This window comes from Schistocerca cancellata, chromosome 6 (genome assembly GCF_023864275.1).
Source record: "Schistocerca cancellata isolate TAMUIC-IGC-003103 chromosome 6, iqSchCanc2.1, whole genome shotgun sequence".
NCBI classification, from domain to species: Eukaryota; Metazoa; Arthropoda; class Insecta; order Orthoptera; family Acrididae; genus Schistocerca; species Schistocerca cancellata.
In genome coordinates this window covers 241,627,080-242,046,689 of record NC_064631.1, presented here as the reverse complement: position 1 = coordinate 242,046,689, position 419,610 = coordinate 241,627,080, and the positions used below count along the sequence as shown (strand labels likewise).

Sequence of the window (419,610 nt, the reverse complement as noted above, 5' to 3'; positions counted from 1 at the left end):
AAATGGATAAAGTGTTATCATCAAGAAGTGCTGTTGGAGGTTAATATTTTCCAATATAGTTTATGGAAAAAAAGAACACATTGACACCGGTGTGTCAGACCCACCATACTTGCTCCGGACACTGCGAGAGGGCTGTACAAGCAATGATCACACGCACGGCACAGCGGACACACCAGGAACCGCGGTGTTGGCCGTCGAATGGCGCTAGCTGCGCAGCATTTGTGCACCGCCGCCGTCAGTGTCAGCCAGTTTGCCGTGGCATACGGAGCTCCATCGCAGTCTTTAACACTGGTAGCGTGCCGCGACAGCGTGGACGTGAACCGTATGTGCAGTTGACGGACTTTGAGCGAGGGCGTATAGTGGGCATGCGGGAGGCCGGGTGGACGTACCGCGAATTGCTCAACACGTGGGGCGTGAGGTCTCCACAGTACATCGATGTTGTCGCCAGTGGTCGGCGGAAGGTGCACGTGCCCGTCGACCTGGGACCGGACCGCAGCGACGCACGGATGCACGCCAAGACCGTAGGATCCTACGCAGTGCCATAGGGGACCGCACCGCCTCTTCCCAGCAAATTAGGGACACTGTTGCTCCTGGGGTATCGGCGAGGACCATTCGCAACAGTCTCCATGAAGCTGGGCTATGGTCCCGCACACCGTTAGGCCGTCTTCCGCTCACGCCCCAACATCGTGCAGCCCGCCTCCAGTGGCGTCGCGACAGGCGTGAATGGAGGGACGAATGGAGACGTGTCGTCTTCAGCGATGAGAGTCGCTTCTGCCTTGGTGCCAATGATGGTCGTATGCGCGTTTGGCGCCGTGCAGGTGAGCGCCACAATAAGGACTGCATACGACCGAGGCACACAGGGCCAACACCCGGCATCATGGTGTGGGGAGCGATCTCCTACACTGGCCGTACACCACTGGTGATCGTCGAGGGGACACTGAATAGTTCTACCATTCCTAGACCGGCAAGGGAACTTGCTGTTCCAACAGGACAATGCACGTCCGCATGTATCCCGTGCCACCCAACGTGCTCTAGAAGGTGTAAGTCAACTACCCTGGCCAGTAAGATCTCCGGATCTGTCCCCCATTGAGCATGTTTGGGACTGGATGAAGCGTCGTCTCACGCGGTCTGCACGTCCAGCACGAACGCTGGTCCAACTGAGGCGCCAGGTGGAAATGGCATGGCAAGCCGTTCCACAGGACTACATCCAGCACCTCTACGATCGTCTCCATGGGAGAATAGCAGCCTGCATTGTTGCGAAAGGTGGATATACACTGTACTAGTGCCGACATTGTGCATGCTCTGTTGCCTGTGTCTATGTGCATGTGGTTCTGTCAGTGTGATCATGTGATGTATCTGACCCTGTCAATAAAGTTTCCCCTTCCTGGGACAATGAATTCACGGTGTTCTTATTTCAATTTCCAGGAGTGTAGTATACAAAATTTGAAATTTGTGCCAAAAATTACCTCAAGATGCAGTTAGTGTAGCAAAAGAATGACCATGTTGAACTAACACTAAACTGCCTCAAAATATGAGGTATCTTCAAAAAATTCTGGAACTTCACCCACAAAATTTTTCAGTGCCTATCCTATCCTTTACTTATTGTGTATGGCCTTCTTTCAAAATACTTTCCTCTGTGGTTGGTACACTGTTTCCACTTCGGAAGCAGCCTTGTTACGCCTCTTGTTGGATCATGCAAAGCACCATTTGCAAATTTTCTTTTATGTTGTCTATTTTGCAAATCTTTATCCCTTCAGCAGGATTTTCAACTGCGGAAAGAAAAAAGTTTGCAGGGGCCATGTTTGGAGAGTACAGAAGTTAAGGCAGCACAGTGATTTCGTTTTTTGTGAAAATAGTCATGCATCAACAAGGATGAATGATCAGGTGCCAAATCATGATGCAAGGGCAATGAATTGTCTCCCCACATTTCAGGCAATTTCTTTCTCACATTTTTTTTTTTTTTTTTTTTTTTTTTTTTTTGCAGGCATAGTCATTGCAACACATCCTGATAGTATCATTAACAGTTTGTCACTGTGGCATGAATTTGTGATGAATAATCCTTCAAAGTCAAAGAGAACTATCAGCATGGCTTTGACGTTTGAGCTGACCTGACAAGCCTTGGAGAACCTTTCCTGACCCATTGTGAAGATTGAATCCTTGTCTCAACATCATAACCATAGACCCACTTCCCATCACCAGTTATGATTCTCTTAAGGAAGAGCTCGTTCTCATTTCCTCAATTCAAAAGTTGTTCATAAATGGTAAGGTGAAGGTCTTTCTGGTCTTGACTCGTGGCTTGGAAGCAGCATGATGCATTCCAAGATGCTGCATCAGGGTTTCATGAGATGATCCAACTGAAATGTTACATTCTTCTGCAATCTCTCAGTCAGGCAGTCTTCGACTGGCATGCATAATTTTGTTGTTCCTGACACGAGCATCATCAGTAAACATCGAAAGGCATCCTGGACGAGGCTCATCTTTTTAACTTCTGTCCAGCCATTTTTAAACTGTGTAAACAATTCATAACACCAAGTATGGCTTAAGCACTCATCACTATAGGCTTCCTGCATCGTGTGGTGTCTCTCTGTAAAGGTTTTCTTGCATTTCACACAAAATTTAATGCAGACGCATTGCTCCTCTCACTCCGTAATCTCGAAATTTGCAAACTGTGTGACACAATGTTCTACTTAATACAGCACTGAACAATAACTATAAGACGCACATTTCATTGGCATTTCTCAGACAAAAAAATTCAGTATAATCAAGCTGTTACCTGGACTGATTTTGCTTCATTATTATGCAATCACTCAAGACCCAGAAATTGTGTAAAATTATCTGCTCCAAAATAATGCACACAAGAACAAAAAGAAAATTTGTAAAATACTTTTCATAAATTCTAATTTAAATGGGCAGAACTTTCCTTTACTGAGACTGTATTGATATTGCAGCAAAAGAAGTGTAACAGACAAACTAACACACATTTACTCTTACACTGATAACATCACTCTGTATTCAGATGCTCGCAATTGTTATACTCTGATTATAAATAGCTGGAACAATGCCATCTATGTAACTGTAAGTAGTGGCACAAAAAAATTCATAATTCTAGTGTACAAGTTGGCAGGTGCTATGTAATGAGATTTCTTTATGGAATTTTGGGTCAGTAATCAGAATGAAATTTTCACTGTGCAACGTAATGTGCGCTGATACAAAACTTCCTGGCAGATTAAAATTATGTGCCAGACCAAGACTCTGGCACAGTATCTTTCCATTCTCGGGCAATGCTCTATCGACTCTAGTCGTGCAATTTTCACAAGAGAACTTCTGTGAAATTTGGAAGGTAGGATATGAGGTACATGTGGAAGTAAGGCGAGGAGGATGGGTCTCAACTCATGCTTGGGTAATTAATTTGGTAGAGCACTTGCCCATGAAAGACAAAGGTCCTGAGTTCGAGTCTCGGTCCAGCATACAGTTTTAATCTGGCAGGAAGTTTCATGTAGATTGGTTTTTTGACTTATTCTTCAGGTGATTAATTACTGGAACAACAATGGATTGTAATTCTTATTATAATAATACAAGAAAAGGGAACAGATCTTATTTTGTAGTAAAATATTCCATATGGACAAAAATCTGAACAATGTTTCACAAAATTCAAGTGCAGAAACTTGGGAGAAATTACAGTAAAGTGTGCATCGTGTAAAAGCAGAATACATATGTCCGTTCACACAAAAATCGGGGACTATAAAATAGTTATCAGACCTGAAGTCTCGTATGATAGCAAAATACTAACACTCTACAGAAAAGGTGATCTGGAAGGTATCCTCCAAAATAACAGAAATGGACAAAGACAACAACACCGAAAAACTATTGAATGTCATGCAGACATCAGAGAGAGACTGAAATTTTATGGACATATCCACAGACTATCAACCACAAAACTAGTGTTGCCATCTTAGTGGATTTTCTACTTAAACTGGTGGTTTGTACCCTCCTTTTAGTGGTGAAATATTTCTTCTAGTGACTGGTAGATTTCATAGTGGTTTAGTAGAATTCAGTTTCAGTTACTGAAAATGTGATTTCTCAACCAGTAAGCTATTATGCTTCGAAATATGTTATTTTTACTTTATTAGATTTCAGGAGTATTTAACTTCTACTGCAAGACGACACTGGTGCATTACAATGTGACGTCAAATGAACCATCACACTTGATAGACTACATGCAGGGATTCTCAGTAGAATGAACAGTATTTAGTAGCACCTAGTTATAGTTCATTTCACGAGTGGCGGTGGCTTGCGCAGGTGCAGGGAGTGCAGCAACCGGTTTCGAACAATAGGTGCTCACTTATTTCATTGTCGCTTCGAATAACCACTGAGTGCTTGGCTCAAGCAGGGTGAGTCATGTCAGATGTGCAGGAAAAGTAACTTGACTGTCATCATTCATGGTGGGCACTATACAAGTGTGATTCTCAGTGTGGTATTATTTCACAGCTTCATATGTGTATAACTATGCTGAAACCAAAATATATGCAAAAGTTTCAAGATTCTTGGCTTCAAGACCATTTAAAAGATTGGCTTCAAATTATTGAAAGGACTACAGGTCAGGTAGCGAAGTGCAAATTTTGTGGTAGTTTTAAGGAGTCACTATGGGGACCTGAAGTCTCATGGGATATCAAAGAATCATCTACAAAATAAAAAAGTGAGCAACCTTTTCTTTGATTGATTAGTTATTCATTACTCGGTTTTACACCTTTTACCACTCTTTGATAAGTAAATTGTTGCAGGTTGTACCTGTGCAGCCTAAAATTGCTTATAAGTAAGAGCCCATTGGGAAAAAGAAAAAAAGAAGGAAAAAAAAACATGTTAGCACCGCATTTCGCTGATGATCTAAAGCAAGATTGAAAAGATCAACCATTTAGCTTATTAACTGATGAACCTGCTGATACTGCTGTACATAAATACTTGGGATTGATTATAGTTTATTACAGTAAATTACGCAAAAAATAGTATTTACATATCTTGACCTTGCTAACTGCATGAGTATAATGCTGAAGCTATCGTCTCTGCTATAAAGAAGATACTTCAACAATTTGATTTGCGACTTGAAAATTTAATGGGTACAGATACTGCCTCTGTCATGGTTGGAGTAAATAACGGAGTATATATGAAACTGAAAGTAGAGGTAGCACACCTGATTTTAGTATATTGCTTGTGCAACTCCTTGCAACTGGCTGTCTGAGCTGATGCAAAAGAGTTTTTACTGAGAAATTTGGAGTTTTTAATTAAAGAGACATATGATTGGTTTAGTCGCTCCTGTTCCAGACAATCTCTTTACAAGGAGCTGTACAAAACCAACAAAAATGGACAGAAACTGTTAAAAATAGTTCATGCATGCCACACAAGGCGGATATCAACAGAACCCGCTGTATCAAGAATATGCACACAACGGTCAGAGCTAAAAACTCAAGCTAAAAACTCATTTTTTTATAGCTAAAGTGGGTGAAAGGTGTCACATGCCAGAGTTATTGCGCACTATGTATGCAAACAAGATTAATTACACAAAAATTCCTTTTTATATCCAACATTAATTGAAATAAACAGAGTCAATAAAATGTCGAAAGATACAGTTCACACCAAACTCTTTGATGAGTTGACCAACCTGATAGATATGCTTGTTGGCAAAAGTTATGTTACCTGCAAATAAAGTTAATATTTTTACTCAATAGAGTCGTGACTTCATCGATCGCAGATTTTATCTGGGATTCCACTTAGAAAAATAGTTGCTTGAAATGAGAGAAAAAGGATTACTATGGGAAAACAAAGAAATGTTGTGTAATTGATGCATAGCATTTACAGAAAATCTGATTGAAGGAATATAAAACAGGTTACCAGAAATTTGACATTGATGAAAAAAATTTCGAGAATAGTATTGAACAAGTACTTAATCTCATCAAGGAAAATCTAATCAGTTCAGGAAAAGTGTATTGTTTATAGCAAGAGTGAATGATCAGTGGTGATAAATTTATTTGTTGACCTGGAATGAGACCAAAGGTACAAAAAAAAATTTGGAATGAAGCATTGTGTATCAAAGAAACTCAAGGGAAATCCAGATCTGAGGAATTAGTGGCTTTTGTGATTACTCTCCTCATACTGCCTCATTTCAATGCCAATGTTAGACTATTTAGCAGTATGAATGTAATAAAAAAACAAGCAGAGGAATAGAATGAAGTTAAATTTTTTAACTGCTATATTAAGAATACGCTGTGGTTTGAGTTTGGAAGAAAATTGCTGCAACGCATATGAAATTCCAATATTCATTGTAAAACAAATCGGTACCAAAGAATCGTATCAATTTAAAACTGACGATTATGACGATGATGCAGACAAAAATGTTTCATCTGAAGAAGATGAATTCATTTAAATAATTAGCTGCTGTTATAGAACTTTTTGTATGTTTCTGACCTTGACTTACTGATTTATTTATTGTATGTTCATTTAATAACTGTGAATATTTTATTACTTTACAATAAAGGAAACTGATTACTAATATACTTATTGTTTTCTTTCATAATAATTTCAAAAATGTTAGTGGAAATTTTAGCAATTATGAGAGCACGGGCTTTTTTGTGGATCTCTGGTGGCTTTTGCACTTGAAACTGGTGGGGAGCACACTTTAACTCTTGGCAACACTGAACAAAACTCACTCATAAAATTGAGATGAACATAGATAAACTCAAAACTGTAGCCTACATCCAACAGATCAAAAAGGATTTAGGAAGGGCTCATGTAAGTCCATCAATCATTTTCAACAATCATAAGTATATGTTTAGTAATGATGAAGAGTAGGCTGAAGTTTAAGAGACTAGTCAGGAAGAATCAGTGCACAAAGAAGTGGGATACGAAAGTATTAAGAAATGAAGACTTATGATTGTTGAAAATGATTGATGGACTTACATGAGCCCTTCCTAAATCCTTTTTGACCTGTTGGATGTAGGCTACAGCAAACTAGCAAACTGGAAGTACTGCCACAGACAAGTTGCCATGAGAACAGGGACAAAATGGACTGAAGAAAGAAAAATCAACAGAAGAAAAGTGAGAGCTGCTTGGAAACTTCAAAGATTAAAACACAATAGCTCTGTGTGATCCAGTATGGCCAAATCACACGTATTTATTACTGCTTATTACAGAAACTTAAACACACATATTTCAACAAATTAAAGTTTTGTCAATTTGCAGAAATAGCTTCTGCAAATTAGTGGAAACAGTTTCTTGAATATTGCTGCAAATACTTGCCACTTGCAGGAAGATTTTCTTAAAATTGCAGAAGTTTTATGTGCAATATCAGTATGAAAATGTCCGTGTTGAAAAGGAGTCTGGCACAAAGGCAGGTGACTGAAACATATGTGCCATGGGTATTCATAAACATACATAAGTGTCCAGTCAGCAGCCAAAGAAGTGAGAAATTAATTTACCAATTACTTTTTCACCAGTAGGTGGATGTAGAACAGTGCTCACTGTAGCTGTCTTTAAATTTTATCTGATTTTTTAAAATCTTAGCATAAACATAAATGCACCCATGGCCTAGGGGTAATGTCTTTGATTAGTAACCAAAACATCCTCAGTCCCATGTTCAAACCCTGCCACCACTTAAATTGTGAATAAAAATCTTCAGCAATGGTGGCCAAAGACTTCTGGGATAAGAAGTCATCGTCATTTAGCCAACAACCTAGTCAAAGAGGACAGAGGAGCAGATAGAGGTTCAGGGTACTCATGCCCTTGGGGTGGGGAGGGGAACTGCCACTAAAGACGTGAGAATCGGCAATGATCAATGGCATAAGGGTGCAGAACACAATAGAAACAACTGCTTCAAAGACACACGTGGCTTGTAATTGAAAAAATGTCATGATGATCTCTCCATTGGCAAAATATCCTGGAATAGTCCCCCACCCCCTTCTGATCTCTCCAGGAGCGGACTGTCAAGGGAGAGGTGACCATGAGAAAAAGATTGAATGACCAACAAATGGATAACTTTCTATGAGTCGGGGTATGGAATTTCAGAAATTTGAACGTGGTAGGGAAGTTAGAAAATCTGAAAAGGGGTATGCTAAGGTTCAGTTTAGATATAGTGGAGGTCAGTGAAGTAAAAGGGAAGGAAGACAATGATTTCTGGTCAGATGAGTATAAGGTAATATCAACAGCTGCAGAAAGTGGTATAAAGGGAGTAGGATTTGTTACAGATAGGGCAGAGAGTGAGTAACTGTTAACAGTTCAGTGATAGGATTGTTCTTATCAGAATCAACAGCAAATCACACCAATGATGATAGTTCAGGAACAAAGGCCGATGCTGCAATTTGAAGATGAAGAGGTAGAATAAGTATATGAGAATACTGAACATGTGATACAATGCATAAAGGGAGATGAAAATCTAATAGTCGTGGGGGACAGGAATGTGGTTATGTGGGAAGGAGTAGAAGCAAGGGTTACAGGAGAATATGGGCTTGGTAGTAGAAACTGGGAGATACGAGAAGATTATCTCATGTTCAGGTAGAGATTACGAAACAGTGCAATTGTAAGGTGTACCCAAGAGCAGATGTACACTCATATCACAATTTAGTAATGATGAAGAGTAGACTGAAGTTTAAGAGACTAGTCAGGAAGAATCAGTGCACAAAGAAGTGGGATACGAAAGTATTAAGAAATGAAGACATATGTCTGAAGTTCTCTAAGGCTATAGACACTGCGATAATGAACAGCTCAGTAGACAGTACAGTTGAAGAGGAATGGAAATCTTTAAAGAGAGCAATCACAGAAGTTGGAAAGAAAACCATAGGTACAAGGAAGACAACTATGAAGAAACCATGGATAACAGATGAAGTACTTCAGCTGACTCATGAAACAAGGAAGTACAAAAATGTTCATTGAAATTCAGGAATACAGAAATACAAATCAATTATGAATGAAAAAAATGGAAAGTATAGGGAAGCAAAGGCAAAATGGCTGCACTGAAAAAGTGAAGAAATCGAAAAAGAAATGATTACTGGAAGAACAGATTCAGCATACAGGAAAATCGAAACAGTCTTCGGTGAAATTAAAAAGAAAGGATGCTAACATTGAGAGTTCAGTGGGAATTCCACTGCTAAATGTACAAGAGAGAGCGAATATGTGGAAAAAGTACACTGAAGGCCTCTACGAGGAGGAAGACTTGGCTGATGACATCATTGAAGATGAAACAGGAGTCATCAGGGAAGAGATAGGAGATCTAGTATTAAGAGTCAGAATTTAAAAGAGCTATGGTCGACTTAAGGTCGAATAAGGCAAAAGGTACAGATAACATTCCATCAGAGTTTATAAAATCTTTGGAGGGAAGTGGCAACAAAACAACTATTCACCTTTCTGCATAGAATGCATGAGACTGGCAATATGCCATCAGACTTCCAGAAAAACATCATCCACACAATTCCGAATATAGGAAGAGCCACCAAGTGTGAGAATTATCACACAGTCAGCTTAACAGTTCATGCATCTAAGTTGCTGACAAGAATGAAATATAAAAAAATGGAAAGAAAACTGAGGCTATGTTAGATGAATATAAAATTAGCTTTAGGAAAGGTAAAGACACCTGAGCGGCTGTTCTGATGTTGCAGTCGATAATGGAAGCAAGGCTGAAGAAAAAACAACACATGTTCATAGGATTTGTCAACCTGAAAAAGGTGTTCAACACTGTAAAATGGTGCAATATGTTTGAAGTTCTGAGAAAAATAGGGGGTAAGCTATAGCAAAAGGTGAGTAATATACAATATGTACAAGAACCCAGAGGGAACAGTAAGACTGGAAGACCAAGAATGAAGTGCTCAATTTAAAAAGGGTGTAAGATGTGGATGTAGTCTTTCGCCCCGACTGTTCAATCTTTACATCGAAGAAGCAATAAGAGAAATAAAAGAAAGGTTCAGGAGTGGGATTAAAATTCAAGGTGAAAGGATGTCAATGATATGATTCACTGATGACATTGCTATCCTCAGAGAAAGTGGACTGCACGATATGTTAAATGGGATCAACAGTCTACTGAGAATATAGACTGAGAATGAATCACAGGAAGGCCAAAGTAATGAGATGTAGCAGAAACGAGAACAGCGAGAAACTTAACATTACTACTGGGGATCACAAAGTTACCGTATTTACTCGAATCTAAGCCGCACCTGAAAAATGAGACTCGAAATAAAGGAAAAAAAAATTCCCAAATCTAAGCCGCACCTGAAATTTCAGACTCGAAATTCAAGGAGAGAGAAAAGTTTTAGGCCGCACCTCCAAATCGAAACAAAGTTGGTCCATTGTAATATGAGACACAATTTAGGTCGAATGAATGACGATACAACTACAGTAGTTTGGTTCGAGTCGTAAGCTTAGCAGTTAAGCTTTACCAGGTAGCCATTGCTATGCGTCAGACGCTCCGTCCGTATTTATACGGATACCCTTCCTTTTTCACGTGCTTCGTCTGGTTTGAATCGATTGCTTATTTTGCTTTGATCTGATAAGTGCCGTTTCTATGTTATAGGTGTTCACGTCAGTCACTCTAAGCTGAGAATGCATTACTATACTGTGTCATGCATTGTTTGTCGCATTCTGATAGTGCGTGTGTACGGCCTGTCGCTGCTCGCGGCATGGCTTGCTTTTGTGCGCGCTACCGCCGCCTACAATTAAAAAAAGAGAGGAATCGTCTCATTAGCGAAACAATGGCAAGAGACTGCTATTTGTTGTTACTTACACTGCTGCTTTCTTTGATAATGATCAACAAGAACCAAATAATAGACTGCATATGATAGAACATGTTCTGAAAGAGAGTTTGACGAAAATTTTTCTCCATTTGAAAATCTTTGCGGCCGCTTCTTTAGCACATCAAATTCTGCACAGAAATTAGTCATCTTAGATTTAAAAATCTAGTCAGTTGCCGTGCTTCATTTCTGACTGTATCACTATTAGGCATAAGAGTAATACGAATATAAACATGACACGATACGTATATTCTTCTGCGTTTGCTGTTGTCTCACTCTAGTTTCGTAGTTTATTAGGCAGACAGGATTTAAATGAGATAGAAGCAAACACAAAAGAATACATGGCAAAATGTTTATATTCGTATTATTCTTATGGTGAAGAGAATACTGCATGTGATTCACATTTCATCAGGTTCCTATTAGGAACCATCTCTTCTCACAGGTAGGAAAATATTCAGAACGTAGAGTTGGCCATATTGACAAAAATCCCAGTCTTGCCAGTCGGATTTTCGTAGTACATTGAAATTCTGCTACATTCGAAGATGAACAATATGGAATTTGTATTTACTTCGTTGGATAATGTATGAAAATGCAGTGGTCGAAACTCGGGCGGAGAAAAAAAGCTCGTCTTCCAATTTTTTTTTTAATTTTATTTACTGACGCAGAGGTTTTGGTGCCAGTATTTATCTTTGTGCCTACAAAGGATGCCTGTGTGGTGCTACATACACTCCTGGAAATGGAAAAAAGAACACATTGACACCGGTGTGTCAGACCCACCATACTTGCTCCGGACACTGCGAGAGGGCTGTACAAGCAATGATCACACGCATGGCACAGCGGACACACCAGGAACCGCGGTGTTGGCCGTCGAATGGCGCTAGCTGCGCAGCATTTTTGCACCGCCGCCGTCAGTGTCAGCCAGTTTGCCGTGGCATACGGAGCTCCATCGCAGTCTTTAACACTGGTAGCATGCCGCGACAGCGTGGACGTGAACCGTATGTGCAGTTGACGGACTTTGAGCGAGGGCGTATAGTGGGCATGCGGGAGGCCGGGTGGACGTACCGCCGAATTGCTCAACACGTGGGGCGTGAGGTCTCCACAGTACATCGATGTTGTCGCCAGTGGTCGGCGGAAGGTGCACGTGCCCGTCGACCTGAGACCGGACCGCAGCGACACACGGATGCTCGCCAAGACCGTAGGATCCTACGCAGTGCCGTAGGGGACCGCACCGCCACTTCCCAGCAAATTAGGGACACTGTTGCTCCTGGGGTATCGGCGAGGACCATTCGCAACCGTCTCCATGAAGCTGGGCTACGGTCCCTCACACCATTAGGCCGTCTTCCGCTCACGCCCCAACATCGTGCAGCCCGCCTCCAGCGGTGTCGCGACAGGCGTGAATGGAGGGACGAATGGAGACGTGTCGTCTTCAGCGATGAGAGTCGCTTCTGCCTTGGTGCCAATGATGGTCGTATGCGTGTTTGGCTCCGTGCAGGTGAGCGCTACAATCGGGACTGCATACGACCGAGGCACACAGGGCCAACACTCGGCATCATGGTGTGGGGAGCGATCTCCTACACTGGCCGTACACCACTGGTGATCGTCGAGGGGACACTGTATAGTGCACGGTACATCCAAGCCGTCATCGAACCCATCGTTCTACCATTCCTAGACCGGCAAGGGAACTTGCTGTTCCAACAGGACAATGCACGTCTGCATGTATCCCGTGCCACCCAACGTGCTCTAGAAGGTGTAAGTCAACTACCCTGGCCAGCAAGATCTCCGGATCTGTCCCCCATTGAGCATGTTTGGGACTGGATGAAGCGTCGTCTCACGCGGTCTGCACGTCCAGCACGAACGCTGGTCCAACTGAGGCGCCAGGTGGAAATGGCATGGCAAGCCATTCCACAGGACTACATCCAGCATCTCTACGATCGTCTCCATGGGAGAATAGCAGCCTGCATTGCTGCGAAAGGTGGATATACACTGTACTATTGCCGACATTGTGCATGCTCTGTTGCCTGTGTCTATGTGCCTGTGGTTCTGTCAGTGTGATCATGTGATGTATCTGACCCCAGGAATGTGTCAATAAAGTTTCCCCTTCCTGGGACAATGAATTCACGGTGTTCTTATTTCAATTTCCAGGAGTGTATATTCGACGGCAGAAGTTTGTTGTGGCGGCACCTACCAACATTTTTCAGAACTTCCGCTTGCTTTGCACTCGATTCTAAGCCGCAGGCGGTTTTTTGGATTACAAAAACCGGAAAAAAAATGTGGCTTAGATTCGAGTAAATACGGTAAGGAATTCTGCTACCAAGGCAGCAAAATAACCTATGACGGATGGAGCAAGAAGGATACAAAAAGCATGCTAGCACTGGCAAAAAAGGCAAGAGGAGTTTGCTAGTGTCAAACATAGGTCTTAACTTGAGGAAGAAATTTCTGAACATGTACACTTCGAGCACAGCTTTGTATGGTAGTGAGCCATGGACAGTGGAAAAACCAGAACAGAAGAGAATTGAAGCCTTCAAGATGTGGTGCTACAGAAGAATGCTGAAAATTAGGTGGACTGATAAGGTAAGAAATGAGGTTCTCCACAAAATCGGCAAGGAAAGCGACATACGAGAAACATTGACAAGAAGGGACAGAATGATAGGACACCTGTTAGGCATCAGGCGTTAACTTCCATGGTACTAAAGGTAAAAACTGTAGATGAAGAAAGAGATTAGAATACGTCTGGCAAATAACTGAAGACGTATGGTGCAATTGCTACTCTGAGATGAAAAGGTTGACACAGGAGAGGAATTCATGGCTGGCTGTATCAAACCAGTCAGAAGACTATGACAAAAAAAAGACATTTGTAATAATATTTTCAAAAACTGAAGGGTGATTAAAACAGTCTCATGAGAATCTGTAAAGCCTGAAGATACTACCCAACTAACTGGAATGCATTCCTTTGTGAAAAGGTAAGACTAGCCTTTAACATATGGTGCAAAACTAATTGTGTATGTCCAGATCATACATAATCAACAATAGACTTAATGACATCAGTAAACACCTTCTGTGGATCTTGTTTATACTTACATGAAACTGTTGCACAAACCTGTTTTTCACTGAACACAAAATGTTGGTGTCACAGTGTTACATATAAAGTTCAGGGCAAAATATTGAACTTCAAAATGCATTACATCACTCTGGTGTTGGAAATGGCCTTTGGTTATTGATTTTAAGCATTAGTCGGTAATTTCAGTGAAATTTTAAAGAAATTGTGAGATGTGGCTGAGAACTGGCTGTGAGCTCTTTTGTAGTCATATTGCTCCATGATGACTAAACCACAAATTTTTAAGAGGCCACAACTACAGCAGTAGTTTTGCAAGGATCCTTCTGTCCACCTTTACGTGGCCCCTCCATATTATCTTCTATTTTCAATATAACTGAAATATTTCCTAGAAAAAGAAATGTGTCTTGGCATTTAAAATATTTTGTGCTGAAAAAAGGATATTTTTGGAAATTTCAGAAGTGTTACAGAAGAATTTCTAGTATATTTTAGCAATTATAAGAGAGTGCTTCATGAAGTCATAAAGAAGCTAAAAAAAGGCAAATCATAACAACCAGGAACAAAAAGAAACCAATGTGGGACATAGTCAAACAGCAAGTAAGAAATGAAGTGCTCCAAAATTCAAACCTCCACCTAGACCAAGATGACAAACAAATTACAGATCCTGAAGAAGTAGCCCGTGCTTCTAATACATACTTTTCAAATATATGATAACAGTAAAAATTCTAGCAATCACCAGCAAATCTCAATAGAAATCCTGGCTCCCTATTTCTTCTCCCAACCAACCCTAAAGAAATTGTACTAGGAAGTTAAGAACAAAATTTTCAACAGATGTGTATGAGATTCAGAATTATGTCATTAAAAATGCAGGTGACCTCATTTCAGTACCATTAGGCCATATTTTCGACAGTTCATTCACAACTGGAATCTTTCCTTCCCATCTTTCCTTCCCACTTAAAAATAGTGAAACTCAAGCCACCGTTCAAAAAAAGGTAACAAATAAGACGTAGTCAATTACAGACGTTTTGCTTTGCTATCTATATTTTTGAAGATACTAGAAAAACTTTTTCATAAGAGGCTGCTAGATTTTTGAGAAAAGTGCAGCATAATATCCACAGTCCAACCAATAGAAACAGCAATATTTGAATTTCTGAGTGAAGTACGCCAAAAACTTGATATTGGAGAAAAAGTAATAGGCTTATGCCTTGATATGTCTATGGCAGGGATGACCAGAAACTCAATAAATGGGCGGCACTTTTGGCATGCGGGCAACTCTCGTCTCGCCGTCAGTGCACATTTCCCTCCACTACACCCCCCCCCCCTCCCTGTGCTGTCTGAGGGGTAAGGCAAGATAACTGCAAAGGCACCACAGAGGAATCGCCTAGAGCACAGACCTGCCCGCATGCAGCTTTGTTTCATATTATGTTAGAAAATTCTATAACTACACAGACGTAACTATTTTCATGAGTTATTCGCATTGAGATCAGCTCACTGCACAGCACTCCACCTCTTTAGGTCTGCCAACTTGTTTTCTGTTTCATCACCAAATAAATCTATAACTTCCTAGTGCATTGTGGTGTACAGCCGCCTACGGCATATCTGTGACTGCATAATAGACTCTGAGAATTTTCAACCTTCTCTTTGAAAAAGTACTATAATTCCCACTCATATTCAAATGGTTATGACAGTATATTGCTAGACTGCCTCCTTTTGAGTGCCTGTGCCATCCCAACAACCAGTTCTTTTACATTTCCTTTAAACCACAAGCAAAAAGCACGGAATGCACAGCACTGGCACTTTGAAAAATACTGTACTGTATGCCTGAAGAAACAGTGCTGCATTGCACTACTTCATGAAATGCCACACCATATTGAGTATTTCCAAGAAGGACTAAGCAAAGCTGGGACATTCGGCCTGCACACCACACACGACTGCATTTTGGCATGCTGTGGCCAGCCCTGGTCTAAGTCTTTTGACATCATAGGCCATAAGTCATATCTTACTGGCTGTAAGCAAATAATAGAAGTACAATTTCAAGAATCAACCAGATACTATTCTGATTACAAAGAAGTGAAGTGTGGCATACTACAGAGCTCAGTATTGGGTCCCATCATCATATTTTTGATATTACACTGGTAGAAAAAAATCACAGCATAAAAAAATAATTAATCTAGAGTAATCAACTTTCATGAATATGTTTGTCTAGGTAACATCCTGAAGTGATCCACATTGCAAGGTCATATGTTAGTATATGTCTGAGATACCATTGTAAATGTAAAATGCTGGTACATTAATAATCAGGGTAACCACATGTTGAATCAAAGCCTGCAAACATGACACATTTTACGATAATGATGGAAACTTAAGAAATGAATTAAAATTTGTGCCATGGTCGGGACTCAAACCCGGGCAAGAAGACCCGGGTTCATTTCTTCATCTTCCATCATTATCGTAGATAAACATGAGACTTAAATGTCTAAGGGAAAAATTAATTATAAGAACTATGCATGCATTATGTTGTACAGGTGTTAGGTGTCAGTTTGTGGGATAGAGTTCCATACTTGTTGCACTTGATCGGTCAATGCAGGCACAGTTAATGCCGTTTGTGGATGACAGTGGGGTTGTCATCTGATGATGTCCCATATGTGATATATTGGAGACAGATCTGGTGATTGAGCAGGTCAAGGCAACATGTTGACACACTGTAGAACATGATGGATTACAGCAGCAGTAGTACATGAGCGAGCATTATCCTGTTGGAAACCCACTGCCTGTTGGAATGCTGTTCATGAATGGTAGCAAAACATGTCAAATCATCTGACTGACTTACAAACTTGTGGACAGGATGCGGGCTTAACCACGAGAGTGCTCTTGCTGTCATACGAAATTACACCTCAGACCATAACTCCTGGTGTAGACTCAGTGTGCCTAGCACACAGACTGGTGGTTGGTTTCAGGCTCTCAGCTGGCCTCCAACTTCTTCTAATGAACCAACAGGCATTACTGACACCGAGGTAGAACCAGCTGTCATCAGAAAACAACAGATCTCCACCCTGCCCTCCAATGACCTCTCACTTGACATCACTAAAGTCACAAATGGGGGAGGTTTGGGGTCAGTGAAATGCATGCTACAAGTCGTCTGGCTTGGAGCTGTCACTGAAGTAACCTATTTGCAACAGTTTGTTGTGTCACTGCTGTGCCAACTGCCTCTCAGGCTGCTTCTGAGGCAGTACAATGTGCCAAAGCCATACACCAAACACTATGGTGTTCCATCTCGGTACTGCCACATGGTCATCTGGAGCCTGGTCTTCTTGGGACCATATATTCTCGTGATCGCAGCTGCCAGCAGTCCTGCACAGTGGCTATAATCCTGCCAAGTTTTTCAGCATTATCACAGAAGGAACACCCAGTGGAATTCTTGAGTAACATCAACTCACTACATCCAGTCTCAAGGGTAACTAATGATCATGACCATTACAGCGTGTATTTAAAGGAAACCTGATTTGCATTGCCATAGTGGCATTGCTCCACCCATGAACCATGGACCTTGCCATTGGTGGGGAGGCTTGTGTGCCTTAGTAATACAGATAGCCGGTAGGTGCAACCACAACAGGGGGTATCAGTTGAGAGGACAGAAAAACATGAGGTTCCTAAAGTGGGGCATGAGCATTTTAGTCATTGCAGGGGCAACGGTCTGGGTGATTGCTTGATCTGGTCTTGTAACATCAACCCATATGTCTAAGAAAAGAGACTGACAGGAAGAAGAACGTGGCTACACAGGAATGGCTACAGGACAAATGTAAAGATTTAGAAGCATGTATCAATATTGGTAAGATAGATACTGCCTACAGGAAAATTAAACAGACCTTTGGAGAAAAGAGAACCACCTGTATGAATGTCAAGAGCTCACATGGAAAACCAGTCCTAACCAAAGAAGGGAAAGATAGAAGGAGTATATAGAGGGTTTATACAAGGGAAATATACTTGAGGGCTATAATATAAAAATAGAAGAGGATGTAGTGAAAATGAGATCAGAGATATAATACTGCACGAAGAATTTGACAGAGCACTGAAAGACCTAATTCAAAACAAGGCCAGACAACTGATAGCTGTGGGAGAACCAGCCATGACAAAGTTCTCGCATCTGGTGAGGAAGAGGAATGAGACAGGCAAAATACCCTCAGACTTCAAGACAAATATAATAAATCCAATCCCAAAGAAAGCAGGTGTTAACGCAAATTCTTTACAGACGAATGGAAAAACTGGTGTAAGCTGACCTTGGGGAAGATCGGTTTGGATTCCATTGAAATATTAGAACACGTGAGGCAATACTGACCCTACGACTTATCTTAGAAGATAGATCAAGGAAAGACAAACCTACGATTCTAGCCTTTGTAGCCTTAGAGAAAGCTTTTGACAATTTTGACTGGAATACTCTCTTTGAAATTCTGAGGGTGGCAGGGGTAAGATACTGGGAGTGAAAGGCTATTTACAACTTGTACAGAAACCATGTTGCAGTTACAAGAGTTGAGGGGCATGAAAGGGAAGCAGTGGTTGAGAAGAGAGTGAGACAGGATTGTATCCTGTCCCTGACGTTGTTCAACCTGTATATTGAGCAAGCAGTACAGGAAACAAAAGAAAAATTTGGAGTGGGAAATAAAGTCCAGGGAGAAGATATAAAAGCTTTGAGGTTTGCCAATGACATTATAATTCTGTGAGAGACAGCAGAAGATTTGGAAGATCAGTTGAACAGAATGGGCAGTGACTTGAAAGAAAAATATAAGACGAACTTCAACAAAAGCAAAACAAGGGTAATGGAATGTAGTCAAATTATTTCAGGTGATTCTTAGGTAATTAAAATATAAAACGAGAAACTTAAAGTAGTAGATGATTTTTGTTACTTGGGCAGCAAAATAACTGATTATGGCCGAAGTTGAGAGGATATAAAATATGGACTGTCAATGGCAAGAAAAGCGTTTCTGAAGAAGAGAAATTTGTTAACATCAAGTATACCTTCAAACGTCAGGAAGTCTTTTCTGAAAGTATTTATATGCACCGTAGCCATGTTTGGAAGTGAAACATGGACAATTAACAGTTCAGACAAGAATAAAATTGAAGCTTCCAAAATGTGGTGTTACAGAGGAATGCAGAATATTAGCTGGGTAGATCACATAAATAATGAGAAACTTGTATAACCTGAGAAGATGAAATCAGTTGCTAGCACACATTCTGAGACATCAAGGTACCTAATGCCAATCTTAGGACTGGAGGGAGGTGTGGTGGTATTGGGTCGGGGGTGGGGGATAAAAATCATACAGGGAGACCAAGAGATGAATACAGCATGCAGATACAGAAGGATGTAGGTTGCAGAATTTATTTAGGGATGAAGAGGCTTGCATAGTATGGAGTCGCTTGAAGAGCTGCATCGAACTAGTCTTTGAACTGAAGACCATAACAACAAACAACAGTGCCACTACCAGCGCAACTTAATGCAACTGGCACGAAATTTGAATAAATATCTCGTTTCAGATGTAGGAACATACCTACCAAAAAACGTAGATGGGATAGTCGCATTGATAGCATATTAAGAGACTATGTACCATGTGCTGTTTAGTGAGAGTGCTTGAAAACAGTTGTCATAAAGATTGACTAATGACTGTTTACTATGCTAACATACATTCTGTACTGAAGAATGGGATCTTTTTCTGGAGCAACTCGCCATCCTGCCTAAGACTCCTCATCATGCAAAAAAGAATAGTGAGAATCATGAAGAAATATGTAATAACAACTTCTAGTATCCTCCCCAAAAAAGAGAATGTTCATCGCCATAACTCAAAACATAAAACTGATTTTCACAGGTTCGAAATAAAAACCAATTTGTGCCAAAAGGAACATTATACCACAGTAAAATTGTTTATAGTAAGTTGCCAAAGGAAATTAAGGTAATAAATGATCTAAAAAAATCAAAGCAATATTAAAAGAGTATCTGTTAAACCCGCTTCGTTTTCAGATTTGTCTTCGCTGCCTGGAGGTAGGGGTACCAACTTACGCGACTAGAGGCTTCTTGCGGATGGTTTTCGACAGCGTCCCGAGCTCCGCGACTCCGGTCTCCCAAGTTGGGAAACCCTTAACTAAACAAATATCAGCCGTCCCAGTATGCCATTTGCAGTACTTTTAGTACACTCCTTCTTTAGTTTAATATATTAAAGGTCCTATTATGAGGTATCGGCAAATGAATACCGTAGAAAACACGTGGTCCGGTCGCTGATTTCGGATGTCAATAACTAAATATCAGCCGTCTCATCATACCACTTGCAGTATGCATAGTACACTCCTTGTTTAGTTTAATAACAAAACGTGAAGCCAGACTAAAAGTCCGATTACGAGATATGGGCAACTAAATAGGCAGAAAACGCGCTCGGCGCTCTCGACTTCTGATTTCGGATGTCAATAATTCAATAAATATTCGCCGTCGCAGTTCCCCACCTACAGCATCCAGATTACACTCCTTCTTTAGTTGAATTACAAAAACATGAAACCAGATTAACGTACTGACCTCCGAAAGTTGCGACCGAAAGCGCCCAATACGTATTTTCTGCTATATACAGCCACTCATATCTCGTAATCGGACCGTTAATCTGACTTCTGTTGTGTGATTAGTAAAGAGGAGTGTACTGTTCATACTGCAAGTGGCATACTGCGACAGCTTGTATTTATTTAGTTACCAACATCCGAAATTAGCGATTGGTAGCGCCCATCACGTATTTTCTGCAGTATTCATTTCTCATCGTCTCGTAATCGGACCGTTAATCTGGTTTCATGCTGTGAAGTTAAACTAAAGAAGGAGCGTACTAAAGATACTGCAAGTGGCATAATGGGACGGCGGATATTTATTTAATCATGGATTTCTGAAGCTTTCGAAATGTGGTGCCATAGAAGAACGTTGAAGATTAGATGAGACGATCACATAACTATTGCCGAAAACCATCCACAAGTAGCCTCTAGTCACGTATGCTGGCATCCCTGCCTCCAGGCAGCGAATACAAATCTGAAAACCAAACCGGTTCTATTAATGCACTGCTTCTATAGGCTACTTCGGAAGAGTTCCTCCAAAATCTTTGAGAGACTAAAAAAGTTAACGTCAAGGTACTATGTCACATTCTATATCACTTATGAAAATATTGTGTAAATATGACAATCTACTTGTAGCTTGCAAAGACTGTAATCATTAATATTAGTTTAATCATATTTTCTGTTGTAATTTTCTAGTTAAAGTTGTTTGGTTATAAATCAAAGATGAAAACATTGTATTCATTAATACGTAGAAAACATCATATAAACATGAAGATATATTTGCACTGACCTGTCCAGTACCCAATGTGCTATAATTTACATGTAGGATTTACTGGCCCAAGTAAAAAATACAAATACTATGTACTTTATTGTAAAACCAGTACTGCTTGGCGGATATCACTCGAAGTTAGTGCCAGAAGTAAATGCTTAAATAAGGCATTTTGATCGTCAAGTAAGTCTACGAAGTGTGACAAGTTACTTTCCTTTCCACGGATTGTATTTTGTCTAAAAAATTAAGTACTCAAAATCATTACAGTATAAAACAAAAGAGAAAGGAAATACAAAAAAAAAAATCGTTGAGGAAGACCAAGAGATGAAGAAGGGTGTACATTGCAGTTGTTATTCGGAGATAAGAGGCTTCCAACTCTTCGGACTGAAGACCACAACAACAATATCGCAAACTTGCTCTTTGCCTGAATTGGTTTCTTAATTCCCCTGCAGTTTCTTTCAAGAAACTTTCCCGCTGGACTCTGCAGCCTCCCAGTAAGGGCCCGCCTATGGAGATGGGCGGCAGGTTGTGGTGGCGACTGCTTGTAGAGTACAATGCCTCGCTGTTGCAGGCTGCTGACCTGCAAGTGCGTCCTGCAATGTCAGAGGACCGGGAGATTTCTTTATTCTTCTCTTATTACAGACGTGAGCATTGCTGGACAGACCGTTCAGCTGTGCGACAGGGGCTGTAAGGAGGTAATCGCGGCAGTATTATTTCGATGTGCTTGAGAGACCTACGCTGTGTGGCGTTAGTTTGTTCGTAGTCATGACAATTATTTGCGTACTATATTGGCAATTTGTCCTCATAAAATGCAGGTAACGGCGCAGGCTAGAAGTGACTTCTATAAGCTAGATGCATGCCTATACACGCAGGTGTGCCCTCGCGCTCTCTCGGCTTAGTGGCGGCCTTTCCGATTGTAGGATCTACCTTTCACTGTAGAAGCATTCCGGCCATTTTTGTGTTAGGGGAGCTGATCAGTGGTAGGATAGTTCGTTGTAAGTTTATCATAAAATAAAAAAATGTTTAAGTCTGAATATCCTAGTATTTTGTTAGATTACCGCAATACGGAAATTGTTTGACCGATATTTTACTGGAAAAAGTGGTTATAAGTGAAGTACTAGGGATAAAAAGCAGTAGAAGCACACATAGTAGCGCAGTGCTTACAGAAGGTACGTTGCGGAATTTTTTTTAAATAGTAATAGTGAAGTATGTATGTAAAGCTTCTTGAAAAATCAATAACATTACCCAAAACCTGTAAATTGCATCATTACTGGAAAAAGTGGTTATAAGTGAAGTACTAGGGATAAAAAGCAGTAGAAGCACACATAGTAGCGCAGTGCTTACAGAAGGTACGTTGCGGAATTTTTTTTTTTAAATACACTCCTGGAAATGGAAAAAAAGAACACATTGACACCGGTGTGTCAGACCCACCATACTTGCTCCGGACACTGCGAGAGGGCTGTACAAGCAATGATCACACGCACGGCACAGCGGACACACCAGGAACCGCGGTGTTGGCCGTCGAATGGCGCTAGCTGCGCAGCATTTGTGCACCGCCGCCGTCAGTGTCAGCCAGTTTGCCGTGGCATACGGAGCTCCATCGCAGTCTTTAACCCTAGCATTACCAACGTATTTTTTGTTACATGTAATACCAACGGGGGGGGGGGGGGGGCTCAAAGGCCCGTAAAGAATACCACAATTTATTTTATCATAAATCAAGTTTATTTACTTCTGATACCTCTAATAACAATTCAAAATGCTTAGACATTGTTTTTGTATACTGGATAATAAAAGATGTTATTTTAATAGGAATAAAATGAACAAATCACGAGATTCAGTTTATATATTTTTTGGAATAATGTTTCAAAATAGTGTTTTCTTATAAAAACGACTTTTTTAATTCGATACACTACATGAAGCAAACAAAATTTACTGTCTCATTCTGCAACGCATTTTTCACACAACACTGTCTTCCTGCAGTGTTTCCCACAGACGTGTTTGTGGCACTGAGAGCAGGTAACAGTTGACTTTCCCAGCTTGTTGTACTTGATCTTTTTAGATGCAGCTTCTTGGCAGCATAGGTGGCACCGTCCACGTGTTCCTGGTTCTGCTGTTGAGGATGATGGTTCTACAGAGCAGCTGAGCTTCCGTTGTGTGATGCTTTCCATTGCCATTATTACTGGCTTCTGAAGTCCATACAAATTTTGTGCCCGTTTATCTACTTGAGATCTTATTAGTTCGAGACCTAAGTTAGTGATAAAAACTCTTCTGCGGTTTAGCAAATTCTTTTTCCAATTCGGAAAGTTGAGGAGGAAGAGTGAATATGCATTTATTGCTGCTATGTCAATGAGTGTGTAGAAGAGGGACAAAGGCCATCTTCTTGTTCCTCTCTTTGTGCTGTAGTGTCTTGCCATCTGGTCTATGGTGTCCACGCCTCCCTTTGTAGAATTATAAAAAAGATTTATGTTAGTCTTTTTTGAGTCTTCATTCAACACCCCTTCTGAGTGATAAGTTGAAAGCATCAACAGCAGTCGTTTTGGCTTCTCGCGGACTAGCGTTGATGCAAGAGTAACTGGTGGCCTCTGTGTCTGAGGGTCAGTATAAGCAAAGATGGAAGAGTGTAAACTGCGGCCAGTTGTAGTCTTCAGCTCTTCAGGTATGTGTCGTCTGTTAGACTGTAGGGTGCCAACAAGTGTGAGGTGAAAATCATTCCATAGAGTCTCAGCAAGCTCCACTGAAGTATAGTACCGATCTGTGGTAACATTACGGCCTGATTTTTCAATAGGTTTTATTGGTCTCTACAATTTCCATCGGTCCATTTGAATGCTGTGTGTTTCCTGACTTGCCTGTATAGATGTCCATGCTGATCACATATCTAGTCTCAGAATCAGACAGCATTCGAATTAGAATGCCGTATTTTCCAGGTTTTTCTTTTAGAAACACCTTGAATGGACAGCGACCACGGAACAAAGACAACATCTCATCCACTGTTGTATGTAGACCAGGAATGAAATACAATGGAAGTGAAGAATTGAAGCTTTCAAAAATTTCCCTCATTGGAGCAAACTTGTCAGTCTGGCGACGAATTTCTCTTGTGTTCTTATCATCAAACCTCAATATTTTAGTCAATTCGAAAAATCGGGTCCGACTCATTGATCCATAGTACACTTGTCGGCCCTGAAGCAAAGACCATAAATCTTGGACAGGTATCTTATTGTCATGATTTGAACCCATGATTAGCAAGAGTCCTATATAACAAAATAACTCATCTTCATCTGTGTGCTGAATACCTAGTCGAGAAGCCTCTTCATTTGAGTGTAGTTTTATTAGATTCATAATTTGAGGTGTAAAAAAGAGCTCTACAGCCTCTTTCGGAGACGCAATTCTTCCTTGTTGTCCTAGCCCCATTCTTTCTCGCACTATATTTCGTACAGAACGCCGATATTGTCGAGATGGCTTCGTAATATACTCTCGTCCACTTTTTGCAATGAATTTATCACATTCCGTATCATTATCATCTGGTGGATTGGCTTCAACCTCATCTTCATTCTCAGACGATGAATCAGTTCTAATTTCTTCCACATCATCATCCACTTCACTTTCCTCTAAATCTGATTCGTTCAAAACTTCTTCTAGCACTCTTTCAATGGAACTATCACGTAAACGATGTCTACTCATGTTGCTGGTTCAACAGCAGCAGAAACACTGAAAATAACAATGGTCCGCTTCATAATAATATGTCTGAAGGCAACAATGCCAAAATTCGTTTCATGGTAAGAATTTGAAACTAGAGACTCAACCTCGTAAATCTTTCCTTGCTATTACCAACGGGTGGGCTTCTAAGGCCCACAGAGAATTAAATCAAGTAAATGAATTTTAATTACATTTTTATTCCGAAATTCTGTAATGACTCAATAGTACATTCAATAACGAACAATTACCTTTGCTTTCAAGTTCATATATCAAAGGGTGTGGATACAACATAGAAAAACTGAGTCAGTGGGCCTACGAGGCCCCCCCGTTGGTAATGCTAGGGTTAACACTGGTAGCATGCCGTGACAGCGTGGACGTGAACCGTATGTGCAGTTGACGGACTTTGAGCGAGGGCGTATAGTGGGCATGCGGGAGGCCGGGTGGACGTACCGCCGAATTGCTCAACACGTGGGGCGTGAGGTCTCCACAGTACATCGATGTTGTCGCCGGTGGTCGGCGGAAGGTGCACATGCCCGTCGACCTGGGACCGGACTGCAGCGACGTACGGATGCACGCCAAGACCGTAGGATCCTACGCAGTGCCGTAGGGGACCGCACCGCCACTTCCCAGCAAATTAGGGACACTGTTGCTCCTGGGGTATCGGCGAGGACCATTCGCAACCGTCTCCATGAAGCTGGGCTACGGTCCCGCACACCGTTAGACCGTCTTCCGCTCACGCCCCAACATCGTGCAGCCCGCCTCCAGTGGTGTCGCCACAGGCGTGAATGGAGGGACGAATGGAGACGTGTCGTCTTCAGCGATGAGAGTCGCTTCTGCCTTGGTGCCAATGATGGTCGTATGCGTGTTTGGCGCCGTGCAGGTGAGCGCCACAATCAGGACTGCATACGACCGAGGCACACAGGGCCAACACCCGGCATCATGGTGTGGGGAGCGATCTCCTACACTGGCCGTACACCACTGGTGATCGTCGAGGGGACACTGAATAGTGCACGGTACATCCAAACCGTCATCGAACCCATCGTTCTACCATTCCTAGACCGGCAAGGGAACTTGCTGTTCCAACAGGACAATGCACGTCCGCATGTATCCCGTGCCACCCAACGTGCTCTAGAAGGTGTAAGTCAACTACCCTGGCCAGCAAGATCTCCGGATCTGTCCCCCATTGAGCATGTTTGGGACTGGATGAAGCGTCGTCTCACACGGTCTGCACGTCCAGCACGAACGCTGGTCCAACTGAGGCGCCAGGTGGAAATGGCATGGCAAGCCGTTCCACAGGACTACATCCAGCATCTCTACGATCGTCTCCATGGGAGAATAGCAGCCTGCATTGCTGCGAAAGGTGGATATACACTGTACTAGTGCCGACATTGTGCATGCTCTGTTGCCTGTGTCTATGTGCCTGTGGTTCTGTCAGTGTGATCATGTGATGTATCTGACCCCAGGAATGTGTCAATAAAGTTTCCCCTTCCTGGGACAATGAATTCACGGTGTTCTTATTTCAATTTCCAGGAGTGTATTAATAGTGAAGTATGTATGTAAAGCTTCTTGAAAAATCAATAACATTACCCAAAACCTGTAAATTGCATCATACAATGAAGAGCTTACAGGACATATGCCGTAGTGGCATTTTTTTTTACTTGCCTGTGTTTTACGTGTGTCTTATTTAAAAATCAGTAAAATATCCACGAAACATGTACTTATGTGCATCTACTTGAAAAATCGATAATGTTATCCCATAACTGTAAACAGCGTCATACTTTCAGGTGCATGCACCGCATGTATTGTGGAGGTATTCACAAACCTATATTTGTGTGCGTCTTCTCGAAAAATTGCACTCAAGTGTATCTTCTTAAAACGTGGGTGGAAAATAGCAATGGCTGGTTCAAATGGCTCTGAGCACTATGGGATTTAACATCTTAGGTCATCAGTCCCCTAGAACTTAGAACTACTTAAACCTAACTAACCTAAGTACATCACACAACACCCAGCCATCACGAGGCAGAGAAAATCCCTGACCCCGCCGGGAATCGAACCCGGGAACCCGGGCATGGGAAGCGAGAACGCTACCGCACGACCACGAGATGCGGGCGAAAATAGCAATGGAATCGTAAGTATCTTCCTAAAAAGTGGGAGGGAAATAGGTAAAATACTCACTTACGTGCCTCGCAGATGGTTCATGGAACCGCCTTCACAATAATCCTGTATTATTCCACTCTCGAAGAGCGCACGAAGAAAAGAACACCCATATGTTTCCGTGCGAGCTCTTATTTCCCGTATTTTATTATGATGATCGTTTCTCCCTCTGTAGGTCGGCGCGTACAAAACTTTTTCGCACTCGGAGAAGAAAGTTGGTGATTGAAATTTTGTGAGAAGGAGAACTTTCTCAGTTAACCGTATCTGGTAAGCGCAGCAGTACTCCAAAGGAGGACGGACAAGCGTAGTGCAGGCCGTCTCTTTGGCAGATCTGTTGTATCTTTTATGTGTACTGCCAATAAAACGCAGTCTTCAATTCGCCTCCCAACAACATTTTGTATGAGTTCTTTCCAATTTAAGTTGTTCGTAATTGTAATTCCTAGGTATTTACGTAAATTTGAGCTTTTAGATTTGACTGATTTATCGTGTAACCGAAATTTAACGGATTCTTTTAACACTCATGCGGATAATCTCACACTTTTCATTATTTGGGGTCAACTGCATACAGATATGTTTCCTAAATCGTTTTGCAATTTATTTTTATCTTCTGATCACTTTACTAGGCGGTAACAAATGGCGTCATCTGTAAACAACCTCAGAGAGCTGCTCAGATTGTCTCCTAAATTGTTTCTAAAGATAAGGAACGCAGAGGGTCTACAACACTACCTTGGGAAATGCCAGAAATCACTTTTAGTTTTACTCGAACCTTTTCCGTCGACTACTACGAACTGTGACCTCTCTGATAGGAAATCACGAATCCAGTCACATAACTGAGACGATATTCCATAAGCACTCAGTTTGATTACAAGCCTCTTGTGAGGTACGGTGACGAAAGCTTTCTGGAAATCTAGAAATACGGAATCAAATTTGAAATCCCTTGTCGATAGCACTCAACACTTCGTGTGTGTAAAGAGCCAGCTGTGTTTCTCAAGAACGATGTTTTCTAAATCCGTGTTGACTGCGTGTCAAGCCTTTTCTTTTCGAGGTAATTCATAATGTTCGAACACAATATATGTACCAAAATCCTGCTGTATATCTATGTTAATGATATGGGCCTGTAATTTAGTGGATTACTCCTAATGACCTTCTTGAATACTGATGTGACCGGTGCAACTCTCCAATTTTTGGGTACGGATCTTCCGTCAAGCTAGCGGTTGTATATGATTGTTAAATATGGAACTGTTGCATCAGCGTACTCTGAAAGGAAAGTAATTGGTATACAGTTTGGACCGGAAGACTTGCTTTTATTAAGTGATTTAAGTTGCTTCAGTACTCCGAGGATATCCACTTCTAAGTTACTCGTGTTGGCAGCTGTTCCTGATTCGAATTCTGGAATATTTACTTCATCTTCTAAGTGTCCGCCCCCGGTAGCTGAGTGGTCAGCGCGACGGAATGTCATACCTAGTGGCTCGGGTTAGATTCTCGGCTGGGTGGGAGATTTTCTCCGCTCAGGGATTGTGTGCTGTGTTGTCCGTATCATCATCATTTCATCCCCATCGACACGCACATTGCCGAAGTGGCGTCAATTCGAAAGACTTGCACCAGGCGAACGGTCTACCCGCGGGGGGCCCCAGCCACACGGCATTTCCATTTTATCTTGTAAGTTGAAGCAGTTTCGAAAGGCTGTGTTTGGTAACTTGGCTTTAGCAGTTCTGTCAGCGATAGTATTTCCATTGCTATCGCGCACCGAAGCATTCAATGTGTCTCGCCGCTATTTACGTACAACCAGAATCTCTGTGGCTTTTCTGTCATGTTTCGAGACAAGTTTTCGTTGCGGAAACTGTTATAAGAATTTCGTATTGAAGTCCGAGCTAAATTTCGAGCGTCAGGATAAGATCGCCAATCTTGGGGATTTTGCGTCCTTTTAAATTTGGCATGGCGTTTATCGTTGTTTCTGCAACAGTGTTTTGGCCTGTCTTGCGTGCCATGGGGAATCAGCTCTGTCGTTTGTTAATTTATTCGGCACAAATTACTCAATCGCTGTCGATACTGTTTCTTTGAATTCAGGCCACATCTGGTTTACACTTACATCGTAAATTTTGGAAGGAGTGGAGACTGTCTATCAGGAAGACATCAAGCGAATTTTTATCTGCATATTCGAATAGATATATGTTTCGTTTATTTTTGGAGGATTTGGGAGTCTCAGAGTATTCAGTCTTGCTACGACAACCCTGTGTTCACTATATCTGTTTTGAAGCTCGTTATTAGTTCAGGCTTATTTGTTGCTACGACACAACTGTGTTTTCACAACCATTTACTATTCGACTGGGCTAATGAACTAATAGCTCGAAATAATTTTCAGTGAATGCGTTTAGCACAATTTCGGATGGTGCTTCGTGCATATCTCCCGATCTAAGCATGCATTCTCGCCAACTTATCGATGGTTAACTGAAGTCACCACCAACTATAATTGTATGAATCGGGTATGTGTTTGAAATTGGACTCAAGTTTTCTTTGAATCTTTCAGCAATTGTATCATCTGAGTTGGGAGGTCTGTAAAAGGATCCAATTATTATTTTATTCTGGTTGCCAAGAATGATCTCTACCCATACTAACTTACAGAAACTGTCTACTTCAATTTCGCTACAATATATGTAGACTGGCAATGGCAAGGAAAGCGTTTCTGAAGAAGAGAAATTTGTTAATATCGAGTATAGATTTAAGTGTCAGGAAGTCGTTTCTGAAAGTATTTGTATGGAGTGTAGCCATGTATGGAAGTGAAACATGGACGATAAACCGTTTGGACAAGAAGAGAGTAGAAGCTTTTGAAATGTGGTGCTACAGAAGAATGCTGAAGATTAGATGGGTAGATCACATAACTAATGAGGAGGTATTGAATAGGATTGGGGAGAAGAGAAGTTTGTGGCACAACTTGACTAGAAGAAGGGATCGGTTGGTAGGACATGTTCTGAGGAATCAAGGGATCACCAATTTAGCATTGGAGGGCAGCGTGGAGGGTAAAAATCGTAGAGGGAGACCAAGAGATGAATACACTAAGCAGATTCAGAAGGATGTAGGTTGCAGTAGTTACTGGGAGATGCACAGGCGGTGCACAGGATAGAGTAGCATGGAGAGCTGCATCAAACTAGTCTCAGGACTGAAGACCACAACAACAACAACATAAGTTATTTCTAACAGCACCAAACACTCCACCGCCAATTGTGTTTAGCGTATCCTTTCGGAACACCGTTAGGTTTTTCGCAAAAATTTCGACTGAACTTATCTCCTGCTTTAGCCAGCTTTCAGTGCTTATAACGATTTCAGCATCATTGCTTTCTATTAGCGATTGGAACTTTGATACTTTCCCAACGCAGCTACGAAAATTTACAATAGTTATACCAATTGTCCCTAGATCTACGTTAGTCCTGTGTTCGACCTGCACCGTTTGAGAGTGAAGCACTTATTGTTTCCCCGAGACCCTCTACATAAAAAAAACGCCAGTCTACGCCATCAGCCCTTGCTACCTGTGTAGCCGCATTTTGAATGTAGTGGACTCCTGATCTATTTAGCGGAAACCGAAAATCCACCACCCTATGGCGCATGTCGAGAAATCTGCAGCCTATGTGACTGCAGAACCGTCTGAGCCTCTGGTTCAGACCCTCCACTCGGCTCTGTATCATACGTCCTGCAATCGGTCCTGTCGGCTATGCTGCAAACGGTGAGCTCAGCAAGACTGGGCCTTTTCCCCTCTGTAGCAGCCATGTCCCTAAGAGGCCCGTCAATACACCTAACATTGGAACTCCCCTCCCAACTACCGCAGTTCTTACAGAATGAGAGGCTTCCTCTGAAACAGGACAATCGACGGCATCTGGCTACAGGACAGTGTCAGCACCCTTAACCTGTTTGTCAGACTAACCTGGGTGGCCTTATGTTCGCCCCTCCCCCAGGACATCTTTCGCCGCCTGCCATGCCACAAGATGACCTCTCACTCAACCACAGGTGAGGGGTCAACCTCAATGTGAGCAATAACTGGGCTGGACACTATTGTGCACCAATCGGTGGGCTCATGGGTCATGGTGTGCATCCATTGGATCCCCAGGCTGGCCCATAACAATGTAGCTCATCCACTGCAGACTCAGGCTGTGTAACTGAAGCCAACACAACTAGGTGCTGAGAGCAAAGTGTCACCAACTCTGCTCATATCTGCAAACAGCAATACAGACACTATCCATACTAAACATCGTGGAAAACTAGACTACACAGACAAAGAAACGACTACCGACACACGCTACGAAACTCTAGTGTAGACACTGATGAAAACGCAAGAACTGGGTCTAATAAATTAGGTTATCATGCAGAGATTCAAAAACTAAACCACCAAAGCACATAGCCACGAAACTATCAATAGTGTTTATGTTGCACAAAATAGTGTGGGTGCCAGACGTTCACAGAAACTAGTTCAATATATCTGGGTGCTATACAATGCTAGAAATTTGCAGTATCACCTGAATTTGCTGTTGCAGCTTTAGTGAGGTCGTGATTAGTAATGCTAGTCTTGGGATGCTGAGAACACTAACGTGGGGGTAGCAGTGGAGGAACAACCAATAGAAATACAGTGAGGATGGTGGTAGGTAATAGGGCCACAGTGTGGGAGACGCCATTTTTGGGTCACAAATTAGCATAATTAAAAATGACAGCTATCACTTCACGATAAAAGCGTATCGACACCTGGGTAAACTTACTGACCATTAACTGCCATTATCATGACACTAACTGCTCATTAATTATGTCCTAAATAAACAAAACATGCACTACGGCAATTAGCTGGTTTGTTTACTTACGAGAACAGTAGGGTCTTTTGTCACTGAACCGGAAGACCTCTCTTACTGTCGGTATCTCCAACGATTAACTCATTTCCCTCACTTCGCTTCGTTACGACTTCCTCTGTCCTTTCACCTAGTTATCGACTCTTTCCTATAGCAAGACACAACTACAGCATTTAGAATGTCAGTAGATTGGATAGCAGATACATATTGCATGCTGACATTTAAAATCACCAGCTGTTTTAGATACCCTTTACTTCGTGGAGAAAACAATTTAAATTCAGAATAACCCTTTTTACTTCCAAAGTTAACTAAAATAACCATGTGTGAGTTTAGTATCAAACTCCAAAAGCGACATCAAACAAAACAAAAAAATCCCACAAACATTTTCGTAAGCAGCGACAAACTGTAATAAATACACAGCCATACAAACTTGCACTTGGTCATGAGTATGGTCATGGTGTGATATGAAGTTCTGTTAAATGTAAACAAAGTTTATGTAGCAGACAGCGTTCAGATTCAAAATTCCCGTCTACAGCATGCCTAGCCACATGGCTGTGATTGGTCAGCGCTTGGAATCTAGTGGCAGACAACACAACGTATGCTAGTTGCCACGTATCACAACAAAATGCATAAATTCACTTGATAAAACCTGTCCATAAACCTGAAAGTACGACCCTCCAAAAGAAAGGTTAACACACCTGCAATACCGAGCGAGGTGGCGCAGTGGTTAGCACACTGGACTCGCATTCGGGAGGACGACGGTTCAATCCCGTCTCCGGCCATCCTGATTTAGGTTTTCCGTGATTTCCCTAAATCGTTTCAGGCCAATGCCGGGATGGTTCCTTTGAAAGGGCACGGCTGATTTCCTTCCCCATCCTTCCCTAACCCGAGCTTGCGCTCCGTCTCTAATGACCTCGTTGTCGACGGGACGTTAAAACACCACTAACCCCCCAACACCTGCAATAACAACAATAACAGAAAAAAGAGAAAGACAGAGATAGCAAACAGCTTTAGGGTAGCTAGGGTAAAACCCTGCGTGGGCTAAAAATCCGTACCAAGTTTTCGAATTGGCCGCCATCGATTCAGGAGATGACCAACAGGTCGCTGCAGAATGAGAAAACGAGATAAATCTGTGTTACACTATTTCATTTAAGTTCTCTGATCTCTTGTTCAATACAGCTCCAACAACGTGACGACAAATTTTCAATGAAAATCCCACAAAAGACGACATTCAACACACACTGCATGAGATTATCTCTCCTGATGATATAATTCCGCTATTTAAAATAAAAATTTAGGGAAAACTTTCTAGCAAAGCATTGTAATCTGTGCTGCTAACATCGACACCTAATAAGACACAAATGAAAGAAGAAAGTATTAAAAAAACCTAGCTGCTAAGAAGGAAAGACGTACCAAAGAAAGAAAAAGAGTGTGCTATAGAAACAAAATGACGTAAGTAGATTTCACTACATCAATGCCATAAAAATGAAGAAAACAGGTCAAACTGCCAGTTGATTATAGGCCTATTTCAGGGTCAGATTCAGACTTCTCACAGCATAGTAGTAGCTGAGATATAGATGTAGACTTACTGTTTGATGATGAAGTATTCAAAAAAGAAGAAAAACAACAAGAGCCTGGGAATTCAAGGAATAATCCGTAGATCTAACAACGTACATTGTTTACTAGATACCTTAGCCTCAGTTACTGAATTCTGTCAGGTTACCCTACCAAATCTCGAAAAAAACTTGCATGCTGGTGATGTCATGGCGTGGGAATCGAAACTGGGCCTGCTGCTTGGCACCTGGCTACAATACCATGATAAAAAGGGTTATTTCAAGTGTTTTTTACTATTATGTTGTCCATTTTATCCATGTTTATCTTAAATAGGGCAAAGATTCGCACTGTAGGGGTTTACCCAATTTTGTGGGGTAAACACCTCACATTTTTTGTTTTTGTTGAATTATAAATTTGTCTTTAATTAATCACCTGGCAGAGCTGGAATTTGGTTGTGTTATAGGTAACAACCCAACCTATGACCTCAAATGGGAATCTCGGGAAAATCTAAATATTAGAAAAACTGAAAATTATGGGCTTACCCTCACCTACACTAACTACCATTAAAGGTCGTCAACAATGTCGACACGAACGGTGATGCACTTCCCTGAAATTGCATCATTTTTAAAGAAAGCAAGAACTAAGAAAAATTAAAATTTCAAAATAAAAGCAAATGACATCCGAAACTACATGAAATGCTTTTAGTCTTATCTTCCATAGTCTGTATGTTGTGACGCAGACGGCTGCTCGTTGATGCTGGCGGCGTGATTAGAGCTCCATGCTTGCTTAGTAAAAGCTTCTCCAGGCAGTAATGTTATTCTCCGTTGCTTTTCTTTAGTCACATGCAGGACGGGCGTTACTGTTGTCCTGTGGGTCAAATTTCGTATGAGTGCGATAATTTAGTCTCTTACACATACAATTCAGGGAAATACGAAACTACAATCCATTCGTTTTTATCGTTCACAGTCACGAATTCACAATTTAGCCGAAAACAGTACCACGCGTAACAAACATTTTCTTAGTCTCCCACAGTGTTAGTTATGTTTTAATGTGCGCGATAACTCATAACGTAACAAACGAAATATGTATTTTTCAAAGAACTTTGGTTCGTGCAACTTAAAAGTCATACGCAAAACAAAATTCCATAGTGATACCGATAACCAGTCCATTCACTCGAGCATTGTCGCTGCAGTTTATAGTATTCAATAAAGCTCAGTTTATACCGTGACCGAAAAATAAGAACGCATGATTATACAAAGCCTCCTTACGTCAATCATGTCACTTGCAAACAATTAACACTGTTCGACTGCAAACATCGATATTGTTCTCGAATCACAGTTCATACAACGGTGCTTCATTTTACATTTGGTTTCACGTGATGCATTTCACAAACTCTTTGCAAAGAAATCGAAATTTTACATAGTTAATAAGAGATTAATGTAGGAATAACAATACCATACGATCATTTCATTTCATTTCATGCTACAGGAAAAAAATTTAACAATCATAGATATACTGTCATGCTCAAAAGTATCCGAACAATCTGACATGCTTTCCATCTGATTTGCATGCAGCTTCTCTAATATCATTTCGGTGCTGTTACTTGACTATACAAAATGGTTATTACAAGTGCAAGTGACCGCCAGAAAAAACTACGCTTATCAGCAATAAGTCTAGGTGTAAATTAATACTACGATACCTCAAAATCAGGGAACTCCTGGTACACCCTTAACGCTTGTAAACCCAGATTTATTACAATATGTGACATTTCTAAAGTGTTAACGCCCTCATTACTATCTGACACAAATAACACATGTAACCTTAATACACCAATCATTTCATAATCCTTACTCAAAAACGAATTTTTTTTACTGGGAGATCTTACAAGAAGATCTCGACACTCAAATCTCTATGATAATGCAAAGTATTCTTGCTCTCTAGAAGGTTTTCCAAGGACCTATTAACCAGTGTTCAATAACCGTGTGCTTTTGCATAAATTAATTAATGAACTAACCTGTTACAAAAACCATGATTAACATCATCAAGCGATCTACCAAAAGCTTACTGGCAGTGACATATCATTATTGAAATCGCCACATTCATGATAGCCGGCAGAGAAAGACTTACCGAGAGTCCGATCGGACGGCCTTCTCAGTTTGTCTGACGAACACATTTCAAGCGTTATCTGTGGCTGATGAAGTCCTGAGCCAGATGAAGTCGCTAGCCCTGCTCCAGAGGAATAGTCTCGGCCTACAAGATCTGGGCATTCACAGAGGGTGGGAACTCCAACGTTAGGTGCATAATGGGACACCTTAGGGATATGATGCGAAGGAGGGGAAGGAATCCATTGTGCGCTCTGTATGCATGCTGGGTGGAGTCATTCCAGATGTGGAACCGGTGCTTCCAAATGCCATGAACTGGGTGCACCCAGCTGCATGTGGTGGCTCATGTTGGTACTAATTATATGTGTCCATTTGGACTTGAAGAGATTCCATTTGGTTTCAGGCAACAAACTGAAATAGTAAGGACTGTCATTCTTACTTGCAAGATAAAGACGGAGCTCACTATATGTGGCATTGTCGACAGAACTGGCTGTGGTCTTTTGGTACAGAGCCAAGTAGAGGGTCTGAATCAGAGGATCAGAAGGATCTGCAACTGTGTAGGCTGGAGATTCCTCTACTTACACATAGAGTGGTGTGTTTTTAGATTCTGCTGAGTAGGAAAGGAGTCCACAGCACCCAGGAAGCAGCTACATGGTCAGTGGTGGCTGTGTGGAGGGGAGAGGGCAGTTTCTTACTTTGAAGAGTCTCAGGAAAGTGCAGAAAGGGCTTCAGTTTCAAAGGGAGCATGAAGAACACACAATGAAGGTAGACATAGGAACAAACGATATTGTAGTTGTAAACTGTCATAGATGTGTTGCAAAAGAACCAGACCTCCAAGCGCAAATAGAAAGCACTGAATCTCAAATCGTTTTACCTATGGAAACCTGGGTAAAGCCGGAAATAAGTTCCGCCGACATTTCTACAAAGGACCTAACCGTGTTCAGAAAGGTTAGATTAAATACAGTTGGTGGTGGAGTGTTAATTTCTGCCAGCAGTAGTTTATCTTGTAGTACAATTGAGGTAAATAATTCCTGTGAGTTAATATGGATAGAAGTTCCACTTGTAAACCAGAACAAAATAATAATTGGATCCTTTTACCGACCTCCCAACTCAGATGATACAATTGGTAGTGATTTCAAGCTACCCTCGATATGTTGGCAAAAATACATGTTTAAGGTCGGTGGCAGGCGTAAAACGTCTTCCAAAATTGTACAGAATGCCTTCTCAGAAAATTATTTTGAACAATTAGTTCAAGAGTCTACTCAAAGTGTAAGTGGCTGCAAAAACATACTTGACGCCTTAGCAACAAATAATCCTGACCAAATAGGGAGCATCAGGATAGATACAGGGATTAATGACCACAAGGTTGTTGTGGCTAGACTGAATACAGTAACATCTAAATCCCCTAAAGTTAAACACAAAATACATCTATTTAAAAAAGCACATAAATATCCGCTTGACTTATTCCTAAGAGACAGTCCCTCATCTCACCAATCTGACTACATAAACGAAGACCACATGTGGTTTAAATTCAAAGAAATAATATCAATGGAAATAGATATATACCAAGTAAATTAATAAGAGACGGTACTGATCCCCCATGGTACACAAAACAGGTCAGAACACGATGCAGAAGCAACGAAAATGCTTGCCAAATTTAAAAGAACGCAAAATCCCCAAGATTGGTGAAGCTTTACAGAAGCGCGAATTTCGATGCGATATGCTTTTCATAGTTTCACAATGAAACTCAGTCTCAAAATGTGGCAGAGAACGCAAAGAGTTTCTGATCGCATGTAAAGTACACCAATGGCCCCAATGGTCAGGCGCATTCAATACCTTCACAGCACAACAACGATGGTGATGTTAGTGATGACAGTGCCACTAGAGCAGAGTTATTGAACACCGTTTTCCGAAATTTCTTCACGAAAGAAGACAAAGTAAATACTCCAGAATTCAAATCAAGCTCTACCAACATGAGTCACTTAGAAGTAGATGATAAATGTGCTCGGTGTAGAGAAGCAACTTAAAACACTATAGGGGTCCAGTCATAGATTCCTACAGTCGCCAAGGGGGGATGTGGTGGTGGGACCTAGTTACGCTCGAGAGCACCAAGAAAACATCGTTAATAATAAGACATGTATTGGACAGTAATACAGGATTGTCTGTCAATGTACCATGCCACAGTCGGGCCAGTGGACTTGCTAATCATCCGCGGTGGAAAGCACGCTTGCAGTCGACTTGTAGTGCCACCAGCGCAGCATAATGTCGGTTGGTGGCTGTTACGTCATAGGCGGCCGTCGACTGTGGAATCTGGTGGTCTCCAGGTCTGTGTATCGATCTCCAAAGTATTCTCGTGGATGTCGAATATTTGCAGTCAGGAGTACTATCCCAGGTCCACATGCTGGCTCACAGAGGTCGACTCCCAGCCTCCGTTTAGGGAACAGGAGCCAGAAGCATAGGTTTCTTCCACCAGAACTGTATGAATAAGAGCAGTGCCCACCCACTCGAAGGCATATGATGCACAGCATCCAGGTCACGCAGGTCAAGTCTCCAGCAAACCTGCAGGGTTATGACATCCTCCGTGCCCCATCAGTGTGGCCTCAGAAGTTGGCAGTGCAGCTGACCACCTCCTTCCAGCTGAACTCGTGGTTCCACAGACGATCGAAGACAGCTGGGAATGCCGAGGATCGATTTCCATGGTCTCCCCTTACATTGAACAGCTGTAATTGACACAAGGGCTGAGATTGCGCACTGGGCAGTCGGCAATCAGCACCCAGCACTCAGCAGTCAGACATTTGTTAAGAAGGGTGGAATATTTATGTTGGGGCATCCAGTGCGCTCTGCGGCGGTTTGGTTGGCTGTGACACCATGTGTCCTGGTTTTCCCTCCCTGTTAGCTCTCCTAGTGACTTCAGATCTTCGAAATTTCATCTTTCGGAAGCTCTTCACTGTTGGCTCAACACTGGAATATTTCTTTGTTGCATTGTATCTAGTCTTCCTTACGAAACTCAGCTTTTTCACAATTATGATGGTATCTCTCGGCTTCCCTGTCATTGTGCTACACTCGCAGTGAAGTGTTGTTCTTGTTGGTTGGGGTTTTACGTAGCTACTGGCTCGCTCCTTGTAACTGAAGCCGAGTCAGAATATCATGCGATCTGTCACCCAGCATAATATCTGATGTATTTAACTTTTTTTTTTTTTTTAATCCGGGCGCCATAGTTGATTCTCTTGAAGTAGAGGTCCGTTAATCAGTGCCTCTGAAATCCCATTTGTAGCCAAGGAAAGGCTTAACTTTTTCACGTTCTACAGTTGTTATTGGAACAAAAGAAGATTACTTCGCCGGCCGGAGCGGCCGTGCGGTTCTAGGCGCTACAGTCTGGAACCGAGCGACTGCTACGGTCGCAGGTTCGAATCCTGCCTCGGGCATGGATGTGTGTGTTGTCCTTAAGTTAGTTAGGTTTAATTAGTTCTAAGTTCTAGGCGACTGATGACCTCAGAAGTTAAGTCGCATAGTGCTCAGAGCCATTTGAACCATTTTTTGAAGATTACTTCTACTCATGTAACGAAAGAGCACGTCCACTACTTTCCTTTTACAAACAAATATTTCCTTCAATGTGTGTACAAATCATTAGAGTGACTCTTGTATTAGAGTACAACACAACTTTTCATTCAAAATACACCCTGAAGGCTCAACATGGCATCCAAGATTACAATATATTTTATTTGTCACAAAACCATCTTGTCTTTCGTTTTCATTCTTGGAGAGGTGTGGTTGCTCCTTGACGGTCAAGCCACCGCTAAGACGCGATGCCAAAACGTAAAAGGCCCCGCCCACAGCAGGTGAAGCCGTTTATTCGTTGGTACACCCGCCGTTTTCTCGTATTCCACACCTCTCGTTTAATGTCCGCACATACGAAAACAAAAACCAGCGCACGGTATATGTTCCGCGACTTACTCCCCACTTAATATTATTCTGTCACGATCATCTTTCCTTCTACTACATAAGGAATGTGAAATGTCGCCCACACTGCTTGTTAACACTTCAGCAGATTTGGGCTCTTGGTTTGTCCCCCATGCTGCGATAGCTCCTCATAATTGACGACATAATGACTTGTACATTATTACGCTCAAGGATATTTTGAACCATCAAGGGCACTTCAAGATAGGAAATCAGATACCCAAATGCAGAGAGTAAGCAAAAGTGGTAGCATTTAGAAGACCGGAGATATATAATAACTCTGAAGCCGTACAAATTGCAGGCGCTTTCTGCAGCTGTCCCAGGGGAGAATTTTCACTTCAGAGAATTAACTAGTAACTCCATCCACCGCCTAGACGTTGTCATAAAGTGTCACTATAGAATACGGTGATGAAAAGTTGCGTCTTAGCAGAGGCAGCAAGCTTGACACTTGCTCCTGAGAACTGCAACTTCAGTAGATTTACAGAGTCGTGTGAAGTTAGCACCCCTTTTTCGAAAAATATACATTTTTTTCGAAAAAGGGGTGCTAACTTTACACGACTGGTTTACAGAGGTTAGAGTGCTACTACAGCACTCTCCACCCACAGAAGGACGGAGGGCGGGGCCAAGTGACGTAAAACACTGTTGCTGGCTATAATGGGAGTGGCACTGACGTTTAGCTTTCAGTTGAACGCTGTTGACACCAAACTTGGAATCCAGAAGCATCCCCACCTACCAAGTAGGAGTAGGGGAGGATTCTAATTGCGGCTGGCCAGAGGCGCCCTGGAAGTGGAGAACGACTCGCCAGATTGGACGAAGCTTGTTAAGTACCGGTGGGTAGTCTATAGGAAGCGAGAAATGGCGCGCTGTTATGATTCTTTAAAAATCCATGCTTTTATATTGAGAGGGAGTTCTCTGTCAGACCGCTGGTGCGCCGACTCCGTGTCGCTCGTGGCCAGCGTCGTAAGCTCCGACATGTCAGTTTTCCTCACCTACAATGCTGCCCTCAAATTTGTACTTAACGTGTCGCAAGTGTTCGCTACTTCTGTTAGCACCTGGCCCCGTTGGTTTCAGACACTGACTTCTGTTGTGTAGCCAGTTGCTTCCTTTGCTTTTTCTAATGTTTAGAATGAGCCTTCAGTGTAGTAGTCAGTCTGATCGCAAATAAGTAGTGTTAATCAGACCCCAGAATTCCATGAGTCTCCTGCTGCAAACATTCTGTCGAGTGAAATGATAATTAAATGAACTCCCTAGCTGCAAACAGGCGTTGATATACTTCATTGGCGACATATTGAAAATGTGTGCCCCGAAGGGGAATCGAACCCGACGAAGGTTTCCAGTCCAGTAAAGAAGCATTTTCGCAACGGACTATAGCTAGTGTAAACCAACCACTACCAGCATTTCCGGTAGCGACATCCAAGGAAAAATTAACCCTGCAGCCACGGAAGAATATAGGTCCATTTAAAATAACTGCTTGCGCTGTTCCATTTCCACCAAGTTTGTTCTCCAGGCTAATGATGTGTTTGTAAACAGGCATACGGTGACTCGAACCCGGGATATCCTGTTTACATGGCAGACGCTCTATCCATCTGAGCCACCGAGGGCACAGAGGATAGTGCGCCTGCAGGGACTTATCCCTTGCACGTTCCCCGTGAGACCCACATTCCCAACATGTCCACACGACTACATTCGTAGTGCACCTAATAGATGTTTGCCCATCATACTCATTACTCGTGGCAGATTAATCTACCAAGTCCCATACGAGTTCGGGCATAGCGTGTGCGTTCTCACAAGAAGGTCAATGGCCGGGAAGCCATATTTTAACTATATGTGATGACCTATGCAGCTGTGCTAGAATTCTGTCGAGTCCCAAAATCGGCATCTCTCGTAGATGCCCTGTGGCAGTGTTTAGCGCTGATCCAATTCATCAACCTACATTCACTGGGAATATGTCTTTCTGCATTTGCTCCTTACTGCTCGGAAATTGTACACTGACCTTAAACCTCTTGTCTTCCCTCAATTCTGCGTCAGAACACGACAGGCTTCCGTGTTTGCTGCACCTCACTCAGCATTTACCCTAGCTTGCAGTCTACTGGTCATTGACACAGGCGGTTCGGATTCCGAAAGCTGTCAAAGACGAATTTTTAGTGTCCCCTATTGTGGCGCGTCGAATCTCCCCCTTCCTTCAGAAAATTCGTCTCGAATTTTTCACTTTGAATAACCTCATCCTACGTATTTTGTACCAGTTGTTCTACATCAGGGCTTAACTACTGGCCGGTTTTGAGCGCGAGTACTCGCGTCTGCTTAGGCACGTGCTCGCGAGCAGGTGCAAGGTCGCGGAGTGGGGAGGGAGGGGAAATGCGCGCGCACGTTTGAATGTGATCGCGCGTTCTTAGCAGATTTAACTAGCCATCTGAATGCTTTGAACATTTTACTACAAGGTAAAGATCTGCTAATTACTCATTTCATTACTTTTAAAATGAAATTGACACTTTTGGTGAGTCAGCTGGAAACAGGAAACCTAGCTCATTTTCCTAAATTATCATCCATGCAAGATGTTCACAAAGACTGTGAACGTTATTCACATAGTTTATTTGATCAGCGCTTTCAAGATCTGACAACACTAGACAGTGATTTTGATCTGTTCTCTCCATATTCAGCGAATATTTAAGAGATTCGCCCTGAGCTGCAGCAAGAAATTATTGACCTGCAGTGTGACAGAGAATACAGAGACAAATTTCAGAACAAGAAAAACATTTTGGAATTCTACAGACGCTTCCCTCAGGATAGATTTCCTCGTTTGCACAAACTGGCGGCTACAATAATATCAATGTTCGGTTCCACGTATGTTTGTGAACAACTGTTCTCTGCAATGAAATGTAACAAGACGCGCCTGAGAAACGCATTGTCTGATCGAAATTTAAACTGCACGCTACGCCTAAAATGCACAAGAACAATTACTCCGAACATAGAGGCAATTGTAAAGGGCAAAAAGTACAAGATAACCGAGAATCCCACACTTCAGTGACACCTTTTATTGTGTAACAGTTCACAAATTAATGCGAATGTAGAGGCATACACTAAGCTAATAAAATTATGTGGCATGTGTACATTCTCCTTTATTTGTTTCATTTGTCGCAGTAGTAATTCGTGAGTGATATCCCTGCAGGTGGCCGCGGATTTACATTGACTGGCGGCAGCCGTTGTGTGCCCCACGTGACTTTCCCCACTCTCCGCTCTGGTCCAGTAGTGGGGGTAGCGTGCTCGCGCTGGTCTGTGCTCGCGCCTTGCTGCTCACAGCTTGCTCCGCGAGCACGTATGTTGTGAAGCCCTGTTCTACATTATACAACTTTAGACGGTCTTCCATAACCATACAGATAATTTACGATATTCTCAACGGTTGATATAACGAAGCGATAACGTAGGTCTTTGCGGAAGTCATGTCTTATACACTAACACAATTATTTATATACTTATAGGTTCATCTATTTGCTTACAAATAATTCCTTTACTGCGTCTGAACTTTATTTGCAAATCAGTCAACGGATATCTGATGCATAGGTAAACCAGAGTGACGCACTGACTTTGTATAAAACGGAACTTGATTACAGAAATCGAAATCAGAGCCACAACAGCGCTGGTAGATGTCACGCTTATAGTCGTGATACTGTGTTGTTGTTGTGGTCTTCAGTCCTGAGACTGGTTTGATGCAGCTCTCCATGCTACTCTATCCTGTGCAAGCTTCTTCATCTCCCAGTACCTACTGCAACCTACATCCTTCTGAATCTGCTTAGTGTATTCATCTCTTGGTCTCCCCCTACGATTTTTACCCTGCACGCTGCCCTCCAATACTAAATTGGTGATCCCTTGATGCCTCAGAATATGTCCTACCAACCGATCCCTTCTTCTGGTCAAGTTGTGTCACAAACTCCTCTTCTCCCCAATCCTATTCAGTACCTCCTCATTAGTTACGTGATCTACCCATCTAATCTTCAGCATTCTTCTGTAGCACCACATTTCGAAAGCTTCTATTCTCTTCTTGTCCAAACTATTTACCGTCCATGTTTCACTTCCATACATAGCTACACTCCAAACAAATACTTTCAGAAATGACTTCCTGACACTTAAATCTATACTCGATGTTAACAAATTTCTCTTCTTCAGAAACGCTTTCCTTGCCATTTCCAGTCTACATTTTATATCCTCTCTACTTCGACCATCATCAGTTATTTTGCTCCCCAAATAGCAAAACTCCTTTACTACTTTAAGTGTCTCATTTCCTAATCTAATACCCTCAACATCACCCGCCTTAATTCGACTACATTCAATTATCCTCGTTTTGCTTTTGTTGATGTTCATCTTATATCCTCCCTTCAAGACACCATCCATTCCGTTCAACTGCTCTTCCAAGTCCTTTGCTGTCTCTGACAGAATTACAATGTCATCGGCGAACCTCAAAGTTTTTATTTCTTCTCCATGGATTTTAATACCTACTCCGAATTTTTCTTTTGTTTCCTTTACTGCTTGCTCAATATAAAGATTGAATAACATCGGGGAGAGGCTACAACCTTGTCTTACTCCCTTCCCAACCACTGCTTCCCTTTGATGTCCCTCGACTCTTATAACTGCCATCTGGTTTCTGTACAAATTGAAAATAGCCTTTCGCTCCCTGTATTTTACCCCTGCCACCTTTAGAATTTGAAAGAGAGTATTCCAGTCAACATTGTCAAAAGCTTTCTCTAAGTCTACAAATGCTAGAAACGTAGGTTTGCCTTTCCTTAATCTTTCTTCTAAGATAAGTCGTAAGGTCAGTATTGCCTCACGTGTTCCAGTATTTCTACGGAATCCAAACTGATCTTCCCCGAGGTCGGCTTCTACTAGTTTTTCCATTCGTCTGTAAAGAATTTGTGTTAGTATTTTGCAGCTGTGGCTTATTAAACTGATTGTTCGGTAATTTTCACATCTGTCAACACCTGCTTTCTTTGGGATTGGAATTATTATATTCTTCTTGAAGTCTGAGGGTATTTCGCCTGTTTCATACATCTTGCTCACCACATGGTAGAGTTTTGTCAGGACTGGCTCTCCCAAGGCCGTCAGTAGTTCCAATGGAATGTTGTCTACTCTGGGGGCCTTGTTTCGACTCAGGTCTTTCAGTGCTCTGTCAAACTCTTCACACAGTATCGCATCTCCCATTTCATCTTCCTCTACATCCTCTTCCATTTCCATAATATTGTCCTCAAGTACATCGCCCTTGTATAGACCCTCTATATACTCCTTCCACCTTTCTGCTTTCCCTTCTTTGCTTAGAACTGGGTTTCCATCTGAGCTCTTGATGTTAATGCAAGTGGTTCTCTTATCTCCAAAGGTCTCTTTAATTTTCCTGTAGGCAGTATCTATCTTACCCCTAGTGAGATAAGCCTCTACATCCTTACATTTGTCCTCTAGCCATCCCTGCTTAGCCATTTTGCACTTCCTGTCGATCTCATTTTTGAGACGTTTGTATTCCTTTTTGCCTGCTTCATTTACTGCATTTTTATATTCTCTCCTTTCATCAATTAAATTCAATATTTCTTCTGTTACCCAATGACTTCTACTAGCCCTCGTCTTTTTACCTACTTGATCTTCTGCTGCCTTCACTACTTCATCCCTCAAAGCTACCCATTCTTCTTCTACTGTATTTCTTTCCCCCATTCCTGTCAATTGTTCCCTTATGCTCTCCCTGAAACTCTGTACAACCTCTGGTTCTTTCAGTTTATCCAGGTCCCATCTCCTTAAATTCCCACCTTTTTGCAGTTTCTTCAGTTTTAATCCAAAGGTCATAACCAATAGATTGTGATCAGAGTCCACATCTGCCCCTGGAAATGTCTTACAATTTAAAATCTGGTTCCTAAATCTCTGTCTTACCGTTATATAATCTATCTGATACCTTTTAGTATCTCCTGGGTTCTTCCATGTATACAACCTTCTATCATGATTCTTAAACCAAGTGTTAGCTATGATTAAGTTGTGCTCTGTGCAAAACTCTACCAGGCGGCTTCCTCTTTCATTTCTTAGCCCCAATCCATATTCACCTGCTACGTTTCCTTCTCGCCCTTTTCCTACACTCGAATTCCAGTCACCCATGACTATTAAATTTTCGTCTCCCTTCACTATCTGAATAATTTCTTTTATTTCATCACACATTTCTTCAATTTCTTCGTCCTCTGCAGAGCTAGTTGGCATATAAACTTGTACTACTGCAGTAGGTGTGGGCTTCGTATCTATCTTGGCCACAATAATGCGTTCACTATGCTGTTTGTAGTAGCTTACCCGCACTCCTATTTTCCTATTCATTATTAAACCTACTCCTGCATTACCCCTATTTGATTTTGTGTTTATAACCCTGTAGTCACCTGACCAGAAGTCTTGTTCCTCCTGCCACCGAACTTCACTAATTCCCACTATATCTAACTTTAACCTATCCATTTCCCTTTTCAAATTTTCTAACCTACCTGCCCGATTAAGGGATCTGACATTCCACGCTCCGATCCGTAGAACGCCAGTTTTCTTTCTCCTGATAACGACATCCTCTTGAGTAGTCCCCGCCCGGAGATCCGAATGGGGGACTATTTTACCTCCGGAATATTTTACCCAAGAGGACGCCATCATCATTTAATCATACAGTAAAGCTGCATGCGCTCGGGAAAAATTACGGCCGTAGTTTCCCCTTGCTTTCAGCCGTTCGCAGTACCAGCACAGCAAGGCCGTTTTGGTTATTGTTACAAGGCCAGAACAGTCAATCATCCAGACTGTTGCTCTTGCAACTACTGAAAAGGCTGCTGCCCCTCTTCAGGAACCACACGTTTGTCTGGCCTCTCAACAGATACCCCTCCGTTGTGGTTGTACCTACGGTACGGCTATCTGTATCGCTGAGGCACGCAAGCCTCCCCACCAACGGCAAGGTCCATGGTTCATGGGGGGGGGGGGGGGGGGGGTCGTGATACTATGATGTTGTATATCGCGGTATTCCTGTATGCGCTGGAATATTTGTTCAGCTGTAGTGCTCCCTTTTTTGCATTGCTTCTAGTTCGTCTAGTGAGCGTAGACTGTTAGGATTTAGGGTGTTATTTAGGGAGGTTACCTCTAGCGGCTTGTCGGGCCATTACTACACAGATTGTTCCCACTTAAGTGTGGTCGTACTAGTTGTACTGGTAGATGAAATGTCGCGCCACCTAAGTCACAAGTCGTACCGTTTTATTAGTATTCTGTTGTACCGTAATCCCACTCTGTCCATACCTGCTGGTTTCCTGTGTTTGTAACTACTATGACTACTGGTGAAAAAACTAAATGGACCTTGTGGATGCCTACTCTCTGGAAACGTGGACTTGGCGGTAACACTTACCTCTGACATTCAGTTGCACAGTTTTCCCCAGGAATAACTAGATCTCACGTATCTATATGCCAGTCTGTGTCATACTACTGGGGCAGATCGTAACACGTTCTCTCTGGCATCTCTGTAGATCATCCAGCGACATTAGAGCATAGCCATCTCTTTCCTCTGAAATTATTAATACGCCTTTAATTCGTACCTGTACGGTATGTGACCTTAGAAAAAACCTATATCCTTATCTTCCATGCCCTTCATAAGGCGAGATTATCTGGACAAAACTATACTCCCATGTACAAAAACATCGATCCCTTGCTAATGAAAAATAAATGAAGACTACAAAACATAATATAAATGGAACGAAATAAAACTGGATGACTTCTTAATAATCTACACAAGAACAAACGAATTATAATATAAGCAAACAACATTCTCAAATCTCATCTATCAACGTGGCCTTAGGACATAAGGGCAGTTTAGACATACACTACTGGCCATTCAAATTTCTACACCAAGAAGAAATGCAGATGATAAACGGGTATTCATTGGACAAATAAATTATACTAGAACTGGCATGTGATTATATTTTCACGCAATTTGGGTGCATAGATCCTGAGAAATCAGTACCTAGAACAACCACCTCTTGCCGTAATAACGGCCTTGATACGCCTGGGCATTGAGTCAAACAGAGCTTGGATGGCGTGTACAGGTACAGCTGCCCATGCAGCTTCAACACACCACAGTTCATCAAGAGTAGTGACTGGCGTATTGTGACGAGCCAGTTGCTCGGCCACCATTGACCAGAAGTTTTCAATTGGTGAGAGATCTGGAGAATGTGCTGGCCAGGGCAGCAGTCGAACATTTTCTGTATCCAGAAAGGCCCATACAGGACCTGCACACGCTGGGTGATAAGCCAGTATGGCGATGACGAATACACGCTTCCAATGTGCATTCACCGCGATGTCGCCAAACACGGATGCGACTATCATGATATTGTAAACAGAATCTGGATTCATCCGAAAAAATGACGTTTTGCCATTCGTGCATCCAGGTTCGTCATTGAGTACACCATCGCAGGCGCACCTGTCTGTGATGTAGCGTCAAGATGCCTATCACCTCGACTGCTATTGATACGAGGCCATTGGGATCCAGCTCGGCGTTCCGTATTACCCTTCTGAACCCACCGATTCCATATTCTGCTAACAGTCATTGGACCTCGACCAACGCGAGCAGCAATGTCGCAATACGATAAACCGCAATCGCTATAGGCTACAATCCGACCTTTATCAAAGTCGGAAACGTGAAGGTACACCTTTCTCCCCCTTACACGAGGCATCACAACAACGTTTCACCAGGCAACACCGATCAACTGCAGTTTGTGTATAAGAAATCGGTTGGAAACTTTCCTCATGTCAGCACGTTGTAGGTGTCGCCCCCGGCGCCAACCTTGTGTGAATTCTCTGAAAAGCTAATCATTTGCATATCACAGCATCTTCTTCCTGTCTGTTAAATTTCGCATCTGCAGCACGTCATCTTCGTGGTGTAGCAATTTTAATGGCCAGTAGTGTATTTTGATCATCTGGCGTCTGTTTCTTCTTTGTTCCATGAGGCTTCGCATTTTGTACTGCAGACGTTGCTAGATCTGTGGCAATGCATTGACAGCTCCCTTCAAATGCGTAATATGTTCCACATGAATAAACGAATTCTTCGTTGGGATCTGTATTTTAACACTGACATTTACATTATTTCCACTATTTGGTTTGGTCTATGGTATCAGGTCATGAATTTGCTTGTTTTGCCTTTTGGTATATATGGGTTCATTACTAATAGTCAATGGCCAATCCTGTATTGCGGTAACTTCCATACACTTAGTCCTGCTCTTGTCCTAAGGCTTTCGTATCTGCGAGTTCTACTTGTTCCCACATGTCTCGTAGTGTCTTAGCAAACTTTATTACTAAGTCGACGTCAGATCAAAGCTGGAGATTAATCACTTTGAAAAGTGAAGGCATTTTTCCCCCATAAATTATCTCATACAGAGAAAGACTGGTACCCGTTTGGACTTTAGAATTGCACATAGCAGTTACAAGATTGAAATATACATCCCAATTCTCATGATTACTGCTCAAGTTGTAAGGTTGCTATAATTACGCACCTTACAAGCACTCATCCACGTTGTTGGGCGTGATTTACAACCGCAATTAGGTGTCATTCGATTGGTTGTACATCGTATATAAGAATATTTAAAGAAGACTGACATTGTCACATACACCTTTTAAATAATTGTTAACGCTTTTGCATGAAAGGTGACGGAGTGTCTTTATTATAATAATGGCGTAATGAATGATTGCCTATACTATTGACGTTGGAACGTCAGTGGAGATAAAACGGCAGGCAGAACTCAAGCTCTGGGTGGAAAAAAAGCCCGCATAGGTGTCATGGTCCGGTTTGACACAGGAAGTGTCAAGACAGACAGTCTGGACACCTGGGTGCGGAAACACAATACAGTGGTGGCTGGTCAGAGTATGGGGCAAAGAGGGTTCTACTACACTCATCATTGCTGCCAGATATATCTAAGAATGCGGCGATGACGTCATCCAACATGGCGGAGTGTAGACTTGGCAACAGCGCATGACGTCATCCAAGATGGCGGCAGTGATGTCAGCTGATGACGCAAGTACCATTATCCAAGAAGTCTGAGAAGTGCCACGCCCACTCTGTCCCGCCCCAATGGCGGGAAGTTCAAATTTCATCAGGACAATGCAACCTCTACTAACCTAAGGAAATGGTGGGACAGAAAGGGCAGTGAAAAATGTCAGGAACGAAAGGGCAGTTGGGGTACCTCCACTAACCCAAGTCATCCGACCGCCACCTCTTCCTAGGGATTGGACGAAGTTTGAATTATGGTGATAAAGAATTGTCACTTGGACTATCCCGACTGACCTAAGAAAATGGCGGGAAAGAAAGGGCACATAGACTAGCTCCACCAGCCTAAGTCATCCGACCGCCACCTCTTCCTAGGGATTAATGGCAAAAGGAGTGGACCTGTGCTGGACATAAGTCTTTATTATTTTGCAAGCACCAGTCTCTATTTAAAGAATTAGAGGCAGTACCACCATCCAGTGTGTTTGCCACGAAGTCCGGGCCTAGTACACAGTACCACCACCGGAGAACGGTGTTATCACTCACAGCTGTTCAACTGCTTTCTCCCTCTCACAATTCTAATGCAACACATCTGATGTGTATAGCCTGCACACACATGCATACTGCCGTCACAACGTCTAGTCTGCATGCACATACGCATGTCCCAGATTGTGTTCTAGAAATCTGCTAGTGATTCTAACAGAACACTTGTGACATGTACCTGACACATCATGCATCTAACAAAGTTCTCAAGTCACATCACTACATAAAAGTAAAAACTAACTCGAACTCTTGGAAATTCTATAGTGTCCAACAAATACTTAACATTCACTTTTATGATGTTTCCGTAGAAAAATTTCTGCCCTAACATAAGCTGTTTACCATTATTGTTTGTCACCCACCCCCTTAAGCTATTGTACTGCATTTTACATAAACTCATGCACGCCCTTCCCTTAACTATTGTACTGCTAACACCATGTTGATATAAAAATTTTATGCAAATTAATTAAATCGATATTTTTCACATGTATGGGGTAGTTTTTTTTTAATTCGTAGCATATTATTGGTCAGTGAATCGATGGAATAAAGTTTACACAAAAGATCGCCAGTAAAAAACACATCCCACACTCGATGTCCGCCGCCGCCGCCGCCGCCGCCGCCGCCGCCATTGCAGCCGCCGCCGCCGTTGCCCCTGGCCCCGACTCCACCCCGGCCACGGCCATCACAGCATCGATCTGGCGTCCATGGGCCATCCTCCCTCAGGCTAGCAGCTTAGGACTGCCCGATTCCACAGCGTCTCCTTCTCTGCCGTCACGTCTTCGCCAATCACGTGAGGTACAGCACACACCCTCTCCACCTCGCCACAGAACTCCAAGGCATGCTCACACTGATCCCATACACAAAACGCCTCTGAGCAGCAAGTGTGTTTACCGTTGCTGACGCTATTCCTGTGGATACTGACGTGACAGACACCGCTATGGAAATCTGTTCCATAATAGCACAGGCTGCTTTCTCCCTAGCGATCTAACAAGGCATACAAGCTGCGTCCAAATGTGCCTACCTGCCCCTGTGTCACTGACGCCTCGCCGCGAAACGCCCGCATGGCGAATTACCATTTAAAAAGTTCTCAATGTTATACTGATGTCTCATGGTTATGTAACATAAGAACCGAGTCGACCTCTCAGAAATTGTATAGTGTCCCAGAAATAGTTAACGATCGCTTTTGTAGGAGTTTTTATGATGTCTCAGCTTGTCTGCATGGAAGTTCTTGTCCTAACAGAACCTGTTTACGAAAATAGCTCAGAATAACCTCGAATGCTTTCTTCCTCGTGGTCCTAACATGGCACTCCCTCCATCACATGTTACCCTTCCTGCCTTCAACATATGCAAATGTTCTTACCACTATGTAGAGACTCCTATACCCCAGCAGAAAGGATGTTGTGTGAATGAATGGGGGATTATGATTGGCTCTTATCGAATTTGCGCTCCAAATTACTGATGCAGCAGGTGTGGAAGCACAATCCGCCTTTTCTTTCTTTCTGCAGATGAGACTTTCAATAGAAAAGAAACTATTTTACAAAGAAAGCCGTAGTGCACTGACAATTAAACCCTGGAAAATGCCCCTACATATCGTCAAATATGGCAAATATGGTAAGACTCTTACTCAATTACACTGCTCTCCCACTGAGGACAGGAGCTTGAATATTGGAGTGTGAAACCGATCTCCAACCCAAAAATATATGAGTGTGTACCATGTTGATGTAGAAAACATACATTTTCTATTCTGCACGATACAAAATCATCCATTTTGCATCATTCATACACATACCATGAAGACAGACAGCAACGTATATACTCCTCACAGCACTAGATATTTCCATGCAAAGTCGGCGGTGATCCACCCCTGATGGGTGACCACAGTGCCCTCAGCAGACCGAAGTCACTCTCAGAACTGTTCTACAAATTCGGGCTCGTTTCCCCTCGGCAGAAACACGTTACTGTTTCTGTTCCAGACCTGCTTCTTTGTTCGCTTTTCTACACCCATCTCCAGACTCTGGGATTACAAGAACAAGTGTATTTTCACATGGTTTGCCATAATGTTACACCATTTTCGCGGTACTTCTCGATATCAAGCACACGGCATCATCCTACCGATCGCTCGCACAACATAGTTCCCAAGATATAGACTGGAAATTATTACTCTACAAACCCCAAACTTTTGCGAGGCGGAGTGTGCTCTAGACCACTAACTAATTAGAAACTTGTCCTGTCTGCAAAGACCTTTACTTGAGAACTCAAAACAAATAGAGGAAAATGATATTTCCACTCACGAATACTGATGTTGATGATGTAACAGATCCCAAATCATCCCTATAACTTACAGAGTCAACTAAGGTGTTTCTCATGTCTAGAGAACTGGCGAACATGTCCTTCACCTTCTAGATGCACACACCACAATCGATGTTCCCTCAACTAAATAAAGGCGCGAAATGTGCAGAAGCAGTCAACCGAACAATTTACATGGGAGGGAATAATGGTCCATCACAAACACATGTCCCTATTCAATCTTCTCAAATTTCCACCCGATCATGAAAGCTGCCTAACACATACTGGGTATTAGTTTGCTATTCTGCCGTCTAGACGACGACACAGTTAACTCTGCTACATTCATGCATCCCAACAGACCTTTGCATCCGGACGGGTCCTGCTGTTAATGGGAAACGTGAATCAGGCCCACCACAGACCACACATAGACAGAATGATCATACGAAATCATTCACATATATGTTTTAAAACCTGTACTTACAACTAAATGTTAAGATCGTGGTCTCAGTTGAACGACGTTCGACAATGAGAGAAATGTCGGAAATATACCCTGTTGACAACTGTGGATCTGGAAATAGAAATATCAGTACCATGCTTATGACTTGACATACTCTTCCCTTTGCTACCACAGTACTCGACATCAAATCCATACCATCCTTACAAATGGACATAGTCATTTCCTTTGCACATGTCGGAACACAAACACATACTTTATAAGTCCGAAGCTCAAGGCGAACCTATCTCATACCCTCTACTACTAAGTATAATACTTTCTCAATAAATAATGTCATACAATACAGAATAATACTCAGAGAGAATCAACTATGGGTGAGCATGTCTCATAAGTTTTTCCTGCGGGTGCTACCACCGTTTCTTAGAAAGAGAGGTTTAATCGTCATACAAACAACCAGATGTTAAAAAACTCGATCCCAACAACTACTGTATGTTACTGTCACAAGTGGTGTTGGTTCTACATGTGCACACAAGTATCCATGTTAAAAGCTATACCAGCTTTATAAATCCACGTATGGCATTACCTGCGAATCACGTGGTTTTTCCAGACAAATACTGAGACGGTGATCATAGAAGTGTATATTATCACCGGTAGTCCACGTAATCCACGATGCAACCTCATCATAAAATCGCTCAATTTTGAAAGTAATTTGGCTAAGGAACGTGGTGTGAAACCGTTATTTGCAACCCCCTCACACTGCCACTACTAGATATTTCTCCAGTATTTGTAATGCATTTTGTCTCAATCCCATGTCAGAGGTTTGGTGATACATCCACTGGGCTACAGGCGATGACTGGTTGAGAAGGATTACAAACAGTAGTAGATGGTGTGCTGATCAAGGTCGTAAGAAATGTACACTAGCTTTGCAGATCTCTAGTGTTATGCTATCTGCTAGAAATGATGTCTATGGTTAGGAATCATGTCCTTCCATTCGACCACATACATGCATTGGATCCTATGGAGAAGTCATTTAATGATTACAGCCACTAGTGAATCATATTTCTGGCACTCTCATATCTCGAAACGAGCCACCTTTCTCGAACCTGTCAACAACAGTAAAATTCCAACATGATTTTTGGTACCCCTATGCATCTTTCAACTACCCCTCAGACTTTATGCTACCATCCCTGTAGATTTTCGCATGTGATCGTTCCAAATTAAGTCAGAAGTGGGTAGAAGTCGGAGAAAGCCATATCCACCACCTCATGTAACCCGTGTAGAAACAGAGTGACATGAGTTAGTGGGACAGGACTGTGTTTTGACCATTTGGTGGAAATGGGCACATTGTGGCGTGTCCCCAAAGTAGATACAGATACTACAGATCCACGTTCATTCACATCTACCTCCCCAACATGCTATCTTCGTTATTCTGCACCATCCATCAGAGAAAAATTATGAACTATAGAAGCTGAGCTAACTTCATCCGATAGAGAACTAGATAAGATTTTTAATGCATCTCTCTCCTCCCATATATCGAAACCAAATACCGCAAGGGTGCAGGCATCGAGCACATGTGATGATCCTATTAAATATAGAGGTATTGATCAACTGCACACACCAGTTTAAAGTTCCATCAGCTGTACTCTAGGAGGATAATCGTATCCTGCAGACTATACTGTAAGTCGCAAGAGACGCCTCCCTGTGGCCCTGTCTCCTTGTTTGAAAAATTATTTTTTTTCTGCTCTAACACCCTTTTTACACTGCCAAATACTTGGTTTTTCAGCCAGGACTTCGAGGTCTGTGTCAGGTTCTAAACTGGCATTAAGACGTTCTGATCCACTGTCTTCCTCAGACAACAAGGATATCACTCGAAAGTACAGTTATCCAAGATGTCGCACTGTGACGCGATTGACGTCATTCATTAAGATGTTCTGATCCATGGCCTCTCGCAGACAATTAGGACAGCACCCCAAAGTACAGTTATCCAAGACGTCACACTGTGATGCGATTGATGTCATTCAAGATGGCTGCCATGACGTCAGCTGATGACATGAGTCATTACCCAAGGAGGCTGGAAAGTGCCACACCAACCTGCAAAACCCCCCTGGCGTGAAGTGAGAATTTTAGCAGGAAAATAGGTCAATTGGGCTAATTTTAGATGCCACACTGTGTAAATCATATTGTTACTGCTGTTATCATAACACACCACACACATTGGATGATTTTAAATAAAAGGAATGTTATGGACAACACTATCAGAGACATTATCTTGTGTTGTGCTGGTTCAACCAAAACAAACTAATAATAAATAAAAGCAAAACTGGGGTGTTAAACTTTCATAATCTCAAGAGAAAGAGTGAAGAGGATATAAAAATTTCGATATCGGGCACAGATAATGCTAAAAAAAACTTTCTGGAGACGTGGCTCCAAAACAATCGTACGTGGGATAGTAGCATTGATAGCATATTTAAGTATCATGTGCTGTTTAGTGAGAGTGCTTGAATACAGTTGTCATAAAGATTGACTAATGGCTGTTTACTATGCTAACATACATTCTGCACTGAAGAATGGGATCTTTTTCTGGAGCAACTCGCCATTCTGCCTAGGACACCGCATCATGCAAAATAGAATAGTGAGAATCATGGCTGGAATATAAAGGAACAAACCCTGCAGACAACTATTTAAAAGGACAGGGATTCTTCCTCTACCATGTATTTACATCTATCGAAATGCAATGTTTTTTTTTTTTAAAGAAATATGTAATAACAACTTCTAGTATCCTCCCCAAAACGAAAATGTTTATCCTCATAACACAAAACATAAAACTGAATTTCACAGGTTCGAAATAAAAACCAGTTTGTGCCAAAAAGGAACATTACACCACGATAAAAATGTTTATAATAAGTTGCCAAAGGAAATTAAAGTCGAAAATGATCTAAAAAAATCAAATCAATATTGAAAGAATATCTGTTAAACCGGCTTTGTTTTCAGATTTGTTTTCGCTGCCTGGAGGCAGGGGTACCAACTTACGCGACTTCGGTCTCCCAAGTTGGGAAACCCTTAACTAAATAAATATCAGCCGTCCCAGTATGCCATTTGCAGTACTTTTAGTACACTCCTTTAGTTTAATATTACTACGTGAAGCCAGATTAAAGGTGCTATTACGAGATAACGGCAAATGAATACCGTAGAAAACACGTGGTGGGTGCTTCCGGTCGCTGATTTAGGATGTCAATAACTAAATATCAGCCGTCTCATCATACCATTTGTATTATGCATAGTACACTCCTTTAGTTTAATATTACTACGTGAAGCCAGATTAAAGGTGCTATTACGAGATAACGGCAAATGAATACCAGAGAAAACACGTGGTGGGTGCTTCCGGTCGCTGATTTCGGATGTCAATAACTAAATATCAGCCGTCTCATCATACCATTTGCAGTACTTTTAGTACACTCCTTTAGTTTAATATTACTACGTGAAGCCAGATTAAAGGTGCTATTACGAGATAACGGCAAATGAATACCATAGAAAACACGTGATGGGTGCATCCGGTCGCTGATTTCGGATGTCAATAACTAAATATCAGCCGTCTCATCATACCATTTGTATTATGCATAGTACACTCCTTGTTTAGTTTAATAACAAAACATGAAGCCAGACTAAAGGTCCGATTACGAGATATGGGCAGTTGAATAGGCAGAAAATTCGCGCTCGGCGCTCTCGACTTCTGATTTCGGATGTCAATAATTCAATAAATATTCGCCGTCGCAGTTCCCCACCTACAGCATCCAGAGTACACTCCTCCTTTAGTTGAATTACAAAAACATGAAACCAGATTGACGTACTGACCTCCGAAAGTTGCGACCGAAAGCGCTTAATACGTATTTTCTGCTATATTCAGCCACTCATATCTCATAATCGGACCGTTAATCTGACTTCATGTTGCGTGATTAGTAAAGAGGAGTGTACTGTTCATACTGCAAGTGGCATACTGCGACAGCTTGTATTTATTTAGTTACCAACATCCGAAATTACCGATTGGTAGCGACCCTCACGTATTTTCTGCGGTATTCATTTCTCATCATCTCGTAATCGGGCCGTTAATCTGGCTACATGCTGTGAAGTTAAACTAAAGAAGGAGCGTACTAAAGATACTGCAAGTGGCATAATGGGACGGCGGATATTTATTTAATCATGGATTTCTGAAGCTTTCGAAATGTGGCGCCATAGAAGAACGTTGAAGATTAGATGAGACAATCACATAACTATTGATGAGGTACTGAACAGCCTTGGAGAGACAAGAAATTTGTGACACATCTTGACCAAAAGAAGGAATCGGTTGACAGGACACATTCTGAGACATCGAGAGACCACCAACTACTACTGGAGGGAAGTGTATGTGGCGGTGGTTGTGGTGGTGGGCGGGAGCAAAAATCATAGAAGGAGACCAAGATATGAATACATTAGGCAGATTCAGAAAGATGTAGGTTACAGGAGTTATTCGCAGATGAAGAGGCTCGCAAAGGATAGATTAGCTTGGAGAGCTGCATCAAACCTGAGGATTCTGAACTTGAGGCTGAAGTTGTAGAACTCAGAATGCTGTCGAAAACCATCCACAAGTAGCCTCTAGTCACGTACGCCGGCAACCCTGCCTCCAGGCAGCGAATACAAATCAGAAAACCAAGCTAACTCCAAGCCGGTCCTATTAATGCACTGCTTCTATAGGCTACTGCGAAAGAGTTTCTCCAAAATCTTTGAGAAACTAAAAAAGATAACGTCAAGGTTCTATATCACATTCTGTATCACTTATGAAAATATCCTTTCCACGGATTGTATTTTGTCTAAAAAATTAAGTACTCAAAATAATTACAGTATAAAACAATAGAGGAAGGAAATACAAAAAAATCGTTGAGGAAGACCAAGAGATGAAGAAGGGTGTACATCACAGTTGTTATTCGGAGATCAGAGGCTTCCAAGTCTTTGGACTGAAGACCATAACAACATCGCAAATTTGCTCTTTGCCGGAATTGGTTTCTTAATTCACCTGCAGTTTCTTTCAAGGAACTTTCCCGCTGGACTCTGCAGCCTCCCAGTAAGGGCCTGTCTATGGGGATGGACGGCAGGTTGTGGTGGGGACTGCTTGTAGAGTACAATGCCCCGTTGTTGCAGGCTGCTGACCTGCAAGTGCGTCCTGCAATGTCAGAGGACCGGGAGATTTCTTTATTCTTCTCTTATTACAGACGTGAGCATTGCTGGACAGACCGTTCAGCTGTGCGACAGAGGCTGTAAGGAGGTAATCACGGCAGTACTCTATATTGGCAATTTGTCCTCATAAAATGCAGGTAACGGCGCAGGTTGGAAGTGATTTCTATAAGCTAGATGCATGCCTACATACGCAGGTGTGCTCTCCCGCTCTCTCGGCCTAGTGCCGGCCTTTCCGATCGTAGGATCTACCTTTCACTGTAGAAGCATTCCGCCCATTATCTTCACAAGTCCATGATAATCAAATTGTGTGTTAGGGGAGCTGATAGTGGGAGGATAGTTCGTTTTAAGTTTATCATAAAATAAAAAATGTTTAAATCTGAATATCCTAGTATTTTGTTAGATTACCGCAATACGGAGATTGTTTGACCGATATTTTACTGGAAAAAGTGGTTATAAGTGAAGTACTAGGGATAAAAATCAGTAGAAGCACACACAGTAGCGCAGTGCTTACAGAAGGTACGTTGTGGAATTTTTTAAAAATATTCATAGTGAAGTATGTATGTAAGGCTTCTTGAAAAATCAATAACATTACCCAAAACCTGTAAATTGCATCATACAATAAAGAGCTTACAGGACATATACCATAGTGGTTCTCTGTCTTCCTGAAAAGCATCAAATACAGTAGTCAACCCATTTGTATTACTGGTACCTCAATAGGCATACAGTATAATGCTTCCTTGACAGAGAAAAATTGACTGCTTCCCTGATTCCCTTCGCTTCCAGTCGACGTTTTCTCGGATTCCTCTTGCTGCCGCATACTTGTTTCAATGTACAAATTGTTCTGCATGAACCAGAAGATACGCAGGTACTTCCTCAATTTCCCCACATTTCAGTGTATATTCGGTCAATTTATACCTATTCCCACGACATTTTTCGCAATTCTATCGATTTTATGTCAGATCTATCCAAGCAAGCATGACATAACCTCACGTTCTGTGTTCTAAAATTGTCAGTAAACGTAGCACAGCTGCCAACGCCTACCCCAAATGCATAGTATAGCACTGTACTCGATTGTATCCAGTCACCTCCACATTTGGAGAGCGATTGCTCTGTTTTCTGTATGTCTGTGTATGTACCCTGCAGTATAACATTCAGAGGCGTTTTGAAGTGAGGCGTCAGTCACGCTGGGGCAGGTAGGCACTGCTGGATGCAGCTCGTATGACTCGTTAGGATAGCTAGGGGGAAAGCAGCCTGTGCTATTATGGAACAGATCTCAATAGTCCTGTCTGTGACGTCAGTATCCACACGTATAGCGTCAGCAATGGTAAGCACACTAGCTGCCCAGAGGCGTTTCGTGTATGGGATCAGTGTGAGCACACCTCGGAGTTCTGTGGCGAGGTGGACATGGGTGTGTGCTGTACCTCACATGATCGTCGAGGATGTGATGGCGGAGGAGGAGACGCTGTGGAATGAGGCCACTGCGAGCAGCCTGGTTGCTGCAGCCGTAACTTGCTAGACTAAGGGAGGGCAGCCCACAGATGGCAGATCGATGCTGTGGTGGCCACGGCCAGGGTGAGTTCTGGGCCAGGGGAGTGGCGGCGGCGGCTGCGTTGGCGGTGGTGGCGGCGGTGGCGTTGGGCGTCGAGTGTGGGCTGTGTTTTTTATTAGCGATCTTTTATTTAAACTGTATTCCATCGATTTAACCGACCAGTAGGATGCTACGAATTAAAAAAAAACTACCCTACACATGTGAAAAATATCGATTTAATTAATTTGCATAATTTTTTTATATAAACGTGGTGTTAGCAGTACAATCGTTAAGGGAATGGTGTGCATGAGTTGGTGGCATGTAGCAGAACAGCAGGTTAAGTGCAGAACACTAGGTTAATTTGCATAATTTTTATGTAAAACGCAGTACAATAGCTTAAGGGGGTGGGTGACAAAGAAGAATGGTAAACAGCTTATGTTAGGACAGAAATTTTTCTATGGAAACATCAACAAAAGTGAATGTTAAGTATTTGTGGGACACTACAGAATTTCCGAGAGTTCGAGTTGGTTCTTATTTTTATGTAGTGATGTGACTTGAGAACTTCATTAGATGCGCGATGTGTCAGCTACACATCACACGTTTTCTGTTAGAATCGCTAGCAGATTTCTAGAACACGATGTGGGATGTCAGCATCCGCATGTGGGCTAGACGTTGTGACGTCAGTATGCATATGCACGTGGGCTATACACATCAGATGTGTTCCATTAGAATCGTGAGAGAGAGAAAGTGGTCGAACAGCTGTGAGTGATGACACCGCTCTCTGGTGGAGCTACTGTGTACTAGACCCGGACCTCATGGTGAACACATTGTTTCCCGGCATCTTGGACAATGGTACTTGCGTCATCAGCTGACGTCATGGTGGCCATCTTGGATTACGTCACGGATGGGAGTGCTCTCTGGCAGCAGTACTGTGTACTAGGTCAGTTGGAGTCCGGACCTCATGACGAACATGCTGGATGGTGGTACTGCCTCTAATTGTTTAAATAGAGAGTGGTGCATGCAAAATAATGAAGACTTATATCCATCACAGGTCAAGTCCTTTTCCCGTCAATCCCTAGGTAGAGGTGGTGGTCAGATGGCTTAGGTTGGTTGAACTAGTGTAAGTGCCCTTTCTTTCCAGCCATTTTCTTAGGTTAGTAGGGATAGCCCAACTGACCATTTTTTACCACCATAATTCAAACCCCAACTGCCCTTTCTTTCCCGACATTTTTCACTGCCTTTTCTTTCCTGCCATTTTCTTAGGTTAGTAGAGGTTGCATTGACCTGATGAAATTTGAAGCTCCCACCAGGGGGGCGGGGCAGGGGGGGTGCGTGACACTTTCCCGCCATCTTGGATAATGGTACTTGCGTCATAAGTTGACATCACGGCCGCTATCTTGAAAGAAGTCATGCACTGTTCCCAAGTCTACACACTGCCATCTTAGATGACGTCATCGCCGCAATCTAGAATACACCTGGCAACAATGGAGAGTGGGGTAGAACTCTGTTTGCCTGAATACTGGCTGGTATTGTAGCTAGGCCAGAAGGATTATACTTCAGAAACTACAAAAATCTTGGACACATCTGAGAGGAACAAGGAAGCGTCACCTCAGAAATCAGAAAGGCTTGGTTATTTCCTCGGATTTTTACTCAGAAGCGTACTATTGTATGAGTATAGGTATTTCCTCACAAATCTTCCACGCTGGACGACAAAAGACTAAAATATGGTTGGTTGGTGTTCGGAAGCATCTGTAGAGAGGTAGAATATTCTGTGGTTTCGAGAAGATGATTCGTTTTCTGAGTTATGAGGGAGGGGGAGCCGAGCTGTGCTGGGAGGTCAGTGGTGCAGAGAAGTGGTCTTCTGTGTTTGAGCACCCGTGTGTGATGGTCACTGAGTATCAGCTTTGTTGGTAAGGTGTTCATCCTGTGTTTGATCTCACGAGAGTTCATAGTTAGAACGGTTAGGCACTGTACTGTTGCGAACTTATATAATTCTGGGCTTCGCCTCTGGGTTGGAATTCGTCATTGAGTATGCAGCGTTCAGTGATTGAGAGCACTTCTTCTGCCTATACTTACATTGAGACGTTATTTGAACTCCGTCCTTGCGGCTGGGTGTTCGTGTTTCTCGTCTGTAGAACGCAAAGAGGAGAAGACAGCATTAGAGTATATTAGTCAGAGGGCCGCCTTCTGCCATCCTAGTGTTTGAAAGAGTTTTATTTGTGGCTGGAATTCTTCCATCGTTGCAGACGTGTACGAGAACTATCACTCCGATGAACTGGACGCAGTACATACAGTAATATTGCTAGGATGACATTTTCACTCTACAGTGGAGTGTGCACTGATATGAAACTTCCTGGCAGATTTAAACTGTGTGCCGGACCGAGACTCGAACTCGGGACCTTTGCCTTTCGCGAGCAAGTGCTCTACCAACTGAGCTATCCAAGTGCGAGTCACACCCCGTCCTCACAGCTTTACTTCTGGCGTGATTTGTGCTTGGGTAGCTCAGTTGGTAGAGCACTTGCCCGCAAAAGGCAAAGATCCCGAGTTCGAGTCTCGGTCCGGCACACAGTTTTAATCTGCCAGGAAGTTTCATATCAGCGCACACTCCGCTGTAGAGTGAAAATTTCATTCTAGAAACATCCCCCAGGCTGTGGCTAAGCCATGTCTCCGCAATATCCTTTCTTTCAGGAGTGCTAGTTCTGCAGGGTTCGCAGGGGAGCTTCTGTAAATTTTGGAAGGTAGGAGACGAGGCACTGGCAGAAGTAAAGCTGTGAGGATGGGGCATGAGTCATGCTTGGGTAGCTCAGTTGGTAGAGCACCTGCCCGCGAAAGGCAAAGGTCCAGAGTTCGAGTCTCGGTCCGACACACAGTTTTAATCTGCCAGGAAGTTTCAGTAATATTGCTAATTGCATTGGCTTATTAGGGCTATAAAGCTAAACAGCTGTGATCATGCTGGTTTATTTCAACTGAGGTTCTACACCACCGTAGATCACATTTGAAAGTAGTGTTTTCTAGTGTTTGGTATGTAGATGATGTCAGTCATTTCGCGTTATTTATGTTAGATCGCGTGGCCATAAAAAGGGGCAGAGTTGGGAAACTGATCAGCAATTTTTAGTCAGGAAATATAGACAATTGTAATATAAAGGGTTGTTTTTTAACCTACAATAAATGTATAATGAGAAACAACATTTATCACTTAGTAGTATTAGTTGCCTTAATCATTCATTTATGTTGAGGCTGAAATTTATATGTTAAAGAGCATTAAGAGCTCCTAAGATCTACTTCAGAGGTAGTCAGACAGGGCCATATCATCATTTTAGCGTTCAATATTTTCCGTTGGGCACATGCATTTTACACCCGCCTGGAGTAGCATCTTGGAAAGTAATAGCTCAACATCTTCAAAATTATGCGATGAATTCTCTCTAATCTCCCATTAGCTTGAGGGTGAATGGGCTTGTTCCCATCTTGTGAATTCGGAACAATCAACACAATCGTTTTATAGGATCAGACATGAACCCTTTAATGAGTGCATTATATTTTGCTCAGTTTTTTAAAATTTTTGTTTTTTATTTTGCTTAAGGTATAACTTCTAAAGCGAAATGTGTAAAAAGTGTATGATTGCTATGACCAGTTTTTTAATACGTTATGTATGTTATATGTCCCATGGGTCATTAGGTGGGAGTATTGCATAGATTTGAATACAAACAGAGCATCAGAGAGAACATTTAATTTCAGCTGCAACTTTTACAAAAAGTAATTAATTTTTGTGTCCAGTTTATACAAATACAAGGGTTATATTGAAAATGGTGTTTGATGTTGATTTTATCAATGCCGATATCAGGAACATTTATTTTCTATCAAATTTTTCGAAGCAGGGATGTGCACATAGGGGAACTTTGCAGTGCATACACATCATGTTGGCTCGTACTTCCTTTTGCTTTGTGCTGCAGAACCTGCAACATTTCCTTGGGTCTTTTACTGGGAAATGTTGTCCAGCTTGAAGGCGAACTTCGTCTGGTACACTCTTGACACCCAGCTTGTTTCTTCTTAGAAAATTTGGTCTTCCTCTTCTTTTGATTTCATGACCTGCTGTTAGCTGTCTGATAAGAGAAAGGATGACTGGTTATGTCCTCCTCCATGCTTACAGGTCCCATTGACAAAGGTTACATCTTTTGGGCTATGATAAGTACTTAGTATTGTCACAGTCTTGTTCTCTTGCCATTTTATTACTGAGACACATCCCTTCGTTTTGAACATAAACTGCCACCATAGTAACTTCTCTTGTTTCTTCATCATACCTGGAAGTCCCTTCGTGTTTGTCCTCACTGTTCCAACTCCAAAAAGTCCTCTTTTATTTAGTGACTTCATCAGATTGTATGATGTGAAGAAGTTATCAAACACAATAAGGTGGTGAAACTGCATGTATGACTCAGCAAGATGGAGCACAATATTTTCTCCCAAACCGACCAATGAGTCTTGGGTGTCCTTCATTCCAGTATACACCTCAAACTGGGTTATGAAACCTGTTTTTGAGTCGGCAAGACACCAAATTCTGTAACCTCGTTTTACAGGCTTGATTGGAAGGTACTGCTTTATAGAAGAACGCCCTTTGAATGGGACCATACTTTCATCAACAGCCATGATACTTGATGGAGCGTATACTTTTTTCAAATTGTTATTGATAGGCGTCAATTATTGGGTGTAATTTGTGTAGTCGATCATAGCTAGCTTCACCTCTTGGTACTGCTGTAGCATTGTCATTGCAATGAATGTTTTCAGTCAGCTTTTTTAACCTGGTTTTACTCATTAGTTGAAAAATTGCACTTACACCTAAAAGTGGGTCAGTGGAGTGGGTTGGTAGACCAATAGTGACTCAGCTCAGGCAGCCTATGTATTCCCATTTGAAAGTGGATGGCAATTAAATATTTTATTTCTTCAACGTCAGTGTCTTGCAAATTGCAGCTGGACTGTCTTATGTTGTCACTTATTTGAGTTGCATAGAGGTTAGTCTCATCTTTGATCTTCCTCAAACTATCATCAGAAAAAATTGTAAAAAAATAATCTATTTCTTTATCATTTTGTCCAAAATCGAACTTTATATCTGCACATCGATCAAGAGATGCTGATAAGTTTTCATAATAAGTTATGTCGTCAGTCCACTATGTTTCAATTTCAATGGCATGTTCGACCCCATTCTCTTGTTGCGCACACACAATAACTTCATTTACAGTGTCATTGGTAATTTCAGCGACATTTTCTTTTACTGCACATGCAATACCATCATTTTCTGCCACCTCCATTCTAGCACTGTCACCGTAGTTGTGATGATCATAGTTGTTCCTTGCTCTCTCCAGCAATTTAACTTAGCGTACCTCTTCATTATTTAACTAGCATTTCCGGAAAGTAGCGTAAAGTTTAAGTTGTTGTTTCAGAAACTTTGCACTTTTGTTTTTGTTTAAACACAGTTGCGTATAGGCCAAATTTGTGTAACCATATTTTTGCTTTATTGACCCAACTGTTACATGAATTATCAAAACCCAACAAGGTAACATATACCTTGTCACATTTCTTTCTTACCAAGGCATATATATATGGATAATTAGTTTTCTATAACTCATGTTTATAAAATTTATTTCACTTCTCAGTCTGAAGCTCTTAATTTGTATGTAACTGGATCAGAAGAAATAACATCTTCAATTTCAGATATTGCTGACAACTTTCCAGAACAACCTTCTTTAAAAATTCCTTTTGGTTTACTGACTTTAGCTTTTCCACCAACAATATATTTGGGCTCATTAGCTACAATATTTACAGTTTCCATACATGATTTTCATTTTCTTTAGCTACATCTTTTGCTTTCATTTTTAAATTTTAATATTTTGTATTATTGCAGTCATCAACTAGTTTCAAAACCAATTCTATCCATTTTTAATTACCTTGAAGAGCAAATTTTTCCAACATTTTTTTCTTTTAATGTTATTTTAAATAGCTCAACATCTAATGCCTTTAATTCTGAAAAGTTGAATAATGGTTAATGTTGTAGTTATTCATTATATCTTGAAAATCTTTGTTGCGAAATTCTTTTCCATTAACTGTTTGAAGATTTCTCAGAGTTCTTACCAACAACATTTTTTCAAAAGCTTTTGAAATATTTTTGCCTTTCATCTTTAACTGTAATAGCCCACACAAATTTTGAAAAAAACGTGAATTACAGTTAATAAATATTCATATTGTATATTTATTTTTGAAATTCCTTGTGAGTTGAATGAGTCCATTTCAGTGAAATCCACTTGTCACAAACCAAATATAACTAGCAAAACAACATACCTTCTTTTAAAAATTTTTCTTATTGGGTTACGTAATTCACAAATAATTTCTACATTAATATTTTCAAACTGTTTCTAACAAATTCACTTTTTTTATTTTTACATAATCTACAAATAACTTTAATCCTCTGTCATTCATTTTTAGTTATACATCTTTGAGGTTGATAAGTTTGTGTAAATGTTTTACACTTAAGATACCACATATGCTTATCCATAGCTTATAATATTACATACTAAATTTAAATTTCTCATTTGCTATAAATTCGACATTAGCTGTCATAATTGTTTCACCAGACATAATTATTTTTACATCAACTGCTTCAGTTTTCATTGTAATTTTTAATCTCACAGTTAGAAAATTAGATTTATGTTCTATTATAGATTAATTATTATTACATATTTCCTATATATTATCATATACACTTACTGCAGTATCAAAACGTTCAATGTTAAACCTTTGTTATAATTCTTTAAAGCTTAAAATCATATTGAAAATTATGATTTTTTATTCATTTCCAGTCATATATGTGAATTCAGTTGTTCATAATTTCCCTTATTCCCTAATTCATTGTGTCTGATGCAAATATAAGAGTTGTTCTGATGTTATTTATTGTCTTATTATAACCTTCTGTAATAAAATCAAATATCATATTTCTTTTCTTGAATTGTTGCATGTGGACACATTTATGAATTGTGTTAGTATAATTGTATATCAGATTTGGTAACAAAGTCATCTAATTCATTTTCTAAACACCATTTTTAACAGCAATATTATGAAATGGATAGGTTTTACTCAGCATATAGTGGAGATGCTGAGACGCAAATAGGAATGACATAAAAAGTCCGAAAATTAGCTTTCAACCAACATGGCCTTAATCAGAGATAGAACACACACACACACACACACACACACACACACACACACACACACACGATTGCAGTCTCTGGCTGCTTTTCCTTGGGCCCATCTGCAACTCAGTATCTTTGCTATATGGTGAGAAGCAACTATAATTTTCATAATATTCCACAATCAAAAACTTTTCGTTTATTACGTAATTCATTAATCGTAAGGACAACATGAAAGTGTTTAGTTGTTAATTGTTAATAAGTTGTTATATACCAAAATTACTTAATTAATTAGGATACATAATATTTATTTTATTACGTTTTTGTAACGTAAAGGCTTTTTCCTAATGTTACAATGTGTCCTTTTGCTCTGCGAATTCTGTATCATTCATTTATCAGGAACCGATTTTACTATAGCTGCTACTCCACTAACCAATGCATAATTAACTCCTATTGATGCTAATAAAATTGGTAATAAGGCCCTCTCATGTTATGTTAAACCTGCCCCTCTTTTCTTTTTAATTAAGTATTTAATAATTTGTTGTGTAACGTGTATACCTAGTGTTATAATTAAATTTCCTCAATTTCTTTTCTGTCTTTCTTTATTTGGTATCAGGTAAATAATCAATGTAGTGTAGTTATGGAGTGTAATTTTAATATTATTAGGTTTATTTTTTGAATTTAGTAGTATAAAATGATCTCTCCTTAAGTTATTCTTGATACAGGCAAAAATTTTATACACCCCATTCATTTCTTTCGCTATTCTAAACACATATCTGATTTTCTTTTTCCATGCACTATCCCTCTAACATTTGTTGCAGCTAATTTTTCTCGAAATGATACTTCAGTATATGTTCTTCCCTTTGAATTTGTTTATCTGCTTTATGCCTAGATTCCAGATCATTATGAATCATATGGACACATCACGTTTTTTTACATGATTCATCTAACGGATTTCACAATTTTATTTTCATCCAACAGATTCCTCTAGCTCATTTTCATCTAATTTTTACCTGGATCACTATAATTATAACCTTATAGATGCATTTGAACGGTAGTTTATTAATTAAATGTATTAACTAATCCTTTATGACATTGTTCAGATTTCCAGAACGAATGTGGTAAATTCTTTAAACATCTAATTAAATAAGGTATACGATTGGTATTGTTGATGATAAAATTATTGGACTTATTAGTTAACATTTTTGATACACCATCTTTTTGAAAATGATATTTTTTATATCCAGATAATTCATCATAAATTACTGACAATCTACGAATGAAGTCTTGTACATCATTAATTAAAATATATTAAACTGGTTGTTTTGTTTACTTTTTTTTACTAATCCTTCACCTGCCTCTTCATTTTCGGAAGCTTCTATATTTTCATGTAAGTCACTTTTTTAGTCAAATTTGGAAAATAGACATTAACCATTTCTTTATCAAATTATTGTAGATAATACCTCTATGTGATTTTATTTGGTTTATTTATCAGAATATAATGCTTCTGAAATGAAAAACATATTTGCATACTTTCATAAATCAATAGAATCAAATTATACATTCAAATAATCCATAGTAATATGCTTTTTACTCATAAGATTCATTGCTCAATCTGTTCCGTTATCTTCCCTTCCACCAACAGCAAATTTTTCTCCATCAAATTTTCCTGGTAAATTATCAATATGCTTCAACATGCCAACGGCTCTTAATGAAAAAATTTTATCTTGACTAAGGTTGTACACTCTATCATTCTTTCACTTTTATTTATTTTTCAACTTAATTTTTCTCCTCTTCTTCATACTTTTTCAGTACATCCTGCATTTCTGATATTTTAAAATGCAGTCAGTTGGTGGTATATCATTAAATTTTGATGATATGGAATCTTTTGTTCTTCAACTTCTCTGTTTCCTATAGCTTTCAACATATTATCGCCTAAGCCTTCAATTTCTTGTTTAACTTAATAGCATTAATAATAATCTTTTTTTTTGTATTTCTCATATTGTGTTTTTCATTGTTTCTTCCATTTTTTAAATCCATCCTTTAGTTCTTCCTTTTTAGTTTAGCTTTTTAACAACTTTTTGAGTGTATAATTTAGATAAGACAACAAAGCATTAGTAATTTATTTTCTAACATTTATGTTTAATGAATTTAATGTTTATGTTTAATGTGGTCAACATTTATGTTGATATTAAACAAATGTTCAGTTTGTTTCTTTACTACTCACCATTAGATTTCCACAGTGTATCTACTGTGACAAATCCAAACTTACCGTCATTCTGACATTTACTACATTGTTCAAAGCATCAAACCTCCAACAACAAGCTCATGGTAAATGTGATGTAAATCTGTGTCATCTTGTGTAAGTACATTTAAAAAGTTTAGATTGTCTGTCACTAACTGTAGGTATTTTTGAATATATTTGAACAAAATAAAAACAATCAATTCCATTATGTCTATCTCTAGTAGAATATTCACTAAGTGCAAGCTGATTAACAAGTACATATCATAAAATATAACAAATGATATCCTCACATTAATTCAATGATACAATTTTATCATTATTTCAATAAAAGTAGAGATATTCTCTTTAACCTTTTTACACATTTTCATGAACTCTTGATATTTTGGTTGATCTAAACTTCTATAAAACATATAAATAATTATTTTTATCACAGATAATCCATCCTGGAGCTAAAATATAATCATCCATCATTAACATTGATTTTTCCAAATCCTCTTCATCCTATTATTGCGCATCAAATCGACTTAGGTAAATGCTTACAATGTTTCATTTTTTGCTTGTCTAATATTCTTACCTTTGGATACCAGTCAATTCCCATTTTATTGATAATACATGAAAAGATTATTTCAAGTAAATGGTAACTCACCAGCACTGAAGAAGAGATTATTTGTTCCTATAAGAGCTTTTACAAAAATGTTGTGCAAATTGGCTTTTATACAACATTTTTAACTCAGAATGTCACATCAAAAAATAATCAACTGTATTGTGATGGGAAAACAATAGAAATTCCTATTGATCAATATAGTTTAAAAAGTTTAGAAAAATGTATTCGCACAAAAAAAGTCTAATATATACATTAAAGCAGATAAAAGTTTCAGCTGAGTTAATATTGAGATAAGCTGTCTGTTGGTAGAAACCTGATAGTCTGTCCTTATTACTGTGGCCAATGGTACATTAAACACTAATCTTCACACAATGGAACATCCATTATGTAATAATGACTATGTTATGATTATAATAGAAGGAAACATTCCATGAAGGAAAAATATACCTAAAAACAAAGATGATGTGACTTACCAAATGAAAGTGCTGGCAGGTCGACAGACACACAAACGAACACAAACATACACACAAAATTCAAGCTTTTGCAACAAACTGTTGCCTCATCAGGAAAGAGGGAAGGAGAGGGAAAGACGAAAGGATGTGGGTTTTAAGGGAGAGGGTAAGGAGTCATTCCAGTCCCGGGAGCGGAAAGACTTACCTTATGGGGAAAAAAGGACGGGTATACACTCGCACACACACACACACATATCCATTCACACATATACAGACACAAGCAGACATATTTAAAGACAAAGAGTTTGGGCAGAGATGTCAGTCGAGGCAGAAGTGCAGAGGCAAAGATGTTGTTGAATGACAGGTGAAGTATGAGTGGCGGCAACTTGAAATTAGCGGAGATTGAGGCCTGGTGGATAACGGGGAGAGAGGATATGTTGAAGAGCAAGTTCCCATCTCCGGAGTTCGGATAGGTTGGTGTTAGTAGGAAGTATCCAGATAACCCGGACGGTGTAACACTGCGCCAAGATGTGCTGGTCGTGCACCAAGGCATGTTTAGCCACAGGGTGATCCTCATTACCAACAAACACTGTCTACCTGTGTCCATTCATGCGAATGGACAGTTTGTTGCTGGTCATTCCCACATAGAATGCATCACAGTGTAGGCAGGTCAGTTGGTAGATCACATGGGTGCTTTCACACGTGGCTCTGCCTTTGATTGTGTACACCTTCCGGGTTACAGGACTGGAGTAGGTGGTGGTGGGAGGGTGCATGGGACAGGTTTTACACCGGGGGCGGTTACAAGGGTAGGAGCCAGAGGGTAGGGAAGGTGGTTTGGGGATTTCATAGGGATGTACTAAGAGGTTACGAAGGTTAGGTGGACGGCGGAAAGACACTCTTGGTGGAGTGGGGAGGATTTCATGAAGGATGGATCTCATTTCAGGGCAGGATTTGAGAAAGTCGTATCCCTGCTGGAGAGCCACATTCAGAATCTGATCCAGTCCTGGAAAGTATCCTGTCACAAGTGGGGCACTTTTGTGGTTCTTCTGTGGGAGGTTCTGGGTTTGAGAGGATGAGGAAGTGGCTCTGTTTATTTGCTTCTGTACCAGGTCGGGAGGGTAGTTGCGGGATGCGAAAGCTGTTGTCAGGTTGTTGGTGTAATGCTTCAGGGATTCCGGACTGGAGCAGATTCGTTTGCCACGAAGACCTAGGCTGTAGGGAAGGGACCGTTTGATGTGGAATGAGTGGCAGCTGTCGTAATGGAGGTACTGTTGCTTGTTGGTGGGTTTGATGTGGGGCTAGGGTGAAGGCATGTTTGCGGAGGGAATGTAAATAAATGTAAATCAAACCCACCAACAAGCAACAGTACCTCCATTACGACAGCTACCACCCATTCCACATCAAACGGTCCCTTCCCTACAGCCTAGGTCTTCGTGGCAAACGAATCTGCTCCAGTCCGGAATCCCTGAAGCATTACACCAACAACCTGACAACAGCTTTCGCATCCCGCAACTACCCTCCCGACCTGGTACAGAAGCAAATAAACAGAGCCACTTCCTCATCCTCTCAAACCCAGAACCTCCCACAGAAGAACCACAAAAGTGCCCCACTTGTGACAGGATACTTTCCAGGACTGGATCAGATTCTGAATGTGGCTCTCCAGCAGGGATACGACTTTCTCAAATCCTGCCCTGAAATGAGATCCATCCTTCATGAAATCCTCCCCACTCCACCAAGAGTGTCTTTCCGCCGTCCACCTAACCTTCGTAACCTCTTAGTACATCCCTATGAAATCCCCAAACCACCTTCCCTACCCTCTGGCTCCTACCCTTGTAACCGCCCCCGGTGTAAAACCTGTCCCATGCACCCTCCCACCACCACCTACTCCAGTCCTGTAACCCGGAAGGTGTACACAATCAAAGGCAGAGCCACGTGTGAAAGCACCCATGTGATCTACCAACTGACCTGCCTACACTGTGATGCATTCTATGTGGGAATGACCAGCAACAAACTGTCCATTCGCATGAATGGACACAGGCAGACAGTGTTTGTTGGTAATGAGGATCACCATGTGGCTAAACATGCCTTGGTGCACGACCAGCACATCTTGGCGCAGTGTTACACCGTCCGGGTTATCTGGATACTTCCTACTAACACCAACCTATCCGAACTCCGGAGATGGGAACTTGCTCTTCAACATATCCTCTCTCCCCGTTATCCACCAGGCCTCAATCTCCGCTAATTTCAAGTTGCCGCCACTCATACCTCACCTGTCATTCAACAACATCTTTGCCTCTGCACTTCTGCCTCAAGTGACATCTCTGCCCAAACTCTTTGTCTTTAAATATGTCTGCTTGTGTCTGTATATGTGTGGATGGATATGTGTGTGTGTGTGTGTGCGAGTGTATACCCGTCCTTTTTTCCCCATAAGGTAAGTCTTTCCGCTCCCGGGACTGGAATGACTCCTTACCCTCTCCCTTAAAACCCACATCCTTTCGTCTTTCCCTCTCCTTCCCTCTTTCCTGATGAGGCAACAGTTTGTTGCAAAAGCTTGAATTTTGTGTGTATGTTTGTGTTCGTTTGTGTGTCTGTCGACCTGCCAGCACTTTCATTTGGTAAGTCACATCATCTTTGTTTTTAGGTATATGACTATGTTATGAAAAGGATACTTGCTACTCACCACACAACGGAGATACTGAATATATATTGTCTAATTGTGATGAATGCCTGTTTGGTTGAAAGCTTTGTTTGACAATCTTTTTGTTGTGCCTAAGTGTGAATCAGCATCTTCACTATATAATGAGTAGCATCTATCCCTTTTATAATATTGTCAAATAATCTTCCTTTTTTATTGCTGTGAGATTGCAAAGCAATCCAGGTACAGTCAGTGTAACTATTTTAAAGCAGACAATTGCTTTTGTTGTTATAACCAGTGCTTGATTTGTGATGCTATACCATACTGATACCTCTAATACAAAACCATTGAAATAATGTGTTAAGACATTAATAAAAAACAGTCCATGGTAGGTCACAGACCTGATACTACTACTTTTTTACAAATGAAGAGAACTGTATAATAAACTGTCACAGGAAATGAAAAATACTGCTAAAATAGCTTTTGGTCAGGGTGTGCTCCCCAGGCTAGGAGCAGCTGAGAAAAACCTCCAGGGCTAACAACCACGACTGTAGCCCAGTGGAAGCACTGGTCATAGCAGTTGCCACTTCTTCTTGTTCTATTTCTTCAAGATCATGTCATACCCAAAATGACAAACCAAACAACATATCTAGAAAAACTTAAGTGTTCATTTTCAGAGCCCATTATGTACTCTTGCAGGCTGATCAGTCTGGAGTTACAGGCAGAGGAGAGGTGATGTGTGGAAAGAATCAAAGGAAAAGAACTGAACACATGCCAAATAAGAAGCTCTGTATCACTGACTGAATGTGTTACAATTGGCTCATTATACCTCATTCTAAACATATACACGGTGGATCTTTGTTGAGGTTTCTAGGACTGATGAATATTCAGTATTTCTTCATCCCATTCACATTGGAAGTTATGCAGTCAAAAGACTGGTTCAATAACATCTGACTGCAAACCCAGAACTTCATGGAATGTTTCCTCACAACAAGAGAGAAATGTAGGTTCAAGTCACAGTCTGGAAGAAATTTTCATGTCACTAATAGGTATGACATTTGTACCTAATACTTCTGATGTGTAACAGTTCACATAATAGAATAAATGTTGAGTAATTGAATATGTTATAACAAAAGATTCAACATTCCATTCAGAGCCAATCACAAAATATTTTAATTTCATACTTTTCACAGCTTTACTTTTGAAGAAATGTAAGAAACTCAGTTAAAAAGATATTATCCTTTGACCTATAATCATTAGTGGATGAACCAATTAACTCTTCTCTAAACTGTGTGCACCCCCCCCCCCCTTCCAAAACATTTACACACATGATGTAACATTATGAAATGATTCTGTAATTACTTTCTCTGGGTAGGGATGGGAGCAGGGATTGTGAACAACACACATATAAAATGGGACAATACAACACATGTAAATGACATAACTCCTTTTGCTATAAACAAATTTATTTGACTGCAGTTGCTTTTAACATGTCATACTAAAAAAACAACATTTATTGCAACAGTACTGCCAACACAAGATATACAAGTGTCATCCACTTCAGTAAACATTATATGACAGTGGGTTTTCACAGTGGAATGTAAACAGTCTCATTTTCCCAAAGTGTATCTGTGGTACTACTATTGACAGTGCCATAACATTAATATATTAACAGACACATTAATTTGGCACAGATGGTGAAATATAAAATAATGATCCTCAATATATGCCGTGGCCTATCCTTAGTAACCATCCCAAACAATATAGGGTGGTGGCAGATAATGTTTGGTTGTACAAGCCTGCAATTCTGGTGTGGTACTGGATTTGTGATGTGTTTCTGAAAATAAATCAAAGGTGTACTGAATGAATTATGAAATACTTTTTGATAGAACCTGTCAGTATAGAAGAGATCAAACATCAGTAGAATACCATCACAACACGTCAAATTAGAGAAGTATTAAGTATGTACTTATTAGTAACATGAATTTTGTATGTAGAGTACACCACTGTCGCCAATGAGATACAAATCAACATCCACTGAAGTACCTATGAGTAAAATCTTCTACATCTGAACAAATATTAAGTTGTCAAATGCTGAAGCACATATCCAGCTAATCTGATCACATTATAACATACCAGCCTCCCCCCTTCCCCCCCTCCCACCTTTACTATAATAGTCGATACGTAGAATGTGTAGCCTGGTATCGATAATTTCAGTTATTGAATTTAAGACACTGTGGAAGAGTGATTTATGATGTAGTGATATTATTTTGAGCAAAGACTGATATTAAAATACGTCTAACAATTATATAATATGTAAATGTGTAACATAATTATAACTACGAACCATCAATTTTTAATCACAAATATAATAATCAGTGTGTAATTCATTGAACAATAAGCAAACATAAATATTAGTATCGTTATTCGTTTCATTAATGAACTGTAAATTGGTCTCGAAATTTCTATTTGGAAAAGTTATTGTAACTTAATCAAAAAAGGTAGAACCAAAGCCAAAATTACGTAATTTCTAGCAATATGTAACTTCAAATGCAAATTTGTAAACCAGAGCGAATATTATTACCAAACTAATTAACTGATCATTGTCAGCACTCGTAATTAACTACATTACGTATGTTTGGATGCTTATTTCGAAATTTTACTGCTGTAGAAAAATCAAACGGCTTGTGCATATCTAATGCAAATGTTAGGAACATTTTCTGTGTGGTAATTAATTTGTATTTTTTAAATTAACAAAACGTATTATTGTAAATAACTAACAAAACGCATTATTGTAAATAACTCATATTTACTTTTAAAGATTAAATTGTACAATTTCCAACCTGAAATTTTACGTAACAAAATGATATTTTATTTTGTACATACTCTCATTGTTAACCTTTTGTATATTTGTAAATTTTAATTGTAACTATTAATTCCACGATACTGTAATAATGAATATCAGAAACACTCATTGTTTGTGAAGTATTAATAGGGAACGCTGCCATGCAGCGGCAGTTCAGTTCGGTTCAGTTCAGTTCTAGTTCAGTTCAGTTCAGTGCTGTGAGTCTGTCTGTTTTAGTCTGTCAGTTGATACTTGTGCGATCGCTTTTGTTCGGGAAAGTTCTCTCTGTCAGCTGTTGTATTATATAAGAGAACAATGTAACAAATTGGATGTATCAAGGACTTTGGAATGACAAATAAACGTGAATATAACTGACGAGACCTGGAATGTTATTAGAAGAAAACCCCAGACACCAGAACCAGGCAAGACACGTAAAATTACAAAATAGTATTCATAGCCACTACTTATCTGTACCCCAGGTGTAATAAATGTTTTTTTAAACATATATACACCGTCATATAATTAATAAAGTAGTGGATATGCGATAACATATTGCATCAAATTGTAAGTGAGAAGCTTGAGATAGACACTAGTGTTAAACAACTGTCATTTTGTGGATGCATCTTCAAGGCATTAAGCATTTTCACAGCACCTTCACAATATATAAATTTACTAATGTGGCATGACATAAATAAACAGTCACAATTTCAAAAGAATAATGACTTCTTCCACTCACTGGCAATAATGATCTCACTGCAAAACAAGTATTCACCCAAAAATCAAGAACACAAAATATTCAAAATTTAACAAAAAAATCACAAAAGTGAAAACTATTGCTGTTGTATATTTCAAGTGACCTATATATTTCAAATGAAGACCTCAATACCAGTAACCCATAAAGAACACAGAAACTCAATACAATTTTCACTTGAGCTACATAGCTCCAACAAAGCCCTTGATACCAGGAACCAACTACTCTAAAACATGGTGTTTCAAATTTCACTTCACCCACATAGCCCTAGATACAACACTTTCACTTGTTGTTGTTGTTGTGGTCTTCAGTCCAGAGACTGGTTTGATGCAGCTCTCCACGCTACCCTATCCTGTGCAAGTTTCTTCATCTCCCAGTACCTACTGCAACCTACATCCTTCTGAATCTGCTTAGTGTATTCATCTCTTGGTCTCCCTCTATGATTTTTACCTTCCACCCTGCCCTCCAATGCTAAATTTGTGATCCCTTGATGCCTCAGAACATGTCCTACCAACTGGTCCCTTCTTCTCGTCAAGTTGTGCCACAAACTCCTCTTCTCCCCAATTCTATTCAGTACCTCCTCATTAGTTATGTGATCTACCCATCTAATCTTCAGCATTCTTCTGTAGCACCACATTTCAAAAGTTTCTATTCTCTTCCTGTCCAAACTATTTATAGTCCATGTTTCACTTCCATACATGGCTACACTCCATACAAATACTTTCAGAAACGACTTCCTGACACTTAAATCTATACTCGATGTTAACAAATTTCTCTTCTTCAGAAACGCTTTCCTTGCCATTGCCAATCTACATTTTATATCTTCTCTACTTCGACCATCATCAGTTATTTTGCTCCCCAAATAGCAAAACTCCTTTACTACTTTAAGTGTCTCATTTCCTAATCTAATTCCCTCACCATCACCCGACTTAATTTGACTACATTCCATTATCCTCGTTTTGCTTTTGTTGATGTTGATCTTATATCCTCCTTTCAAGACACTGTCCATTCCGTTCAACTGCTCTTCCAAGTCCTTTGCTGTCTCTGACAGAATTACAATGTCATCGGCGAACCTCAAAGTTTTTATTTCTTCTCCATGGATTTTAATATCTACTCCAAATTTTTCTTTTGTTTCCTTTACTGCTTGCTCAATGTACAGATTGAATAACATTGGGGAGAGGCTACAACCCTGTCTCACTCCCTTCCCAACCACTGCTTCCCTTTCATGCCCCTTGACTCTTAAAACTGCCATCTGGTTTCTGTATAAATTGTAAATAGCCTTTCGCTCACTGTATTTTACCCCTGCCACCTTTAGAATTTGAAAGAGTATTCCAGTCAACATTGTCAAAAGCTTTCTCTAAGTCTACAAATGCTAGAAACGTAGGTTTGCCTTTCCTTAATCTTTCTTCTAAGATAAGTCGTGATGTCAGTATTTCTTCACGTGTTCCAATATTTCTACGGAATCCAAACTGATCTTCCCAGAGGTCAGCTTCTACCAGCTTTTCCATTCGTCTGTAAAGAATTCGTGTTAGTATTTTGCAGCTGTGACTTATTAAACTGATAGTTCGGTAATTTTCACATCTGTCAACACCTGCTTTCTTTGGGATTGGAATTATTGTATTCTTCTTGAAGTCTGAGGGTACTTCGCCTGTCTCATACATCTTGCTCACTAGATGGTAGAGTTTTGTCACGATTTGCTCTCCCAAGGCCGTCAGTATTTCTAATGGAATGTTGTCTACTCCCGGGGCCTTGTTTCGGCTCAGGTCTTTCAGTGCTCTGTCAAACTCTTCATGCAGTATCGTATCTCCCATTTCATGTTCATCTACATTCTCTTCCATTTCTATAAAATTGTCCTCAAGTACATCGCCCTTGTATAGACCCTCTATATACTCCTTCCACCTTTCTGCTTTCCCTTCTTTGCTTAAAACTGGGTTTCCATATGAGCTTTTGATATTCATACAAGTGGTTCTCTTTTCTCCAAAGGTCTCTTTAATTTTCCTGTAGGCAGTATCTATCTTACCCCTAGAGAGATAAGCCTCTACATCCTTACATTCGTCCTCTAGCCATCCCTGCTTAGCCATTTTGCACTTCCTGTCAATCTCATTTTTGAGACGTTTGTATTCCTTTTTGCCTGCTTCATTTACTGCATTTTTATGTTTCCTCCTCTCATCAATTAAATTCAATATTTCTTCTGTTACCCAAGGATTTCTACTAGCCATCATCTTTTTACCCACTTGATCCTCTGCTGCCTTCACTACTTCATCCCTCAGAGCTACCCATTCTTCTTCTACTGTACTTTTTTCCCCCACTGCTGTCAATTGTTCTCTTATGCTCTCCCTGAAACTCTGTACAACCTCTGGTTTAGTCAGTTTATCCAGGTCCCATCTCCTTAAATTCCCACCTTTTTGCAGTTTCTTCAATTTTAACCTGCAGTTCATAACAAATAGATTGTGGTCAGAGTCCACATCTGGCCCTGGAAATGTCTTACAATTTAAAACCTGGTTCCTAAATCTCTGTCTTACCGTTATATAATCTATCTGATACCTTTTAGTATCTCCGGGATTCTTCCATGTATACCTTCTTTTATGATTCTCGAACCAAGTGTTAGCTATGATTAAGTTATAATCTGTGCAAAATTCTAACAGACGGCTTCCTCTTTCATTTCTTACCCTAAGTCCATATTCACCTACTATGTTTCCTTCTCTCCCTTTTCCTACACTCGAATTCCAGTCATCCATGACTATTAAATTTTCGTCTCCCTTCACTATCTGAATAATTTCTTTTATCTCATCATACATTTCATCAATTTCTTCATCATCTGCAGAGCTAGTTGGCATATAAACTTGTACCACTGTAGTAGGCATGGGCTTCGTGTCTATCTTGGCCACAATAATGCATTCACTATGCTGTTTGTAGTAGCTTACCTGCACTCCTATTTTTTTATTCATTACTAAACCTACTCCTGCATTACCCCTATTTAATTTTGTATTTATAACCCTGTATTCACCTGACCAAAAGTCTTGTTCCTCCTGCCACCGAACTTCACTAATTCCCACTATATCTAACTTTAACCTATCCATTTCCCTTTTTAAATTTTCTAACCTACCTGCTCTATTAAGGGATCTGACATTCCACGCTCTGATCCATAGAATGCCAGTTTTCTTTCTCCTGATAACAACGTCCTCTTGAGTAGTCCCCGTCCAGAGATCCGAATGGGGGACTATTTTACCTCTGGAATATTTTACCCAAGAGGACGCCATCATCATTTAACCATATAGTAAAGCTGCATGCCCTCGGGAAAAATTACGGCTGTAGTTTCCCCTTGCTTTCAGCCGTTCGCAGTACCAGCACAGCAAGGCCGTTTTGGTTATTGTTACAAGATCAGATCAGTCAATCATCCAGACTGTTGCCCCTGCAACTACTGAAAAGGCTGCTGCCCTCTTCAGGAACCACACGGTTGTCTGGCCTCTCAACAGATACCCCTCCGCCCTCCGTTGTGGTTGCACCTATGGTACAGCCATCTGTATCGCTGAGGCACGCAAGCCTCCCCACCTGCGGCAAGGTCCATGGTTCATGGGGGGGGGGGGGGGGGAGCACTTTCACTTTCTCTATCTAAACCAAAGTTCTCAGTACAACAAACCAAACCATGTTCATATGACTAATATGATAAATGTATCCTAAACAACGATGGTACATCAGTACCCATGATACCTACCAATAACATTCCAACAATTACCGAACACTAATAAGGAAATCCCCAAAATTCTTGAAAACTTTCACCACCACCAATTTCAATATACACAAACAACTTCTCCCATTGCAACAAGCAATGAGCTACTCATAAATATCTATATCTTCTTCACCACAGAAGAAAAAAGAAAAATATTAAATCTCCAACCACAAGAAACACACGTCACTAATATTTCCAGACAAAAAAATGAATCCATCAGCCAAAATATGCAAATTCTAAGTAAGTCACTTTGTGTACATACGCTTGTTTGCCGCCCAGAATTCAAATGTATATTACATTTCCTGTATTCTCTCCAACAATTTTGCGTTCTGCTTTTTGTCTCTTAGAAATCACAATACCACAAATCCTATTACTGAGTTACTACAAAAGTTCGACACGGCATATACCACCTCAAACAATAACAAACACAGATCTTTCTTCCCGCGAAAAATTTCATCTTCAAAGTTAATACTCGCAACCCCTTCAACTGGATGTGAACTACGTTACTTCCCGTGTTTCGCTGTCGCTCGAGTCTAGTATGTTAAAATATATATGTATGTAAAAGATAGTATTGGAAGTGTGTTAGGATCAAATAAGCAAATTATTGCAGCTAATGAAAAAACTATTGCTAACAATATTGTTAAAATACTTCCATCTGAATTAATTGACGATAATTTTAATTTCTCTGACAAAATGTTTGTAAAAAACGATACTTTTCATTGTGAAAGTAATATTATTGCTTCATTTAAGCTTTATATCGAAAGTGGAACCGTATGAAGCACATTATACTTTATTTACTCCAATTCATGATAAAATTTGGGATTTAGAACTAAATATTACTAATGAACTGATAAATTTTTGTCTTTAATACGTGAACAGGATTAAAAGCTATCAATTTTATTCTTTTCCCATCATCCAGAAAAGTAAAAATACCCTAATTTTTCTGAACAAGATCTCTACAAACTTCTCAACTTTTAGGATTGGGTAGGTAGCAGCTCCTGGATGCTAGGTGACTTGTCTAAACAACAAGGTAATGTTCAACAATTTCATAGTATCCTCATCTTGATGCCCAATGAAAAGAACAGACTGCACCACATCTACACACCGTATTTAATATTACAGATAGGCTCTTAGATGATGCAGCATTTATGGGGTTGGGTTGTTTGGGGAAGGAGACCAGACAGCGAAGTCTTCGGTCTCATCGGATTAGGGAAGGATGTCGGCCATTCCCTTTCAAAGGAACCATCCCGGCATTTGCCTGGAGCGATGTAGGAAAATCACGGAAAACCTAAATCGGGATGGCCGGACGTGGGACAGCATTTATGGTGCTCGAAAGGTTTGAACTATGCAACAACTCCTGGTACAGCTCCAATGCGAGATATGACAGCTGGGATACAGCAAGCAAATCTGAAAATTTCAATTGATGTTGCATAAGAGATTAAGAGGGACACCTGCCAAAATGTTTAATATCAGTTGAACAGAAAGGAAGGCTTTGCAAGACTACAGAGCAGACGAACACCTCGTTTTTTACCTGCCGACAAGTGGAATGCCAATGTCTTTCACTCACTGGTTGAATACAACAGCAAGATAGGGGTGCTGTTTGACGATCCTGCCTATAGCACACTAAGATAGGGCCCAAATGGTAAGACTCAGAGAAAAACATTAGATCTTCTAAAGAGGAGTTCTATTCTGACTAAAGCCATTAAGGGCATGCGCCAGCAGGCTGCAGTTCCCTCAAGACTGTAAAGCCTACCAAAGATACATAAGGATGTATCCATTCAGTGCAGAGTAGCAGCAATATTGGAGGCCCTACCTGATTCCTCATTAAACATCTCACTTCGCTGTTGGGACCTCTAGTAGGCAAATGTGATTATCGTATCCAGAACTTGGAGTACTTCGTAGATGCCTGAAGACACTTACACTACAACTGTCAGATCTTGGTTTGGTTTCGATGATGTACCTTCATTCATGAAAGTATCCCTGCAGAACACATTAGAGCTTATCAGTCTGGTGGTATGTAGATAACACATTTGTTGTGTGATCCTTATGTTTCTCCAACATCTGAAGTGCAGCTCCATCCGAATATACAGTTCACCATGGAAGTTGAAGAACATGGCATCTTACCATTCCTGGGTGTCATGGTTAGAAGAAAAGTCGATAGTACATTTGGACATACTACCACAAACTTCACACACAGTTATATTTGCAGGACACAAGCTGCAAAAGTAGTAGTGCTCTTTTGTACATAGAGCACTTGTGATCTCAGATACCGACAGTCTGTCTGGTGAGATATGCCAGCTAAGAATGGTGTTCAAACAGAATGGCTATTCTGATAGAGAGATATGCCATGCATTCTGTTATAAGCAAGTTCAATGCAGGGATGTAATTGAATGTGTGGAGGAATCCCCTGCAATGGCGTTCTTGCCGCATTTTGGCAGCATGTCATCAAGAATTGATAGAATCCTCAAGAAACACATCAAGTGGTTTTTTCTCCCCCGGTAAACAGCAAGATTGAGGCTTTTGTAGTATTTGGTCAAATAAGATCTTGGCTTTAGGAAACATGGCATATATAAGATCCTATGCCATTGTGGGAAATCTTATATTGGGCAGACGTGCTGAACTATACAAGAACGCTGAGTTACACACCATCATCATAGACATCTGGGTCAAAAATCAGTGGCAGTGGAGTGTTGCCTGGATACAAGGCATCAAATGTTTTACAAGAACTCCATAAATTTATCTTCAGCATCTTCTTTCTGGGACTGTGTTTTTAAGGATGCCATACATATCTGTACAGCAGACAATCTCATCAAAAAGGGTGCAGGTTTTCAATTAAATGCCAGCATTGACTTCCTTTAAATGAAAACAGAAGGGACAAGAACTTCTGATTCATGACTTGACGCAGCACACTGTTGATATTTAATTCAGCTTTTAACCATAGGAGCACCTGGCAGCAGTCACTGCCCACAATGCATGAATGAAAGGTCATTTTACAGCTTTCGGCAGGCAGCACTATGAGCACCACTTTCCTCCAACCATAGTGTCTCCTCACACACACACACACACACACACACACACACACACACACACACACACACACACACACACACATTGCCTGCTCCTGGACTGATAAATTTCAAAACTGCCATGAGCCTATCCTAAGTTCTGCCCTAAAGCAGGAACAACAGCAACTGCCACCACCTGAACATATTAAAAGTTGTCTTCACGAAATACTGTGTGATTTGCACAATATGATACGAAGGCAAATACGAGAAGAGTGTTTGCAACAGATCTGTTGGGAAAGCCTGAAAAGTCACTGGAGCTAAGGTGTTGTTATGCGGTGTATGTCCATAATATAACAAATATGCATTTCCGAATATAATCAGTTGCGGACCCACTGTCACCCAATTCAATTTCACTGAAAGGTTTAGGACATTCAGTATGGCTAGAAACAAGGAGACAAGCATTTTCTTGAAAACAACAATTAGATATATTAATTAGCATACATTTGATGAATTTTTTATGTAAATGACATAGGTATTCAAACTGAATGGAAAAATAATGACTGAAATGGAATGCTGCACATTCCTTCTTTTATTCTGCAGCACTCAGTAGCTTCATTTTCAAGAAGTGATGCATTCACACCGACCAATTCAAGAAGTATATCCATCTTGTTGTTTTGTTTTCCATATGGTCAACCATAAATGAACAGATCTGTAGTATGGTACAAACACACTTCTGCTTGTTGATGAAAGCGAGAGCAGAATCTAAATATGTGTTTGACTGTGGTGAAAGCAAGTGACTGTGGTATCACTCACCACTGACTATCTAAAAAACTTATGTAAATAGGCAGCTGAACGTACATTCATAAGTCTTTTAACATCTTTGCAACTCCAGGGTGTCTTCCATCGCAATTCATGGCGTTAACAATGGTCAAATGCATGTTGGCTGATGATGGTTTGATGACTGGGAATTAACACTGATTCACCGTAGAGACATTTTAAATGTGGTTTAATTTTAACTGTGATCTTACGGTCTTGCTTTTTGACTGAGGTTGGTGTATTAGGCCATTAGTTAAGGAGATGACTGTATCTGCTTTGGTTGCATGCTTGGTTGTCATTTGACAACTGCAGCATAATTCTCAGTTGGCCGAGTCCATTCTTCTTGACATATTTGATTGATGGGGTAGAATAGTGCTACATATCAACACACATCTTCTTCAACATTCTCTATTACCTCCTACCATATGGGGTCAACATCCACAGCTGCTATCTCTTGTGTACTCAGTCTGACAGTTCTGGCTGCTATAAAATGCTATAGCTCTTCTCTTCAACCTGGCGTGTAATAAGTGAGGCTAGATCAAAGGGGTCTTTCACATCTGCCATGGGGACAACATTTGGGAGCTGACCACACCCCTTTCACCCGAGCCTTTTCTGTTGCATTTCCTCATTGTGCTGGCACTACTTGAGGAATTCCTCTATTGTGACATCCATTACCAGAAGAGCTTGGTACATGTCTTCTGCAACTCCTTTCATCAAGTGTGACATTTTGTTAGCTTCTGCCACATTTGTATTCACATTGTGACATAGTGTTAAAACATTCTGTGCATAGCGTTAAAACATTCTGTGAGTTGGGCTGTGTATTATCTCCATGAAACTGGGATCTGTTCGTCAATTGTTCTTGTGTTAAGTGAACATGTTGCTGATTGTCACCAAATGTTTTCTTCAGTTTGGCCTGGAATTTATGCCAGCTCCTGAGCTTCTCTTTGTAGTTTCAAACCACTGCTTTGTGGTCCATGTAAAAGCACGCATTTGTCAGCACACACAAGATGTCATCCAGCACCAGTTGTGTTTGATGACTCAATCAAATCCTTTCAGATATTTCATTGTGCCCTGACCAGTTTTTCTGGAACACACTGATGGATGCCTGATATTCAACTGACTTGTTGCTATTTAGTAATTCCTTGGTCTCCTGAAAATGTGGACCATGGGAACCATGTACTGCTTGTATTATGGTTTCTGTCCATGCAGGTGATGGCTTTTGCTTTGCCTAATTGGAACTAGCTACTACAGTGGTTTAGATGTTTTCAAGCATTCAGCGTCTTCACCAAACAATGTTATATTGTGACCGGAATCAAATTGAAATTTGGAAGCAGAGTTGCCAATGAAGTACAATACATAAACCTGAAACCACTTATTAACAGCTGTAATGCACAGCCAGACCAGAACTGAAGTAGAGGATGGAGAGTTCTGCCATTTATACAAACATTGAATATTCCAGAATGTACAAACATATAGTATTTTGTTAACCTTCTAGAAATGCTAAGTACTAAATAAATAACTGTTGGCAATCATGTTAAAACTTGCACCACTACACCAAACTGCATGCATAACAGCTCACAGCAATATACTTATGGAGGAAAGCCCTTACTATGTCAGCAAAATATGGATGGAGGCCTGCCTTCAGAATCATCAATTTCCAAATCTGTTGGTGAGCATTACACAAAAAAGGGTACAGCTTGCACCAAGGATCAACCATATCATTAAACTTCAAAGGCACATTCATTATTCACTGCCCACTCCCCCCCCCCCCCCCCCCCCTGCTCACAATAGCATTTGCCTAACATCTAAATTTCATGACAGATATTATTCCCTTTCAAGGAGTATAAAATATTGCAAAAATTTTGGGTTGAACCTAAGTGCACAAAGTGACTGCGATCTGAGCTTACATGGCCACCACCCCAGATAACAAAGGCTATCATCCTCTAGTGTGTCTCCAATATAAGGAAATCACCAATTCTTAGACTTCTCAGAAACTATTAGGTTGTAGGCCTGATACATATAAATAAAATTTCCTTGTTTTCGTGTGTTTGAAAGATTCCATCTGGTCAACAATAAAAATGGATCTTTCATCATGAACTTTGACTGCAATTTGTTTGGAGAAAAAAAGAAGAAAAAAAAAACAAACAAACAAAAGAGTGGCACCTGACTAGTACATCAATGATCATCAAAATCAATAGGTTACAGGACATGCCCTCTCTCTATAAGTCAGCGAATATTTTATTTGTAGCCTTTACTTCCTTATCAAATTTTCATCTAATGAATTAATTATTTTAGTGGTTGTGGACACAACTTTCAAATTGCTTCATTTTCTATCGCCCCTAAAGATTATGGTGGCAATGCTCTGGTTCGCCTAGTTCCCCATTTTCTTTTAAATTCTATGGTCTTTTGTTCTGGAAGCTTCTTTTGGCCTGTTAAATCATTATCAATATACTATCTGACAAAAGTATCCGGACACATAATAGTGGACATTAATATAGGATGTGTCCACCCTTCAGTTTTAAGATGGCTCAAACTTTGCTGGGGACACTTTCAGTGAGCTGTCAGAATGTCTGTGGATGAATGGCAGCCCATTCTTCCTCATCAGAGAAGGTAGTGATGTTAAATGGTGTGGTCTCGAGCGAAGTAAACATCCTAACTCATCCGAAAGTGTACCACTGGGTTCAGGACAGGAGTCTTGGCAGGCTGGTCCAGTTTATGAATTTCATGGTCCACAAATCAATGCCTTACAGAAGCTGCTTAATGACAGGGATCATTATCATGCTGATACAATCAATCATCTCCAAGCTGTTCCTCTTCTGGACCAGAACATAATGCTGTAATATGTATTCATATCCTTCCATATTTAATGTTTTTGAAGAGCAATACATGGACCACACCCCAACCCATGGCAAATATCTCATTACCATAACACCATCTCCTCAGTCCTTCACTGTTAGCAATACATATTATGGCAGGTAATGTTCTGCAGGAATTCACCAGACCTGCTCCCTTCCATTGGATTCATTACTCCAAATTCCTCATTTCTAGTCATCCTCTGTCCAGTAGCATTGCTCTCTACAGCACCTCAAGCACGGCTTAGCACTGAATACAGAAATGTGTTGCTTGTGAGCAGCTGCTCGACAGTTGTACCCCATTCTTCCTAACTCCATATGCACAGTCACTGTGCTAGCTAAACAACTGTTAGCACTATGGAAGTCACAAGTGATTCCTTCCACTGATTTCATTTGATTTTTTACAAATTCTCTCCACAATGTTTAATGGTCGCTGTCCACCTGTTCATGAGATCTGCCTGGTCTTGGTTTAGCTGTGGTTATTGCTTTGCAATTCCACTTGATAATCACAACACCAGCAGTTGACTTGGACATATTTGGTAGGGTTGAAATGTCCATGATGTATGTATTACTCAGGTGATATCTAACGACTAGTCTGTATTTGAAGTCACTCTCTACTGACCAACCCATTCACTGTTATTGCTTCTCTAGTATAACACAATACCCCTTGCCTCTCATGAAATTAGATTAGATTAGTACTTGTTCCATAGATCATGAATACGACACTTCGTAATGATGTGTAGTCAATTATACATTACATACATTTGTCTGGATACTTTTTGATCAAATGGTGTATATTTTACAAATATTTTCACTGAAGTCATGGGTACTGTTCATAGGGCAGTTTTACTCATGAAACTCATCAGCTACCTGTATGCTCGTTTGAGTTTATAAATGCTGTTACTGACTTTTCATTTTCATGATCTCTCATGGTTACCGAGAGAGCCAAGGCATATATAGTATTCTCCAGCTGCTATTGCTGCATCCTAGTTGCATTTTCTGGCACAGTGTGCCTCACGTTGTCACATGCCAATCAACTCCGGTTGGCCCCTGTTGCAGACTAGAGGACACCTGGCCACCACAAGCTGCACTGCAGTGAGTCATGATCTGGTCTCATCATGTTGTGAATTCACACACAATGTAGTATGGACCTGCAAGTACCATGCTGAATGAATAGCCTGCATAGTGAATTGAAACAACTTTCCAGTCAAGTCATGTTATTAACTTAAATTTTAGTCTTCACAGCTGTTAAGTTTTATGTCACTGGAATCACTTTACTAAATGACAAATACAGACCCCCAGTTAATGGCAATTTCTCTACTTAGTCTATAAATGAATTCTGATCTCACTCTTCTTGTTAACTTTACTGACAAATGGTTGTTACTCCAACCTTCTACATGCTTCCTAAATTCCTTAAAACCAACCATTTAGGACGCACCATTGTGGCCAGTTACTGGGCCCTCACTGAGAGAATCTCTGCTCTCACAGACCAACACCTTCAACCTAATACCCGGAACCTATTCTCCTATATAAGATACCAACCACTTCCTCCACTGACTCTCCACAGTTCCTGTCCCTTTACCACATTGTGCCCTGCTCGTCACTACTGGTGCCACCTCCCTTCACACTAACATCCCTAATGCCCAAGGCTTTACTGCTATTGAACACTATCTTTCCCAATGCCCGACGGATTCCAAACCAACAACCTCCTTCGTAGTCACCATGACCAACTATATGCTCACCCACAATTACTTCTTCTTTGAATGCATTACCTACAAATAAATCCATGCCAACCTATTCATTGGCCATCTAGAGGAATCCTTCCTAAACATCGAGAATCCTGAACCTCTCACCTGGTTCAGATTCACTGATGACACCTTTGTGATCTAGATCAAGGGTCAGGACACCCTGTCCGCATTCCTACAGAACCTCAACAGCTTCTCACCCATTTGCTTCACCTGGTCTTCCTCAACCCATCAAGCCACCTTCCTAGATGCTGACCTCCGCCTCAATGATGGCTACATCAGTACTTCTGTCTATATCAAACCTACTAACCACCAGCAATACTTCCACTTTAACAGCTGCCACCCATTCCATACCAAGAAGTCCCTTCCATATAGCCTAGCCACTCATGGTCATCGCATCTGTAATGACACTCTCAAAATATACCAAGGGTCTCACTGAAGCCTCCACAGACCGTAATTATCCTCCCAACCCTGTGCAAAAACAAATCTCCTGTGCCTTGTCTTTCCAGTCAGCCACCACCTTCCAAAGTCTCAATGTCCGGCCATAGAGGAGCATTCCCCTGATAACTTATTACCATCAAGGACTGGAGCAATTGAATTACATTCTCCTCCAGGGATTTGACTACCTCTCGCCTTGCCCTGAAATGAGAAATATCCTGCCCACTATCCTTCCCACCCCTCCCACAGTGGTATTCCACCGTCCAATATACTTGTCCATTCCTACACAACCCCTGCTCCAAACCCTTACTTCATGGCTCATATCCCTGCAATAGACCTAGATGCAAGACCTGTCCCATACATCCTCCTACCACCACTTACTCCAGTCCAGTCACAAACATCACCTATCCCAACAAAGGCAGGTCTCCCTGTGAAACCAGTCGTGTGATCTACAAGCTAAGCTGCAACCATTATGCTACATTCTATGCCTGTCCATATGAATGGACACCAGCAAACAGTGGCCAGGAAGCAAATAGACTGTCTTGGTGCTGAGCACGCTGCCCAATACGACATGCTTCATTTCAATGGCTGCTTCACAGGCTGTGCCATATGGATCCTTCCCACCAACACCAGCTTTTCTGAATTGCGCAGGTGGGACCTATCCCTGCATTACATTCTACGTTCCCATAACCCTCCTGGCCTCAACCTTTCTTTAAGTCACTGTCCTCACCCATCCAACCCCTTCCTTGTTCCCATTCCAGCACTATACAACCATCATTCCACCGTCGCATCCAGTCTTTTTACTTCTCTCCTTTACTGCTTTGCCCTCCACTCTCTCCTGTCTAACCTCCTGACTGCACATATCTGACCTACTCTCTCTCCACCTTGGCCCTGCACGTTCCCCCATCAGCACTACTTCACAGTCCCCCCACCCCTACCCTACTATTCCTTCCCCTCCCCACCCCACCCTCCTCCTTACCCATACCGTCGCCTGAGACTGCACTCGTGTGTGTGAGTAGCATTTGCGTGAGTGCGTGCGTGTGTGTGTGTGTGTGTGTGTGTGTGTGTGTGTTGTCTATTTTTGATGAAGCCCTTGCTGGCCAAAAGCTTACTCGTGACAGTCTTTTTGTTGTGCCTATTGTGACTCAGCATCTCTGCTACATGATAAGTAGGAACTTTTCTTTTTATAGTTACATTCCTGTCCCTGGCAGGCCTCCATTAAATTTCATTTGCAAGTTATGCATTACAAAAGACAATCGATCTCTCACTTATCATGTTTCACTATAACTGCTTGTACATACACGTGTATACTCCAGATCCTGGACATGATTATTCTTATAGTTGTGTCTTTTGTGCAGCTATATCACAGAGACAATATTATGAAAAGGATAGATTACTGCTCACCATATAGCAGAGATGCTGAGTTAGAGATTGGCACAACAAAAAGACTTTCATACAATATGGTGAGAAGGATAGTTGCTACTCACCATATAGTGGAGATGCTGAGTTGCAGATAGGCACAACAAGACTAGCAGAAAATGAGCTTACGGCCAACAAGGCCTTCGACGGAGGTAGAGCAAACACACACACACACACACACACACACACACACACACACATGACCACAGTCTCTGGCTGTCGAGGTCTGTCTGGCCTCAGCATCTAGTGACTGTAGTAATTTGTGTCTGAGCTGCGTTGTCTGGGTCTGATGAAGGCCTTTTTGGCCGAAAGCTTGTTCAACAGTATTTCTGTTGTGCCTATCTGGGACTCAGTATCTCTGCCATAAGGTGAGTAGTAATCTATCCTTTGTATGATATTTGTCAATATTTCATTTTGGAGTTTCCATTGTTTCTACCTCAGAGATGATATAATAGTATAATTAATAATTGAATGATACACTGAGATGATGAAAGTCATGGGATCCCTCCTAATATCATATTGGACCTCCTTCTGCCCAGTGCAGTGCAGCTGGTAGATGTGGCATGGACTCAACAAGTTGTTGGAAACCCCTGCAGAATTATTGAGCCATCTGCCTCCATTGCCATCCATAACTGCAAAAGTGTTGGCGGTGCAGGATTTTGTGCATGAACTGATCTCTCGATTATGTCCCATAAATGTTAGAAGGGACTCATGTTGGGCGATCTGATCAACCATATCATTCACTCAAATTGTCCAGGATGTTCTTCAAACCAATCGTGAATAATTTTGGCTTGGTGACATGGCACATTATCATCCATAAAAATTAAATCATTGTTTGGGAACGTGGAGTCCATTAATGGCTGCAAATGGTCTCTAAGCAGCCAAACATAAGCATTTACAGTCAATGTCAGTTTAGTCTGAACGGAGAACACAGTCCATTCCATGTAAACTCAGCCCACACCACTATGGAGCCACCACCAGCTTGCAAAGTGCCTCTTTTGGGTCGATGAATTTGTGGGGTCCGAGCCAAACTTGAACCCTACCATCAGTTCTTACCAACTGAAATTGGGATTCATCTGATGAAGCCACGGTTCTCCAGTTATCTAGGGTCCAGCTGATATGGTCACGAGCAACAACATGCTATTAGCAAGGACACTCATGTCAGCTGTCTGCTACCACAGTCCATTAATATCAAAGTTTGCCGCACTGTCCTAAAGGAGAGATTCATCATATGTCGCACATTGATTTCTGTAGTTATTTCCCACAGAGTTGTTTGTCTGTTGACACTGACAACTCCACACAAACACTGCTGCTCTCAATTGTTAAGGGAAGGCTGTTGGTCACTGTGTTGTCCATGCTGCGAGATAATGTGGTATTCTTGGCATGCTCTTGTCACTGTGGATCTCAAAATTTTGAATTCCCCTATGATTTCAAAAATGGGATGTCCCATGCATCCAGCTTCAACCACCACTCTGCATTAAGTCTAATAATTCCCATTGGGTGGCCATAATAACATCTGAAATCTTTTCACTTGAATCAGACAAATGACAGCTCTGGCAATGCATGACCCTTTCATATCTTTTGTATGTGCCATCTGTATATGTGCATATTGCTATTCCATGACTTTTGGTCACTTCAGTGCACCATGAGGAGCGCTTTCTAAAGTGAATCAACCTGTTTCATGAACAAACACAAATACACACATGAATAAGATATCAGATGATGTTGTAATACAGAAAATAAACACATTTTAACAAGCCAACTATCCAGCACCCTCCTTCCAATATATATTAACATGACACCTGAAGACTCCATTCTACAAATACACATATTTTGGTATATTTACAAATATATTATATATTATTTTGTGTAATGGAAGTTACATAAGTCACAAAACCTCAGTACCATTGATACAAGTAAATGTAAGTTATATAGAAATCCCACGTATACAAATGTGGACAAATACTTAAGATTAGGAAGTATGTACAATAAAAACACAGAAGGAAATGCCCAGACCATTTAAGGAAGTTATTATTATATTAACACCTTTAACTTTTAATACAAAAATCTAACTTTTATTGTTTATTTATATATTCCTTAATTATGTATGTTTATTGTGTAATAATGTATGTTTCCTGATTTCATTTCAATTTATGCTTACTGGATGTAGTTTGTTTACAGCTGCTTGTAAATTTGTGTGTCTGTAGTTTCTCTTGAAAAGCTGTTAGTGTACATGCAATCATAGTGAGATTGGTTCTCTGCAAAAATAAGGTGTGTTATGCATATTGACATGGGAAACTAAAAGGTGTACAACTCTGCTTCTGCTGTTTGCCGACAGATGGTGACAATGGTAAGTAGTGGCTGAAAGAAACAGATCGCAGATGTCAGGCAGTTAGCTTGGACCTTGGTCAACATAACCTCATTCAAACATTTGTCGATTTGTATCTGCATCATAAAGTTGTTCTTGATTGAAAATGTCAGTTTTCGAGCCTAATTCTCATCATTTGCGGGAGCTGTTACTGTTTTGTTTCAATATGAAGAAAACAGCAGCTGAGCTTCATCGAATGCTCTCAGGTACATATGGTAAGGATGCTGCTAGTGAATTAATGTATCTTGGATGGTTTCAACACTTCAAGAATGGTGATTTTAATGTCAAAGACCAGCATAGTGGTGGAAGAGAGAATGTTTCTGAAGATGCAGAATTGGAGACATTGTTGAGTGAAGACTCATGTCAAACTCAAGAAGAATTGGCACGATTAGTGGGAGTGGCGCAGCAAGCCATTTCAAAATGTCTCAAGGCTATGGGAATGATTGAGAAAGAAGGAACTTGGGTCCCATGTGAGCTGAAACCACGAGACATTCAATGGCATTTGTGAACAGTTGCTTCAGAGGCAAAAACGGAAGGGATTTCTGCATCACATTATGACCAGGGACGAAAAATGGGTTCGTTATGATAACCCTAAATGCAAAAAAATCATGAGGATATCCCGGCCATGCTACCACGTGGCTTCAAGTTCATGCTCTGTATTTGGTGGGACCAGCTCGGCGTCATGTACTATGATGTGTTAAAACTAAGTGAAACAATCACAGGTGCTCATTATTGAACACAATTAATGCGTTTGAGCAGAGCATTAAATGACAAACTGCCGCAATACAGCGAGAGGCACGATAAAGTGATTTTGCAGCACGACTTTGCTCGACTCCATATTGCAAAAGAGGTCAAAACATACTTGGAAATGTTAAAATGGGAAGTCATACCCCACATGTCGTATTCTCCAGACATTGCTCCCTCTGGCTATCACCTGTTTAGATCAATGGCACATGGCCTGGCTGACCAACACTTCCAATCTCATGAAGGAGCCACAAATTGGATCGATTCGTGGATCGCTTCAAAAGATGAACAATTTTTTCAACATGGGATTCATACACTGCCCAAAAGATGGGAGAAAGTAGTGGCCAGCAATGGAAAATACTTTGAATAATACATGTATAGTCAATTTGTTTCATTAAAGGCTCAAATTTTGGGGGAAAAAATGGCGGAAGCAAAGTTGTACACCTTGTACAACTTGGTTAATTCTCTGCCATTGGAAAGCGATATTTAGGAATCACATTTTTTTTTTTTTTTTTGCTAAAGTAACCCTCCAAGTAGCTCTGTCAGGAAATTTTATTTGTATTTAAAAATTATCTTGGTTGTTTGAATAAAAGGCTTCCACCATTTATCTTCGTATAACAACCAGTGCATGCATGACATCAGTAAACAGGAAACAACTTGTCCACATCATTTGCCCAACCATGCAGGCCTCCTATAATGTCCCGTATTGTCACTGCCTCTTCTGTTAGGTGTTCTTTCAATTTAATAACACCTTTCTGTGAAGCATTCCCACGGCGACAGACTACAATAACTGCAACAGAAACAAAATCAAACAATGGAAAATCCAGGATGGAATGTAACAGTATTATGAAAAGGATACTTGCTACTAACCATATAGTGGAGATGGTGATTCACAGATAGGCCACCAAAAAGACTGTCACAAAATAAGCTTCTGGCCAATCTAGGCCTTCGTCAAAAATAGACAACAGACACACAAGGGTGCAAGCAAGCGTGCGCCCCCCCCCCCCCCCCCCACACACACACACACATATGACCACAGTCTCTAGCAGTCTGGCTTCAGCCAGCCAGCAATCAACAATCGGCAGCACTGGTGTTTGTGTAGAGCTGTCAGTGGTAACAGACAAGCAACATTATGTGAAATAATTGCAGAAATCAATGTGGGGCATATGATGAACTATTCTGTTTGTACAGTGCAGGAAAATTTGGCATTAATGGGATGTGGTAGCAGACGACAGACACAAGTGTCTTTGCTGACAGTATGCCGTGGACTGCAGCGCATCTCTTGGGCTCTTGGTTACATCAGTTGGATCCTAGATGACTAGACAACCATGGCCTTGTCAGATGAATCCCAATTTTAGTTGGTAATACCTGATGATAGGATTCAAGTGTGGCTCAGACCCCACAAAGCCATGGACCCAAGTTGTCAGTAAGGCACTGTGCAAGCTGGTGGTGGTCCCACAGTGGTGTGTGGTGTGTTTACACGGAATGGACTGGGTTCTCTGTGCCGACTAAACTGATCATTGACTGCAAATGGTTATGTTTGGCTACTTGGAGACCATCTGCAGCCATTAATGGACTTCACGTTCCCAAACAATAATTTAATTTTTGTGGATGATAATGTGCCATGTCACCAAAACAAAATTATTCATGATTCATCTGAAGAACATCCTGGACGCTTTGAGCGAATGATTTGGTTGATCAGATAACCCAACATGAATCCCTTCTAACATTTATGGGACAGAATCGAGAGATCAGTTCATGGACAAAATCCTGCACCGCCAACACTTTTGCAGTTATGGATGGCAATGGAGGCAGATGGCTCAATAACTCTGCAGGGGTTTCCAACAACTTGTTGAGTCCATGCCACATCTACCAGCTGCACTACACAGAAATACTGTTAAACATGTAAGCTTTTGGCAAAAAAGGCCTTTATCGGAACAAGACAACACGCAGCTCAGACACACGACTACGGTCACTAGCTGCTGAGGCCAGACAGACCTCGCAGCCAGAGACTGTAATAGTGTTTGACAGTCCTTTTGTTGTGCCTACCTGCAACTCAGCATCTCCGCTACATGGTGAGTAGCAACTATCTCCTGCAGGAGAGCTTCTGTAAAGTTCGGAAGGTAGGAGACGAGGTACTGGCAGAAGTAAAGCTGTGAGGACGGGGCATGAGTCGTGCTTGGGTAGCTCAGTTGGTAGAGCACTTGCCCGCGAAAGGCAAAGGTCCCGAGTTCGAATCTCGGTCCGGCACACAGTTTTAATCCGCCAGGAAGTTTCATTCAGCAAGATGTTCATAGATACTTGGCAGGTCATAAAAAATAAGGGAAACTGATAAGTAGCGACGAGGGTGAAAAAAGTTGTGTAGCATTAAGAAAGACAAAACCAAACCATTATCTTGCAAGAAATGTGCTAAAGCCTATAACTAATAGTCAAAGTAGGTATGTTATTCCCTGGAATGTAAATGGTTTAAACACTGATGCTTCGAACAATAAAAGCTCCATAATAGATTAATTGGAAATCATTCTGTCAGAATGTGCAAAGATTAGAGTTGTTTGTTTAAATGAGCACTGGTTTACTGAGGCCACAATTAAAATTCTAAGCAGAATAGGGAACTTCGTGTTAGCAAATAGCTTTTGCAGAAGAAACAAGCCACGATCATGTATAATTCTACATAGTGATATAAATTTTGAGAACAGAAACTGTTTTAATTATTTAAATGAAGAATGTGAGTTTGAGAGCTGTTGTGTAGAAATAGTAGACTCACTAGCAAATGTTAGAATAATCTCAATAGACAGAATTCCAGGGACGTAAACAACAGAACTATTCTTATATAAGCTTCAAATTATGCTAGAAGACCTTTGTACAGAAAAAAAGAAAAAAATTGTCTTAGCTGCTGATTTTAATATTGATATCACATTTGATAGTAGCCATGCTTCAAGATTCAATGACTTAGTAAAGAAATATGGTTTCAAGCTGAATTTCTTTGAATCTACCAGAGACAATGGGCAATCAGCAACATGTATTGACAATGTTCTAACTAATTATGTACATGAAGATGTGTGAAAATTTTGTCTATATCTAGGTATTTCAGATCACTGTGTTCATTGAGCTGCCACAGACAGACAGGAACATCTCATGTATGAGCACCCATATGAGCAGGAACTTTAGTAAAGAAAACTTGCTAACATTTAGTGAGAAGCTAAAAGAGAAAACATAGCCTTTTGATCATTGTAACTCAAGAGACGAAAACTTTGACAAATTCCTAAACAGTTTTCTTGGTGTCTTTAATGAAACATTTCCACCTAGACTCTTCAGCAATAAAATAACAAATAAAGTAAAGTGCCGGGACATAAAAATTTCCAGAGTAAGGAAAAGGCAACTGCACAGAGAATTAAAATATAATAAAGATATTGATTTCATTAAATATGTTAGACTCTATAAAACCATATTTAAAAGAGTTGTCAGGGCAGCAAAACAACTGGCAAATAACAGGCTAATTTTAAATCATAAAAATAAGACAACGGCTGTGTGGTCAGTCTTTAAAACTGAGTTAGGTGTTAAAGCTTGTAACCAAGAAATTTCAAAAATTGACACTGAAGGAAATACTATTGTAAATCCAACTCAAATACCAGAGTACTTTAATGAATTTTTTACAAATGTAGCAAAGTCAATGTAGATGTAACAGATTATCACAACAAAGTAAATCCCTTTGGCCTAGGTAAAAACTCTGAAAACTTTACAAAATTCTTAAAAGTGTCTGTGAAGGCTGTAGAAAATGCTATTCTAACATTAAGAAACAAAAAATCTGCAGGTTAGGATGGAATAACCACCAAAGTTATTAAAATGGTACACAATAGAATTGCAAAACCACTAGCTCAAATAATGAATCAATGTTTTGAAGAGAGCTATTTCCCAGAGGTACTGAAATATGCTGAAGTCAAACCACTCTTCAAGAAGGGATCAAGAGAGATAATGGGAAATTATTGTCCTATCTTGATTCTCCCAGTCCTATCTAAAATATTTGAAAAACTTGCTGCTGCACAAATCAAAAACTTCATTGCAAAATATTCTGTTATTATAAACAATCAATTTGGTTTTCAGCAGGGGAAAAGCACCATAGATGCAGTAAACAGGTGTCTCCCGTAGATGGAGACGAAATGTTAGGTGGAAATTTTATACATCGACCACGGCCTCTCAGCCCGTAAGTTTCAACTGAAGACAGCACCGGCCGTGAAAGAATATTAAGAATGCCCACAAAAACCAAGTTATAGAAGAAGTTGACTCAGTCAAATTCTTAGGTTTAAATGTAAATAAAAATTTGAGCTGGCAGGCACACACTGAATACCTGGCAAACAAACTGAGCAGCTTTGCATTTGCAATGCAAATATTATCAACTGCAACTGACAAGGACACACAAAAAGTAGCATATATAAGCTACTTCAAATCCATTATTAGGTATGGTACTGTTTATTGGGGTAACTCGACAAACATAGTGCGGATACTAAAAATACAGAAAAAAATCATTTGAAATATGTGCACTGCAAGTCACAAAGAACCATGTCGACCATTATTTAGAAAACTTAAAATATTAACTCTGCCATCCTTATACATATATGAGATTATTATATTTTTGTACACCAGACATGAATTATTTGAGGGAAACCATTTTGTCCATTCACATGATACTAGAAACAAAGAAAATTTTATGCTCCCCACCCACCGCCTAAGACTGTTTGCCCAGGGACCTCAATACATGGGAATGAAAATTTGTAATAAATTAAAAGAGAACAAGTTGATGTAGATGAATTTAGGTTCACTTAAAAGAAAGCTATATGAGGTACTGACAATGAAGTGTTATTACTCAGTGGATGAATTCATGCAGAACAAACTGGAAATTTGATCTGGATACAATGTGTTACACATTCCAAGAAATACCTTTATACTGTTATTATTTATTATAGTGCTATTATTGATTAATGTAAAAATCATTGTAACTGTTTTATAAATTTTTGATATGTCTCCTGTACGCAAACCAAATGGATTGCAAATGTAAGTCACGAGATGAATAAAACACAATTCACAATAGTATCTTAGCAACTGAAATTGCTTCTTAGAAATGTTTTGATGTGTATATGTGTGAAAATCTTTGGTATGTGTCATATTAATGTAATATGTCGGAAAGTCATATTTACCTTGAGGCAGCTGATAGAAAAAGTTTGCACGTTTGATTGGGAATTACACCCCACCTTCATTGATTTTTGACAAGCTTATAGCAGCACTAATTGCTCCATGTTATGAAAACGTTGAGGAATTAGACATCCCATTGAAATGTATCCAAATACTGCAGGTTGCTACTCTCAATCAACTTGTCAAGAATGGTTTGGCAACCAACTATTGGCACTATTAAGTATGCAAAATAGGTGGTGGTGGCAGACACAATCCTGGCATTTACTGATGACTCTGTGATTCTGGCAACACCAAGGAGCAAGTGTGTGCTGATACCTCCTGATTACTCCACAATTCAAACAAAACTGCATTGTTGGTGAATGATGATTTCATAGTGTGTCATGCAGTCAAGCTCTCCTTCTGTTTGTTGTTGTTGATAGGCATACCACTGAATGAGCTCAAGAATTCAAAGGGATCCATACTGACTAATAAAAATAAAGTGACAAAAGAAGAGCATCAATGAATAATAAACACAAATCGCATGTTCTTAAGTCTGAACACTCTATTCAAGTCATGTCTAATAAAATGGAAGAAAGAGATTTAGCTGTACATGACAGTAGCATGGCCAGTACTTTTATATGGTGGCTAAACCTGTGCGACATCAGCAACAACTGAAGAAACAATCAGTGCCTTTGAAAAGAAGGTACTTCAAAAGACTTACAGACCCATCTATAATACCATGGAAGGTAAGTGGGAAAGAAGAATGCAAGATGACCTATATGAGCGGTTGGTTGAGAAAGCTGGGTGATGTTAGCTACAACTTTAAGCGGAAGGTAGTTCAAAAGATCAATGGAACTGTCTGCAATACAATTGTAGGTAAACGGGAATGAATAATGAAGGAAGACCTAAACCAAGTGTCTGGAAAGCCACACATTGGTCGAATATTAGCTCAGAGTAGGATACAGTGGTTTGTCCACTTCTTTTGAAGTGATGAATCCCTCCTTAACCAAGACCTCCATTCTCAATCTGCTGAAAAATGGCCTATGGGACATCCCAAGATTCAATGGAAGGATTGAGTACTAACAATCCTTAAACAAGTGGAGCCAACAGTGATGGAAGATGAAGCTAGAGACCAAGATTGGTGGAATTCTATCTGGTCCTCCGTTGCGACTGACTGACTTCCCTCTATTTGTTGTGCTTTTGTAATGTGTTCCTTTATAATACTTTATAGTGTTTAGTTTTTCCATTTTTTTCTTCTGTTTCCTTCTGTAGGCATTAGAGGCCCATTAATGCAATAGGTAATGATGAAGATAATGTGGGAATGTCAGTACTGTCTTATATCCCTGGCTTAGCCAGCTGTCAAAGCTAGTCCCAAGCCACACATTAGGAATTTTATACAACAAAATAACATATCCTATTTATGGTGCTATGCACTGGATGTACACTTAAACAGAATAACTTTACATAAGAACAAAATTAAAATGACTGTGGTTTGATTTGTCAACATCACTAAACAATGAAAAGAGAATGATTTCAACACAAAATTAAATTTTTTTATATAAAAATGTTTAAATGTATTCAAAGAATTTTAAGTGGGAAGTTGAAAACTCAGACGACAGTAGCATATTACATATGTTGTAAAACACTCCAAATAAGAAGCAGTAGCATTTGAAAGTATGGTTAAAATTTTAAATGGAAAGTCGAAAACTCAGACCACTGTACCATATTGCATATGTTATAAACAAGTCCAAATAAACAGCAGTAGCATTTGAATGGTATGGTAATAACTGTGTAAAACAGATATAATATGTAGCAGTTGTATGCAACACATACTTTCCGGTGTAATTACTATAACAGTATTGTTTATGATGTTTGCACAAACCACTGATTCAATGACTCCATGGGGGAAAATATAAATAAATAAATAAGGTGGCTTGTAACGTATGGGTGTAGATGTAGTGAGAAATATAAAACAATGGAACTAATGAAAAACAGATAAAACATTCAGTGCAATAGCTCATATGGTCCATCCTCGGAATGCAATACAGCAATGATTATTTGTGGCATGGATTCAACAAGACCTTGCTAGGTTTATGGAATGTCACACCAGATGTTTATGCATAGTTCACAGATTTCCCATACATTATGGGCTGGTGATCTTTGAACATGGAGATGGCACCCGCCAACCTCCCAGTTGTTTCTCTAGCTTCCTACCAGGCAAATCTGGTAGCCAAAAGAGCAAGGTGAGTTCACTATCATGCTCTTCAAACCACTGTAGTTCAATTATGACCTCATGATATGAACATTTTTCCTTCTACAAGACGCCACATTACCAACGGGGAAGACATGAAGTACATAGTGATGTAGGTGGTGTGCAATAATGTTCAAATAGTTCACAGTAGCTGTGGTGCCTTTAATTATTACCACAGCTCCCATGTAAGCCGAGGCAAACGTCTGTCATAGCATAATACTGTCCCCGCCAGTCTGTGACTGTAGTATGATACCTGTTTCAAGCAGCTGTTCGCCTGGATGATGGCGTATCTGGACACAACCACTGACCTGGTGTAACATGAAATGTGATTCATCTGAACAACTGACACATTTCCATTGATCCTCAGTCCAAAACACATTTCTGGAGATCCACGGTGCACTCTTAATGATTCTGTGCCCACTAGAACTGTACCTGACAATGTCATTGGACCAACATGGGAAAACATAGGAGTCATCTGCCGTGGAGCCCATGTTCAACAATGTGCACTGAACAATGTGCTCCAAAACAATTGTGGCTATACCAGCATTGTGTCATCAGATATGGCACAGATCCCTGTTTGTATTACTTCACAGATCAGGAAAGCCTCTGACCTCCACTTTCTGTGATGAGGTATAGATGTCCAATATCTTGTTGCCTAATTGGGATTTTTCCATAGATACATACGACGCAGCACACAAAAACCTGACTAGCTTCACTGTTTTCTAGATTCTTATTCCAACGTACAGGGCAACAACAAGAGGAGAAGAAGAAGAAGAAGAAGAAGAAGAAGAAGAAGACGGAAACCGTACTTATGTCAGCAGATGATAGGATTGGAATATACATAACAAATAATTGAAGAAATTGGGTGTAAGTGCTGCTTTGAGGTGAAGACATTGGCACAGGAGAGAAAATTATGGTAAGCTACATTAAACAAAGCAGTTGGCTGATGGGAGAAAATGCTAACTGCGGCACCTGAAATTGATTAAAGAGCACAACTGTTTTCATTCTATCTGACTGACAGCTGCTATTTTAGTTCAAAACTTATTTTCCCAACACAGTGATATTGTGTGGTAAGAGGGATAGCATATTAGCAGTCAGCCGAGAGGACTATCATTTAAACATCTTTTCTGGCAGTAAAGACAAAAATATTATGAGCTCCTTTGCAAATACTATCGATTTCATAAAGCTGATGAGCAATGGTTAAGTTTGAAGATACTTTACTGATGAGCTTTATATAAATTTAATGGGATTATTACAGATAGTCAAACATTTATAGAAAAAACTCAATATATTTATGACTTAAATAGATTTCTTCAAAATGTTTTTCCTGTTGTTTCAATACTGACCTGGGAGAGAAGAACTTTTATTTCTTTTTGCATCAATAAGTTGCTTTATGTCACACAGAACAGTTTCATTGTTTAATGTGTCAAGTGGAATATTTATTGCGTTGTCTAAGTGGCATATCTCATACTCCATTGGAGGTCTTACATCTACTAAAATATGTGGTTTCCCTTCATTAAGAAATCTTCTGTATTCCAAAGGTGTGATCCTGTCCCTAGCATCTAGTAACTGAAGCTTATGATCCTGAAAAAGCAAGAGAGAAAAATCAGTACAATGAAGCACATAAAAAAATAGTAATTGTGATATACACCCTTAAATTATATATTATCAATACTGAAGATTAAACATTTCACTCATCGCTCACAAATAGACTAGTTAGTGATATGTGCCTCCTTGTATGATGGCACAAGACTGTCGGAACATAGTAGTACATGAGCTGTAGGGAGCAAGTTATTACCTATCATGCTGGACCAAAAGTTCATTATTGACCTTAGGTGATTCTCCATTCAATCCAGATAACGATAACTGTAGGTGATAGTATATAAATTCCCCAATCATACTGTAAGCATGGGTGAAGACTTTAATCATCCAACAATTAATTGGGAAAATTACAGTTTTGTTAGTGGTGTGCTTGATAAGACAGCCAGTGAAACTTTACTAAATGCCCTCTTGAAAACTGCCTACAACAGATAATAAGGAACACCACTCATAATGGAAATATACTGGGTCTAACGGCAACAAGTAGACTTGACCTCTTTGAGGATATCCACAAGGAATTTGGTGTCAGTGACCATGATGTGGTTGTGACAACAATGATTGTCAAAGTACAAAGGACAACTAAAACAAGCAGAAAGATATATATGTTCAGTTAACTAGATAAAAAATCAGTAATGTCATATCTCAATGACAAACTTGAAACTTTCAGCACACTTCGGGAGCATATATAGAGGAACTCTGGTTCAGGTTTAAAAGAACAGTTGACCACACAGTGTATAAATATGTACCTAGTAGAATAGTTCATAATGGGAGGGAACCTCTGTGATATACAGTCACTGTAAAGAAGCTTCTAAGGAAACAGAGATTACTGCATAATAGGTGTAAAACAAAGCATAGGGCTATAGATAGAGAGATGTTGAATGAAACATGTTTGGCTGTCAAGAGAGCAATGTGTGATGCCTTCAATAACTACCATAGCAGAATACTGTCAAATGGCATTTCACAAAATCCAAAGAAATTCTGGTTGTATATAAAGGCTGTTAGTGTCACCAAAGTTACTGTCCAGTCTTTAGCAAATGAGACAGGAAATGAAATTGAGGGTATCAAAGCAAAAGTTGAAATGCTTTACTCCATTTTCAAACGTTCCTTTACAAAGAAAAACCCAGAAGTGCCCCAATTTAATCCTTGTACCACTGAAAAGATGAATGAAATAAGTATTTGTGTCAGTTGTATTGCAGAAACACCTGAAATCATTAAAATTTAAGAAAGCTCCAGGCCCCAATGGAATCTCCATCAGATTCTGTACTGAATTTGTGTCTGAGTTAGCCCCTCTGTCAACTATAATCCAGCATAGATCCCTTGAGCAAAAAACCATGCCTATTTCTTGGAAAAAGGTACAGGTCACACCTGTCTACAATAAGGGTAGTAGAAGTGATCCACAAAACTGCTGTCCAATATCCTGAACATTAATTTGTTGTAGAATCATAGAACATATTCTGAGCTCAAACATAATGAGGTATCTTGAACAGAATGACCTTCCCAATGCCAAGCAGCATGGATTTAGAAAACATTGCTCATGTGGAACTCAACTCGCGCTTCTCTCATGTGACATATTGAAAGCTTTGGATCAAGGCACCCAGGCAGATGTAATATTTCTTGATTTCCAAAAGGCATTTGACTCAGTTTTGCACCTACACTTATTGTCAAAAGTACAATCATATGGGGTGTCAAGTCAAATTTGTGACAGGATTGAGGATTTTTTGGTAGGGAGAACACAGCATGTTATCTTGGATGGAGTGTCATCATGAGGTGTTGAAGTAACTTTGGTTGTGTCCTAGGGAAATGTGTTGGGACTCTTGCTGTTCATGCTGCATATTAATGAACTTACAGACAATTTTAAGAGTAACATCAGGGAGATGATGCAGTTATCTATAATGAAGTACAATCTGAAAGAAGCTTCATAAATATTGTCAAATCTTCAATGTGGTGGAGGGATTGGCAACTTGTTCTAAATGTTCAGAAATGTAAAAGTTTGCACTTCACAAAAGGAAAAAAGCGTAGTGTCCTATGACTATAATGACGAGTCACTGTTGGAATCTGCCAACTCATACAAATACCTGGGTGTAACACTTTGTAGGGATATGAAAAATAATGATCACATAGATTCAGTTGTGGGTAAAACAGGTGGTAGACTTCGGTTTATTGGTAGAATACTGAGGAAAACCAGTCTCAAAAGAGATTGCTTACAAATCACTCGTGCGACCAGTTCTAGAATATTGCTAAAAGTTTGTGGGACCCGTACCAGACAGGACTAACAGGATACTAAATGTATACAGAGAAAGTCAGCACAAATTGTCACAGGTTTGATCAATCTGTGGGAGAGTGTCACAGAGATACTGAACGAACAGAAGTGGAAGACTCTTGAAGATAGATGTAAATTATCCCCACAAAGTCTATTAACAAAGTTTCAAAAACCGGCTTTAAAAGATTACTCTAGAAATATACTACAACTCTCTACATATAGCTCACACAGGGATCATGAGGATAAGCTTAATTACTGAACACACAAAGGCATTCAGACAATCATTCTTCACATGCTCCATATGTGAATGCAATAGGAAGAAACCCTAATAACTGGTACCATATGATGTAGTCTCTGCCATGCACCTCAAGGTGGTTTGCAGAGTATAAATGAGAGACGTAGATTTAGGGCATTTCCCACTCACATTTAAATACTGACAATCAAGATTTTTAGAAGACTTGATATCAATTGCTGTTTTTCAAACAGGTAGTAAACTTACACATATGCCCTGAAACACATGTATCAGCATATTAAGTTTATAAATGTTTCATTAGAGTGCACTGAATATGGTAAAATTCATGTCACCAAATAGCAACAAGTAGCAAAGATAAGGCGAAATAAGTGAGCGAAACATGTTACTTTCAGCAGCTAATACGATCCTTGGTTGCCAACAATGTCTGCCTGAAAAAGTTCATTATTTCAATGTTTCTTTTTGTTACTTTAGGTCATTTTGGAGGTTTTTCCAAAGTGTGTAATAGATGGAACTGTCAAAAGCAAATATTTTGAGACAACTGATTCACATTTGAGTTGACATTACTTTTTTATCATACCATAAGACACAAGCAACAGCATGGCCACAATGAACCAAGCTTATTTTTCTTCCACATATAAGTGAACAACAGTTGAGGCCACAGACACAAACACAGAAACAATCCGGGCACTGATATGAGCAGTTGCTGACAGTAAGTATACACAATATGAGGGGGAGTGCTTGCTGCACTGCACTTATAAAGAGGAGGGGTCTAGTAGATAGTGCAGCAGATGCCGTGCCATGTTTGCAAGTCATGTGGCCCACCAAAGGTGGCCTCTGGCGGTTGACACATGCAGATGCTGTTGGTGGAATATTTGAAGTGTAGTGTGCAGGTGACCTGGTGCCACAGTGTGTATCCAAGTGTTACATACAGGGTTATAGCACCCCTCCCCTCTCAGGGAAAGGGTGATGGGGGTGGCAGCAGGAGATTCCGGGCCGGAAACAGTGAATAGGGGCATGCCAAGCAGCCACCCCAGTACCATAAGAGAGGACCGGAGACAAGGGCACTGGTAGCATCTCGACATCTGGTTCTTTGATGTGGTGGAACTGTGCCAATGGCGAAGGTGCTGGCTATTAAGTCAGAGTGCCAGGGATGCCAGTGTTGAAGAGTCCAAAGGCACCGGCCCAGTCACCAGCAAAATTGCCAGTGACAGCAAAGTATCATGGGAAGGCCTGGCAGCAGGCACTGGTGGGCAAGACTCCAGAGGAGAGGCACAAGACGGTGACATCCACAACAAAGGTGGGTCTGCCATTGTAGCAGGGACACCCCATGAGGCCAAGACAAGTGCTGAAGAAGGAGGTGAATCCATGTCCCTCGCTGCGGTGCGAGGACACAACTGGTCATGGTGGCACACCAGCAGCTTGTCACTGGTGAGCAGCACACAGAAGCAGTGACCTTGGCAACCATGGATTATGGCTGGAATCCACTTTGGAGGGCGGTCAAACCCCCAAGCCCACATCGTGGAGCCAGGAGCAGGTCATGAGGAGGACCACGCCAAAGTTTGCTAGTTGAGTGACATGAGTAGATGCTGGAGGGTGTATGGTTGGAGACCGTGGAACATCTTGGCCGGAGTCCAATCCCCCTCAATGTCAACCTGTAGCAACTCAAGAAGTGTGTCAAGGCATTGTCCATTGATGAGTACATGACATACTTCTTCATTTGCACCTTGAACATGCAGATGAGACCTTCTGCCTTGCCGTTAGATTGGGGTCAAAAGGAGGAACAATTGTGTGCAAAATCCTTGAAGACATAAGTCACAAACTGTGGATCATAACCCATCAAAAGTGCATACAGCAATCCCTCAACAGAAAAAATTTTGGAGAGGGCCTGAATCATAGCTGTGGCTGATGTCTCAGGACAGCAGATAACTTATGGAAATTTAGAGAAAGCATCACCAATCGACATCCAGGAAGTATTTATGAAAGGTCCCATGAAATCAAAAAGGGCTAGTTCCCATGGATACTGCAGTGGGAGACAAAGACAGAGGTTCGCTCATGGTGTCACCTGGTGAGTAGCATACTACCGTCAATGCCGGTTCAAAACATGCTGATGGGCCAATGGGCCAATAACTTGTTACACGAGACCCCCACCACCAGTGACACTGATGTAGGAGACAAAACACATCCCACTGTAGAGTGGCTGCCATTACAGCCCACACATAGCTAAGAGAACAGCACCATCATAGGTGGTGACACAGGTATAAATAGTTATGCAAAGGATCAGAAGCCCTCTCCAGCGGCTTGTCAGGCCAACCATATTGAATGAGATGAATAACTTGAAGCAAAACCGGATCAGCAGTGACAACAGCTGCAACTCGGGAGCTGATAATAGGAAACCCTTCCACTTTATTGGAATGTTGTGGGGTAGGCTGAAAAGTATTTCACAGTTATAGTGAGACAGAAAAAATTGTGCTGCTTTGTCAGGATTGTGGTCAGTAATGAGTTGGAACTTGGTACCATACAAGAACACATGAAATTATGAGGGCATAGACAATAGCAAGCACTTCCTTTTCAACATGGGAGTAGCATGGCTCAGTGGAGTTGAGCATTTCTGACACTTAAGCTATCAGATGTTCGGAACCATCCTCAAACTAATGTGCAAGAATGGCACCGAGCCCATACTAAGAATTGTCCATAGCCAAACCAGGTGTTGGCCAGGATGGAAAGTAGCAAACAAGGAGTAGAAAGTAATTTAGATTTAAAAAGCGACAATGTGCATTTGAAGTTCGGTGTCCACTGAGAAGGAATGTTCTTGTGGAGCAACTCATGAAGGGGATGGGCCAATGCGGCTGTACCCAGAATAAATTTGTGATAGTAAGAAATTTTATACAAAAATGCTTGGAGTTCTTTGACATCTGTAGAGTGAGGTAGAGTTGTGACCACATACAAATGAACAACAGTTGCAGACAGACAGAAACAATCCAGGCAATGATACAAGCAGTTGCTCACAATAGGTATGAACACAATATGAGGGTAAGAGCCTGCTGCAATGTATTTATAAAGAGGAGGGCTCTGGTAGATGGTGCGGCAGATGTTGTGCCATGTGCACAAGTCATGTGACCCACCCCCAAAGTGTATTGCACTGGCGGCCTTGTGCTGCGGTGCATATCCAAGTATTAAATACAGGGTTATAGCAGCTTTGATTGTCATCCGTACATGTACATCAGCTATTATTCTTTTTTAAAAAGCAGACTATCTAACACAGTATTATGTACAGGGGCACAGCAGCTTTGATTGCCATCCCTACAGACATCAGGTATTATTCTTTTTTAAAATGTGGACTATCTAACACAGTAAGCAGAAAAATGAATTTAAGTGCACAGTCCACAATCAATACTGTATGCAAAGAGTTAACTTTCAAGTGCAGGACCCATGATATGTTTCTTTTAAGTAATTCAATTACATTTCTTGCAAAACGGAAACTTAATTTTGCAGGGTGACAAATGATCTGTGGGGATTGAAAAATCTCTTTACTAGGGCACTGTTGTCTGTAAATACACTCTAATTCAAGTGATACATAGTAACTCTTCAACAGTTGGCAGTATTGGTATGCGGCAGGTACTGGCTTGTTCTGTAGCCTCTTCTCTACAGCTCCTGTTGGCGGGAAGCCGTAGCATTGAACGGTTGTGTTGTTACATTGTAAAGTATGGAACCCTGTGCAGATGGTTGGTCAATGTGATTTAAGAAACGTGCAGTCATTGAATTCTTGACAGCAGCAGGTGTCACCCCAAACGAGATTCATTAGAGAATGAAAGCAGTTTATGGTGATTGTGTCGATGTGAGTACTGTGCGTCATTGGATGAGTAAGTTTGAAGATGTTGAAGTGGGAACATTTGACCTGCATGACACACAAAGAGTTGAACATCCTGTAACAGCAACCACTGTGTTTCACGAACAAAATGTTAAAAGATTGATTCAGGACGAGCGTCGTATCACTCAGAGAGAAATTGCAAGCACATCAGCATTTCACAAGAACAAATGGGTCGCATTCTTGCTTTGCTTGGCTATTGGAAGATCTGTGCACGATGGGTACCCTGTATGCTGACTACTGAAATGAAAGCACACAGACCTGAAATTTGCCAGGAATTCCTCTTGCATTATGAGAATGAAGGTGATGCCTTTCTCCATTCAATTGTGACAGGAGATGAAATGTGGGTACACCATTACAACCTGGAGACGAAACATCAGTCTATGGAATATCGACACAAAGACTTACCCCCAGAAAAAGAAATTCAACACGCAGCCCTCAGCTGGAAAAATCATGGCCACAGTGTTCTGGGAAGAAGATGGTGTTATCCATGTTGATTTCCTTGATCGTGGAACAACAATATATTCAGAGCATTACATCACAACACTGCGAACTCTGAAACTATGGCTAACAAGGGTCTGAAAGGAAAAGTCGTTTTTATGAGGTATACATAAGGACAAAAATGCCTCTCCTGTAGTTCTGATACTGAAGCTGAAGGAGCACCTCTGAAACACTTTCACCATATTAAATGAAACTGTGATGAAACACATTGCTCATCTTAGAATCCTCTTTATTTCCTCTATGAATCCTATTTGCTGAGAGTCTTCGACTGATAAACAACACGATAGCTCAAATGAGGGTTTTGTAAACTACCTCTTCATGGTTGGGCTACACTTCCAGAGGATTCTTCAGATGAATCTCAGTCTGCCATCTAGCATTCCTATGATTACTTTTACGTAATTATTCCATTTTAAATCACTGCACATGCATACTCACAGATATTTAAGCTTTTAAGCATGAGACTCGTCATTTGGTGGACCAATACAAGTGTGGCCTCATTACCAGGACCATCATATCATGGACCAATGAAAGCATGCTTTCACTACAAAGTGAAACAAAATTTTCAAGCTACCCATCATTACCACCACAGAGCTATAAAATGTAACTCAGTTAATCAAAGTTTCAGTTCTTTCCTTTCTTTGTTCCTTAATTTACAGATGATTTATTTTGAGAAGTACATCTTCACTGAAATGATAAATTAGAGTCACATTTCTCTTTCTATACTACAGTAGATTGTACAATAATGTAATTACATATATAGAGTGATCCAAAAATACTTTTAGATACTTCAGGAACAGGTTCCTTACGCTAAAGAATTTTTTGTATTATTAATGAAAATTTACACTCAAAATCTCACCAGGTACTACCTAATATGTTCAATGCACTCACTCAAAGAAGGCTTTGTCACTATATCTATTGTGTTCTAGATAGTTGTGTGCTGCATTCATTCATAGAAGGCTATGATGCAGTGTATTCAGTGTATCCCAGATAGAAATGTGGTGTCATGGAGAGTTGTTTACGTTTTGTTATTCATCATTAGTCTGTCTTCAACATTTCAGTTGTGTACACATATTAAGATAACAAAGTGTTCCATTCAATTAGTGGGAAAATTTGGATAGCTCTTCGGGCTGGAAATTCCATCTGGTACAGCTATACAGCCTCAATGGCCTTTTTAACGAAGCAGAGTTGCCCACTGCTATCCTGTTTTGGTTTTACACTCCTTCAGTAACTTAGTTAAGCAATGAACTTTTATTTTTTTCATTTTCACTACTCAGATTCCGACTACAGATTCTGTGGCCTTCAGCCTCATAGTACAGAATTCAGAAATACACTCCTGGAAATTGAAATAAGAACACCGTGAATTCATTGTCCCAGGAAGGGGAAACTTTATTGACACATTCCTGGGGTCAGATACATCACATGATCACACTGACAGAACCACAGGCACATAGACACAGGCAACAGAGCATGCACAATGTCGGCACTAGTACAGTGTATATCCACCTTTCGCAGCAATGCAGGCTGCTATTCTCCCATGGAGACGATCGTAGAGATGCTGGATGTAGTCCTGTGGAACGGCTTGCCATGCCATTTCCACCTGGCGCCTCAGTTGGACCAGCGTTCGTGCTGGACGTGCAGACCGCGTGAGACGACGCTTCATCCAGTCCCAAACATGCTCAATGGGGGACAGATCCGGAGATCCTGCTGGCCAGGGTAGTTGACTTACACCTTCTAGAGCACGTTGGGTGGCACGGGATACATGCGGACGTGCATTGTCCTGTTGGAACAGCAAGTTCCCTTGCCGGTCTAGGAATGGTAGAACGATTGGTTCGATGACGGTTTGGATGTACCGTGCACTATTCAGTGTCCCCTCGACGATCACCAGTGGTGTACGGCCAGTGTAGGAGATCGCTCCCCACACCATGATGCCGGGTGTTGGCCCTGTGTGCCTCGGTCGTATGCAGTCCTGATTGTGGCGCTCACCTGCACGGCGCCAAACACGCATACGACCATCATTGGCACCAAGGCAGAAGCGACTCTCATCGCTGAAGACGACACGTCTCCATTCGTCCCTCCATTCACGTCTGTCGCGACACCACTGGAGGCGGGCTGCACGATGTTGGGGCGTGAGCGGAAGACGGCCTAACGGTGTGCGGGACCGTAGCCCAGCTTCATGGAGACGGTTGCGAATGGTCCTCACCGATACCCCAGGAGCAACAGTGTCCCTAATTTGCTGGGAAGTGGCGGTGCGGTCCCCTACGGCACTGCGTAGGATCCTACGGTCTTGGCGTGCATCCGTGCGTCGCTGCGGTCCGGTCCCAGGTCGACGGGCATGTGCACCTTCCGCCGACCACTGGCGACAACATCAATGTACTGTGGAGACCTCACGCCCCACATGTTGAGCAATTCGGCGGTACGTCCACCCGGCGTCCCGCATGCCCACTATACGCCCTCGCTCAAAGTCCGTCAACTGCACATACGGTTCACGTCCACGCTGTCGCGGCATGCTACCAGTGTTAAAGACTGCGGTGGAGCTCCGTATGCCACGGCAAACTGGCTGACACTGACGGCGGCGGTGCACAAATGCTGCGCAGCTAGCGCCATTCGATGGCCAACACCGCGGTTCCTGGTGTGTCCGCTGTGCCGTGCGTGTGATCATTGCTTGTACAGCCCTCTCGCAGTGTCCGGAGCAAGTATGGTGGGTCTGACACACCGGTGTCAATGTGTTCTTTTTTCCATTTCCAGGAGTGTAGTTCAAATAAAAATTCCCCTTGTAAAATCTATTATTTCAGTACATTCTAATGTCCATTCTGAAAGTAATGAGCTAATTAGTTTTGTTGGAAATGCATCATATTAGCAGTTATGAACAATGCGTATATTGTGCAATACATATTAAGTAAAATTTGAGTGAGCTAATAGATCAAATTCAGCTATAAGATTGCATGCAAAAGAAAGCCTAAATTTTACTGTTACCAGCAAAGTGTTTAAATTAACCTAAAGTCTGCTAGTTAAATACATATTAAGACTTAAAATCTGTAGCCTGTATGACTTTCAGTGCCAATTGTGACCAAACTACTAAATAATTCCGAGATCTGTTTCGATACTTTTGCTACCTTTATTTTTCTACGTAAAATAACTCCAGTCTCAACTTTGTAAGTGCATTAATTAAGAATTAAGTTAATTTGAATATGTAAAAATTATTGTTCAAAAGGGCTGCCGTGGTTATAAGTCGGGAATTCCAATGGCAGATGCATAAGTTAGTTCTGCGTATTTAAATTGATACAGCTCACACATGTTATTTAAATAATAAAATCCAATAGTTAACTTCAAAACCAGTTAGAAAGGATCATTTTAACCCTGGGAAATTATAAACTAATAACAGAAATAGTAAAATGTTCAAGCGCTCATCTATATAAGATCCGAGCTGGTGCAGTTCTCAGTTAGTTCTCGGTCAGATTCTCTTGGAGCAAAAGTGCGGCAAGTTGGTTAATTTTTCAGTAATTGTAATTGTGAACTTTGTTAAAGACTGGAAGTTTTTGACCTACCTAATGTGACGATTAAGTGTAAGAGTAGAATGAAGGCTTTCACGACCGGGTGACATGGCTGTTGATATACTTTCCGGGATGTGAGGTCGTGGTCCAAGAACTTTTCTGCTCCTTACGTTTCGTCCAGGACTGCGCTGGACTTCCTCAGAGATGCTGCTCCGCTGAGTCTTGCCGACTCAGCGGAGCAGTGCCTTTGAGGAAGTCCAGCGCAGTCCTGGACGAAACGTAAGGAGCAGAAAAGTTCTTGGACCATGATCTCACATCCCGGAAAGTATATCAACAGCTAAGTGTAAGAGGCCTGGTCACATGAATATTGTGTGTGCGAGTGATAACAAATAAATCATACTGTGGTTGACATAAATGTTCAACAATGAATACGATTTTGACTTTTGATTTTGGAAAACTTAACCTAGGATCCGGGCTTCTTAATTTCACTGTGCTTTAGTTGAGATGGGCACAGCTACCGGGAAGACAATATTGAATAAGCAAAGCAAGGTAGGTCGAGAACACTGCGCACTATCTACTGGGTGAGGAAATGTTTCAATACCGGTACATCCAGTTGTGACGTGAACTTTAAGTGGCACTAATAAATAAGGATGTGTCCCGGCACATTACACCTTGCCCCTTGCACAGATGCACATAAAAATCATGTCAGCCTGCTCACAAAATGAATATCTCACCACAGTTAAACAAAACATTTTTAGTTACCTCACTATATGGGAAATAACTGTAATTTTGAAGGCAGACTAATGACAACTCTCAACAACACCACATCACCATCTATGACACAAACCATCAACACATTCTTTGAATGAGTACAAGACACTACTGCCTAGGACACAATGCATACAAAGAGTCAAAGCATTCTTTGAAAGACTAAACTGACACTTTTGGGTTGATCTGGAAAGCTGCTGATTGTAAACTTTTATAACAACTAAAAAAATGAAACATTTTTTCACATATGTTTATTTGAATTTTTTTCTTTGTTTCGGTGCAAGGAAACAGCCCCCAAAGTTGTAAAAGAAGTTTTTTTGAATCACCCTGTATATAATAAAACTGATTACCAATAATAAGTCAGAAAAAGCATTGACTAAACCATCGATCATTTAATATAAAATAACATTTTTTATTATTGAGTCAAGCTGGATGTTCCTATTCAGAATGGAGATGGGGTAACACATTCTCGTCACTGTTATATAAAAGTAATTCATGTGTCAAATAATAACGTGCACAAATAATTTGTAGGTTAGAACTTCAAAACCAATGGAAATACATACTTCAGACTTAGCCAATTTGCTTCAAAGCCCAGAGTCAAAAGAAGGACGGGGAAAAATGACCTTTGTTTCATCACACCTAGTCTCTTATCATACATCCATCCCCTGAAACATTGTTTCTGCACACAGCGGTGAGGCCACACTGTACAGCTAATACCTGTGTTAAAGAGTTAATGGTTGTGATTACTTCCTGTGATTGTTCAGAAATCATGTAATTATAGAAAAAATGGTTTACTTTTATCTACATGCAATATGTTACAATTGAGTGTCAACTACCAATCTGTGCACCAAGCATTGATTCCTCTGCACTTCTGCCTGCATTTTGCTGCAATTTTGTAATGTTGTGATGTCAGCAAATACAAAAGTATCATCCTTCAACAGCCCCATGGAATTTCTGGTGTTATTCATGTGTATCAATACCACCAAAGGTGGAGTCTGCGATAGTTGGTAAAACACTGCAAAATTTTGGAGATTGCCGATAGCAGTTGCACAGGACAGTGCCACGGCCAATGATGTGCACAAGGGATAGGTCTCCCCCAGCTACCGAAACAAGTGACCTCTGCAGATGGGACATAGGACTGCCCCACAGCAGCTAAGCAGATTCAGTTCACTTGGTCATGGGCTGAAGACCAAATTACACCATGTCCTGCCATCCTTACGGTGTGTTTAATGTTCTTGTATGTTGCTGTGAACATTGGATTATGACATTGGATGGTACTTCAGGACTGATCAAAGTTGAATAAAGATATGTTTACAGATTATTTGTGCAAAGTAATTATTTGCCATTGGCCAGACCTCTGCCGGCAACAGTTCCATGCTCCGCTATTCCTGGCAACCTGTCTTCCTACACTAACATCCCATGGGGGACACAATTCAATTACTTTTTTTTTATATTTGCCTTTAATTTGGAATTTAGGTCCTGTAATACTCAACACTTACATATGGCTACTAATACAGGCTTCCAGTTGGACTTGTAGAGTGTGCACGGACAGAGTAGCATGCTCAAGACATACAGGGTGTCTCAAAAGAAATTTTAACTTGATGTGTCAAAATAAAGTAGAGGTTGAAGTCTTTTGACAAAATCTTTATTTATTATTGGAATATACAGCTTAGGAGTTTACTTCTTAAAAATAATGTCATTTAACACAATCCAAATGCCAAAGGCACTCATTTAAATGATGAACAAAATTTTGCATGACGGCTCAGCATGTAGGCACTGAGATGGCTAGACTCTTCACTATGGATATCTCCTTTCAATTGCTCCAGAGAAGTCAGACTAATGACATACACTTTAGGTTTGACATACCCCATAAGAAAAAATCCATGGGGGCCAATTTAAGTCATTCCTCCTGGAGATCAATTTGGCAGGGAAAATTTCATGAACTCGCAGTATAGTCACATTGAATGTGTATCCTGTGGCTCCATCTTGCTGTGGCATCTTGCTCATGATCTAGTGGCTAGTATTGCTGCCTCTGGATCATGGGGTCCAGGGTTCGATTCCAGGCCGAGTTGGGGATTTTCTCTGCCTGGGGGCTTGTGTTGTCCTCATCATTTTGTCATCACCACCACCATTTGTGATCGTGGCTAGATCGGATTGCGTAAAAAACAAATTGGACTATGTAAAAATTGGGACTTTGTATGGGTGCTGATGACCAAGCAGTTGAGCCCCCACAAACCAAACACCATCATTATCCATCTTGCTGAAATCATGTTCTTTGGCTATAACCACGAAAGTTTTGCAATTCAGGCAGCATAAAGTCATTTAACACTGTCACATAATGTTCCAAATTCACTGTAATTCCACAACTGTTCCTGTACTCGAAAAAGTATGGGTCAATTATTTCTTGATCTGACAATGCAGCCCATAAGGTAACTTTCGGTGAATGAAGAGGTTTCTCATGCTTCTGTTTAGGATTCATTGCCCTCCAGTAGCAGCAATTTTGCTTATTGATGTGACTGTCTGGGTGAAAAGTAGCCTCATCAAAAAACAAGATGATGTTGAATGAAGGGCACTCAGTCACATCATTAATGAACTGCAGTCTATGTCTGGCATCCTGAGGTTTTAATTCTTGCATCAATTGAATTTTATAAGGGTGAACTTTAAGATCTTTTTGCAGAATTTGGTTCAATGATAATGTATCCACATTTAAAGACCTTGCATGCTTAAGAAAGGAGAGGTTAGGATCATCATGAACAGACCGATTTACACTCTCCATGGATTTGCTCCGTCCTGATGACCTTGGTCACCCGGATTCTAGTTTAGCCAGTGTAGAACTGGTCTGCTCAAATGTTTTGATCCAATCCTGAGTAAGGGGAACACTTGGAGCATCACTTACATTATGCAATCCACAATCATTGAAAAATTGCCTCTGTGCTATAGTCACTGAATCACCGTTTTTGTAAAATTCTTGCACACACAATGCATGGTCAGCTCCCGAGAAGCGCTCCATGTCTACGGAATACCTAAAGGCCAAGCAAGTGACGAATGTACTCCACACTCTCCTCTGATTTTTTGCACATGCATACAGAGCTCTTCAAATATAAGCTTTCTTTTCGGACACCCTGTATAGCCTGCTACCTTAAAATATGTCCCCCATGCTTTTAGGGCCAGTGTACAACATATCCTATGACTGTAAATTGGGGGAACGAATAATGTACTCATAGCTCACCACCTATTATATGTTATTATATTTCACATTTTGTTTTCATCCACAACCCATCTTCAAGATTTGCGTCATCCTAACCTCATTGTTGCAATCCCTGACATGGCTAGGACCCATCACTAGCCATCACACTTAAATATCTGCCCCTCTTACCATCTCACTTTTGCCTCTGAAATGTCTGATGCTAAATTAATAATTATTTTGAAGAATTTGTTTAACTCCTGACTTCAACATTACTGCCAAAAACTCCATCATGTCTCTCCTGTGCCAATGATGTTATGAGTACAAGTAAATTATATGGAATACAGATCCTGTTTATTCCAAGAATTTAATTTATTTTTATCAAAGGATCATGCAGGTTCTTGAGATTGAATTTAAAGCTTTCTATAAGTGGGACTGGCAACTATTACATGCCATCTATATCAAAGAGCTCATCTAACTTTTTTTTTATTATACAACCAAGTCGCCAGCTTTTGCAAAATATCCATTTTTCTTTATTTCTTATCCAAATATGTTTTAAAATATCTGTCCTTCATCAGAGGATCAGTGTTTTCTTATTGTATATCTTAATTCATCGTTTCTTTGCCCATAAATCATTCATTTGTCTTGGACGGTAGCCAATCTTTTTCTTCCCTTCATTGTTATTAACCACATACAATGTTCTAGGAAACAAACAAATTTTCGGTTAATACAGGCTACATAACAAAAATAATAGCTCAATGATGAGGGAACAGATGTACTGAAACACATTTGCGCAAATAAATTAAGAACAATCTGTTTTGTAAACAGGGGAAAAACAACTCTATCACTTTAGAACATCACAAACCAAAGGCTAAATACCTAATAATACTACTTGAGTAGCAATACATGAAAATCGGCAAGATATTTCCTACCTACTTCTGCTTTACTTGGGCTACTGTTTACCAACTCCTACACTGATCTTGAATTAAAATTCAGCTATCCAACAAGCAGCTTCTGTACAGTATTTGAAACTGTACTATGTCTTCAAATGGAATGAAATCTGCTAACCTTGTCATTGGCTCTTGATCCACAAAACTGTTCATAATCAATAAGAGTTGTAATTTTTGGATTTTCTCCACAAACATCACAATCTGGATTCTTTTTCCTTAAGCGAACATTTCTGAATATTCCAGATGATCCATCAAATAATAACAATCTTTGTGAGAGAACACCTGGTATCTTCAGTATTATTTTAATTGCTTCTAGTGCCTGTAACACACCAATAGCCCCAGGAACTGGAAAGGCACAAGAAGTTTATATTAGTACATATATAATTGCTTTAACTGCTAAATGGGAGCACAGTTGTTACTGTTACAAGTGTTATTTAAGTATATTCACATAACTGAGATGGTACAATTCCAACTACCATTTCAACAAATGCATATATGTAACTTACGAATATTTACTTGTTATCAAAGCAATTGTTTCGGAAGGTTATTTACAAATTTAGTAATCACAAAACACACACTTTTATTATAATGAATTAAGATTAAAAGTTGCAAAATATCAGTCCAAATTCACTTATGTTAGGTGCCTGAATGGATCAACCAGCGAATGTTTCTGAATCATATGTGCACCATAAGAAACCTACGCAAACATAAGAAGAACCATAAATTGATTCACATAAATTTTATGTATCAGTATTACATACTATTAAATACATAAATAAAACATGACTGTTAGAAGGATTTCGATTCTTTTGACCTGTCATGCCATGTGATTCTTTGTGAGTAGCCCCCGCACTCTCTCTCTCTCTCTCTCTCTCTCTCTCTCTCTCTCTCTATGTGTGCGTGTGTGTGTTTTGAGAGTATGTTCACATTTTTGTGAAGTATGTTAATGCACTGTAGGCAAAATGTGGTAGAATAATACAAACAATATTTTTGGAAAAAAATGTCAGCTAAGGAGTATCTGTTAGGACAGTTGTCGAGCACATGACTTCCTCATGGGTTGGTCACAGAAGCATGGCTGAGAAGAGTCCTCTGCAATGGTCTGTCTTTATTTCTGCTATAAGCTGTTTCACAGAACTGATGAACACTTTCAATTAATATTATGAAATCAAGCTTTTGATAAGTGTACTCATAATATTTACCTAAAATGTTTGTAAGATGTTTATATGAAGAGATATACTAGCCCAAAATTCATTCCCAACTTAAGTCATCAGCAAAATTAAAGAAGGCGACGAGTTGGATCACTGGGAATATGACGTATGTGTTACAGTTTGATGATCATTACAATACAATGAGATTAGCAAAGCCATCAGAAAAGGTCAATAACCAACAAAACGGCTATGGTGAGTGTACGAGTAACTGAAGCTTGCATCACACTGCAATGAGTAAATCTGAACTCACTGATGTTAAGGAAACTATTTTTAAATATATTATGAATATAATAGAGGGAAACATTCCACGTGGGAAAAATATATTTAAAAAGAAAGATGATGAGACTTACCCAACAAAAGCGCTGGCAGGTCGATAGACACACAAATAAACACAAACATACACACAAAACTCTAGCTTTCGCAACCAACGGTTGCCTCGTCAGGAAAGAGGGAAGGAGAAGGAAAGACAAAAGGATTGGGTTTTAAGGGAGAGGGTAAGGAGTCATTCCAATCCCGGGAGCGGAAAGACTTACCTTAGGGGGAAAAAAGGACAGGTTTACACTCGCACACACACACATATCCATCCACACATACACAGACACAAGCTTGTGTCTGTGTATGTGTGGATGGATATGTGTGTGTGTGCGAGTGTAAACCTGTCCTTTTTTCCCCCTAAGGTAAGTCTTTCCGCTCCCGGGATTGGAATGACTCCTTACCCTCTCCCTTAAAACCCAATCCTTTTGTCTTTCCTTCTCCTTCCCTCTTTCCTGACGAGGCAACCGTTGGTTGCGAAAGCTAGAGTTTTGTGTGTATGTTTGTGTTTATTTGTGTGTCTATCGACCTGCCAGCGCTTTTGTTGGGTAAGTCTCATCATCTTTCTTTTTAAATATATTTAAATATATTATGGATTATAAAACCTTGAAGTCAAGATCACAAACAAATTTTACTGTAATTACTGGTTTCAGCTACACATAAGCTGCCTTCCCATCATAAAAAAGAAACTTGATTAGTGCAACTGCCATAATAGCTTAAGACACTGTCATAAAATTTTGAGTGATAATATTCTTACATTTTTGTGTAGTAGGAAATTAAATTTCTAGCTGTGTGGACATAAACCATAAAATCTATTGTAGGCAATGTAATAGTAGACGTCACCTAAAATAGCTAGTACTGAGGAAAATAAAAGCATTTTGGCTCAAGCAGAATCATCTTTAAGCAATGTTATCAATGACTATAGCGACGTCAGAAAATGAGTTACACATTATACCACACTAAGACCACCAAGTAAGATGAGTGGCACCTTGTCAGATAGGATATATGTTGTGAGTTTCCTGCAGATAAAGTTCTGCTGTGAAACGAATAACAGGTGCATTACAGTGTCCAAGTGAAACGGCACAGCAACTGGAAACATATTCCAAAACAGAAGTACATGGGCCAGTAAGATTCTTGTGAGCAAAACATCTAAATTGCACTGCGAAATTTTGGCAGTATAAGGAGCAAATACAATGTCATATCCTGCCACAGTGAAATGATGCCAACAATTTCATCAGGGCCACGTAGACATGGGTGATGCTGATCGGGAAAGACACCCAATAACAGCAACCACAGAAGACAATGTCCATGCACTCAAGGAAAAACATCTGGGAAAAGAGATTTTCTGACAATGAAGACATCCACACAGCAGATCTCAGATGGCTCCATGACCAAGGAACAGGTTTCTATCATCGAGGATTTGAATAATTGCTAGAATGTTCTGACCATTGTTTAAAGACAGTTGGTTATTACGTTGAAAATTAGTGTCTTGTATCTGGGTCACTTTGTAGTACACCATTCAACAAAAGTTACTTGGTCTGCTATAACAATTATATTCCATGAACTCAATTTTTCAATCACTGTTCAATTCAAATGCAGATTTGCACTCCAGCCTCTAATCATCAATGGTAAATGAACAATGTTGTGTTTGCAAAAATTTTATAAATTATTAATAGGGGCAAGAAGAGGCCTAAAGAAATAAAAATATTGAGGAAACAACTGATGGGAATTGAGGATATTAAGGAAAATAACAAAAAGTTGAGGGAAGATTTCCATGATCTGGAAACAGAACTCCCTGTTCTATTCAAATGACAGCACATTGAGCTCCAAAATGCATTTTAATGTAAACTTAATGGATTCAAAGGTGTGGGACACCACACAAGCATAATATGATGAACACAAAAGACCTTGTCATACTTAATTCAATTGCCGATACTGGTATGAACATGTGACAATTTCTGAAATTTAAATAAGGTTGTTACTTAATTCAGTTGCCCATACTGGTATGAACATGTGACAATTTCTGAAATTTAAACAAGGTTGAGACATACAAGGAGTTCTATATACAAACAATTTAAAAAAAATGCCTTTTTAAGAACATGTTCGATGTTCGGAGTAAAAAAAACAATTGCGTGTTTTAGTTGTATGAAGGATGCAGCACACACAAAAACTCAAGATTGAAAAATCTAATGCAGCAACAAATCTGTGAAGCAGTTATTTAAGAATCTCATGTGAAAAACTAAGTCATCATCATCAAGAGCTTGTATGACTATTTTATGATCAACATCACAGAAAAAACAAACTGATTTTGGAAATGTTTTAACTCTTCTGCAACTTTCTCTATAGACCATGACTGCATCATCAACAAACTCAAACTTAGCTCAGGTGATAGCTGAACAAGCTTACATCTGGTTCATGGCTAACATTTAGTGTCACTCTCCCAAAGACTAATACTGGGTGATGCAATTAAAAATAGCCTGCCTCCCCCTTGAATGACAATGCAATATTTTGATTTCTGAAATAGAATAAATAGCTACAACAGTTTTACGTGACAATCGATTGTTAGCATTCCTCTTTTAGCATTTCAGTTTATTTCATAAGTGAAGTTAGACTTTCTCTTTGTGGTCCACAAAATGACTTACTCGATAGAAGAAAGAATTGAAATTGTGGAAGGATATGGGAAAACAGATTCAGTTAAGAAAACTTGCAAAATTTTTGGGGTCAAGTATCTGCATAGAGGACTACCAGCAAAGACGGCAATACAGAGTCTGTATAAAAGTTGGTGCACTTATGAATCTGTGCAAACTGTAAAACGACACAGAATTCCTTCAGTTTGCATACCAGAAGTTATTGCAGGCATTTGCTGAAAAATTATTCAGAGCTCAAAGAAGTCTACATATAAATTGGCCCAATAGATGCATGTAAGTAGCAGTTACCAGCAGATATTGAAAATCCTTAATTTGAAGCCATATCGTGTGATGGAAGCGCAGAAATTATGGGAGGCTGACAGTGAGAAATGTATAGATTGTGGCATGTGGCATTTGAATATCATCAACAACAGTTTGTTAAACCCTTTCTGTTACAGCATGGGTGACAAAGCACAGTTTCATCTTTTTGGTCATGTGAATTCACAGAACACAAGCTACTGGGCAATGGAGAGGCCTAATACTGTGAGTCAGCAACCACTTCACGATGAAACAAACAGCGTTTAGTGTGGTGTACCAGAAACATTTGAGTCAGACTGATATTTTTTGATAATACCCTCATATATGGAAATTTTAGATAAATTTTGTACACAACTCACTGAATATGAAATGGAAAACTGATTCTTCCAGCAAGATGGGCAAAATGCCACACATCTAAGGTACCTCTGGAATGAGTCCATGATGTCTTCACTGAGGAACGAACTGTCAGCAAACGTTTATGGTCACCATGTTTGGTGGATCTAATGACATTTGATTTCTTCCTACGGGGGCACTTGAAGAGCAAGGTATATTAAATAAATCCACACACAAAACAGGTATTACAAGACATTATCTGTGAAGTTGATGACAAATGTATTTTTCATTGTAAATAAATGGCAAGTCCATTTCAGTTCTTTCTGTCTGTAATTTCACTGCATTCCCCTTTTACTTTCATGTGCTACTTTTATTTGCACCACCCGGTAGTATGTGATATCATTCAAGCAAAAATGACCTGCTAACACCAGAAGCTGACATTATGGTCATACATTGAATCATGCTGGCCCAGGAGCGAGGGTGCTCCTCTTCACACTCGTGTGCAAGTTGTGATGGCTACTTATTAGATGGTTCTATTGCATACATTCTACACACAGGCAAGCTGCTTAAACACTCCTATCTGCATCCATTTGGCTGAGGAGTATGCTATGACCTGGATACAAGACTGCCTGCATTTCAGCCACTTTCCAATCTGTGTCTGTGCCTAATCAGCTGCTCCAGGCATGCACATGGGCTGAAATGACTTACACTACATCAAATAATTTGTGTAAGGTTCCTTGTGTCCAGCTGCATTACATGTTAAAATGGAGTCATCACATAAATTAATGCTCTGTTTGGCATGTTTTGTCATAGAAGTGTCTCTCACTACGCTGATCTAAAACAAGAATGTTGGATTATTTTACATCTTTCTGTGGTTAGCTGTAAGTTGGTGCAATGTTTACTGCCACTATGTGGAAGTAATAACTGGATTTTCTGTCCAGTGATTTGAATGTGACACCGTTTATACCACAGTTTTTTCTGTTGCTCAATTTAATTTGGATCAATATTTTTGTTTATTTCTAGCTTAATGATGTCCAAAATGTTTTAGACTTATTTCTTGAGTGTTTTATATTTTAACATATATTATATTCAAATTTTTTGATAGTAGTATTTTACAATACTGGTGGTAATGGAGTTTCAACACTTAACAACCATTTGTCCTCTGAATTAGGTAAGCAGATATCAGAAGTGTTTTCAAATGTAGACTAAAGACGTTTCTCTTTAACAACTCTTTAAACATCATAGAGGAATTCTTGAACAGAAATATCTAGCCACTGATATAGAAAAAACTGTAAATGTCCCTGTAAATGTCCAGCATGTAGCTAAATAAATATTTTTTCATCATCTCAAATACGTATTCCTGCTTATGTTCAGCTGACATGTTCTACATCATAACATTTATTGTTAATATGTTCTATGCACAACATAATTAACTTTTCCATCCTAGCACAAAATACTTTAACACCAGAAATTATCCAATCTTTGTAACTGTTTGTGGTTAATTTTGTTTGTTTTAGGAAGAAACATGACACGGTGAAATAGGAATATGTTTATAAAAGAGTTGAGTTTTCCATCTAGCTTTCTCCTTTATACATCTACATCTACATCCATACTCTGCAAGCCACCTGACGATGTGTGGCGGAGGGTACTTTGAGTACCTATATTGGTTCTCCCTAGTATTCCACTCTCGTATTGTTCGTGGAAAGAAAGATTGTCAGTATGCCTCTGTATGGGCTCTAATCTCTCTGATTTTATCCTCATGGTCTCTTCGCGAGATATATGTAGGAGGGAGCAATATACTGCTTGACTCCTCGGTGAAGGTATGTTTTCGAAACTTCAACAAAAGCCCATACCGAGCTACTGAGCGTCTCTCTTGCAGAGTCTTCCACTGGAGTTTATCTATCATCTCCGTAACGCTTTCGCGATTACTAAATGATCCTGTAATGAAGCGTGCTGCTCTCCGTTTGATCTTCTCTATCTCTTCTATCAACCCTAACTGGTACAGATCCCTGATGTTCTTCCTGTAGTTTATACCTAATCAATGCGATTGAAGCATTGCTTATGATCCTATGACACACAAATTTTCTTCTATTATCTGTAGCTAACTGATTAGGATATTTTTATTGTTAACATTTAACTGTCATGGGCAGATAAATCACTAAGTACTGGTTTACATCTACATCAAAGTAGATTACTGGGTCTAAAAGCATTCTGTCAATAGCTGTTGCACTATGTCCTTCAATTCTCATAGGAAATTTTACTGTTGCAAACAGTTAAAAGCTGGAATCAAAAACTGTGTGTGTCCTTGATTGGTGCTGTATGATAGAAAATCAATATTAAAATACCGGCATATGATGATGCTCCAGGTTAGATCATGTATCCTTATAGAAAATGTCTCTAGATGCTATATGAAGCCAAAAATAGACAGTTCTATATGCTTGTATGTCCTGATTGCCAATTTCAGTGCAGTATTCAAAGGGCCATCTAACGTATTAGTGTAAAGCACCTACGACTCTTTTTTTGCATATACAGCCTCTCCTTCAGCATTTCTTATTCTTGGTTTTAGAGTAGTAATATTAACTGTCTAATTTCAGTGATTTTCATTTGATGTTCTGATACAGGCACAACTCACTGCTGACATTCCAATGTGTCCAATTAATTTTCCTGTAAAACTATGAGAAGTTAATCCTTTTTATTACCAAGGCTTCTTATGGTTTTATGGAAAGCATTAAATGCATTTTCTTTAATATTCATGGCTTGGTTTTGTTCAAGCTGTGGTACAGCACTGTTTACACCGTAACTCATTGCATTCTGTAATTACGCCCCAAAAATCGAAACAGTCTACAGATGAAGTGCCAACATATAGTGTCTAGTGGACACAATACTTCAGCAATCATACATATTGTTGGTGTCATGTGGACTACAGAACTGAGCACCTGGCGGCACAAGGTCAACTTACATCCCCTTGCCCACGGACAGCTTTGCAAGACCCAGCTTTTTTGATGATTTGCTTGATTTTTCTCACTGGCACACCGCAATGTTTATAAAGGTTATGGCTGTATCTTTCTCTGTAACTTCACAGGCATCAGTTTCAGGATACTCTGCTCTTCATCCAATAGCATTACTTCTCAGCTCGTCTTCCAGCAGCATCATTTCCCAAATGTACAATGTTGACATTCCTTTCACTGAATGCAGTTTTTGACAGTTTTGTGGCAGTTTGCACAGATGTCCATTTACCACCACTAAAGCCTACACAGTACCAGTTTCAGAAGAATTGGTATTGAATTTGTCCAATGAATCTGTTCTACTCATGAGGGAGTAGGAAAAGTAATCCTTGACTGAGCAAATAGGGAGGACAAGTTACATGAGGCAATGATTTTTACTGCAGGTCATGGCATTTGGCCACTGCCGTTTGACTGAAACATTGTCCTGGTGAAATATCTCCTCCTCACACAACATGTAGAACAGTTTGAGAACTGTTCTGTGTTCAAATGGCTTGTAAAGGTTTTATAATGTGTCCTGTTCCTGTTTGCATTCTTTCTGGTACAACCTCAAAGATCAGCAGCTATTGTTTTCCTGGCTGAAATCTCTGTCTTTTCAGAAAACATTCCCCAAGTCCAATCTACTATTCTGATTAGAATTGAAATTTGTAGCATTCATTAAGCACGGAACATTTTCCTCAGCATTATTTCATACAGATATTAATGTCTACATCTCCATCTATCTTTCAAGTATATGAAGCTTCCACAGCAACACAATTAATTTTTAAAACTTTTCAGGCATTTTAATGGGCATGTGATGTGACTTCCACATGCAAGTCTTCCGGCACTTTGTCCATAATGGCCATTATTTGTGCAGCTGGTGAACTTTAAATAGGAATTTTTAATCACTAAACACAAGTCTTCTTTATGTTTTTGTAATGTACACTTCAGAATCTAATCACAGAAAAACATGTTTTAAGTATGGCTGGAAGTCAACAAAATGTTGGTAGAACATCTCAGGCTGTAAAGCAATAGGGTTAGCATTACTTGAGATATACGAGACTAATGTCTACCATAAAATTTGTGGTTTGTTACACATGTTGCAATGGTATGTGGTGTAATCACAAAGTTTTAATTACCACAACAAAAAAATCGATGTGTGACCCTGACACATAGTGATAATGTTACTCCTACATATAGTCACGCTTCAACTCATTTTTCCTAACTGTGGATTACTTGGTGGATATTTCTGTTGTAGCAATCTGCATTTTCACTGTTCAGAAAACAATCCATCTTGTCAAAAGTTGCCTCAATGTTCTTCTGAAAATGTCTGCTATGCAATGGTCTTTCCACCTGAGGGAGGAGGAAGAAATCAAGAGAATACAAGGGGATAGGTGTGGGATGTACTGGGTCCGGTGTAGAATGAGATGGAACATTGCCATAGAACAAAAAACAACCTCTAAGGCAGCTTCCCATGACACTTTGCCCTGTCAGTTTTCCATAACCTTGTCAGGAGATTTCAGTAATATGCTCCTGTGATGGTATGTCTCCTGCAAGCATAACCCAGTAACATTACACCATGACAATTCGAAAAGATCGCTCAGTATCAGCTTTCATGATAATGATTGGGTCTTTGCCTTTTTTGGCAGAGGTGAATCCACATGTTTCCACTCCTTTGTTGTGAGGCTCATAGTGATACACCCAACACCTGTCCATGGTGATTAGGTGGCTGAAGAAGTCACCTGGACCGGCCTGACACAGCTGCAATAATTCTGCTGCTACCTTGGTTTGTTGGGCATTTTTAGTGGGTGTAAGCAGTCATGGGACCCTTCATTTAAAATGGCTGGCAAGTTGTTGACACCTTTCTCACTTTTTTCACTATCTTCTCAATTCTGGTGTGCTGGGCCCCTGCTTATCTTGCAATTCCTGTTTCTTCACAGAGAGATCGTCTTCCATTTTGTTCAATATCGTTCATACTTGTTTGATCAGACTGGATGCTCGCATGTCACCTGTCACCACTTTGACATATGACGGAGCACTGTTGCTGTACACTTCCACGGGTTGCAAAGTACTCCATTTTATCACAGTGCTGCACCATTTTTGTTTGTCTCCACTAGCAGCATGATACAGTAGTATGGTACTGGGATTGTGACGTGTATCAGGACTGCAGACTTGTATATGAAAGGAAACAAAAAATAATTACATAACTCTTTTACATGATAATTAAAACTTCGTGATTACTCATATGTACTATAATTATCAAAAAATTTTTGTGCGGTAAATTATGGGCATCAATCAGTCCATAACACAATTAAATGCAGAAAAGGCACAATTTTTGATCATTTAGCTGCTTAACATATTATGTTACTTTATCTGACAGGTCTTTGGATACAAATCTTCAATTAAACGTAGATTATGTGCATACAACCTGCTCCTAAGACTCCACCGTCTCCACAATTTGTAACAGTTTCTGGTGGTGGTGGCACAGGAAATAAGCAGCGATAACAAGGCCCATCTTCATAGTTATAAACAGTAAGCTGCCCTTCAAACTGTAAAGCACTGCCTGACACAAGTGGTCTTCCTGCTTTGACACATGCATCATTGAGAAGATATCGTGTAGCAACATTATCTGTGGCATCCACAACTATATCATACATTTTTACTATGTCCAGAGCATTCTGACTGTCCAGCTGTATGTGGTAGGGAGTTACTTGTACCACACTATTTAGCCTATGGAAAGAAAAAAAAAACTTAAAATATTTTCTTATAATCCTTACCACCAGAGAAAATATTGATAGTACAATCATAATTACAGTTGCAGATAAGAGTTAAAAGCTGAGCAATAGAAAATCAAACTCATTTCATCACTTAATTCATTCTAAAAATGTGATACTACCCAGAAAGATAGAAACTATCTGTATTGACTTTAGTAGCAACACTCAAGTGCGATTATGGAAACTAGTCAAGGTGAGTATCAGTTTTGAGCATTACTGTAACTTACGCCGCTGCATCCAAGGCAAATCAAACCATCTTCCCACACAAAAAGTAATACATCGTACACCATAAGACGTACATCTATAATGAAGATAGTAGGACAATGGAAGTTCTAAGATAGAAACAACTAACAGGGTGAGAAAACACAAGCACTCCCCTACAGTTGATTAATGGTTAGTGTAAGAGTCCAGAGAATTACATTATTTGTTAAACTTTCAATTTTGAATGTTAAGAGCAGTGGCAAAATCAGGATTCCATCACCAAAGCCTAAAGAGATTGGGGATCATGGCCGGATAGAGAGGTAGCTTGGGGTGAAATAACAATGAAGGAGAGCAATGTGACAAGAGAAGGTGTGGATGGAGATTTGTGGCTCTGTGCCAGATATACAAATCCTCTTCTTTTCGACACAATGGCCCCAAGGGGTAGTGACAGGATCTGTGTCACTTTGCTAGAGGCTGAAACTAAGTGCTAGACGAAGAAACATCTGTACCTTTCCACACCCTTTGCATGGAAGAAGCATGGTTGCATAAACATAATAATTTGATGCACTAACACTAGGTGTTTAATGTTAAAAATTATTATTGTCACATACACCATTTAAATAGATTAATTCGAGATTTGAGGATGAGGCACTTACAACCGCTGCCTACAAGCCGACCTGTTTCTATAGGTACATTGATGACACGTTTGTCATCTGGCCACATGTTCAGGAAAAACTGCACGAGTTTCTTGACCATCTGAACTCGAGACACCCCAGCATTAAGTTCACAATGGAACTAGAAAATAATGGTCAACTTCCTTTCCTGGATGTCCTGGTGAAAAGAAAGACAGATAGCACATTAGGCCATAGTGTGTATAGAGAACCTACACACACTGACTTATACCTACAGGCTGACAGCTGCCATCATCTGGCGCAGGAGAATGGGGTGCTGAGAACACTTGTTCACCGAGCCAAAACACTTCCTGATTCAGACAGCTCGGCAGCAGAGTTAGAAAACCTACCGCAAGTGTTTGCAGACAACGGATACTCAACAAGGGACATCCGCAACGTGCTACATCCCTCCAGGCAACCTGATACTGAGGGAGATGAACAAGAAGAGACCAGGAGGGTAGCCTTTCTACCATACACAAGACCTATATCTGCTAAGATAAGCAGAATACTGAAAAAGCACAATATCAAGAGTGTGTTCTGCCCACTGAACAAGATCAGGGCACTTCTTGGAATGGTTAAGGATGATCTGGAATTGAGAAAACCTGGTATCTACCATATACCATGTGAATGTGGTATTTCTTACCTTGGCCAGACCACCAGGACCTTTGATATAAGATGTAAAGAGCACCAAAGGCATAGCAAGCTACAACAAGCTACTAAATCGGCAATAGCAGAACATTGCTTGGAACTTGAGTACACCATGAATTATGATAAAACCGGGATTTTATCTCAGACCCCCAAATTTTGGGATAGCGTCATCACCAAATTGATTGAAATCAAGATGACAGAGAACTTGATAAACCGGGAAGCTCGATACCAACTTAGCATGGCATGGAACCCAGCTTTGGACCTATTACAAAAACAACGGAAGAAAACACAAGACCAGGAAAATGACAGGGGTGCTGGAGAAAGTCTGAACGGTCAACAACAGTAAACACACCCTGTTGACAGTGCCAGGAACATGCCTGGCAGGTGCCGACCTGGTAGGGTATGCCATGAAATGGCCGCCACTGGGGAAAACAGCGTAAGCGGGCATGGACGGAAGACAGAACATCTGGCGACCAACTGACACGGTCACAGAGGGAACGGATGGCGTAGGGAACACCAGATACCATCCAGACATAAATACGGGACATGGTCAGCCTGTCGTTCAGTCACAGGAAGCACCTGATGAAGGCACCGAGGTACAACGCGAAATATTGTGTTAGAAAAACGGAGACCACCGGCAGTACACCCGATTCAACGAGATGTCACAAAATTGCCGGGAAAGTCTAAGAAATTATATTAAAACAGATTATATCATAATTCTAACTTAGTCATAATATAACACAACAGTAACATATTACTATAAGACTTGAAGTTGTAGGTTACTAACACACTGACATAACATAGCTGACAAGTATTCTCAACTTCTTGAGCAGAATACATGTCTCATCAATCAAAAATTGTATTAACTGATGTAACGTGATGTAAGCAGCAGGTCAAAAGGAAATGTCAGCAAATAATACAATTTCTTTAAAAACAAACATTAAAAAAAAAAGAGGTTACTCTCTCTCTCCCTCTCACACACTCACAATCACACTAAGAGAGAGAGAGAGAGAGAGAGAGAGAGAGAGAGAGAGAGAGAGAAAGAGAGAGGGGGGGGGGAGGGGGAGGGAGAGACATGAAGTATGGAGATAAAGAGGTGGAAACAGGAAGGAAAGAAGAATACAGTTCAGGATAGAGGAGACTGGGGGTGCAAAATGGCAGTAGAGGAAAGGGCAAGGAAAAGAGAGTAGAGAGGGGCAGACGAAGATGGGTTTTAGTGGAGGATTAGGCCAGGGAAATCAATGTGACAGCAGGGAGGGCACCAAACATGAGCTGAAAGAAATTGAAATAATAAGGAATTAAATGTAGTGAGGCGTGGGAGGAGGCCAGCTGACTCAGTGGCAATGGCAAGACTGTAAATTGGTGCAGGCTCTGGGGTTGGAATTGCCAGTGGTACAAACTATAGGTGCTGGTGATATGGTTGCGGGAAATGGTGTTGTAGTGTGCAGCATGTTTAGCAACTTAGTGACTGTTTTCAGTTAACAGCAGCTGAGCTGTTTTCATGTGGGTAGACAACTGGTTAGCCACCATTTCCACAAAGAATGCTGAACAGTAACTGCAGCACAGTTAGTATATGGTATGGTTTCTTTTAAATGCATCCCTACATTTTTATCAATAGAATATGACTATGATTGGCTTGCAGCAGGTGGGTAGATGAGTGATTAGCTGTCACGTCCTCAGAGAATGCTGCACAATAACTGCAGCACAGCTGATATATGGTTTCCTTGCATGCATCCTCACCTTTTATTCAATAGGAAATTACTGTGACTGGCTTGCCGTAAACTTGTGTGTGTGTGTGTGTGTGTGTGTGTGTGTGTGTGTGTGTGCGCGCGCATTGCGGTAAAACCACGACCAACAGAAAGGTATGTCCTAAAGAACAGACACCATGTATTCATATAATTGATTTGCCTCAATGGGCAACAAATCCACCTTCTTCAGTGTGGACGCAAGATTACATCTGACCTCCTGTGGGAGTCTCAAAACAGCGAGCATGGTGAACGTGGACAGGGACTGCAGATGGACGGCTTTAGGCGGGAGTGTGGGTTGGCCGAGAGGTGTCCCACAATAGTCTGTGCAGTTGTGATACAACACTATGCCTAGGTGTTGCAGTGGTTAAGGCAACTGCCTAGTAAGCAGGAGATTCCAGGTTCAAATCCCAGTCTGGCATACATTTTCACTCATTGCCACTGATTCTGTGTAAATACCTGATGCAGGTGATATCAATAATCCCTTCCCTTTCCTTTCTCTGCTGTTCACCTTCAATTTTTGTATCATGAAAGTTGTCGACACTGCTTGTATAGACAAAACTCATAACAGCCCTGACAATCAGTAGCTTTTCTACTAAAGACAGATGTCAGTAGCTTGAGAATTCTATTTGAAATGATACAACTTGAACATTCAGTTAAGATTTTATTCAGGTATGCTGCCATAATCAACTTCTAGGACACTTGAATAAACTATCACTATCATGTTAATTATTTCTAAATCATCAGTAATTTCTCTTCATAAATAACAAAAATCCAGACAAGTGTGATTAAGACTCTTTAGGGTTCCATACAAACTTAACCATGTACATAAATAATAATAATGATAATAATAATAATAATAGTTATTATTATTATTTCATGTGGCTTAATGGCCTGGTGCAAGTCTTTCTACAGGACAGCACTTCAGCGACTTGCATGTTCCTAACTCTACTCTAGTTATCCAACTGAGGAAAGAAGACCTACAGTTTAATGTGGAAACTGAACCACATGTTTCTGGTGACTCCTTACATCACTGAGAGGTGAAGGATAGACTTAAATAAAGGCTGAAAAACCCATGTTTAAATCGAGATTTAATCCTGTAACTTCTTGGTTTCCAGGCATGCACTTCAGGCCCAACATGTATGTAGATAGTTCATCTAACGGTTTAGATTAGTCATTTTGTGAGTATCAAAATACGTGACATATATATCCATATCTTTTGACTTCATTGACTTAGATGCTTAAATTATTTACACTGTCAAGGGACCAAAGGCCTTTGTATCTGACACAAATTTCAACTAGATACCTCTGCCCATTCCTGAGAAATAGGGGCCTTAACATATGGATAGATGGACAACACAGAGTAAAAGAATGTTTTTCGTGTGATATGGCTGTACATTTTGATTGAATTGAATTTTTGTTTACACCGCCAAGGGACCATAGACCTTAGCATGTGACAAATTTCTTTTAGATATCTCTACCCATTCTGAGAAAATGAGGTCTTAACAGAGAGACAGATGGATAGACAGGCAGACAGACAAAAATGACACAAAAATATTTATTTGATGTGATAGAATTACAAGTTAACAATTTTCAGTTTTCTTTTTCTTTTACTTGTACTGTGAAACCTTGCTTCTTGTCATATTTCATGATCCTACATCACCAGGATGTACTCTATAGGGTTTGAGGAACGAGTTTGTAAGTATCGAAATATGTGACATAAATGGCAGTCTCTTTCGAGTGGGTGACATAAAATCTTAAATTTTTCATTCCGCCAAGGGACCATAGATCTTAGTACATGACATGAGTTTCAACTTGATACTCTACCTGTTCCTGCAAACAAGGGTCTAAACAGTTGGGCAGGCAGGCAGGCAGGCAGACAGACTGAGTGACTGACAACAAACTGATCTTATAAGGGCTCTGTTTTTACCAATTGAGGCATGGAACCCTAAAAACAAAGACACTGCCCAAAATAATTAGGGGAACATTATTTTGGGTATCTGCCATACTCTATTGAGCAATAATTGGGGACTCAGTATGTTACCAAATTATACCTTTATCTTCCAAAAATTAAATACACAAAACATCATAACACCCTCAATCACTAAGATTGAAATGTCTAACAGGTGTTGAAAACAAAGTGGCATCAATCATTCATCCCATCATCCTGGGTGCTTTTCATTGGACTTTGAGAGCTTCAGCAACATGTATGCCCTCTGTGAGCATTTATGTCTGCCTGACACCTATGTGGGATGCTCCAGATAATGGAAGTCAACCTGTGATATCCATTCCCATTCTTCATGAGATTTATTGGGAAGTCTGTGTGGAACAGGATGACCACGATCACATCTGCCAAGTGTGTCTCACATATGCAATATGAGGTTTAGATAGAGAATCACTACCAGCCATTCCATTACTTTAGTGTCCAGGCTTTGCAAGACATTGTGCTGCTGCACATCTTATAGGCCCTGGCATTAGAAGGAATTCATGACTAACACCTTAAACAGAAGCTAATAAATAGTCCAACAGGGTCTGTTCGATGTACTGTGTGGTTGTAAGGCAACCATGGACAATGGCAAGATCTAAATGCCTGTCAACATTCAAGCCTCCCCTCAATATCAGAGAACCATGGAAACTTGTATATTTCCTGGACAGCATTTGGTAGGTACCACTCACCAAGGGTCTCTGCACATGAACATGGAATCAACTTGCGTCCAAGGATACCTGGACTTGTCTGTGAATAACACATTTCACCAGTGACGAAGTTGCCAATTAACATGGGAGCTTCAGAACTGAAGGCAAGCTGCAAGATGTTGTCATGTCAAGCAGGATACTTGAACAGGGTCATAAGGTCCTTTGTCGCATCCTGTTCGTTACAATCTGATTGGACACAGTGGCTCCAGTGATCCTTATGAGATCATCTTGCAGTGCTCTGGCTGTATCCAAGTGACACCACTATGCAGAGATGGCAGGATATTGGTCTTCAGGTGGGGTTGTAATGCGTCGATGATCTTGTCCAACTCGCCATGTGTACTGACCTGTCTTCCCTTGTCCACAATCTAAGGCTGACACATGGAGAGGCACTGGCATCTGCAGCAACACAACTGAAAGCCTATTCTTTTTTGATCGAACTGACAACCCTTGCAACTTGCACTGCAACAAGGTGTTGCATTGCATGTCCTTGGTTGAATACAATGTCCACAAATGACAACTGCCATCTGTGTACCTCAACTAGAAAACACTGGGACACATCCTTTTGAGGGGTCATGTGACACTATATTGCATAACAAAGCCAATACATGGTGAACGATTTTAATCACTGTCTACATTGAAAGTGAATATCTGAAGCCATGAAATAAGATCACCCGTACCTTTAACATACACGACATTGATAAACGCGTTCCCCTAATTCTTTTGAACAGTCTATATAACTGAGTTAGTGTCAAATGGAGTTCAGTATTAATGAATGTCTCCAATTAGCAGTGGAAATATTCAAGGCAGGAAGGAAGATGGGATTAGACATCCCATCAACAATGATGTCATTACAAACAAAGTTGGGATAAATAAAGGATGGCCTTACACAAGAATCATTTCTGCATTTGCCTTAATTTGGGGAAATCATGAAAAACCTAAATCTGCATGTCCAGACAGGGATTTGAAACACCAATTCTCGAATATGAGTCCAGTGTCTTACCACTGTGTCACTTTTCTTGATAATATTCAAAGAATGTGTTGTTACATGTTTTATGTCTTTCTGTCTTGTTAAATATTTGCTTGATTATATTTAATATCTAGAAAATTATTATTTAATGTTGAGTGCCTACATAAGGTGATGTGAATCCCTCTGCGGTAACACTATACACAGAGAGAATATTAGGCTCATTTCTGCAGTGCTTGCTGTTTTTCCCCAGTCAACAAGTGTCAATGTTGCACAGGAATAATTTTTTTAACACTGAACTCTAAGAATGTTGTTTCAGCTGTTGGAGGGCAACAACTATAATCTAATAGATAATATACATGAAATCTTTGTCACAAAATAAAAGTCACTCCTTTTGCAACATCCTTCAACTTTGTGACAATAATTTACTGCATCTCATCTCTGATACCAAGACCCTTGCCTTCCAACAGCTGGAGCAACATTCTCAATAACATCTGGGGAAGATATCTAAGCTACTCCTGCCTGGCACTACCCCTTCCCCTCCAAAGAACCCTTCACTCCCATGCACTTGCCTTGTGGACACGACATAGCTCCCAACTCTTGGTGTTGCATCGCTATGGCAGCTTCCACATCCCCAGAAACTTCATTCATGTCCTATAAAACACACTATGCCTGAACACACTCTCAAAAATACCAGCAACATTGTTAATCTATCTTGAAAAAACTTTGACTATTGTAGAAGGCTCTGCTCCGTCAAAAGGCCTCAGTCTCAGTTCTCAGATAAAGTTTAACCATACTGAACTTGGAAAGAATCTGTTTTTATTTACTCACTTCCCTCAACTGAATCATTTTCTCATCACCCACATTACCAATCAAAGACAGCCTACATGTACACAATGGACTTCATCTTAAATAGTTTCATACACCCTGCATTTATGATCTACATCCTTTTTGAACCAATCACGACCTGGTAACATTATGGTAATTCTTAAACTCCCATTTGGCTCCACTTCCCTTTACCAAATCCCAGAGCTATGGAATCGTGAAGTATTCACAACCTCTTTTTTTTTTTAACCACTAATCTTGACACAATTCTCCTTGTTATTAAGGTCTATGTTATCATGTTTAGGAATCTCAGGAAGTTTGTGGCTACAGTTGGATGATTTATTCAGGAGAACGCACTTCACACAATGAGCAAGTCAAAAATGTGTTGGTCCACGCCTGGCCCTTATGTAAGCAGTTATTAGGTTTGGCATCGATTGATGGAGTTGTTGGATGTCCTTCCGAGAGATATTGTGCCAAATTCTATCCAATGGAGCATTAGACTGTCAAAACCCCAAGCTGATTGGAGGGATAATGTTCCAAATGTTCTCAATTTGGGAGAGATCCAGCAACTTTTCTGGTGAAGGTAGGTTTTGGCAAGCACAAAGACAAGTAATATCACCATGTGCTGGCAGGCATTATCTTGCTGAAATGTAAGCCTTGGATGGCTTGCCATCAAGGGCAACAAAACGGCGTGTAGAATATGATCCCTTTCATGGTCATCCATGGCACCCTTACAGCACAGTGGTACATTCGCTATATTATATTATCACAGAAGAAGCTGAGTAGCCCAGCCCCTGTGGTGTAGTGGTTATGATACTAGATTGTTGCATGGAGGCTCGTGAGTTCAAAACACACCTTAACTGTAAAATTTTAATTTCTATATTCGATTCGAGTACATTCAATCTAGAAGTATCCACAAATGTCAAGAATCATTGTACTCGAATGTTCTGTAACTGTATATAAACTGTGAATGTTCTGGTTGGAGCCAGTTCGCTCTGCACTCTTGTATGTGCAAGTGCTGAATAAACCTTTGTTAAGTTAAGTTAGTGTTCGTCATTCATCTAATTACACCTTCTTCTACATGACATTATTCTGGTGCGGACGCTGGGTATTGGAACTTGTGATAGTGCACATTATTGATGACACAGTGGCTCCCATCAGGCCACAACAGAGCCGCCATTTAAGTGGCGAGAAATCCAAGTTTGAGCCATATTCAACAGATCGCAATCTACCGGAGACAAAAGGAGAAGAGGATGTTACAATGGCAGCAACTGTGTGCCACCACATAGACATCCTTCCGGGTTCTCTGAAGACGATGGCCAAGATCCAAACATGTGGCTGAAGGTATCTGAGTGTATAGCCAAATTTAACAAATGGAATGACACCGTGTGTTTGGCTAACATATTTTTCTACTTGGAGGGCACTGCCAAGCAATGGTATGAGAACAACGAGGAGAAGTTCACAAGTTGGGAAGTATTACAGGCAGGACTGCGTAAGTATTTCGGCGACACACAATGACAGAAGTGCAAGGCTGAAGATAAAGTGCAGGGCACAGCGTCAAGGAGAAACTACAGCATCCTACATTCAAGACATCTTGGAGCTGTGTAAAATAGGGGATCCTAGAATGAAGGAGGAAGATAAGGTTGCACATCTCATGAAGAGTGTTGCTGAGGACATGTATCAAGCCCTACTCCTGAAGGAGGTTTCGACAGCAGACAACTTCATAAAATGATAAAATGGTGTCAGTATATCGAGAAACTGCATCAAAAAAGAATTACACGCAAGAAGTTTGAACAGCTTCCAAACGTCGTATCGTATCTGTGATGGAGGAAGGAACTGATTTCACAAGTCATAACATGTAAGCTTTCACGGCCGGCATCTTCATAATAATGATTTCACAAGTGTTCTTAATCAGATAGTGAGAGAGGAAGTTCAGAAGGCACTTGGATTGGACGGTGAGCAAAAAACTGAGATGCTTCAAGAGGTCATAAGGGAGGAAGTGGAACAGACATTGAACCCAATCTCTCATCCTTCATTTCCCTTTAAAACGGTGAAAAAGTCGAGACCCAGGCAAAGTTACATTCCTACAATGCCACATGAGGAACCTGTTTGGGCACCAAGGAAGACTGACATCTGTAGGATCCAGGACAACCAACCAGTATGTTTCCACTGCAGACGACCGGGACATGTGGTCCACTATTGTCGAGAAATGCATTGGATATTTGATGATGCCCGCGCCAGAAGACAGCAGAGTGATCTTAGCCGACGGGATGACAAAGATGAACAAGAAGATGTTGGTGCAGGACACCATTGCCACAAGCTAGGCGCTGGAGAGGACGCTCCCCAACACACTGATCCAGGTCTCCATTGCCGTTTAGACGCTCCAGCCGACCACCTAGCTGCCACAACCTGGAAAACTATGGGGTGCGACCTTCCTTGGAGGTGGGGCCGCCGAAGAGAAAAATCCTCCACCATCGATCACTACAAAAATGATAGGAAACTACGTCGATATCCTCATGGATGGCTGACCAGCCCAAGCTCTTGTGGACTCTGGAGCATCATATTCAGTCATTTCGGAGGAGTACCATCGCCAGTTGCAGAAAACCTTATTTATCGACACCAAAACACCTCTGCTGAAGGTGGCTAATGGGAAATATGTCAAACCTACAGGAAGATGTGTCATTCATGTGGGTATAAGTGGCCATACACATCCCTTAGAATTCAACGTCTTAAAAGAGTGAAGTCATGATGTTATTCTCGGATGGGACTTTTTGAAAGCATCTCAGGCAATTATAAATTGTGGTCGCTCGAAGATTATGCTAGACGAGATGAGATACTGTGGTCAGGAAGATGTGTATCCAAGTGTGTGGAGACTATGTGTGCTGGATGAAGTGATCATTCCTGCAATCAGTGCTAGAAAGGTAACTGTCATGTGTCATGCCATGCATCAACCCATGGATCTTGTAGTGGAATGTAGGAGAAGCATACCAATGAAGAATAACTTGTTCACGATAGCCTCTGTCATCTCGTTTAAGAATGGAATCGATGAATTGTGGATAGTTAACTTAACTGTCACTGAGAACCACAGATCCTTCCAAGATGCATGTGCATAGCAAACGCTGAGCTGTTAATTGCCAAACAGCTGAACATCATAGAAACCTCCCACGCAGAGTCTGTGGGCGAAATTAGCACTACCACTATGAGACAAGATCTTCTAGCTCACGCATCACCAGATCTCATTAAGTAACAACAGAAGAAGCTACTTGCGATTCTTCATGAGTTCTCTGAATGCTTCAATCTACAGGTGAAGAGCATATTAGACAAATTGACGGCGAAGCACCGGATTTGCACTGGAGACCACCAATCAATAAGCCAGAGAGCATACCATGTGTCAGCAATGGGACACCAAATAATTTGCGATGAGGTAGTGAAAATGATGAAGAATGACACCATTCAGCCTTCGTGGAGCCCATGGTCATCACCAGTGGTTCTTTTCAGGAAGAAGGATGGCAGTTGGCACTTTTGTGTTGATTACAGGAAGCTTAATAAGATAAGTAAAAAGGACGTTTACCCCCTTCCACGAATTAACGGTACACTAGATTGTCTGAAGGGGGCTAAGTTTTTCTCAACCATGGACATGTACTTGGGGTTCTGGCAAATCAAAGTAGATGAGGCTGACTGTGAGAAAACTGCATTCATCATCCCTGAGGGCCTGTATGAGTTTAAGGTAATGCCGTTTGGTTTGTGTAATGCACCAGTAACTTTTGAACGGATGATGGATAATCTTCTAAGTCACCTGAAGTGGACAATGTGTTTTTATTATTTATATGACATTATAGTGTTCTCAGAGACATTTGATGAACATGTAAAAAGACTGATGGCCATTCTTAAGTGTCTCCAACAAGGCAGACTGAAACTTAATTCAAGAAAGTGTCTCTTTGAAGCGAAAAAAATCAAAATATTTGGACACCTTGTGTCAAACGAAGGTGTGAGGTGTGTGACTAGACCCAGAAAAGGTTGAGATCTATAATGGAATTTCCTATTCCTAAAAGTATTAGAGATGTGAGAAGCCTCCTCGGATTATGTTCTTATTACTGTTGTTTTATCAAAGACTTTTGTATCGAAGGCAGGCCACTCCAACATTTGTTAAAAGTCGATGCTAAATTTATCTGAGGTGGTGCTCAACAAGATTCTTTCGAAGAGCTGCAAAAAGCTCTGACGACTGACCCTGTACTTGGTCTGTATGATGAGAGAGCACTCTCAGAACTACACACAGATGCCAGTGGGTATGGGATCGGTGCTGTTCTGGTGCAAATTTTGGATGGAAAAGAGAAGATTATAGCCCATGCTTCTAGGACACTTACAAAAGCTGAGAGAAACTACTCAATTACAGAAAGAGAATGTCTTACTGTAATCTGCAAATTTTGACAGTATCTCTATGGAAGGCCATTCACAGTTGTTACAGACCATCATTCACTTTGTTGGTTGACAGGTCTTAAGGATCCAACAGGACGACTCGCCAGGTGGGCACTACTTCTTCAAGTGTATGACATTACCATAGTGTACAAGAGTGGAAGAAAACACAAAGATGCTGACTGTCTCTCAAGAAACCCTGTGCAAGGCAATCAAAACTTTGATGAAGACGGTGACTGTCTCACTGCACTCCAGGGTCTCTCTGCTGAGCAGAAGAAGGACGCCATGATATCTCAAATTATGCTTGCCTTAAATCGGTCAGAGGATGTAAAAGGACAATTTAAGGTAGGTAATGGATAACTTTGCAAGAAAAACTTTGATCCATTTGGAAAGAGGTAGCTACCAGTGATTCCTAAACACAGGATCTCAGATGTTCTACAGTAATTCCATGACACACCTGAGGCCAGACATTTAGGATTTATTAAGACACACAATAGGATCCACACGAGATTTTTCTGGCCAGGTTTATTTGAGTGTGTCCCATACTGTGTGTTGCACTGTTGGAGTGCCAGGGAGAAAGGCAGTTCCTCAGAAACCACCTGGCTGACTCATACCAATTCCATGAGCCGAAACACCTTTCCAGCGTGTTGGGATTGTCCTCCTCAGATGTTTTCCAACGTCTGCTAAAGGCAGTAGATGGGTTATTGTTTGCACTGATTATCCGACATGCTATGCCACTGCAAAAGTCGTGAAAACAGCTGAAGTATTCGAGGTAGCCAAATTTATTGTGGAAGACATTGTATTAAAACATGGTGCCCCCAGGTCATTAATTACAGATAGAGGGAACGTTTTTCAATCGAATCTTGTGACAGAGATAAACTGTCGGTGCAACATTACTCATCACATGACGACTGGCTACCATTCGCAAACCAACAGGCTTACTGAACGCCTTAATAAGACTTTGGCCAACATGCTATCAATGTTCGTCAATGTTGAGTAGAGCAACTGGGATGAGGTGCTACCTTTCGTGACGTTTGCCTACAACACTGCCAAACAAGGCACCAGAGGATTTACACCATTTTTCGTGGTGCAGGGCAAGAAGTGACTGCGATGATGGACACTGTGTTTCCGTTACATCCCTTATGTGAACGACGACTACATCGAAGTTCGGCAGTTAGCTCGACTCCACACGCTCAAGAAAATGATCGCCGAAGGTATGACGTGAGCCACCGCCCTGTTGCCTACCAGCCTGGTGACCTCGTCTGGATCTTCACTCCTGTTCGGAAGGTTGGTCTCTCTGAGAAGCTCCTCAGGCACTACTTTGGATTTCATAAGGTTGTAAAACAGTTGTCTGATGTTACTTACGAAGATGAAGATTTCAACTCCAACACAAGATGATGAAAGATCAGAGATACGGTCCCTGTCCGTCGAATGAAGCCCTATAAGGATCCTGCAACCCAGGATAAATTTGAAGCTCCAGTAACAGGCAACAAACGGAAATGTGATGAAGAGCGTAGCGGCAAAGTAAGTTCTAAGATCACCACCAGGGCAAACACCAGTCATTGGGAGTCGGAGTATGCAGGACCGATGACTTGTTCCCAGACAAGGGGGACATAACACCGAGACGCTGTTCTCTTAAGGAGAGCGCAATGTCGCAGGAGAAACTGACAAGGGAACCTCCTCATCGCACCCCTCTCAGATTTAGTTATAAGTTGGCACAGTGGATAGGCCTTGAAAAACTGAACACAAATCAATTGAGAAAACAGGAAGAAGTTGTGTGGGACTATGAAAAAATAAGCAAAATATACAAACTGAGTAGTCAATGTGGAAGATAGACAAATATGAAGGAAAGTATGAGCTTAGGAGCGCCGTGGTCTCGTGGTTAGCGTGTGCAGCTGCGGAACAAGAGGTCCTTGGTTCAAGTCATCCCTCGAGTGAAAAGTTTAATTTTTTATTTTCAGACAATTATCAAACTTCAGGCACTCACATATAATCAACTTCACTCTCCAAAATTCCAGGACATGTTCAGATTTGCTTGGACATGTGCAGGATTTGACGGTCTACACAGGGAAAAATATGAAAACGTTAAAAACATATGTTTTGACAGAGCACAGGGAAAACTGTGCGACTGTGAAACTGTTGCATTCATTTGCTGCAGTTTATATGACAAACTCTTATGTTTTCATCACTGTTTTGGGAGTGATTATCACATCCACAAGAAAACCTAAATCGGGCAAGGCAGAAGAATCTTTTTACCCATTCGCCAAGTGTACAAGTTAGGTGGTTCGACAACATATTCCTGTCATGTGATGCACATGCCGTCACCAGTATCGTATAGAATATATCAGAAATGTTTTCCTGTGGAGGAATCGGTTGACCTATGACCTTGCGATCAAATGTTTTCGGTTCCCATTGGAGAGGCACGTCCTTTCGTCTACTAATCGCACGGTTTTGCGGTGCGGTCGCAAAACACAGACATTAAACTTTTTACAGTGAACAGAGACATCAATGAACGAACGGGCAGATCATAACTTTGCGAAAATAAAGAAAGTAAAAATTTTCACCAGAGGGAAGACTTGAACCAAGGACCTCTCGTTCCGCAGCTGCTCACACTAACCACGGCACCACAACGCTACTATGCCCACACTATCCTTGATGTTGCCTATCATACGCATGGACTACTCAGTTTGTATATTTTGTTTATTTTTTCATAGTTCCACACAACTTCTTCCTGTTTTCTCGATTGATCTGTGTTCAGTTTTTCAAGGCCTATCCACTGTGCCAACTTATAACTAAATCTGAGGGGGGTGCAATGGGGAGGTTCCCTTGTGAGTAGCACAGTCACCATGGTGTAGTGGTTATGATACTAGACTGTTGCATGGAGGGTCGTGAGTTCACAACTCACCTGAACTATAAAATTTTAATTTCTATATTCAGTTCGAGTACATTCAAGAAGTATCCACAAATGTCAAGAATCATTGTACTGGAATGTTCTGTAACTGTATATATACCGTATGCGTTCTAGCTGGAGGCAGTTTGCTCCGCACTCTTGTATGTGCAAGTGCTGAATAAACCTTCATTAAGTGAAGTTAGTGTTCATCATTCATCTAACTACACCTTCTTCTACGTGACAATATGCCCTGTTTTGCTGCCCTTCGTGGTAGGCTATCCTGGGCTCACATTTAAGCTAGATAGTACCTGCCCAGCACACATCTACATGGATACTCTGCAAATCACATTTAAGCGCCTGGCAGAGGGCAAGAGTTTGTACTGCTTATCTTCGTGCTTGCCAAATCCTACCTTGTCTATCAGTCACTGGATTTCTGCCCAACTGAGAACAAATGTAACAACCACCAACAGTATATACACTGTTTACTTGAAATGAATGTAGAAAATGAGAGGGCTGGTAGAGCGGGTCATAACAAGCACATTTCACATCACAACCAACCTTACTGTACGGCACTTGGTGTCATTGAACAGCGTAACATCCCACTCAGAGGGTAGGCACACAACATGCGATCTGAGCTGTCATGAGCACACAACATGCTACCTGAGCTGTCATAGTAGCAGGTCTGCAGGGCAACATTTTCAATGTATTTGTGGCATCAAGGTAAATGAGTAGTTGGGATGGAGTTTTATAACCTTTATTTGAAAATAGTTACTAAAAGTGCATGAAATTACTGTGCAGTGATGCAAAAGTGACTGTCGCTCTCGTTCAAACACTTCTGGCAAAATGGAAATTACACCGGAGGCTACCATAATGCACGCTATCAGGTCTTCATCAGTCTCAATCGAGGAGAATATGCAGGCCATGCCATGCCATGCCCTATCCAGTTCTCATCAAAAGTTTCATCCAAATCCATCTGCACTGTGTGTGTGAAGAGTGCAGGTGTACCATTGTGTTGGTACCACATTCACTGTTTCACGCTGAGTGGAACATGTTCCAAAAACTCTGGCAGACTTTTTCATAAAAAGATTAAGTATCTGTTGCATTCGGGCGATGGGGAAACATGTATGGACCAACTAGATTATCACCTACCAAGCCGGACCAAATGTTGACAGTGAGGTGATCTTGATGACAATGACTAAAGATGGTGTGCGGATTTTGCCATGTCCACAATTGTTGATTATGGCTGTTGAACATATCCTTTCGTGTGAAGGATGCCTCATCCATAAAAAGTTCAAAATGGTTCAAATGGCTCTGAGCACTATGGGACTTAACATCTATGGTCATCAGTCCCCTAGAACTTAGAACTACTTAAACCTAACTAACCCGAGGACATCACACAACACCCAGTCATCACGAGGCAGAGAAAATCCCTGACCCCGCCGGGAATCGAATCCGGGAACAAGGGTGCAGGAAGCGAGAATGCTACCGCACGACCACGAGCTGCGGGCCCATAAAAAGTACTTGGTTTGGAAAGTCCATTTGAATGGTACACCTTTGCAAAAACCACTCACAGAATTCAATTCGATGTGGAAAGTTGTCTGGGTTAAGGGCATGAACCTTTTGAAAACAGCAGGGGTGCAAATCATCTTCATACCATACACACCAAATTGTGGAATTGCTTACACCCATTTCCCATGCAACACACTGTGAGCCTGTTGAGAGTGTGTTTTCCAGTAGTGCTAATGGTTTCTCTTCAAAACCTGGTGTATGCATTGTGTGCTGACAACCATGTCTGTGTGCTTCACACCACTAACACAAAATGAATACATTGGGTTTCAAACTAGACCTTAAATGCATATGTGCTATTACAAGAACGTGCCGGTGGAAAATGTACCTCAAGTGAACCTGTCTCTCGTACGGACCTGTGAATGGCAGTAAATGTGTGCAGATCTGGCACTTGTCTATTTGGAAACCACTGAACATATAAATGCTGGGCTGTATGAGCAACTCCATCTGATGTCACATAAGTAAAGTGCATGCCCTTTCCTCCCAAGAATAGCTCTCCACTTCCTGTCTGCTCCACACAGTAGCAAACACATGAGTGATGGCAAACTGAAGCAGGGTGAACCATACTCTGCAGAATGCACTCTCTCCGCAACACCTATCAAACAGGCATTCGCACAGCACAAAGAATTGAGTCCGCGCCACAGTAAGAGGTGGAAAACCCATAGCATTGTTCTGCCTGGAATCTTCGCAACTATATCGACAACAGCATTTGCAAATAAAGGTCATAAAACTTCAACCTGCTGACTTTTTTATGTTGATGTCACAAATGCATTGAAATTGTAGTCCTGCAGACCTGCTACCATGATGGTTCGAATAGCATGTTGTGCGCCTGCGGACATTGGTTGCTGTGTGAAATATGCTTGTTATGACCCACTCTCATTTTCTACTTTCATTTTCGATACACCCTGTATATATCAAAGTGGTCATCAATTTCATGTCATATTTTCCTCCTCTACATCCTTAGTACCTATGGTCGATGGCATGTAGTTACTCAAACATGTTAATAAGCTTTCCAGAGCCTTTGCAGAAAGACGGTACTGTGGTCAGTTTACCCACAAACAAATTTCTTCTCCTATTTTTTCTCGTGGTTCCAAAAAGATGTCACCACTGTGAACCAGCTATTGATGAATATTCCCCTTACTTCCTAAATAATGAGGAACAAGATTACATCCTTTACCAGGACTTCAACTGTTTCTTGTTATATCCTGAGAGGAGGGATCCCACAAAGTAGCGTTTTGTCACTCATGCACAACATCTGTAACATCTATAGGTTCCCTGTTACCAATATTGTATCACAGGCGTTATTCTCTTGCGGCTGAATACGCGAAAGCCCTATCCCATCCACCTATACACTTCCACAGAATTACAGTAATAGGCATTTCCTATTTAATAAAAGTTAGTGTCTCAACTGGAAGCAGTTACTCTATTTAGTACTTCTGTTGCTATTGCTGTGCAGTGATATATGAGGGTAGGAGAATTCTGTCTACTCACATAAATGGCCTCTGTGAACACCAATGTCTTCAACAACTGCTTCATTATCTGTACAATTTCAATCCTCCCCTCCCAAGCTCCACTATATTGTGCAGGTGAGAATATTTTCTGTGGCACACCCTCAATTAACACAACAACCTTGGCTTCAATTTCTGCTAATCCCTATGTGCAAGTGCCCCCTTTCCCATTCTTTTGGCCTCACCTTTTATGAACCTGTTATTTTTCATGCTATTCCCCTAGTTTTTGCAGAAAACTCATCTTTCCTCTGCATTTCCGCCTCTCTCCCTCTCCCTCCCCCCTCTCTATATCCATCTAACTAACTAACTGTTGTAACTGCGACCAGGACGGTCGCGGGGTAGCAATGACAGAAAGCGCGGCGGGACCCGCAGAGAGGCCCATGAACAACAACACAATGGAAGAGGATGGACACGACCAACGAAAGGACAGAACGAATAAAACAAGACCGAACAACAGAGTCACAAGGAAACAAACACATCCAGTCGTACACGAACAAGGAAGTAGGCTGTCTAGTGCAAAGCAAGGTGTAAACTGACGTAAGCGAGATTAGACTGTCAGGCTGAGCGAGAGGTCGGCGCTTAAGTATGCTATCGGGGGTGCCCCTATTGGCCGCTGGGACCACGTGTTCCACTGCAGTGCCCTCACACTAAAAGTGGGCCAGGAGGCTCGTGCCGCCACAGCTTACGGCGCGATGGTGCAGAGACCTTCGATGTCCATGACGTATGGCGCAGATTCAAACTCCGCAGCACGCGGTACCAGATCCCTCTCCCCTGAAACTTGCGCATAGGGGCGGAAACGCCCCGGACGGTGCCGAGGTGGGCGGCAATGGGAAGAGGAACTGGGCGTATCAACTGCTAGTGGCGGGGAGGAAGGGACGCCCGAGGTATCCATGACAGCCGATCCAGATTACAGGGTGGGGGAGGGAGCCGCTGATCCACCCGGAGGCGGAGAAGGCCAGCGACAGGCCCGCGGGGCGACAGCAACGGGGGGCTGGGACGGTGACTCGAGGGCCACGTCCGTACCCGAAGGAGGTAGGGAAAGAGGCGGCGACGCAGGACCCGTGACAGCACGAGGGCGGAGCTGATTATGATGGCGGCGCTCCAACCCTTTCGACATCCGCACTGATGTCACACGCTGCCCACGGGCCGCGACGACCGTGGCGGGTATCCAACCCACCTAGAACCCGTACTCGCGGGCCAACACGGCCGTGCCAGGGGCATACTGCTGCGAGGGCTGGGAGCTGAGGTGGGAGGAGGACGGCATCAGCAAATGGAGCAGGATCCACGCTGTCGCCCATGAAGGAGCTCTGCCGGACTGCGTCCATCAATTGGTGGAGTGTGATAGGTGCTCAAAAACGGGGTGAGGGTCGACGTGGTTGGAGATGTGTCGACCGCCTTAGTCAACTGGTGTTTAAAAGTGCGGACAAGCCTCTCCGCCGCGCCACTGGACGAAGGGTGGAAAGGGAAGCTACAGATATGCTTGATACCGTTGGCCTGACAAAAGTCATGGAAGGAAGTTGCTGTGAATTAGGGACCATTATCGGAGACCAACGTGTGGGGCAGGCCCTCAATGGCGAGAATCTGGGCCAGGGCCATGAGTGTAGCCTCCATGGTGGTGGATGCCATTCGGACAACATAGGGGTATTTGGAGTAGGCATCAACGATGAGTAACCACATGGACCCCAAAAACGGGCCCGCAAAATCGATATGGATGCGATCCCAGGGCCGGCGAGGCACAGGCCAGGGTGCAAACGACTAAGGGGGGCTTTCCTGGTGACGTGCACAGACAGTACACCCACGGACCAGGCGCTCAATATCGCCATCGATGCTGGGCCAATACACATTAGCGGCGAGACAAAACCTTCATACGGGACATACCCCAGTGCCTGTGGTGTAACAAACTGAGCACCTGAAGCCGCAATTCCGGAGGGATGACCACCCGGTGGGCATCTGACTCCGTGGCCAACAGAAGGACATCATTGACCACGGAGAGCCTGTGGGACAGGGGCGCCAGGGGCTGAAATTGGACTGCATCCAACGAGTAACATAGGACGGCCACCCGTGGACCATGTAGTTGAGAACCTTCCGCAAGACAGGGTCGCGGCGGGTAGCCGCAGGAACGTCAGCAGCCATAAGAGGAAAACCATCCAGCGCATCCCGGCGGGCGGAATCAAAGTGAAAGCAGAGGACCTCATGTTGGTCAAAGGCAGGATCGGGTCCTGCTGGGAGACGTGACAAAGCGTCCACATTAGCATGGTGGGCGGTGGGCTTATACCGGATGGTGTAAGCGTAATTATGTAAAAACAATGCCCAGTGCTGGAGATGTTGAGCCGTTTGCTCGAGAAGGAGAGAGTGGGGTCTGAAAAGTGTAACCAAGGGTTTATGGTCCGTCAGGAGGGTGAACTTTGCCCCAAAGAGATAGATGTGAAATTTTTGGATCCCGGTGCGCAAGGACGGCCCCAATGCCGTATGACGACGCATCAGCTGCCACAACCAAGGGGCGGTCTGGAGAGAAGGGAGTAAGGCAAGGGGCAGACCTTTGCGATGCAAGTGATTGAGGGGTTGAGGAACGGAGGCAGCCTGGGGCAAGAACTTTAAGTAATAAGTAACCTTGCCCAGAAACACCTGTAGTTCCGGTAAGTCCTTGGGATGAGGAAGGGCCTCAATGGCTGTGACATTACGACCCGAAGGGTGAATGCCATCTTTGCTAAGCCGGTGGCCTCAGTATTCCACTTCCGGTTGAAAAAAACAACACTTGTCCAGCTGAAAGCGTAGACCAGCAGACTGCAGAGCGTGAAATAAGGCGCTGAGGTTTTGCAAATGTTCCTGGCGGGAATGCCCGGTGACCAAGATGTCATCCAGGTAATTCACACATGCAGGGATAGGCTGTGTATGCTGCTCCAGGAATCACTGGAAAATGGCTGGCGCCGAAGAGACACCAAAGGGAAGGTGCTTGTACTTATACAATCCGAAAGGTGTGTTGATAACCATGATGTTCTGAGATTCAGCATCCAAGGGCAACTGGTGGTATGCCTCAGCCAGGTCAATCTTGGAAAAATACTCTCCCCCAGCAAGCTTGGCAAGAAGGTTTTCCTGTTGGGGAATGGGGTAAGTGTCAAAGTGTCGATGAGGGACTGAGAATTGACTGTAGCGCCAAAGTCCCCACACAGCTGAAGGGACCCATTGGGTTTCCGTATGACCACCAGTGGTGTCGCCCGTGCACTGCAAGTTACAGGTTCCAGCACACCAGCGGCCTGGAACCGATCAAGTTCCTGCTTGACCGCTGGCCGTAAGGCCACCGGAAGGGGCTGGGCCTGGCAAAAGCGAGGCTGTACATCCGGCCAGAGGGTGATGTGTGCCTGAAAGCCGGAAGCACATCCAAGATCCGGTGCAAACAACGATGCATAAGCGGAGCACAGATCGTCCAAGTCCTGAAAGGGAACAGCTGTGGAAACAACCTTAACTTCGTCAGAAATTGAAAAGCCAGACATTTGAAACGCATCCAGGCCAAAAATATTCGAAGCCGACTGATGGTCAACGACAAAGAGGGTAAGGAGCCGCGGAACACGCTTGTATGTCACCTGGATGACGAATTGCCCATGAAGGGGAATGGAACCGTCTCCGTAGGCGACCAAACGGCGAGGAGGAGGTGACAACACAGGAGAGCCCAGTCGTGTATATGTCACCATATTAATCAGGGAGACAGTGGCCCCAGTGTCGACCTGAAAACTGACATCCTCTGTGAAAATGCAGAGCGTGAGTAAAAGCTTCCGCACTGATCGGTCATCCTGTGGGACGACCGATTTCAGAGTATGGACGGTATCTTGAGGCCCAGGAGGTGCAGGACTGGATTGAGTTGAGAAACTATGACAAACCGATCGGATGTGGCCCTCCTTGTTACACAGCGTGCATGTTTTCCAGCGGTGGGGACAATCAGCCCACGAATGTTCAGCAAAGCACTGTGGGCAAGACGGAAGTGAGCCGTGCGACTGGCGATGAGGGGCGACCGAAGGCGCCAATGCCATAGAGACGTCAGAACACTAGGAGTTCCGACGGCACTGGCCCTTGTCGGCCGGACCACGTCGACATCGCGAGGATGGAACCCGCCGTGACGCCATGATCGCTACCACCTGCGGTCGCGCCATAAAAAGCTCGTTAACCGCTTGAGCAATTTCAAAGGAGTGGGCAATGCAGAGAATCTCTTCCAAGGAGGGGTTGTCGAGTTTCAGTGCCGCAGTACGGACCTCAGGGTCAGGAGCCAGCTGAACGACCACATCCCGGATCAGAGTGTTCGCATACGAAGACTTACACTGCTGATTGGTGCACGTAAAATCGCATCGACGGCTGAGACCCTGCAAGACCGTGACCCAGGAATGATACGATTGACCAGGCTGTTTATGGTACTGGTGGAACTCCAGCCGAGAGGCGACTACATGGTAGCGTTGGGAATAATAGTTTGTCAGCAAAAGGCAGATCTCCTGGAAAGAGAGAGCCACAGGATTGGACAACGGTGCCAACTTGTGGAGAAGAAAGAACGTATCCAGAGAGGCCCGAGACAAAAACAACGACCACTGCAAGGAGTCGTCCGTGACTTGAAAAGCCGTGAAATGTTGTTTCAGCCTATGTAAGTAGGGAAAAACACGTTTTGAAAGACCTTCGATGTGCAGCAACATGTATGCTGCATATTTCCGTATTACGGAGGTATAAATATGAATTCTACCAAACACCACATGTCACTTTCCGAAAACACTGAAATCGAGATTGCGATGCGCTTGTGTAAACCAGTCATAGCACATGTCACGTGATCTCGCCAGCTGATGACAGCATAGGACACGTGGTGTAGTCAGCCAATAGCAGCAAGATCACTCTTAAGTAGCGCAAACACACAAATAACAAAAATTAATGGTTTAAATTAAAGCTGGAAGAGAAGGTAAGCTTCCACATATAATGTTGATCTTTTTTGCGCGTGTACACTTTAAGATACATCACACAAATGTGCCAGTAAAATTTTTAATAATGACGTAAATGTCTGATCTTCTGGGCTCGAAATTCTTCTAAATGGTCGTCCTCAAAGAGTTGATTTTTAAATGAGAGTCAAACGCTTTGTGATTTAAGAAATTCATCGTACGATGAATTTCTTCTCGCACACAGTTCATCTTGCGTAAAAGGAAATTTGGTTTGAATGTAAAGCTTTTCAAACCACCATTCGCAATATTTTCCTGCGACCTGTTAGAAATAGGTTCATTTCAGTAGTTGGAAGATAGCGCCAGATAACAGGCGTCACCGTGCTTACGCAGCTACGATGACGTAGGAAGCCCATATGTTCGTACGTTTAAAACATTAAAAGATCTTACATTATGTCATAAAAGAAACAAGACATCAGAGGATACTTCAAGAGCATCGGAATTTCGTGAACCATACTAAAATGCATAATTCGGCTTAAAATGCACATTCGTATGTCCAGATTTGTAGGTAAATTTTCTTGGAGTACCAGTACTGTATTATCTCATGTTTGGTTCTTTATTATGGCATAATGCCATATGTGAACTTGAAATGCAGCAAACAGTTGAAACTAGCTATAGTGTCAAATTAAACAACTTCGTTTCAAATAAATTGACTGCCTCAGCAGAAAAGATGATTGAAAGCCAAATCTCTTTGGAAAACCGACAAAAATAACTTCATTGTTCTGCAAGGAGATTAATGCTTGACTGTTAGGAAGGTGGAAATAAAATCTAAAACTAATAACATATTTTAGCCTTCCGTAATTCATCTGATAACTCCCGGACGCAAAAATCCACATATCATTTAACGTGAGAGCAGTAAACGAAGAGGAAGCAACAAAATCACTGAAGGTAAACACAGGTCACGTGGTGATGACCCATCTGCCCACTACAACTCAGACTGCTCTGGGCATCAGCCCCAGAATTACTATATTTCTGAACTGGGGCAATATTAAGTAGTGGCACCCAGCCATACTTACTGTAACCAGAAGCGAAAGAAGGTACTACTCCTATGCGACTCAACTGCACATGGGCAAGGGCCCGCCCGCAACTGCTCAAACGAGTCTAATTTAAACAGTTGTCACGTCACGCTCATCGGAGGCAATTTGTTGTTATGAAGCATTGCATAGTCTTCCTAAAGACTTTGATACACTTTGCTGTTGGCAGAAGCTTGTATGAACACTGTGTTTTGTTGTTGTATACGGCGCACTTCCTTTGCAATTTAAGTTCTATTTTCGTTTTTTTCTCTCGTTTATGTTTTGTTGCTGCAGTATTATTCTGCAATAGCAAGATACAGTAATATCCTTTGTTACAGTATTGGTTCTTACCAGTCAAAATCATAAAAATTTAACTGAAAACTAAAACAATGAAAAATTCCCAGAATTCTAAACAATTCCCGGGTTTTTCCCGGTTTTCTCCCGGATGAACAAATTCCCAGGTTTTTCTCAGATCTCCCGGTTGTCCCGAGTCGTATACACCCTGAAGATGTCTAACTGAAGCTGCTGCTGCTGCATGAGCTGCTGCTGTTGCTCCAGCAGACAGACCAACTTCGCCTCCATACCAACAACGACCACCGTTTACCTTGTCGCCAAAATGTTGTAACTGAGACCAGGACGGTTGCGGGGTAGCAATGACAGAAAGCGTGGAGAGACCCGCACAGAGGCCCGCGAACAACAACACAATGGAAGAGGATGGACACGACCAACGAAAGGACAGAATGAATACCACAAGACCGAACAACAGAGTCACAAGGAAACAAACACATTGACTCATACACAAACTTGGAAGTAGCTGTCTAGCGCAAAGCGAGGTGTAAACCGACGTAAGCGAGATTACACTGACTGGCTGAGCAAGAGGCTGGCACTTAAGTACGCTATCGGGGGCGCCGCTATTGGCCGCTGGGACCATGTATTCCACTGCGGCGCCCTCACACTAAAAGCGGGCCAGGAGGCGCACTGCCGCAGCTTATGGTGCGATGGTGCAGAGACCTCTATGGGTCTTCTGTTATAACGTCAACTTTAACACATATATTTCAGAACGACACAACACATATAAGTCACAGAGTAATTTGACAAGCAAGACATGTGTACACGTTAGCATTCGAATGAGCACTGAGTACCAGTCTAGCGGCTGCTGCTCGGCTGGCCGCTTAGGTGGCGCAGCTGCTGCATGGCTGGCAGACAGCGCCGCACGTAGAGGACGCGCGTAATTGCGCGGTGGCGCTTTGAATGATCGGCGAGTCACAACACTTTTTCCCCCTTTGAAATTGTTGCACTGGTCTTGATGGAGGTGTCCTGGAGATGGCTAACGTCCATAGGCGTTGTTTGACTCGTCGTAAAGTCTCGAGGAGGAGGCTTCCCGTACGGATGGAAGTGTCCCCGATGATAACGGGTCGAGATGACAGGAGACGTAGGTGTCGAATCTGCTGGGGCCCCATGCACCAATCTGCTCGTTGCGGCAAGTCCAGTTGGTATGACAGGAGACATGGGCGATGTGTCGGTGTCCGTTGGAGGAGGAGGTGAGTAGATTTGCTCTGACAGAGGATGGTCATCCGGTTCCTGCATGGGCACGTCTCCTGGTGGCGTCCGTTCTTGTGCTGGCATTGCGATGACGGTGAGAGGGCTGCGTTGTGAGTATTGAGAGATGCCAAGATCCCGAGCGTCAGGTAGAGCCAAAGGTGGTGTAGCGGCATTCGGAACAGGTGCTGCTGGCACACGAGGCCGAAGCTGGTCCGAATGACGCACTGCAACACCAGTATCCGTCTGGATTTCATACAGGCGTCTGCCACGGTGTCTTAAGATGCGGCCCGGGCTCCATTTTGGCCGCCTGCCATATCCCCGTACCCAGACGAGGTCGTCGGCGGTGAACCGGCCAAGTGAAGGCACCCGCGGCCGTGAGGTGGAAGGTCACAGAAGATGAAGTAGCATGCGGGGCTGTCGGCCATGTAAGAGCTCAGCCAGGCTGTGGTCGCCCATGGGGGTGAAACAGTAAGATGCCAGAAACTGGAGAAGCGCATCATCAGCAGCAGAAGAAGTCAGAAGTTTCTGCATCTGAGCCTTAAATGTGTGGACCAGTCGTTCAGCCTCACCGTTGGATTGTGGATGGAACGGCGGGGCCGTGACATGCATAACGCCGTGACGAGCACAAAAATCCGCAAATTCGGAAGAGGCAAATTGCGGACCATTATCAGTACCAAGAGTAGAGGGGAGGCCTTCCAAAGAAAATAATGCGGGCGAGAGCACTGGTGGTTGCTGTGGTGGTAGGCGACGTGCAACGGACAATGAAATGAAAGTTAGAGTAGGCATCAATTACGAGGAGCCAATAAGTACCTAAAAAAATGTCCCACAAAGTCAGCATGAATGCGCTCCCAGGGCTTCTCAGGCGAAGGCCACGGTGACAAAGATGACTTCGGGGCAGCGGCCTGTGACGCACAAGGGCCACAGGCAGTGACCATGTGTGCTATTTCAGAGTCGATGCCAGGCCAGTACACATGACGGCGCACCAGAGATTTTGTGCGAGACACACCCCAGTGCTCTTGGTGAAGGAGGCGCAAGGCCGAAGCACGCAAAGACGCAGGTACCACAACACGCGGCGAAGCGTTGTCAGTGGAGAGGAGGGTAACACCATCCCCAGCCGTGAGGCGGTAGCGCAAAGCATAGTAGTTCCGCAACGGATCAGAAGTCTTAGCGGACGGGCGATCTGGCCAACGCTTCTGAATACAGCGTAAAACCCGGGAGAGGGTAGGGTCAGAACCCGTAGCAGCCGCCAGCCAGTCCCCAATGATGGGGAACCCGTCCACAACCCGCTGCTCGGCAACATCCAGGTGGAAACACAAAAGTTCGTCCCTATCGAATGCCTGATCAGGACCCATGGGAAGGCGAGACAGAGCATCAGCATTTGCATGTTGAGCCGTTGGCCGGAAATGAATCTCATAACGGAAACGAGACAAGTAAAGAGCCCAACGCTGGAGGCGGTGTGCAGCCTTGTCGGGAAGTGACGTTGATGGATGAAACAAGGCAACAAGTGGTTTGTGATCCGCAACAAGATGAAATTTTGAGCCATAGAGAAAAACTCCAAACTTATGAAGAGCATAAATAATGGCCAAAGCTTCTTTCTCAATTTGAGAATACTTTTGTTGGGCATCCGTGAGCGTTTTGGAGGCATAAGCAATGGGTTGTTCCGAACCGTCAGAAAAACGGTGCGCAAGGACTGCACTGACCCCACATTGAGAGGTGTCTGTGGCAAGAACAAGATGTTGGCCAGGTCGATAAGTAGCCAGGCACGGGGCCTGTTTCAGCATAGTCTTCAATTTCTGGAAAGCCGCTTCGCATGACGCGGATCAGTGAAAACAGGCGATGCAAAGGCTGAGCCACCGAATCTGCAGACGGTAAAAACTTGTGATAGTATGCTATTTTCCCCAAGAAGGCCTGCAGTTCCTTAACAGATGTAGGGCGAGGAAGGGCATCGATCGCAGCAACAGTGTGTTGAAGCGGACGAATACCATCCCGAGAGAGTTGAAACCCCAAGTACGTGATAGATGCCTGAAAAAATTGTGATTTCTGAAGATTACACTTAAGACCGGCAGTCTGTAAGACATGAAAAATTGTGAGGAGATTTTGAAGATGTTCTTCAGTGGTGGAGCCAGTGACAACAATGTCGTCCATGTAATTGATACACCCAGGGACAGGGAGCAATAATTGTTTCAAGAATCGCTGAAAGAGAGCAGGGGCACTAGCAACCCCGAATGGCAAGCGTTGGTATTGATAGAGGCCGAAAGGCGTGTTAAGGACCAGAAACTGCCGGGAAGCAGCGTCGAGAGGAAGTTGATGATAAGCTTCCGACAGGTCAATTTTAGAAAAATACTGGCCTCCAGCAAGTTTAGTGAACAGTTCTTCAGGACGGGGCATAGGGTAAGTGTCGATGAAGCATTGAGCATTTACAGTGGCTTTGAAATTGCCACAGAGACGAATATCACCAATTGGCTTAGCAACGACGACGACAGGAGAGGACTACTCACTGGAAGTGACAGGAAGCAAGACCCCTGAAGTAGTGAGACGATCCAACTCCCATTTTACCCGATCACGAAGGGCCACACGAATGGGCTGAGCCCGAAAAAACTTAGGCCGAGCAGTGGGTTTGAGCGTGATATGAGCTTCAAAGTCGTTTGCACGGCCTAACCCAGGAGAAAAAAGGGACGAAAATGTCGTCGACAAGGAATCCAGTTGAGCATAAGGAATAGCATCAGAGACAATATTGACAGAGTCATCTATGGAGAACCCAAAAACGTGAAAGGCATGAAACCAAAAAGATTTTCTGCGTTGCTCTGGTCGACCAGAAATATGGAAACAGTGCGAACGACGGATTTGTAAGATACCTCAGCATTAAAATGTCCCAAGAGAGAAATCTTCCGTTTATTGTACGTCCGTAATTGCTGAGTGACAAGTGACAGGAGTGGAGAACCCAACTGAAGATACGTCTGAGAATTAATTATAGTGGCAGCAGAACCGGTATCCACTTGCATGCGAACATCTCAACCAAGGATTTGGACAGTGAGGAATAACTTCCCTGAAAGGGAAGAAGTGCATTTGACAGACAACACAGAGTCAGAATCAGCGTCATGTTCATGAACATCATGTATGCGGTCGGATTTGCAAACGGAAGACACATGACCTTTCTTTTTGCAATTGTGACACACAGCCCAACGTTGGGGACAATCCTCGCTTGAATGTTTCGTAAAACACCGCGGACATGAAGGAAGTTGCCGGGGGTTTTGCTGCAGTTTCTTAGCGGGTTGCTTATGGTTAGGCCGAGGCTGCGCGTGGGAGCACACTGCGGCCACGTCGGTTGGGGGGGACGCGCCGCACGCGTCCTCAACAGCGCACAGACGTTGTATTTCCCCGACATCACCCCACGCCTCTATTTCCGCCCCAGCGGCGCGAGAAATTTCAAAAGACTGCGCAATTGAGAGAACTTCATCTAGAGTCGGATTTGCCAACTGAAGGACACGTTGCCGAACTTCTTTGTCGGGCGCCGACCGGATAATAGCATCCCGTACCATGGAATCGGTATAGGATTCTTTGTGAACGTAGGTAACAAATTGACACTTTCGACTGAGGCCGTGAAGTTCAGCAGCCCAAGCGCGATAGGACTGATGTGGCTGTTTTTGACAACAATAAAAGACAACACGAGAGGCTACCACATGCGTTTGCTTTTGAAAATAGACAGACAGAAGTGAGCACATTTCAGCAAAGGACAAAGATGCAGGATCCTTCAAAGGAGCCAATTGCGACAAGAACCGATACATTTGAAGTGAAATCCAGGAAAGGAACAGAGACTTACATGGTTGTTCATCCGTGACATGAAGTGCTGTTTCATAATCAGACCAGTCTTCCGCCGTCTCGTCATAAGGAGGAAAAGGAGGTATAGCCAACGACGAGAAACGCCCCGCATTTGACGCAGCGACGATATCACAAATCGCCGCTGTTAGAAGCGTTTGCTGTTCAAGGAGATTTTGCAATAGTTGCTCGACAGTAGCCATGGAACCCTGTGGGTCAATGGTGAAAAGGAAAAATTCACTACCTCGTCACCAATTGTTATAACGTCAAGTTTAACACATATATTTCAGAACGACACAACACATATATGTCACAGAGTAATTTGACAAGCAAGACATGTGTACACGTTAGCATTCGAATGAGCACTGAGTCCCAATCTAGTGGCCACTGCTCGGCTGGCCGCTTAGGTGGCGCAGCTGCTGAATGGCTGGCAGACAGCGCCGCATGTAGAGGACGCACGTAATTGCGCGGCAGCGCTTTGAATGATCGGCGAGTCACAACATCTTCGACGTCCATGATGTCTGGTGCGGTTTCAAATTCCACGGTGCACGGTACCAAACTAACTTTCTCTCTTCTCTCTCTCATGATTCATTCCTTCATAGTCCCATTTTCCTCTGTCACTCAGATCCACCTGTTCCCTAACTCCCCTCTCTTGTATAGCTATACATCTGTGTATCCTCCTTACCCTGCATGTTGTGAGAGGAATTTGTCTTGTAGTCAGTTACTATTGAAAATGATGAGAAGCTTGTGTTTATGGCCCTTTTTCAGCTGAATGTCAATCAAGACAGGACCTGGAGTTGAATACTCTAATGAATTTCAATTAACAGGCTTAAATCAAACAATGGAAAATTTAGGATGGAATGTAACAATACTATGAAAAGGAAGGTTGCTATCACCATATAGAGGAGTTGCTGAGTTGCAGATAGGCACAACAAAAAGACTATCACAAATAAAGCTTTCGGCCAAGAAGGCCTTTATCAAAAATAGCACACGCACACACACACACACACACACACACACACACACACACACACACACAATTCGCACACATGAGAGAAGTCTCTGGCAACAGAAGACACATCCCGAACAGTAGCACCAGTGCATGATGGGAGTGGTGACTGGGTGGGGTAAGGAGGAGGCTGGGGTGAGGAGGAGGAGGAGGGATAGTAGGTTAAGGGTGGTGGACGGTAAAGTGCTGCTGGGGAGTGCACGGGGATGAGGTGGAGAGAGGGTAGGGCAGCTATGTGCATTCGGGAGGTTAGACAGAGGGAGTCTTGTTTTAAGACTTGGACAGTAAACAGTATTAGACAGGCAAGCGTTGTTCACCCACTGGTTACATGCTTGGAAGTTGGGATGTTGACAGACAGACACTGGAGCCATTGCAAATTGGGTCACAAAATGATCAGAAAGAATAGATGGGTCAACAGAGATGTCTAATATATAATAAGAGACCAGGGATGGTAGGTCAGACAGTGTAGCCCACACCTGGTAAGAAGATGGATGAATTCTCAGAGAGGACACACAGTATTCCAAGCATTTTTTCTTCCTTTACCAAGTGAAAAAATGAGCCCAAACATGCAGCTGCTTCAAGTTTATGAAGTTGGTGATCAAGAGGTATCATTCATATTTTTGAAGAGTTCTTCAATGATACCAGACTGTTGCCACACTTTCTTCAGATCACCACAGAGTGGATCACCCATGTCATATCCCTATGAAGAGAGTGACAACTATTTTGGTAGCCTGGATATAATAGAACAGACATCTAAGTAGACATCATCGATGAGTCCTCATGGAGAGACTGTGAAGACGATATTGGGGGCTCAAATCTGCTATTCACCCTTTGGAGCGCCCAATGTACTGGCTTGTCTGATGAAAATAGGCACTGAATCAACGTGACCACTGCAAAATGGATCACTGTCATGGAGATCATTGTGCACAGATAATTTTATCCACAGAAAAAGATACGAAGAGCAAATCATGAGATTGATGAATGAGAGTATGCTAAGAGCTGCTCTAGAAAGGGTAGGCATTCCATCATTGAGATAACACAAGTCATAATTAGAAAGTAGTTGTTCTATAAGGAAACCCCTTTGAGGCTGCCCCATAGGAGATCATGCTTGTTGAAGTCCTGTCAGTAGGAGGAAGGATGGAGGCAGTTATTGCATCAATTTGATCATCTTGGGATTCATAATTTCCCTGTCAGAGGTAAGCAAAAATGACACAGAGTGATATCAGTGGTCATCCAAATCCATACAGCTGCAACAACGAAAGTTACAGGAAGAGGTATCCATTCATTATGGACACCCAAGTGAACAAGTGTACAGACTCCTGAAACCCTATCATGGCTGTCACAGTTCCTACAGCAGCTTTGAAGGTAGGATATTGGCCACCTAAGAATTATCTTTCTTGTAGGATTATGCAGACTACCATAAAAGCTTTCATTCCCCATTTCACCCCTATAGGGGTTGAATTTCCAAAAGCAGTGAAACACATGTTTTTTATTTTTAACTGAGAAGACAAAATTTCATTTAAAAATGCTTTTGTATTAAAATATTTTCATAAAAAATCTCATCTCGTGTTTTACCCCCTTAGGAGTCTAATTCCCATAAACACTGAAACACGCATTTCGTTATTTGTAACCAAGAAGTCAAATACCAATGTTCACAGATGTAGCTTTAAAAATATTTTATTGGTTCTTCAATAATGACATATTTTCAAAAAAAGTTTTCGCCCGCTATTTCATCCCCATAGGGTTAAATTTCCAAAAATTCTGAAACACATATTTCTTTATTTCTGATCAAGAAACAAAATACCAATTTTTGTACGCCTAGCTTCAGAATTGCCACAATAGTGACTTAAAAAAAAAAACTCCAATCCCTATTCCATCCTTAGTGTTGGAATTTTTAAAAAAATCCCTTCTTAAATGATGCCTACAGTATAAGATCCACATCACCTCCAAATTTCAAGTTTCTGTCCTTAGCGGTTTGGGCTGGGTGATGACAAGTCAGTCAGGACACTGCCTTTTATACATATAGATTAGAGAGGAAGCCATTTAATCAGAGGTAACACATGTTTCAACAGTATGACAACTGCCAAAGTATACAGTTCTTGATAGAGTAAAATAAATTTAATTTAAGAATTGTTTAGTTCTGGAAGAGTTGCATTAATACTGCTTACCTTTTTAAGGCTTCCACAGCAGATTCAACCTTTGGTATTCCCAAGCTTGCTTCAGAATGAAGTAACTGTCGATGTAAATTATTCAGTTCAACTTCATCATAATCTATTATACCAATATGTCCTGCAATAAATTGTGTTGTTCAAATATAAAATCTCATGTATATGCGTAATCTACATTGTTAATGATACTTCACTATATTTTAACCAACAATTTTCATTAAGACACAAGGGAGAAACATTGCTCTCCAATAAATTTTCAACTTGTGTACAACAATAGATGCTTACTTATGCTTCAGAATTCGAAAACATGTGTCACCAACAGTAAACATCAATAAACAAATGAGATGTGATATTGTTCTATTATTGCTCCATTTGCCAGACATTATACAAATAAAAGTCTTTAATAACAATAAGGAAAGGACAGACTGTTACTCACCTCATAGAGGAGGCACTGAGTCACAGACAGGCACAACGAAAAAGAATGCTAGATCTATGGAATTATTATACACAAACTTTCACCACTAGAGCCAGCATAGACAGAAAACTGTTTACTATATAGGTACCCAATTTTATAGGAATTATGTTCTGACTGTGCACAGTAGGATTTACGTTTTTAGTAATGTTGGTGTTATGTCTTGCCTTTTAGGCACCAGTACTGGCATGGCGACATAGAGTTGGAACAAGAGCACTGTGCATTACAGTTGCAGACAGTCAACATGGGTCTGGACTAGGTGAGCAGGGCTTTACACACAAAGCTGTTTTATCAATGCAACAGCAAGACTGCTGCAGCTATTCGCGAGTATTGATACATTAAAGAAAAACAGAGAGGTCCTCTTCCCACACTAGCATTGGAGAACACAATTCAGAAGTTCAAATTAACTGATGATTTGGGAATTTCTGCTGGAAGAGCTGATGGCTAATTGCACCACAAATTATTCAAGAAGTTACTGTTACCATGGCTGAGAATGCTGGAGACAATGTTTTGTCTTCAAGCAGTGCAAGCAAGCAGTCATAACAAATAAACATTCCGTAGGTCACCATTTGAAAAGTTCTGTGAACAATCGTTAGTTGTTATCAGTACAAATTTCACGTTACTCCCCAACTTTTGATACATGACACAGAAATGTCAGTAGACTTTGTTCTTACATTTCTTACAAGGGTTGAAGCTGATGATCTGTGGCCTTGTAACATTTTGTGAAGTTATGAAGCAAATTTACATTCGATGGGGCAGTGTACACTAACAACTGTTGCATTTGGGGGCCATCATGACCAACGAATGTTCACAAAGTTCCTCTGCATAGTAAACATGTCACTATATGGCGTGGCTTGATGTCACAGTTCATAATTGGCCAGATTTTCTTTGAGGAACTTGGAACCGAAGGACCAAGGATATGCAGTGTGAATGGCAGGGTACTGCGAGCTGACTCACCAACATGTGATTCCTGCTCTACCGAAGAGAAGTGCTTTGCATTTTATTTTGATGCCTGACGGAGCTCCACCACACATTGCTCATGAGGTGACTCAGTTACTCCATAATGCATCTGGACAAAACAGAATCACTGGCTGATTATTACATACTGTGTGGTCACCAATATCCCCAGATTTGAACCTGTGTGATTTCTAGCTGTGGGATTACCTAAAGGACAGGGTTTATCAATTGACTCTAACACACATTGAGGCTGAAGGTGAGGACAGCAAGAGAGGTAGCCAAACTGAGATATTTTGGACAGCAGTAGAGCCATCTCTAGTGTGGTTCCAGGCTGTCAAGATGCAGATAGTCGTCACAATGAGGAACATTTGTAACATGGAATGTAAACATGATACACAATTAAACATCACCCTCTTTAAAATGTGTTTCTTTCAATAGTTTAACTGTTATTTCTCTTCTCTTCCACATGTCCCTACAAATGTTCCATTGTCCTACAAGCACTCATTTTTCAAGGGGCACTCTCAAGTAGTACAACTTTAATTATAGCCACCATGTATTTAGCTATAAGACTGTCTTTCATCAGATGTAGAAAAAAAACACACATTCACACAAGCACAACTCTCTCTCTCTCTCTCTCTCTCTCTCCCTCTCTCTCTCTCTCTCTCTCTCTCTCTCTCACACACACACACACACACACACACATACAGTCACTGTCATCTTTGGACAACTAACTGCTACTGTGTCTGAGGTAAGCAGTAATTTTTTCTGGAATGGGTTGTGGGGATACAGAGTTGGTGTGAGATGGGGAGATTGAAGAAAAACAGTGTAAGTGAGGAGGGGAGCCGGGGGGGGGGGGGGGAGGAAGATGCTGATGCTACCTGTGGGGAGGGGATTCAAGGACGTGCTGGGAACAGGATAGGACTGCTGGGTGCAGCACTGGGAGACAGTTCTGGAGGGGGGATAGAGTAGAGAAGGGGGGATTGTCAGGATAGAAGGCATGTGTGTACTGTACTGGGAGCAGAGAAAGGGATAGGTAGGTGGAGGACAGGAACTAGCAAAGGTTGAGGCCACAGATTATGAAAACGAAGGATATTTGCAAGTAGAGTTCCCATATGTGCAATCCAGAAAAGCTGGTATTGCCGGGAAGAACACAGATGGCACAGGCTGTGAAGCAGTCATTAAAGTCAAGCACTTTGCATTGGATGGCATGCTCAGCAATTTGGCAGTGCCCATTCATGTGGGCAGACAGGTTATTATTTGCCCATGTAGAATGTGGCACAATGGTTGCAGCTGTGTTGGTAGATCTTGTGGCACCTTTCACAGGTGGTCCTGCCTTTGATGGAGCAATAGATGCCTGTGACAGGGCTGGAGCAAGGTGGTAGTGGTAGGTTGTAGAGGACAGGTCTTACATCTACTTTTTGTTCCAATCAATCCATAGTGAGGAGAGAAGATCATCAGGAATGGGGAAGATGTCAGAAAACAAGAACACAAAATGCAAATTTACAGAATAAGAAAAGATCTGCTAATGTACCATTCACAGATCCCCAAATAAAATTGCCCTTGTGGATGCAGAATTGGTAAGAAAAATTACATTTAAAAGGATATACAACTTGTCACCAAATATTAAATGTTCAATACACTTAGGTGCATATGATAATTCTTAGGCCATTGTAGTCACGCACCATGAAATAAAAAAATAAAATAAAAAACGTTTAGCAGCACTTATTTACAATGGTCCCACTACTGCACAAAATTTGTACAGAAGTCAGACTGTATGGAATATTCACATTATGTGGTATTATTAATAACATATATGCATCAATCGGTTTTGCTAAGAAATTCATCAATAGAGTAGAACGAGTTGACCACTAATAAATCTTTTAGACTCTTCTCAAACTGAACTTCACTGTTAGTTAAACTTTTTATGGCTGCTGGCATGTTATTGAATATGTGTATTGCTGAGCAGTGGACATCTTTTTGAGCCAAAGTAAGTGACTTTAAATCTTTGTGAAAGTTATTCTTACTTTTAGTATTGATTCAATTAGCTGAGCTGTTGGTTTGAAGAAAAGATATATTGTTAATGACAAATTTCATTAAGGAATAAATACACTGATGCATCAAAGAAATTGGTATAGGCATGTGTATTCAAATACAGAGAAATGCAAACAGGCAGAATACGAATCTGTGGTCGGCAACACCTACATAAGACAAGTGTCTGGCACATTTGTTAGATTGGTTACTGCTGTTACAATGGCAGGTTTTCAAGATTTAAGTGAGTTTGAACATGGTGTTATAGTTGGTGCACGAGTGATGGGGCGCAGCATCTCCGAGGTAGCGATGAAGAGGGAATTTTCCCGTACGAGCATTTCACGACTGTACCGTAAATATCAGGAATCCAGTAAAACATCAAATCTCCGACATCGCTGCGGCCGGAAAAAGTTCCTACATGAACGGGACCGATGATGACTGAAGAGAATCATTCAATGTGACAGAATTGCAACCCTTCTGCAAACTGCAGCAGATTTCAATGCTAGGCTATCAACAAGTGTCAGCATGTGAACCTTTCAATGAAACATCATTGATATGGGCTTTCAGAGCCGAAGGGCCATTCGTGTACCCTTGACAACTGCATGATACAAAGCTTTATGCCTCACCTGGGCCTGTCAAAACCTAAATTGGACTGTTGTTGGCTGGAAACACGTTGCCTAGTCAGATGAGTCTCATTTCAAATTGTATTGAGCAGATGGACATGTACAGGTATGGAGACAACCTCATGAATCCATGGACCCCGCATGTCAGCAGGGGACTGTTAAAGCTGTTGGAGGCTTTGTAATCTACATCTACATCTACATTAATGCTCCGCAAGCCACTTGACGGTGTGTGGCGGAGGGTAACCTGAGTACCTCTATCGGTTCTCCCTCCTATTCCAGTCTCGTATTGTTCGTGGAAAGAAGGATTGTCGGTATGCTTCTGTGTGGGCTCTAATCTCTCTGATTTTATCCTCATGGTCTCTTCGTGAGATATACGTAGGAGGGAGCAATATACTGCTTGACTCTTCGGTGAAGGTATGTTCTCGAAACTTTAACAAAAGCCCGTACCGAGCTACTGAGTGTCTCTCCTGCAGAGTCTTCCACTGGAGTTTATCTATCATCTCCGTAACGTTTTCGCGATTACTAAATGATCCTGTAATGAAGCGCGCTGTTCTCTGTGGGATCTTCTCTATCTCTTCTATCAACCCTATCTGGTATGGATCCCACACTGCTGAGCAGTATTCAAGCAGTGGGCGAACAAGCGTACTGTAACCTACTTCCTTTGTTTTCAGATTGCATTTCTTTAGGATTCTTCCAATGAATCTCAGTCTGACATCTGCTTTACCGACGATCAACTTTATATGATCATTCCATTTTAAATCACTCCTAATGCATACTCCCAGATAATTTATGGAATTAACTGCTTCCAGTTGCTGACCTGCTATTTTGTAGCTAAATGATAAGGGATCTATCTTTCTATGTATTCGCAGCACATTACACTTGTCTACATTGAGATTCAATTGCCATTCCCTGCACCATGCGCCAATTCACTGCAGATCCTCCTGCATTTCAGTACAATTTTCCATTGTTACAACCTCTCGATACACCACAGCATCATCTGCAAAAAGCCTCAGTGAACTTCCGATGTCATCCACAAGGTCATTTATGTATATTGTGAATAGCAATGGTCCTATGACACTCCCCTGCAGCACACCTGAATGGTGTGAGGCATGTGCAGTGGAGTGATATGGGATTTCTGATACATCTAGATACGACTCTGACAGGTGACACATAGTTAAGTTCATCCATTCATGTCCATTGTGCATTCTGACGGACTTGGACAATTCCAGCAGGACAATGCGACACCCCACACGGCCATAATTGCTACAGAGTGGCTCCAGGAACACTCTTCTGAGTTTAAACACTTTCACTGTCCACCGAACTCTCCAGACATGAAAAATATTGAGCATATCTGGGATGTCTTGCAAAACGCTGTTCAGAAGAGATCTCTGCCCCCTCATACTCTTAAGGATTTATGGATAGCCATGCAGGATTCATGGTGTCAATTCGCTCCAGACATTAATCAAGTCCATGCCAAATTGTGTTGTGGTCCTTCTGCGTGCTCACGGGGGACCTACGTGAAATTAGGCAGGTGTACCAGTTTCTTTGGCTCTTCAGCCTATATTGGAAAGCAGCAGTTAGTTTTCCCAGTTTCTTAAACAGTCCTCTGCAGGATGTTCTTGAGTACACACCATGTATAATTCACATTGCACGTTTTTGGGCTCAAAAAACTGTAGCTTGGCTAGCCCAGAAAATAAATCCCATATGGCATTATGAATGAAAGTAAGCATATTACGCTAGCTTTTTTATTTTTATATTACCTATGTCTGACAACATTTGAATCACAGAGAGAGATTTGTTTATGCACTTCAGAAATTCTGTAATATGTTTCTTCCAGTTAAATTCATTATTAAGCTGTAATCCTAAGAATTTAACACTGCCAACTTCTTTTATTTGCTTGTCATGATATTTTAGGCATATACTGGCAAAAAACTTTTTACAAGTTCTGAATTGCAGATAGTATATTATTTCCTGGTTTAGTGACAGAGATTTGGGCAGAAACCATTTATTAACGCCCATGAAAATTTCACTAGCCAACCTTTCTATGGCTATACCTGATTTAATATTTATTGCAATGTTTGTATCGTTTGTAAGCAAAACAAAACTTGGCATCTGCTAATGTTACAGACACAAGATCACTAGTATGCACAAGAAAAATTAAGGGCCCGAAAACGGAACCACATGTTATTGTTTCCCAGTAAAGCACTTTGCTTTTGTATTGACTCTCTTTGTTTTCTGTAAGAGATACAAGATTTGAACCATTTTGCAGCATTTCACATTATATAATAATCTAATTCACTTAAAACAATATTATGATTTACATAGTCAGGTGCCTACGACAGATCACAGGCTATACCAGTAGCTTGTCATTTACTGTCTAATGAATTAAGTACATCCTCACTGTATGTGTAGGTAGCCTTCTCAACATCGGAACCCTTTAGAAATCTGAATTGTGACCTGGATAATGTTTTATTTGTGGTCAGATGGTTAAGAATACAACTGTATATTATCTTTTGTAAAATTTTTTAGAATGTAGGCAAAAGTGAAACTGGATAGAAGGTTAATGACATTTCTTTATCTACTTTCTATAAAAAGGCTTAAGGGGCTCCGGAACGCCCTATACTTGCAATGTTAAAGTAACGCTTATAAATTACATCTTTCCTCACAAAGTATTTGAGGTAGGAAGTTGAACTTTTTACAGATTATTTATTGGAATATGGGCTACAACTTAACACAGGGATTTTACAACATTTTATCTCAGTTATTAAAGATGATTTTTTTAAATTGTAATGAAAATTCACAACATTTTCTTGCAATTTTTTATTTATATATTCAAAAATATACAGTTTTTTGGAAAAAGGCTGTGTTAAATTATGCAGAAGGTACTGTGTAACATTTACTGAAAGTTTGAAACAAATATGTTTGGAAGATCCTTAGAAAACATGTAATAAGTATGAGAAAATAAAAGTTTTGGGAATCGAGCGACAAAGATTGGATTAACTTTTTAGTGCATTCCAGGTCCATAGGATGGATTATCTTCATCCTCTGCAAAATCCTCCTCCAGCTTCCTCTTGTTCCTCCTCCTGTTTACTCTTGCTTGTATTTCTAGACTCTTTACAGCCCTGTCTGCAGCCCGAAGGCGTTCCTTGTCTAAAGCAAGCATCGCTCGTACCATGTTAGAACCTATCTTCATTCCCATATTTCTAAGTACCTTGCACCTTACAATGTTGCCATCATTGAAAGTCGCAACAGCAACTTTACTTTTACTCATTATTATACTTCAACAAAACAGAGACTCAAGAAACAGAATTAATTACGAATATTTTCGAGATAAGAGTAAATAAACATGAAACAATCGACAATCACACCAGCGATATATATTGAACCATCACAGGTTAGCCACAACACATACTTTATCTCACTTCACTAAAATGTACCTGATGAACACGGACGTTAATAATGACACCATTTGACAGCAGTTTAACAGCGCCACAGTGGGTCACGCCAATGTAGAACACATTTAAAAAAAAAATTTAAAAATAGTTGTAGTCTTCGGAATTGAATAAATTATATATCTATTAAAAGGTAATAGTCTGCAGATTCAGAAAACGCAAAAAAGTAAAAATCGAACTTTTCATGATTTTGAGCCTTTCCGGGGCCCCTTAATTTCACCATATTTCAAACAACCAGGAAATGTTCCATTGATAAAAGACTGGTTAAATAAATAACTTAAAATGTCACTAAACTCAGAGATACACTGTTTAATCGACTTTGTTGGCTGTTGTGATGGTCATACTCATATTATCATAGTTATCTATAGTGACAGGTCTGAGATGTTCCACAGCAGCATCTACCAAACTGACAACCCCATCTTTTCAGTAAAAGTTATGAAGTGCTTACTGAAAAGCTCAGTAACACTGCACACATATGTTACTCGTGTATCAGTTACTCTTAATGATATGTGCTGCTCTTCATCTCTGGCTCTACCAGTCTCTTCCTTCACTATATACCATATTGTCTTGACTTGTTATCTGATGCAACTATACTTATCGAAAATGCATTTGCTTTGATGTACGTATTACTACCTTCAATATTTTGCGTATGTTTTGTAATCATCTATAGCATTTACATCAGAGCTGTTTATGATTGACAATGATAGGGATGGACAATATTACACAGGTCAGATGGGTGGTGCAACAACACTGAGAAAGGGATGCAGAGGATAGTGAGAAGGGTGATTCTCATATCAGGGAATGATGAGAGATAGTCAAAACCCTGAAGGAGATTGTTAATCAGATGTTCCAGTCCTGGGTGGTGCTGAGTCACGTGAAGGGTGGTACTTTGGGGCTGAACAGTGGATATGTTAGTATCTCTTTATTTTCTATTTAGCTGTTGACAATGTTACATTTTGAGGTGATGGCTAGGACTTATTTACTTCTATTATCAGCTATGATATGTGTGTAATTTCAAATGTCTGATGTGAATGATGAATGTTTTTCCCTAGACAGGTGAATATTCAATTTAAATAAATGAAAATTATCCCTTGTTGTTCAAAGAGTATGGCTTAACATAATAAGTAAAGTGTGTATTTCACATAATCAAACCTCCCCCCCCCCCCCCCACACACACACACACACACCACAGCAGACATACACATGCCAACAAATAAATAGTAATAAAAAGTTTACATGTTACATACCAACACCAGCCCCTGCAAGGTACAAAGCAGAAGGACATCCTAATCCACCAGCTCCAACAATAAGAACAGATGATGTTTTCAGCGCAAGCTGACCTGTAAAAACAGAAATGACAGCACATTACTTAGATAGTTCTTAAACAGCATGTAAAAATATTACTCAAAGACTATCTTGAGAGACAGGGAAATGATTGTGCAAGATCACATCAGCAAATAACCAAATGCTGGTTTCCAAGTGGGAAGAAAGGATTGATAAGGTGATGTAAAGTGAGGTGGAAAGATGACATTACACAGCAAGCAGAAAAGCAGGTGCAAACTGGATGTGTATAACGGACGATCATAATGCAGAGATGTCTGGAAGATGCTGTTTCATTAATGCTGATAATACTACAAGATATTTCACAAGTGGCAGTCAGATATTCCTGTAAATGGTTAATACAGAAATAGTGATGATTTAATGTGGACTGTACTGATGGACAGTATTTATGTCAAAAAGCAGCAGTGTATTCACAGCTCAGTGGTAAAGACTTATTAGACAAGTTAAAATCACTGTAACAAATAACACTGCTACACTGATTTTCAAATTAGCATTTATGACTAAGCAGTGAATGCAAAGTCGACAGCATTATCATATTAGTCGGCAAGGCAAAGTGGTACAGCTCCCGTAGCAGGAACTAAATTGGTCATGTGACTAGGTACAGTCACATTCCAATATGAAATAGTGCACATTGTTTCCTCGCAGTGGAAGCATGAAAAGTGGTACGAAAAACCATCATAAAAAATACCTTCACAAGAAGCCATAGTTTGCTGTTAATGTCATTAATTTTACTGACAATGAGAACAAGAATGATGTGATAATGCTGAGAGAGAAGATGACGGAAGATGCACGTACTTGTAGACAAACAAAAGTTAAGTATGTCAGTGGTATGCAAATTACGGAAGGAGGTACAAATCTCTTGTGGAATAGGATTCAAGTATCTGTCCTCAGCAGAACGAGTAAAATGCAGACAGTAAATATTTCATTGGTGATATAGATAACTTATACAGCAATTTTTGTTACATTATGAACAATATAAAGAAAACTGTCTGCAAAACTCACAGATTTTGTTACACAAAACTGGACTTTGAGTCTAGCAAAAAAACCATGAGAAAAACTGTTCCGTATGGAATTTGATTTTACAAGGTGCCTGAGTAAACAAGTCTTATTTTCTTTTCATACACACTACACTGTGCATAAATGTTGAAAAGTGACAGTGTCTGACAAGTATTGTCAAACAACAGTGACAGGAAAAATTTCATTGTTGTGAAAGTTGAGTTTCAATCCATTATCATTTCTCCTCCACGATTATGACAGGAAAACTTCAGACGAACGAGTAGAAATGCACAGAAAAAAATTCAAAACACACAGAGACAAGGAAAGCCAAACTTTTTGACATTAATCAAGGAGCACCAACCTTCTCCTTCTTATTTTAGGAAGAAAATGTGGAGTGCTACTTGGTGTGGATTTTGTTACGAAGCCTTCCACTCCATACCCACTTGCATGTGTGCACCAACTTTAACTTATAAATAATTTACAGTCACCTTTCTTAAAGTTAACTGCTTGAGTGGACCCACTATGCAATGCCACTAGACTATGCTTTGTGAGTTCTTCACCTTTTGCAGTTGCAGCAGGAGATGAAAGAGAGTTCTGATTTGTTCAAGCTACTAAATAATATAAACCATTTTATGACAACTCTTCTGTATTGTGACTACAAGGTATTCTCTGCACAATTACTTTTACAATTGGAGGTGATATGGATCGCTAATATATCGTAGCTCACAACAGACAGTCCGAGTAACATGTACTGCTGTATTGGTTTGACATTAGATACTCGACTGACAGTTTTCATGTATTTTTCATTTGTTCAGGCATTTACAGTCTTGGCCACACCCTTTCCTCCATTGCTTCCAAGGCATTGCCACTGCCAAAGCATAAGCAGGTCTCCACAGCAGGTGGAGAGAGGCATTCATCATTGTGCCTTATCGACATGCTGAGATGACATCCTTCTACATTCATCTGTAAAATACAGCAAACCAGGGTGCACATAGTGGAATGTTACACACTTAGCAACTACCTAAACTACGTTTTCAGTTTCGATGAACGTCTTCAGCTGGTGTAAGTGGTTAAAAGTGGAACATGATGTTCCATGTAATCACCATGTTACACCACAAATCTAGACCTAATGCCTATCAAACTGGTCTGGAATCTATCAAAGAATAAGATCTGTAGACATAATAAGTCACATATCTTGCTCTGAATCTGAAAAAACTAAGAGTTGATGCTTTTTCTGCTAATAAACAAACACAGCACATCGCCTTGTCCGATGCATGCCGTTCAATGTGATGCCACTTCGGTGACTTGCATATGAATTTCACTGATTTTATATTCAAGTGGCTTTTCATGTGGCCTCACAAGCCTGAGTGAACCCCCTTCCAGACTTTTCCACTTGCACAAAAATCTGAAATGGTTACTAAAAGTCAAACACAGGTCCTCAGCATTACTTCTCATACATGCTAATTGCTAGACAATGCAGACAATTTCATTCTCACATGTAATACAATTTACTTTTACAGCTATTTTATTAGCTTTTGAAGTTGTGACATTAGAAGACTTGAAAGGTCATGTATCACTTCAAAAAAGGGCATGATGACTACTGGAGGGCACGTACTGTGATGGAAGAGGAATCTGAAAATATAATAAGACTAGCTGGCGTAGATTCAAACAAAGAGTCAGCATTACCATCCAATACTGAAACAGTAGGCAACAAAGCAACAGTCACCAATGTGAAAAATAGCTACATCAGTGGAGAAGGTACTTTTATGGATACTGTCAGCAAAGTGTAGTGAGCAGCTAATGTGAGAAATACTGTATGTTCTGTTTATGTTCTTGTTCTAAATGGGCACTTCATTCAGTGGCGCATAATGACATGTAGTGTTACAGTACTCGATTCGTAAAAGTACTAGAGTGCATGCAACTGCTACCTCCTTTCCCTGTTTCTTGGGTGTTAAAATGATGGTTCTGCTCCTGTGGCCACGTTATCAATTTGGTTTGATAAGTAATACATCTACTATATTAAGAGAGGGAGAGGCAGGGGTCTTGTACAGTTAATATTAAATAACTGTGGCTACTGGATGAAATATCAGCGCACACACACAGTATGCTTGTAGTCAATAGCATCAACATACTGTGACCCAATAATACTTCCAATTGAATGCTACATATATACTTAAATTTTGTCATAACAAAGAGTAATTTTGTGTGTTGTCCTGTAGTACATACACTCCAAGAAAAAGAACGATACACCATGAAGGAAGTATTAGAATGGGATGGCAATTCTAGACATGATGTACATGTACAGACAAACAATTGATCACAATTTCAGAATAATTGGATGATTTTTACAAGAGAAAGATATTCTCAAACAGCAAGTCTCTAATGTGTTGGTCCACCTCTGACCCCTATGCAAGCAATTATTTGGCTCGGTATTGATCGACAGAATTGTTGGATGACCTCCTGAGGGAAACTGTGCCAAATTCTGTCCAACTGGCACGTCATATCATCAAAATCCCAAGCTGGCTGAAGGGGCCTGACCATAATGCTCCAAACATTTTCAATTGCGGAGAGATTTGGCGACACTGCTGGCCAAAGTAGGGTTTGGAAAGCACTAAGACAAGCAGCAGAAGCTCTAGCCACATGCGGGCAGGCATTATCTTGCAGTAATGTAAGCCCAGGATGGCTTGTCATGAAGGGCAACAAAACAGGGTAAAGAAAATTGTCAACATACTGCTGTGCTGTAAGAGGGCAGCAGTTGACAACCAAAGGGGTCCTGCTATGAAAAGAAATGGCACACCAGATGATCACTCCTGGTTGTCATGCTGTATTAGGGGTGGCAGTCAGGTTGATATCCCATCGCTGTCTAGGGCATCTCCAGACATGTCTTCAGCCTGGAATCTCATTCACTCGAGGAGAACTGTCTTCACTGATTAGTCCTGCTTTGAACTGAGCCTGATAACCAGTGAAGATCGTCTGCTACACTGTAGCTATGTTGGTTGCCACCTTTTCATCGCCAATGGTCCCACAATCTTAAAAGTCAAGTTAACGTTAAACTTAGGTCTTCAATGAAAATTCAAGCAACAATTCATTATAGGAAACATAACACTCCCAATACTCAGAGTGGACTTCCTATAATCCTATGGGCACCTGCATGACCTCTACCATCAGTGCCTCCTTGATACCACTACCAATCTGGTAAATCTCAGGGGCAAGTATGGATTATAGATGATAAGTGGTGACTCTCCATTAGAAGAGCTCCTCAAGCAGTTCCCAGAGATCACAGCCCAGATGCCAACATTAGCATCTGCGCAGCACTTGACAGTACACTATATATTAACCACAACAGGACCACCACTTTGTGCTCGATTGCATCGCCTCACACCACAGAAACTGAAGGCAGTGAAGCAGGAGTTCCCATTCATGCTTGTCCAGGGAATTTACTGCTCACTGAGAGCACTAGTTGGTCATCTTCAATGCATATGGTCCCAAAGAAGAACAACAGATGGTGCTCATGTGGAGATTACAGAAAGCTCACTGCCAGAACCACTAGGACCAGTATCTGATACCACACATCGAGGAGTTGCATTCAACATCCACGGTAAGTGCATTTTTACTAAGTTGGGTTTAGTATGTGTGTTTTACCAAATGCCTGTGGCACCAGACAACTTTGTAAGCTGCTGACTGCACATTATTTTGACTGTTTGAACTCACTACAATCTCTTTTGAGCTTTTTAATGCTGCCCAAATGTTTTAACAATTTACACATGAGGTTACTCGCAACCTAGATTTTTGTTATAGGTACATCAACAATGTTTTGGTCATGTCAAGCTTTGAGGCAGAACACCTGTCACACTTACGGCAGATTTTCACTTATCTTCATGCACACAGTCTGCTTACCAACCCGTCAAAGAGCATCTTTGGAGAAACTGAAGTTCAATTCCTGTTGTTGTTGTGGTCTTCAGTCCTGAGACTGGTTTGATGCAGCTCTCCATGCTACTCTATCCTGTGCAAGCTTCTTCATCTCCCAGTATCTACTGCAACCTACATCCTTCTGAATCTGCTTAGTGTATTCATCTCTTGGTCTCCCTCTACGATTTTTACCCTCCACACTGCCCTCCAATGCTAAATTTGTGATCCCTTGATGCCTCAAAACATGTCCTACCAACCGATCCCTTCTTCTAGTCAAGTTGTGCCACAAACTTCTCTTCTCCCCAATCCTATTCAATACCTCCTCATTAGTTACGTGATCTACCCACCTTATCTTCAGCATTCTTCTGTAGCACCACATTTCAAAAGCTTCTATTCTCTTCTTGTCCAAACTAGTTATCGTCCATGTTTCACTTCCATACATGGCTACACTCCATACAAATACTTTCAGAAACGACTTCCTGACACTTAAATCTATACTCGATGTTAACAAATTCCTCTTCTTGAGAAACGCTTTCCTTGCCATTGCCAGTCTACATTTTATATCCTCTCTACTTCGACCATCATCGGTTATTTTACTCCCTAAATAGCAAAACTCCTTTACTACTTTAAGTGTCTCATTTCCTAATCTAATTCCCTCAGCATCACCCGACTTAATTTGACTACATTCCATTATCCTCGTTTTACTTTTGTTGATGTTCATCTTATATCCTCCTTTCAAGACACTGTCCATTCCGTTCAACTGCTCTTCCAAGTCCTTTGCTGTCTCTGACAGAATTACAATGTCATCGGCGAACCTCAAAGTTTTTACTTCTTCTCCATGAATTTTAATACCTACTCCGAATTTTTCTTTTGTTTCCTTTACTGCTTGCTCAATATACAGATTGAATAACATCGGGGACAGGCTACAACCCTGTCTTACTCCCTTCCCAACCACTGCTTCCCTTTCATGCCCCTCGACTCTTATAACTGCCATCTGGTTTCTGTACAAACTGTAAATAGCCTTTCGCTCCCTGTATTTTACCCCTGCCACCTTCAGAATTTGAAAGAGAGTATTCCAGTTAACATTGTCAAAAGCTTTCTCTAAGTCTACAGATGCTAGAAACGTAGGTTTGCCTTTTCTTAATCTTTCTTCTAAGATAAGTCGTAAGGTCAGTATTGCCTCACATGTTCCAACATTTCTACGGAATCCAAACTGATCTTCCCTGAGGTCGGCTTCTACCAGTTTTTCCATTCGTCTGTAAAGAATTCGTGTTAGTATTTTGCAGCTGTGACTTATTAAACTGATAGTTCGGTAATTTTCACATCTGTCAACACCTGCTTTCTTTGGGATTGGAATTATTATATTCTTCTTGAAGTCTGAGGGTATTTCGCCTGTCTCATACATCGTGCTCACCAGATGGTAGAGTTCTGTCATGACTGGCTCTCCCGAGGCCATCAGTAGTTCAAATGGAATGTTGTCTACTCCCGGGGCCTTCTTTCGACTCAGGTCTTTCAGTGCTCTGTCAAACTCTTCACGCAGTATCTTATCTCCCATTTCGTCTTCATCTACATCCTCTTCCATTTCCATAATATTGTCCTCAAGTACATCGCCCTTGTATAAACCCTCTATATACTCCTTCCACCTTTCTGCCTTCCCTTCCTTGCTTAGAACTGGGTTGCCATCTGAGCTCTTGATATTCATACAAGTGGTTCTCTTCTCTCCAAAGGTCTCTTTAATTTTCCTGTAGGCAGTATCTATCTTACCCCTAGTGAGAAAAGCCTCTACATCCTTACATTTGTCCTCTAGCCATCCCTGCTTAGCCATTTTGCACTTCCTGTCGATATCATTTTTGAGACGTTTGTATTCCTTTTTGCCTGCTTCATTTACTGCATTTTTATATTTTCTCCTTTCATCAATTAAATTCAGTATTTCTTCTGTTACCCAAGGACTTCTACCAGCCCTAGTCTTTTTACCTACTTGATCCTCTGCTGCCTTCACTACTTCATCCCTCAGAGCTACCCATTCTTCTTCTACTGTATTTCTTTCCCCATTCCTGTCAATTGTTCCCTTATGCTCTCCCTGAAACTCTGTACAACCTCTGGTTCTTTCAGTTTATCCAGGTCCCATCTCCTTAAATTCCCACCTTTTTGCAGTTTCTTCAGTTTCAATCTGCAGTTCATAACCAATAGATTGTGGTCAGAATCCACATCTGCCCCTGGAAATGTCTTACAATTTAAAACCTGGTTCCTAAATCTCTGTCTTACCATTATATAATCTATCTGATACCTTTTAGTATCTCCAGGATTCTTCCAGGTATACAACCTTCTTTTATGATTCTTGAACCAAGTGTTGGCTATGATTAAGTTATGCTCTGTGCAAAATTCTACAAGGCGGCTTCCTCTTTCATTCCTTCCCCCCAATCCATATTCACCTACTATGTTTCCTTCTCTCCCTTTTCCTACTGTCGAATTCCAGTCACCCATGACTATTAAATTTTCGTCTCCCTTCACTACCTGAATAATTTCTTTTATCTCGTCATACATTGTTCAATTCCTGGGCTACACTATTAGTGCTCATGGTATACAGTCACCACAGGAGAAAGTCAAAGCTATAGTTCATTTTCCATTGTATATAACAGTTAGACAATTACGGTGATTTCTTGGTGGCACCAATTTATATCGTCGTTTCATTTGCAACCACGCCTTCCTGGCTGCACCACTGAGAGGATTCTTGCAAGGTGCACTGAGGTCAAAGGACAAACTGCCCCAGAATAGTGATGTTGAGTTGGCATTTACTGAGGTGAGACGATCATTGCGAAAGTTGCTCTGTTAGTGCACCCAGTTCCACAGGTGCCTCTCGTACTAATGGTTGAGACGTCTGCCACTGCAATAGGTGCTGCACTGCAATAGGAAGTACGCAAACACTCGCAGCCCTTGGCCTTGTTCAATCAAAAGTTCTCCCCATCACAGCAGATCTGTTCCATGTACAATTGTGAACCTCATTAGAAAGAACTATTTTGATTTTGTGTATCTGAAATTTCTAGTTTCAGGGCATTCCTACATGCCTTATGATAATGAATTCAGAATTTGGTATCATTGAGAAAAGAAGGAACGAGATGAAGGGTGAGGAACTTCTTTCACTTTTCTGCAAAATGTGACAAGTTTTGAACACAAATCCTTAAAATATCAGCTCCCTCATCTAGATTAGGCTGTCAAGATATTATTTTCCTGAAATAAAAACAAGACAGTAATTGAATTACATTGAAATATGAGCAGAGCACATAATTTTTAAGAAAGGACAGCCTTTCAGGTCAGTCACTAGTTTGCAGTGTTTGCAACGCCTTACATCTCGGATGTAATAATAATAATAAATCCCGTGGAGGCCCGGGAAAAGAATAGGCCTCCGGTATGTTCTGCCAGTCGTAAAAGGCGACGTAAAGAACAAACCACTAATAGGGCTAACCCCCCTTTTAGTGTGATTACTTGGTTCAGGACAGAACTAAAGAAGCCTCGGACAAGCGCCGTCATGGTCGGGGACGACGCTTGAACCCTATGCCCACCCACAATGGTAACGACACTGCTAACCAACTGGAAAATGATTTAAATCCAAATAGAGGTGTTTTGCAGGATATGCTTCCTGCAACCACCCTAGAAGGAAAACAAAGACAGAGGATGAGATGGTCAGATGCAGTTAATTGACACCTCATGTTCTGTTATTACCAAGCAACAAACGTAGGAACCAACACAACTGGATACAGATCACAAGTATACACAAAATTTATTACCAGATACCCAGAATTAAAATTTTTAACAGAACAACGACTAGCTGATCAGATCCGTGTAATAATCAAAAATAACAGGATACCCCAGTCAGAATTAGAAAACATCAAACAACAAGTACAACAAATACTGGAACAAAATAATGTGCAATCAGAAGTAGAAGAAAATACAGTAATGGACTCAAACATCCCAGAGCAAACAAACAAAGACCAACACGCATCAATTAAACAATCAGAGGAAAACGAAATCTTAAGACAGCCACCAGAACAAGCACAAATAGAACACGAAGTGACACACATGTTAGATATAGAAGAGAAATTTCAGCTGACATATATAGAATACAAAGACACAAATACAGACATTAGACCATTCTTGCATAGATCGCCAAATAACCCACAAGTCGAAACAACTATAACAACTATCAACACAATCATACACAACAAAATAAATGAAAACACAACTATGGAAGAGTTACAACTACTGGTTTATATATGAGCACTCACGACAATAAATATACACACTAGGCAGAGATCAGAACCAACCAACACACAGAAGAAACCCACAAAACCAGCATGGCAACACAGGCTACAGATCAGAATAGAAAAACTGAGAAAAGACATCGGACAGCTAACACAATTTATAAGAAATGAAATGTCAGAAAAAAAATCCGAAAAAGGTTAGGTAAAATCTCACAACAAGAAGCGATAGAGCAATTAGATGAAAAGAAGCAGAAATTACAAGCATTGGCCAAACGACTTAGAAGATACAAAAAAAGTGAAAATAGAAGGAAACAAAACCAAACATTCAACACAAACCAAAGGAAATTTTACCAGACAATAGATAACACACACATTAAAATAGACAATCCACCAAGCATAACAGACATGGAACACTTCTGGAGCAACATATGGTCAAACCCGGTACAACATATACAGGCATGCACGGTGGATACAAGCAGAAACAGACACATACAAGATGATACCGCGGATGCCTGAAGTGATAATTTTGCAACATGAAGTCACCCAAGCAATTAATTCTACTCACAATTGCAAAGCCCCTGGCAAAGACAAAATAGCCTTTACAAATGTCTGCTTGTGTCTGTGTATGTGCGGATGGATATGTGTGTGTGTGTGTGTGTGCGCGAGTGTATACCCGTCCTTTTTCCCCCTAAGGTAAGTCTTTCCGCTCCCGGGACTGGAATGACTCCTTACCCTCTCTCTTAAAACCCACATCCTTTCGTCTTTCCCTCTCCTTCTCTCTTTCCTGACGAAGCAGCTGTTGGTTGCGAAAGCTAGAATTTTGTGTGTATGTTTGTGTTTGTTTGTGTGTCTATCGACCCGCCAGCCCTTTTGTTTGGTAAGTCTCATCATCTTTGTTTTTAGATATAAATTATTTAACAGTGACATTGCAGACCCATACACATTCCCTGATACACTTACACATGGAATAACTTATCTGAAAACTAAAGATCAAGCAGACACAGCAAACCCAGCTAAATATCGCCCCATAACATGCCTACCAACAATATACAAAATATTAACTTCAGTCATTACACAGAAATTAATGACACATACAACACAGAACAAAATTATAAATGAAGAACAAAAAGGCTGTTGCAAAGGAGCACGAGGATGTAAAGAGCAACTGATAATAGATGCAGAGGTGACATATCAAGCTAAAACTAAACAAAGGTCGCTACACTACGCATACATTGATTACCAAAAAGCTTTTGATAGTGTTCCCCACTCATGGTTACTACAAATACTGGAAATATACAAAGTAGATCCTAAATTGATAGAGTTCCTAAACATAGTAATGGAAAATTGGAAAACCACACTTAATATCCAAACAAATTCAAATAATATCACATCACAGTCAATACAGATTAAGCGTGGAATATACCAAGGAGACTCATTAAGTCCTTTCTGGTTCTGCCTTGCTCTGAACCCACTATCCAACATGCTAAATAATACAAATTATGGATACAATATTACTGGAACATACCAACACAAAATCACACATTTGCTATACATGGATGATCTAAAACTACTGGCAGCAACAAATCAACTCAACCAATTACTAAAGATAACAGAAGTATTCAGCAATTATATAAATATGGCTTTTGGAACAGACAAATGTAAGAAAAATAGCATAGTCAAAGGAAAACACACTAAACAAGAAGGTTACATATTGGATAACCACAGCGACTGCATAGAAGCGATGGAAAAAACAGATGCCTATAAATATCTAGGATACAGACAAAAAATAGGAATAGATAATACAAATATTAAAGATGAACTAAAAGAAAAATATAGACAAAGACTAACAAAAATACTGAAAACAGAATTGACAGCAAGAAACAAGACAAAAGCTATAAATACTTATGCTATACCAATATTGACCTACTCATTTGGAGTAGTGAAATGGAGTAACACAGACCTGGAAGAACTCAATACACTTACACGATCACAATGCCACAAATATAGAATACATCACATACATTCAGCAACAGAAAGATTCACATTAAGCAGAAAGGAAGGAGGAAGGGGATTTATTGACATAAAAAAACCTACATTATGGACAGGTAGACAATTTAAGAAAATTCTTTCTAGAATGAGCAGAAACTAGCAAAATACACAAAGGAATCACTCATATAAATTCATCGGCTACACCACTGCAATTTCATAACCACTTCTACAACCCTCTAGATCACATAACATCAACAGATACGAAGAAAGTAAATTGGAAGAAGAAAACACTACAAGGCAAGCACCCGTATCATCTAACACAGCCACACATCGATCAAGACGCATCCAGCACATGGCTAAGAAAAGCAATATACACAGTGAGATGGAAGGATTCATGATTGCAATACAGGATCAAACAATAAACACCAGATATTACAGCAAGAATATTATTAAAGATCCCAATACCACAACAGATAAATGCAGACTTTGCAAACAACAAATAGAGACAGTAGATCACATCACAAGCGGATGTACAATACTAGCAAATACAGAATACCCCAGAAGACATGACAATGTAGCAAAAATAATACATCAACAGCTTGCCTTACAACATAAATTTATAAAACAACACGTTCCCACATACAAGTATGCACCACAAAATGTACTGGAGAATGATTAATACAAATTATACTGGAACAGAACCATTATAACAGATAAAACAACACCACATAACAAACCTGACATCATATTCACCAATAAAAAGAAGAAATTAACACAACTAATCAAAATATCCATACCGAATACAACAAATATACAAAAGAAAACAGGAGAAAAAATTGAAAAATACATCCAACTGGCTGAGGAAGTCAAGGACATGTGGCATCAGGATAAAGTTGACATTATACCAATTATACTATCAACTACAGGAGTCATACCACACAATATCCACCAATACATTAATGCAATACAGCTACATCCAATTATATATACAACTACAGAAATCCGTAATTTTTGATAGATGTTCAATCACCCGAAAGTTCCTAAATGCAATATAACATATACCGTACAGTTAAAAGGAAGTCACGCTTGATCAAGGTCCGCGTCACTTTCCATTTTTGACCAGACATAATGTCTGAGAAAAGAAAGAAAGAAAGAATAATAATAATAATAATAATAATATCTATGTTGAACTTCCTGGAGGAGTAGTATCATGCATTTTACAGCAAAATTTGTGCATAAAATACAAATAACATAATTCTGATTTTGGATGAGGAGTGATTTTGTTTGTTTTATATTGAGAATGTAGGATTTTATAAACATAAACACGTCAGATTTTTCAAATGTGATATGTAACACAAAGTTCGCATGTATGCCTTCCATTCCAATCAGTTTCTGTGATAATGTTAGTGAAAACTAGTTGATAAATTTGTTTTTCAGTTCACCTGCAAGATTTTCTTTTCAGAAGTTACTACCTTCCCCATGACAATGCCCGAATTGAGAAAATTAGAAGTTAATATGGGCTCCTCTAGCAGTGAAGGAACTGTTCACGCTAATGCAAGCAAAAGTAGGAACCTTGTGAAACAACAATGGGAACATACCAGATGTCTCTCCTATGTGTCATCAGGTGCATTTTCCCTGGTATTTTGGCAGATGTGTATTGGCAGATATTTGCAATTTCATTCTTGCAGTCTGCAGCTATAGTCAGCCCAAACAAATCCTGCTCAACACAACTTTTGTACAATGACCATCATCGACAGTAAGTGTCAGTTTGTTTCTCATTACAAATGTAATAATTTTTAAATTGGAATTTTACATGCCCATTCAAAATAGTGTCCCAAATCAGACTAGCATGATACTCATTTCATCGATGGGTATTAACAGGAACAGCAAAGCACAAAGAGTAATCAGTACTCCAGCAGCCACTGAGCAGTGCACTTCTGCATGGCGGTAGCAACAGCATGGGCCAGTACGGTGCTGTTGCTGCTGGAGTACTAGTTATTCTTCGTGTCCCTGTTAATACCACGGATAAAATGAATATTGCATTAAACTAATCTGGGACAGCTCTGTTGAATGGGCAAGTAAAATTCCACTTCAAAAATAATTTTGTCTGTAACAGGAAATAAACTGATGCTTTCCATCAATGATGGGCTTGCATGAAGGATGTGGTGAGCAGTATATATATGGGCTGACTCCAGTTACATGTCACAAAAACAAAATTGAAAATATCTGATAAAAAACCAGAGATAAAGTGCCTGATGAGTCTATGTGAGCAACAGCTATGATTTCAATTTCACAAAAATGAAAGACGGAAACATTTTATTAGGAAATATTTCAATGCAGACAATAGACTGCTGACACAACTCACAACTGTCTACAGAGAGAGCTTTTTCACTTAGTAATTTCAGAAGAGGCACTGTAACTGATGCTGAAATTTTTGACATCCCGATATCACAAGAACAAAAAACAGTTATGGGCAAAAGGACATCACAAATGTCAGCAAACACTACTTCACCTGAGCCAAGTGACATGAGTGAGATGATGCAAGTTTTAAAAAATATATTTACAAATATGTCAAATGATTTCAGTCTGATATCTGCCTAAGAATTTACAAATATGTGGAACAGTTTTGATCAAAGATTGACAAATATGTTAAAAGATTCTGATTAGAAATTTTTCACAATTACTTGAAGAACAAAAGAAAACTGCTGGTAGGTTAGGCAGGCTGACCAAACAGCAAAATAATTTGCACACTGCACACAATGAGCTAGCTCAGACCTTATCTGCAATTCAGACAGATGTTTCACAACTACTATCAGTTGGCAACGAACTGCCTGACAAAATGAAAAAAACTCAAAAGACATTGGGTTTATGAAACTAGAACAAAAAAAATGTTGAGACTGACACCATACTTGCAGAAAATTTTGTCCCGCATCATCAAACGTATGTAGAAGAAGTAAAAAAATTGATGTCTAAAAAGGAAAGTAAAATTGTTACCAAAGTAGATGCCGACACTGAGGCTACTGTACAACAAATTCATTCTGAATTGGCCACTGATAGAGTCAGTTTGAACAAAATGGGTGCTGTTAACATGTGAAACATGCAGGAGAGATTAGAAAACCAAAGAAAAAATACATTTTCACCTCCGCAGATTCAATGATGCCACTGAAAGAGATTCGGCACGTATAGTCAACTGCTGATGCCAATGACAAACCAAATGAGTCAACCCTCCCGCCTCACCACCCTCCCAGCAATTGTCACACGTCATTAAACACTCACTGGGAACAGTACCCTGTCTTTCATCAATACTGGTGGAGGAAAGAATGGAAAGTTTCACCAGTTTCAGATGTTTTCTACAGAGTCAAAAGCAGTTCACCAATTAATTTTTATAAGAGTGTTCTGCAATGTACAGCCATGTAGCTAGACCAAATCACAAAGAATATGCAACCTCATAGGATTCACCCAAGCAGATGCATTGCTCTGGACAGTGGATGTGGCCGAATGGTGTCAAACATATGATCAATTTGCACAAGTCTTTCTAGGCAAATTTTGGTCTACCAACAGTGAGAAGTGTACGACCCGCTACCATTCAACAGTAAACAAAGGGCATTGCAAAAATATTTCAAGTAATATATAAATAAAATGAGATACTGGAGTAATCCCATCTCACATGTAGGTGTGTTAAACATCCTGAAAAGGATCACTATCCCTGAGACAGACCTTGAGTATTTTCTCTCACTGCTGGACACTGTAGATCTCATACGTGAGGATGACCAAGGTCAAGGAAACAACTTGAATGGATGATCAAATGTTCAAAGCAATGGAAACAACGAACCTGGTAACAACAACAACAACAACAACAACTACTACTACTACTACTACTACTACTACTACTACTACTGAAGGTTGGCACCTATTTGCATCACTGCCAGATAATAGGCACTGAAATTTTGGTTACAATGTGTTGTGACTCGCCGATCATTCAAAGTGCCGCCGTGCAATTACACATGTCCTCTACGTGCGGCGCTGTCTGCCAGCCATGCAGCAGCTGCGCCACCTAAGCAGCTAGCCGAGCAGCGGCCGCTAGACTGGGACTCAGTGCTCATTCGAATGCTAATGTGTACACATGTCTTACTTGTCAACTTACTCTGTGACTTATATGTGTTGTTCGTCCGTGAGATGAAATGCCAAGAAGTGCTGTCGAAGACGTTTTTCATAATCAGACCAGTCTTCCGCCGTCTCGTCGTAAGGAGGAAACGGAGGTATAGCCAATGACGAGAAACGCCCCGCATTTGACGCAGCGACGAAATCGTGAATCGCCGCTGTTAGAAGCATTTGCTGTTCAAGGAGATTTTGCAATAGTTGCTCGACAGTAGCCATGGAACCCTGTGAGTCAACGGTGAAAAGGAAAAATCCCATCCTCGTCGCCAATTGTTAGAACTTCAAGTTTAACACATATATTTCGGAATGACACAACAACACATATAAGTCACAGAGTAAGTTGACAAGTAAGACGTGTACACGTTAGCATTCGAATGAGCACTGAGTCCCAGTCTAGCGGCCGCTGCTCGGCTGGCCGCTTAGGTGGTGCAGCTGCTGCATGGCTGGCAGACAGCGCCGCACGTAGAGGACGCGCGTAATTGCGCGGCGGCACTTCGAATGATCGGCGAGTCACAACACTATGGGAACAATGATTATCAAAAGAGAGGTGTCTATGAATATGAGCCAAGATACTGGAACCCACCAAATCTGAACAACAGACACAGGTATAACGACTGGCAAGGAGTTACACACCATAGGAGATGAAATGATGTGAAATGTAATGAGTACAGATCAGTAACTGCTGGTCCAGAGCAAAACGGAAACAACAACCAATCACGTTAGGCCCCCTGCCAATGACCGAATGGGATAGTGGGGGCATGCAACACCAAAACATGTACTTTATACTTTATGATAAAGACTGGGATGCGAGGGAGTTATATTTAGACGAAGTACAAATGTAAATATTAGTTTTATGTTTAGGAATAAGAAAGGACAGGAAGAGAATAAAAGGGAAATATGCAACTAAAATGTACATGCTAAAAGGACTAACTACATTTATTGAGTATAGATTGTGACTGTTTACAAATGAGCTATTATACAAGTAACCCAAACTACACTAGCCTATCACAACAGTTTACAAGAGAACTACTCTCCACGAAATACACACTACACAGGAGTACACGCTAACTAAATCTTTGCTATACACAAACAGTTACAAAAGTCTTATACACAATGAATGTAACAACAATAAGAACTAATACAGAGAAGGGGAGTCACTGACCACAATGAACACAACAACACACATAATAACGCAAAAGGCAAGTGATTTAATTTACTGAATAAAAATCATCAGAAGGTAAGTTTACCCAAGTAGAATATGACATGCTGGCAATATAAGATTACAACATGAAGACCAATGCATGAGCTCACGAGTGTAAGTCTTGATGGAATAAGTATAATTTCAGTAGGCCTGCATGTTATGTTGGCTGACCGACAGGTAGTTAAGCATCTAGTCAGTTTATTTAGATATAAAAGGTTCAAAGGAATGATGCAAGTGCACGTCCGGGTTATTATAGGAAAATAGGTATATGTTTGGTGGTAGGTACCAGAAGGGTCCGACTGACAAGAAATATAGTTTTGTGTGAATGTGTGTGAAAATGAATGCAAAGTGGAGTAGTGAAGTACATATGAAAACTCATTACAGAGCACGATACAGTAGCAGTAATTGTAATGAAAAAGTGAGAAACAAGTGACGTAAGAAATGATACACACAATAGGCCCTGAAAGCATTGAGACACAAATCACTTGATAACACTTTTCGCAGATCAGAGAAGAAAATATTTCACTACACAGAGCAATGTCAATTCTGTCTCTCCTAACACAGATATGATCATCTGCTTATTTGCATAAGGCACTCAAGAATCACTTATGTATTTCGAAAGGATTACATGAGATACATTCTTGTCTTGCACTGTTTGTTACCTTACGCAAGTTCAAATATTGTGTACTGTCAGTATATGAAAATATTATCATAGTAGCATAGTCAAACACACATTATGTATGAATACGAATTGGGGATTTGCTTTAAGATAACTTCCCACATAAGCAATGGCATTAACTCTGTAAATATTTGTAGTGCCAAGTATAGTTAAGGTTAAACTGACTCAACAAATATTCATCTACATGAGCATGAAGGAATAAGAACGAATATTTACGGATATATGTGATGAAAAATTAGACTGAGACAATGTGAATTGTACCGTTACATAAATAGAAAAAATGAGACTTTGTTTATTTATGATATATTTTTCTTGCAGTGTAATCACATTCTCTACTGTGATACGCATTTTTATCCATGCAACTCTGATGCAGTTTCTAAGTATGTACTGCACAAATCTTCCCTTAGAGGCTACTGAATGTAGTTATAGATGTAGATATGATACAATTCTGATGAGGGTTGTGATGTTCAGTGGAGAATTGACAAATAAGATATGTTCATTTGCCTGAAATTGAAAAGAAGCACAAATTACCTTAACTAACCTTCAAATTTCTTTCTAACCTTAAAATGATGCAGCGTAAAAGCAGACTGGCACATGGGAAGTCTCTCTCTCTCTTTAAAACTGTTGGTTTGAAAATATGCATGCCACAAATTGTATACAGTAGTGTATACTTTGTGATAAAGATGTAACGAGACTTTTATTTTCATACATTTCTGTGTAAAAGCTGCATGAAAAAATGTGAAGTGTTTCTTATGCCTCTAGAAGAACATTAACTAAAAAACCAGAACAATAAATTGATAAAGTCCATTTACAGTTATTGTGTTGAAAATATGATAAATGATTTAAATTGCAGTGCACAGACTACAGTAATACAATCCACAAAGTAGGTACAAAGTGTGCCATGGACAGTAGTGAAATTATGACCATTATGAGGGGGTGAAGTATCATTTCAGAAAATTACCTGTAATCATGTGGCAAACATGCGGCGGCAGAACACACACAAAAAGACATTTGTAACTGGCAAGCTTTCAGAGCCAGTGGCTCCTTTTTCAGTCGGAAGGGTTGAAGGGGAAGAAAGAGGGGCGAAGGAAAAGGACTGGAGAGATCTAGGAAAAGGGGTAGATTTCAGGAAAGTCACACAGAACCACAGATCAGTGAAGACTTACTGCACGGGATGAGAAGGAAAGACTGATTTTTGGGGACTACATCAGACAAGGTTTGAAAACCTGAGCACTTGATGGTGGAAGACAGGGTAATATGCGGACAGATATTACTGCTTAAACATATTGCATAAGTTAATCAGAGTGAAAAATTAAGTGCATTGCACGTAAGAGAGGTGGGAATGGGGTGGTGAAAAATAGACGGGAAAGGTTGGCACACAAAGGAGCCATCCTGGTTCCCTTGTCCGTGCCCCTGGTCTGCTTGTATGTCTGCCCATCAAAAGTGAAGTAGGTTTGGAATAAGGTGGGTGCTGACTGAGACAGTGTCCAGCAGCAGACACACCATGAGAGAGAGGTGGCATCAATGGTGACAGACAAAGTGTGTGGTGGGAGTGGGACAGGCATGGATTTCAGGTGGTCTAGTAATTGGTTGGTAACTTTGATGTAGGAGGGGAGTCTTTGCACTAAGAGTTGCAAGTGTTGATCAGCTAAGGCAGATATACTTTTATGGATGCTTTTAAGCCAGATACTATACAATGGACAAGATGGTTGGGTTTGTAGAACTTGGCAAGAAGGTAAAAGGTGGGGGTGCATGGTTTGAGTGGGGTGAGAAACTCTACAGGTTGAGTTGTTATCAACTTCAATCAACTTTTACTGCTGTCTCTTACGTCATTTTAATTGCCAAGCTAAGTAGTTTACATTTTCTCCTATGACTTTTGCTTTCTGTTTACCCAGTTTTTAATATTTTGTCTGTTTTTACAATTTTCTCATCAATTTTTTCCATTCTTCTTTTCCAGTCATTTTTTTCCTTTCATATAGATCGCCCATGCATTACCTCTTATTAAGGACTTCTGTATAAATTTTTCTGATTTTTGCAAACTTTTTCCTTATTCTTGCCTTGCTTTAATTGTGTTTTTCTAATCTTTTCCACCCTCAGCTTATTTATTATTCTTTGTGCCACTGCCACAATTTCTAACTCTACAAACTGTCCTCTCTTGCCATGATGAATCCCATCTCATATTACACCCGTTCTTTTCAAAAACATGGTTTTGCACTATCAAAACTAAGGTCCCACATTCTGTTTCTTGAAACCTGCTTGTCCCTTGGAGTTACTCCAATAGGCCTAACATTGAAAGTCCCTGTTTCTGGATGTAATCCTAACCTACACCAGGCTCTTTTATAGTTTCAAATACAGCAATCTCTTGCTCTTACCTGGCTAATCTGTGACCTATATGACTCATCAGCAAACTTTCTACTCTGATACACTTCTCTCCTTTTACAAAATACCGTAGATATCTGCCCCTCATGTTTCCTTGAATGGTATCATCTACCAAGTCAACTTCAAACTGCAACAACATGCTGGATTTCACCTCAAATATTTATCCCACCTTCTCCTAAGTTACCTGAACAGTGGTGTCTCCCTTTGTGTCCCCCTGTAGCTCCTTAAACAGCCCCACCATCAGCCACCACTCGTCTCCTGCAAACCCTGTATGGCCAACCTCCTAAGCATGGCCAACCTCCTTAACATCCCACAGCCTTCACCACTGTCTCCCAGAGCAAGAAAAATCCATAATCACAAGAACCAGTCACAACAGTAAGGTGTCCTTAAACTCTCATATAAAGGACTCCCCCTTCCTGTATTGTCTAAGGATCTCACTTTCAGCCCTAAACCTGCATTTGATCATGCTGCTTTGGTGAAGGACTTACTTTCCTTCACACGTAATATCCATTGGAAAAATCAATTTGCAACCTAATCTCAAAACCTTTCCAACAGCAAACCTGACAATGAACCTTGACTCAAACAGCTCAGACCACAATCCCAACTTGATCTGCCACCACTACCTCAAAATCATCCCTTACAAACCTTACAAGAATTCCTCACATTCAGCATTGCTTCACAACCCTTCCTCAGGTCTCTACAACATGAGCCTAACCTGTCCCCTACAGAAGTCCAGGCTCTATATTTCCTAAAAGCTGATGACTCCACCATTATCCTCCCAGCAGACAAAGGATCACCCCAAAGAACAACTTCAGAGCACACCCTGGTGACTCAGTATTATCCTGGTCTGGAATGTGTTAATCAGCTATTTTGACAGGGTCTCATCCTTCCTAAAATCATGCCCTGAAATGAGATCCATTCTGTGTGAAATTTTGTCCACCACACCTAGAATAGTTTTCCATCGCTCTCCCAATCTTCACAATATTCTTGTCAGACCCTATGCTCCTTCAGCACCCATCTCCCTACCATATGGCTCCTACCACAGGGACCTTCCCCGCTGAAAGACTTGCCCTATGCACCCTCCTACCACCAACTATAGCAGCTCTATAACTGACAAAACATATACTATCGAAGGGATAGCCACCTGTGAAATGACACACATCATATACCAGCTGTTATGTACACGCTGTTCGCCCTTCTACATCAGCACAGGTACCACCAAATTGTCAATTAGGATGAATGGGCATAGGCAAAGGGTGTACACTGGCAACTTGCAATATCCTGCTGCAGTGCATGCTCTACAACATGGCAACTGTGACCTTCGTACCTGTTTCATTACACGTGCCATCTGGATTCTTCCCCCAGGCACCAGTTTCTCAGAACTCCGCAGGTGGGACCTAGCACTACAACATGTCCTTGGTTCTCGTCACCCAACTGGCCTTAATTTACATTAATTTCTTCCATTTCGGCATTTCTTCACATGGTAACTACTCTTTGCTTCACTCTGTTTTAGTTTTCTACGTCTTTCATTGTCTTTCCTGTCTATTTTTCACTGCCCCTCTCCCACCTCTCTTACATGCAATGCACTTAGCTTTTCACTCTTGTTAACTTATGCAATATGTTTGAGCAGTAATCTCTGCTTGTATATTACCCTTAAAGCTCTCAGGTTATCAAATCTTGTCTGATGCAGTCCCCAATTATTAGTTTTTCCTTCTCATCCTGTGCTGTAAGTCTTCCCTGACCCACGGTTCTATGTCACTTTCCCAATATCTACCCTTTTCCTAGACCTCTCCAGTCCTTTTCCTTCATCCCTCTTCCTTCCCTTTCAACCCTTCTGGCTGAGAAAAGGCCACTGGCTCTGAAAGCTTGGCAATTACAAATGTCTTTTATGTGTCTGTTCTGCCGCCACTTGGTGAGTAGATTTTTTTATCTATCCAGTTAAATTAACTTGTCATTTATTGATTGTTTTATAAAAGTTTTGGTTGTATGTATCACTTCTGGTGTATTCTTCGAGTCTTTCTGCCATATATGAGCCATCATAATCCTTGTAAGAAATGGTTATTGGACAAGACAATTACAGGCATACAGTCAGACAGTCTAAAACTACTAGCTTACTACTGTTAGCCAAATGACAACAGTGTGCGTGGTTTTGGCAGTTGGACCAAACAATACAACTTAACTGAAATGAAAGTCAAACAACACACCTCCACTGCCAACGAAACAATGTACTGATGCAGATTAATATGGTGATAAACACTTTCATAAATGAAAGATGGACAATAAAGGTCATATAATAATGTATATGTAGTAAAAAGAATGACAGTTTCATGTAAAAACCAAACGTGTAAATATGATAGTACTCTCGAGACAACTTTATGTAATTATGAAATGTGTAAATGTAATTAATGAAACAGTACTCTTAAAATTTAAATTTTCAAAAAGGGCTAACGGATGTCCAGTGACAAAATAAATCTTAACAACCAAACCTCCTCTTCTGGTCTAGCAATAAAGAAATAAATTCCTGGCACATAGTATGATTTTGATAAAATATGAGGAGAATGTAGTCATAATGCTGCTTCAGATGAATAACATTTTTTCTTACAATATTATAAGAAATGATAATTAAATGAAGACCCTAAGCTGTCGACAGGCGTTGAAATACATCAACAGGGACAGTTGAAAATGTGTGCCCCGCCCGGGACTCGAACCCAGGATCTCCTGCTTACACGGCAGATGCTCTATCCATCTGAGCCACTGAGGGCACAGAGGATAGTGTGACTGCAGGGATTTATCCCTTGCACACTACCTGTAAGACCCACATTCCCAACTTAATGTCCACACAGATTTGTTCTTTTGGACATGTCTGAAAGAACAGATACCATCGTCATATAGTTAAGGCTCGGTAAGATTGTTTGCCGCGAGTAATGAGTGTAATGGGCAGGGGCACTATGAATGTAGTGTGTGGACATTAAGCTGGGAATGTGGGTCTCACAGGGAGCGTGCAAGAGATAAATTCCTGCAGTCGCACTATCCTCTGTGCCCTCGGTGGCTCAGATGGATAGAGCGTCTGCCATGTAAGCAGGTGATCCCAGGTTCGAGTCCCGGTCGGGGCACACATTTTCAACTGTCCCCGTTGATGTATATCAATGCTTGTAGACTGCTTAAGGTCTTGATTTAATTATCATTTCATTTTCAGAGAGCTGCATGGTCACCAATGGTATATATTCTTTTGGACATGTCCAAAATAACAGATACCATCTTCATATAATATGATAAGACTTTTGTACTGTAAGACGGCATAAATATAAAATTCAACTTTCCTGTGTACAGTGTTATAATATCTATCTCTGCATACTGCCATCAAAGGAACTGAACTGATCAATGCCAGTATCCAGTGGGGGCATACACTGATGTGACAAAAATCATTGGCTAGAGATATGCACATGTACAGATGGTGGCAGTATTGTGTACACAAGGTACAAAAGGGCAGAGCACTGGCAGAGCTGTCAATTGTAATCACGTGATTCATGCGAAAAAGTTTCTGATGTGCTTATGGTCGCACAACGGGAATTAACAGACTCTGAATGTGGAATGGTAGTTGCAGCTAGATGCATAGACATTCCATTTCAGAAACTGTTAGGGAATTCAATATTCCAAGATCCATAGTACCAAGAGTGTGCCAGAATACCACATTTCAGGCATTACTTCACACTATGGACAAAGCACGCTGATGGCGACTCCATGTTTACATGGAATGGACTGGGACACCTGGTCCAGATGAACTGATCAATTGGAAATAGTTATGTTCAGCTAGTCAGACACTATTAGTAGCCATTCATGGACTTCATGTTCCCAAACAATGCTGGAACTTTTGTGGATGACAATGCACAATATAAATAGGCAACAATTGTTTGCAACTGGTTTAAAGAACAATCTGGACAATTCGAGCAAATGATTTGGCCATCTAAATTGCCCAACATGAATCCCATTGAACATTTATGGGACATAATTGAGAGGTCAACCTTGCACAAAATCCTGCACCAGCTTCATCATCAATTATGGGAAACTATAGAGGCGGCATGACTCAATATTTCTGCAACGGACTTGCAACAACTTGTTGAGAAAAACTTGTTGTGTCAGTGCTACGTCAGGTTGTTTCACTACGCCAAGCAAAAGGAGGTCTGACACAATATTAGGAGGTATCCCATGACTTTTGCCACCTCAGTGTATGTCATGTATCTAGGAAGGATGAAAGGAGAAAGAAATTTCCTTTTTTTATTCACAATAAACTTCGTTATTTTGTAACCATTTACAGCAAACTGTACATAGTAATAATAGTAACTAAGGAAACATAATATCTCTGAACTTATAAGTACAAGTCAAGCATTGGTTACATTCTTTTTTTTAATTAGTGTCTTCTGCCTGTATAGGTCATTGCTGGAACGTGTTGAACAAATCATCCATATTAACATTCTGCCACCTTTGAAGGATAACTACACAAATTTTTATGAACATAATTAGTTGTTTAACTAATTTCTTTATCATCCTGAAACAAGAAAAGGATTGATAGTGTACAGAAGTTGCAGCACAATGAGGCGAAATAGCATGTCCAATTACCAAATCCTGTCTACACTGGAACAATAAATGATTTGTTTTGGCAGACCACGATTAATTTACAGAGATTGGAAGGCTACAAAATGAAGATGTAAAATATCGATCTTAACAATTTCCAGAAAAATCAGCACTTACAGTTGCTTACAAAGGACAATACATTTAACTATTAAATTGTATAGAATCATTGTAAAAAGAATACATCAGTTATTCTTCCAGTTTCTGTAAGGGACACATAAATCATATAACTGATTGCAGCTTGAACACTTACCTTGCTAGCAGGTGACCTCAATTCTGGTGTACTGTGTATGTTGTCTGAAGACTTGAGAGAGTTGTAGCATTATCTAATAGTGTGGTCTTGCAAACATTTTCCTTTACCCTTTAAGGGGTGGACCCCAAAAATATTGTCTAATTATGTACCACAAAGGAGTGTAGACTCATGAAGAGTCTGCAATATTTACCATGGCCTTAGCAGCCTTTGTCCTCTCTGCAGGGAAGTACCATCTTTCCTTGTTACAGGGAAGTACCAATTTTCTGGCTGGAATTTAGCTCATACAGGAGAGTCCAAAACAAATGGTAATGCTGATACTGGCAATTCTGGAGTACAAAGAACGCCCTCTGTGAGTGTTCCACCATAAGAGACCTGGTGTGGATTGATGATTGCATCAACGTCCTAACGAGTTCCTAGACCAATGTTACTAGAACATAGTTTATTAATTTTTATAGTATTTTGTAGATCTTCTTATTAACAGGTGGCATCTGATAAGGGTTAGAACTGTTCTCTAAAGACTGGTAACATTAAAATGGTGTAAGTTTTGTGCAAAGGGAATTTGTACTTTTTAGATTTTTCTGATCAATTATATGGTTGGATCTGAATAACTTTGTAAGCATACTTAACTTAACTATAGCAACATAAGTCAATCTTATTCTCATTTTAGTCATACCCAATTAATTTAAGAAGAGGTCTGTGGGAGTGAAGGTGGAGGTGTTCATCCTGTAGCAATTGATGAACACCTCTATCCTCTGGCCCACCAGTGAATTACTCCGCACCCGCCCCCCCCCCTTTCCCCTCCCCACAGATGGGCCCTGTGGCGGGGAGGGGAAGGTCTTTCTTTGGGGACTGTCTTCTATTCATCTTTGGTTCTAGTAGTCCTAATCTTCCTTTGCCTTTCTTACTTAATTTGATGGGGTACCGTTCAATGGTCCCACAATTCATACTTGAATGGTCCATCAAATGAAGTCTTCTATTTTCTGGTATATTCAAAACCTGTTTTCACAGCTCTGCCTCAGTTGAACCAATGTCCAAATAGCTTCTAGCCGAAATATTTTGTGTAGTTGGTAAGGAGATAACATTTATCTAAATAAGAAATCATACCAATCTTCACATTAAAATATTTTGTGTTTGTCAATAAGAAGCAAATACTTTTATGAAAATGTGAAAAAGAAATAAATTAACTAAGTACTCAAAAGAAAGCAAGCTTGGTACCTTTAGGATTTTTCCTTTGATGAGCTGGAGTAACACACACACACACACACACACACACACACACACACACACACACACACACACACACAAATGCCTATGCCCCTGCATGGTGCCACCTAGACTGACAGTGCCACTGCTATTTTGCGGCAGATAGCCTGGTTGAGGTGGGAGTAGTGTCGTGTGGGGTGGGTGGAGAGAGAGGAATAAGGGAGGTATGGAGAGGGTCTGCAGGTGGGTGGCTAGAGGCTTGAAGGGAGGCGGCCAGTTTGGTGGCTAGGAATGAGGGAGGAAGGTGTGGCAGGTATATGAGCTGGTACTATTGTAGCAGGTAGTGGGAGGCGGCACACACCAAAGATGATTTGGAACATAGATTGGAAAATGGACAGTGGTTTACCTGAGACTGGGACCAGGATAAGTACAGGAGTGGAGGATGTGTTGCAAAGATAACTCCCATCTGTGCAGTTCAGAAAAGATGGTGGTGGAGGCCAGATAATACAGATGGCTTGAGTTGTGAAGCAGCCACTGAAACCGAGCATGTTGTGCTAAGCTATGTGCTGTGTCACCGGCCACTGTGTCACAGTTTAGCAGTGGCCATTCATCCTGGTGGAAAGCTGCTTGAAGTGATACCAACATAAAAAGGTGTGCACAGGTTGCAGCAGAGTTGGTATATGACATGGCTGCTTTCACACGTGGTCCGGCCTCTGATGGAGTAGGATAAGCCTGTGACAGTACAGGAATGGGAGGTGCTAGGTGTGTGGATTGGGCAGGTCTTGCACCTTGGTCTGCAACAGGGATTATGCCCTTAGAGAAGGGGCTGGGAGTGGTAGAAGTGTAAGGTTGGACTACAATGTTGAGAAGGTTGGGTGGGTGATGAAATCCCATATTAGGAGGGATGGGAAAGATCTTGGGTATGATCCTCATTTCAGGGCAGGTTGACAGATAATCAAAACTCTGGTGAAAGATATGGTCCAGTTGTTCCAGTCAGGGGTGATAATGGTTGACGAGGGGAGTACTCTTTTGTCGCTGATTATTGGTGGTCATGGGAGGATTAGCCGTAAGCCAAGATATGGCACAGGAAATCTGTCTGTGGGCTAGCTTTGGGGGAGGGGGATTGGCTGTCTGTGAAGGCCTTTGTGAGGCTTTCAGCATACTAAGGGTGTTCTTCTCATTGCAGATATGTCATCCACCCGAGCAGCTGGGCTGTATGGGAGGGATTTTTTGGTGTGTAAGGGATAGCAGCTGTCAAAATGCAAGGTACTGTTGGTGATTAGTGGGTTTAATGTGGCTGGAGGTGTAGATGGAGCCATCAGAGAGGTGGAGGTCAATGTCCAGGAAGGTGGTGCATTTATTAGACGGGGCAAGGTGAAGTGTATGTGAGAAAAGGCGTTGTTGTTGTTGTTGTTGTTGTTGTTGTTGTTGTTGTGAAGGAATGTGGAGAGCATGTCTTGGTTCTGAGTCCTTCAATGAACCTAAATTAGATTAGGGCTTGGGAGTTTTGAAAGGCTAGGAAGGTTTCCTCTAGATGGCCCGAAAAAGAGGTTGGCACAGGAGGGTGCCAAGCAGGTGCCCATGGCTGTGCTGCAAATTTTTTTTGCAAACCTTCAATTTTTTTGTAAACCTTCAGTTCAAAAGAAAAGTAGTTGTGCATAAGGATGAAGTTGGTAAGGTGTTATATATGCTAAATTCCAACCAGAAAATTGGTACTTCCCTGTAATAAGGAAAGATGGTACTTCCCTGTGCAGAGGCTCTGAGCACTATGGGACTTAACATCTTAGGTCATCAGTCCCCTAGAACTTAGAACTACTTAATCCTAACTAACCTAAGGACATGACACACATCCATGCCCGAGGCAGGATTTGAACCTGCGACCGTAGCAGTCCCGCGGCTCCAGACTGAAGCGATTAGAACCGCACGGCCACCACGGCCGGCCCCTGTGCAGAGGACAAAGTATGCTAAGACCATAGTAAATATTTACAAACTCTCCATGGCTCTACATTTCTTGATGCTACATCGGTAAACATTGTTATTAGGGTCCACCCCTTATAGGGTAAAAGAAAATTTTTGCAAGACCACACTATTAGATAATGCTACAACTCTCATGAGTCTTCACACAACATACACAGTACACCAGAACTGACGCCACCCGTAGCAATATATAGTGTTCAAGTTGTAATCAATTAAGTGTTTCAGGCAACCCTTATGGAAACTGAAAAAATAATGGATTTGTTCCTTTTATTTTTTAAAATGATTTATATACAATTCTAATAGCTAAATGTATTGTCCTTTCAGAGTAATTGTAGGTACTGACTTTCCTGAAACTAGTTAACATCAACATCTTACCTGTTCATTTTGTGGTCTTCCAGTCTCTGTAAATTAATCATGGTCCATCAAAATGAATCATGTGTCAATCCTGTGTCACCAGAATTTGGCAATTGGAGGTGCTTTCTCATCTTGTTGTGCTGCAACTCCTGTACACTATCAATCCCTTTCTTGTATCAGATTGATAAAGAATTAGTTAAACAACTAATTGAGTTTATAAACACACTTATACTTATCCCTTAAATTTGGAGTTATTATTACAGAGTGTTAATATGGTTGATTCGCTCAACAGATTTCACCAATGACTCACACAGACAGAAGAAACTAATCAAAAGAATAAATTTCGGTGAATGCTCGACTTTTTGTTATGACTTCAAAGATGTACTTTATTAGTTAACATTACCATGTACAATTTACTGTAAGTGGTTACAAAATAACAAAGTTTATCGCCAAGAAAAAAGACATTTTTTTCTCCTTTCACCCTTCCTAGATACTTCACATACACTGAGGTAACACAAAAGTCATAAGATACCTCCTAATATTGTATTGGACCTCCTTCTGCCTGGCATAGTGCAACCACTGCATGCGGCATGGAGTCAAAAGTTGTTGGAAGTCTTCTGCATCTCCTGCAGTGATACTGAGCCACGCTGCCTCTATAGCCAACCATGATTGGTGATTGTGCCAGTGCAGGATTTTGTGTACAAACTGACCTCTTGATTATGTACAATGACTACCTCTTCAAATGTTCTTTAAACTCTAAATCCACCACTTCACTTCTTGTACACCTTAGCAACTATATCCTGACCCACAACTACTTTTCCTTTTGCACGGTACCCTCCCATGCCAATCTGTTTATTTGGTCACGTAGAAGAAGCCTTCCTAGCCCCCCCCCCCCCCCAAACTCCTAGACCCTAGCCTTGTTCAGATTTACTGATGATATCTTCATGATCTGGACTCAGGGCCATAATACCCTATCCAAATTCCTTCACAACCTCAACATCTTTTCTCCCATCTGTTTCACCTGGTCCTGCTCTACCCAACGTGCCACATATCTGGTAGTTGACCACCTCTTTGATGGCTCCATCCACACCTCTGTCTACATTAAACCCACTAATCACCAACAGTACCTGCATTTCAACAGCTGCCATCCCTTACACACCAAAAAATCCTTCCCGCACAGCCTAGCTGCCTGTGGATGACATATCTGCAGGCCGAGAACTCAGTTGCCCTGTATGTTGAAGGCTTCACAGACAGCCAATAACAAGCCCCAATGACCCCCCCCCCCCCCTCCCCCCAACACGTGGCCCAAAAACAGATTTCCCCCAAACCTCCCACCACTCCTACGAATCAGCTCCAAAGGAGTGCTTCCTCCATCACCCAATATCATCCGAGACTGGAACTGACCCATATCCTTCACCAGGGCTTTATCTCTCATCCTGCCATGAAATGAGGAACATCTTACCCAAAATCCTTCCCACCCTTCCTAAAGTGAGGTTCCATCCCCAACCCAACCTATACAACATCCCAGTTCACACCTATGTCACTACCACCCCAAACCACTTACTGCAGGGTTCAAATCCCTGTGGCAGACCAAGGTGCCCAATCCACCCACCTAGCTTCTTCTACTCCTGTCCGGTCACAGACTTATCCTATCTCATCAGAGGCCAGAACACCTGTGAAAACAGCCATGTCATATACCAACTCTGCTGCAAACTCTGCACAGCTTTTTATGGTGGTATCACCACCATGCAGTTTTCCACCAGGATCAAGGGAAACCACTGCCAAACTGTTGTCAGGAATAATGTTGTCCGCCTTATGTCACAACATGCAGCTGGGCATGGCATGCTCAATTTCAATGGCTGCTTCACAACCTGAGCCATTTGAGTCCCTCCATCCACCACCAGCTTCTCTGAACTATGCAGACGGGAGTTATCCTTACAGAATATTCTCCACTCCCGTAATCATCCTGGCCTCAGTCTCAGGGAACCCACAGTCTCCACACTCTCAACAGTTTCTCCTACCTCCATCCCATCACACCCGCCCAATTCATGTCCCCATGTCACCTTCAGTGTGTGCTGTTTTCTACCACCTGCAAGAATCCTATCAGCCCATATACCTGTCACTCCTCCCTCCTGCATTCCTAGCCAGCAGACTCGCCAACTCACTCAGAGCTGCTAGCCACTCACTCCCAGTCCCTCTACCTGTCTACTGCCTCGCTCCATTCACCCCACTTGACACTACCTCCACCACAATCAGTCCATCTGCCACAACATATCATCGGGACTGTCAGTCATGTAGTGGTACAGTGAGTGTTTGTGTATTTTACTCTACCTCATCACAGGATAAATCCAAAAGCTAGCACGTTTTTTTTCCTTTTGTGTGCACCTACTGACAACACTTCTGCTTTTCAGTGTGTGGTCTCCTTTAATCTACAGCATTTACATTGTACAAGAACTTGCCTAGAACATAAATATCCTAACATTTTATCAGTGAAAGACAAATAAAAATTTTTGTTATAATTAAGTGGAAGATTGTGATAAACATACACACAATCACATGCTCCCCCAACCCCTAGCCATACACTTAACATACGCATGCAGATGTCGTCCCCCCCCCCCCCCCCCCCCCACACACACCTGTTGTTCATAATTTACCTTTTACTCCAATGCCAGGAACTATTATTTGTCTGCTAAACCTTGAAATTTCTTCATTACTCAGTTTTGTTCCCTCAAAATTTTTCACCATCTCTTCCAGTTGCTAGAACAAACAAAAGCTCCATCAACTGATTAATAAAACAAAGAAAACAGAAGAAGATAAATGGCACTTAAAAGCTGAGACAGTGAATAAATCTGGTTCTTAATAATTAGTAGCAGTTACATGTCAGTCTCTCTCTCTCTCTCTCTCTCTCTCTCTCTCTCTCTCTCTCTCTCTCTCTCTGTGTGTGTGTGTTCTGATAGCTGAGCTTGTCCACATGTGTTTATCTACTACTCGAAAACTTCATTTTATGAAAAGTGTTGTCTTTTTCACTTTACTGATCATACCTGCTTTTTAGCTATTACAGTCTGTTTAACACTGATATGGATACAATGACTGTGAAAAATGAAGGAGTCAAGCTACCTTTGAAGCTCAAGTAAGTGAACACCTACAAAGACACTATGCAATAAACAAACAGAAGCAACTGCTTGGTTTTTGATCAAAATGGATGATAGGAAGTGCAAAAAGGCAAAGCTGGAATGTCTAAAGGAGGAATTCAAAGCTGTAAAAGAACGAATGGAAAAGATAGATGCTGCTTGTACGCAAATTAAAGAAATGTTTCGAGAAAAGAGAAGCACCTGTATGAATATCAAGAGCACAGAAGCAAAGAAGGGAAAGCTGAGAGTTGGAAGGAATATATAGAAAAGCTATACAAAAAAATACTCAAAGACAATATTATCGAAATACAAGAGGAAGTATGTGAAGATAATATGGAACATATGATACTGCAAGAATAATTTGATAGAGCACTGAAAGTTCTAAGTGGAAACAAGGTACACAGGTAGATGACATTCCCTCAGAATTACTGAGTTTCTTGGAGAATCAACCATGATGAAACTACTTCAAGTGGTATGCAATAAATATGAGACAGGGTTCAAGAAGACTAATAATTCTAGTTCTAAAAAAATGCCAGAGGGGGCAATGTGAATGAGACATGACACTGCAAGAAAAATATGACAGAGAACAGAGAGACCTAAGATGAAACAAGGTCCCTCACAATCACTGAGATCCTTGGGACAACCAGTCATGACAAAACTATTCCTCTGGTATGTGAAATATATGAGAGAGGTGAAATACCTGCAGACCCCAGGAAGAACCTAGTAATGCTAATTCCAAAGAAGGGAGGTTCTGAAAGGAGTGAATACTACAGAATCACCAATTAAATAAGTTTTGTTGCAAAATACTGGCATGCATTATTTACAGAAGAAGGCAGCAGTTGGTATTGAGGAAGACCAGTTTGCATTCTGGTGTAATGAAGGAACATGTGATGCAGTACTGACCCGATGATTCATCCTAAAAGATATGATGAAGAAAGGCAAACCTCTGTTTGTCCCATTTGTAGATTTTGGGAAAGCTTTAGACAATGTTAAATTGAATACAGTCTTTGAAATTCTGAAGGTGGTGACTGTTATGGTATTCAGTCCAAAGGCTGGTTTGATGCAGCTCTCCATGCTACTCTATCCTGTGTAAGCCTCTTCATCTCCAAATAACTACTGATGCCTACATCCTTCCTGTATTCTGTTTTGATCTCCCTCTACGATTTTTAATCCCCCACGACACTTCCCTCCAGTACTAAATTGGTGATCCTTTGCTGTCTCAGACTGTATTCTAACAACAGATTTCTTGTTCTATTGAGTTTGCACCACAAATTTCTTTTCTCACAAATTCTATTCATACCTCCTCATTAGTTACATGATTTACCCAACCAATCTTCAGAATTCTTCTGTATCAGCACATTTCTTGCCTATATTGTTTATTGTCCATGTTTCACTTCCATACATGGCTACACTCCATGTAAATACTTTCAGAAAGGACTTCCTGACACTTAAATCTATTGTACTTGATGTTAAAATTCTCTTCTTCAGAAATGCTTTCCTTGCCATTGCCAGTCTACATTTTATATCCTTCCTACTTCAATCATCAGTTAATTTGCTTCCCAAATAGCAAAACTCATCTTCTACTTTAAGTGTCTCATTTCCTAAGCTGATTCCCTCAGCATCATCTAATTTAATTCAACTACATTCCATTATCCTCATTTTGCTTTTGTTGAAGTTCATCTTATATCCTCCTTTCAAGACACTGTCCATTCTGTTCAACTGCTCCTCCAAGTCCTTTACTGTCTCTGACAGAATTACAATGTCATTGACAAACCTCAAAGTTTTTATTTCTTCTCCTTGGACTTTAATTTGTACTCAAAATTTTTCTTTTGTTTCCTTTACTGCTTACTCAATAAACAGATTGAATAACATCAGAGATAGGCTACAACCCTGTCTCACTCGCTTCTCAATGACTGCTTCCCTTTTGTACCCCTTGACTCTTATAACTGCCTTCTGGTTTCTGTATAAATTTAAACAGCCTTTTGCTCCCTGTATTTTACCCCTGCCACATTTAGATTTCCCTTTCCTTAGCCTATCTTCTATGAGAAGTTGTTGGATCAGTGTTGTCTTGCGTTTTCCTACATTTCTCCGGAATCCAAACTGACCTTCCCTGAGGTTGGCTTCTACCAGTTTTTTTATTCTTCTGTATAGGATTCGTGTTATTAATTTGCAACCATGACTTATTAAACTGATATTTCAGTAATTTTCACACCTGCCACGCACCTGATTTCTTTGAAATTGGAATTGTTATATTCTTCTTGAAGTCTGAGGGTATTTTGCCTGTCTCATACATCTTGCTCACCAGATGGAAGAGTTTTTGTCACGGCTGGCTCTCCCAAGGCTATAAGTAGCTCTAACGGAATGTTGTCTACTCCTACGACCTTGTTTCGACTTTAGTCTTTCAGTGCTTTGTCAAATTTTTCACACAGTATCAGATCTCCCTTCTCCTCTTCAACTACATCCTTTTCCATTTCCAAAATACTGCCCTCAAATACATCTCCCTTGTACAGATACTCTATATACTCCATCCATCTTTCTGCTTTTCTTTCTTTGCTTAGGACTGGTTTTCCATCTGAGCTCTTGATATTCATATAGGTGGTTCTCTTTTCTCCAGGTCTTTAATTTCCCTGTAGACAGCATCTATCTTACCTCTAATGATATACGCTTCTAAATCCTTACATTTGTACTCTAGCCATTCCTGTTTAGTTGTTTTTCACTTCCTGTTGACCTCATTTTTTAGACATTTTTATTTCCCATTTTGACTGCTTCATTTATTGCAATATTTATATTTTTTCCTTTCAGCAATTAAATTCAATATCTCTTGTGTTACCCAACGATTTCTACAAGCCCTCATCTTTTTACCTGCTTGATACTCTACTGCCTTCAGTATTTCATCTCTCAAAGCTACCAATTCTTCTTCTACTGTATTCCATTCCCTTATTCTTGTGAATCATTTCCTGACACTCCCTCTGAAACTCTCTACAACCTCTGGCTCTTTCAGTTTATCCATGTCCAATCCCTTTAAATACCTGCCTTTTTGCAGTTTCTTTAATTTTAATCTGCAGTTTATAATCAATAAATTGTGAGCAGAATTCACATCTGCTCCTGGAAATGTTTTACAATTTAGAGTCTTGTTTCAAAACCTCTGTTTTACCTTTATTATATAATCAATCTGAAACCTTCCGGTGTCTCCAGGTCTCTTCCATGTAAACAACCTTCTTTCAAGATTCTTAAACCAAGTGTTTGAAAGTGATTAATGGAAAATCTCATATAAAGATGTGAAACAAATACTAACAAAGAGATAGAGGGGCTGGCCAGTACTTATCTCAGCTCAGTACATCCGAAAGATACACAAAACAGAACAGAAAATTTACGTTCCTAGCTTTCAGAACTTTTTACCTTCATCAGGTAGGGGAGAGGGGAAAGAAAGGGAAGAAGGGAAAGTGGATTCAGTTACTTACAACCCAGGTTATGAAGCAACAGGGAAAGGAAAACAGGGAGGGTAGCAAGGATGAAGGCATGGTTGTCAGAGGGAAGCCAAAGATATTCTACTGTAAGTACTGTGCCAGCTTCAAATGAAAGAGGATGCATACAGATGTAAAGAGGTATATAGTATAGAGATAAACACAACTATGTAGGATGAAAAGATGCGTGAATGGCTAAAGAGGAAAGGGAAAGAGGAGAAGACTGAAGAGTGAATGGGAGTGAGGTTGTTTAACATAGGTTCAGTCCAGGGGGGATGGCGGGATGAAAGGATGTGTTGGACTGCAAGTTCCCATCTCCACAGTTCAGAGGGACTGGTATTGGGCGGGAGAAGCCAAATGGCACATACAGTGTAGCAGGTTCCTAGGTCCCTAGAATTATGCTGGAGGGCATGCTCTGCTACTGGGTATTGGACATCTCCTAGGTGGACAGTTTGTCTGTGTCCGTTCATGCGCTCAGCCAGTTTAGTTGTTGTCATACCGATGTAAAAGGCTGTGCAATGCAGGCATGTCAGCTGATAAATGACATGTGTTGTTTCACATGTGGCCCTGCCTTGAATTGTGTATGTTTTACCAGTAGCAGGGCTGGAGTAAGTGGTTGTGGGGGGATGCATGGGGCAGGTTTTGCAGCGGGTTCGGTTACAGGGGTAGGAACCGCTGGGTAGAGAAGGTAGTCTGGGAATATTGTGGGGCTTGACAAGGATGTTACGGAGGTTTGGGGGGCGACGAAAGGCAACTCTGGGTGGTGTGGGGAGAATTTTGTCAAGGGATGATCTCATTTCAGGGGTTGACTTGAGAAAGTCATATCCCTGGCGGAGTAATTTGTTGATGTATTCGACGCCAGGATAATATTGGGTGATAAGGGGGATGCTTCTGTGTGGTCTGGGGGTAGGAACATTGTTGTTGGATGGGGAGGAATGTATTGCTCGGGAGATCTGTTTGTGGACAAGGTCTGCAGGATAGTTGCGGGAGAGGAAAGCACTGGTCAGGTTATTGGTGTAAATTCATCACTGGAGCAGATACGTTTGTCACGAATACCTAGGCTGTAGGGAAGGGAGCGTTTGATGTGGAATGGATGGCAGCTATCAAAGTGAAGGTACTGTAGTTTGTTTGTGTGTTTGATATGGACAGAGGTGTGGATGTGAGCTTCAACAAGATGAAGGTCAACATCCAGGAAGGTGGCCTGGGTTTTGGAGAAGGACCAGGTGAAATTCAGATTCAAAAAGGAGTTGAGGTTATGGAGGAAATTAAGGAGTGTTTCTTCACGATGAGTCCAGACCACAAAGATGTCATCTATAAACCTATACCAGGCCAGGGGAAGCAGCTGTTGGGTCTTCAGGAAAGCCTCCTCCATGTGGCCCATGAAGAGGTTGGCATAGGACGGAGCCATCCTGGTTCGCATAGCTGTTCCCCTGATTTGTTTGTAGGTCTGGCCTTCAAAAGTGAAGTAATTATGGGTGAGGATCAAGTTGGTAAGTGTGATAAGGAACGAGGTTTTTGGAAGATCTTCGGGTGGGCATTGGGAGAGGTAGTGTTCAAGGGCAGAGAGACCATGGGTATGTGGGATGTTTGTGTAAAGGGATGTAGCATCTATGGTGACAAGAAAGGTTTCAGGTGGGAGATGAGTGGGAATGGATTTGAAGCATTCTAGGAAGTGGTTTGTGTCTTTGATGTAGGATGGGAGTCTGCGGGTGATAGGTTGGAGGTGTTGGTCTACCAGAGCTGAGATACGTTCTGTTGGGGCTTTGAAGCCTGCTACAATGGGACGGCCAGGATGGTTCTCTTTGTGGATTTTGGGTAATAGGTAGAAGGTAGGGGTACGTGGCTCAAGTGGAGTGAGTAGGTCTATGGAAGCTGTTGTGAGGCCTTGTGAGGGACCCTGGATTTTTAGGATTTTCTGCAGCTCAGTCTGGATGGAGGGAATGGTATCCTGGGTAACAGCTTTGTATGTTGAGGTGTTGGAGAGTTGACGCAGTCCTTCTGCCACATACTCCACATGGTCAAGTACCACAGTTGTAGAGCCTTTATCCACTGGGAGGGTGACAATAGAGCAGTCTGTTTTCAGCTCCTTAATGGCACGGGATTCAGCTGGGGTGATGTTGGGGGTTGTCGGGATGTTCTTCAAGGAGGACTGGGAGGCAACACTGGATGTGAGGAATTCCTGAAATGTCTGCAAGGGATGGTTTTGGGGGAGGGGAGGAGGATCCCTTTGAGAAGGCGGTCGGAACTGTTCTAGAACTGTGGTACTTGACCATGTGGAGTATGTGGCAGAAGGACTGCATCAACTCTCCTGAGCAATACATTCCCCCCTGTCCAACAACAATGTTCCTACCCCCAGACCACACAGAAGCATCCCCCTTGTCACTTAATATTATCCTGGCCTCAAATACATCAACAAATTACTCTGCCAGGGATATGACTTTCTCAAGTCAACCCCTGAAATGAGATCATCCCTTGACAAAATTCTCCCCACACCACCCAGAGTTGCCTTTCGTCGCCCCCCTAACCTCCGTAACATCCTTGTTAAACCCTACAATATTCCCAGACTACCTTCTCTACCCAGTGGTTCCTTACCCTGTAACCGACCCCCCGCTGCAAAACCTGCCCCATGCATCCCACCACAACCACCTACTCCAACCCCGCTACTGGTAAAACATACACAATTCAAGGCAGGGCCACGTGTGAAACTACACATGTCATTTATCAACTGACATGCCTGCACTGCACAGCCTTTTACATTGGTATGACAACAACTAAACTGCTGAGCGCATGAACGGACACAGACGAACTCTCCGCCTAGGAGATGTCCAATACCCAGTAGCAGAACATGCCCTCCAGCATAATTCTAGGGACCTAGGAACCTGCTACACCATATGTGCCATTTGGCTTCTCCCACCCAACACCAGTCCCTCTGAACTGCGGAGATGGGAACTTGCACTCCAAGACATCCTTTCATCCCCGCCATCCCCCTGGACTGAACCTATGTTAAACAACCTCACTCCCCATTCACTCTTCAGTCTTCTCCTCTTTCCCTTTCCTCTTTAGCCATTCATGCATCTTTTCATCCTACATAGTTGTGTTTATCTTTATACTATATACCTCTTTACGTCTGTATGCATCCTCTTTCGTTGAAGCTGGCACAGTACTTACAGTAGAATATCTTTGGCTTCCCTCTGACAACCATGCCTCCATCCTTGCTACCCTCCCTGTTTTCCCTTTCCCTGTTGCTTCATAACCTGGGTTGTGAGTAACTGAATCCACTTTCCCTTCTTCCCTTTCTTTCCCTCTCCCTCCCATGAAGGAACAAAGTTCCGAAAGCTAGGAACGTAAATTTTCTGTTCTGTTTTGTGTATCTTTCAGCTGTACTGAGCTGGCCAGCCCCTCTATCTCTTTGTTAGTATTTGTTTCAAACCAAATGCTTGCTATGATTAAATTATGATCTGTGCAAACTTCTACCAGGTGGCTTCCTCTTTCATTCCTTTCCCCCAGTCCATATTCACCTACTACTTTTCCTTCTCTTCTTTTTCCTACTATTGAATTCCAGTCCCCCATTAGTATTAAATTTTTGTCTGCTGTAACTATCTGAATAATTTCTTTTGTTTCATCAGACATTTCCTCAATCTCCTCCTCATCCACAGAGCTAGTTAGCATATAAACATGTACTACTGTGGAGGGTATGGGCTTAGTGTCTATTTTAGCTACAATAATGCATTCAGTATGCTGTTCATAGTAGTTTACCCACATTCCTATTTTTTTATTCATTATTAAACCCCCTCCTGCATTTCCCCTGTTTGATTTTGTATTTTTAACCTTCTGTTCACCTTGTAACAATACGAGTCAAGATAGATGTAATGGAACTTGAATAGCGTATTTGCCTCTATTGGTTAGGGTAGAGAGATCGATCTTTCGGTTCTGTCTGTATATTTATATATAATATTGCATGAATAAAGGCTGGGCGAGTGTAAAGCTATAGTTAAAAATGCACACTTTGCGATTTGGTCGGTCGTAATAATAATGACATGCTTTTGAATACAATTAAAATATAATGGCGATACCTGTTTAGTGTTATTGGAAATGTTGTTGTTGTTGTGGTCTTCAGTCCCGAGACTGGTTTGATGCAGCTCTCCATGTTACTCTATCCTGTGCAAGCTACTTCATCTCCCAGTACCTACTGCAACCTACATCCTTCTGAATCTGCTTAGTATATACATCTCTTGGTATCCCCCTACGATTTTTACCCTCCATGCTGCCCTCCAATACTAAATTGGTGATCCCTTGATGCCTCAAAACATGTCCTTCCAACCGATCCCTTCTTCTGGTCAAGTTGTGCCACAAACTTCTCTTCTCCCCAGTCCTATTCAATACTTCCTCATTAGTTATGTGATCTAACCATCTAATCTTCAGCATTCTTCTGTAGCACCACATTTCAAAGGCTTCTATTCTCTTCTTGTCCAAACTATTTACCGTCCATGTTTCACTTCCATACATGGCTACACTCCATACAAATACTTTCAGAAATGACTTCCTGACACTTAAATCTATACTCGATGTTAACAAATTTCTCTTCTTCAGAAACACTTTCCTTGCCATTGCCAGTCTACATTTTGTATCCTGTCTACTTCGACCATCATCAGTTATATTGCTCCCCAAATAGCAAAACTCCTTTACTACTTTGTCTCATTTCCTAATCTAATACCCTCAACATCACCCGACTTACTTCGACTACATTCCATTATCCCCATTTTGCTTTTGTTGATGTTCATCTTATATCCTCCCTTCAAGACACCATCCATTCCGTTCAACTGCTCTTCCAAGTCCTTTGCTGTCTCTGACAGAATTACAATGTCATCGGCGAACCTCAAAGTTTTTATTTCTTCTCCATGGATTTTAATACCTACACCAAATTTTTCTTTTGTTTCCTTTACTGCTTGCTCAATATACAGATTGAATAACATCAGGGAGAGGCTACAACCCTGTCTTACTCCCTTCCCAACCACTGCTTCCCTTTCATGTCCCTCGACTCTTATAACTGCCATCTGGTTTCTGTACAAATTGTAAATAGCCTTTCGCTCCCTGTATTTTACCCCTGCCACCTTTAGAATTTAAAAGAGAGTATTCCAGTCAACATTGTCAAAAGCTTTCTCTAAGTCTACAAATGCTAGAACCGTAGGTTTGCCTTTCCTTAATCTTTCTTCTAAGATAAGTCGTAAAGTCAGTATTGCCTCACGTGTTCCAGTATTTCTATGGAATCCAAACTGATCTTCCCCGAGGTCGGCTTCTACTAGTTTTTCCATTCGTCTGTAAAGAATTCGTGTTAGTATTTTACAGCTGTGGCTTATTAAACTGATTGTTCGGTAATTTTCACATCTGTCAACACCTGCTTTCTTTGGGATTGGAATTATTATGTTCTTCTTGAAGTCTGAGGGTATTTCGCCTGTTTCATACATCTTGCTCACCAGATGGTAGAGTTTTGTCAGGACTGGCTCTCCCAAGGCCGTCAGTAGTTCTAATGGAATGTTGTCTATTCTGGGGGCCTTGTTTCGACTCAGGTCTTTCAGTGCTCTGTCAAACTCTTCACGCAGTATCGTATCTCCCATTTCGTCTTCATCTACATCCTCTTCCATTTCCATAATATTGTCCTCAGGTACATCGCCCTTGTATAGACCCTCTATATACTCCTTCCACCTTTCTGCTTTCCCTTCTTTGCTTAGAACTGGGTTTCCATCTGAGCTCTTGATGTTCATACAAGTGGTTCTCTTATCTCCAAAGGTCTCTTTAATTTTCCTGTAGGCAATATCTATCTTACCCCTAGTGAGATAAGCCTCTACATCCTTACATTTGTCCTCTAGCCATCCCTGCTTAGCCATTTTGCACTTCCTATCGATCTCATTTTTAAGACGTTTGTATTCCTTTTTGCCTGCTTCATTTACTGCATTTTTATATTTTCTCCTTTCATCAATTAAATTCAATATTTCTTCTGTTACCCAAGGATTTCTACTAGCCCGCGTCTTTTTACCTACTTGATCCTCTGCTGCCTTCACTACTTCATCCCTCAAAGCTACCCATTCTTCTTCTACTGTATTTCTTTCCCCCATTCCTGTCAATTGTTCCCTTATGCTCTCCCTGAAACTCTGTACAACCTCTTGTTCTTTCAGTTTATCCAGGTCCCATCTCCTTAAATTCCCACCTTTTTGCAGTTTCTTCAGTTTTAATCTACATGTCATAACCAATAGATTGTGGTCAGAGTCCACATCTGCCCCTGGAAATGTCTTACAATTTAAAACCTGGTTCCTAATTCTCTGTCTTACCATTATATAATCTATCTGATACCTTTTAGTATCTCCAGGGTTCTTCCATGTATACAACCTTCTATCATGATTCTTAAACCAAGTGTTATCTATGATTAAGTTGTGCTCTGTGCAAAATTCTACCAGGCAGCTTCCTCTTTCATTTCTTAGCCCCAATCCATATTCACCTACTACGTTTCCTTCTCTCCCTTTTCCTACACTCGAATTCCAGTCACCCATGACTATTAAATTTTCGTCTCCCTTCACTATCTGAATAATTTCTTTTATTTCATCATACATTTCTTCAATTTCTTCGTCATCTGCAGAGCTAGTTGGCATATAAACTTGTACTACTGTAGTAGGTGTGGGCTTCGTATCTATCTTGGCCACAATAATGCGTTCACTATGCTGTTTGTAGTAGCTTACCCGCATTCCTATTTTCCTATTCATTATTAAAGCTACTCCTGCATTACCCCTATTTGACTTTGTGTTTATAACTCTGTAGTCACCTGACCAGAAGTCTTGTTCCTCCTGCCACCAAACTTCACTAATTCCCACTATATCTAACTTTAACCTATCCATTTCCCTTTTTAGATTTTCTAACCTACCTGCCCGATTAAGGGATCTGACATTCCACGCTCCGATCCGTAGAAAGCCAGTTTTCTTTCTCCTGATAACGACATCCTCTTGAGTAGTCCCCGCCCGGAGATCCGAATGGGGGACTATTTTACCTCCGGAATATTTTACCCAAGAGGGTGCCATCATCATTTAATCATACAGTAAAGCTGCATGCCCTCGGGAAAAATTACGGCCATAGTTTCCCCTTGCTTTCAGCCGTTCGCAGTACCAGCACAGCAAGGCCGTTTTGGTTATTGTTACAAGGCCAGATCAGTCAATCATCCAGACTGTTGCCCTTGCAACTACTGAAAAGGCTGCTGCTCCTCTTCAGGAACCACACATTTGTCTGGCCTCTCAACAGATACCCCTCCGTTGTGGTTGTACCTACGGTATGGCTATCTGTATCGCTGAGGCACGCAATCCTCCCCACCAACGGGAAGGTCCATGGTTCATGGAGGGGGGGGGGGGGGGGGGGGGGGGAGGCATTGGAAATAATATGTAGTAAATTAATGAGTAAGGTAGTCGATCCTATATGAAAACGGAAAATTGGGCATACTGAGGTGTTTTGCTTTATACTGACGAAGCCGATGACACGGCGTCATTTTTTCGTTTACTCTTAGAAATAAACAAGTAAAGAAGTGCTAATTGTGCTGTGTGAAAAAAATATAGGGGCGAGTTTTAAATAACTAAGGTATACAATCAGAGTAACAAAAGGACATTTAGTTACACGAAATTACAGATAGCAAAGTATGGTCATTAAATTGAGTACACATACAGGGCGGTCAATTCCGGGATAAATCTACACGCATCTCACGAGGGACACGGTATTGAGACAATTTTTTTAAATTATATCGCAGAGAGCTGGCTCCAATTTATAAAAAGGAGAAAAACGTTAACTTTTATGCAAACTCTTAATAATAGCGGACCGGAGAGAAAAGTGTGTAATTGTCTTATGCCTAACAAACATTCGTGGAGGGCGGTGGCTAAACTAGAAGAGACAATTACAAAATACTGTATCATTATCATTGACTGTTGGTGTCAAGCAACCAAAGCTGTTCATCAAAGGGTTTTGATGGAACTAGGGAGTTAGGGTTCAGACACTCGCATATACTCCACATCAGAGTGTGAATGAGTAGTGAATGCGAAATAAAATTGTGAACAAAGTTACGTTACATAAAACAGAAGAAACAAGACAGTTTCGTTGTATCTGTTGTTATTCCATAAACTGTAACATTTCTTATCACTGTACGAAGCCTTTATAGATGATCTTTATGACAATTTGCTTCGAAGGGATCTCGTTACGAGTTAAGTTTTGGGGACCTGGTCAAGAGGGGGTAGTTCGTAGCTGCAGCTATTCTGGAATCGGGTGCTACCGTGACCGTTGTGTGTTGTCAATGACTTAAGGTTACCATATCTCACGCTTTAATATCAACACGCCTTTCCACTTGGTATAACGGTGCCTCACGGCAACAACAACAACGCCGACGACGAAGGAAGATACAGTAGAACCTGACCGGAAGTCCTGCTCCTCTTGCCACCGAACTTCACTAATTCCCACTGTAACTAACTTTAACCTATCCATTTCGCTTTTTCAATTTTCTAAATCATCTGCCCAATTAAGATATCTGACATTCCATGCTCTGATGCATAGAACGCCACTTTTGTTTCTCCTGATGATGATGTCCTCCTGAGTGGTCCCCGCCCTGAGATCTGAATGGGGGACTATTTTATCTCCGGAATATTTTATGTAAGATGATGCCATCATCATTTAACAATACAGAAGAGCTGCATGCCCTCAGGAAGAATTATGGCTGTAGTTTCCCCTTGCTTTCAGCCATTCCCAATACCAGCACAGCAAGGCCATTTTGGTTGATGTTACAAAGGCAGATCAGTCAATCATCCAGACTGTTACTCCTGCAACTACTGCAAAGCCTGCTGCCCCTCTTCAGAAACCACACACTTGTTTGGCCTCTCAACACATACCCCTCCGTTGTGGTTGCAGCTACAGTGTGGCTGTCTGTATCACTGAGGCATGGACGCCTCTCCACCAACGTCAAGGTATATGGTTCATGGGAGATGCTTACGAAGGTAGCGGGGGTAAAATATGGGAAGCAAAAGATTATACACAACATGTACAGAAATGAGACTACAGTTATAAGAATCAAAGGATACGACAGGGAAACAGTGCTTAAGAAATGAATGACACAGGGTTATAGCTTATCTCTGACATTATTCGGTATATATATTGAGCAAGCAGTAAAGGAAATCAAGGAGAAATTTAAAGAGGGAATTAAAGTTCAAGGGGAAGAAATAAAGCTTTGATGTTTGTCAATGACACTGTAATTCTGTCACAGCCAACAAAGGACTGGGAAGAGCAACTGAATGGCACAGATAGAGTCTTGAGAAGAGTTTATAAGATGAAGAGCAACAAAAGTAGAAGTAGGTGTAGTTGAATTAAATCAGGTGATGTGGAAAGGAATTACTTTAGGACATGAGATGCTAAAGGTACTAGAAGAGGTCTGATAACTGGGTAGCAAAGTAACTGATGATGGCTGAAGCAGAGAGGATATAAATGGCAAATTGGCTAAAAAAGAATTGTAAAATATGAAATTATTAACATCTAGGAAGGTCATTACTAAAGGTATTAGTGTGGATTCTAGCCTTGCAGAGAGAATAGAACTGTTGAAATGTGGTGCTACAGGAGAACGCTGAAGATTAACCCTTGAGTGGGTGCACCAATTTGTAAAGTGCACCATATTAATTAAAAAGTTTCTGCATCGGTCAATTGTTTAATTTGCCACTACATGTTTCGATGGTTCACACCATCATCTTCAGGTGGAGAATTGTTTACTTACACCACTGGTGTTGGTGAAGAGTACAGATGTCTCTATTTATCAACAGTTGCAGCTCTCATAATGCTGTCCCTTATGGATGAAATATTCTTTAAGTGCACCATCTACAAATAACAACGCCTTGGACCATTCCATTGTTGCTTTACAACTGTGAGCTCATACCTATTGCTTCATTTTTGCTTGAGCTAACACAGTGCTAAGTTGTGCTGTCTTACATCCCAGTGGGCACCAGTAATATAAAATACACAGGGAGCTAGGTGAGAAAAAATGTACAATCACACAATGAGGCAGCTGTCTACAAGATAAACAGCATTCAAATAAGAGGTTGGCAATTATCTGATGTAATTGCCTTGTTTAATGCTTTGAGTGGGTCATTTCTGTGGGATAGCAACTGTACATGATATCAGTGACATAATGAAAATTTATTTTATTATTGCTTGATTAAACAGTTTAAAAAACAGGAGGTACTGAATCAAACTAGGGGAAAAGAGAAATTTATGGCACAAGTTAATTAAAAGAAGGGATAATTTGATAGCACACACCCTGAGGCACGAAGAAATTGTTGGTTTGGTAATGGTGGGAAGTAAGAGCGAGAGTGTGTGTGTGTGTGTGTGTGTGTGTGTGTGTGTGTGCGCGCGCGCTTGGCATGGGTGGGTGGCTGTGGGTGTGGCAGGAGGAGGAGGAGGAGGAGGAGGAGGAGGGGTAAAACCTGTAGAGGGAGACCAAGGGATGAGTACAATGATCAGGTTCACACAGATGTAGTGTTGCAATAGCTATTCGGAGCTGAAGAAGTTTGTACAAGATAGAGCAGCATGGAAACCTTCATGAAATCAGCCTTCAGACCAAAGACCACAACAGCAACAACAACACAGACAATTGTAAAAGCTTGTAGATGCTGACCTTAGGAGATCACATTGGGTTCCAGAGAAATGTATGAACACATGAGGCAATACTGAGCCTAAGACCCATCTCAAAGGATAGAATGAAGAAAGGCAATCCTATGTTTGTAGCATGTGTAGATTTAGGAAAGCTTTTGACAATGGTGACTGGAATAACCAGTATGAAATTCTAAGGGCAGTGGGGATAAGATACAGGGAGTGAAAGGTTATCTATAACTTGTACAGAAACCAGACTATAGTTATTAGCGATTGGGGGGAGGGAGGGGGGGGGGAGGGAAGCAGAATGGGAGGAAATAGTCAAGAAGAGAATGAGGTAGAGTTATAATATATCCCTTATGTTGTTCTATCTGAGCAGTGAAGGTAATCAAACAGAAAATTACAAAAGATATTTCAGCTCAATGAAAAGAAATAAGAACTTGAAGATTTGCTGTTGGTATTACAGTTTTGCAAAGGACAACAATGGACTTGGAATATTGAATGAATGTAAGGGGTAGTGTCCTCATAAGATGTTATCACATGCAAATAAACGAAAGTAAAACAACATTAATGGAGCATAGCTGAATTAAATCATCTAATACTGGAGAATTCAGACTAGAAAAACACACAATAAAAGTAGAAGATAGCTTTGCTATTTGTGCAAAAAATTAACTGACAATGCTAAAATAGATTGGATACAAAATGCAGACTGGCAATAGTAAGAAAGGTATTCTTTTTAAAAATGTCAGAAATTCTTTTCTGGAAGTGCATACCTGGAGTGTATCCGGTAGGGGAGTGAAGTGTGTATGATAAATAGTACAGATGAGAAGAGAACAGAAGTTTTTGAAATTTAGTGCTACATAATAATGCCAAAGACAGACAGACTAGATAATTAACAAAGAAGTAATGAACTGAATTATGAGAAAAGAAATTTGTTACACAACGTGATTAAAATAAAGGATCAGTTCATAGGAGACATCCTGAGGTACTAGAGAATAATTAATGCTGTAATAGTGGGGAGTGGTGATGGTGGCAGGAAGTAAAATTATAGCACTGGACTACAATGAGCATGTTCACAATAATGTAAGCTGCAGTAGCTATGCAGAGAAGCAGCTTGCAGAGGATAGACGGGATACAGTGGAAAGCTGCATCAAACCTGTCTTCAGACTCAAAACCACAGCAACAACAAGTACCATAGGCTTGCATCATTCTGTATCCTCTTGAAATTGTGCCCACATGTTTTTCAATTAAGTAGATACAGGGTTGGAAATTAGTAAAAATACAATGAACTGGCAACAATAGTGGCAATAAAAATAAAGAATTTATTAAAGTAGGAAAAGATAGATTGCCATAACTCACATTAAAAATGAACACACACACACACACACACACACACAAACACACACACGAGAGAGAGAGAGAGAGAGAGAGAGAGAGGCGCACACATTCAAATATTCAAATGATAGAATTGAAAGATTAAAATATGTAATTTACCACATTCTGCTCAAGTAAATTTAACTGTTTCTCTTTCTGATGGAGTTGTTTCTTCAGTTCTTCAATCTCAGCACGTAGAGAACCTGGATCCATGTCTGAAAAAAAAAAAAAGCGGCAGAATAATTATAAAATTGTATTGTTCCTACATCTGTTTAACTAAGTAACTGACTCTACATTTTTTCTCTGCAAACCACCATGAAGTACATGGAAGTTGGCACTTCCCAATACACCACAGATCAGAGTATTGTATGATAAGTCATGGAGGGAAAACAGCAATTGCTTTCATAGACCTTGTCTTTTTATTACCATGTTGAAGAATATATTGCATCATAATATTATAATCCCACAAGACAGTGTGTTCGAGAGATATTTTATTGCCATCTACTTCTAAAAGATGTCTTACCATAAGGTGAAGATCCTTTAGAAATCACTTACTGTATGTAACCTTGTGACTTTGTACAAGACTGCATGTGTGTGTGTGTGTGTCTCTTTATCTGGAAACTGATCCACTACAAAACAAAATAGCTGACATATGATATCACTAATCTTATTTAATCCTCTGATATCTCCCACACTTGCTCAGTTTTGTTTTACATTCTTTGTTGTCCTCTCAGTATTGATTAACATTATTATTATTATTATTATTGTTGTTGTTGTTATTCGGTGTATTTTGTCATTATTCATTTCACGTAAAAAATGTACCACAATAGTGTGGTAATAGTACAGTAGTCTAAAAAAATGAAACATAAAATAAATAAATAAATAAATAAGGAAGATTATATTTTTTTCTTTACCTACACAGCTTTAATTTTTCTTTGTCTAAACAGCTTAATAAACAAATACCTGCCAAATGGCAAGTTATTGCGATTCAGTACTACACAGTAACTCTAGATGGAAATGCAATGGGCAAATAACATTATTATAAATACAACTTCTGATTACCTACATGAAATTGCAATTGCACTCTCTGAATCATGAAAAATGTCATACATCTGTAAGCTTATCTAACACATTTCTGCTTCAACATCTGTGGTGTTCTTGATTCCCAAGTTTCAGTAATTTATCATGTTTTCACATTATCTGATTCTAAATCTGCAAAGTATCCTCAAATATAATGAAGGAAGGAAGATTAAGGTTAAATGTCTTGTAGTTGATGAAGTCATGACAGATGGGGCACAAGGTAAGAAGGCAATCTGATGTGTCCTAAAAGTACCAATACCAGTTTTTGGTAAACCCTTGGAAATGCTAAATCTGGATGGCCATAGACGGATTTGAATCACCATCCTCCCTAGTCAAATTCAGTGTGCTAACCACAGCATCACACACAGTGTTGAAAGAACAGGAGATGTGATTAATCACTGATTCAAACAATAGACAGTCCAGGTTGGAATATTATAAAAAGGACTGATTGATACTCATGTAAGGGCGACAAGTTCAGCTGCAGAGAGTCATGGTGAAAACTCAATGTGTCATCTTTGTGGTGACTAGTAACCTATCCTTTTCATAATGTTATTAATCACTGATTCAGTCCGCACCAAATGAGAACTGACTTAGTAAACATAAATAAAGTCATTGAGAACTGTAGTTACATTTAGATAAATTAATATTTTGCTCAGTAGAATAAGCATTTCTCAGCAATATTTTGATAGCAAAATAATAAAAAGTGTCCTAGTTAATCCCTTGCAGTTTGACTACAAGTATTACATCAGCCAGGAAGGAAAGAGCAAAGAGAAAATAACATGAAATCTCACATCATCTAGAATCTCGTGTGTCATCAAGGAGAGAACAAGTATTCTTGTGGGGGTTGTATTGTTTAGGGGGAGGAGACCAGACAGTGAGGTCATCGGTCTCATTGGATTAGGGAATGAACTCTGCCGTGCCCTTTCAAAGGAACCATCCCAGCATTTACCTGGAGCGATTTAGGGAAATCACGGAAAACCTAAATCAGGATGGCTGGATGTGGGATTGAACCTTCGTCCTCCCGAATGCGAGTCCAGTGTGTAAGCCACTGCCCCACCTTGCTCGGTAAGTATTCTTGTGGTTTAACTCTACAATTAACTATGTCCTGTGGTCAGGTGAAAATTTAGAAATAACGTGTTTTCTGTATCTAAAAATTGCATTTTGTCTAAAATTTTTCCAGTAAGCAAATTCAAACTCTGAAGTTGTTGGCACAAATGACACATGCCACTTGGGTTCTATGGCAAATGGCTGATTTGGTCAAGGCAACTAGCCTTAGATGAATTTCTTGGCCTCCACTATCGAGTTGAGGATTGTAGGGTTTCTGTTAATAAGTCAAGTATGCAATACAGGCAGGAAGTGTGCCGCTGAGATAGCAGAGTATGTGTGGCATGCATATGGGAGTTTTTTTAGTTTAAAGGAATTCCCCCATAGGATCAGAGATGAATTGCCTGCAAAAACAAATAAACATCAACCGCAATGTTCTCAGAGAACGCTTGTCCTCCAGATAGGATATAGAAAAGGTTAATACAATATTAGTGAACTGTAGGAGAATGTAAGGGAAGATCCCAGAATTAGTATTGGTTACTGAAGGTTATAATACCCAGATAGTATTAGGAATGGAAAGCTGGTTAAAACCAGAAGTGAATAGTACCAAATTCATAAGTTGTCATTGAATAGTTACCATAAGGATAGGTGAGTCATCAGTGGTGGCAGTGCATTTATTGTCATTAGTGGTGGCAGAGCATTTGTAGCAGTAAGGAATTTGACAATATCTAGGGAGGTTTTCATGGATTCGCATGTGAATTAATCTGCATGAAGTTAAGCATTAAGAATCAAAGGTGGGTCAAAAACAGTAACTGAATGCTTTTATAGACCACCTGATCAGGAGCTGTAGTGGTACAGCACCTCAGAAAGAAATTGCAGAATACCGTTAGTAACTTTTCTGATCACACCAGTCTAATAGGGAGTGACTTCAACTTTCCAGGTATAGATTAGGAGAGTTATGCAATCAAAACTGGTGCCAGAGACAGGGACTCGTGGGACATTATTGTGAAAGGCTTGACTGAAAATTACTTCAATCAGACACTTAAAGAAGCAGTTTGAGAAGGTAACATCTTACACCTCTTAGCAGCAATCAGACCTGAACTTATCAAATCAGTTAACATAGAGGAAAGTATCAGTGATCATATGCTGTGACAGTAACTATGACTACAGGTATGTCAAGGAACATTATGAAAGGTAGGAAAAATTTTTTGCTTAGCAACAGTGACAGGACATAAATTGCAGAGTATCTGAGTAGCAAGCATAAAATATTCAGTAATGAGGATGGCGATGTGGAGCACAAATGGAAAAAATTCAAAAGCACAGTTCAATCGCCTTGGACAAATACACTCCAAGCAAGGTCTTGAGGAATGGGAAAGACCTGATGTGGTTTAATAGAGGTTTCAGAAAACTGCTACATAAACAAAGAGAGCCTCAGCACAGATTCAACAGAAGTCAAAACTTAGCTGGCAAATTAAGAATGAATGAAGCAAAACTCTAAGATGTTTTGTCCTTACATAGAATCAGTAAGTGGTTCCAAATCAACTATTCAGTCACTCTGTGACCATACTGACAGTGAAACTAAAGATACCAGAAAGAAGGATGAAGTACTGAATCCTGTCTTCCAAAATTCTTTCACTGCAGTAGATCATAATACAGTTCCTCTTTTCAATCGTCATAAGAACATCAAAATGTCACATAATGAGATAACTGTTCGCAGAATAGAAAAGCACTTACAATCACTTAGTAGAAGGGTAAAAGTGTCAGGACCTGACGAGTTACCTGTAAGATTATACGAAGATTATGTGAAAGAACTTGCTCCCCTTTTAGTAGCAGTTTATCACAGTTAGCTGGAGCAGCAAGGATTATGCTCAAGCTTTGGTCACACCCCTTTAGCACAGTATTTATGCCACTTCCCAATGTCTGACATATCAGTTGGGAAAACTGAGTGGAACAAGGAGCACCTCTGAAGATGTCCAGTACAGCTCTGGGTGAAATCATTAGAATGGAAAGATTTCACAGGCCACCACAATACAACACAGAAGATTCACCAGCAGCTATGACATCTGGTCATGAAAGCCTTCATTGTATAGTGCTTGTTTGTTGTTATTTTTATATAAGGAGCTTATAGTCTATTGAAGGTGGTGACATGCAAATTGGAACAAGTGTCCATTGTATCATAAAATATATGGGTGCTGCACTGTAATTTGGTTCAACATTGAACTGTGCCCAGATGGCTCGCTAATGACTATTGTGAGTCAAAGATCAATTTTGTAATTATGTTATAATAAATGAATATTTTATTCATTGTTGAATAAATAATGTATCAATAATAATTCATTAATAGTAATGAAACAATAATGAATAGTAGGAACACAAAGAAGTGTAGGGACAGAAAGTTGGCAGAAACCAGATGTAAACAGTAATGAAATTCTAAACTCAGATTGGAATGTATACTGCAGAGACAGGCTGGACAGTGAAGGGAGAGGCATGTTTATAGCGATAAAAAGTGCAATAGTATCGAAGGAAATTGACGGAGATCTGAAATGTGAAATAATTTGGGTGAAGGTCACGGTTAAAGCAGGCTCACACATAGTAATTGGATGTCTCTATAGGCCCCCTGGCTCAGCAGCTGTTGTAGCAGAACACCTGAAGGAAAATTTGGAAAATATTTCGAGTAGATTTCCTGACCATGTTATAGTTTTGGGTGGAGATTTTAATTTACCAGATATAGACTGGGAGACTCAAACATTTATAATGGGTGGCAGGGACAAAGAACCAGTGAAATTTTTTTAAGTGCATTATCTGAAAACTACCTTGAGCAATTAAAGAGAGAACCGATTTGTGGTGATAACATATTAGACCTTCTAGTGACAAACAGATCCAAACTATTTGAAACAGTTAACGCAGAACAGGGAATCAGTGATCATAAAGCAGTTACAGCATCGGTGATTTCAGCCATAAACAGAAATATTAAAAAAGGTAGGAAGACTTTTCTGTCTAGCAAAAGTGACAAAAAGTAGATTTCAGAGTACTTGATGGCTCAACACAAAAGTTTAACTCAATTACAGATAGTGTTGAGGATCAGTGGACAAAGTTCAAAACCATCGTACAATATGCATTAGATGAGTATGTGCCAAGCAAAGATAGTAAGAGATGGAAAAGAGCCACCGTGGTACAACAACCGAGTTAGAAAGCTGTTATGGAAGCAAAGGGAACTTCACAGCAAACATAAACATAGCCAAAGCCCTGCAGACAAACAAAATTTACACGAAGCGAAATGTAGTGTGAGGAGGGCTATGTAAGAGGCGTTCAATGAATTTGAAAGCAAAGTTCTATGTACTGACTTGGCAGAAAACCCTAAGAAATTTTGGTCTTATGTCAAAGTGGTAGGTGGATCAAAACAAAATGTCCAGACACTCTGTGACCAAAATGGTACAGAAACAGAGGATGACAGACTAAAGGCCGAAATACTAAATGTCTTTTTCCAAAGCTGTTTCACAGAGGAAGACTGCATTGTAGTTCCTTCTCTAGATTGTTACACAATGACAAAATGGTAAATATTGAAATAGATGAAGATAGAAAAACAATTAAAATCGCTCAAAAGAGGAAAGGCCGCTGGACCCAATGGGATACCAGTTCGATTTTACACAGAGTATGCGAAGGAACTTGCCCCCCTTCTTGCAGTGGTGTACCGTAGGTCTCTAGAAAAGCGTAGCATTCCAAAAGATTGGAAAAGGGCACAGGTCATCCCCACTTTCAAGAAGGGACGTTAAACAGATGTGCAGGACTATAGACCTATATCTCTAATGTCGATCAGTTGTAGAATTTTAGAACACGTATTATATTCGAGTATAATAACTTTTTCTGGAGGCTAGAAATCTACTCTGTAGGAATCAGCATGGGTTTCGAAAAAGATGATCATGTTAAACCCAGCTTTTGCTAGTCGTCCATGAGACTCAGAGGGCCATATACACGGGTTCCCAGGTAGATGCCGTGTTTCTTGACTTCTGCAAGGCGTTTGATACAGTTCCCCACAGTCGTTTAATGAACAAAGTAAGAGCATATGGACTATTGTGTGATTGGATTGAAGAGTTCCTAGATAACAGAACGCAGCATGTCATTCTCAATGGAGAGAAGTCTTCCGAAGTAAGATTGATTTCAGGTGTGCTGCAGGTAAGTGTCGTAGGACTGTTGCTATTCACAATATATATAAATGACCTTGTGGATAACATGGAAGTTCACTGAGGCAATTTGCGGATGATGCTGTAGTATATCGGGAGGTTGTAACAATGGAAAATTGTACTGAAATGCAGGAGGATCTGCAACAAACTGACGCATGGTGCAGGGAATGGCAATTGAATCTTAATGTAGACAAGTGTAATATGCTGCGAATACATAGGAAGAAAGATCCTTTATCATTTAGCTGCAATATAGCAGGTCAGCAACTGGAATCAGTTAATTCCATAAATTATCTGGTAGTAGGCATTAAGAGTGATTTAAAATGGAATGACCATATAAAATTAATTGTCGGGAAAGCAGATGCCAGACTGAGATTCATTTGAAGAATCCTAAGGAAATGCAGTCCGAAAACAAAGGAAGTAGATTACAGAACACTTGTTCACCCACTGCTTGAATACTGCACACCGGTGTGGGATTCGTACCAGATAGTGCTGATAGAAGAGATAGAGAAGATCCAACAGAGAGCAGCGCACTTCATTACAGTAATCACAAAAGCATTATGGGGACGACAGATACACTCCAGTGGAAGACTCTGCAAGAGAGATGCTCAGTAGCTCAGTACGGGCTTTTGTTGAAGTTTCAAGAACATACTTTCACCAAGGAGTCAAGCAGTATACTGCTCCCTCCCACGTATATCTCGCGAAGAGACCATGAGGATAAAATCAGAGAGTTTAGAGCCCACACAGAGGCATACCGACAATCTTTCTTTCCACAAACAATATGAGACTGAATAGAAGGGAGAACCGATATAGGTACTCAAGGTACCTTCCGCCACACACCGTCAGGTGGCTTGCAGAGTATGGATGTAGATGTCTTATTTTTCCTTCTTGATTCTTGCACATAGTGTCTATTATCATTATTCCACTGTAGCTTAGACCTAATTTTGAACATCTACACAATTACATTGTTAAATGTTTTTTCTAGGTCAACACATCTTGACTTTTCTTCAGCGTTGCCTCTGATGTGAAGCCAAATACCAGAACTGTCTCTCTAGCGCATTTATGTCTCCTAAAGCCAAAATTATCATGAAGACATCTTCAATTTTCTTTTCCATTCTTCTGTATATTATGTTAGTCAGCAACATTGATGCATGAGATATTACGCTGATTCTATGATAGTTCTTGCATTTATCTTGCTTATCTCCTGGATTGTGTGGATGAATTTTTTTTTTTTTTTTTTTTTTAATCTGATAGTATTTGTCCAGACTCATAGATTCTACAAACCAAACTGAATAGTTGCTATGTTGGCACTTCCCCTAATGATTTTAGAAATTCTGCCCTGATTGTTTGCAAGTCTTCCAGAGCTCTGTTACTAGTCCCTCTATGTCTTCCATATTGACTCCCATTTCTTCTTGTATTACATCATCAGACACTTCCTCTCTCTCACAGAGTTCTTCAACATACTCTTTCCACTTTATCTGCCCTCACCTTTGGCTCTAACAATGGAATTCTTTTTGCACTCTTCATGTCAATGTGTTTGATTTTAATTTGCTGCTGTTTGGACTTTGCTATACACTGAATCAGTTTATACAATGACCATTTCTTTTTTCAATTCTTCACATTTTTCCTGCAGCTACCTTTGCTTGGCTTATCTCTATTTAATATTTATTTCTTTCCTATGTGATTTATATTGCTGTATTCACACCTTGCCAGAACATTTTTTTTATTTCCTTCTTATGTGGCCATGTCTCTCAATGAAACTGCTTATTGCGTATCATTGCTGCAGTATCTACAGCCTAAGAGGAAAGATAGATGTTGCCTATAGGAAAATTAAAAAGAAAAAGCATCTGTATATTTTCTAAGAGTGATCATTTTCATTGATAAGTTCTTCTCTCAGTACCAAATCACCCATTTCATCTTCTCCTACTTCCTGTATATATAAACTTGAGGATGGCGTTACAGAAAGAGAAGAGGAAGTAGGTGAAGATGAAATGGAAGCTATGGCACTGAGAGAAGAACTTATCAATGAAAATGATCAATCTTATAAAATATAATTGTAATATAATTGAATAAATAAAAAAAATCTACACACCATGTGGCAGCACGAGAAAACATGTATAAAGGTTAAGTAAATGTGCAAGTTTTCGGAACCAGTGTCTCCTTCTTTTGGCAGAAAGGTTGAAGGGGAATGAAGAGAACTGGCGAAGTTTAGAAAATGGGGAGAGTTCAGAAAAGTCACCCAGAACCCCCTGTGTCAGGGGAGACTTACCACACCAGATGAGAAGGAAAGACTGTTCATTCTCATCGTATCTAGTAACTCTTGCCTGATCCAGGGTTCTGGGCGACTTTTCCAAACTTCTTCCATTTCCTGAACCTCTCTAATCCTTTTCTTCCACCCCTCTTCCTTCCCCTTCAACCCTTCTGCTAGAAGAAAGAGCCATTGGCTCTGAAAGCTTGCACATTTATATATGTTTACTCCTTGGTGATTAGATTTTGGATATATCCAGTTACATTACATTTTGAGAGAAGAATTCGTAGGAGCACTGAAATCTGATGCAAGGCCCCTGGAATAGATAACATTCCCTCAGAATTATTGAGATCTTTGGGACAGGCAGCAATAACAAAACTATTCTACCTAGTATGCAAAATACATTAGACATGCAAAATACCCTCAGACTTCAGGAAGAATGTAATAATGCCAGTTCCAAAGAAGAGAGTTGTCAATAGGAATGAATACTACTGAATCACCAGATTAATACGCCCTGATTATTTACAGGACACTAGTTGTTTACAGGAGAAGGAGGAAACTAGCAACAGCTGAGCTCGGGGAAGACCAGTTTGAGCTCTGGAGAAATGTAGGAACATGTGGGGCAATACTGACCCAATGACTCATCCTAAAAGATATGCTGAAGAAAGGCAAACCGCATAAGTAGATTTAGAGAAAGCTTTTGACAGTGTTGACTGAAATTCAATTTGCAAAATTCTAAGGGTAGCAGAGGTGAAATACATGGAGTGAAATGTTATCCAGACTGCATTTATAAGAGTAGCACTTCATGAAAGTGTAGTAGTGATTGAAAAGGGTTTGAGACAGGGTTCTAGCTGACCCCAATGTTAATTAATATGTACATTAAGAAAGCAGAAAAAGAAACTGTAAGGTTTGCCCATGACATGTAATTCTGTCAGAGATGGCAAGAGATTTGGAAGAACAGTTGACTGGAATGGTTAGTGGCTGGAAAAAAGACTATAAGATTAACATCAACAAAACTAAGACAAGGGTAATGGAATGTAGTTGAATTAAATCAGTTTATGCTGCAAGAACCGGATTAGAAAATGAGACGTAAAAGTGCGACATAAGTTTTGATGTATGGGTAGCAAAATAACTGTTGATGGCTGAAGTAGAGAGGATATAAAATGCAGACTGGCTAGATCACGGAAGGCCTTACTGAAAAAGGGGAATTTCTTAACATCTAATATCAATCAAAGTATTAATAGTCTTTTCTGGAGGTATTTGTCTGTATAGTAGCCTTGAAAGAAAGTAAAGTATGGATGATCTCTTATAGAACTGTGCAGTTATGCTCAGTTTAGGCAGAGGCAGGTTCTGTACATAGTCAAACTCGAGCACTAAGGTCTCTGTGTTGTCAAGTTTGGCCGTCTCCGAATACTTGTCCTTGAGTTTATTGCATTCCACAACGTTTAGTTTGTGTTCTTCATACACGTCTTTATGAGGGTCATTTGCATTGACACTCAATATAACTTCACACACCTGGCAGAAATCACAGGTATCAATTCAGGTTTTCGAAACCAACACAGACTATTCTCCCTAAAGAACTTATAATAAACATTATACTTCATCTGGAGTACTGTATTTGTTTCGTGGAGAAAATGATCTCTAAGTGATGTGAATAATTTTGCAACACTAGTCAGGGTTGTCAAAATATTTCCTTTTGCACTTGTATTGACAATAATGCAAAATGAAACTGGTCCCAGTGAGAGTGGACAATGTCCCAAATTTCTGTTGCAATTTTATGTGGTCTGTTGGCAAGTTTCTCTCTACTGTAAGAGTTGTGGCATGTGACACCTTTACAAACTGTTTTCAAATTGCTCTCGGTAATTTGCAAGATAGTTTGGAATTTGGATTTACAGACTATTGTCTTATAATTGTTGCATTTTAGATGTTAAAAATATAAGTGGAGCTTTGATTCTAACCAGACCTAGTTGTATTAGATGTTCTAGGTAATGCTTTCTTCTGTCACCTAAAGTAAAAACTTGTTCATGGATCTCTTCTTGATCCACTGGGCATATTTTTAGATAGCATTCCTTTGTGCAACATTTCTTACCGACTAGAAATTTCTTAGAGCAGACTATCATACCGGTTTTTGGTAAAACATGACACTGTCCTGAATTTCTCTTCTTTGCGACCTCTTTCTTTCACGTCCCTTTCTGAATTTTATGTTTCTCGTGGTTTATGGTTCTCTTAATCACACGCCATACTGGATATACCATCACAATCACTGCCCATATTTTTTTGACAATCACTATTTTCTTCCTATGCGATGTTGGCAAATATAAATTCCACAGTACGGATATCCCATCACTGACCAATATATCTCAGCACAGCACACAGGCAACACTGGTATGGGTGGCATGGAAGTTGTCTACTGGCTATGGCAGTCAGTGGAATGATGACTTGGAGCAGCATGGCTGTCAAATGTTTATAGAGGGTGTTGTGTATGTCGGAGAGTAATAATTTGTGAGCACAAAGACTGGTTCGTACAGATGCAGTTACTGCAGGGAACGGAAAAACAACCTAACAATCATTAAGTTGCTTTTCCAGGTAATGCCTCAATTTCACATGCCTTCTGTCCCTTCCAGCTAAGCCGCATCTGCCTGTTATCCATGTATATGCTTGGTATATTGCCAGCATCTGGCCATGACAGTTCTCACTGACAGTTAATAGACCCATACCGGTAAGACTTTAAAATAACAAGTTTTTTTTTTCGCAGCTTTTTATTGTTCCTTTATTTATTCTGATTTTATTCTACGGCCCCTTACTGGTATTTTTCACTACATTCTGTCTATTATCTCAATTCTTATCTCACCTGTAAGCCCCCATTTATGGTTTTACAATTTTAATGTTCTTTTCAGAGTTGACTTCATTCTATGGCGATCTTCTTCATTCTGCATCTCTTGACTTTTGACTTTCATCAATATTTTGATGAATTATTAAAAACTGACTGGGAATGATGGAACACTGTATGTGCTTGATTTTTGCCAGTAAATAATGTGAAAATAAGTAAGCTGACTTCTAATTTAAATTTGCTTCTGTCAGTTATATTCTTTGTATATAATGTTATATCCTTCCCCCAGATTCTTGCCATTCTATTTTTTTAAATAGTTTTATAATTATTAATTCCCTAATGTGCTAGTCTTCTTCATTTAGATGTACCTGAAGATGCAGCTCTAACAGTGTGAAACCGGTAGTACTGTTAAAGGATCATACAACGGCTGTTTGCAGTTTATTTTTCAAGAATGCATACCTTCAGCTGTGGATGCCCATATTATAAGGTTTGCTGTTTTTTTCATAGAGAAAAAAAAAAAAAAAAAAAAAAAAAAACGGCCAAAGCAAGGAGACATGTGACACACCTTGCGTGATTTGTTATTTTAAAAAAATAATATTTGCTTTCTGTCACTCTGGAAAGATTTAATTAGAAACAATTCTTTGCCTTTGAAACTACAACAGAGTTTTTTTTAACTGAATTTTTTGGTTGGCAGAGTCACATGATTTACTGTGGTCCATGAGGAACGTATCTACAGAAAGTAGGATTTAGACGAAGAAAATGTGAGAAAAATAATAATTTCAACTGCTTTCATCATTGCTAAGCCAGATTTAAATCTGTAATGAGATGCAATGGGAATGTTGTTTACAGATGGTGGATTAGGACTACTACTTTTTGTATGATATGTGTTACGGAATCAGGACAATAATTAACATAGAATTTAGAAGTTATATAATAACTATGTATAATAATTACTAGTTATTTATTGTTGTGTATAATAATTATGTGTTATTTACGGTTGTTCAAAGCAGAGATGCAGCAGAAATATATGTAAAAACTTATTATAGGTTAAGTGAACATTTTCGAGACACTGAATGTTAAGCCACAATATTCGGAAGCAGCAGTAGTTGAACAAGGAGGTCGATGACCAGTGGAATTTGCGCAGCAGCAGTCAGCAATTTGGCAGATCAGTGACCAAGCAGAATGGGCAATGCTTACCAGGAGAACAATGACCAGCACAGTTCACACATCAGCGTTCAACATTCCAGGAACTGTCATCATACTGAACTCATGTGCGTGACGTATCTGGTGACACCGAGGAGGATGACAGGGCAATGTCTGGCCATGCCAGCATAGATGTAAAACAAGGAAAGCTGGCATGTGTGTCGACGTTGGTCACATTTTGCCCAACGTGAGAAGCATAGATCAACAACCGAAGAGTCAGTTGTCACCCTAGAAACTTCGTGACATTGGCAAAAACACCAAATAAATATCTCCAACAAATGGGCATGAGGGGGTCCTTTGAGGGGAGAAAGAAGAAATGAAGAAACATCACCTGGACAGACAAACTGATGGTTAGTCAGCGGACGTCACTCTTCGCTGCAATGACTTAGCCACTACGCTGCTTGACAGAAAAGATGTCGGTACTGCACCAATAGGTCAATGCAGAAGATGCCATCCCAGATATTACCAGAAAGGAGTTCAAATGGTACTTACCCAGGTGGCTGGTGAGGACAATGGGACTGCAGCTTCACCAAATGGGTCACCTGTGAACCTAGAGGTTGACGAACTCCGCCAGAAGATGCCAAACCTGGGGGAAGCTGGTTTGATTCCAGGATGGAGCAGTCCACACCATGCAGTAGCCACTTGTTAATAACGCAACAAGCAAATTAACAAGGAGAAGACTGTGCTGCCACCACAGAAGGTCATGGGAACGGTACTGAATGGAAGAATATGCCGCCTGGTGCTCTGCTGCAACATGAGCCATCGCCATATCAGCAGTCACTGGAATCTGCTTGCTACGAATCCACACCTCACCACTGCCGCGAAGAACTGAGCGAGTTAAAACACTATATTACTCTGTTTGTTTAAAGGCTCTTATGTGCCAATAAATGACTGATAGTGAAATTACCAATGTTTCAATCACATCTCACCTACTGAGCCAAGTAAAGAACCCATTCCACTGCCCACAAATTGTCGCTTTCCCTCTCGCAAACCCCGACAAAAAAAATGACCTTTGCTCCCCTCTGCCACTGATGCTCAATATCTAGTGTCACAAAACCCCAGCCCGCTAAAGGTATCAGCTTTCCAGAGTGTTAGTTTGTCAAAATGTGGCAACATTTTGATGGGTGTTAAGTTCATCCTTAGTAAACTGCTCCAAGGAATACCGATGATTTGAACAACCGATGGACAAGAATGTTGACAGTATTAAAGGTTCTTTCTATGTCCATTTTAAGAGCTTGTCCGTAAAACGCAATGAGAGTGAGTCACTGTATGAAGATAAAATAGTGTTTTATCCACAATTGGTCGAATTGCTCCTTCAACAGAGCTACTAATAATTGAGGAATGAATAACTAAGGAGAGTTTGTCTGGAGTCCATCAATATTCACTGTATCAGAAGAGTTTGACAGACATGGACGCATACATACTAACATTGTGAGAAATTTTTTTATAGCCTTTATTTCCACCAAGTTCAATCTTTATGACCTCTTTACAGTTTTACATTTATTATGGGAGTTTTAAGTGTTATCACCACTCACCCAACACAATTTCTAACCTGAATTTTCTTTTTAACTTGTAATTTGTATAATCTGGTTTCTGGTTTTGTATTTATCATGATTATCATAGCCTCCATTATGGTTCAACAGCTGTCCCTAGAAAGTTGCTCCAAAAGCAGAGAGAGCTCCATCTTAGATTTAAAGAAAGCCAAAGCCTCATAGACAAACAAAAACTGAATGAATCCAAAATTAGTGTACGGAGAGCCTGTTGTGAGCATTCAATGAATTCAAAACTAGAATTTTATGCACCAGTATGACAGCAACTCCAAAGAAGTATTGGTTTTGTGTTAACTCAGTAAAGGGATCAAAGATATTTGTACAGATAACTGATGACCATAACTGCACCAAAATGGAGGATGATAGAGGGAAGGCTGAAGTACTAAATAACATTTCTCAAAGCTGGGGAAGATCTTGAGCAATCTATGTCACTGGAGGAACGAGGTATTCCTAGTGACTGGAAAAATGCTTGGGTCATTTCTGTTTTCACGATGGGCTGTCAAATAGACTATAGGAATATATAGCTGACGTCAGTCTGTTGTCAAATTTTGGAACACATTTTATGCTGGCATATTATAACATTTCTGGAGGAATCAACAAGGATTCCACAAATAGTGAACATGTGAGATCGAGCCTTCTCTGTCCATTCACAGGACCCAGAGGGCAGTAGATACTGATGTTCAGGTTTATGATGTGTTTTTTGGCTCCCAGAAGGCATTTAATGTAGTTCCACACTGTTGCCTAATGAACGAAATACGAGCATACAGAATATCTGATCAGCTCTGTGATTGAACTGAAGAGTTCCTAGCAAATATAATGCAGCATGATATTTTTAATGGAAACAAATCTTCAAATGTAAAAATAACTCAGGGGAGTGTTATAGGACCAGTGCTTTCACAATATATATAAGTGACCTAGCAGATAATGTTGGTAGCTCAATAAGGCTATTTGTGGATGTAGCTGTTGTATATAGACAAATTACAGAGTTAGAAAATTATAGTGAAATACAGGAATACCTGTAGAGGATCAACACTTCATTCAGGGATTGGTGGTTGACCTTCAGCATAAACAAATGTAATGTCTGGCTCATACATAGGAAGAAAGATAGGCAGAAAGACCCATTGTTATACGATTAAAGGTTGCCGAACAATCAGTAGAAGCTGTCAGATGCATTAACTATCTACGATTGCACTGGGCAATTTAAAGTGGAATGACCTCAAAAATAATCATAGGAAAAGCAGAAACCAGACTGAGTTTCACTGAAAAAATCCTCCAGAAATGTAATCTACCCATGAAGAAAATGGCTTCTAAAACCCTAATTTAGATGGTACTTGAATATTGCTCATCAGTCCGGAACTCTTACCAGACGGTGTTGACAAAGGAAACAGAGAAGATGCAAAGAAGATAAGTTCATTTCATCATAGGTTCATTAAGTAAGAGAGCCAGCATAATTTGCTTGTCCAAATCCAGTGCAGACACTATAAGAAAGATATTATGCATCATGATGTGGTTTACTATCAGTGTACATTCCCAGAAACATCAACCAATATATTGCTTCCCACTACACATATCTCATGAGGAGACCATGAAGGTAAAATCTGAGCATACACTCCTGGAAAATGAAAAAAGAACACACTGACTCAAATGAATAAATGGTTCAAATGGCTCTGAGCACTATGGGACTCAACATCTTAGGTCAGCAGAAGGTGCACATGCCCGTCGACCTGGGTCCGGGCAGTGGCGACACACAGATGCGCGCCAAGACCATCGTATCTTATGAAGTGCCATACAGGACCGCACCATCACTTCACAACAAATTAGGGACACTTTTGCTCCGGGGGTATCATCGAGAACCACTTGCAACTGTCTCCGTGAAGCAGGGCTATGATCCCGCATGCCATTAGGGCATCTTCTGCTCATGCCCCAACATCACTCAGTCTGCCTCCAGAGGTGTCACGATAGGTGTTTATGGAAGGACAAATGGAGACATATCATCTTCAGTGATTAGAGTCGCTTCTGCCTAGGTGACAATCATGATCGAATGCATGTGTGGCATCGTGCAGGGGAGCGCCAAAATCTGGAGTGTGTACGACAGAGGCACACAGAACCAAAACCCAGAATCATGATGTGGAGAGCCATATCCTACACTGGTCGTTCTCCACTGGTGACAGTAGTGGGAACATTGAACAGTGAAGGATACATTGAAACCAACAAGGCGACATGCTTTTCTAACAGGGCAATGCACATCCACAAGTCTCCTGTGCCACCCAATGTGCTCTTCGAGGTGTACACCAGCTAACCTGGCCAGCATGATCCTCAGACCTGTCCCCCATTAAGCATATTTGAGACTGGTTGAAACATCATCTTGCGCGACCTGCACAACCGGCATGGAATCTGGCCTAGCTGAGGCACCAGATGGGCAGTGCATGGCAGGCCATTCCTCAAGACTACATTCGGCACCTCTATGATTGTCTTCATGGGAGAATTGTAGCCTGCATTGCTGCAAAAGGAGTGTATACACAGTACTACCGCCGACATTGAGCACACACTGTTGACTTTACTCACATGGGTATGGCTCTGTCTTTGTGATCATGTGTTGTATATGTCCCCAAGAGTGCGTCAATAAAATTTCCCTCTACTGTGTCGATGAATTCATGGTGTTCTTTGTCATTTTCCAGGAGTGTACAAAGATGCTTTCCGGCAATTTTTCTTCCTGGGGACCATTCATGACTGTAACTGAAAATAAGAGAAGTGACGCTGGTACACAAAGTATCTTCTACCACATACCATACAGTGGCTTGTGGAGTATGGATGTAGAAGTGTGATACTAAGCTTCTGCATGACTGATGACCACTTTCACACAGACCTGGAGTCATGTTTGCTGTTGTCTGTCTTACTCTGTTTCAAGACCATAGGATAACAGGTTTTAAAAGTCTGTGTGTACATTGACAATATAGGAAAAGACAGACTGCTACCTATTGTAAAGATGACATGTTAATTTGCCAACAGGCACAATTAAGACACTTACACATAAGCTTTTGGCTACAGTCTTTGTCAAAAAAGAAAGAGGAAACACACACCATTCATTCATTCACACAAGCAAGCACACATCGCACACACGTCAGCCAACTCCAGCAGCTTGGACCACAATGCCAATGAGGGACATCCTACCTGAGATCCTTCCTACCCCTCCTAAAGTGGCGTTCCATCACCCACCTAACCTCCACGACATCCTAGTCCATCCTTATGCCACTCCCAACCTCAACCCCTTGCCACACGGATTATATCCTGTGGAAGGCCCAGGTGCAAAACCTGACCAACTGACCCACTCAGCACTTCCTATTCCATTCCAGTCACAGGTTTATCCTACCCCATCAGGGGTTGGGCCACCACTGAAAGCCGCGATGTCATTTACCAGCACTGCGCAAACATTGCACATCTTTTTATATTGGTATGATTACCAACCTGCTGTCCACCAGGTCAAACGGCCACCACCAAACTCTGGACAAGAGCTAAGTACACCACCCTGTGGCAAAACATGCAGCTTTAACATAACAGGCTTAATTTCAATGACTGCTTCACCACCTGAGCCATCTGGATCCTCCCCTCCACCTCTAGCTTTTTTGAACTGCGCAGATGGATTTTATTTTTACAACATATTCTCCGCTCCTATAATCATACCGGCCTCAATCTGTGGTAACATAATGTCTGCACACCCCCCACCCAACAGTTTCCATGCCCTCTGTCCTATCACCTTCTCCCCAATCTTGTCTCCCACCATCTTTGTTTGTCACCCTCTGACAATGCATCCACCAATCTTTCCCCACTCCTTTCCTTTTTTGCTCCATTTACCACACCCCCTGCCCTACAATCTCCAGACACTGTGCCTGTTGGCATTCTAATCCCTGCACACTTCGTCAGACAGTGCTCCTCTCTCCCCCATCCGTACACTGCTATCCCTTTCCCTTCCTACCCTTTCCAGATTACTGCTTTCGTTCCACATGATAACTGCTTTCTGGTCCGAGCTGCTGGAATTGGCTGTCATGTGTGTGTGAGGTGTGCATGCTTGTGTGGATGAATGGTACATGTTTCTCTTTCTCTTTCTTTTTCAGAAGAAGGCTTTGTAACTGTTTGCAACTTAACGTGTCATCTATATGGTAAGTAACAACCTATCTTTTCCTACTTTGTTGATATTCCAGCCTGGAGTTTCCATTACATGTATAGTGACAAATTCTACAAATGCATCCTCAATGTTACCTGTAATTGTGTCTTGCAGTTACCAATGTTTTATCACTTATCTAATATACTCAACTCTGAAATAGTCAAAATACAGGTCAAGCGACCATAACATTTATTTCATTTATTTTCTGTTCATTGGATCATGTACAGAACTGCATACTTTATGATATTGGTTGTTTTAAACTTAAGATTATAATGTGCCTTCTGTTTCACAGCTAAACTGATTTAAAGAAATTCAACTATACATTGATACAGGGTTATTCTAAATGATGGACCCATTTTCAAAAATTTGTATGCATTCAAGTACAAATCGAAAATGAACAAGCTTTATACCAACAAAAAGAGGAAGTTTCAAAGTTTTTGGTGGATGGCAGCGGGTAGGCAGTGATAGTTTCAGAAGCGGCCAGTAGAGTTCGAGTGGCAATAGGGCCGTCATTCCGTTTCACTGTCAGTTGTGAGTGAGATGATGTCTGTGGAGCACAAGGTTTTCTGCGATCCTGAGTTCGCAGAAAGTAAGTCGCAAATTGCAGTGCAGCGAGCATTCTGCATCAAATTCGGTATTCAACCACCAACTCACAAAAGCATTAGTCATTGGTTTAAGCAATTTAAACAAACTGGGAGTGTGTGCAAAGAAAGAAGCACAGGCCGACTGTATGTGTCAGAGGAAGATGTCTGACGGATTCAAGAAAGTTTAGTGCGCAGTCCCAGTAAGTCTACTAATAGAGCCAGTCAAGAACTTGGAATACCCCAACCAACTGTATGCAGTCTCGCATTTTATGGTTATGTGGTACCAAAGATGGAGGATGACACATTTCTACAGTGTTTAATTTTTAGTGATGGACGTACCACCTTAGTGGAAAAGTCAACAGGCAGAATGTTTGAATAAGGGGTTTGGAAAATCCACTTTCAGCATTGCAACATGAAAGAGACTCACTGAAGATCAATGTGTTCTGTGCCGTATCCCATATGGACCATTTTTCTTTGCAGAAAGAACTGTAATGGGAATCATGTACCTGGACATGTTGGAACAATGGCTGTTCCCTCAATTTATCGAAGATCCCCAGGACTTCATTTTCCAACAGGATGGAGCTACCCCCATTGGCTCTGTGATGAATGAGGCTTTTTGAATGACTCCCTTCCTCAGAGCTGGATCGGTCGCAGGGGACTTGAGGGCCTGGCTCTGCATTCTGGGCACCGAGATGTCCTGATACCATATCCTGTGACTATTTCTTATGGGGTTTTGTGAAGGAAGCTGTTTATGTCCTGCCTCTACCAAACACTCTGAATGATCTGCGGAACTGCGTCACTGCTGCCGTGCACTCAGTAACAGCACATACCTTTCCACGTGTGTGGGACGAGTCTGGCTACCGTGTCGATGTTTGCCATGCAACCAACGGTGGCCACATCGAACATTTATAACATTTATCACATTTCTAACCATTAAATAATTATTAAAAATGAATTAATTACAAATTATTAAATTTATTAAATTGATATCAAACATTATGAAAAAAGACTTTGAAATTTCCTCTTTTCATTGGTATAAAGCTTATTCATTTTGGATTGGTTCTTGAATAAATACAAAGTTTTGAAAATGGATCCATCATTTAGAATAACCCTGTATAACATACCAGAGCATCACATTTAAATACTGTGAATATAAGAAATACATATTACCATTAAAGGGCTATCAAAATATTCTCTTAGTGAAAAGATGGAGTGCTACTATAGGTATGTCCTCATTTGTCTCTTAAAATGTTTTTGCATCTATGTTTATTAGGAAAGTTTGTTTTGCACTTTTATCCCCATGTGATGGGTTGCTATTTTTACATCTATTAGTATTTGTATGCATAACATGGAGATTATCTTGCTGTTTTATGCAGTGATGGTGACTATCTTAATTTTTTCCACACTGTTGTTGTTGTGGTCTTCAGTCCTGAGACTGGTTTGATGCAGCTCTCCATGCTACTCTATCCTGTGCAAGCTTCTTCATCTCCCAGTATCTACTGCAACCTACATCCTTCTGAATCTGCTTAGTGCTTATTACATTTTCCACACTACTCTTACTAATTTCAAGTTTCTTGACAGGCAGTAATGCTTCCCAGATATACATACAGGTCAATGGGGGTATTTTTATATAAGTCCTGCACATATATTTAATATTTTTGCTAGTAATGTACTCTGTGTAGCATGGCAGTACTTCAAAATATGATTCCATATTTTGTATGCAAACAAAATATGCATCGATGCCACACAATTGCTTGCCCATTTACGTAATTTTCAGTTTTCTTATGACATTAAAATCTTTATTCAGGTATGACTTAACTTGTGCCACTTGTACCTCCAATTCATATTACTCTGGATCTACAAGCCTAATGATTTAGCCTCATTAGTGTCTGCAACGGATTGATTATTAAAGGTGACAGTTGGTTTGAGGCATTTCTATTATACCGGTACTCACAGTAAAAATGTAGAGCTATTTTTTTAAGGTGACAGTTAGTTTGAGGTATTTCTATTATACTCACAGTAAAAATTAGAGCTATTTTTTTTTTACTTATATAAAATACTCAGCTGGCTTATGTGGGACCAACACAGCCTTGCATTTTGTTTGCTTTTGACATCATAACTGATCAAGTGACAGCTTTATGGTAGGTGCTACACTCAGCTGGTGTCATCGAAATTCTTTCAGTATTCTCTCCATCTTCTTCAGGGAGTAGGTTTATAAAATGACTATTTAAAATATAGTGTCTCTGTGTGCATGTAAACATGGCTGGGTAATTGAAGCGATGTGCTTATGGTGCTTCTGAATGTATTCTTTTATGGTCAGAAGCATGCAGTGATAAGGAATTTACTGAAACATCATGCAAAACTACAGATAATGCAGTAGCGGCGAGATTAGTTACTCAGAGGGCAGTGAGTTTGATGATGAAGTTGAATTGTCTACATTGCTGATTGTTAGGATGTATGACATTTGAAATGGATGTGTTTAATGATATTAATGCGGTACCAACAAAGTGTTCATTTACTGGAAGTGCAGGAAAAGCGAGACCAGTAGTCAAATGATGATCCTCTCCAACTTATTGAAAGACATTTTCCAGCATACGTGCCAGCTACAAAGAAGAAACATAACAAACAAGAAGGTGCACAGTTTATGCATCAAAAAATATCAGAGGAAAATCATTACAAATCCAGAGTGTGATGTTAGACTATGTGATGCCTGCCTTCCACAATCTGCTATACACAGAGAAATTTTTAACTTTCTGATGAACGTTTCTGTCATTATCGTGTTCTGAAACATTTTTTGAATAAACTGCAGAATTTCATGTTTGCAATGTCAAATACAAATTCAATTATGCTACACCCATCTCCTCCATCCCATTCATGCCCACAGAATACATCACGAGTGAATGCAACTGTGTCCTGAAGTGAAACAGTTAAGGGGTTAAATATAGATAAGAAAAAGAGCTGTTCCAGTACAGACCTTGTGGAACACCTCAAGTGAATGGGGTTTTATTTGATTAGTACTCAATGATTACTCTAGTTTTCTTGTCTATGACTGAGCCGCTACTAAGATATACTGAAGCACTCCAATGATATTTTGTTTGTCTATGGAAACTTCAGATTAAATCAAACACAGGTACTGCAGTACCACTGCACTTACCCAACCTCCATTACCACACTATATAATGTCTTAATAAATGGACTATTACAACACTTCCTGGCAGAACAGTTTCATATTCAAGGGTGAAAAGCAAACAAACTGCATTTTATAACATTAATATCTGTCTCTTATGAACCAGTATTTGGATATTAGGTCATCAGATGACAATGCACTAGCATCCACAAGACAGGCACTAGTGTGCAAGAAACCACACTTGTAACTAAAGATATTACCAATTGACAGACTCTTTGGAGATGAGATTTGTAGGTGATGCCAAATTGAGTGCTAATCAGTCGGGTTAGGCATATAAAATGCTATACAAGGTAGCTGCTTACAGGAGAAACTCCCCAACGCACCACCTTCAAATTTAGTGGTAAGAGGGCCCAGTGGACAGCCCGCCAAAAACTGAACACAGATCAAGCATGAAAACAGAAACAGTGAACATCCAAGAACAAGAACTGTAATGCAGAGCAGCCAGGAAGACAAACGGCTTTGTTGTTAAATGGTTAGGGTGTTGGACGGCCAAGTGGTCATGACATGCTCATATCTTCCTTGTGCCAATCTTTCCTTCTTTCTTTTTTTTCCGCTGTTTACTCTATTCAGATTTGTGTCTGTGCTGTGGCGTAACATCCATTAACAACAGCTAGGTGTAAGGGCCTATAATGACAGTTGATTCTGCACAACAACTCTATTAGCAGCTGAAAGGAAGTGGCTTTTGAATGGAAACTGCAAATGTTTGACAACAAGGCGGCAAGTCAAATGAATCCTCCACCGGAAAACACATCTGGTGTGTCATACATAGCATTAGTGACAGTATGTGTGTCATATGATAGGAATCTCCTATCAATGCATCTGCTTTGTACTGGTAAGCGAGTGAGATATGCCTCCTTGCTTGATATAGGTGTCCGTATGAATGTGAAGCAATGTGTCTGAAGTTGCATTTCATTTTGGAAGTCTTGACTCGTGAATTCCTTGGTTGTAACATAATTGATATTCGTTTATTTGTTGTTTTCATTTCTGTGAGACATCTATGTGGTATCTCGCCTGCTCTCACTGTTCATTACATTTACTTGTGGCAGCAACATATTGTTACCACTTGACTCATATTCTATAACCAGAGTATAGTATGACAACCGCCAAGACTACAGAAAGAGAACAAACATTTCAATGACTGGATGGATAGGTACAAATGTTGTGGAGTGGGGGAATGGAATGAGTGTGTTTTGAACATGACTTGCACACTAGGCAATCCAACACCATGACCACTTACCCATGACATTGCTGCTGCTTGATGTTGCTCTTTATTGCACTACTACTTCTTGGACCATTCACTGTTTCTATGTTGCTTCTTTTTCCCCACATTGTTTGGTACATCTTCCTCCTGTTTTCATGCTTGAAATGTGTTCAATTTTTGATGGGCTGTACACTGGGCCATCTTACCACTAAATCTGAGGGAGGGAGGGGGGGGGGGGAGGGGTGTGATGGGAAGTTTCCCTTGTTAGTACTGTACAACTGTATGGGAAAGAGGCTGAGAGTGCCTAAAATTGGTAAGTATGTAGTTGCCTAGATGAGACATTTCAAATCAAATACTATGTAGTCTCTAACTGCTAATATTATATGCACATTGACACATAATTACTATTATAGCTTTTCACTAGAAGGACACAGCATTGTAATATATTATATAGAATGACAGTGAACTAATTTCATCAAAAGGAAAATTCACTCAAAGAAACATTTAATTATGATACTGAATTGCTAGCCAGTACTTACCTTCACAGGGCAAAATATTTAGCATTGCCAATAAGAAACAAATACAACAGTAGGAGCAAATGACAGTGTCCTACAGGCTATCTCTGCTGTCCCCCCTTCATCTCCGTCTGCCCTAAGCCTCATTACAGGTTGGTCTCTCTCATCCTGGCCACTGAGTAATATACCCTTCCTCTTTAACATTCCCTCCCTAGCGAAGGGCCTAATAGTTCCGAAAGTTGGGATAGTATTGTGTAGCTTTACTTTTTTATGTGTCTATCAGCTGTACTAAATATTTTGCCTCATGGATCATAACTGTAATATATTGTATATTGTGCTCTACTTGTGTAACATTATTTTGTTGCCATGTGGGAAATCTGAACAATGTTGTTATGATGTTGCACGAGTTATGCAACAGAGATACGAGATGAAGACTGTCAGTTCACCTTTGAGAGAGCTTAGTGCTCTTTGCATTGTGACATTTACTCCATGAAACAAATAATTCACCAAAATGGAACTTAGATATATCTGACTTATTTCAAGATATTTTTCTTTCTTTTAATAATAATAATAATAATAATAAATCAAATGTTCGAATGCTTGTAGTAGCTGGTGGATGTTATAGTAACTAGATTCTATTGTATAGTCTACGCATTATTGGCAGTTGTCATTGAAGTGTACTGTTTCTTCAAGAATGTACTTTGTTAAATATTCCCAAAGGTATGTTGGGAGTTTTAATTGTGTGGATCAAACCTTATGTATCCTAGATATTTCAGCAATTCATAGATTGTGTGGACTGATGAAAAATGGATGGATAATTAGAACCTGCAAATACAATCATATTCCTTTTAGGAAACTTTTTTATTTCTGCAATTCTTTAACTTACGGCAATACAATGACTACCATCCTCTCTCCATTGGGAGTGCCATATCAGCCCATGTGGAGACTCAGGGCAGTCTACGAATATGAAAGTAATTGTTTTATGAAGATCCTAGGAACAGATTGCACAGGTTCTAAATGAGGTTGCTGAAAGAACTACAAGACTTTGTCACAGAAGTTCAACAGTAAATCAGTTGAAAATTAAGTACAATTTCACCTGAAATTCTAATTAGTATTTTTTACAAGAAACATTATTAAAAACAAGAACTTGTTTTAATTTTATTAATCAAGGAAGTCTCTAAAGTGTGCAATCATTAAAGAGAGTATCTTTCCCCTTAGCTACTACAAGTTTTGTTTCACAGATACTAAATATTCAAAGCTCTCACAATTGTTCATTTTCAATTACGTGTGTTACTGTAGTTAATTGACCTAAGGACAGTTGGGAGATAATTCATAGCCTAATGATGATGTAAATATGCAATAGTGTGCAATACATCGCACCTCCCCTAGCTGTAACGTAGCTCCTTCTATTTAGTTTTGTGGTTATTAATTAGGCACTCACTTGGCCAGTTTTATTTCTGTGGCCGCCTCATTTTCAGTTCACTAAAAATAAATGAAAAAATTCAGATGCAAATTTGACTTGTCTTCTCCTGGTATGGTGAACTGAGAGACACAAAGAGAGGCACACTCACATTTTTGTAATTGCTCAATTAATGGTGAGATTCGAAATACTCTGGTGTGGACTATGTCAGTTAAAAACCTATTCAATGATTTTATCTTTATGCAGATAGAAAAAAATGATGCAGAAAGAGTGTTACTCTGAAAGGAAAAAAAAGATTTCTTCTGCCAGTAACTGCTTGTCATATGAGAAGTGTCAAATAGCAGTGTACAGGGAGAACAGTAATAAGTCAGTATAGAATGAACCCATAGCAACTTATGTAAGTTGTATGCATATAATATAAGAGAAGTGTAGACTTCATAACAGATAAAAGAAAACATGAGGCATATATTTTCTTAGCAAGAAACTATGTTACGTATCCTCTCATATCAAAGAAATGTGCTATGACCTTCACCGACTCACAACCATTCCCACCCCATTACCAACTGGTACACTATTCATCACTTCCCTATACACTAACATCCTTTCATGCACACTGCCTTGCTACTATTGAACACTATCTGTCCCAATGTCCTTCCACTATAGACCCACCAACTCATTTCTGATGGTCTGAGTACAAGGCCAAGGCACCCTAGCTTCATTCCTCCTCAGCCAGAACACCTTCTCTCCTCTTCACTTCACCTGGTCATACTCAGCCCAACTTTTCACCTTCCTGGACAATGAACTTCACCTCTCTGATAGCTCCATTCAAATTCACTGTCCATAACAAGCTCACTAACCGTCAACAGTACTTGCAATTTGACAGCTGCCATCTCTGTCACATCAAAAAGTTAGTTTCAAATAGTCTGGCGACCCATGAATGGCTAATCTACAGCGACAAGAATTTCCTGCCCAGTGCGCTGAAGATCTCACCAAGTCCATTGACAGATTTCCTGTGCCACATGCTCACACATTCCTAATTCTCCCACCTACCTCAAGATCCAGTTGCAAAGACACATACTTCTCACGCCCAATATCATCCCAGACTGGAAAATCTGAAACACATATCTCGCCAGGGTTTCAACTATCTATCATCATGCCCAGAAATGAGGAACATCTTATTCACAATCCTTCTCATGGTTCCTAAACTGGCATTCCACTGCCTATCCAACCTACACAATAACCTGGTGGATACTTGAACCACACCCTTGTGGATACTTGTACCATATGCTTGCCATATGGGTCATATCACTGTGAAAGACCCAGTCCAAGACTTGACCGATTTACCCACCCAGCACATCCTACTCCTGTTGTGTAACAGACTTATGCTATCCCATCAAAGGGAGGGCCACTTGTGAAAGCAGTCATATCATATACAAGCTCTCCTGCAATTTCTGCATTGTATTTTATGAAGGTTTGACCAGCAACTGGCTACCTGCCCAAATGAATTTCCACTGCCTATCTGCAGGCAAGAGCAGAGACGGCCACCCAATGGAAGAACATGCTGTTGAGAATAACATCTTTGATTTCAATGACTGCTTCAGAACTTGTGCTATCCAGATCTTTCCCTCTAGCACCAGCTTTTCTGGACTATGTAGATTGGAGTTGCCCTTGCAACTTCCCTTAATTCTCCAGGCTACTGTTAACCTTATGCCTTGGAGCCACTTCCACCATGCCCCAGGTTATCCTATATCCATACTCTCTTCCACAGAGCCTCCCTTTCCTTTGTTCTGCCATACACTCCCAATCCACTCCTCCAGGTCATTGTCATCATGCGTCAAACAAAGTAACCAGTGCTGTGCACCCACTGCCTTCCTTTGAGCCATTAGCCACCCTTCCCCAACCAGCCTCCTTTCTCCCCTCATCCACATTCCCCAACACAAATTTTGTTTGTTTGTTCTTGTGTGTGTGTGTGTGTGTGTGTGTGTGTGTGTGAGAGAGAGAGAGAGAGAGAGAGAGAGAGAGAGAGAGAGAGAGAGAGTTGGAGAGCGAGGACTCAAAAAAGGATTCATTATTCCTAAATTATTTACAACCCAGAATCCCAATACAAAGATTACTCAACACAAATTACAAATGCCAACACAGAATGTACATGAACAAAGTTCCACAGAACATTTCTTGACACTTGAATAAGAGGAAGACTGCAATAAATGGAAAAATATAACACCACAACACCAAATTTAACATATTCTCTCTCTCTGATTCCATTTTATGATATTTCAAAGTTCTGGTGTTTCGAATAGTTGTTTTATGTGTGTGTGTGTGTGTGTGTGTGTGTGTGTGTGTGTGTGTGTGTGTGTGTGCGCGCGCCTCTCCGATGAGGGCCTTGTTGGACAAAAGTTCATTTTCCGACAGTCTTTTTGTTTGTTGTGCCTATTGTGACTCAGCATCTCTGCTACAGGGTGAGTAGCAACTGTCCTTTTCACAATACTGTTACATTTCTTCAATGTTGATGAAAGTGGATAAATGTTCGAATGATGTCACTCTAGTGTACGTCAATTAGGGGAGCCAACCATCTATGCTGAAAACCCCTTTTGCTGTAAAGTTAAAATGTGCACTTATTGACGGATTAGTGTAGGTCAACCATGTTACATTTACAACTAGAGACACAGCGCACCCTGCTAAACTGCACTGCATATGAATGTTTACTTTAATCAGAATAACACAGGTGGGTGTACCAAACAATTTCCTCTGCTCAATAGATTATTGAGAAGGAGGTTCCCAATCCAAAAAACACAAACTGTGCAAGTCATGAGAGTTGTAAAAAACATGAATAACCATTTAGCAAGTACAGATTGCTATTCTTTTCCTAATACTGTCATTATTCCATTTTAAATTTTCCATTGTTTTATTCAGTAATTATCTTAAAATAATTTTGATGCCAACATAACTTTAGAAAATTAAATTTAGTTTTGTGTCAGGTTGGTACAACAATTACTGAAGTAGTCAGTTTTTGTAACATGTGAATACATTTCTTTGATGAATTCTGCCAAAGTTTCTCAGCTTTGGTGGACATGTGCAGAATCACACTCCATGTAGTCTTACATCAAACTGTGGCACATAAACACCATATTTTATGGACTATAAGACAAAATTTTTTCTTCAAGAAACTGCTCCCAAAATTCAGGTGTCTCTTATACTCAAAATTTTTATACAAACATCCAGTGTTGGATTTAAACTCCCAATAGTCTTAAAAATGGCCATAAATTTGATGCTGAGGAAAACCAATCTCACCTGGCAACAATGGATAATTGGCAGCACCAGTGAACTGATGCGATGAACATGAGTTGGGGAGATTCACAAGCTTGCTAACACTGTCTCCCTCCCACACCTTCTTCACAAATCCAGAACACTGTCTAGCCTATGATGTGTCACTGCACTGCACTCTACAGTACCAGTGAACTTGAACTGAAAGTGATATGTGTTACCGGTAACTGTACACATTTTTGTTAGTAGCTAGTTTCATAATGGAAAAAAGTAGAAGGTATTCTTCTGATTCCAGTTGTAAACTGAAGGTAACAGCATATGCACAACAACATGACAACATGGACAAAGAGCAGCTGAGTGGCGTTTCAATCCTCCATCAGTAGGAAAAAACCATTTGCTATTGGTGGGCTAGTAAAGAAGAACTGAAAATGATGAGGAAGACTAAATGGTTGGTTGGTTTAAGAGGAAAGGGGGGGGGGGGGGGGAGGAGACCAAACTGCATGGTCATCGGTCCCTTGTTCCTATAAAACAAGTACACAAGGGGTAGAATAAAACAAAAGACATGTAAAGCATAATACCGAAAGAAACGAAAAACCAAAACAAACGAAGAAAAGGCAACAAACACTAAAAGGAACAAAAGAGGACAAGGAAACAACAGAGAGACCCAAGAAATAATTAGCAAAGAGTAAAACAAGAAAGCAGATTACAGTGGCTGGCTGACCACGGGAATAAAAAGGAGAAGCCAGCCACTCTGCAACACATTAAAACTTCCACGATAAAAGCGCTAGGGTGCAGGACACAGAGGGACAAAGGACATGCACTAAAGCTTAGATCAAATGATAAAACCCACCCACAAGAATAAAACGTAAAACTGAAGCTGCTGTTGAAGCATTGTCGCAAGGTAGGGTGCTGGGAAAGTTAAAAGTCCGCTGCAGAGCGGCTAAAAGTGGGCAGTCCAGCAAGAAGTGGAGGGCCGTCATTTGGGAGCAACAGCGACAGTGAGGTGGGTCCTCATGACGGAGGAGGTAACCATGTGTGATCCACGTATGGCCAATGTGGAATCGACAAAGGACAACTGATTCCCTGCGAGAAGCCTGGAGGGAACACTTCCACACATTCACAGTCTCCTTAATGACACACAGTTTATTGTGCATACTGTTATCCCACTCCACCTCCCAAAGGCGAAAAACCTTGCGGCGTAAGACAGAACTCAGGTCAGTTTCAGAGAGGCCCATCTCCAGAAGTGGTTTCCGCATAGCCTGTGTGGCCAGTCTGTCAGCAAGTTCATTGCCTGGGATGCCAATGTGTCCTGGGGTCCAGACAAACACCTCTGAACAACTGGACCGTTCCAGGGCTTAGATGGATTCCTGGATGGTCATTACCAAAGGATGGCGAAGGTAGCACTGGTCGATAGCTTGTAAGCTGCTCACGGAGTCAGTACAGAGGAGAAACGACTCGCCAGAGCATGAACAGATGCACTCAAGTGTACAAGATAGGTCCACCAGCTCTGCAGTGAATACACTGCAGCCATAGGGTAAGGAATGCTGTTCAATATGGCCGCCGTGAATGTAGGCGAAGCCAACATGACCATCAGCCATCGAGCCGTCAGAGTAAACCACTTCAAGGGGAGGTTGTAAAGGCAAGGACTCCAGTTCAGACAGAAGCAATCGCACACAAACCGCAATCATTAGCCCTGACCTGGGCCGCCTGTGTGGGAGGTGAACCACCTTGGTTGGGAAAAGAACACAGTAATTAGGATGTTCAGGAGAGCTAGGATTGTGTGCAACGTAACTGGCGAGCAGTTGTGCATGCCTGATCTTCAATGGAGGGACTCCAGCCTCCACCAGTTCACTGGTCACCGGACTCATCATGAAAGCTCCTGTCGCTAGTTGAACTCCACAATGGTGCAATGGGTTGAGCAAACCCAACACTGAGGGTGCCGCCAAACCATAAATCACACTCCCATCGTCAAGGTGGGATTGAACAAGGGCTCTGTAGAGCTGCAGTAGCGTGGAGTGATCTGCACCCCAGTTGGTGTTGCTCAGACAGTGGAGGGCATTGAAGATGAGGAAGCCAAGTCAAACAAGCATCGAAAACCAGACCTAAGAATCGATATGTCTCCATGACAGTTAGTGGATCATCATTAAGGTAAAGTGCTGGTTCCAGATGAACGGTACAAAACTGGCAGAAATGCATGACACACGTTTTCACGGCTGAAAACTGGAAGCCATGGGCTAGAGCCCATGACTCTGCCTTGTGGATGGCTCCCTGTAGGCACTGCTCAGCAACACCCGCACTGGTGGAGCAGTACGAAATGCAGAAGTCACCTGCATACGGAGAAGGTGAGACGGATGGCCTACAGCTGTTGCTAGACCATTAATGGCCACTAAAAATAAAGAGACACTCAATACAGAGCCCTGTGGGACCCCATTCTCCTGGATATGGGGGGAACTATGGGACGCACCAACTTGGACACAGAAAGTATGGAGCAACAGAAAATTTTGGTTAAATATTGGGAGCAGATCTCTGAGACCCCACTCGTATAATGTGGCAAGGATATGATGTTGCCAGGTGATGTCATATGCTTTTCGTAAATAAAAAAAGATGGCAACCAGGTGTTGGTGCCTGGAAAAGGTTGTTCGGATGGGAGACTTGAGGGACACAAGACTATCAGTGGTAGAGCGACCCTGGTGGAAGCCGCCCTGACATGGAGCCAGTAGGCCACATAACTCCAGGACCCAACCCAACACCATACGTTCCAGCAGCTTGCAAAGAACGTTGGTGAGGCTGATGAGCTGATAGCTATCCACATCAAGCGGGTTTTTACCAGGTTTGAGCACTGGAATGATGGTGCTCTCCCACCATTGTGATGGAAAGATGCCATCACATCAGATCCAGTTGAAGATGACGAGGAGATGTAGCTTGTACTCAGATGAGAGATGTTTAATCATCTGACTGTGGATCTGATCTGGCGCACGAGATGTGTCGGGTCAATGTCCAAGGGCACTGAGGAGCTCCCATTCTGTAAATGGGGCATTATAGGATTCACTGTGGTATGTAGTGAAGAGAGGACTTTCCATTCCAGCAGCCGTTTGAGAGTGCAAAAAGCTGGGGGGTAATTCTCAGATGCAGAGGCTCGAGAGTGTGCTCAGTAAAGTGCTTGGCAATTGCGTTTGTGTTGATACAGAACATGGCATTTATGTTAACACCAGGAACACCTGTTGGCACCTGGTACCCAAAAACACGTTTGATCTTTGCCCAGACTTGGGAAGGTGACATATGGCGCCCAATGGTCAAGACGTATCTCTCCCAACACTCCTGCTTTTGTCATCTGATAAGTTGGTGAAGGCGGGCATGGAGCCGTTTAAAGGCTATGAGGTGCTCCAGGGAAGGGTGCTGCTTATGCTGCTATAGAGCTTGCCGACCCTCCTGAATTGCTTCAGCGACTTCTGGCGACCACCAAGGGACTGCCTTTTGCTGGGGGCACACTAAACAGCGAGGGATCGCGCTTTCCGCCACAGAAATGATTGTTGTAGTCACCTGCTCAAGCATCACATCGATGATACCGTGTGGGGGGGATTCAACGGTGACAGCAGAGGTGAAAGTTTCCCTGTCCGCCTTGTTTAACACCCTTCCGGGTAGGCGTCCATGGGCCTGATGCCAGGGTAGTGACAGGAAGATGGGGAAGTAGTCACTACCACACAGGTCGCCATGTGCTCTCCAGTGGACAGATGGAAGAAGTCCTGGGCTACAAAGTGATTAATCAAAGGCTGAGTAACTGCCATGAGCCATACTGCAATGTGTAGTGGCCCCAGTGTTTAAGAGGCAGAGGTCAAACTGAGACAGTAAGCATGGTGCCACTCCACAAGGTGTTATGAGTGTTAAAACCTCCCAAAAATAGGAAGAGTTTAGGGAGTTGAGCAATCAGTGCAGCCAATGCGTTCAGGGGTACTGCACCATACAGAGGAAGATATATGTTGCAGAAAGTTATTTCCCGCATCGTCCTTATGTGACAGCCACAGCTTCAAGAGGGGTTTGAAGGGGCACCGTTTCACTACAGACTGAGTTTAGGACATAAACGCAAACTCCACTTGACACTCGATTATAGTCGCTACAGTTCCTGTAATATCCCTTATAGCCACGGAGGGCAGGGGTCCGCATTGCTGGGAACCGGGTTTCCTGAAGGGCAGTTCAGAAAGCAGGTGTAAAGTTTAACAGCTGCTGTAACTCAGCCAGGTGGTGGAAAAAGCCACCACAAATACAATGGAGGATGAATTCATCGTGAGACTGTGAAGGCATTGAACATTCAATGAGGCAGGGTCACCTGCTGCCACCGACTTTTTGCCTGAGCAGTCTATATCCATTGTGCCTGAGAGTCTGGCGAGATCTAGTTCCTCAGCGGATGCCAGAATCTCCACCTCATCCTCAGATGCAGAGCTTGTAGGTAGCGGTGGTGTGGATGCCACCACAATTTCCTTCTCCTTGGGGTCTTCTTTTTCGATTTCCTGCACTGTTCCTTGGTTTTCTCTAGCTGGGAGGGTTTCTTTGATTCAGTTTCCAGGACTGAGGAGGACCTTGAAGCCCTACAAACAGCTACCTGTGGCTGCTTCAGCCACTGGCAGGTGTCCGCTTTGTCACTGGTAGGAACCTGGGAAGGGAGTGACCCAAGGACCCCTTCCTAATGAGAGGAGCCAAAGATTACACTTCTCTGACTTAAAAGTGGGGACTGATGTCCCAGATAGTTGGGGGGGGGGGGGACTGCTCCTGAAGTAGGTGGTGTGGGAGCAACAAGAAGGGAAGTGCCCCCACCATCAAGGGGGCAGATGTAGGCTTATGGCTCTGAGAGCTGACTGGAAGTGGTGCAATGGATGGGGCTGTAACAGTAGTTATAGTGGCAGCATAAGATGTTGTCATGCGCATGGGATGAAGTCTTTCAAATTTCCTTTTAGCCTCAGTCTAGGTCAGTGGGTCCAGGGTCTTGTATTCCATTATTTTTCTTTCCTTCTGTAGAATCCTACAGTCTGGCGAACAAGGAGAATGGTGCTCTCCATAGTTGATGCAGATAGGAGGCGGGGCACATGGAGTATTGGGATGGGATGGATGACCACAATCTCGACATACGAGGCTGGAAGTACAGCAGGAAGACAATGGCCAAACTTCCAGCACTTAAAGCACCACATTGGGGGAGGGATATAGGGCTTTAAATCATAGCGGTAGACCATCACCTTCACCTTCTCAGGTAATGTGTCACCCTCGAAATCCAAGATGAAGGCACCGGTGTCAACCTCATTATCCCTCGGACCCTGGTGGATGCGCCAGATGAAATGGACACCTCGTCGCTCTAAGTTGGCACGCAGCTTGTCATCGGACTGTAAAAGAAGATATCTTTTATGGGCGTGATAGTAACAGAAACATCCCCCAGCTTGTCACAAGTGAGTAATGCCCATGACTGGGCAGAGGAGGCTGTTTTTATCAAGACTGACCTAGACCACATTTTTGACAAGCCCTCCACCTCCCCAAACTTGTCCTCTAAATGCTCTACAAAGAACTGAGGCTTCATGGACACAAATGATTCCCCATCAGCTCGCGTACATACTAGGTACCGGGGAGAATAAGATTCGCTGCCATCCTTAGCTTGGCGTTCCTCCCATGATATGGCCAGGGAGGGGAAGGATTTGGGGTCGTACTTCTGTGTGCTGAATTGAGCCTGTGAACGCTTAGAGACTGCCTGTGTTTGACCACCAGCAAGAGATGATGTACTACACTTTATCGCGTCTCATACGCCCTGATGCCACCCACTCCGACCAAGGGCACTCCCCACCGGCACCACCCACTGCAGCAAAGGCCACCCAGAAGGATGGCATTTGTTGGGAGTCCCGATGCTCCAGGGGATTGGCATCTACCCCTTGGCATATGTGGGGAGTTAACAGTGCAGGCAGCAGCAGAGCAATCCCTGTGTGGTCAGGGGCTACAACCAACAGGGTACATGGTGGCCCCACCACAACGGACTGGCTACCATGCTGGATATGAGGTACAAAGTAGTCCATGGCCATCGTCGGTGCAGAAAGCGACAGTGCATAGTGCATGGTGGAAAATTCACCCAGGAAGGTGTCCCCGCCCAAGAGATGGAGAATGAGTGGGACTGCAATGCGACGACGAGAAAGTGGACTAAAGATCTCAATGCACAATGGACATGTTTCACCATGTAAGGTGTCCTTCCCCAATTGGCTCACTCTTTGTGGAAAATTTTGAAGAATGGAGGTCAAACCCTACAGGGGACCATCACATAAAGGCCAAAATGTGTGAGACTCCTTTTAGTTGCCTCTTACGAGAAGCATGAATACCTCAGGCCTACTCTAACCCCCAGACCCGCAGGGGGTGAAGACTAAATGTGCAAATAGAGGATTGAAAGTAAAACGGCCAAAACTAGAAGATGACATATTGAAGTGAACTCAAGGACACTATCAAAATGGCAATGTTATTAATACAAAAATGATTCAAATACATGCTCATAAGCTAGCGGTACAGTAGAACTTAACAGACTTTAAGGGTGGAGTTGGCTAGTGCTACAGGTTTATGAAGTGCCATGGACTTAGCATGTGAACCAAAACCAAAATATTTCAGAAAATGCCACAAGGGTATAAAGAGAATATATTATACTTCCATCACTTTATTATTCAACATCGAAAGCAAACCAGTGTGGAACTAAGCCAATAGAGAATTTGGGCGAAAATCCTTCAACATCTGATGGCCGAGCACGAGGACTCTTGCTACGAAAAGTGCTGCAAATGTAACTATAAAAACAATATTATGAAAAGGAAAGTTGCTGCTCTCCATATAGTGGAGATGCTGACTCACAGGTAGGCACAACAAAAAGACTGTCACAAATAAGCTTTCGGGCAGCAAGGCCTTCATCAAAAATACGTGACAGACACATACACTCATGCAACACTTCACACACAGGACTTGAGTCTCTGGCAACTGAAGCCACACTGGGAGCAGCAGCACCATTGCATGATGGGAGTGGCAACTGGGTGGGGTAAGGAGGAGGCTGGGGCAGGGAGGGCAAAGGATAGTAGGGTTGGTGGGGGACAGTGAACTGCTGCTGGGGAGCATGCAGGGACGAGGTGAAGAGAGGTTAGGATTGCTATGTGAAGTCGGGATGTTAAACAAAGGGAAGGAGAGAGGGGTGAGAGGGAGATGGGGGGGGGGGGGGGGTTGAGTGTAGTGGAAAAGGAGACAAGTGCAAAGACTAGGTGCAATGGTGGAATGAGGGCTGTATATCTGTTTATGCAGACAGACAGCTTGTTGGTTGTCATGCCCACACAAAATTAAGCAAAGTGGTTGTAGCTTAACTTGTAGACCACATGGATGGTTTCACAGGGTGCCCTTCCTTTGATGGGATAGGTGATGTTTCTGACCAGACTGGAGTAGCTAGTGGTGGGAAGATGTATGGGACAGGTCTTGCATCTAGCTCTATTACAGGGATGTGAGGCATAAGATAAGGGGTTGGGAACAAGGGGTTGTGTAGGGGTGGATGAGTATATTGTGCAGGTTTGGTAACAGTGGAATACCACTGTGGGAGGGGTGGGAAGGATACTGAGCAGGACATTTCTCATTTCAGGACACGACGAGAGGTAGTTGAAACCCTAGCAGAGAATGTAATTCAGTTGCTCCAGTCCTGGGTGGTACTGAGTTACGAGGGGAATGCTTCTCTGTGGATGGCCGGTAAGACATTGAGAGGTGGTGGGAGACTGGAATGATAGAGCTTGGGAGACTTGTTTTTGTACCAGGTTGGGAGGATAATTACAGTCTGTGAAGGCTTCAGGAAATGGTTGGCAACACTGCGCCGAAGCAGACTCTTCGAGTATTTGCTGCATTAAATAATTATAAAAAACGTTGTTATTAAGCTGTTTTTAAACGTTTACAGTTGTTATAAATAAAAATCTAAGTGTTGTTAAATTAGTAGGAGTGTTAGTGAAGTATAAAATAAGATTAAACGGGGTTAGAAGCGTATTTTTCTTCTCGCGCCTGTAGCACGAATCCTAGGCCTAATTTCACGCATGCGAATCGTAAGTAAGCAGTGAATTAAACTTATAGGTAAACGTTTCCTGAGGGTATAAATATAAGTGTTGTTACATTAGTGGAAGTGTTAGCAAAGTGTTAAAGAAGATTAAACGGAGTAAGAAGTTTATTTTCCTTCTCGTGCCTATAGCACGGATTTTAGGCTTAATTTCAAGCATGCGTATCGTAAGTAAACAGTGACTTAAACTTATATGTAATCACCAGTTTTTTTATTCAGTAATCTTTCAATTTATTTATATTTGCTTGAATAGTTTCTAGGGTCCTTTGTTTACGTTTTAGTCAGTACTTAAATCAGTTTATACGATTTCTGTTTTTACCCCATGAGTGAGAAGTGTGTGACATGCCGTAGGATCGTTAGTTCCGGGGTGTGGTGTGATGGGTGCTGTAGTTTCTTTCATTGGGGCGAATGTAGTGGCGTGGGAAATGGGGACATAAATGAGGCTCACCAGTGGTATTGTAGGATCTGCAGTAGAGACAGGAAAATACTGGAACAGGAAGGGAAAATTGCAGATCTTCAAGCTGACTTAGACAAGGCAAGGGAGGAACTGGACAGGTTAAAGAGGGAGAAGGGTGAACAGAGGTGAGAAGTGGCAACAGGCAAAGGAGAGCATCAGACAGCTTTGTCATAAATCTTGAAAATAGATTTGACCTGTTGCCTCAGTCAGAATCAGATGAGCCTCATGTAGCTGAAGCCATAGAAAGGGCACAACAAGCTTTCAAGGACTCGAAAAAGGTAGGGAAATTTGTAAAGAAAAAGAAAGTTCTGTTTTTAGGTAGCTCCCATGGTAGAGGTGTTGGCCAACTACTGCAGGAAAATCTATGTCCAGAGTACCAGGTCATAAACTTTTTCAAGCCTAATGCAGATCTGGGTCAGGTAACAGAGGATGTAGGTTCTTTATGCAAAGATTTTACGAAGGAGGATGCCGTGGTTATAGTGGGTGGTCCGGGAAATAGCATTGACAGAGACTCTGAATATTCCATAGAGAGTGACCTGGTGAAGATAGCATCAGCAACGAAGCATACGAGTGTGGGATTTGTGTCTGTGTTGAGACGCCATGATTGGCCTCATTTGAACTCTTCCGTCAGGAGGGTGAACTTGGAGTTGGAGTGGCTGCTTAGAACGGATATAGGGTCCTGTATTGGTTTGATTCCTGTGGATGCTATCGATAGGTGGGACTACACTAGGCATGGCCTTCACCTCAATAGGAAAGGGAAGGGAAAACTGTCTGGGTTGATTGCAGAAAACATAAGGGGGGGGGGGGGCACTGTCACAAGTGGTAAAATACCAGTGGTCACAGGTGTCAGAGGAATGCCTTTTTTAGGATAGGGAAGGGAGAAAGAAAACGAGTTTTAAGAGAGATTGGCAGACACACTCAGTTTGAGAAAACAGATGAACAGGAGTCAGATTTTAGCATACAGATTCCATTTAAACAATGTTTAACAGAAAGTAATCAGAAACTGCCAGTTCATCTTCGCCAAAGCAGTTATAATCCCATTAGTATGCAGTATCAGTTATCTTTATTACACCAGAACATTCCGAGACTCAGAAATAAAATTGATGAACTACTCATTTGTACTGATGAAATGAATTCATCTAACCAAATTGACATAATCTGCCTCTCTGAACATCAAGTGACCACTGACATAGATATGTTAGACATTTCAGGATTTAAGCTAGCTTCCTACTTCTGCAGAGTAGATATGGATGGAGGAGGAGTTGCCACATTTATTAAAAACTGCCATAAATTCAAGAACATTGACATTAATAAATTCTGTTTAGACCAGCATCTAGAAGCATGTGCAACAGAAGTAGAGTTCCATAACAGATCCTATATAATAGTAACTATTTACCGAGCACCTGCAGGAAATTATAATCTATTCATAAATCATCTAGAATCTCTTTTGGGTTATTTAACAGGAAGAAACAAAGAAATTTTGATTGCTGGTGACTTTAATACAGATTTTCTAATGCAATCTTCCAGTAATCATTTACTGCAGTTAGTAATGTTGTCTTTCAATCTAACTCACACTGTAAACTTTCCAACTGGGATCACTAAATCCTCAAGGACAGCCATTGATAACATTTTTATAGACAAATCAAAGGAACAAAATCATATCATAAAACCTGTAATAAATGGACTATCAGATCATGACATGCAGCTCCTTGTTTTAGATGTAAATTCTGAGCAGATTATCAAGACTGCTAAGTTTGAGTACAGGAGAGTAGTCAGTCAACCAAAAATTGAGTGTTTTAGAAAACTGCTCAAAGATATGAACTGTAAAGATGTTTATAGTGCCCATGACATGAATGAAAAATATAATACATTCATGAACAATGTCAGTACCATGTTTGAAAACTGTTTTCCTCTAAAAGTTACTCAAATTAAACAGAAGTCTATAATAAAACCATGGATTACACAAGGAATAAAGATTTCCTGTAAGACAAAAAGGAAAATGTATCTGTCGACCAAGAATAGCTCCAATACTGATGATCTAGCTAAATACAAGGAATACTGTAAAATATTAAAAAAAGTAATTCAGACATCTAAGCAAATGCACTACAAGAAGAAGATAGCAATGTCAGGGAACAAAATAAAAACAATATGGGATATAGTGAAAGAGGAGACTGGTAGAACCAGAAAGAAACAGGAGCAAATAGCATTAAGGGTAGATGACACATTAGTAACCGATGGGCATAGTGTGGCAAATCTATTTACAAGTACTTTATATCTGTTACTGATAGAATGGGACTGTCAGGATCAGTAAATAATGCCCTTGAATATCTGAAACCAGCCTTTACAAATAGCTTCAGCTACATGAATATGTCACTCACTTCTCCAAAAGAAATAACTTCCATAATAAAATCTTTGAAAACAAAGCATTCTAGTGGTTACGATGAAATATCAACAAAGTGAATTAAGGCATGTTCTTGTGAGTTTAGTACAATTCTAAGTTACTTGTGTAACCAGTCAATTATAACTGGGACATTTCCTGACTGGCTAAAATATGCAGATATTAAGCCTCTATTCAAGAAAGGGGATAAAGAGATACCATCAAACTACAGACCGATTTCACTTTTGCCAGCATTCTCAAAAATTTTAGAAAAAGTAATGTACAGGCAGCTTCTCAACCATCTGACCACAAACAACATATTATCAAGAACACCGTTTGGATTTCTGAAGGGTTCTGATATCGAGAAGGCTATTTATACCTACAGTGAAAATGTACTTAATTCATTAAATAACAAATTACAAGCAGCAGGTATTTTCTGTGATTTGTCAAAGGCATTTGATTGTGTGAACCACAACATCCTTTTAAATAAATTAGAATTCTATGGTGTCACGGGCAGTGCTGCAAAATGGTTCAAGTCATACCTAGCTAACAGGAAACAAAGGGTGTCAGTACAAGGGACTAGTGAATTAAGTCATCAGTCATCATCAGAATGGGAAGAAATTAAATGTGGTGTCCCACAAGGATCCATCTTAGGGCCATTGCTTTTTCTTGTGTACATTAATGATCTCTCATCAGTTACACTGCCAGAAGCAGAGTTCGTTTTGTTTGCAGATGACACAAGTATTGCAATAAATAGTATGTCGAGTGTAGTTCTAGTAAGATCTGCTAATGATATTTTCATTGATATTAATAAATGGTTTAAAGTCAACTCATTGACATTAAACTTTGAAAAGACTCACTACATGCAATTCAGAACCTGTAAGAGGTTTCCACCCAGCATATGCATAAAGTATGAAGAAGAGCAGATAGAAGAGGTTGACAGTCTTAAATTCCTGGGATTACAACTAGATAATAAATTCAGTTGGGAGGAGCACACCACAGAACTGCAGAAACGCCTTAACAAATCTGTATTTGCAATTCGAGTGTTAGCAGACATAGGCGACATAAAAATGAAAAAGCTTGCATACTTTGCCTACTTTCATTCCATAATGTCATATGGTATAATATTTTGAGGTAACTCTTCAAGTCAAACAAAAGTTTTCAGAGTCCAAAAGCATGTAATACGTATTATTTGTGGAGTAAATTCACGGACGTCATGTAGAAACCTCTTCAAAGAACTGGGTATACTAACCACTGCCTCTCAGTATATTTACTCCTTAATGAAATTTGTCCTAAATAATATAGCTCTTTTTCCAACAAACAGCTCTGTTCATACATACAATACTGGGAACAAAAATGATCTGCACAAAGACTTAAAAGCACTTACTTTAGTTCAAAAAGGGGTCCACTACTCAGGAACATTCATCTTCAATAATTTGCCAGCAAACATAAAAAATTTAGTTACAAATAAAGATCAATTTAAAAGGAACCTGAAAGACTTACTAATGGCCAACTCCTTCTGCTCCATAGACGAATTTTTTAATAGAAACAAATGATGTATTGTATATATTCATACTATTAGTATTGTTATTTTAGCTAAAATAAAATTAAAAAAAAAAGTTGACGTGTTCCACATCCACGATGGATCTATGGAACGAAAAACTAATCTAATCTAAATCTAATCAGTGAGACCCTCGGTAGTTTCGAGAGGGACCACTCGTCACTGCAGATACGACAACCATGGGTGGCTAGGCTGTATGGAAGGGACTTCTTAGTATGGAACTGGTGACTGTTGTTGAAGTGGAGGTATTGCTGGTGGTTGGTAGGTCTGATAAGGACAGAGGTATTTGTGTAGCCATCTTTGAGGCGGAGGTCAACCTTTAGGAAGGTGGCTTGTTGAGCTGAGTAGGACCAGGTGAAGCAAATGGGGGAGAAACTGTTGAGGTTCTGGAGGAATGTGTATAGGGAGTCCTCACTCTCGATCCGGATTGCAAAGATGTCATCAATGAATCTGAATCAGGTGATGGGTTCAGAATTTTGGATGTTTAGGAAGGAGGTTGTTGGTTTGGAATCTGTCAGCCATTGTGAAAGATAGTGTTCAATAGCAGTAAGGCCATAGGCATTAGGGATGTTAGTTTACAGGGAGGTGGTGTCAATATGACGAGCAGGGCACCGTGTGGTAAAGGGACAGGAATTGTGGAGAGTCAGTGGAGGTAATGGTTAGAATCTTTTATGTAGGAGGGTAAGTTCCGGGTACTAGGTTGAAGGTGTTCGTCTCTGAGAGTATAAACTGTCTCAGTGGGAGCACTGTAACCAGCCACAATGGGGATCTTGGGTGGTTGGGTTTACAGATTTTAGGAAGCATGTACAAGGTAAGATTGGGGGGGAGTAGTAGGGGTGAGCAGAGAGATGGACTCTGGGAAGAGGCCTAATGATTTGAGGAGTGACTGGAGATCCTGCTGAATTTCTGGAATGGGGTCATTGTGGTAAGGTTTATAGGTGGATATATATGACAGCTGGTGGAGTCCTTCTGCCAGGTAATCCTTGCAGTTCAAAACAACAGTGGTGGAGCATTTGTCCACAAATAGCATTATAAGGTTGGGATCAGTTTTAAGATGGTGGACTGTGGTTCTTTCGGCAGATGTAATGTTAATTTGCATGTTGAGGTATTTGGGGAATGATGGTGAAACAAGGTTCTTGGTTTAAAAAATTCTGGAAAGTTAACAGGTGTGATTTTTTTTTTTTTTTTTGGGGGGGGGGGCAGTGGAGATGGATCACAGTTGGATGGAGGAGTGAACTGAGTCAGGCAGGGTTCTTTGGTTGAGTCTGATTGGTAGAGTTGGTGGTGAAAAAGTATTTCCACTGCAGGGACAGGAAGAAGGTGAGAGGATCTTTAACATGCCCTGCATGACTGAATTTGGGAGTGGGGCAAAAGGTGAGGCCTTTGGAAATGATAGATATTTCTGCAGAGCTAATGCTTCTGGAGGAAAGATTCATGACCATGTTTCAAGTCTGTTTAGGTTCTGGATTCTGTGTGGTGGTGGGAGGGAGTTTTGAAGGGTGGGGTAAATGTAGTAAGTCTGTGAGACAGGGTTTTTCATCTATGAGGACATGTGGGGGAGGTTTGGAGGTTGTTGTAGTGGTGGCAGATAGTGTTACTCCAAGGCGGAAGTAGGCCAAGAGCAGGGTGGAGAGTTTTTTGAGGTGGCATTGTGCATGTTGCTGTAGTTCCTGGTGGGCAAGAGTTTCAAAGTGTGTTATGGGTTTCAGGAATTTTGGATTGCATAGCAGGGGAATTTTATGGCTGGAGAAGGTACTGCAAGGAGGTTTGGGTTTGGTTGATATGGTTTGGCAGGACTATGTAGGTGAGGGCTAAGGACTGGGGGAGTGTGGAAGGAGGAGCGGCAGCTGGAGATAGGTAATTTGATGGTAAGGCCATTTGGGGGGATTCCATGAGCAAAGCAACAACACAGAAACAGTATGTGGGAGAGGGTTCTGTTTAGGGATAAGAAAACTTTTCTGTATTGTTGCAGATGGAAGGAGCAAGGATCCACGGTGGTGGAAAAATGTGAATAATTACATAACTAATGAAGAATTACGTCAGAAAAATATGCAACAATATACCCAAATACTTGGGAAAAATAACAAGAAGGATGAAATGGATGAGAAAGGGGGAAACAAGAATAAATCTGAAGGAGTTGACAATAGCGGAAGGCAAAAATTAACTAAAACTGGCATGAAGTCACAGTGAGATCATATATATATATATATATATATATATATATATATATATATATATATATATATACTTAAAAACAAAGATGATGTGACTTACCAAATGAAAGTGCTGGCAGGTCGACAGACACACAAACGAACACAAACATACACACAAAATTCAAGCTTTCGCAACAAACTGTTGCCTCATCAGGAAAGAGGGAAGGAGAGGGAAAGACGAAAGGATGTGGGTTTTAAGGGAGAGGGTAAGGAGTCATTCCAGTCCCGGGAGCGGAAAGACTTACCTTAGGGGGAAAAAAGGACGGATATACACTCGCGCACACACACATATCCATCCACACATATACAGACACAAGCAGACATATTTAAAGACAATGTATATGTGTGGATGGATATGTGTGTGTGCGCGAGTGTATACCCGTCCTTTTTTCCCCCTAAGGTAAGTCTTTCCGCTCCCGGGACTGGAATGACTCCTTACCCTCTCCCTTAAAACCCACATCCTTTCGTCTTTCCCTCTCCTTCCCTCTTTCCTGATGAGGCAACAGTTTGTTGCGAAAGCTTGAATTTTGTGTGTATGTTTGTGTTCGTTTGTGTGTCTGTCGACCTGCCAGCACTTTCATTTGGTAAGTCACATCATCTTTGTTTTTAAGTATATTTTTCCTTCGTGGAATGTTTCCTTCTATTATAACTATATATATATATATATACATATATACATATATATATATATATTTAAAAAGAAAGATGATGAGACTTACCAAACAAAAGCGCTGGCAGGTCGATAGACACACAAACAAACACAAACATACACACAAAATCTAGCTTTCGCAACCAACGGTTGCCTCGTCAGGAAAGAGGGAAGGAGAAGGAAAGACAAAAGGATATGGGTTTTAAGGGAGAGGGTAAGGAGTCATTCCAATCCCGGGAGCAGAAAGACTTACCTTAGGGGGAAAAAAGGACAGGTATACACTCGCACACACACACATATCCATCCACACATACAAGACACAAGCAGACATTTGTAAAGGCAAAGAGTTTGAGCAGAGATGTCAGTCGGGACGGAAGTACAGAGGCAAAGATGATGTTGAAAGACAGGTGAGGTATGAGCGGCGGCAGATTGAAATTAGGAATTAGCGGAGATTGAGGCCTGGCGGATAGCGAGAAGAGAGGATATGCTGAAGGGCAAGTTCCCATCTCCGGAGTTCTGACAGGTTGGTGTTAGTGGGAAGTATCCAGATAACCCGGACGGTGTAACACTGTGCCAAGATGTGCTGGCCGTGCACCAAGGCATGTTTAGCCACAGGGTGATCCTCATTACCAACAAACACTGTCTGCCTGTGTCCATTCATGCGAATGGACAGTTTGTTGCTGGTCATTCCCACATAGAACGCTTCACAGTGTAGGCAGGTCAGTTGGTAAATCACGTGGGTGCTTTCACACGTGGCTCTGCCTTTGATCGTGTGCACCTTCCGGGTTACAGGACTGGAATAGGTGGTGGTGGGAGGGTGCATGGGACAGGTTTTACACCGGGGACGGTTACAGGGGTAGGAGCCAGAGGGTAGGGAAGGTGGTTTGGGGATTTCATAGGGATGAACTAAGAGGTTACGAAGGTTGGGTGGACGGCGGAAAGACACTCTTGGTGGAGTGGGGAGGGTTTCATGAAGGATGGATCTCATTTCAGGGCAGGATTTGAGGAAGTCGTATCCCTGCTGGAGAGCCACATTCAGAATCTGATCCAGTCCCGGAAAGTATCCTGTCACAAGTGGGGCACTTTTGGGGTTCTTCTGTGGAGGGTTCCGGGTTTGAGGAGATGAGGAAGTGGCTCTGGTTATTTGCTTCTGTACCAGGTCGGGAGGGTAGTTACGGGATGCAAAAGCTGTTTTCAGGTTGTTGGTGTAATGGTTCAAGGATTCCGGACTGGAGCAGATTCGTTTGCCACGAAGACCTAGGCTGTAGGGAAGGGACCGTTTGATGTGGAATGGGTGGCAGCTGTCATAATGGAGGTACTGTTGCTTGTTGGTGGGTTTGGTCGGGAGTATGTGGCTGAGGGACTGCGTCAGCTTTCAGACAACACTACTTACAAAGTTTGCCATGGTAATCCCATTCCTGATGTCCAGGCGGAGCTTCAAGGAATCCTCAGAACCTTAGGCCCCCTACAAAACCTTTCACCTGACTCCATCAACCTCCTGACCCCACCAACACCCCGCACCCCTACCTTCTACCTTCTTCCCAAAATTCACAAACCCAATCATCCCGGCCGTCCCATTGTAGCTGGTTACCAAGCCCCCACAGAACGCATCTCTGCCTACGTAGATCAACACCTTCAACCCATTACATGCAGTCTCCCATCCTTCATCAAAGACACTGACCACTTTCTCGAACGCCCAGTCTGTTACCCCCGGAAACCATCCTTGTAACCATTGATGCCACTTCCTTATACACAAATATTCCGCATGTCCAGGGCCTCGCTAAGATGGAGCACTTCCTTTCACGCCGATCACCTGCCGCCCTACCTAAAACCTCTTTCCTCATTACCTTAGCCAGCTTCATCCTGACCCACAACTTCTTCACTTTTGAAGGCCAGACATACCAGCAATTAAAGGGAACAGCCATGGGTACCAGGATGGCCCTCTCGTACGCCAACCTATTCATGGGTCGCTTAGAGGAAGCCTTCTTGGTTACCCAGGCCTGCCAACCCAAAGTTTGGTACAGATTTATTGATGACATCTTCATGATCTGGACTCACAGTGAAGAAGAACTCCAGAATTTCCTCTCCAACCTCAACTCCTTTGGTTCCATCAGATTCACCTGGTCCTACTCTAAATCCCATGCCACTTTCCTTGACGTTGACCTCCACCTGTCCAATGGCCAGCTTCACACGTCCGTCCACATCAAACCCACCAACAAGCAACAGTACCTCCATTATGACAGCTGCCACCCATTCCACATCAAACGGTCCCTTCCCTACAGCCTAGGTCTTCGTGGCAAACGAATCTGCTCCAGTCCGGAATCCTTGAACCATTACACCAACAACCTGAAAACAGCTTTTGCATCCCGTAACTACCCTCCCGACCTGGTACAGAAGCAAATAACCAGAGCCACTTCCTCATCTCCTCAAACCCGGAACCCTCCACAGAAGAACCCCAAAAGTGCCCCACTTGTGACAGGATACTTTCCGGGACTGGATCAGATTCTGAATGTGGCTCTCCAGCAGGGATACGACTTCCTCAAATCCTGCCCTGAAATGAGATCCATCCTTCATGAAACCCTCCCCACTCCACCAAGAGTGTCTTTCCGCCGTCCACCCAACCTTCGTAACCTCTTAGTTCATCCCTATGAAATCCCCAAACCACCTTCCCTACCCTCTGGCTCCTACCCCTGTAACCGTCCCCGGTGTAAAACCTGTCCCATGCACCCTCCCACCACCACCTATTCCAGTCCTGTAACCCGGAAGGTGCACACGATCAAAGGCAGAGCCACGTGTGAAAGCACCCACGTGATTTACCAACTGACCTGCCTACACTGTGAAGCGTTCTATGTGGGAATGACCAGCAACAAACTGTCCATTCGCATGAATGGACACAGGCAGACAGTGTTTGTTGGTAATGAGGATCACCCTGTGGCTAAACATGCCTTGGTGCACGGCCAGCACATCTTGGCACAGTGTTACACCGTCCGGGTTATCTGGATACTTCCCACTAACACCAACCTGTCAGAACTCCGGAGATGGGAACTTGCCCTTCAGCATATCCTCTCTTCTCGCTATCCGCCAGGCCTCAATCTCCGCTAATTCCTAATTTCAATCTGCCGCCGCTCATACCTCACCTGTCTTTCAACATCATCTTTGCCTCTGTACTTCCGTCCCGACTGACATCTCTGCTCAAACTCTTTGCCTTTACAAATGTCTGCTTGTGTCTTGTATGTGTGGATGGATATGTGTGTGTGTGCGAGTGTATACCTGTCCTTTTTTCCCCCTAAGGTAAGTCTTTCTGCTCCCGGGATTGGAATGACTCCTTACCCTCTCCCTTAAAACCCATATCCTTTTGTCTTTCCTTCTCCTTCCCTCTTTCCTGACGAGGCAACCGTTGGTTGCGAAAGCTAGATTTTGTGTGTATGTTTGTGTTTGTTTGTGTGTCTATCGACCTGCCAGCGCTTTTGTTTGGTAAGTCTCATCATCTTTCTTTTTAAATATATTTTTCCCACGTGGAATGTTTCCCTCTATTATATATATATATAATAGAAGGAAACATTCCACGAAGGAAAAATATACCTATACCTCTCCTTCCCCACACTAGCACACACACACATATCCATCCACACATATGATTTGTGTGGATGGATATGTGTGTGTGTGTGCTAGTGTGTACCCGTCCTTTTTTCCCCCTAAGGTAAGTCTTTCCGCTCCCGGGACTGGAATGACTCCTTACCCTCTCCCTTAAAACCCACATCCTTTCGTCTTTCCCTCTCCTTCCCTCTTTCCTGATGAGGCAACAGTTTGTTGCGAAAGCTTGAATTGTGTGTGTATGTTTGTGTTCGTTTGTGTCTGTCGACCTGCCAGCACTTTCATTTGGTAAGTCACATCATCTTTGTTTTTAGATATATTTTTCCTTCGTGGAATGTTTCCTTCTATTATAACTATATATATATATATATATATATATATATATATATATATATATATATATATATATATATATATAGAGGGAAACATTCCACGTGGGAAAAATATATTTAAAAAGAAAGATGATGAGACTTACCCAACAAAAGCGCTGGCAGGTCGATAGACACACAAATAAACACAAACATACACATATGTTTGTGTTTATTTGTGTGTCTATCGACCTGCCAGCGCTTTTGTTGGGTAAGTCTCATCATCTTTCTTTTTATATATATATATATATATATATATATATATATATATGTCTGTATATGTCTGCTTGTGTCTGTATGTGTGTGGATGGATATGTGTGTGTGTGCGAGTGTATACCCGTCCTTTTTTCCCCCTAAGGTAAGTCTTTCCGCTCCCGGGATTGGAATGACTCCTTACCCTCTCCCTTAAAACCCAAATCCTTTCGTCTTTCCCCCTCCTTCCCTCTGTCCTGACGAGGCAACCGTTGGTTGCGAAAGCTAGAATTTTGTGTGTATGTTTGTGTTTGTTTGTGTGTCTATCGACGTGCCAGCACTTTCGTTTGGTAAGTCAAATCATCTTTGTTTTTAGATATTTTTCCCACGTGGAATGTTTCCTTCTATATATATATATATATATATATGAACAGAGAAAGAACGGAGAAAGAGTAGGGGGTGGGGAGGGTCTCATAGAATGTGATACAAGATCAAGTGGCACCGGAAAGGTGCGAAAAATAACACGCAAATGTACGGGAGATTGATGCAGGGTGAGTGATCAATTTGAAGGTATAGGATTAATGATATCGGCGGGAGTAATGAGGGACATAAGATGCTGCACCAACAAACAGCATGGTCTTGTAGCCATATGTTGTGCACAGCCGAGACGGTTGATACAGTGTGGCTCATAAGCAGAGCATGCCGTGTGGTTTATAAGACAACGAGAAAAACACAGGACAAACAAGAAAGATGGACACTGAATATAGTAATGCATTAGAAAATAGTAACAAAGGAAAACAGCACTGGGTTAGGATCGAAGAAAAGTAATCAGGCAAAAACCAAACAATGAAAAATCCAGGATGCAATGTAACAGTATTATGAAAAGGAAAGTTTCTACTCGCCATGCAGCAGAGATAATGAATTGCAGAACGGCACAACAAAAAGACAGTCACAAATAAGCTTTTGGCCAGCAAGGACTTCATCAAAAATAGACGATAGACACACCCACACTCACACAAATGCAACTCACATACACATGACTCTAGTCAGTGGTTAGTAGGTCTGATATGGACAGAGGTACTGGTGTAGCCATCTTTGAGGTGGAGGTCAACATCCAGGAAGGTGGCTTGTTGAGTAGGACCAGGTGAAGCAAATGGGGGAGAAGCTGTTGCGGTTCTGTAGGAATGTGGATAGGGTGTCCTCACCCTTGATCTGAATTGCAAAGATGTCATCAATGAATCTGAACCAGGTGAGGGGTTTAGAATTTTGCGTGTTTAGGAAGGATTCCTATAGGTGGCCCATGATTAGGTTGGCATTGGTTGGTGACATGCAGGTGCCCATAGCTGTATCCTAGATTTATTTGTAGGTAATGTTTTCAAAGGAGAAGTAGTTGTGGGTGATTATATAGTTGGTCATGGCGACTAGGAAGGAGATTGTTGGTTTGGAATCTGTCAGGCATTGGGAAAGGCAGTGTTCAGTAATGGTAAGACCATTGGCATTGAGGATGTTAGTGTACAGGGAGGTGGCATCAATAGTGATGAGCAGGACGTGGTGTGGTAAAGGGACAGGAACTCTAGAGAGTTGGCAGAGGAAATGGTATCTTTTACATAGGAAGGTCGGTTCTGGCTAGTAGGTTGAATTGTGTTGGTCTACAAGAGCAGAGATTCTCTCAGTGGGGGCACAGTAACCGGCCACAATAGGGTGTCGTGGATGGTTGGGTTTATGGATTTTAGGAAGCATGTACAAGGTAGGAATGTGGGAAGTGTGAGCAGAGAGATGGATCTGGAGAGAGGTTCTGGGATGGGCCTAAGGATTTGAGGAGTAACTGGAGATCCAGCTGGATTTCTGGAATGTGGTCATTGCGACAAGGTTTGCAAGTGGATGTATCTGACAGCTGGTGGAGTCCTACTGCCAGGTAATCCTTACGGTTAAAAACAACAGTGGTAGAGCATTTGTCCGCAGATAGGATTATAAGGTCAGAATCAGTTTTTAAATGGTGGACTGTGGTTCTTTCTGCGGATTTAAGGTTAGATTGCAAGTTGAGGGATTTGAGGAACTATGGTGAGACAAGGTTCTCGGTTAAGGAATTTTGAAAAGTTAATAGGGGTGATTTGAGGGCAGTGGGAGTGGATCACAGCTGGGTGGAGGAGTGAACTGAGTCAGGCAGGATTCAACATTGATCTTTGGTTGAGTCTGACTGGTAAAGTTGTTGGCAAAAAAATGTTTCCACTCTAAGGATCAGGAGAAGGTGGGAAGATCTTTAACAAGTCCTGCATGGCCGAATTTGGAAGTGGGGAAAAGGTGAGATGAGAAGTGCTGTCCACCACCTCTACAACAACATCCAAACCTCTCCCACATCCCCTCATAGCTAAAAAAGCTGTAACACGAACCTACTACACTTACCCCACCCTCCAAAACTCCCTCGCACCAACACCCAGAATCCAGAACCTAAACAGACCTGAAACCCGGTCATGAATCTTTCCACCAGAAGCATTATCCTCATATTAATATCAGTCCTTTCCAAAGGCCTCACCTTTTGTCCCATTCCCAAATTCAGTCATGCAGGGCTTGTTAAAGATCTCACTTTCTCCCGGTCCCTACAGTGGAAACACTTTTTCGCCAACAACCCTATCAATCAGACTCAATCAAGAACCGATGTTGAACCCTGCCTGACTCAGTTCGCTCCTCCATCCAACTGTGATCCACCTCCACTGCTCTCCAACTCACCCCTATAAACTTTCCATAATTTCTTAACCAAGAACCTTATTCACCAAATCCCTCAATACGTAAACTAACATTACATCTGCAGAAAGTATCACAGTCCACCATCTTAAAACTGATTCCGACCTCATAATAATATCTGTAGACAATGACTCCACCAATGTTGTTTTCAACCATAAAGATTACCTGGAAGAAGGACTCTGCCAGCTGTCAGATACATCCACCTATAAGCCTTACCACAATTACTCCATTACAGAAATCCACCTGGATCTCCAGCCACTCCTCAAATCGCTAGGCCCATCTCAGAACATGTCTTAGGAGTCCAACTCTCTGCTCACCCCTACAACTCCCCTAAAGCCCATAAACCCAACCACTCTGGACACCCCATTGTGGATGGTAACCGTGCCTCCACTGAGAGAATCCCTGCTCTCGCAGACCAACACCTTCAACCTATTACCCGGGACCTAGCCTCCTCTATAAAAGATACCGACCATTTCCTCCAATGACTATCCACAGTTCCCATCCCTTTATCACACAGTGCCCTGCTCGTCACTATTGACACCACCTCCCTGTAACTAACATCCCTAATGCCCATGGCCTTACCACTATTGAACACTACCTTTCCCACAACCTGACAGATTCCAAACCAACAGCCTCCGTCCTAGTCACCATGACCAACTATATCCTAACCCACAATTACTTTTCCTTTGGTCGCATTACCTACAAACAAATCTGAGGTACGGTTATGGGCACCTGCTAGTCACGGGTCACCTAGAGGAATCCTTCCTAAACACCCAAAATCCTAATCCACCCACCTGGTTCAGATTCGTGATGACATCTTTGCGACCTGGATTGAGGGTGAGGGCAGCCTATCCACATCCCTCCTGAACCTCAACAGCTTCTCCCCCATTTACTTCACCTGGTCCTACTCAACCCACCAAGCCACCTTCTTAGATGTGACCTCCAGCTCAATGATGGCTACAACTATACCTTTGTCCACATCAAACCTACTAGCCACCAGCAAGACCTCCACTTCGACAGATGCCACCCGTTCCATACCATGAAGTCCCTGCCATACAGCCTAGCCACCCATGGTTGTCGCACCTGCTATGACAAGTGGTCCCGTTCAAAATATACCGAGAGTTTCACTGAAGCCTTCACAGACCACAATTATTCCCCCAACGTTGTACAAAAACAAATCTCCTGTGCCTTATATTTCCAGTTTCCCAGCACCTCCCAAAGTCCCACCGTTTGGCCACAGAGGAGCATTCCTCTCATAATTCAGTACCCCTAAGGACTGGAGCAACTGAATTACATTCTCTGCCAGGGTTCCGACTACCTCTCGTCATTCTCCTTCCCATCCCTCCCACAGTGGTATTCCGCCATCCACGGAATCTATGCAATATACTCATCATTCTCTACACAACCCATGTTCCCAACCCCTTACGTTATGGCTCGTATCCCTGTAATAGAGCTAGATGCAAGACCTGTCCCATACATCCTCCACCCACCACCTACTCCAGTCCAGTCACTAACATCACCTATCCCATCAAAGGCAGGGCTACCTGTGAAACCAGTCATGTGAGCTACAAGCTAAGCTACAATCACTGTGCAGCGTTCTATGTGGGCATAACAACCAACAACTTGTCTGTCTGCTTGAATGGCCACCAATGAACTGTCACCAGAAAAAAACTGGACCACCCTGAAGCTGAGCATGCTGCCCAACACGACATTGATTTCAATGACTGATTCACAGCCTGTTCCATATGGATCCCACCCACCAACACCAGCTTTTCCGAATTGCGCAGATGGGAACTTTTCCTGGAATACAGTCTACGTTCCCATAAACCTCCTGACCTCAATCTTCATTAGTCATTGTCTTCACCCATCCATCCCCTTCCCTGTTCCCATTCCAGAATTACACAGCCCTCATTCCACCAAATCTTTTTAACTGTGTCCTTTTCCACTACCCCCTGCCCGTCCCCTTTGCCCTGTCCTCCGTCTAACTTCCTGACTTCACACAGCATACTTACCCTCTCTCCATCTCGTCCCTGTGTGCTCCCTATCAGCACTTTGCTGCCCACTAACAATCCTACTCCCCCTCCCCATCCCTGCCCAAGCCTCATCCTTACTCCCACCCAGTTGCCACTCCCATCATGCACTGGTGCTGCAACTCGCAGTGTGGCTTCAGTTGGCAGAGACTGTACATGGGTGTATGAGTTGCACGCGCGCGCCCGTGCGTGTGTGTGTTTATCTATTTTTAACGAAGGTCTTGATGGCTGAAAGCTTATTTGTGACAGTATTTTTGTTGTGCCTATATGCGACTCAACATCTCTGCTATATGATGAGTAGCAACTTCTTTTCATAATATTGTTACATTCCATCCTGGATTTTCCATTATTTAACTATAAAAACATGTGGACATGATAAAATGCACTACACTGTTGTCCTGTCATGTTGCGCTGATGGTGCTGAACTTAACTCACTGATCATTTTCAACTGCAAAACAATGCCAAAAACTTCTGAAATAATTCCAGGTGGTATTGTTCACGTATGTGACAAGGGCTGGATGGGTGAGGCTGGTATGAAGTTATGGATTAACAGAGTGTAGGAGAAAAGGAAAGATGCTTTGTTGAAGGAAAGTTCTCTTCTTGTGCTAGATCAGTCTAGCAGTCATTAGAAAAATCCTCTGAAAGAAAAATTACCAAAGGAAAATATAGAGTTTGCTGTTATTCCGGGAGGACTTGCCTCACAATTGCAACCTCTTGATGCCTCAATAAATAAACCACTTTAAGTGTGTATGAGAGAGGAATGGAACAAATGGATGATGGGTGAAACTCAACATAAATTCATGCCAAAGGGAGCTTTAAGACCATCAATAATCAACCACCCACAAAACACCCCACATATATATAAATTTTCTGATGGATAAGGTGAGCAGTAAGTCATCGTTGTATGACTGTAAGAGGATACAAGACGACTTTGACAAAATTTCTATATGGCATGACAAATGGCAGCATGTTCCAAATGTAGGAAAATGCAAGTTATTGCAGATTATGTGGAAAAACAACCCTGTTCGAATAAAGTATTGGTGATGTGCTACTTGACACTCAAGATAATTAAATGCTTAGGCGAACAGTTGTGAAGCAACATAAATTGGAACAATTATGTAAGGTCAGTAGTAGGGAAGGCAAATGGAGGAACTGGGAAAATTTTAGAAAAAGTTTGCTCATCTATAAAGGAGAATGTGTACAGAACACTAGTGCAACCCATTCTTGCATACTGCTTGAGTGTTTGAGTTTTCCACCACATCAGATTGGAGAGATACACTGAAGTGATTCAGAGGGATGATGCTAGATTTGTTACCAGCAGGTTACATTAACATATGAGTATTACATAAATGCTTCGTGAACTCAAATGGTGGATGCAACACTATTGAGAAAACCTATAAATAGCTATTTGAGGCCGACTGCTGAATGATTCTACTGCCAGAAATTACATTTTGTGTAAAGACCACCAAGACAAGATAATAGAAATTAGGGTTCATGTATAGACATATAGACCAGCATGTTTCCCTAATTCCACTTGCAACTCAAACAGTAAAGTTGTGATACAAGGTACTGTCCAGTGTGCACCATGTGACAGGGAGAGTATGCAAGTAGATGTAGATGTAACAAAACATCAGAAAAGCACTGCTCAACCACTGTACAAAGATGCACCAACAAGCAACACATCACATGAAGAAAAGACTGCAACTGTCGCAACAGTTTTAGTCCACACTGTTCATTATGTTATCAACCAGAAAACCCATATTCATTATGTTATCAACCATAAAAACCATATCAACAATTTTTCTTCTGCTGTCTTTTCTAAGGCAGGCAGTTGCATTTTCTGGCACTTCAATACCTAAAATAATTGCCGGCCGCAGTGGCCGTGCGGTTCTAGGCGCTCCAGTACGGAGCCGCGCTGCTGCTACGGTCGCAGGTTCGAATCCTGCCTCGGGCATGGCTGTGTGTGATGTCCTTAGGTTAGTTAGGTTTAAGTAGTTCTAAGTTCTAGGGGACTGATGACCACAGCAGTTGAGTCCCATACTGCTCAGAGCCATTGAACCATTTAAAATAATTTCTATTTTCTTTTTTCCCCTAATTTAGCCTACATATCCATTTTCACAGCTGTCATTACATATATAAAATTCCAAAGATGAGCATCTTACTTCTGTGAAAGCCATTGGAGTTCATAGCACTGTCATTTTGTTATTCTGTCATTTCAGAGTTGTCATTTTGCTCAAATATTCATCAATACCATTACCACTGAGCGATGTAAACAAAGTTTTATGTTGCAACAAGATACAGATTTCATTCAAGTTTTACTATTAGGCCTAATAATTTTGGAACAGCTTTGTCCTTACTTTGCTGTAAATGTGTATCGTTAGTGTTTTCTTAACAAGTTTCTTGTGGTTTTTGTGTGTTGTTAACTTTCTTTCTCGATCTTTTATAAATCAATATTTTTGAAAAAAATATTTACCATGGAGACAAGTAGTTTTGACATCACCATCTTTTCCTCTATGTAATTTATATTTATTAATTTCATCTTGCAATAAATTACTTACATTTTCTGCAGTTCTGTTTCTAACATAACTTGTTTGTTGAGACAGTCAGTCAGTGTTAACATATCTATGCTGCACGTATCTTCCCTTATGCACAGGTAAAATGTATCATCTTCTATTCATATATGTTATCTTACTACAAATTCAAATAATCTTCTTACAGAAAAAAATATCGCTCTTCATCTTCTCTATGAACTAAACACATTTTTCATCATTGTTTTGCTAAAATTTAGACAAATGTTATACAGTACAATCATGACCAGAAACAAATAACCAAGTGAGCACGACTCCGAACTGCCCGTTTCCTGCATCCTCAAGCTTGAACCACATTTGCTGCCACTTATCCACAGAAGAATGCTGAAGATTAGATGGGTAGATCACATAACTAATGAGGGGGTATTGAACAGAATTGGGGAGACGAGGAGTTTGTGGCACAACTTAACTAGAAGAAGGGATTGGCTGGTAGGACATGTTCTGAGACATCAAGGGATTACCAATTTAGTACTGGAGGACAGTGTGGAGGGTAAAAATCATAGAGGGAGACGAAGAGATGAATACACTAAGCAGATTCAGAAGGACGTAGGTTGCAGTAGGTACTGGGAGATGAAGAACCTTGCACAGGATAGAGTAGCATGGAGAGCTGCGTCAAACCAGTCTCAGGACTGAAGACCACAACAACAACATCCACAAATATTTTGTCAATTGTTCATCAGCTTTCAAACTCAATATCATTTATTGAAAGAAACTGAAAACAATAAAAAGATACAAAAACTTATTTTTACAAATTATTAAACAATAATATACTTAAAGAAAAAATTGAATAAAGAGTCACCTAAATTTTCCAATAATGGAGGAAAACACAATAAAAGAAAACACACCAAATTAATTTCAATTTAACGTGTGATAGCTCATTCTTTGAAGATTGTTTTAGGAACTTTATATATCATTTTACCTTTATGTGATATTCAATGTAATGTTGAACCTTTTTTAAAAAACGACAACAACTTAGAAATTTACTTATAGGCCTACATTTGTTTCCCACACTAGTAGTTTTCTTATAGGTATTACACATTGTTTTCAGTGTTAAAAGATTCAAATCTTTACTTTGAAACACCATAAAATTGGGAGAGGTGGGGGAGAGGGGGAGGGGGAGCAGGAGAGGAGGGAGGGGGGGAAAGAGAGAGGGAGGATGGAGAAAGTATTTTCACGAAAGTTTGAGAAGATGGGTGAAAAAATGTTTATTTTGGTTGAAATGACATGGAATGACCTCTTTCACTTTGTTGACTTCATTTATGTCACTTTCTCACACATGAAATTACATTATTCACGTTTCTTGACAGTGCTGGGTCAGAGTAGCTTTGGTACAGCAACACAGGCTACCTGCCCAGATTTAAGATTACATGGTCATCTTTAGTTGAGTTGATTAATTAACATTGTATTGACAATTATATATAATGGAGTTACATCCTTGTAAGAATAGTTACTGGCCATTTCTGCAGTGGAGTACTGAAATATTTTTTTTTTATGACTAATGTTACTAGGAAATATGACAACTAACAATACATCATTCACAGTGTCAAGTCGTGCCATTGACAAGGAGGGCGATGGAAGCAAAAACTCTAGTGGTACTACGCTACTTGCAAAATATGCTGAATGTGAATTAACAATTACCAACACCATCTTTCGGCAAAACAATCACTTCAAAAGATCAGGGCAGCACCCTAGATTGTAGTAACTTAATCTCATATCTGACTATGTAATTGTCCTTAAGATGTATATGATATTTTCATCACTAAAAATGACAGGACACAATGACTATTGGGCAGATAACTGACTTATTAGACCCACCGTGTATTTGTCACTATCTAACCAAAACGATAAACACACATTTGATACTGGGAAGTTTGTAGTTAGAATATGCCTCACATTACAAGAAAGAGCTTCATCAGACACTGGGAATGGGATGTCATCGTGATGCAACACAACACTGGGAGAATTTGACGGTCACTATTTTGGGTGTACCCAAAGAAACATTAGAAAATAAGACAAGGGAATATCAGGAGGGTTTGATGAAAATGACAATGACATTGAAGCACTGGTCTCAGAGAAGATCAAAGCCTTATAAAGATGGTGAAAGGACATGAACTTCATCACTAAGAAAGAAGTCTTTCGTCTTGCCAAAGAAAATTTAAAAAGAAATCGTGTATGCTGAAGAATGTGGATATAAGAGCTAAAGAGGTACAATATCTAACAGGCGAAGATATGCAATAATCTTTTCAAGCCACAAAAGCAATTTATGGTCCAACTACCACTGGTAGAAAACCACTGTGGTCCAATGACAAGTGTACACTTCAAAAATATCAATGCTCCCTCATGAATACATAGAAGCATCATTTTGAAGACCAGGAATCAGTTATTGATGAACAAATGTATGATATAACACAAAAAGTACCCACCAAAGAAGAAAATAACTCCCTATCACCATTAAATGAAGTTAAGTGTGCTGTCAATCAAGCATAGCAACACAAGGCCATGAGTTCTGATGCTATACCAATGGAAGCTCTCAAATAATGTGCTGAGGAACTCATAAGAAACATAGGCCTACGTGAACAAACCGTCAAAATCTGGAACACAGAACTGCCTCCTGATTTCAGAAATAGCCTGGTGGTTCCCACATTTAAGAAAGAAGACTGCACAGACTGCAATAACTACTGTGGAATATCTTTGCTGTCTGGCTTGGAAAGAGCTAATTACTCAAATTCTCACAAATTGTAATATCTCCTTAGTCAAAAATTACTACTATAGAACCAGTGAGTCCTCGGGCTTTCTATAGAAACCACATACATGGTATTCACAGATCGTCTACTTCAGGAAAAATACAGGAACAAAACAGGAGGCCATACTTTGCCATTATTGACCTCACTAAGGCATCTGACTCTGTAAACCAAAAAGTTTCATGAAAAATCTTAGATCTATATAGTTTTTCACAGAAATGCTTTGCCATGTCGAAATTGCTCTACACAGATACGACAGCAGCTGTCATTGGTAACGATTCTGGTGGTAGGCCAATCCGTATCAAGAAATATTGGTGTTAAGTAACGGTGCATGATTGCCCCCAAATTATTTTCCTTTTGTGTTGTGACTACCAGGCAGTTAGCTAAATATGATCTCCACCAAGGAATGCAGTTAACTAACAGAATGGATGGGAAGCTGTTTAATTTGAGACGTTTAAATGTAAGGAATACACCATTTCCTGCAGCATTATTTGAGATACAATATGCTGATGACAATGCAGCTGTAGCTCAGTTCGAAGAAGAACTAGTGTTAATTCGGAATGACTTCTCTGCAGCATAGAGAATGAATGGCCTCAAACTGTATACTAGCAAAAACGCAGATCTTTAACCAACCCCTATCTTGGGAAGGGGGAAAAAGATATCGCCATCAATAGAATGGTTTTTCAAGAAGTTAACACCTTCCCTTACCTTGGCAGCATCCTCTCATCCGGTGCAAATATAGATCTGGAAATTCTACTGAACGTATTGCAACCTTAATATGCACGTACACAGTAATGGAAATTCATTTAAAAAGTACCGCTCCAAGTGATTGTACTACGACGTGACGGGCAATTACGTACGCTATTTAAGTTCTATATATTATGTAAACCTCAAAACATATACTTGACAGTGACGTGCAATCACTTAAATGACAATTTGTTATTTCCTCCTTACCACGCTGAATTGTTTCATCCATCCTTTAAACAGTAAACAAATACGATAAATATATTGTGCACCATATCGATGGATGACATCGACTGCTACCGTGCGATTCTTGAATATTTGGATTTTGTCGATAGTTGTCAAACCTCAGCATCATCAAAATGGAAGAAGCAGGGGCTGTAGGGTGCTCACACTACAAAAGAAAATCAAAATTCGTTGTAAGTTTTTTATGTTGTGACTGTATATTTAATGCTGAATGATTATCTAGAACAAAGTGCATGTAATTTCCATTTTACTGAAAAAAATTGTGGCTTCAATAGGATGAAGGCATAAAAAAACTTTCTTTGATTATTCGTAAATTGGGTTCTCTTTTCTTCTTTCCGTGCTGCTCTTGCGATCTACTGTGGGAAATTTCGTGTGTGTGTGTTTAATGTGAAAACATATTCACTGTTCAGTTTAAATTGTGTCGTCTGACGTGTGTGATTGCGCGCGCTATGTGGATCAGTTCCTTATACCAATCTTTGTTTCTTACGTGTCTCTATATGCGGGTGTTTTGTCAAATAGATGTTAATTTTATTTAGTTTTGTTTTATTTTTCAAGGCGTATAATCTTTACTTAATTTCAGAGATGTGATTGAGCTAATTATGTTTGCCAGATTCGGACAGGAAACAGCTGTGTGCTGCTGCTAGGAAGCAGTTGCCTGAGAACAAACTGATTTGAGAAAGACATAGCTAATACTTGCCGCAAAAGATACGCGCAATATCCTGTTAAAGCCTTCGTTATTGTGAACATATCAGTTCCTTGGTATATTTTTATGATGTCAAATAATCCATGGCTTCACTTGGATATACAGACAAGTAAAAAAGGGCTCACTGATTTCGTATGAGACTTTGTATTTTCTTTGCGTAATTGCTGTTGTGTGCAATGTATCACGTGTGTTATGGCAGTGGCACCTAGTTAAATAAAGGAAAAATAAATCATCCCTATATCTAGGTGCAGTACTGAATTTGTCATATATTTGTTTTCTAAGTTAATGCATGAGCATTTATTTCCAATTTTTATTCTACACACATTACTCAAGGTTTTGCAAGGGGTCAAAGAAAAACTTCAATATTGCTCCATTTTTAATTGAAGTAGCCAAATTGTAGCTCTTTTTCTCTCTTGGTTATGAGGTAATGCAGTATGAAATAGGTATTTTTTTTATATTTTTCAGTTCCATTATTTTGTTGACAGTAACCTAAACAGTTGTGTGCTTTAATTCTATTTAACTAAGTTCCATAGTTTTTGTGTGTAATGTGACTCGATGTGCAAATATGCAGGAAATTATGTTTGTCAGTGGATGATTTCAGAGGCAGTAAAGTGAAAGTATAACATTACCAGCTCTGTAACATAGCTTTGGCAGAAATGTGGAAAACTTTGTACCTAGATACATTGCCCTAACAGACCAAATCTAGTTGCTGTATCTATGTAAGAAATCCTTCAGCAGTTGTGATATGAAATGAAAGTGTGGTGAGCACAATCACATAGAACAGCCAGTGGATAGTTATATGTGCATTGTACGTCGGCTAAAGTTCACAACGGGCTGCTCATGCACAGTTGTTGGCTACAATCCAATTGCCTAGTTTGTATTTGTTTTGAAAGACAAGATAGTACACATAGGCTGTTCCATTTCAAGTCTGATGAAAAATGAGAAAATTGACCTCATTTTTTAAATCATAAATTAATTGTACATATGTCAATTATTGTAAAAAAACTGTGAAAGTTATCTCCTAAATCTTTACTAGTCTGAGTTATAATTCAGTAAAGTTTGCATTATTTTCTGTCATGTAACTAAAGAACCTTATATCAGATTTTGGTGAACTACAATTCATTTTGAAACGTATCTGTTGTTGATGCAGGTATATAACATAACAATAATTTATACATTTGTAAGTACCTTTTATTCATGATGTATTAATCATAACCACAGTTTTCATAAAGATAAAACTTACATAGGGTTCATCTCCTTTTATTATATGTTGACTTCAGTTTTAAGTGTTATGGAGACTGTTGTTGGAAATATGGAAAAAATAATTAAATTATAAATATTAAATCTGTGCTGTACTTAGCTTGAATGGGCTGCAGTTAAACAGCAGGGCATCCAAGAACAGTCACATCATAATTCATGGCTATTGTTGCAGCTTTTGCTTACTTTTTATTTTATTTCATTTTTTTCTACAGATCTTAATTAAATATGCTGTAAAAAGTGTAGGAATACAGTGTTTAAATCAAATGCTGAACTATGGTATAATTTTTATTCAATTTAAAATTGTAGTTCAGAAAAAAATAAGAAAAGTGGTGAAAATTAACATTAAATTTAAGTTCTAACAATACCACTTAAATATCACCTCAAACTAACAATATTACCTTCATTTTGAATTTTATTTAAGAATTTTTTTCTTTGAATGGTTTCAGAGTATTGAGGAAGCATGAAAACCCTGACTTTTAAATGTGTTTTTCATGCTTCTTGATGTTTCATGCTGTTAATTCTCATGAAGTGGCAGCATAGGAAGCGAGTGGGTGCCATCCCGCACCCCCCCCCTCTTCCCCCGCCCCTCAGTTCTCAGGAAAAGGAAAAAAATATATATTTATAAATATAAGGTAGCAGGTGTTTTTCCCCCCAAGAAAATTTTGTAAAAGTCACTATTACGCGAATTTTTAAGTCAGAACTGGAACTTTTCTGTGCTTACTCACAAGTCTCCATCTTCCATAACATTAAAAATACTCTATACCCCCAAGTCTAGGTTCCCCCCCACCCTCTACGTACTATAGTATTAGTGCCTTTAACTGTAACAAAAGTTTATTTGTTCTGAAATATATTCATTGCTCAAACTATTATCTCATTTACCACACAATTACAATCCTGAAAGTATTATGAAAAGGATGGTTGCTACTCACCATATAGCGGAGATGCTGAATCGCAGATAGCGCAACAAAAAGACTGACAGAATGTTAGCTTTCAGCCAACAAGGCCTTCGTCAGAAACACACACACACACACACACACACACACACACACACACACACACACACACACACACACACATGCAAATGCAACTTACAAACACATGACCACAGTCTCTGCATGCTGAGGCCAGATTGTGAGCAGCAGCACATGATGGGAGAGGCATCCATATGGTGGTGGTAAGGTGGAGGCTGGGGCGGGGAGGGGGAGGGTAGAAGATATGGGTGGGGAATGGTAAAGAGCTGATTGTGGGAGCTTACAGGGACAAGGTGTAGAGAGGGTAGGGAAGCTAGGTACAGTCAGGAGGCTAGACAGAGAGCAGGGAAGGAGGATAGTGGAAAAGGAGAGAAATAAAGACTGTGGGTGTGTTGGTGGAATGGAGGTCTTAGTAGTGCTGGAATGGGAAAAGGAAGGGGCTAGATGTATAAGGACAATGACCAACAAAGGTTGAGGCCAGGATGGGTACAGGAATGTTAGATATATTGCAGGGAGGGTTCCCGCCTGTGCAGTTCAGAAAAGCAGGTGTTGGTAGGATGGTTCCAGGTGGCACTGGCTCTGAAGCAGTCATTTAAATGAAGAACATCACATTGGGTGGTATGCTAAGCAATGGGGTGATCCAACTGTTTCTGGGCCAGTTTGTCAGCGACCATTCACGCAGACGGACAGGTTGTAGCTTGCCATGGCCACATAGAATGCAGCACAATGGGTGCAGCTTAGATTATAGGTCACATGACTGGATTCACAGGTAGCCGTGCCTTTGTTGGGATAGGTGATGCCTGTGACCGGACTGGAGTAAGTGGTGGTGGTAGGATTTATGGAACAGGTCTTGCATCTAGGCTTATTACAAGTATATGAGTCATAATGCAAGGGGTTTGGGAGCAGACGTATGGAGATGGACAAGGATATTGTGGGGGTTTGGTTGGCAGCAGAATACCACTCTGGGTGGGTTGGGAAGGATAGTGGGTAGGATATTTTTCATTTCAGAGCATGATGAGAGGTAGTCGAAATCATGGCGGGGAATGTGATTGAGTTACTTCAGTCCTGGGTGGTAATGAGTAATGAGGGAAATACACCTCTGTCGCAGGACAATAGGACTTTGGGAGGTGGTGGATGACTGGAGAGGTAAGGCATGAGAGAACTGTTTTTGTACAAGACTGGTAGGCTAATTACTGTCTGTGAAGGCCTCGGTATGTTTTGGTAGGGACCGCTCGTCACTGCAGGTGAGATGACCATAGGTGGCAAGATATATGAGAGGGATTTCGTGATGTGGAATGGGTGGCAGTTGTCGAAGAGGTGGTATTGCTGGTGGTTGGTAGGTTTCATATGGATGGAGGTACTGACATAGCCATCCTAGAGGAGGAGATCAACACTGAGGCAGGTGGCTTGTTGGATTGAGTGGGATAAGTTGAAGTGAATGGGTGAGAAGGTGCTCAGGTTCTGGAGGAACATAGATAGGGAGTCCACACCCTTGATCCAGATCACAAAGATGTCATTGAATCCAAACCTGATGAGGGGTTTGGAATTCTTAGTGTTTGGGAAGGATTCCTCTATATGGCCCATGAATAGTTTGGCTTAGGATGATGCTATGTGGGTGCCCATAGCTGTACCCCGGATTTGTTTGTAGGTATTGCTTTCAAAGGAGAAGTAGTTGTGGGTGAGGATAGAGTTGGTCATGTCAACTACAAAGGCGATTGTAGATTTGGAATCTGTGAGGTGCTGGGAAAGGTAGTGTTAAATAGTGGTAAGGCGATGGGTATTAGGGATGTTAATGTAAAGGGAGCTGGTATCAACAGCAATGAGCAGGGCATCATGTGGTTAAGGAACAGGAACTGTGGAGAGGAGGAGGAGGAGGAAGTGGTTGGTATCTTTTGCATAGGAGGGTAGGTTGCGGGAAATAGACTGGTGTTGGTCTAAAAGAGATTCTCTCGCTGGAGGCACAGTGACCGGCCACAACGGGGCACTTGAGTGGTTGGGTTTATGGACTTTAGGAAGAAAGCAGAAGGTAGGGGTGCAGGAAGTGGTAGGGAGAAGGAGAAAGATCGACTCTTGGGAGAGGTTCTGGGGTGGGTGTAAGGATTTGAGAAGAAACTGGAGATCCTACTGGATTTCTAGAAACTTTAATCTGACCTACATTTACATCTACAATTGACATTTATACTCCGCAAGCCACCCAATGGTGTATAGTGGAGGGCACTTTACGTGCCACTGTCATTATCTCCCTTTCCTGTTCTAGTCGCATATGGTTTGCGGGAAGAATGACTGCCGGAAAACCTCCGTGCGCGCTCGAATCTCTCTAATTTTACATTTGTGATCTCCTCGGGAGGTATAAGTAGGGGGCAGCAATATATTCGATACCTCATCCAGAAACGCACCCTCTCGAAACCTGGACAGCAACCTACACCGTGATGCAGAACACCTCTCTTGCAGAGTCTGCCATTTGAGTTTGCTAAACATCTCCGTAGCACTATCACGCTTACCAAATAACCCTGTGATGAAACGCGCTGCTCTTCTTTGGATCTTCTCTATCTCCTCTGTCAACCTGACCTGGTACGGATCCCACACTGATGAGCAATACTCAAGCATAGGTCGAACGAGTGTTTTGTAAGCCACCTCCTTTGTTCTACATTTTCTAAGGTCTCTCCCAATGAATCTCAACCTGGCACCCACCTTACCAACAGTTAATTTTATATGATCATTCCACTTCAAATCGTTCCGTACGCATACTTCCAGATATTTTACAGAAGTAACTGCTACCTTCTTTCTATGTATTCACAATACATTACATTTGTTTATGTTAAGGGTCAGTTGCCACTCCCTGCGCTAAGTGCATATCTACTGCAGATCTTCCTGCATTTCGCTGCAATTTTCTAATGCTGTAACTTCTCTGTATACTACAGCGTCATCCGTGAAAAGCCACATGGAACTTCTGACACTATCTACTAGGTCATTTATATATATTGTGAAAAGCAATGGTCCCATAACACTCCCCTGTGGCATGCCAGAGGTTACTTTAACGTCGGTAGACGTCTCTCCATTGAGAACAACATGCTGTGTTCTGTTTGCTAAAAATTCTTCAGTCTAGCCACACAGCTGGTCTGATATTCCGTAGGCGGATCCTGAACACTTGAACAGTATTCAACAATGTCTTGCACCAGTGTCCTATGTGGGGTCTCCTTTACAGATCAACCATGCTTTCCTAAAATTCTCACAATAAACAGACATCAACCATTTGCCTTCCCTACTTCAGTCTTACATGCTTATTCCATTTCATATTGCTTTGCAACATTACACCTAAATATTTAATCAGTGGGACAGTGGCAAGCAATGCATCGTAAATACTGTATTGGAACTTTATGGGTTTGTTTTTCGTACTCACATGCATTAACTTAAATTTTTCTACTTTAAGAGATGGATGCCATTTGTCACACCAGCTACAAATTTTGTTTAAGTCATCTTGTATCCTCCTACAGTCATTCAACTACGACAACTTCCCATACACCATAGCATCATCAGCAAACAGCCACAGGCTGCTATGTATCCTTTCTGTCAGATCATTTAAGTATATAGAAAATAACAATGGTCCTACCACTCTTCACTGGAGAGCTCCTGATGATACCCCTCGCAGTCAAGAACAACATACTGTGTTCTGTTACTTACAAAGTCTTTTGCCACTCACTACCTTTGTTTACAGTTGGCAGTGTGACACAATGTCAAATACTTTACCTAGACCTCAGCTGTGCTACAGATCAGTATTTTATCACGTCTAAGATTTTGTTTTGACATTCTTTGGCTGAGCCAACTCTCAACCAGATTGTCATGTTTCAGTGTAAAGTAATATTGGGCTATGCTACAGATCATCACAACCTACATATCAAAAACTAATACAGGTGCAAAATAAATATTGTCAGTGGCTGTTATCTTCTGCTTGCACACACATGAAGTCACACAAAACTGTGCCATTATGTTGTGGGATGAAGGCCATGTTGGTATCTGTAGGTTCAGTTGACCCATGTCAATAGTGCTGCACAATACTGGAAAAAGAACAGCTTATATTGAATCTCTATGCTGGTTTGGCTGTAGTGCAAGAAGGATTAACAGGTTTGTGTGCTGCAGTCGACAGTAGTAATACTAGGTGTAGACCAGAAGATTTGATTACAGTCAAGCTTTCCAAAACAGGGAAAAGATCCAGTAGACATTGCAAGTTTGGTAGCTTCAGTCTAGCAGTGTCCAATAACATCAGTGCTTTAGTGACTGAGCACAAAACCATTCAGACAACTCAAGGAGTTCAGAAGCATTCCAATAGTACAGACTATAAAATGCAAAGTAGGTCTTATTGCTGAGTAGTAGTTACAGGAGGAGAATGTCAGAACTCATATCTAACTCTTTGTGAAGTTATTACTATGTAAAACAGTGACATCACCTGTGATTTAAGACTTTTTGGGAAAGCTAGGTAAAAATGCAGTTAAGATGTTAGTGGAGTTTCTATTGTGTGCTGCTGTTGGTAACGATTCATATGATGAATCATGGGAAGTCAACACGATGAATCAAGAGTGAGATGTGGGTAGCTGATGAGATCATCATTCGTAACTTCCTATAGTTCATAAATGAAATTAGATGATGCATTGTTACATAAGATTAGATTTTAAACACATCATTGTAATTTTCAGAAAAACCATAAATAGCACATACAAATAGGTTGTTACAATGATGAATGTATTCTCAGGCTATCCTACACGTCAGTATACTGTGGCGATCTTGCACTGAAGAGCCAAAGAAACTAGTACACCTGCCTAATATCTTGTAGGGCCCCCACGAGCACGCAAAAGTGCTGTGAAACGACATGGGAAGGACTCAAGTAATGTCTGAAGTAGTGCTGGAGGGAATTGACACCATGAATCCTGCAGGGCTGTCCATAAATCCATAAGAGTACGAGAGGATGGAGATCTCATCTGAACAGCATGTTGCTAGGCATTCCAGATATGCTCAATAATGTTCATTTCTGGGGAATTTGGTGGCAAGGAGAAGTGTTTATACTCAGAGGAGTGTTCTGGGAGCCATTCAGTAGCAATTCTGGATGTGTGAGGTGTCGCGTTGTCCTGCAGGAATTGTTCAACTCCATTGGAATGCACAATGGAATGTATGCAGGTTATCAGACAGGATGCTTACTTATGTGTCATCTGTAAGAGTCATATCTAGACGTATCGGGTCGCATATTACTCCAGCTGCACACGCCCCACACCATTACAGAGCCTCCACCAGCTTGGACAGTCCCCTGCTGACATTCAGGGTCCATGGATTCATGAGGAGGTCTCCATACCCGTACATGCCCATCCGCTCAATACAATTTGAAATTAGACTCATCTGGCCAGGCAGCATGTTTCCAGTCATCAACAGTCCAGTGTTGGTGTTAGTGGTGATGGGCCCAGGCGGGGCGTAAAACTTTGTCGTGCAGTCATAAAGGATACATAAGTGGGCCTTCGGCTCCTAAAGCCCATATCAATGATGTTTCATTGAATGGTTCACACGGTGACACTTGTTGATGGCCTAGCATTGGAGTCTGCAGCAATTTGTGGAAGGGTTGCCCTTCTCATGTTGAACATTTTTCAATCGTCTTTCGTCCCTTTCTTGCAGAATCTTTTCTGGCTGCAGCAGTGTCAGAGATTTGATGTTTTACTGGATTCCTGATATTCATAGTATATTCGTGAAATGGTCAAATGGGAAAATTCCCATTTCATCGCTGCCTTGAGGTGATGTGTCCCATCACTTGTGCGCTGACTTTAACACCACATTCAAACTCACTTAAATCTTGATAACCTGCCTTTGTAGCAGCAGTAACCGATCTAACAACTGTGCCAGACTCTTGTTGTCTTGTATAGGCATTGCCAACTGCAGTCCCTTATTCTGTCTGTTTACATATCTCTGTATTTGAATACAGATGCCTATACCAGTTTCTTTGGCACTTCAGCATATTTTAGTGTTGATATTCACTGGCTTTACCAACTCACAAGCAAATTATCACATGCGAACCTAACCTAAGCCTCAGGCTAAAGTGCAGATCAGTCTATCACCACAACCACATTTTTTACTTTTGCTTTCGTTGGCTCTACCAACACAACCAAGTTGTCACATTCCAACCTGACCTAGGCTATGGGCTACACTACCGCACCTGTCCCAACACAATCAGGCTTTTTGCTTTCTCATTCATTGGTTTCAGCTGCTCATACCCCAACTTAACCCAGCTCTCAGACTTTACTTTAGTTATTCCAGTCACCAAAGAAATAGAAGAATCAATTAGCAACCTTAAAATTCACAATAACCACATCAGCAAAAATTATTATGGTGCTGTGCATATTGAAAATAATTGTAAACAGCTTATATCTTTTGCCAAAAAAATAAATAAATAAATAAAAATAAATCATTAGCTTTGGTGGTCCTCATTGGCTACCATATATTGTCACCTGATAGCGTACGACCAATCTCAAAGTATTGCCAACATCTGCACACCACTCAAGAGCAGCCAACACTGTGAGTACACTTTAACCAAAAGCTCTTTGTAAACATGATGCCATAACAGTAGTTGGTTCAAGTAATAGTTTGGACTGTAATCTTATTCAGTTAAGGTCAACTTCAGGTACAGTGACGAGACTGCTTAATGTTGGCTGTCAACATGAGAAAGCAATGAAAAAGTGTTATGATTAGTCATACAAAAAATAATGTGTAACATAAGATGAAACTTTTTTTTCCTGAGTTGTCAGTTAGATGTAACTTTAAGGTCAAAATAAATAAGAAAACAAAATTTAATTATTGCTCCTGATGGACACACTTAAATGTACACTACACTGTCCTAGCTTTGGGCCTATTGGTTCTTCCTCAAAGCAAGGAGAGAATAGTAAGTTTGAGGCAGGTTGTAAAGGAAGGGGGTGTCACTCAGACCCCAGGATGAGAGGGACCAGTTTGGTTTTAGGATGGGATGATATAAAGTTCTTTGTTTCCCATTCTTCTGCTCAATGAAGGAACTAATAATTCTGAAAGGTAGGATAGTGTAACATACTTTTATGTGTGTTTATTGTTAGTTCTGACCCACTGAAGATATGGCCGGCATTTCTGTCTCATACTTTTTTCAAGTGACTTTTCCTTTGGGAGAAAAATTTTATATTGATTGAGCAATAATTTTTACACTAATCTCTCAATATTAACTGTAGCAATATTAAAACTTCTGCAAACTAACTTCTGAGTTGTGTCGTGAAGGCTTCTCATAGTGGATCAGTAATGCTGTAGTAGACTCGTGAGCATTTACAGTGCATCATGAACATCTACAAGACGAAATAAAGATTTGATTTATATGTGCTTTTTGCGGTCAACCTATTAACAACTGTGGTTACCATAGTGCCATGTGGAAAAATAGTTTAAGTTTAATGTAAAAATGGTCTGTTTTCTTCATTGGCATTAAAAATAATATTTCTAAATTATTTACTGTTTTCGTTTATATTAATCAAGGCTTAATAATTCCAGTGATTTGCTACTTTCAGACGCCATGCTGCAACAAAATTTATACATGCCGCTTTTGCCACGATGAAAATGAAAGCCATGCTGTGAACAGAAAAGATGTCACTGAGCTAGTATGCACAAATTGTGAAACTCGGCAGAAGGTACAAGCCGAATGTGAGAATTGTCATCTGCGATTTGGGAAGGTAAACATTAAAGAAAATATTTAGTGTCATTAGCAATTCAGGGCACAGTGCTGATATATCTTTCCTAAATCAGTGCTATTTCTTAAATTTTTTTAAATTATTTCTGTTGTACATGCAATTTGTGCCCTCCAAGAATTATTTTAGCAGAGAATAAATTTTTGTTGTAGACTGAAATTGGTAACTGCTTCATTATTTACGGGTTTCCAGTGCATGTTATCACTGAATTTTGCCTAATAGAAGAATGTAATAATGCTTATGCATTTTTTTATCTTCCTGTCATGCAGCGTTGTACAAATTATGGGCTTTTAATATAGAATGTGCAATGTTCAAATCAAAGGTAAACTTAAAAGCATTTGCAGAAAGTAGCAACTACATACACATAACCATGGAACTTATAAAAGTTGGTCTAAACTTAACACTAAAGATCTGGAACTAGTTGGTCTAAACTTAACACTAAAGATCTGGAACTTCAGTTAAGACATTCAGAAGTGAACTACCATAGAAGCCCGATGTACCGCTGTCCAATATACCATGGATGGAAATATACTGCAGTATAAAGGAAATCCCCAAAATAAAATGTCATTTATGAATGAGTTTTGCACTCTCAGTATATTTTATAAACTTGAAAAAAAAACCATTTCAGCCTGCATATAACCTTTCTGCAGTATAATTATTCATTTATTGTCTAGATTTCTGGGTGCTTGTTACAGTGTCACAGAAATGGAAAGTGCATTCAGTGAGTGATAAAATATAAATTATGAAACTGAAGAAAGCTTATCAAGCAAGTATAGTTAACCTGAAGGAACAACCAGGGTATGGGTGAAAGAAGAGAATAAACTTAAAAGTTTAGTAAACACAGTTGAAAGTGATGTGGAAATGGACAGAAAAAGGACTAAATTATGAAAAGTAGTGAACTTGATGAATGCCTTTATAGGTGGTTTTTAATAAAGATTTATTAAAGCCCAAGCTGAAAAATTTCACTTTCATTTATATGGCAGCAAATAGTTTATAGCTTCTGATGGGTGGTTTTCAAGATGGAAAGTTGCCATGAAATTTGCCAAATGAGCATTGAAGGAGAAGCAAGGTGTTGTGACAGTGATCTGTCACTGTCTTCTGAAATCCTACACAAAGTAATGGTGGATGAAGATTTAAACAATCATCAAGTTTTAATTGTGTTGAAATGGTGCTTTATTATCGATTACTTTCAAACAGAACTTTCAATCCAAGATCTGTTCGAAAATGGATGAAGACAGAATAATCCTCTTCTTTGCCATGAATAAACTGGGCAGCTATAAGCTGAAACCTCTTTGTATGGGTAAAATAAAAGCCTGATATGTTTCAAGCATGTAAATTTGTCATTATTATTGTTCACCTACAGGCTTTCAAAGAATGCTTGGATGACCAGTGATATTTTCACCAACTGGTTTCGAGAAGAGTTTATTTTGTCAGTGAGAAAGCACCTATGGTCACTTAAGGTGAGAGAAGCAGCTGTCGTAATCCTTGAGATCACTGTTCAACAGGTCCACCTGCTGATATATTACAATCAGAATATGGAAAAGTAAAAACTTTGTTTCTTCCAAAAAATACGATGATATTAGTTAAGCTGCTGGATCAGGGCCTCCTGGTAGCATTTAAGCTTCATTATCACCATTTATTGCTGAGTTAAATAGTAAACTTGGATGAGGAAATGAAAATGTTCTTGAAATCTGTAAAACTTAAGAGTATTGTGTATCCAGTGGGCCTGGCATGACAGAGCATTGGTCTGACTACTATTAGGAATTTCTGGAACAAGTGTTCCATTGAAGGAAATACAACAGATGAATGATGTAGTGGCATTGATTTCAACAGTAGTGACACCCATTGTGGATGTAATATTCTACAGTACAGTACTGATTGTGAAATCTTGAACCATTGGGTAGTTGTTGACAACAAAGAATTGATTTTGGAAATCATAGATGACTGGACATTAGCGATGTTGTCTGAAATAAAAGTAGGGAAGTAGATGAGGATGATGAAGATGAAGGAAAAGTATAGATGATGTTCCCAGTACACATGAAATATTGAATAATATAAATAAATTGATTATGTAGATGGAGAGACAAAGTGAACAAACCAAACTGAATTGTTGCACCTGATGGGCATAAAACAATGTACTCTAAAGAAACTGCTTGAAGTGACCCACCATAGAAAGCTTACTGACTTCTCTAAAGCAGTAGAATAGTGATGGACTGTAGCTTGCAGGCAGTGTTGTAAATTATCATTCTGTATTTTATAGTGTACCTGATAACTGTATTGAAACTCATTGTTTGGTCGACATTTGAGTGAAGTTTGATTGCTGTACCACAGTTGATAAGTTTCTGAAATGTTTTAATTCTAATGTTCTTTAACTTTAAATATAGCATTCTACAATGTGTATAATATTGCATTATGTGTTCTTTGTAACTTGTCATGCGTAGTTTGTCATTACGTGGTTCACTCTCGATATACTGCGGGTATGCTATAACGTGGGATTAAAGCAAGTTCCCCGACACTTGCACTACATCACACTTCTACTGTATTTATGTCATAATGTTTGTGACACAAAACTGTTTTCAACAGAGTATTGTTGACGTATAAATAAGCAGAACTGGGCCAGCGCATGAAGAAGCAGTTATTCACAGTGGTATTTTTTTTTCTTAAACATTTGTTTCATTGAATATACGTGAAATTAAAATGCACTTGAGAGAGAATATTTGATAATTTGTCCATTCCATGGATTCATTGCAAATAACATCTTCAGTATCTTCACTACTGATGCAGAAAATTATTTACTGTTGATGCTGGTACTGTGTTTTTCTTGACTCTCACCAGAAAGACAATGAATGTCAGTATCATGATCGTTTTTCATTTGTTTAATGTTTCCTGTAATTCATTAGCCTTTTATAATGATGCCTGAGGTACTATGCTTATCATAATCTCTGTGCTGTAATTATGAGAACAGACTACTAGGGTAGTATTAACATTTTGGATGATTTGGGATTAGAAGAAAATTATTCACATTTAAATATTGATTTCTTGCATGGAGATATTGATTGATATTTAATCACTGAATTTACATGTACTGCAGTACAGTGGCAAGTCTTACACGAATAGTGGTGTAAATACAAATTGAACACTTCTATTGCTCACTGCTTCACCAGCATTCTTTTTAGTAGTTTTAGTTGCACTGCCAAATGGCACTGGGTGTAAGTTTGTAAAATTGAATCTAAAATGCAAGCATATCCTATTCTGGTGTGTACATTGTGAGCTACAGAGACCTAGAAACTGATAGAATACACCATTTTTCTTAAAGAATATGTGCACAGTTAAAAACTAGTCATCATTGTAGTGAAAGCAATGCATTTGATGACATCTTGAGGCGTCAAGTATTCTGTTGGATATCAGCATTGTCTACGTGCGATATTTCGACAGTGTGACTTGTTACCTTCATCAGGTGCTGCACGAAATTAATTATTGATTGGAGCAGGTCCAGTATTTACCTGCAGCCTTCTCCCTCCACGGTCAGTTCCAGGCATTCTCTCTGCAGTCCGCTTTCACCGTCAGTGACCTTAGGTATTCCTTCTTCAGTCTGGTGTGCATTTTGTCTTTGGTCCAGTGTTCCTATCTGTGTGCTGGCATTCTGTTCTCGGCCCAGTGCACTCTAGGTGTTCCCTCTGCGGCCCGCTCTGTCTTAGATCTGGTGCATCATTGTTCATGGAATGATTTAAGTTCCAGACTGCTTGGCTACGACTGACTTGGTTGCCTGTCTCAGTTGGGTGTCTCTCTGATGTTCTTTGCAACAAATTTCCATTATCCTAGTTGTATGGACAATGTACAGCATGCCACATTGCCAAGATATGTTAAAAATTCCTGGTTTTTGTAATCCCAGGTCATATCTGGGTCTGGCAAGATTATGTGCACTATGGACCAGTGTCTTCAGAACACCATTCTTCTGCACTGGGTGGTGATAGCTGTTGGCTTGTCGATATAATTCAGTGTGTGTGTGTTTGTGCTACAAACTGTGGCCAAAGGACTCAAATCTGCTCATCTTTCAACAAGTATATACAGAAATGGCAACTATCCATCCTTTTCCAGTTCCACAGTGAACTTAATATTTGGGTGGTCTGAATTAAAATGTTCCAGAAACTCATTGAGCCTATCCCTACCATGAGGCCAGTACACAAAGGTATCATCCACATGCTGAAGAAGCATGTGGGCTTGTATCTAGTTGTCTCTAATGCCTCCTCCTCAAATCTCTCTGTGGCAAACACTGGAGACAGAAGGCTATCCGTGGCTATACCTTTTGTCTGTTCATAATATTGGCTGCCATACAGAAAATGAGTTGCAGAGAATTATTATGATGAGAGAGTGTGCCAAATTCTGGGGGACCATACACACAGACTTTTGACATGTGACTATTCGGACAAAGTGGACAAGACAACCAGGGTTCTGTTGAAGGATATCGGTATGCCTGACAAGGACATCAAAGAACTATGGTTGAGAGTCTGGTACCGTCCACCGCGGAATTTGAATCCGTGCCAGACGTCATGGACGTCGAAGACCCCTAGAGATCTGTGCACCAACGTGCCGTAAGTTGCGGCGGAGCGCGCCTCTTGGCCCGCTTTTAGTGTGAGGGCGCCACAGTGGAACACATGGTCCCAGTGGCCAATAGCGGCGCCCCCAATAGCGTACTTAAGCGCCTGCCTCTCGCTCAGCCAGCCAGTCTAAACTCGCGTACGTCTGTGGACACATCGCCTCACGTTAGACAGCTTACTTACTTTCTTGTTCTGTGTACGAGTGGACGTGTTTGTTAGGTATCCTTGTGACTCTGTTGTTCGATCTTGTTGCTGTTCATTCTGCCCTTCGTTGGTCGTGTCCATCCTCACCCGTTGTGTTGTTGTTCGCGGGCCTCTCTGCAGGTCTCGCCACGCTTTCCATCATTTCAACCTCACGGCCATCCCGGTCGCAGTTACAACATTTTGGCGACGAGGTAAACGGTGGTCGTTGTTGATATGGAGGCTGCTCATGCAGCAGCAGCAGCGGCAGCAGCTCCAGTTAGACATCTTACAAAAGTCGCTGCAGTTGCTAACGGACAAAGTCGATGTGCGCGGGACACTTCTTTCTTCTTCGCAAGTTGGCACTGTTGTCCGATCCTTTGGCTCTCTCTTTCCAGGAGATCTGCCTTTTGCTGACATACTATTATTCCCAACGCTACCATGTGGTTGCCTCTCGGCTGGACAAGTGTTGTTTTTTTTTTCAACCAGAAGTGGAATACTTAGACCACTGGCTTAGCAAAATGGCATTTGCCCTTTGGGTCGTAATGTCGTGGCCATTGAGGCCCTTCCTCGTCCCAAGGACTTATCTGAACGGCAGGTGTTTTTGGGCAAGGTTACTTATTTCTTAAAGTTCTTGCCCCAGGTTGCCTCCTTTGTCAACCCCTCAATCACTTGCATCACAAAGGGGTACCTTTTGTTTGAACTCCTGCCTGTGACCAGGCTTTTCTCCGTTTAAAGGCGATGCTGAAGTCTGCCCCTTGCCGTATTCCCTTCTCTCCGGACCGCCCAGTGGTTGTGGCAGCTGATGTGTCGGCATACGGCATTGGGGCCGTCCTCACGCACCGGGATGCTGATGGCTCCGAACAGCTCATCGCTTATGCCACTAAGACGTTGACCCCAGCACAACGGAACTTCCCTCAGATTGAAAAGGAGGCCCTGGCGATTGTGTTTGCCGTCCAGAAATTTCACACCTATCTCTTTGGGGCAAAGTTCACCCTGCTGACGGACCATAAACCCTTGGTTACACATTTCGGAGCCCACTCTCACCTTCGAGAGCGGACGGTTCAAAGTCTCCAGTGCTGGGCATTTTTTTTACGTAATTACGCTTACACCGTCCGTTATAAGCCCACTGCCCACCATGCTAATGCGGATGCTTTGTCACATCTCCCAGCAGGCCCCGATCCTGCCATTGACCAACAGGTCGTCTGCTTTCACATTGATTCCGCCCACCGGGATGCACTAGACGGTTTTCCTCTTATGGCTGCTGACGTTCCTGCGGTATCCTCCGCGCCCCTGTCTTGTGGAAGGTTCTCAACTACGTGGTCCACGGGTGGCCGTCCGATGTTACTCGTCGGATGCAGTCTGATTTCAGCCCCTGGTGCCACCTGTCCCACAGGCTCTCTGTGGTCGATGATATCCTCCTATTGGCCACGGATTTGGATGCTCACCGGATGGTCATCCCTCCGGAATTGCAGGTTCAGGTGCTCAGTTTATTACACCACGGGTACTGAGGTATGTCCCGTATGAAAGTTTTGGCTCACCGGCATATGTATTGGCCCAGCTTTGATGGCGATATTGAGCGCTTGGTCTGTGGGTGCACTGTATGTGCGCGTCATCAGGCAAGCCCCCCTCAGTCATTTGCACCCTGGCCTGTGCCACGCCGGCCCTGGGATCGCATCCATATCGATTTTGCGGCCCCGTTTTTGGGGTCCATGTGGTTACTCATCGTTGATGCCTACTCCAAATACCCATATGTTGTCTGCATGGCATCCACCACCACGGAGGCTACACTCATGGCCCTGGCCCAGATTCTCGCCATTGAGGGCTTGCCACACACGTTGGTCTCTGATAATGGTCCCCAATTCACGGCATCCTCCTTCCACGACTTCTGTCAGGCCAACAGTATCAAACATATCCATAGCGCCCCTTTCCACCCTTTGTCCAATGGCATGGCGGAGAGGCTTGTCTGCTCTTTTAAACACCAGTTGACTAAGGCGGTCGACACATCTCCATCACCCCCCCCCCCCCCCCCTTCCCCCGGGGGGGTTCACAACTCTTTTGTGGATACTTATGTAGTGAACACGGAACACTGAGCTAGTGTGGCCCTCTTTCCTTTCCCGGGCTACATACCTTTCTTTTCCACATCCTTCCCCATCTCCTTCCCCCCCCCCCCCCCTCCCCTTGTTCACCTCCGCCTCTCCCTTCCCTTTCTCCCTGTCTGGGAGTATGTTTAGTGCCTACGTCTGGAGACGGATGCTGGAAACTGTAAAACAGTCTCTCTTCTTCACTTTCTCTGCTGGCAAGTCTCTGTCCTTCCTTTGTCCTTCTCTTTTCCTTACCTCTTTTCCTTACCCTCCTCTCCACTGTGGCGTTTGAGACCTCTCTTCTTTCCTTTCCTTTTCTTTTCTTTTCTTTGTTCCTCCCTTTCTCTTTTTTCGTCCCTGTGCATGTCTGAAGGCCGACCCACGCATAGCCTGTGACGGGGTAACGCGTAATTACCCGCCCCGGGTAGACAGGTAGGACACGTACGTACCCCCTGGTAACGGCCAGGCCCAGGACGGGGTGATTACCTGAGCTGGTACCTTCCGAAAGTGCTGATCGATCCCTCCATCCGTTTCTCGGGAGGTGTTACCTGAGGTGTGAACAATCACCTAAGGTGGAAGTGCCCTCAGAGAGGGCCCCCCACAAGGAAGGAGCGTGCCATCGGAGATGCCAGTAATCACGGGGGTTATTTCCGCAATGGTTTCCTCATTATCTACTATGTCTGCTCACAAGCGTAAGTTAAATGAGTCTCAGCCATGGGCAAATCTTCCATCAGTGCCACAGTTCCTTGTTGTTTCTTGGTCGGACAAAGGTCAAGACTACACAGTCAACCCTTTCATTATTCAGAAAGGTGTCGACGCAAATGCATGTCCTGCAAAGTCTTGTTCCCGATTACGAAATGGCACCTTGCTGTTAGAAACAGTTAGCGCCCTCCAGGTACAAAAATTGCTGCGTACTCACTGTTACCCACCATCCCTGTCTGGGTAGAAGCACACTGCACTTTAAATTGGTCACGTGGCGTGGTTTATACATGCTCCCTCGATGGACTGTCCGACGAGGAAATTCAAAACTACCTGTCTGACCACGGCGTAACGGTTGTTTATCGAGTCATGAAAAATGTTGACAAGGACTTGGTTCCAACCCGTACTGTCTTCTTGACATTTGACAGAGTTCAACTTCCATCGAACATAAAAGCGGGCTATGAGATAATTTCCGTTCGCCCTTACATCCCAAACCCTACACGTTGCTGTCGTTGTCAGCAGTTCAATCATAACAGCGTCATGTTCCAATCCGGCCAAATGCGTTACGTGTGGCAAGGATGCCCCTGAGGGTGCTTGTCCTCCTCCATCCCCTCGTTGCATCAACTGTATGGGTAACCACGCTGCTTCCTCTAGAGATTGCTCCATTTTCAAAGATGAATGGCTCCTTCAGGAAATCAGAGTGAAGGAAAAGGTGTCTCCCTTTGCTGCTCGAAAGTTATTCGCCAGTCGAAAGCCGACTGTGCCTCATGCAGGTAAATACAGCATTATCCTTGCCTCTCCTCGGCCTACAGAGGAGGCAGCCATGCAGACTTGTGATCTCACCTTTAGTGCCACGGTCGTCAGATCGGTCAGCGCAAAGATCGCCTGTTCAACCTCCCCACTACCACCTGCTCACTCTATGGCTCACTGTTCATCGAGTTCTGCTAAATCAGGAGCCCCAAAATCAAACACCCAGACTTCCAAAACAGAGCCTACTCGTGAAGATTTTTTATGTACCCCGACTTCACAACCATCGATTCCTCCCTCATCTCAATGTCCTGTTTCCAAGAAGGTTAATAAGAAACCCAGTTCCTCTCCTTCTCCGCCACGGCATGTCTCATATACAGCACCACCTGGCGGTAACTGCCCTCGGCCGTCTTCTGTGTTGCCAAGGCGCACTGCTGGCGGCCGATCAACCGGCCAATCACTGGTGGCAGGAGCTGCTCCCGAACAACCTACGGATCAGGATCTTCTGCCTTTGGCTGAATGCCGTTCCAAGCTGTTGGCCGCTGGCTCTGAGCAGTCGTTGAGTTGAGGGCAACCTTGGTCACATTCTTCCCTTTTCTGTCCACCTTATGTCCATTATCCATTGGAATATCCACGGCATTCAAGCCAATCGGGGTGAACTGTCGATCCTCATACAATCCTACTCACCGGTCATCTTCTGTCTTCAGGAAACAAATCTGTGTCCCCATGATCGCTTTGTTTTCCCTCATTTTCAGTCAGTCCGATTTGATCTCCCCTCTGTTGACGGCACTCCAGCACATGGAGGACTCACGATTCTTCTCCATGATACTGTCATTTATCACCCAATACCCTTAAACGGTTCTTTCCAAGCTGTTGCTGTCCATCTTTCTCTTTCTGCATACACCTTCTCTCTTTGTACTGTATACATTCCATCGTCCACGCCAATGGCAAGAGCTGATCTCCTTCATCTTCTTGGTCAGCTTCCGTCCCCCTATTTGCTGGTTGGAGACTTCAATGCCCACCACCCGCCTTGGAGATCTCCGCATCCTTGTCCGTGCAGCTCACTATTGATAGACGTCTTCCACCAAGCGGATCTTGTGTGCCTCAACACTGGGGACCCTACATTTTTGTCCGCTTCCACGACAAATTTCTCTCATTTTTACCTTTCGGTCGGTACCGTTCCGCTCACTTGGTGCTTTGAATGGTTCACTCTTGCTGATACACTCTCAAGTGACCACTTTCCATGTGCCTGAGATTGCAGCCACAATTGCCATATAAGCGCCTGAGACGCTGAAAGTTTGCCCAAGCCAATTGGACACTTTTTTCATCTCTAGCGACATTCGATGACCGTCACTTTCCTAGCGTTGACGATGAGGTCACTCATATTACAGGAATTATTCTTACAGCTGCGAAACGTTCAATACCTCGCACCTCCAATTTGCCCTGGCGCCTCCGAGTTCCTTGGTGGAATGAGGCATGCCACGACACAATACGTGAGCGGCGACATACTTTTCGTGTTTTCTGCCACCATCCTACTTTGGCCAACTGTATCCGCTATTAGCAGTTCCGTATGCGATGCCGTCACGTCATCCGGGATAGCAAGAAGGCAAGCTGGGACTTCTTTACTAGCTCATTTAACATCTTCACTCCCTCCTCGGAAGTTTGGAGTCAGATTCGACGGTTATCTGGCGTGCCTAGCTTCTCTCCGGTCTCTGGGCTCATTGTCATGCACGATGCCTTAGTGGACCCCGTCGCAATTTCTAACTCATTGGGTGAATGCTTTGCTGCGATTTCGAGCTCTTCTACTTACCCACCAGCTTTTCTCCCAAAGAAACATGCAGCGGAAGTGCGACCTCTTGCTTTCTCCTCTCAAAATCATGGAAGCGATAATACTGTTTACTCCATGCGGGAACTCCAACACGCATTCTCTTCTTCTCGCTCTTCCACCCCAGAACCAGATGGTATACACATTCAAATGTTGCTGCATTTATCATACCATAGTCTGCGCTACCTCCTTCGCCTTTATAATCAAATTTGGACTGACAGTACTTTTCCCAGAAGATGGCGGGAAGCTATCGTCGTTCTTGTTCCGAAACCTGGAAAGGACAAACATCTCCCCTCTAGCTATCGCCCCATTTCTCTCACAAGTAGTGTATGTAAGGTTTTGGAGCGTATGGTGAATTGCCGTTTAGCCTGGTGGCTGGAGTCCCAAAGTCTTTTAACATCTGCCCCATGCAGTTTCCGAAAGCATCGTTCTGCCGTTGACCATCTTGTTGCTCTCTCCACTTATATCATGAACAATTTCCTCAGGAAATGCCAAACAGTAGCAATATTTTTTGATCTGGAGAGAGTATACGATACCTGATGGAGGACAGGCGTCCTCCGCACATTGTTCTCTTGGGGCTATCGAGACTGGCTGCCCCTTTTTCTTCATGAATTTATGGAAGAGCGCACATTTAAAGTGCAGGTGAACGCTACTTTCTCCCGTACTTTCTCCCAAGAAAACAGGGTACTATAGGGCTCCGTGCTAAGTGTTGTACTGTTTGACATTGCCATAAATCCAATTATGGATTGTCTCCTTCCCGATGTCTTGGGCTCCCTCTTTGTGGACGATTTTGCGATCTACTACAGCTCTCAACGGACCAGCCTTCTTGAACGACGTCTTCAAGGATGTCTTGATCGCCTCCACTCTTGGAGCATCGAAACCGGCTTCTGCTTTTCTCCCAGTAAGACCGTTTGTGTCAATTTTTGGTGTCGTACGGAGTTTCTTCCGCCTTCCTTACATCTAGGCCCTGTCAACCTTCTGTTCACGGACATCGCTAAATTCTTGGGTCTTATATTTGACAGAAAACTGTGCTGGTCCTCCCACGTTTCCTATCTCTCGGCTTGCTGTCTATGATCCCTCATCACCCTCCATGTCCTGAATGGTACCTCCAGGGGAGCGGACCGAGTGGTCCTTCTTGCCTCTATCGCACCTTAGTGCGCTCGAAATTGCAGTCTATTCTTCGGTGTCTCGATTCTGTCCAGCACCGTGGATTACGTTTAGTGTCTGGAGATTTTACACCAGCCCTGTGGAAAGCCTAAACGCTGAGACTGCTGAACCTCCACTGTCCAATCAGCGAGCTGTCCTTCTGAGACGTCATGCTAGCCATCTGTCTTCCATGGCTGCTAATCTGGCCCATGACATTTTTTTCGACGCCTCCTTGGATTTAGGGTATGCAGGCCGCCCTTCCTCTCTTCTACTACCGGGAGTCCACTTCTGTCAACTGCTACGTTCTCTTTCCTACCACTTTCCTAAAACTTTCTTGACAACTTGGGGTACAGCACCACCTTGGCTCCAGCCCCAGACCTGACTGCTCTGTGACCTTTGTCAGTTTGTGCACAAATGAAGGATGCCACATTTATTTACACTGATGGCTCAGAAACATCAGTTGGTGTTCGGAGTGCCTACATTGTTGGTGACACCCCTAATCGATATCGGCTTCCTGACCAGTGTTCGGTTTTTACTGCGGAGCTTTACGCTGTTTTTCAGGCTGTCCAATACATCTGTCGCCATCAGCGGATACAGTATATTAGCTTCTCAGATTCGGTCAGCTCTCTCCTCAGTCTCCAAGCTCTCTACCTTGTCCACCCTCTGGTCCACCGGATTCAGGACTGCCTCCACTTGCTCCACTTGGTGGGCATCTCTGTGGCGTTTCTCTGGATCCCAGGACATGTTGGTATCTGTGGAAACGAGGCGGCTGATATAGCGGCCAAGGCTACAGTCTCTCTTCTTCAGCCTGCTGTTCACATGGTTCCCTTCGCCGATTTATGGAGTGTTTTATGTCATCGTGTTGCTCTTTCATGGCATGCACATTGGTCGACACTTCCCAATAATAAATTGCAGGATGAGATAGGTCTTACCTGTGCTTGGAACTCTCCCTCCCGAACTCAGGAGGTAATTTTAACTAGAATCCAGATAGGACACTGTCTTTTTGGCCATCGACATCTGTTAAGTGGCGATCCTCCCCTGCTTTGTCCCCACTGCTCTCAACTGTGGACGGTGAAACACATTTTACTTGAGTGCCCCTATTTTACTCCGTTACGTGCCCGTCTTCAGCTGTCACCTGATATATCTTTGATTTTAGCAGATAACACGCACTCAGCCGATCGCGTTCTCAAGTTTATTAATGTCAGTGAGATGACGTCAGTCATTTGAAGCTCTTTTTGGGTACAAGCAACCCCCCTTCTATAGTGGTTTTTTAAGCTTTCCTTCTGTTTTTAATTTCCTCACTTTTTTGAGTTTCGCTCCCATTGCTGCTGGTTTCCAGTTTTTTTTTTTTTTTTTTTACCTTTTCCTAAGTCATAGACCAGGCGCTAATGACCATAGCAGATTTGCGCCCTAAAACCATTAAAAAAAAAATCCTCACCCACATCGGCCTTCACCCTGTTTTTGAGCACCTATCGCACTACACCGATTGATGGACACAGTCCGGCAGAGCTCCTTCACGGGCGACAGCCGCGGACCCTGCTCCATTTGCTGATGCCCCCACTCCCAGCCCTCACAGCGGTATGCCCCTGGCCATGTGGACCCGTGAGTACGGGCGCAAGGCGGGTTGGACACCCGCCACAGTCGTCGCGGCCCATGGGCGGCATGTGATGTCAGTGCAGACGTCGAACGGGTTGGAGTGCCGCCATCATAATCAGCTCTGCCCTCGTGCTGCCACAGGACTCGTGCTGCCGCCTCTTTCCCTATCTCCTTCAGGTACAGACGTGGTCCTCTAGTCGCAGTCCCTGCCCCCTGGTTGCTGTCTCCCAGTGGGCCTGCCACTGGCCCTTTCCGCCTACGGGTGGATCGGCGGCTCCCTCCCCCGCCCTGGACTCTGGATCGGCTGTCATGTATACCTTGGGTGTCCCTTCCTCCCCGCCAATTGCGGTTGATGTGCCCAGGTCTTCTTCCCACTGCCACCCACCTCGGTACCATCCCGGGCTTTTCCGCCCCTATGCACAAGTTTCAGGGGGCAGGGATCTGGTACCATGCGCCGTGGAATTTGAATCCGCGCCAGACGTCATGGACGTCGAAGACCGCTAGAGGTCTCTGCACCATCGCACTGTAAGCTGTGGCGGCAAGCACCTCCTGGCCTGCTTTTAGTGTGAGGGCGCCACAGTGGAACACTTGGTTCCAGCGGCCAATAGCGGCGCCCCTGATAGAGTACTTAAGTGCCTGCCTCTCGCTCAGCCAACCAGTCTAATCTCGCGTATGTCTGTGGACACATCGCCTCACGTTAGACAGCTTACTTACTTTCTTGTTCTGTGTACGAGTGGACATATTTGTTAGGTTTCCTCGTGACTCCATTGTTCGATCTTGTTGCTGTTCATTCTGTCCTTCGTTGGTCGTGTCCATCCTCTCCCGTTTTGTTGTTGTTCGCGGGCCTCTCTGCGGGTCCTGCCATGCTTTCTGTCATTTCAACCTCGCGACCATCCCGGTCGCAGTTACGACAAAGAGCACCAGTTCCACCTAGACTGTGGGCTGCTGAAAGAACACAAAGAGCAGATGCTACTGCACCATTTGTCAGCAACATTGGTGCATCAACGTACTCAGCAGCCAAGTACTCGAAGAAACTGCTATTCCTGGATGTGGGGACATGTGTTCATTACATTCTCAACTCGAAGAACTGTTTGAATGGGTGTGGGACAATGTTGTTAACAATCTGGTACTGTATTTTATGGTGTATTGTTGTTGTGGTCTTCAGTCCTGAGACTGGTTTGATGCAGCTCTCCATGCTACTCTATCCTGTGCAAGCTTCTTCATCTCCCAGTATCTACTGCAACCTACATCCTTCTGAATCTGCTTAGTGTATTCATCTCTTGGTCTCCCTCTACGATTTTTACCCTCCACACTGCCCTCCAATGCTAAATTTGTGATCCCTTGATGCCTCAAAACATGTCCTACCAACCGATCCCTTCTTCTAGTCAAGTTGTGCCACAAACTTCTCTTCTCCCCAATCCTATTCAATACCTCCTCATTAGTTACGTGATCTACCCACCTTATCTTCAGCATTCTTCTGTAGCACCACATTTCAAAAGCTTCTATTCTCTTCTTGTCCATACTATTTATCGTCCATGTTTCACTTCCATACATGGCTACACTCCATACAAATACTTTCAGAAACGACTTCCTGACACCTAAATCTATGCTCGATGTTAACAAATTCCTCTTCTTGAGAAACGCTTTCCTTGCCATTGCCAGTCTACATTTTATATCCTCTCTACTTCGACCATCATCGGTTATTTTACTCCCTAAATAGCAAAACTCCTTTACTACTTTAAGTGTCTCATTTCCTAATCTAATTCCCTCAGCATCACCCGATTTAATTCGTCTACATTCCATTATCCTCGTTTTGCTTTTGTTGATGTTCATCTTATATCCTCCTTTCAAGACACTGTCCATTCCGTTCAACTGCTCTTCCAAGTCCTTTGCTGTCTCTGACAGGATTACAATGTCATCGGCGAACCTCAAAGTTTTTACTTCTTCTCCATGAATTTTAATACCTACTCCGAATTTTTCTTTTGTTTCCTTTACTGCTTGCTCAATATACAGATTGAATAACATCGGGGAGAGGCTACAACCCTGTCTTACTCCTTTCCCAACCACTGCTTCCCTTTCATGCCCCTCGACTCTTATAACTGCCATCTGGTTTCTGTACAAACTGTAAATAGCCTTTCGCTCCCTGTATTTTACCCCTGCCACCTTCAGAATTTGAAAGAGGGTATTCCAGTTAACATTGTCAAAAGCTTTCTCTAAGTCTACAAATGCTAGAAACGTAGGTTTGCCTTTTCTTAATCTTTCTTCTAAGATAAGTCGTAAGGTCAGTATTGCCTCACGTGTTCCAACATTTCTACGGAATCCAAACTGATCTTCCCCGAGGTCGGCTTCTACCAGTTTTTCCATTCGTCTGTAAAGAATTCGCGTAAGTATTTTGCAGCTGTGACTTATTAAACTGATAGTTCGGTAATTTTCACATCTGTCAACACCTGCTTTCTTTGGGATTGGAATTATTATATTCTTCTTGAAGTCTGAGGGTATTTCGCCTGTCTCATACATCGTGCTCACCAGATGGTAGAGTTTTTTCATGACTGGCTCTCCCGAGGCCATCAGTAGTTCAAATGGAATGTTGTCTACTCCCGGGGCCTTGTTTCGACTCAGGTCTTTCAGTACTCTGTCAAACTCTTCACGCAGTATCTTATCTCCCATTTCGTCTTCATCTACATCCTCTTCCATTTCCATAATATTGTCCTCAAGTACATCGCCCTTGTATAAACCCTCTATATACTCCTTCCACCTTTCTGCCTTCCCTTCTTTGCTTAGAACTGGGTTGCCATCTGAGCTCTTGATATTCATACAAGTGGTTCTCTTCTCTCCAAAGGTCTCTTTAATTTTCCTGTAGGCAGTATCTATCTTACCCCTAGTGAGACAAGCCTCTACATCCTTACATTTGTCCTCTAGCCATCCCTGCTTAGCCATTTTGCACTTCCTGTCGATATCATTTTTGAGACGTTTGTATTCCTTTTTGTCTGCTTCATTTACTGCATTTTTGTATTTTCTCCTTTCATCAATTAAATTCAATATTTCTTCTGTTACCCAAGGATTTCTATTAGCCCTCGTCTTTTTACCTACTTGATCCTCTGCTGCCTTCACTACTTCATCCCTCAGAGCTACCCATTCTTCTTCTACTGTATTTCTTTCCCCCATTCCTGTCAATTGTTCCCTTATGCTCTCCCTGAAACTGGTGTATAAGATGCACTTTTATCTTCAAAAATTTATCTTCAAAATTCAGTTGCATCTTATACTCAACTTTAATATATAACTGTCCAGTGTTTCATTTAAAATTCCTGCTAGTCTTAAAAATGGCCATCTGTTCGATGCAGAGGGAAACCTGTCTCTTATCTGGCAGCATTGGATTAAACTGGCAACACCAGTGCACTGATGCGTCGAACACGAGTTGCCGGGATGTCCAAGGTTCCTAACACTGTCCCCGTCCACCCCATCATCACAAACCTAGAACACTGTCTATTCTACGATGCATCACTGCAGTCTACAGTGCCAATGAACTTGAACTGAAAGTGATTTGTGTTATTGGTAACAGTACAATATTTCTGTTAGTAGCTTGTTTTGTAGCAAAAAAGAAGAAGAAGAAGAAGAAGAAGAAGAAGAAGAAGAAGAAGAAGAGAGAGAAATATTCATATGATGCAGGCTATAAATTAAAAGTAATGACATATGCAGAACAACATGGAAACAAAGCAGCATTTCGGCCCTTTACCAATAGAAAAAAACCATTTACGATTGGCAGACGGGTGAAGAAGAACTGGGGGAAAAAAACATGAATTCCCACTGAAAGAAGTTTTAAAATGACCTAGAATCATACAAGTGTGTCAGTGGATAAAAAGTCGTGATCTAGTGTGAGAGAAGACATTGTTAAATCTTTCAAGAAGTGTGGTATAAGTAACGCATAAGTAACTCTCTCTATGGCAGTGAGGACCATCTTATATATGAAGAGGACAACTATGATGATGATGATGAAGAGGAGGAGGAGGAGGAGGAGGAAGAAGAAGAAGAAGAAGAAGAAGAAAGTTGAGATGACAATTTTTAGGGATTTTATTGGTCTGTTTTGTTTTGTAAACTAAGAGTTTTCCTGGAACCATCCAACTGAAGTGATTCAAGTAAAAAGTTCCAAGACAGATATGGTAAACTGTATAAAGAACCACTGTTTAAATCAAAATTGTTAAACTGATTTCAGAGTATATTTCCCAATCTCAAATGTTTGCCGTGATGAAAATGAGATTAAATTTATTGGTAGGCTTTTGGATGTTCAGAAGAACAGATTTATGAGAGCCAGATTTGGTAACAAAATATCTAAAGAATTCTCTTTGCGTAATGTGTGCTGCTGCAGTGTGAAAAAGTATGCTGGGCAGGAGAAAAAATTTTGAGAAGTTCATAGAATTGCAGAAGATGGAAATGTTTGGGGATCTATTTGGAGAATGTAGAACTAGTTACATAGACAATTAGCATAGCTCTCCCAACATTTTCAGGGTACTGCTAAACAAACACTTGTTCTGCTGTGACTGTAAAACTTAAAAAAAGCTACTTTAGTTCAGTGCAATTGCTTTGAGGAAGAGGTAATAAAATTTACATTACCTGATAAGGTTCATGCTGTGAAGTCCAAATTGTTGTGTAGATTATAATCAAGGTATGGATAGAGATGGCATGTATGATCAGTGTTTATCTGCATATTCATTTATGATTAGATATGTCAGGGGATGTTACATTATCTACAGGGTTGCCACAGTAAAGCTGTGCTGGGCCTGTCATGTTAATTGAGTCTGTTCTAATCTCTGATGATCTCTTTACTGTCCATACCATGTCACGATATGCCTAAAACACACTTTGAGCCAGTTTTATTTTGGCCACTCTGCAATTTCTAGACATAACATTGTTTTATACAAGTTTATCACATGTGTAATGAACCCATATCAAAGGGAATGATATTCACACAATTATGGCTCAGTACGGAAGAGCAACTCATCAAAAATGTTTCTTTGTTTAAATATCTGGGGGTGGCCAGAGAAAGACTAAGGCTGAGGATTATGAAAATAGCGCCAGTTGAAAACAAAACTGCTTCCTCTAGAGGTAAAGCCAGATATGATCAAGGTTACCTTGGTGAATACTGTTTTGAAAAATAATTTTGATTTTATGACATCGTGACAGTCAACTGTATTAATTGATATTTAATTTTCCATAACATTTTAAAGAATGCATGACCTGCTCCAATAGCTGCACATGTTATCGTATCGCTTCCAGGAATTGGACAGGTGCACTGGCCTTTTATTGGCGAGGGCTTGTGTGCTGGCCAGCATGGATGTGGTTTTTAGGTGGTTTCCCACATCTGACTAGGTGAATACCAGGATAGTACCCACATCCCACTTCAGTCACACATTCACAAACATTTAGGAAATGTTCACATACTTTCACGTGGATAGTACTAAGTACAGACAGTTGGGATACACAAATTCTGCTCTAGGAAGGGCATATGCCACCCTCTAACATTAACCATTAATTAATCTGATAATAACCATACCAACCTCTTATAGGTACAGGATAAAGGCAAAAGAAAAAGAAAACAACATGGCGAGTGGAAACTGGTGCATTCAAAGCCACAAAAAGGCAATTTAGCATCACTGTAATCACATGTATGACAAGTATCTTCATTCAGTACTGTATAGCTGTGATGTTCAGTTACTCCTATTGGTAGCATTTTGTGTTAACATGCTTGAGTTTGAGAGTTCCGTTTCGAGTCTAGTTGTAATATTTTTTATTTTCTAATATAGATCTGGCCAGTAGATCTTAAACACAGATCTTAAACATAACATATCCTACAACTATATTTTTTATTTTTTTACCTTAAAGATAGCAATTATTGTCAGGCATGTCAGATATATTCAGGAAGAATAACAATCAGTTAAAGATAAGTTACCTGATGTGTTATTGAAATAACTACAAGGGTTATCAATGTGGAGATGTTAAACATACCTATTCAGTGAGTGGCCAGTTGCGCACTATCAGTGACAGCAAGTCTTTCACAAAACATACATAGTCGTCACAGCAGATGCTTAAATCAACTTTCTTAATACTCATCAAATTTCTTACAGCTTGTTTCTGGTGGTGTATTTACATACAGAATTATGAAGATCAGCTTTGATTTATTTTATACTGAATTTTAAGTAGCAGCACATTCCTTGTCAAAATCAATGATGTAAAGATTTTCAGAACACTTTGGAAGTGCCTTTTTACGTCAACAAGTAGTCGTGTGTGTGTGTGTGTGTTTGTGTGTGTGTGTGTGTGTGTGTGTGTGAGTGTGTGTGTGAGAGAGAGAGAGAGAGAGAGAGAGAGAGAGAGAGAGAGAGAGAGAGAGAGACTCATGACTTGTAGAAACACAGTTTTTTTCTATAGGTGTCCATTGAGGTATCCAATAATAATAATAATAATAATAGACTGAAAATCGAAAGACTAGCTAATCATTATCTGATGATAAAATTAATAATAGATTTCGGTAATTACCTGTGAGGTGGGTTGCAGTTCCTGCTGGTGATGCAATGTCTTAAAGAAAGGTAATGGCTATTAAAGTAGTTAGCACAATAGTTGGTAGTAATAGAGTCAGTGAAAGCAGCATATGCTGGAAACTGGGTTTGAATGTAGTTGACGAAGTAGTGTGAAAAAATACACTTCTTGACATGGCTACATAATTTGCATAGCTTCAGAGGAATTGGAACTACCATAGGTAAAAGAAGCAAGGATAGACCAAGAAAGAGAGTGGGTGGCATGTTTCCCAGGGACAGGCGGATATGACTGAATAAAAGGGAAGCAAAGCTGACAATCCAGAGAGGGGTGTTGGGCAGGGAAGAGAACAGAATAAATGTTTAAAGGCAAAAATAAATCTTTAAAAGTGGAATAACAAAAAATGATTGTGCTGTCAGTGTTAGTATGAAATAATTGCATGTGATTTGTACAATGCCCACTGTAATTGATGTGTAACAATTAAGAAGCAAAATACCTTATCACAGAGTCTAAAATGAGAAATAACAAATTTATTTTTACAAGAAAGAGCTTTTCTGAACTATTTTTCTACATAGTGCCACCATTGTTCAGACTTTTCTCATAGCGAGAAACCAACTTTTCTATGCCCTCTTCATAGAAAGGTGGCACAAGTGAAAACAGCCACTGCTGAACATCGTTTTTGTGTCATCATCATTATCATCATAATCATCAAAACGCCTTATTTCAAACTCATACTCAAAGTTCGAGAACAGGTGATAGTAAGAAGGTATAAGATTCAGTCTGCATGGCAGGTGATTGAACTGCTCCCAACCAAATTCCTGAATAAGGTTTCGAGCCACACTAGTGGAATGGGGACAAGAGTTGTCATGAGACAATGCAATTCCTTGAGTGAGCATTCCAAGTCTTTTGTTTTGAATTGTGCACCACTGTTTTTTTCAGTGTTCCACAGTATTTTATCACACTGACAGTTTCACCTTTTGTAAGGAACTCAACAAGCAGAAAAAGCAAAAAATGGTGTTCAGCAATTGTTGTCTTCACTGGCGGTGTCTTTCTCTGAAGAGAGCATAGAGAAATTGGTTTCCCGCTATGTCAGATGTCGGAACAAAGGTGGCAACTATTTAGAAAAATGGTTTAAGAAATGCTCTTTATTGTAAACATAAATTTCGGTTTGAAAAATGTTATTAGTTTTTTGTCCAAAACAGTACTTACTTTCCGGACTTTCCTCATACTTAAAACACATTTGTAAAACAAGAGAAAACGGATATCTTGTCATTAATGCAGCAATATCATTTTTAGAACATCTTAGAAGCAGCAAGATTTGTTTTAACACTCACTTGTTCTCAGCATTTAAAAAACCACAAAACTATTATTGTATTGTCTAAGGCCTTCCCAACATATTAAATACCGCTGAGGCTCTTTGACATTGTGCTGTTTGGTGTCACCGTAACTTCATAATATTTTGCAGGAGCAACTCTCACCATTTTCTGATGGTGAGTGAAACCTCACAACAGTGGTATAATTTTTAGGAAAGGCACAGGGAAAGTGAACCCACTTATTTCAAACAATAGACGACTCCCACCCAAAATACAGTAAGGCTAACAAGTCACCCCACTGATTGTGGCTGCTGGAAAGGTCATAACAAATTATAACCTTAATCAAATCCATTAAGCAATAAAATACACAGTCCCCACAAAATACAAGAAAAGCTTGACAGTGGTTCCCCAAAATACAAGAAAAGGTGGCAAATTACAGCAGGTGGCTATCACAGCCAACAGACGGCAATGAATAGAGTTAGCTAATGACTGTGGATAAAAAATGAAAAACTCAACATTTAATATTCACAAGTGAAGGTCTTTAAAACTGAACACGCTCCAGGACTACCAATAAGAGTACAAGGTTTAAACAAGTAGTTAAAGAGCAAATATAGTGACAAGGAACTTCGGGCTCGCAGATCATGCTGTAAAGCTTATGTGCTTGGAATTCACAATATTGAATAGATCAGTAGTTCCAGTATTAATTGGTGACACTCCACCATGGCATGTATCAGACAATCAAATTTACTTAACTTGAACCAACACAAAGCAGCTGGTGGAGGCACCGAATTGTGGGCCAACCAAGGCGTTGTGTGACGATGGAAGTGTTGCCACAGCAGAAAGAAAACATGTCTCTGCTCTGGGCACAGGAAATAGGAATACAACAGCCACTGACTACCATACCAACACACATCAGAAGGAACAGTAATCTGTCCAAATAAGGCTACAAACAAGAATGTCTAGGATGTAGGCAATATTAAATTACTCTGGAAGTGACTACACATGCAAGTTACAACCTTAATAACACTCCATAAAAGTACATGAAAATTAACAAGGTGAAATATCAGTGCCTTCAAATCCAATTGCTAGGGCATCCTCATCTATAAAAAGGTCGATCGTCTGCTCCAAGCTGGATTATGGGAGCTTCGTATACTCCTCTGCACGGCCATCCATCTTACGCTGCCTCAACTCCATACAACATCGGGGTTTACGTCTTGCGATCGGAGCGTTTTATACTAGTCCCTTCGAGAGTCTTCATGCTGATGCTGGTGAATTGCCTCTTGCCTACTGGTGCGATGTACTGCTTTGTCTGTATGCCTGTCGGCTACTGTCAATGCCCGACCACCCGTCTTATCGTTCCTTTTTTGACGACTCTCTCAACCGTCAATACGGGTTGTATGTCTCTGCCCTGCTACCCCCTGGAGTTCGCTTTCGTCGCCTCCTTCAACACCTTAATTTTTCACTCCCTGCAACCTTTCGAGTGGGCAAGAGCCACACGCCACCTTGGCTCCAGGCTCAGGTTTGCGTTCACCTTGACCTCAGCTCGCTCCCAAAGGAGGTTACCCCCGGTTCGGTCTACCACTCCCGTTTTGTCGAACTTCGTTCGAAGTTCATTAATATGACCTTCATTTATACAGATGGCTCCAAGACCAATGACGGGGTCGGGTGTTCTTTTATTGTCGGGGCACAAAGTTTCAAATACCGGCTCCATGGCCATTGTTCGGTCTTCACAGCTGAGCTCTTTGCCCTCTACCAGGCTGTTCTTTACATCTGCCGCCACCAACATTCTGCTTATGTCATCTGCTCCGATTCCCTGAGTGCCATCCAGAGCCTCAGTGATCCGTATCCGGTTCACCCTTTCGTGCACCGGATCCAACGCTCTCTTCAACAGCTGGTGGACGTCGGTTCTCCGGTTAGATTTATGTGGGTTCCTGGCCATGTCGGTCTCCCTGGGAACGAAGCTGCAGATGCCGCGGCCAAGGCTGCGGTCCTCCAGCCTCGGACAGCTTCTTGTTGTGTCCCTTCGTCAGATTGTAGCAGGGTCATTTGTCGGCGCATTTTATTGCTGTGGCATGCCGATTGGGCTGCACTTACGGACAACAAGCTTCAGGCCTTGAAACCTCTTCCCGTGGCTTGGACGTCCTCCTCCTGCCCTTCTCGGCGGGAGGAGGTCGTTTTGGCCCGGTTACGAATTGGACACTGCCGGTTCAGCCATCGCCATCTGCTGACGGCTGCGCCGGCGCCGTTCTGCCCATGTGGGCAATTGCTGACGGTCCGCCACATTTTAACGTCCTGTCCGGATTTTAACACACTGAGTCTTGATCTTGGCCTGCCATGTACTCTCAATGCCATTTTAGCGGATGACCCACGAGCAGCTGCTCGCGTTCTTCGTTTTATCAACTTGACCAACCTCTCTAAGGACATTTGATTATGCTGTTTTTTTAATCCTATGCCTGTCAGTCTGTCTTTTATCGTGTTTTCCCTTTTAGTTGCTGTTTTAAACTTGTGCCTCGCGGTGCATTCCTAACGTAGTCTGGGCGCTAATGACCATTGAAGTTGTGCGCCACAAAAAAAAAATTACACTGACCAATGAGCATCTACACAATCACTAGGAGGCGTGTTAATATGACAGGTTTAATTCCACGTAACACAGATATTGGCTTAAGATAACATTAGAATATGCAGTCAGCAACTGGAAAAGGGTGCTAAATGACAGCTAAATGACACCTTCAGCACTGGCATCTGAATTACATCAAACACTGTTGCAACATGACAAATACAAAGGCTCCAGGTGGGCGGCATAACAATAATGTTGAAAATGCTAGGCCTGCTATTCTTGCTGTGTCAGACTAAATGCTCAGTATGATTTCTGCACAGCAAATGGCCAATATCATGCCTTGTTGAAATGATATCCAATGTTGATATAAATTGAATTTTTAGTAAATAGAAATTCTGTGTATTATCTTGCCAAGATGTAGGATCTGAAATTAATTCAACTACAGAAAACAATGCAGTAAGAGAAGTAGGAAGTCCACGACTTTGTTTTGAGTAGTTTTCCAACAATGTAAATAAACCTTTTTAACATCTTTCAAAAACTTTCACAAATTTCATGCAATGATGCCGAAGAGCAAAAAATGGGAGCAATAAATAGGAGGGCCCTAATCATTAATGGCTACACAACCCTCCACCAAAACCAGTAGTATGCATTATTCGTGCACCAGCTGTTTGGTGTGTTTCAAGGGGCAAACATTGATTTGATGGAAAATATATTCAGCAACCCTACCCAGTGCTCTGTATGTTTGGTATCCGATTGAGTGATTAAGAAGCAGAACTACAAAATATTGCCACATAACCGTATTGTGGCAAGTACCAATTAATCACCTAATTGATGCACAATATCATATCTGAAACTGTACAAGAAAGATGCTGGTCTTCATTACCAGGACAATGCCAAACAGCATATCATTAAATGTGATTGTGAAATCAGACTGGAAATTTTTTTCCATAGTACAAAAAGTAGGTATGCACGGATACTCCAACATTTTGTAACTTGTGCCTCTATTATCTGCTTCAAAAACAATGTGCAGTTCAAAATAAGCTCAGTCAGAAAATGGGAGTAATTGGACTAATCTACACGTATGTGGCCAAAGTAGCTCTTTGTTTCAAAGATTTTTAATTTTCAAGATTTTGTAAGAATTCAATTTTAAAGATCGAGAAGATTCTAGTTTTCAACAATATCTTAGCTTCCAAGAACAGTTTTGTCTCCATAAAAAAAATTTAACTACAGAAAACAATGCAGTAAGAGAAGTAGGAAGAACAATTTGTTCACAAGAAAAAATTTAGTTCTCTAGTGGAAGTTCTGAAGACGTTTTTGTTGGCTTTCATTGTTTTGTGATTATTTCAGACACACAGAACTCTGGCAGTGCTGTATTACACCTTGTTACTCCCACTGCCTGAAGGGAAAATTTCATGAGAAGAGTGTTATTTAGCAAAGGGCTAGTGCTGAGGAAGTGCTCTGAAGTTCAAGATGGGCTAAATGAGGAGGATTTTTAAAAAAATGATAAAGGCAGTTTGTCACAAAAAGGGGAGATCTAGCTTCAAATCTTTTGTGAAAAAATTTTAAATGGTGACATTGTAATTGTATTTTCAACATTCAACACTATTTATGACACCCTGCATGTTCTCACAAATGCTGAAGAGAAATTTTTGATGACATTATGTGCAGCTGGACTGACACTGTTGCTGGTTCAAATAGTTTATTTAGCTATTTTTTTATGAGTAATAAGCCTCTCCATCATATCCCCCCCCCCCCCCCACACCCCTCCCTCCCACTGTGTCCTTGAGTTGTACATACACGAAGTGGCAAAGATGTTTGTATTGTTGTTTTGTAACCACTGGCTCAGGTTTTTACAATATGTCTAAGTTTGAAATGTTTTCGACAATTTTTGTAGACTACATAATGTAAGCAATTTATGTAAAGCTGTTCAGTACATGCAATACACACGTTTTGAAGACACAGAAGACAAGAACTGAAACAGTTTGAACATTGCTACAGTGTTTTACATGGCCACAATGTAGTGAGAAAGTTGTTAGAAGTAGTGGGATTGCCATTGCACACTAGTTAGATTAGATTAGATTAATACTTGTTCCATAGATCATGAATATGACACTTCGTAATGATGTGGAATGTGTCAGGTTAATAAAAGATATCTGTACAAGGTATTACATTACACAAAATATTGCATGACACTCATGTTTAAGGGTTTTTTTCCCCCTTAATTTATATCTAAAAATTCAGCCAATGAGTAGAAGGAGTTGTCATCTAGAAATGCTTTTAATTTATTTTTAAATGTTAGTTGGCTATCTGTCAGGCTTTTGATGCTGTTTGGTAGGTGACCAAAGACTTTTGTGGCAGCATAATTTACCCCTTTATGTGCCAAAGTCAGATTTAACCCTGCGTAGTGAAGATCATCCTTTCTCCTGGTGTTATAGCTATGCACACTGCTATTACTTTTGAACTTGGTTGGATTATTAACAACAAATTTCATAAGTGAATATATGTACTGTGAGGATCCCTAGATCCTTAAATAGATGTCTGCAGGATGACCGTGGGTGGGCTCCAGCAATTATTCTGATTACATGTTTTTGAGCAATGAATACTTTTCTACTCAACGATGAATTACCCCAGAATATGATGCCATACGAAAGCAGTGAATGAAAGTAGGCATAGTAAGCTAATTTACTGAGATTCTTATCTCCAAAATTTGCAATAACCCTAATAGTATACGTAGCTGGACTCAGACGTTTCAGCAGGCCATCAATGTGTTGCTTCCAGTTTAACCTCTCATCAATAGACACACCTAAAAATTTTGAAAATTCTACCTTAGCTACAGACTACTGTTCAAAGTCTATATTTATTACTGGAGTTGTGCCATTTACTGTACGGAACTGTATATACTGTGTTTTATCAAAATTTAAAGAGAGTCCGTTTGCTGAGAACCACTTAATAATTTTGTGAAAAACGTCATTTACAATTACACCACTTAGTTCTTGGTTTTTGGATGTTATTACTATACTTGTATCATCAGCAAAAAAAACTAACTTTGCATCTTCATCAATGTGGAATGGTAAGTCATTAATGTATATCAAGAACGGTAAAGGACCTAAGACAGAACCCTGTGGGACCCCGTACTTGATAGCCCCCCAGTTTGAGGAATCAGCTGTTGTTTTAACATTACATGAACCACTTATTTCAACTTTCTGCATTCTTCCAGTTAAGTATGAATTAAACCATTTGTGCACTGCCCCACTCAAACCATAATGATTTATCTTATCTAAAAGAATTCCATGATTTACACACTCAAAGGCCTTTGAGAGATCACAAAAAATACCAATGGGTGATGTCCGGTTATTCAGAGCGTTTAATATTTGATCAGTGAAAGCATACATAGCATTTTCTGTTGAAAAGCCTTTCTGAAAACCAAACTGACATTTTACTAGTACTTTATTTTTACAAATATGGGAGGCTACTCTTGAATACATTACTTTCTCAAAAATTTTTGATAGAGCTGTCAGAAGAGAGATTGGGTGGTAGTTGTTGACATCCGACGTATCCCCCTTTTTATGCAATGGTTTTACAATGGCATATTTCAGTCTGTCAGGTAAAACACCCTGCTCCAAAGAGCTATTACGTACGTGGCTGAGAATCCTACTTATCTGTGGGGAACAAGCTTTAAGTACCTTGCTGGAAATGCCATCAATTCCGTAAGAGCTTTTACTTTTCAGTGAGTTTATTATTTTACTTATCACCGGGAATGTGTTACGAGCTGCAGGAATACTGTGAGCCTTTGTGTTGCCAAACAGTGCTGACTAATGTTCCTGTATTACAAACTGCAAGCATTATTTGATGAAATTATCTTGTTTCTTGGCATATTAGGTTTGAATGGCTTTATCATCACCAAGTGTTCAATGTCAAAATGTGTTATGGTGATATTTTAAATGGGACATCTAGCCTAATTACATGTGTATAACAATGTGCAATAGCCAAGAAATTTACATATGCTACCAGTGAGTTGTCTGTAATGGAGAGATACTATTAGTACCATGAGGCTTGCTAGGAACATGGCATATTTCTCTTTACACTCTCAGCATCAGGCACGCACTTATGTGTACTGCTAATGGTACAGCTGCTTTTCTGGATAAAGTTGTTGTTGCCCAATTTGATCTCTGAATCTCAATAGGAACATTTATTTTGCCTCATCAAACATAATTCTATGTTTGTGTACAATTTAGGAGTAAACATAACAATCCACAGAATACACTCTGCAGCTACATTGTACCAGCTGAAAACACAGTGTTGAGACTGCATTTGGCATGTATTCAAATGAGTAACCACTGTCAAATTGTGGCCAAGAGCAGAGATGACCATCTAGTGGCAGAACATGTGCTGAGCTTAATATTCTTTATTTCAATGGCTGCTTCACAAACTGTGTCATCTGCAACCTTCTACCCAGAAAAAGCTCTTCTGAACTATGTTGATGGGAGGTTTCCTTTGCAATACATCCTTCATTCACCTCCGTCTCTGCTAACCCTCTGCCCTACAGCAATCTCCACCTACTCCCAGGACCCTAACATCACACATCCTGTACCCATATCTCCCCCCCCCCCCCCCCCCCCCCCCAAGTCTCGCCTTCCTATGGTATGTCACTCATTTCCAGTCCACCCCCCATGTCATCGTTGCCATGCCTTGCACAGGCTCACTGGTGCCTGTGCCTGTGTGTTGCATTCCTATCCCATACACTTGCTGCCTCTCCTTCCCACATTCCTATCCCACAATACCTGCTGCCTCCTTCCGCTATACAACTTTTTGGCACTGTATGAATGGATCAACATAAAAGCTGATGCATTCACAAGGAATATTAATCCTAAGAAAACTCTCACAAAAACTCTTTTTTGGTTTGGTGGGTGCTCAGAATATAGGTTAAATGCCTTGTGTGACCAGAACCCAACCTATTTTCTTGCAAGCAGCAACACAGAAAGGTAGGAATGCTGTAGGTTAATAATGTTGGCATGGATGAACATTTATATATCGTAATATCACAGAATTTTGACTTATAGAGGAATCATATTGGCATTTTTGAATACCTGTTTGTTTTCATTTTTTGGAAAGTTCTACGATCAGGTTTTTCTGTAATTAACTTAAATTGCCATATTTGGCTTCAGTTGTAATGACACACAACAGCTTGATGCTAGTGGTATAGTCTGTAAACTGAAGGACAAGCAGTGCTTGTGGTGGATGAAGTGAGCTTTTCTGGAATAATGCTCCAAAAGCTATATAAGAGTACTAAGCAGTGCCTAGCAGTGTGGGGCATTGTGTGGTGATGTATGTAGAGTGTTTTTGTGCTTGTTTCTTGTATTTGTTATCAGTTATTAATTTCGTGTTCTGAATAGTGTTAATGCATCTTGCAAAGAATAAAACTCCTCTACCATGTGCTGTGCAGTGTCTCCCTATTGATTTAAAAGGTTCACCACAGAAAGATGGGTATAACTTTGTGAAGTAACCTTTGGTGCTCTACGTGACGTTGTAGGGTAGATAGTGGAAACTAACCAGCTTTGAGGACTCACTAGCTTGTTCTTCTGTTTGCAGACTGCAGCAATTATGCTCCTGAATTTTAGATTAGAAGACAGTCTAACATGGTTAATATTATGAATTACAGTTGGAAAAAAAGTGATATAGTCTGTTTTGTTCATATAATCATAAAAAAATCACTATTATCTACTGCAGTACGCTACCATCTTTCTGTATTACTTAATAAAAAGTATTACAATGTGTTCTGTTTGTCCACGCATTTATAGTTAACTTTAATTTTATTACTTTAATAAGATAATACAGTATGCTCTGCTTATAACATAATTTCTAATGACTTTTGCTTTTTTTCCAGTATACATGTTTGGAATGCAAACTTTTTGATGATGAAGAAAAAAACCAGTATCATTGTGATGGATGTGGAATCTGTCGAATTGGTGGTAGAGATAGATTCTTCCATTGCCAGAAGTGCAACATGTGCCTTCCTATCAAACTAAAGAACCGGCACAAGGTGAGAACAAATTAAAAGTGAAATATATTATTTATTAAGTCTCAGTTTATAGGAATCAGAGTGTAATCTTTTTCATCATTGTAGAGTAACATGCAGTATATGAAGTATTATGTAAAAGTATTATGTAAAATATGTTTGAAAGTAATATAAATTATATAAAAATTTATGGCAATGGAAGCATTTTTCGGAAAATACAAAACAGCATTTTGGAATGTATGAAAATGGAAAATCATGGACAGAGTGGAAATAATAATTTAGTGAACTTCGAGTTCCCATTGCTTTTAGCTTAATATTTAATGGGGCAACTGACATGAACTTTTTTTTAATTGTGTGAATATTCTTTGAAGGTATAGATAACTTAACATTATCTCTCTGTATCAGAGAGATGACTGAAAGTACAAAATGGCTAAGCCGAAATGGCTATAGAACAAATTTAAGTCAGTAGAAGCATGTATAACTAGAGGAGAGATAGATACTACCTATAGGGAAATTAAAGAGGCCTTCGGAGAAAAGAGAAACAGTTGTTTGTATGAATATCAAGATGGAAGACCAGTAATAAGCAAAGAGGGGAAAAGTGGATAGAATATAGAGGGGGGCTATACAAGGGAAATGGACTTGAATGCAGTATTGCAGAAAGGGAGGAGGAAGTTGCTGAAGATGGAATGGGAGATAAGATACTGTGAGAAGAATTTGACAGAGTACTGAAAGATCTAAGTCACCACAAAGCCCCTGGAGTAGGTGACATCCACCATCAGAACTGGTTATATCCTTGGGAGAGCCAGCCTTGGCTAACAAGGGGATGATGTCTATACAGAGCTTGGCCAGAAATGAAAGTGACAAAAGTGGGAGCTCCAGGTGGCCAATCGTGTGTGTGTGTGTGTGTGTGTGTGTGTGTGTGTGTGTGTGTGTGTGTGGAGGGGCGGGGGTCATGTTTGGCCTGAGTCAGGCGAGATATGAGTCATTTATGTTAGCATAATTCCAAGACAGCAGTTGACATGATGGAAAGACCGCAGAGTGGTAATACAAGGGTCATGAGATTGAGACCCTATGTGGAATCCTTTTTTCTTTCTTTATTTCAATTTTTGGAGGAGAGAAGAAAATTGAAAAACAAGAGCACTGAAGGTGCAAGAAAGATATAACGAAGGTTAAATAATGAACTGCGAAGAGAAACAGAGCAGGTTAGGAAGAAATTGCTAAAAGAGGAATGTGATGAAATTGAAGAACTGGACAGAGCAGGAAGTGCTACTATGGAAATTTTGAGTAAAGACGAAAAGGTAGTGTACAAAGAAAGTGACGATGTCCTCCAGAGATGGGAAGAATATCTAAAAGAGCTATATGACAAAAATAGCAAACCAGAAACTCTCGAACTTGAATCACACAACAGTGTAAGTGATGACGAGAAAGGACCAACTATCATAATGGAAGAAGTAAAGTCTGCCATAGCTGCAATGAAAAATGGCAAAGCAGTAGGTACAGATAAGATACCGGGAGAAATATTAAAATGCTTGAACCAAGATGGAAAAAGAGAAATATTGAGATTATGTAATAAAATATATGACAGTGGTGGATAGCCTGAGGACTTTCTGACAACAGTAATTATTCCATTACTGAAAAAACAAGGAACCAAGAAATGCAGTGAGCATAGGACAGTCAGTCTCATTTCACATGCAGCCAAAGTGATGTTAAGAATAATTAATAAAAGACTTGAAAAAGTAATGGAGGAGAATCTTGGCAAGGAGCAGTTTGGCTTTAGATGGAATACGGGCACCAGAGATGCAATAGGGCTCCTACGAATCTTGGGAGAAAGGTTTATTGAAAAGGAAGAGACCTATATATGTGCTTCATCGATCTAGAAAAGGCATTTGACAATGTGGTTTGGGACAAGCTGGCGACTAGAATGAGGGAAAAGAGAGTGGACTGGAAAACCAGAAGACTTGTAAACTCATTATATCTTAATCAAAAAGTTTCAATTAAAGTGAGAGGAGAAAGTACAAACTGGATCGAACTAGGAAAAGGAGTAAGACAAGGATGTTGTCCATCACCTACTCCTTTCAACATCTACTTGGAAAATATGATTGACCAATGCTCATTAGATGACAAAGGCGTAGAAATTTGAGGAAGAAGAGCAGGGTGTTTTAGGTTTGCTGATGACATGGTCCTTCTAGCCACAGGGGAAAAAGAATTACAGGATTTGGTGGACACCATTGAAACTAACGGAAAAAAATGTGGAATGAAAATTAACACAAATAAAACAAAAGTATTGGCACTAGGAGAAAATAAGGAAATAAAAATTATGCTGAATGGTGAAATACTAGAACAGGTGCAATATTTTAAGTATCTTGGAAGCAGGTTAGACACCGACTGGAAGTGCACTACAGAAATTAAAACAAGGATAGCAATGGCAAAAGAGAAAAGGAGGATTTTCTGCAGCAGTCTGGACAGAGAACTCAGGAAGAGACTCATAAAATGTCTTGTATGGAGTGTTCTTCTATATGGCACTGAAACATGGACTACGAGGATGAAAGACAGAGAAAAGCTGGAGGCTTTTGAGATCTGGACATGGCGGAGGATGGAAAGAATAAGTTGGATGGACAGAGTAAAAAATGAAGAGGTACTGAGAAGAGTGGGAGAGAAAAGACAGTTACTAGATGTAATAAAGACAAGAAAAAGAAATTGGATTGGGCATATATTAAGAAAGAATGACGGACTGATAAAAACAGTTTTAGAAGGTTATGTAGAAGGGAAAAGAAAGCGAGGAAGGAAGAGATTCCAGATACTGGATGACATGATGGAAGGTACGACATACAACAGCCTTAAGAAGGAAGCAATGGAACGCAGAAAGTGGAGAGGCAAAGGACATGCTAATATAGCACATAACTGATGATGATGATGATGATGATGACGATTTCAATTTTTACATTACTCATACTGCAGAGATACCGAAATAATGCTCAGTATATTGTATTTAGTAATAAATTAATAAAAGGCATGGAAAGGAAAGGCAAAGGAATGTTTGTGATTGCAAATAGATTGTGTGGAAGGTATTGAAAGGTGTACATGAGAACACCATATGTAAAATTAAATTCTTTTATTATTTTACAGATGATGAATTAAACACAAAAAAGTTATTGAAATTCAGCTGTCAAAGGCCACTGTAAAGTCAGAATGAGACTAATGGAAACCCTGTACCCTTTAATCACAATCTGTTCTTGGAAAGTTATTTGCGGAGTTCTCTTGGACATTGTTAGTACAGTCCCTTTTTGGGAATTATTTGCAATCCCAGATTTTCTGTTGCCTCTCCTTCTCATGCATTTTATGAAGATATTAATAAATACAATGTACTGAGCATTATCTTGGACTATCTGCAGTGTAAGTAAGAGAGAAACATTTCCATGCAGGGTCTCAAACTCACAACCTTTGTCTTATCATTCTGTACTCTTCTCACTACACCAACCAATGCTTTGATTAACATAATTAAGATAAATGGCTTATGCTCCCCTGACCCACACCAAAAATGCATTCGTCATCATAATGCTTGGCCATCTGGATCTCTCACTTTTGTCACTTTCATATCTCTCTTCCCGAGCACGGGGTCCCGGGTTCGATTCCCGGCGGGGTCAGGGATTTTCACCTGCCTCGAGATGACTGGGTGTTTGTGTTGTCCTCATCATTTCATCATCATCCCGGAAAGTGGCGAAATTGGACTGAGCAAAGATTGGGTAATTGTACGGGCGCTGATAACCACGCAGTTGAGCGCCCCACAAACCAAACATCATCATCATCACTTTCATATCTGGCCAAGCCATACATATACAATAAATTTGGATGAAATTTGTGATGGCAAGTAGAAGCTGTTACCTTGTAACTTATTCCACGTGGTTTTCAAGATATATGCGACAGAGAAAATACCCTCAGACTTCATGAAGAATGTAATAATTCCAAAGAAAGCTGTTGTTGGTTACTGAAGTATTAGTTTAATAAGTTGTGGTTGCAAAATACTGACTCAAATTATGTGCATAAGAATGGAAAAACTGGTAGAAGGTGAACTCTGGAAAGATCAGTTTGGGTTCCAGGGATATGTTGGAAGACATGAAGCAATACTGACCCTATGTCTTAGACGATAGGTTAAAGAAAGACAAACCTGCATTTATAGCGTTTTTGGATTTGGAGAAAGCTTTTGACAATTCAGTGAAATACACCTTTTAAATTTCGAAAGGTAGCAGGGATAAAATACAGGAAACGAAAGGTTCTTTATAACTTGTGCAGAAGCCAGATGGCAGTTACCAGAGTCAAAGGGCATGAAATGGAAGCAGTGGTTGAGTAGGAAGTGAGACAGGATTGTAGCTTATCCCCAACGTTATTCAGACTGTACATTGAGCAAGCAGTAGAGGAAATAAAAACAAAAACAAAACAAAAAAAAACAAAAAACATTGGAAAAGGATTTAAAAGGAAGGAGGAAAAAAAAGAAAATAAAAAGCTCTGCGGTTTTCCGACGACACTGTAATTCTTTCAGAGACAACAAAGGGTTTGGGAGTGCAGCTGTATGGAATGGACAGTGGCTTGAGAGGAAGGTATTAAGATGAACATTAACAAAAGCAAAACAGTGGTAATGGAATTTAATTGAATTAAATCAGGCAATGCTGAGGGAATTGTATTAGAAACTGAGATCCTGAAAGTAGTAGAGTACCTTTGCTGTTCAGGCAATAAAGTAACTTACTATGGCTGAAGTAAAGAGGTTATTAAATGTAGAATGGCAATGGCAAGAAAAATGTTTCTGTACAAGAGAAATTTGTCAACTTTGAATATAAAGTTAGGAAGTCTTTTGTGATGGCATTTGTTTGAAGTATAGCTTTGTACAGAAGTGAAATATAGGTGATAAGCATTCATACAAAAAGAGAATAGAAGGTTTTGAAATGCATTGCTGCAGAAGAATTCTGAAGATTAGATGGGTAAATTGCATAACTAATGAACAGGTACTGAATAGAATAGGGGAGAAACAAAATTATGGCACAACTTGGCTAAAAGAAGGGGTTGGATGATAAAACACATTCTGAGACATCAAGGAATTATTTATTTCATGTTGGATGGAAGTGTGGGGGTAAAAATTGCAAAAGGGAGACCATGAGGTTAATACAGTATGTAGTTTCAAATTTATGTGAGTTGCAGTAGCTATTCAGAGATGAAGCTTGCACAGGGGAGATTAGTGTGGAGAGCTGCATCAAACCATTCTTCAAGCTGAAGGCAACAGCAATGTCAGTTTTGAAATATGTTACATTTTCCAGCATTCATTCACTCATCATATACATAAATACTGTCATGAAGATTCGTCTTCATGAATGTGAAACTAGTAAGGTTATGCATTAACATGCAGAGCCAACCTCTGAATGCAATTTCTCTAAGTGGATCAACAAATTATAACTATTGCTAAACTACTCATAATTGTGAGAATCACTTCTATATTACTTTATACTGGGTGATTTTGCTAAATAGAGACAATCTGCTGGAAACAAAGCCTAGTAGGGTAAGGAGCAAAAAAGGTCGTATGTACCTGTGGCCCAAAATACATTCCAAGGAAGGTACAACCACTTCTTTTTTTTAAACGGAGATACAATATTTGTGACTGTGTAGGTTTTAATGAATGATTGGAAGCACACTGATCTTTGACAGTGTAGGTTTTAACTGTTGAAAGCACAGACAAGAACACACCAGACAGTGGGAATACTCTGTCTGTACTAACATTTTAGTAGTGTAGGACTACGAACCTTCAGCACTGGTTCAGCCTCAGTGTATGGTCAAGATAAAAGCTGTCGAGATACCTCCGCATGGAAATGTGGAACTGGGATGAAGCTCCTTTATGTAGTAGCCACATTACCCTTTGTATCACCAAAGGCACATCTTCCAGAAGGAGAGGCAGTTATGTCATGCCTGTGAGATTATGAAAGATTGATGAGGCAGTCACCAATACCGTATTTACTCGAATCTAAGCCGCACTTTTTTTCCGGTTTTTGTAATCCAAAAAACCGCCAGCGGCTTAGAATCGAGTGCAAAGTAAGCGGAAGTTCTGAAAAATGTTGGTAGGTGCCGCCACAACTAACTTCTGCCGTCGAATATATGTAGCGATTCACATGCATGCTTTTCAGGCACAGAGATAAATACTGGTGCCAAAACCTCTGCGTCATTAAATAAATAAAAAAAAACGATGGAAGACGAAATTTTTTCTCCGCCCCGAGTTTCGACCACTGCATTTTCATACATTATCCAACGAAGTAAATACAAATTCCGTATTGTTAGTCTTCAAATGTAGCAACATTTCAATGTACTGTACCACGAAAATCCGACTGGCAAGACTGTTTGGGATGTTTGTCAATATGGCCAACTCTACGTTCTGAATTTTTTCTACCTATGAGAAGAGATGGTTACTAATAGGAACTTTTATGAATTGTGAATCACATGCAGTATTCTTTTCACCATAAGAATAATACGTATATAAACATTTTGCCATGTATTCTTTCGTGTTTGCTGCTATCTCATTTAAATCCTGTCCGCTTAATAAACTACAAAACTAGAGTGAGACAACAGCAAACGCCGAAGAATATACATATAATTTCATGTTTATATTCGTATTATTCTTATGCCTAATAGTGATAGTCAGAAATGAAGCACGTCAATTGACTAGATTTTTAAATCTAAGATGAATAATTTCTGTGCAGAATGTTATGTACTAAAGAGACGTCTGCACAGATTTTCAAACAGAAAAATTTTCGCTAAACTCTCGTTCAGAACATCTTCTATCATACGCAGTCTATTATTTGGTTCTTGTTGATCGTCAAAGAAAGCAGCAGTGTTAGTAACAACAAATAGCAGTCTCTTGCCATTGTTTCGCTAATGAGACGATTTCTCTCTTTTTCTTTTTTTAATTGTAAGCGGCGGTAGTGCGCACAAAAGCAAGCCACGCCGCGAGCGGCGACAGGCCGTAAACACTGATTATCAGAATGCGACAAACAGTGCATGACACAGTACAGTAATGCATTTTCAGCTTAGAGTGACGTAAACACCTATAACAAAGAGAACGGCACTTATAAGATCAAAGAAAAATAAGCAATCGATCCAAACCAGACGAAGCACATGAAAAAGGAAGGATACCCGTATAATTATGGACGGAGCGCCTGACGCATAGCTATGGCTACCTGGTAAAGCCTAACTGCTTAGCTTACTACGCGAACCAAACTACTGTAGCTGTATCGTCATTCATTCGACCTAAATTGTGTCTCATATTACAATGGACCAACTTTGTTTCGATTTGGAGGTGCGGCCTAAAACTTTACTCTCCCCTTGAATTTCGAGTCTCATATTTCAGGTGCGGCTTAGATTCGGGAAATTTTTTTTTCCTTGATTTCGAGTCTCATTTTTCAGGTGCGGCTTAGATTCGAGTGCGGCTTAGATTCGAGTAAATACGGTAATCCCCACCCAAACATTAGGGCCGAACCAGTGCTCATGGTTTGCTGCCATTGTGCCCCTAAGACATTAATATGGACAGAACATTCCTATTTTTCTGGTTTGTTTCCATGTGTGCTTTCAACCATTGAAAACTATACTGTTGAAAATACTTTATATCTGTGTTCAAGTGGCTGTACCTCATTTCTTTCCGTATCTCCACATAATATTTTATGCTCCTTATCTTCTCAAGAATCTTTCCATGCAGTTTGTCCCCATTTAGCAAAATCACCCTGTATATGTATATGAGTAGAAAAGCACTTTCTTTAAAAACTGCTTTTCCTCTTACACTACTTGGCTGCTGAGTTCATCAACTAATTATTAAAGTATTTATGTAACTCCAGAAAACACAATCAGCTGTCTGAATACTTCTGCAAGAGTTCTTTGCATCTTGAAGTGATCTTCTACCGTATTTACTCGAATCTAAGCCGCACTCGAATCTAAGCCGCACCTGAAAAATGAGACTCGAAATCAAGGAAAAAAAAATTTCCCGAATCTAAGCCACACCTGAAATTTGAAACTCGAAATTCAAGGAAGAGAAAACTTTTAGGCCGCACCTCCAAATCGAAACAAAGTTGGTCCATTGTAATATGAGACACAATTTAGGTCGGATGAATGACGATACAGCTTCAGTAGTTTGGTTCGAGTCGTAAGCTTAGCAGCTAAGCTTTACCAGGTAGCTGTTGCTATGCATCAGGCCCGTATTTATACGGGTACCCTTCCTTTTTCACGTGCTTCGTCTGGTTTGAATCGATTGCTTATTTTTCTTTGATCTGATAAGTGCTGTTCTCTTTGTTATAGGTGTTTACGTCACTCCAAGCTGAAAATGCGTTGTTGTACTGTGTCATACATTGTTTGTCGCATTCTGATAATGTGTGTTTACGACCTGTCGCCGATCGCGGCATCGCTTCTTTTGTGCGCGCTACCGCTGCTTACGATAAAAAAAAAAGAGAGGAATTGTCTCATTAGCGAAACAATGGCAAGAGACTGCTATTTGTTGTTACTTACACTGCTGCTTTCTTTGATAATGATCAACAAGAACCAAATAATAGACTGCGTATGATAAAAGATGTTCTGAACGAGAGTTTAGCTAAAATTTTTCGCCGTTTGAAAATCTTTGCAGATGCCTCTTTTGTACATTACATTCTGCACAGAAATTAGAGTCATCTTACATTTAAAAATCTAGTCAATTTCCGTGCTTCATTTCTGACTATCACTATTAGGCATAAGAATAATACGAATAAAAACATGACATGATATGTATATTCTTCTGTGTTTGCTGTTGTCTCATACTAGTTTCGTAGTTTATTAGGCAGACAGAATTTAAATGAGATAGCAGCAAACACGAAAGAATACATGGCAAAATGTTTATATTCGTATTATTATTATGGTGAAGAGAATACTGCATGTGATTCTCAATTCTATAAGTTCCTATTAGCAACCATCTCTTCTCACAGTTAGGAAAAAATTCAGAACGTAGAGTTGGTCATATTGACAAACATCCCAAACAGTCTTGCCAGTCGGATTTTCATAGTACATTGAAATGCTGCTACATTGAACAATACGGAATTTGTATTTACTTCGTTGGATAATGTATGAAAATGCAGTTGTCGAAACTCGGGGCGGAGAAAAAAGCTCGTCTTCCACCTTTTTTTTTATTTTATTTAATGACTCAGAGGTTTTGGCGCCAGTATTTATCTTTGTGCCTGCAAAGCATGCCTGTGTAGCGCTACATATATTCGACGGCAGAAGTTAGTTGTGGCGGCACCTACCAACATTTTTCAGAACTTCCGCTTATTTTGCACTCGATAAAAAGCCGCAGACGGTTTTTTGGATTACAAAAACCGGAAAAGAAGTGCGGCTTAGATTCGAGTAAATACGGTAACTTGTTCAGAGGGATGGCGCCTTCCACCATACTTTTCCACTTTTCCTGTGAAATGACTACTATTACAGTAAAACCCCTTTTTAACGAATCTCAGGGGACCAAAAAATTTGTTCCTTATGAGGGTTTTCCTTAAATAAGGGTTTAGGTCAAAATGCACTAAGTAAGTGTTCCAGAATCAAAATTGGAACTTAGGCTATTTAGGCCATCTAAATACTCCATAATAACAAACTCACGTTGTGCTACATACAAAAATACAGTGAACATGAAAATCTTTCTTGGCAAATTTCAAACTTCTCGATATATTTATAATACTTTTTAAGATATTTTGTGTTGTGTCTAGACAAGACAGTCTAGACACAAGGCGAGGAAACCGAAAGGGCTCGCGTCAACTCACGCCGACTGGCGTGAAGTCTGGAACAGGATACGTAATGAATGCTATAAAGAAAAGTACGTAGCTGCTAGAATACTTAACTTTACTCCATCATTTGTATACAGCATTCTTGATAATACAAGTGAGACTCTCTATAGAAATGGTTAATGGCGCCTTGCTAGGTCATAGCCATGGACTTAGCTGAAGGCTATTCTAACTATCTCTCGGCAAATGAGAGAAAGGCTTCGTCAGTGTAGTCACTAGCAAAGTCGTCGTACAACTGTGGCGAGTGCTAGTCCGTCTTTGTAGACCTGCCGTGTGGTGGCGCTCGGTCTGCAATTACTGACAGTGGCGACACGCGGGTCCGACATGTACTAATGGACCGCGGCCGATTTAAAGCTACCACCTAGCAAGTGTGGTGTCTGGCGGTGACACCACATTTTGGATGTTAGGTCACATCAAAAGTCAACTGGTATCTTGATTTAAAAGGAGAAAATTTTATTTAGCTAATGGCACTCAGTGAATTAGATATCACAATAGTGAATGAAAATATACTGTCTTTATTTCTGAAAAAAATTTTGGAGAGTAGTCTGCTGCTTCGTTCCAGCACAGCGTACGCCTAGAAGGTGTCATTCCAGCTGGTTAATACTGTTAAGAACTGTTAAACTCATATTCACACGGAAGTGTCTTTATGTTCTTAAAAAACCTCAGAGTTTTAAATTTACCAATAATTAAAGGTGGCAACTTTTCACTTCTGTCATTGTTCATGCGCAATAATGCTGTCATTCTCTCTTTGCTTTTTTGTCCCCCATGACATTTTTCACCCTTAATTGAAAGTGTTTTACATGGAAGGAGGTTATAAAATACACCAGTCTCATCGGCATTAAAAATATTTTTGGAATCATACCCTTGAATCAGACGTGGCAAAGTATAACTTTTCCAATGCTCCACAATTTCGTTGTCCACAGACACACTTTCTCCACTTAAATTTTGGGTTGAGAGATTGTGACGTTTTGTAAAACGATCTAGCCAGCCGTTAGATGCACTGAAGTTCTCATATCCCATCCTCAGTGCAATTTCTCGCACCTTCTCATGCACACATTGCCACCCGTGAGAATATCTGCGGCTCTTATTTCCTGAAACCAGTCTAAAAGAGCAGTTTCTACGGCTTTGAAAGACGACTCACGAATATTCTTCCTTTTTGATGAACATGAACTGTGTGCTTCTAAATTTAATAAAGCCTCCTTATTTTTTTATTATTCCACACAAAGATGATGGTGCCAAATCATACTACTTTGCAATGTCGCAAAATTTCATACAGGTATTGCGATTCTCTTCAAAATCCCGAATAATTGTTAGCTTCTGCTGTATTGTCAGTTTTCTTCATTTGCTGGCCATATTACACATACAAAAACACTGTTATAAGTAGACTACACAACTACAGTATACACTTAAAGCTTTCACTTTATAGCGTCAGATACGGCCGCTGGTGCGCGGTAGTGTGGAAGAATTGTGTTTTCAAATGATCAGTTTAACATTCACCAATCTCAATAACTTCACAACTATCGATACGAGACCAATATCGGAACGCTAATGCGGACATCGATTTTAAGAATGCAGATGATCAAAGCCTAACATTACGATTTAATGTCCAAAAACAAGAAGTGCAGCTGCAGACTGTATTTTAATTTGCGAATTGTAACACACTTATTCCTTAAAAGTGGGATTTAAAAAAAGAAAGCACAATTTGTTAAAACCGAATTTCAGGAACACTGTTTTTATGGCGCTATCGCCGGGACCAACGAAAGTATTCCTTAAAAGCGGGTTCATTAATACGGGGTTTTACTGTATGTAGTAACATGCTCTGATAGGTTCACAGACCGGGTTTATTATCCCAATTACAAATCAGTTTAACTTCCGAGAATAACTTCATACAATCAAGTAATAACAAGAACAGACTTTCATTATGGCTCTGAGTAAAATTCAATGTTATTTATACATTGGTCTCCTTAGTTACAGAGTCCCACAATCATGGAACTTTGCCATGACTGGAGCTCCTTGAAATGTCACTCTGAGCAGCGATCTTGTGCCCCCAGAATATCTCCAGCATAAATCGCCACAGCTGCAAAATACTAACACGAATTCTTTACAGACGAATGGAAAAACTAGTAGAAGCCGACCTCAGGGAAGATCAGTTTGGATTCCGTAGAAATACTGGAACACGTGAGGCAATACTGACCTTACTACTTATCTTAGAAGAAAGATTAAGGAAAGGCAAACCTACGTTTCTAGCATTTGTAGACTTAGAGAAAGCTTTTGACAATGTTGACTGGAATACTCTCTTTCAAATTCTAAAGGTGGCAGGGGTAAAATACAGGGAGCGAAAGGCTATTTACAATTTGTACAGAAGCCAGATGGCAGTTATAAGAGTCGAGGGGCATGAGAGGGAAGCAGCGGTTGGGAAGGGAGTAAGACAGGGTTGTAGCCTCTCCCCGATGTTATTCAATCTGTATATTGAGCAAGCAGTAAAGGAAACAAAAGAAAAATTTGGAGTAGGTATTAAAATCCATGGAGAAGAAATAAAAACTTTGAGGTTCGCCGATGACATTGTAATTCTGTCAGAGACAGCAAAGGACTTGGAAGAGCAGTTGAACGGAATGGATGGTGTCTTGAAGGGAGGATATAAGATGAACATCAACAAAAGCAAAACGAGGATAATGGAATGTAGTCGAATGAAGTCGGGTGATGTTGAGGGTATTAGATTAGGAAATGAGACACTTAAAGTAGTAAAGGAGTTTTGCTATTTGGGGAGCAAAATAACGGATGATGGTCGAAGTAGAGAGGATATAAAATGTAGACTGGCAATGGCAAGGAAAGCGTTCCTGAAGAAGAGAAATTTGTTAACATCGGGTATAGATTTAAGTGTCAGGAAGTCATTTCTGAAAGTATTTGTATGGAGTGTAGCCATGTATGGAAGTGAAACATGGACGGTAAATAGTTTGGACAAGAAGAGAATAGAAGCTTTTGAAATGTGGTGCTACAGAAGAATGCTGAAGATTAGATGGGTAGATCACATAACTAATGAGGAAGTATTGAATAGGATTGGGGAGAAGAGAAGTTTGTGGCACAACTTGACCAGAAGAAGGGATCGGTTGGTAGGACATGTTCTGAGGCATCAAGGGATCACCAATTTAGTATTGGAAGGCAGCGTGGAGGGTAAAAATCGCAGGGGGAGACCAAGAGATGAATACACTAAGCAGATTCAGAAGGATGTAGGTTGCAGTAGGTACTGGGAGATGAAGAAGCTTGCACAGGATAGAGTAGCATGGAGAGCTGCATCAAACCAGTCTCAGGACTGAAGACAACAACAACAACAACAAATCACCACACTAATCTGAACAGAACCTAATTTTCTTTCACTTATAACTATTATTTCTTAAACCTTATCTTTTGCAATCCAACTCCCAGCCTTGTATATATTTCTGTAAATACCAACACACACGTTCTCACGATCTCAATTCAGCATAGAGGGCCCGTATCACCAACTCCCATTGACTACCATGTGCATTTGCACCATTTCACTGCAATAGCTAAAAACTATTTAATACACTAAAGTTATCCAGAACTTGCATACCCGAGCCCAAAATTCTGATGAATTATAGGAGTTGCTTATGAAATACACTTTTTTAATATCCTGATATATTCAATCTCTGTTGGCAACCCGTAATAGAACTTTTCACCAGAATACAAAAAACTGTTGTAAGCTCTCGAAATGTGCATGCCTATGTGTACTTATTGTATTGTGATTGTGAATTTCACAGTTCTTTCAGAATTCACTCATTATTACTTACAAATATTATTAGGGATTAAATGTATTGGCACGTAAGTGTAGTAACCCCAAAGTCTCTGAATAGATGTTTGCAAGTTGTTTATTTGTTAACTTGACACAGCAGCTGGGGCATACCCTGGGAAATGTCAGAGAATGATGGCTAATCCTTTCACACCAGAAACATATACATCTGATGTCAGAGAATGAAGGCTAATCCTTTCACACCAGAAACATATACATCTGAGTTCTTTTCAGTGTCACAGTTAATAATTCTCTGTTAACATAGAAGGCATTACACCAGCCAAAGAAAAATGGCTGCAAGAGCTATGCAATCTGTGCCTGTATACTATACGTACAGGAGACACACTGGAGTTGTGGCATCTGCCGTCCAAAAATAGAAGGCATGTGCCTCACTATTGAAAGATCACATGATAAATACTGCCCAACTGGAAAGCTCTAACGCTCAAATTATTCTTGGGACCGAGAACTGGCTGAAACCTGAAGTGGATATCTCTGAGATATTTAGTGAGGCATGTGACATATATCGGAAAGATAGATTAGAGGCTGTAGGAGAGGGAGTATTCATTGCAGTTGACAAAAATCTTGCCTCTTTTGAGGCCAAAGTGAAGTGTGTCAGTGAAGTTATCTGGTCACGCATAACAGGTGTAGGTGAAACCAAGTTAATTGTTGGATGTTTTTACTCACCATCCAATTCCACTATGACAGTTCTAGAGTCATTCAAAGACAGTCTACAGTCAGTAGCGCAAAAATATCCATCTTGTGCAATACTAGTTGGATGCGACTTTAACCTACCAAGTATAGACTGAGATGTCTATGTATTCATTGGAAGGGGTATAGACAGACGGTCATGCAAAATACTATTAATCCGTTATGCAGCAGCTGTCTCGACAGCTCACACACAATGGAAATATGTTTGACCTTTTAGCTACAAACAGGCCGGATCTTATTGACAATGTCAGTATAGAAGCGGAGATTAGCGATCATGCCATAATTACAGCAACTATGTAACAATTATGAGAAAGCTAGTTGTTATTCACCATATAGCAAAGGTAATGAGTCACAGATAGGCACAACAAAAAGACTCTTGCAATTAAAGCTTTTGTCCATCAAGGCCTTCATCAACACACACACACACACACACACACACACACACACACACACACAAAAGACTGCAGTCTCAGGCAGCTGCAACCACACTGCGAGCAACAGCACCAGTGCATGATGGGAGTGGTGATTGGGTGGGGGTAAGGAGGAGGCTGGGGTGGGGAAGGGGGAGGGATAGTATGGTGGGGGTGGCGGACAGTGAAGTGCTGCAGGTCATGTGGGGAGCGGGGAGGGGAAGTAGCAGAAAAGAAGAGAAATAAAAAGACTGGGTGTGGCGGTGGAATGACAGCTGTTTAGTGCTGGAATGGGAACAGGGAAGAGGCTGGATGGAGAGGACAGTGACTAATGTAGGTTGAGGCCAGGAGGGTTATGGGAACATAGGATGTATTGCAAGGAAAGTTCTAACTTGCACAATTCAGAAAAGCTGGTGTTCGTGGGGAGGATCCATATGGCACAGGCTGTAAAGCAATCATTGAAATGGAGGATGTTATGTTTGGCAGCGTGTTCAGCAACAGGGTGGTCCACTTGTTTCTTGGTGACAGTTTGTTGGTGGCCACTCATGTGGACAGACAGCTCGTTGGTTGTCATACCTACATAGAATGCAGCACAGTGGTTACAGCTTAGCTTGTGGACCACATGACTGTTTCACAGGTTGCCTTTCCTTTGATGGGGTAGATGATGTTTGTGACCAGACTGGAATCGGTGGTGGTTCGAGGATGTATGAGGCAGATGTTACATCTAGGTCTATTACAGGGGTATGAGCCATGAGGTAAGGGATCCATCCTTACACAATCCCCTCCTGGCCTCAACCTGTCCTCACCCATCCAGCTCCTTCCCTGTTCCCATTCCAGCACTACACAGCACTCCTCAGTCTGACCTGCACCACTTCACTGTCCGCCACCTCCACTGTACTATCTCTCCCCCTCCTCGCCCCAGCCTCCTCCTCACCCCCACCTAGTCACCACTCCCATCATGCACTGATCCTGTTGCTCGCAGTGTGGTTCCAGTTGCCTGAGACTGCAGTCGTGTGTGTGAGTTCCATTTGCGTGCGTGCTTGTGTGTACGCGTATGTGTGTCTAGTGTTGACGAAGGCCTTAATGGCCGAAAGCTTTAGTTGTAAGAACCTTTTTGTTGTGCCTATCTGTGACTCGACATCTCCACTATGTGGTGACAACTTTCCTTCTCATAACTGGTACACTCCATTTTGGATTTTCCATAGTTTGATTATAGCAACTATGGTTGCAAAAGGTAATAAATCAGTCAAGAAGGCTAGGAGAGTGTTTCTGCTAGATAGAGCAGATGAGCGGTTGTTAGCATCTCACTTAGAGAGTAAATTCACATCACTCAGTTCCAGTAAGATGGAAGTTTAGAGATTATGGGCAAAATTCAAGCAGATTGTAAATCGTGGTCGTGAGAGTTATGTGCCTAGTAAGTGGATGGAAAAGACCCACCATGGTTTAATAATGAAATTCAGAAGATGCTGAGGAAGCAGAGGTTAATTGAGGTGTGTGTGTGTGTGTGTGTGTGTGTGTGTGTGTGTGTGTGTGTGTGTGTGTGTGTGTGTGTGTGTGAAAAGATCTGTGCATGAAACATACAACTACTACCACCATCATACATTAGCAAAAGATTTGGTAGAGAACGCGAGAAAATTCTGGGCCTATGGAAAATTGGTAAAGTGGGTCTAAGGCTTCCACTGAGTCCCTTGTTGACCAGTCTGGTATGGCAGGTGAAGATAGTGAAACGCAAGCCAAAGTTTTAAATTTCACATTCAAGAAATCGTTCACATGAGGGAATCGTACAAACATACTGTCATTTGCTCATCAGACTTCCTTATTTGGACAATGTAGCAATAAGTGCCCTGTTGTGACTTGGCAAGACAGCCAAGTCACTATGCGAGGATGCCGAAAAGGCACGCGTTAAACTTACGCAGGCTGGCGTGAGGTCTGGAACAGGACAATGTAATTTAATGTAGCAAATAAAGTACGTTGCTGCTGGAATACTTAACTTTAATCCATAATTGGTGTACATCGCTCTTGATATCACATAAGTGCAATCTCAATATAATTGCTGCTGGAATACTTAACTTTAATCCATAATTGGTGTACATCGCTCTTGATATCACATAAGTGCAATCTCAATATAAACTGGTCATGGCGCCTTGCTAGGTCGTAGCAAATGATGTAGCTGAAGGCTATGCTAACTATCGTCTCGGCAAATGAGAGCGTATTGGTCAGTGTAGCATCGCTAGCAAAGTCGGCTGTACAACTGGGGCGAGTGCTAGGACGTCTCTCTAGACCTGCCGTGTGGCGGCGCTCGGTCTGCAATCACTGACAGTGGTGACACGCGGGTCCGTCGTATACTAGCGGACCGCGGCCGATTTAAAAGCTACCACCTAGCAAGTGTGGTGTCTGGCGGTGACACCACATGCTCCTGCCATAGAGAAACAATTGAAAGATTCGAAAGCAAATAAGTCACCACGCCTGGATGGAATCCCAAATCAAGCTTGCATTCATCGTGAATCTCTCACACAGCACAAATTAACAAACAACTGGAACAAAGTGTAGGTTGGTAAAGGAAAGGACCCACAAAGTACAGACCAATATCCCTAACTTCAATTTGCTGCAGAATTCTTGAATATATTCTCAGTTCAAAGATAATAAATTTTCTTGAGACTGAGAAGCATATGTCCATGAATCAGTATGGTTTTAGAAAGCATCGCTCTTGCAAAGCTCGCATACCCTTTCCTCACATGATGTACTGTGAACTATGGATCAAGGGCAACAGGTAGATTCCACATTTCCAGAAAGCATTTGACATGGCGCTGCTTCATTGCAGGCTGTTAACGAAGGTGCGAACATGTGGAATAAGTTCACAGATATGTGAGTGGCTCGAAGGCTAAGTAAAATAAGCCAGTATATTGTTCTTGACGGCAAGTATTCATCAGAGGCAAGGATATCATCAGGAGTGCTGCAGGAAAGTGTAATAAGACTGCTGCTGTTGTATGTGTATATAAATGATTTGACAGGGGGTGGGGCAACAATCTGCGGTTGTGTACGGTAAGGTGTCCAAGATAAGTGACCGTAGGAAGATACAAAATCACTTGGACAAAATTTCTAGTCGGTGTGATGAATGGCAGCTAGCTCTAAAAGTGGCAAAACATAAGTTAATGTGGATGAGTAGATAAAACAAACCTATAGTGTTAAAGTACAACATTATTGGTGTACTGCTTACACAGTCACTTTGTTTAAATATCTGGGCATAACATTGCAGAGCAATATGAAATGGAATGATCATGTGAGAACAATGGTAGGAAAGGTGAATGGTCAATTTTGGTTCATTGGGAGAATTTTATGAAAGTGTGGTTTATCTGTAAAGGAGACTGTGTATAGGATGCTGGTGCGACCTACTCATCTATTCTTGAATACTGCTCAAGTGTTTGGGATCTGTACGAGGTCAGGTTGAAGGAGGACGTCAATGCAAATCACAGGCAGGCTGCTAGATTTTTTACCGGTAGGTTCGAACAACACGTGTTACGGAGATGCATCGGGACCTCAAATGGGAATCTCTGGACAGAAAGCAATGTTCTTTTAGATGAACACTATTGAGACAATTTAGAAAACCGGCATTTGAAGCTAACTGCCATATGATCCTACTGCCACTGATATACATTGCCCGTAAGGACCACAAAGATAAGATGTGTGAAATTAAGGCTCATACAGAGGCATATAGACCGTTGTTTTTTCCTTGATCTATTTGCAAGAGGAAAAGGAAAGAAAATGACTGGTAGTGGTACAGGGTACCCTCTGCCATGCACAATGTGGAGGCTTGTGGAGTATCTATGTAGAAGTAGATGTAGCTCTAAATGTAAATATAAATATGGAAGTGCTGTCTTCATTCACCCAGACATCTAAATTGTATTCACAGCAGTCACAGATGCAAACAACAGTGAAATACTCACTCTAGAAACAGATAATTGCACCATTTCAAATTGTTTATAAACAGCCTAGTGCTAAACTTAAGTTGCAAAGGAAATGCGCCATTTACAAACAGCAAAACACAGTGCACACACAAGCGTCTACCAACAGCGAAATGTGCCAAAGGCTTCAGGATGAAGACTATGGAATATGGAATACTTCGTAACATCAAACTGCTTCAGATGAGAGTGACGTCACAACTGTTCATTTTGAGCTGGGGCTTGCGCAGTTGAGTTGCATATGAGCAGTACCTTCTTCTGCTTTGGGCTACTTGAAGTGTGGCTTTAACCTGTATCAGAAGTAGCCACTAGCAGTCATGCTACCCGGAAAGATTTTTCTGGAGCGTCCAAGCTGCCTGATTCACACATGCGCACAATAGTCTGGGTTGTATTGGAGAGGGGTATAGTCTCCACATGACCTGTGTTTACACCTAGTGATTTTGGTGTTGCCTTGTCATTTATAATTCTCACATAAAATGAAAACAAAATGGATTTCTGTGGCCAGGAGCTATCATGTCAATTAAAATACAGTCACATAATTAAGGAAGCCTAAAATATGTTTCAGTTCTCTAATTTATTTTACTTCCACATTTTTGGCATTCAAGCATTAATCACCTTGCAGAACAATGAAGTTATTTTTGTCGTTTTGCAAAATAAATGTGGCTTTTATTAATATTTTCTGCAGAAGCAGTCAATTGATAAGAAACGAAGTGTCTCATTCCACACTATTGGCTAGTCTCTAAACTGTTCACTGAATTTCAAGTGCACATTTTCATTTTCTGGCACATGTGGCATTATGCCATAATAAAGAACCAAACATGAGACATTACAGTACTGATACCCCAAGAAAATATGCATCCCGAAAAACACACTAAAAGGCTTAGTATCAAGTTGTGGCCTGCTTCATTGTGAATGTGGACATAGGATGTGCCTTTTAAGTCGGATTATGCATTCTAGCATGGTTTACGAAATTCCGATGCTTTTGGAGTATCCCTTGATGTCCCTTTTTTTTTTTTTTGACGCCATGTAAGATCTCTTAATGCTATAAGTGTATGAAAATATGGGCTGTGCTCTCTGGCAACTGCTGAAATGAACACATCTCTAACAGGTAGCAGGAAAATATTGTGAATGGTGCTCTGAAAAGTGTTACTTTCAAAATAAATTTCCTTTTACGCACAATGAATTATGTTACATGTGAGAATGTGCAATGAATTTCTTAGATCACAGAGTGTTTGACTCTCATTTAAAACTTAGCACTTTGCGGACCAGCCACTTAGAATAATTTTGAACCCAGGATACCAGACATTAATGTCATCATTTAAAATTTTTCTGGCACATTTGTGTGATGTATCTTAAACTATATACATTAATTTAAACATCTAACTTTTCCAATTTGTGTGTTCACACTACTTAACAATGATGTTGCTATTAGTTGACTCCATCATGTGTCCTATGTTGTCACTGGCTGGCGAGATCACATGACATGGGCTATTAATGGCTTACAAAAGCGCATTGCAATGTTGATTTCAATGCTTCAGAGACTAACGTGCTGTGTTTGGTGGAATTTGAATTTATACTCTCATAATACGAAAATATGTACTGTATCATAATATGAAAATATGCAGCGTACATGCTGCTGCATATCAAAGATCTTTCCAAAACGTGGCCTTTTTTTCTGAGTTTTAATTTCTGAAGTGCTGGTGTATAAAACTGTACCATTCAAGGGATAGATATTTTTACAGCTCTGAGGGAAAGTACACTGTCACTTACCATGAAAAAATTGTATTTTCACCTTGGAAGAAGTGGATTTTCACGTGGGGGAAAAAGTGCGTTTTTAACTGGGAAACCCGGGAATTTATTTATTATTTGCTTCTCCAAGATCTCAGAAAGTATCTTTTTGGGGAAGGTTTAGTTTTAAGAAGGCACATTGGTCAAGATTTGCAGAATTGTTGAACACCAAAGTATCTTCTATAGAACCAGTGCCTGGATGCTATGGTGCCTTCACTATGGCTGTAAAAAGATGCTTGAGAATGACAGTCCCTCATGGCTGTCGAACATCTTATATCCCTGGGATTACATTAGATCAAGTCCCCTACTCACAAAATACAGCAACTTATTTGATGAAAACTCTTTCTGTGAAGCTACAGTGGAAGCAGGAAACAAGCTTACTTCCTCTGTAAGAAGGCAAAAGGGGATAAATGGGTAGAAACAATAGAAAGGTTGGATTTGAAAAGCGAAAGAACTGTAAAGCTTGGAGATTTCAAAGACACCTTATGAATGATCTGACTAAGACCACTGCACATCATAATATCATTGCCAGTCAAGCAGCAACCAGTTACTGCTGAATGGGAAGGCATCCCATAAATCACAAAAACCTAGACAGCAAAGAGGAGAGTAGTGACCTCACACCATTGAGCATGAGAGAATTAGAGGTGGTTATCAAACAGAGCAAAAATGAAAAATCTGCTACCTTGGACTATAAAACACTTTGGATTAACAATGAAAAAATGAATTTCCAACTTTTCAACACCTGTGGGAGCATGAGCCAAATCCCAAAGATATGTTGGAAAAACCAAGTGATTGCTTTGCTGAAACTTGATGGAGAAGGAAATAATACGAAGTATTTTAGACCAGTCACACTACTATGTCACCTTTGCAAATTATGGGAAAGATCAATTTTAAATCACCTGTCACCTGTTGTTGACCCCTTACTTATATCTCAGCATTCTGGTTTTTTAACTGGCAAATGCTGTGGTGAACAGTTTGTAAATCTCATGCAGTTTATAGATGATGTGTTTGAAGCTCGTAAGGTGGCAGGAGGAGTTTTTGTCGACTTATCAGCAGTGGATATGACCAGTCTCCAGCTACTACTAGTCAAGGTCTCCGACATGATCGAGGATTTTAGTTTAGCTATGCTCAGCACCACTCTTTTACACAATCACAGATTATTCATCAACTTTCAAGAACAGTATAGCCGATGGAGACTACAGAAAAATGGCCTGCCTAACAGAAGTGCACTGGCACCAATTCTGTTCAATATATACACACAAATGATCAACCTATACCACCCAATACCAGGAACTTCTTGCATGCTGATGTTCATACTCTAGCCACCTAGAGCACAGATTTTGAAGCAGTGGAGAACAACCCCATGAATGCCCTTAAAGAGCTTTCCAGTTATTGTATTGCAACTCAATACACTGTAAATCAAATCCCTCAAAGACACACGTGTGTGCTTTTCATCTGAGAAACAAGGAGGCTAGTCAAAAAGGAAAGATAGTACACCTTGTGTTGAACTGGAACACTCTGAGACCACAAAATATCTAGGAGTGACACTATATATGTCTCTTAGTTTCAAGAATCCCTGCATGAACTGAAAGTCTAAAGTTTCCACCAGGAACAATCTTTGACAGAACCTGGCTGGATCATAGTGGAACAGTCAGACTGAAACTATCATAGTGGCGTTATGATATTCTGCAGGAGAGAACGCATGTTCTGTTTGATGTAATTCAACAAATACCAAGCAGGTGGCCTTGCCCTCAGTGTCACACGTGCAGAATCACAATAGGCTGTTTGGAATACACTCCAATCGAATGGGTTTACAATCTCACAAGAATAGCACAACTTCATGTTCAAAGAGAAATAGCTGTGATTAAGGAAACAAAGATGATGGAATAGGGGAGAACCCATCCTCTGTATGGGCACAAACCACACCCACAACAACCGAGTCAATTAGAACATTGACAACACTTTGAACCACTACTGAAAAAGCTAGGTTGCAACTATGGAGGGCTGCAGCCTACCTTCCCACCGTGTGGAAACGAGTTTACCTCTTGGCTGTGAGGAGCGATGGACAACTTAGAAATGCTTGAATAGAATGAGACTTGGATTTGGTAGATTTAAGGTTAATTTGGCAAGATGAGGCTACATTGCTCAGGATTATATTCAGTGTGAATATCAGACTGTCCATTATATGCAGCAGTATTGACTGCATTCCATCTTTTGCAAAAGTTGATGAACTCCATCAACGGACAGAAAATGCATTGGAAATGGCAAAGTTTTGGACAAAAGTAATAAAGTCATAACATGTACTTTTCTGATATGAGACATAAATAAAGACACAATATTCCTACTGTATACTTCTTTAAAATGAATATTTTCTTGGCCTTATCTGTGTTGCCCCAGCTTATTATGCCTTAAGACAGTGAAAGTATGCTAGAAATATCATCCTCAGTTTACTTCATTGAGGTATTTCTGAGGGCAAAAGAGCAGAACTGAGCTTAACTTATCCACATACTGGTGCCAACTCTGGTATTTACTGTATACTATCTATCCTTTGTAACATTAGAAATCATTTGAGATGCACACATAGTTGCATCATAGCAATAGTTGCACAGAAGTACGAAATTGGAAGCCAACCAATATGCACGAGTGCAGAAGAAACCATGCAGTGTCTGCTTATTTCATGTATGAATACATTAAGAAAGGCAACAGGGAGTTTTGGGCCCACCCAGTGGTTAGTTCACAGCTACTGAAAAGAGAATTCTTGTCACTCATTATCGATATGAGAGAAGATGAAGATAAATTCTTTATTTTCAAATGAGTGTACAATTGTTTGATGAATTAACCTTAAAATAACAGCTGTAACATCAGTAGTTCTTTTCCAGTAATGCGCTCTGATCTGCCACACTATACTGTGTGAAATAATAATGAAAGTTTGTAAGGCTGTGTGGAAAGTCTTGGACAAAGAATGCGCATCAAAATTCGCTAATAAAGGTGGCTGAAAAATACCACAGGATTTTAAAAGCATGCTGTGTGGTCTAGACAATGAAATCCCATCAACCCCAGGAAGAAGCTCATTTAACAATAGAAATAATGTTTTTGGCTATCACTTTATCTATAAAGTTCAAAGTAGCAAGGCAAGACAAATGTATTGAAATGTGGTCGGTAACAATGGAAGTGAACACTGAATCAATTTATTCCCAAACATAAGACTATTCAGTTTATACTGTTGCAGAAGAAGCTGAATAGCACCGTGGTGTAGTAGTTATGATACTAAACTGTTGCATGGAGGGTTGAGTTAAAATCTCCCCTGGACTGTACAATTTTAATTTCTATATTCGGTTCGAGTACATTCTAGATGTATCCACAAATGTCAAGAATCATTGTACTGGAATGTTCTGTAGCTGTATATATACTGTATGTGTTCTGGCCAGAAGCAGTTCTCTTCACAGTCTTGTATATGCAAGTGCTGAATAAAACTTCGTTAAGTGAAGTTAGTGTTCATCATTCATCTACTTAAACCTTCTATGTGACATTATTCTGGTGGAGGCACTGGGTTTTGGACATTGTGATAAGCGCACATTTTCGACGACACAGTGGCTCCCATCAGGCCACGACAGAGCCACCGTTTACCATGGCGAGAAACCTGAGTTCGAGCTATATTCAACAGATCGCAATCTATCAGAGACAGAAGAAGAAGAAGAAGAGGACGTTACAATGACAGGAACTGTGTGCCACCACATGAGACATTCTTCCAGGTTCTTTGGTGGTGATAGCCAAGATCCAAACAAGTGGCTGAAGGTATATGAGCGTATAGCCATATTTAACAAATGGGATGGCGCAGTGTGTTTGGCTAATGTATTTTTCTACTTGGAGGGCACTGCCAAGCAATGAACAATGAGGAGAAGTTCACAAGCTGGGAGGTATTCCAGGTGGAACTGCGCAAGTATTCGGTGACACACAACAACAGAAGTGCAAGGCTGAAGATAAAGTGCAGGGCATAGGGTCCAGGAGAAACTACAGCATCCTACATTCAAGGCATCGTGGGGCTGTGTTAAATAGTGGAGGAGGAAGATAAGGTTGCACATCTCATGAACGGTGTTGCTGAGGTCATCTATCAAGCCTACTCCTGAAGGATATTTTGACTGCAGACGACTTCATAAAATGGTGCCAGTATATTGAGACAATGCATCAAAAAAGAATTACATGCAAGAAGTTTGAACAGCTTCAAAACATCGTATCGATGTCTGTGATGGAGGAAGCAACAGATTTCACAAGTGTTCTTCATCACATAGTGAGAGAGAAAGATCAGAAGGCACCTGGATTGCACGGCGAGCAAAAAACCAAGACGCTTTAAGAGAAGGGAGGAAGTGGAACAGACATTCAACCCAGTCTTTCGTCCTTCATTTCCCTTTAAAATGGTGAAAAAGTCGAGACCCAGGCGGAGTTACGTTCCTACAATGTCGCATGAGGAACCTGTTTGGGCACCAAGGAAGACTGACATCTGGAGGACCTAGGATAACCAACCAGTGTTTCCACTGTGGATGACCAGGACATGTGGTGCGCCAACTCCAGGACAACGAAGATGAACAAGATGATGTGGGTGCAGGACGACGTAGGTCACCATCGCCACAAGCTAGCCACTGGAGAGGATGCTCCCCAACATGCCGATCAAGGTCTCCATCGCCGTTTAGAAGCTCTAGCCGATCACCTAGCTGCCGCAACCTGGAAAATTAAAGGGTGTGACCTTTCTCAGAGGTGAGGCCGCTGAAGAGAAAAATCCTCCGCCGTCAATCATTACAAAAATGATAGGAAACTACATCGATATCCTCATGGATGGACGACCAGCCCAAGCTCTAGTGGACTCTGGAGCATCATAGTCAGTCATTTCAGAGAAGTACTGTAGCCATTTGCAGAAAACCATATTCGTCGAAAACTAAACATCTCTGCTGAAGGTGGCTAATGGGAAATATGTAAAACCTACAGGAAGATGTGCCATTCATATGGGTATAAGTGGCCATACACAGCCCTTAGAATTCATCGTCTTACAAGAGTGTAGTCATGACGTCATTGTCGGATGGGACTTTTTGAAAGCTTCTCAGGCAATTATAGATTGTGGTTGCTCGAAGATTTTGCTAGACGAGATGAGATACTGTGGACAGGAAGATGCACATCCAAGCGTGTGGAGACTGTGTGCTGGATGAATTGATTGTTCCTGCAGTCAGCAGTCGAAAGGTAACTGTCACATGTCATGCCATGCATCAGTCCATGGATCTTGTAGTGGAATGTAAGAGAAACATACCACTGAAGAATAACTTGGTCATCCCAGCCTCTGTCATCTCGTTTAAACGGATTCGGTGAGTTGTGGATAGTTAACTTTCACTGAGAACCACAGATCCTTCCAAGATGCATGTGCGTAGCAAATGCTGAGCCGTTAATTGCAGAACAGCGGAGTGTCATAGAAACCTCCCATGCCAAGTCTGTGGGTGAAATTAGTGCTACCACTATGAGAAAAGATCTTCTAGCTTGACTATCACCAGATCTAACTAAGGAACAACAGAAGAAGCTACTTGCCATTCTTCAAGAGTTCTCTGAATGCTTCAATGTGTAGGTGAAAAGCAAATTAGACAAATCAACGGTGAAGCACCGGATTAGCACTGGAGACCATCAACCAATAAGCCAGAGAGCATATCGTGTGTCAGCAACGGAACGTTGAATAATTCGTGATGAGGTAGAGAAAATGATGAAAAATGAAGCCATTCAGCATTCGCAGAGTCCATGGTCATCACCAGTGGTTCTCGTCAGGAAGAAGGATGGCAGTTGGCACTTTTGTGTTGTTTACAGGAAGCTTAATAAGATAAGTAAAAAGGTTGTTTACCCCCCTTCCACGAATTGATGATACACCAGATTGTCTGAAGGGGGCTAAGTTTTTCTCAACCATGGACATGTACTCGGGATACTGGCAAATCGAAGAAGATGAGGCTGATAGTGAGAAAACTGCATTCATCATCCCTGAGGGCCTGTATGAGTTTAAGGTAATGCCGTTTGGTTTGTGTAATGCACCAGCAACTTTTGAACGGATGATGGATAATTTTCTAAGGCACCTGAGGTGGACAATGTGTTTTTATTATTTAGATGACATTATAGTGTTCTCAGAGACATTTGATGAACATATAAAAAGTCTGAGGGCCGTACTTAAGTGTCTCCATCAAGGCAGACTGAACCTTAACCCAAGAAAGTGTCTCTATGGAGCAAAAGAAATCAAAATACTTGGACACCTTGTGTCAAACGAAGGTGTGTGGCCAGATCCAGAAAAGGTGAGATCTATAACGGAATTCGCTATTCCTAAAAGTATTAGAGATGTGAGAAGCTTCCTCAGATTATGTTCCTCGGATTATGTTCTTATTACCATCATTTTATCAAAGACTTTTGTATCAAAGCCATGCCACTCCCAAGAGTTGTTAAAAGCTGATGGCTAAATTTATCTGGGGTGGTGTTCAACAAGATTCTTTCGACGTGCCGTGAAGAGCTCTGGCTACTGACCCTGTACTTGGTCTGTATGATGAGAGAGCACCCTCAGAACTACACACAGATGCCAGCGGGTGTGGGATCGGTGATGTTCTGGTGCAAATTTTGGATAGAAAAGAGAAGGTTATAGCCTATGCTTTTAGGACACTTACAAAAGCTAAGAGAAACTACTCAACTACAGAAAGAGAATGTCTTGCTGTGATCTGGGCCATGTACAGATTTTGACAGTATCTCTATGGAAGGCCATTCACTGTTGTTACAGACCATCATTCACTTTGTTGGTTGACAGGTCTTAAGGATCCAACAGGACGACTCGCCAGGTGGGCACTACTTCTTCAAGAGTATGACATTACCATAGTGTACAAAAGTGGAAGAAAACACAAAGATGCCGACTGTCTCTCAAGAAACCCTGTGCATGACCATCGAAACATGGATGAAGATAGTGACTGTCTCGCTGCACTCCATGATCTCTCTTCTAGCAGGAGGAGGTCACCAAGATATCTCAAATTATACTTGCCTTAAATCAGTCAGAGGATGTGAAAAGACAATGTAAGGTAGTTAATGGATTGCTTTCTGTTTGGAAAGAGGTGGCTACCACTGATTCCTAAACACAGGAGCTCAGATGTTCTACAGAAATTCCATGACACACCTGAGGCCAGACATTTAGGATTTATTAAGACACACAATAGGATCCGCTAGAGATTTTTCTGGCCAGGTTTACTTAGGAGTGTCCGTTACTGTGTGTCACACTTTCGAGAGTGCCAGAGGAGAAAGGCAGTTCTTCGGGAACCACCTGGCCGACTCATACCAATTTCATCAGCCGAAATGCCTTTCCAGTGTGTTGGGATTGACCACCTCGGACATTTTCCAACGTCTGCTAGTGGCAATAGATGAATTATTGTTTGCACTGATTATCTGACACACAATGCTATTACAAAAGCCGTGGAAACAGCCGAAGCATCCGAGGTAGCCAAATTCATTGTCGAAGACATTGTATTGTGTAAAAAGGTAATTAATTATGGATTGAGGGGAAGGTTTTCCATCGAATCTTGTGACAGAGATAAACCGTCGGTGCAACATTACTCATCACATGATGACTGCCTACCATCCACAAACTAACAGGCTTACTGAACGCCTTAATAAGACCTTGGCCAACATGCTATCAATGTTTGTCAATGTTGAATAGAGAAACCGGGGATGAGGTGCTACCTTTCTTGACGTTTACCTACAACACTGCCAAACAGGACACCACAGGATTTACGCCATTTTTACTAGTGCGTGGGTGTGCGGCAACTACGACGATGGACGCTGTTTCTGTTACATCCTTCCACATCCTTCGAATGAAGCCCTATATGGATCCTGCAGCCCAAGGTAAATTCAAAGCTCCAGCGACAGGCAGCAAGCAGAAAGGTGATGAAAAGCGTAAAGGTAAACGAAGTTCTAGTAAGATCACCGCCAGGGCAAGCATCGGTCATCGGGAGTCGGAGTATACAGGACCGATGACTCATTCCCAGACTAGGAGGACATAACACCGAGATGCTGTTCTCTTAAGGAGGGAGCAGTGTCGTAGAAAAAGCTGAGTAGCACTGTGGTGTAGTGGTTATGATACTAAACTGTTGCATGGAGGGTTGTGAGTTCAAAAACCACCTGGACTGTACAATTTTAATTTCTATATTCGTCTTGTGTACATTCTAGAAGTATCCACAAATGTCAAGAATCATTGTACTGGAATGTTTTGCAACTGTATATATAACATGTGTGTTCTGGCTGGAGGCAGTTCGCTCCATGCTCTTGTATGTGCAAGTTCTGAATAAACCTTCGTTAAGTGAAGGTAGTGTTCGTCATTCATCTACTTACACCTTCTTCTACGTGGCAATATCACTATTTAAATGTGTGCAGTTTTGTATTTTGTGACTGCTATACAATAAAGCAATTGATTTCAATGAGCCTGCTAATGTAACGGACTGTATCTGCTATTGTTAACTGAAAATTTGTTCAGTCAGATGAAGGGGCTCTCACCAGGGGCAAAGCATTTGCTGCTGAGCCTCATTTCAAGTTTTAAATAGTCACGTTCGAGGAAAAACACCACCTGGAGAACACAGATACGAACTAGTTTCAGAATGATGTTTGTCATTTCTCTCCTGATTTGGTTTTGCAGCACAAACCACACAAAACCTTAAAAACATTTGAAGCCCTGAGGCTCTCCTGTTAATCCTGTCATGATTCTCCTTGCAAGAAGTGTTCTATATTTCAGGGTATTTTTTCACCCCCTCAGTGAATTATTCCAAGTCCAAACTCGGTAAACTGCAGCAGTCGGCTAGATCGAGGCGATAACTTTACCCTTGGTTTTCGGCTTTTAAAATATGACTCCAGCCATGCAATAGAAGGTCCTTCTTTTTCCATCTACACATTTGAATACCATGGCAGTATCACAGAAAATGCCATCACTGTAATTTTTCTCACTTTTGCTTACCAGAACCATCTTAATGAAATGATATAGTACATTGTCACCAAAGCAGCCTTTAAAGAACTCAAACAACATATAGTGTAAAGGTTATTCTAAGAAAGGTGGTTCATGTTCTGTTCGAAGCTACCTTCTCAAAAGAAATTAAAATAAAATAAAACAAAATAAAGTAAAATAAAATGAGTAGATATGATGAAGGGAGATGGGTCCGTAATTAGAAATCTCTCATCTGTCTCCTTTTGTAAAAAGCTGTTACTATTACATATGTAAGGCTTTCAGGAAATACAGCTTGCCTTATTGGCTAATAACAAATACAACTGGAATATCAAAGATTTACTCACCAAGTGACAGCAGGAGAAAAAAATGCATAATAGTTATGGAAATGTGCAAGCTTTCAGAACCAGTGGTCCCTTCTGGCGGAAAGACTGAAGGGAAAGGATGAGGGATGAAGGACTGACGAGGGTGAGGAAATGGGGGAGTTACAGGAAGGTTGCCCAGAATGCTGCACCAGGGGAGACTTGCTGTATGGTGTGAAAAGGAAAGATTGATTTTTGGGAACTGCACAGGACAAGTCTTGAAAACCTGGTAGCATAAAGGTGGAGATAGGACAATAAAGAAAACAAGTGCTTTATATGTGGTAGGCAGTTGGGGGAGGGGGTGAGGGTGAATAGACAGGTCAGAAAATAAAAGGTACAGAAAACTAAAAGGGAATGAAGAAGAAGAAGAAGAAGAAGAAGAAATGCTGAGGCGAGCATTATACCATGTATAATTTAGGACAGGTGAGTGGCGAGAACCAAGCACATGTTGTAACATCAGTTCACACTGTTGGACATCAGAGGAACTGGTCACAGCTGTCATATTGTAGAGCATGCTCTGCTACAGGATACTGTGTTGCCAGTATACACCTCCTGTCTGTGCCCATTCATCCTTAGTCAGTGGGAGTCATTGGGACCTCTCTACCATGTATAATTCATTTATCTTTCTGCTTTTATTAACTCTAGCATGATGTGCTTTCAGTAATCTCTGTCGTATCCTATCTTCCACTTTTATGCTCTCAGGTTTTCAAATCCCGGCCTGTGCAGTCCCATACCATCAGTCTTTCCTTCTCATCCTGTCCAGTAAGTCTCCCCTGACCTGGCGTTCTGTACGAATTTTCTGTAACTTTCCCTATTTTCTAAACCTTGCTGGTCCTTTTCCTTTAACCCTGTTCCTTTCCTTTCATACCTTCTGCCAGGAGCAATCTTGTGAAGCATCCCATACTGCACAGCAGTACTTGAGCAGAGGATGGACAGGTGTAGTGTAGGCAATCTCTTAATAGGCCTATTGCATATTCTAAGTGTTCTGCTAAAACACGATCTTTGGTTTGCTGTCCCCATAACATTATCCATGTGATCATTCCAATTTAAGTTGTATTTCCTAGGTATTTAGTTGAATTGACAATCTTTAGATTTAACAATGGAAATCCAGGATGGAATGTAACAATACCAGAGAAGGAAAGTTGCTACTCACTATATAGCAGAGATGCTGAGTCGCAAAAGGCACAACAAAAGATTCACACAATTTGAGGCCTTTGTCAGCAGTACACACATACGCGCTCACGCAAACACAACTTGCACACACATCTGTAGTCTCAGAGAGCTGTGTACTGCTGACAAAGGCCTTAATGCTCGAAAGCTATAATTGTGTGAATCTTTTGTTGTGCCTTTTGCGACTCAGCATCTCTGCTATATGGTGAGTAGCAACTTTCCTTCTCTGGTATTGTTACAATCTTTAGAGTTGTGTGATTTATCATGTGACTGAAATGTGATGGATTTCGCTTAGTACTCGTGGATGATCGTACTTTTCATTATTTAGGGTCAATTGCCACTCTTTACACTGTGTAGATATCTTGTCTAAATAATTTTGTAATTGGTTTTGATATTCTGATGACTTTACGAGGCTGTAAATGATGGTGTTGTCTGCAAACAATCTAAGGTGGCTGCTCAGATTATCTCCTAAATCGTTTATATAGATTAGAAATGACAGAGGGCCTATAAAGCTTCCATGGGGAAAATCTAGATATCACTTATGCTTTACTTGGTGACTTTCCAGCAGTTACTATCATCTGTAATCTTTCTAATTGGAAATCATGAATATAGTCGCACAACTGAGACAGTACTCCATAGGCGTACAGTTTGATTGTAAGTTGCTTGTGAGAAATGGTATCAAAAGTCTTTCAGAAATCTAGAAATCAATTTGACATCCCCTGTTGATAGCGTTACTTTGTGAGAATAAAGAACTAGTTGTGTTTCACGAGAACAGTGTTTTCTGAATCCATGCTGAATGTGTGTCAACAAGCTGTTTTCCTCAATGTAATTCATAATGTTTGAATGCAGTGTATGTTCCAACATCATACTGCATTTTGACATCAGTGATGGGTACATAATTCATTCAATTACTCTTACTTACAATAGTATTTGTGTGACCTAAGCAACACTCCAGTCTTTGGGTATAGATCTTTAATTGAGCAAGTGGTTGTATATGATTGTTCAGTATGGAGCTATTACATCAACATACTCTGTCACACAGTGAAGGTATTGATTGTGTCTCGCCACTGCTGTACTTCACATACGTCCAGAATCTCATTGATCCTAGATGTTGGCCACCCTTTCTTTGAACTTCCTCTATAATCATCCTTGACATATTGTGGGATGGTTTTGGTCCAAACTACCTCCTCCCAAAATATGGAAAGAAAAGAGCTTGCAGTAAAAGAGATTTGTTTCATAGTAGCAAAGATGTAGTGCTCTTAGCTGTTAAGGTATGCATTTGAGAGTCGCTTTTTACCAGATTTTTTTACTTTCAGTGATGGTTCGTCTCATGTCCCTGGATACTGACTATTCCTCCTGCGACAACCTAAGTGTTCATAGCAAATTTTTGTAGACACCAGTATTCTTTTTTAAGATACATTATTTTGCTGTGAATATGTATGTTTAATTATCAATAACAGCTGACATCACTTTTATTTTTATTACTTGTAATCAGAAAAGTGTTTATTTTCAGAACTTGAAAAACTGTCTGTTAAAAAACTTTATTTTAACCATTTCAGTGTGTAGAAAATGTGTCTCGAGCAAATTGCCCTGTGTGCCTTGAGGACATCCATACATCTCGGATTCCATGCCACATTCCAGAATGTGGCCATCTGTTACACAGAACGTGCTTTGAAGATTTGCTTCAAGCGGGGCATTATGCATGTCCAACTTGCCAGACATCTCTCCTGGACATGACCCAGGTACATGATAAGCTTAAAGACAGTGGTCACGTGTGTGTGAGTTGTGCTTGCATGAATGTGTGTGATTGTCCACTTTAATAGAAGATCCTTTGGCCAAAACCCCAATTGTTTAGGAGTCTTTTTGTTGTGCCTCTGTGTGACTCAAATCTCTTCTATATGGTGAAGAGAAATCTATCCTTTTCGTAATACTGTTATTCTTTTAAAATAATTAATTTTCAGTTTCTTCATGGTGATAGTTCTTACTATGGCTTGTGTCATATGTGAGAGAAACTTCTTAAAAAATAAGTATTGTTGTTGGTGGTGATGGTGGTGGTGGTGGTGGTGGTGGTGGTGGTGATATCTTTTGTGTCAAAATTATGTTGCTAGGCCCAGCTAATGACAGTATCTTAATGTTTATAAGATATTGTTGAAAAATTGTATGTAATACATGGAAAAGAGGAAAGAGAAGCAGCCATATGAGCTTCAAGGGCTGATGATAATTGGAAGTCAGTACTAAGCAAAGAAGGGAGGTAATATTCAGAAGGGCTATATCAAGGCAATGAACTTGAGAACAATATTATGAAAAGGAGAGAGGAATTTGATGAAGATGGGGAGAGGGGCTGGGGGATGTGATACTGTGAGAATAATTTGACAGAGCACTGAAAGTTTTAACTTGAAATAATGTACCTGGAATAGATCACATTCCTTCAGAATTATTAAGGTGCTCGGGGAAACCAACCATAACACAATTGTTCCACTAGTATGCAATAGTGCAATATGTGTAATATTGCAAGACTTAAAGGAGAATATAATAATCCTGATACCGAAGAGGGCAGGTGCAAGTTTGCGTGAATGTTATAGTAACATCAGTTTAAGTAAGTCATGGTAACAAAATTATTTAGAGAAGCATCAGTAGACACGTAATAGCTGACCTCTGGAAAGGTCAACTTGGGTTTTAAAGAAATCTAGGAACACTTGAGACACTACTGACTATATGGATTATCGTAGAAGACAGGCTGAATAGTAATTGAGGAGGTGGGAAGATAGAGTTGTAGAATATTCTCTAGGTTATGCAATCTGTGCATGGAGTGAGCAGTAAAAGAATCACTGGCAGAAAATACAGGTCTTAAAGTTCAGGAAGGAAAAATAAAAACTCAACATTTTGACAATGACGTAATTCTGCCAGAGATGGCAAAGGTTTGAAGCAGCCCTCCATGCTAGTTTATCCCATGCGAGCATGTCATCTCTGAATAACTAGTGCAATCTACATCCTCTGGAATGTACTTGCTGTAGAAAGCCTTGGTGTCCCTCTAAAATTTGTACCCATCACACTTACCTTCAGCACCGTATTGAGTATTCTTTGATGCCACATGATGTATCCTGTTATCAATCTCTTCTTTTAGGCTACAGTGGGCAGAATACTCTATGATCTCAGAATGCGAACTGGCACTGTAGTGTCCAGAATAGCAGTTCTTTGTTCAGCGGTGTATGGTAGCATTCTGCAGCAATCAGACAAACAATAGTCAGACGCATTGCTATTTGATGTGGTACTGGATTGACGTACATTTCTGAAAGTTGATATATTCAGTGTAAGGAAAGCTCCAAGTATTCTAATGAAACAGAGAGAATTGTTTGGAGATCTTAATACATTGTATGAAAGTTTACAGTTAGATAGTGATCAATTCCATGAATGTACAAGCTTGTCTGGGTCTATATTTGATTATATTTTGCGAAAGATTGATGCATGCATGAGAGTACCCTGCATCAATTTCCATTCAGCTGTATCACCAGAGGAAAAAACTTAGTTTACCATGCTGTAAGCAATAAAAGTGAATTCAGCAACTTTTCTTTTTAAAATTTTTTTAAAAATGAAAATAGTATTACACAATTTAAACAGTTGCAACCAACATCACTGGCGGCAAAAAGGTGCTAGACATGTTTGTGAATTAGTTGTCAGAACAAAATGACGCAGTAAAAATATTTACTTGTTGTCAGTATTTAAGCTCCATTGGTATTTCACTCCATATCTTTCTTGCAGTTGCTAGTTTTATGCTAAGAATGACCAGACTGCCAAATTTCTGGCCTATCTTGTGCTGCTGTGATCATTTCTGCACGCTCAAGAAACACAAACTGGTTTGTGTTGGGCTTGCAAGCTCCACTTCATGCTGTCACTGCTAAATGCACAGGCTTCCTGAAAGGCCTGCTGCTAAGACACTTCCGTTGCCAAATAGGTTTGTGTTGCACGTTGCAGGAAAAATAGCATTCAGTGATACGCAGTTGTGCTACAATTCTTTCCCTCCCAGTTTAGTCAGTAGTTCTTCATTAGTTGTCCAAACTACCCATCTGATCTTAAACATTTTTCCTTAGCTCCAGATTTCAAAAATTTGTGTCCTCGTACTATTTATCGTCTACATTTTATTTCTGTACAAGGCTACATTACAGACAGATAACTTCAAAAAAGATTTCCTAACTTCTCATTTCAGACACACTTTTCTTTCTGTATGTTGTTTCCACTTTACTAAGCCACCATCAGTTATTTTGCTACCCAAATAGCAAAACTCATCTGTTGCCCAGTACTTCGTTGGTAATTCCCTTGGCACTTATTTAATTTGAATACGCTCTTTTAACCATGTTTTACTTTTGTTGTTGTTCATGTTATAATGTCTTTTCAAAGCACTGTCCAAACCAAAGTAAAATAAGGATAATGAAGTGTAGTCAGTTGAATCAGGTTATGATGAGGCAATTAGATTAGGAAATGAGACACTAAAGATAGTAGACAAGTTTTGCTATTTGAACAGCTAAATGACTGTCAATGGAAGTAAGAAAGAGGATGTGAAATACAGACTTGCAATAACAAGAAAAGTTTTTTCTGAAAAAAGAAATGATTAACATTGATTATAAATTCAAGTGTGTGGAAGATTTTGTTGAAAGTATTTTTTGGAGTATGACTGCATATGGGAGTGAAACCTGGATGACGAACAGTACATGCTAGAGAAGAGTACATGCTTTTGAAATGTGGTGTTACCGAAGAATGCAGGAGATTAGATGGTTCGATCGAGTAACTTACTATATTAAATTGGAGGAAACAAAGAGCCTTAGGGCAAATGATGACTAAAAGAAGTGATTGGTTGATAAGACACATTCTGAGACATTAAAACACTGATAATTTAAGTTGGAAGAAAGAGGTGATGGGGAGTTAAAAATTGTGAAAGGAGAGCAAGACTTCATTACAAGTTCAAGTAGACTTAGGTTGCTGCAGTTGTGCAGATATTAAGAGACTTGTGCAGGACATACTATCATTGAGGCTTGCACCAATCCACTATTTTGACAGCAAACCACAAGTATTTCAATATGTTCAACTAAAAATTCATTTTGACAATAGACTCTAGGTAACATTATGTTGCTCTAATAGTAGATCACGATGTAGTTTGCAGGAAATCAACATGTACAAGCACCTGTTGCAATATTATCTCCACTAATGATGTAAAACTATTGAAAAACAAAAAGTATTATCAGTTAATAGGCAAAACAATATGTTGTCATATTCCACTGTGTCACCCTTGACTCAAACCATTTATTAACTTTCCTACTTATGCCAGTTACTTACCAGGAAATATTTTTGTTTCTGTTTATTATTCCAATCATTTTTTTGGGTAATGGAACACCAGTGTTTCTTACAGTCACTGTGTGTGTGTGTGTGTGTGTGTGTGTGTGTGTGTGTGTGTGTGTTTTAGGTGATAAGTTTCTTCACAGAAATTTATTTAGTAAGTTCTTTACACATACTGTTCCTTTTGTCACTCCATTTATTGTTGTAGTTCATCATTATGTGCTGTTGTATTATTTCAGCTTTGGGGATTCCTTGATGCTGAGGTTGCAGCAACTCCAATGCCACCAGAATACATAAACTATAGAGCAGAAATTTTGTGTAAAGACTGTCATAAAGTAAGTGTCTTACATACTAACGCTAATTATACGCATTTTAGATGTTTGTTACCAATCTGATGGCATATTTTCCTTGACATTTTTCAGGAATCCACTGTTAAGTTCCATGTTGTTGGCCTCAAGTGTTTGCACTGTGGTTCTTACAACACTTGCAGAATTAAAGGGTCTCTGATACCTGGTGTATCGGGTACGTCTGGTAAGAGGTAAAAAAAAAAAAGAGAGAAAAAAAGGTTGTATCAACAAATGTACACACGCACACATGCCTCTCTCTCTCTCTCTCTCTCTCTCTCTCTCTCTCTCTGTGTGTGTGTGTGTGTGTGTGTGTGTGTGTGTGTGTGTGTGTGTGAGTGTGTGTGTAAATAAGGGCTAAAAAGTTATAACAAGATGAAAAGTTAAGTTTGTTGTAGAATGAAAGATTATGATGAATACTAAACTTCTGAATGAAAGAGGATTTGTTCAGACCTAAGAATTTCTGATTTTTGACATGCAGTATACTCCTGATTAATGTGGGGGAGAAGGTGCATGAATAATTGCAAAATAAGAATAATGATATATTTTCAAACCTGTAAACTAGGTTAAAAAGTTTATCAGAGTTCTGTGCGTAGGTACTGTTGCCCTGTGCGTAGGTACTGTAGGCCTTTTTTATTTCTTAAAATATTGTGTGATTTTGATCAGTTTCTGAGAGAAGTTGACATTTTTTTCGTGTGCCATTTTAAGTTTCTTTGTGCAGCGGTAATATCATAGTAGTGGAAACACCTCCCCCCCCCCCCCCCCCCCTCTGGCCCATATAATCTGGAAGAGTATCAACATGTTTCAACCCAGTTCAGTGACAGACAAGGTCACTGTCATCCGCACATTTACATTTACTCTCCTCTTCTTTGTTTGGTCGTGAAGCAGCGGTCACAATTTCGGCTTCACTCATGTACTGGAAGCCGGGTTCAGATGCATTGATCTTCAGCCACTCTCTCAAGTTTTCTTCTTTCACACCTTTAAAACCATTTAAACCTGTTGCCAGGGTAATTATTAGTACAGTTGTTATTTATCACTGAAACCTTGAAAATCTATATCTGGAAGAATTTTCCTCCAAGATCAAACTAGTGTATGTGGCTTGACTTCCTGCCAGGCATCAGAAATCTCGCGTATGACATGTAGAATTTTTAACTTCCTCCAGAATGCCACCAAATCATCCTCATCAACTAATAATCTCAGGAGACAAACCCAGTAGTGCTGTTTTACTTAGGCAATTATGCTTTGATCCTTTGGCTGTACAGAGGCAATCATGTTGGGAGGTAAAAACTTAGTTGTGATGAGACCATGAGAATCTTCTGATCGGGATGTGAAGGAGTGTTATCAAGCAATATAACAGCCTTTTGTGGCAATCCATTCTCTTCTAGAAATTGCCGAACTTGTTGTGCCAAATGTGTGTGAAACAGTTTTTTGAAAGTTTCACTATCCATCCATGCTCCTTTTTGGTTGTAATAATGCACAGGGAGATCTTGACCTGTGATGTGCTTGAATGCTCAAGCTTTTTTTTTTATTTTCTAGTCATTAAGAGTTTCACTTTGTGGTTCCCACAAGCCTTAGTGGTGCACAGAATTGTAATGTGTTCCTTAGGTGACTTGTGTCTAGGAACACGGACTTCACTTTTAAAAACAAGGTTTCAGTTTGGTAGACATTTCAAATACAGATCAGTTTTGTCTGCATTATAAATTTGGTTTGCTGTGAACTCCTCTTCATCCACAAATTTTTGGGACTCTTCCTGAAAGGAATCAGGTGCCTAAACATTTGAACTAAGCTGCTCTACTTGTACAGAAGTTCATGAATCCTGTGACATTATGGCAGTTATTGTCACACATTGGGGTGTTTATTGCTGTTTGCTGTAGAAAAATATTTCACCCATTGCACATACAATGGGCTGAATGCTCAAACTTGCTATGGAATTGAAAGAAATATCTGTGCATAGTGTTGCTCCACATCAGTGCTAAGAAAAAATTTGAGTACCCATTTTGTTCCCTTATGGCCATCATTTTGAAAAATTCTTACTTAGTAGGTGCTTATGTTGTATCTGTCATTCAGATAGACAACATAGTTAAGGTGATTTCATTTAATAGACCTTTAAATATTTACTGGAATATTTGTGCAACCAGTGACTTGAGTCATCTCTGCTGACAGACATATTTTATGTTAGGAGATGGTCTGCCAAATCTGAAAATTTTATACAATAATGTTTGGTGTTTTTTTTCTGCTCACCTTGGCCTGTAATATAAGAGAGAATCTGTACTGTCTTGTATTGCAATTGCCATGTCTAAATTTTGTACTGTAATGTAATGGTAAGACTCTGGACTTCATCAGTAGGATCGCAGGTCAAATCCCTCTGTGGCCATGTAGATTTGATTTCCACAAATCGTGTAAGGTAATTGCTGAGATGCTTCCTTTGAAAATGGCAGGGCTGATTTACATCCCCACCTTCCCCAATATGTCTCTAGGTACTTTATCATGAAGGGGATGTTAAATACTAATCTTCTTTATCTGCTGCCTTGTATTGTGTACGGCTTTTTTTATATGAAATCATGCTGATGGTATATGTCAGTTCACCCTTTACACAACTGACACTCTTGCTCTCGCCCACAAGGCATCCACAAATTATGTTTGCAGTATTCCCAGGTTGTCATCTCACGGGAGGCTTTGCATATGTACGAGGGTCATTTTAAAAATAAGAACCGATTTGTAATGGAGTAAGAGAATCTTTATTTGTGAATGTAAATTGTATCACAAACTAAAATATGCACATTTTTTCACTTTCCAGTGTGTCACCATGAACATTTGAGCATTTGTTAAGTCATGGCACCAGCTTTAGGATGACAGCATCAAAGAACTCTGCCACCTGCCTGTCAAACCAGTTAGTAACAGTTTCTTTCAACTCAAAACTTGATTTTCCGTGTTGAAGGTTCTTGTTTGAATTTTCGTGGTTTTTTCAGGGAGTTTGAATGATGCCACTCACTGGATTGATGTCTATTTTGTGGAGTGTGGCACACAATCCATGTTTCATCACTGGGCACTATGTGACTCAAGAACCCATCATCGTCCTTGTGATAGTACTCCAAAATTGACAAAGAATGAGGCATTCACTTTGTTTTGTGTTCCTCTGCCAACATTTTTGGCACCCATTTTTTTGTAGTGATTTTTGTCAGTAACAATGTGATAAACTACTGTTCTTGAAACTTGTGGAAATTTGTGATACAACTTGTCAATAACGAAGCACCTGATTTGACACACTGCCTCATCAACTTTTTTTGTCAAGTCTTCATTTGTGACAGTAGGTCATCCAGATCTTTCATCATCATGAACATTTGTCCTTTTTCAAACCAGCCTACACAATTTATGCACATTTCCAGGATTCATCCCACCTGCACTATTAACTTCAACAAGCTGCCAGTAAATTTCAGCAGGATGAACTTGTTTTGCATTTAAGAACCAAATACCGAGTGCACTTCACAATTGGTGGGATTACTAATTGACATGACAACAAACAAAGCATTATAACCTGCAAACAATACCGGCAGATACGTGAAACATATTGGCGGCATAGTGAGAGACTGGTCAAGAGTGGCAAACTGTGAATGGATTTCACATGACAAGATGCGTCAACATGATGCGTTATCGATTCATATTTTAAAAATGACTTTCATACATACCTTTCTTGTACAACATGCAATTTCTGAAGCCTGTTTCCTCCCCTTTTTTATAAGATCGAGAGTAATTGACAGAACAATCTTAACAAAAGACTGCACTAGATGTTTTCTATAAATTCTACATCTACATAATATTCTGCAAGCCACTGTGTGGTAGGTGGTGGAGGGTACTTTCATCTTTTATCCTTTCACTCTTTTTTCCAGTCAATTGGAATTTTTCAATTAGTGAGAGCCTCTTGCTGAAGTAGTTTACTTACAACCCTGGTGCTCCTCTCAGCTTGGCACTCCAAGCGGCTCACTGTTAATTGTGATACATCTTGTACAGCAATCTTACATTTGTGGCACCTCCTGCACCTCTCTCAGCTCAGCACCCGAAGCAGCGTCTTGCATCACTTGGGCCTTATGCCAGCCTTGTTTATTCTAAAAGAAAGGGCTGTTTGGCCATTAGAAAAATATTTTCATTATAAAAATCGTTTAGTGGCACTTTTAGTTTCCTACAAACCACCTTGAGTTTTTCAACTAATCACTTTTAAGTTCTGAGCACTTTTCATAACTCCTTCGTCTTCCTTCTTGTTCTTCTACTTCTTCTTCTTCTTCTTCTTCTTTCCCCACTCCAGCAACTGTGCAAGCAGGAGCTTCAGTTGTTAGGAATAACAGCCAACCAGTTGCAAAATACATTTTGACCATATATAATGTGTTTTTATGTAAGTAAGGTTCTCAAGATTGTAATATTTCCTGTAATTTTGCTTACTGTGATGTTGCTATCTTTGTTCCATACAAAATGTTGTAATCTTGTTAATAGGTCATTAATTTTATGAGGAAGATGGTTTTAAAACCGTTGAAACTATGGTAAAGGTTTGATAAACCTGTATTTTGCAACTGGCTGGCTTTTATTACAAATGTATTGAAATTTTTCATGTTACGCTAGCTTCTTCAGCTCCACTACATAGGTGATGTCTGCCAGGGAACTGAATCGGTCAACAATAGTGGTTTTGCATTCATCATTTTTAAACTGCTTTCCACCATATCATTGTTTTGAAAAAAAGGATATGCTTTATCTTATCCTTGGAAAGGGCACTTTTGTAGTAAGAATATAACAATTTCTTCTTTTGCGCAATCTCTAAATGCCACAGTCAAACCAAGGTGAGTATTTACAGACTTTTATCGCATTACTTGCATACATCGTTCTTCAGGGTCAGTTTAAGACATGTTTGATGTTTAACCACACCACCTTTATGTTTATCGGATTTGAACTAAATGTTCTTAAGTAGGATTTTAGTGATTGTCGATTACACCTCTCAAATAAAAACTCTCCCAGATTTCTGCTGCTTCTTCTTCTTCTTTTCCTCATTTTGGTGACTAATAGCAGCATTGTTACTAATCTGTTTCTCACTGATTACATTCCTTAAAAGGTTGCATCTGTTTGTGTCCAGAATATCAAAACTTTTTCACCATATAGCGGAGATGCTGAGTCGCAGATAGGCACAGCAAAAAGACTCTCCGAAAATGAGCTTTCGTCCAACAAAGCCTCTGACAGGTGAGGCCACACATCTACGAATCAGCATCTCCTCTGTATAGTGAATAGCATCTATCCTTTCAATAATATTGGTACATTCCATCCTGGGTTTTCCATTGTTAAACTTTTTCTCGCAATGTATAACACAAGTGCATGAAAAGTTCGCTCACTCAAATCGCTGTTACAAGTTGTCAGTGTGTTAGTAACAGCCTCCACTCTTCTGCTGGACCTTGTGCATTATGTGCCTCAGTGTAACTCGTATTAGTTATGCGTATTTTAAAAATATGCCATTCTATTTCATGAATTTAAGAAGTTTGGGTTAATACTCAGAAATCTGATAATTCATATTTGAATTGATTTAAATGCAACAATACCTCTTTTAATTTTTGATTTGTATTGTGCTTGTGCTTGTGCTTATAGGCATTATGTATCCAATTCCCCCACCACCATCACCATCAGTTTGAAGCAACAAACTATTTACAAGAATAGATCAGACTCTGAATGTGGCTCTCCAGCAGGGATACGACTTCCTCAAATCCTGCCCTGAAATGAGATCCATCCTTCATGAAATCCTCCCCACTCCACCAAGAGTGTCTTTCCACCATCCACCTAACCTTCGTAACCTCTTAGTTCATCCCTATGAAATCCCCAAACCACCTTCCCTACCCTCTGGCTCCTACCCTTGTAACCGCCGCGGTGTAAAACCTGTCCCATGCACCCTCCCACCACCACCTACTCCAGTCCTGTAACCCAGAAGGTGTACACGATCAAAGGCAGAGCCACGTGTGAAAGCACCCACGTGATTTACCAACTGACCTGCCTACACTGTGAAGCCTTTTATGTGGGAATGACCAGCAACAAACTGTCCATTCGCATGAATGGACACAGGCAGACAGTGTTTGTTGGTAATGAGGATCACCCTGTGGTTAAACATGCCTTGGTGCACAGCCAGCACATCTTGGCACAGTGTTACACCGTCCGGGTTATCTGGATACTTCCCACTAACACCAACCTGTCAGAACTCCGGAGATGGGAACTGGCCCTTCAGCATATCCTCTCTTCTCGCTATCTGCCAGGCCTCAATCTCTGCTAATTTCAATTTGCCGGCGCTCATACCTCACCTGTCTTTCAACAACATCTTTGCCTCTGTACTTCCACCTCGACTGACATCTCTGCCTAAACTCTTTGCCTTTACAAATGTCTGCTTGTGTCTGTGTATGTGCGGATGGATATGTGTGTGTGTGCGAGTGTATACCTGTCCTTTTTTCCCCCTAAGGTAAGTCTTTCCGCTCCCGGGATTGGAATGACTCCTTACCCTCTCCCTTAAAACACATATCCTTTTGTCTTTCCCTCTCCTTCCCTCTTTCCTGACGAAGCAACCGTTTGTTGCGAAAGCTTGAATTTTGTGTGTATGTTTGTGTTTGTTTGTGTGTCTATCGACCTGCCAGCGCTTTTGTTTGGTAAGTCTCATCATCTTTGTTTTTAGATATATTTTTCCCACGTGGAATGTTTCCCTCTATTATATTCATATTTACAAGAACAGTTATTTATTTAATTTTTGTTAAATTTTAACTTACAATTTAGAATTTGTTGCAAGAAATTCACTGATAGTTTCAAGTTCCAGCATACAAAACAGTTGAGATGATTTATTTGTTTACAGTCATGTTGAGCCTTTACCAGTACTATCGACAAAAAAAAAAAAGCTTATTCAGAGCCAGATGTAATTTTAAGAACATCTCCTAGAATTATATAAACTGCCAGTATGTTTCCTCTAGTTAGTAAACTGAGTATTACAACTCCCAATTATCATGAAAAATATTCAGCTGAGTCACTGTGCCGTCTCTTTAAAAAAATAATTTGAATTTGGGGAATATAATCACGCTTGAGTGCCCCAGACTTCACAATTTAAGAGCTGAATATTGATTAAAAATTTTAGAAACTTACTTTTTTCACTTATTTTATACCTTTCTGGTGCATGGAAGTGCATTTTATCAGATAATCTCAACTACTGATTATTACAATAACTGTCACATAATCATTGCCCATATGCCGTAGAATTTCAAAATGATTTTTTATTGTGTATATAACTTCTTCAGTTTGACACATGAATACTGAAAATTTATCAACAGGTAATGAGAACCAGGGCCCAGCTCCTGATGAAGCGTCCGGAGCATCAGCAATTGTGCGGGACACCACAGATGGACAAGATTCAACAGAGTGCACTCATTCAGATGCATCGGGCACCCACGAGTCAGGTGATGTAAGTGACTCTGAGACTATGGGCATTACTGAAACGGATTTGGAACTCAGGAGTGGAACTGATTTAGAAGTGGCAGATGACTCTGATAATGGTGATACAGCTGATGAAGACACTTCAAGTCCAGTACTATGTAATGTTCAGCCTGCTCGTTAGCTCCTGCTTTGTAGCAGTAATAAAATTTTGACAGTGGATATATGGGAAGCACACTTTGAAGTGTCATATGCTTATTATGTAATATAGTTACAAAACATTTTAATATTTAAAAATTGTTGAACAATTTGAGGTTCCTTAGAGTGACTTGAGCAGTCTTTTTAGTAGTTGTAGCCATTGATATAGTTTTTCAGAATGACTCAGAAAAATAATTATGTGCCACACGCCTGAATACAAATATGAAACTGATAGTTTTTGAGACATCAAAGGAAATCAGGTTGAATGACAAGATTCTCACTTCAGTTTTACTCTACTTGTATTGGCACGTTGCTTATTCATGCTGCATTGTCAAACAGTTCAGTCATTAAGTACACCAATGCGAGAAGTTTGATGTAATGTTGATTTTATTTTCAAGGCTACAAATTGAAAATGTAATTTGTTGGTATCTGCCTTTTATTTTGTGGCATATTTTCAGCCTTTACCCAGTTCTTTTCTTTTCTGTAAAATGCACTGCCACAGGGTTAACTTTTCTGCTTTTAAGCAAATACTTCAAAGAACACTACTCAAATTCTACACTGTTGTTCTGATTGACTTTTAAATACATTGGAATTAAACATTATTTTTACCACGAGAGAGAATACTTGCTTTTGTGCTATTCACTTAGCAGATCCAAATGGGCACACACAAACTGCAAAATGCTTGAGGTGGAACTAATCTTCCACAAAGCAAAGGAAAGTTGTAGTTGTAAATGACCTCCCCACTACACATCAACCTTGCCTCAAAGCATCATATCTTAAAATTTCCAAATTTAGTTGCCTTACACTAAAGAAAAGCAGTGTTGTGAAGCAGATATGAAACGAACAAGAAAATACTTAGGGAAGTCTTTTCAGCAGTGAATATAGGGTATCTAAAAAGAAAATTGTCTTTGTTTTACAATATTACAGCAGAACAGTTTAATTTGGAGGAGAGGGTGACTGTGCAGCATGGTATATACTTCTTGTGCTTTTCATGCTATAGAAAGTCCAGTCATTGACAGATTTTTCTTTACTAAGACATTAATTTACCTCATCTATGGTGTAACTTATTTATAATGCATAATGATGAAAAGAAACTTCACAGTATATAAAGTGATAGTTGCCCAATAAATGTAAAACTCTTATCTATTCGTATCATAATTCAGATGAAGGAGATCATTGCCATAAATATTTCTCTCACAATTTTTGACATTAACATTCTTGCATTGTGTTGGTAGGTAAGTGAGCTAATGATAATCAGAAAGTCAGATTTTTACTTCTTCCCACTGACACTCAAAAGAAGCTTTTATTTGCAAAAATGTCACAGTAAATGACGTCAGTTAACTTTTAAATGACTTGAAAGTCTTTACGTGGCTTCAAACAGAAATCAAGGATGAATTACTTAGCATTTGTCCTTAGAGTAATATTTACACACACCTTTATAGATTATGACTTTTAAAAGAAATATTTCCAAAAAATCATGAGAACTACATGACTAAAAATGTTTATTTTGTAAAGTTTTGAAAATTGGTCGCTTTGTCTTAATGTCTGCTGTTTGTCATCTTACCCTGATTTCCTGGGAAAGTACTGCTTATGGTAGAAAGCGTTTCTGGTTTGTTATTTTGTTGTCTTTGTATTCCTATCAGGTGTTTGTGAAACAATGTGCCTTGAATTTCAGTGAACATCACCAGTAGTGTGTAGATCATTATTGAGTGCAATTCTTTATTCGTGAACTTGAAAGAATCCTGGGCAATTAGGTCACATTTTATCATCTTTTGTTTATTGTACACAACAGTTAATAGTGACAAGTGCTAACTATTGATTGTTTTGTGTAATTGTTCTGCCATTCTGTAGGCTCTTTTGTCTTTCTTAATTACTGTATTCTTCCAGTCAGATTAAAATAATAGTTCACAAAAATGAAGAAAAAATGTGTAAAGTGTTCAGATGGACAAGCTGAATTTCTGAAGTGCTAGAAATTCTGCCTCTACAATGTGCAATGATATTTGGCTGTTCATATCATTTTGCTTATAATTTAATAGCTTTTCTCACTTTTCTTTAACAATTTGTTCCATAGTTATGTCAAATGTTGACCTTTCATTTAAGAATGTGCTCTGCATGGCAAGATCTCATGGAGAGTGTATTGTGCTTTTTGAGAAGCTTAATACAATATGTTAGTTGAAGCGGGGAGAATGGGTTTTAAATAAGTTTGCAAGAAACTGAGATGTTAAAAAGCAAGAGGGTGCCATGAATATTAAAAGTAAAAGAATCCAAAATAAATTTTGTCTGAAAAAATGACCCAAACATTACCATTAAAAATGTTTTACTGGTTATATTAGAGAATTGGAATAGTTAGGAGATTCACAGTATAATAGGAGTAGAATGGTTTATAAAGCAGTGCCATAAGTGAGTATAAAAGAAATTAAATTGAAAGAAATGAACAGGTCTTTGTAAGAAATAAATGACTAAATAAATGGAAATCCGTGCAATAACCTTATATCAATCATGTAGGACTTTTGTAAGGAACTGCAACTGTTTCTGACTTGTTTATGACAATAAAAGCTAAAATAGAACAATTACCTGCATCAGTGACTGATGCAGGTAATTGTTTCATTCAAACTTTTATAATGTGTGCAATACTTTTTATACTCCACCACCAGCAGAAAAGAGTGTAAATATAAACTGCCTCTCTCTCTCTCTCTCTCTCTCTCTCTCTCTCTCTCTCTCACACACACACACACACACACACACACACACACACACACACACACACACACACACATTCATTGTGATTTGTAATAACACACGTTGAAGAATTGAGGCATACAGAAATGACAGGATTCAGCAGAAACACATAGAGAATGAAATAAATGGGTGCTGGCTGCAAAATATATGCAAAATTAAAAGAGGAGAACTCCAGCAAATCAGCTAAGAAACATGTTGTTTAATGGTCATTAACTGTTTTTCTGTTAAATATCCTTCACCTATCTATGCTAGTTCCTTTTTCCATTGTTTGTGCAATTTTTTTAATGTTATCTTTTCGGGATTTTTAAATACATTGTTGTTTTATTTTGTACAATGTCAGTTGCAGTGATTGTTGACATATATACTTACACAATATGAGTTGTTGAATTTTATTTTGTGTATTGTTACCAAGATTATTTTTTTGGGGAGGGTTTGTTAAATGAATTTCCTCCTCAAAATAAGAGAAAACCTGTTACTTTTGTCTAAGTGCAACATAGATCAGTAGTATTTTGGAACATTCCCATTACTGAAAACTATTTGTAACTGGGAAATCTGTTAGACCCATTTTTCCTTTTTTTTTTTTTACTTCTGACAGATTTTCGAGGCTTCAGTTATTACTAAGATCTTTGTGGAGACATGTTCTTTTCCTCTCTTTCTCTCCTGAAGCTACTCTAATAAGATTTTATATTTACTTTAGAATTTTTATATGTCATAACAGAGTTTAACATCGTGGTTTTAACTGGTATTCAGTGATTTCATTATTTTATAGCATGGACATTACTGAGTTTGGTGCTTTGTGTGATATTTGCTATATTCTTAAGAAATTAGTAGGAGCTACTAATGAATCTTCTGTAGAACATAATGTAATTTTATTGATTGTTGAATGTGGTATAATATTTTGCTCTTATTTATACAGCGAACCATGTGTTGATTAAATAGTCATTTTTTCCCTCTCCAGTGAATTTAGTCGCTCATAATTTTAAAGGGCTAAGTGTAAATATAAATGATATCATTGTTGTTCAGTGCCTTCCTGTTCGGCATTTGTCTAACCTGAATGTGTGAATTAACTCATAAAATCAGTATTATGCAACTACATTTCTCTCTATGGAACTTTCTTTGTTGATATTGGTTTATTATCTGTACCAAAAAATAGCCTACAGTTAATCATTGCATCACACACTAGTGAGAAATAGAATGGTATACAAACTAGGAACTAGATAGCATCAGTATATTGCATTATAACTGAAGAGTTCTGTTTGGTCAGCAGTTATTGATTGTATGATTGACACAACATAAAACTGTTGCAAAACACGCCTCATAAAAATAAGTGCATGGTTTTCTGCTGGTATTAAGCTATTCTTAATGCTGCAGTTCATGCTGTTATTGTACTGGATGTATTTTTGCATCCTATATGTTTGAAGCACAGTGTGAGTAATGATGTAAAGTACATCTGAGAATTATGTGAATAATTTATGTTGCATATTTCTAATTACTACAGAATTTTTAACACTTGACTTTTCTTGCATGTGGATGTAAATTTTACATACAAGAAATATAAAACTTATTTAATTCAGTCAAATGGAATATTTATGAAATTTCAGCACTCAAGAAATTTTTGAATAAACAGTAGGCAAGGTCATTCTGGGACACACTGACATTCAACAGCAATTATGACTTTACCAGCCACTTTGCTTACACCATGTTAAAATGGTGGTGTGAGCATGTCTTCATGTATGCTTTTGCTCTAGGGGACTATAATTGCAGATTATATCTTTTTTTTTTTTTTTAAATAAGATTTTTGTACTGAAGAGCAAAAAGAGAGAGAGAAATGATGAAAGGCCAGATAATGATAAATAACAGGAGTATGACTGCCTTAAAACCACTGCTAAATTGGCAAGTTTATGTAACTAAATAACAAGGTTATTTTTAATGCCTTTCTTGTTATTGTTTATATGCAACATCATGTTGTAATTCTGAGATCTACTTCACGCTGATTGCTTCCTTACCTGTAAATCACCCCCACTTGAAAACTTTCTCTTTTTTTTTCAGACAAGTTGTCACATATATGATAAGTACTAATGCATTTGGTTCTCAGTCTAAATCTAATCGAAGTGTAGAATCATCAAAGTGAACTGATCCAAGTTAATTATTTCTGTTAGGACAAAGTTAAATTGCTCTCCCAACTCTCGCAGATTTGAGCAGTTTGAGATGGAACGTACTTTGAGACAACTATTTCATTTTAAGGAATGTATTCTGGTTTGGCTTAAAATGTCTTCTTTCAGTGATGTGTGCTCAAATTTCATATGAGTGAAAAGACTTTATTCAAATTATCATGGTACATTTACACATTTTAAATGTGAATTTCATTATGGAAGATATAACTTTTTTTTCAGATTAATAATCTAACAGCTGATTGTACTTGGATCATAAGAGCAATGTGTACTTTACAACTACTGAGACAGTAACAACTGGAGCAAGGTGTACATTCATTAATCAAGGATAACCTTCAGCAATATTGAAAAAGTAAAGCAACTTATACAAACTTAATCTCCCACTGTAGGTACAATAAACTGTAAACATACTGCTTGATACAATTTTTATTTGCACTTTAACATACAAGTGGGAAAGCTACTGGTGACTCTGAAATTTTCAGAAATGCTTATTCCACTGCTCTTTCAGGAGAAAGAGGTATACAGGGTGGTCAGGAACAGTCTGAATATTTTGTAAGGGTGATGCAGGGGAGGAATATCTTGTAAGGGTGATGTAAGGGAGTTTGTGCTCAGAAATAATTGTTAAGGGAAAAAATCTATACTTTGCGCGGTTTCCAAATTATTTAGCATTGAAGTTAGCCAATTAGGTCTCCACACACACAAATTCAGGGACTTACATGCACTAATGCACAGATTTCTGTGGGTCTGTAAGTTACCACATGTTCAGATCCTGCTGGCTGCTGTGGTCGAGCGGTTCTAGGCGCTTTGGTCCAGAACCGCACTGTTGCTATGGTCACATTTTCGAATCCTGCCTCGGGCTTGGATGTATGTAATGTCCTTAGGTTTAAGTAGTTCTAAGTCTAGGGGACTGATGACCTCAGATGTTACGTCCCATAGTGCTTAGAGCCATTTTAACCATTTTCAGATCCTCATTACCAATTGAAATGCGCGTTTTTCAGAAGTGATAAATTGAAGCTAGCTAGAAAAAACTAAGTTTGTTTAGTATGAAGAAACAAAAAGTTTGGTGACATGGCCCTTGGCAGGGCTGCTTAAATTTGCATGCGTGATGACCTGACTAGCCAACTTCAATGCTAAATAACTCTGAAATGGTGAACCCATTGAATTTCTGTCTTAACAATTGTTTCATGGCACAGCCTTCCCTCTGACACCCTTAAAAGATTTTCAGGTAGTTTTTGATCACCCTGTACATGAAAAAGCAAGGAGCTGACCTAATGTGCTTTATAAAAAGAAACACAGCTCTGAACCTTGCATGGAAGGTAGACTGTGGAGGAATGACGTCTGTCATGACATTGGTCAATATTGATCATAGTTCAAATTGCATAGTACAAAAACTCAGCTGTAGCCATTTAAATGGCCAAACTCCAGAACTAAAGCTAAAAAACAATTCAGAGGTAAAGGTAGAAAGAAGGCTAAGAAATAAAGCACTATCCATTTATTTCCCAATTATTACTCCTCTAGATTTTCCTGTTCAAGAGTGGAGAGAGCTCTTTTGCCTCGTGTAATTAACGGTGCCATAGATTTTATTTTCATCATAGCAGCATTTTTTATTTTTTCAGGAAAGCATTCTGCTCTCTAAAAAGGTTAAAATTGATTGTAATTGCTCATTGGTGAGACCTGGTAATAACAGACAAAATTGGCAAAATATTGCTAAGTTGGCAACAAAGAGCTTGTATATCTTGTAATTGTTTATTATAGTAATAACAATAGTAGTAGAGGTATTGAGCAGTAGGTAGATAAATTAACAAGAACTGAAGCTTGAAATCTCAGGTTATGGACTAGTGTGAGAACTACAGAGCACACTACAGGAACAATGTAGCCTGTGTTGTTTGGGTTAGGTGAGGTGGGTTGGACGGTGTTCAGCACATGCGCACAGAAAATGTTTGTGCTCTGAAGAAAAATTGCAAGTTCATAAGCAGAGCTGTCATATTACCGCCAACAACTCATTCCTTTGGCATTAGGTACTAGTTGAGATAAAGCAACATCTGGTTTGAGCGTGTCCCGCTCAACACCATCCCTCCCCACCCCTTCTCTCTCACTCAGTAACAGCATATTTGTCACGTATAATCTTCCGTAATCTCAGAAGAATAGTTTCTGATTATATTCTTTACATTGTTCTCTTGCCAACATACAGTGAGGTACCTTTGTCATGCTGACTGTCATGACTTTTTAAGCAACATATTTGTGAATCAAATGTTTCATAATTTTACAAAACAATGTAGGAACAACAAGTAGATTTTGATAGAAACTGTGAAATGTGAGACTGGCTGTTCCAAAACAAAACCACATCTAAATTCACTGCAGCATTCTGAACAGGGCGCATGAGTAGTCTTATGGCTTTATATCTGTTGGCTTCTCTGTCCAGTAATGTCAAAGCAGTCAGAAATGGCTGCATGAAAAATGCACATGAATCTGGAATAGACCCTTCTTTCCTGACAAAGATAATGTCATGTACTTGAAATTTTTAATGTATATTAAAATATTTACAAGGAACACAGATTTTCTCAGAATATTAGAAAAATAGGTTCCCATGACACACTAACTTCTGACAAAGTATTTGAATTCAGTTTAATTTTAATATGAAGAGTTGGAAGAATTAATGATTCTACAGCAGTATAAAAGGTAAAGGTAAAACAGAAATTTACCTTGATAGTTAAGGACACTGGATTGAAATTCTTTATTCCACTGTAAAATATGAAATGTTATCTTCTTTGTGTAAGAAGTATGGTGTAACAATACAAAGATGGTATTTTATAAGGGTGGGTAATGCTTTTTTGATTCTGCACTAAATTTTAATTTTTGCATTATATGCAGCATAGTACCCAAAAGTTCCAGTATACAAATTCCATTAAAATATTTGCTTTTAGACAAGAATGAAATTTGTATAATGAAGTGTTACTTGTCTGTTTGCAAGTGATGAATAGAACAGTTTTAAGTTCCCACATCTGAACAGTATTTTGGTCATTTGAAACACACTCCTGGAGTAGAGGTGGGGGAAAAAAAACAACCATTTTCAAACTCACCTATAGCTGCTTTGATTAAATTGTATTTTGATCCTTAGCCCACCCTCAGTCAGAAATAAGAGGGATGTTACAAATAAAAATATTCTATATGCCAGTTAGATCACATTTTAAGATTAGGCAAAAATTACTTAACTGGCAATTTGAAAAACTATAAAGCCTACTAGATTTTCTACTCATCACTTGCAGCCTTATATGTAAAGCGAAATTTCTAACAGTAGGTGTGTCCCATGCTGACTTTACATTTTTTCTCAAATTGTGATTAAAAAATTTTCAAATCAGCAAAATCAAACACATTGTTTTATTATACTCCTGGTGGCAAAAATAAAATGACAACAGCTATAAACCCTCTGATCTACTTAGAAATTGCAGTAACAGTTTCAGAATGAAATAACATTCATGTAATAGTGTGTGTGTGTGTGTGTGTGTGTGTGTGTGTGTGTGTGTGTGTGTGTTGTGATAGCTGCAGTCCAAGCCTACCACAGTTTGAATACTAAATGGTCTCTCTCTCTCTCTAAGTTATTTCACTTTTTGGCGTATCAGTAATAGCAGTGCTTCCAAAAAAGTATTTTCGCAACAGGGCTGGCTGCCCCCCCCCCCCCCCCCCAACCATTTAAGTTTTTACGCTCTTCAGCACTATGTATCTTCAAAAAGCAGGCAACTCTTTATATAGTTTAGTTTTCTGTTAATCACTGTCATATTAAGTTCACAAATTCAGTAACTGAATGTCAGAATCAGGTGCTCTGTCTGTGTTTCAGTGAGCATTTACTGTTTAGTGCTGACATCAGTTGGTATGCACGACTTGGGGGGGGGGGGGGGGGGGGGGAGGTGGTTGTGTCAGATGCTATAGTTTTTTTATTGCATACTACAAAGAGTAGCTGTGACGACAAATGTCAGATTTATCCACTAGCTATTAAACAAAAAAAAAAAAAAAAAAAAAATATGTTGCTTACCGTTAGTCAAGTTTAGTGTTGTCTCCCTCAAAGTAGTTCCCTTCTGATTGCACACACTTTTTCTAGCACTTCTGCCATTGATGGTAACATTTCTGGAACTCATCTTCTGTAATATCCTCCCAGGATCCTCATCACAGCTTTTTGGACATGTTGTGTTGTTTGAAAATGGTGTCCCTTGACCACTGTTTTGACCCTTGGAAATAGAAAAAAGTCGCGGAGCGATATCTGGTGAATAAGGTGGCTGTGGTGGTACTGAAATTTGTTTTGAGGTTAAAAATTGCTGTACTGACAGAGCAGTGTGGGATGGCACATTATCATGATGCAGAATTCAATTATCAGCAATGTTGGCATGGACACGAAGAACTCTTTTTATGAAGTCTTTCTAAAATTTCTCTGTAATTGGTTAACTGTTTGTCCAGGAGGCACCCACTCTTTATGAACAATTCCCTTGGAATCAAAGCAGCACACAAGCATGCATTTCACTTTTGACTTTGACATGCAAGCTTTTTTTGGTGTGGGTGATCCCTTTGAGCACCATTGCAACCTTTGGCGTTTTGTCTCTGGACCGTACTGAAAAAACTAACTTTCATCACCAGTGATAACATGACTCAACAATTCTGGATTGATTTCTGTTTGCTCTAACAGATCGGCTGCCACATTTTTCCGTGTTTCTCGCTGTTTTGCTGTGAGATTTTTGGGGACCATTTTTTGCACAAATCTTTCTCACACCAAGATCTTCAGTTATTATTAGACGAACCATTTCTCGATTGATGTTCGGTTCTTTTGCAATCATTTTCACGGATAATCTTCGATCAGATCGTACGAGTTCATGCACCCTGGCCAAGTTGACATCCGTTCGTGAGGTTGATGGTCGTCCACTGCGGTCTTCATCTTCAACATTCTTTCTGCCTTCACTAAACATTTTATATCAACAAAAAATTGAGTTCTTGACACAACCTCCTCTCCAAAAGCCTTCTGAAGCTTACCGTAAGTTGTTGTCGCACTTTCACTCAATTTAATGCAAAAAGAAATGGCATATCGTTGCGCAAATTTATGCAGTTTCATTTCCAAGATGAAAGACACAAACATGTGTTAACTTGTTACAGTACAACTCACGACTGAGCAGTTGCATCGATGTGATGCTTTGACTAGAAGCAGCTTATAGACCAAGGTCAAAGATATTGTGCCTATGCAAGCCTGGCAGGGTTGCCACATCTTGCAAAGAAAATCGGTCTCATTACTTTATTGTCGTCGCACCTCGTATAGTGGTGTCTGATAGCCGTATGGGACTACCCTCATTTATTTGCTGTACGATTCTAGTACTTTTGTTTTGAGGTACAAGAAATGCATTGCGCTCTTGTTAAAATTTTTCAACAACTGTACACACACACACACACACACACACACACACACACACACACACACACACTGAAGAGCAAAAGAAACTGGAGCAACTGCCCAATATTGTGTAGGGCTCAACAGCATGTTGCAAGGCATCTCAGATATGCTCAATAATGTTCAAGTCTGGAGAGTTTGGTGGCCAGGAGAAGTGTTTAAACTATGAAGAGTGTTCCTGGGGCCACTATGTAGCAATTCTGGACATTTGGGGTGTCAAATTGTCCTGCTGTAATTGCCCAAGTCCGTTGCAATGCACAATGGACATGAATGGATGCAGGTCATCAGACAGGATGCTTAGGTACATGTTGTCTGCCACAGTTATATCTAGACGTGTCCAGGGTCCCATATCACTCCAACTGCATATGCCCCACACCATTACAGTGTCTGCGCCAGCTTGCAGCTTGTAAAGTCCCCTGCTGACATGCAGGGTCCAGGGATTCATGAGGTTGTCTCCATACCCGTACCGAGCGAGGTGGCGCAGTGGTTAGCACACTGGACTCGCATTCGGGAGGACGACGGTTCAATCCCGTCTCCGGCCATCCTGATTTAGGTTTTCCGTGATTTCCCTAAATCGTTTCAGGCAAATGCTGGGATGGTTCCTTTGAAAGGGCACAGCCGATTTCCTTCCCAATCCTTCCCTAACCCGCTCTTGCGCTCTGTCTCTAATGACCTCGTTGTCGACGGGACGTTAAACACTAATAACCACCATCCATACCCGTACACATCCATCTGCATGATACAATTTGAAACAAGACTCGTCTGACCAGACAACATGTATCCAATCAACAGTCCAGTGTTAGTTTTGACAGGCCCAGGTGAGGTGTAAAGCTTTGTGTCATGCAGTCATCAAGGGTACACAAGTGTGCCTTTGGCTCCGAAAGCCCATATTGATGATGAAACTTCCTGGCAGATTAAAACTGTGTGCCAGACCACGACTCGAACTCAGGACATTTGCTTTTCATGGGCAAGTGCTCTACCGACTGAGCTACCCAAGCACGACTCACGTCCCATCCTCATACATTTAATTCCGCCAGTACCTCATCTCTTACCTTCCAAACTTCACAGAAGCTCTTCTGTGAACCTTGCAGAACTAGCACTCCTGGAAGAAAGAACACTGCGGAGACATGGCTTAGCCACAGCCTAGGGGTTGTTTCCAGAATGAGCTATTCACTCTGCAGCTGGAAGCATATTGATAATGTTTCTTTGAATGGTTCACACGTTGACACTTGCTGATATGCCCAGCATTGAAATCTGCAGTAATTTGCAAAAGGGTTGCAGTTCTGTCACATTGAACAATTCTCTTCAATCATTGTTGGTCCTGTTCGTGATCTTTTTCCAGCCACAGTGATGTCGGAGGTTTGATGTTTTACCACATTCCTGATATCACGGTATACTCATGAAATGGTCTCATGGGAAAACCTGTACCTTATGGCTACCTCGGAGATGCTGTGTCCCATCGCTTGTGCACCGACTAATAACACCACGTTGAAACTCACTTAAGTGTTTATAACCTGCCATTGTAGCAGCAATAACCGATCTAACAACTATGCCAGACACTTGTCTTATATAGGCATTGCTAGCTGCTAGTAACTTTTATTTTGTTCAGAGATTTGCACCTGAGTTTTACTTTTAATAATGTTGTTTCTTGACCTATGTATTTTTGTTTAATATTATTAACATCTTCATGTAATTATGTTGAATGTAAAATTGTGTAGTTGGCAAAATATATTACTTTTTATATCTATGAACATGAAATAATTTATGTTGGACCACTGAAGCTTTATTTTTCATCAAACCTTGACACTAGTTAACATGATGTTGAGTTAAAAAAAAGTCTAATTATCCCACTACTTTTGTAATACATCCGAACTATGCCAACTCATCACAAAAAAATAAAACAAAAATCAGAGCTAATCTTACTCAGCATTGCCACTTTTCAGCCTAGCAAACATAACCAGACATTTATGTCATCTGACATTACATTTATCATCAAACATCTCCCAGTATGAAGCTACCTAAAATTCTGCCAATCATATTCAAACATCACATCTGACAAAAATTGAAACACTCCCCTTCTATTATCTTTTGCATATTCACGTAAACATGGACCATCTTATACATCATCGAATTCCAGTGTAACTCCAACTTCACACTGACACTAAAAATTATTGTAGAACATTTTTCTAAAGGCAAAGTAGTAATGCATTAACTCTTCACAGTCACTGTAATAACCATGGCTGTCACCGTTTCTCAACCATTCATGCACAATATCTTTGGCACTCAGTGCCACCTATGGTTCAGGTGCTCACTAATAGGTGGCTCTGTCGCACCATCTCTCTCCAGCAGCTTACAGTACATTAACATAACATTTACACCCACTATTTATATACACCTGTAAAAAGAAAAGAAATTACTCATTGGAATCGGAACAACCAAGTGTTATCTTACAGTTGCTGTGATGAATAAATGTTGCACAATTATTTTCACAAGGAAATGGTGATGGTCTGCTCAAGAGCAGTAAAGAACTATCCCTGTAGAATGCTGCAGCTTATAATGTCACCAGCTTCTGCATATTGTTGGACTTCTAGAATTCTGACAGTGCTAGGTGTATTGTAATGTTAATGACCAGTTTGGATCCCAGCAGCCAGCTGGTGACCACATTTGTTTCTCAGACTACACATTAGGGTTAGGGATGGTAGAGATTCTTGGACTTGAAGGGTATCAAGAGTTGCACAAGAGGCTTAATTACTTAATTATGTGGACTGAGTTTGACCTATTTTATGTATTCACTGAAATGTCATTTGAAATACCGCATGGTTGTTCTCTGGTTCATTGCTGTGTCTATTGAGCACTTTGTGGATGGGGCATTAGACTCCAGTCTTACTTCCAGTCCATTGGTCTTGCACTTAGTTATAACTGAAGTTCTCAGCCTTTAAGTGATACATTGAGACAAAATAGTTCACACTTAAATAACATGGAAAGGAAGAGTAATAGTCTTAAGAGCTGAACTTTCTGGATCTGCAGACACTATGTCATATATAAGCTTGCTGGTGGAGCTAGACCAACGTGGTCCTGCGCCCTTGGCAGAACTACCATCACTGCACCCCCATCCCCCTCCCCTCTCAGAAACAAACAATGTTTCTGCATTGTTTTCTACATAGATTTAGGAACTTCTGTAATTTGTAAGATAGGTTTAATAAAGTAGGTCACTGTACACTTATGCCATTCTTTGATGAATTTTCATTCTTTACACTCCTTCTGCCATTGGGAGATGCACTAGGCCCCTTTGCTCTTCTTTGGATGCCTCCATTTCTCTGCTTCCAACATCACTGAGAATGAATGGTAAACACATGCATGTGTTTGTGCTGTCTTTATATGGTTGTATGCCCACGTTCCTCCAATGGCGAGTTTAGGGCCTCAGCACTCTTATAGTGACAACATCTTCTTTCGTAGGCAATGTAATTGTGATCCATTGAGAGGTTTTCATTTTACAGCCTTCAGCTCCTTTCTTTTGGAAAGCCCTAATAGATAACTGTACCATAGGGGGAACCACAATGCAGAAGTAACTGTAAAGGCCAGACTAACACATGGTTCCTGAAGAGGACCAGCAGGCTTTTCACTAGTTGCAGGGGCAAGTTTAACAAGATTAAAATTGAATTGTGATGTGTGACTGGAATTCGATAGTAGGAAATGGAAGAGAAGGAAGGAGAAGGTGGTCTGGGGGGAATGAATGAAAAAGAAAGCTGCCTAGTAGAATGTTACACCGAGAATAATTTAATAATCGCCAACATTTGGTTTAAGAATCGTGTAAGAAGGTTTTATGTGTGACAGAGGCCTGGGAGTATTGGAAGTTTTCAGATAAATTATACAAGGTGATTCAGCTTCCCCTTCAACTGGGTTTTATGCAGCCCACAATGCCTTCGAATACCAATCGCTAGAATTTTATATTCTCTTGCTCACTTTGCGCAAACTGTTAGTCCTACAGTAAAAATGAATAGGGCATTTTTGTAGGAAATTTAATCTAATTAAATTTTGTACTGGGATACATTTCTACTGAGTCACGGTTTTTGAGTTATTCAAGGAAAATGCATTTGGAGCTCAGTTTCGTATTTTTCTTGAATATTCAAATCTATGGCCCCCAATGAAAACACATCCAAGTACAAAATTTAACGAATTAAATTTCCTACAAAAATGTCGTGTTCATTTTTTCTGTGGCACTAATAGTTTGCATGCAGCAAGCAACAGACTATGAAAATCTGGAATTTTAAGATGCTGTATGGTGCATAAAACCCAGCAGTAGGGAAATGAATCTCACTGTATAATAGTAAGAAAAAGATTTAGAATCCAGATTTTAAACCATAAGACATTTTCAGGAAGAGACATGAACACTGACCATAATGTATTGCTTTTGAACTGCAGACTAAAACTGAAGAAATTGCAAAAAGGTAGGAAATTAAGGAAATGGGACCTGGATAAATTCAAGCAACCAGAGGTTTTTGAGAGTTCCAGATGTAGTGTTAGGCAATGCACGCCTGGAAAGAGGGAAAGGAATATAATAGAAAATGAATGGGTAGCTTTGAGAGATGAAATAATGAAGGCAGTAGATGAACAAACAGCTGAAACGACAAGACCTAGTAGAAATATTTTGATAGTGCAGGATATATAGAATTTAACTGATAAAAGGAGAACCTACTGTATAAAAATGCAGCAAATGAAGAAGCTGAAAGAGAGCACACATGTCTAAAAATTGAGACTGACAGAAGTGCGTAAATACTCTCATGTTCAGAGAAAACAGAACACCTTGAACAACTAGACAGGATGTTCATATTAACAGGACATGTAGATTAGTATGTTCTGAGAAATGCTTATCATTTGAACAATGTAGGCCCGTTGATTCAAGGTCAATATCGATATCACGGTGCACACAACCATCTACCAGTAAAATGTGCCTACAGCTCTTGTCGCTATAACCCATAGGTAATGGATCAGTGTGACTTGAGCAGGTGTGCAGGATACCTTGCAGATGTATGTGCACATTGTACCATCAGCTCAGTGAGTTTGAAGGAGGGCACATTATTGGCATGAGAGAATATGATGTATCCACCCAGGAAATCGCTGCTCTAGTGGGACGAGTGTTTTGGCAGTGCAACAGATGTGAGCAGAATGGTTCACGGAAGGCCACAGAGCACAAGAAGATGTGTCAGGTCACTCCACCCCTCTCCTTCCCTCCCTCCCTCCCCCCAAGAAGAACGACACCTCACCCAAATGGCATTGCAGGACAGATTTGTGTCCTGCTCGGCTCTGGTACAGTAGTGGAACAGTGTAACACATTGTTCACTATCTGGGGTGTCAGTCTGTCACCGTTTATTATGTCGTTGGTTATGTGCACGTCATCCACTTCTCCGCCTACCTTTGATGAATGTGCAGAAACACACTAGACAGCAGTGATGTATGGAATGATGTCGCTGTGGGCAGGAATGGCATCGGGCAGCATTTACAGATGAATCCAAGTTCTGTTTGTTTGAAAATGATGGCCACATCTTGGTTTGTCACATATAGTGGCAGTGGCATTACAGTGCCTGCATTCGCACATGACAAGATGATATTGGGTACAACCACAAATCACAGTTGGTGCGAGCCCAGGGCACTGTGATCAGTGGGGCCTACTTGAATGACATCCTGAGACCTGTCACCATATCCTTGCTGCACATCACCTCAGATGCCATTTTTCAGAAAGACAATGTACAACTACATGTTACTGCACAAACACATACCTTCTTGGTGTTACAGGATGTCAGCCTTTTGCCCTGGCCCACCAGATCACCCGACTTGTTGTCTGAGTGTTTTAAGCAGATCGTAGAGAATAAATGCAAGGCCGCAGAAGTATACATAGCAAGAGAAAAGATAGAAGCTGCCTATAAGAAAATTAAAGACCTTTGGAGATAAGAGAAGTAACTGGATGAACATCAAGAGCCCAGATAGCAAACCAGTTATATGCAAAGAAGGAAAACTGAAAGGTGGGAGGAATGGATACAGGACCTCTACAAGGGAAATAAATTTAATTACAATATTATAGAAAGGGGAGAAGTAGCTGAACGAGAGGTGGGAGAGAGGATACTGCCAGATGAATTTTACTGAACACTGGAAGGCTTAAGTGGATAAATGCCTCTGGAGTGGATGATATTATCTCAGAATAATAGACAGTCTTGGAAGAGCCAGCAATTACAAGATTATTCTGTTTGGTGAGCAAGATACATGACACAGGCAAAATGCCCTCAGACTTGAGGAAGAATGTTATAATTCTGTTTCCAACGAAGGAGGTGTTAACAAGTGTGAATACTACCACTGGACCAGAAGTCCAATTGAGTCAAATTATTTACAGAAGAATGGAAAAATAGATAGAGGCTGACCTTGGGGAAGATCAGTTGGGTTCTGGGGGGATGTAGAAACACTTGAAGGAATACTAACACTATGACATAGCCTAGAAGAATGGCAAGCTATTTTTATAGCATTTTTTTGATTTTTAGAGAGTTTTAGACAATGTTGATTTGGACTACACTCATTGAAATTTTAAAGACAGCAGGAATAAAATACAGAGTCCAGAAGGTTACTTGCAACTTGTACAGAAACCAGACTGTAGTTACAACAGCCAAAGGAAATGAAAGAGAAGCATTAGTTGAGAAAAGAGTGAGACAGGGTTCTAGCCTATCCCTGATGTTATTCTTTCTGAACATTGAGAAAGCTATGATGGTAACCAAGCAGAAATTTGGAAAGGAAGTTAATACCAGGAAGAAGAAATAAGAAATTTGCGGTTTGCTGATGACGTAATTGTGTCAAAGATGGCTAAGGACTTGGAAGAGCATTCAAAAAGATTGAATAGGTCTCAATGAGAGATTATAAGATGAACATCGATGAAAGTAAAACAATGTTAACAGAATATAGTCAAGGTAAGTCAGATGATATTGAGGGAATTAGATAAGGAAATGAGGCACGAAAAGTAGTATATGAATTTTGTTATTTTAGTGGCAAAGTAGCAGACAGTGGCTGAAGCTCCAAGTAAATAAAATGCAGAATGGTAATAGCAAGAATTACACATCTGTAAAAGAGCAATTCATTAATACCTAACTTAAACCTAAACGTCAGGAAGTCTTTCTGAAGATACTTGTCTATAGTGCAGCCTTTTTTGAAAGTGAAACGTGGACAATAGGCAATTCTGACAAGAAGAAGATGGAGGGTTTTGAAATGCTGTGCTGTAGAAGAATGCTGAACATTATAGGGTAGACTGAATAACAAATGAGTTAATGTATCAAATGAGAAAAAAAAGAAAACAGAAATTTTGGCACAACTTAACTAAAAGAAGGGGTCGATTGGTAGGGGATATCCTGAGGCATTCTACTGGAAGAAAGTGTGTGTGTTGGAGGGGATGGGGGGGGGGGGTGAGACTGTAGAGGGAAACTAAGGCCTGAATACAGTAAGCAGGTTCAAAAGCAGAAATGAAGAGGCTTCCACAGGATGGACTAGCATCGAGAGTTGCATCAGACCAAACTTAATCAAACTGAAGAACACACACACACACAAAAGAGAGAGAGAGAGATGAAAAAATATTGCATGTAACTACTTAAATGTATCATTGTAAAGAAATTACAAATTGTATAAACTTTTGTTAAAAAATTGAAAGTAAAACAAAATCCACATCTTATTTTTTATGTCAGTGACAGCAATTGATTTCAGTATGACGTATAGTAAATAAGATTTTATTTGCCCTGTCATAAGTTATTAATAGTGCATAAATTATTAATTTGAAATGAAAGAAAGAGAGCTATAAAATAAGTGTTGAGAACATCTTCCTTTTCAAGAATTACATTTTTATTGTAATTTTAGTATCCATTTTCTTGCATTCCTTATAACACTGAAATCAAATGCAACAGTGTGTCTTATTCTGTCAACAGAATACTTGAATTTGCAGTGTACTTCATCTATACCTGACTGTAAGTAGTTAATTACGTCCAATTTTTGAAACTGTGCTGAAAAGATGTTGTGTTAAAAAAAAAAAAAAAAAAAATCCAAATAGGACGCTCACTCGGTGCTCATCAGCCTTCTCTGCTGGAATTTGAAACCTGCTGTTTTGTTAACTAGCTCAGCTGTATTGTTATTTCTGCTCTATTTGATACTACATATACATATTATACCTAAAAACAAAGATGATGTGACTTACCAAATGAAAGTGCTGGCAGGTCGACAGACACACAAACGAACACAAACATACACACAAAATTCATGCTTTCGCAACAAACTGTTGCCTCATCAGGAAAGAGGGAAGGAGAGGGAAAGACGAAAGGATGTGGGTTTTAAGGGAGAGGGTAAGGAGTCATTCCAGTCCCGGGAGCGGAAAGACTTACCTTAGGGGGAAAAAAGGACGGGTATATATATATATATATATATATATATATATATATATATATAAACACACACACACACACACACACACAGAGACAGACACAGGCAGAAGTGCAGAGGCAAAGATGTTGTTGAATGACAGGTGAGGTATGAGTGAGTGGCGGCAACTTGAAATTAGCGGAGATTGAGGCCTGGTGGATAACGGGAAGAGAGGATATATTGAAGAGCAAGTTCCCATCTCAGGAGTTCGGATAGGTTGGTGTTAGTAGGAAGTATCCAGATAACCCGGACGGTGTAACACCGCCAAGATGTGCTGCTCGTGCACCAAGGCATGTTTAGCCACAGGGTGATCCTCATTACCAACAAACACTGTCTGCCTGTGTCCATTCATGCGAATGGACAGTTGGTCATTCCCACATAGAATGCATCACAGTGTAGGCAGGTCAGTTGGTAGATCACGTGGGTGCTTTCACACATGGCTCTGCCTTTGATTGTGTACACCTTCCGGGTTACAGGACTGGAGTAGGCGGTGGTGGGAGGGTGCATGGGACAGGTTTTACACCGGGGGCGGTTACAAGGGTAGGAGCCAGAGGAGCTTGCTCTTCAATATATCCTCTCTTCCCGTTATCCACCAGGCCTCAATCTCCTCTAATTTCAAGTTGCCGCCACTCATACCTCACCTGTCATTCAACAACATCTTTGCCTCTGCGCTTCTGCCTCGACTGACATCTCTGCCCAAACTCTTTGTCTTTAAATATGTCTGCTTGTGTCTGTATATGTGTGGATGGATATGTGTGTGTGTGTGCGAGTGTATACCCGTCCTTTTTCCCCCCTAAGGTAAGTCTTTCCGCTCCCGGGATTGGAATGACTCCTTACCCTCTCCCTTAAAACCCATATCCTTTTGTCTTTCCCTCTCCTTCCCTCTTTCCTGACGAAGCAACCGTTTGTTGCGAAAGCTTGAATTTTGTGTGTATGTTTGTGTTCGTTTGTGTGTCTGTCGACCTGCCAGCACTTTCATTTGGTAAGTCACATCATCTTTGTTTTTAGGTATATTTTTCCTTCGTGGAATGTTTCCTTCTATTATATACATATACATATTTATATACATATTTTTCAAAATAATATAAAGAGCTCTCATTTTAGGCGAGAGATCTGTTTCCCATTTCACTTATTGATCTATCAAGAATTTGAAGCACTCTAGCTTAAACAGTTTCATTCCAGTCCTCAGTTGGCAGAAACTGACAAAAAATCAAAAGCTTTCAACTAGGTAGCAAGTTTGTCTTGGCATCCACTCGCCAACCATTGCGATCATACAGTACCATAGCAAAGTTGTAGCATAAACTCCATTGGTGTGCAAACCAAGCTGACTGTTGATAAATAACCCATGCAATGTGTGTTTGGATGAAATGATATTGTGACATCAGTGTTCGTTTACAGTCTCGGGTCAAGGGAAAGGCTTCTTTTCACAGGCGGAAGATAGGTTCACAAGAGAACTCTCATATCTTTCCCAGTTATTCTGAAACTGTCCTGTGATGTTCTCTCAGCCAGTTTTTGTGCCCCCTCTGTGTCTTTGCCCTTGGTGGTGGGGGCAGTCTTGCTGTAGACTGAGTATGGCCTTACTTGCTTATGGTGTTTACTTAGAAGTTACATATGTTTGGTTGAGAGTCTCCCATTTTGAAAAGTCAGTGTACCCTTAGTACGCTTGTAATTTGCTAGTACTGTTGCAGTATATTCCAGTAATCATGCCTGATCATGGATCACTTTCTTTATTCCTGTATTAAATTGCTGACTCTTGTAAACAGCAATTCAAACACACCTCAGTAAGGCCTGCAGAATTTACAGTTTATGTTAGCACATTAATTTTTAAGGCTCATGCCATTAGTTTTTATCACTCCCACTAGTTATAATGTCAGATAAGTTAAAATCCATTTGACAGAAATTGTTTAATGTTAGCTGGGTTAGAGCCTGTTACATACAAGTACAACCCTTCCATGCAATGCCCTCTACAGTTTGACTTTGTGTTGTTGTTAGTCCCAAATGCAGTGCCAGTTGTATAAAATATTGGTTGTATGGTTGGCCACTCACTATTTCTGTCAAATTCAGTTTTTCAAAATATTGTAATGTAATATTACTTACATCAGTTAAATTACATTTTATAATATATGTAAAGAGCTATTTCAGACACAAAAAAAGGTATATTTCGGGTAGTTTTGCCCTATGTACCAGGAGATGCCTCTCCCTCATTGTTTCTGCATGTGCCTGTTATCCTTTTCAAATGAGGCAGTCAGAATTCTACATCTAGTTTGCAGTACACAATGGAGGATCATGTTGCTGCACCATTGGGATGATGCATATGCAGTTCCTTGATATGTTTGTGGTGCCAGGTCAGATACTGTCTTTGCAAGAAACCTGGCACAAGTTTCACAAATTGGGAAATAGTGATTTTGATATTTGTGTTAGACTTACATACAACTTGATGATTTCAGAAGAATGTCGGTAAGACTGTGGAACAAGGGAAAATCCCAGACTTCTAGGTTGGAGGGCATATGTGAAACTAATGACCCAATCTTGTAAAACTGAATTGTTGCAGATACCACACATCAACCTTGGAAGGATATGTATAACAGGAAAGAAAATGCATATCATGATAACCAACCAGAATGTGAGGACACTTCAGAGCTCTAGAAAATTGCAGGAAGTTAGAAAGGAAATGGATAAGTATAGTGTGAAAGTACCTGTGCTACAAAAATACAGAAATATTTTCTTAATCCTCCTGGCTCCCTCATCGACCGTCTGTTTCTCCCGTGTATTCTGTCTGTGATTGATGTTGTAAATATTAATCCTACAAAGCCCTGTCAATAGTTTAAGGTCCCTGACTAACAGATCTCAAAAAATTTTGAAATAATAATTGATACTGCTGTTGACATATAATCTTTTTTCAGTTTGTGTTTCTACGGAAAGAAGACGGCATGGCTGAAGGGAATACGAGAAGTCAAGAAAGAATGACACAGCCTATGTGTCTAGAGGGGTCATAAGATGGGGAATGTTTACTGTTTCTCAGTCAGTACTGTATTGGCAAACCACTGACGTGCTCACGTTGTACCGATCATCAGCTGTGGTACAAAAAACACATGAAAGTGACAAAGAGCCAAGAAAGAGCCATTACCAGTATAAAGACATTCATGTTTAAATATACTCTTTATGTTATTCATTTCCCAATTGACTCGCACAACGCAAGAACATTTTGCAAGGGTTATTTCTCTTACAAACATTATGTGGACTGTTCAGAGTAACAGGAGAAAACTAATTAAGCCAGAGCTTATGACTGAAATCAATTTTGATTATAATTGCAAAGAGTATTTTAAAATTTTTCAGGGAGATAAAAGAGTGCAGATTTCTGCGGCTTCTATAAATAAGTAATAGGCCCAGGGCAAACACAATATATTTGTGCAAATTTGTTAAATTTTATTGTGATTATATTTGTGCATTATACATGATGAACAAATGAATTGTTTTGTTCAGATTAATCACACCCATTTTTCATTCTATAGAACCTAAAATGTGGGGATACTCATAGGTGTGAAACAAGTCAGGAAATATAATATAACAAACATATTGAGAACACTGGAGTGTAATACTCATTTCTGAATGTACATTACAAATGAGTCTTGTTACACCTATTTTCCCTATAGAAACTTTCTCTCAGTTTGTGGAGTTACCCCAACGTTTGGTACCACATGACATAATAGAGTAACAGTTGTGTGTGTTTCTGTGTGTGTGTGTGTGTGTGTGTGTGTGTGTGTGTGTGTGTAATCTCTGTGTTGTGCTTCTCTGTGATTCAGCATCTCCACTATATGTTGAGTGGCAACTTTTCTTTTCACAATATTGTTACATTCCATCCTGGATTTTTCATTGTTTGATCAAAATATACCAGATTTTTTTTTTTTTAATTTTAAGTCTCCACTGTCAGAAATTGCAAGAAAATTCATTTTAGTTGTGCACTTGAAATTTATTATGACAAAATACTGGGTGGAAATGACACTGGGAGATTCAGGCTGGATTTAGGTAAAATAGATCCACAATGGACCAGATGTATTTTATTAAGAGAAATGCTAAGAAATTTTATAAATATGACAAACAGCTGCATCAGTTGTACACTGATTTTAAACAAGCATATGAGAATCTAGACAGGAATAAGATTCTCCAAAGTGAGAAGGATTTTAGAATCCTACTAAAATTTTTGAGGCTGGCCAAAATGACAATGAAATCAACAGTTTGCAAACTGTTGATTAAGTTTTGTCCCCACTGGATGGGGGGGGGGGGGGGGGGGGGCAATATTTAACTGACAGGTCCAGGTGGTGGCATACACTAATGATGTATCATTAATTGCAAGGAATATCAGAGCTTTGAAGGATAATTATGCTGCACTGGGTGGAGCAGAGCAAAAGTTAGGACTGGAAGTGAATATAGGCAAAACAAAGCGTATGATGACGGGTGATCCTGGTGGGAATAATGAGAGACTTCAATAAAAATAAATAGGAAAGAGTACCAAAGAGTGGGTAAGTTCAATTACCTAGGCTTGATAATAACAGAAGATAATAAGATAGCAATGTTGATTATATTTGGTTATATTATATTATTACTGAGTCTGACTTTGGCGTGTGTGGGAGTTGTGTGTGTGTGTGTGTGTGTGTGTGTGTGTGCGTGTGTGTTTGTGTTGTCTATCCTGATGAAGGCCTGTTTGACTGTCTTTCTTTTGTGCCTATCTGTGACTCGGGATCTCTGATAAATGGTGAGTAGCAACTATCCTTTCATAATATTGTTATTATTTCAGCCTGGATTTTCCATTGTTGATTATATTAAGACCTATAGTAATGTACGGACTGGAAGGCTGGGTTATGACAAAAAAGGAAGAAGGTGGTTATTGAGATGGGAAAGGAAGATTTTGAGAGATATTTTTGGGCAAAGGGAGAGGGAAGAAGTTGGAGAAAAAAGGACAAACACAGAACTACAGACTCTTTTTGGACAGATGAATACTGCAGTGAAAACCAAACAAGGAAGAATAAGACAGGATGAGAGTGCCAGAAACTAAAGGTGTTTATAGGAAAGACCAAAGGGAAAAGGAGAAGAGAAAGACCCAGGAAAAATTGGTTTGGAGATATGGAGGAGGACCTCAAAGCAGTGGGGGTCAGGAATTGAAGAAGGAAAGTGATGGACAGAGAAGAATTGAAGCAGGTGACAAGGAGGCCAAGGTTCTACAAGGACTGTAGTGCCAACCAATCATATACTTTCTGTAGCCATAGAATTCCTATATAGCAGCATATGATATTCAGCTATTTTAGGCAATACCAAACATGTAAATGTTATACTACGGAAAGAGTAAAGATGACTATTGGTAGTGTTGGCACTGGAAAGCTCAAAGTAAATGAACAAAAACCTGAATGGACTACCTCATTTTGCAAACCTTTGTTGTTCTTCAGAGTTCATAGACAGATGCCACTCATTGCCCCAGTACTGTTCCCTGAGCAGGATAAATGGTAGTCTTGTGTGGAACATGTCATAAACATGGAAGAAGTTAGGTAATGGGAGCAACATGGGAAAAGGAAAAGAAAAGGCTAAGGGGAGGGATGGACAGAAGGTGAAGAGGATAGAAACATGGAAACAGATAAAATTATCTCTTGTGCAGACAGATTCGAGTCCAAGTTGCAAATTATGATATAGAGAGAGAAGGGGCAAAGAACTGTAACAGAAAGAGAGAATAATGTGATTGCTGAGAAAGTGCAGATGATGGTTGCCCATAGATATATGCCAAGGGAGTTGGCACATTGATTTGCACACTGGACTTGCCAATTGGGAGGACAGAGGCTCAGATCCCATCTGGCAGTCCAGATTTAATTTTACATAAAGCATTAAGACAAATTCCGGTGTGTCTCCTTTGAAAACGACACAGTTGAATATCTTACAGAGTCTCTAATGTGTGAGATGTTAAACACTAATCTTTCGTCTATAGAGATATAATTCTTACTAAAGTGATCTTTCTTTTTTTTGGGGGGGGGGGGGGTGTAGAGTGAATTAGTGAGAAGTACAAAACTGGTGGAGGAACAAATTGACATGAGACCAAATGAAGAGAAGGGAAGAGCAACAAGTACTAGTGACTGAGTTCTGAAGAAGTACACCATCTTATACCACAGTTCCTACCAGTGCAGTTTAGAGAATCTGGTGGTGGTGGTGGTGGTGGTGGAAGTGGAGGAGGAGGAGGAGGAGTAGTAGTAGGAGGAGGAGGTGGAGGATTCAGATCTACAACAAATTATTCAGAAGCCCACAGATAGTATATGTATTAGACCCAATAGCCTCCTCTTTGACAATATCCACATTAAGACTAGTAATAGTGACCATAGATAGTTTTAGCAACAGTGATTACTAATGTGCAAAGGGCAATTAAAACAAGAAGGAAGATTTACTTGCTCAGAGAAGAGGCAGTCATGTTGTATTTCACAGAGGAACTCAGAACATTTGCCTCTGGGCAAAATCAAGTAGAAAACTGTGGGTCAGGGTTAAAAGAATAGTAGGCCATGCACTGGACAGATATGATTCATAACATGACTCTTCACAGTATACAGTCACTGCAAAGAAACTTCTAAAGAATCAGAGATTATTGCATAACAGCTGTAAAACAATGCATAGGGATTAGAGAGATTCTAAATGAAACAGCAGAATTTCATCAGAAGATATCTCACAAAATCTAAAAGAATTCTGGCTATATGCAAAGGCTATCAGTGGCACAAACATTCATAGGTGATGCAGGAACTGAAATTCGGGGTAGCAATGCAAAAATGTTTTAAAATTTTCCTTTACTAAGGAAGACAAAGAAGCAATGCCCCTGTTTTCTTCTCACACCTCTGCAAATGTTAGTTATTAGATGTTAATGATTAATGGAAAATCTCATATAAAGATGTGAAACAAATACTAACAAAGAGATAGAGGGGCTGGCCAGTACTTACCTCAGCTCAGTACAGCTGATAGATACACAAAAAACAGAACCGAAAATTTACGTTCCTAGCTTTCGGAACAAATGTTCCTTCATCAGGGAGGAGAGAGGGGAAAGAAAGAGAAGAAGGGAAAGTAGATTCAGTTACTCACAACCCAGGTTATGAAGCAACAGGGAAAGGAAAACAGGGAGGGTAGCAAGGATGGAGGCATGGTTGTCAGAGGGAAGCCAAAGATATTCTACTGTAAGTACTGTGCCAGCTTCAAACGAAAGAGGATGCATACAGAAGTAAAGAGGTATATAGTATAGAGATAAACACAACTATGTAGGATGAAAAGATGCGTGAATGGCTAAAGAGGAAAGGGAAAGAGGAGAAGACTGAAGAGTAAATGGGAGTGAGGTTGTTTAACGTAGGTTCAGTCCAGGGGGATGGCGGGATGAAAGGATGTCTTGGAGTGCAAGTTCCCATCTCCGCAGTTCAGAGGGACTGGTGTTGGGTGGGAGAAGCCAAATGGCACATATGGTGTAGCAGGTTCCTAGGTCCCTAGAATTATGCTGGAGGGCATGTTCTGCTACTGGGTATTGGACATCTCCTAGGCGGAGAGTTCGTCTGTGTCCGTTCATGCGCTCAGCAGTTTAGTTGTTGTCATACCAATGTAAAAGGCTGTGCAGTGCAGGCATGTCAGTTGATAAATGACATGTGTAGTTTCACACGTGGCCCTGCCTTGAATTGTGTATGTTTTACCAGTAGCGGGGTTGGAGTAGGTGGTTGTGGTGGGATGCATGGGGCAGGTTTTGCAGCGGGGTCGGTTACAGGGTAAGGAACCACTGGGTAGAGAAGGTAGTCTGGGAATATTGTAGGGTTTAACAAGGATGTTACGGAGGTTAGGGGCGCGACGAAAGGCAACTCTGGGTTGTGTGGGGAGAATTTTGTCAAGGGATGATCTCATTTCAGGGGTTGACTTGAGAAAGTCATATCCCTGGCGAAGTAATTTGTTGATGTTTTCGAGGCCAGCATAATATTGGGTGACAAGGGGGATGCTTCTTTGTGGTCTGGGGGTAGGAACATTGTTGTTGGACGGGGAGGAATGTATTGCTCGGGAGATCTGTTTGTGGACAAGGTCTGCAGGATAGTTGCGGGAGAGGAAAGCACTGGTCACTGGAGCGAATACATTTGCCACGAATACCTAGGCTGTAGGGAAGGGAGCGTTTGATGTGGAATGGATGGCAGCTATCAAAGTGAAGGTACTGTTGTTTGTTTGTGGGTTTGATATGGACAGAGGTGTGGATGTGAGCTTCAACAAGATGAAGGTCAACATCCAGGTAGGTGGCTTGGGTTTTGGAGAAGGACCAGGTGAAATTCAGATTCGAAAAGGAGTTGAGGTTATGGAGGAAATTAAGGAGTGTTTCTTCACCATGAGTCCAGACCACAAAGATGTCATCTATAAACCTATACCAGGGCAGGAGAAGCAGCTGTTGGGTCTTCCTCCCCGTCCAACAACAATGTTCCTACCCCCAGACCACACAGAAGCATCCCCCTTGTCTCCCAATATTATCCTGGCCTCGAAAACATCAACAAATTACTCCGCCAACGATATGACTTTCTCAGGTCAACCCCTGAAATGAGATCATCCCTTGACAAAATTCTCCCCAGACTGCCCAGAGTTGCCTTTCGTCGCCCCCCTAACCTCCGTAACATCCTTGTTAAACCCTACAATATTCCCAGATTACCTTCTCTACCCAGTGGTTCCTACCCCTGTAACCGACCCCGCTGCAAAACCTGCCCCATGCAGCCCCCCACAACCACCTACTCCAACCCCGCTACAGGTAAAACATACACAATTCAAGGCAGGGCCACGTGTGAAACTACACATGTCATTTATCAACTGACATGCCTGCACTGCACAGCCTTTTACATCGGTATGACAACAACTAAACTGGCTGAGGGCATGAACGGACACAGACAAACTCTCCGCCTAGGAGATGCCCAATACCCAGTAGCAGAACATGCCCTCCAGCATAATTCTAGGGACCTAGGAACCTGCTACACCATATGTGCCATTTGGCTTCTCCCACCCAACACCAGTCCCTCTGAACTGCGGAGATGGGAACTTGCACTCCAAGACATCCTTTCATCCCGCCATCCCCCTGGACTGAACCTACGTTAAACAACCTCACTCCCATTCACTCTTCAGTCTTCTCCTCTTTCCCTTTCCTCTTTAGCCATTCATGCATCTTTTCATCCTACATAGTTGTGTTTATCTTTATACTATATACCTCTTTACTTCTGTATGCATCCTCTTTCGTTTGAAGCTGGCACAGTACTTACAGTAGAATATCTTTGGCTTCCCTCCGACAACCATGCCTCCATCCTTGCTACCCTCCCTGTTTTCCTTTCCCTGTTGCTTCATAACCTGGGTTGTGAGTAACTGAATCTACTTTCCCTTCTTCTCTTTCTTTCCCCTCTCTCCTCCCTGATGAAGGAACATTTGTTCCGAAAGCTAGGAACGTAAATTTTCGGTTCTGTTTTTTGTGTATCTATCGGATGTACTGAGCTGAGGTAAGTACTGGCCAGCCCCTCTATCTCTTTATTAGATGTTAATACCATTGGCATTGTGAAACAGTTAAAATTTGCTAAAATTAAACAAGGCTCCTGTGCCCAATGGAATCAATATCAGATTCTATACTGAATGTGCAGTTCATGTAACTCCTCCCCATTTTAATCATGATACAAGATCTGTACAAAAAATTCCAGAACTTTGTCCACAAAATTTTTCTACGCTTACCTTTTACTTATTGTGCATGGTCTCCTTCAAAATACTGTTCTCCACATTGATGCACTGCTTCCAGCATTGTTTCCATTTCTGGTAGCTGTCTTGGTGCACCTCTTTCTGGATTGCATAAAGCACTGTCTGAGAATTTTCTTTTATCTCATCTATTGTTGCAAATCTTCAGCCTTTCAATGGGGTTTTCAACTTTGGAAGTAAAAAGTCCACAGGGGCCAGGTCTGGAGAGTATGGAGGATGAGGCAACACAGTGATTTCATTTTTTGTGCTATGATCATGGACAAACAGGGATGAATGTGTGGGTGCATTATCATGATGCAAGAGCCATAAATTGTCTCACCACATTTCAGGCCACTCTCACATTTTCTCGCAGGTGTCACAATCTGTCCCACTAGTACCATTGATTTAACAGTTTGTCCCTGTGCCACGAAATTATGATAGACTAATTCTTCAACGTCATAGAAAACTATCAGGATGGCTTTGACATTTGACCTGGCCTGGTGAGCTTTTTGGTCTTGGAAGACCTTTCCTGACCAACTGTGAAGATTGAAACTTGGTCTCAACATCATAACTGTAGACACACATCTCCTCACCAGTTATGATCCTCGTAAGGAATATCTCGTTCTCATTTTTGTGATCCAAAAGCTCTTCATAGATTGCAAGGGGAAGGTCTTTCTGGTCTTAACTCATGAGCCGTGGGACAAACTTGCGGCAACACAATGCATTTCAAGATGCTGTGTCAGGATTTCATGATGTGATGCAATGAAATGTTACATTCTTCTGCAACCTCTCAGACAGTCATTCTTTGATTGGTATGTGCAATTTCCTGCATCATTTGGTGTGTCTCTTTAAAGGTTTTCTTGAGTTTCATGCAAAATTTAATGCAGACACATTGCTCCTCTAACTCTGCCATCTTGAAATTCACAAACTGTGTGAGTCAACGTTCTATTCAATACAACACTGAACAATAACAGACACACAACAATGAAAGTTCTAGCATTTATACATACATTAAACACAGGTGTGTGCAGCGATGCCAACCACATTTTGCTCCAAGACACCATTGGTGCAAAATTATGATTGTCCCATAACTTTTTCACAGGACCTCGTATATCATTAATTCTTTGGAGATGGGTAAGAGGTCCCACTCGTCTATAAGAAGAGTAACAGAAGTGCTCTACAAAACTACTGTTCATTTTCATTTATGTTCATTTTTTGTAGAATTGTAATACATATTCTGAGCTCAAATGTAATGTGGTATATAGCACAGAATGATTTCCATGCCAACCAGCATGAATTCCAAAAGCATCGGTCATAAAAAATTCAACTTGCACTTTTCTCACATAAGATCCTGAAAGTTATGGATCAAGACAGTCAGGTGGATGCAATAGTTTTTGATATACGAAAAGTATTTGACTCACTACCCCACCTACCTTCAGTAACAAAAATACAGTTACTTGAGAGTATCATACAAAATTTATGACTGGACTGAGGATTTGTTGATGGGCAGGACACAGCATGTTATCTTGGATAAAAAGTCACCATCAGAAGTAAACATAATTTCAGGTGTGCCCAAGGGAACTGTGTTGAGACCCTTATTACTCATATTGCACATTAATGACCCGATAGACGATATTAATAGTAATCTTACACTTTTTTCCAGTGGTTCATTATGCCATAACTATCACAAACATTGCAGCTGTTGCGAAACGAGTACTTATTCTACGTAACTATGTAAAGTTAATAACCAGAAATCTTGCAGAAACTGTGCACATCTCATCTTCACCTTCCATCTCCGTAATATTGTCTTCAAGTTCATTTTTTGTGCAGCCCCTCTATATATTCTTTCCACCAGTCAGCCTTCCCTGCTTTGGAAAGCACTGGATTGTCATCTGACTTTTGTTATTCATACATCTGCTTCTCTTTTCGCCAATAATTTTCCTTTAGGTTGCAATTTTACATTTCCTCTCTGTTTCATTTTTTATAAATCACTATTCTCTTTAGCCTACTTCACTTACTGTGTTTTTATATTTTTTCCTTCCATCAGTTAAATTTAATATCTTGTGAAACCATGGATTTCTTTTGAGCATTATTTTTCCTTGTCCTTTTGCCTACGTGTTCTTCTGCTGCCTTCACAGTACCATTTCTCAAAGCTACCCATTCATATTCTACTGTGTTGCTTTATTTTACTTTACCATGATTTATTCAGTTATAATCTGCAGTTCTTAACCAACAAATTACAGACAAAGTCTGCATTTGTCCCTAGAAATATTTTGCAGTGTAAAATATGATTCTGAAATCTCTGAATTGACATTACCTAATCCATCCAAATTCATCTTGTGTCTCCAGATCTCTTCTGCATATATTGCTGTCCTTCATGATCTTAAACAAAGTCTTAGAACTGAAGAACTGATTATATTATGCTCCATGTAAAGTTCTGTCAGGTGGCTTCCAATTCATTCCTTTTCCTAGTCCATGTTATCATACTATTTTTTCATCTCTACCTGTAACTAATGTAAAATTTCTGTCCCACATCTTAGTTAATTTTTGATCTCCATTAATGTTGTGAATAATTTCTTTTATCGTATCATACTTTTTTCATCTTTTGTGGAAGTAGTAGGCATATAAACTTGTGCTTCTGTGATGGATGTTGGCTTTGTATCTATTTTGGCTATGATAATGTATTCACTGGGCTGTTTATAGTAACTCATTTGTGTTCTTAGGTTCTTGTTCACTTTTGGACCTACCCCTTGTAATGGTCGCCTGGTCATAGATATTGCTAATTGCTATAATCGCACTATTTCACTCCCATTTACGGAGCTTGTTAGCACTTGATGTTAGGTTGGCGCCATTACAATGCATTGTAGTAATCACTGCTGCTTGCTGGATCGCTGCTGTGTCTCGATGTTGATGCTGGCTCTAAATCTGGTTGTCTAGGGTTAAAAACATGAGGCCCCGTGTTTTTTATGTGCTTTTGATGATAAAGAATGAACGAAACCAACAAATATGTAAACTTCAAATATTTATTTCTCTGGTGGCCATCTTAATTCCACTGTCCACCAAAGACTATGACACAACAAAACTTCCTTTACATGTTCCTTGCATTGTTTATCCACCTCAAACAATAACACACAAACACACTGTACCAAAGTGACATTCCGACTGCTTCTCGACCCTTCTTGCTGCTCGTATTTATAACATTGTCAAAGAACTACTAAAAAGAGATATAGTTTACAAGTCACATGTACATCTGTTATCATAATTTGTGCAGAAAAGTTATTAATTTGCATCGAGTGACATAATTTAACATGTTATTAAAATGAGACACAGATTTGTTGACTTGCCAGAATAATTCTTTGTTACAAAAAGTCCGTTTTCTAGAAGTTTGTCAATTGACTTCTCTAATTTGCATAAATAAGTAATTAACATGAATTATTAAGAAATACATTGGTTTTCGTCTAAAACAGGATTGATTTCGTGAATACTAAGTGAAACCGCTCCTAGTGAACAAATAGGTTTCACTGGGTGATTTTTATTTAAGGAGATCCAAAATACCTAAGTTGTACACTATTTTTCGTACTTCATATTATTATTTAAGATGAACTCAGTGTTTTTACATGATGACATTTGCTGTATCAGTGATCAAGTGATATTAACTTTTGTGTGGGTTAGTTATTCAGTATAATTTAATGGGTTGACTGTTTATGGAGACATATTACGCAATCATTGTTAACATACACAATAACTTTTCTATAATTATAAATACTCGTTAAACTGGTTGAATTTGGAGGGTATCGCATACTTCGGTACAGTAAAGCCTTTAATATGTTCCGTTACAATACCCCCCTCGAGTAATATCATTTACAGAATGTTAATGATATTAGCCGACTAGGACCAATGTGTCAAATTGTTAAAATTTGGAAAAGTACTACTTTAATAATTTTTTACTATGCATAATGTGAATGTATGCAATGACCATTACACCGTTCCAAAATGACTTTTTCCCGCAAATATTTTAGTTGTGTTGTTTCAAATGCACTTTGTGTTATGTCATTCAGTATGACAGCATAATAAAAATAATTAGTAATATATGAAAGTAAAAAAATGTTAATCTTTGCTCCCAGTGAGCCACATGGAAAATGATTAAAAACAGACACAAATATATCACATGCGATTTTAAGATATATCAAAAATATATGTAAATTATTTCAAAGTCAGTTCTCATGGAGTCACAGATTAATCAAGATAATAGAAGGAACATAAATATATTACATAGATGGACAGGTCATATGTCCATAGGAAAATATTGCAACTGTCTGCTCTTTTTGAGCCACATAAAAGAAATGAAAACAAAGAACATAAATATAAGTATGGACATGATATGTAAACACAAACACTAGAGGAGTCACATGTATGAATATAATATGCACTTGCAAAAAAAAGGAAATATTTAAAAAACTTGTCTCCCATTGAGACGCATAGTCAAGACAGTACAAGAACATATTAATACTAAAATTGGACACTTAAATTGACACAACATAACACAAACATCAAACTTGGTGAACATCTGATTAACTGTAGAAAATTGTACACAAATCTTATGCCTAAGAACACAATAGTCACAAAATGATGGGTCTTGCACAACAATTTTTTCATTGTCTTTTATTTGGTGCAAGTATGTCCCATATTCAACAATACAAAAGGAAAGTAATAAATGTTTGTCACCTTCTTGCCCGTTGCAAGTAAAGAAGATGTCTCAAAATTTAATATTCAATAGTGACAATATAAATATAAAAACATTCTCTCAGAGATCTGGAACTTCTCCAGGGTCTGTAGGATGAGTGGTAGTTGCTATTAGACACACCCAGTAAAAAACTTTGCTGATAACATGCTTTATGGAAAATGGGTAAGTAACTGTATTCAAACAGGGAAATGTGCTTAACCATGTTTATATGGTTTCAATTCAGTGATGTTTCTTAATCCAAATAACCTTCTTGATCTGGGAAAGATAAGTCTATACGAATTAGGATGTGGGCTTTCTTTTATTTCAAATGGACAAATGTCAATGTTTACTTTAACATATGGACAACCTAGCTCAACATCTTTGTCTATTTCAGTATTTTCAAACAATAGATCAATTTCAATTTCTTTAGTTCCTAAGTCTAATGTCTCTTTCCTACACTTAGACACACCCCTCTCTGTTTGCAAAGCATTGAGAATTAAACATAAACCTTTGTTTTCACCTGTTCCTTTTAACACAGTGTTGTCACTTAAACTACTGTTTTCACCTCCTTTTTTATAAAGTCCACTACGGATTCTTGTCCACCATGTAGGATACAAGGTTGCACTTACCTTTGCTAATTCTTTCCAAAAGGCATCTTTGTTTATACAGTTTCCATAGTTGTTCCACAAAACTTCTAAAAACTTTTCCCCTTTCTCTTGAAAACACACATTTACATTCCATCCCTTTATATTTTCTTTAATATTATTATTATTACCATTCTCATAGATTAGTGTTTCATAGTTCCCAATAGGCAATAGCTTGTCCTCAGGTACACATTACCTAGTCTGCATTTCACTTACATTAACCTCATTATGACCCATGTTTGTCACACCACTTACCTTTACCTCATCATCACTTTTCAATTCTACAAATACTTTTATTTCTTCCTCCACACTCTCATCAACAACATCACTTGATTTAGGATCATTATTTAAATGTCCCTCTATTACTTCTTCCTCCTCCTCCTCCGCAACAACCCCATCTTCAGTTTCCCCCCTATGTATCTGAATCTCAGCAATTGAGTCTTTGGCTCCATTAAACACTTCGTCATCCCCCTTCTTATCAAATAAACCCCCCAAAATAGATTCTATTTGTGGTGTGTCTGACTTGATATTAACACCAGTATCTTTTTCAGCCCAACTATTGAACTCTGCAATACCTTCAACTTCTGCACTTTCACTAACTACCTGTGCTTGAACACTGTTTTTATTAACTGTATCACTTTTACTCATAGTATCCCAAAACCTTTTATTAAATTCTAATTTATTCATTCTAACAACATCAGAGTTTTCATGGTACTTACTCTTTACATTGTATCCTCTCCTTTTCCAGTTTCGGTTATGTGTTGTCCTATCATAATATTGTCTAGCCCCAAAACTACGGACATCTAGTGGGACTGTCCACCGTTTCCCGGCTGGTTCCCTCGGTCTGTCCGTTTGTAGTTGTCGTTTTGTTCACTAGTTTCAGCAAACCCCCTTCTATCTTGTTCTCAGCCGGCCGCGGTGGTCTAGCGGTTCTGGCGCTGCAGTCCGGAACCGCGGGACTGCTACGGTCGCAGGTTCGAATCCTGCCTCGGGCATGGGTGTGTGTGATGTCCTTAGGTTAGTTAGGTTTAAGTAGTTCTAAGTTCTAGGGGACTTATGACCTAAGATGTTGAGTCCCATAGTGCTCAGAGCCAGTCATATCTTGTTCTCTTCCCCAATACCTACTTCTATCATTCCTGTTATCTCTCCTCCATCCTCCCTCCTGTGTATTGTTTCTGAAATCATTTTCATATCTCCTATCTCCCCTATTTGGAGCATTATTTCCAGAATTTTCAAAGTCTCTCCTCCCATAATAATCTCTATTTACTTTCCTGTTCCACCCCCCATACTGGTTGTTGCCAGAGCCAAAACTTTGGTTATTTTCTCTTTCCAAGGCCCTATCTAATCTATCTACAAATTTCAGGAACTCTTCCATTGAATCGTCTGGTCCATGGACCAATTCCCACTGCAGTCTCTCTGGTAACCTTCTTTTTAAAACATCAATTTGTGTCATAATATCAAAAGAGTTATTCAAGTGAGCAAGCTTTTTCAATTGATCTCTGCAAAAATTTTGCATTCCCCCTACTTTCCCTCTATACACTGGTCCATTTAGAAATTCTGACTTTAATCTGGCTTGTATGGATTGTGACCAAAATTTGCAAATAAATTTAGCTTCAAACTCTTCAAAAGTATTCCAATAATCATTATTCTCATTTGCCCAGGATAGGGCCTCCCCTTCTAGAAACCGTTTTACTAACTTGATTTTTATGTTATCTGACATTCCTACCACAAACATATCCTTACATTGGTGAATAAAGTCAATAGGGTGCAGATTTTCACCAGGAAAGCATTTCACTTGGATGTGCCCATACATTGTATTTTGATTGTAAATCGTTTGTTTGGACATCAATGCGTCCTCCAATTGTGTACATTTAGTGTGTATATTTTCTACTTTTGTATCTACATTAGTGGTATACAGGTTGTATTCTTGTTTAAGGTTTTCTGAAGTTTTGTCTATTCTCTGATCTAATCTTTCAACTTCAGTATCTACTCTGTTGTAGATGACAGCAATGCTGTCTGTGTTAGCTTGTATGTTTTCATTTAAACTTTCAACTTTAACTTGAAATTCTTTTCTGAAGTGTATCAACTGTTCTCTAGTGTCCTTACTGAGGGTAGTTTTAATTTCCTCACACTACTCATTGAGAACTTCTTTCAGCTTCACACTTATTTCTTCACTGGATTGTTTAAGTTGCGAGCTTATTTGAGTTGCAAACCCTGCTAGCCACTCTGTTAAGTTTAATTGTTCACCATCCCCTGGTTCAATTTTTATATTTCCTACGATCTCATCACTCTCAGGTAGAGACATATTAACTATTAATTATTTTAAATGACAACAACAACAAAATACCTTGCTTTATGCTATGATGTCGTGATCGGTGTTCCTGTTGGTTTCTTCACTTCTATTCGGTTTTATTGAAGCTGAGGTCTTGATTGATGACTTCTGTTGACATAATCCAGACGTTAATCTTCCGAGCGGTGTGATGATGGTTTTAGGTAGTCGCACAAACACACTTTATTTATTTATTTATTTTTTGACATATTTTCACTGTTGCCACACTGCACAAATAAACTTTTTTTTTATTTTGGAATGCTAAGCACTTACGAAATTTATCGCTGCACTATTATCATCGATGCACTTAAAGATCCCGGACAGGCCCCCACTTTTGTAATGGTCGCCTGGTCATAGATATTGCTAATTGCTATAATCGCACTATTTCACTCCCATTTACGGAGCTTGTTAGCACTTGATGTTAGGTTGGCGCCATTACAATGCATTGTAGTAATCACTGCTGCTTGCTGGATCGCTGCTGTGTCTCGATGTTGATGCTGGCTCTAAATCTGGTTGTCTAGGGTTAAAAACATGAGGTCCCGTGTTTTTTATGTGCTTTTGATGATAAAGAATGAACGAAACCAACAAATATGTAAACTTCAAATATTTATTTCTCTGGTGGCCATCTTAATTCCACTGTCCACCAAAGACTATGACACAACACAACTTCCTTTACATGTTCTTTGCATTGTTTATCCACCTCAAACAATAACACACAAACACACTGTACCAAAGTGACATTCCGACTGCTTCTCGACCCTTTTTTTTTTTTAAAAGAGGTGGAGCCCCTCCACGCCCACACCGGCATGATGGCCAACACAAAAGGTCTACTGCCATCTCTGCATAAGGGTTAGTATTCACTAAAGTGAGGTGTCGCAGGATGTGGGTACTGCAATGTTTGCGTACGTCTGGTTAGGATTAACCATTAATACGCGCTCATCTGGAGATAGATTGGTCAAAATCTGACGAAGGGTAGCGGTTTGAAGGGCAGAGGAAAAAAAGTGCCAAGGCAAGAGCCAAGGGAAAAAAACCTCTGCGAGAGTTAGGTCGGGCGGCAAGAGCAGTAGCGGTTATCTTGCTGCCTGCGATAGGTTGTGCAAGGATAGGCTTTGTTAGTAGTGGGTATCATGCATGTCGATACCTTGACGTTGTGCGCTTGTGCTGCTCGGCGGCTGGCGCTGGGTGCTGGTACAGAGTCCTCATTCAGCGTCCTGCAACCTGCAACAGTTATGTTTGTTATCGGTCTTGTGTCCGATAGGTCATATACCGGAGGCACAGTGTGAGGGAGTGTTGGGAGATTGTTCGTGCGTCTGTGGGCGAGCTCGTCGGTGTCCCTGCTGTGGCCTGTTGGTCGGCTCTAATAGCAGCTGGTAGTTGCCAGTCAGTATTGCTGATATGCAGGGGCTTACCGACGTTTGTCGCTGTTTGCGTATGTTAGTTTACCATAGGTGGTTATGCCCTAGCTAGCAGTGTCTTTGGACGCTTGTGTTTCCACCTGTGGTTGTGATCGTAGTTTCCCAGAGTGAGGATGAAAGGATTGTTCGAGTGTCTCGAGTTCCTGTATAGTCGTGTGGCGTGTTTCTTGAATACTTCCTTGAGGGTATCAAGGCGGTATTCATGGTGAAGATCCACGGTGCGTGTGTAGCGTGGAGCATTGCTAATGATTCGTAGCACTTTGTTCTGTATGATCTGCAGGCGGCGCAGTCGTGTGGGAGCTGCATATCCCCAGACGGGAGCTGCGTACGTCATCAGAGGTCTAATCAGTGTCGTGTATAGGGACCTCGACACCCTCCTATTCAGTGTGCTTTCCCTGTTGAGCATTGGGTAGAGCTGTTTGAGCCTCGCGTGCGCTCGGTTGGCAACGTATTCGATGTGGTCCCCCCATGTAAGTTTCCGGTCCAGCCAGACACCAAGGTATCTGACTTTCTCTCGGAAACGTATTGGGCGTGTATGTAGTGTTATCGGTCTACAGTGTTGGTGTTTGCGCAGTAGTTTCGGTCTGCGTGTGAACAGAACTGCTTCGCACTTGTCGACGTTTACTTTAATACGCCATCGCTCCAGCCAAGGCTCAGCTGTTCTGAGTGCTGTCTGTATTCGTGAGTTGATGTTCGACGGTTTCCAGTCTTGCGCGAGGATGGCGGTGTCATCCGCGTAGACGGCTAACGTCGTGTTTCGTGTCGCTGGGTAGTCATTAATGTACAGGTTAAACAAGATGGGCCCCAGGATGCTTCCTTGGGGTACTCCAGCTTGGATACCGTGTTGTGTTGATTGTTTATCCTGCACGTTAGTGTTGAAACATCTGTTCGTGAGATATGAGTGTATGAGACGTACGAGTCCGTCCGGGAAACCAGCTTCGCTTAGTTTGCGTATGAGTCCGTTGTGCCAGAGACGATCGAAAGCCTTTTCGATGTCTAGGAACACGGCCCCTGTGGCTTTGTTCATGTTGTAGTCGTGTGTTATATGTTCGACTACGCGGAGGAGTTGTTGTGTTGTCGAGTAGTGATTCCTAAAACCGAATTGCTCCGGTCTTAGGGTGTCGTTGGCGATGCAATGCCTAGTGATACGTTTTAATATTACCTTCTCAACAATCTTGCTGAGCGAGCACAGCAGACTGATGGGTCGGTAATTTTGTGGGAGGGAGTGGTCTTTCCCTGGCTTCCTGAACATCAGGACCTTGGCCGCCTTCCAAAAGTCAGGGAAGTGTTGGTGTGTCAGGATGGCATTCGTTAGGTGTGTGAGGTATTCTACGGCTTTATCCGTGAACTCCTGGAGGACACGGTTTTGAATGCCATCAGGCCCAGGGGCTTTTCTAGCGTTGGTGTGCTTGATAGCCCATGTGACTTCATTTGTGCTAGCACGTCTGATTTCGTCGCGCGAGGGCTGGGCTACAAGTCGTGTAACCTCCTGGTCCGTTTCAAGTGTGAATGCTGGGTCTGAAGGAACCAGATTCGGCATGAAGGACGCTGCGAGTGTTGTGGCCATAAGCTCTGCCTTCTCCGTCGCGGAGTAGGCTGGGCCGTCTGGTCCTTGTAACGTGGGAATGTAATGTTTCTCCCTGGTGAAGTGTCTGGCCAGCTGCCACACGCCAGGACGTGTGGTATCCAGCCGAGAGAGTTTCTGTCCCCATTGTTCGTTTCTGAATGTTTGGATTTTATTCCGTATTATGCCCTGGAGTCTGTTGACGTGCAGTTTATAGAACGGGCGCCTGGTACGCTGCCAGTATCTCCTGAGGCGGTTCCTCATTGAGATAAGGCCCAGGATTTCCTGGGGCAGGGCCGTCGAGTGTTGTCTTGGTGTTGTAAATGGAATGGCGTCAGTCATTGCGTCTTGGACGGCAGTTGTGAGAGCCTCCACAGCCTCATCGATTTGCTGTGTGTTGTTAATTTCGTGGGTGTCAGGAATGCGACTATCGAGCGTTTCCTTGAACAGTGTCCAGTTTGCATGCTTGTAGTTAAGCATCCTGCGTGGTTCGATGTCCTGCAGTGTCTCTTCCATGTGCAGTATTACAGGCATGTGGTCTGAGTCCAGATCGTTTTCAACCGTTAGGTTGAGTGTGCATGTGATGCCCTTTAAGAGGGCTATGTCTAGCACGTCTGGCCTATGTCGGGCCTGTGTAGGCACGAACGTGGGAACGTCCGGCCCAAGTATAATGTAGTTTCGGCCTAGTGCGTGTTCGTACAGTTTCTTGCCGTTGGAGGTTCGTATGCGTGAGTTCCAATCAGGGTGTTTTGCGTTGAGGTCTCCAGCGGCTATTACCCGCGGTGCTATGTTGAGTACTGTGCTGATATCGCGTGTTACTATGTGATTAGGTGGATTGTATAGCGATATCAGTGTGGTGTTGGCTCCGTTGAACTTGACCCTGACGGCCGTAGCCTCTAGCCTTTCAAGTGCTGGGAGCTCGATGTTCGTGTGGTCTATGTCTCTGTGTATAATGATTGCCGTGCCGCCTCCTCTCCTGCCATCCGCTCGGTCGGTACGATAGACGCAATAACCTGGGAGGTTTAGTTGTTTGCGAGGCGTAAGCAGTGTTTCGTTCACAAGAGCGATTCGGATACCCTTTCGCTCCATGAACGCGGCCATCTCGGCTTTTTTGTTTGCGATCCCGTTGGCATTCCAAAACAGGATCTGTGTGATTGTGTTTAAGTCTGCGTTTCGGGGCTGGTGTGGTGTATTATCCATGTATTAGTGTAAAGAGTGGTGTGATAGTGGCTTGGAAGCTAGTCCAGTTGAGCGTACCCGACATGAACTGCATGAAGAGTTGTGAGACACACCCCATAATCTTCGTGACTATTTCGGTGGTCGTGCGTCCGGGGAATAATGTTTCCATTATTCTCTGGAATGTTGTTGTAATGTTGGTCATGTCGGCCTGGGAGTTGTTGGTCGTGTTAGCGGCCGCTTGTTCCAGTGTTGGCGTTTGGTGAGGGCTGGCCTGCGAGTCGTTTGTTCGTGTGGCAGTTGTGGGCGCCTGTGTATTTTCTGTGGTGAGTGGGTGTGTTATGTGGGTTGTTGAGTTGGTGTCCGGGTTGTGTTCGTGGGTGTTGGTGTTCTGTTGACTGTGTACTTGTTGTGGTGCGGTCGTGTTCCTCGCGCTGCGGTAGTTTCTCCTTCTCCTCCTCCTCTGGCGCTGTGGTTGTCCCTGTGTGGGTGCGTTTTCTGTAGCCTGTGGTGGGCTGCAGTTCGCGATCTCAGGGGGTAGGGTGGTGTTGTTGCTAGTTTCGTGTGGTGTGCCCGGTGCAGGTGTGGTGTCATTTGTTGTGTTTGTCTGTTGTGTGTCTGTTGCTGGGGGTGTTTGCTGAGCGTGTTCTGAGCTCTGGGGCTCCTCTGACCGTCCCGCGCTGCTGGGGCTGCCAGCGACCGCTCCAGCGAAGGATATTCCACTTCTTACTGGGCGCGGGGGCGGTTTTGGAACTGTGATGGCGGTTGGTTTCGCATGTTTCGCGATTTTGCGCCTCAGAGCTGCTTTGTATGCAATGCACCCTCTGTAGTTTGCCGGATGGGCAGCACCACAGTTGGCGCACTTGCGAGGTGCTGTATTGGGGAGTTTGCAGCGTTGGGTTGTGTGACCGCCAGCGCAAATGCGGCAGCGGGGTGCGAGACCGCATCTGATACCCGCGTGCGCATAGCGCTGGCAGTTGTGGCATTGTTGGGGGGTGCGCGGCGTGTTGTACACCTCTACATTAACGACCATGTGAAGAAATAATTTTAACTTCAGCAGGTCGCGGGATTTGGCCGTGTCGGCCAGCTCCGCCATGTAGTTGTGTGACGGTCTCGCTGTGCCGAACTCCGACATCCGGTTTACCCGAATGCACTCCCACCCGAGAGCAGAGAGTTCGTTGTGTACCGTGTCGGTCGGGGTTCGTGAGTCTATCCCCTTGATCACATACTGCTGTGTTTTTTCCAAGACTGTCCTGTACGTGAAGTGTTCTACCTTCCTTTCTTTGAGAAAGTCTAGTAGATTCGTGTAGTCTGCCTTGTTCGCCACGTACAGTGCGGCGTGTTCCCCGGTGAGTTTAGAGTAGTATGTTGTGGGGCTGTGCTTATTGCTAAATTCTTTGTTTAGGAGACTTAGGTCTCCATAGTTATGAATGATGACCGGTGGGAAGCCAGTCGCGGTGTTGTTTGTGTTCTGCATAGCTGCGTGTATGCTTGCGGTGGTTGCAGTCGCAGGGTTGTTTGTGTTGGTCCCTGTGTTGTTATTGTTTGTTCGCGGCGTGGATGGTGTTGGCAGCAGCGCTCGGCCGTTGCCTCGTGAGTTTGTGGGCTCACTTGTTTGCGTAGTTGGCTGCTGTTTGCGCCTTGGGCCGACCTGCTGCCACGGCCCGTCTTGATCTGTGTTTGTTGTTTTCTCTGTCGGCTCTGGATCCGGTTCCGTCGGTGCCTGGGCCGCCAGAGGTGAAATAGGGGGCATGTCCTTCTGTTGTTCAGCAGGTGCCTGTGTGTGTGGTGTGGGTGTTTCTGTTCGTGTGTTTTCGCTGCCCATCAGCTCTGCGATCAGCTCCAGCTGTTCCGCGATCTGCTGGTCCTTCAGGGCAACCTGCTCCTGGAAGGTGGACAGTGGGACGGAAATGATGGCGGGAGTAGCCGGCATTACCGCCTCTTGTGCTGCAGCTTTGCTGCGGGTGAGTGGTGGGGAAGCACAGGAAAGATCGGACATCTTTGCTGTTTTAGGAGTATTTATTTATTTGGATAGGGAAGGATGGAACACGACAATTTTGCTCTTTTTAAGGAGCGACAATATTTGCTTTTTAGCGAAAGCGCTGTGTACCTTGTTCCTACAGAAGAGGGGGGTCCCTACGACCTATCTGCGCGGAGTGCAATGCGCGGCGCAAGAGAGCGCGGGTTGAAGAGAGCGGCCTACAGTGCGCGGGGTTATCCGACGTGAACGGGCCCCTGACACTGAGATTACCCTACCAAAGAACGGGAGAGTCCCGCTGGGGAGATTTGCAACCGAAGTTGCAGGAAGTAGAGCCGAAGCTCTTGCCACTTAGCGCCCGAAAGCGTTAAGCAGCTTGCGCGAGTTCGTGCCGCTCAGAAGAGCGTCACTGGCAGCTACGCCAGTTGCAGCTTATTAAGAGACCACTCCAAGGAGCTATCCCGGGCAGCTACGCCAGGTACAGAGAGCAGCGTTCCGCTCGGGTCGGCTGCTCGACTGCTGCGCTTCTCGACCCTTCTTGCTGCTCGTATTTATAACATTGTCAAAGAACTACTAAAAAGAGATATAGTTTACAAGTCACATGTACATCTGTTATAATTTGTGCAGAAATTTATTAATTTGCATCGAGTGACATAATTTAACATGTTATTAAAATGAGAGACAGATTTGTTGACTTGCCAGAATAATTCTTTGTTACAAAAAGTCCGTTTTCTAGAAGTTTGTCAATTGACTTCTTTAATTTGCATAAATAAGTAATTAACATGAATTATTAAGAAATACATTGGTTTTCGTCTAAAACAGGATTGATTTCGTGAATACTAAGTGAAACCGCTCCTAGTGAACAAATAGGTTTCACTGGGTGATTTTTATTTAAGGAGATCCAAAATACCTAAGTTGTACACTATTTTTCGTACTTCATATTATTATTTAAGATGAACTCAGTGTTTTTACATGATGACATTTGCTGTATCAGTGATCAAGTGATATTAACTTTTGTGTGGGTTAGTTATTCAGTATAATTTAATGGGTTGACTGTTTATGGAGACATGTTATGCAATCATTGTTAACATACACAATAACTTTTCTATAATTATAAATACTCGTTAAACTGGTTGAATTTGGAGGGTATTGCATACTTGGGTACAGTAAAGCCTTTAATATGTTCCGTTACACCCTGCATGACACCTACTTTATTTTGTTTTGATAACCCTATACCCATCTGACGAAAAGTCCTGTTCTTCCGTCCACTGCACATCATTAATTCCCACTGTATCTACTTGCAAACTATCCATTCCTCTTGTGGTGTTGCAGTTCTTCTTGTTATGTCCATTCTTGCATAAGGCAGAATTCCTCATTCCTATATCCATTCCTCTTCATAAGTAGTCTACTTCCAGAGAGCCTAATGAGAGACTGTTTTACTTCTGGAATATTTTATCCAAGGTGACCCCACTGCCATAAAACCATTTGCTGCATGCTGCATATTCTTGAGAAATATAAAGGCTGTAGTTGCCCACTACATTGCATCATTCACAGTGAGGTCTACTTATTCTTAATTTCATGCATATACGTCAGATCCCCCATTAAGATTGGCATATTTATCATAATGATAGGTTAGTCTGTAATGGTAGTGGTGTATTTATTTGCAGTAAAAAACCAATAATATCTAGCAAGGTTGTCATGGACTCTGAATGTGAATTAATTTGATTGAAGTTAGGCATGAAAGGTTGGTCAAAAACAGTAATTAGATGCTGTTAATAGACCACCTGGGTCAGGAGCTATAGTGGTGGAGTGCTGCAGAGAGAACTTGCAGAATATTGTTAGTAACTTTCCTGATCATGCCATTCTGGTAGGGGGCGTAGATTGGGAGAGTCACGCTACCAAAAGTAATTCTAGGGACAGGAATTGTTGTGACTTTATTCTGAATGTTTTGTTCAAAAATTACTTTCAGTAGATAGATAGTGATCTAACTTGTGGTGGTAATGTCTTAGACCTGAACTTCATGTATCAGTTAACATAGAGGAAGGTATTAGTGATTATAAGGCTGTGGTAGCAACTATGACTATGGGTATTACAAGGAATGTTAAAAAAGATAGGCAGATATTTTTGCTTAGAAAGTGTGACAGGAGATAAATTGCAGAGTATATGAGTAGTAAGCATCAAATATTCGGTGATAAGAATGAAGACATAAAGCACAAATGGAAAAAATTCATAAACACCATTCAATATGCCTTAGATAAGTATGTTCTGAGCAAGGTCTAAGGGATGGGAAAGACCCACTGTTGTTTAATTAGCCTTGTTAGGAAACTGGTATGTAAACAAGGAGAACTTCAACACAGATTCCAGAGGAATCAAAACCTAACTGACAAACAAAAGCTGGATAAAGCAAAAATGAACACAAGGAGAGCAATGAGAGAAGCATTCAAATCAGTTTGAAATCCTCTATCCAATCATTCAGTGACCACACTGTTACCAAAATCGAAGATAACAGAGAGAGGTCTGAAATTGTTTAATCGTGGAAGATCATAATATGGTACCAACTTTCACTCATCATACGAATGTTGAAATGGCAGATATTGAGATAGCTGATTGCGGAAGGATGTTTAATTGTAGTAATAAATGCACCAAATTTTTCATTCACATTATGCACCTGTAGGGTTTCAGCCCAGATAGTCCTACATAACATTTTTCTAAGGACTGAATATTTTGCTCACTTATGATACTGACTTATGTTATTGATTGCCATTACTTCTGAAAAAGCATATCAGTTGGTCATGACGATCAGGTATTTCTGTTTGAACAATATACAACTCCTAGTCACCTATACTAATACTGCTAATGATGACGACTTAATAAGAAGTCAAAACCTGTCATGATACTATTTGTGTAACCCAAGGACACACACAACAAAAAATTTGATGGCTGGACATGACAATACAATATACAACATTCCTTTCCATTAGCAAATGCCAACATGACCTTTCTGTTTTGTATTGTTGCAATATAATCTCTCTCTCTCTCTCTCTCTCTCTCTCTCTCTCTCTCTCACAAGCAAAAAAAGGATAACAGATATATTAAGCTACAACACAAAATTGCTTAAAATTATCTCTCTCTTTTTTTGTCCTATCAATCTCTGTAGTTATATTTAAGCCTACTTACCAACTTTCATCACATGATTTAAGCTCCTGCAATTGATTTCCTGTACCCCAACATTATTAACATTTCCTGGAAGTTTCAATTACCTCTTATTCTCATTGAAATAGTACATTACACATTTATTTATATACTGTACACATTAAAAAACATGTAGCCTATGCCTGTCTGAGCATTTACTACAGTAATGTGTAAAAATTTGAAGTAAATTTGTCAATTACTGTTGGAGGTTTGGTAACTATCTTAAACAATGAGTTTTCTTATGGCACTAGTCTAGATATAGATTTCCATATACATTTAAAAGACGTGTAATCTATGTCCAACCAAATGTTTATTAGACGGAAAGTTGCTACTCATCATATAGCGGAAATGCTGAGCTGCAGATTGGCACAACAAAAAGAGTTTCACACTTAAAGTTTTCGGCCAATGGCCTTTGTCAACAATAGGCACACATATGGGTGCACTCCCCTCCCCCCTCCAAACACACACACAAAAGCAACTCACACATACAACATTCCATCCTGAATTTTCCATCTTTTTAAGGAGCGACAATATTTGCTTTTTAGCGAAAGCGCTGTGTACCTTGTTCCTACAGAAGAGGGGGGTCCCTACGACCTATCTGCGCGGAGTGCAATGCGCGGCGCAAGAGAGCGCGGGTTGAAGAGAGCGGCCTACAGTGCGCGGGGTTATCCGACGTGAACGGGCCCCTGACACTGAGATTACCCTACCAAAGAACGGGAGAGTCCCGCTGGGGAGATTTGCAACCGAAGTTGCAGGAAGTAGAGCCGAAGCTCTTGCCACTTAGCGCCCGAAAGCGTTAAGCAGCTTGCGCGAGTTCGTGCCGCTCAGAAGAGCGTCACTGGCAGCTACGCCAGTTGCAGCTTATTAAGAGACCACTCCAAGGAGCTATCCCGGGCAGCTACGCCAGGTGCAGAGAGCAGCGTTCCGCTCGGGTCGGCTGCTCGACTGCTGCGCTTCTCGACCCTTCTTGCTGCTCGTATTTATAACATTGTCAAAGAACTACTAAAAAGAGATATAGTTTACAAGTCACATGTACATCTGTTATAATTTGTGCAGAAATTTATTAATTTGCATCGAGTGACATAATTTAACATGTTATTAAAATGAGAGACAGATTTGTTGACTTGCCAGAATAATTCTTTGTTACAAAAAGTCCGTTTTCTAGAAGTTTGTCAATTGACTTCTTTAATTTGCATAAATAAGTAATTAACATGAATTATTAAGAAATACATTGGTTTTCGTCTAAAACAGGATTGATTTCGTGAATACTAAGTGAAACCGCTCCTAGTGAACAAATAGGTTTCACTGGGTGATTTTTATTTAAGGAGATCCAAAATACCTAAGTTGTACACTATTTTTCGTACTTCATATTATTATTTAAGATGAACTCAGTGTTTTTACATGATGACATTTGCTGTATCAGTGATCAAGTGATATTAACTTTTGTGTGGGTTAGTTATTCAGTATAATTTAATGGGTTGACTGTTTATGGAGACATGTTATGCAATCATTGTTAACATACACAATAACTTTTCTATAATTATAAATACTCGTTAAACTGGTTGAATTTGGAGGGTATTGCATACTTGGGTACAGTAAAGCCTTTAATATGTTCCGTTACACCCTGCATGACACCTACTTTATTTTGTTTTGATAACCCTATACCCATCTGACGAAAAGTCCTGTTCTTCCGTCCACTGCACATCATTAATTCCCACTGTATCTACTTGCAAACTATCCATTCCTCTTGTGGTGTTGCAGTTCTTCTTGTTATGTCCATTCTTGCATAAGGCAGAATTCCTCATTCCTATATCCATTCCTCTTCATAAGTAGTCTACTTCCAGAGAGCCTAATGAGAGACTGTTTTACTTCTGGAATATTTTATCCAAGGTGACCCCACTGCCATAAAACCATTTGCTGCATGCTGCATATTCTTGAGAAATATAAAGGCTGTAGTTGCCCACTACATTGCATCATTCACAGTGAGGTCTACTTATTCTTAATTTCATGCATATACGTCAGATCCCCCATTAAGATTGGCATATTTATCATAATGATAGGTTAGTCTGTAATGGTAGTGGTGTATTTATTTGCAGTAAAAAACCAATAATATCTAGCAAGGTTGTCATGGACTCTGAATGTGAATTAATTTGATTGAAGTTAGGCATGAAAGGTTGGTCAAAAACAGTAATTAGATGCTGTTAATAGACCACCTGGGTCAGGAGCTATAGTGGTGGAGTGCTGCAGAGAGAACTTGCAGAATATTGTTAGTAACTTTCCTGATCATGCCATTCTGGTAGGGGGCGTAGATTGGGAGAGTCACGCTACCAAAAGTAATTCTAGGGACAGGAATTGTTGTGACTTTATTCTGAATGTTTTGTTCAAAAATTACTTTCAGTAGATAGATAGTGATCTAACTTGTGGTGGTAATGTCTTAGACCTGAACTTCATGTATCAGTTAACATAGAGGAAGGTATTAGTGATTATAAGGCTGTGGTAGCAACTATGACTATGGGTATTACAAGGAATGTTAAAAAAGATAGGCAGATATTTTTGCTTAGAAAGTGTGACAGGAGATAAATTGCAGAGTATATGAGTAGTAAGCATCAAATATTCGGTGATAAGAATGAAGACATAAAGCACAAATGGAAAAAATTCATAAACACCATTCAATATGCCTTAGATAAGTATGTTCTGAGCAAGGTCTAAGGGATGGGAAAGACCCACTGTTGTTTAATTAGCCTTGTTAGGAAACTGGTATGTAAACAAGGAGAACTTCAACACAGATTCCAGAGGAATCAAAACCTAACTGACAAACAAAAGCTGGATAAAGCAAAAATGAACACAAGGAGAGCAATGAGAGAAGCATTCAAATCAGTTTGAAATCCTCTATCCAATCATTCAGTGACCACACTGTTACCAAAATCGAAGATAACAGAGAGAGGTCTGAAATTGTTTAATCGTGGAAGATCATAATATGGTACCAACTTTCACTCATCATACGAATGTTGAAATGGCAGATATTGAGATAGCTGATTGCGGAAGGATGTTTAATTGTAGTAATAAATGCACCAAATTTTTCATTCACATTATGCACCTGTAGGGTTTCAGCCCAGATAGTCCTACATAACATTTTTCTAAGGACTGAATATTTTGCTCACTTATGATACTGACTTATGTTATTGATTGCCATTACTTCTGAAAAAGCATATCAGTTGGTCATGACGATCAGGTATTTCTGTTTGAACAATATACAACTCCTAGTCACCTATACTAATACTGCTAATGATGACGACTTAATAAGAAGTCAAAACCTGTCATGATACTATTTGTGTAACCCAAGGACACACACAACAAAAAATTTGATGGCTGGACATGACAATACAATATACAACATTCCTTTCCATTAGCAAATGCCAACATGACCTTTCTGTTTTGTATTGTTGCAATATAATCTCTCTCTCTCTCTCTCTCTCTCTCTCTCTCTCTCTCTCTCTCACAAGCAAAAAAAGGATAACAGATATATTAAGCTACAACACAAAATTGCTTAAAATTATCTCTCTCTTTTTTTGTCCTATCAATCTCTGTAGTTATATTTAAGCCTACTTACCAACTTTCATCACATGATTTAAGCTCCTGCAATTGATTTCCTGTACCCCAACATTATTAACATTTCCTGGAAGTTTCAATTACCTCTTATTCTCATTGAAATAGTACATTACACATTTATTTATATACTGTACACATTAAAAAACATGTAGCCTATGCCTGTCTGAGCATTTACTACAGTAATGTGTAAAAATTTGAAGTAAATTTGTCAATTACTGTTGGAGGTTTGGTAACTATCTTAAACAATGAGTTTTCTTATGGCACTAGTCTAGATATAGATTTCCATATACATTTAAAAGACGTGTAATCTATGTCCAACCAAATGTTTATTAGACGGAAAGTTGCTACTCATCATATAGCGGAAATGCTGAGCTGCAGATTGGCACAACAAAAAGAGTTTCACACTTAAAGTTTTCGGCCAATGGCCTTTGTCAACAATAGGCACACATATGGGTGCACTCCCCTCCCCCCTCCAAACACACACACAAAAGCAACTCACACATACAACATTCCATCCTGAATTTTCCATTGTTCGAATGTTTATTAGAGTATCATGTAAAAATTTGAAGTAAATCAGCCAGGCACCTTTCGAGTTTTTTGCTAGCTACATTTCCCCTTTATGTGGTATATATTTATATACCATATATATTAAAAGATATATAGCCCATGCATATCTGAATGTTTATTAGATGTGTAAAAAGAGGAAGTAAGTTCATCAAGAACTTTTTGAGATTTTTGTTAAAATAATTTCCCATTTATGTAATTTATATATACTTACAAGCCACATATATTTAAAAAATGTGTAGCCTATGTCCATCCAAACATTTATTAGAGTATTGTGTAAAAATTTGAAGTAAATCGGTTGTGAACATTTTGAGGTTTTTTGGTAACAACATTAAATTGTGACTTTTCTTCATATAGGAGTATATTTTTTATACATAAATATTTGTATGGCATGTATATTTTAAAAAGTCGGTCACGAACGTTCTGAGATTTTTGCTAAAATTGTCAAGAACTTTTCAAGGTTTTTGGCATATAGTACTATAGATGTAAATGAGACAGAATTGCTGGCCATTAATTACCTTCAGCAGGTGAAATGTGCAGTACTGCCAGTAGACAGATATACAAGTGACATCATTGTTGTACATTTTGGAACAATAGTTCCTTCCTCAGAGAGGGGAGAGATGTTTTTAGTACGTCATCTTTAGTTTAATGTGTGTCTATCAGCACTGCTAAACATTTTACCTTTTGAAAGTATACACTACCCAGCAATTCTGTCTCAAATCTATCACTTTTGACGACTGAATTTAATGTTGATTTAACTAATTTTTATTTTGAAACTGTTAAAGTGATTTTCATTTTTATAAGTTTTTGTCATCTTTATCTTGCTGGGTTCAATCAACAGTTTGTAATCATGATTTGAATCTGTCAGGGTCCCCAAATTCTGTTTTGATCCAATGAATAATGCTGAGTCTTAGTCTTGAGTGTCATTTGAAATGGTGCAAATGATAAACTGATTAAAAGAAACATTGCATTCTGTCACAGGACTTGATTAGTGCCATAAGGAAGATGTCACAAACCACAGCAATGAAAGAAACCATCTCAACTGAAGGTGAGCAGTTTTCCGTTAGATTCAAAAGGTCTAGCAGTGACAGGGATGACAAGTGGTGCGTTGGTTTTTAAGCTTCAGATGACATGATTTATCTTCATTTTTGATAAATAGTGTGGTGGCAAATCAATACTGAATTGGAGCTGATATTTGTTTTGGTTTTGTGCTGTCAAATAATAATAATAACAATAATGCAATCAGCAGAAGAAGAAAATACAGTAATGGACTCAAACATCCCAGAGCAAACAAACAAAGAACATGCATCAATTAAACAGTCAGAGGAAAACGAAATCTTGAGACAGCCACCAGAACAAGCACAAATAGAACACGAAGTGACACACATATTAGATATAGAAGAAAAATTTCAGCTGACATATATAGAATGGCGACGAGTGTAGTGATGCATAGTGAACGAGTGAATAAAAGTTACTGTTCTGTCCTAAAAAAGGAATCCTATGAAAACCGTAAAAGTGAAATCGAAAAACTAAACAAACGCATTTCAAGCTTACAAAAAGTTGTAGATGTTCTAAGACGTGAGATTTCGCATATAACTAATGAAAACTGTGAGCTGAAGAAGTTGCGCCATATTCTAAATGATAAAACAATAAAGTCACAAAACGGGAACCTGGTGAGTTATGAGAAGCGGAAAGGAAGCGATAGACAGGCATCAAATGAAATTATAATAACAGATAAAAACAGGTACAGTGTTCTGTCGAATAGTAGTGATGCCTGCAATAAGGATATGCAAAGCGCTAGTGAAGTGATGCAAGACAGTGAAACAACGTCCGAGTGGATAAAAGTGTCGCTAAAAGGTAAACCCTTGTCCATTAAAAGAATAACAAACTCCGTAAAATCTCACATTTTGCGATAAAAACAAATACGACGTTTTTCAACAAAGTGAAAATACAAATAAACAAAAACCGACGTGTGTGACAAAGAAGAAAGAATCAAAAGTCGACGTCTTTGGAGACAGTCACGCCAAAGGAATTTCTCAAGAACTGCAAGTAAATAGTAAATCAACGACAGTCACAGGCATGGTTAAACCAGGTGCTGGTTTCAAAGAAGTGACGAAAAACATCGTAAAATATAACTATGACAAGCAGGACAGTGTTGTAATCTGCGCAGGAGCTAAAGACATGTACGAAAACAATGCTATGAAAATGTATAAACAGCTCTTCAGACTTTTGCTAGTACTGTCAAATACAAACATTTTACTGGTAAAGTTTACCCACAGGCATGATTTACCTGAATGGTCATGTGTGAATAAGGAAATTCACAGAATTAATGCGAAACTTAAAAGTAGTTGTAGGCTATTCAGCAATGTGAAATTAATTGACTCAAGCACACTTGACAGAGAATGTTTTACGAAACATGGGCTTCACCTTAACAGAAATGGAAAGGCCAGGTTAGGAAACTTAATAAGGGAAGCAATTAAATGCAATTACAAAGTGACAGCCACTGAACTGGGATGGTATAAATCATCAATAGCAGAAACACCAGCAAAAACAGGAGCAGCACGCAAATGGACCATCCAAAAAACAGTAGCAACAGAGGAACCTACTACTGAACCAACATTAGCAGCAGCAGAACTAACAACAGAAGCAATAGTTACAGCATCAAAAACCAACCAACCAGAATCATTAGCAGTCACAGCAACATCAGAAGCAGTAGTTCCAACATCAATAACCAAGCAACCAGAATCACTGGCATTCACTGCAACAGTACACAGCAGCAGCAGTGGTAATAGGAGCAGTCATCACACCAGAAGAAGGCAGCCACCCTTGAGAAGCCAGGATTTTTGCTGGGGCAAAGCAGTGAACAACAGCACATAACAGGGAAAGAGATAAGTGCTTGCAAGCAGAGGAATCTACAACAAGGATTTTTGGTACCCGGCCTCAGTTACAAGACTAACATAAGGCAGATACCTTCAGATACACCAACTTCCAAGTCTAACTGGCAACAGACTCACCTCCACTGTCATCAACAGAAGAATAACCATGCCATCAGCTCATCTAAAGGATTTTTTAGCATCAGGTTTAAAGGGAAAGGCGCCACCAAGATAAGTGAAAACAAATGCCTAACAGTGTTTCACCAAAACATTCAAGCCATAAAGAACAACGCACAACAGCTAGAAGTAGAATTGGAAAATTTTGATAGCCAAATTTTGTGTATCACTGAACACTGGTGCAAAGGGAAGGAAATTGAACACACTGCATTAGCCTCATTTGACCTTGCATGTTACTATAGCAGAATCTCAATGAATGGTGGAGGTTCATGTATCTATGTAAAAAAAGGTATGTCATTTAAAGTTAGATATGATCTTTTAGATCTAGGTGAGGACAAACATTTCGAACTCTCCGCTGTTGAAATAATAGGACCTGGCATAGCAAAAAAATTAGTCATATTTTGTGTGTACCGCTCTCCCAGTGGAGACATGGATATATTCTTCTCAAAACTGAATCAAAGCTTAGACAAGGTTTCTGGAACAAAAGCAAATGTAATTATCTGTGGTGACTTAAACATTAATATGATGAAGCCTGATAAGGCTAGCAACATATATGTGAATATTCTAAGCTGTTATGGAATATCCTCCCTTGTTAATTGTCCAACTAGAATAGCGAAAGAATCCTCCTCATCTATAGATCATGTAGCTACAGATATTGATAGTAAAAAATGTCATATTGTTGTCCAAAACCTGGGCCTATCAGACCACCTCTGCCAGATCTTAAAAACTAACATTCATGTAGAAAGTCCTCCTAAACTTTGTACATACATAAGAATGTTTTCCAAATCAGCCCTGTATCAGTTTAAATCCCAGCTAGAATATGAAGATTGGAGGGAATTCTATGCAGAAACCAATGCAAATCAGAAATTTATCAAGTTCATGTCAATTTTTAAACTCAGATTTGAAGAGATGTTTCCCAAAACTCTTTATCAAATTAAAACTACAAAGAGAAATCAATGGGTGACTACAGGTATCAAAAAATCCTCAGAAACTCTTAGATATCTCAACTCCATAAAAAAATAATCAATCTAACCCAGAAGTTCTGCAATTCTACAAAAAGTACAGGAAAATATACAGAAAGGTGTTGCTAGCCACAAAAAAACTTTCAAACAACAAAATATTACTTGAAGCTGAAAACAAGAGCAAAGCAGCCTGGAACGTCATCAAACAGGAAAAATCTAACTCTGCTAAAAAGGACCTCAATTCACATATTAAAAACAAAGATGTACCAGTAGGTAACCCTAAAAAATTAGCTGATTTTGTAAAGTCATATTTCAGTAGTATTGCAAAAAAATTACAGCAGAAATTTCCAGATACGTATGATTTACCTACTCAGAACCAGCCAACAAACTCAATGGTGCTCTTGCCAACTACAGAAAGGGAAGTGGCACTAGTAGTAAACCAACTAAAAAATAAAACTTCAGTAGGGCTTGAAATCCCAGTCTGCGTAATTAAAGATTGTATAGACTCCATAAAGGGCCCATTAAGAGACATAATTAATGAATCTTTCGAATCTGGATACTTTCCGGAGTACCTAAAACAAGCAAAAGTTATACCTATCCTTAGAAACGGAGATGTGGAAAATGTGGAGAACTACAGGCCGATCTCTATACTATCATTTCTAAAATAATAGAAATACTAGTCAAAAAGAGACTGCAAAATTACCTGAATAAATATAATCTTCTTTCCAATGACCAATTTGGTTTTAGGGCCGGAAAAGGCACACAATCTGCTATAGCACAGTTCACTAAAGTAATTTTAGAAGCACTGGACAAAGGTGAAAATGTAAGTGGTATCTTTTTAGACTTGTCCAAGGCCTTCGATACAGTTGACCACAAAATCTTACTTCATAAATTAGGGCAAATAGGAATAAGAGGTGTGACAAAGAAGTGGTTCAAATCATACTTGGAAAACAGAGTTCAACAAGTTGAGATATCACAAGTTTCAAACAATTCCTTTATAAAACACCTGTATGACCCAGAAAATGTGAATATAGCCCTGCAGCCAGGCGACTAGCGCGAGGTTTGGTGTTCTCGTAAAGATAAGTTATTTTAGATTATAAAACATATAGATTAGTACTGATTACGTGGTAAATAAGTGTATTAGTGTGCCGTTTAAGTGTACCATTAAAGGTTTTATTTTTCTTTACGTAATATAGCAGAAAACGCGAAAAGACCGTACAGTCGTATTTTCTGTTTACGTTCTGCTGCAGCAAATCTATAGAATTTCGTTTAGTTGTTCCTTTGCTCTCTCCAGCAATTTAACTTAGCGTACCTCTTCATTATTTAACTAGCATTTCCGGAAAGTAGCGTAAAGTTTAACTTGTTGTTTCAGAAACTTTGCACTTTTGTTTTTGTTTACACACAGTTGCGTATAGGCCAAATTTGTGTAACCATATTTTCGTGTTTATCTGTAATTTAACAGACTTATTCTTAATAAATTATTACGTTTATCATGAGTGAAAAGTGCTTGACTTGCCGTAGAATTGTTAGGTCGGGGCTTTGGTGTGATGGGTGCTGTAGTTTTTTCCATGTGGGTGACTGTAGTGGCGTGGGAATAGGGGAAGTAAATGAGACTCATCAGTGGTTTTGTAGGATTTGTAGTGGAGATAGGAAGATACTGGAACAGGAGGGGAAAATTGCTGCCCTTCAGGCTGAGTTAGACAAGGCCAGGGGAGATCTTGACAGGTTAAGGAGGGAGAAGGGTAAAGAGAGGTGGGAAGTGGCAACAGGCAACAGGAGGAACAGGCCTAGAACTTTGTCTGACAGCTTTATGGTGAATGTGGAAAATAGATTTGACCTGTTGCTTCAGTTAGAAGCTGGTGAGCCTCAAGCAGTTACAGGTGTAGACAGGGCACAACAAACTTTCAGCAGCAAATTGAAAAGTAATAATGTAGGGAAATCAGTAAAGAGAAAGAAAGTGTTGTTGTTAGGTAGTTCCCATGGAAGAGGTGTTGGCCAACTCTTGCAGGATGAACTAGGATCAGAATACCAGGTCACCAATTTTTTTAAACCTAGTGCTGGTCTGGAGCAGGTGACAGAGGATTTAGGATCACTTTGCAAAGATTTCACTAAGGAAGACACCGTGGTTATAGTGGGTGGGGCAGGTAACAGTATTGACAGAGATCCTGGGTACAGCATAGAGTGTGACCTGGCAAAGATTGCATCAGCATCGAAGCATACCAGTGTTGAGTTTGTATCTGTTCTTGGGCGCCATGACCGACCTCATTTGAACTCTTCTGTCAAGAGAGTTAATTTGGAGCTGGAACGGCTGCTCATGTCGGGTGCAGGGTCACACATTGGTGTGGTTCATGTTGATTCTATCAGTAGGTGGGATTATACTAGGCATGGCCTTCACCTCAACAGGAAGGGGAAGGGTAAATTGGCTGGGGAAATAGCAGGAAAGTTAAAGGGGGGAGGCACTGTCATGAGTGGTAAAATACCAGTGGTTATAGGATTCAGAAAAGACCCTTTTTTAGGGTAGGGAGGACAGAAAGAAAACAAATTTTAAGAGAGGTTAGAACTGAGACAAACCTTCAGTTTGAGAAAGAAATCAAAAAACATAATTCCAGCTTATTACATCAACATAAACAGCCATTGGTTAAGAATTTTCAACTGTCAGCAGATATTTTAACTCCACCCAATTTTAACTCAGTCAATGTGAAATGTCAGCTATCTTTATTGCATCAAAATATTCGAGGACTGAGAAATAAAATTAATGAATTAACTCTCTGCACAGATGAATTAGAGTCTTCAAACCCAGCTGACATAATCTGCCTCTCCGAACATCATGTGACCACTGGTATAGAACTTTTAAGTGTTACAGGGTTTAGGTTAGCATCTCACTTTTGTAGATCAGACATGGAGAAAGGAGGAGTTGCCACATTCATCAGGAACTGTCATAAATTTAAGAACATAGACATTCATAAATTTTGCCTAGAACAGCATATGGAAGCATGTGCAACAGAATTAGATTTTCACAAAAAATCTTTCATAATATTAAGTGTATATCGAGCACCTGCAGGTAACTTTAATCTGTTTGTAAACCACCTTGAAGCTGTACTGGCCCATTTAAGAACCAAAAACAAAGAAATAGTGGTTGCTGGTGATTTCAATGTAGATTTCCTTAAAGACTCTCCCAATAAGAACTTATTTGAGTTAGTAACACTATCATTCAACTTAATTCCCACAGTAAAGTTCCCCACTAGGATAGCCACTTGCTCACAAACAGCCATTGATAATATCTTTATAGAAAAGTCAAATGAACAAAATTATATTACAAAACCAATAGTCAATGGCCTCTCAGACCATGACATGCAGTTCCTTCTGTTAAATGTTAATACTGAACAGGATATAAAATCTGTTAAATCTGAGCTCAAGAGGGTAATCAGTAAGCCAAAAATTGATTATTTTAGGACACTCCTCAGAGACATTCACTGGACTGATGTTTACAGTGCTCATGGCATGAATGAAAAATATAACATTTTTGCTAATAAAGTGCTTACCTTATTCGAACACTGCTTTCCCCCAAAACTTACCAAGGTTAGAGCAAAGTCTACAAAGAAGCCATGGATTACTCGAGGAATAGGGGTATCTTGTAAAACAAAAAGAAAACTGTATCTGTCAATCCGAAACATTTCCAATTTTGATGCTATAGCACATTATAAGAAATACTGCAAAATATTAAAAACTGTAATACGGATGTCAAAGCAAATATATTACAAGGAAAAGATAGTCATATCAGATAACAAAATAAAGACAATATGGGATATAGTGAAGGAGGAGACCGGTAGAACCAGACATGAAGAGGAACAAATAGCATTAAGAGTAAATGATGCATTGGTGACAGATGTGTATAGTGTTGCAGAACTTTTTAACAAACATTTTATAACTGTTACTGAAAAGATGGGGTTGTCAGGTTCAGTAGATGCTGCTATGGATTACCTTAGACCAGACATTTCAAGTAACTTCCATAATATGAATTTGACCCTCACTACCCCAACAGAAATAATGTCCATCATAAAATCTTTAAAATCAAAAACATCTAGTGGGTATGATGAAATATCAACAAAGTTAATTAAAGAATGTGATTCTGAGCTAAGTAACATATTAAGCTATCTGTGTAACCAGTCGTTTATCAGTGGAATATTTCCTGAATGGCTGAAATATGCTGAAGTTAAGCCACTGTTTAAGAAGGGAGATAAAGAAATAGCATCAAATTTCCGTCCAATTTCACTGTTGCCAGCATTCTCAAAAATTTTCGAAAAAGTAATGTACAGTCGTCTTTATAACCATCTTATCTCAAATAACATACTGTCAAAGTCACAGTTTGGATTTCTAAAAGGTTCTGATATTGAGAAGGCTATCTACACTTACAGTGAAAATGTACTTAATTCATTAGACAAAAAATTGCAGGCAACTGGTATATTTTGTGATCTGTCAAAGGCATTTGACTGTGTAAATCACAATATCCTTTTAAGTAAACTAGAATATTATAGTGTAACAGGAAATGCTGCAAAATGGTTCAAATCTTATATCTCTGGCAGGAAACAAAGGGTGTTATTAGCAAAGAGACATGTATCAAGCTATCAGGCATCATCCAACTGGGAACTAATTACATGTGGGGTCCCACAAGGTTCCATTTTGGGGCCCTTACTTTTTCTTGTGTACTTTCATCAGTAACATTACCAGATGCCAAGTTTGTTTTGTTTGATGATGATACAGACATTGCAATAAATAGCAAATCAAGTGTAGTCTTAGAAAGATCAGCCAATAAAATATTTGTGGACATTAATCACTGGTTCCTAGCCAATTCTTTGTCACTAAACTTTGAAAAAACACACTACATGCAGTTCAGAACTTGTAAGGGGTGTCCCAAGAGTATATGTCTAACATATGATGACAAAAAGATAGAAGAAGTGGACGGTGTTAAATTCTTGGGATTACAGCTTGATAATAAATTCAACTGGGAGGAGCACACCACAGAACTGCTGAAGCGTCTTAACAAATCTCTGTTTGCAATGCGAATTTTGTCAGACATAGGGGATATAAAAATGAAAAAGCTGGCATACTATGCTTACTTTCATTCCATAATGTCATATGGGATTATTTTCTGGGGTAATTCATCAAGCCAAGCTAAAGTTTTCCGGGCACAAAAACGTGCAGTAAGAATTATATGTGGTGTGAACTCAAGAACATCCTGCAGAAGCCTGTTTAGGGAACTAGGGATACTAACTACAGCTTCCCAATATATTTATTCCTTAATGAAATTTGTCATTAAAAATATATCACTTTTTCAAACCAACAGCTCAATTCATGGAATCAGTACTAGAAATAAGAATAATCTTCACAAGGATTTAAAGTCACTTAGTCTTGTACAAAAAGGTGTGCATTATTCAGGAACACACATTTTCAATAACTTGCCAGCAGCCATAAAAAGCTTAACAACCAATGAAATTCAGTTTAAGAGAAGCCTAAAGGATTTATTGGTGGCCAACTCCTTCTACTCCATTGATGAATTTCTTAGTAAAACCAACTGATTTGTATATAAGTACAACATAACTTCTGCACAATTTCAGTGCAGTAATGTGTTCACTGAAAATGTGTGTGTGTGTGTGCTTGTGTGTGTGTGTAAGTATAATCTAACTTCTGCACCATTTCAGTGCAGTAATGTGTTCATTGTAAATAAGTATTACAGTAGTTGTATTACATGTTTCTTACCTTATAAATAAATAAAAAACTTTTTTATTTTAAATTCAGTGCAATAGTATTTGTAAAATGACTCTTAGTGTTCATTAAAAAATGACGATCATTCCACTTGGGACCTGTGGAATGGTACATTAGCTTATTTGTTTTAGTTGTAAATATTTGTCATGTATTGTTGTTTTTCTGACATGTTCCACATCCTGGAGGACCTCCTCACTACGGATCAATTGGAATGAAAGTAAATCTAATCTAATCTAATCTAATAGGCGTCCCACAGGGAAGTGTATTAGGCCCAATATTGTTTCTTATGTACATTAACGATTTCCCACAAAGTATCAGACATGGAGAAAAAATACTTTTTGCTGATGACAGCAACATAGTAATAACAGGTGAAAATCCAACACAACTGTCAGAAAGAGGAAACAAGGCTCTTAATGATTTCCACAACTGGTCATTAAAAAATAAAGTAACCCTAAATGTAAAGAAAACTAACTATATTAACTTCCAATTGAACAAAAATCACACTGCCACTAGAATAAAAGTTAATAATAATGAATTAGAATGTGTAACAAGTACCAAATTGTTAGGGATGAATGTAGACAGCCAACTGAAATG

The 419,610-nt window shown here is 40.7% G+C and overlaps 2 protein-coding genes and 1 non-coding gene across 8 annotated transcripts; 2 read left to right on the top strand and 1 right to left on the bottom strand.

The window, feature by feature from the left end:
- Window positions 1-91,882: 91,882 nt before the first annotated feature.
- Window positions 91,883-275,397, bottom strand: LOC126190979 (adenylyltransferase and sulfurtransferase MOCS3). 2 transcript variants are annotated; one of them, XM_049931649.1, is made up of 9 exons: window positions 275,258-275,397; window positions 216,363-216,457; window positions 200,278-200,380; window positions 169,544-169,636; window positions 160,765-160,885; window positions 127,782-128,083; window positions 117,693-117,919; window positions 102,050-102,287; window positions 91,883-94,076 (listed from the first exon to the last, which is right to left on the bottom strand). In XM_049931649.1, the coding sequence occupies exons 1-9, from the start codon at window positions 275,277-275,279 to the stop codon at window positions 93,925-93,927; spliced, it is 1,353 nt and encodes a 450-aa protein (XP_049787606.1). In that variant the 5' UTR covers window positions 275,280-275,397; the 3' UTR covers window positions 91,883-93,924. The 2 variants fall into 2 exon arrangements, with proteins under 2 accessions (XP_049787606.1, XP_049787607.1); XM_049931650.1 differs by lacking the exon at window positions 275,258-275,397 and adding an exon at window positions 275,012-275,153.
- On the top strand, window positions 192,246-192,320 carry Trnat-ugu (transfer RNA threonine (anticodon UGU)). Its single transcript has one exon. It is a non-coding gene; the product is annotated as a tRNA-Thr (tRNA).
- On the top strand, window positions 275,398-381,778 carry LOC126190980 (RING finger and CHY zinc finger domain-containing protein 1). Of its 5 annotated transcripts, none has more exons than XR_007538305.1 (8): window positions 275,398-275,463; window positions 285,778-285,939; window positions 315,109-315,264; window positions 347,800-347,982; window positions 351,808-351,903; window positions 351,991-352,099; window positions 354,710-354,802; window positions 359,241-359,362. XR_007538305.1 is itself a non-coding variant. In XM_049931653.1 (8 exons), exons 1-8 carry the CDS (start codon window positions 275,407-275,409, stop codon window positions 381,306-381,308), a joined length of 987 nt encoding a protein of 328 aa, XP_049787610.1. In that variant the 5' UTR covers window positions 275,398-275,406; the 3' UTR covers window positions 381,309-381,778. The 5 variants fall into 5 exon arrangements, 3 of the variants coding, with proteins under 3 accessions (XP_049787610.1, XP_049787609.1, XP_049787608.1); XR_007538304.1 differs by lacking the exon at window positions 359,241-359,362 and adding an exon at window positions 354,882-355,068; XM_049931653.1 differs by lacking the exon at window positions 354,710-354,802 and adding an exon at window positions 381,216-381,778 and having other exon boundaries at window positions 359,241-359,371.
- Window positions 381,779-419,610: the final 37,832 nt, after the last annotated feature.

What these genes read in the sequence shown, in the direction of transcription:
- LOC126190979 (XM_049931649.1), bottom strand. Translation starts at nt 275,279, where the DNA reads ATGGATGAAACAATTCAGCGTG. An exon ending in GGATGAAACAATTCAGCGTG is followed by an intron (nt 216,458 to 275,257) that starts GTAAGGAGGAAA and finishes TTTTTTTTTCAG; the next exon opens with ACATGGATCCAGGTTCTCTA. An exon ending in CCTTGCAGGGGCTGGTGTTG is followed by an intron (nt 160,886 to 169,543) that starts GTATGTAACATG and finishes AATTTATTGCAG; the next exon opens with GACATATTGGTATAATAGAT.
- LOC126190980 (XM_049931651.1), top strand. Translation starts at nt 275,407, where the DNA reads ATGGAAGAAGCAGGGGCTGTAGGGTGCTCACACTACAAAAGAAAATCA. An exon ending in AAAGAAAATCAAAATTCGTT is followed by an intron (nt 275,464 to 285,777) that starts GTAAGTTTTTTA and finishes TGCTACTTTCAG; the next exon opens with ACGCCATGCTGCAACAAAAT. An exon ending in TGTGTAAAGACTGTCATAAA is followed by an intron (nt 351,904 to 351,990) that starts GTAAGTGTCTTA and finishes GACATTTTTCAG; the next exon opens with GAATCCACTGTTAAGTTCCA.